The sequence below is a fragment of the Coturnix japonica genome, chromosome 12 (genome assembly GCF_054131305.1).
Source record: "Coturnix japonica strain WE chromosome 12, WE-NBRP24, whole genome shotgun sequence".
Classification (NCBI taxonomy): domain Eukaryota; kingdom Metazoa; phylum Chordata; class Aves; order Galliformes; family Phasianidae; genus Coturnix; species Coturnix japonica.
In genome coordinates this window covers 14347899-14860147 of record NC_140674.1, presented here as the reverse complement: position 1 = coordinate 14860147, position 512249 = coordinate 14347899, and the positions used below count along the sequence as shown (strand labels likewise).

The following is a 512249-nucleotide window of genomic DNA, read 5'->3' as shown; positions in this document are numbered from 1 at the left end:
TCACCAGTAAGAACAAACCAAAACACAGCATAGAAAAATGAGCAGAGCTTCTGCATCAGCCAAATCATAATAGGAACAGAAATACACCAACCACCTCTTGTTCTCTATTTAAATATCCCGATGTTGCAGGCTCCAGACCCTGCTCTACTCACATTAATGGAGTCCGCAATGTGCTCCTTGTGTTTGACATACTGATATGTTTGGTTTAATGGGTTGAGTTCAATGGAGGAGCAGGACTGTGCTGCCCTTATCTCACACCCAACTTTCTGCCTTATCAGTGGTGAGGATTCAGGAGCACTTCCTTTCCAGGGAAGCCTGTGGGAAGGACTCTGGCTTGTCAACAGAGATCAACTGCTCCTGAGGCCCATTTGTATCTGCCTCCTGTAGGAAACATCTCATTGTGGGACACAGCAGTTTTCATATAGCAGAGACATCAGCCAAGAAGTTCTCTAGAGCAATGTTTGTGGTCACGCTGTGACTTCGCTGGCCAAACTCAGGATCGTTTTTGTGTACCAAGCCTTGTTGACACAAAAAAAGTACAATTCATTATGTATATTTTTGCCTGTTAGCTCTGTGTTGGTTGGAGCTCAGATTCTCTTTGCCTATTTTGCATGGTGCCAGGTTAACAGGTCTGAATTATCCAGTGATCTCATTTGCCTTGGTTAGAAATTCTGGCAAAACATTAGCATTTCTCTGATCTTCTTGCAAATAAAGATCAGGGAGGCAGGCCACCTCTGCCAGCTCTCCAGGCTTGTGAGTTTACTCTTGTGTGTGCTCTAATATCCTTCCAAGATTCCAGTGGTCTGGCTGATATCTCATCTGATACGAGTGTATCCCCATAGTTCTGCTCTCCAAATGGAATTACTTACCGAGCACAACAACTTTTACACATTGCTGTTAGTTTTGTCATCCCCGTGGCACCGGGAAGTGGCTGCACCAATGCTGCCATTCCTTTTGTTCTCCATCTCCATCAGCCCTTCATTTTCTTTGTTCTTTTTCAGCTTCTTTCATCGATCCCTTAAGTTTCTGATGGTATTGACCGACTTTTGGCGTCCTTCCTCCCCTCCCGTTGTGAGGTGCAGCTCTTTGGTTTCCAGTTTGCCACCGAATCAGAATGGGCTCGACGCCAAACCAGTTTCCTCTGCACTCGCACTGTGACCTGCCAGCTCTCAAAAACTCTTTCTAAGGAGCTCACAGTATTTTCTCACATTTGTTTTTCTTTCTAAATTATTCGTCCCAGCCATTTTCTCTCAGCTTTGGAGAATTAACCCTACGAAGTATCAGATATACAGAGTACATGACTGAGCTCCAACTGTCCCTTTTTTAGCCCGGAACAGATGGAATCGGGTCACACCAAATAGTCCCTAGGCAACAACAAACTTCCAGCCTGGTGACTAATCCACCCATATCCACCTCAGCGAGGGCCAAGCTCACGTTATTGTGTGTGCCGTGTTGTGTTTAGGTTTTCTTTTCATGTCGAGTCATTACCTAGAGTTTTGGCAGCCTTCTATCTTTGCTTTTCCACTGTTGGATGTGTAAAATCTTCAGGATGGTCTTTGCTTATGTGAAGCTCCTCGGAACAACTCAGCTTTATCCCCGTTCCCTCAATGGTAGACCAACAATTAGGGAATAATTGAGCGCTGCTGTTCCTCAGCCCTGGTGCATGGCAGCTGCTGTTAGCACCTCGCTCCATGTGCGCTCCAGATCCCTCGTGGTTATCGATAGGTCTGATCCCAGGAAGTGCCCCATTCCTAAAGCTCTCCTCCCACGCAGCTCTCATGCGTGCTGTCCCCACACAGAATGCAGCCCTGGCATGGTATTCCCTCCCTTTTATGGCTGGTGACATCCAGTTTGTCCCCATCACGGCAGGTAGAGGGTACCATGCTGAGACACCCAAACCTCTCGCTACAGGCTGGAATTAATCTGGCAATGAGCTTTGGGGATTTCCCAGCATTGACACACACTGTAATTGTTAGAGCAGCTGAATTACAGCCCTGCTTCTCCTTCTGCACGAGCACTGGCCTCTGTCTCTGGTGTGGAAGGAGGAAGTTGACATCCAGATCCTTAGAAACACAGATCTCCTAAACCCACCTCCTTGGTGTATCCTGGCTTCCCACCTCCTCAGTGCATCCTTCTTGTTCAGTTGCAGGCAGTTATTTCTATGGTCTATTTCTTGGTCCTTCACTTGTGCAATGAAAACAGGACACCCGGAAGCCTGGTGGAACAGCTACTCCTGAGTAGGAGCAACTGGCCTTTTTAGGGGCAAAAATTGCACAGAAAATCACATTGACTTTGAATGCAGAGGGAGGTCCGGTAGGACACAGCATAACATGGAAACCAGACGGCGTGAGAGTGGAGGAACAGCAGAACGGGGCAGCCCAGGGGTTCACCTCCACCACTGTCCCATCTCCGGTGGCAGACAGCCCGCTCCCATCACCTCCCCCTGTTCTCTCCGTGCCCGGGCAGGACACGCAGCCCTCCCAGCCCGCAGCATCCCCGCTGCCCTCCCGTTATCCCGGCGGCGGTGCTGCCCGCAGGGACCGGGGCCGGAGCCGCGTTAGAAGCGTGGAGCCGGGCGCCCTCTGGCGCGGGCAGCGGGCACGGAGCGGGCCGGGAGCGGAGGGGGGGCGGCCCCGGGCATCCCCCTTTCTCCTGTCGGAGTTCGAGCCCCCATCTCTCTCCCCTCTCCTCTCCCTGCCGCTTTCAGCCGGGGATGCTGGAGGAGCTCCCCCTGCTCTTGGGGCTGCTCAGTGCCACCCAGCGGGGCCGGGCCCCCAGGGGAAGGAGGAGCAGCGTGGTTGTGTTCTCTGTTTTTTCCTCAAAGTGTTTTTTCATGCTTCCAAAGAGAGATGCTCGGCTGCGGGTGCGGCATGTTGGGGCTGGTGAGCTTGGCTGCTGCCGGTGCATCCAAGTGCTTTTGTCTCGTGTGGCTGCCTGGCACCCTGAGCCCTCTGTGCCCACCCACCCTGGGGGGTTCTGCTCTCTGGGCCGTGTGGAGGGACCCTCTGGGCAGCCCCACACCACTTTGTCTCATCCCATCAGTGAGCTGGGACTTCACCATCTGTGTGTCCCCTGTGTGTCCCCAGCCATGAAGCTGGACATGTCCATGGGTCTGCATTCAGGCCCCAAGCTGCAAAAGAAATGTCCCCTCTGGCAGCTCCCACATCCCCCCAAGCCTGACACAGCCGTAGGCAGATTTTGGTGCTGTCTGAAGCAAGCCCAGCCTGCTTGTCGTGCTGAGGGAGCTGAGCCCGTTTGGGAACCAGTTTTGGGAGGAAACGTCTGTGATCCTTGGCGCGAAGCAGGCCCACGCAGTGCCGTGCGGGGACACAAGGGCCCCCCAGGTAGGGCAGGGGATGATCACGGTGATGGCACTGTGGGATGCAGGAGGGATGTTCCATGCCGTGCACTGGGTGCATCACAGGGTCACAATGTCCTCTCCGTTCTCCCATCTCCCCAAGTGATGCTCAGTGCCTCCACACTGCCCTGCCTTCTCACCCCTCCCCGAGCTGCAAACTCAGAGGTCTTTGTGTGCCTTTAAGAGGCGGCAGTGCTGTGCCTCTGCCAGCTGCTCCCCAGCCATGCACGCTTCCCTACAATGCCCTTTTCATGTGCAGCGCCCGTCTGGGCAGTGAAATGCCCCTTCATCACTGCTCCTTGCCTGTGCCAGCTGTGCCCCTCGCAGCACGGGTGCTCTCTCAGCATGGCACAACCTCTTTGCCAGCTCCAGCTCCAGGGGCACGCGGAGCTCCAGGCGTCACATCCGAGCATCCCAAGGGATGCAGGGATCCGCAGTGCCCTGGTGTCTTTTTACCCTGCTCCGGGTCACTCGGCAATGCTGCAGTCATCAATCCCAGCCACCTGCCCCCGAGGGCCTGCACAGCCACTGCCTCGTTAGGTTTAGCTAATAAAGCAAAAAATCCCGCAGCGCTGAGCCTGGGTGGTGAGGCACCATATTGCGCCGGGGAGGAGCTGCAGGCAGGCTGTGAGCAGGGAGCCCACCGCCATACGGAGCCAACAGGGTCTCTGCAGGAACCACGGCCGTGGTGTCTGCAGGAGGAGGTCAGTGTCCCAGGAAGGGAACTGGGGAAGGGGTGTAGCTCTGTACTGGAAGGGGATCTTGCAGGGAAGCTTGTGGGGTGGTAGGGGGGTTGTGAGCCCCCCAGCACTATGGGGCTGCTGCTGCATCAGAGCAGGATATGTCCTAAGCATGACTGTCCTAGCTGCTCTCTTTGCCCCATTTTGTACCTCTCCGAACTCCAAATTCCAGCCTGATATGCCCCAGCCCAGCCATTCTCCCAAACCCTGGCTCCTCTGCAGTGTGGTGGCATTGTACTGAGTGCTGCTATGAAGAGTTGTCCCCTGGGTCACTCAGCTTCTCCCTGAACCCAGGAGTGATGCAGTGGTGGGCACCAGATCTCATGGATGAGCTGCTGTCACCTCTTCTTGCCACTCAACGGTCAAGGACTCAGCTGAGCTCCATAACAGGATTTCCCCCATTTTGAGCTGTTCCTTATGCACTGAATTACACAGCTGTCCTCATTGTGGGCCACTGCCTTCCTCTTTGTCCACTTTCCTTCCCTTGGGAAAGCCTGCTGGGGCTGATGCTTCTTGGCGCTGTGTCTGATTGGGATGCAGATCATCCCAAACTTGTGGCCCTTTCTGCTTCCTTGTGTCCACAAACGCCTGTGGGGTGGGTGCAAGTGGTTCTGACACACATCACACATTCTCCTTCTGCAAGGAGCTGCAGCAGAAGTGTGCCACATTGGCATCCTGTCTTCTCCCCGTTTGAGAGCCGGATCTCTCAAGCTCTTTCAGGAGTGTTTCCCAAGGATAAGTGAGTGTTCAACACTTTCTCCAAAGCTGCAGCCCAGGTTGGACATGAATAATGGATCGGACTCCTCTGATTGATGCACCTGGCTGCAGCCCCCTGCCAGCTGCCTCCAGCTCCTTGCTGTGCATGGGCCTGCTGCCATCTGGCACTTGGTTGCTGGTGGCATGGTGTGAACATGTTTGGGATGAGTCTAGTGGAGTTGGAGGTGCAAAAGGCCACGTCCAAGCAAAGGATCAGCTCTGTGGATCCTTCTAGTAGGAAATTTGGCACGTCTGGGATCTCCCCTCCATGGCAGCAAGACCCACTGGCACCACTTGGAAGAGGACATGGACCTAGGGATAGCAACCAGCTCCATCAGCAGGTGGGAAAGGCAGGATCAGCCTGAGGAGCTGCATGTCCTCAAGGATGGGCAAACAGTCCCTTGCCAGGCTGTTGGATGCTTTCTGTCCCATGTCACCATGGATGCTGTTGCCAGGCATAGCTCCCAAGCAAGGGGGAGCTGGGCACCAACCTCCTGAAAAGCCTTCTGAGAGGACGTTGTAGGAGCCTAATGGGATTTGAGGCTAAGGGAGATGAGCAGGAGCTGAGACAACCTTGAGTGAAGGGGGATCAGCAGGAGCAGCGCGGATAAGCACAGCCTCTGGCAGCGGTGTGTGTCTGTGCACACGCGCAGCCGCTCGCCTGGGGCTTGCAAGTCCAGGCTGATTTATCCTGCCTCCAGGACTGAGGCCAAATTATGTCCTGGCTGGAGCTTCTTGGCCAGGCACAGAAATAGCTCTGGTTTTGGCTTCGTCTTGAGTCTTCAGAACCAAGAAAGCCCCCTAATAACTCCAGCTTCCAGCAAGATGCAGATACTGGCCTCTAGTCCCATTGCATTTCCAGGTGGATTTGGGCAAGGGTCACCTCTGTCACCCACTCAGTTGCCCCTCCACGATCTGGAAGGACCCCAGCTCCATAACCTGGCTCACAGTGTCTCAAGATCACAGCTCCCAACAAGGCCAAGCCCTGAGCTCCTGGAGGCACCAGAGATCAGCTCCAGGGCAATGGATTGGCAGTGAGAAGAGGCAGTGGTTACTTGGACCTGTTTCCCTCCTGGACTGGGAGGTAGAGGTGACTCCTGCTGCAGGAGCGACCAATGACCAATGTCCCTCTGGCTGGAGGTGATGCTGAACTGATTCAGACCCACTGATTCAGACCGAGTAGTGCAGGAGCACACTGTTCAACTCACCTCTTCCTGAGGAGTTAACCCACTGCCTGCATTTCCCAGTTAATTCTGCTCGGCTCTGTGTTTCTGAGAGCCTTGGCTCCCTCCTGCTCTCCCCAGGGCCCCCGGTTTCCTAAGTGCTCAAAGCAGCGAGACCAGGAAACCAGGGCACTCCTCAGCTCACCTAATTGTTGGTTCCTTTCACTGTCCCTCAGCACCTCATTAAATAGAGCACGAGGAGAGACTAGGAGAAGGTGTGCATGTAACAGAGCTGCATGGTGTGGACTGCATCCTGACCAGTTCTTGTTCCTGCTCTTGGCTGGTTGAGGATTAGCACTCAGCTGCTGAAGCCACTCCATGGATGGTGCCCATCCCATTGCACAAGAGCAATGAAAGCAAGAGCCGGGCATCAGCAGCACGCAGTCATTGGGTTCTGGGTGCTCCTGCACAGCTAGTGCTATCACATGAATTGTTCATGATAAATGGCCCCTCAATATCCCCAGCATGATGTTGCTACACTTTATGCTGGAAGAAACAGCGAGGTCCTGCTTGGGGTCTTCCTGGCTCAGCATCACCTTCCTGCAGCCAGCCTGGCCCCACGGTTCTGCAAAGATCCCACAGGCTGCAAAACCTTCCCAGATCCTATTTAATGAGCAGGGGGCTTCGCACGAAAGCTGGAACAAGTGCTAGCAGGAGCTTTTGCTTGGCTTGCATGCTCCAACCAGCCCCAGCCAAACTTTGCTGCTCTGTATTTGTGTTTGTTTCCTCACTGTTGCCTGGGCTTTGGTGGAAGATTTCTCTCTTCGGGAGAGAAAAGGCATCTGGGTTTGGTGGCATTGATCTCCTCCAGCCCACACAGACAAGGACAAGCTCAGGGCTGAGCAGTGACTCCCATCATCCCATGAAGGTGTCAGCAATGAAGCGAGCCCCTCCTTAGATGGAGCATCCCAAAGCAGATTCCCAAGCAGAGCTCAGATCCCTTTGGATCCCAGCATCCTGCTGGCCTCACCCCACTGGTCCCAATGGCCACAGCCAACAGGGAGACTTTTGGACAAGCTTCTAAACAAAACTGGTTTCACACCAGTGCACTGCAGCAGGGTTGTACTGTTTCATACACAGGGCAATCTCATCACAGAGTGAGTTTCAATAAGTCTTGGGAATGCTGAAGTGCTGTCTGTCGGGGAGCCCCGAGCACTGCCACCCCAATAACAAGGGCAGTCTCTACCAACCCGCCCTGCCAACTTGTGGAATGCCACCAGCCAATAAAACCCAGTGTCAGCACTGCCATTGCAGATGTTCAAAGCAAAGGGTCTGCTCCTCCAGCACCCTAGAAAGCATGTGCTTCACTCACACACCCCAGAATGCAAGACATCATCAGGTTGGGAATGCTTCATGCTCAAGCTGGAGATGTTTTCATATAGCACCCAAGCTGCAGCACAGCGGGGCAGGATCCTTTCCATGTTACAGTGTATTTTGCAAGGTTTTAGACACCAAACAAAAACTCATCCACTTTTCCATCCTTGTTCATCACCTCTGCACCTGCACAGCCTGAGGTCCAGAGGGTGAGAACTGCCCCATCCTCACTGCTGGGACAAACACCCCAAACTTCTTTGGTGCTTCTCCAGGAGAGCTGAAGCTGGATCTGCCCCGGCTCTCTCCGTGCAACATCTTTGTGCCTCAGTTTCCCTTTCATGTGGGGTCAAAGAAAGTTTCCCTTTTTATGCTGGGTCAAGCACATCGCTCAGGGCTCACAAAGCCAAAACAGGCTTTGGCCACCAAAAAGGCACTGAACAAGGCAGGGCACGAGCGTCTCGAAGCAGATCCGACCCCGCATTTCCTTCAGCGGACACCTCAGCGTCGAATATGCTCCGAGACACCCCCAGCTCTCCCACAGCCCCGGGGTCGGACGTACAGTTTGCCGTCGGAATCGGGGCTGGGAGCGGGCAGCCGGGACCAAAAGGGCCGCGTTCTTCGGTACAAGCGTACCCCCTGCCGACCAGAGGGGAAAGCACAGCTGCATGGACACCCCCTCCAATAAAGAAATAAATAAAAACAGGGCGGTGAGCGGAGCACAGCGGCGGCCGGTGGCTGGGGAGGGGCGGGGGGGAGGCACGGGGCTGAAAGCACGACGCTGCAGCATCCCGGCTGGGGTTTGCTCTCTGCCTGGGGCCGGTTTGCACTTTTCTCCTTCGCTGTTGGCTTTTTTTTTTAACATATATTCTCCCCCCCCCCATCCCATCCTTCACCCACACCCCTTTCTCGCCGAGGGGGGGGCCCAGCCGGCAGCGCTGCCCTGGCCCAACCAATCAGGGCCCGGTGGGGTTGGGGGAAATCGGGCCGTGGGCTTTAAAAGCGGAGCCCTTTGTGCACCGCAGCCCGGCGGCAGCGGCGGGGTCGGGGTGCGTTTATCCCCGCAGCCAGGGGGGTGGGCAGCGGCCTCGGGGCGGCTGCGAGGGACCCCGGCTGTCTGCGGGCAGGTATTTGTCTTCCCCTTATACCCGAATAAACACGCGGCAGCTCGGCTCGCCCTGCTTGCTGTTCTGCCGGGGTCTGTTGTTTTCTCTTTTAATTGTTACTTTGTCTATGGTTGTTTTGTTTTGTTTTTTTTTTTCTTTTAACCGCCTGGTTTCCTTCCTCCTTTGCACCTGGTGGTTTGTTACGGCAGGGTCTGTTGGGCTGGTTGGGGGTGTTGTGTTGTATTGGGGGTGCTGCCTGCTGGCGGAGGTTGCGAGCGGGGCAAGGCTGCCCTTGTCGTTGTAGGGTCGCTAGGGGGCTCAGCGCCGCGTGAGGCTGTTGAGAACCTCCAGGTTTTGCTTGTAGAGCTTGGGCTGGGGGGGGCACTGGTGAGATGTGTCCTGGTATAAAGCAAGGGGTGGGGGGCTGCCTCGATTTCCCCACTTGGAAGCAAGCGGCTCTGTAATTCTCACCCCTCTCAGATCTGGGGTGACTTCAAGTCGATCAGGGTGTCCCTGCGGCTCCTTGTCGCTGGGCATTGCCACTATCAGTGGCCCTGGGTGGTGATCACAGCGCTGCTCAGACCCCAGCCAGCCCCATGGCAATGGGACCTGCTGCATTCTTCAACCCCCTCTCAGCCCCAGTGCTGCCTTTTGGCTGAAGCTGCTGCTTCAGTCCCAGAGCTGTGCCAAGGCCTTGAAAGCAGAAAAACAGAACTGAGGAGCAATGGCTGGAACCAACCAACAGCACCATGGACGCAGGACCCAGTCTGTGTTACTCTTCTCCAGTGTTTGCCCCCAAATGGCACTATGGAGCAGGGAGGGGATGTGCTGCTGGCACTGGAGCTGCAAAAGGGATCAGTTTGTCAGTCACCCCTTCCAGCTGAGTTTGCTTTTTTTGTTCCCAAAGGCACGTCATGCTGGTGGCAGAGTAGATGACACAGCTCTGTGCCCCCGCAGTCTTGTGAGAGCAGAGCACAGAAGGGGCATCCTTAATGGCAGACCCTTGTAAGCAATATGTACAGGAAGCCATTGGCATGAACAAGAGCCAGGGCTGATGTTGAGATACTGCTGCACTGTGGGACTTGCAGCCTCCTTGGGGGTAGGAAGGGGAAATGGGGGGTGGCAGCTCAGCTACTCCCCCTTTACAAGGGCCGTTACGCAAATTGAAAGGAGCCAGGAAACCAGCTGAGAGGCCGTGGGGGGCCAAAGTGAGGCTCAATTTCCCCTCTTGCCTCTGAGTCACCACAGCTTTCCTGGCCGAGACACCACTTTGGTTCCTGCCCGGAGCAGAAGCTCTTTCCACTGTTGCTGGTGCCACTGTGGCCTGGGTTAGAGCTGGAGTCACTGCAGTGGTGGTGGGACAGTGAGCATTAGTCCAAGGGCTTGGCTATAGTCTGGTCTCCTGACAGTCACCGTGCTGGGGGCACTTTGTTGCCCCTGCAGCCTTTGTATCCTCCTTCCCCACCTGCCATCCCGTGCTGAGAGCAGCACACATTTGGAAACACAAACACGGTCAGTTCCCTTCCTGCCTGTTGGCTTCCTCTGCTCGTGGCCTTGCTTTGCGGAGCAACTTCCTAAGAAAACAAAGCAAAGGTTGTGCTTTGCTTGTATGTTTGCACAGGCGTACACACACACACACACACACACACACACACACACATGTACACACGTGTGGCTGGTGCTTTTCTAATAAACTTTGACCACATTTCCATCCCAGTGGATGGAGGGGCAGAAATGTGCAAACATGCTCAGGTCAGCAGGGCTGGGCAAAGTGCAGCTGTGGGAGGTGGAGGGGTAGATTCTCCTTTCTGGGCTGCCCTGCAGCACAACCCCATATTAGACAACAAAAAAGCCTTTGCGGTGGGAAGCTGAGCAGCTGCCTGGAATTAGGGTAGTGGGGCACGGGGAAGGCAAAGCAGCCTTGGGGTTGTTATGAGGGCTGTGCTGTGCTCTGCTGGGGGCTGAGTGCTGCCCTGGCGCTGAGCCTGACTGTGATGGCTCTGTGTGCAGCAGTGATAGCACGCTGCTGGGATGGCAGGTTGGTGTGGCCCTGCAGTGGCACCCTCCTGGGGGTCCCAAATGCCTATTGCTGCTGTCATCATTGCTGGGACCCCTCCAGCACAGTGCTGTCCTCAGCATTTCCCATCCTGACCAGGAAACGGAGTGTTCTGCTTCATGGACGATGCTGTGGGTGCATCATTTGTGCTGTCCCTATTACTGTGCTGCATGGCAGAGGTGGGCGCCCTGTGTGTCCCTGCACACACGTTGGGGACATGGCTTCCTGCTCCGAGCCCTTCAGTGGGAGGTGGGCACAGAGCATCGTGCTGGCACGGCACTGTGCTGCCCAGCCCCTACACATGGAAGGATGGAAGGGAACGGCATGTTTAATATGTTTAATGCCCGCACGCCATCCCATGCGGCAGGACGGGATGCGCGGGGCAGTGCCGTAGGCCGCGGCTCTTTGTTTCCCCCCCTTCGCCTCAGTCCTCCATGATGTGGAGAGAGCGGGCGAGGCTGGCGCTGTGAAATGGCGGCCGAGGGAGGCGGGGATCGGGGGGGGGGAGGAGGAGGACGGAGGTGGGGAAGGCCGGGCGCCATGCGGCCTACCCGAGCGCAGCCACACAAAAGGCTGCAGGGAAAACACGGAGGGCAGCGGGACGCCGTGCGGAGCGGCCTCCACGGCACGGGGACAGCAGCGTCCCCACCGCGCTGCTCTGCAGCATCTCCGGGGTCACCCTGCAGCCATTGGGGTCAGCGCTGCCCCTCCGTGGCTGCTGGGGGATGGAAATGTCTCAGTGAGGTCGCACAGCCCAGTGGGGTGAAACCCCTTGTGTACGGGGGGGTGGGGGACACGGGGGCAGATGGGTGGGTGGGCACATGGCTTCTGCTCTGTTACCCCCAACTGCGTTGCCAAAGCAACCCCATCTCTTGTCCCCTTGTTGCCGTGCCTGGCAGTGGGTTCTGGCTGCCTCTGCTGCTTCTCCCTGCCCCGCTTTGGGGCCGTCCTGCATTGCAGTACAGCAGCCATATGCCCCTCTGTGCCCATAGATGGGACAAAGCCGTGCTGGGAAAACTCAGCAAGTCAGGACACAAAGCTGCTTTGTGCCCCACGCTTTGTCTTAAAGGCACAATGTCTCTTTTTGGGGTGGCTGGAAAAAGTGGGGCTGCGGGTCTCACGCCTTTAGAGATCTGCACACCCCATAGGGATTGCCCACCTAGCAGCAATGAGAGGATGCTAAAGGGGTCCCTTATGTTCTGGGGATGGGGCCCGTCCTAGGAGAGAGGTTTGCACAACCATGAAAACCCCAGTCCTCAAGCAGGTCTGGCCTCCCCAGCCAGTCAGGCTGGTTTCAAGGTGCTGCAGGGTCAGGCTGGCCCCAATCCCCCTACCTGGCCCCAATAGCTGCTCATCAAGGTCCACCCAGACCCACTGCCTTCCTGGGGTGGGGATGGCAGTGCTGGGGCGAGGAGCGGAGGACAGCTGTGCTCCAGCTGCAATGAGGGGCTGGGCTGGTGGTGGGAGGGACTGGGACCATTGCCTAGTGCCTGTTGCTTTGTGCTGGGGGGGCCGTGAGGGGACAGAGGCTGACCCACATGCATGGGGCAGTGCTATCCCTTAAACTCACAGTGCTGGGAGGGGGCACAGAGCAGAAATCCCTGCTCCCTCCACTCCTTGCTGTTAGCTGTGATGAAGTTGCTCAGGTCTCAGCCTAGTTGCAATGAACAAGGAGAGAAGGGGGGGGAGGTTCGTGCCAGGGCCCCAATCCCACAGCTCACACAGCCCAGGGTGAGAACACCCCATTGTCCCCCACCCTGCATCCCTCCGTGGGGCACAGGTTTGGGTGCCTTCTGATGGAACCTACCTACAGCTCACTGCTGCCCACCCGTGCTCTCCTGCATGAGCCCCCTATGTCTGTGCGCAGCCCTGGGTGGGCACATGTGCACACACACACCCTGTCCTTGCACACGCACTTTGCACACTTGTTCACCCATGCGAGGATGGGAGTCACATCCTGCACAGTGCTCTGCAGGGCTTTGGCCTCCAGCCCAGCTCACACAACCGGAGATGGAAAAAGCTAAATTAAGAGGCTGCCGGGACAAGGGAAACACAATCAGACGCACACACAGGCAGACGGGCTCACAGCTTGTATTGATAAGTTCCTTTTTTGACATATTTTTCAGGGCTGTGAGCTGGGGCTGGGCACTAAGATAGGGAGAGGACTGAAAAACCCTGTGGTCAAAAAGTGTGGACCGCATCAGCTGCCTTTGGGTGCTCCCTCCCTCCCAGTGGACACTGCAGGACTCGGATCTGGCAAAAATGGAAACAGCAAAACAGGCTGGGCCGGCATCCAGGGCTGCTCAGTGTTAATTAATCTGTGCTGCGATGCAATCCGCCCTCAGCCCCACAACATCCCAACATAGGCATGGCTTCAGCTGCAGAACTCTTTGCTCAGTTTTAGGAAGGAGGAGGTACAGCCACTGTCCCATCACCATTTCCCAGTGGCCATCCCGCTGTGTGTGTGACTCTGGCTATGGGGCTGTAGCTCTCCTTGCTCCACAGCTCCCCAAAACCCAGCAGGACCCCATGGATCCCACAAGACAGGTGGAATCCCTGCTTGTCCCGTGTCTTCTGATGAGGTGGGAAAGGAATACTCACTTTGGTGCAATGGGGACTGTGGTAGAGCCCCATAGCCTGGCCATCCCCAAGCAAAGGACCCAGTGTCGGGGTGTGTTGCAGCTCTGCTGTTTCTTTCTTCTCCTGCCCGTTTATTTTTATCCCTGGCACAGGATGGGGATGGCTGGAGCTGTGCCAGAGCTGCAGCTGCTGTTGGTTTGGGGGGTGAGGGCTGGAAGCTGGGCGCCACTCAGGGTCTGCCTTGGGGCAGCACTCGGGGTCTGCTTTGGGGCAGCACTCGGGGTCTGCTTTGGGGCAGCACTCGGGGTCTGATTTGGGGCAGCACTCGGGGTCTACTTTGGGGCAGTGAGAGGTGTCCCCATGGCTCGGGGTTGGGGACAGCAGCTCCACCCAGCAGAGTTTAATCCCGGAGTCCTGGGATGGGGGAAAGCAGCGTCCTCCATGGGAGGAGGTCCCGGAATGGGGCTGGGCCGGGGGGTGCCAGGTTTTGGGGCAGGGATGGGGCGCGGGGCAGAGCTGGAGGTAGGGGCGGGGGCAGCCGGCACTGCTGTGACTCAGCTGGGGGTGGCAGCCGGGAGGTGTTTGTGTTTAGTTTCTAACGTTACCGTTTCCACAGCACCGGGAAACGGGCCCGAACCCCGGGGGCCGTGGGGAGCCGGGCTGGGGCAGCGGGGCGGGGGGGGTGGAGGGGGGGTCACTCACAGCGGCTGCTCACGCCGCAACAGCTAAAAATACCAAAATACCTCGGGCTATTGTCGCCAGTAACAAAGCGCCCGGCGTATTTTTAGCGTTATCTCCGCCGCCCTCCGGGGAGCGCTCCGCCCGCAGAGCCGCCCCTGTGCCTCAGTTTCCCTCGTGTGCACCGTCCCCTCCGCTGTCCGCTCTGCTCCAGCCCTGGCAGAGGACGGATGCGATGAGTTGGACGGGTGTCACCGGGTCTCTTAAGAGTGACAAGACAGGCTGGGGAGCGTCCCATTGCTGTCCCCTTTTCATAGCGTTCATCCCCAAGGCTCAGCAGCAGGAGGCAGCAGCACGGCCTCGCTCAGTGGGATCTGGCATCGCTCCTCGGGCTGCAGTGAGCTGGCGCGGTCTCAGCTCAGCACCGGGGATGGCCGTGCCAGCCTGCGAGGGCTCTGCCAGGATCTGGGCACAGCCCCAGCCCCGAAATGCCAGGATAACACTGGATTTGTTCAGATTTCCCTGCTGGAATGAGAAGGAGGGAGCTTTAACTCTCCTTTTCCCTGCCAGCGTGGTTCGGCTCGGCGGCACGGAAGGGATGGGAGTGGGTCAAACACAGCAGGGATGGGGCTGTGACTCCACTTCCACCCGTCCCCTAAAAGTCACCCATACACCATAGCTCGAGTAGGAAGCTGGGACTGCCCCTCTGCTCCTCACGTTCCCCCTCTATCCTCCAGATAGTCCCAGCACGTCCCTTATGGCACACTTGGTCTCAGGGGGGATGTACGGCCCCATCCCCTGCCCCGTGCCCCCTTGGCACCCGGCCCTGCTCTCAGCTCGGGGCTGTGAGCCCAGGGCACAGCAATCACCCCCTTCACTGATGACTGCGGGGGGCTATTGCAAAAGGTAAGGAAATAAGGGGTGAAACGTACCCCGGAGGGACTGGGACCCCCAGTTTCCCCATGGGACTGGGTCTGGTGGGGACTGAGGGTGTGCCCGGGGGGGGGAAAGGGGGGGTCATCTGTACCCCTGGAAGTGACAGCAGGGACATCCCGCGGGAGGCAGGGATTTAAGGGCGGGTAGAAAGGGATCCGATAAACCCCGACCTGCGCACAGATGTGCGGGAGTGGTGGGGGCGGAGGGGCTATCGGACACGGTTCCCGTGGGAGAGAGGATGTGGAGGGGGCAGATTTTGCAGAGGAGGGGAGGAGCGGCGGCGCCGGCTCCGGCGGTCCCGACACTTGGGCGGCCCCGGCGCGGCGGAGGCTCCGGTACCGCTGTGATTTCGGAGCGGCGCAACGGAGGAAGAGGCGGCGGGAGCAGGCAGGCAAGCGGCTGTGGGACTGCAGCCCCCTCCCAACTGCGGCACCCCCAGCCCACAGCACTGCCCACGCAACCGGAGGGATTTGCTGGGGGGGTGTGAATTCCCAAAGGTTTATTTTTTGGGGGGGTTGGCCTAGGGGTGTATGCGATCCCCTGGTGGGATGGGGCCGGATTTAGGGTTTGCAAGGAACAAAGGATTGGGGGTGTGGAGGCAGTGGAAAAATACTGGCAGGGCGGTTGTAGGGCTGGGGGACACCGTGCCCGGAGCATTGCGCTGCACTGTGGGCTCTGCGGGGTGTAGGGGTGTGCCCGTCCCTATAGGAGGGAGCAAGGGGAATGAGCCCCCACAACCCCCCAGTCATTGTACCGCAGCGTTGGGAGTACAGAGGGAATGCAGGATTTGGGATACCTGGAGTGAGGCATGGGGTGGGAGCAGAAGAGCGTGCGAGTGTGTGCGTGGGCATGAGGGTGCTGTGCGGGGTCTGTGGGGTGGGTTTAGGAGTGTTTGTATTTGTAATGGGAGTTTAGAAGGGCAGCGGGGGGTTGGGGTGGCATGGCGGGCAGATGAGCAGTGCCGGGGGCTGGTGTTGCTTTCTGCCTGGGAGCCCTGCACTGAGGCTGCTGGAAGCCTACAGCTCCTGGCGAGCCCTGTACCCAATGTACCACTGCCACAGAGACCCCAAGGCTTCACCTCGGCTTTCCTTCAGCCTGATTCCTGCAAGGCTGAGGACAGAGGGACGCTTTGGCTTTGTCATGAGGCTCCTTTCCAGCCCCAGCTCTGAACATACCAGCCAGGTGCCATCTCATCCCTGAGTCCCTCTCTCTCTTTTTTTTACCCAAAAATGGGAGCTGTGCCACTCCCCATCCTGCTGCGAGTGGGTGGCATCTGGGTGGGGACAATGGAGATCAGAGTGCAGGATAAAGCTGAGCCTATTTTTATCCTGCAAAGTAATTACCAGAGCCTTCCAGTCCTTAATCTGCTGAGCGCACCCTGGCACGATTGGGTCCCTCCCTGAGCCTGGCAACAGTGCTCCTGTCACACGTCTCCTGCGTCAGAGCCCAGTAAACTCCCACCCGAGGCACCTCCACGATTGGGAATGAGGAGCTCATTTTGGGGCTGGGAGAGAGGTCTCACCTCCCACCCCTGGGTGCCCCAGTCCCTGCACTGAGACTGGTGGGGCTCCAGCTGTGTGAAAGCACTAAATCCAGAGTGTTTTCCCTATGGCTGCCTTAGAAGGTTTCTACCTGCAATGCACGGCTTCCACCAGGGCTACAGGTCCCTCTCCACTGAGCAGGGGTGGCTCCGGCTGCTGGTGCCAAGTCCCCACTGGCTCCATTCCCAGCCTCTCCCCATCCCATCACTCTGCTCTGGCTTGCTGAAGAACCTGTTCCATAGCTCCTGCCACGAGTGGAAATTATGGGCTGTATTTGGAGCAGTGCTTCTCACCCAGTGCAGAGGGACCTCTTCATCCACATATCTGCAGCCAGCTCCAGGGAGGGATATTTGGGACTCTGTGGGATCCTCTGGGGACCTCACGTCACCATTGTTGGATATTTGGCAGCACCCCTCGCTCCATCCATCCCAGCACACAACAGCAAGCACTAAGTTATCAGTGTGCCACACTAAACCACTGCTGTCATGAGGCAGGAGCTGATGTGGAAGTTCAGGGTGACTCCAGCAATGCTTCTGTCCCTGCCTGGAGGGATGCAGTGGGCTGTGAAGCATCTGCCAGCACCGATGGCCATAAAAGGTCCTGAAAGAGAAAGCCCAGGCGGGATCATCTGGGATGTGGGAATGGGGCCCAGGGTGGGATGGGGTGGTGGCACACAGTGTCCCTTCCCTGCTGCCCATTTGGGATCTGCATCACCTCCCACATGGGGCTCAAGGGGACAATGCCACCCATTCATTGGGGCACCTGGGTGGTGGGAGTGAAGGGCACGCAGTGAGTTTCCCCCGACCCCACAGCCTCACCCCACAGACAATGGTTCCCTTTGACGGGGTTTTATGTGTCCAGCCCCCTCCTTGCCACCCAGCCGGTGACATTTACCACCTCCACGTTCACAAGGGGACTCAAAGGTCATCAGATGTGCCGTGGAATCACAAAGCACAACTGGCCCCCTCTGTGCTCTCCTGTTTGGGGTCCAATGGTGGGGAACAAGGGATGAAGGAAGATGAAACGGGGACCTTTTCCATTCTGGTGACATTTGATCTTTCTGAGATGGACCCATTGCTACCCCGGGGGTACCTCACTGTGAGTACAACACCACGGAGTTCCAGCCTCTATGGGATATACCATGACTTCTACCCCTCCAGAAAGGCCCCTGCACCCAACTCCTGCCCCATCACACCCCCAGGGCAGTTCCCCCAGGAGCCGGGTGAGCAGCCTCGTTCCTCCTGGCCGCCTCCATTGGGTCCTTGGAAACACAACCCCTAGTAAACAGGCAGTCTGAGAGCTTAAAGGGAAATGAATGCTTTAGGGGAATGCAAAGGGTGCGTGGGGTCGTGAGAACGAGCACAGCCGTGCCTGGAGGTGGGTGCCTGCAGCGCGACGGGGCGGTTGATCAGGATCCGAGTCCTGCAGGGTGCAGATGCTGCTCTGCTCTTTGGCTTCACTAGAAGCTTGGGGACAGCCAGGGAAGGTGACACAGGGCACAGAGCCTGGGGGGGGGGGTATAAGGGCACGGGGTGCGCTGTGCAATGGGATGCACATTACGTAGGATGCAGAGTGCACATGACGCGGGGTGTAGGGCGCACTGTACGTGGGACGGGGGTGCTCGTGGTAGGGAGGATGAACAGTTCAGCCCATTTCCCCCCCCCCACCTTCGTGCTGAGCCCGTTTCTCCTCCCACCCCCTGCAGTTGGCTGACGCGGGCTGACGTCCCTATATTATGCTGATTTATGCGGGTTAACCCTTTCCTCGCCGTTCCAGGGGGCTCCGGTGGTGGTGGTGGTGGTAGGGGGGGGGTTGGTCCCGGGACCCCGCCCGGTGCTGCCGTTGTCTCCCCACCCCCCGCGGGTTTCCATGAGAACAGGACCGGGATGATGTCAGCGGTTGCTACGCGACAGCGTGAGGTCATTGTCGCCACGGCGACGGGATGGGGAGGGGGGGGCATAAGGGGGCGGGGGTGGGGGGGCAATACGGGGCCTGAGGGAGGAGGGATGGCCAAGGGGGGGGGAGGGGGGACAGGACGACAGGAGTGATCCCCAGGGGAACAGCAGGAGCTTCTCATTACAACGGGAAAGGGGGGGGGGGGGGGAAGGAAGAAAAACAAAACAAAAATACAGCTATTTATTAATTAATTTCTTTATTTTTGGCACGGTGTGAGTCGTTATTATTTTTGGAAGTGCTAACAGCCAACAGGATGACCATTTGGGGACAGCCTTTGGGCCCTGCAGGCTGGGCTGCGTGGGGAGGGGGATATGAGGGGGGGGGGCTGAAGGGGGGGGAGTGAAGGGGTGCTCGGCCCCATCCCGATCAATGGGACATCCGTTTCTCTGTGTCCTCCATTCACCTCCTTCCTGTGGTCAAACCCCAGCCCGTGGTGGATGTGGTGGTACCTAAAGTGACTTAGCGAGGGATGAGCAGGGATGGGGATGGAGAAGCTGAGCTTAGGGCAGCCCGGGTCTCAGCACCCCTCAGGGAAACAGTGCCAAACCTGAGCCCCCATATGACATAGATGGGGTCCCCCAAAGTGATGTTGTACCCCACAGAGGTGTGTTTGGGTCAGAGCTCAGCTTCTGGGCTATTCCTTAAGGGACCTTTGAGAACAATCTTCCTCCCACCCCGTGGAGGGAAGGGGTGAGGGCAGCCCCCACCCGTAGGGTGCTTCCAGGCGGGCTGTGGGACAAGGGCGACAGATGGAGGAGGGCAGACGGAGACCCTGCACGCTGTGATGGGATCTTGGCTCGCTCCTCGCTGAGCAGCTGCTGAGCCGATGGGGCTGCTGGGAGAGGGAGGGATGGGGGACGTGGGTGATTCCCTAATGTGGGACAGCTGGGGGGGGGACGGGACACGAGCTCTGCTGCCAGAAGCGCTGGGCTGGGAGGTGTGTTTTGGGGAGGGGATGAACTGCGTGCATCGCTGCCGTGTCAGAGCCCATGGGCTGCTGCGGACACCACGGAGAAGACCCCGACCTTAAGGCCAGCGTCCAGACCTCGTGCATCTCCTCTTCTGCACCCGTGGGATGGAGAAGCCATCGGTTCAGCTCGTGGTTAGGGGTTCATTTGGGGCAATGTCTGTATCTCCTTCCCACCGCCTCGCGTCCCCAGGCGCTGCCCGCTGCTCCCGTGTCCCCTCGGTCACTCGTGCTGCTCCTCGCTCCCACGCGTGTCCACCAGAGGGAGCCAGCGAGCCACGAATCGGAACCGCCGACCACGGACACCGGGCCAGGAGGCGCATGGGGTTGTCCCCCCTCCTATGGGTGTCCCATATGGGGACCCTATGGCTGGGTTGGGAAGGATGCTCCTGGTGCTCTCCCAGCATCTCCCGTGTGCTCACTGGTTCTCAGGCTCTGCAAGTGGGGTGGGAATAACCACCAGATGGGAGCGGGGGGAAAGGCAGAGGAGAAACCTCATTGCATTGTGCCAGAGGAAAATCTCCCCCATTTGCTGAGGGTTTGCTCAGTTATTTACAGCCTGGCACTCGTGGCGGCCACATGGGGTGGGATTTGCAGTGGTCCTGTGTGAATCGGGAGCTTTATTTTGGCTGAACACAAGCGGGTGGCATCAGGCTGCTGCTCAGGACTGCTGCCATCAGCCTGGCACAGTCAGGAAGGAAATCCCATCCAAGTACATGGATGCACACATGTCCTCAGTACTCTCCTCTGGAGCTGCTGGCAAGCAAGTGAGCCCAGCCTGGCCCCTTCCCAGCCCCATCTTTGGGGGGGCTCTGGGACTGCAGGAATGGGCTGGGGGCTGTAGGAATGGGCAGTAGGGCAGGGGGTGGTTGTTGCTCGCGTGCTGGAAGAGGAGGTGGCAGGATGGGGTGACCAGCTGAATGTGTTTCCTTTGCAGTCAACAGAAGGAAGCTGTGCTCCAAGCATCTCCTCCAGCCCATGGGAACTTCCTTCCCTCACCCACCAGAAGCCACAGCACTACCATTCCTGCTGCTATAGCACGGGGCTGGCAGTGATGCTGTGCACCCAGCCATCACCCACTTGCATGGAATAACCTGATGGGGCTGCTGAGGTCTGATTTGCCCATGAGAGGTAGGGTTGGGCTTCCCCTGTGCTGCAGGTGAGATGCTCCATTGGTTACTCTGTACTTTCTGAGTGTGGAAATCGGGCTGAGAGCCTCTAATCTCTATCCACTTGGACACAACTACCATACCTAATCTTCCATCACTTGGCTGTCCCCAGGGCTCTGCTAACATCTGGAGCTGCCTGGGGTCCACGGTACCCCAGAGTGGATTCCATGTGGTCATACTAACATGCACGGGTTCATTGAGCCTGTTAGCATCCCCTAACATAGAATCATTAAGTTGGGAACAGACCTTGAATATCACCAAGTCCAACCACCAGCCCACCCCCACCGTGACCACTGACCACATCCCTCAGTGCCACATCCAGGGCTGATGACTCCACCACCTCCCTGGGCAGCCAGTGCCCCACTGCTCTTTGTGAGAAGATGCAGAGAGAACACCTCATCCCACCCTGCGCTGTGTGGAACCCCATCTCCACCATCCCCACATCCCCATCCCTCAGCCTGGCCATGTGCCGGAGCAGAGTGCACACAGAGATGCTCTGCAAAGGGCTTCAGGGGCACACACAGACCGTGCTGCTCACTCCTCTCCCTCTGGCTTCTGTCCCTGTTTGCTGCCGTGCTGTTCTTCATGGTGATGTTGTTGCTCTTTGTGGCTGGTGGGGCTGATCTTAAGTGAGTCATTATGTGGCAAATGGGATCCAATCACAGCAACATTATTTCCTCGCCCGGTGTTCTTTGCAAATGAGATTTTGCAGAACTTGGAACATTTATTTTTTCTTTTCCTTCCAGCCAAAGGCCTCTTCCCAGCCCCATTTAAAAGCCCACGGATTGGGTGTGGGATAGAATGAATATTTACCGCGGGGCTCACAGGGCAGTGAGCTAATAAACACTCTGGCAATCAATCCTGGAGGAGCAGCCGCACCTGGAGTGCGCCAGTGAATGCAGAGCTGCTGCGAGTGAGGGCTGGGGAGAGGCCGTCCCTGCTTCTCAATGCTCATTTCTCTGCTTTGGTGACTCACACGGGAGAAGGTTTGGAAAGGAATAAATAGAGCCCATAAAGTGTCTCGCTGATGCTTGGGAGGATGCCCTGGGTCTGTGCTCTGTCTCAATGATCCAGAGGAGGTCGTGCTGGAGCGGAGTGATGCCCAAAACACTGTGGGTTGGGCAGCACGTTCTTGGCTGATGGAATGCTCCCTGGGATCAGAACCAAGAGCCCTTTACCAAGAGCAGCTCTCGAGCATCACTGGTGCTCAGTGATGTCATGGGCCTTCTCCCTTTCCTGCCTATGGCTGAGTGCATCCCCAAGTCCTGTTGGAGCCCTGTAAGAGCCCTGCTCTCCTGCCAGGTGCAGAGGCACTTGTCTGTGCCGGCCCTGATTAGCAGAATGATGGTTGCCATGGAGCCCCAGTTACTGCTCTGCACCCCAGTAGACCCAGGGGGGAGGAACACGTGGAGTAGAGGCCAATTGCACTCTTCCCAGAAAGCTGATTGCTTTTATCCCAGCCGACATCTCAATGGGCCTTTCATTCATTTCCTTTCTACTTTCAGTCCGAGGTTTGGGAGGAAAAAAAGAACTGTCCCCTCCTGGGATCTCAAAGATGGGCTGGGAGAAGCTCATGGGGTGACCTGGGGCAGAGCATCCCGAGTGCTGTCCTGCATTCCATAGGATCCCACATCACTTCGGGGCTTACAGTGTCCCCTGGCGGTCATGGGGACAGTCCGGGAGAGATGCTCCTTATAATCTGTATCAGCCAGGTAGGGTTAATGCAGTCAAGTGCCTGACAAGGGGAATGGGATGGAGAGCCGTTCCCCATACACAGCTCCTCCTCTTTATGGAGCAGTAATGGAACAGGAGTTGCCATCTTCCGATGATTTCATTCATCAGAAAATTGGAAAGCGGAATGGATTGCTCTGAAGTGCTGCTGGGCCCACAGGGGACACTTAGCAGGAAACAAATATTGAGGGGTAAAAATGGGAAGCAGCATGCAGTTGCTGGGAGGCACAAACCCTTCCCAAGAGCTGCAGTGATGGAGAGGTTTTCAGGAATGCTCCCTCTTTGAGGTGGCCTTTGTGGACCCATCATGGATCCATCCCAGCCTTGGGTGTGGATGGGGAGAATGCAGCCCGGGCATCAGCAGGGAGAAAAACCTGTGCCTCCTCCAGGCTAGCAGTGCCCAGATACAGGTGCTGAATGCAGTGAGTTGCACTGGGGCTCAGCCTGGGTTTCAGAGGTAACACAGGACAGGAGGCATAAAGTCTGTCCTGGTAGATCTGTCCTGCCTGCTCTTTTCCATCTCCTCCAAGATCCCTGCTTTGCCTGCTCAAACCCAGCCCTGCTGGATTCTCTCCCAGCTCCATCCTCTTTGTGCACAGCCAGGATGGAACAAAGATGGGATGGACAGAGGAAGGTCCCAAGGATGATAACACCTTTCAAGGTCCTACCTCGAGTGCTGGGTCTCTGGATCACTACCAACCCCTTGACACCCTCAAGGGGACAAAGGGTGATGCTGGCCGTGGGTGCATGTCTTCAGCTGTACAGCCAAAGTGCCATGGAGCCACAGCAGGGCAGAGACCTCAGACTCTACACATTACCTCCTGAGCTTGTGTGGTGGGAGGACAAGGGGAGACCCCTGTTAACTGGAGGCAGCAACACAGTGCAGTTGGAGGCAGGGACGGGGATCCTGGGGGCTGCTGGAACCACCTCCAGAGATGATGATGACCACATATTCAAACGGAGCCACTGGAGCAGGATTCGAGCTGGGTGCTCAGCTGCTCCTCCGGCTGGAAGTTGAGCTGAAACTGACTTGAAGAAGAAGAAGAGGAGGAAAAAAAGAAAAGCACAGACTTTTGGAGAGAGGGGACGGGCAGCCTGTCATGGTGCACGGGGACATGTGAACGCATGGGGTGTGTGGGGGGTGTGCGTGTGCACGTGTCTGCATGCCTGCAGAGCCGGGTTGTTACAGTGCAGAGGACGGGCAGACGGACAAACAGACACACAGGATCGCAGACAGACTGACGGACAGGCAGCAGGAGGGATCCGAGCCCGGCTCATAGCGAGAGCTGATGCCGCGATCGCAGCAGTGATGGGCTCCAGCTCGGGCAGCGCTCCGCAGCCGGCGGTGGGGAGGACCCAGGGGTCGCACATCTGGGAGCCCGGGGACCCCGAGCAGCCGCTGGTTCCGTCTGCGCCCTCCCTGCAGAATTCCGTCCAACTCCGGCCCCCGCGCCCGCTAGTGTCGGCAGAGCAGCGCTGATCGATGCCTCCTTCACTACGCAAATGGCAAATCACCGCGTTGTGAAGGCTGCTGGTGGGGATGGAGACGGCCGTGCTGCCCTCCCCCGGGACTCACTCGAGTCAATGGAGTTTATGACTTTAACGTATTTCCTCTCCCCTCCTGAAGAGCATCTCCTCCGCGGTGCCGCTTTGCCGGTCTGGGCACTGGGTTTGGGGACGAGAGGAAGACCCCTGGGAGCCCCCCGCTGACGGAGGAGAGCAGCAGCTGGCGGAGAGGGGCAGCGGGCTGCCGAGATCTGAGCTCCAAGTGGAAAGCGGGATTCCTTTCTCCTGCCTCTTAAGGCAGCGACGTCTCCATCCCCTCCTTCGCTCCCTCCCCGTCCGACCCTGTCTGACATAGGGGTGCTGGGACCTCATCCTGCCTTCGGAGCTTCCCGGCGAGACGTAAGTTCTTCCTGGGGAGGAGGATGAATTTTCCCCTTGCCTATTTCACCTCTCAGCCCCTCTGCACGGGGAGCTGGAGCTGGGGCAATGCATGATGCGGTCCGGGGTTGGCTTCGGGGCTGTGTCCTGTGGGATAAGTGAAGAGGGGACAGCCCTGCCACAGTGTCCCCACAGCTGGGACAAAGGGACCACAGTCAGGTGAGGGAACTGCCAGGGCTGTTTGTAGATGGGACGTGGGGCAAGGGGAGCTTGGGGTTCCTATAGGGGGAGGTTTGGAAAAATTTGGGTGCTTTCCCAGTGGAAAAGCTTTTGCTGGGGCAGGATGGGGGTGCTGAGTTGTGGTGATCAGCAAAGTCTTGGAACCCCAATGGGAAGAGAGGATCAGGCTCAGGAGCAGCAGAGGGTTTGGGAAAACACCCTGTGAACTGCCACGTCTCCCGCAGCCATGAATCCCTACATCATCTGCTCTGGCCCTGAGCTCCCCCTGCCCCAGCGAGACTTCCCCATGGAGCCCCCCAGCCCCGACCTCTGCAACAGGACTCAGCCTGGTGCTTTATTCGACCCCAAAGATGCCAACCTGACGGAGGAGCAGCTGCGGCATAAATACTTAGGGCCTCGGAGGTCCAACTTCTTCATCCCTGTCTGTGTGATCTACCTGCTGATCTTTGCTGTGGGGGCAGTGGGCAACACACTCACCTGCATCATCATCCTGCGGCACCGCTTCATGAGGACGCCCACAAATTACTACCTGTTCAGTCTGGCTGTGTCCGACCTGCTGGTGCTGCTGCTGGGGATGCCACTGGAGCTGTACGACATGTGGAGCAATTACCCCTTCCTGCTGGGGGCTGAGGGCTGTTACTTCAAAACGCTGCTCTTTGAGGCTGTCTGCTTCGCTTCCATCCTCAACGTCACCGCCCTGAGCGTGGAGCGCTACATTGCTGTGGTGCACCCACTCAAAGCTAAGTATGTGGTGACCAGGAACCACGCCAAGAGGGTCATCATCACCATCTGGGTGGTGTCAGTCATCTGTTCCATCCCCAACACCAGCATCCATGGGCTCCAACCTCTTTATGTGCCTGGCCGGGGCCGTGTGCCTGATTCGGAGATCTGCACTCTGGTGAAGCCACGCTTGATTTACAATCTCATCATCCAGATCACCACCATCGTCTTCTTCTTCCTGCCCATGGGCACCATCAGCATCCTCTACCTGCTCATCGGCCTGCAGCTCAAGAAAGAAAAGATGCTGGAGGCCCTGGGAGCCAAATCCAGTAGTGACAGTGACTATGACAGAGTCCGGAGACAGAAGAAAGTGAAGAGGAGACAGGTCACAAAGATGCTGTGTGAGTCTGAGAACAGGCAAAGCCAATGGGGGTGTTGGAAGGGTGCTGGGAGGAAGCAGAGGTCTTGGTCATCCTTGGTCATCCTGGAGGAAGGTCGTGGGGGCAAAGGCAGAGCTGGTGGCTGTGATCCAAGGGTGGGGTCTGCTTGTGGTGGCTCATCCAGGAGAGCCCTGGGTAAGAAAGGGGAAGGGACAAGGCTGGGGTGGTTAACCTGTCCCTCTGCTAACCCAGATTCCTCTGCCCTACAACCTTGGGGTGTTGTGGTTGTCTCCAGCCCTACTCCTTCCTATGAACATGAGGCTCTGACCTGAGGATCGACCAGAGCACCCCTCTGTCCCACTTCACTCCCATCCCTGTCCTTTCCCCCAGCAGCCCCTGGCTGCTTCTCCAGCACTGGAGCACCAAGTATGGTGACAGAAAAGGGCATCAGGATGTTGAGCCCCATACCCCACTAACAACAGCCCCTGTCTCCCTGCAGTTGTGCTGGTGGTGGTGTTCGGGATATGCTGGGCCCCCTTCCACACCGACCGCCTCGTTTGGAGCTTCATCTCCGCCTGGACTGGCCCCATGCTCCACATGTTCCAGTACGTCCACATCATTTCAGGCGTCTTCTTCTACCTGAGCTCAGCTGCCAACCCCATCCTCTACAACCTGATGTCCACCCGCTTCCGCGAGATGTTCAAGGAGGTGATGTGTCACCCCGGCCAGCGCCCACCAGGCTCATGCAGGCACTCACCCAGCGTCACCCACGCCACCACCCGCAGCACTGAGTGTGAGCCCATACCCAGTGCCAATGGGCTGCCCCTCTCTGATGCTGAGGAGTACGAGATGGAGGATATGGAGGAGATGGAAGAGATGGAGGAGATGGAGGGAGGCCAGGCTGTCACACATGCCACATCCCACTGCTGAACAGCACGAGGACATGGAGGAACCAAAACAGCTTCCCCACCATCAGCATCACCATCACCACGGCATTCACCTGCAGGTTTGAGGGGTGCAATGGGGCTGTGCATCACTGTGCTGTTCCACCAGGAACAGGGCTGGTTCTCGGCTGCTGCAGGGACACGGGGACCATCCCTTGCTTCACTATGCCCAGGTTGCAATGCATCCTCTCTGCTCAGCACTGGGGCCAGACAAAGCGAGGACACTGTGGTGTCACACGATCCCTTCATCCCCACCCTGCATGAGCTGTTCCTCACCCAAGAATCACAAATCAGAGCCATTCTCTCTCAATTTGTGCCCTAGTTGCATTCCTTGGGACCCAGACCCGTCCCCAGCACCCAGCCATCCTCCCACCTGCCGACAACACTGATGGGCACCATCCCTTTGTCCTCCTTCCTGCACATCCCCACACCTTGGCACAACAAAGTTGCCGTGGAAGGTGATGATGGCAGGAGCTCCTGCCCCTAAAGGCACCCTGAAATGTGCTGCCATGCCTCCATGGTTCTCCTGAGCCTTTGCTCACCTAAGGCAGGGAAAGTATGAGCAGGACACACAACGGATGTGGCCTCCCCCGGAATGGAGGCGATCAATCTGTCCCCAGACACGCTGCTGGGAAAATGTCACCAAATGCCACGTCAGGTGGGCAGGCAGGCAGGCCAGCTCCCCCCGGCTGGAGGGGCTGATCGATTCGCTGCCTGGGATCGATGCTGCTGCCATCCTGGTGTGCACAGGGTCCTCCCGTGGGATGGAATATCAGCGCTCCAAAATGCCGCCCCGTGGCTATCAGAGCAGGCTGAGCCTTTTCTTACACAACTTTCCCAGCCGCAGTTTTCTCCCAGCGAGGACGTGCACTCACAATCTCCCTCCTGTGCCCCTCTGACCCAACCCCAGCCTCACAGCCCCTGTCCCATTGGCAAAGCATTTCCCTTTGGGGTCTTGTTGTGCAGATGAATGTGGGGCTGCTGTAACCTCTGCCCTTCAGGATCCTCTCAGCTGCTCTCAGAGCACGTCGACGTGGCAAAGTGCATCCATCTCCATTCTTCCCCCTCTCTATCTCCCGTTGCTCCCGGTCCCAGGCAGCCACGGGTGGAAGTGACAGATGCCTCCTTGATGGCTGTTATTGCCCCATTAAGCCTCACACGGACACAACCCCAGCTGGAAACCTCTGGGGAATGGCTTTTTAATTGGCAGTCGATAGCATTTTATTGTGCAGCGACAGCAAGTGGAGTTTCAGGTCCGTCATGCCCTGGCTTGGGGCAGAAGTCAGGAGAATAAACACCTTGGCCAAGGGGCAGCAGAAAGTGATTCCCTTGGGTCCCCTGCTGTCCCCTGGCACAGCCATACTCCATGTGCCCCCTCCGCCTCCCCTTGGCTGCTCAGTTTGCTCTTTGATTTGCAGGAGGGGATGGTGGTGATGCTCCAGCAGTGTCTGTCAGGTGGTGATGCTGGGGCTGTTTAGAGGTGTTTGGGTTTCTTTATCACTCCAAATAGAATCTAAAGGCAAGCCTTACCTCTCCAGCCACTGCTCTGGGACAGCACACAGGGACAACCCTGTGACCAACCATGTCACTGTCCCTGCTGGGGGCTTGGCCAAATGCTTGTAGGTGTTGCACAGATACGTGGCTGGTGGTAAAGTGCTTCTGCAGGATTAATCAGAGGGATTACCCATGCTGGGAGCTATGCATGGAAGAGATGGTTGGGACAAGCTATGGATGAGTGATAGGGTCAGGGTTTGGGGCTGTGCAGGGACCCCCACATCTCCCACCCATGCTATCAGCCATGGATCAGACGTCCCCTGGGACAGCATGGCCATAGTGCTATGAGGTCCCCAGTGCAATGGGTTTGCTCTGAGTTTACTGGGTTTCCTCTGAGCTGGGGGACACAACTCGCTGTCCCCACAGTTTGGGACACGTGTCTGGCCCGAGCTCCGCACCACCACCTCCAAATGGTTCATTTCCCAAGAGCTGCTTCTCCAAAGTTGTCATCTGTCCTCTGAGATTTACAGCAGTGCCTTCCCAGCAGCCGATCCCATTGGAACCCGCTGCAGCCGAACCCCACGTGCTCACACCGCGGCACAGCAAATCCCCCCGGCTGTACAGCACCCCTTGATGGTGCCTCCAATACAAAGATTTATCACCTTCGCTGGGGGATTAAAAAGCAATTCATCTGCGAGGCTGCCCCAGCCTTGTAAGGCTTTTATGCTGGGGTTGTTTGCAACGGCCATGGCTTTTTTTCTTTCCTTGACAGAGCCAAAACTCAGTTTTACAGCAGTTTTCCCAGACGGCTGGAGCTATGATGGATGGCACTGGGAATGCCAGCAGATTCTTCACCACCCTTCCTCAAAAGCAGAGGGAGGGGCTGGTTTTTGCTTGCTTCACATGGCTGTCGGTGGGGGAAAGCTCACGTGGGCAGCATTTACAAAGCCCTCATGGCTGGATCTCTGGCCCATGGGCCACCTCCAAGAGAAGTCCATCACACTCACTGATGTTGGAGCTCAGGAAGGCCCAGGCAGGATGGAGCACCTTGCATTGTGAAAACGAAGGCTGTGATGTCCAGACTAGAAAAAGATAAAACTCATCTCATTTTCTACATATTTAGGACAGCCAAGGCAGAAACTCAAGAGCTGGCCCTGCAGCCAGGCAGTCACAGCAGCTTTAATTACCTGGCTTCATTGCTCCTTGCGTTCATTGAGACAGCCAGGGAAGTTTTATCTCCTCCTGTTGGGACAATTGAATGTGACACGTTGGAGAAAGCTGTCAGAGAGACAGAGCGGATTTCTCTCATTATCTTTCCTTTGCTGCCTGTCAGCTGCCAGCACGGCTGGAAAACGCAAAGGGAGAAATGCAAACCCCAAATACAATCCTATACAATACAATCCTCCCTTCTCCTGCTGCCCCACTGGCTCATATCTGTCCCCATGCACACTGACCCCACCAGCAGTTGGCCACCCTTAATTCCTCTTGCGATTTCCCTTCTAGTGCTTAGGTTCACCCTGTTTCCACTGGTTCCTCCTTTTGGAGCAGCTGTGAGTGACTTCAGGACGCTCTGCTCCTAAGTGCCATCCTCCTGCAGCTCCTTCAGCGCTCAGAGGGTTATGGCTGAAGTACAAAGCTGCATTAACACCATACCACCCACAGCCCGGAGGGCTCCTGCAACCTCACTGCAGTTTGCTTTTACACCACTTTTCTGAGCATGAAGCTCATTTCATCCTCAGAAAGGATTTTCTAGAGGAAACAGCTTCCTGAGCTCTCCATCCCAGGGCACAGACCCCAACATGTAACTTCCCAAAGCTGAACATAGCAATAAACTCTGCTAGGATGTCATTTCTCCCTCTCAGGATAACTGCTCTGCTGAGGCACGGCACACCCAGGGAGCCCATTCTCCTGGGTGAGGCAGAAAGTGACAACTGGATGTAAATTATATTAGCAAGGCCTTTTATTGGACAGATGCTACACGGTAGGACTATGGCAAGGGACAGGGAAAGTAATGAAAGCAAATGGTGCAGCACCGTGGGGAGACAAATCAAATAAGGGTCTGACAGCACGGTCTGCACTTGTTTGCTCTGAGGGAAATGGCTCTTGGCTCAGTGGGACACAACACAGCAGCGCTCAGCACCAGGTTGGTCCCATATCTGTGTCCCAGGCTGGTCCTCTTTGCTCCAGCCACAGGTTTTGGGGGTTCATTCATGAGATGACTGTGGGGACATTCCCTGGGGAACAGCAGCCGATGCTGGGTCACAGGGTCAGGTGCCACCCGGCCATTTCCAGGCACTGTTCTGCTTTCTGCCACACTGGTTCCTGGCTGTGCACTTTCTCTAGGGGCAGCTCTTTGCTTTGCAGGGTTCCCCCTCATCCACCTTAACAGCGTTTTTGCCACAAAAGCTGCTAAACCTGTTTTGGCCACATTACTTCACGCTGATGCTGCGAATGGCTGCAGCCCTGTCTTGGCCCAGGGGTGAGCTGTGCTGCAGAGCTGACACGGGCCTTTGCTGCACACTCAGGGCCGGCTCCTGCAGCACGTGAAGGGTGGGACTCTGAGTGACCATATCCCACACTAACGTGTGACGGACACAGTGAAGTCAGCAGTGCCCCCCTGTCCTTGCCCCATTCCTCCCTATGGCGTCAGCCTGCCTGCAGGCTACCAAGAGCCTCCCGGGTCCCCCCATGGTGCCTCCTACACCAAGTGTGACTTCATTCATTCACAGACCCCACATATTTTCTTTAGGTTTTCTCCGCCAGGTGAGGGGCTGTTCTCCTTAGAAGGGCAGAGGGGAAACAGGGCTGAGCCTGGAGCTACGGGAACAGGGCTGGACTCCAGTAACACCACACCAGATCGGGGGGGGGGTGAGGAGGGGGTAGGACCTCGGGACCATTCGCACCCAATTCTTCATGCACTGAAATAAAATCCCATAGGAATATCAGCTCCCAATGGACAAATTCAGCGTCATCCACAGTGCGGATGTGGATTATTTTTCTCTAGGGCTGGGGAGGGGGGAAATGGGGGAGAGAAAGGAAGGGGTGTGGGTGTGTGTGTGGGTGTAGGGGTCCTTCCATGTGAAGCCGCTCACTGCCCGATCAGGGCTCACAGCAGCGCTGTCACAATCAGGAACCGGAGCTGGATGAGGGTTAATAGCGGGGCTGAGGGGCACGGGCAGCACAGGGCAGACCCCGACCCTAACTCTGTGCTTTAGGAGCCCCTGAATAAAGCAGGAACCCCGCAATAAAGCAGCCACCCCAGCTGTCCCCCGTTCCGTTCCGGTCCCATCCCATCCCTGGCCGCATCCCCCATCCCCCTCCAGCTCCATGTCCCCGCTTTACCCCCCCCCCCATCCGCCCCAACTCCCCCCCCCCCCCACCCGGCCCCACCACGTGGTCCTCCCGCCCGCCACGTGCTCTCCCGCGCTCCCGGCCACGCCCGCTCTCCGCTCAGCCTCCCGTCCAATCAGAGCGCGTGAAGCGAGCTGCCGCCTTCTCATTGGCCGCCCCACTTCTTAGAGGGCGGGAGTTGCGAGCTTCACTTCTCGCACCACATCTCGCGAGCTTTCCCCTTTCAGCCTCCTGTAACGCGCTCTCACATTGGTTGAAAACAAAGCGACGTCCATTGGTGAAACGCCTCGAGGGGCGGAAGTGGTGATTGGCCGCGCGGCGCGACGCGCTCGCCGATTGGCCGGAACAAGGGCGGAGTGGGCGGGGCTAAGCCGAGGGCTAGGCAAGGCAGCGGTAGGGCCGTGCGCTCGCTCTTTGCTCTCAGTCCCCGCTCGGTGCCGCCAGCCCCGCAGGCCGCTCCCGGCACCGCCCCGTTCCGCTCCGTTCCCTGCAGCGCCGCAGCTCCCGCCCCCCGAGGCAGATCGGCCGGCACAGCGCCAGCAGCCACCGCCGCCATCATGGTGAAGCTCGCCAAGGTGAGGCCTGCGGGCGGGGCGACACCTCCGGGTGTGAGGCCTCGGGCCGGGCTGTGAGCGGGGCTCCCCGCGCTCCTGTCCGCGCTCCAGCCCGTCTCCGCCGTGTCCCGCCGCCATGTGCCGGTTCCCGCTGTGCTGCTGGGCCGCCCCGCCGCTTCTTTTTATCCTCCACATTAAAAATGGCGGCGGGGGGAGGAGCGAGAGGGGGGGGAGCGGGTTGGAGCGCCCCCAGCAGCTGCATCGTGAGGGAGAGAGGCTTTAAAGGGGGGAAATAGCCGTGTATGGGGGGGGGATATCATTGTGTTGGGGGGAATATCCGTGTATTGGGGGGGAATATCATTGTGTTGGGGGGAATATTCGTGTATTGGGGGGGAATATCATTGTGTTGGGGGGGAATATTGGAATATCATTGTGTTGGGGGGAATATCATTGTGTTGGGGGGGAATATCGGCGTGTTGGGGGGGGGAATATCGGAATATCAGCGTACTGGGGGGGAATATCCGCGTATTGGGAGGCAATATCCTTGTGTTGGGGGGGAATATCCTTGTGTTGGGGGGAATATCATTGTGTTGGGGGGGAATATCCGCCTGTAGGGGTAATATCCGTGTATGAGGGGAAATATCCGTGTATTGGGGTGGAATCTTGGGGCCGGGGAAGGGGGGGGTTGGCCACGTGGTGCGGCGGAACACGTGTGGGAGGGGGGAGGAACGGGGACACCACGCGGGGCTGCCCCGGGACGGGTTGGGCCGCCACGTGGTTGGGAGGATTGTTGCATTGAATGGGTTCTTAACGCGTCCTTACGGTCCGATCTGTTTCGCAGACTCCCAAGAATCAAATGAAACAGAAAAAAATGGCGCCTCCACCTAAAAAGGTCGAGGAGAGCGAAGAGGAGGAGTCCTCCGAGTTAGAGGAAAGCAGCGGGGAAGAGGTGAGTGTGTAGGGATGGAGCACGTGCTGCCACCGGCTTCAGATGGGGCTGAGTGTTATGGGATGAGGGGGGGAACCTGTGCTCAAGCAGGTTGTTGTGGCTGAAGGATTAACTGTATTGGATGAGGGGGAGGCAGTGAGGGGAGAACTGGCTGAGCAGCTCAATGCTTCGTGGCTTTGTTTCGAATGTGAGGATCTTAAAGCTGGTCCGAGTAGCAGGGAGTGAGTGAAGGGTAAATGAACTGTTAAATCAGCAGCAGTAAGTGATTTATTGCATGTGTAAAGCACAGAAGTGAGAACTTGAAGGTGTTGGTCCCTGTTGCAGGAGGGATTGTTGGGATTGGTTCAGGAGCAGACAGTTGCAGGATGCTTTGCTGTTCATCTCTTAAAAGCTGCTCTCAAGTTACAGTCATTCAACACAATTGGCAAATAAGGTAAAGAGCAAAAATTAGTGACGGAAAGAGAAGTTTTAGGTGGTAGTTGTTATTGGTGCTTTAATTGAATTAATGAAATAGGCAGAACAAGTGCAGCAGTGGCTCAGAAAGAGCAAAGATCTCTATTTGGCATATGGAGAAATAGAGCATGTAGCTCCTATAATGCCAGCTTCACAAGTGCTGCAAAGTTCTACATGGTTATCAAGGCATAATGTCACTGAGGGGTCACTTTCATCAACTTAAAATCCCATCAGGGGCAGCATGAGGCTCACGCTCAATGAATCTCTTTCAGGTGATGGTACCTCCAAAGAAACAACAAAAAGCAGCGGTTACACCAGTCAAGAAGGTTGCTACCCCTGCAAAGAAGGCTGTTACTCCTGCGAAAAAGGCAGTGACACCAGCCAAGAAGGCTGTGGCTACTCCAGCTAAAAAGGCTGTTACTCCGGCTCCCAAAAAAGCTGCTGTCTTAGGCAAAGGAGCAAAAAATGGCAAGAATGCCAAGAAGGAAGAGAGCGAGGAGGAAGATGAAGATGATGAAGAAGATGATGAGGAAGATGAGGATGAAGAGGAGGAATCTGGTAAGTTACGTTTGAAATGCATTTCTGTCTTGGTGAGTTGAGCACAGTTTTTGATAGTGTTTGACAGTTCAGCAAAATGCAGTGCTCAGAAAGGGGGGACAGTTGGGTGTTTGGTAAAAGATGGAGAACTTTCTATATTAGAGCTGTGTTATTTGAAGTGTGTGCCACACCCTTTGATTTCTCTCTGGTGAAACAAAGTGTTTGGCAGTGTTTGAACACTGGGTGCTGTGGATAACGGCTTATTGTGCTGTTGTGGTAGATGAGGAAGAGGAACCAGCAATGCCTGTGAAGCCTGCAGCCAAAAAGTCCCCAGCAGCTGTACCAGCCAAAAAGCCTGCAGTTGTACCAGCAAAGCAAGAATCTGAGGAGGAGGAAGATGATGAGGAGGAGGAGGATGATGAGGAGGATGAAGGTATGTGGTTCATAAAGGAGTTAGAGAAACGTTGAGTCTGGGAAAACTTAGTTGTTAAAGTAGTAGACACTTACAGGGAGCTTAAGGGAGGGGTAACACAATGGATTAGTGGGAGTGATGCAGCGTGTCTGTGTTCAGTTAGTGCCCAGCTGCCTTTAGCTGGCTACCAGGTATGTCAGATATAGCAGGATTGTTTATTTTTCTATTGCCGAGGTAAAAAGAGATCTTAAGGAGCTGATGTCAGTGCAGTAAAAGCTGAGATACGGGCAGTGCATTCATCCTGAGAACATACAAGCTTTATGAGAAATGCAGAACTATAGAGTTAATTGAGTGTTTTTTAGACTCAAAAGTGGCTTAATGTTCCTGAAATCTCCTACTTGTTGCAGAGTCTGAAGATGAGGCCATGGACACAACACCTGTTCCTGTGAAGAAACGTACTCCAGCAAAGGCTACACCAGCTAAAGCCAAGGCAGAGTCTGAAGATGAGGAAGATGAAGAAGATGAGGATGAAGATGAGGGGGATGAAGATGATGAAGAAGAGGATGAGGAAGAAAGTGAGGATGAAAGTGAGTTTATAGAAGGTCATTTTCTATAGTAGCCAAAAAAAAGTGTCCGAGCACATTTTGTTTTGCTTTGTAGTCTTTAGGACTGAAGAGCAGTTAATTGTAACTCAGGCCTTCTATGTGGACAGTGCAGATGTTAACAGTCCTGTATTGATACGGCACAGAAGAAACTTGTTTTATTCATGTACTTCTATTTCAATATTGTTTCTTGTTCTCTAACCACAGAACCTGTCAAGGAGGCACCTGGAAAGAGGAAAAAAGAAATGGCCAATAAGAGTGCACCAGAGGCCAAGAAAAAGAAAACAGAAAGTAAGTGGCATGGGGTCATAAGTGATGCTCATTTGAGTTGTTGGACTGTTGGGTGAGGCATGTATGTAATGGTGAAGGGGCTGTGGATGTCCGGTGTGTTTTTTCCTCAGCACAAATGATGATTATAAGGGACTTAATACTGAAATGTGATGTGATTTTTGAGCAAACCTGATGTGCTATTGCTGTCAATAGGATGAATTCCAACTCTCTTCATTTGCCTTACGCTCAAATGTCTTTTCATTCAAAGCACCTGCTTCAGCTTTCTCACTCTTCGTGAAGAACTTGTCCTCCACAAAGGACTATGAAGAACTGAAGACTGCCATCAAAGAGTTCTTTGGCAAGAAAAATCTCCAAGTCTCAGAAGTCAGAATTGGTTCTTCCAAGTAAGTTCCTCTGTAGACTTTTGCTCCCTCTTTCTTTGGCTTGGCAGCAGTTCATTTAGATGGCTGTAAGCATGCTGATGCTGATTCCCTTTGGGGGTCCTGGGATGGTTTTCTGATAGCAAACAGAAGCTGGAAGTGGGACCAGAATACATGAAGTGCTGATAGCAGTGGCGTACTTCAGATGTATACTTCTCCCTAAAGGGAGAGCTGCCTCTTCAGTACAGAGCTGCTGTTCTCTGCTGCTAGTTATCTGTGCTGGCCTGCCTGTGTCTTTTTATTGATGCTTTAGCTTGACTGTAGTCCCCAGTTCTTGTTTTCTGTATGTATTGTTATTAGAAATAGATCAACTTAACCAGTGAAGCTGCTGTTCTTTCAGGCGGTTTGGCTATGTGGACTTCTTATCTGCTGAAGATCTGGATAAAGCTCTTCAACTGAATGGAAAGAAGCTGATGGGCTTGGAAATCAAACTGGAAAAAGCGAAGAGCAAAGAAGGTCTTAAAGAAGATAAGAAAGGTATGACTCAACTCTGAATTATCTGCACATCAGAGAAAGGTGGATGGTTTTGCTGATGGCTGCTGTGCTGCTCTTAAATCATTTCCGTGGTTTGATCCCTGTGTCATCATTTCTCACATGCTAAAATGGATGTGCAAGTTCTGACTTGCAAATCTGAATAACAGAGCTGGGAGAAAGTAGTACATAGTAGGTACATAGAGTGCATAGAGGAGGGAATGTGGTCTTGTCCAAACCTTAGGAGCTGTATTCAGAATATAGTGCCCTTAGGGAAGCAACATAATGGTAACCAAGTGAATTCTTGCTCTTGCCTTTGCTGCTTTTGGGACTACAAATACTGTTTGGGGTTTTTTCTGCTGGATGAATTTGGTCTGTCTGCTTGTTGAGAAGGGATGTGGAGCAGATGGTGAGAACTTTGCTTTCCTCTTTGCAGAGAGAGATGCTAGAACATTGTTTGTGAAGAATCTGCCCTACCGTATAACTGAAGAGGAAATGAAAAATGTATTTGAAAATGCCATGGAAGTCCGACTAGTACTTAACAAGGAAGGGAGCAGCAAAGGGTACGTATTTGCTGTTAGTGCATCTGATGTGTTTAGGTGTTATCCCCTTCAGTCATGAACTTAAACCGATGCCTCCTTTCAGGAATGACTGACTGTCACTTTCTTTGTTGTAGGATGGCATACATTGAATTCAAAACAGAAGCTGAGGCAGAAAAAGCACTGGAGGAGAAGCAAGGCACAGAGGTTGATGGTCGTGCCATGGTCATTGACTACACTGGTGAGAAGAGCCAACAAGAAAACCAGAAAGGTATGTTTTCAGGGCAGGACTTAGCTCTGCTTGTGTTAGAAACTTGCTAGGGACAGAATGACTTGAAGCACTGCAGCAAAGCTGTAAGATAGTGGGAAGGAGCCTTTTGCCTTGTGCTCCAGATGGCATGCATTGCAGGTCTCTCCTGCGTGTTTCTGACAAAAGAGGACCATTAGTCCAGGTGACCACAACAGTATTGCTCTTGGCTTTGTGCTTTGCCTCAAAGTGGGAACTGGGTGCAGCAGTTAACGTCTCCTTAGGGGGGGACTCTGTGCCTAGAGGTAGAGAGCTTTCCCTCTCTAAGCTCGGACTTAAGAGCACTGTGTTTCCTTTCTAGGAGGTGGAGGAGAGAGGGGGGAGTCAAAGACTCTGATTGTGAACAACCTGTCGTACGCTGCCTCAGAAGAAACTCTCCAGGAACTGTTTAAGAAAGCTACTTCCATCAAGATGCCACAGAACAACCAGGGCAGGCCTAAAGGGTATGTTTGTTAAAACAGAGTTCTCGGTTGGCATTGTGAATGCCTTATCTCTATTGATGTGCTGTGCCTCCCAAGCTGACTGAAATCTTCCTCTTCCAAACAGGTATGCGTTTGTAGAGTTTCCCACAACCGAGGATGCCAAAGAGGCACTGAATTCCTGTAACAACACAGAAATTGAAGGCAGAGCGATCAGGCTGGAATTCAGTTCACCATCGTGGCAGAAAGGGAACATGAATGCGAGAGGAGGATTTAACCGTAAGTGTTCTGTGCCTGATGATTTGATCTCGTGATAAGAGCGTGCAATTCATGCAAACTACTGTGTGCTTTAAAAATGAACAACAACCAACCAAACAACTGTGAAAGACACGAGTGGATGTGCTGGATATGATGACTGATTATCTGAAATGCTGATGAAACCATTTCTAAAGTCCTCTAGATAGTCAAGTGCTGATCCAGCAGTGTCTGTCACCCCGTTAGATAGCACAAGTGAGTATCAGTACGGATAATATGGGAGGGTAAAAGTGTGTAGAGAGGGGGATGGATTTGATGGTACTGAGTGGGTCCATTTGGAGATACGTGGATGTAAGGTTCTGTTTGCAGTCCTGAGAGTTTTCAAGGTTGTCTACCTTTGGGTGCCTCTTCCTTTAGAAGAACCAATGCTGGGAGCTGTTGTTGGAGTCAGTAATGCAGGCTGAACGTGGTGCTGAGAGGTTGATGGGTAGGTTTGCTCAGACTGATTTCTGAATTCATCGTCTTTCCACAGAACAAAGCAAAACCTTGTTTGTCAGAGGCCTTTCTGAGGACACGACAGAGGAGACACTAAGAGAATCATTTGAAGGCTCTATAAGTGCTAGAATAGTCACAGATAGAGACACTGGATCTTCTAAAGGGTATGTTGGGCATAATCTGGGGTTACTTCAGTTCCTGCAGGAGAAAACTATCTGTATGGTACGGGGTGCTTCTAATGCTTAATGTAGGTGGTTCTTAGAAGGCAGTAGACGGTGTGGAACTAGACCTATGGCTCTGGTTGTGCACGCTCACTTCTCAATGAGCTCCTTCCTGCCGACAAATCCGTGGCAGCCTATGGATTCGCACGAGAAGGACATCAACAGCTCAGTACTGGCACACTCACAACCTGGTTCCATTGGTTGTGATTAGCCACTTACTGTTCTACAAGTAACAGTTCCAGTGGCTCTATGTTGGCTAAGATGCTGTTACCTGAAGGGATTGCTATCGAGTGCCAATAGGTGGTGCTGCAGTTTATGGATCACATGGAGTTTGACTGTGTCTCTTAATCTACTGCCTAGGTTTGGGTTTGTGGACTTCAGCTCCCCAGAAGATGCCAAAGCAGCTAAAGAAGCTATGGAGGATGGAGAGATAGATGGAAACAAAGTGATCCTTGATTTTGCCAAGCCAAAGGGTGAATTTCAGCGTGGTGGCGGATTTGGTGGTGGATTTGGTGGTCGTGGTGGCAGAGGAGGCCGAGGAGGAAGAGGTGGAAGAGGTGGATTTGGTGGCAGAGGTGGTGGCAGAGGGTTTGGAGGTAAGTAACCCCCTTCTAAGGCCTGTAGGCAAAAATCAACCGAAGCCGTTGTTGGGATTACAGTGTGCTCCCACTGTACAGTGCTGGATCTGTTTGTTTTCTGTCCTTTACCAGGGAGGGGTTGGGGAAGGCAGTGGTGGCTGCAGGGGGGACCCGCGCATCTTTGTTTCCTGATCCCATCTCTTTTTATAGGTAGAGGAGGTGGCTTCCGAGGCGGCAGAGGAGGAGGTGGAGATCACAAACCCCAAGGGAAGAAGATCAAGTTTGAATAAACTTCCCTTTTCCTTTCCCTTCTCTTAATCTCTGAGACTATCTGAAAGGACTCCAGGGGTTTTTATTCTCCTTTTATCTTGGTGGAGCCTTCGGAGGACATTCCAAGGTGCAAAGGAGTACAGCGAGCCACTTGGAAGAAAGGATTTTCATTTCAAGGAAGAAAAGCAAGCTATTTTGACTGCTTGCACATTCAAGTGAACTTTTTAACAGGAATGAGCGATAGCTGTGGGGAATTTACCCTTTGTCTGTGAGTTGTCATGAATTTATAATGTTTTACCCATGTACAAAAATATTTTGTTTTTTCCTATAAACTTCTGTAGCTTTTTTTTTTTTTTTTTTTTTGCTGTAAAAACGCAGAATGTTTTATCATTTGTGCTTCAGCACCCTGTCTTGGACAGATTAAAGGACCTAAACTGGTTCGTGTTAATTCTGTGCCACTACAGCAGGGGCTGTAACGAAGTCTGCAATGAGGCTCCCTGCTTTAAGGTCACTGTGATCAGTGCAGGCAGTGTCCTGCTTTGGCTTTGGTCTGCTCTGCCCCCCATCTCCCCTATATGACAGTAGGTAAGAAGTATGGCCCTGGACTGCAGCTACTCTTAACCACTTTTAGAATGAAATTAAGACTGTGTGTGTGCTTTATTGGCCCTGGCCCTGTTTCTCTTGCTTCCTCAAAGCTGAGGCAGTACCTTGAAGCACAAGTTGTGAACGTTGCTCTGGAAATGGGTGAACTCCTGCACCTCTCCCTTTGGCATAGTGCTGCTCTCTGCGCAAGTCCTTGGCTGCTGTCCTGCAGCAGTTGCTGGGGCACAATGCTGCCTTTGAGCGATGCAGAATGCCAGTACAGAAGGTAGGAGGGCAGCTGCTGCTCCTTCAAGCCTGGGCAGTGCTGGTGGCAGCAGGGCAAAGCTGGCAGAGAGGCTTCACAGTTCAGGTCCTGCTGGAAGCTGCTGTAGCTCTCAGCCAGGGGGACCCTGTGCCCCACCAGGCAGCTCCCCAGCTGGGCACTGCCAGCACCCACCTTCCTCTCTAGAGGTAACGTTAAGCTTAGCGCCTGCTGCCTGCTATTCTAAGCCTCATTCCGCGAACAGTCTTATAGCGAGCGGCATTTGTGCGGCTGGAGCAGCGCTGCAGCGTGCAGGGAGTCCCGTTCCCATCGCTGTGTGCTCAGTACCGCTCGCACCGCCGCCATCAGCCATTTTATTTCGGAGTCTGCGCTCCAGCACGACGGCAAATGGTCGGAGCGTGGCGGCGGGGCCGGGCAGCAGAGGGCAGCAGCAGAACAGAGCAGCAGCAGAACAGCACCGAGCTGCGGGCTGCCCCGACGGGGAGGGTTTCGTCCCCAACCATCCAAGCTGTCCCGACCAGCAGATACCCGCTAGCAATGACCCGAGGTGAGGGCTGGGCTGCTTTTCCTTTGAGCTCTTCCTTCTTTTAACCTTTATTTTAGAAACTCAAATATTCACCGAATCTGCTCAGATCTCTCTGTGCTCCACCTCGTGGATGGGATGAGCACACAGCTGTACCCAACAGCGCTGACACCCCATGAAACGCCCCAGCTGAACCCACCAGAGGATGGGGAGCAGCAGTGAGCCCTGTGCCCAGCGGTGCCCTCGGGCTCTGCCCTGCAGGTACCCAGGGCTGTGGCTCCTTCAGGCACATCATAAATCAACGTCACCATACAGGGAACGTCAGCATCGAGCCCCCAGCGCCGCCAGCAGCAGCCAAACCCGGGGCACAAATGGGCTCTTTCTCTTTTCTCCCTTCAAATCTGCAGCTCACCCCAACAGACGAGGGGCATTTGCAGAGGAGAAGCAGAGTGGCTTGGCACCACCCCACCTCCTTTGGCTGCCATACACCCCTTCTTGTTTGTTTTCTAACCTGGGGAACATACAGACTTGGAGTGAATGAAACAGGCACTTATCCAAAACACATTAAGAAAAGGAGAGGTGGGGGGGAGGGAAAAAAAAGGCACAGCACAGGGGGACCTTTGAGGTAGTAGAAATTTTTTCCTTTCAATGTCTGGCACCAGAGAAGGAGAGAGAGAGAGAGAAGAGAGCGAGCACACACATGTGCACTTCGCCGTGCGTGTTGAGCGCCGTGGATGTGGCTGTGCACGTCCACAGCACGCAGGGACACGGGGGTGTGCAACCCTGTGCTTGGCCATGGTGTGCAACCCTGCGACCCCCCCAGGTGACACACCACGGAGGAGACGTTTCAGGTACAAATACAATCCCCTTCTGAGCAGTGTCCATGTGCACGTAGACCTCTGATCCCCCTTTGGAGCAGCTTTCCCGGGTAGCCAGACCCTAAACATCCAGCACAAATCCCCTCCCGCCTCCCCCCGCCCCACCTGGAGGTGCTACCTATTGCAGGGCACAGACCTCTCTTTCTCTTTCTCTCCCTTCCCACTTTGTGCAAGGGTTTCTCTTTTTTTTCTTCATTTTCAGTAACCCCCAACCCAGCTGGAGATAGGCGAACCACATTACAGTACAGGAACAACCACCATCACAAGCCTTGCCTGTGCCACAAGCAGAGGCTCATTGTGTCCCACTTGTGTCCCCACTCAGTCCCAGCTCTCCAGAGAGAATGAGCTAAAGGACATTGAGTTTTCTTGAGCATGTCAAGTTACTGTGCACCAAGTCCCACATTTGGATCAAATCCGGAGGCAACAGTTTATGAACCACCAACATGCTGCGGAAAAAACACGGCTCCTTGTTCATCTTGCTGTTCTTGTTCTTCACGATGCCAAACGTTTTGAAGCCCTCGTGCCCAACGGGCGATACCTTGAGGACCTCCAAGCACATCCCAAGGAAGACATCGTCAATGGGGTACAGCTCCAGCGTCTCTGAGGCCTTGTGCAGCCTCTTGGCCAATGGTCCATCCATGACGAAGCCTCCACCGCCTGCATAGGGTGGGTAGATGCTTTTGTTGTAGAGAGCACTGGGGATGTAGTACTTGTTCTCCTTCTTCCGGATCGGCCTGGCCTTGTAGAGGACGTCCCCCACAAAGACATCCTCTCCCTCCTTCTTGTCCTCCAGGAACTCCAGAATGTTGTCGGGACTCACAAACACGTCGTCGTCTCCTTTGAAGATGAAGCGGACGTTGTCGCAGTAGATGTTCAACCACTTCAAGAAGTGAACCTCTTTGAGAGTGAGATTGAAGAAGCTGTCCAGGAAATCCCACTGCAAAATGTCCCCGTAGATGTGGTTCTCATAATCCAGCAGCTTCTGGTAGTTGGCTCTCTCCTCCTCCTTGGAGGCCGTGCCCAATAGGAAGAGCGTCTTGATCTTCTTGCCCTCCACCTCCTTCTCTTTGCCCCACGTCCTGCGGATGGCCTCGCGGCGGTCGTGCTGTGTGATGATGGACTTGACCACGATGAGCAGGTAGACGTCCCCATTGCACTTCTCGGGGTGGTTGATCAGCATGGGGAAGTAGCGGCAGTGCCGGTACAGCAGGAACTGCTGGAAGTTGGGCTCCAGCCCTTTGAACCAGTCCAACTTGCTCAAGTTCTGGTTGGCTGAGCAGTTGGTAGTGGTGATGTCCCACGATTTGACCTGCCTCTCCATCATGCCTCCTTCCTCTTCCTTGCCTGGAGCTTTTTCCTTTTTGCTTTTCCAGAAGGTGCTGGTGATGGAGAAGGCGTTGTCTCTCTTCTGTGTTTTTAGGGGCTCTGGTGTAGGCAGTTCCTTCTGCTGCTGGCCCTGCAGGAACTGGCTGGGGGCCATTCCCCGCTGCAGCACCGTCACTGTGATCACCAGCAGGAAGGACAGGCAGACTGTTTTGTAGATGGTCTTCCTCCTGCAGGGATGAGATGGGAGTTAAGGAGAGGAAACCAGCGGTGGGGGGCTCATCTGCTGAAGGATCTGGGTGATATCATGGAAGCCACAAACCCTGCAGCCCAAAAGAGACCCACTGATCACTGCTGCACTCAATAACCCCCCAGTTAACTCCCCATGCACACCAAAGCCAGGCAGGTCTGTGCCCCGGGCACCTGGCTGCCCCCCAGCTGGCTCTGCTGCACCAATTTCCTCTGCCCCTGGGTGCCCTAGGGCTGGGGATGGCACTGCATTAGGGATTGTCCGAGCAGCCCAAGGGTGGTGGAAAAATCTCAATAGGCTGCCTAGGAACCTGCAGAAACATCCTTGAGGTTTGCAGCTGGGAGCCCAATACATCCTTGGTAAGCATAGAACAAAGAAACCGCAATAGTGGGACAGGAAAACAGGAGCTGGCCACAGCTGTGAGTGTGCACTGCAGGAATGTGCCCAAAGCAAAGGCAGTGTGCGATCCCAGGGCAGCCTCATAGAGCTATAATGTCCTGTTAGCCCCGCTCCTGCACCAGGAGCACTTCAGTTGTATAGATACACACACAGGTGAGCATATGAAGTACCTACACTTCAGTATATATTGCTTTACCTGGAGAGATCTGTAATAAATTCAGGCAACTCCCTGCCCCAATGTACTACGGCCTCCAACAGCACATCACCAATGTCACATCACCATTGTCACATCCCCACGGGATGGGTGATGCTCACAGGTGGCGATAGGGACTATGAAATGAGGGACCTCAAAGTGGGAGCTGGGGGCTCCTGGTTCCCTTCAGCACAAGGAACGTTTTCAGCCACATATTCATATAAGAAAAGTATGAATGCCATTGGGGACTATGAGAGCACGCATGGAAATGAGCAATTACTGGCAAATGGAGAGCTCCCATTTGGTTTTATGTGTGGGCACTCACCTGAGACTGATGAGGGAGCAGCCCTGATTTCATCCCGCTGCCTTTAACCCTCAGTGATCCCCACTCAAAGGTTGTTCTCAGAAACCCTTTGCTTCCAATGCGGCAGCAGTTTAACCTCAGCAGGACTGCAGGGTCAGAACCTCTCCCCCTACCTGCCCTGCAGCACCTGGGCTCCTCTCAGAGTAACCCCACTGCACTGATCCTGGCCTGGGAAACCAATGGGGACATGCGGAGCCTGAGCCACAACCACGGGGGATTCCCACTCCAAACCCAGCACTTCACAGGGCCAGAGATTTATAACCGTATGCTGGGCTTTCCCGACCTCCAGACCTTCTGCCTTTTGGTTTCCTGAGGTGGGAATCACATTATGGGGTGAAGAGCCCATCCTGCTCTCCAAAGACCCCAGACCCACCGATTTGGGGTCCACCATGGCACAGGAATCGCCGTGCCCGGCCCCAGAGCCCCGCTCATATCCGCACCACATCCCCAGCACCAGCACCGTGTCCCCGGGCACCACCACCCGCCTCGGTCGGGCTCTCACCGGCCCCATCCGGCCCCGCTGCACGTTGCCGTCGAGGGCACATTGAGGGCTCCGGATGCGCTCCTCGTTTTCCCTTTTCTCCCCCAGGAAAAGCTCAAAGCAGCGCTGTGACACGGCCACACCGGGAGGTGGGCGGCGATGCTGCGGACCCCGAGTGCTCGGGGCGATCCGTCCCCACTCCCCGTCGGGGCGCACTGCCACCGCTGAACTGCATGAAAACTCCTTTAACCACCCGAGGAGCGCTCCGTTCGGCTTTTCCCGACCCCTCAATTAGAGGCGAAGGGGCAGCGGCACAGAGCCCTTCTGTTAGCGCTGCCAACGGCCGGAGCACCGCAGTCGGGTGGAGAAACCCCGACTCCCTCCACAAGCAGCTGAGCGGATCCCCGACCCGCTGCTCCCCACCCGCTGTCCCCCTAAATCTGCACCCCCGACTCTCCGTCCCCAACCCGCTGTGCCACCGACGTGTCCCGTCGGTGCGACAACAGCGCTGGGGGTACAGAGAGCTGAGCCCCCCCGGCACGGAGCGACCCTGTGAAGACGTGGGGACTGGGGGCAGCCGCCCCCCTTTCCCCCCCTCCGGCACTCACCACTGGAACATGCTGGGAGCGGGACGCGGTCCGTGCGCTCTGCCCTCTTCCTTTTCCTCTTTCCCCGGTTTTGCATTTTTTTTTTCCCTTTTCCCTTTTCCCTCCCCTCTCAACGAGGTGGAGCTAAGGGGGACGGCCCGGCAGGTAGCTTAACTCTTGCCCTGCCCCTCTGCCCACCCCCCGCCGCCGCCTTTTCGTCCCCAGAGGCGGGGGGACCCCGCAGGAAAATCCTTTGGGTTGTTTCCCCCTCCTGCCCCACGGAGACACCCCAACCCTTTCCCAAATCCTCCATCCTCCCCCCGGGGACACACGCTGTCCTCTCTGCTCAAACGGCTCCAGAAAACCTCCAGGTCCTGCAGTGTGAGGAGGAAATAGACCCAACTACCCCTCCTCCCCCCCCACACCCCGTCCCCATCGAGCAGCTCCCCGGGGAATCCCTGCCCGGCATCACCCCACACACTGCCCGGCACCACATGTCCCTCTGCGCCTTCCCTGGCCGTTCCCAGTGCCCATAGGACGGTCTGTGCCATGACCCTGGGGAGGGCTGAGATGTGGGGCACACGGGTACCAGGGAGCTGAGCATCCAACCGGTTGGAGCAGGATGAAGTGCTTGGCCTCGTGCCTGCCACGTTAGATGGGGATGCCAAGAGTTTCATCCTAATGCAAAGAGGGGCTCACAGCAAAGGCTGGAGCCCACTGGAGACTCACCTTCACCGGCAGCCCCAAAAGGATGCCAAAGGCAAAGCCTTGAGGATACAGCTGCCATCTCCTCACATCGCAGCTCTGGGATCACAATGAGGACCAGGACAGCAGCACTGCACTGGGGGAGGGAGGGCAGCTGGCAGAGAGGCAGGAACACTGCAGTGCTGCTGATTTGGGACAGTGCTGGGGCTCCCTATGTCCCCAATGTGTCCTGGGCACCCCTGTGGGATGTGCAGTGCCAAGTGCAGGCTGGGGCTGGGCTGGGTGTGCGTGGCTGTGCTGCCAACGGTAATTAAACACCCAATAAGTGCCAGGTCTGGTGCTGCTAATGACAGAAACCCGCTGTCCTACGCATTCCCGATGCCTCCAGTTCCTGTTTTCAAGGCTGAATCTCAAAATGAAGCGGTGGTTTTGACATCAGCTTCATTGCTGTGTGGGAAGGGATGGAAGAAATGCCACATTTTCACTGCCTCCTGGTTTATAGGGTCGTTTCACCCTGCAAAAGGAGGAAGCAAAGCAGACACAAAGTGTTTTCCTCGTTTTTCTCTCCTCCACACACCTCGCTGCCTCCCACACTCCCTCACCTCCTGGCCCCGCAAACTGGTTCTACCCGAGCAGCCAGAACCCCTCTGCTGAAAGCAAAACCCAAAGAGGTGAAACTGGGTGCTGTGAGTCCACCCCAATAAAGCTTGGGGGGCACAGACCCTCCGCAGCTCAGCTCTGTGCTCAGGTTGTGCCCCCTGTCCTGTGTCAGCAGTGCCCGATGTGGGGGACAGTGGAGGATGGGGGGTGAGAGCAGGAAGCTGTGGGTTAGGGTTAGGGTTAAGGTTAAGGTTAGGGCATTGCTTTGGGGCTATAGGGCATCACTTTGAATCTGCATGGCATCGTTTTGAGCAAAGGGAAAGGGAGAAAAGTGGGATGGTGCCACCCTGAAAACCTCAAGGAGCTTCTTTCATTTGAAAGCAGACTTGGTTTGAAGTCTCTCCTTTTTCTTGCCTTTCTTTACTTTAAGACTTGTTTATACATATATATATCATCTATGCAATCCCCGCAGCCCTCCCTGTGGCAGCCTGACCCAGCCAGCACGTTCCCACTGGCGCTTTGGGTTCTGTGTCACTGGACTCATGGCTCCTGCTGCGGGACTGATGGTTTGGGGGTTTCTTCCTCCTTCTTTCTCTGCTTTCTTTCCTTTCTGCCAACCAAGAACACACCCAGAAAACCAACCCATCTCCTCCCAGTGCCCCCACCCCTTCTGCGGAGCTGGGTTTCCCGCAGGAGGGTGCAACCTGTGGGAGCCCAAATGAGCCCCAGCCCTTCAATGGCCACAGCCCAGGGCTCAGCCCGACCTGCAGGAGCACAGTGGCACAGTAACACTTTGGGTCACTGGGAGGGACCAGGGAGGGTTCTCTGCCCCACTGGGCACCCAGCCCTTGGGATTTGCACTATTTCTTCCCAAAACAGGCGAGAAAAGGCAAACTAATCCCTTGCTTCTTCAGGATCTCTGCACCAAAGCCCTGCATTGCCCCTGCAGTGGCACAGGGCTGGGGATGCATCATGGCAGGGACAGCCCCACACACACAGCCCCCCCTGCTGGATGTGTGTCCCTGCGACTCCCACTTCTCCCACTGTGGCAGTGCTGCTGCTTTAAGCCCACAGCTGGATTCAGCTGGGACTGCCAGGAGCCCTCAGCAGCCTTTTATGTGTTTTCTAGCTGCTGCTTGGCTGCTGCTCATAGGGAAACCATGGCTGGTGGGGGGGGTTGGGTGGGGGGGAAGGAAAATATTTCCCTCCCTGGGCAGTGGGGTGAGCCCCTCGTGTGGCTGTGGCTGCTGGGAGTGGGCAGCTCCCCATTGCCACATGGTTATAGACCAGCCCCTGTGGCTCATCCCTTCCAGAGGGCTGTACCAGGAATGCCTCAGTTTCCCCTCCCAGCAGCCCTGCTGCTTCCAGGCTCCAGCAGAGCCCAGAGCCAAGCGCTTTGCTGCAGCTTTCCATCAGGCTTTTTTAGTGCTCCCGGGTGTCTCCTCCCAAAAACTGTGCTCGGATGCAGCTCTTTGGAGAGAGCACTGCACTCTGATGGCCCTGGGGGGGTCCCTGCCATGCCTGAGTCCTGGGCAAGGAGCACAGTGCCGGCACACCCAGCCACATTCCTGAGGTTTGGTTTCCATGCTGGGATGTGCACCCGACGGTGAAGTCATGCTGTGGGCTGTGGTGGTCACTGAGCTAATGCATCCCTGGATCACAGCAGGGCTGCAGCCACGGACCCAACCCTGCCCAAGGGATGCTCCGGACCCAACCAACCCAAACCCCTGTGCCAGGAGTGGGGGATGAACCATCAGCAACCACGGGTCATTGGCTGAGCTCCACGTAGTGTTTTCAGTCTGCTTTGCCCCAGAGCAGGACAGAGAGCACAGCCCCTGTGGGGTGGGAGCCTGGAGCACCTGTGCAGCTCTTGGGAGAGATGGGGAAGAACAGAGGGATGGAGAGCCCAGTACAAAGGGCAGCGTGGTGACTGAGGTGGCAAGGATACATGTCAGCAGCCATGTACCAGCAGAGCACGTTCCTGCAGGATAGGGCCCCATTGAGCCATAAACCCAAGGTGTGGCAGACGGATGGGGCCTGGAACATCACACATTGGGGTGGCTGGGTGGCTGCCAACCCCTGGAATGTCCTTTCAGCCCAGCCCCACGCGTTGGCCTGCAGGCAGTTGCGTCAGGAGGAAATAGATTTGCGTGACTTTTCAGCAAAGTTCAACTTGGGTTCTGTCAACCAAAGCCCCATAAAGCAGCACATCCTCCTGGGATGCCTTTCCCATTCACACTGCAGCCCCAGCACTGCTGGAACACTCTCCATGCACACCTTCTGTGCCCGCAGGGGACATGGGGAACTCAAGCTAAGTGGCCTCTCCTCGCCTCCTGGACACACTTTGGCTTCTGCATGCACTCACACAGCCAAAACTCCAACAGCACGTGCCACTTCCAGCCCAACTTTGCTTCATGAGACTGACCTCGACCTTCAGGGCAGAAAACCCTTCCATCATCCCAGCGGGATCTCACCCAGGACCTGTGCACCCAGCAGCCATTATTCATCACTTTGACCTTCCAGGTGAAGCTCAGCCCCCTCCAGCATTGAGCTCTGAGCCGTGGCCACGCTGCCTGCCCTCCACACTCATCGTATTCATGTCCTCCTGCAGCAGCACTCCCTGCCCGCTGGCTCCCACCGCCGCTGACTCACTGAGCGCACACACTGAGCCCTTTCACATCGCTCGGCCCCAAACACTGCCCCACTCTTCCTGGCCGTGGGGCCGCGCTCCCGCTGAGCCCCCCGGCTCTTCCCAGGCGTGGGGACGGCTCCGGGCTCCCATCCAAGCAGAGAACATCAGTGCTGTGCAAAGAGAGCGGCTTTCAGGGCTGAGTCCCGCTGCAGGAGGAGATGCAGGAGGGCGGCGGGGCGGCTCGGGCAGCCTGGTGCCTTTGAGCTGCATCCAGAAAAATACTGCAAAGAAAAATAAATAGATGTGTTTGAGAAGGAAAAGGATCCCGAGCTGCTAGAAGGACAATCCCCAGCTCTGCTTCTCCTACCAGCAGGGCTTGAGCATCCCCACAGCCAGCAGAGAGCCCATGGGGTCCCGACCTCACGGGAGCACCCAGTATCAGTACAGATGCTCCGCTCAGGGGCACGTTTCACAGCCAGGAAATAGAGGCTATTTTTGGCACAATATGGAAATCAATGGGTTTATGTGAGGAGGGAGGGGAGAGGCCAAAGAATGTACTCTGTATTTACGGACAGCTCCAACCTGCTCCAACCACTCCCACCTTCCTGCTGCAGAGTGTTACCGGACGCTGTTGTGCAAATCAGGGGATGGCCGGCACTGGAAACGACCTTCAGCATCACGGCAGGAACCAAAGCAGATGCTGCCTGCCATAAAACAGTGCAGCAAGGAAAGGTGCAGCTCGGGGAGCTGCTGCTGGGTGCCACTCCTTGTGGGGGGGAATCAAAGTGTGCTCCCACTCTGCACCTTCTTATCAGCGTCCTCTGGACCGAAAGGAAAAAACGTGCTGGGTTGGCTGCCCCAATCTGTGCCGTGGGTTGCACTAATGGATGTGGAGGAGAAGTCAGATCGTGGGTAACAGCCCACGCACGAGGCAGGGTCATGTAGGTGCTGGCTCACACGTGTTGCAATTTCCCTATGGCATTATTGGACACTCAGCCCCAGCAGGAGCCAGGAGCAGCCTCGTGCTGAGCCCTGGCATTGCCAGCCCCAGGCAGGTGCAGAACTGCCTCGGGGGGGAAGGAGTTAAAAGAAGACGATAAGAGGGAGACACGGCTCCTGCTCTGTGCTGCTCTGTTTGCATTTCAGACAGGAGCCCGGTGCCAGGGCACAGAGGTATTTCTCAATGCTGTGATGTTCGCAGAGAGCTGGAAATGGGTGTGGCGAAGTTTCTATTCCCCACTCTTCCACCATGGCCACAACCCCCGCTGGCATTTCCCCTTGAATCAGAGCACCGAACTGATAGCACTAATCCCTTCCTGGTTAAGAGCCAAACAGAAATCAGAGATGCACAAGTCAACTCGATCCGTGTCGATCCAAGAGAACCCGTGCATCAGAACAGCGTTAGGTAACAGAGCAGCTCCCACACAGCCCTGCACTACCTGAGCTCAGCTCTGCTTCCCCCCCTGCCCCAGGGCACAGTGTGCTTGGGGCAGCGCCTGCCCTATGGCAGCTATGGGAAGGCACGGCAGAAAGCCCTTTTCCTCTCCCTGTCATCACTCTGTGCTGAGTAACGGGGCTCAGCATTCACCTGCTCCTGTGGTACGCGACCAGCAGGTTTGCACCCACACCTCTGTGCCAATCACACCCACTCCCATCATCTCAACAAGCCCCACTAACGACGTGCTTCCTCAGGAGCTGATTTTCCAGTTGGGACAGGGTATCCCCAGCAAGAACCACACTCACAGCCCAGAGGAAGGTCACACACAGGAACGTGTGGGCAGCGCAGCAGCACCAAACCACGTCACTCAGATAAGGCAGCTTATGACCCATTGCCTCGCTCAACGCAATGGTGGGATCCGGGCTCCAGCCCCACTGCCCAGGGGTGGGTGGATGGAGATCTCATCCCTGGCTGCATGAATATCAGTCGCAGTCCATCACAGACCTGCTTTAAACTGGTCTCTTTACAAACCCGTTCTGCATAAAGCACTGGCGTCACAAGTCAGAAGGGAAAGGTAATGAGAGATCGCAATCAGCCCCAGCACAAAAGGAAGGAGATTCCTGCATAATTCCGGCTGCAGTTGGAAAACCTCTGCTGGTGGGATCAGGTCTGCGCTGCTGTGCAATGAGAGCCTTTCCTGTGCCACAGAGCACACAGAATAATTCCAATCATAGGAAAAAGGAATGCCAAAAAAGCCCCAAACAAAACAAAATTTCAAGGGAGGGAAGGAAGTCGGCAGGAAACAACAGAGATGCTCTCCAGAAAACGGCAGGATGGAGGCCAGGACTGTATGCGGGAGCTGTAGTGGGAGGCAATGATGTTTTGGGCACCTGAATTGGAACAAGCAGATCTCCATGAGGGGCTGAGCCACCCTCTGCTCCCCATGAGGAGCGTGTCGTGTCCTCACCACCGCTCCAAGGGACTGCAGAATCATAGAACAGCTTATGTTGGAAGGGACCTTAAAGACACTCATCCCATCCCCTGCTGGGGGCTGACTGCCTCCAGGCTGCCCGAGGCCCACCCAGCCTGGCCTCGGGCAGCAGCAGGGATGGGGCACCCGCAGCTCTGTGCAATGTGAGATCTGGATCTCCCCTTTTCAGCCTGGATTCCACAGAGCAACATGTTACTCTCATTAGAAAGATGTAAAATCACCCAGCCCAGGTGTGGTTAAGCCTTGATCTCTGCCCTACGCAAACAGCTCCTGGAGCCATGAAATTGAGCCGAGCTGACGAGACTCACCCCAAAATCAACTTTCATTGCTGCCATTTCAGGTTGATTTGGGGTGTGATGCACAGCGCCGCCACTTTGTTTGGTAAGAACGGTCCTCCTCCATGCTACCAACACAAACCATCAGCCCCAAAGGCAGCGCATGAGCAGACAGGAACAATAAAGCCACTTGGAAGCGTTCAACCTCTGCCAGCAGCCAACCGGATTCAGACAAGGAGCAGGGCAGCCAGAGCAGCACATGGCAGATGGAGGCAGAACCGTATCACTTGGCACCCAGCCGCTACTTCCAGCACCTATATCTCATCCTCACCTTAGCTCTGCTTTTTCATCACCCTTCAGAGCAAGAGGAGCATGCACTCAGAGTGCAACCTTGACTGACAAAGCAGGGCCTAACAAAGCACCTCATGCATCAGCAGGATCAATGCTGCTGTTACACTCACCCAGTTGGCTCATTAATTCTTAGAATTAGCTCCCAGCATCATTAAGAGGAAGGCAAATAAAGCACAGCAACACTTGAAAGACTTGTAAAATGGAAAAAGGAATTGTCCTTTAAATTAAACACCGTGTGAGGTCATTCCCATCCACAGCGAGTAACATAACCGGCCCTCTCCAAAACTTTGGCCTTAAAATCACACCAGAAGAGCACTGTGCGTATTTGAAGATAAGCACAAGGCAAACATTCAATGCTGTCACCTGGATATCTGAGGGTTTTTCACTTTCATTTCCACAGATTAACATCAGCATTGATTGCAAATATAACCAGGAAGGAACCTTCCATAGAAGGACACGTTCCAGAAAGCTACAGCTGATTGCAGAGCATCAGGATCCTAAAGAGCAAAGCTTGGACTGTGACCTTGCAGTGAACTCAGTGCCTTTCCTTGACCATCTCATAAAGACCAGAGAACTTTGTTTAGAACAGACAACTCAAAAATGAGCCGAGCTCCATCATCACAGGAATAACTCATAGCCAGAGAACTGCCCTGCTTCTCTTCCCATCCCACTCTACATTTACATCCCTCAAAGAAACGACATCTTGGACACCAAACCAATGTCACTGGTGGCATCCCAAGTACAGTGAGAAGCTCATACCTGCACTGCAGCACTACAGAACAAACACTGCCAGCTCTGCAGCAGGCCAGGCTGCATGAGGGAGCCATGCTTCCCATTCAGGTGGAGACAAAGCTGCTGAGGACAGAATTTATCACAAAGAAAACAGTGGAAAATAAACAAATGCACACCCTGAATGTCCATGAAACACCAAACAAGCTTATCGCAGAGAGAAAAAGTGATAGATCCCTTTAGAAACAATTTTACTCTATCACTGTCAGATGATTTTAAAGCATATAGAATGAACCCTCCACGCAAACGTAAATAGACAAGTGCAGTTCACGTTTGGACAAGGCTCTCAGAGGGAATGTTGGATTTTCGGGTGGTTCTGTGTGGAGCCAAGAGTTCAACCTGAATATCCTTGTGGGTCCCTTCCAGGATGTTCTATGACTCAGTGTCTCAGTAACACTGAAGGTAGATGTATGCAGAAAGCATGTGAGCATCACACAGCACTTTGGTCACAGGCAAAGAAAATCCCACATCTATGCCTTGTGCAATTAGTGCAAGTAACACTGCAGCCAGTTCAGGTGCAATCACACCCCACTCACTCAAAAGGAGGACGACAATCTTTTGTCAGGTTCTCATCCCATTGCTCAGCCCATCATTTATTTCAAAGCTCCTCTCAAGTCTTTGGCAAATCTCATGCATTAATACAAGAAATTGTCTCCAACGTGACACTCAGCACTGCTGTGAAATAAATCTGCTCTGTGCACCTACAGATGCAGATGAGCATGCATAGCACTTCAGTGTGAACAGCTGGGCCGCTGATATTACATGCTGCAAAAAAAAAGACAGCTTTGCAGATGAAAAAGCAAAGCTGCCGACTATGCAAATCCACTGGGTGAGTTTTTATGGCTGCTTTCTATTGCCGCCTTTGGGGCAATGGAGGGACATTCTTCCATTAATTGTGTTAATCACCTTGGAGAGGAGGTGAGTCAATCTAAGCACAAATCAGAGCTTTTCTGTGATTTATCTACCAGGGAGATCTGCAGGACAGGGGTGATGATTAACTGCCTACCATCACTTTATGTCCTATGTGTTAAAGTAACACCCACACTGCCAGCTTTGCGTGAGCCCTGCGGACTGAGTTTCATATCAATATGATTGGATTTCAGACTGTAGGATGTCTTTTCCTTCAAGAGATCCTAACTCCAATTTGAAGGAGGTGAGAGGAACTCGTGTGTTGGATCCCCTTCTGTCAGACAGTGACACAGCATCACTGGTCTCATGGCGATCACACCAAGAGAGGAAATGGCCTTGGCTATTCAGTTGCCACCACACACCATGAGGAACAATTGGAGGTCTCATCACAGAGAAGCTTTCTTCCGGACACGATTGCTGGCTTTACAACTCTTTGCTCTCAAGGGGGAGGTAATTGCCATTATTGGAGTTGCTTGACCTTTTGGGCTAAGCTTGTTTCTCAAGGTGGAACTCCAACACAAAAGCTTTAACTTATCCCTTCCTAAAAGCATTTGCTTTTTAAGTCCATTTAAAACTAACACATGCTTCCTCCCATGCTTTACAGCTTCAGTGGAAGCCAAGTTCCAACGTAAAGTACATATGAGTAGGAGTAATTACTACAGATAAACCTGCTGATCAGATCTCCAGAGGTGAGCGTGAGCGGCGCAGTGCGCTGGCACACAGCTTTACAACTGCCACACATTGATGAAATACTTTCCAGTCTTTGATGTTCGAATGCAGACCTCACTCCACACACAGCTGCTCCAGGCAGTGAGGTTCTACACGTACAGGTACGCTTTCCCTCCTAGTGCTGATCCCTTGAACCCAGATATCCCCATGCTCATTTACAAAAGCATAATTAAAAAAGACAACAGAGCAAGTTACAGGCAAGCAATACCTAAACAATACAGCTTGTTGGCTAGACTCCTGTGCTGAGCCCTAAACACCATTTTCAAAGGCCATTTACTCTGACACAGAAAGCAGAAAGCAAGAGACTTTTCTGGAGGCAGCAATGTCACTTTAAACTATCAGAGACGCTGGGACTACATCCATCTCCTGTATCAGCTGTGGGCAGCTGATGAGACCTCGAATTGTAACAAGGTCCTTGTCTTAGCCAGCTTTAGAGATGACAGCAGATGCAGCCCATCAGATAATCCCTGAATCACCGTGCAAGGCGTGCGCCGTGCAGTGTTAATAACCTCTTCTCAGTGGGTCGCCAGGAAAGCTCATTACAGGAAGCTGGCTCTGTCCTTCGGCAATGTGACAGGTGATTCTCGAGGAAAGAAACTGTTCTCACTTCCTGGAGGACTGGCTGCCTGCAGGAAAATAAAGAGAGAAAGCTTGTCAGCTGAAAGCAGGATTTATCAGAGGGCAAGAGCTGCCTGAGAGGAACTCGACAGGTACACAGTCACCATAGAGAACATACACAAAGGCACCTTAATCACTTAAAAAATGCAGAAAGTGTTTATGGCAACAACTTGTCAGGGGACACCGAAAGAATGCCTGGAGCAGCAGGAAGCCGCCCACCAGTGCCCAGTCACATCCTTGTTCCTTTAGTACAGATTTTTGTTCCACTCCAGTTCCACCATGCCCTGGGCACATCTTGGTACAGTGCACACATCCCTCCTTTTTGGCTTGCCCTTAAGAGGTGCTTGGAACAGAAGCAGAGTAAGGCACAAGGTAGATGAAATCACTCAGCCATGTGTACACAGAGCACATAAAGTGCAACTGAATAACTCCAGATTTGGAGATCCGCTCTGTGTTCCAGCCGGGCTGCCAGCCCTGCACCAGCTATAGGAAGAGGAATCAGCAGAAAGCCCCAGCGTGGCTGGTGGCGTCTGGAGGAGCTGGGTTTTGCTGCAAGGTGCAGCTCTGGAACCCTGCTAACAGCAGGCTCCATCTCAGGCAGGATCCTGGCCCCAGGGCTGGAGCTGCGTTGAGTACCTGTGCTCCCTCTGCATTCCTCATGCATTCCATACGCTCTTCACACTCCAGTCCAGCTAGTTCAGCTAGGTTTGTGTAAAAGCAACTTATTTCCAGCAAAAACACCTAAAATAAATATTAAGAGAAAGCTAAAACTTCAGGAAAGCATCCTGAAGAGAAAAGCTCTAAAAAGAAACTAGAATTAGGATTCAAGCAACTTTTGGTGCGTGCACCCATACTGTGCTTTTCCCTTATTCAGTACAGCTTTTCCTCTAACAAACTAGTGACTCTGGAAATGAAATGAAACAGGAACCGAAATGAACAGACTGCTGGCCACTAGCTCCACACGTACGTAGTCAGTACTTCTATCACAGGAAATGGAGCGCATTGATGTCAGGGGTAAAACACAGTGCATACACAGCAAAAGTAAAGCTGAACAAGCTGGCAGTATTACCTAAGCATGGGACCATTCAAGCAAGTACTCAACACATCAAAACCACTCTTAGCCACCAGGGACATTCCCTTCCATTGCCCCACCTGTACTCCCTGAAAGAGACGTGCCCTCCCTGCACATACACTGTGTAAAGCAGCAATGAATGAGCAGCACAGAAGACATAGGAAGTTCTTTCCTTCTCTTTTCTATGTTATTTCAGTCCCTTGTGTTTCATTTTCCTTACCTGTAACGGGATGTTAATGATAAGCACATATCTCGTATTTCTTGGGCAGGTGCACAAGGCATTCAGAGCTACCCCGTTTTCCTTGCAATGCCTTGAAGGTAACAGTTTCAGCTATAAGTGGAGCTGCTGTTACCTTGAGATCACCACTAAACTTCTCATGATACCTTTGGAATAGGAAGATACAGAGCACAGCTCCTTCCAGCTTTAATTGCTCCTGGCCCCAAGAGCATGCTACCTGCACTCCAGAGGAAAGGCTTATCACTCAAGAATGCACCGTCACACTTCTCCCCCTCCCCAACACCCACAGCTTATACACACCCTGTACATCTCCATACACTGCTGCATGAATATCTGAGACGAGCATTTCTACATCACTCCAACCTCAGGTCACTGCCCTCCTCTCTTCTGAGCCCACTGCAATCTATCGCTGCTTGCATTTCTTCAGGAAACGACTCATCCAGATGGTTCTTAAATGTGAGCCTCCAGCAGAAGGATGAGTGCCACAAGCAGCACGCCATGCCTGGCTGCCTGCTAACATCTGGTCTGCATTCAGTGGCAGCACAGACACACCCAGGGACCCAAACTGAAGAACGTTAGACAAGTTATACAGGGGAGCGAACAAGTGTCTAAAGGAAAGGAGACAGTAATGACATCCAGAGAATGTCTAATATGAGACTAGAAGTTTCCCCCCCCATACTTTGGAGAAATTGGGCCACTTTTCTCCACCCAGAGACAGGAAAAAGCGTGTCTCTGTTCACATGACAGTCTGGAAATAGGAGCAGTGTTCAGCAGGATATAATTTCATGGCTGTGCATCCTGCAGATGACAAGTACAATGTCATATACTCCTGGCACGCTCACAGCACACGACTTCATTCCTGGAGAGCTCCTGCAGAGCTCCCTCCTTCCCCACCCCAAGTGCTGACAAGCAGAATAGTGACTGTTTCCACTTACTCTGTCTGCTCCTTGTGGATGATCCTGAGGAGCTGGGACGGCTCGTTTGTTGGGGTCCAGACTGAGAGAACTGGGGGGCAATGGTTGGGATCTTTCCCTTTCTGGGGCTGGCACTGTATATTTCAGGAGTGCGAGGGATCTTAGGTTTGCTGGTAAAGGCTGAAGAAAACTCGCTGTAGAACATGGAAAAGGGTTAGAACGTGGAGAGAAACATATGCACAGTAAGCCTGCAACCAGGTGAAACCAAGTGACAGCATGCCAGCCCACCCCAAATGCAGGGAGACCACCAAACGGAGAGGAAGGTGGCACCGCAGGTACTACCCCAGGGCATGCATCCACCACAGCCCCCAGCTCTATGGATGTGTCACTTCTATCCAAACCCTGTTCTTTAGACAACAAGGTTGAACCTGTTCAGCTAAGTCCCCCACAAGCAAGTAGCAGACACTCAGTTTGTTTTGTCCAGACTGTTTTCTATCACCTTTATCTTACACAGACTCGTTCAGAGGTGCAAAATCTATATAGGGGTGCATAGGAATGATCCTTGTAGGCCACAACAGTGACAGACACAGAGCCATGTTGGCTCCCAGCTGTGACAAAGTTCATAGATCTTCCAAAAAATTTTTGTCAAAAGCAAGAAAAGCTGTGGTGGTATCTCTAAAATACATTCCCTAAGCACACAGGTACCTCACTCACACTGAGAACACTGCTGTTATTTCATATTCTGCACATGCTGCAAGAATACCAGTCTTTAGGATTTAGCCCATAACTACATGAGGACACACTGTCCTTTCCAGTCCTTAGCATGAATATGTTTTTTCTGGTATACAAAAAGTGAAAGCTACCAGGAAATATAAGTTTGTAACATAATTTCGAATCTATATTCACGTTGGTTCTGCTAAGGCAATTTTCTCTTAAGGGGAGAAAAGATTAAAGCGAAATAACAGCTTCATGAAGAAGCACATTGTATTAAAAGGAAATAAAAGCAGAGTCGAAGTAGGAGATCCATAAAAACTGCCATCGAAAGGAAGGTGATTAAAATTTTATTTGGAACGTGGCAGTGTTATTAGCTCCATCAAAAGAACCTTTGTGAGCACCACAGAGGGTGATTAGGGGATTTTCAAGACATTTAATCCCTCTCCCCCTCCCGGGAGCACTGCTGAGTCAATGATCAGCCATTCCACTCCTTGCTTCACCTTGCAGGGAGATCTGGCAGCCCTTGCTTCTTTATATTTGATGCAGCATTAACTGTCTGCATTTTGCATTCGTATGTGCTAACTATTAGGGACAGACACCAACTCGTTTCCTCAGAACCACCTCAGCAGCCCTTCACCTTCCACTGAGTATGACAAGCATTAAACTTGCACCATTTCAAAAGAGGAGGTGGCAGATGGCAGCAAAACAAAGCTGGGCGAGATTCACCCTGAGCTGTGAATCACAACTTTAAATGTCTCCCTCCATCAAACAGTTTCATTGTTATGGCTTGTCTGCAGCTTTATCCACTCAGGCTCAAGAGCTGCATTTCAATACATTTCAATGTGGTATCTTATGTGGACTAAGATACGTTAACACAGATGAAAATGCAAGACCCAACAGCAGTATTTGAGCCATAAATAAGATTCTTGGTTATTTGGAAATGCCTTTATTGAAGAGAAGGAATGCAAAATGGCACAGTATGATGGCTCATGTTATTTGCAAACTATCTGGAAAGGGTTATATGAAATAACTTGCTAGCAAACACTGTAAAGGTCAAAGAATACTCTGCTGGTATTCTGACAGGACGTAAAGAAGATCTCAAGTCTCCCTGTACCCAGGTGTCACTGAACGACTCCATCTCCTACCGCAACAATACACGAAGACCAACAGAAGCAAGTGAAATACAGCTTCCATCATAAACTCAAGTCTACTACAGATGTACGCTTTATTAGCTAATAAGCACAAAGCATCTGTGTGCTTACATGGAATCAAAGAACCACAAAATGCTTTGAGTTGGAAGGGACATTTAAGATTATCTAGTTCCAAACCCCCTGCTATAGGCAGGGACACCTCCCTCTAGACCAGGTTGCTCAAAGCCCCATGATCAAAATGCAGCAGAGAACAACAGTGCAGAAGCAGCTGCCAGTCTGGTTTACATCAGTTGCAGCCATTTGTTCCTAGAGAAACACAGTAAATGTGATAGACGTGCCACTAGTAGGGCAGCTCAGACTGATTTACTTCAAATGTAACTTTGCAGATCTCTCTGCAGTTAAATTCCCAATTTACACTGCTCAAGGAAGAGGAGAAATACTAGTGGTGACCTCAGCATCTCCATGAGTCAGCCCTCCTTTTCCCATACTGAACTTTTCTGGATGGTCTCAGTATTTCTGTAGTAGGAAGGAGGCACCTCTGGCAGTAGATATATGACCAAAGCAAGGATTAATTAATTCACCCTGCTTTGCAAGCACATGAAAGTACGCTTCCAAGGAGGAAAGAACAAAAGGAAGAATAAAAAGGCTGGTCTAGCTATTGCAACACCAACATATCAACAAAAGACCCTGACACAGAAAACCCTATGTTCTGCTCAGACTGTGAATGGCTGCATTCCAATATCTGTAACTTGAGGATGCTTCCGTAAATACCAATCACTGCATGCACGGTGAGGAAGCATGAGATGAAGAGATATTATCTCCTCCTGCAGTACTGCATCAGTTTGGTTAGAAATATATTACTGAGATTTAGACACACTTTTATGCAGAAATATTCAAGATTATTGAGGACATATCTTTTTAACACTGGATAATGACTGCAGGGAAGCACAGCCTCTCACTGAGGGCAAGATACTCCCTGTTTATCAGCTCTTGCAAGCTGAAGCCTGAGAAATAACCTCCCACCATCCACCAAAGCACAAAACAAACAGTTTGGTCTCCACATTCTCATGGTCTGTCTGTATTTGTAGGTAAGTGCTCAACTACTGTTAAGAGAAGCAGCACAGAAGTGAAACTATTAATGCTGGGATAGTGTGACTATTCAGCACTTAACTGATTGACAGTGATAATTTGTTGACAGTCTATTATTTCTCAGATCTCACCATGGAAGCAGCACAATTGGAATATGTTTATATATATGTGTGTATAAATATAAGCATCTGTACACCAGAAAGAAACAAAGCTCTAAGCAAACAACTCAGTCCTCAGGAGTGCTAGGGCTTTAACAGGTAATTAAGCCCCTCTGAAAAACCTGACCCGAGAAGAGTCGGTGAAACCTTTAACGCATCTCCACCCACTCTGTGTTTTACTTTTGGAATGTATTTGCTTTTAACATTTCTATACTCTCACTGTTTAAAACTTGGCCCAATCAAATTAGCTTTAGGAAAAAGCCGTTAACGTCTGAAGGACACATGCAGGTCCTGAAAAACTTTGGTCCAATTCCTAATGAATTCCTACCTCTCGTCCAGGATATAACATCACTGTCCTCCATATGACAAAAACCTCAGAGAGGGCTCAATGTATGAACAGGAGAAGGAAAGCAAGACCTTTCTGCTTTTAACAGAAACTGTTTCAAGACGAGGTTGAAACCCTCTGCAGGGAGAGCCTGTAATATTGACTTCCTTGCTCTTCCTACATAGGAAATAAACCATCAGGGACTGTGGTCAGCAATGCCAGCTACTCAGCGTGTTTAAACACAGCATATCCACTTAAATACTTAATTTCTCTTCTGGACATTAATTCCTGCCCTCTTTTCATAGCTACACCTCTACCTTTACTATTCCAACGATTTTTCATGGGGTACAGTAGAGTCATCTAAGGAAGCAATCAGGAAGTTTTACTTGCAGAAAACCAGGCTGTGCATACATGTGATGTTCATTAGTAACATCTTGCTTGAGGTTTCTCCCATTCTGGACCAGATGCTTAGAAATTGAACGGCTGCCTCTGGCACTGCTAAGGGTATTTTGTTTGGCGAGCACTACCACAGCTGTCTCAGACCAGACTACATCATACATCAAATGACTTCACAGATTGTCTTCACAGCAGCATGGAATTAGCTGGTAAATCCCCTCAGGCTCCCCTCACAATCTTAGACACTCATCTGGATAAATCATACCTATGAGACTGCCCATTCACTTTGTCGTGGGTGAAGTCGGTAGACTGGGAAGACAAGATATCAGCAGCTTCGACACTTCGATCCATCCTACGGCCTGATGAGAATATTTTAGATGGCTTTGTTTCAATTGCTGTTTTAAAAGGAAACACAATTCAGTGAGGAATTCTTGACAGTTTGCTTGAAACACAATCAAGAAGCTGTGTGAAAGAAAGGCTGTGATAAAAGCAGGCTACTGAGTTACTGTCACAGAGAGCTCTACAGCTCATCAGCTGAGCCAAGCTAACTGCATGTGTGCATGCTTCTAGCCCTTTACAACTGCAAAGTACAATATGCTTGGATCCTTTTCAAAGCAGCTTTACTTTGCATTTGTGATGGGCTAGGAGCAAGCAGACCTCCATATATCAGCTAATAACTGATACCCTACTAAAATCACAGGAAAGCAACCACCTGCATTGGTCTGTCCATATCCACAGCAACAGGCAGCCCACAGCAGGCAAAAAAAAGTGTTTAGAACACCTCTGTCAGAACTGAGGTCTATTACATTTGTTAAATAAATGTTACCTTCTGCCTTGTGGTAATGTGAAACAGAAGGACAGTCAGCTTGCTGAGAAACAGAAGAGTACCAAGATGTGCAAATCCAATATGAGGGCAGGAAAATCCCTAGCTCCAGTCCTCCACATTCCTCCCATGCCTGGGACAGATTGCCCTCCTGTTTATTTGCTCACATGCTGATAGGGATACAGTTCAGGCTCCTCTCAAGCAAAAACTTGGCTACCCAGTACACAATCTGTCTGGGATTCACTGTAAGCATAATAAGATGACCAAGGTTCATCTTTAGTCCACAAGCTTTCTGCTTGTAGGAGGCAAAAATAAAATAACAACTACAACAACGACAAAGAGTCAGAATTACTATCATAGACTCATTTCCAAACTGATAACATGGGAAAATGGTCCCAGACAGCATCAGAAAAAGGAGAAAGCAACACAAGAACATGTGAGTAGATCCAGGCACAGCCAACATAGAAAACAGGAGAGGTTTCTTGATGTTAAGTTTTGCTTCCTTGAGACGTGACCTTTTTGATATCAACCATTCACATAAAGCCTTTATTTTATTCTTTTCACTCTTGGTCTTTTATTACTCATTTCACGACTGGAACACGTGGAACCTTGAAAACCAAAGCATTTGTGTGTGATGCTGAAAAACACACACTCTGAAGTGAGCAGCTTCCTGATACTCAAGAGCTCATAAAATTGCGTATTCTATTTCATAGCAATGACATTTGACCGGGCATTGTGAGAGCCTTTATAAGCAGTACAATCTAGTTATCTTCCTAGCGAGAAAACCTTTTCAGAGGATACAAAAAAAAAAGTTTAGAAAATATGAGGACATTAAAGTTGGCAGCATCTTCTTCAGCATGAAAGCATTAAATCCATTCTCTCCTTCAAAAATTAGCATTTGCTTTGCTGACTTGCTCAGATTCCCTGTGTAAGCCTCCCCACAAATCTCTACAAGCAATCAACCAGATACCATCAGCAGCACAGATAAGGAGACAGAGGTCAGTGAATGCATTTCACTGGCAAGATATTATCAAGACGTGGTTCAGAAGGCACGCTGGCTCCTGGTGGCTGTGTAATGCTTTGGAAATGACATCCAAACACGCTTTAAAACAGCAACTAGCAGCACATTTTGTACCTGTTTTCGTTAATTTTCTTTACAAAGCATATTGACAACTCTGTTTCTTTTCCTTCTATATAGTGAAGCTGTCAAACCAGCATGCTACTGGCCAGCTGACCTCCCCGTAGAGCAGGCTTTTGCTACACCGAGCACGGCTACTGCATAAAACTAGACTCAAGGACAGCAGCTCTCACTCCTGCACAACAGCAAGAACCCAAATGCCCAGCTCAAACAGGAGCTTCATCTGCTTCTATTGTGGCCTTTCAGCACGTTATATTTATCAGCTCTAGGCATTATGCAAATGGATTCCTGTCTGCAAGACCTTGGTTACTTTTCTCAGAATCTTTTTCATTTCCTCTAGGAAATGCAAAAAACAAGAAGGGAGAGAAAAAAGCGATGTTATTTCTTGACTGCTTCAAAGCATATTTTTCAGTAAAGGCAGGCTTTTGTCTGAACTTATTGGTAATTCTGTACTAGATGTGCTGCAACATCCTTTATTTAAGTTTGCAGAACATTTTGCCTTAAAACTCTAATTGGAAATGATAGCGAATCCCTGCAAACAGGTTGGAACAGTCACATCAGAAGTTGCATGATCCTGTGGATATTAGATCAGAAGAAGAATTTCAGAAGCCTATAACTTGTTAAACTCCATCACATGCTTCTGAGCTCTCAGGTCCAGCTGAGTGTGCACTGATTTCAGCACAAGTTGCAAGGACAGAATCTTTAGCAGCATCACCCACACAATGCAGCTACACAGCACAGAGTTTCCCATCCTCCACAAGCTTTTATGGTCGCAGTTGCAAAATGAAGTAGATAACTGCAGCTGCCTTGACTTTTGTAGAGGTCTGGCCAATGGAGCCCGCAGGTGCCAGCACACAGTAATTCATTTAGATCTAAACAAGGGTATATTTGATCAAGTAAGTGGCTTTGCCTGTTGGGAAGTGCACAGTATCTGGGCTGCGGCTCTTTCCCTGGGCAGAGGACGTCACGGAGTGAAAGAAAATCCACTTAGTGTGTTGGAAACCCTGGGTATGATCCCTGACCCTTCCTCAGGAAGGGAGATGGAGAGATGCAGTGGAGACCATTAGTGTCTGCTGAGCGCACATCACCTTCTGCAGTGTTCATTCAGTTGGAGCTGAATGTGGTCCCAGGGTCTCACAGGTTGCCCCAAACAGAGGGTATGCTCCAAGGCTACATTGCAAATAACAACTAACAAACCGACAACACACATTGGGCCCCAAATGCTTGCCCCAGTCAAGACAGACACCAACAATTTCCTTACATGAAGAGGAAGCGCAGAGGTCAGCAATGCCGGAGCCACTCCTAGCACAGACAGGAGGAGAATCACTCAGCAGAGACTGGGGCTTTTCATCCCTATCGTGACAAGAAATGGTATCGTTTTCTGGCCTGGAGGAGAAAGGAGAAGGCAGGACGATGAATATTTGCAGTTACCTGAGCATAAGTTGTATTTTCTTCAAATTGCCTGTGATACAAGAAATTAAAACAAGTGTTTTTCACATAGCAAACTAGCGCCAAGGCCATAATTTAACTGCACAACTGTAGCTTCCCCAGACCAGCTGATGTTGGACGTATTTGGAAGGAACATTTTTTCCTACAGCAATAAAGAGCCAAGGAAAGGAAACTGTACCTCCTTACAGTCTGAAGACCCAAAATACCAGCATGACACTTAAAAATTAAATCCTGCAGCAGTAGGCCTGTGAGGTCTCCAGTTCTCAGCTTTTTCATGCATTTAAGTTCTGCTCCTGAATATGTCGAGGATTTCACTTTATAGAGAGCAATATGCAACACTCATTTAAAGGAGGTAGGGCGTAGAACTGCAGATTTCCTGAGTTAGGTGGATCAGTGAGAAATCTAAGCAGCTGAAGACAAGAAAATGAACAAGGTTGCTTGTTAATAAGCAATAAAACCCAAGAAGTGAGAAGGGTGTGAAAACCATGAAAAGAAATGGGCAGACGCAGAAAGTTTCCCTGCCCAATAGCAGGTTAAGGCAATTAGGTTACATTTCTAGTTAGAAAGGGAGCATTCCAAGGAGGCAGTTAATGATTTCACAGCTAAACCAGTTTCTAAGGAAACAGCTAGCAGAATATTAAGTAGCTCAGTCCCCCTCCAGTGATCTCAGCAGTGAGGCTTTGGAGAGGAGGGAAAGGAAAAAAAGCAGCCTTGCAGTATTTCCTGGCTCCCCATAAAGCAAGAGCTTGTCCATACAGGGATCCCATGACAATTCATCTGAAATAACCAGAGACTTGTCTGTGCCAGGAAGTCAGAGAAAAAACAGCATGGAATATCAGCTCCACGTGCAGTAGCTCTTCTGCATTGATTTTCTCTGTGAATACTCCTATTCAGCACCAGAAAACCCCCTCTTCTTTTTTTGAGGTATGAACCAACAACTCAAAGATACATTATAGTACCTCCATTAACAGCATTCTCTTTCATCACGTTTTAAAGATGAAATATGCTGTATCGAGTCTCTTAAATATTTTCTGCAGAGTCAAACTTTTCAGGTAATTCCAATTAATTGCCCTGGATTGCTCCTATGTAAATATGCTACACAAGAGAGTAGGAAGTGACACCCATTCTGATGGGAATGTGAGCCACCTAAAACATTTAAAATATGAAATACATCCACTTCAGATATTGCTTTCAAACTAAGGCAGATAAGATTTCACTACTTGTATTGTCACGTTCTTGCAAGGCTTCCTATTTGAGTATTTCTCATTCTAGTGAGTCAATTCTTATTAGAATTAGAAAGGCACAAAGCCACCAAAGTGTATCCGTTTCTGAACAAAATCTAGTTCAAGTGTGCTCATTTGATGCCATTTTCTTGCACACAGATGTGTAGAAAAGTGGTTTTATTCTGCAACTAGCAGTGACCTGAAGCTGCATTACAGAGGCTGGGGAGGCGTTGATAAGGAGGTTCATGTTTTGATAGAACACAGCACCAGCATCACTTGGATAATCCCAGGATACTGTTAAGCAAACATATTACCCAGGTAGATGGTGCAAAAAAAACAAAGGAGGCATTTGATCATTTCTAGAGATTCCTGATAATAAATTGTAATGCACTACACTGCATCGGGAAATAACAACTATTTCCCCTGATTTGACCTGTTTTTTTCCCTTTGGAAAGTCGCATCATCTTCATGTGCCTGTTTTCCACTCCACTTCTAAAGCAGGAATGTAATGCTCAAGACACTCCAGTAGTAATTAAGATTTACTCTTGAAAAGCACTTTCTAATACTTTCTAAATAAACCAAATGTTAAGTAGGGCTACGTTAACAGCTGGTGCCGCAGTCAGTCCAGTTCTTCTAGTCCACTCTGGGAAAAACACCGTGCAGGGGAAGTGGGACCTTGAACACAGACCCCACGATGATGTGGCACTGTATTTAATCAGTTTAGACTTCTAAGGCACGCAGCTGTTTTGCAGGACTGCAGAAAAAAAGATAAACTAATCTCTATGCTACAAGTTTGTTTAAATTAGATGGTGTTTTCTTCACACACACACACACACACACGCACTCTCTCTCTCTTAATATACAGGAAGAAGGAGAGGGCTTGCCAAAGCTCTGCACACTGAGATGGTACAAAAGCTGATGACTGTGGGAAATGACGCCAACTCCAAATCAGCATCCAGGCTACACCATGCAGGAGCAGGCTCCATACTCAAACACAGGTCATTCTTTCCAGGCTAGCAGTCAGAAAAAAATAAATAAATCAAGACTGTGCAAGACTCTGCAGAAGCCAAGGCAGAAAAAGAACATTTGGATGTGTGCATTTCATTCACTTTCCCTATTTATTTACTTATTTACTTATTTATTTATGAGACATTTCCTGAACTCTTTTCATCCCCAAATCTCCTATGTTACACTTGTCCATTTTGAGACTCGGGTTACATAAATCAACATAATCCCATTTGAAAAGAAGTGTTTCTGGTGAAGCAGGAGGGCTCTGAGTCAGATCACTTGCTTGTTCAAATGCTGTTCCAAGATAGTGGTGGGAATGAACACAGGCAAGATAAAGTGGGAATCACTCCCCATCCACAACAGCAAGCTTAGGTCAGACTCAGCTACACATGTGCAACTACTGCCCACATCAGTCAGTCTTCTGTTGTCTGTATGGACCTTCCACACTAAAATGTGAAAGAAATGTATTTAAAAAAATTGAAAATACAAATGTGGAAGCAAAAAGCAGCAGAGGAATGACATGGGAAGGTGTTCAGAATTCTGAGCTGATACAATCCCAGGCATTTTACACACCCCATTCCAGCTACAAACAGAACACACTGCAAGAAGAAGAAAGGATTATGAACGCAAGGGATATAACGCAACTTTAAATCAAACTGATCAGCAAACATTTGTTCAGCTTGTTAAATTACGTGACGTCGGCCAACGGATATTTCTCTGCCTGCAGCATTCTCCGTTCTATTTTGAAGTGATCTTTAAAGAATGACAACGGCAATGCACTTCCAAGTACGGAGATTTTATTTATCTGGGAGTGGGAAGCATTTGTTAGCTTTTTAAGATGTTTTTAAGAAAAAAATCAACTTTGTCTCATGCATTTCAACTTACGTTGGGTACACAGTTCTGTGATAACGTGGCGTCACAGGTCTCTGGAGAGGCTCGTCTATACTCTGATGGACACCAGGAAACAGCTTCCTCTTGGTTTTTGGAGTATGAGTCATTATCTGAGACATGAGTAATAAAGAAATGGAAAAACAGAGAGAAGACAGTGAGAAGAAAGGTAACCGAAGGCATTCTATAGAAATGTGACATTGAAGACAAGTTATGATTCAATGCCATGACATATAGCTCCCTGGGATCACTATGGGATCCATGATATCTTACCTCAGGTCATCTCCATCACCACCATAACCAGACTGATCTAGCACTAGAACCCCAATACTGCCTTCAGTTTCTTATTAAATTGCAGCCTGACCACCTCTCATGAAGGGGTAACTACTGCTCTCAAACTTACACTAATTCTGAACTACAGCTAAGAAAAACAGTGAAAGACTGCCATGCAGGTAGAACCTATCCTTTAAAATAACAGATTGAAGACAGAATGATCTTAGAAGGCAATGAAACTGCTGAAACTAAACACTTAACCCAGCAAATTCACTTAGTTCAGGATGGTGAGAAGTGGTACTCACTCCCAAGTATTCAGTTGTCAACAGCTTCTCTCCTGTAAGCTCTCCCAGTTGAGGCTGTAAAACCTCATCTTTGTCCAGGTCAGCCTCCATGATGTCATGGTCCTCCTGCAACAGCAACACGCACATTATTTGAGCTCAGGTTCCAAAGAAGTTTTCGTTTCCAATTTGCTTTTCACTTCAGTAGTCACTTAAACGGTATGTACTTTCCAGACAGTACTGCACATGTAAATTGTAATGTACAGTTAATTTCTTTCAAAAAGGCAGACATCCAGATACAAGCTCACCGAAGCTTCTGATATAATCAGAAACTCGAGAATCTTGAGAGAAGAAAGATCAACCCCTACCTCCAAAAAATTATTCAGCAGAAAGCATGGTTTGCAATTCAAAAGTTGTCATCCTTAAAATTTCCAGCCTCAAAGAATTGTTCCTCGACCTAAGAAAGGCTCTTTCCCTAACAAGCAGCTGCTATGAAGTTCGTAGTTTTTACAGATCTGGTCATACATCCAACTTAGTTATGCAGTACAGACTGAAAAGTGTAGCCTGATGCTGTTTCTCAGCCACACTGGAGTCTTCCTCCCCCAGCTATAATTATTTTCCCTATATGAATTAAATATTAAGTTTTTCATAAGCACTACTGAGACACCAGACTGTTAAGATAAGGTTGTACAGGACCTCAGGGAAATGTTCCATCTGCCTTCCTCTCCCAAGGAAAGATACGCTACAATCAGCTCAGAAGTTGGTAGGTGTGGGAAATAAGCCAGACAATGAAAAAACACAGATAAACACCTGTAAGCTGCCCAACAACCATCTGTATCAAACAAAACAGAAAGACAGCACATATGCTGTGCCTAAGCACAAAAAAAGAAGTTATAAAGATGAGCTTTATAAATAGTTTGCTGGGAGTTTTTTAGACAGCATGACAATGCAGCATCAACAGCAAACTGTTTTCTTCAAGAATGTTTGACAGAAGTCTTGCCCATTACGCAAAAAAGACAGGCCATCACCCTGATCTTTCATCCAGCTTTTTCCTACATGTTGTATTTAACTTTGGACTGGCTTGGTGTGCTTAGTTCTCACCTCGCCTACTGTGCTGGGTGACATGTTTTATCACCTGGAAAACTCTGGGTTCCCTTTATCATAATCGTAGAATTGTTAAGGTTGGAGACAACCTGTAAGGTCATTTAGTCCAATCATCAACCAACATGATGCAATGAATCCCACAAATACTGTGTTGAGATTCAAGTTGTACAGCAAATATCCAACTACTTAGGGAAAGTTTTGTGTTAACTATTTTTCACTAAATAACAATAATATTAATAAACACGGAATGAAGAAAAAAAAATGAATACAAAAAAAGAAGTAGTAGCAGCCCTATTCCAGTTGCACATTGATGGTTCTTTGCTTTTTTGCTTTCTTTTGTATTTTTGGGGAGGGGAAGTGGTAGAAGTGATGAAATGGTTTGCTAGGTTTTCCTTCCCCCACCATTTTCATATCAGACCTTCTGTAGTTCTGAATGGTCGTATGTCTCTTAGCTGCATCTGTAACGAATGATTTATGGTGCCTGGAGAAAGCAGTTATTACAATATATGTTCAAAGCCAAAAGAATTGAACAGCTCTAAATTAGATGCAGGCAAAAGTGAAATAAACAAAAACAGCAACACAAGAAACCAGGAAAGGTAATAGCAACAGCATGGAGATGCTTTGCATGCTCTTGGAAACAATAAAAAAGGAGGTAAAAATTGGATAAAAGACTCATTTTGCTGTTTCTTAAGTTGTGAGGGTATGAAAATTGGTACGGAGCAAATCATCAACATACCAGCAGATCATCTGAATGTATGTCACTAAATTGTCAATATATGGCCATATACTGACATTTGTCTGCAGTAGTTTTTAAGCATGACATCAAGACAAGACTTCTGCCAAAGCCTTCCAAAACTTTCTGCTGTCAGATCACAATACCAGATGTTATCACAGGGCCCCAAAGAACAATAACTCCCAGCATTTCCAAAATACAAAAGGGCCTCAAGCGTTGAGGCAGTGAGACAACAAATCTTCCTTTGCTTAGTTAAGAACACAACATCATGAGTTTCATATACCCTTTCGCTGCCACGCTGTTTGCATACCGTTTTCTAAGTATAGACTAACAAAGCAGGTCTACACGTAACAGAACAGAATTACAGCTCCCAGCAGCAATGAGGATTGTAGAACTCACCACAATCAACATTACGTTGGTAGCAGTTGTAGAATTGCCCAAATGTGAGTTTTTCTTTTGAACATAATCGCAAAGCTGGTGCAAAACTGAAATCAGGCACTTCTTTGTTTCAAAAGCCTATTGTTATTTTTTGAGTAAAACAAGGAGTGACCGAGGCCTGTTATAATCACATGATGGTTCAGTGGTAAAAACACATCTCAAATTGATTTGACCTGGAACCTTGGTTGGGATGGAGAACAGCAGCAACTTGTCCAAGGGACACAAGTGAATAGGAGAAATCCTTTCATTCCCAAGAGCAGCAGAAAAATCAATCAATCAGTCGATGAAAACATGCAATGCTACCACACAATCCAAAGCCACAGCTTTCATGAAGGGCCTCCTTATCTCTGTGCTTTCACAACAGATCACAGTAGCCTTCAAATATGTGCACCAGTATTCAAGGGAAAATATCACAACCTTGGATCCTTGCAAAACACTGAAGACACTCAAAACCTTGAAATGTCAGTTAAGGGGTGCAAAGCAGTGTAATGAATGAAAAAGTTCTAATATTAATCCCTGGAAAGGCCACCTGCACATCAAGCACTGATTTCGGGTTGGAGGAATGGGAAGAACTGAAAACTCACTTCAGAACAGCAGGAGGTGAAAAAATTACAGCAATGTGATTAGAAAAAAGCACAGTACAGTTCACTGAAGCCATTAAGAAGAGAGACAGCTGACTTAATTAAAATTTCCACATAGCCCTAAACCTACGAGTGCCACACAGCTCTAAAATCAGGGGAAGGCATCACAACACAAAAGCTAAATAATATACAAGAAGATAAAAGATTACATGGCTTTACATTGGCAGATCCTGCAGGGCGCTGAGCTCAGTGCTGGCTGTGAGCACACCACACCTTTTACAACATATTTACATTTTTCTCTGTTTTCACAATGTAACGGGTTCAAAGTACGTTTGAAAAATGCTCAACATCCTGCAGCAGCGGCAATTTCTGAAGTGTAACAGGATTGTCACTGTTCATTAGCATTAATGTGCAACAAGTTAGCAAACACTGACACAACAGGCTTGGACTTACACTCTCGTCAGTCCAGGCCAAAATCTCACTCTTTGTCTGTAAACTCAGTTCTCAGTAAAAATGTTCCCCGCTGATATTTATAATACAAGAACGTTTAGTAGAGATCATTGGCTCTCAATGTCACCAACTTCTTTGGTGTGAATACATGTAGTTCAAACAGTATTCCAAGGTTCTATGGAAAGACTTCTTGAGAAGTGCCATATAATAGATTTCACTCAGATACAGCTCCCAGTGTAAGCTGCACATACAGCACTTTTTCAAATCCTCCTTCCTATGCACTTATACAGCAACGCAGCAACTGTAGGTAATGCAATCTGACCTCCTTGCTATGGGATCATGAAATAACAAACACAATGCATGCTTCCAAACCTGGGATCCTATTACTCCTCCATAGGCAGCTTCTTAAAAAATGCTGAAGTAAAATGATCAATACAAAAAATGCTTATTAAAAGACTTGGAAATACACAGCTAAGCAGCTTTCACTATTGTAGCATTTCTGATACTTCCTATCTTCATTTTTTCCCTCACTTTATGGCACTTCTTTGCAAATGTGGAATTTTGGTTTTCCCTCACAACATACAACTTATTGCACACATTTGTGCCAAAAGAAGCTGTCACACGATAAACAAGCAATGATACCTTAAAAGAAAAATAAAGTGATCAATCTTTCCATAAACTATTCTAGTGATACACTAGGCTGTGTGCTTCCTTTGAAAGTGAGACTTTGACTGCTATGATAACTCATCTCTTTACCTATCGCAAGTTATGATATTTTATTTATTGCAGAGGTATCAAAATAAAAGAGTAGGACTTAAAATGGAAAAAATGTAATGGCAATGGATCGAATTTTCTTGTTTAATATACCCTGGCGATCAAAGAGAACTTTAACGAAACAAAACCAACTCAATGGAATAAACAAGATCTGGCTTATTGGTAAGGATACTTTCTATCTAGAGGATGAAGGATGTCTCTAAAAGATATCAGAGGGCCTTCGTGACTTACCTCATCCTCTTCTTCCTCTTCATCATCAGACACAATATTGTCATTTAATGGCTCTTCTAGTAAGAAGAAAAATGAAACTGTGTAAGAGCTCACATCCAGCTTAACAGAATCTCCTGTCTCTCTTTTGGAGCAATATGATTCAGCTTGCTTCTCTTACAGATGTGCCATTTCTTTCAGGACATCTATTGGAACTGTTTGCCCCTATAAGGTATGCCAGAAACAATTCTTATCCAGGAAAAAAAGGCAGAAACAGAAGCACTCTGGAATGGTGCTTCTCTCACACATCCCACAGTGGTGCCCCAGCATATTTTCTGATGAGATGTGTGAATCTAAGTGTTCACTTGCAAAGCTGTTAATTTTTCAACTAACTTTTAGTGAAGATTCCACTGCTCTCTACAAGCGCTTCATTACTACACTGTTCACAAATAAAATCATAGACTTGTGTAGAAAACTTACTGTAACCCTTGTGCAACACAGAGGGACACAGAACACCAAAACACCATAAAAAATATCAACAGCAACAAGCAAAAAACCATCAATGACATTGTTAAATACCAACAACCATGTGGATAAACTGACCTCTTAGAAAAAAGCATCCAGGCTTATCCTGGGAACCTTTATTCTCAACTTTCACCAATCTATCTGACATGCCCTTTATAAAAACGCCATTCTCACAGGTAGGAGAGGAGTGATTGTGTAACCATGGTGAACAAATATTGCACAGTAGCAACATGGTGCTTAAATATTATATTTGTTCCCTTGCAAAGGAACGAAAGATATGCTGTCTTTTTCTAGAAGAAAGCAGACAGACTTGTTCTACTTTCATCATACAGTAATATACATCATTAGGATTAACCTCTTTTTCCTTATTTGCTTTCTCCTTCCTCTGCCTCCCTTTCTGCCACTGGAAACAGAAAACAAAACAAATATTCCACCTTCCCACACTTTGTATTACCACAGCCCCTATGACTCCTGCAACCAACCAACATGCTCCCTAAAGTGGAGGGTCTCAGCCCCCTGTTCACAGTGAGCCACTTCGGAATGCAGAGCTACACTTCTCTACAGGGTGAGAGACAAGCAGAGACAGTAACTAAAGTTCATTTTACAGTTTGTATCACCTGCATATTTTTAGCTGACACCAATCTCTAGAGGTCTTTAGGAGGCCACTGGTATGAAAGAAAGCAGTCAAGGTCATTTTGTTTACAGTCCCCAAACTCTAGGATTGAGACCTATGAAGTCTATTATTCCCTCTTTATATTCCCAACACAAAAGTCAGTTTTAAAACATATCAAATCCTGACATTCACTATTCACCCTCTCTCAGACCATCACATTACTGTCACTCTGTGGGAGTTTCAATGCCAAATAAAAACATGAGCCTTCTTATAGCTTTTGTGAAGATTTACAGCTCAGATAGCTGCATTTGTTCTTCTGACCTGAATAGAGCTGCTTGATAATAAATTCAATCTGTCGGATCATCTCTGCATTTCCTTCCTTGAGAAAGCAGCGTAGAATTTCTTCCATTCCCTGGGCAGAGGGGAAAACATTGTAAGATTAGTATTTCACATGACCACAGTGACAGATCTGTCAGCTAAAATGTCATTGTTTTGATGGGAAAAATACAGGCAGTGTGAAACAAGCCACTGTGCTCCGCTCCAAGCACTCTTTTTTGCCCATACACTCCCAAAATAAAAGAAATACACCATCTGGACCCCTTCTAGATTTAAACATAGAAGTATCTGTGATGACCAGCAGTTTTTAATAGATCTTCTGCTTCTGCCTTCTCAACTCAGATGTCAGCACAGCAGTCAACAGAAAAGGGCAAATTTGCATTCACAGAAAACCATGCAAAGTTCAGAGGAGGAAAATCAAAAGCAGGATCATCTTCAGCCTTTTCCTAAACCCAGTTTCTTTCTTAGTGGTCCTTACAGGCTTGATGTTGTGTGTGTGTAATCACTGAAGATGACATCCAGTGCCCTGTGCTCTCCTAAGTAAAACATCTGACAGCAGTTATGTCTTTATGACTCTCTAGATCAGTCCTTAAGGTATAAAGGAAGGAACAGTTTCCTCCAGCTCCCATCAAAGCATGTTTGTTACCATTAGGCTCTTTCAATTCCAAGTTCCAGGAAAATCTGCCTGCTCTCCCCAGCTAACTATACCTAGACCAGGCAGGAAAAAAAAGTAGCAAGAGGAACACATTCCCTTACTGGCTTTTTGCTGGTGCAGAACAAGTTTACTACAGGGAGGAAATAGAAGTTTACGAAGTGCTACATGGACATCAGTATTCTAAAATAATACCTTCAATTTATAATCTAGAAAGAATCCTTTGCACTGCTGGAACTTCACCTCTGGGGAAAAAAAATGCAGCGAATATGGCAAAAATGCTCAGTACATTTATACCTGCTTGTATACGAAAGGTGAGGGGCCTCCTGTGGATGTCCTCAAAATACCACGCTTCCTACCTCACAATCCTGCCACACATCACCTGACATGTACCCACATGTGTGCCATCTTCAGCATATGAGTTGACCCCTGTGCTATAGAAAGCACTACTGCTTACCATTGCTCTGGCTTCTTCTCGGACCGAAGGGATGGCGAGAATGCTATACAGTGCTCCATTCACATACGGTTGTATCTAAGAAGAAGAAATATTGGCCAGTAGTTGGATCACTAAGAAAAACTCTCAAATTCAGCCAAGTAGTCTACAGCCAAAATTAAAGAGTGAAGAAACAGAATAATCATGTTTAGAGAGTTTAATCAAGCTTGCCTACCCCTGCAAAAATTCCCATGTAAGCAGTGATTTTCTTTATAGGACACCACGTACACTGTGCTACTATCTAAACCTCCCCTCCTGTTTTGAAAATGTATTCTTGCAAACTGATCCAACCCACTGCCACCAAGAGGAAAAGAAAAGAAGAGAGAGGAAAGCAGGAGAAAAGGCAGTTTCTGACAAGCACTTGTGACAGTACAAAAAAATAGGAAAGGGCAAAAAACTGGGACAAGACTGTGTCAGCATAAATGTAGACAGGCTTCATGTGCTGTAGCCTTAAGTGGGATGATAAAAGCTGTGGCAGCACAGAACATCCTCTTACCATGCTGCCTGCCACTGTCCCTCAGCAGCAGCAAAAATAGTTTGTCCTATGGACAGTGAAAGCCACTAGATCTGTCTAATTGTACTTCTGTGACCCTTTGTGCTCGCCAGTCACTGCTGGAGCACTAAGATCCCCAGTCATCCTCTGCTGAGACCTTGGAAAAAGGAGTAAGTGATATAACCGCGAGAACCCAGAGTTTATATTATGCTTTAACCAGATGTCCCAAGACACCTCACATTATTATAAAGGAATCAACCTAGAGAATTCTGCTCAAAATACTGCCTATCTACCATATCAACTTTTTCCTAACCCAAAGTTTGCTGCACAGTACCTCGTGATTCTCATGGCCAAGAAGATCAGAGAGAACTCTGAGTACACGGTCTGCAATCCTTGCACACATTTTCTTCCCTGCAAGGGGAAAAAGCATAAGTGTGCTTGAAAAAACAAACAGATCAGAGCAAGCTTCTTAAGAATTTCTCAAAATCAATACTAAACGTAATTCATTTACACAGAGCAATATTATTCCTTGTTCCTTCCAAATGTTGCACAACGTAACTGAGCTGAAATCAGTGGAGTTGCTTCAGAGTTATGCAATGGTAATCGTGGACAGGATGCAACACAAAGGGATTTAACAAAGGTGTTATTTTGCTTATACCAGGCAGCCACTTTTTCATCCTTGTCTTACTTTCATTTTTAAGAGGGAATTTATTTTAAGCTTCTTTTAAACCTCTCGGGCATAGACAAGAACATTGTATTCCTATGTGGAATCTCTGCACTGTCAAAATGTTGCCTGCAAGCATTCCAGTCCACATGCTGCAGGGTAAACTCTTTTCAGTATTGATCAAGTTAGTTCTGACTTCCGTTTATACAAACAAATCTCTCATACAAGTATCAAGGACCCTTTGAGAAGCAGACCTGGAACGGAAGAATGGCAGTCCTCACAAGCTGGATCTAAAAAAGGAACAAAATCTTGGAGAGTCCCATTGAATTTGGACAAGCTCATCTCCACAGTTTAGGATTCTTCAGGAAGAGATCTGCTCAAAAGTAGTGCTTATAACAAGCAAATGTCACTGGTTATGTGAATTTCTGCTACTACTTATGGTCACTTTGAAGAATCCAGGAATATCAGTACCAGGTCCCAGAATCTTCCCTATTCATTCCTTAGAATAAAACAGTAGCTCAAAATGTAACATACCTGCACTCCTCAAACAAAGATTCATGAACAAGGCAATGGAATATTCTAGTGTGTAATCAGACAGGCTGTCTGTATCTGCCAGGACATCAGCCAGCCAGAAAATGAGCCCATCCTTGATCATCGCTGACTGCAGGGCACGTCTAGAATTGATCACAACACACACACACACAAAACAAATCACAACATAAATAGCTTTTAAATACATTTATAACTAATATGAGTGCATTAAAATCCTGCTTCATCTACCTGCCACACACTAGCTTGCCAACAAGTGAGCAAAGCAAGAAAGCAAGTGAGCACATTACCCCACACTGAGAAAAGAAAAAGGAAGTACTTCATGCCACGTATCTGGCATTAACCTTCTATAAGGTGAAGTGTTATTTGTTAAAAAGTAATAAAGATTGGAAATTTTCAGAAGATTGTTTCACTAAAATGCTGCCGGGCCCCAAAGCTCAAACTTACCTGTACTATCAAACATTGCTTTAATGAAAAAATCCCTTTCTCTAAGACTAATTTCTGATTTCAAGCAGCAGGATATGAAGATTTATTCTATTTCATCTCTAATACATCTAAGATACTATGTGAGGAAGCAGTGCGTAATCTCATACAAAGCACATCTACATGTGTTTCATCTACTGGAGATCTAGGTGAAGCAAATCCAAAAGACTTTCACTACAGTTGCTCGGTTAAGGAACACATATAAAAGCACACGGAGCTATAGCAGGAGATGCACATTTACTCAGGTCTTGATAACTGGTAGGAAGTCAAGAATAATTCAGTCAGCAAAACTGAGTTCTCCTCCATAATAAATGACATTGCTTTCATCAGCCATCAGAGGGTCTGATGATTGTTATGGGAAAATCGAGCGCTTTTCTTTCCTCCCTGAACAGAGCCTAACTTAGCCCGCATTTCCTCCCCTGCTGTCACCACTGCATGCTGTGTTTTCATCACCTGAGGCTGAATTTCTGCAGAGCCCCCAGAACATTCTCCCATGTAAGGGAATCCTTGTCCTCAGCTTTCAGTCTCTCCTCCAGCATTTGCAGCAACACCGGGTTCTGAGAAAGGTAGAGACGACCTGGTGCAAAGAGCGATGAAAGAACAGATGCTGAGATACCGATGCACGACAGAGAAGTTTCTTCTCCTTGGAAGACTAAGCTGGACTGACCTCCATTTTTTTTTCCTGAAGAGACACAGTGTTGTGCCAAAGCCCAAACAAACCTGCACAAATGAGTTCTAGCAGACTAGCTACACTCTACCCACTCGCAGCATTAGAGGTCCCCAACCGCCCACCTCTGCTTGCACCACACTGAATCCACATGCTCTCTGATTTATCAGTCTTGTATATTCTAGGAAAAGAACAGACACCTCCAAAGAGCTCAGGGAAGTTAAGTGCCTTATTGCTATTGACTTCAAAAGTGATTTCAGTTCCAAGCAATAGTTAACACTGAACCAAGGGCTGATTTGGGACAGGCAGAGATACACAGCTGCACATATGCAACCAAAGAGGTAGCAGTGATGTGCAAAAATTTATTCAGGTGAGAAGCAGGAAATGCAAGAACAGTGGCAGCAATGACCACTGTGCAGCCCAGTAGCAGGCCTGCCTGCAGGTACTTCAGTCACTGGGGAATATTCCCTCCTTTCTCCCCTCCCCCATTTTTTAACCCTCATAAAGAGGCTGAAGACTAAGCTGGGTAAGCTCCCACACGGACCACAAATCATCAACAGAACAGAAATGGTGCATATGCAACATCAAAAGGAAAACTTTCTAGATAACGACAAACTCTTTTTGAATGCATGTGACAAGAGAGCAAATCCCTAGAAAAATGGTGCCAGCAAGGCTCTACGTTCCCAAATGCAGTGATGTGCCCTCATGAAGTATTTGATGAATCAGTGTTATATGAAAATGTTTTTTCTCTCCTTTTGTTTCCCTGCAATGGATTTCTTACCTTCTGCCAATGAAGCAAAAGCATTGATGAGCCTCGCCATATACTGCCTGACTACCTCACTCTTAGACTGCAATAATTTAAGGACGCCTCTCTGAAAATGAGAGCAAACATTCATATTAGCGCACCAGAGTGGGTAAAAACAAACATAAGTTTTCTATAACAATTAAAAAGTTTCGGTACATTTGCAAAGCAAACAAGCATAGGCTGCATTTGGGCATCTTCAAAATTGTCAGTAGGATTTGGAATTTTCCACTTCCTCTTTCTTTTTAATCTTATTTTGGTGCAGGGTCGGGGGGAGGTCTGTGAGAGAGGCAGAAAACACACACACAGCAGCACAGCTGCTCGGCTCAGTTTGTTAGAACACCATTAAGCTCCATGGTGTAGGGTAAGAATTATAATGAACCAGCACTGGTAAAGAGGAAATCTAAAATTAGCCCATCTAAGTACATCAGCAAAATTAACAGGGTTTTTTGGTCACTAACTGAATGTTAATATCAGCTGAATAGAAGTGCTGTTCCTTGACAATGAAGTAGCTCAGGAGCTTAGCAAGAACACCACCTTGCAAACCGTTTTTATTCCCTGTTTTACTGCTGGCATTATCTATACACAGCTCTTACAGAACACTCACAGAAATTTTCAGGGAGGAAGATAAGATCACCGATTAACTAATCCTTGAACCCTTCTAACAGTACAGGTCACTGTTGCAATGACAAGGTAGAAAGCAGGCCCACTGCTTCAAACAACTGGGAACCACATAAAAGTAACCTTTATGAATGAAAAAAAACCCAAACTGTTTAACGCTTGTTAGCAACAGTATTATCTAACACATAAGCACTCTAGAAGAAACGCAGAATCTTATAAGCACTTCACAGAAGCAAACCAACAGTATCACATACAAGGTAGAGGAAGACTACTCCAGCTGACCTGACATTTGCTGTGGCAATCTAAGAGGTCGTTACTGATGTAAGCCTGCAGGACGGTATCCCTCTGTTCTCCAGGATGTGATGTTGTCAAGCGCTGAAATAAATAAAAACATTAATAAACCAGACAAATAAATCAATGGTAAATGTGAATTGATGACCACTGAAGATTTCAAAGGTGCTGATACCCAATGGCTGAAAATTAATTCTTTTCTCACAGGGAGAAGGAATTCAACCTCAGTGATCTAAGAGAATGAGATGAACTGCCCTGAGCTCAGCTCAGTGATCCATCACAGAACTGTTACTTGGAAGCTGTAATCACCGCTCCTGTGAGAAGGACACAGCATTACTTCCCATGAGGTTAAAAGCCCTTTCAATAGCTACACACATGGAGCTTTTCTGAAACACCTCAGACAGAGCAGCGGGTTACAGGGACCACTGATCTGACCCAGGAGGCATTTGCTTTTTTTTTTTTTTAATATGTGAAAACAGACATTGAAGCCTGACGAGACTGTCAGTATTATCATCTTTCACGGCCGTCACAATGAAAGTGTCAGCTTCCTTTTCAGCAGGAAAATTAAGCTTCCTGTTGTCACCTTTAGTCATTCACAAACCTCATGAAATTATCTGAGTTGATCAAAACTGTAAGCTGCTGTAGAACACCTTCAGTACGAAGGTAAAATACCAATTAGAATCTGGTAATTCTTTGATACAGCAGTATTTAAATGAATTTGAACAGGGCAACGCGTTGAAAATGTTGTTTTAGGCAGCAGCTATTTCCCTGAAAACCATCAGAAACAACTTCCACTGAAGATTCGAAGAATTCCTACCTGGCTTTTCTCAAAGAGAGAGGATGCTGCCACAAACTACCAGGGCTTTCCTCATCATCTGAAGATCATCAGCAAGATTCACTGACAAAGACAGATGCTGCCTATAATGCTGACCACCAGAACAATCACCTTGCCCATAAGATGGATCTTAGATCTAGACCCCTACAGAAGGGACCAACTTATTTCTACAGGGGCCATCCTACTCACCCAGCGCAGAGCCTGCAGTAAGAAGGCCTTGAGACGATCGTTCCCTGTAAGCAAATCTTTCTTCAGCTTCTCGTAGTCCAAAGAGGGCAACAAGGGCACATCCTGCTTCTTCCTACAATGCAAACAGGAAATATAGTGAATTTTGATGTTCATCCAAACTCCTTATTTGGTGCAGCTGATATTCCTGAGGTGTCAAGAGCCAAAACAGGAACTTTGCTCCAGGAAAAGGGTCTCCACATTTTTACACATTTGTTATTTTTATTACCATTACCATGTTAGAATAAGCAACCTAAGATGATGTTTTGAACTTGGGCTTTTTCCCACCTTAGATGCAGTTTACTTTGTCACCACACTTTGCAAATATTAAACAATTACCCAGCTGGTGGTCTGAGCATCTTAAAGATCTCTCACCTCAGTCACATCATCTCTTTTCTACTCATCAGCCAAAATTTCCTACGTTCAGCACAGAAGAAAAAAGATCCTGAAGTACACATAAAAAACATCTTAGCAATTCCCTTTTTCCCTCGATTTGTGAGAAGCAAATCAATTCCAACAACAGGAATGTATGGTGCGGAAACAGTAAAGAAAGCAGAGCAAACAGCTCCCAGGTGTGGAGTGACAGATTTGTTGGATTAGCAACATCCTGCTGAAATGAGGATGTTATTGAACCTGCCCAAGAGAAGAATCCAAGCACACAACACTTGCATGCAATGCTCGCTGAGATCAGAGGAAGCATGCAGGCTGATTCCATTTGCAAACGACAGGCAGAGCACTTTGGTTTACCAGTCCCTCCTCCTGTTCTTCACAGATACAAATGCAGCTCAGCAATACTTACACAGGTGCCAAAGATGCTCTTAACATTGTGGAAGCCTGGATCAGAGGAAAAAAAAGGAAATTGTAACAGATGAGTCCAAATTTCACACTGGCACTATTACTAATGAGGTCCACAGTGCATTCTCTCACTGAGGTTCTGCAGTTCCTTTCATATAAAATCTATGTGACTACTTAGAAACACAGCTAGAAAAACAAAGGACTTCAGTATAATTCCTTCGAAGTAGTTAAAAAGTGAAAATCCCTTTTGTTATGATCTATCTGTGCAGTCTTCACTGCCATACTCTAAAAATTCACCTCAAACATTCAGAAATACAAAAAAAAGAAAAGGGAGAGAGGAGAAAATAGTCTCTGAGATCCACTGAGGAAGACGAATACCTTGTTCAATGTCTCTTGACTTCAAAAATGTTAATAGTTTAACAGTGCAATAATTTTTCAGTGCAGACATACCATGCATTTCAGCACCTAAATGCAATTTCAATACCAATTGTCTCAGACTTCCTGCTGCTATTAAAACATATCTATAAACACAGATATAAATATGTAAAGAAAAGCCTAGTGCAAACAGAAGGTATGTGGGACAGCATGCCATTTGCAGTGGTTCTGCCTAGGATAAGCTCCATTTAAGCCTGGATATTTCTGCTTTGCTGCAGTGTGACTCAAAGCAAAGGAAGGCACCATTGCTGCACAAGCCAAAGCTTAAAGATGTCAACACCACATAAAAGATGTCTGGTTTAATAAATATTTCTTTAGCTAGCACTAACTATGCTTCATATCATGCATTTCAATGTCAACTTTACACCATGTTCACAGAATATTCTGTGTCACCTTTTGTGTCGGTCTCACTACTCACTTTCTATGCAGTGTCTCATTACCATTTATGACTGTAAAACCCACCTCCTCTTCTAACCTAGCCTCTTTCAATGGGAGCTATATAATCAATGTCTATTGTCAGATTTAAAACGGAGGGATTTAGCAGACAAAAGCCATGCAATGCCGCAGAGAATACCGAGTTACACTGGCTGACGTCTTCTTGAACGTGCTGGATTTCACAAAGCTCATGGGTATTCTTCGTAATAGAAGGAACTGCTCTCTCAGATGTGAAATAAGCTTATACACACATTAGGAAGCATTTCATGCTATGTTTAAGTCAATGAATGACTGGTATACAATAGATAATTAACAGGTCATGCACTTCAGAATTAACCTGTCTTGACAGCACTCCTCACATAACAATCTTTCTCAACCAACAGAGAAATCTTTCAAAATACCATACACATATTTAAATTGTTTTCCCCTCAATTATTTGGATTCATTTTTCTTAGTACTTCAGACCCAAAAGCATCAGCCTAGAACCTGCACAGGATGAAGGCTTTCTCAGCCTTCTGGAGTTGCTGGGAAGCAATCTGGATATGGTTTGCGTTACTTCAAGTTCGATGAGGCAAAGCTGACAAAAGGATTCTAAGGGCTGGCTTGTCCTTCACAGCACCTCCATTCAATGTGACTGACCATAGGCAGCACCACTGATAAGCAGAGATAATGCAACCACATTACAGGCAGAGATCTCCTTTCTTCATCTGCTTTTACACAACTGGAATTACACATAAGTAAGCTAATCTATATCCTTACAGTATGACAAACTGAGATTGGCTGGAGACATGCTTATAGCACTCAGAAGCAAACAATATGTAAGTGTGTAATTTCCTATCTCTGGGCCTTGATTTTCTCATCCAGAAAGCAAGGACACAAGCATCCAACTCTCCAGTGAGCTCTTTCTTGAGATCTACCAAACAATTGCTTTGCAATTAAACAACAAAACACTCATGGCACAAACCCTGCAAACAGGAAAACAAGAGAGTGAATGTTTGATTACAGCCGGACTAGATGATCCCACTGGTCTCTTCCAACCGTTATCATTCTATGATTACAACAGAAAAATTCTGCAAAATAGCAGCAACCATTATAGTATTGTGACAACTCCACTATTTCCCTGTTTTGGGATTTATGTAGTTCTACTTCTTGACTTGTGCGTTACATTTATTGAAAGGAAAATCACACCTCAAACACAGCTGGGTCCTTCAGAGCAGCTCCTGGGTTTAATTAAAGCAAGAGTACTTTTAATATGATGAAGCTACATAATCTGGTCAGGATAAAAAAGAAGTTTCTTCACCATTATCTCAGTACACAACAGCTCCAAGGCCAAGCTCTCACACATACTATTGCTGGCAGGAGTGTCAGTGCAGCCTTCATTTCCTCAACACACCCCTACTATAGAAAGCAAAAGCAAGAGATTCCCAGCAACAAAAATCCACCCTGTTATAAATTTGGTAACAAAACTCGTTTGTTTTAGTTCTTTGCAATCTTTAGCCGAAAGCTTTTAAAAACAGGCTTTCATGTTGCAGATGAATGTGAAAACATGAAGTCTTCTAAATTTTTAGGAACTAAGGGTTACATTTAAACAAGGAAAAATGTTTGTCTCAACTGATAAGAATTTGGGTTGCCTTCTCTAATGAAAGCTGGCAGAACAGAATCCTGGTTTTTGATCCTCACGGATCTTTTACTCTCTTCCTTGGTGTTAGTTCTTAAATCTAAATGCTGAACCCTCATATCTTGTCACTTCTGTGGCAATAGTGTCCAAATTCTAACTGCACGGTGCGTCTGAAAGAGAGAGAAAAAGTAACTCGGGAGAGAGAGTATTTGGGTGCAGGAAACTCGGATTTATTTACAACAACTGCTTTAAATAATTGCACAAGATAAAGTGAAGCCATCAGCACTTTGCATTCATAACTGTGGAAGCACTCTACCAGAAATAGATTCCAATGATTCTACAAGGCTGGTTGGAATCATTACAATCTTCATTTCTAGGTGATGAATCCAAGGCCACAGACTGAAACCTAAGCAGCCAATGGCACTGTGGAAAGGGACCTTCCTCAATCTGCATCCAACACTCACCTCCAGACAATGCCCGCATCACCCAAGGTTTCATAGTTCCTCTTTACCAGCAGTTTCTCAAATTAGAATGATTCATTGTCAAGAGATATTTTAAACTTAGTATTTCCTCCCAAGCCCTTTTCCCGGTCTTACCAGGTTAAATATTTATCCAACCTTCTGCCTAACACTATTCTGTCAAGTGCTGGTCAGGGAATGATCATGAAGAACATACATAGGTGACTTATGTGCAATAGCCAACATTAATGGATTTAATCTCAAGCAAAACACTTCTCATGCAAAACCGTAAGGCAGAACCATTTTTTCTATAATTAAACACATGCAGAATCCAGGCATCTTAAGGAAAGAAGAGAAACAAACAAGACAACAGCCCAAGCATAGCTCATTCTGGTAGGACCACAAGGTATGACTTATCTTTGCGATGCTTCTTACCAAAGCCAAACCAGGTGCCATATTAAGCAAAGCAACTCAGTCACAGTGCAGATTAGCCACAGATGGCAGCCCTTCATTTTTGAAAGAAGCGATGCTTGAATATGAACAGCATGGAATAAAATAAAGAAGTTCAAAGGGAAAAATATTATATCAATATTTATAAAAGAAAACAGATGCATTTCATCTGCAAGCCAAAACCACAACTGAGCTTATCAAATGCTGCAGCCCTGTATTCAAACCAACTCCACTTTACTATTCGTTGCATATATTCGTAATGTGCTGAAGGCTAAAGCTAAAAACCAGGTCCTGACCTCAGTTACCACTCTGAAAACGTGCTCTGAGGATTCACTGTAAATGCAGTGCAGATTCAGAATCGATAATCAAAGATATGCGATGAATGTGTGAAGAGTAAAACCAAAGTTGCAGGTAATGTGTACACAGCATTAGAAACCACCAATATACATTCAGTACACACAATGTATGCTTGGTGCACACTAATGACAGGAAGACTTGCTGCATGCAGCTTAGCGCAGGTGAGGCGCTCAGCTTGTGTAAGCTGGCAGGTCTCTACTGGGGTCATGCAGATTTATTTCATAAGATCTGCAAGTGTTTTAGATTATTTCTTCTCCTTACTTATACCAGAGATGTGCTGTTATGAAAACTTCCAACTTGGCACAAAAAATCGCTTCTCTAAGAGAAGTGAAGCGTGCATAAAAAGGTCGCACTGTAATGCTGTGTGACAACATAATGACAACGGATGACAGAAAAATAATCCTATATATAAACAGTAAGGAGATGTTAGAGGAAACCAATCTATCTATTCCAGAAATACCCCAGAATTAGAGTCAGACAGGTCAAAAAAATTATAAACAATTCTGCATTGCAAGATAGTACATTCTGCATTGAATAAAGTTGTATGTTACTAAGCTACCTGTATAAAGGCAGAACTTTCCTTTAGCAAAGATCATTTCAATCGTGTCCTCACATCTGCAAACAGGTTTTCTCAGTCTTGAAACAGATCATATTGAAAGGAAACAGAATGGTGAGCACCCAGCAAAGGGCGGCCAGTAGCACCTCTCACACCTGCAGTACCAGGCTGTTTGATACAGGTCATCTTTTGACACAGATGAACATGTATTTTATATGTCAAACAAAAGGAAGCACATAAGGAATAGTCTGTTGCATACAGTGATTATTTCTCCAAACAAAATGGCATTTAAAGTGGAAAGTGAGGAACACATTAGAAATAAAGTTTAGTGCTCCTGGGAAGGTCAGACCTTGTTTTACTCAAACAAGGAAGAAAACCCATCAAATATGGGTGATTTTAAAGCAGTATATTGACTGACAATTTTAGAATCAGTGTCAATCACCTTTATGATTTGATTACATATTGAATTACTTAGAATTGGACTCATTTCCTCTCTTTGCAAAGAATGCACCAAGTATGGGCAGAATTAGATTCTTATGGCTTACTTGTAATATTGCCAGAACACAAACCTCCATCTGGGTTACAGAAGCCACAGGCAGTGCACAGAATACTTTTGCTTTTTTGGTTGCTAATGAAATGGGGCCATTTTAATTGTATGAAAAAAAATAATAATAATTATCATCTCTAAATGCAAAGTTAAACTTCACAAATCAAAAACACAAACACATAAAATAAGACACACCCCTGATAAGCTGTGTTATCTTAAGCACCAATATCCATCCACTTGTTTACTCAAAGGTGTTGTGGGATTAGATGGGGTTGGCACACTTCAAAGACCTCACATTATATACACTGACGTTCATGTGGAAGAAACGATTGCTTTCTGTACACTATAAAGAAGCTGTGTTTCACGTAACAGTTGCGGACAAAGTTGATCTTTTGTTGACATGCCATGTTACACATATTACAAGGCCATAAAGTTACTGAGAACTTCTGTTCTCCATGCATAAATACCAAGCCTTGCACATGTTTTCAGCGGATATAAACCATACAGTTAATGTAACGATGAGATAAAATACACAGAAAATGGTAACACATTGTGAAGTGAAGAGATACAAACAGTGACAGATTGCAGCAGGCAACGTGAAAGGATATAAAGATAGAGACACTTACATATCCGTCATCACAAGGGCTCATAGAGTAATGTCCCTTTATGGGCAAACAGGCACACATTAAAATAAAGAAGATTAAAAAAAAACAAGTTAACAGAAATAAATCACAGAGAAATGCACAGTCCTTAAAATAAAACAAAAACCAAAAACCAAACAACAACAAAATTAAAAGTAGCTAAGGATTAACAGACCATTAGCTCTACAAAGAAAAGTATAAACACCTTCTTCTCCCATTCCACAAACCTGTATGTTTTAAGACTGAAATCAGAGTGCATCACTTAGGGTACATTCATGTTCTCCTTCCAATACCTGGTGGATGCACCCACTCTGTACATGACTCCATCATAACTGCTGGTTAGAACAGCTATACACCAAGCACTGACATGTTGCTGTGGATCTATGAACTCTATTGTTAACGAAACTGAAGCACCTAAAGAGATAAGGCTCAGTGGACATGGTTTTCTATCAGAAGGCCTCAGCTTACGAGAAAGCAGCTGTGAATTTTATCCATATTTGCTTTAGCTGAAATTTCTCACCATCACTTAATGAAAGCCAGGAGAAACAATGTGAGGTGTTTCAGGAATGTTATCTATTCCCCATCCCCAAAGGTTCCAAGCCTACATTAAGGAAAAGCCTCTGAAAAGAAACCTATGACTGAATTACTAAGGTAAAAATCAGACGTGATTCATGGTTTGAGTAGCTTAGTATAAACATGCCATGTTCTCTTTACTGAGACTAACATATTTATCTGATTTAACCTGGAACAGGTTAATATCTAATAAGAACAGTTGAATTCCCTGAATGAACATTTTAACTTTTACAAACGCACACAGAGTTCCTGGCTAAGACAAAGTTAAATTAAATTTAGCATGACAGACATCATGGGTAGATCACAATGAGTGAGCAAAAGAAACCAGGAGGTGACCACTGATGTGATGAGATGAAATTTCACCAAATGACCTGAGCCAATGAAAATGTCCACAGGCATCAGGACAAAGATGACACTAAAGGATTTGAGGATGACAACAGGAAAAGACTGTGGAAATCCCTGCTCATGACGGCACCTTACTTTAGGGATGAGGAATTTAACAAGTGAAGCAAAGAAGATGCCCAAGTAGCGGCAGATGGCAGTTTCATAGAGAAATACATCCTGCACTGTGTCAGCAGAGGAAGAAACTTCTCTCTGTTCAAATTTAAAGGCAGTTTTGTTTCTTCCCATAAGCAAGCAGCAACATATAAGAATAATTCCATGGACAGGGACAGAAAATAAATACATACTTCATCCTAAGAAAAACTTACTTAAACACTTAGAACTTACTATGGAGATTAATTCAGCTAATTAGATCCACAGGCGAATATAATCAGACTGAAGAGCAACAAAAGCATAATGGGTATTAATTCTATTCCATGACAGAGGAACAACATATGCAACGAACTACAAAGTTCTAATCACAGAATCTCTTTCCAGTGGGTAAGACTCATCTCGACTATTGATGGAGACTACACATCTGCAAAGTACTCCCTGTTTCCTCTTCTGTCCAAAGTTCAGAGATTCTTATTACAATCCAAGACATTTCAGGATGGTGCGCACTGTATATGAATTGGGAAATCTATGCATGGGTTTAAGACTGAGCTGATGCTTAACAGCTATGTTGGATCAGGACAGAAGATCAAATCCAAGCTAGTAAAGAGAAAGAAAGTGCTAGGCTTCATGCTGTATATTAAACTGACACAGCTGCAGGCAACAAAGACCATGCATCCACGCTTCTCACTCACCAGACAAATCAATTTTAAAAGGAAAAGAAAACTGAGGTGTAGAGTTAACTGAAGCATATTACAAATAAAATGGAAAGTGTTAAATAAATGCTTAAAAGAATTAATCTCAAACTTATCCACTATTACCTACATTATTCCCTTGCCCAAACAAACATGATGAAGTCAGAAATCTGATTAAATCTTCAGATGACTGTTGCCTCAACTTGTCAGAATGGGTGCTCTGATCTCCTGCTCTTAAATCCAGCCATTTTCTGCTCCAACAGCTCTCCTGGGCTCTGTCTTCCAATACAGAAGCACACATGTCAAGTGACATGATCAAAGATGGGAATAGCCTTCAAAAAAGCCTTAAGATAAAGTAAGGCCTTACAGAAGCCTTAGAAAAGTCTCCACTTGTAACAGTGCACCGTGGCCTCTATACCATTGCATGCAGCAGATGCATCCTGTCACTGGGCTGCAGATCAGGCTCACCAGCTGCCCCATGAGGTTGCAGAGCTGGAAGGAAGCATACAGTAGCTTAGCAGAAGAATGAGATTCAAGCCAGTTTATAGGAGAGCCCAAAGCAACAGCCAACACCAGCCACCCTTGCTGAGCAAGATTTCACGGATATGGTTACACTGGGAAAGTCTCTTGGTTAAGAAACATTATTGCCTCAAGTCTTGAAGCCAGTTCTGTAAGAAAGACCAGTGCTGGGATTTGCTCTCCTGATATGAATTTATTGTAGTACAAAAAGACAGGCCCCTAGTGACAGGAGACAAAGCAGGAAGCTGGTGTTTGTACAAGAACAGCACACATTGGTAAGTGATATATACATGCTATCTTTACTGTACTTTCAGAGCCTGAGACGTCAAGGCTTTATATTACACAATGCCACTTCTCAGTGTCACGTCCCACCTTTACACTCAGATATAACAAATTGTTCACTAGGTACAATGCACTGGGAACAAAATAAATTTTACAGATAAGTAATGCTACCAAGGATATAATCCAAGGCTCACTCTTTCATTTCCTTGGGCAGTACTGTACTTCATTTTGATTACAGCGCAGGTACAGTCCTCCTTCCCAGTATATCCTAAAGCCACCAGTGTGCTGCAAAACAAAACACGCTGCAAAGACCAAGTGCACACCTCACAGTACGATGCTACAACCTGTTAGAAAGAGAATGTCAGCTGTGCATTGAGTGGCAGACCTTTAATTTCAACATGAATGTGGAGTAGTTTGAAAGACCACACTCCAGTGTTTCCAATTAATTACAAGCAAAAAGCGATGGGATCTTCCAACACAAATCCAGCATAGATGCTGCACTCATGCCACTATGTTGTCTAGGTCATGATGACTCCAGTCTTATTCCAAAACTTATGTGAAACCACTGAAGTGTAGAACAATAACATCTAAGTGTATAACAATGAGGCATTTGGAAGCCTTAATTAAAAAGTAAAGGGATGACTTAGTGACCCAGTGGCAAGCAGACCAAGTATGGCTTTCAGTCAGTCTCATCTGGCTTCATGGGTCATCAGAGTGCTTAGAAGTATTTGGGGGCTATATATATGCTATATATATATTTTATTATAATTACTTGTGTTTCTGCATGTTTGCTGTTCATGTATAGAAACAAAACTATTTACACAGGAAATAAACAAGAAAGCATTACTAAGCAGGAGAAAAGGACAAGATGGAGGAATCTGGTTATTATGCAGTTAAGTTCTACAGTGAAGACTGTGATCAGTCCTGTCCCTAAAACTTGGCTAATGGCTCAAAACACTTGAATATGAGAGTCTGCTTATAGAAACAACATTTAAATTTCAACCACAGGAGCTACTATAACCTCACTGTTAAGGAGTGACCTGAACCAGCTGAGAAACCCTTAATCTAAACAGGCTCAGTGCTATAGTTGTCCTGGTCTTTCCCTAGAGAACTCTGATAGTACAACAACTGCCTCAAGTAGTGCGGGTAGGGGACCATTAAGATGCACTGAAATAGTTACGCTAGTAAAATCTACTATAAAAATACTCAACTACCAAAAGAAGACAGCTTTACTCAGCTTAACCCAGCTAATTTGGGAGAAAAAGGAGGCAAAATATACTTTCAGGTGAGCAGAAAACCCACCTGCATCAAAACCTCTTTCATTGACCTGTCTACATAGCAGGAAATTACATTAAAGTTGCCATGTTGGCATAAGTTCAGTGATAAATGCATTTCCAGAGTAGAAAACCTTCTATAGACACCTTTACAGCAGGAGCAAACAAACATAATATGTAAAGCTGACAATCATTTCAACGCTGTTTTGTAGAAGGAAAGGGATGAAGAATAGTTGAAAGAGATTCTAAACAGTCACCTAACCTGTCCCAAAGGAGCAGCTAAGTGTCAACTATTCCTGGTAATCTGTTTGTCTATCTTGTTCTTACAAATGTGACAGAGGTTCTTCATGACACTCCGTGTTTATAAACCGTCGCTTACACACTTCTTCAATGATCACTTACTGGTCTTAAAATTCTAATGGACATTTTTCACACGAAATGAAACAGATGTTTAAACTTAAAGGCTACTCAGCTGCAGAAGAAAAGATGTTTTTGCTAAAGCAGCATGTGTGACGGGGAACAAAAAGACAAATGTAGTCCACTGAGCTTTCATTGGCAAGGGCACAGCTTCAGCCACTTCCACGCACCCTACAGTGGATGAAAAGAGAAATCATCAACTTCCATAGGGAAGACAATTTGCACCATGCCTGCAAAAGGGCTCAAGAGATCAGAAGGTCATCTCATCACACAAAGAAACAACTTGAAATTGTAAAATAAAAAGGGAGATCTTGAAACAAGCAAAAAAAAAAGAAGGAACTAAGAGAAGGTGGCACATGGCTGTACCAGATGGCAATATGCAGATGAGAGGGATACATGAAGCTTTATCTTGGAAAGCTGATGACAAGGAAAGATGGAAAACCTCAGAAAATTGTTGGTTAGAAGAAAAATTGGGGGAGGGACGTTATAATAAGGCATGGAAGATGGTATAATCTTGCAGCAAGGACACGGTGTTTATCTGTGGAGAGAAGAATTACATACAGCCCCTAAGGCTGAGGTAGCTGACACAGATCCTGGCTCCTTCCTGAACCCTTGGAAAAGCAGCCTGCTAGAGCTGCTAAGAGTGCATCTCCTAAACACACTGCCAGTGCAAGATCTGAGTTTTGACCATTAACAATGAAGGAAGGGTATGGGAGTGTAGAAGGAAGAGAAAAAACAAACAGGCATCCTGATCTACTTATTGGTAAGATCAAATATCTTCAGATATGGGGCTAATCTCATTGTGTAAATCAACAAGGTGGCTCAGATTGGCCTTCTGAAAACTAATTCTTACAAAAACACAGTCCTCTCTTCTGCTGCTTTTCCTCATGCGTTCTCATTGATGCTCCTTCTTTAGATGGCAATCACAATTTGCTCTGGGGTTTTAGGAGAGTCCCTCACAGCAGAAGGAAGAAAGTGTGTGTCCAGAGCTGAGAAATATCACCACCTCTTCTTAGCTAAATTAAAATTGCTTAAGATGTGCCATCAAACCATGCGTATGACATCAGCTTATGTTTTTAAACATTCAGTTTGCTACTTTAGCATGTACACGGCCCACTGTGCTATCATAACAATAGAACTCATCATACCTACACACCTGTGGCTGCGTAACTGTCATTCACCAGCATATAAGATCAACAAAATCTTATGTCACAATCTTACGCAAACTTGAACACATTATGCTGCTTCTTTCCCTAATTCAAATATACAATACAATACACAGCTCAGGTGGTACTTAACCACCGGGGAGGGGGGGGGGGAAGCCAGAAACACAACACAAGCTATCCACAAAAGCCCAGGAAACACGACCACTTACCGTTCCAGGCCTTGTGAAGTCAATACTTTGTGCTACACTTTGTCTCATCTGATTGCTAAACAGGCGAACACAAACACTTTGAAGATATTCTGGTGTGATCTACAAATCAGAAAACATAACAAGAGAACAAGATGATATAGAACTTACGCTTTGTCACACCAGTGCTTGTATTTGAGTTCTCCTCAACCAAGAGGTGAATTCTCCAACAGTAAGAAACACGTTTCCATTCTGCATGTAAGCAACAATCTATTGAAATGTTACCTATCTAAAGAGCAGAACTTAAGTCACAGTTGTACAGGAGAGGGAATAAACGTGAGTTATGTTTTACTATGAAGCAAAGTTCTGTACTGCATCTCAGTGAGTTTAGGTTTTTTGTTTTGGTAAATCTACACCACTGGGTAACTGCTTAACCGCAGAATAATTATTGGCTGTCCAGAACATATGAGAGAGATTATAGGAAATGGAGATGCTTCTGATATTCATAGGTATACAGCAAGAAAATAAAACCCTTCCAATTCATAATGCTGTAATTTCAGCATTACTTTACTCAAGCGTTCAGCTCCGCTCTGGACTCAGAAGTGACAGAAACCAAGAATTTAACGAAAGAGCACCATCATCTGGACACATTTGGGAAGGATCAAACAACACCTTCAGTTGATTAGAGGAAGAAGGTCCATAGAGACTATCAGCAAGCAGCACAGGAACTCCAAGGTCATTCTCCCTGCTAACAACTCACAGCTCCCTTAAAAGCATCTAGAGGCTGTCACAAGAATCCTCCGCAGGTTACACTGAACTTAAGTACAGAGGTATTCTTGCACAAAAGATAAAGCATAAAATCATCTTTGTATAAAAAAAACATCCAAAAGAAAGCTATACCTTTTCCAGTCACATATATTTGTGGCCCACGTGGTACAGTGAATAACCCTTTCACCTCTCACATCTGTTCCCTTTACCAATTAAATCAACAGGTTCAGCTTAGCTGTGAAGCAAGTACATATCTGATTCAGCTCTCACCATTTTGCCATTGACTGTGGCCTCCAAGGAATCCACAAGCTCTGCAGTGACTCCAATGAGATTATGGTAGTCTGCTTGCATTTTGTTAAACCGCTTCAAATAGGTCATGGTCCTGTGCTCTGACTCCACTAACTGTTGATGGAGATGCTGCAATGTTTCTGTCAAAATAATAACAACAAGGAAATAACATCACCTTTAGCAGCAAAAGAACCCAGAAGCATTTTTACTTAGTGCTCTGAAGAGGCAACAAATTCCAGCATCTTCGAGGAAACTATCACACTGTTCCATTACTCATTCTTTCTATAAAGACAAAGGGCAAACCTTCCTGTATCACAGAACTGCTGAGAAACATAGCTGAGGCATGTAGGAAACTTTGGGATCTTCACCTGGGATCATGCCATTTACTCCCCTGCTCTCTGAACTCAGGCACAAACCTCTGCTCTGCTCCACAATGGCTAGTATATACAGATGGCAACCATCAGCAGAGGGAAGAATGCAGAGTGGTGGGTCAGCACCATGGCTACCTTGCAGAGCCTTCTCAAGCTGCCTTCTGTTATGATAATCTTACTAATTATGTACAAATAACTGCTAAGTAACTGTACAGAAAGCTGCTTGCTGAGAAACCAGTGAGAAAGCAATGGACATAGGGACTTAGGAGACAAAACTGCCACAAATATTGCTCAAATAGAACTGCCTGTAAGACTCGTATAATAAAAAGATCCTTCATTAGATAGCTTCATGAATTCTGATGTTGGAAATTGCTTTAAAATCTTGCCTTCTGGCTTGTCAGGGTTTCAGAAATAAGCTGCTTTTATCCCATCTCTATGAAAATCATTAGATGGCAGAACATCTTTACCCTCAGAAAATTAAGTTAGATGATCTTTTTAATGGGATCTTTTAGAGAGGAAAAAAAAAAGTGCATTAATAAACTAAAAAGCTTTGCTATAAATTTACAGACTCAAAATGATGCAGGGAATACAGAGAATGTACATTTTCTTACTTTTCCTTTGGAGGATTTCCAGTGATGAAAATCTGTCTTCCAACTATAGGGAGTATAACTACGTACACTGAACTCTGTATAACTCACAAACGTTGGTCTTGGCAACTAAGAATCAGGTCCAACACACCCATGGACTGTTAAATCCAGGGATTATCAATAATAAACAAGGGCCTTTACCAAGAAACAGCAGTCAAAGAGAGGAATCAAAAGTCATGACACATCTTGCATTTTTTACATCACTATCTTCTCAAACAGTAATTTTACTAAAAAAGGCAAAGTATTTCATGAAAGTTTCTTTTACTAACAAGGCAGGAAGCTTTCACAGTGGACATGTAACTGACCTACGTGCAGTCAGTTGCAGGAAGAGCTAGGCCTGTGTTGCTCCATTTTCTCCCCTTGCATTCTTGTCATATTCCCATAATCAATACCAGCATCTGTGCAGACAGATCAGGAAGCTGATTGCCAAATGAAGATTAGGCATCTTCTGAACATCTGCACGTTTCTACCTGTTTTCTTGACTTGCATGTAATCATGTTTGCTGATTTGCAAGTCTTTTTAATGTCATGACTCCAGATCCTACGAGTAACCAAGGAGTTACACACATAATTCTACAACAAGCTTTTCTCTCTAAGCCCAAGATTGATTGTAATTCTCTACGACAACTCACCTATGCCTCAAATATGCTTCCTGAACTTGTGCTTGCTCTCCCCATCTCTCTAATGTCCACCTATCCTCACAGCCTTTGCTAGAAGCAGACTCTGGCCAAGCTGAGCTCCCATGTGCAATGCAGAGGAGCTCGCAGTAGAAAGCAAAGCTTCATGGCCCTGCCAGCTGCTTCCAGCTGAGGTGCCCTGGTGTCTGACATAGGATACTTTGCCCCTGGGAGAGGCAGGAGCTGCCTCAACTCCTAGCAGCTCACCTCATTTCTGTAGAAATTGCAATCTATATTTGGAACAGGCACATTTCCTTGTTAGCAGTCATTTGGGAGAGAGTAAATCTTGATAGAGGCACATTGTGCCTAACACACTTCCTCCATTCTCCACTTACCCCCAAATGGTGGGAGATGAACCCGTGAACTCACGCACAGATTTGTAACAGGAGAACAGGGAGGACAGTAGCTGAGCACTTTACAAACCCTTCTTTCTCTCCATTCCTCTTACAGCAAAGGATGCACAGAAAGCCTGAAGCTTTCATTAGGTACCAGCCTTTCTGCGATTCTCCTGAACTGAAAACATCAGGGTGAGCTGTAAGTTCAGCACAGCTGCCTTTCAAAGTTCTAATTCTATTATAGGGTTTTGTAGCAAATGGGCAAAGAGTGAGAGACTGAAACAGGTTGAACAGAAAAGGTGCACACAAGAAACTCTACAGGACGCCCTCCAAAGAACATGCACCACCCCACCCTAACTTGAAGTGCTTCAGCACATGAGATGAATGACTGGCAACTATTCCCTAAAGGCCATTCAAAGGAATTATCACCATAGTGCTTCCCATTCATCTGTCACCTATCAGCATGTTGTACATTTCTCCTCCAATTAGAAAACAAACATTCTCCAATGGTGAGTCTGTGCTGCGGATCCCACGCTATCTGAGAAGCACAGTGCAGAACTAACCTCTCACATACACCCCATACTTTCACATGATACAAGGCCTCAGATACCCTTTACAAAACCTCCAAACCTACCCAAACATTAAGGCACACAGCAGAGCTGCCAATTAAGGCTGTGTGGATTCAACTGAACTCCATGACAATGGGCGAAAAAAAGTGAGTTTTGGGGAAAAAAAAAGATCTGCAAAGATCTCTTTATTACTCAGTTAAAGTCCAATGCAATCTGCAGCACAACGTTAAAGAAAATACCTGGACTTCACTCTGGGAGATGAATCTCATTTTCTTTCTAATTCAATCTATAAAGAATAAATCCTTGAGGGTAAACTGTTTTTCCTAATAGGAAGAGTAATTTTAGGAACACAAGCTGGGCTGAAGCAAATCCCTCCCAATAAACTGAACAACGAAAGTTGAATGAAAAAAATGAATTAAAGTGGCTTGGGAACATAAATTCTACTTATTGATTTTTAAAAGGCACTTCAAGAGCCATCAGCATCTAATGGGACTTTGTGATGAAATACCATTTTTAGAGGACCCCACATCACTGAGTCATATAAGCATTTATGAGTACCTTACCTAAAAAAACATCAGAGAATCGTGCTTAAATTAAGATGTTAAATTAAGAGATCCTCAGGAGACATCAAACTGCTCTACTTTAAGAGCTTAAACAGGATAAGCAAAGGGGAACAAAAATCTACTTTCTCTATGAAGGTCTGACAGTCTACAGAAGAACTGGCTGAGATCTCAAGTCTACAAGATGAAGACAGGCATAAGCAGGTGCTGGAAACAAATCTGAGGAAGCTTTTCTAACTGTAGTTAAAAACAGAGAGCTGGCAGCACTTCATACAGCCACTTGTTTTTACCTTAATTTGATTTCAGGGCAGAACAGACATAAAACACAAATCCCACCCTTAGCCCCTCCCAGCCCCACTACATGCCTCTGCTCAGCCCTGCAGACCTCCAGCAGTGTAGCACTGAAACTGGGGTGTGGATTTCAAGGGATTTATTGCCCTGCATCTGAAAGTTGCCCTGTCACCGTAGGCCTACTTTCCACTGCTGTTACAGCCCCTAAGAATACATAATATTGTTATCACATCTCAGCAATTACCTTTATTGCACTGTCCGCTCTCCTTCTGTTGTATGAGCAGGAGCTGTTCAGGAAAAAGCATTTCCTCTTACACAAAGAAATCCAACCACCTGGTAAACCCAACCAAACCCGATATTCCTACAGACACAGACAACAGCCAAAGCACAACGCTTCATAGAAAAGCAATAACAAAGGAATCAATAAATACATCTTAAAATCTTAAGTGCACAACATTCATTGTTAGATAGGGATGTAAAATTTCTTGCTGGCCTTTACACATACCGCATCCAACTCTAAGATCTGGTAACTCCAGACTGAATGTATTAACTATAAATATCAAAAGTCAAACCGCTGATTACATACCAAATCATGGAGATGTTGTAGGCCAAGTGATGAATTTTTATACCAAAGAAATACTCTGGGTTCAGCTGGGATCCACTCCATTACTCCACAAAGAGGAATAACAAGAGAGACAATTTTCTCTAACTGCTCTGTGTCACACACATAAAAACAGCTGAGATATGGAAGTGAAAGCAGACTGTTTTGATCACTGCTCCTCATCCTTGGGAACAGACAAGAATGGAATAGGAATAACATTTCCAGCTCAGTAACACTCTGTTTTAGGATGGAGTACACGTATGAGGATTTAATCTTTACCTGTTAAAGAAGAAAAGAGCTAGAAACAAAGATTCCAGTTTGGTTTTCTGTCCCTTACCCTTAACTGTCCTGACCAAAAATGGAGAAGGTAATCTTGTCACACAGCTAATCAGTCTGCAAACATAGGCCTCACAACACAGCTTAAACAGTGTCATTGGAAGAAAAATAGTCTGAAACACAACTCATTTAGTAAAACAGTAATCTCTGGAACCCTTAAAAGTTCTGCAATACACTCAGCTAGACCCAGAAATGGTTAACCGAAAAGACTAAGTGCTTCAGAAACACAAAGAAAGGAGTTAGGTTTGGGAAAGCAATGAACAGTCACATGGGAAACATGGACCTTCATATCCACCCATATACTGCCTTTACATAACTCCTTTAAAAAGGCTTTTTTGAACATGGAATATAAACAATGCTTCCTACCATAAAAGACATTGAACTGTAATGCTTCTGCAGTTGCATTATAAATCTTCCAGCATATTCTTCCAATAAATCATACTGCCTCTTTACAGTAATTCTAATGATCTTCAAAGTATTTTCTCAAAAGGATACAAATAAAGTGAGAAGCCTGGGAGTCTGGCTGGCTTTGAGAGTCAGACACAGGAACTTTTCCAATCTTGTCCTTAAGTCCAACGTCCAAGAATCCTTCAAAACAAAAACAAACGATGACAGCAGTTCACCAAATATGTACACTTTGCTGAAAGTCCTGCTTGGATCACATCAACCTTCCGCTAGTAAACAAGGCAGCTAACATTATAGTGAGATTTTCCTTTGCTGTTACTGAACCAAATGTGTTAGCTAACTACCCCTAACAGTATATCAAAGTGGGTTTAGTATTATTTCGAGACATCTCAAATTATGACTTAGCTTTAGTTCAAGTTTAAAACTGACACGTAGTATCGTTGTCTTGCATGCATATGCAAAACTGCTTTTCAATTAGATGCACCTTTAAAATATAAACACATGATAAAAAGGTTGTATGAATGTCACATATATTTAAATAAAGCACCAAATGAACCACTCCCCATTCTGCTCTCAAAAGAAAAGCACTGAAGTCATCATTTACTCCCAGTAAGAGCTGGGACTTCCTGTTCATAACTACAGCAAGCAACATGACATGACATCAGTGAACAAAACAAAACTCCCATGAAAAGACAGACCAGCTCATCAACCACAATGGAATGCTGTGTGACATAACGTCTCTTAAGTGCAGGAAAACAAGAGTTAAAGAAAAAAAAACACCACACCTAAGAATTCACCAATTACTCTTTTCTTGTATTTCAAACCATTTATTCCGCTGGTTTCTGCTTGGTTTAAAATAGACTTAAAGCCAACAGATGAGAAAGAAGTATCTCCCAACAAGTGAAAAAGCAGTACAATCCAACAAGTAGCAGGAGCTGCTTAATTTACTGCTGTATATATATACATTGCAAGCTGTTCTTGCAGCTCAGACTCGCCCATATTTCACCACATTGGACAGCATACAGAATTTCCTTGCAGCGTTCACCAATTCAGTAAGAAGACATTGGTACTTTACAGGATGTCATATATTACCAAAGGAACAGTGTCTGTTACAGAAAGAAGGGTATATTATTTTTCAAGATATATTAAACAAACAGTTAGGAACTCCTGCTACATAAAGCACGAGATGTCTGAGAAGAAAGGTGCCATAAGAACACTGCTTAGTACAGGGGTGACTCACTGCTGTTCTTTCTCAAATGGAAAACAACCTGTGCTTCCACACTAGCACACGGTCACACAGTCAGTTGTACAGTTCCCACAAGAAAACATGAGTGGCTGTGGACTAAGAGATGGATACTGAGTTACTATGAATAAACCAGAGGATCCTGTCTTTGATAAGGTATTAAAAAAAATAATCTGCTAAGTGCAATTAGAAGAGCAGTCATAGCCCAACTCTGAGGTCAACCAGCACATTTCATTATTTATAGCTAGTCCCAAGGGAAAATTGCAGTACATGCCTTTTTTGGTGTTAAACTGGAGCTCCTCATCAGCTGCTACATCCAAAGTCAGCCCTAGGCAAGTATCACTTGGGCTCTGATTTGATACCAAGGAGCACATGGCTGAAATACAGGCTAAGAACATCCCCTCCCACCACCAGGACTGTGCACAGCTCTCCTGGTGAGCTCACACAACTGCCCACAGGGAGGGCAGTGAGGCACAAACACATAACCCTGTAAAACATTGACACATAACCCTGCAAAACACTGCACATACTTCACAGATCTGTGTTCGTCTGTACAAGCATGTACATGGGAGTCCATGTACACATTCATCTGCAACAAAGCAGCTCAATTTCTTGAGCCAGCTCAGGGCATCAGCATAACCAGCTGTTTGCTGCATAGCTAAGAAGGCAGCACACTGTTTTTCACTACAGGAACAAGCCACCAGTTGGTGGGATGGGGGAAATACCCTCTGCAGGAAGCGCTGCTGCTTCATAACCACAGCTCTGGGCAACAGCTGTAACCATCCCCCTACACACAGCCACTAAACTATACCCAGTTATAAAGTTTTGAAACCAAACTATATATACACAGATAACCTGTGTAACCTGGGAAGCAATCTCAAAGCATGGAAGTGGAACTGAACTACTCTGTAGCGATGCCCATAAGCTCAAATATTTCAACATTGTGTGGAAAGGAAGAGACACAACTCCAGCACACCATTCAGGATTCAAACAAAGATAAAATTCATTTAAGATGTTCTGTTATTGATAGCACCTTCACAGCCCTTCCTCCACCAAATTCATGTTCTCTTATGATTGTACAGCTGTAGTAAAACAAAACAATAAAAGCAGTTACCGAATCAAACGTCATCCAACACCTATCACCCCATGGGAAAAAAAACCCAACGCATAAGCAACATCATAAATATCATCTCAAAGAATAACCTACTTACCTGGAAAAGTTCTTTGAATGAAGGATGCACCATGGGGTTGGGAACAAAAGGCAAAGCGTAGAAGGGAAGAAACTCTGTAGTCTGGCTCAAGGCAGCTCCTTTTGTTTCCAAGTATGCTTTAAAATGAGAAATTCTTTCCTCGAGTTCAGCTTTGTCCTAAGAAAGAAAACCACACCTTTATTTAGAAGATTGCCATTCTGAATGCACTATAAAGCATATAAATGTAACAAAAGAAGAGAGGGACAACTGCCTTTTTAATGTCCATGGCACCTGCCCACTTTTGAGTAGATACTTAAAGCAGCGTCACTTCTGCACTCAAAGCTGAGAGAAAATATCTACCTGACTTTAGACAAGATTCATTTCAGTGATAACTGCAGCTGAAAAGATCCAGTCACACTGTGTCAGGAACAACACAGAGGGAAGAAATCTCCCATGGTGCCACATCCAAGCCAGCACCCCCAGTGAGTATACTCCTATCCCATTCAGACCTACACTACCTTTAATACAGGTGTAAAAGTGCACTGGTATTTCCCAAGTCAAAAGATTTCAGGAGCTCCAAGACAAAGACAGCTCCAACCTCTATGTCTCTGCTTCACAAAACTAGGGCTTGCTTTCAGCTAAAACACAGGCTATTGCCCAAAAGCTGGATCCATATTCTGGGATTTTGGATATTTCATCCCAACCAAAGCCAAACACATAAAACAAAGCAAAAGCAATCTGAAGTTCAAAGTGAGAAATCAACTTACAGGCTTTCCCACAGAGTGTTTTAAGAGGTAGGTGGCAAAGTGTACATGAAGATAGAACTCCAGCTTCTGAGCAACTGGTTCATTGTCCCGGACTGAAGATGAAACGTGCTCCTCCCAGAGCTGGAAGAAATCCTTTTGCTCACCATTGTCAAATGCTTCGAGCAGATCTTTCTGAAAAGGCAAAAGCATTCAGTCAAAACAGAAACATAGCAGAGCAACATTTTTCATCCACAGTAAATGAAGAATCTAAGTGACACCCAAAGATTCTGAATCAAAGCTTTATCCCAAATCTCCCACCACTCAATGACCAGCTGAATATTCCTCCTCTAGGTGCCTCTTCTCCAAATAAACACGAATGGGTTCAGACTTCAGATAATGTTACAGCTGTAACAATTCACAAGGTGTTAGGTGGATTTCAGCTGTTTTCAGTGTTACTCAGAATACGTGCAAGCAATGCATTACCTGAACAGGAACAGCTTTGGAATCTCTCAAGGAAACACCTGCTGTTTTAGGTAGCGGCTTCCCTTTTATTTTGCATTCCTTTGCAAATACCTTCACTGTTTCTTCAAACTCAGCAAAATCCAAATACTATGAGACAAAAACACAGAGAAACGATTGTGTTTAGATTATTAGCGCTTCAAAGAAATGGTTGTGTTTACATTATTAACGCTTCAAAGAGCGACCCCATGAATTGCCAAGGTCCTAATGATCAGTAGCACAGGCCCTGAATGCTGAATGTCTGCATGAGAACAAACTAAACCACGTCTCATGTGCTAGGAAAATGCTGCTTCCCAGGTAGATTAACTTCTACATGTTATATATGTGATATATGTATGTCACATATATGATATGTGAGTATCTTATACTCACAACCACTTTGAATAAATGATGCTGCCCGATTTAGACGGTAACTTCAAAGAAGTAAAAGAACCAGAAGGGAAAGACACAAAGGGATCCCAGCACAAGGGAAGGACACACACCAACCTCTCGCACCAGCCCCAGGAACTCAGCTTCATAAGCCAGCACGTCGCCCATCGCCGAGCGGCACCGCCGGGCTCAGCGGCGATGCAGCTGGAGGGAGGATCCAGCAGACAGCACAGCGGGCTGCTCAGAACCGCAGAACCGAACCGGAGCCCGTTCTATGCAGGGCAGCAGAACGAACACAACGCGGTGCGGCCTAGCTGACCACCGCCGCCTCCTCCGGTCGCCGTGGCTACCGCGGCCTCTCGGCCCGCCCCCCTCGTGCTCAGCCTATCGGAGGTGGGGAAGTGGAGTACGGCTGAGGGACACGTGGATCCGCAGTGCCGTCCTGCGTGGGCTCATGGTCGCGGCCTGTGGTCCAGCTCTGCAGGATGAACACCCCTTACACCCCTTTACACCCCCATATCCCCACAGCCAGGCGCACCGAGGCACCGTCTGCCCTTAAGGAGCTGCCAAGACAGTCTGCAGCGCTCTGCATTCACCCCAGACTTGGAACCGCAGCCTGACAGCAAGCAAAAGCTGAGCTCACCCAACAGCTCAGAGCTCTGCTCCCTCCTGACACCATTTCCCAGCCCAGCTGGGGAAAGCAAATGGGATCCTGGGCTCCATCAGGAGAGGGGTGGTCAGCAGGGATAGGGAGTTGATTGTCCCTCTCTACTCTGCTCTTGTGAGGCCCCATCTGTTGTACTGTGACCAGGTGTGGAGCCCTCAGTACAAAAAAGATATGGAGATTTTGGAAAGGGTCCAGAGGAGGGACAGGAAGATGATCAGGGGGCTGGAGCACCTCCCCTATGAGGACAGGCTGAAGGAGTTGGGTTTGTTCAGCCTGGAGAAGAGAAGGTTGCGGGGTGACCTCATTGCAGCCTTTCAGTACCTGAAGGGAACTTACTCCCAGGAGGGGAGTAAACTCTTGGAAAGGGCTGATAATAGCAGGACACGGGGAACTGGTTTTAAGTTGAAGGAGGGAAGATTTAGGTTGGATGTTAGGGGGAAGTTCTTCACTAGGAGAGTGGTTGGGCCCTGGAACAGGCTGCCCAGGGAGGTTGTGGATGCCCCGTCCTTGGAGGTGTTCAAGACCAGGTTGGACGGGGCCCTGGGCAACCTGATCTAGTAAAGGTGTATGTTTGGTGGCCCTGCCAGGCAGGGGGGTTGGAACTACATGATCCTTGAGGTCCCTTCCAACCCGGGTCATTCTGTGATTCTGTGTGCTCTGAGTGCTCCAAATAGTCCCTGTTTTACCATAACCCCAGGTTTATTCATGCTGAGAATTGCAGACACTGAGAAAAAACCATCTGAACTGTGGCAGGAGCTCAACAGACTGCTCTGCTTCCAGGCTTTGCCACCGTATCACTCAGTGTTCAGAGTTAGGATAGTCAGGTCCTCTTCTGTTTGTTCTAATAGTGGATACTGCAGGCAGAAAGCTGTGGAGCCCTGTGGCTTATGGAGAATGTTGGCAGCTTGGCTTTGGCAGCTCGGCTTTTGGATCACTGGGAAGCACAATGCAAGTCTTAGAAAGCACTGCAGCAGTGCCTAGAAAGCAGGCTGTAATTTCTAGAAAGCAAAGGACAATTCCTTTGCCATTGCTGAGAATTCCTGGAAGAGGACTGAGAAATATTCAGAAAGCATTCTGCAATCCTTACAAAGTGCTTAGAGACTTAGAAACGACTCCTTGTTTCCTAAGAAGCACCTGAGACTTCTTAGAAAGCACAAGAAAAGGCCTAGAAAGTGTTAGAAAAGTGTGAGATATTGTGTTGAAATTGTTAGGAATCACTCTGGAATGTTCAGAAAGTACCCTGAGATTCCAGCAAAGCCCTCTGTGATCCCTACAATGAACAAGAATATACCCAGAAATCATGATGATGCTCCAAAAAAGGTTGTGGGAAATTCTTACGGCCTTGCTTACATTCTTAGCATGGGAATGCAATGGAGAAATGCTAGGAAGGGCTGGGAAATACATATTCCAAGCATGACAATTAGCATTCAGGTCGGCTGGGAGGTTTTGTGTGCTGCAAAGTGCCAGCATCTGGTGTAAGGTCAGAAACATGCAAGGTTTGTGCCTCAGATCTGAAGAGCAGCACCCACTGCCCTGCACAACCCACTGTCCTGCATGGCCAAGGGGGGCCATCGAGCAGCTCTGCACTGTATGTTCTTCCTGGGGACAGGCAGTACTGGGGCTGGGCTGTGCAGCCTGGGGTGCGACGGTGATCTGCTGCTCAATTGACAAACAGATCCCCATTACCTATGTAGAAGATTTTGTAGGAAATGGCTTCTTTCAGCAGCCTGTCCAACTGGTTGCATTACAAATAAAAGCAAACCAGGCAAGAGGAGAACAGTTTGCAAAGCGTAGACACCCTGTTATTTTCTGAGTCCAACGTTTTTAGTTGCTAAAAAAGATTCTGGCTTGGATTTTCAATGAAGACTTTTAAAGGAGCATTTAGAAAATGAGTAAGAAGTCGTTAGAGCTTTTGGTGGATGGCACATTACTGCTGTTTGTGTTTGGAGCATGGGCTGGCTCTTAATAAGACTGCCCAGGGCTGAGGTTGGTTTGGACTGAGGTCAAACGCTGCTCAAAGCAGTGTGACCCCAAGGGCCCTCTGCAAGGAAAAGTGAGGCAATGAGTTTCAAAACCTCTCTGTTTGCTGCAGCAGCAGAGTATCACAAAGCTGCTCTGTCTCCTTGGCCTTGTGTAGCTGCTGCCGAGCTTCACCTCTGCCCACCTCAACCTAGAAGGAGGCAGTCAGCCCTATGCCAGGATATTCATATGCAAACCCTTCCCCGGTAATTTCCTGTAACCACCAGTCCTTGACCAGGAGAGGCACAACAGACACTTTGATTTGGTGCCATGGGATGGGAGGCAGCGGGTTGAGCTTTCCAGCTGGTCATAGAAATTACCTGATTAATTGGGGACAAACTGCAAAATCCCCAGGCTGGAAGAGGAGCAAGCAGCAGGTTTCCACTACGAATGAACGCATGAACTCTTGTGTCTTAGGCAGAGGTTTCCAGCAGGTTATTTTCTGCTGCTCCATCTTCATCCCTGGGCCCCACATTTCGTGCTTTAGCTAAAAACAAAACAGGTCTCTGTGTGAAGTTAAAGAAAACAGTGAATTTTTGCCCAGCCCAACCAGAGCTATCTCAGCTTCTCTTCTGGGAAGACATGGTGGAGAAACACAAAGTTAATTCATCTTGATTCTCATTGACAGGGAATGGAGAAAAATAACTAAATGGGAGAGCCGCCCTAACGCTGAAAACAAAGACACTGCACCAATATTTCAGGTCTCTTTCCTTCACCGTGAAGGGGAAAAAACTGCTCTATGCTTCATCCTTTGTAGGTTATCTTTGGAAGAACAATGTCCCCATAATTGCAGCTGATAATTAACTCTGCCTGTACGGAGGTTCTTCCCTGGGTCACCAGGGCAGCTAATTATATTCTTGGCCAGGGATGCTGTTGCACAAAATGTCTCTGCCCAGAATCAAGGCTGTGGGCAGCAAGTTCTGGGGTGTCCTGCATGCCAGCTTCCACCTCATCTGTACCCTCTTCTGCCATCCATTTTCTGCAACAAAAAGGAATGACAGAGGTTTGTGTTGCTTATACACGTGCACACGTGTGGGGCAGCGGGTCCATCAGCCCATCAAGTTGGGTTGTCTGGGTTCATGCCTTCAGAAACTCTATCTGACATTCAAAGGGCTTTGGCAGAGGGATGATTTGCCATGAGCCACCTCTCTGCTGTATGTGGATAATGCTGATCCCCCTGCTCACTGCAGGAGACTCTGATGGCCAATCTAAGTATATGAATAGTGCTTCTTTGAAGCAAAATAGAACAAAGTTTCAGTTGTGCAGCCAATACCAGGAACTGGAATACAGACCTTAACACAGAACTCCAGCCCTGGGCTCCTTCCAGTTGGACCATTTGCCCACATAGAGCAGATTTCAGAAGCAAAGTCAAGCCAGCCCTGAGCTGGAACTGAGCAGCAGGAGCTGAGGAAGCTTCTCCTTGCCTGAGGAGCAGAGCGTGGTGCCAGCCCCATCCACCCAGTGCTGGAAAACCAGCACTGTCAGCAGCTGACCAGTGACAGCCCAGGGCAGAGTGATGTCTGGGCGGCATTCCTCCAGCCTGCAGGATACAGGCAGATAAATGACCAAGTCATCATCGTTATCAGCGGCGCCCAACTGTGGCATTCCATGGAGAGGAGGAAGGGCTTCGCCTGGGCCTGGATGGGAGGGCAGAGATAGGGAAGGTGGCTCCGCTGTGATCAGATGAGCCCTGCCCTGGGAGCACAACCTCCAGCATCTCCATCCCCACCTCTCCCCGCTCTGAGATAGTTAACTGAGTTACCCACTGAGGGGATGACCAGCACATCCTGGATCTGTCAGAAGCAGCATGGATTTTAAGTCATTTGTCACCAGCGTTCAGTGAGACGAGGCCCATTGCTCAACAATGACACAAATGTGTTTCCTGCCACTTCTGCCTCTCCCTCCTGCAGACCCAACGCCATCAGACCCAATTAGCCCCTGGCAAGCACCCCAGGGGTGGGTCCCACCACATGGGTCCAGGAGAGCAACGCTTCCTAAGAAATCATAGCCAAAATGTCACTGAGGCTGAAATGACGTTATTTACAGCAGTGTGTTCCCGCTACACAGTCTCCAAATCAAGCATTGGAAAGCCAGAGGTTGCCTTCATTGCTCAGGCACAGCACAGAGCTCGCCCTGCAGTGGCCAGCCCCATCTGTCACCAGGAAAGCTGGTCACCCCCTGACCACACACTGGTGATGGGGTAGGATCCAGCCGAGGCAGGACAGAGCTCAGCTGGAGACAACCCGAAAAGTCCCAAAAGGGAAACCCCAAATACACCAGCAGCCCTATCTAATAAACCAAGAGTTGCAGATAGGCTGGAATCTTTGAAAACCACTTACCATGAAACCTCCTGCTTTGAGAGGAGTGACTTGTCAATCCTCAGCCATTGCCTTGCCTCCTTTACCCTGCTAGAACACTTGGTAATTCACCAGCTCTGTCCTTCTTTACTTGGCAGTGCTTCTCCAGCTCCTCTCCATGCTCCCTTTGCCTCCTTTCCAGGACTGTCTTGGAGCTGTTGATGTTCTCCTAAGCAGAAAAACGCTGAGCAGCCCTGGAAAGAAAGCCAGGACAGTGGATGCTTTTCTGCACATTCCTTCTGCGATGTCGCTCCTAAACCATGCAGTTCTCCACGTACCTTCAAGCAGCAAAGACAAAACAGAGCACATGCAGAGCTGGGGATGTGTCAATAGATGGGAAATGCCCAGATTTCCCTCCCATGGTTCCCAGCCTGGCACTCATGGCATTTTTCTTTCACAATCACCAACAGCTCCACTACATATCTGTAGTGTAACCTTGCCAGGTTACACTAAGTCGACTACACTAATGCTTACATTAGTGCAGCTTGTTTCCTTCATCATCATACCTGGATCTTACGTCTAATGACCACTGGACTGTAGCAGTGACCCCCTCTTCTTCCAGTCTTACCTCCACTGATGTTGTCTGTAGATATTTCAGGTTCGTTCTCAGCTCTGGATCACACTGAGAACAGTGAGCTCTGGCCAGCACCCCCCTACTGAGACAACATTTCAACTTCAGGGACCTGACTGAAGCCCAGGACTCAAAGTTGGCTTTCAGTCCCATACCTCTGTCCTGCACAGCTTAAGCTTTGCAGAGAACAAAGACGGACTATTCTATCGCTATAGTAACACCCACTAAAATAAACCATCTACTGGAAGAACTCCCAGGCACTACATGCAAGACTTGTCTTCCATTTCTACCGATACACATGAGTTTGCAGCATGTTCACATGAGGCAAGATACTCCCACATACATACAATAAAAACCTCATTCCATCTACGTGCTATTTCAAGTGATGCGGCACGGTCCAGCAGCTGGTTTACAGCTGACCAGGGCTGCAGTTTCTGACTCACTGGTGATACAACCTGTGAAGCGTTACAGCCCCTCAGGTGAAGACCTGGCTGGTCCCACAGCGAACCCTCAAAGCTGCATTCTTTCCTTTTGACTGCTGCTCATTCCATACCCCTGACTGTAAATTCCCCCTTGGCTAACGACATACATCAGTGTTATGATTTTTATGTCTGGATTCACCCCATCTATGTCTGTAATGCCTGCTCACATTGACTATTTTACTCATATTTGGTGAAAGCAGCAAAAGCACACATAAAAGGGATTCTCTGAAACAAAGAAAGACGTGTCTCCATTTCCCCACCACTAGAACCCACAGCCCTTCTGTCAGCCCCACACTGACGCAGGAAAACAAGGATGAGCAAGGAGGAAGATCGGCACAAAGTCAGCATCACAGAGATATTTGAAAGCATCAATGTCATCTAAGACAACTGCTGGCAGGTAGAGATCTTCCATTTCTGTTGTAGCAGCGCTGTGGCTGGGCCAGACATTAGCTGATGACCTTGGTCAGCCTAAGGGAGTACTACAGGAAGCACAGATGTGCAGAGATTTCAACTGCTCTACATGACTTGAGTTTAACATCTAAGGTTCAGGATAAGAAGAAAAGCACACTGCCAGCCTCCCTCCCTTTTTTTTCCCTTCAAGTATCAAGTTTTCTGTTAAGAGTTTTTAATATATTTATTTGAAAACAAAGTTTTGTGAAAGAGTACACTAAATAGCATATATCTGTTCTTCAACCATAAAACACGGACTATCAGCTTTAGCTCAGCACAGATTAGGGTTGCATGCACTGAACAGCAGATCTCCATATGAAGAAGGTCTTCATGTCTGTCTTTCTGATATCAAGCATAGTGTCTTCTTTAGAGGACATGATCCTGGAGAAGAGGGAGAGAAAGAGCAGAAAAGCAGGCATATTTAACTAAGGCGTTTTGTGGTTAGCCCACACATTCACCCCAGTCTGTCACTGATTCAACATTTAGAGTTTGTAGATGTCAGTCTGCTTTCCTGCCCATCCACCAACTCATGCGCATAATCTTGGCTCTTGGGAACACTGCAACATGCCAGCCCATATCTGGAAATAAAGAAACTGAATTTCTGCCTCTCAGTGAGAAACCTGCAGACCAGCTGAGGCACTTTAACCAGGGGAGGACCTGAGAACTGCACTATTCACTGCCTTGGACAGATAGACCAGGATCATTATGACAAGACTCAGAGAGCACCTGCGAGCTCATGACTCAACTGTCTTTAAATTATGCTAAGAACTATTGGGAACACAAAGCAATTCAGCAGAGCAGTGCAGATCTCTTTTAACCAATTCTGCCACACTGAGATCGAGTAGATGACAACTCTGTTATACAAACCGCTTGCCCCTCTGGGATCGTCTTCAGGAACTGATTAATCCCAGCTCATTGTCTGTGACCCTACATTTCTGCTCAGACTCTGCCCAAGGAATTCTATTTAAAAGTAGCCAAGCCTGCGTGCTTAGAGACCAGAACCAGTACAACTCTATAAGGCCTTATCCAGAGCAGTGGGATTCCCCTTCTACTGCTTCCAAACTCTTCAAATGTTTCTGAATCTAATGCAGAACAAAAGATTTAAAACCAGGGTGGTGGATGTTGGTAACAGCTTTAGTTAATCTAAAGAAGCTTTTATGTTACTTGGGATTAATAAAGGTGCACATTATATTGTACCTCATGTCTTAATCATCAATGTACTCAAAGGGCTCTGGTGGTTCAGGTTCCTGCTCCTCTTCTTCGATCTTTGGACCGTGAGCTGCCACAGGTTCAACCAGCTCCTCCATATCCTCACTGGTGTCCTTCAAAATGATGATGCCTCCAATGGAAAGCTGAAGAACAAGTACAATGAGCATTAGAAGCTGCTAACCTCCACCTTGTGGTTAAGTATTTATGGCCACAGTGTTACCCTAGGCCATATGAAACCCCTCAGGTTCCTTGTCAGCAGGAATGAATGCTCAGCACACACCAATGGAAAAGAGGACTGTGTCTAGCTAGCTACAAGTCACCATCAGACTGAAACCCTGTGCAAGCAGGGACAAAATCCTTTGCACAAGAAGCAGAGCTCCTATTTGGTCAGACTGATGGATGGTAATTTCTACTTCCTTACTTGCTTGCACCCCACATTAAAAGCTCACTGAATACTTGGGCTAAACACAGACTTCTCGAAGTCTTGGTGGAAGCAGCAGCCATTCACATGCCTGACTTTGCAACAAGAAGAGAGTAAGCAAAGCCCTGACTTCATTTGTGTCCCTAAATACATAGATGGACATAATGATTTACACAGCTCTGCCTCTCTGTGGTGCTAGGCTCATTTAAGGATTAGTCAGTGCTTTCTAGGAAAAGAACCAAAAAGCAAAGCAGATCCTTTCTCCCAACTGCTCATACGTGAAGGAGTCACAGCAAAAAGTCCTTGCTGGTGGCTTTCACATCAGCAGTCCATGTCAGAACAGCACTGTATGTGCTGACTCTCCACTGACTGGGTCTATGCCAAAGGTGTGACTTTGCCAGAAAAAGGGGAAGTTTCAGAAAGCAAAGCATCCAACATCCACCCAGCCCCCTGCCTGATGAGGAGATGGAACAGACAGAGCATATCCAGGCTGCTTTTTATATTGCCATTATCTATGTCTCATTTTGATAGAAAATGGCATGTGGATTCAAAGCTTTACCCCAGGCTCAGTCTGGCACTTTCCACTTGAAAACTAATTGAACCATAATAGCTTTATAAGGCTCATCTTAAGGGCAACAAAGCCTAGTGAAGCTTCCCTCTGTAGCAGCCTCCCAGGAGGCTATCTGAAACAGAGACTAATCTGATCACCAGCTTCCACTGACTGAGGAATCCTATTAGCAGAACCTCATAAAACAAGGGGAATTAATTACAAAGGTCACACCCAAACACCCAAGGCTAAAACAAATCCTTGCATCTCAAGGACCGAAATATGAGGTGTGAAGAGGCAGTGCTGTGTCATGCCTGGCTGGGTCTGAGCATGAACCACAGCAGGAATCCAGGCTACAAACATATTTCAAAGGGGCTTTTTATTCTGGCATTCCCCAAAGCAGTGCAAACCTCCCCAATACCTCAATTTCAAGACCCTCCTTGGTTACACACTCCAGTCCCAGCAAAAAAATACTCTTCTGTTCTCAAAATCGGGTTTTTTTTGGGGGGGAGGAATTAAAGTGAAGAAACTGCACACCCTCACTAACCAGTTCTCTATTAGGATTCAGCTTCTTACAAAGCTTCAGCTGCGTGAGTGGATGCTTATTGGGATGCACAGCAAATCTTCCCTGACCAAATACTAGTTGGGTCATTTCTTTTTTGGAAGACAGAAACTGAAAGATCCTTCCAGAGGTCTGCTAAAACAAGGATGTCTCGGAAGGGGACAATGCACAGAGGACTCCAACATGCTGATGGAATTCCAGGAAATACATTTATTAAAAACACAAGTATTTTCCTAGGAAAAAAAATAATGCTTCTATTTCTGAATAAAAGTTTTCCCATGCACAATACTGCAAAAGGGAATAGCGGAGGATGTTACGTGTTGGACAAAAATAAAAGCCAAAATAATTTGTTTCAGGAGATTCAGAGGCCAGGAACAAACTTATTTGGATTACCTGGGCTAATGTCATTGTCTCTACCTGACGGTTACATGCCATGTCTTTTCAATGTTAACAGGACACAGAGGCACTTTTCTAACTTCATGTGTAACTGAATAAGAAATCTGTTTAATTAAAAATATAATCAGATATCTCTGTTATAAACTCTGCTTCAAATAATAACACTCCAGCACGAGGCATCGTGCATTTATTATTTTTTTTAACTGATTTGACAGTGACCCTCTGTTCAGCTTTTCAGCTCACTGGAAAAGCCATTGCTCAGTCTTTATGTACCCAGCAATGTCATTAACACAGAGCGTGTCTGACTGGTTTCCAAGTTACAGCATGTGAAAAAAGAAAGAGAAGAAAAATAAAACAGCATCAACACAATGAAATGGGTTGTAGCAGCTACATTTCCCCCCCTCAAATAGAACTGCACATGATCATCTGGACGGAGGGGAAATACGACAGCAGTGAAGTCACCAATCTCTAAAGCAAATTGTAGTGGTGCACCACATGTGAGTGGCACTTTCATGTACACACAGAGCTTCAGGGTCCTAATGCACAAGCCCAGCGCAGGGAATGTTCTGTCAAGCACATAGACTATAAATGTAATAGTAATAGTAATAGTAATAGTAATAGTAATAGTAATAGTAATAGTCTCGTGCGGGTTGTGACACTTACTGGTTTGAAAGGCTGATACCGGCAGCTCTCTGTCATAGTAAGAACTTTGAGCTGAGCAGGCATGACTCTTGCTGGGTTGTCCAAAAGCTGGAAATTGGGCTCAGGCTCTTTCTTCTTTTCTTTTTCATCCTTCTTGTCAGTCTCATCCTGCAGCAGGAGAACATCAACATGGTTTTAACAGCAGCCTCTAACCCCTTCCAAATTCAGGAGGGTAAGGGACAACTTGATACTCGGGAAGCACTTCTAGACCATGAGGAGAAGCCACTTATCTGCAAGCAACAAGCTAAGACGCATCAGACAGCTGCACAATCAGTGCCAGAATGGATCTAGGTACTCCCCATTAAAGCAATGCATCACTTGTGACTGCAAGTGAAAGCACATTCAATAAGAGGTGGTAGTTGAACAGTTTACTTGTGGCTTTCCTTTATTATACTTAAGCTCACCACTTTTGTTCACAACTTAAAATCCTTTCATATCATTACTGAGCATGTGAAAATTTCTAAAAATTGCCTTTGTGTTTTCACTGCTATAAAACCTGCAGTGACCTTTCACACTATGGGCAGTGACAACAGCTCAACCAAAACTACCCCAGAGACTCCCTGAGGAACTACAGCTAGGAGCTCCTTCACCACTGACTCAGCAGCTGGAGGCAAAAGGTTGGAAGCGTCATTTATATACGTAAGAACCTGGATCATATTTTCCCCATTGCTCAAGAACATCTGCGAGTTGCAGGCAAAGAGATAGAGACAACCAATAGGAAAGTATCAGGAACATCACCACATGCATGGCCCATCTCCTAACAGCAGAATTACTGTCACAGTTACTGCTCATTGCTGCGCGGTTATCTTGGAAGATATGGATTAGCAGCCACATAACAGGCATATGAGAAAAACAGGAAAGCAACTGTAGCACTAAAACATTTGGACAATTGCAAAACACTGAACTTGAACACAGCAGGTGGCAGCAAGCTCCCTTTTGCTATCCTTGTTTTTCTTCATTTAGCCAAAAACAATCTTTTTAGACAGCTAGAGAGTAGACAGACATGACACGTGAATCCCTTCCAATACTTTGCTTCCTCTCAAAACCTTCACTTAACTGTAGGTTGCAAAACTTTTGGAAGAAACATTCATCTGCTCAGCACATTTTGCTGCGTCTATAGTGCTGTAAGAATAATCTAAAGAAAAGGTAAAGTTTGATGACAAGGAAACACTGATAAAGGAGCAAGAAGTAAGATCACAAATTCTACCTGCACATGAGATTGTTCATTTTCTGAGCCAACTCTATGAAGTTCAATGTCTATAATATGGCCAATATTTAAGAAAGCACATGGATAAGAGGAAGTTCCCTTGGTCTGGAAATATGAACAGGCAGTGAAGTAATGTACAAAGGGTTCATGCACTTAAAGGCGCATACATTTGTCAGAATAAGCTTTTGCCTTGAAGGAAGTCAATTACTTACATTACTGAGGAAGCTTTAATTCTCAGAAATAGTGGATTCAAAAGTAATATAGCCCATTGCTTTTAACAGCACACACAGGATGCTAATGGGCATATGCAGTACACCAAAATGCATATTGATGTTATCCTAAGAACTGACTGTAATGCAGGTCATAGCAGGGACATTGTTAAGTGAGCGCCAGCTTTCCTGAAACACTTCCCACATTTTTAGGGGATGGGGGCAGACACACAAGTTTCAGTGTTTACACCCACCACTTCCATCTTTTCTTCTTCCTTCTTCTCTTTCTCCTTCTCTTTTTCCTTCTTCTTGGCTTTTGCAGTGATGGACAGGACAGCAGTGGAAACCTGGATATGTCAACAGAGGAGACAATGAGTATGACTGCAACACCATATTATACATCAATCCCCCCAGTAAGCAAACAAAGGGAAGCCAATGCTAGGTCAGTTCTCAGTGCAGGCATCAATAAGATACGTTTCACACTCTACACACCGCTCTCTTTAAGAGTCAAACAGGCCATCATGAAAGCAAATAAATGGCACAGATATATGAATGTAGACTGGGTACAGTCATATATGAGGAAGGACAAACTTCCTAATTTAGGGATTAATCATTACTGTCTGGGTTTCTACATGAGATTTTTGCTTAAGTATTTTTAACAGAACAACTAGTGGAATTCTTGTTATTGGGAAAAATCTGTTGCCATGGTTTCTGTGGTGAGTAATCGTATATATAGAAACTCTTAACAATTTAAAAAGCAGCTCCACTCTTCTAAACATTCAGCTCTATTTCTCACCGACCTCAAGAAGCATGTAATGTACACGTACATATATATACACACATAATGTACTATGGATGAGCCCTCATGAAAATTCAGCACTTCCAAGCGATAAAGTACTCAGAAACAACAGTTAATAGAAGAATTCAGCATGTCTCTCCACTTCTAGTGAGTACATCTCTGTCTACAGTAACTGTAAATTCCTCAGAGGAACAGAGCAATAGTATTTGTCATGTTGCTGGAGACGGTTTCCAGGCTGAATGTGGATTCATGGTGTGTTTTCATTTTGGCCAGGGAAGTTTATAAGAACAGACTCATCCAATTCATATCCTATTCAAAGGTGTGAATGCAGCTATGAGCAGTAAACTTTGCCTTTTGTTAAGAGTTCATTTTTGGGTTCCTTGTCAGTATGGAAACCTGTCCTGCCCATCATTCAATTCTGACAAAACGCCATACCATTTTCACACAATGTCACTCATTAGCGTGACGTGCCTGAGGTCTCCACCGCTGCAATTGCTCCCCTGGGGCTGCTTCACCTGCTGCTGTGGTCTGCACAAAGGCTTAACTATTTTTGCCAGGAGACAAATTGCTTCCACTGTTGTTCTGCTATTCATCCCTTCCTACATCTCCATGTGCTCTCAGTTTCACACTTTTCTTTTTGCGATCACTCATATTTCAGTACATGGCCCCACTGCCCTGAGACCAGATGCACTTCTGTCCTTCCACATGCTACTACCTGAGATCTGTCTAACCTAGTATTCTCAGTGGTCCACGCCACACACAGGGACACTGTTGTGGTAGGTGCTGCATGCAGATGATACATAAATCAGTAGGACACTGGAAAAAAAAGAGTTTTAATCGAAGCTTCTGCTTGACCACTGGAGATAAGGGAAGTTCCAGCAACCCAGTAGCACAGCAGCTCTTTCCCATAATCAGAAAGTCCCAAGCTCAGCAGGAAAAAATAGCTAGAATTCTCTTTCAGAGACAACAGCAACTGCCAATTTTTCTTTTGCTCTTCAAATTCCCTGCTAGTGCCACCAAAATCAATGTTTATACTAGGAGGGAGAAGGGGCTGGTCTTTACAACACAGAGAGATAGTCCAAATACCTTTTCTTTCTCCTTTTCCTTTGGTACCTCCAGAGGTGGGGGGTAGGCAAATGTGGACGGCTTACAGTTGGATTTGTATTGGACTTTTGGCATCTAAAACAAACAGTTAAAATAAAAATTGTTAGAGACAAAAAGCAGGGGAAAAGGTCCACAGCATAATAATTACTTTAGCTCAATTTTCCTTCCAGCAGAGACAAACACAGATCCTCTAAAGAATACAGGCTTCCCTTTCCCCCGCTCCGGAAGCAGAGAAACTGTTATCAGTGGCAACAGTTCAACTAGAACAATGTTATTCAATTATTCTATAATTCGACTCTGGCAAGCTCTCTTAGCCTCCTCCATGTACTCCATGCTATTCACACCGTGCTTTGTTTTCATTGTTTCAATGCTTTTGTGGTTTCGAGGTTATTGCTGTGCCTGCTCGTATTAGCACAAAATTGGTTTAGGACCTAAGTGAAGATCTTTTAGTGCACGCTAGATCAGACCAAGCACCGCCTGACAGTCACCTCTTGCAAAAGGACAGCACTTGTTGGGAGCAGGCAACCAATTTTGCACATTGTCTTATTTTTACCTACTTAAGCAAGGCCAGAAAAGCACCATCTGACAGCCCATTCAAATTCTGAGGGTGAGTTCTCACCTCCCTTCCTTTATGACACCATCGCAGACTAAGAAGAGACCAAGGACTGCTCTGAGGAAGGAAGGTGGGTGTGGTACAGTCCATAACATACATTTTCTTACAGCTGGGTGGTCTCTGCCCACACATATCGAAGAGTTGTTTTCTTCTGCTTTGAGATGAAGGGGCCAAAGTCAGCTCTTCACAACTCTCCTACCTCTATCCTTTCCACCAACTCCATAACTTTAGCCTGTTTTTCAGACTTCTTCCAGTTTGCACCATTTCTGGCACACATAAGCTGGAGGAACTCAAAGAAAACCAATGCATGCATACATCTCTCTGAGGACACTCAAGTCGTACAAGCCATTAATGCCCTTTTTCTCCACACATTACATACCTTAAGATCCTTGTTAAGTCCAATGACACATGTTGGGGTGAAAGCCAGTGACAAGAAGTGACTCAGTGGGAACCAGAACCAGAACTGGGTGAAGACCAGAACTCCCACCACAGAAGGCATGTGAGTGTGTCCCGTCCTTGACTGCAGTGAAATAGTCACATTATGTCCCCCTGGAAATAATGAGAAATGACATCACTTGAGTTGATGCGCCCCTGGGTATTCCATGAGGATGCTGGAATGATGCATCTCTAAAACAGCTGCTGTGACGGCGATTAACACGGTATGAGCCATAATGCTGTCAGCTTTCTCCTCTGTGATCTCACCTTTCACAGTTAAAGATGTGGGTAGTGTAACTGCCTCTATCTATCTCTGTACATCTGTTTAGTATCACCAAAACAATCAATGAATAGAGAGCCCTCCTATGTTTTGCCAGGAGACACTTAAAACCGAAGTACAGTTTAGAAGGTAGAGAGACCAAACAGGCAAACCTTTGTCATAACTACTTTCAAAACTCAGCTTATCGATGAACCACAAGGCAAGAGCCACAAGGAAAACAGCACATATGAAACACTCCATAGAGAAACTTCTCTGTCTGCCTCCTTGAACAGCCTATTACTCAGATGAAATATGCCTACAGTTTTATTCTGCACCATCTCAGTAGAAAAAAATGTAAACAGCAACAACTTCAAAAGCTCCTTCTAGAGGCGATCAATCTACGCAGCAAAGAGACAAGCTCCTGCAGGCTTTGCAGCAAAATTAAATCTCTGCCAGACAACCAAGTCTTAGGTTTGTACTTGCAAAGCAGAGACCAAAACAACTCCATATGTTGATATAGTGCAGAGACATCCAGCTAGAAACCAAATTGAAAGATTGGGCTTACAGACAGTGTGAGAAAGTGTTAATCTGATCTTCAGTCTTTGATGAGCACAGTGAATTGAGTTGAAGAGAGCACCAGGCAAGTCCATTACCGCTGATGTGCCCAAGTGCAGGAAGGTTAACTGTGTTAAAATACAAACACTCCTTCCAGACTCGGGGCACTTTGTGGCTGAAAACTCCCAAACTGGAGCAGCATTCCTTTGGTGTGCACAACCAACCATCTGTAGTAGTGGCAGGCAGCAATTACCAAAACTAACGAATGCCCTGAATGACACAGTTATCTTACTTATATGTCAGTTAGTCCCAGGAGAAACAGTGGAAGACAAAGGATTTTGATGTTCTCCTATAGGATATTATGCATACATTCAATCTCCCCGCTGTTCCTTTTGTGGTAGCAATAGATCTCCTGCTGTTTGACTAGAGAGCTCCTTCCAAGCTCCTATTTGAAGACAGACAATAATAATTTGATTTCTGCTTTCACTACTTCCAGGTTTGCTTTGCTTTTCATTAATTTCTCTAGCACCACTCTCACACTTGTATTTGAATTTGCAACACTGATGAGGCATTGCCTGAGATGCTGCATTATCCTTAAAACAAGTCAAATGCAGCACATTTAAATCTCTGGTCTTCTCCTCCATATTTACTTTGAATGCTTCTTCACCGCATCACTATGTAAGGGCCAGGTCAGTAATCTGCAGACATTGTAGGTGAAACAGTCCAGTGGATGTTGCACGAGCAGCTTAAATACACTTTATCAAACTTTTGGAATTCTTTTCCAATGTATTTTTAACCTTCAGAATGGCATCATCCCATTCCCAGAACTTCTTGGGTGAGTAACACGAGTCATATTCCATAGATGCTGTCATGCTGCTACTTTCTGCTGGATTACCTGCAAGCAGACCACCCCCACTCCCAGGGTTTGGTGTGGAGCAGGAAAAGTGGAGAGACATTGCATCATTGGGAACTATCTTAACAATTAAGCTGTAGCCCCAACAACCTGGAAAGGAACACATGCCAGACCTTTGGATGGATGGATGGATGGATGCTGTGACACGATACCTCAAAAACAAACCAACCAACCAAATTGAAATCAACCACTCAAAAGACCCTCAAAACACAGCTTTTTTAGGGCGGTATTATAATATTCATTTTCCAGAATTCATATTGCTATTATAGCACGATTTATCAGAAGCCAAGGGACTGTCCTGAGGGCTACAAGGATTTACTGGCTTAATATTAACAAGGAAGGGGAGCACAAAAAGCAGATGCTGATGATTTCTATACTTGATGATCTCATTCATGGCTTGTAATCATGACAGCACTTTTGAAACACTCATAACTTGATTCTACAAACTTCTTTCCTTTGACAGGTTCTCTGATAGCACACACACTTTGCTGGGGGTATTTCTGTCAGTGCAGCTCAGGACAGCACTACAGCACCATACTCATTAGATGCTTTGTTAGACCTTGGAAACCAGTTTCCAACCCCAACTTACGCTGCATCCTCTTTTCAAATAAGCATTTCTTCATCTACAAAACAAATGTTTATATTTTGTACTGAAGTATTTAACAGCTCAAATATAACGTGTTGTGTGAGATGCATATTTTGATGGGCAGCAGTGAGGAGATGGGCAACTCTTTCTTCTGTAACTTGGAAGATGACTCCTTTTCTATCCTAAATTGCTAATACCATCAAATCCAGGACGTACACCTTCATGCTGCCAACAGCTGCCTCCATTCAGTCCCACGGAGACCCTTCTTTCCAGATATACTACCTAAATGTTTGCATGCTGACTACTGCTCTTCCTCTCTTCTCACTGATTGAGAAATGCAGCATCAGAGAATCAGGGAAGATATGTACAGTTCAGAGAGCAAAATAGTTTCCAAGTAGGTTAAATGCCAACATCTGGTTAAGTCACCATATCCCTTTTATAGCTCACATGTACTAATACATATTCCAGAAAATAAGGCATCTTATTTTTGCAAGGAACAGAAAGGTATTTGTCAGTCTGAAATAAGAGAGCTTATCTGCACATGAATTATAAAAGTTCAAAGGTTTTTGGGGAAAAATAATATACTATATTTAGACAGTCTATACTTTTCTTGTTTTAATACAGTAAAAAAGTAGCTGCTGGCAGATAACACAAACAATCTTTTCTTTCTAGAAGTGATAACTAAATTTGATCGCCCATTGTTCAGATAATCATTTGTAGTTGGATGGGAGAGATAAAAGATTTTTTTCTTTTAAGAGACTAATGAAAGTGGCAGCAGGTTAAGAAAGGGAAGTTCACAGTCTTGTCCTAGCAGCACAGCGAGATATAAAGAGTTGAGATGTTGGCACAAATTCACATGCAGTTTACTGAAATTGAGTGCTTATGGTTCCTAAATCATTATATGATACCCACGTGACACATGAAGCAAATAAGGGTTTAGCTGCATTTTTGTAATTTAATCTTAAAAGAATTTGAAACCAGTCTGTAAAGCTGACAAGCTTTGAGCCAGCTGGTCTCTTCCTTCCCAGTGATACAGTATGAATAAGGGAATGATCAAAATCACAGTAACAACCGTGTCAAAAAGGGCTGCTAAGTCTGATTTCCAGCAGTGGTATGTGCATGAAGCATGGAGCAGCCTGACTGCCATGTGCACACCAGGAACACAGCTCTCTAACTACAGTTCCATGCAGATAGGTGCAGGCAGCCCTGTGTTTTTCTCCCCCAGCCACAGGGGTTGGCAACGTAGTGATTTCATACAGACACTAATAACAGTGCTTAGTGCTGTGCTTCCGCCAGGCCACGGGGACTTCTTTGCTGCTGTGACTTCAGGACTAATCCTGATCTCAGAGCATGATGAAAAGCAGCTTGTTTCTACCTACCACAGGGAACAGGGGAAAGGAACTCCATGGCTAGGAAAGCCCACAGCACAAGAGACCAGTTGGGACAAACTGTATTTGGATGCATATGACAGCAGTGGAAACTTGGAAAGGAGGTACTACTGACACACAGTCCTGTACAGGTCTTAACTCCAGCAGAAGGAAAAATTCAAAACAAAACATTGTTTGCCCTTCCTTGCTTACAGAAACCTTCCTTAATAGGTCCTGCAATTCAGCCCTACTGAAATGCTAACGCCCATTACAGAATCTTCCCCCTGCTCAATACTGAGACATTCACACTCATGAAATGTTCCCTAAACTAGAAAAAGGTACCCTCTGTGACCTGGAACTACAAAGCAAGGTTTCTTCCTTTAATTAAATAAAATTAGTTGCAGTCAGAGATTTCTTGCTGCCATATGACAAACATAAAGCCAGCACCTTATCTCCTGAATGAAATTGCTGGTACAGCTATGAGAAGCATGCTGTAATCTAAACAAATTTAAGAAATGTTGACTGCTTTACATGCTTGGGAAATTACCTGCATCCAAAATGCCTTGTGCCAGGATTGCTCCAAACTTGGCCATAACATCATCGTGCTTATCGTTGATCACTTTGGAATAGAGTTGTCTGAACTGGCTGACCTGTATAGGAGAAAAAGGAAGAAATTATAAACCAGACATATAAAACATGAGTCAAATATTCTGTGTCTTTATGGGAAGCATCCTGAATTTCCGCATACTAAAAGAACATCTACTTTTTCAGTGCTTTTAATTGTGGGTGATAGAAGTCTAATAATTAATTAAAGAGGCGTTCCCCACTTGCAGACACTCATAGAGTGATTTTTAAGTATTCAGGATGGATGTGCATTTCCAAACCAAATACAGCAGGCCTTTGGGAACTGCCTGAGAATCTCTGAAGCATCAATGGAATAGAGACCAACCAATGAGCCTGTAGCAACTCCTACACATTCTTAGGTGTGTGACACTGAGCTTAATTCCATTTCCTCCAATTCCTACTGCTGAAAACCTCAAACTTATTCCAGTTTTCCTGTAGAATATTTCTACTGTATGGATAAATGGCCCCACGGTGCATCACCAGCAGATTTTGCTTAATGAAAATATTGAATAATGTAACACATAATTGCAGCGTATTTACCACAATGTTTTAAGTGTGCATTAATAAGGGAAATTGCTGAACCTTTGCTTGTACCATTGTCACTGCTGCAAATGGCCTAAGTTCACTCAGGGTTGAAGATACAGAACAGCATCATATCTTAGCTGTGTAATGCATACAGCTAAGTGATTTTTATCACTTGAAAAAGCCGACCAGGAAATCCCAACCTGCAATTCAATCCTAACCCACGAAGCTGCATCCAATCCTCAGCATAGCTGGAAAAATCTTCCACACCTGTTCCCTAAATTAATTTTGACCCAGATATCGAAGAGATATTTTCTTTTCATGTCACACCTTCACCTCACGCACTCAAAAGCAAAGGAGACCTTTTGGAAGGTTCCTTCCAAATCTCTGGAACCAGTTCCTCCCTCTCTTGAGCCATTTTGTTGCTGGTATCCCAAGCCCTTTTCCTACAACTACAGCCAAGGACAAGGCAAACTTCCATCTGAAGTCATCAGAAACACAAAGCACCAGACCACCTGCCCTTAAACAGAGGCAGCAGAATTGCTGTCTGTTGTTAGTTCTCTACTTGCCCGTTCCCCTTTGCACGAAGAAGCTTTTAGTTATGAGGTGGTAAGGCCACGAAAGGGAGGTGGCAGGAATTCTCGGGGCAGCCACACATACAGGTGGGTGACAGGGAGATACTGCTCACACAATACAGGGTTTCACTGGATGCAGTGAACCAGCTCTGCTCACTGCCTTGCTCTATTTATGCTTTTTTCATGCTCTCCCAGTGTTTATTTATAAACACTTACACTGAGGTTTACACATTCAATATAAATAGTTTGTTTCTTAAGCAGGACCTCTGGCACGCTGGAAAAATACCTCATTTTGAACACACAGTGTTATTTTCTCACCCTTCTCATACTCACAGCTTTGGAGGCAGAGCACATCTTGCCTAATGCTCCTGGAGTGACATGGGCAACCACATGCAAGCTAAGAGAACCAAAGCTTTCAGATATTATTTTAGAGATACATAAGCAACACGTAAATCTGTTAGTTTGGTTTTACTGATCTACTAAATTGTAGTGCTTTTGTTTAGAGCACATCGTTCCTCTAAGTCCAGGTGCAGCTTCCAGGCTTGGAATATTTATAAAAACAGTGGGATGTTACAAAGCTCTGAAAAAAAAAAATCACTCATTCAGTGAACTGTAACCTGGAATTTGCACAATAATCAAATCTGCAGAGAACAAAATGCTGGGTGAGGTGAGGAGATGTTGAGCAGGTCTGCTAACGTTCATGCTGGCGTCTGAAGTCTGACAGAGAAGCACCTCAGAGCGTGGCAATCGCCTCTCCACAGCTCCTGCTCACAGATACCAGGGCACAGCCAGCGTCAGTGCCACCACAAAGCCTCCAGCCTGACCTGCTTTTGACTTTTTGCTTTAACACCAGCAGTAACAAATCTCTTGTGGTAGGGCAGGAGAGCACCCTGCCTGGCTTTACGCACTGGGCCAACCTACATCCAAGATCTGACTCAACTCTAGAATGAACAATAGGTCTGAGAGCTTTTTCAGGCCGTTCCTATAAGTAAACACAGCACTGGGCATTCTTAACTGGATCAGCTCCCAGCTGTAGAGCCTTCCTTGCAGTTGAGGAAAGCCTGCTCTGGCAGGTCTAGCTGTAGGAAAGTGTTATCCTCATGCAGCCCTTGCAGAAAGCAAAGCAGGTACAGACTCAGCTCCACCTTTGCTGTTGTGGCAGTGGCCTCCTACAGAATGAATCAATATGACACAGACAACAGTTTGTAAAGCAGTTGATGTAAAACATGCCAGAGTTTATCCAGCATGGTCCTTAAATCTGCTATTGCTTTCCCTTCAAATCGCAGCAAGGAGCAGATCCCACACTGCTGAACTGATCTGCTGAATATGCTGTGAAACCTGCAAGGTCTGTTTCTCCCTCAAAACCTTCAAGTGCTTTCAAAACTTCATAGCATTTGGAAATACCATCAAGAAATTTGTTTGGCCAACTTCTTGGAGCAATACTAAAACATCGGCAGTGACTCATTTCATCTTTCCTAAGATGCCAAGCACCATTTTCACAATTAACACTGGTCAAAACTGCATGCTGCTGATTTCAAATTAAGCCAAATGCGCAACCTTAGAGACACAGAGGAAACAACACAGGCTTTAAGGCATGGGAATGATACAGCACCATTTCCTACCACAAGCCCGAGGGGCTCGTATTATTTAACATTTAATAGGTTGTTTACCACTTCTCCCTCCACCAGTCAACATCATGCATGCAAAGCCCATGGGACTGTTAATACAGCTTCTGCTTTATTAACAGCTCACTAATGGAAACAGCGATAGTCAATGTGTGCGATGCTTATTGCAAGTGCAAATTCTGAAGGATAGGATTTAGGAATCCATTTCTAACAAGACAATATTTAAATTGCTTGAGTGCTTTTCCTACCCATCTTTGAAAGTGGAAGCTATTCTATGTACGATGGCCGTCTTCAAACTATGTAAGAGCATACAGCATGTCAAGCATCCAAAAGTAACAGGCTTCTGTGAAGGAAAGCTACGGTCAGTGCTGCCAGAGGACTGCAGAAAACACTTTTGCATCCTAGCAAGGCCTTGCATTCCAGTTAGAAAATAAAAGAAATACCAGGTCACGGTTTCCTGACATCGTAAGAGAAAATAGGCCGAGATGATCAAAGAAGAAGGGAAGAAAAATACTCAAACTTGCTCATTATCTTCTCATCCTGGAAAGAGATCACTGCCCCAATGCACAAACAGCAAAAGGAAATCCAATAAATCCGATACAAGATGTTAGGACAAGTAGCATGCCTCCCAAATTGCTGTCTTAATTGCCCTGCTGGTCACAAATACATAACAAAGTTGCCATTGATTTCTGTCGCAATGATCTCATCATATCTATAATTTAGGATTCCATTTCACAAAATAAACTTGTTATTGTTCTACATCCTACACTAATATGGTTCTTAAATGTATCAGCAGAGGACAGGAAAAGCCACACTGGCTGATTGCAGAGGAATCTGAGTTCCAGCTCCAAAGAGACACAGTCAGGTTTACACAGCAGCTGTCATTCTTTGGGGCAATTCAGAAACTTGCAAGTTTAATTATTTCTTTAATAAATACATCAGCCATTTAAACTTAATTTGTTTAAATAGTAAGTGCAACTGAGATGACAAATAGAAAGATAAAAACACAGTGAATTGAAATAATTTGATTATTAAATCCCCACTTAATGCTATTATTTCAGCACTGCAACATGCAGCTCAAAACTCTGAAGTTGGCTTTCTTCCTTCTTGAAAACCTCCCTGTATCAACGCAGAAGTAATAAATGCACTTTGTAACTGCAGCCCCAACCAGTTCCAAGGCAGGACTACTGGTGGTAGTGGTTCTGCGCTAAGTATTGAGGAAAATAAAGTATAAAATAACAATAAAAAAAGATGGGAAACCCAGCTATTTTCATGGACAGATGAGGAGCTTATTTGATGTTCTCAGCTTGAAAGGGAAAATAAGATAAAAGCATGCTTGAGAGAAGGGGTCCTGTTATTCTCCGTGAATCATATTCCAACCTGAAGGGAAGGAATGGAAGAGAAAAACGCTTTAAGTAGAATTAATGCAAAATGGCTAAGTTGGATAAAGCAGGGCCCCTGTCTTCATCTCCAATTAGCACCAGAGAATCTGAAGTCTTTTGAACCCAAAGCACACTGCTGCAAAGAACAGGCAGTACCAAATGGAGAAGTAATGACAGGAAGGCAGTCAGACTTTATGCCATAACCTTTACTAAATCACTTTCCCGCATGCCAAACATCTCAGTGCATTTAGCAGCAGAGAAACAATGATATGAAGTTGTCTAAATGTAAAACTTAGCTTCTTGATAACCCCACAAAGACCACAAACACAGTTGGTGGGACATAAAACCCAAGGAACTCTGCCTATTAGCTGCTTATCTATCAGTAGCTCTGTCACGCAATTTAGGAACCTAATCAGATTAAAACATGTCACTGTAACCCAAAAATGGCCAGTTATCTGAACTCCACCTTTTCACATCAGAACTATTTTTCTTCAGGCTGGCAGAGAGCTCCAAAAATGTTTCCCATGGAAATAAGAATCATAAATAACTTAATGGGAGGAATATTCTTCATGATATTCCTTCCTCTTAATTTTGAGCAAGAAACCACGGTATTTATAGATAACTTCCTTCAAAAGAAATAAATTTGATGCATTTTGTGCTCAGTTCCTAAATTATCAGGTTCTTTCAAGGATTTCTTATTAGTTTATAACTTGTAGGATTTTTGTTGCCACGTTTTCAGTATTTGCAGCATTCATATGACCATGTCATGAATTGCCTTTTGCACCTGTATTACATAACAACACTTTCATTTTGGCTCATAAATGGGGCTTTAGCATAAAGCTATTCCAGTTCCTCTCCCCATTTTTAAACAAGGCATTGAGCCCCAGACTGTACATCTTATCCTATCCTGTATTTTGCTAGCCAACTATTTTATCCTGCTTAGTAAGCCTACATATTACACAGACCTCCAAAGCTAAGGATAGCAGCACTCTCTGGGGAAAGAAATCTGACTTAGTACACACTAAAACGACCACTCCTTCCATCTACACTTCTGTACAGGACATGGATTCTTTCACCCATCATCTCAAAAGACTGAAAACCCAATGGATGGATTGCTCATAACAAAATAAAGTATCATCCTTATTTTATCATCCTTACTTTTCCCTCATTCTCCCCATCCAGATGCAGTAAAAGTGTGGCTGCTTTTATTATAGTTCAATTTCTAAAACGATGTCAATAAAAGCAACCCATTATGATAGGCAAGTAGCAAAGTACCAACTACAGCTCGGCCTCACTGCTCAGCAGAGGAGATGAAACGTGAAACCTCAAAGCTTCTATTAACGCACTTTTAGGCTGAACAAATGTTTGCATATTATCATCTGTCATGTACACACAAGGCAACCTGTTTTTTAAAAGCTAAACACAGCACATGCAACCTTTTTTGCCCTTCAAGCAGAAAGAAAAGCTCCATTAAAAAAAATTATTTGCTATAAAGTAACTGAGACAGTTCTGGAAGCAGAAACTGTTTCACCTGAAAAGCCTACATTAAGCTGCAAAAAAAAGCCAACTTTACTAAACAACTCTGCTCACACACATCACAAGCCTACAGGCCTCAACACATTTGAGAGGAAATCAGATACTTGTGTCTTTGCAAGATAGTTTAGTATCACTACAGAATACACTCTTTATAAGCAGGAGTATGTATTCATACAACATCCAAAGTTAAAACGCTATCAGCATATTTCTATTGCCATGCTCCATTCAAAAGCGCATGCTCCAGCCCAAGCAGGGGTTTCCTGCTCTGCATTCAGCTCTTGCTCTTTTTGAGGCCCATACTCTCTTGCTAATGCTTACGTGCAGTGCTGAGCACTAACAACCTGACATCCAAGACCACACTTCCCAACTAGCAAGCTGGTATGTAAGGCGTGCCACTGTTACCTTTGGGCAGGTAATCTCAGTCTGTTGGATCATGATAAGGGCAGATGCAATCAAAGCTCCTTGACGTACATAGTTCACAGGATCATTTGTCATTGGTTCAAGCAAATTAATTGCTTCCTATTAAAAAAAAAAAAAGAACAAAAGCATCACAAAGTTAATACTATTGTTTTCAGTATCCTACAATTCAGTGCTGTAATCCAAGGTTAACAGATAGGTGCTAACACATACATTTAAAAAAAAGCAACTGGAAACTTAAGATGGATGGAACAAGATCTATCTGCAGAATAGATCAACAACTGTTGTTAAAAGCAACAAATACATTCAGTGCATGAGAACTACTGACAATGGCATGTCTTAATCTATAAACACAAATTATGCCTATACTTTCTTTGCCATTCTTTGCAACAAAATGCATCAGCATTACTTTCATTTTCCACTTAAAAAAATGACGCAGAGATACCCAACAATGTGTCAGAGGTTATAACATGAGATAATAAAGTAATCAAGGTTCCAAATTTCTGGCCTTATACTTCATTGTTAGAGCCCATAACATTCAACATCACATGAAAGCACTCAAAGCAAACCCACATTGAGTGGGACTGCCTATAAGCACCTACATAATAAATCTGTGTTTTGAAAACATTTTAAACTCCTCTGCTGCTTCTCCAAACCCAGTAACTTCCCAACTAAGCCCAGCCTGAACACCATCTATCTTGGATCTAGCAATAAACATTCATTTAAATATTGAACATGGATTATGAAAAGCTGTAAGGAGCCCATCGTAATAAATGTTGCTTAGATATCTAGGATCAGTGAGTGCAATTTGCTGACTTCTCAGACTAAATCATCTCTCTGGGAACATCTTTATTCTCTGTTTACAGTTTTGCCACTTTGCAAGCCATGGCTTAAACATGCAAAGAATTATTATAGTCACAAATTCATCTCTATTCAACCAAGGGTCTCAGTGCACAATGCACAAGATAACAAAACTTTTCTAAACTCACTGCTGCCAAAATGAGATCCCTCTCCTCCTTCAATTTCCCTACAGCTGTATTGTCTCTTCCCTTCTCATGTGCTAGCTGCAGCCCTCATCACATCTCTCAGTGTGCTTTTCCAGCTTGATAATTCAACAGAGAACTGATGTTTAGTCTGGGCCAGTGTTCTGAGGGTTTGAGTCTGCACCAACTCACTGGGGAGCTGGACTTGAGATGGAGGAAAAGATGGCAAGGGGGACTAAGATTACCCATGTCCACAACAGCAAGTTGTCAGAGTACTTAGCTTGTGCTCACCAGCCACACTCTTCAGATCTAAGTGGACTAAACCTTAGCAGTTTGCATAGCCATGGGCTGTATAGATAAACTTGGTCTGCGGCAACACAGGGGCTGTCTAAAAGCACTCTGAAATGGCATGTGAAGACTATAAGAAGCTCAAAGAGCACTTTTAATCCATTATGTGATCTTCTGATTACAGAAGTTGGACAGACCTGGCAGACTCTTGTACTGAGTATTCTTCTGTTTGCACAAACTGAGGGCATGAACAAATGCAATTGAATGCACGAGTATCCCAGCACAGACTGCTCAGTGTACTTCACTCAGGGTGAGGCTTTTACAAACAAGCTGATTTTATACAAAACACCATTTCTGAGAAAAACTTCTAGTGCCCTCACTTCGACTGCTTTTTGCCACGTGAGCTATCTTGAAGACTGAGCTCTTCCACCTGAAGGTATCATGGATTGCTCATTCATTCATGCACTGAACACCATATACAACATGTTGACCACGACCAAAAGCTTCCCAATTTCTGAAGTCCAATATAATTAGGCTTTTAAAACCTGCTAATCTAAGCTTTGGAAGGTATGTATGTGCATAATCTGATGGTTTAGATCTTTATCATACCAAGCATCTGGAAATAAAACAGACTCCTTTTGTGTGACTAAAAGCAGTTCCAATTAAATCAACTTGTCAGATGCAGAAGGTTAAAAATAATTAGCTCCTTGATTCTACCTTCCACTTGAGAACAAAGCAACCTGGATAAAAATAGCATTTTCAGCAGGCTTTCAAGTCTGCGTGCTTTAGATACTAAAGATGGCAGGCAGCACATGTCAGCATTCTGTGCATTTCACAACAAGTGACATGCTGGGGAGCATTGTGTGCAGGAGTCAAAGAACTAATGTTTAACACTAGCAGAGGAAGGGATGACACAGATTCATTTGAGATGTACTGAAGATATGGAAACATGAAATATTAATTTCAAATATATTAACTGTGCATCTATTTCAAAACTGTGATTCAATACTAGTACTGACTGCATACGTATGTGGATGAAGTATGGAAGCTTATTCTAGAGTTTACTTGTTGCTTGTTTCATAGAAGTGAGAAAGACCCTTGCTACTCACATGAGAGTCATCTCTTTCTTAATGACACTTCTAAGGGAACAGTGAATTATACACTGGAAAACACAATTTCATTGCACTTGGCTCTACACGGATCTTCCATGATTAATGTACCACAGAGAAGAAGAAAAGAGCTGGGACACAGCAAATTACTTGCTGCTTTCCTATCACTGGCATTCCCCATCCTCCTCTAAAGTGATCTGTACAAGGTCAAGGATGAAGGAATAATGGTCCATGAGTGCTGAACATGCATTTAACAATGAGTGGCAACTGATGGTAAGAAAACTCACTAGGAAAGCCTGAGACTAAATGTGAAGTGGTACTGCTCCCCTACAGCTGTCTAGGAAATGTGATTTCTGTGTGTGACGTTCCTGCACAAACATCTCTGTAGGAGAGTGCAGAAGGAGTGAATGGATTTGATCCTTACCTTGTTTCCAGTGCCTGCACAGCAGATGCCCAAAGCCATGGCAGCCCCATAGCGCACATGTGGATTGTAGCTCTCTGACAGCAAAGAAACCACACTTGGACACTGCTCAGGAGTCCTAAAGAAAAGCAAAATAAAATGTTATTTATTACTACTGTTCTTCAGAATTTGGAGCCTTTGTTTTGTTGATACAAGAAAACTTAAAACTGTCTTTTTACACCGTATGTTTTGCATTTCTCAACTGTAACAAGAGGAGCAGAACAGATGGACCCAGAGAAGAACAGGGAAAAGTGCATAAATTAATAAACTTCCCCATCCCAGCAGATATGGCACACAGCTGTCACCTATTAACATCTTCTTTCTGCGACGTATACTTTCTGTAATGAAAATAAGCACATCTTGTACACATTTGCCTTCTGAACTCACAGGTATACATTCACCATAGATTCTTAAATCTACCCAATCTCTTGACACCACAAACACACAATCAATGCAGGAATGCAGTTGGCAAGTAAATGCTCATGAAAGAGAAAAATGGAAAACTATAAACTGCAAGAGATTTAATTATGAGTGGTTTCAAAATACATATCATCTGGTTATCTTCTCCATTTCATTGCCCATCAGCCCAGACTACTTCCGCAGTTGTCACATCTGCGATCCTAAAGCCAGTCTCGCAAACCATTTGGTTTGGCTATAAGCTGATTTCAGATCAAAATATACAAATGAAACTAAGGTGTTCTCGGCTTTTAGATCTAGGTCAGTTTGTGATATGGGCTCTTTTCTTCTTATATTTGCTATGATGGAAGCTGGAGGTTGCTGGCAGTACCTGTAATACACAGGAACCGTAGCATCATGGTGCATTATTAGATGCTTAATGAAGTACTCAATCAACTCAAGGCATAGAAAAAAAAAAGTGATTATGCTTCAGTGTTCTTAGGTAAATGCACCTGAATCACAGAAAACAGATTAAGAGGTCTCAATGAAATAATATATCTTCTTTGTTCGTTATGACCGAGGACCCAAGACAAGGTCACATATCCACCTACATGACATTCTGCACTGTGCAGATAATCAGCTTATTTTACTCTGGCTACTATCTCTTCCCACTTCAACACATCCCCCACAATCTCCTCCAATAAGCAGCCCTGAACTGCCCTTTGCACTCCCCTCCCTGCTCTTGCTTAGCTCAGACCAGCAGCACCAACGCAGGCTCCAGCTCTGCTTTGTGCACTACTGAGGGGACCCAGAGGCACCCAAGTTTCACAGGCTGCTCAGCACATCAGCACTATGCTCCTTCCTAAAACATTCACATGAGAAATATATAAGAAGAGAATAACAGCTGGAAGCACTAAGATGCAGCCATGACAAGGAACGCTAAGAAACCAGAAAGAGATGGGAAATGAAATGATTCTGTCCCACAAGCAAGCAGACATATAGAGTACGACCTAAAAGGCACGTGTAAAACCACCTATCAGACTGTTGCTCGAGTAACAGCTGAATGTTTACTAAAAACAGGCTGATGTGGAAAGCGGGAATCACAAATCCTATAACAAGTGAGCTCAAGCATTCAGCTGCACAGAAGATTTCAGCTCTTGAACAAAGACTCCTAACACCTTTGTGTTTGCTTTCCTTCAGCTAATGTTGAGCAGGCAGATTGCAAGTCAAAGAGGAGGAAAAAAACATCTTCTGGCAAAGATGTGATTATGCACTTTGAAGCATTAATCGTTACATTCCTGCTCAGAAAGCTGGATTTTATAGAATCGTTAACTCAGACAGATCCTTGCATCTGCAGGGTCACAAGTTCCAACAGTTTTTATTACAAAATCAGGATTAACACCCACCGATTCATTGTAGAACTCTTAGCCAGATTTACATTATTTGTGGTCATTATTTTGAATGCTTTTATCTCAAATCTACCCATAAAACAGTCAAACAATGACAGATGGCCTCCTGTAAATCCATCGTGGGAGTAGAAGTTATTTAAGGGTTCCACCACTTCCCTCACTTCTGCAGCCTTATCAGTCCCACAGCCTTCCAGAAGTTCTTCCCCACGTATTACACAAGAGAAAGCAGAATCACAAGTGGGCAGAGGAAGCTGGAGAGCCTCATAAAAACACTCATCAGAGGAACATGACCTCAGTTACAAGAGCAGTGCTGGCATCAGTGCTTACGTTGTAACGTCTGTTTGCTCGCTCTACCACTGAAATGCTTTACGAAGTCTTACAAGCTATTGCCAGAAGGTTAGCAAATACGAGCTCCAAAGCTCACTTCATAAAATTCATAAAACTCCAAACGGTTCTGACAAGTGATAAAAGGAACAATTTGAAACACCCTCCTAAGCAGTCACAACCTGCAATCTTGCTCCTGCGGAATTACTTCAGACCAGCAATCTGACACAGGAACATGCTGAAAACACCATCGCATCCTCCCACCCTCAGCCTGAGGTTTTCACCCTTCCTTGCAAGCACAGCCACATGAGCCACCGACTTGCTTTCAGCACAAGAGAAGCAGCTCTGCTCCTATGGAGGAAGTCTCCCCTTCATCACGCAGGTCTCACATCACCTCCTCTTGAGGCCGCCACCTCCTCCATTATGCCCTCAGTGATTACAGTCATTTGGTGGAAGAAGGAGAGAAGCAATAATGAAGATGAATGGTTTCTCAGCAGTCACACCCAGCAAGAGGCTGCTCTGAGCACTAGCAGGGACACCAGTTGTTACTGCAAGTTGAACAGACGGTAACTTTGCATGAAATACCATAACGACCAGCGGACACGTAGTGAGCAGCGTCACTGGCAGACACATTCCCACTCCTCATCCCTTAAGTCACAGTAAAAACCCTGAACTTGGAATATATTTAATATATTGTGAGGCCCAAAGCAATGTATCGTAGTCCTCTATGATGACCTTCCTGTAACAGAGGCCAGTAATTTAATCCAACAAATTCCTACAATAAAGCCTGAGGCGTATCGTTAAACTGGGCTGTATATCTTAGGAAGATATGCAATGTCTATTTTTAAACCAAATTACCTTTAATGCACCGGTTCCTTCCTTTCCTCCTAATGCTGGTTTTGCTCAAGCAGCCTGTTTCTGCAATTATATTTTACTCAACAGCAAAACAACAGAAGTGCTTGATTATTTCCTTCATTTTCATCTGAGTATTGCTCTACTGCTCCTATACAACCCATGGAAATACAAACGTCAATGACAATGACATCCAGAAAAACCTTCATCACAATTGCCTTTATTCCTTCTGTTATCAGGAAATGAAATACATTAAGAAGCCAAAGAAGCTTCGCAAGTCTCTTGCACGACTTCTACAGAGTAGCCAGCTACAGCTTTGTTTCTGGCTCACTCCAGGAGAGGTTTTACTGCTGTGACACTTGGCCTGCAGATGAAGGACTTGCTCCAAGGTACAGTTTGGTTTGTTTCAGAAGTCATAAAGAAAACCTTATAAAAAAAATTAAGATGCACCAAGACTGCAATGAGAAATTGTCAGCAAAACATAACAGCCGGCATTTTAGCAGGTTTACTCACCAAGCAGCCCCCCTCTAAACCACACAGAAACAAACACTGCTTAACTGAGGATTGTGAATCCTCGCAGAAGCACAACGCAACAGCACTGCCTGACACTGCCCTGCAACCTCAGCTTCAGCCTCAACTTTGATCTCATTGCTGCGGGTGTTCACCACTGGGATATAACATACGGCACTTGTAAATACAAATATTGCGTTGTATATAGAAGGCTGATGGTTAGCCTCTAAGTGCCCTGGAGTTTCCCAGCAATAAAGCTTTTATCTGATATCAAAAAGTCCCCAACTAAATCATAAGCCTAATCTGAAGAAAGACAAACAGATTGGTTAGAAGTGGGAGATGCTCACTCGTCCTTTCAATTAATGATATTGATGATGGAAAGTTCTCCATAGTTTGCGTATTCTATTTCCTTTTCAAAAGGAATCCTTTCTTACAGCAGCTCTATTCAGGATCCTAAGGCTTGCGGTGGGTTTTCTGATGGTAAATTACATTTGCAACACCTGCAGGTACAAAGTCACCTTTCTTTGTAGGATTTGCCCACAGGAGCCTTATTGGCCTCCTGAAATTGAACACACACCGTTGGATCCTTTGACTCTGTTTAACAATCTGTCTTTTTTTGGCCAGGAAGCATATATCAACACCACAAGACAGACAAACAACTCCAACTGACCCATCTTGAAGCACATTCCTCTCACTGTCTTACATCACAGTCCAATTAGAATTACATCCAAATACCTCTGTGCAGCTCATCTCCCATTTTGAGATGTACAAACCTTGCAGGTTATAGGACTACTGTCATTTCTGCCTCTATTTTAGCAGTATTTGAACATGAAAACATCCCAACGCCACCTTTTACACATATACAAGCAAACAAACAAAATACTTAAAATAAACCATCACACCGAGTCTGAGACTAAAAATGGAAGTGTCTGAACCATCACTTCATACATTTATTTTTCAGTCTAAATGTTTAAGGCCTCTACAACTCAGTGAAAAATGAAATGTTAGAGGAGAACAACGTCAAATTTATCTTCTAAATCCCTCATCAAGTTTCCCCCAGTCATATTTCAAAAGATTATAAATATTTATGACTTCCTAAGCTAATGGACATGAATTAATCATTGCATACAGCACTAGTTGTACACATTGCTTTGCTTGCGTGGTGACAAATAAAGAAGAAAAGCTGAATATGCATGAATGAGTTAATAAAGGAGGAATGCAGACATCTAATTGCACAATTTGCAGTCATTTCTGATGGAAAGTGTGTGTAGCAGGGCACAACACAGAGGATGGGAAAAGTGCAGACAAAAATGCAACTAACTGGCATATTTTGGTGTCTGATAAGGCAGCATGGGCATAAATCCCACCTCCTCCTCCCCTGATAAAAGGATGCAAGCCATTCAGGGGCCAGGAATTTCCTGCAACTATCTCATGCAGCACAGGCTCATTCTCCGCACCAATTTTCTCCAAATTGCCTTCCAGTTGCGTCACTGAGACCTGCTGAGGAAGGAGAGCTCCCAGGTGGCCTCCCACCAGCAGGAGGGTCAGGAGAGGACTGCAAACAGCTGCAGCACAGGAGGCGCAGGGATGGGTGCCTACCAAAGGACACTGCCACCACTGATAGTGTGACTGAAGTAGACGTGGACCCCTTCAAATAAAACAGTGTTGACAATTTTAAAACAGAAATAACAGCAAGGAATAGCTGTGGTGAAATATCTATGCATAGTTCAAATACTCACGGTGCAGCAGGGTGTAGCAAGCCTGAAGTTTTACCGCTGGAGAGTAGAGGGGCATATAGGTGGATGGAGTGTGCAGGGAAAGCCTAGCCAAGCATGCAGCGAAAAACTTGCTAAAGATCTGTAATGGATATAAAAGTGGATTTCCCCCATTTCAGAATCGCAGAATCTTAGGGGTTGGAAGGGACGTCCAGAGATCACCGAGTCCTCTCCCTCCTAATTTGTTTAATCCAGCCATTTTTTTTTGAGGCAGAGAGTTGTTTTAATCACATAAATTACATTATGAAATGCAACAAAGTATTCCAGAGAAGCGGGAACACCTGATTTTCCCTTTGACAGAAATAACTTTTTATTGCAGCAATCTACACAGATGCTTCTCCAATTTGGCTAAGTTTTATAATGACTCAAGTTGACAAAACTACATTTCTCCACCTTCGACACTTCCCCCACACTGAAGTCACTGTGTCTACTGTGTTGTGCAAGATAAAATATGAGAAGAAGGAAAAACCCACCTCTTTAAAGATAATGCTTTGCATCCAGCACAGTCTTATCACAATAACTGGCGCTGCTGATGAGCAGAAGTTACTGACAGAAACTGTCTGTTTTTACCCTCCAGAGCTTTTAACTCTGTCCTCGTAATTTGGAGATGTGACACGAGGAGCAGCACATGGCTGAAGTTAAAGGATGAGTCTGTCCTTATTGCAACTCAGTGCTTTTAATCCAGAATTCCTTCTGCATACACGATTCTATATCTACTGCCAATAGCTCCATCCTGAGGAAACAGAATTACCGCAGCTGGATTCGTCTTTACTCTTCAGAAAGTTATGTCTTGGGAAGTAAAGGCAACAAAAGTCAATTGAAAACCAAGACAATATAAATTTTAACAAAGGTTTCTTTTTAAGCAATGAAAATAGAGTGCAAGTGATGATTATTTTTCTGGATATTCTAGTGTTCTACCCAAACCACCGGCTTAATATTTCTATTGACATTTGGCAGACACTCTCGCTTTGGTTCTAAGGTAGCAATATTCTAAAGAAATTAATCTTATTTTTAAATGAATATGAATTGATTCCCAGTTCATCAAGGACCCAAATACCAGTCTGAGTCTGCTGAGCACCAAGCAGCTCAGGAGTGTCACGGTCAGTGACATCCCAGGGTTGGATCATGGCCTCATGGCTTTTTCTGGCCTTAAACTCAATGACTCTATTACTCAGCTATCTAGCTAACGTCCACAGAAGTGAAACCTATTTCCATTTTAATGAAGAAATACGCAAAGTTAGAGATGATACACATATTTGACTGAAAGTTGGAAAGTAGCAAAAAAGAACGTTCACAATAATAAGAAGCAGCTGCAAGCAGGAAGATTTAAAGTAACAGCCCACGCACTTAAAACAGTGTGCTAATCAGAGCGTCTCTGTGGCAGCAGAACTTTGCAGGGTTAACTGTGCTTCTGACCAGAGAGAGGCAGCGAGAGCGATCACGCACATATGCACACACGCTGCCTTGAGTATAGTTAGGATAATGTAGGAGGAAGGGTTGTTAGCAGGATCTGCACACCCTGACACAGCTACAAGGGGCATAACATTATGGGGCTGAAGCGCTGAATCAATTAATGCTTGCTGGCTCTTTTCCAGCCAAGCCCCCACTCATTAATTTCCCTGCTTCCAAGCGCTGGAGCTGCATGCACTGGAATGAGTCAGTCAGCAAACAATGGGTAGCAGCAGACTGCAAGTTTTGCTAATGAACAAAGAAAACTGCAGTGAGACCGTGCTAATCACATAAGTAAAATCATCAGGAGAATCAAAGAGGAAGGACAGAAAATAAAGGACATCCTTTCTTTATCTTTTATAAATGCAGCAAGAACGATTCTTTTCCTGCATTCAAGAGCTGGAGAAAGTGCCTGGGTGAGGAAGACAGCTTTCCCCAAAGAGAAACTCATCATCTTGGTGTTAAAAGAAATGCTAAGTGCTAAACAACCGCACAACAAGAGACAACCTTTAGAAATATAAGAGACGCAAATAAACCAACAACCGGCTTTCCAGAAAACAGTGAAAAACCTGATCTTAAAATCCACCATGTGATGAAAAAGAAGAAGAAATCACAGAGGATCTTCCCGGATACAAATGAACTCTACTGGAACACAAGAGAAAAAGGTAAGGCCTTCTTCACCTGAGACTTATAGCGCACCAGCTCCTCAATAACTGTTCAGCTAAGGACAGAACTCCTTTAGCGTCTGCTTGCAGGGGGAAGTGTAAGCGTTAAGTCTTCGGCTGAGCTGAGAGAGGGGAGAGGAAGAGAAAAGGCTGCGCTTCATAGAAGCAGTGCTCAGATTAAAAAAACAAAAGGAGGTTTACTCACCCTCCTCCCTCCCCCCCAAAAAAAAGAATGGGTAAATTTAGAGGTCTCAGTTCCATAAATCTTTATGGTCCCCCTGGGACTGTTACCAGTCTTTTATTGTCTGCAGCTTCCTGACCCTTACCTGATAAAGTATGGACTGTAGAGAATCAAACAGAAACCACATACATCATTTCCAAAGATATTTTTGGGGTGTTCCTCTCTGGAGAAATAGGACTCTATTAAGAGGAAACATGGGAACTGCCGCCTGCCTACGCACACGCTGCCTGAGAGTAGGCACCGGGGAGAGGAGGAGTTGCACACATATCACACCAGCATCTGTCTGCATCAGTTTGTGCTTACAAACAGCAAACATTCGTATGCTATAGCTAGAGGGAAACAATTGGCATCCAAATTCATCTACCACTTTTTGTTTTTTGTTGTTTTGTTTTTTTTTTTTCCTACAGTGGTGAAAGATGGGAGCTACTGAACTGCTTACTATTCTCAGCTATTGAATTCTCTTCTATAATCTTCTGAGAGCTGAACCTCGCTATACAGGGACGTCAGACCTTCAGCCCTAACAGCCAGAGATGGACACAAGACGGGACTTGGGTTTTTAAGACCTCATCACACCCAGTGAGGCATGGGATACAAAAATTCGGATCCAAGCTCTGACACAGTTACTGTACCTCAAAATAGCAGATGACCAGTTTACCATACTGACCATGCTGGCCTTTCCTCGGGATCATCCTGGAGCAGAGAGGCACACTGAACTCTTGCACCGTACGCAACTCCTGCACAAAACACAGCTCTCGGACACATCCTGCTGGGCACAAAGATGCCCCATCCTTTACGTTTCTTGAATGGGTCTGGAGCTGGCAATGGATCTTTGTCACCTCTCTCGGTAACAGAACCCAAAGAGAATTACCCGAACGATGAGCAAGGAAACAAAGTGTGCTGGGCAGCACTGCTGATCCTGCTGGTGATCATCCCCACCATCGGTGGGAACATCCTGGTTATCCTGGCGGTATCTCTGGAGAAAAAGTTGCAATATGCCACCAACTACTTTCTAACATCCCTGGCGGTGGCGGATTTGCTGGTGGGACTGTTTGTGATGCCGATTGCCCTTCTCATAATACTCTTTGGTAAGTACGGCGTGTTCGTTTCGTCAGGCTTGTGTACCGGGTTCAATTCTGGGGTCTGATTTAAACAGAAAAGTTGACTGCTTTCCGCTACTGAGATTTTAAATATCATTTGGATGAGGGCTAAATCTTTTCTTCCTCTAGCCGTAATGTAGTCCAGTGCCCTCGTGATAAGAATATCCACAGTGGATATATTCTTTCTTTGGAAACAAACCACTGAACAAGCACCTAAGACTTGCAGCTGATACTATTCAGAGGGAGACATGGCGAATTATGCTGTGTACAGCAAATGGCTGTTTCCAGTAACTTCAGCTCAACCTTAAAATCTGTTGTACTGGATATTACAGCAGTGACAGGAAGTCATCTCTTACAAACATGGTTCCTGGAAGCACGATGATGAGCTTTACCAGTCTCAGTTTCTGGGAAATTGATGTTCCCTTGCTCTGGGAAAAATGGTGATGTCTGTAAAGTGTCTCAAAGAACTCCTGTATCTGCCTGTCAAGTTAGGGCAGCCCCATCTGTGTGCCTGATTTCAAGACTCAGACCCACCATCCAATCTGGCTCACACTAAATAAAACTGATTTTTTTCTTCTATATAAACATACATTGGGTGTGACAATTTCTTTCCGGTTGGTCATTACAGAATAAGGATGACTCTCATATTTTCTCCTGTCCAGCTTTATATCAAGTATTACTTTTGACAACTAATCAGAAACAGATCCATGGGAAAGTGGCTTTTTTTTTTTTTAAAACTCCTGAAGATTCTTTAAGAACGTCTAATTAAAAATGGTCTATTTTAGTAATAACCAAATGAAAAGAATAAATCAACGTGGTATAGATTTGTTGAAAACTTTAGGATTTACAGAATTATCCTTAGGGTAAAGGTACCACTGAGCCCCAGATAATGAAGCACGGCAGGAGTTCATTTTTCCTGTACTGGGTCTGTAGGAGTTGCCTGAGCAACAAACAAACACGATCAAACTTTATTTCAGAAAGTGCATTGGTAGCTTTGTTTGCTCCATGGGACTGCAATCAGTTACTAATAAATGTGGTAATTCACTAAATGACACTGAATTTCTGTGCATTCCAGACTGTTCCTTCCTTAGCAGTCTATGAATTGGAGGTCAGAATTCAGGGTTATCAGGGTAGGATACTCATATATCGTAAAATAGACATATGCTTCAAGCAACAGATTCCACAGAGAGGAAAGAATGTACATAGCTGGGACAGGGATTTTTAACTTAAAAAAGAAGTAGGTGCATAGAGGTAAGAAACTTCCGCATGCAAGTGCTAATTCACAGACACTGTAACTGCTTAGTTCCAGCCAAAGACCCCATTAATAACAGAAATAATAAGATTAGTGATTGTTATAAAAGCACAGATCACTATAAAAGCACTTGGTAATTGACTAGCGACCAATAAAAAAGCAGGTTCTGGACTTTGCGAAGCTTTGTGTGTTGCTTTTCAACTATGCTAGATCAGTAACTTCTTTTAAATCTTTATAAAAAGAGAATATTGCTCTTTAATCTCTCCCAATTAATCTGGTACTAAATCCTGGTTACACAGTTTGCAGCATCATAGGAATCTTCACAAACAAAGCATCTTTCACGGTGCAGGAAATACACAAGAAATCAGTTAATTACAACTAACTTCACTATGTGAGATCGCAACCAGTCTTTTATGGAACAGCGATTAAAACTGACATTTCTCACATTTCTCTCCAGCGCCAAAGCAGAAAAGCTGCCTTCCCTCTTTATGAAGTGGAAGGAGATGCTGAAGTGCTTGTAGAAGCCGCAAGCACAAGCAATATATTAAGAGTTTGTGGAATCAAGCGAGAACAGTACATAGCAGGCCTAATCTCAAAGCTACCTTACCCAGACCACTACTTGGACACAGAATAATCACTGATCGTCAGAAGGCCAACCGGCCTCCTGGCACCTCCATGCAGAAATGTTTCAGTCATAATGCAATGGCTGTGTGCAGTTTCCAGATATGGAATACAAATATTATGCTTCTGATTCGGAACTGATATTTAATTATATGGAGAATATTTGAGGAAATAGGTGTGAACTAAAACGCAGCCACATTAAACAGTTCTGGACACATTAGTGTCAATGTTCAAACGCAAAAGCTGCTACAGATAACGGCTCCATGCACTGATGTTACAGTTATAGAACAGTCTTCAGAAACAGGCTGCTGCAGTAACAAAGAAAACCCTTAAAAATAATGTAAATCCATAACCAACCCATGGTTAATGTAAATCCAAACCAACCAACAATACCATGAGCAGCACATTTTCTCCGTTAGATAAGACTGAAATGTGCTATTGTACGAATATAAGTTACAATTTTGATTTAAGAGTGCAAGTGTCAGAATATACAGACAGTTTGTTGCTTCTATTGGTTACTAAACACACTTCTCGTTTATTCTACAAAAGGGTGGGCACACTAGGAAATAATTGCACACACTGAGCTTTCCAAAGTTACCCACATTCATAAACATAGAACTACTGAAGCAAAACAAAGATGCTGCCATTCAGATGGTGAAATTAGCAAACTCTTAAGAAGGAGCCTCTGATTTACAAGATCTGAAGTGGGATGGGTCTGCTGCCCATGCTTCACAAGCAGTGACTTACTTGCAGATTGTGCCATCTTTTAAATTACTCCTTTATTCCTCACACACACCCACTCAGAAAGTGCAATTGGAGCAGAGAAATAAGCAAGCAACTCAGGAGAGAAAGAGCAAGGCAGCAGCATGGAGAGCTCAGGCCTCCTGAGTCCACAAAGCTTAGCGCTGCAGTGATGAGCCCACACACCACAACTTGAAGATTAAAGTCTGGGCTTAAAATCAGATGATGATTAAAATATCAGTTTCCTTCCCAGTAAAAGCATCGTTATGTACCAGCAACAAAGCGATTCCTATCACAGAATCCTTAATAAACATTTCAGCAGCCCTTGCAGCGAGAGAACAAACTATCTTCAAGTCTATTTAAAGACCTCTCTCAATCATGCATATACATGCACTGGTTTAGGGATTACACATTTCCAAGGTATTTCCTATACATAAATCTTTATGTAAATAAAGATTCTATTCAAGGACAAGCAGTCGTGGTAAAAACCTCATCTTACCCCTCAAGGTGCAAGACAACCACAAAGCATCTATTTTATCACATAATAGCTAAAAATAAGGAAAACCTGCAACAGCAGCACCACAGTTAGGAGGGTCTGAGATCAGGTTTGTAGGTGGTATAAAATAAAGATGCTTCCTGAGCTGGAGAAAGCAGATAAGATTTCAGGCAGACAGGCTTGTCAGCTAACCCAGGCAATGCACTAGGTTAAGGTCAGCATTTTAACTCCCAAGGAAAAAAAAGGTGAAGAATCTCAGTACAGTGAATCATGTAATGCTTTGGATTGCTCCACCAGTGTGAGGAGAATCAGAGCTTTTAACAGTCTGACCCACTAGCAACTTCACACACCCTGCTGTTTGGCAGGACTTGCCCATTTACCTCCAGTCTAAATTATAAGAAGCATGAACTTAACTCCTTGCTTGTTGTCAGAGGTCAAAGGTGCTTCCTGGGTCCTGAGGGAAAACTCACATTCTGCTTTTTCCTTTCTTCCAAACTAACACAATAGGCAAACAGTGACACACACCACCACCACATCAGCAAGCCGACAGCCAGCAGTCGCTCCCATGGTAGGCACAGAGCTTCTAACACTTGTACAAACAAGAAGTAAAATCAGTGTGTGCCACAGCATGAATCCTAGAGAACCAGTTGATACTTCAGGATTTATAGATAGTGAAACTATGTATTTGTTCAAATATAACCGTGCTCATCAACTCTTTTCAGCTACTGCATTTAAAGCCTACCCTGATTTTGTTTGGCTAAAAAAAACAAAACAACCATACGCACCGAAAACAGAACATAATTCTATAATCCTGATGTGGTGACTTACTCTGCATTCAGTTCCAAAGAAAAACTGAAAGACAAAGCCTTCTTTTCAGCTGCACTTACCAACTAACTCTACAGCTCAGAAAACTCACAAAGTTGCTCTGCACCAGGAAGCTGTTTTCATACATTATATTAAAAAGAAAAGCAGCTTTTGGATAAAGTATTTGAGGGATTTCTTCTGCAAAGAGAAGAAAGATGCAAATGAAAATAACTTACACTGCTGTTCTCCAGAAAGTAAAACACTTATAATCCAGGGATCAGCAAGTATGCGCTCTCAACAGCAGTGTGAGGTGCTTACTTGAAATGAAGCAACGTTCTCTGTGCATCCTTCAAGATACAGAGCACTCTTTCCATTGTTCACGTTTTATTTGAGCTTACCCTGCATCATTTACGTCATACTTAGTAGTAGTCCCACTCCTCTGAACTCGATGATCCTTATGGGCCTCTTCCAACTCAGAATATGTTTCTATGATTTTCTAATAAATTACTTCTTCTAGCTGTATTTTTTTTTTCCTGGCTTGCTTTCTCGCTGAATGAACCACCAGGCATTTTGATTTTTCCTTCTTTGTTGCTGCTCAAAGGCAATACTTCACTGCCAGATTAAAGTGTAGGCAGAAAAACAGCACATCAGCAGCTGTTTCATAACATACTAATTATCACTTCCTCATACCTGCAACAGCAATTTTTTGAAGTATACATTCAATGGAGATATCTAATAAATACACGAGATGCCACGGAAATGTCTAGGTTATTGGGCTGAAACCAGACCACTTCTCTCCCTCACTGCCTGTTTTCTACACCATCCTCACCTGGAGTCCATTGCTCTGGGGATGAAGATTTTGCTGGGAGGAGAAAGGGAGTTCACTTTATTATTCACATCTACAGGGAAGGATCCCAAACACACACAGCAATGCAGAAAAGCACACGCTATGTTTGACTTGATAAAATTTTCCATCTTCTGGGGCTTATATTTCAAAGGTAGTAGCATATCATGTCCATCTAACAGACATATGAGAAAAATTGTTAATGTCAAACTGCTGGGCCATTACCACACTGATAAGATTGAGCATGACGATATTTTCGGTCATTTGGCATTCTCAGCACGTAGATTCATTTGTTTGAAGCAAGGAGATGTAAAATGTTTGATTTGTTACAACTTTTTTTTCCTTATCATTCAATGAAGAACTGAATTCTCTGGTAATGCTTTAAATGAACTTACTGATCAAACACATGGAGAGACAATTCAAGCAGACCAATTGATACTACTAGGAATAGAAGAAACTTCTGCATTCACACAGCCATTTCCAGGACTGCAGAACATTCTTACACACATGCAACACTATGGTGCATTTCAGCTTGAATACTGCTTGCACTGGACTGTAATACAAACTTGTGAGTGAAAAAAATCAAGCAGCTATGAAAGAAATCAATTTCAGTGAAGTTCATTCAGTTTAGAAGTGTAAAGAATGGGAGACACAGCCCCCCAAAATATCTACCTTTTGCAGCACTGAATACCACAAAACCTTAATAATGGACACGATGCTGGTTTACGTGTCATTTGTTTGTTCTTCAAGATTATTGCCAACATCAAGATTCAAACATAGTTCTGAAATGATTGACCAATAAACTGGTTATGGCCTGATATCTCCTCTGTGCTTGGATCTATCAGAGAGACAATGCTGAAAAAACCCCATCATTCAATACAAGGGTGTTGCACCAAGCAGTCACGACCCATTTTTTAAGATCTGTTTTAGTCTTTTAACCCAGAGTCCTTGCTACAAAGAGCTCATGATCTAAAGCAGAAAGAAAGATAGGGAATGACTTGTAATACACAAACAGCCAGATCTGTATGACAGCAGCAATTGCTCCAGTTAGAAGTTACATAAAGAAGTAATGCAGTCTAACAGTTGTAGTGGCAAAGTTCAGTTTCTATAGAGTTAGGAGCTCCTCACGGGTACTGATGACAAGTGGGGAAAAGAAAGATACTAAAACCTCTCAAAAAAACTAAGATTCTAATGAGTTTTCTGTTCTTTTCTAGACAACTCCTGGCCTCTTCCAACTGCCTTGTGTCCCATTTGGCTGTTCCTTGATGTCCTCTTTTCCACAGCTTCCATCATGCACCTTTGTGCCATCTCACTAGACCGCTACATTGCGATAAAAAAGCCAATCCAGGCCAGCCAGTACAACTCATGGGCTACAACCATCATCAAAATCATCATTGTTTGGCTCATTTCAATAGGTATGTGAGGCTTTGAGACTGGAAAAGCAATGCAGAAGCTTTTTACATCCAAAACAATAGGTGAAAGTTGGGGCACAAAGACAAATCTGGCCAATATGGGTCGACCTAAGCGCACCATTTGGATCATACATAGCTACATCAAAAGTCTGTCTGAGTAGCTGCTCATCAAGTTTACCAAAAAGATCAGGGACTGAGTAGATGTAAAGATCAAACTTTGTGCTTCTAAAACTCCACAAGTTAGAAGACAACATCTGCATGGCTAGTGTATCTCATGGGAAAGCAAGATTCCACGTTCCTGTGGAAATAATCTAATATATATCCATCCAAATACCATTCTAAGCCTTGAGCATACACTATTAAAATCATTGCCCTACTTAAAGCTGTCTCATAAATCTAGTCAAAAAAGGTTAACTACATGCACCAAAGATTGAAAGATAAGTGAGCAGCTGGTAACAGCCACAGTGAAGACTACCATGCACTGGCAACATATCATACAGAAAGGCCTAAAAAAATCACCCAACAGTTGATACGAAGGATGCAAATGTATAAACATTTATTAGTGTTTTCCTGTTCTGCACATGGCACCTCACTTGTCTTCATTGCTTGAAGAAAGTCTTTTAAATGAGCTAAGATGATGAAAACATTGAATTCCAGTAACCAGTGCACACTGTAGGCAGCAATAGGCACAGCGTTGTATGCTGCATGCAAAAGAAAAGGAATAATTCTGGATTACTTTAGCCAATGACGCATAAAAGAATAGGTACATTCATCTTCTGGACTCCAGCATGCATGCCCAAAAACAGAAATTTCAGCTTGGAAAAAAAAAAGCTGGCAGAACAGATGACAGGAAAAAAGATGAATCTCTATTTTATCACAAAAAAAGGAAACCCTTAATGAGATGTGACACTTAAAAGCTGACCTTTTAATACCTGATTTATTGTTATTAATCAGCGCTGTACGTTCCATTTCTTTTTATCTAACACAAGAGTACTCTGCAGGAGAGTCCCGTTTCTCCAAATCAAAGGTTAATATAACTCAGTCTTCGTTTTAAATGCTTGCTGTATCCAAAGTTGTGCCTCTTCTCAGGGAAGGGGTCAAGTGGCTGAAGGGAAAACCATTTCGCCTCTTGCTGCCCCAGCCAACTTCAGTAAGCAGAAGAATACTGTAAATCCCCAGATCGCTAAGTGGTATCAGGAAACATAGCACAAATAACCTTCACCAGACAGCAAGGAACCTGCTGTTTTTGTTGTAATGTCAGACTGCTGGCAAATGAAGTGCTGACTGTAATTCAGCAGTTATAAAAAATTCATTTAAAAGACAAGACTGCTAAGTATTTTTTTTTTAAGTGTTGAATTACAGAGCTAGCAAGCAAGCAAGCCTCATTTAAACACTCTTAAATATCCAAGTGACTTGAAACAACAAATCTGTCTCAAACACACACACTGAATAATTCTGGCATCTATTTAACTACTTGTATACATGGAAGTCAAGCAGAGTGAAAAAACATCAGCTGTGTCCAATAAGTTGATGCCACTGAGAAAGAGGGGAGAAAATAAGGGGACAGACAGCACTGGGAAATTCATTTCATGAGAGGAAAAAGTCATTCTCATTTCAGTGACTAGACCCAAAGCAATTCATGTGTTTTACACTAGAGATGTTGGCAACTTCATGCTTTTTCGACTTCTAAGGGTTACCCCCTAATCTGATTAAAAAAGAAACGGGGGGGAGGGATGTAATTCTGTTAAAACTGCGCTTGCCAAGTCTCACAAAGTACTATCTGCCCTATTAGCCACCTAATGCTCTCAACAGCTCATGTTTTCTCAAGTCACCCTGTGCCTACTCTAGAGAGTTCAGGAACTACCCTTCTTTAAACACTCTGAAGATTCTGGCCCAAAACGGAGATTGCAAGCAGTTACTTAAGTACTTGGTTTTTCTTCTCTAGGCATTGCTATTCCAGTCCCTATCAGAGGAATTGAAGATGGAGATGGCAACTCTACAAATATTACATGTCTTCTGACGCCTGATCGCTTTCATGACTTCATTCTATACGGATCAGTGGCTGCGTTCTTCATTCCCCTTGCTATCATGATAGTCACTTACTTTCTGACAATTCAAGTGCTACGCAAGAAGGCCTATTTGATCAACAAGCCACCTCAACGTTTCACTTGGTCAACAGTGTCCACAGTATTTCAGCGTGACGCTACACCTGCCTGCTCACCAGAAAAGGTGGCCATGCTGAATGGCTCTAGGAAAGATAAGACTCTGACCAATGGTATGCCCATCTGTAGAATGTCTACCATTGGGAGGAAATCCATGCAAACCATAACCAATGAACAAAGGGCATCAAAAGTGCTTGGAATTGTATTTTTTCTTTTCTTGTTGATGTGGTGCCCGTTCTTCATAACTAACATAAGTTCAGTCCTGTGCAACTCGTGCGACAAGGAAGTATTTCAAAAGCTCATGGAGATATTTGTTTGGATAGGATACGTATCCTCAGGAGTGAACCCTCTTGTCTACACACTCTTCAACAAAACATTTAGGGAGGCTTTCAGCAGGTATATCACTTGCAACTACCGGACCACAAAGACTAGTAAGGTCCTTCGGAAGTGTTCCAGCAGAATCTCTTTCAGAAATTCTGTGACAGAAAATTCCAAGCTCTTTGTTATGCACGGGATGAGAAATGGGATTAACCCCATCATGTACCAGAGCCCAATGAGGCTGAGGAGCTCACCCATCCAAGCATCATCAGCCATTCTGCTGGATACATTGCTGCTCACAGAGAACGAAGCTGACAAAACAGAAGAACAAGTAAGCTACGTATAGAGGAATGACAGCTGTGACCACATTATAGTGTTACCATCTCTATTACTCTCGGTGACTGTGCTGTAAGAGATTATAAGTACTATTGTTTCATTTATGCAAGCAATATCTTATAAATTTATAAGAATTCCTCTCCTCCGAAGTCTCCTCTACTATAGCCCCAAACCTTACAGTGGCAACTTCATTCCATGAGAAACTATGACTATAGCAAAACTGTATCATACAGAAAGAGGGAAATAAATAAAAGCTAAAACAGTGCGAGTATCTGACTTCAGTCTTCACCATCTTCAGCCTCTTGATTTAAACCTATGGAGTTTTTCTCTGCTTACACAGCACACAAACACACTACACTACTTCCTATAACTCTCTCCATTGACACCATAGATTCAAGAATGAGCTTTTCTTGTGTTGGGGTATCAGAAATGCAATCATGAGCTCCAGATACCAAAAGACACACCTTTCCATTCCACAAACCACAAAATCTGTTTCCAGGAGATTAAAAAACAACAACAACACAACAACCAACAAAACATTCCATATGTGGAAATCATCCCACTGCAGTTTTTTTCTATAAGGAAGAAGCCAGAACCTCCTTTGCACCCAAATTTGCCTCCATTACTCTCATATACAGACAAGCCTGGCATTGTCAGATTTGTCACAGAAAACTGTCCTTTGTTCTTTTCATACCAAGAAAATGAGTATGTAACAAAAATAGGGCCATAACACATCAATAACTAAAACAGAACAGGCAGTGCCTGGAACATCACTAACTTATATAAGCAAAGTTCCTTTTTTTGTGGCTTTTATAACTCCAGTAAAAGCTTTCCCTAATCCAGCACTATTCACACAAAACAGAAAAATTACGGATGGAATAGGTAGCTCACTTGAAACTAAAAAGTGCCTAAGAAACAACAGTAGTACATAGAACAGTACATACTGACAGTCCTGTTCTACTAAAAAAATTCACTGGACCGACGTCATAAGATGTCACTCTCAAACATCATAGCGGAAAATCAAGTCTTCCATTTGAGCACAAAAAGGAAAGAATTGTTCTTCACCATCCAGCAAACTTAACACAGTCTACAGTCTAGGAATTCTGGAACATCTGATAGTCCCCGACCTCTTTAGGAAGGGGATCAGATCCCAACAAGGTGCTGGAGTTCTTACAGTAAGCAGCCAGTTTGCTATTTTTGCCCCACAGTTTCCATTTACAGTAAAATTTCCAGCCCTGAATTTTCTTTTCTTCATATTTAATATTTTCAGAGCTCTTTAGTTACGCACTTTAGTTATGTACAGCATAAAGCTTAGGTATTTCTTCATCCATGGAACAGAAAGTACTAAAGATAACGTGTCCTTCCAACATTTATTTATATATATTTAATTTAAACCACATGCAAGTTTGAAACAGAGCCTGATGTAACAAATGCCAGAGAGCTCCAGGAGAAAGTATTAAAAATATCTCTGCGGTACTTACAGTAATCTTTCTCCTTCCTACCCTTTTTGGTGATAGCCACTGAGATTAGAATAAACTCTTAACTGCTTTTACTTCTCTTTCAGTAGTCAAAATTTGTTTAAGAGGATCCAGCAGTTAAAAGCCAGAATTGATGGACTGTTATGACTGTGGAAGACTCCTGTATCTAAACATATTTAAGAATCAAAAGCCTTTCATTAAATCTAATTACTTTGAAGTCCTGGGGGAAAGGGCTAGGAATAAAACAAAGCGAAGTCCTCAAACTTGTCTTCTAAGGAGAATGATGGCAGGGATGTCTTAAAACTGGGAAGCAAGATACACTGGATTAATAATCCCACCATCAGCAACAAATTAAAGCTTCCCTTTCCAGCAGTAACATCACAAATTCAGCATCTGGAAAGAACAAGAGGTAACTTAGTTCTCTTCTACCTGGGCCTGTTCTTGTTCACCTGTCTGTCTTCAGGTAGCAATGACAGTAGGAGTAACTGGCCACAAGCATCCCTTAGAGAATGACTCTAAGACCTCTTCGTAATCTATGGTTAGACCCCAAAAGACAGGAAACAATCCCCAGAAAGATGTATTTTGTCAAGCCAGCTCGATTTCAATAACCAGAAATACAAGCTCTGCACATAGCAGCAGTACTTAAATCGAGTCATAAACCTCAAAAGGACTCAAGACTAACCAAAAAGCCCAGTCTTCCTACCATAAAAAGTATTTCTGCATGCATAGAAACCCAACAGGAAGAACACACACATGTTCAGTTCAATAAGCTAAATGTTGATGGACCAGCAATTTCTATTCACTAGCTGTAAAAATGTATTCTCCCATGGTTGCTACTGCTTCATTCTTAGAGCAACATGCTGCCAGTCATTCAGGTAAGCACTAATCCATGCTAAGAGGTGAATGTTGTAAATTGGTAGATTTTATTTCTTTCACAACACGATAGAAAACTTAACACTGCAACTCCTAGGCGTAACTAAGTAACCTAGACTAGAACACCCCTTCTAAAATGGCAGCCAAACCTCAACCCATGAATTCTGAAGAACTAAGTCGCTTCACATTCTTTCGTTGGCTTTTCCAGTACGTGAAAAGCACACACACAATACTAAATAAATAAATAAAAAGCTTAAAATGTTAAAGTTAAGACAAAATACGGTTGGATTAAATGTTGTCGGATTTTACTATATTGTGTTCTATCACATTTTATTCTGTCAATGTGCTGCTCCATTAACTCTAGTCCTAAGAGTCAAGCTGTGCTCTTGAACGCACACAGGGCAGTATGATGTGCTGGCAAGGAAGACTCACATGGTAAGCAAACAGCAAAAAGCCTTACAGAATGCTGTTATGCAAACATATTCTATTACCTAAAAATAACTGTCTGTGTTACATTTATAACACTCTTAGTTCAAATCCAATATGAACACTTCTTTAGACAGATGTAACAAAAGGAGAAAAACTAGATATTCCTGACACAAATTTGTGGACTCCAGCTGTCAGGAACAGTCACATTCACCCATAGTGGTTTTGAGGAAATGACCACCCTCTGACCACACAGCTCCACCTTTATTTGGGTTCCATTATTCATATCAAAGGCACCAAGAGAAGCTCAAGTCTGTGCATTCCCTAAGTGCTGCTGTGCACAGCCCAGCAGATGGACTTACACCTCCAGCACAATCAATCCCACAGCAACAGCATGCATTCCTTAAGAAAAAGGCAGACCACATTAAATTCATTCTCCTGTTGTGTTCTCACAGGAGCTTCAGTCATGTTCCTTTACCTTAGATGAGCTTCACCCAAGCCAGGGCCTAGCCCACTGCACTGCAGAGCTGTTGACCTCCCATCAGAAAACACTTCCTTCACAAGCTCTATACATCCAGCAACCCTCAGATCACTGACCAGTATGGGGTACACTATTAATGGCCTTTAGCACAAGTAAATCCAATTAGACTTCAACAAAACAGTCCTAAGAAAGAGATGTCTTTTTAGTCATGAATTCTGACAAACTTATCAGCCCATTTGTTCTTTATACCTCTGCATGCCTGCAATTTTGATGTGGGATGGCACACACCATTAGCACTAAGTAACACTTTTGAGTGGACAAGAAACATAATGCAAAATCAACCTGCAGGTCCCTACACAGATGTTTAATATTTCCCTTCACGCACCAAGAGGCAAAACCTGCTAAAATTCCAATCCTTTCCTATCAAGCAACATGGATATTGGAATGGCTGTTACAACAAAATGTTCCTCCCTATTGTTCAGGCACATTTTGGACTGCTCTCCTCTGTGGAAAAAAAAGAAAGGTGGTAGAATAAGACCTGTATCATTGCACGACAGGTTAAAGATTCAGAAGTTAATGTAATTCATTTCCTCATTACTGACTGTGAAGACAACAGACCCAGAACTGGTTAAAATTCATAACTTAGGGCAACTTATGCAGATTTAGGGCTAGCACAGAGCTGTATCTGCAAACAGAATAGAGAACAAATAAAATGAGGTTCCAGATTTCTACATATCTGGCTAGATTTTAACCATTCAGAGAGACAATCTGAAGAAGCAGATAGGCTGCGGTGCTCCAAGAAACCTGATATATGGTGCAGGTCAGAGCCCTGACAGCTTGCTTTGGTAGGCAGCTATCTATACCTAGTTATGCTTTGCATCTGTTGAGAATAAAAATGATATTGAAACAGAGATCAAAAGTGCTCTGTCACAGCCTGTTCAGAAAAAAAAGATGCCAGCAACTATGGAAAGTCTGTGTGCAATTTTCCTTCTGTACACCAATGCAGAAGCCAATTTAACAGGTCCTTTGGCTACAGGAGAGACACATATCACTATGAAGCAAGGAATGACCTGTGCCCAGGAAAGCAACTGAGCAGAAGCTCTTGAGAGATGACTGCTGACCCCTGCTGACCACAATCACAACATGCTTCAGACAAATCAATGGAGCAGGGTAACTTCCGCGTGAGAAAGAACTTGGTTAATGACGAATTGACTGGTGGCATTAGTAACCCACTTTCTGAAGCTTTTAGCACCTCTTAGCATCTTGCTATAAGATGTATTTACAGACTATCACTAATGCACAAAGGATGGGAGCAAAGATTTTAGAAAATAACCATTGAATATTACAGTTCTGGGGCCAAGTATGCACCTCTTCCTCTCAGACTTTCTGAAAGGCTACTGCTTGGCTCAGTGCTCAGCCTGCAAATTCCTGCATTAACAGATGAAGACAGTTGAGTTTCTGGGGAGCTTTCCAATTTCCCCACTGATTAAAAAACCACCATGACAATAAACACATTCCCCAAAAAGACACACACACAAAGAACACCGTAAAAATCCCAAACCTACCCATCTTCCTACTTGCAGAACTGCAGAGCGCTACTACAAGAAGTCCAGTGATTTATCAGGGTTTAACAGCAGACACTTAAAAACCAAGAAAACACAGGCCATCTTGACATCCTTCTTCAAGTTAATCTCACCAGTCACCATCTCCAGGAACGTTTTAGCAACAAGACATTTGTCTGAGTAGCACTGCTTTGACGGGGTCTGGTACAAGCATTGTATAGTTAATTTTTTAATTAACTCTCAATCTTGCCAATATTAATTTTTCATTCTGTTTGTCAACTTAATTGTCTGAATAGTCAGATGAAGCTAGAAGGCCGGAAACCCACAAAAAGGCTCATTAAGTGTCTGTCGAATGTTTGTAGTTCTGATTGAGGTCTTATTCTCTCTGTTTTTTTTTACTTTCTAACATCCACTCAGCAAGTAATTGAGTTATTTAATGTTAGCAGCAGTGCAGCACACAATTCACACACAATAGGAGACAGCAAATCAAAAGCTGTGGAAGCGACTGAGGAAGATACAGTACCTGAACAGAATGAAACCAAGCGATTCAACAGCTGCACGCCTCACATCATCGTTCACATCACTCACCTGCAAAGCATTAAACAGGATATTCAGAACACAAATAAAATACTCGAGGACTCTGCAACATTTTGGAGCAGTTGCCAGGCACATCAGTTAATTGGGAAGATGGATATGTACAGAATGGAAGTAACAATCACACTAAGCCCCAGTTGAAAGAGCTTCACTCTTGTTCATGTACTGTGGCTACAAACTTATCAAAGAGAAGGAAGACCCCACCTCTTATGGCCTAAGTTGCTTTTTTTTGTACACCCTCCCCATCGTTATGCAGGCTGTTCACTGCAAACTTACAACTATTTTTACAATCATGTTTTGCTTTTACAAGACTTCTTTTTTGTGACATGAGGTTCTCTTGCTGAAAGTCTACTTATCCTAAAGTCAGAAAATCCTGCTATTTCCATTATCTTATTAAAGAAAGCTTCTATCACTTTGCACTTCTCTGATTGGGTCCAGAACAGCAACACTACAGACACAAGGCCTGTCAAAGTGATAGGCTTACTCTCTTATCATAAAGTAAGATCACAGTACTTACAGCCACGTGTAGCAGGCGTCTGATAGCCTTGTTATTCCCTGAGCCACAGTATGCCATAGCAACCGTATACATGCCAGAACGACGGAGAATTGGATCCTGGAAAAGAAAACATCAATATTTAGCTCTACCCAATTAGGGACTCAGTTATTCCAAATATCTGTTCTGCTCTTATGCTTGGAAGCTGCAAGCAGACAGCCTCAATGCTTTCCTGTTTCTTGTGGATCAGTAATAGAACAGTTATAAGGGGGGGATATCATCTAACAATTTCACTAGGACAGAAAGTTGCTATGACATAGGATGCTAGAGAGTTTCAGGAATATGTGTTACTCTGCTTTCTGTTCATTATCTGCTTTTGAACAGGCAAAGCATGACCTACCTACAGTCAGTCCTATCTGTTTTAATCACTACACCCTCTTCTGCTCCTTGCTGCTCACTCTGTTACGAAAGCTAAGTATCAGATAAGGAAATATAAGACCAAGACTGCTGTTGTATCTTCTTTTATCAGGGTGAGGCAACACATGAAACTGATCGACTTCAAATCTACGTAAGAACTTCCGGGAACAAAACAACCAGCCCACTACAGCTTGAGACTTCAGAGAAAGACAGGAGGATTATCTGTTTAACAAAGTGACCTGACACAGTTAAACTCACCTTATCTCTGCAAAGACTCTCAATGAGAGCATCTGCCTCTTCCATCCTCCCATACATGACCAGAGCAATTCCAACAGCAAGACCTCGCAAAATCTTCTCATGTTGGGTTTCCTGTGCGTAGCCAACCATGTCCTCAATGGCCTGAGCATTTTTAGAGCCCAACATAACCAGTCCCAGTGCCAGGCCAGCTGCCTCACCTGCACAGCACAGAAGAGCAAAATTAAGCAAACACAGCTTCTAAAAAGCAGCAAATATTACACCTAGAGAATAACACAGGACAGAAGCCAAGAGATCACTTTAAGGGCACCATGCCCAGCAATCCCAGTATTCATGAGCATGGATGCCTGCAAAGATAACCCACTAGTCACTAACCCAATAGTCACAAAACTTGGTGACCTTCCACTTTGAGTCCAAATTTCTCTTCCTTGGGCCAACAGATGCTGAGATAATTTTCCTGTGATCACCAGCCCTCACAAGCTTCTTTAAGCCTGTTTCTCAGCAAAAAATTAAGGCACGTGGCTTACACTGTATGTATATAAGCACATGATAAAGTTAAGAATAAACAACCTCTTACTTTGTTCTAAAGAGCTACCATATCTTACTAATGGTTGGTACAGTGCCACAGATCAGTCTTGATGGGACCTCTGACCATTAGGGCAACATAACTAAAGAACCATGCTGATCAGGAAAAGGTTCATTAACAAAATGCAACTAAGGCAACCCACAAGTGGCCTATGTTACTAACAGGAAACCTGGAGAAAAACAGGTGTGCTAAGGCCTCAGGTGGTTATCTGCTCTGAAAGCTGAACATTTACCTGTCACTGCATCATCCTGGTACAGATTTGTTTTCAGTAAATCATACACATCCTGACGTGCTGTCCCCATGGCAGCCAGACCCAAACCCAAGCTGCCACCGTGTCGGACAATCTACAGAGAAACGTATACAAGTTGAGTCACCATAAAGCAGTAACAATCTGGCTTCAGCTGAAATAACATCTTTTCATCAGTATAAACCTGCAAACTTTTAGCTCCAAAACACTCACAGTGATCTCCTGACCTGTTAAAAAAAAGTTACTTCTACCTCCTAAGGCAGAAACTCTGTTGAAAGAAGCTGAATTAAAAATGGCATTTCAAAGCCAATAAATGAGCATTAGAAGCCTTCCACAAGACATTCTAGTAGCTCTTTTCCCCCCACAGAGACTTAGGAAGTACCATAAAGTTGTACTGTGCATAAACATTGCTGCCTAATAACAACATTTAAATTACAAGTTAAATCAGAACCCACTTGAACTGCTTTCCTCTTCTGTTGTTCTACAAAAGATACAGGAAAGGCACCTTATTTACAGTAAGATGAATGGGATAAATTTACAGAATTTTCAATGATGCAGTTTGAATTTCTCAGAAGAGAATACAGGAACATGCTAAGAAAAGCATTAATTGATTCCAACTGAAAAGGTGACCTTTAATTAACCTTTCATCATTAAGTATTGAAGTAAAGCTTTTTTTTGTGTGTGTGTAAGAAGCAATAAATGTACAGGGTTCCATGGCTTACTCATTTGACAACTAGGCCATTAACAAAGCTTGAATAGTGCAGGTCTAGTAGCAGTGCAAAGTAAATAACTAATTGGTAAGAGAAACGAAGAAAGATTCACTGTCGTACACATAAGAACTTCCTAAAAATCTAATCTAAACTGTAAGCAAAAGGTTATTAAAACCCACAGAAGATCACCGCTGTCACGTTCTTTCTTACTTCTAACCACCCCACTTTTAAATCAGCTGGCACCATTCTAAGTTTTCCCAATGAAACAGGTTAATTACTGAACACATACATCATTACTGGCATTCTTCAGCTGGTTCAACAAATAGTCAATGATGTCACCACCGTGGTTTGCATGAATGAGACCCAAGGCATAGAGGCCTCCACCCTCCTGGTACGCTGAGCCTGGAGAGGTGTCCTTGGGTAGGTACGTTGCCATTAGCTGGAGTGCTTCTTTCTCATGTCCCTGCATGTCCAATGTCCAGCACCAAGGGAAAACAATGAGAAGTGAAAGGTGAAAACAGCAGATACAAACATTTTGCTACACTTAAACTAGTCATTACTTTATTTAAAAAAAATAAAAATAAAGTAAATAAAAATAAAAATAAAAAAGTGCCTTTGAGTGCAAAGAATCCTTCTGCACAAAAATCTTATTCACCCCAGTACAAGAATCTGCAACCACTTGATCACTCATCTAAATCAGGACAAATCCTAGCTAGAAACTACACTGATTTATTCACTAGAGCACTTCAATGAGGATCAAAACACATAAAACCATTGCAAAGACTTCTAATTATTTCAAAATAGCTTTATAAGTGACATGGGGATTTAAATCTATCCACCCAGCAAGAGACTCCTCCCACCCAGCATCCCTGACAGATGTTCCATCCATCAGGGAAAAGGCATAACTGAGATGCATCAGTTGAGCTGTACACAGAATTACAGACATCATTTTGAGTCCCCACTTCAGCATTTTCAGTGTTCACAAGTAAATCACTCCTACTGAACAGAGAGGAATGAATGAATGCATCACTACCTTGTGTATAACACCCAAGCTGGCAGTAGCAGTAAACTTAGCCCAATTAGTGGCCCTGGCCAGCCACTCCAAATTGTCTCTGCAAGACAAAAAGATACAGGTTAGACAAAGTTTTACACACTGTCCGTTCTTCAGCCTGCAAACAACATCTCATAGCACCTAACACTGCTTTCAAAAAAGAAAGTAGCTCCAAAAAGCAAGAAGGCCAGTCATAATAGCACTTTGTAGAACTCTCCCCCTTCATCAGCCCTGATTCTTGACTAGTATTGGTCAAACTTGTAGATATCAGTGATTTCAGTGAAGGATGGAGAACAGCCAATCAATATGCAGCCTATTAGTTCTGTGGGAAAAGCCTGCTCAGTTTCTGGGGCTTTCCTCAATTCCTGGGTAAGGTCTCCTGATATTTCTCTCCCCACAGTAACCCAAGTCAGCCTCTACCAGCAAAGATATATCAACAGTTCAGAAAACTTCCAATTTCTCTCCATACAGAAAGAACATTAGTTCCAGATCTCCAGCCTCCCATCTGCTCACACAGTAACTGTTCAAATAAAGCCAATTCGTGAGGACAGAAAAAAAAACTAATCAGTTCTCACTTCTTCCCTCAAACATTAGTTTCCAGACCCTTTCTTATTCTAAGCCCAGAGTTTTGCAGACACTCTTTGGAAACTATCAGGTGAAGTAGGGCAACAATGTTGTTCAAACCACCCCTGACACTGCTTTTCCTTGCCACAGATTTACCTCAGGAACTGGTCACTGGTTGTACCACAGTGCATAAAGGAGTTCGCTATAACTGTTGCTGTGTGACACACGGAATTCCGTACTGCATCCTGAAAGAACAAAACCAATCACAGTATCACCAGCCAGCAGAAGACATGCCCTCAGTCACTTCATATGCTTGCCAGTACATTAGAAATATGGGTTGTAATTAGGCCCAATTTAACCAGCAATTTCCCTTCAATCAGAGTTAATAGATCATAGACAATACATTCTAATACACCCTCAACCCATCTTTCCAGTGCAGATCTACCCTTTCTAGGAGTTTGTCAGAGGCACAATTGCTTTGACTGCTGCTTAACTGAAGCACCCCACTTATGGTTTCCCAAAGCAAGCGTGGCAGAGTGTGCACTGATGATGTTTTCAAGTGTTTTATCAGTCTATCTTCAATGTAGAATTATCTCTGAGCACTCAAGGATTTATTTAATGTCAAACTGAAAGCATGATCTTACAAACCAATCCGAGACACCAAAACACTGTAATCTATAGTCCTTGTTGACCCCCTCTCTTCCCAGCATGTGCTTGCACAGTATCAGCTGGAGGGTGAGGTGGTCAATCTCATTCTCAAATAAACAAACCAGAGACCAGTTTCTCTTATCAGTTATCAGAATGAAGCAACACACTAATAACAGCCAGTCAACATTAGGTCACAGCAGCTGAATGTGAAACAATTTGCTTATATGGCCCTTTCCATGGTGCTATCAGCTCTTCCCTGGCCTCACAAGTTCTAGTTTTAAATGTTAACATATTCCAAACAAAACAGATTTGAATCTTCAAAAGAGTGAGGTCATTCTAAGACAGTAAGCTTTTGTATTGACCTCACTACTGTTATTTTACAAGTAAGAGAATGAATCACACAAATCCAAGACAACTAGATTTACAAAGCCTCTTACCTTTGTGTTTTTGAGGATCATGAGGTCTGTGTTGTTGTTTCGTATTAAAAATTGCAGATGTAACTCAATAGCCATTTCCCCACTTAAAATTTTAATCATTTTTGAGATCTGGTCCTTGGGTTCTGGGTTCTTTGAATACAAAGAAACAAAACACAGTTCATGAAAACCCAATCTGGTATATTCACAACGCCATATTCCAAAATCTGACTCTCTTTAGGACTGAAAGGACATTGCTAAAAGGACAACACCAACTCTCAGATAACCCACAGCTCCTTTCTGCACAAGAGTGCAGGCAGGAGAAGAGAATCTATGAAAGGCGATGTATGCTTTAATTGAAAGCAAGACATATCAGTGACATCTGATTTTCTGCAAGCAACCATATTTGGTCTTACAGATAAGATGAGTCTCCTGCAAGAGGCAACCACTGTTATAAATACGAACCTGCATTTTCATGGTAGTTTTATTAAAAAGGACCACCAAACCACAACGCTTTACCCCATCCTACTGACCTTCTTTTGAGCTAAAGACTTCATTTAGAACAGAAGCTGGCAGAACTATGATTCCTAATGCATTCATCTTCCAAAGCCCTTTGAGAATGCCTCCTTCTTCCTCACTGTGGCACAGTTTACACAGTTTAAGTCCCAGATGAAGTACATTTGAGAATGATGAAAACTATACTGCAGCTCTCTGGCCCTATTAGCTGGTCAGAGAACAGCAAAAGGAACGTAGTACAGCCCTTGAACTAATCCTCTCAATTATTCCTTTGTACTTATCATTCTGAACTGTGGAAGATTAAGCTCAAGAATTTCTGGCCACAAAAACCATTTTTATGTACTTATCCCTTGGCAAAGGCAGCAATACCAGCTCAGCAGAAATTGATTTGAGACACCTTTAGTGCACAAGTGCACAGGTTCCTCAGAGGCAGCAAGAAATTTCACTCCAGAATATAAGGAGAAACAAAAGAACGATGTCACCACGCTAGACAGAAAAATCTCCCCTTATGGAAAAGAAACAATGTTTTTATTAGCAACCCCTTCTCCCATTCCTGTAGGGTATCAGCCCTACCTGGCCAAAACTGCAGCTGGATTTCAAAAAAAGGAGAAAAACACCCAAGCCAAATTAATTAAGCAGCTAAGGTTCACCTGGATTTCACAAGAATAAAACATCCAGCTGGTTAATTAGCTAATTTATCAGGAAAGCCTCTCAGCAGGAGTCAAATCACAGGCCCTTTGTTCCAGGAGTTCATTATTGCAACAAAAAGCAAAGGCATAAAGCAAGTCTTTCTGCTTCTGTTCCAATTTTTAGACCAAGTAATTCAATCTGAAAATTCCTCCAGCTTTCAGTATCTAAAATGCTGGACTCTTAGACTGCCAGTTACCTGGTCCTCAGAGGCTGTCTGTCAGCTTGACTCAAGGCAAAACAGAAATGAAACTCCATTTTGCATTAGTCAAACCAATCCAAAAACCCCACAGATTCAAACACAAAAGAACAATTAAGCAAGGCATGTTCTTGGAAATGGCACTCACAATTTCTGATGACTTCCCCACACAGACGCTTCCTGGCTTCTCTTCTGCTTCCATAGCATCACTAAATAAAAATAAAAATCCAAAAATGCAACCCAGTTCAGCACTTGTAACCAGCCAAGCTCTGTAATAACAGCTAAACGCTACCCAATATAGTAGATCAGGATTTAGAGATGACAGCTGGAAATAATGTGACAGACAAGGGCTGAAACACGCAAGTGCACCTTGCTTGTCTAAACTGCAAAGAAAATGCATTTTTTCAAACAGTGAACTCATTCAGTGGCAACATTCCATTTCACCCCGAACAAATACCACATTTTGTCTATTACACTAGCTTAAATAGAGTAACTCAATATCTTGTAATGGAGAGGCATGCACAGAACAGGAGGCTCCAGGAGAGAAAAACTGTAACTGAGCAGCTAAGTCTCTTCTCAAGCCAATGCCCCCACCTGTCTTTCTCTGACCCAGGGACAGTGCCTGTGTTGGTGGATCCAGGCACAGAGGCAATAGGAGTTCCAACAGTGCGAAGATTTTGGATCACAGAAGACAAGAACTGCTGGCTAGCACTTTCATACAGGTCAAAGCAAATCTGATAAGCCATCAGGAGGTTATCTTCCTTCACTAGTTTTTCCAAGATGTCACTTACAGCCTGTGGGTCATCCAAGAATATCAGGCACTGAGGGTGAGGAAGAGAAACAGAAAAGAAAAAAAATCAGAATAAGACACAATATATCTCAGAATGAAAAAGTAATACCACATAAGGCAACAGAGAAAATGGAATGTGGCTTCAAATGCTGCTTCCATGGAATATCTTTTCAGAGAAAGCAGAAAATAAGAATCTACAGAATTCTCACTGATTAGTTTAAAAATGAGACCGAGTATGATAAGCTCAAGATATGTGATTCAGGCCATCCTATTTATGCAGCTTTATCTTTGAAGGTTGATAAAAAGAATTTCCAAAGCACACAGAATATCAGTCATTTTGGAGGGCTGTTTCAGCTCAAATGCAAATGCAACAGGCACAGCACTCCTAAGCCATGTGTAGATGGCATATCAATACAGATGGACAATTCCTCATCTGTTGACCACATGTAGAGTATTTACATCTCTTTCCTCGTGTTCATTATGATTTATATTTGAATCATGCAATAAGGAGAAGCCCTTTCATTTAAATGGTCAGAAATGAAACACTGCTAGATGTATTTGATTTGACATCTACAAAGAATAACAACTTTTGAGTCATCTTTAAACAGCACTCCGAGAAGTTTACCTGGCACACGTTGATGAAATCTGGCTTCTCCAGATTCATGTAGATTTTAACTAGAACTCTCAAGACTTTATTACGAAACTGTTTGTTCTGCATCAGAGACATACAGAGCTTCAAGCTGTAGGCCAACATCCCAGGAACATCATTCTGAAATGAAATTCAGGGATATGAAGTTTGGGTTTGAACTGCCAAAGCAGGATTTATAAATTAGGACAAATCTACCAACTTTCCATTTCAAAACAGCAGAGAAAAACATGCACACACAAAACCTCACAGCTTCATATTTCAGAAAAAGCTTATACCGATTCGAGGATGGTTTTCTCAAAGATGTCAAGCCTGCGTGTCTCCAGAGCAATGCCAATTGCCTGCTTGTACTTGTGGTCATCCAAGCAGCGCTGGAACATTTTGTTCACTATGCCTTCTAGCCTTCCATCAACAGGTTTCTTCTCCCCTTCTGGCAGCTCTGCATTCTCCACACACTGCTTGGTATAGTGGTCGATACATTTTGCTGGAATGATATTAAATATAGAGAAAAAGATGTCAGCTTCCTACAGGTTTACAGTTTTCACATAGGTTGGAAAACAAGGTGAGCAGCTGGTTTTATTAGATGATTATTCCCAAAGCTCTGCTGACACTGACAACGTGAGAAAAAAAAATGAGAGAAGGGAAAAGACACAAAGTAATTTTGCTGTTAGGAACTTGCAGTGGAACAACAGTAGGAAAAGTAGGAAACTGTAGGAATTGTAGGAAAAGTTGCTGTTTTGAAGCAAAACATTCAGGGGATTGCCTTCATTAGAAGTAGGAAAAGACTGCCATAAGTTCTCAGTCAGTTCTACTATGGGATCTCAACATGGATGGGAAAACAAGACAAAAATAAACTGAGTAACAGTAGAAGCAGCAACAGTTTGAACACAAGGAGAGGAATACAGAGAAAAACAGCTAAAGCAAGGGAATCTCTACACTATGGTAGTTCTGGTAACACAAAGGCTTCTCTTCAGCAGCAGCAGTTGTTTACCAATGATCGTTTCCACATATTCCGAGTTGTCGTTGACGTTGAAGAGGTCACCTGCTCCCAGGGCATAGTTCAACGATTCCTCAAAAGCTCCCAAGTGGTAAAACACCTTGGAAGCAACCAAGGCAGCAAACTGCCGGCTCCGGAAGCCCTCATCTTCATAGAGAACTTCACTGAAAAAAAGAGAGGGAAGGGCATCATCTTTGTGCTCAGTTCTCTTAAAGGCCACATGACTAGTCAGTGATCTTTCATCTTTGGGACTACACTTTCAACACCATGCTCCTTTAAAATTAATGCTTTCCAGAAAGTACCACCCTATAGCCACCACCAGGCAAGGAGAACTACATGCACTTGCTGTATCATTTTCTCTTAAAGCAGAACACCCTGCACTAATGAGTGCTTTTTCTTACATTTTGTCCACTGACTCGGAGATTTCCGCCCAAAAGTCATTGACAACAGCATTCAGCTTCTGAAGAGCAAACTCCTACAAATAATAATAAAAAGTTATATTACACAAAGAACGCATTTGTTACCTTTCCTCATCAAGAAATGGTTTGTGATGTAGTACTAACACGATAAGAACTGATCCACTCAAACAGCAAGTTCTACTTTTAAAGAGCTCTGCAAACACTGGCTGGTCTTTGCAACTCTTTTGCAAAGAAATGGCTGCTCCATTGAAGTGCAGAGGAGCCTGATGCTCCTTCTCATAGTCTCTCTGTGAGGTCTGCCTGGCTAAAACAACTGGCAGCCCAAACTCCTTAAAATGCAGTTTTCAAAGGGTCTGTGGCAACCTTAATGTAGCACAAAGAACACAAGCCTATGGTCTACAAGAGCCAACGCTATTAATTAACTTGGACACTGTGCTTTACCAGATGAATGATATGCAGGCTATAAACAGCCCACTTCCAACCAGTTCAGAACAAAGCAGGTCTAATTCAAATCTATCACCATTTATGTCTGTTTTGAAGCAAAGCATTCAGGAGATTGCTTTCATTATAAGATGCATCCCTCCTTCTTAAAAGGATACACAAACTGTGCTCAACCAACCACAGAGCATCACCAATGCATCACTTCGGGTGTTTGGTGTTGTCCTGTGGATTCCAATCTCTGTGGGCTGCAGAATTCCTGCTGCTGTTATCTTCTCTTATGACTAATGTAACTTTCTTTCAAAAGAAAACTCTAAGTGTGATTATTATTTCACATGCCTGCAATTGTGCTAACAACTCTGCAGCTCTGAATTTCACATAGTCAAAATGCAGTCTCTGGTACACATTTAAGCAATAGAGTCCCACTATGATTAGAAAAGCAGAGGTTTCAGTAAAGCTCCAGTCTGTTCTATATTCAAAACAAGGAAGTTTGACATCTGTTATGTTTCATCCTTGCTTTCAGGCTGGATGCGACTTGCAGCCCACCTGTTGCTGGCTGAGAGTTACAGTTACTGAGATCCAAGCATTTCTGACATAAAGCTCAAAAGCAATGCATTTCACATTACTTTTTTGCCAAACTGAGCCCCTTACCTTGAGCTTCGGCTCTTCTTCATCCAGAAGAGAGATAATTCCAGCTGCAAAGCAAGACCACAGTCAGTTCTGGACTGCTTTAGATGTGAATGCGTCATTTAGTTCAAAAACAAAAGAACAGGAAAGAAAGCTGTTGCTGGAATGCTGGTAAAATCTTTCATATTAAAATTCCAAGACCAGATCCAAGTTCATACTATAAATAAAACAGCTCAGAATGTATAATTGGAAAGGCACACTCCTCATGAAAGATGATCCTTCTTATAGGAGAACACAGAACAGAGTCATAGAATACACTGAGTTGGAAGGGACCTGTAAGGATCATAGAGTCCAACTCCTGTCTCAGGAGTTTGGAACAAGAACTCAGAGAATCTGGCTGTGGCTTCCAGCTCCATCACTAGTTTGCTGGCTGTTTATTAGCAATTTCCCTAAAGGTCATAATGATTGTGTTAAAACATTCTCATGGCTAAGAACCATCATCTCTCTCAGCTTTATTAAGATCCCTGGTGCTGCCCCAGAACACCTGCACAAACAGTGTGAGATGTACAAGAGTTGTTTCCTGGCAGACACAGAAGACAATCCTTCTCTGTTTGGCACAGATGTGCCCACACACAACCAGTGCCAGGCACCCTGCTACAGGAGCAAACTGGGGCATTCAGAGCTGAGCAACAATGAAGAGGTCTTAGGAACCACGACTCAAAAAGGACATCTAAAGGCCTGGAGCTGGTCAGTCTGCTGAGATAAGGCAGTTGTCAGCCAAAAAAGAAGAAAAAGATGACTGATCTGATCTCTGCATTGAGTATGAAGCGCAGCAGTAGGACCGAGGTACATTCAGAGCTCTAATGACTGAGGTGCGACGATAAGAAAAGTTTTCTGACAAAGTTCCTCACTTTGCCTGCAAAACGTGGAGTCTCTATTGTCAGAGATGTTGGACTAGGAGTTGTCCCTGTATCTGTCAGCAGCAATTGAAGGAGAACCAAAGGGCCCTGCAGGCGCAGTCGGTGGCAGCACGGGGCTCCTTGCTGTTTCTGTAACTCCACTCCAAAGAAGCAGTTTGCTTTTACCCCTGTGCTCCCACAACTCCCGGTAAAGGCAGCCTCACTGATCTTCAATGCACCATTCCCTCCCTCTTAAACTCCTTCAAAACAAATTCCTGCTTCTTCTCAACTACACCAAGACTCTAAACACAAAGAGTCCACAAACTGAGCAACACCTGCAAACTGCAACCCTCCCACATCCACAACGACTCACACCCCAAATTCTGTGCTGACTACTTCTAGAAATGCTCCTATTATCTTAAACCATTTAAGCTCTCTGCAGTCCAGAAGCAGCGTCCAACACCTCGTTCCTCACGCAGTCTCTCGGATCCTCTTGGATTGCCGGCCCAGTTTCTTTGGGAGCACAAAGAATCACAGAATGACCCGGGTTGGAAGGGACCTCAAGGATCATGTAGTTCCAACCCCCCTGCCTGGCAGGGCCACCAAACATGCACATTTACTAGATCAGGTTGCCCAGGGCCCCGTCCAACCTGGCCTTGAACACCTTCAAGGACGGGGCATCCACAACCTCCTTGGGCAGCCTGTTCCAGGCCCTAACCACTCTTCTAGTAAAGAACTTCCCCCTAACATCCAACCTAAATCTTCCCTCTTTTAACTTAAAACCATTTCCCCGTGTCCTGCTATTGTCAGCCCTTTCCAAGAGTTTACTCCCCTCCTGGCAGTAAGTTCCCTTCAGGTATTGAAAGGCTGCAATGAGGTCACCCCGCAACCTTCTCTTCTCCAGGCTGAACAAACCCAACTCCCTCAGCCTGTCCTCATAGTGGAGGTGCTCCAACCCCCTGATCATCTTCCTGTCCCTCCTCTGGACCCTTTCCAAACTCTCCATGTCTTTCTTGTACTGAGGGCTCCACACCTGGACACACCTGGCACGTTGGAGGCACCTCCTGGAGCGAGCACCGAGAGGCCTCTGACAGCTCAGGCTTAAATCGCCTTCGAGCCACAATGACGGCGGCCGCGTGTAACCCAGCCGGACAGGGGAAGGCCCATTTCGGACCTCAGACCGGCGGCCCCGCGGTGCCCAGTCACGGCCCTGACTCAGCGAAACCCCGTCGGGCAGCACGGCCCCGCGCCGCTCCCTCACCGGCCGATGTGATCATGGTGCCGCCCGCCCGGCCCGCGGAGGGAAGTGGCGCCCGCTCCGCTCCGCTCCGCTCCGCTGCTCAACGCCTCGGCCCAGCCGCACCGACACCGGAATCCACTCCGCGACTCTGCCGCTCCACCGCCGCCCGGCCCGGAAGTGCTGTGGAGGCCCCCTTCCGGCTGGGCTTCGTTGATGCCGAGTAGAGGTGGCCACGGCGATCGCCTGCTCGAAAAGCCGAGGGGAATCAGGCGGGAGTTGGGCAGCCCTTGAATCCCGGCCGCTAAGAGCGTGTGGTGTGAGCGCCATTAACACGGTGGGCTCCATGCACAGATAGCCTCGTTAAGGACAACGCTGTGATACACTGAGAAATAATAAGAAGAAGCGAGTTCCAGTGGAGAAATCGAGTGTGTTTATTGATTACAGCCAGTGTGTGGCCTAACAGTGCCCTTCCATTAGGACATGGCTGTGGTGTGCAGAGCTCAGCGCAGCACTTCGCTGTGTGGAGAGGCTGGAGGTGGGAGCCAGGCAGGCCTGGCAGCAAGGCACAGCAAGGCACAGCAAGGCACAGCAAGGCACCTCTCCATAGGGCAGAACAGCACCCATAGAACTGAGCTGCTCACAGCGTGGCGGTGAGGCACTGTGGCAGGTTGCATAGAGCTGCTGGTGCCACAAATAGGCCATTTTTGAGGTCCAACCCAAGCCATCCTGTGACTCCATGATTCCACGCTGCCCCACAGGCAGCCATTGGAACTGCTTAAACAGGTGATGTTCGAACATCTCTATCAATTCCTGAAGCAGCCCCGTCACACTGAGAGGAATGCAGCAGGCACAACCAGGAGCTGCCATCACTGCATTGGAGATGAGCCAGGTATGACAGAGCTGAGCCATAGCTCACACCATGCACACCACAGTCCTGTCTGCCCCCCTGCATGGGCAGTGTCAGCCTGCGAGCACCACCATGGGGCAGATGGACACACTGCCCTCAACTCCAGCTGCCAGGAATATCAGTATCTCTTGTGTTATACTTGCTGTCCAGAGCTGCATTTCTTCATGTTATTCACACTTATCCAAGCTTTCTAGCTGGCTGGTAGATACAGGACTTCATATTCACACCCATTGCAGTCTCCATGCTGCTGCATTATTTGTCTATTTTCTCCCCCACACACCCCCCCCCCAGATCAGAGAGAGGTCGGCAGCTTTAAATTAAAGCAATAAAGCAGAAAAATAAGGCAGCAGAATCTGTTTGCCTGGGAAGCCATCCCTAGCAATCTCAGCGGGGAGCTTTGCGCGTTCCCCTTTGTTCAGGCAGATGGAAGCTGAAGTCCCCGCATCACCTTGCCCAGGATGGAGGATACATTCCCAAAGGGCTCCTCCAAAGCCCAGTGTCCACCAGCACAGCCCCACGGGCAGGGGGTGGTTCTGTCGTGGAGCTCAGAGGCTGTTGGCAGCCACAGAAGACCTTGGTGAAATCTGTGGGCTCTCTGAGGGCGAGTGGGCACACACAGCTCCTCCTCCCACTGCTCCACACCAGCCAGGCAGGACCGGGACACGGATCACATGAGGCACCCACAGCTTTAGGTGCCCACACCTCCAGCAGCATCTTCATAGTTTCCATTGGGAGACAGACTGGTCAGAGCCACCTCCTGGGGGTCCTGCAGGTTGTCTGTAAAGAGCAGAGAGGTCAGGGGGCAGTGATACATTGGTATGGTACATACTACATGATAACACATTCTCATTTTGCTTTACAGACCCTACATCCTTTAACACACAGAGGAGACCCACAAGCAAAAGAATGGTGGCCCCACAGAGTCCTGCAGTCTCAGCAGCCTCCAAACGAGCTGCACAGGTCTGAGGCTTCACTCCCTGCTTTGAACTGGAGCCCCAGGCTGACTGCCCTCCTACTCTCATCAATGGTTTGGGAATGAGCTTCCAGCAGAACACAGCACGTAGGGTTGGGGTGATGCTTCCAACTCACTGTGTGGATGCACAGTTGTGGCAGTGCCCAGCAGTGCTCCCAGGCAATGGACCCAGCATGTTTTTATTTAGGTGAACATTGGCTGTCTTTGGGTTCTGGCCAAAGCTGGGCCAGGAAGAGCCATCTGGAGCTGGAAACAGCATCAGAAGGCTGCCAGAAAAGGATGGGAGCATATGGACCAGCAGGGGGTCAGTGAGGAGCCTCCAGCAATCGGTGTGTGTGCAGAGGAGCTGGGCATACCTTCATGAACATTGTTTGCAGCTTTTGACACGTGGCCTTTTCTCCGGCTCCTCCTGCTCCAAGCGATGCACTGCAGGAAGGCAGGCAGCCTCCACCTGTCCCTGTCTTTCTCCTCCTCTGGATAAAACACAGAAGCATTCAGAACACTGCTGCAGTTCAGAGGCTCTGCTCCCCCAGCTCCCCCCAGCCCAACTCCTCACAGCTAAACCCACCCCCCTGTGAAAGCATGGAGCAGCTCCTGGAAACCCTCATCGTGGCCTGAAATCTTTTTGTTGCCCTGGAAATTCATCTAGAGGACAACAGATGTAGAGGTAAGTTACTGCAATCTTTCACGTCACTACAGCAAAGCACTGCAGCAGCTAATTATATAGTCTCCAATGGCTCAGCATCCCCATCCAAATGCCACACGGCCTTTCACCTCCTAGATCTTATCTCCCAGTGGCAAACGATAAACCACTTCAGTGTCCTTCCTCTTAATGCAACACCAAAGGGCTCACGATAGCAGCATTTCCTGCTGTCTGACAGCCCCAAACCTCCAGCCACCAGCACATCCCCTGCTCACAGTCCTTGGGGATACAGCAGGGAACAGCCCAGCACAAACCCTTTGCAAAGGCCAGAATGGAAACACGGTGAGCTCAGCCTCAGCTAAGGGCTGTTTTGGGGTGACATTACTGGAATCTGCTTTGCAGGCAGATGCACATTCCACCACAAATCATATTCTCCTTGTGAAAAGCCATGGGATGAAGGAGCCCAGGCTGCAGAGAAGCTCATGCTGTCCCATGGGCTGGTATTGCTGCATCCCCAGCTCTCAGATGGGCTCAGGAGGGTCTCATAGGCATTTTGGAGCACACAGCTCACAGGGGCATGGAAGGAATCTGATCTTGCATCAGGTTGAACCCTGCAGCTGAGGAGGGGCCATCATTACAGACACAGCTCATGGGATGCTTCTGTGACTCAGAGCACCAGCAGAGTCCTGGTGAGCAACACGCTGAGTCCTCCTACCCGCAGTGCTTGTAAAGCCAGTGGGCTGCCTGCATTGCACCGCTCTGGTTTGCTGCTCCTTTCTCCACTGCACTCCACACCTGCACCGGAGTGAAGGACCAAGTGCCCACTTGTTATTGTTCAGACTTGTGTGAAGCCAATGCCAGCATCTTCCTGCTGCAGAACCTGCCCTCTGCGGCCAGGGCTGCACCCCAAGCCCCACACTGCCCATCCATCAGCACCTGGACGTGCATCCTAAGCACCGTGTCACAGCAGTTGCCTGACACATCCCTGCTTCCAACCCATGGCCCATCCTCCCCAGGTGGATCCCCACGGGGAAGGCTCAGATCCCAGCGCATGAAATGGATCCCACTGTGACAGCAGGAGCTCCCTGGGGAGGGGCAGCTCTCCGTGGTGTGGTGCTAATCCCGCAGAAGTGAGGCAGATCTTACAGGAGGAGGAATGATCCCACCATTAAACAGGACAAATCCCATTGTAAGGAGCCAGATCCCACTGACACAGGGCACTCCTCCCCGGGAGGAGGAAAATCCCGTTGGGAAAGACCGGATCTCACTGAGATGGGGCACTATTCTGTGGGAAAAACCCCACTAGGATGGGAAGGATCCCACCGGGATGGGGCAGCACCTGCCGGATCAGGGAGGTCAATGCGTGTCCGATCCATGCCAACCCCCCCCCCCCCGATTCCCCCAAGGCCCCGATACCTGCGGGGTGCTGCAGGGCGGCCCGCAGGGCTCTGCAGGCGGCGGTGCGACACTCCCGCAGCGCTGCGGGGCTGCCGGGGCTGTACCGCGCCGCCTGCACGGTGCCCGCCGCCTGGAAGTGCCGCCGCAGCGTCGCGTCCAACAACGCCGCGTCCTCCCCGTTCCCACCGGGCAGCAAAACGCCGACGACGGCGGGCGGCGGCCCCGGGGGCAAACGGCCCCGCACGTCCCGCACCACCTCCCGCAGCCTCGCGCGGCTCCCGCGGCCCCGCGCCGCTCCTCCGCGGCACAGCACCAGCAGCAGCCGAGCCCTCAGCGTCCGCCGCCGGCATCGGGACCGGGACCGGCATCCCGGCTCCACCCCCTGCCCCGGAGGAGCCTCGTCGCCCAGCAGCTCGCGGCCGAACGACGCCAACGTGGCCGCCGCCGGAGCTCCATCCGCCGCCACCTCGGCCACCAGCAGCACCGCCCGCCGCCCGCCCGCCCGCTCCACCAACGCCCGCAGCTCCCGCAGCTCCGCCGCCTCCATCCCCCGCCGCCGCCGCCGCCGAGTCCCCTGCGAGGAGCTCCGCACCGCCCCCGGCACCGCCCCCCGCGGCCCCGGTACCCGCCCCGACCCCAAAGCATCTCCCGGGTTCCGGTACCAATGGACTCGTGCTGCACCCGGCCCCGGCGCTGCCAAGGGGTCGGCACAGCTGACAGGTGAAGCAGGAAGTCCCGACAGCAATAGGGAATGTTTCCCCCGCTCTGTATGAGATTCCCCACACATTTAATGCCTTGTTGTGTGAATCTGGAGGGATGTGAACAGCTCAAAGGTGCCAACAGCAGCACTGCCCTTGCAGACTCCTCTAGAGGACAACATAGACGCATTGGAGTTGCAAGGACCCTTTAAAGGCCACCTGGTTCAACTCCCTGCGATGGACAGGGACACCTACAGCTCCATCAGGAGCTCAGAGCCCCATCCCCCCGACCACGGGTATCAGGAGGGGCAGTCCGGGAAGGTCACTGTGTGCCAACAGCTTTAAGCCAGGAGAATGTGTGTCCCAGTTACAACAGGCTCAGCAAACACATCCCCACACCAGCACTACGGGGTCAGACAGTCAGGGCAGGGGTTTCAGACAGCCTCTCTGGCTCTTAATAAAAGGACCTTACTCATTGACTAGTGCTGGTAATCAAGTCGGGGGAGATAAACAGTGAGATTAGGGTCCTCTTCCAAAGATCAGGGTCTGCTAGCAGAGGAGCCCATGGTCCTGCACAGCACTAACCCCAAGAGCAGCTGTCAACACACCAGGGCTCCAGGCTGACACCACCCCATGGCCAGCTGTGGCCTTAACATCACCCAGATCCTGCATTTACAAGAATCTTGCACAGCAAGGGGCCTTTCCTGCAGCCCATGCCCTGAGCAAGCACTGCTTCCCATTGCTCTGCTGCTTAAACTGCTGGGAAGCTCATCCAAAAACTAATAGTTGGGAATGGACGGAGCTGTTCTTCATGGCCACTGCAGTTGTGTTGTTAATTCTGGGTACACACACACCACTGCCAGCCCAGAGAGGTCTGCTACGTAACCCACAATACCCAAACAACCTTGTTTACATTTCCTTACTCATTAACAGAGGAGGGACCTCACAGCAAACACACCTTTATCTTCCTCTGTGTTGCTTAAAGGGATACGGTGCAGTGGGGCAGAGGCAGCAGCAGCCCAGCAGTGTGATGTTGGAGCACAGCAGGTACCTGAACAGAGACCTGGCTGTATGTGCAGGTCCTGCTGCTCCGCCCTTTGCCTTCATTTACACTGCAACCCAACGGATGTGCTGGCAGCGAATCAACAGCTTGGCCTAAATGAGGGCAACTGTACTCCTTGCACGTGCCTGTGCCTGCTAAGAGCAAAGAGCTGCTCATTTTGGACCTCAAAAAGAGGAAGAGAGAGTGCTTGGTACAGAGACACGGTGCTGTGAGCTCTGAGCAAGACCACAGACCCATTGGATCGGGCTCCCTAGGAGATGATTCATCACGATTCACCTCTCGTCTAAAGAGACAGGGCACGAGAAAGGACTTTTGTGCCACTTTTTGACAGTCCTCAGTGTCTCACTCAGTGCAGCTCCTCAAACTCTTCCTCCCCGTTCTCCAAACCCAGCTCCACTTACCGCAATGTGAAGCCACAGAACTGGTGAGAGATGGCAGGCAGTGCCTGTACAACTGCCTGGGGAGCCCAAGAGAGCCTGCAGCATTGGGGCAGCTGGCAGGGTGCCTTCCTGGCACACAGCACGACCGCCCCAAGGTGTGCTTGCACTTTGTCCTGGCACGTAGGCACGATGCAACACATCACCATGGAAGGAACCCACACTCAAAATACCCCCTGGAGGATCCTGTCCCTCGGAGACATCTGCAAACCTGCCCTGCTCTGCACAAAGCTGTGGGTTCTGCAGGAGTTTGTATGGCACACGGTGCTCGGCGCTTTGCAGCTCAGAGGTGCATGCGGAGAACTCAAATAAAGACAAAGCTTTAATAATTCTCTTCATAACAGTTATGATTTTAGGTGGATACAAGAGCTGAAAAAAATAAGAAAAAGAAAATTAAGGTCATCTTTATGAAGCTTTAAGAGAAAAAAAACAGCAAACCACAGTGCCTTGCCCTGCCCAGAAAGAGACAGAGAGAAGTGAGCTTTTCTAGGGCTCACTGCTGCTAGAGACCAAAACCATGCACTGCTCCCACACTGCTCCCACAGCCAAGACCCCCCATTCCTCATGGACTCTGGTGTGAGCCCATCCCCAGCCCTTCCAGCAGGGCAGGTGGGAAGGTCTGCACACATCCATCCGCTCTGACAGCTTGTCCCTGACCCTTCAACTACTCGGGCATGCAGGAGTAGCTTGGGAAAGACCAACACGCTGATGGCAAACAGCAGCACGGCAGGAGAGGGACCTTTATCTCTGTTTGCAGCCTTCTGGCCAACAAGTCAGAGCCGGCAGCAAACTTTGCTCACCCACTGCCTGTGACTGCAGAGAAACCAGGGGGATGTCAGGAGCTTGGTGCTGTTGGGAACTACGCAGCAAAGCAAGGAAGCAGAAACTCAGGGATTTCTGCTAGGGTAGATTGCCTGCCCAGCTGATGCAACAAAGGGCTTTGGAGCAAGGCTGGCATCAAGCTGAGGGAGCAGCGTCCCCTTCTGGCAGACAAGCAAAGCACCACGAGGGAAATATTTCTACAGAGACGTGGGTGAACAGCATGAAACCCAACCTGCTGAATCCTGCTGTCTACAGGAATTCCATCGCACGTCATCGGTGATACCTCACATGGCACACACTCAGGACAGCGATCCACTGCTGGGGGCTGGGTTGATTGGGATGAGCAGAGATGGGATCTAATGATCTCTTACCTGTGGGAGGAAACACATGGTAGCACAGCAGGAGCCACGTCGGTGACAGCTCTTCTCTATGGCTCACCCAAACCAACCAGCATTTCTCACTGAGAACGCAGTGCTGGTGGCTGTACGGCTACTAACAGCCATGGGAAGCCCCAGTGATGGACTTGGGGTGAAGTTCTCACACATCTCCACAGCCACGTTTTTGGGGTCAGGGAGAGCCACCAGTCACACTAGGAAGTGAACACCATCTGGGTTCAGCCTTACAGCCCAGCACTCAATCCCTTAATTTAAATTCCTGCTTATCTTCCCTCCTCCATCTGACCCTGGTCACTGAGTACCACTAAGCACCACACAGGTCAGGTATCAGAAGTGGTGCACTGGCACAGGTGGCTCGAGATGGTTGTCTCCATCCCTGGAGGTGTTCAAGAGCCATGGAGACAAGGACCGGAGGGATGTGGTTAATGGGTAATATTGGTGACTAGTGGACAGCTGGATGAGATCATCTTAGAGGTCTTTTCCAACCCTAATGAATTTATGTTGGTCCTTCCTGCTTCTCAGACACTCCTCTTCCCTACCCAAGCTTGTGGTTGTTCCCAGAGCGCCTCTCTTTGCCCCTTGCCCCTGTTTAGCCATGTCTCAGGATACCTTTATGGTTAAAGACTTCTTCTAGTGCTCTACATGCAGCTTTCTTGACCTCCTGGATGCCATTGGGCTGGCCTGCCTTGTAGACCGCTGCCTCCACCACCAGCCGCCGGAAAGCACCGTCCAACAGACACTGCATCCTCCTGAGCGCTTCTACTGCCCGCGACAGCTCCTCCTGGGGCCCTGAATGGACCAGCACCAGCACCACCACAGCAGGCGTGTATGGGAACAGGTTCCTTATGTTAAAGAGCGTCTCATCCAGATAATCCCACTGCATGAGATGCTTCAAAGTAGTGGCTTGCCAAACCATAAAAACCAGGAGTGGTTGAACCTCTTTCTCCTCCTCTTTTTCATCTATCTGCTGTAGTTCAGTCTTCCCACTGCCTGCACTGAACAGGTCCTGAGCAAATCTCAGCAGCACCGAGGGGGCTCTCACATGGACATCCTTCATCTCCATCACCAGCAGCTCTCCGTTCTGTATCCCCAGCGTATTCAGTAGGTTAAGGAACTCCCAGCTGGTTTGGTCTGCAGGGGAGCCGGGCTCCTCCGATGCCATCCTGCACAATTCTTTTTGCTGCACTGCTGAGGAAAGGAGTGAAAGGGGTTTTCACTCGGAAGCTGTAGCAGAGGTAGGGGCAGTAGAGGCCTTCCAACAGGATTCGCCTGCTTCTTTCAGCAGCTGTTCTGTGCAAACCTTGTGGTCAGGAACAAACAAATGCTATAGAAAATAGTGTGTACTCCACCTCACACTTCTTTGAATCTCACATGCACAACTCCTTGGTGCTTGTAAAATTAAAGCCCTGCTTGCAATAATTCATACGCCAGACGTCCAAACCATTAGCAAATTTCACTTAAAAAAAGTAATTTACCCAATACTGTATTCTAACCAAGTTAAGACACAGCTGTTCCACCTCCTTCAGAAGGAAGAGGAACAGACAAACCCTGAACGAACCCCAGCCCACCACAGGAGCCAACCTGCAGGAACACAGCAGAACAAAGGCCCAGCTCAGGGCAGCACACAGCCCAGGCAGCCTCTCACATGGGGAAGGAATGAAACACATCAGAGTACCTGAGTGAAGGTGAGGGCAACCTCTTCCCTGCCTCAGCAGTCACCACCCACTCAGGGTACTGATGATTCCTTTGGGGAGTGAAAGAAGACTATGACATCAGCAGCAGCCATGACAACCTGCAGCTGCCCAAAGCTTCCCTTAAAAGTCATACGGTATCTTTTTATGCACTAAGAAAATCTCACTTTAAGAATCTTTAAATCCACTTTCATTGCCTTTCTGTTCGACAAACCTCACACTCACACACACAAGACAAGGAAATATTTCTCATTTTCTATAGAAAACTTGGGGGCACGGTCTACAAAGACTGCAAACATTTATTGTTTGGACCTACATGCCATTCAGATTCTACATTGGAGGCAATGATAAAGGCTGGCAGTTATTTGCCTTTTCAAAGGCAGCCTGCTCAACAGATGCCTTTAACAAGTACGGGTCAAATCTCCAGCTTAGGAGCTAGTTTAGAGTCACTCCTACATCAGTGTGCTGTGTACTGCGGTACACTACTGAAGAATCAAAGCTCTCAATATAGGCGGAGGGGATGAAAAAGAGGAAAGTACAAAAATGGAATAGATTATTCTGTACTTTATTTCCAATAAAAATTTAGATCCTGGATGGATACAGCATCTGAAAAACACAACAACAGAATCACGTTAGAATTCCTGTTATTGGACTGTACAAGTCAGCAAATTTATAGCTATCATCTGAATCATGGATCTCTTCAACTATTTTAAGTGACTCCCATTTATGCAGAAAAGGGGCAGGAAAGTCTAACAAGGAGCTGAGTGACGTGAAGCAGCATCTGATGGTATCAAAGCTCCCACCCAGCAGTCACTCTCCTGCTCAGCCTTCCCATGCCTACTTTGAGGACTCTGCCATGCAGCTCATGCAGTTATATGGCGAGTAAGAGAAGTTGATGCCGCAGTTCCCTTGCCACTAGGTAGGAAATGAGGCAGAGTACGAAAAGCAATGGTGCAAGATGAGATTACGAAGCACCCCAAAGGCTGACAAGGAACCCCCTAGTTCCTAATGCTGCTCACCACTCGGATCCTGTGTCCGATGGCCTTGGCGGGGAGGTTGGAGCGGAACTTGGCACGAACCATCCCGCTGTTCCCATGGGCGCGGGTCACCTTCCCCCAGATCACCCGCGTCCTGTTGGGTTTCCCACCGGGGGTGACGGTGTTGCTGAGGGAACAAAAAGACACAGAACTCAGTGTGTTTCCTTTGGAATGAACCTGGAGTATCTTAATGTAGGATTTCTCCAGTCACACCACAGGCACTAATGCATTGAGACAGGCAGCAGCTACAAGAAGCCACGTGCCACCCTTGAAATGACAGCAGTGATGAACAGCCTGACCAATTTATTACAGGGAATTCCACATCTGACATCAGAACAACCACTCTCAAAGAAAAATCAAGCAGAAGACAATAAACAATTGTTCTTAAATCCTCTACCACTGCAGGCACAGCAGAGCTGTGACACACACACACAAGGGCTGCTCTATCAACTTCTTTTTGCCTGGCAAAATATTCCACCTCTAAGATCTCAAAAACTCAATGATCACCACAAACTCATCTTGCTTCAATTTGCTGCCAACCAACTGACTGCTCACATCCCGGCATTTGCAAAAGATAATAAAAGACGACCGACTTACTTCTTAGCTTTGTAGACATAGGCACATCTCTTGCCTAAGTAGAACTCTGTCTCCTGGCGAGCGTAAACACCTTCAATTTTCAGCAGGGCAGTGTGCTCCCGCTGGTTCCGGAGGCCACGTTTGTAGCCAGCAAAAGTGGCCTTGCACCACAACCTAAAGACATGGAGAAAGAACAGATTAACTCAGTTCAACACATTAAACTTTGGTCAAAAGGGACGTCAAAGCCCACCCAGTGCCATGGGCTGGATGCCTCCACCAGCTCAAGCTGCCCAGGGCCCATCCAACTTGGCCTTGGGCACCTGCAGGGATGGGGCACCCACAGCTTTGGGTAGCACTGCTGGTTCCTCAGTGCTTAATGAGTATAAAAACATCTTCACATCTCACAGAAATCTATTAGGCCATGTAAGAAGTTGTTCCCCCCTCCTGTTTCTATGTTCCCTTCAGGGCTGAACTGCTACAGCCAGCTGAAGACAGGGGTTTCAAGAGAGCAACACAAACGTAGCGATGTAACACACACACACAGAGATCGCCCTGTGTGTGCACCGGGCAGCGCCGTGCTGGGACAGCAGAGACTCAGCGGTGCCCTCAGCACAGCGCAGCTCCCCATCCAGCCGTACAGACACAGGCAGACACTCACCTCCCGGTCATGGCGTCCTCGTGCAGCGCAGTCCCGGCAGCTCAGCCTACAAACAACACACCCCGCTCAGTGCCCACAGCCCGACAAGGCCTCAGCACCGCGGGCTGCAGCGGGCCGGCTCCGGCTCCTCACAGCGCAAGGCCCCGCCGGCACCTCAGCTTCCTTCAGCCCCAGAGCCGACACCATCCGCCGTGTATCGGCGCCATCCCGCCCGCTCCACACCCGACACCCCGCCATCCGCCCCGCCCCGGTGTCCCCGCCGCCGGCGGGATGGTCATTGCCCGACACAACGCCCCACACAACACCCCGCCCGCCGCACCCCGCTCACCAGCACGGCGCGCAGCCAAGATGGCGGCCAAAGGACGAGGCGGCGCGCGGCCCGCCGGGATTGCGGCTCCAAGGGCCCCGGGTGCGGGCTGCCCGTGTCACAGCCTGAGCGCACACGGTACGGGCCGACACAGCGCTGGGTGTGCACCGATATCGGTGCCTTTTGTCGTCCCTCGCCATGTCCGTGAGTCCCGTTACTCCTCCGGGCGGCGACGAGGGAACAGGCCTCGGCACCCGCAGGGACAGCCCCGCCAGGACCCCGGGCGCCATGGAAACGGCGTCGCGTTGAGCGCCGCGGAACGGTACTGAGGGGAGAAGGAGAGGGGTGGGCTTTGGTTTAGTGTTACTAACACCATCCCACCTCTATTCCTCTTTATTCCTCTTTAGAAGAGCACAGGCACTAAAGAAATGGAGAAGCTCCCTCGGCTGGAAGCTCTGCTGCTCACTGCTGTGCTGGAGAATTGCATCGATCAGCTCGCCATCCTCGGGTACATCATGCCGGTTACACAGGAGGGCAAGGCAGATGTCAGCAGTGTATGTGCCTCTGTGTTTGCTCTCATTTTTCTCAATGCCTTTTATGTCTTCTGTCAGCATTCTATAAGTATCCACACAGGTACTTGTCTCTTTGGCATGGCTGTGTGAAGGACCCTGGTGACATAAGATGAGCTTCTGAGGCTTCATTCTACAACCTCAGTGGTCAGATGATAAGTAAAGGATCAGGGGAAAACAAACAACAGATGGCTGACGTCTCATAACTGCACAGCTTTATAAATAATAAAGAACGGGGACTTTGAAAATACCCCAAATCAGGGTCATTCTGATACTCTATAAGCACACACTGAAGCTCCTCTAGTCCCCACAGACAACAAAATAAGACAGATTTCCCTTCAAAAATCCATTAGTAACTACTCATTATTAATGCCCGTTATTAATGAGTTGATTTCTAATAGACACCGTAACTAAGTGGTTCTGGGGAGAGGCATAAAGTAGAGCAGAAGCTGCTCGACAGTAACTGTAGTGCTCGAGCAATGCTCCGGCTGCGCTATAGAGGGCACTGCTCTCCTTAGAAGAGCTGAGCCCGTCTCACCTGTTGGCCGAGGATGCTTTTCTCCCACAGATGGGGCTGTGAAAGCTCCGCTGTGCCAGCTGATCTGATACAGCAGATCCCGAGAATGGTGGGCGCAGTTCTCCTTCTCCCTCACACACACTGAGGCTGACAGACCTCCTAGAGGTGCACTTGGTTTTTCTCTTCAAACACAGAAGCTCGTTTGTACTAAGTAGTTTATTTCTTAAGACACAACTTTCCCATGGAGTACAATCCTCGAATCAAGGAGGAAGCAGTTTAGAAACCAGAAAATGGCTCTGGGGAAGCCAACTTTTAGAGCCTCAGTCACTGCGTTGCTTGTTCCTAAATCAGGGACTCTTGTAGACTGCTTCATGCAGTGCATTCCTCAGAGAAGGCAGCCTTTCTGCCTGCTAAATTTAGGGCAAAAGACCAGCAAAGATAAACAGCAGGGACTGCATGGATGGCACCACACGCCATTTACAGTCTCCTTGCTCTCCTGTAGTTCTTTGGCAATTATTAGTGCTTAATTCTCTACTGTTTACAGATAATCCAGTTATAGCCTGTCTTCAGCTTTCCCAGACATTATAAACAGCTATTACAGCACCCATAAAAGCTACATGATATTAAAAACTATTTCTTTGCCTAGAATAGTTATTTCAGAAATACAGCCTTCACCATCCAACTACTTACACCCCTTTTTCTTCCCCCTAATTAACCACGTAATTTTCATAGGTCTCAGGATACTTTGCATGAGATTCATTTCATGTAAATTTAACTGTCCAAAAATTAAGCATGGAGTCACTTAGTCTCCTTCTGCACTCAGTGGTGACTCATGCAGTCCAGGGGCTACTTCCTCCCCTCCTAAGCTGCATTCAGGAGCATCAGCCTTTTGCAGCGCCCTGCACGCTGTCCCCATTGACCACAGCAGGACCTCGAACACTAATAGAGCCTTTCTCCATCAGGGTCTTCTTAGAATTATTACCAGCATATGCTGTTCCTGCTCTGACCTCTTGTTTTCACTCTGCCCTTTGTGCTGTGTTGGCACAAACATTTGTGTGGTTGTGCAGTGATCTGGACTGCTAAAAATATTTCTTTTTTCTTTTTTTCTTTTTGCTGGAAAATGTTTCAGTGAGTTGTTTTTTCCATTTCACGAGCAGTCAGGGTGGGCAATAGGCAGCTACAGACTAGGATGAGGATGGAAGCCTCTGCATTAGTTGGCTCTGGTGGTGCTGCTGTGAAGTATGTAGTGACAGGCTAAGATCAGGTTCTGTTCTAATGACTACACTGTAAGTAAAGGCCTTAGTGACAGGCATAGGGCAAAGGCTGAGGAGAAACAGATTAACAAGCTTCCTGTATATAAAAGCTGCTGCAAAGGAAGGAAGGAAGGATTTTTTTCTGTGCCTACAGACTGGGATGAGAAGTCAGGGGCTCAGCTGCTGAAGTTTCAGAAGCTTCCTTACAAGAATGGCACGCTGGTACTGACTGCAGGGCAATACAGCCTCCATGGCTGGGGGTCCTTAAGAACCAAACATCTGAATCATCACCTCTTGGGGCAGGTGAACCGACCTTCTGAGGCCTTTTCTAGTCCTGTCACTTTTGGCCTTTTGATCCCATCAACTTCAGTAAGCCTAAATTGTGTGCTCACATCTGACCCACATGAACATTTCTGGTATTTGGTTCTTTGTAGACTCATCAACTGGCCATACTATAGGTGGATTCTTGTTTATTGTTAATTCTTCTTCCTCCCACATAAAGCTGCATAGGGTCTATTCCTATTGCTCAACATGCAAGCAGGTTTCTCTCACTCTCTTTTAGATCAGCAGCCAGGAAATGAAAGAAATCACAGACACACAGAATGTGCGGGACATTAAGTATCAAGAGCTTCCCCCTGCAAAGCAAGGGAGTGGGGAAACTGTTACCTCAAAGTCTCTGAAAAGCACTGAACAGAAGCAGCAGCTGGAGAACTCTGCGGATCCAAAACGAGCCCAACATCCTTCCAAAAGGGCCACGAAACCCAATGCTCCATCTGCAGAATATCTCAGAAAAATTCAGGCTGACAGGTGAGCGAAGCACAAGTGTGATGCATGTGCAGGATGCTCAGAGCTGTAAAGTTCTCACTTTACCTCTGCAAAGCAAAATACAGGCTTCTCATCCTCCCACTGCTAGTGTTCCCCAGTTGTGGCTATATCTAAGAATGGCTATATCTAAGGGGAGCACCATGGCCTTGCCATGAGATCTCATGATCTCAGTTATTCTGTAGGGTACACAGAAGCCCTATGGCAGTAGGGCAATAATTGATAAAGGTGCCAGACTCCGTGGTATCAGTGTACACCTATACATTACTGTTGTGTTCCTTTTCTCCCTGGTAGGCAGTATGTGAGTGATGTAATTACAGCCACTATGAAGAAGATGGAGGAATCGGGAACATTTGATAGCCTAATAGAAGCTAATGGGAGAGAGAAAGCAAAGAAAAGCAACTTGAATGACATCCTCATCAGGTCAGAGTTGTGCTTTGTACTTTTCTGATTAGTGACCTAGAGCCAAAGCTCATTTTCCCTCATTATACAATGTAAAAGGAAAACAAAAACAAACTCTACATCAAGATATGGAAGGGATCCCTTTTCAGCTTGAATTATCCTGACTACTTCACAAATTGCATTTGCCCTTGGAGAGGGAAATAACTGACTGTAATAATACTGACTTGGGAATTGCCTGAGCTTGGACCACAGCGGACACCAGTGTCTGCATTGATGCAAACTCTGCTCCATATCAATTAAAGCGTAATGTGATGGAGGAGTTTTCTGACCTTCAACTCCTTGTCCCCAGAGGAAGCCAGAGTAGCAAATAATCTGCTCAAACCAAGGTCAGCAACATACGGACTTGAGGTTATACGATGCCCAGGAGAATCTGCTTTGACCCAAATGCTAATGTGCTCCCTTTTTGCAATGCAGGGTTAGCACAGATGGTGGCAGAGGCAATTGTCTTTTGAACGTGAAGCCCACCACTTCCAGCATCTAAAACCAAGGGATTTATTGTTTCTCCAAGGAAGGGTCAGAAAGCAAAAAATGAAAGCAGCTGTTGCTTGTGGAATCCCTGTTCAACACTGGAGTTAGAAAGGGGGCATACAAATTTTAATCATTTTTTTATTCCATTATATCAACCATATCTAAGCACTGTGTTATCTGTTCTACTGCACATTCTTTTCATTGAATGAACTTGATCTGTATTTAAATATATCATATACTTGTCTGGTTTTGTGTCAATATACCAGTCTGAGAGCAGTCTGCAGTAAGGCTGAGACTCCTTATCAGGAGCTCCTGTAGCAGAGTTGCCCAGCTAAGTACCTAAAAAATGAAATGCATGTTTGCCTGTAAAGTGGGGATAGGGTAAAGAGCCTCAGGCAGCAACTCTTCTTACTGGCTTTAGATCAAACAATAAGCTTAAAAGCTTGGAAAAGCCCTCAAAGTGAAGTAAAATAACGAGACCTACAACATTATCTCATCCTTTTTGCTTTAAACTGTCAAACTCCCCTGTAGGTTTTGGCCTGGTTCTCCCTGTTTTTGGTTCACTTTCCCTTTCATTCCCATCCTCCCTATTCAATCCATACATCTCTTCCTTCAGGATTTACTTACCAAGTCACTAACTTTGGTGAGAGATCCCTCTGATCTGGAGACGTGCTGCCTTCAACACTGAACTTCAGAGTGAAGACACAAATACCTTTTCTACTCCTCAGACACTGGAAGCAGCTGCAAGCTTTTATGCTGCACTGAAGCAGGGCAAACTTCTCACTTCTTTTAGTTCAGCTGTAACAAATGTGCTGGATGAGCAGGTTAATTGGGGCAGCATTCACTAGGTGCAGCAGTGTATAAAGAATCTGAAAACTCCCTATCTACGTAAACAGCTGATGGGGTGGTTTTTTTTGGTGCATTCAAGTGACTGTATTCTCTCATTTTCCTTCAGGGAAGAGGAAGGAAAGAAGGAGATAAAGTCACTCCAGAAACAGCTGCAAGATGTCAAGAAAGAAACTGAAATAGAACTTCAGGTGAGATTACTTAACATCGGGCATCATGCCAGGGGGAAGTGTGTTAGCAAGCTTGCTCCTGCTGCCCGGGAACTAGTGCTCAGATGAGAGGACGCAGCATATGTAGCAATCCATCATTTAAGAACATAGAAGCAGAATAACTGCAGCACAGACTTACATTCTGAATGTAGTTATTGATGAATTTAAGAATGCTGTTCAGTGCTATTCAAGCAGAAACTCAAAGTGCTTATAATTGTGAAAGGCTGTGAGGAAGTCAGAACACCTCAGAAACACTGCAAAGCAAGGACATGAGTGAGTGCTGCTACATCTGCAGCCAGGAAGGAAGAGATGAGCTGCAGACAGCAGGATCTGAGGTTCGGTCATACTTAATGATGCAGACATGACACCTGGCACAGAAGAAAGACTGACAGTGAGGGATTAAGAAATAAAGTGTCAGAATTGGCACAAGGACATGCCATTTTTCTACCTCCAGTTTGTCAGGGGAAAATATCGTAATTTGCATCTATTTCCTAGGCTTCCACATACAACAAAATCCCAAATACACAAGCCCTGTGCAAGGGCAGATCAATGTTACTACACACACCCCATTGACTTTATCTGTGTGGAAAGCTTCAGCCTTTCTGTCTGCAGCGTGTGAATTGTCTGTGCACACACAGTAAATCTGGGGCATTCTGGACACATCAGACTTGCTGCACAAGTGCAGATCAATTAAATGACATATCCCTGCTCACCGTGATGCTCACCAGACAGCTCAGACTCAATGGTCACGCATGCTTAAAAAAAGCACACAGCTCGGTGCAGAAACATGCAAGCTTAACCTGTTTCTGCTGAGGTGAGGAAGAAGAGTGTGTGATGAGATACAAGCAGAAGAAAGGCCAAGTCAGAGCTATATAAGGCTTGAAAGAAAAGAATCTGGCACTTTGTCCTGCCTTGCAGCTCTCCTAGCTGTAAGCCATACAAACATGTAGCTCCCACGCTGAAGACATGCTCCTCTCTGTGTGTTTTAGTACCTTCTGCTAATGTGATTCTTGCTTTCTGCCTCATCAAGTGGGATCTGCGCTCATCTGGGATTCTGGTTTTATGTTTCCAGCTTAAAAGTCATTTTCTGGGCTTCCTTATAGCTTCAGCTTTGATAACAAATCAAAGACGAGACGACTTTCAAGTACTGCTTTCCTCCTGTGCCAAAAATATCGGTGTCTCACTCAGTCTCCCAAGGGAGAATAATTTCTATTTGCTTCATATGGGATTTCCCCATAGGCAATTTTACAGACACACAATTTGTCACCTTGCCAACTAATTAGGAGCAGAAATACAGCTTGCTGATTTTGGACTATTCTGAACCATAATAATACACAGACCTGTAGACAAAAGCCTACATGGTTGTCTCCAGTCCAGTGGCTGGGAACACAAAACCAAACAAATCTCATCATGGAACCAGAAAAACGTGGTCTTTGCTCCACGCATGTTGCTTGTGTGTATTTTCAGCCTTAATGAGATGCTAATTAAGGCTGTATTAGCCGGCTCAGCTCATTTTTTTCTTCCTAATAGAACACAGATCAACTGCTAAATGTTTCCACTTCTTTTGTTTCCTTTTGGAAAACACGGATGTCTCGAAAGCTGCTGAGATGAACAGTCTGGTTGTATACTTACCCTCCATACAAGAGGGTCTGTGATGGTCCTGGGGCCACGTCAGCCCCCAGAGCAGCTCAGCAGGACACAGAGCTGCCGCAGTAGAGCCAAACCTGGAAGCATCCAATGCCATCTAGTCCAACTCTCCTGCAATGAAGATGGATGTCACAAATCACTCCAGGAGGCTGGGTGACCTGTCAGCCCAGACGTCCTTTCAGCTAAAGCATCACCGGGGGGTGTACAGCACAGGGGTGTTCTGGCAGCTGGGGCAGATGTGTCTGCAGGGCAGCATGCTGTGCTTTCAGGGGCTGCATGCTGTGCTTTCAGGGCAGCATGCTGTGCTTTCAGGGGCAGCATGCTGTGCTTTCAGGGCTGCATGCTGTGCTTTCAGGGGCAGCATGCTGTGCTTTCAGGGCTGCATGCTGTGCTTTCAGGGCAGCATGCTGTGCTTTCAGGGCTGCATGCTGTGCTTTCAGGGGCTGCATGCTGTGCTTTCAGGGCTGCATACTGTGCTTTCAGGGCTGCATGCTGTGCTTTCAGGGCTGCATGCTGTGCTTTCAGGGGCTGCATGCTGTGCTTTCAGGGCTGCATGCTGTGCTTTCAGGGCTGCATGCTGTGCTTTCAGGGGCTGCAAGTCCCGGCTGCACAAGGTGTGTAGATCTAAGCATATCTTCAGGCTTTGCAGGCTGAGGTTTTGCAGCTGCCAGTGGAAAGCTTATCCACACTGGGCATGGAAGCAGGGAGGCCGGCAGCAAGGCACGATGCAGGCTTACCAGCTGCCTGCACATAACTCCTGTTTGTTAGTTCTGTAGCCAGCTGCATTCTAAGTGGCTGCAAATACCTCTGAGGAAGAATGGAGAGATCTAGGGGGGCACTCGCAAGAGATGAACAAAAGTGAAAAGGCAAAACGTGCGTACCCTCTCCAGCAAAATGCAGTTGCTTTTGCCACCAAACAACATTGTTTTGGGGCAGAATCCTACGGTGCTGGATAAGAGCAGCAGACAGCGCTTCAAGCTGGAGTTTGTGAGCTGAGAGATTGGAGAGAACAGCTTGTTTGCCTGCGAGCAGAGCAGACTGGCTCGTAACAGCTATTTCCTGGGTTTTGATCTCGCTCTTTGCCAGTTTTGTGATAGTTCTGGACACGTGATTTATGATTTTGCATTGCTGGTTTGGCAGATTCAAAGCTGAAGTCATCCCAAATAAGCAGCCCGGAGGTTTACTGCATTAGCTGTGAAAGCATGCTGTGTCCTGATAGGGCCCTTTGCTGTGATAAACCAGAAACAAATAGATGTTAACTCTTTTTCAGGGCACAGCACAACCCACAGCTTGGGGACAGCAGCTGCGTTTGCTCCATGCAACCCAACACCCAGCACACCCCAGCCCTGCAGCTCCAGGCCCACCAGCTGGGCTGCAGTAGCTGCCCACACGCCTGCAGTCAACCTTCCCTCCAAGTGAAAGCATTGCTGTGAACCACCCGCAGGGTTTTGCATTTCGCTTCCCGTCTGCTTTGTGTTGTGTAACGAAGCCCCCAGACCCCCCACTTGTAATGAAGATGTTTTACAACACCAAATCCAAACCACAAACACGCCATGCAGCAAAAAAAAACACCCGAGCAGATGGGCCCCCTTCCTGGCTGAGGGTTCTGAAATCAAAAGTGGTTTTCCCTCTGCTTTATCAAAATAAGACATAAAAAATAGTGCTCGTGCTCTGCCCCCACCTCTCACAATTCTTTGTAGCCTACATCAAACCCTTCCTTTCTGACCTGTTTCCAGACCCTTTGCAGATAACAGTGCAACACTGACTTCAGCAGCTGGGCCTCAGGGCCACAAAACATTGGTGTTTTCCATTAACATCTCCCTGGTCTCTCTGCCAGCCCTGCAATTTGGAATCGCTTCCACCGCAATACAGCAAGGCAGCCTCCAGATGAAGTGCTTTGGTCACCTCCCACATCTACTGAGTAGGAACCAACTGCTCCCAGCACCCACCGAATTTCACATCAAGGAAGATAAAAGCCATTACCAGAAACATTAATGGGGCAGGAACAGGTCACGTTTGTAGCTGTCTGCAGTCAGATGATGATACGGCTGGGAAAAGAGATCTGACCTTGGAAATGTTCAAAATATTTTGAACACATGACTTTGGAAACCACCAAACAGCATCAACCAAAGCCTCTAATTGTCAGCAGCCTTAGAAATACACTTTACTCTTCCTAACTATGGCCCACAAGGGGTGCAAAGGGAAGGATTTTCCTTTAAACCGTTCCAAACCGTTCTTATAAGGAAACCTTTCCAGATGAGTCATGCTGCAAAGGCTTTTAAACACAGCAGCACTGAGCTGGCTTCTTCCTGTGGCATTTCTCCATGTTTACACTGTTAAGGAACGTAGGGGTGCTTCAGAGACAAGATACGTGGGCTTCAAACCATGTACGTGCCAGCACTTTGGTACTTCAACTTCAGCTGCGAGGTTTGGCTGCTGAACATCAAACCCATCGCAGCATGGCAGGAAAGCAAAGAGAAAGGCTGTAATGGAGCTACTGGGAGCCAGACCAGCAGCATTACATTGCACAGGAGACTTTGATGACCTTTTTAGCTTGCAGTGCACTTCTTCATTTGGAGGTTCTTGGAAGATGTAAGCCTACATTAATGAACTTTTCTCTGTTATCCAAAGAAATGGATTAAAAAGGAGTAAACAAACTCACAGCCCTGAATTGAGCAAATGCACTTTGCTCCTGAAAGCAAAGCTGACAGATGGGGTGCACCGATGCAGGTGTCCTGTCTGTAGGGGTGCTGCTGGAGACAGAGCTGCTCCAGGAAAGCTCATGTCCACTGCAAAACAAGGTGTGGGGACAGGCTGGGAGCTCAGAGCCAGCCCTCCTGGGCAGCCCTTGCTCTGACTGCATGCTGTTATAACAAAACGGACTCCATCTACTTGGTAAGATTTCAGGAAAGAACCATGGGAACATACAAGTGAGTTGAGATTTCCATTTGATCTGCTCCTAATGCTGTGTTTATACAGTTGCTGCAGAACTAGGGGAAACAAAACAACAAAGCCCAGCAAATCCAAGGAACAGAATATACTTATATTGGGCATCCATGAGGCTGAGGTATGACCGTCCTGTTACAGATGCTCACTCAGACTAATCCAAGTGTTTAGCAAAGCCTGATGTCAGTGGCTCAAATTATTGGGCTGTTCTCATGCTTCTTTTGCTTATCGTCTCCTCCACTAGAACCGAAATAACGTGATCCTCTACCTCAAAAATGAGCTTCAAAAGGCAGAAGCCAAAGCAGCCATGGAGCATCGCTACATGAAGAAAAGCACAGACCTGCAGGTGCACCAAACCCAGAAGAAGTGCAGCAACGAAGAGAACAGACTGAACAAGGAAATTGAGGTAAGTCATTCCCCAGAGCCCTGAATGATGTCCTCATCTCCAGCAGGTTGTGTGGAGGTGAGGACAGGACTCAGCACTAAGAACATAGCAAGATCTTCCCCTCCTCGGGCTCCAGCGCTGCCTCTGTTTGTCTGCTGCCCCACTGTTACATCGCCCAGGAGAACTGGGAAGTGCCACAGCAGGAAGCAGGATTGTGAGGCCATTCCTCTTCCCTTGCATTATGTGAACTGTGAACTGCACAGTTATTTGCTGGCAGTGCTGTGAGATGCAGCCCAAGGCCTTCCTCCATCCCCTGCTGCCCAGGCTGCTCTCCATCCCCATCACAACGCAGATGTTTGAATGCATCAGGAATCCAACCAGCACGCATGTTGTGCACACGTATTTGCACCAACGCTGTCTAACATTTTCTGTCTGCATTGATCATAGGATTTGAAGAGGAAAACTGACGAGGAGATCCGAGTGCACGTGGAGGCTGAAAACTTCCTGAGGCATTCCCACAAGGTCTGTGTGACTTTCCCTGTTAATGCTTCAACTGGCAACAGATAAACATCACATTGATTCGTTTCTAAAGAAAACCAATTATTGCTCCATCAACCCAACCGGGTTCCTCATTGTTGCTGGTTGGATTCCTGCTTCCCCTCAAGCCCTTAATGAACCCAGCTGTCCCATATTTGTGATTTGCCACATTCACAGAATCACAGAATGACCTGGGTTGGAAGGGACCTCAAGGATCATGTAGTTCCAACCCCCTGCCTGGCAGGGCCACCAAACATACACATTTACTAGATCAGTTCGGATACATTCAGATACACTGCCTTAAAATTACTGCTCATACAACAACTAGCATTGCTTATGCCAAAGTTACAGGTTTCCCTTCCCTCAAACAGCCACATTCAGCTCAATGTGGATTTTGTTTAAGCCATCTCTGGCGGTAACTGGGACTTCCTCTATATCCCAGAGCCACATTTGATTGGTGTTTCAAGGCGAGTGGGCTACCTGAGCAGCAGCCTCTCTGCACTGACAGCAGCTGGTGGCCTCACAGTGGCCCACACAGAAGATGACCTCGCCCCCCTTGTGTGTCCAGCTGTGATGCTCTCACAGCACTGATGCTTTTCCTCACATTATTCCTCCATTCAAGCAGCGGTGGCTGTTGCTATGGCGAAATCAGTCATGAACATGAGGAAGTCAGCAGTGCAGTGCTTTCAGAAACACCTGCCATCCTATTGATGAGAGAAACAAAGCCAAGTTCACAACCTGAGAAAGCACAACCTGAGAAAGCACAACCTGCTCTCCCTTGGGACCTCATTCCTGGTGCACTGAGTTTAATCCAGTAAGTGGCCAGAGAGTCACGTGCAGGATAAAAGCTTTCTGACTGTGAAACTCCATCTCCTGAACTCTTCTCCCTGTGCACACACACAAAGAATGGCTCCTGGTTGTCATTTACTTCACCAGGATTGTGCACAAATGTAACCCCCCGTGCGCTGCCATTCTTCATACCCAGACCAGTGCTGCTGCCCCCATGGTGGTCCCCAGCATCGTTACTCCTAGCACTGTGATCCTGCCAAGGCTTAGGTGAGAAGGAAACAGACCGTGCACATTTGATGGCATTCTTAGCCCCATCCTGAGCGCAGGCATGTCGCAGCAGTAAACCTTTCCCTTGCCACTCTTTGTACCCTGCTAAGCCCCACTCTGTCCCATTGCAGAAGGTGCAAGAGAAGCTGGAATACTGGATGGAAAAGTATGAAAACGACACAGACGCTAAAGATAAAGAACTCGACGACCTAAAAGAATCAAAGGCAAAGAACTTGGAAATGCTGCAGAAATTTGCCAGTGAGGTAAGACAGCAGCAGCTCAGTGCTGGCCCGTGCAGAACCGCATCCTGCCTTTTTCATACCATCATTCTGATAAGGAATGAAAGCCATGGGGAAAAACCAGCAGTCGTGAGGTATTGGATGGGACTTGAAGTTCTGGGAAGGTGTGACATCACCTGTGACATCAGGGATGGATGATGTAATTAATGCATGTAGTTAGAAAACCATTAACTGCAGGACTCTGACTGCAGATGCACTGCCAGAGCAGAACAGGCAGCAAAGTGTGTAGAAAAAGGGGGGTCAGAAGAAATTCACTTGTAGGCATTCCTTACTGTCACTGCTCTGAGAGGCTGAGACTGAGTTAGATGTTCCCCTGCCTGTGGGCTCCATTTTCACTCCGTTTGCTGTCATCTCAGTGCCCCAAGTGTTTTCACTCATCATCTGCTACCTGTCCTGGGGGAACGTGGATCCTTCCTACCAACATCTGTTGCTCGAGACCCCATCAGCCAGCCATTTCACAGCACAGGATCAGAAGGTTAATTAGACACAGGCCATGAGCGGTTTCACTTTGGCAGCACCTCTCGGTGCCTTAGGACTGGTGGTGGTAATGAGCAACATTTGCCATCTGGATTCAGGGAAGATCAAATAAAGGAGGTGGGGGAGGAAGGTCTGTGTTTACCCATTAGCCGTGGGCTGCCGCGGGGCTCCCAGTGCTCCCTGGATGTGTTTTTCTTGTGACTGCTGAACTCCTGTGCCACTTTGCAGTGCTGGACATTTGAGGAAACCATCATTGCTGACCGGGCACGAAGAGAGGCTGAAAGACGAAAACGAGAGCAGGATGAGCTGGAGTTGAAGAGCATCCTGAAGGTAAAAGGGGGAGCAAAGCTGAGGCAGTGCTGCTCCACCAGCAGCTTGGAGTTATTTGCACCACAGATTTTGTTCAAGCAGAAAATGGCCTGAGAAAGTTGGCTGGTGTGAGGTGGCGCAAGCGAGGGACAGATTAAACTTGTCCCTTTTCCTGCAGCAAAGACAAAGGCTGCAGTGAACTGCAGAAGGGTTAAGAAGGAAACAAAAGACAAAAAGCCAGTCTGAGGGATGATGTGGAGCTGTGCTCATCACAGCAGCCCCTCTGCATGGGTGACGCAGGAATGGAGTTACAGAGCTGCTCCCTTCCTCTTGCCACCTCTACAGATGCCCTTGGCTTACACATTACAGCAGCCCAGCTGCTGCTGCATGGGCCAGATGTTCTGTCCTGCAGCTGAGGAGTTACAGGAGGGATGCTCTGTCCATTCTCTGTCCAGGTTCCCTCTGACACCTCTCTCTCTCCTGCTTCCAGCTGCAGGCCTGGTGGAAAGGTACAATGGTCCGCAGAAACCTCGGCCCCTATCAGAACCTGCCAAAGGCTCAAGAGAATGAGCAGGTAGATCAGAAAGGCACAAAGGAAAAGCCCGGAGCAAAGAAAAAGACGCGCTAAGAAACCTGGACTTGGATGTACTCTGGGGCTGCTGCTGGGTAAGGCACTGCTGTCTGTGTCCAGCAGCACAAAATAAACCGTGGAATTGAACTCGGGCTGTTCTGTAAGCTCCTGTAACTTCAGACCCTGAGCAGTCTTTGTACAGCAAGAACACCTTTTCCTCAGTAGAAACGGAAACTGCATTAAAACAGTGAGAAACACGATATCCTCTGAAGTCTCTTATACAGCTAGTGAGCAATTCTGCTAATGGCACAGTAACTCACCAGCACGAGACGCTCTGCCCTGAGAACCTGCTCCGCAGTCCCGCACAGCACGGTGCTGGCTGAAGCAATGGGGTTTGCTGTGGCTCCCAGTGGGGCAGGAAGGCAGGTCACCCACATCTGGGCTCAGGCAGCGCTCGCCCCGGTGTCAGTGGCAGCATTAGGTCGAGCCAGGGGAAAACTGCTGATGGTTTGCAGTGTAAACATGAGGGCAGTCAAAGCACGCGGGTTTCCATTCCCACAGTACTGCAGAGTGTCAGCACATAGACAGAATAGCTCTGAACGCCCTCCTACAGAGGGAAGCAGCCATGGAAAAAGACAGCTGATGTGCCACAGCTGCACCCACCACCCTGTCTGCAACAGCCACGTGGGGAGCCCAGGCAGCAGGCGGGGTGCAATGTCCTGCTTCACTTAATTGAGGGGGCAGCCCCTGCTCTGACACTGCTGTCAGCCACATACAGCGTGCAAAGCAAAATCAGCCTTAGGGCTGAGCCTGCTGGATTCTAACACTCATACAGGGAGGAAAGCTCAAGCCATACAAAGCCAGCCCTGCTTTTTGTGACCATTCTCTGCTGGTCCTGATCCAAACATCCTCCTGTCCAGACCAACCTGTTCCAAAAGCTCTGAAATTTAAGCAGGATGACTGAGATCATGAGCAAAGGGTCTTTAGCTCAGGACTCCATCTGAAGGGAAGGGAAAAGAAGGGGCTGGTGCCTGGCTGCTGGGCTGAGCTGAATGTCAAGGGAGGGCTGACATTTAAGATGCTTTACACAAACTCAGAGTATGGATATTAGTTCTGCAGCACTGCTGGTTAAACCACAACACACTCCTGCTCCTGGCACTTCAAAAACAATTAAAAACTATTCAAAGCAACAGTAGAACCACGTTCTATTCCAGTGTTGAGGGCTGCTGAAACCTCAGGTCTGCCCACGGGGTGATGCAGGCCCATAAGGTGGGCACAGCTTTTCAACATGCCCCAGCCGACACAAACTGGTGCCCTCCAGGCAGGAACAACACAACTCTCTCTCTCTTACCTGTGCTCTGCTCACACTGCCGTCCATTCGGCTCCTCTGGGCTCCTCCGCTGCAGTTGGTAATGGTTGGACTAGATGATCTTCTAGGTCTTTTCCAACCTTGATAATTCTGTGATTCAGTTGCTGCCTCAGTCACTGCTCTCATTGCTCTCCTCGTGAGTCCTGGTCAGGAACTGGAGCTTCCTGCAGTTGTGTCCTTACAGCTGCTGGGTGCACACAGCCCACGTGCAGCACGGTACGGATTGCACAGAGTGAACACAACAGAACGAGGTGAGGAGGTGGAAGGTGGACACAGCTGGCACAGGGATGGGACGTCCATTCACACGACAAAAACGACAGGCTACACAGTTCATTAAGTCTTACAGCTTTATTTCAAATTACCCATAGTTTCCTATTATTAACGTGCTGGAAGTTCCCACTGCTGGCAGAATACAGGCAATTTAAAATAAAGCGTACAACATCCAACCATCTTTATCTTTAACAGACACATGGAATGTATTTACAGACGTACAGCATGGGGTGAAGCCTTAAAGTCCTTTATTAATTACATGTTTACGCTGCTTTCAGAAATACCAACATGAGATCGCTTTGTAAAACATCACGATATCTATACAAGAGCATTTCCCACATCTAAATTCACTTCAGAAGCCCCTGTTCCTAGAACACTTTATTTTGTTTCGCTTTTCAAAGGAACATTTATGGTTATAAAAGGGTAAGAAGAACCATTCGCCACTGGGTTGTAACTGAGAACAGCAGAGATGTTGGTGATGTGCAAAGTTCTCTGTGGTTTCTTTCAGCCAGGCCACCAAAGTTCCCTCCTTCACAAGGGGAAGAATCAAAGCCCAGCTGTGCTGACCTGATCACATCAGTGCTATGAGGGATCCCTCCATGCCCAGTGCCATTCGATTTGGGGTGGTAACATTGTGCAGCCCCAAACTCTGCGCTCACCATTGTCTGAGGAAGGACGGTGACACAGCAGAGCACAGAGTGGATTCCTCCCACATCCTCCAACACAAACACCCCATAAAGGAAAAGTAATGGCCTCGGAACACAGAACAGAACTTGATCCGCTGCTTCTTTAAAGCATTCCGTTCACCGGATACAACAAAAATTGCACATAAACACACACAAAAAAATCCCACTTAGTCTGCAAAACAGAACTGGTTTTTGGTACAACACATTAAATAAACCACACCGTGAAACTTCAGGCTTGGATTTATGTCCTAAACATCTGGTCAGTAATTAGTTCCTGCCAGCATGAACACGAGGCCGTGCAGGTAATATAATGTGGCCACAGTTATGTGAGAGAGGCAGAGTGAGCTGCTGCTTGTGACGATGGGGGGATGCTCAGACATGCACCTGCCCAGCCACACTAACACTGACACACTGACACTGACACACTGACACACTGACACTGACACTCTGACACTGACACACTAACACTGACACACTAACACTGACACACTAACACTGCTTCTCGTGTGCACTCAGCTGCCATCTGTCCTAACCAGGCAACAGACACGGCCATTTCTAATCCCGACCCATTAATTCCTATGAACTCGTGTTAATGAAATGTCAACCTTCCACCCACCTGAATACTGTTAAGTTTCATTTTGTGTAAGTGCTGGGAGCTGGACTGAAGCAAACAACACCCTCACAGCTCTGCAGCCTGTGAGTGCTGGTAAGAAGCGACGTGCTCCCATACGATCCAAGTGACCTAATGTTGCAAACTGACATGAATTCAGCATCTTCCTCTTTCAAACTGCACGAGACACAAACACACAAGGAACAGCTGTGCTCTGCGGTGCTGTTTGCAGCGAGAGGCAGAACCTTCCACCCAGCAAAGTGCAGCAGTGACTGCTGACACTGACGTAACCCCCCAAGAATTCCCAACAATCGCTGCAAGTGGAACCATGTGAAACATAAAACCTACCTGGGAGGGAAGCAGCCCTGCACGGAGCTGCTCTCTTCCCCTGCACGCTGCAAGTTGTTGGTGTTTGTTGGACTGAAAAGGTTTCTCCTTTCAGCTGTGCAGTTTTAAATCCCTTTCATGTGCCCTTTGTGACCTGCAACGCCATCAGCCAGTGCCAATAAGGAGCAACTTGGAACCGTTGTGTCAAACAGCACAGCGAGCCCTGACACTCAGACATGGAGCAAACAGGGTGGAAACAAACTGCAAATCAAAAGGGGAAAAACCCAGCTAAGAGCAGCCCACCCGTGCTTTGCAGAATAACTGTCAAGTGTAATTCACAACCCGCCTGCTGCCCCTCCTGCTCCTGTACAGTGAATGTCCATTTTTATACTAAAGAAAGAGGAAGGAAGGAATGGTAGCTATGAAAACAAGTATTTTTTCCTCGGAGGGGAGGGAACCCCCCTTTTTTTTCCTATACATCTTCAGTAACGAGGATACACCGACACATAAGGGCCGACCCTGATATGAAACACTGCACTGGTTAAGATTGTGCTGCAATTCTTTTAAAATACATATATATATATATATTTATAAAATGGAAAGAGCTGCTGTTCTCAGGAGGCTGAGAAGGTCCCTCTGGATCCCATGGGGAAGGAACGCCACCTCATCCCCCTCGTGCCCACTGCAGCAACCGCCTTATTGTTTGTTAATGAAAGAAATGAATTCCTATGGGAACGGCTTTCCAAACCGCACACCAGCATCTTCCCCCTCCAAGGTCAGTTTCTACAGCCGGCTCCAGCAGCCCCTGGAACTCCCTGCCCTCCTCACCACCCATTTACCAGTAAGGGGCCAAAGTATCGAAAATCAAAGTGTTATTGGAAAACCACGGTGACCTCCAAAAAAAATGGAGAAACGAAGCAAAAAAAAAAAACAACCACATTCCTGTCAGGAATCACGGAAACTCGTGTCCTTAGAACAGAGCTCTGTGTGTTTGGATGCACTGCACGGGCAGCCAAGTCTTGACGTCCTTCTGTTTAGCCAAGGTAACCCAAAAGTCCCGGAGGTCTTTACACAGCAGGTAAGTGGTGAAGCTGCTGCTGCTTTGGGGGTGCCAGCTCCAGCAGCGCCTGCACAGTCACAGCTACCTGTGTCAAACCCTTCTCTTCTAAAATATGGAGAGGCAAACATAATTGCTCCTGAATGGGGAACAAAACACAGAGACAAAAACAAAATGGATGAAAAAACACTCAACTGAAAAGGAAACTGAAAAATGAAATGTTACGGACAGCACACACGGCTATGAAAGGAAAATAATGCTGGTAAATCAGAACGGTCACACGTCTGCTCTGGGGCTGATGGTCACGTTTGCTCAGCAGCCACTACACAGAACAAGGGGAGAACTGAGAAACAACCAAATCCCTTATTTCTGCCTGTGCAGAAACAGCAGGATTTTATGATGTCAAAACTGGGCTGTGTTAAGGAGGGGACAAGCTCTGCTTCAGTGCAAGGAACTGCTGTCACAGCACGGCTTCCTTTCCAAAACACAACTGGCTTTTGGAGGGAGTCCTCCTGCAGCAAATGCAAGCAAACCCAACTGGAAAGCAGAAACAAAACAGCACTGCACACATCGGCTACAGCGTGCTACAAGTCTGAGGGGAAGTGCCATGCTTGAAAGCAGTTCTCCTAAGGACACACTGCCCATCCAAAGTCCTTCTGTCCATATGGATGATGTGATCCTTGTCATTACATAAACTCCTTGGGAGGGGCCAAAAAGCAGAAAGCACTATTTGTTTTATGGAAAGGAGAAAGGACAACTTGCTTCTAATTGCAATAGCTTTCATCATCAACGTATTTCTCCTGTTCAAGGCAATTTCTCCTGTCATTTCTCCTGTTCAAGGCAATGTTAATGGCATATTTGAGGACAAATATCCCTCCTGTGCTGTGTCTGAGTCGCTGCTGCCATGAGGCCCATCGAGCAGCTCCCAAACCACTCTGAAGAATAAGAGGAATACACAAAGTGCAGAAGGGTTTCAAAGTGTTTATTAGGAATTGTGCTACTCTCAGCCTCAGATGGGTTAAAAGCCTCGTCCTACACAAGTCCTTGGCACAGGGGGGGGCATATCCTCAGCCCACAGGGACACACACACCCAGCAGTGCTCTGCACCTCTAGATAAATAACCCAGCTGTGTTCTCTTCCTACAAAGCTACAGAGATTCTTTCCCCACAAGCAAGTTCTGCAGCATCCTGTATCCCTCCACTCTTTGCAGCTTTACTGACCCTCCATATTGATGAAATCCTTCAGCATAAATAACAGCAGCCAACGCTCCTCCCATAGAGCTCCAAGCAGACAGAACCAACCCAGGCTGAAAGCACTGCGTGAAGGCAGCTGATGCAGCTGAAATGCATTTCTCCTCCAGCAGAACAGTTTGTTTGAAGCAATGTGCTTTATGAGGAAATGCTTGTAAACTGGAACCAGCATTTATTATCTTTTTTTTTTCCCCTTCTCTTAGGTATGCAAATAGATAAGGAGAAAAGCTTTGGAAAGTATCCACACCACAGAGATAGCTGCAGCAAACAGGACTTAAGGACGGGAAGGCACGGTTAGTGTAAGAGCCCTGGAAGCTTTTATCACAGTGTTCATTAGAAGAAGATAAGAAACACAGAACAGAGTTCATTTTAGTTCACACCAGTAAACAGTGCAAAAATAGCTTATTTAGAAACAGACCCCCCCCTTCACCAAAGGTCCCCTCTTTCCTCAATCATGTTTTGCTTGGGCAGAACGTTTTGTGCCAGTCACAGTGTGGGCTGGGATGAGGGCACCAGCTCCTCCAATTGCTCCTTCGCTAAATACTCACTTTATGTTACAAGAGCTTGTGAGCTCCACGTACACGTAACATGTTTTTACTGGCAGTGACCATATTTGCAACTAAACTCCCGTGTAGCTTCAATTGTGCTTCAGAGTTGCTATCAGGTTAATGCAGGAATGCCATCACTGCTTAACCGGGGCTTACAAAACACCGACTGCACCTTCATGTGTAACAAACAGGTACTGAAGTCCCATTCAGAACAGGCCTGGTACCAGCACTTACCTGCACCTACCACTGAGCAGAGCTCCCTGAACCAACCTACACTGTGAGCAGACGTGGTGTGGGCAGTGCCCTCGAATCCTGAGGTGTCCCTGAGAAACACATTAAAGCACCAGGATGCTTCTCCAGAGGAGGGAAAAGCTTTAAAGCTGTGTAGAGAACTACCTGAGATCTGTGTAACAGTGAAGAGGGAGCTGAACACACAGTCAGGTCGTGTATCACAACTGTGTGATAGCAAGGTTTCTGCAAATAAGCAGATAGGAAGGGGAAGAAGTATGGTTTGAGGCTTCTAAAATCGAGTGGCAACACAGGAAATCTTTGTTAAGTGTTATCCGGGGCACAGCAAAATGCTGTGGCAACCCCGCGGCATCTGACAGAACCCAAAGGATTCTTCCTTCTGTGCCAGAAATGTTTTCTTTCAGGGAGTTCAGTTTCTCTGCACATCTCCTCTTTGATCAGTTATGAAGCTCAAGAAGCTCAGGATTGATGGACAGCTACTTTAAAACCCCGGACTGACACATAAAACATGGGACTCTACCAACAGGAAGGTCAGGTCCTCCCAGCAGCTGGGATATGGAGCTGGGATCTGAGGAAAACAATCCCAGGATCTTGTGGACAAAGCTGATCAGACCACGTCTCTAAGACTGTGAGATCTAATCAAGGCCACTGATGTTCAAAATACATTGTGTTGTTTAATGCTTCTTTCATCAGATAAATCCCGAAGCAATTGACCAACCTGGGAGCAGTTCTTATGATACAGACAGGGAAACTGAGGCACAAACTGACAGTGCAGTTTTCCCAGTGCTAGATCCTTTGCCAGCAGTCAGCCCATAGCACACACCTACGTGGCCCTAAAGCTCAGCCCCCTGCTCCAGCCCACACACAGCACCTCCTCCCCCAGCATCACATCTGCTCAACATCACACAGTAAACACGAGCGTGAGTTACATCACATGGTTGTGTGGTTGCACCAATGTGTTTACACATGGCCTGTGTCACCTCTGTTGCTTCTTTCCCATCAGTGAGAAAAAGCACTTTGTACACGCGGTCTTGACAAAACCCAAAATCCTTTACAGAGAACTGGAGCGATGGAGGGAGGAAACAGCAGCACTGTCCCTCAGCTAGAGGAAAAAGACCCAGCGATAGACCATACAGAGCGTTAGCATCAGAGTACAGTAAAACACCACAAAGCCCCAGAGCTGAACAGAAAGGGAGACAAGACTGGATTCTTCTGAATCTGTCCCCAGGGAAAGAAGAGTCTCAACTGTTCTTTTAACGCTGAGGTTTAGCTGAAGAATGTCAGAAGGGGAACAAAGATTGTCCTGTCCAGAGTGTGTAAGCAGGAAGGGAAAACAGACAGAAAAAAAGGTCAGTTAGCCATAGCAACATCCACTAAGCAGCGTCAGACATTTCAGATACAGCTACATGTTCAAGAAGCGTAACACGGTTATTTCTCACAAAGCAATCTGTGCAAGTCCCATTTCAAAGAACGCCCAATGCAGATACACAGTGCTCAGCCTGGAACCTACAGGTTCCATTAATACCTCTTAGGAGGTATTTCTACATAGATCCACACTTCCAGAAAGCTCTTTGTTTTTATAACTGGAATTTAAACAAACAGAAATAGCTGCAGGCATCAGCAGAAATACATTATAGGCTGCCATGCCGCTCCTCCTTACTGATATCTGACCTTCTCATCTCAGCAGACATGTAATGCAGACATGTGAGAGCAGCTTTAGAATCCAGCTGGGGGTATTTCAGTGTGTTTCCCCAGAGACATTCTCCCTGAACTCCTTCACATTAAAGCAGGAGAACTGAGAAAAACAGGAGGATCCTAAACAGAAGGTGCAGTAGATGGAGCAGACTAGGTCTACAGGAGACTCTTTGCCTGAGTGCTCTTCTTTTTGTTCCTAAATGTGTGACATTTCAGAGAACAGCTCTGCACTCAAACCCCATAAAAATTACTTCTCTGTGTCGAAGGGAGCTGTGAACAGGGAAGCTGCAATGAGATTGAACCACTGTGCCCCAGAAGGATTTATACTGTACAGTCCTGCTGGGAGTCACAGGCTCCAGTTTCTTAGAGGACTAAAATATCATCTCAAAACATGAATGATCACTTATGACTTCCCACCATGTTCCAACACCATTCACCAGTGAGTCATGTGAAACTGCTGGGCAGCTCAACAAATATGCTGTCCTAAAATCCCACTGGCTCAAATGCCTTTGTGTGGAGCTATCAGAAAATACTGCATGGCTGACTTGAGAGCACTGCTTTTAGAAACAGCAGGGAAATGAGCCACTGGGTCTACTTTTCCCTTTCACAATGCACAAATAAGAAAACAGCACCTACAACAGAAACACTGTGTATGTATAAAGCTGTGTAGGAAACCAATCACATCTATACGCCAGAAGAAAAATAAAGAACAAACGTGACCTACTGAAATCATTTGTATTGAGGCAGCTGCTGGATAAGACAAAGTGGAAAGGACAGGACAGCATAAAACACGGTAACAGGACCCATTTCAGAGGGGAGAAAGAAAACCAGTTCTACCTCTAGTACATGGCAGAAAGAATGAGGATCTATGCAAAGACAGCTACTGTCAGAGAAAGGCCAATAACAGCGAGACTCCTTGGCAAGACGGTACAGATGTTCACACAGAAGGATTATTCTGAAGGAACATCAAATGCTTTGGAATTGAAGTCACACATGCAAAACATCATCCAAATTTTATCCCACTTTTAAGCTGCCAAATACCTAATATTGAGAAAACTGAACCATCTTTACCAAGCACCTTGCAGTTCTAAAGCCAGGCTCAAGCTGCACCCAGCTGTTACAAACTTAAGGCACAGCAGTCAGCGAATCAGACTTCTGAGAGATTAACTACACCCAGCTTCTTTTTACCAGAGAAGACAACGCAAGGTCTTACCTTACAGTAAGGCATAACTCGCATGTGGACCTTCTAAACTTTGAATCACCTTACTTTCATCAAACGCTTCAAGAAATGTTCTATTTTTGTTTTCCTGATCATCTACAAAATCACATCTGCACCACATCGTCAGAACAGCAGAGAAATGTACCTGAGGCACCCCGATCCTCCTGCAGGCGTCCAAGAAGTTCTCCACGTTCCGTCTGCATTTCGCCATTGTAAGCTTAGGCTGCAAAAGAAGCAGACAAGGTGCTCTTAATTGGAAGGATTTTGTATCTTAATGGAACTCTTAATAAAACTCTTTGCCAAAAAATATCACACCGCAGTAAGTTTGTATAATTCAAACCAGGTTGTGCTGCACTTTGCTTCAGAAAGGCAAGTTCTGAGCTTTCTAAAAAGCCAATTTATGAATACAGGATGATTTTTTAAGACAACTCTAACCTGCGCTGTACTAATACACATAAAACAGGCTAACACTTTTAGCGACTGCAATGTGATAATTTAAGATATACCGAATGAAACATACACATACGTAGCACCTGTGCTGTGATTTCAGCACAATTTAATGATACGAAGCAACTTGGAGTCCATTCTGGGTTGCTACATTAAAAAGATACTGAAAATCTTGTTTCAATTAAGGAGGAGATACCAAATGAAGACTAGATGAACCCAGAAGATGACGGAATACAACTGGCACAGCGACTTGCTGCATACAAGCCTATTGCAGATGAATTCACTGGCACTTCTCAAGTAAGTTTTTTCTGCGTAGTTGGCTTCCTCACCTCTACACAGAACTAGCACTGCACAGGCTCTGTCTTGTTTCTGTTCCTGAAGCTTATTCTTTTCTGATTAAAGAGACACGAGCTTCCTGTTCCTTCACACAAGCTCCCCACACTGTGCGCAGCAGCAGCCTCTGCGAACTCTGTTTTTCCTTCAGAGGGGGGAAAGCAGACGGTTGGGGCTCTTCCTCTGCCCCCTCAGCCTGCTATGTTCCTTACGAAGAAAGCAGGTTAAAGGCTATTGCTGCTTTCTTTCTCCTGCAGGATGGAGGGAGCACAAAGATCACATTGTGACTGAGGAAAGACACGATGCCTCTTCTGCTGCTGGAGCCGTCCAGCCACAGGCTGCCTCTTCTGTGACATTTATGACAAAGCCATGATTTAACTTGTAGCTCAGAATATTCACAGCACATAAAACCAGGCCATTGAGAAGATATTCTTGACAACTCAAGTCTTGTTGAACAGCAGCTGTCTGCATTTCTCTTAACGATTCCACAATCTGCCTAAAATACTGGCGTGTCCAGCTCAGTCGTTCTCAAAATAATGAAGACATCTCCTTGTTCACATAATTCCAAGCAGGAGGAACCACAATGATACAGTACACAGCCCTGTAAGTGGCAGTTCAAATTCCAACCAACACGAGGACTGACTCCAAAATAAGAAGCAAACAATGTGCTTGTTTCAAACTCTTCCCGCAGCAAAAAAAGATTTCTTCCCCCTGTTCGTATAATATTAAGATGATGTGAAGGTGCATCACGAGCAGTTTGTCTCTCCATTGTATTAAAGGTAGCTGATCCTAAACGTTTTCACTGAACTTTCTGACAGCAAAATACACGTTATTTATTTGGCTGACAGATCATGTAATTAATTTGTCATTGTGTCACAGCTCTTCATCTCGCTTTAATCCCGTGCTCTCCCAACATGATACAGAACAATAACACACAGTAACGTATCACCTCCATTGCCTTAAAAACACTGCAGTCAGGTAAGAGGAACAAGTTCCTCCATTGTCCAACTTCTCTTGAACTTCTCCCCTTGCTCTGAACAGCCCCCATATATAACAAACTTTTTTCCTCCTGTTATCACAAACATATGAGTGGATTACTTTGTTCCAGGAGACGGTGGTGCTCTCCAAGCACGTGAAAACACAGCTCAAGCGTGCTCTGCTGACACTCCTAAGCGGAGAAATTTGTAGTGCTGTGAAATGGATACAAAAATCATTTTGGCCTCTTTGCTTGCTCTTGCTGCTCTGTGTAGCAGGATCCCAAATAATGCAGAGAATCAGAAGTAAGAAGGTTTTAAATGAAACCGCAGATACTCTACAGACAGAGTCGTCATGTATGTTCACAAAGGAAAATAATGAATTACACACTTGCATGGATTACAGATCTTTGCTGGAAGGGTTTTGGACACCGACAAAACACTGTCATTCTGATATACTTACAACAGCAGGTGAGGGGACGTGGATGCTGGGGACAGACCGAGGACGGACGTGGTTAGCCAGGTGGCACAGAACAACGCCATCAGTGAGAGCTGCTCCAAGATCACTGGGCAGGGACACTTTCAGCCGTGACTCAATATTCTGTGCAAAATGAACATGGACACAGAAAGTAAGTGCTGGTTTCCTCTGACTGTTTCAGTCTGTGGAACATTTTATAAGAGCAGAAGCATTTGTGTTACAACTCCCTGCTTATTCACCAAACTGTTTAGAACAGCTTTCTGAGTAACACCAAGACAGGTTCTGCACTGCGCTGGGCCAGGGCTGAACACAATCTGGGAGCCCTTGAGTTCAATGATGAACAGTTTTCTTTGCACAGCACAGGGGATTATATATAGAAAAGATTTAATCTTACCTAGGAAGCAGAACAAGAGAGAGACTGCATGTAAAGCATTCCGAGATAAGAGATGAAAGACTAAAGCTGAGCTTTGTTTCATTTTACTTAAGAGAGCTTTCTCCTTTCAGAGAGAGCAGATTGACCCTTACTCTGACAATTTGCAGAGAAAAGAGCTTCCTGGCTATCTGGGATGCTTATGGCTTTTAAAATCAGCTTTAGAAAGAGGAATTCTCATTTACTGAGAAAGCTCAGAGCGCTGAACCACTTCAAGGAATCCCTCCACAGACAGTGCAAGTGTGCCTAAGGCAAAGCAGAGCAGTACCTTAATGCCCTGTGGCATACTCAGTATTAGCCACTGTCATGGGCGCACAAACCAGGGCATACTGGCCCTCAACAAACGAAAAGCCTGAATGTAGGGAATATTTTTGCCACAGATATTCTACAATTAACTGAAGATAAAGTGAGAGCCAACAGGTAGATTCAGAGCACACAAGTAAAGCAGCAGTCTCTGTGTGCCACCTGCTTTTCTATAGGCTTTATAGCAAAGGTGAATTTTTAGAAAGAGATAAGAAAGAAAGACACTGAGGGAACTCCCTGCAAGTATGAAGGGCAATAAGGAAGAAAGCATGTGATCCTTCTAAAAGCAAAGATCACTAGCCAGTCAGAAGTAGGAGTTAGTGCTGTGTATTTCACTGCAGCTGAATCTAACTTTATCCACAATAAAAGCCAGCACTGCATCCATCAGAAAGATACACTCAGATTGCACAGCACCATTCCATTTCGGTCAACTCCTCACCATAATTGGTTCATAATTGGTTCAGTGCAATCAGTCCAGAACACAAGGGCAGCTTTAACATGCTGGCACACAACGCATTGACTGAGAGGTTCACTGGTTTTGTCAGCACTTACCTTACGTAGCTGCTCTATCAGCTCCAGCTCCTCCTCACGCTGCCTGGAGCTCTGCCTAACTCTGGTGTCTGCAGAATCATTAGCAGGAGACAAGGCACGGGAAGACGATGAAGCAACCACTGAAAAAACAGCATGAAGAGCAATGGGTAAGTATGGTTTGGCTGACTGCCCTCATCTGCTGCATTACACATGTACAGTGTTCCAGAACGGGTACAGGGCATTCTTTTTCACAAATCTGCTTCTTTAATAAGCCTATTAACCTAACAAACTAATGACCTGCTAATCTAAATGAGGTGTTTCCTAATACATCTTCTTTTCCCCTTAGATTTTGTTGTTTCTCTTGGCTACTAATCATTCCATTCCCAAAAAAAGAGGACAAAGTTTTGACAGATGAAGTATGTTGAAAGAGTTCAGGCTTTCCACAGACTTTCCAGTTTTGTCTTATGCTGCTACACACAGTGCAAAATCCATTGAGCTGCCTTTATAACTCGTTGAAGACCTGTGTGGCATTTCCTTGCTATTTTTTAGGAGTAAGGATAAGGACCAAGAAGAATAGATTCCCACCTTTTCACAATTACAATATTCATTCCACAAGTATTTATAATGCCACATGGCTACAAATGAAACCCTAAAATACTTTGTTGATAATGACCTAAAGTAACAGAGCAGCGAAAAACCTGGGTAAGGCAGATGTTAATAAAACGTAATGCAAAACGAGCTCATTGCTGAGTTACACAACCTACCTTTGTTTGCTTCATCCCTGACAGCTGCTCGGAAAAGGAAACTCTCGGGTCGCTGGGAAAGGTTTCTATAGGAAGGCAGGGCTGCATGACCAGGATGCGGAGGGGAAAGGTGGACTAAACAAATGTGGGAAGGCACAGGAAAGGAAATGAGGAAGAAGGAAACGGTTAGAGTTTAAATAGGAAATGGGTTCAGAAACGTGGTAATTAAAAAGAACAAACTAAATTTTAATATCATGACAAAATAATTTACGTGCATGCATGATAAAAGCAAAGGGCAGGAAAAGGCACTTTCAAGGACACTTGCCATGCAAAGCACATTCCACATACCACTTCCAACAACTGTTCTGACTGCTGCTGAATGAATCTGGGGGCCAAAGCCTACACTGTCCCTGAGGACACGCTCCAGCCCTGCTGCCTCTCCCCTTGTGTGTTTTCAAGGAGACCCAAATAAGTGGGTAAGCTCTCAAACACAGCAGTGCCACACACAGTGCTCCCTTCTCCTCATAGCACAAATGTGCAGGCAGATATTTTGACCTTGTTTTACAGCAGCTTTACTTCCTTTCCCTGTTACCTGTCTGAGTGGTGGGTGAGCCAGGAGAGATGGTGGATCTGTCATCGCTCTGTAGGCAAAAAAGTAGAAGAGCATAAATGGTCTTAATGTGGAAGAAGTTGTGACTACGTTTGTACTATTTGCTGTGTCTGATAAGAGGCACCATCCATCGAAACATACTACAGAACAAAGAGCCAGCTGTGAAAAACACAACACGTTGTTCGTCTCATCTCTGCAGAAAGCAGCTAAACCTCTTTTTTTTCCTTTGCAGAAATGCCACAATTACTCTTTTCTGAGGAAGAAGTGGTGAAGCAGCACCGACAGCACAATGCTCTCTTTGTTTATCCCTCCTTCTCACCAAGATGTTCAATATTCTTTGCAGAGGGGGCACAGCAAAAACAGCTGATTAAAAAACATGCAAAACTTGCATAACAGCAGCATGGATAAGAATACAGAGCCTCTATGACACCTCTGACAATGCAAAACTCACTGGATATCCCCTTCCCTAGTGAAATACAACGTACTTAAGCACTGCAGTAAAACACAGACCAATGTCTCATTCAGAATAGCAGTTGCCACAAAAGAAAGTTATAGGACGCCTATACTCAGTGGGAAAAGCAAGCCAGAAAAGAATGCAAAAGAAATACTTCTGATAAACTCAGCTTGGTTACGAGAAAATTATATTGTAAATAAAAAGCAACATCAAAGCCAATGAGGAACCCCTTGGAGCAGATGGGTTACCATGCTTTTTAGCTTGGACACAGCCTGAAGCTAAGATGAGGTCACAGCTACTACAATCTAACCAGGTAAATCAGATTCATACCCTACCTGAACTTCTGACCAGAAGCTGACATACCAACACCTGTAAAAGCAGATGCGTGGACCCAAGTTTTTTGTTGGATTTATTGGTGAATGATAATAGCAAGAGATACCTTGGCAGGACTGAGGGCAGAGGTGTTAGGCAGGGCAGTAGCACAGCTGTCTTGATTCAACCCTGAGAGGGACTGAATGCAGAAAGAAAGAGAAGGCAGCAGCAGTGTTAGCAAGCAGCTGGTAGGGCACACACACAGGTAGAACTGAGTAGCCAAGTCAGGATGGAGGAGGTGATCATGGTTACGAGCTCAGAAACACTTAAAAAGCAAAAGACAGGCACAACAGGTATTTACTTTTCAAACTAAGGTTAAAGCTTTCCTATCCTCCTGAACTTTCTGGCTAATGAGTTTGGCAGGTGAAACTTTCCTTTTTTACACAGCACAAAGTGGCATCAGAAGCAAAGCTAAAGGACACACGTTTGTTCTGCCACCAGTACCTAATGCTGGTCTTTGTGAATTACACATGGAAGGAGATGTTACAAACAGGGCAAACCTCACACAAACACCTTCATGCCACACGCAGGCAGCGGCTGATCCTCCGAACAGCCTCCTCTGCAGCAGTGCAGAGCTAACTTTTTTTTGCTGTTTTTGTTTGCTTGCTTTACAAAACATTATTTCAGCAAATGTAACATCAGCTAATATAGCAAAAAGCAAAATAAAGCAAGTGGTGGCGGTCTGTGACAGCAATGCAACTTTATACCTGTACAACATGAGCAAGACAACCTTGACACAGACCAACAGGCAGCAGACACGATCCACAAACCCAGCACTGGGCAAAGGGGGGAACACAGCACACAGAGGGTAAGAGAAGCACAACAGCAACACAGTGCATGCTCTTCACCTGTTTGCGAGTCCCTGGCCTTCTCTTAATGGTATTGGTGTTATTGTCAATCTCAAACACAAAGAGAGGCTCAAAGCCATTCTGTCAGGGACAGCGAGGAAAGAAAGGGAGGGAAGAGAGGAAGAAGTGAGGCAAAGAATAACTGTAAGAGAAGGCAGTTGCAATATAAGAAGAATCAGGGTGCTGCAATTCAGACTTACACACTACTGCACACACTGCTCTTCATTTCTAGGTCTAGCAATGAAGTTAGAGAAATGTCCCCAGCCAGAAACAACTTTGGATAGAGGGAATGCCAAAACAGAGCCCAGCTGTGACTCTGGCTAACTAAAAATAAGGCTGCTTTACAACAATTTGATTGTCAGTTGTCTGAGCATACAAATGGATGGCAACTGCCTGAGAGAAACCTCCAGGGCACAAGTAAGCATAATCCAAGTCGTGCTTCCTTTACTCATGCTGTTATAACTTGTAGCTCACTGGTGCCCAAAAGGCTGAACGCACAATGTCTCAGAGATGCCAGTATTAACTGTGATGATGGTCCCAGGTCACATTTCAGACCATGAGGCAGCCCACAGCAGCAGTGACACGAGTGTTGCACAACAAGGTCACAGCAGCTGCCTGGTGCCACTGGGTATTTCACAGGCTTTGTGACAAACTGAGAAGCAGTTTGTGTGAACAACAGTGGTACCTTTTGTACCTGTCTCCCACTGACTCACCTTGTAACGTACAGTAGTAGAAGGGAGAAAAAGCTATCTGGGGAAAGATGAGATTCAAAAGCAGTCAAGATTGAAATTATTACCCCAGGACTGAAGCCTTGATGCTGTATTAACAAGCACCCCCAACTGCAATGAGAGTACTGTAGCAAGAATGGCAAATGGGATTTGAGTAATACAAGACTGAGTTACACTGTAGGCTTTCTCAGAGAGGCCAGGGACTGTATTCCTTCCGCAAAGGCTCAGTTATAAACCAACACAGTGAAATCCACCACAACACACACTCAAGTCCTACGGCCAAACTCCACTTTGCATCGAATCACAAGGATATAGAAGGAACAAGCAAGCAAACTGTAAATGCTTACAGAAGGCATGGAAAGCCTTTTTGTGAGCTGAAACAGACTGCCCTGAAAGCACCTAGCAATGGAAAGGAACAACCAGAGCAAACTGTGCAACACAAATGCATTTCAATTCGTGTTAAACAGCAACAGGCAGGAACAGCAAAAGAAATGTGATGAGGTTTTAAGAGGAAAATCTCAACTCAAATTTGGCTTTTAAGAATTTTTCTGTTTTTCGAGCAATCCGGGGGGCGATTCCTTGCTGCTAAACAAGTTTCTGCCATCCAAGATACAAAAGTGACATAAAAAGAACTGCTGCAAATTCATGAGCTGCCCCGAGCTACACGTTCCAGTTACAACAGTCACTACAAGCAGCTGTCCTGGCATCTGTCATCATTAGACACAGCGTGCACTTCCACTGCAGCACAGAACTGCAGCTCGTACTTCCATAGTTGAGCAAACCAGTGTTTCATCACTGACCCCACAATGTATTGAATGCAGAGTTTAGGGCTGCTGAGAAAAGGTTAAGAAATCTAAAGAAAATGTAATACACAAACTACTACTTTCAAATATGGTTCCAACTTTCCCTGTCAGCCCGGCCACTTTTTTCCCCCAATCCCTTTTTTGTGCAGAGATTTAATGTGGATGAAGGAACAGAAAAAGCCACCATGGATGGAAGCTCAGCAAACTGACTGCTAAAAATCCCAAGTATACAACCTAGAATTCAGTACAATCCAAACCATGGGATGCCACTAACAAATAAAAAAGGTCCTTAAATTCATCATCTTCAAAATACATCCTAAAGATGAATTCACTGGCAGCAGAATATCAACATTTCGCTTTACAAAACCCACAACTGCTCTTCTGGTTCTTACAGCATATGAATGTGCTTCTGTATTTAGATTGGCTGACTGTGATTTCTGTAAACAGGCACATGCACGATGATCACAACACACTCCTTTCACGAGGAGCCTTCTGCCCCCTCACAGCGCTGGGCATGAGACAGCAGGAACACCAACACATTTGAATGAAGAGACAGTGGAGACCAATCAACACGTTCAGATGAGATGTATTCTGACAGCACTGCCTATAGAGGATTTAGGCAGGTGATGGGGATGCACATGAGCTAAGAACATAAATCCCAGGCATGCAGTCATGCAATGGCAGGCAAATCAAGTGTATTCTTCTACAGACGAGGATTGTGGCATTAATTATAGTCTTTAATTATGCTACATCACTAAGATGCCATTAAAAAAGAAATAGCATAAAACATGAAGTATGTTAAAGTTTTCCTTTTTGCTAGCGTTCAAAATAGGTAAGAAAGACATCTTCATCGCTAAACAACAGCAGAGAATGAGGAACAGCTCAGACTTTTAGCACTTCTGTGTACAGCAATATTTTCCCTTTGCTGCACTGAGGTTCCAGGACACCAAACCACGCTGAGCACTCAGTGCAGGATGCAAACACAGCTCAGGTGGGAGGCTGCAGTCAGAGCATCCAACTGTTTATTTGATGCTGGAGAGCTCATCAATTAGGAGGCAAGCGAAACAGAGGGCGAATCAATGTAGAATGACCTGAGGTCAATTTGGAATAAGTTGTTCTTTATTAGCAGTAATTCCCTTCTGCTCTTAGCAAAAGGTGAGCTTCAATTATTTTGCAGGAAAACATTACTATATTATTAAGAAAGAACTGATAGTACAACTATCAACATACTCAAAATAAGTCACTTCTTTAAAAACAGGTCATGTTTTATGCTATTTAGATTAGATCTGAAAGAATTGGTCTAATCTGAGACAACTGTAATATGTCATTATTTTTATGCTCCAGAATCTGCCACAGAAAAAGGCTGTTGCGTGCAGGATCTTACCACTAACAAGGCACTATCATCAGTATGCTGAGACCTTCTGGATGGAAAGGGACACTGGGAGGTGGGAGAGATGGAGTAACGTCAGAAACAAACAGAACGACACAGCTGTGAACAGACAGACATTTTGGAACACGTGCTGCTTGTTTATAGCGCTGTGAGGCATTTCTGCTACAGTTCCACACAGTAGCCAAAACTGCATAGGAGTATACAGCCACCTGACCCAGAAGTTACAGGGTATTCCTATCACTTAAGGAATCAATTATTCTGCTCTCTGTGTTGTCACAAGCACATACGGACAACCATGTATTCAGTTTTTACCATGGGAGAACAAAGGACCCCTTAAAAGAATAAATTCAGAACAGAAGAGCATTAAAGCAAGAAACAGAGCAAAAACTATTTCAAACACCCCATGATTTGGTAATTTTCAAAGAGGTGAAAAATAAGGTGAAAACGCTTTGAAAGCGATAATTACCTGCATTACGCTGTTAAAGGTTTTGATCTGATTAATGCTGCCATGTGAATTAATTTCCCCCATCTAAGAGGGGATGGCAAGCAGTGGAAGAGCATTTATTACACCGTAACGTGATGCACACAGTGAGCAGATGTCACTGGCTCAGATCTGTATATTTTAGAAGACTGAGCTCTGTGTGGTTTCTTGTCCCCTTTTCATTGCCTTTGACTATAAAATGATATTAAAAAGCAAGTTCTTTTGTTTTGTTTTGAATAAGCAAGAAAACCTCCAAATAAAAACAGCTGATCTCTCTGAGATAGCTGGCAATAAAACAGGAAAATGGGAGGAAACTGATCGACGAATGAGAAACGACTGCACCACAAAAACTTGTCTGAATACTCCCATTAGAAAGTGAACTGTATTGCTTCCAAGCAGCATCTTGAAATGGAACGTGAAATCTATTTTCTGTATAGAACATAGAAAACATACCAGAAAACAAAACAGACAGGCAATCTGCACAAACAGGAGGAGATATTAAACTGATCCACAAGGGGAAATGTGTGCTTGGGGTGTCTACCAAGGGCTGATTAAATGCGAAATGCTGTTCTATAACCCAGTCCTGAAGTGCTCTCCACTATCAGGAAAACCTCTGATTTCTGAGATAGATTTAAAAGTAATGCTCTATTTGGAGTCTTACCTCGCTATCCAGAGGACTTTGCTTCTGAGGACTTAAAGATGCTTTTTGCTATGGAGAAAGAAAATGGGAAAGACCGATTTAAAAGCACGAGACAGTGAAATATGAATGAAAATATGAACAATACAGTATAATTAAGAAGTGTTTTAAAACAGAAATAGTCATAGTTTTTAAATAAAACACGCACCAGGCTGATTCCAAGTTTCCACAGAGCTGAAACTTCACTGATACTATTAGAGAAAAGCCTTTTTATTGTATGAAAACAAAAAAGCCCAAATTGTTTTTGCATCTTAAAGAGGCGTCATAGACCCAAAATATAACCCAAGGGAGGAAATCCATTGCTGAGAACAAAGTTCTCATGAATAACAAAGGCAACAGAAGAAGAAAAACAGAAGACGACTTGTCAATGAAGATGCATTTTGTGAAGTTTTTAACTGAAAGACTGAGCTGATTTTCTTTAATAATTTAAAAATAAAAATAAAAAAAAATAGAACTATTTTCCGCACAGCATTGCCAGGGGACTAAGATAGTTGTGTTAATTAAAAGCCTAGACTCATAGGCAGCTAAAACCCAAGCTGCTTCTTCATTTGCTTTATAAAATACCACTCATGCCCAAGAGCGCAGCAGGCAAGTACTAATGACCACGGCAATTCATTCTCATTAAGATGATCAGGAAAGATAAAGGTTTGGAATGGACTCAGGACTAAAGGGAAGGTACCTTAACAAAGTCAAGAACAGCTTCTCTCTGGATCTGCTTTGTTCTCATCCTTTCCTCCTCGTACTGCAGTGCTGCCAGCTGTGCCTCCCTACGGGTACGCTCTATGTGCCTGCGGTGCAAGTCAGGATCTGCATTGGGCACCTGGAACAAAACAGGGCACTGTGCTGTACATATAGAGCCACAGAGGTTAATACAGATGGGTTACAGAGAAACTGTCCATGTCTTACATCTAGCCTAAGTTTGGTTCTGCATCAGACTTAGACTGAAGGGTAAGACAGAAGAGTTTAATGAGTTACCTGACTCTGGTGACTTGATAGAGAGAGAAAGTAAGGTGAATCAGCTGGGGGTCTGCCAAATGGAAAAAGAGAAAGTATATTTTCAATCTTCAATTGAAAAATAAAATCATACATGAGTTTTCAGTTATACACGTGTATCTTATTAACTCTTTTTTAGTAAGACGTTAAACTGCTGCAATAACGATTTAACTTCATTTCTTCCTGATTGACTCTGTGCAGGTATTGCTACCTCTTCTCCTAACTGTATTAAAATGCTTCCACAGCTCAAGATGTGTCAATGGCTTTGTACATTCGGCTTATTACACTGAGATATCCAGCACTTAATACTCATTCTACAGGAGTTGATTAAGTAACCAATCCAGAAACTCTCCAGATGATCTTCATATAGAGGAACAACTGGTTTCTGTGGTTAGCAAAGAAAACAATTTAAAAATATTTAGTAGGAACTATACGTTTCTTCTCCCTACCTCTCTGTTCTGTCCACATAACTCCTTAGTACTTGGTGATGCTCTCTGTCCTGCATCAAATTTAGAGTTTCAGGTCTTCTTAATTCAGTGTCCCTGCAGGCAAACACCAGGTGGAAGGGGGATTGGCCACTGATGCATAAACACCACTGTCAGACAAATCCTTCTCCAGATTACAGCTGTTTTGTAAAATTAACTGCCCAGACAATGAGCTTCAGACAACCACAAAGGTGGGATTTAAGACAGATAAAGAAATGTTGTGATACCAAGTCAGGTGGCTGCAACTACTCCAGTTCATAATTTAATGGACGTAACTTCCTTAAATATCAGAACAATTTCAAAACAGAGGAAGTTTGAATCTCTCTTAGTATTACATTCTGAAGATTACAGGCCTTTCTGTTTCTGGAAAGAGCAGTATTCAGGGTTCAACTAAGTGCCAGGAAGTGCACTCAGAGAAGAGTGCACTCAGCATTGCTGTATCAGAAATGCACCACAGCCCATCCAGGGGCAACAACTGTATTTACTGAGCTGAGTCAACTGATGTAAGTGCTCTTAAGATGAAGCCTGCATTACATCCAACTCTTCAAGAGTTTTAATGGCTCCAGCATGCTTTAAAAAAAAAAAAAAAGGAAAAAGGGCTGCATGCCAAGGCATTTGCAATGAGTTACAGTGGAAGCAGTTTACAGGTTGTGGATGGCACAAATGAAGTACTGGTCTAATATATGCTTAAAATTATATACATCAAAACCTGCCAATTGTCATATGGCTGCTTTTCCATAATCCCGAGGACAACAGCATTGTTTTCATTGCCTCGTTACGAATTTTGCTCAGCTGCACCAGAATACAAGCAAATTCCAATTCCCTTGGATCCTTAATGAACAACTTGCACATGAAGATCCACTGCTGTTCTCAAGTTAAATTTTGCTTACAATGGATAAATCTGAAGTTCCTTCATCATTCAATCTATACACGTAAACAGCAGCTTAGTCCTGGCTAACTTGCATCCTCACCTTGTTGTCTTCAGATGGAATTTCATGTCTGTGTAATTATTTCTGTGTTGACCACAAACGTTCAAACAGGACAAAGTATCAAAAACCCAAAACTAAATCAGCCTTTCAAACCAAAAGCATTTGCTTCATTTGGGGAAAACATGTTAACATTCACCCCAAATTATTTTATGCTTTACTTCTAGGCTCTACAGAGTAAGGAATGCTCATATATGCTGAAGCAGTTACCCCCCCATTATATCAATACAGCTCCTACATTTACACACTGACTGCACATTTCAAGATCCCTGTTAAAGCACTGCCATGATTCTGGAAACATTTACACACTACTCTTGATTTCTTGTTCTCTTTGAAGACCATTTTTAAACATCACCACACTTTATTGACAGTGTAAATAACGACACATTGAGAGCTTGCAGTTCTTTCTCTCTCTTTAAAATATTCCTAGTGCAGCTGAGCTGATTTCTGCTGACTGCTTCACATTCATTTTCATTCCACACAATACTGCAACGTTTCAACAATGTTCCCAGAGAAGCAAAAGAAAGCATCATTAAAAAAAACAGAAAATCATCTAGTGGAGGAGTTCTGGGTTCACCACAGAACTTTGTACAAACCAACGTTAGCACTTCTCTTACCTGCTTTGTTGTAAATACCGTCTCGTGTCCTCAGCCTTCTGGAGTTCTCTGGTAGATGCAGGTTTGGCTGGTGAGTTCTGTGCAGAACAACACAGGAGACTGTTAGCAACCCATCCACAATAACGTACATTAAAAGTCAATGCATCTCTTTGTACAGCAATGCTTCCAACAAGCAGCATTCAACATATCCAAGAAAGAACAACAAAACGCATCTCAGAGATGTTTATTTCCAACTAGGTAAACCCAATATACAGAATACAAAGCTGATGCTCTCTTATGATGCCCTATGACAGGTCACAGGAGAATAAAAAAGGAGTACATGAGATGAACACCTACAGCTTAATTTGAGCTATGAAGCCATGGATCTCACTGGGAACAGAGACATGTTGCTCCTGGTGTTATTTTTCAACTTTTTTCTTATGCCCACTAACACAGAAAAATGGAAACATCAAGATTAACTTGTCAACTCTCACTTGCTATATTGCAATACAGTCAGCCTTCTAATTTGCAGAGTGTTTTAGAATAGTCGTCTTTTTAGACTAATTGTAAACAACTTAATTTTTATGAATCTAGAACCTCCAACTGTTCTGATGTTGATCACTTTCTGCTATTTAAAAGTGAAAAGCCCTTGCACTGTGCTGCCAGCTGCCTTTGCTGAGTTCTGCTCATTTCTATGTTTCAAATGGCATCATTTGATATTGCACTTGAAACCTCCAAAGGGAAAGTGTCTCCAATGGATATTTGTGCCACTGATGTTTAACACAGCAACCAGTAACACAAAGTGGACAAAACAGTGGTGTCCTACATGAACACCTTTTTATTTCCCCCCAAAATAACTACCTTTCTGCTTCAAAACACTCGGTGATGCGAAAGGACACGTATGAACTGCAGCATAATGTGTAAGCACATCAACCACCCAAGATTTGCTCAGACAGGTTGCTTATGCAGCACATATAATGATCTGCTGAATTGTGAAGCTGCGGATGTAGGCACTAGTTAAGACTCACAGAACATAAAAAGAAATGTGATGGGGCTAAAAACCCACTGCTAGAGCTTGATTTCAGAGGAGACTCTGCCATGTCTGCCATCCAAACAGTACGCAGCATTCACAGCAGAGGCTGCTGCAGTTGGAACAGAGATGTTTTCCACTTTGGCCCAGTTCTGCACCTGCATGCTGTGGGTAAATAGGTGCACGTATTGTGATTCTCAGGAATAAGATGGCAGTTATGGAGATGTCTGAAATGCAGCATTCCAGTGCAAGTCTTACATGCCAGCTTGAACAGAAAGACACTTGAGAACAAAAAAGAAAAAGATACTGTTTAGACTTGCTGGGAGGAAAGAACAAAGAGGCTTCTTTGTTTTTTGGGTTTTTTTTTTTGGTGTGTGTGTGGAGTGGCTGTGAGAGGAGAAAATAGTCCAGAGCTACTCACGCCTGTACCCAGATATTAACAAAAAGCTGGCTGGTAAACCTTCTAACCCATCTAGCAATAATTTCACTCACTGTTCTTTTAACTGTGTGCTTTTGCTGACTGAGAACAGTTGGATGCCAAATTGATCTCAAAGTACAACGTTTCCTGTTCAGGCAGGTGACTGTATACGTATCCAAGTCTGTAACCTGCAGTGACACCTCAGAGCCCTGTTAAAAACTGAAAGAGACAGAAACTGTTTGCAGTTCACAGTGGGCTTTCTGAAGAGTCCGAGTACTGAAGTTAGTCCAAACATGGCAGCAAATTTCATTATAATCAACAAGAACTGCCAAATGAATGGAGCTGCAAAATTCGAGTAGTAACACTTTAAGCTGACAATGAGCACTTTTTTCCTTTAAAAAAAACATTTATTCCTTAAGTAATTCATCAGGTAAACGTGAACAACATCTTAGGTATCACCAGTTATCATTTAGAAGCATCAACTTCTGTGTTTTCCACTGGAAAACCATTCACTTCACACAAACCTAAAGCACAAGGCTTGCAAAAACCCACAGCGCAGCAGGAGAAGTGTGGTTGCTTTGGACTCATCCCACAACTCCCAAAGGGCACTCAGGAGCAGCTTAACACTTCAGCCCTGACTGTCCACAAAGCATGACAGATCCCCCACATCAGACCAGGCCATACTAATGTCTTTTTTTTTTTTACCCCCTTCTATAAGAAAACCTGTGAGGACAAGAAACATGAATATAAACACAAAGGCTTTCCTGTGGCATATTGATTTAATTAAAGTAAAAGCATCACCTCGTTAGAGATTCGCCGCTGGTCAATATACGCCATGAATTGTGAGCTGAGGCTGTCTGAGTCCACGCACTTGGGTTGCCTCACTTCTTCCTCCTCCTCTTCTGTGGCACAGCTATCAATATAGTCGATCTGATCGAGATCGTGTTCCACTTGACATACACACACAAAGGAAACACCCATCATTAGCTGACCAAAAGAAGGAGAATAAACAACACAAGAACAGTGCCAGGAACTGAGGTACTACTGGCTTCCTTCCGTCTGGGAAGTTCAGACTCAAAGGTGTTGGATCCTGCCTGGTCCACTAATGTTGCTAAACACCAGATTCTGAAGTAACAATAAAATTCATGATTTTCAGAAGGCAGTGAGAAACAAAACATAGTTCTGAACTGTTGGCTATGGATACTACAACAGTAACCAATATTAACCATATAACTTTCTCAACGCTAAAAAGCATCTACCAACTAACAGGTTGTGCAATCATCTGTGTACATGATGAGTTTATCTTGTTTCTAACTCATCTCCTTCAGACAAATAAGGACGGATATGACATAGCTCTCCTATGTTTACTATTGCAACAACAAAGCAGTGGAGCATGACCAAGTTATCTGGATGCAAATGCAATGATTACAAAAAACAGTGAGTGGAAATAATGGAACATGCTACAGAAAGCATCAAAACCCTCGAAAACAAAATACCACAGAAGTCTTATTTGACATACATGGAATGTGCATTCTGCCCAGGAATTCTGAGTCATGACACTGAGTAAACTAGTTTAGTCAAAAATCCAGTGCAGAGGATGCAAAGAAAGCACAAGCTCCTTTTCTGAGCACCAGAGCTTTCCTATCCTTTTAACTCTCCCCAAACTTGCACTAGACTCAGACATTCTTTTCCTACTCCCCCGCCTCTTTCCTGCTTGCCTAAAACAAACCTCTCCTTGCCCCACCACACAATCTAGCAACTGTTACTGCCAAAGCCACCTCCTCTGCTGCTACACCCATCCAGAACAGCATTCCTATATATTTTGGCTTCATTTTACCTTCATCTCAGTTTCAAATCCTAAAATAAACAAAAAAAACCAACCCACCGCCAACAAGAAACAACAACAAAAAACCCAACACCAAACAAAAAACCACCCCACACTCGAAGATACCCAACAAAAGCCACACCACACACACCACAACAACCTTCTTTCCAGCCTTGATTACTAAATGTTAATAATAATATTACAGTAGAAGGTGAAATACATTAGCAGCAGTGTTAGAAAGCTAATAGGGATCCCCTGAGCCACTGGCAGTTATACACCGAGACTTGTACCCCCCTCCGGTACTCCTGATGTGAACTGACAATGCTCCACCTTAAAGACTAATGAGGAATTTCAAATGCTTGGTGTAAGAAACCCAAAGAGCAAAATCAAGTTAAGTCTCAGAGGTGCAGCTGGCAGCACTACCTGTTATTAAGGCTGCCCACGGCTTCCCTTAACATCATGTTTTCAATTCTTCTAATTCTTGCCAGAATTTAACTGTAAGACTAAAAAAACAAGGTAGCCAAAGCTGAATACAAAGAGGAGGAAAGAAGAGATGGATGAGGAAGATGAAAACTACTGGGAAAAGACTCAGATAGGGTATATGAGCTGGAATCCTTAGGGGAAATGGAAAACAGAAGAAAACTTAATCAGTATATGTGGTAGTGAGTGAAATGTAGAGGGGATGACTTAAAAAAAACAGATGTGGAAGAATGCTAAAACTGGTCACAGTAACAAAAAGAGGACTGAACTCTAAGCCAGTGGTAGCAGATTACTGCCAGTTAGAATGGATGAAGACTGTGAAGATCAAGAAACACAAGAAGCACTGTCATCTATAGAACAAAAGGAAAAGTGCCACTCTAAGACTGCAGGACAACAAACTGGGGCCTAAAAACATGATCATGCTTATAAGTACCTGTCCCTCTAAGCTGGCTCACATGGTTGGATTAAGACTCAAGATTCTTGAGCAAGACACATCTACTGCTCAGTTCCTGCTTTATCAGGAATTCCCTGACAAAACAGCTCATCCTGTTGTGAAAGCAATGGACACGGAGCACAGACCATTCACTGCTGCTGTAACTTCTCCCTCAAGTAGCTCAAGCAGCAAAACCTTATGGTTTTACTCTAATAATCACGACAACAATAAATACTGTTAGCCAAAGATCACCATTTACCTCCACCATTGGTTACAACTGTGCTCCCTCGGTTTTCCTGATACTGATTTTCTCTTCGCAGTCTCTGCTCTTTAGTGATTTCTGCCACACGTAAAGGGAGGTCTGAGAACTCATCTGTTGGCTTCAGAAAACAAATGAAGAAGCATTTTACGTCACCTAATGAATATGCCTCCTGATGTACACTTATCAGTTTTCTCTCCCATCCAACATGGCGCCCAACAAATGCAAATTTGCAATACTTACTTCATTCCCTGACCATCTTTTGTCTCCACTGTCCACGCTATTGAAGCCAGAATCAAGTGCTCCATATGGACGACTGGAATAAAGTTCCTCATGGCTGTCAAAGACAATGTTTTAGACACAGTAATATAAACACCACTGAAAATATGTCAGCTATTACAGCTATTCAAGGCAAACTACTTTCTGTGCCATAATTCTCTAGCTCTGAAGCTGCACAGTAAGCAGGACATCTCAAATACTTCATAACATAATAAATATAGAAGTACAGTTTTTCTCTGCAGAATCTGACTGTCAATGACACGTCTTGATGAGGGCATCAGCCATGTGTCTGTATGACAATACGTACAGCCAAAAGGCCACACAGTTCTCAAAAGTTCGGGGCTCAGAAATGCCAGAATTCAGCAGCACAGCCATCACAGATGTCAGGCCTGGCAACTGCTGCAGATCGTTGTAGCAGAGAGACAATGGGACTTGTCTGACCCGCTGCAGATGGCATTTCACAATGGCCCAACTGTCCTACTGGCACTCACCGCCCCAGGGAGAACTGCAGCAGTAATTACTACACAATACACATGGAAGAACGAACTTGGGGAAGCTAATTGCTTCACCCGTCATAACCAAACTGCAGGCCGTCTTCTCACTGGTGCTGCTCTCAAGTTGCTGCTCCCTTAATATCTCTCTTTCAGGAAATACTTATTTTTAAATGATTCTTGTTGCAATTATTTAGGCAGCAGCACATGCAAACATGGGACTTCTATAGCTTTAATGCCCTTTTTTCACATTCCTACCCTGGGCTGGCTGCATTTTCAAATAGACACAAGAAAAGCAAGAAAGTTACAGGAGGAATGGAGAGCTACAGATGAGAAATATCAGGCTACACATTTTCTGTGCATTTGCAGATGGACACCAGAAGATGAGCTCTGGGACCTGCTTGGTGTGCGAGTTAAATCAAAGAAGGTTCACTTCTATAGCTGGTATCTCAGCAGAAAGCTCAGCTGCACAGTAAGACTTTAGCAAGAAATAAGGGGGAAAAAACAACTCCTGCTTGGGGTGGGAAGAAAAAAAGACAAGATTGCCCATTGCAATTAATTTGAGACACTGACAGCAGAACAACGCTTTTATGCTAGCAGCCCAGAGAACATAAATAACAGAGATAAAATATTGCTTGTCGAGGGGGAAGAAAAAAATCTGTTTGCCATATATTTCCACTTTAAAGGCACTGAAAGAATCTTCTGAGAACCCTGACCTAATGTGAACTATTACACTGAACTGAAGGGAACCAAGCGGCTACTTGGTTACATCTCAAACACGGAAAAGCCCTTTGATACATATTTTCATCTTTTTTTACAGTCAGAATTCCAAGCTATGACTAAAATGCATTAATCCTTGTGTCAGAAAAGCAATTAATAAAAACTTTAATAGTAACCCATAGTTACAGACAGCAAGCACTGAGCATGCAGGCCCATTTATTTGGGAATTTCTTGTTCAAAAATAAAATATGTCAGAGCGATCACAACACTTTACATTTTAGAGCCCCTTCTTGTCAGGAATAGGATGGTACCCCTTGCACTGTGTACAGCACTATCTGCAACAGCTTACAGGCTAGGAAAGCGAGTAACGCTCATAAAATACTCATGCTGATCTCACACAGAAGAATAAGTTACGGTGCTCAGTGCTGCTGAGATCACCGTGAGTCCCTCGTGCAAACCCTGCTTCAGAAACCTGACTCATAATGATTTATTGTGAGGCCCTCTGGTTTGTTTTATTGCTGCTAAGACAGCAGTACATCCTTTAGCAACTCACTTCTCCACACATTATTACCATCATCCGAGGTGACTAAGGTAATTCTTACATACAGTTTCATACTTCACTGACTCCCTTTCTTCTGCTTCATGTAACAGAAATAAATCTTAACTCTTGCTTTTCTCCAGACATCTTCAAACTCAGCAGCTGATACAGCTGACTGTTCCAGTATTTGCGTTACAATACTCAGCAATACTGCCAAGTGAAAGCCTGCCAAGAATAACAGTTTGCTAATGGGGTGGAGATCAGCCTTGACACCTGCAGCTGGAGCACAGCAGTTATAAAGTTCTGTACAAAGGGTTACAAATCACATCAGGGTACACTTCAGTGAGTATGTAAAAAATATTGAGATTTTATAAAGTGATCACCTGTCAACATGACAGCACGCCCTCTGTACTACAAAGATGCCAACATGTTCTTCTTACTGTACATTAACTCTAACTTCACCTCTTAGATGTTATCTCCAAGGTCGCCTTCTGAACTACTCTTCGCTTCTTACAAAGCATTACCTTGCTACAATGTACCATGATATAACACAGCTGATGTCCTTCAAACCACCTCCAGCAATGAGAGTGCCAAAGAACAATCATACTAGGATCTACTTAGTCTTCTTTTTTTCCTTTTCTTTTTAATTCAGATGGCTGACAAAGCTTTTCTGACTGGCATCAAAACCAGAAACCTGGATGGTGCAAAACTTACCAAGATCCAAATCCCATTGGTCTTCTATCATAATCAGGCAAATCTGGAGCTATCTTGCACGCTTCTATGTTCAGATACTTAAATATGTGAATTTTTCCTTTTATACATATCTACAAAATAAGAAAGTATAACTTTATAATGCATCTTCAAGATAATCAACAGAGCTTTAATCTGCAGTCAAGAGTAACAAATGAGCACATTCATGCCAACCAATGCATTTTTCCTTCTAATCTTGCTGCACTTTACTGAAACTGTGTCATCAGATGCCCGTGAGACAACTGGAAGCACTCTTCCAAGTACATCTGGTCTGCATGCAACCCTGTCAGCTGGATGCTAAAATCTCAGCACACAAATAAGATATAAGCATGTGCAACTACTGGAATTTATAACCCTGGCATAAGAACAGATGCATCCCACCCATGCCCAGCTTCGAATGGCAGTGGCAGGCCGCCAAAGCAAGCTCAAATGTGATGTGAATGAAGCCAGCCATGGCTTCTTTGCTTTCTAAAGGGAAGCAAAATCCTGAGGCAAAACCTTATGGAGATGACAGGTTTCAGCAAGTGCCACTCTTGATTCAGAAGCAGCAGCTTACAGTAGAACCTGTAATTCTCAACGGCTTATACATTAAAAAAGGAATTAGTCACTAACCATATTGCAGTCTCTAGTTCAAAGGCCAATCGGAGCTCTTCTGCTAAGTGAATCAGCACACAGCAGTGCTGAGACCTCAGCCAAAACTTTGACATTTGAGCGGCACAAAACCAGCTTTGCCTAATAGAGCTTCCTCTCTCCTACACCCTTCCTAAAACTACAGCCATCTGAAATCTCCTGCTAATATTAGCACAGTGCTAACGGGGGAATTTTTCATATAAAGCCACAAGTGAGACTAATGCAATAAATAAAAGAAAAATTGATTTTTCCAGCTGTGCTGAATGTTTGACACTTTCAGAAAATACAAGTTATTTGAAGCGCTCTTGCTCTTAAGTAAAAGTTCTAACGCAATCCTTCAGCTTTCTGTTCCACCCTTTTTAATTGAACTAGTCATCTGATTCCCCAGCCGCAGTTTACCTGTGCAGGGGGTGACTGGAGAGGGTTGTTCTCTAACATGATGGTTTGCAGATGTCTGAGGTTCCTATAACAAACTGGGATTGTTGTTATTTTATTGCAGGAGAAATCTAAACGAATCAAAGGCAGCTCAGCGAGCTCTGGAAGTAGAAAACAAGTATTTAATTTAGCAGATTCAGAAGTACATAAAATTCCATGCATCTATTTTACGAATAATTAAATGTATCTGCTACTGGTACTCACAGGAATAAAAAGACATTAAAATACAGAAGTGCTTCAAGTTTCAGCTGCTACAGCTGACAGTCTTAATCTCACCTTCAGGTAAATGCACCAAATGATTTCTTCTGACATTTAGGTCCCGTAAGGATTCCAAATTGCCGATCTGTGGAGGTATTGTCTGTATTTCATTACAGCTCACATCCTACAAAGCACAAATAAAGAGTTAGTGCCCTCTGCACTGACACAACAGGAGATACTAAGGCAGAGACAAACCCTTTTTAGGCCAAAAGCAGATTTAAGTCGCTACTGCACACAAGTGACTGGTTTACCATCACAAAGTTCTCAGCAGAATGAGAAACAGAATATTCATCATGCACATCCCCAGAGAGCATCTTAATGACTGAGCAGTTTTCATCAGCTTATCTGAAGCACATCTGAACCTCTTAAACATATCAAATTAAATTGATTTAATTAACTTAATTAAATCCCTTAAATTAAAGATTAAGTAGTGATAGTTAAAAAAATAACTGTATACTCACGAGCTCTGTCAGCTGTCTGAGCTGTCCAATTTCTTCAGGTATGGAAACCAGCTTATTATTACTCGCTATCAGAACCTTTAGTGGTAGACTACAGAGGTGTACTGGCAACGTTGAAAGTTGGTTTCGACTTTTTGGACAGAAAGAAAACCAGATCATCAGAACTGCCATGAGAAGCCACCTCTCGTCTTGACACACAAAAAGCACACACTGTTTTGTTTATCAACTCAGTTTCTGTATAATTAATGTAAAACAAGTTCCACAAAGCCTTCACATTTCCTTGAAGCAGCATTGCTTTATCCAGCTGTGGCTGAGCACGCTCTGAATATCAAGTACCAAATGTGTCTTGATGCTTTTGAACTTGGTGTTGGGGAACACGACATTTCTGAGACCTTTTAGGTGCTGCTGAAAACTTGCCACCCAAAAGCCAGCAAAGAGGTAGCACTGCATGTGACTACATACAAAATGTCACAGTGAAAGTCACTTAGACACTCAATTAGAAATATACTTAAAATATTCAGTACGTCACATGGATCGAGAATCTTGGTACGATGAATTTGGCTGCTCCAAAATCCAATCTGTACCTTTCACAACACACTACTATTAAAGCAAATAGGGGGTCATATGATGAGACTGTGACCTCAGATGAGAATCACGCAGGATAAGAATGATTTTAAAAGGGAAAAAAGACTCTCCTTCAAAACAAAACGCAGCACAGAGCTATTGCATTCCATCAGCATTCAGGTACTCAGATCTGAATTTCATGGCCTATCCAACAATATTCTTTCAGTTCACATACCTGTATTTCCCATGGACCCCACTGGAACTTCCTCTGTGAGTACCTTATACTGGAATTAGCTTCCTTCTTCATACTTCACTTCTACAAGCTCCAGCTTAATCCCTATATTCCCTAATCCACCCCCAAAGGAGGGTGAGGCTGGTTCAGGCTGCTTTGTTTCAAATGCATACAGTATAACAATGCGATAATGACACACCATGTCTATTATTTATGGGAGCACTCAAACTTGTCAGCTTAGAGTAGTGATGCTGAAGCAAAAATTTTAAGGCAGTCGTTACCTGATATTTAGAAACGTTAAAGACTGTAAGTTCAAAACAGCCTCTGGGATGTATCGAATGCAGTTCTGGTACAAATTAAGGCTCTCGAGGGAAACGAAGTGACATGCTTCTGCTGGAAGCTCCGACAGTCTGTTCCGTGACAAATCTGAAGGGGAAGAAAAAAGACCCTTTCTGAGAAGTTATCTTCAACTTCCCAAGGGCAAGTATTACCTGCCCTTATCCGTCACATCGTGGCAAGCACTGGACAGGATTCCATTCTGCCATCCTGCCTGCACAATTTTCAAGATTATGAAGGGATTTTCATTTCACAAGGGAAATAAATCAACATATTTCAAAATCTGATAGTGACAATGAGAGAGGCAGATGCAACATTCCTTTCATAGCCACGCTTTCACATCCCAAACTGCCTGAAGCTTAAGGGAGGTAGTTTACAACACTGAGAGACCAGCTTCAGATCCCTGTTCCAGGATACATTATGGATTTACAGATCCTCTATATAGAGTGTATATCCTCTGTATAGAGTGAGTGGTGCTGCAATGAAAAACAAACCAAAACAAAATGAGGTTTCAACCAGAGACCACAAGTACTCTCCTCCCAGCCTCCTGTTAGGTACCCTGTTGCATTCTGTTAGGTACCCCATTGCATTGAAATCTCAGCTTCTAATCTAGTCTAGAATACACAAAGCAGTGTAACGACTCCACCAAGGAAATGCAGGGCATGCAGCACCATCACACCCTGTGTTCCATGGAGAGGGCATTCCTGCTTCACACAGATCCCAGCAGAACCCAGCCACCCAACCATGCAATGCAAGGATTTCAATCCCCTGCGAGCAGCAAGATTTGCTATTTCTTTGTGATCCAACATTTCCTGCTGGGCAGGAGACAAACTTTAATCAAAACTATCATTAAATGTGGTAGATTTCTGGAAGAGGAGGCACAAAGAAATGCACTGCACCGCTTTGGAAAAGGTTTAACCACAAACATGATAAATCTCTGTAGCTTTTGCTTTCACTTTATCATACCAAAGAATGTTTGAGACCGAGTGTTTACACGCTGGTCTGTTGTCCAGACTCCCACAGCTGGACACTAACCATGAGTCAGTATTTCTAAAGAAATGACTCCCTACAAAATAAGACACCAAAGCCATCAGCAGCAATGACTGAGCTCTGCCAGCCTCCCCTCAATCTACAGCACAGATGAAATCAGAGCTGAGTTTTGAGGCAGCGATGCAGTTACATTCACTCAAATTGGGTTCGACCTATTACGAGTCTGGCTGGTAACTGCAGCATTTTTAATCACACCACACTCACAACATCTTCGAAGGGTTAAAGCAACCATTAACAGAAATCTGCTTTAAAAAAAACAACAACCTCTCCTAGCCTGCTAAAAAAGGATGTGTTTCCTTGAAGGCAACGTCAGGAGGAATTTTGGCAAAGGGGGAACATTCTTTGGAACGAAGCTCTTAGTGAGAGATGAGAAAGAAGACGGCCATAGCAGCAGCTGGGGACGGTGAGCTCTGTGCTGAGTCCAGCTGCAGGTGTGTGGCTGCAGTGATGGATGCAGTGGGGCTGGTGGCTGCTGTCCCATGTGAGCCTGGCTGAGAAGGCTCAGAGGGCAAGAACATTCCTCTTTTCCCTAACACTACGAAGCATGTGTTTTAACTTAGAAGCACTCTCATGGTTTTCCTTTTATACTACAAGAATGTAAGATTTATTAGCCTACGGACAAAATAGATTTTAATATAAATAATTACAGAGGCCAACCAATGACTGGGACTGACAGCCAGAAAAAGGTGGAATCAACCACTTGAGGAGGACAAAGGACAGCTGTTCAAGGGCAACGTTCACAACCTGGGATCTCCATCTGCAGGGATGTGTTCCTTTACATACACAAACCCCGCAGTCTCCCAGCAATAAAGTCTGTTCCCACCAGCAGCTTCACACAAAGCAACGAAGCAGTTGATGTAATCTGGCAGATATGGAAAGCAGCTCCTTTACATCTGCAGCTCCCTGGAAATGAACTGTGTTTGTTATGGGCATCTTTAGATAACGTCACTAAGCATTGGAAACGCTGGAATCCTCAGAGCTTCATTGCACACTCAGTGGATTTCCTGCCCCAGGGATGATTTTACCTCTTCCTGTCCCGCTGTGATGCAACACCATCACTTTCGTCACACTCCAATTTCAAACAAACCTCAGAAATGTCACCTCACAACTTTACCATCTACCTGCTGATCCTGACAAACCCCAACTCTTCCCTACCGTTTTCCTAGGCACCTTAAGATAAACCTCTTGTGATCCTGTTAAGTCAAGGCAAAACAAGGTGCCACTTACTGTACTGAGATGAGGCTGCTCCATCTGTGTTGTCAATGCAACAGCATCACCGCCCAGGCACAACAAAGAGTATTCTCACCCTCATCATATTTCCAGTCCTGTGATGAAATACAGTCCCCAACTTCGAGCATCAATTTCCAACATAAGATAAATGCACGATGCATTATCACATATGTCTGTATGTGATTACTGACAAACAGGCACAAGTGAGAGGCTTTAATCCCTGCAGGGAACTGAGACTTCCCAATATCAACACACTCTGGCTGCTTCTCCTCTAGCTGTGTCTCTGCAGCAGGCCAATCAGCAGCCTAGACAAACCAAACTGACGTCAGGCCTTATTTACTTCTGTTTCAATGCACACTGTGGCTTCGCAGTCAGCCAATGTAACCCAGCTCTGTGACAGAAGGGAAGCATTCCTCATTGGCCATGCGTTATCATCCCCTCTGCCATACCAGTGTTGCTGATGGTACAACCACACAGCCAGTTGGATCTCATTACTGTGAGCAAATCTTGTGATAAAAACGAAACCACAAATAATCTCAGCCCTTTGGAGGCATGGTCTGATTCATGGTGCAGCCATGTAAGCTCTAACACATCAATACCAGGGAGATGATGAGACACTGTGGCTGCATGTGCAAGGAAGAGAAGAGACCATGACTGGTGGCAGCTGCCAATATCAGACCAGCTGGTTTATAGTAACCACAGACCTGCACTTTTCTGCTTCTTTACCATACAAGCTACTAACAAACTTGAGTTTGCTTCAGAGTAACCAGGATGGGGCTGTGCCCAGGGATCCATCCCCAAGGTTTCTCCTCACTATACGTACTTGGTGACACTGCATAGCATTTTGAGGAAGGCACGTGGTGGAGCAAATTGAGAACTTCAGGAATGAGATGCCGCTGCTTCTCAGATGAGTAGGGAGAAGAATTCAGAGACTTCAGATGGGAGCCATGCTGAAGGAAGTCAGAAGAGCCGGCAGCTGGGCCTTGTGACCGCTCAGCAGATAAGAGGACAGTACAGGCAGAAAATGAACTGTGACTGTATGTGCTGCTACAGCACTGATGTTGCAAGTGAAATGGAACTGTATACCCATGTTAGAAAATAAGGATTAATTCTAACCCCTTCCTATGCAGCTGGATACTTATAAAGCTTTTACATATACATACAACACATTTTTACCCTCCACTCCCTTGTGATCTTCTATCTTCCAGTAACTTCACTCAATTTCCTCACTAATTCAGGCATCCAGCCAACAGAACAGTCATGCTTCTCTTTTACACAACCCTAAAATATCAAGTCAAACAAACAAATATAAGTGAAAGTAGCAACCCAATGTTGCAAGATATCTAACACTGAGGAAATGAACCAGGGTCTCCAGCTCACCAAACCCTGTTAAAATGGGGAAGTTCTGTTCATTGCTAGCTAGCTGCACTGCACAATCTTCTTTTTTTGCATAAAATGTGTATATATATATATATATATATATATATATATACACACACAGTATTTATTTCCAGGAAAAGCAGCCTTTGGACTCTGCCTACAAAGTAAGGCAGCACACACTCCCTCATTGATAAACCTGGATCAAAGGAGGCACATTTGGCTTGGCCCTAATCTACTCTCTGTTGACTTTACCTAAAGAAAGAAAGAAAAGCCACCAGTCAGTGTGGCCAAACCTTTCATGCCATTCTAAGCAGAGCAGCACCAAATGATGTCTGAAAGCCTTGGAAATGCTCACTCTGGGATCCACTCCTATTAGTGTTAAACTATCACTTCTTTAGGACATTCCTCACAATGTCCCTCCCCTTCACTGTAAGCTACTGATGCTGCAATGCTTGCACGAGCATTTCCCAACCCACGCTATGCAAGAAAACTGTCAAGTTAGCTCATACTATTTTTATGCTGCTTAAACTGTTCTTGTATATGTTGCCTGAAGCTGACTGGAGGGATCTATCTGAACTGCATCTCCAGCAGAAGCATGAGGTGAGCAGCTCTTATCTGCACACTGCCAAGCAAGCAGGAGCCCAGCCTTTGTGAAAGAGCTTGGAAGGTGTGTTTAGTAGAAATTATCTAAGCAGACATGACTTGGAATCACATCACAGTTCTCATGACCTACACATTCTATTTTCTTTCATACAGCTCTTTCAGGGAAAAAAAGGACACAACAAATATATGATAAATATTAGCTCCCACAGTTCATGATTAGACTGTGGCATCTAACATGGTATCTAGCGTCAGTTGTATAAAATCCACAGACAACACTCAGTCATTCAAAGATAGGGGTAAGGGGGCAAAGCACATGGAGAGAGCAAACCCATGGATTAATAGAAACCACTTCTTACTTCTATTTTTTTCCCCCCCCGCATGCAATGTAAGTCAAATGATACATCCAAGTCAGCAATAGGTGGATAGTGCGTGATAAAGTTTTAGATACAAACGCACTTATGCCTTCTGTGGAGAATTAGAAACAAATCAGCTCAAACCTGAACTGAAAACTCACAAGTCTTAAAAATCCAAGAGAGTAATTTCCCATAAAAAGGCTAATTATTTTCAGAGAAAGCCAAGCAATTCTATAAAACGTTATGCCTGTTGTTATGCACTTCTGCAAAGCTCTTTATGGAGTGCCTCCACGTTCATGGTATTTAGCTGCAGCTCCATCACACTATGCAGTAAAGTCACCAAATGCCTTGTTACCACTGCAGACACCGATCTGCCTTCAGCAGGATGGTATTTCATTGAGGAGGAAAGTCAATAAAGCCCTACCAGTCAAAAGTCCTGTGTTCTTTTAATGACTCCTTGAGGCCATCTCTCATGCTGACATCATTCCTAACAAAAAAAAGCCTGTTATGCTTTACACAAGCAGTGCTGCAACGTTCAATAGGACAATTATAGCCAGGATTCCTGAAAAGGAGCTGGAGACTTACCAAGTCATCTGCATGATACGAGCCATCTCCAAGTCAAGAAATTAAACAAGGGTATAGGATACGTATGGAAAGTATCCTGTATCAGAGAGAGCAGCCAAACAGGGGGGATAAATGACAGCGACTGTCAAAACATATGTTCATAATATAAAATACGTTTTCAATATGGAAGCCATAAAAGTCATCTCCAGTTGAAAACACATCACAGAGGCATTAGTAAAGATCAAGGATCACAGAATTGGTGGTCACCATTTCATACACCGCTATTTGAAAGGCCAAACGTGATGAAAAAAAGCAGCAAGGAGTTCAAAAATGAACATTACCATCTCACATTCATATTCTGAATCAACTTGTGCATGACTTTTCCCCCCCAGAATGAAACCTTATGAATCTCTCGCAGCAAAGATAACCAAGCAGTCTGACTACAACTGAAAATAAGTTTTTCAAAGCGAAACCCCAACCAATCCCAGCTTAACAGCCCGCTGCTTTCCTATGAGTCAGCCATGCAAATCACTCTCAAGCTGCAGCAGTCACTGCTGTTTTTGGCCGGTCCACATGGAAGGGGTGGCTCCTTCTGAAAGGCTGCAGACAGTGTGTGTGACAGCTGCACCTACAGCGGCTCAGTGCTGACGGAGGAGCAGGAGGAAGAGAATGAAAACCTCTTGTTGAAAACCCTTGGTAACTCTTGGTCAAACACAACAGCAGCCAGGGGAGGTGTGAAGAGCGTCTGCCCCCAACCCACTTACAGCATCTTTGGGTCCCAAAGGAATATCCAACTAAAATCAACCCCAAAATAAAGGAATTTCAAAGCAAACAGCATATAAAAGCCTTGAAAATAGAGCTACACCCATTGCTAGATTGCAAGACATGCAGACCATGTGCATAGCAAGGAGAATGCCAATGAACTGCATGGGAGAGGTTATATGTTTTCTCTAATCGGCCACACCATGCAATTTTGGTGGTGTTTTTCTTCTTTAATTGAAGAAAATACATGATAAAAACAGAACATTAAGAGATTCATTTGGCTTCAGTATAAAAGTGGAAGTGATGTGCAATGAGAAAGCTGTGAGTAGCAAAATGTGAGTCAAGCAGGGAACGTGAAATTTATACACAAACTGTGCTGAAGTATTAACAATGGTGGCCCTATATCAGCAGTACTTGTCCTACACTGACAATAACACTGATCTCTTGGTGCTCTATGATAAGGTGGCAAAGCATCCCAAGTCTGCATCTCTGAGTTTCTACAGTCCATATTTCTAACAGAAGTAAAACCAAACAGAAACACACGATGCCATTCGCATTTTAAACTCCATTCAACTCTGATGATGCTGCATGTCAGAGGTGGGCTGAACTTCAGCTTTCAAACCATTAGCACGCTCAGTTCCTCCTGTGTGCTGCTACCCCTGCCCAGCATGTGATTTTAGGGCATTACGTAACTGAGTCACGCTGTTTCAAATCAAGTTGCACGGAGAGAAAACACAGCGGCATATAAAACACTCTTTCAAACTGGAAATGAAACAAAACCCAAGTCCCACTGCTAAGATAAATGGCTTGAGAAACACAAAAGCATGAACTGCTTCTCCATGTGTGTAGTGGTAGTTGGCCAGGCCAAGCTATGGTACCTCTGCTTCATGCATTGCATCGTATCAGTGCCCTGCAAGAGCAAAGAGCAGCACTCAAGATTCCAGTCAGCCTTTTGCATTTATCTGCACTTGTAATCCCCGTGCTCCTGAGCAGTTGTCAGGTATCGGATATGCTGCTGGTTCCTACTACTGAGAAAGCTCCAGAGACATGTGTTGTGGTCACTCATCAGAAAAGGAAATCCCACCCCCACGACTGAGGAGACAAAGCCTCATTTAATTTATACCAGAACCTGCATGAACAGCTTGCAATGCGTGCTTCTAAAACATCCCTGCATTTCCATCTATTGCATATTCAGTGCGGTCAAGATTTGAAAAGAACAGCATTGAAAGGATGGAGTCGGATTGAGAAATACAATCCCAGAACCACAGAATGGTTTGGATGAGACCTCAAAGCCCACCCAGCCCCACTCCATGCCTTTGGCTGCCCAGGGCTGTCCAACTGGCTTTGGTGCCTCCAGGGATGGGGGACCCACAGCTCTGGGTAAAGAATTCCTTCCTATCACCTGACCTAAGTCTCCTCTCTCATAGTTTAAAGATGTTACCCCTTGTTGTATCAGCTCCCTGCTGAAGAGTCCCTCCCCACCTTTGCTGTTGGGGCAAGTGCAAAAAGGAGTCCCACTTCCATTGCGCCTTACCTCAGCCAAGTGCTATCTATATACCAGGGAAAATAATGATTAGTATTTTCAAGGAGAACAGTAACTACAGGACAGCCCGAATGGTACCAGCTTATATGAGAGAATGCAATAAAGCATTCTGCATGAAAAACATCCTCCAGCATCCTCAGAACAAGCAGCCAACATGTAACAACCAGCAAAGTCTGGGGAAAGCTTCTGGGCTTTCCTTCATACAGCATAACTTATAATGGCAATTGTAACAACCTTCTGACACAGGCACCACTAAATGATGTGACAGGATTTACACAGCAGCAGAGTCATGAAATATACAATACTTGCCTATTCTGCAACACATTTACAGCTTCAACAATCAGCCTGCTCCTTTAGTAGAGTTGGCTTCCAAACGTTTTTACTTCTTTTTCCTACCCTACTAAGCAAAAGATCCACCCGCCCCTTGGCAAGGCAGAAGAATAAAGGCAAGGAGCAGATATTTTATGGCCCATAACCACGTTCAGTTATGGCCCTATACAAAAACATTTATTCCATAGCTGAGTCAATGCAGCGACAAGCACATAATTGTACTGCCATTATTGCGCTCAATGACTCCATTACTCCTTCAGAACTGCATGTATGGACACCAACCCAGTGGCTAACAGAAGCCCTGGGCTGTGACTGAACAGAGAGGTAAATTACAAGGCCATAAATAATAGTAATAATGAATTAAGCAGGTTTAAATTACCACTTGCCTCATCAGCACCCTAAAATTAATGGTCTCCTTGGATTTGAAAGGAATTCTCTACTAAATGTTAAGAAGTAGGTTATTCCTTTTTACCGCTGTAACAGCCTGGATAAGAAGAATGTAGATGGCAACGTGTGAGCCATTTAAGATGGGTTAAAAAGGAAAGAAAAAGAGGCTCTGAGGCAGAAACTGGGCTGAAGCAGATGAAAAACATGAGAAGGGGACAGACAGACAATGGCACTGCTGGGGACAGCCAGCAAACACAAGGGGGAAGCCCAGCCTGCCCCAGTTACAGTGATTACACAGAACAGCAGCGTTGGAAACCTTTTCAGCAGCTGGGAGCACCAAGCAGAGCCCAAGGCAACAGTAACACACTGATATTCATAGCTGAGTTTCACAAATACCCACAATAAAGAGGGTAAAATATATATAAGAGAATAGATGCTCACTTAATCCTACAGGCCTCTGCAAAGAGCAGGCTTTGCTATGTTCCAAGGGGTCAACACCTGGGCTGCACTGCAAGAGGGATGTGTTGGGTGTGTATCCTCATGCTGGAGTGCTTTGCCTGCATAGAGAGTGCTGGGACTCTCTGCTCTGAGTTTCAAATCAATGGCATTACAAGCTGCAAAGAACAAAGACTCACTCCAAAGAGCCTCCTGTGCTCTGTCAGTAAGGTTTACAGCACAAGGTTTGAGCTGTGTAATGCAAAAGGGGAGGTCAACCCAGGGCTTCAGCTGTGAGCATCGCTGCTGCTCTGCAGCCTGCCTGGACACCACTGCAAACCACACCATCAGGAAAGAGTAAAGAACCCCTGCGTTGAGTTAGAGCCTTTTCCTTAGCTACCATGCAATGCTATTTTTAACATGTGCCATATAATTTGTGCTGTATGTTGTACCTAATTCTTTACTGCTCATCCAGTTCCAACCCCCTGCTATGTGCAGGGTCACCAACCAGCAGCCCAGGCTGCCCAGAGCCACATCCAGCCTGGCCTTGAATGCATCCAGGGATGGGGCATCCACAGCCTCCTTGGGCAACCTGTTCCAGTGCGTCACCACCCTCTGCATGAAAAACTTCCTCTCTTTTAGGAGGAAGTTCTTCTCACAGAGCCTCTCAGCCCCTCTCCTCTTATGTAGTTGTACTCAAAACTAATTAAGACTGATTATAAAGGCACAGCGCAGCCCCGCTCCAATCCAAGTCACCCCAAAGGAAACTACAGATACCTCAATGGCAAAGTTATTCCATAGGCAGAAGAAGGCAATTTTTCTCTTCCTTTCCAGCCCTTTTTCACTATTAGCATATTCCAGAAGCAAGACACAGCGCCCAGCACATAATTATCTCACTAGTCCATTGCCATGCAACAGCCATTTTTTATATCGCGTAAACCCACATATTCCCATTTTCTCCTTAAAAAAATGGAGGCAGCGAGTGGTTTAGGTAATTACAGCTGTCACGGTGGCTCTGAGAAATCATTCCTCTGCTCAATATACGCTTCAGGCCAGTGGGAAGGCTGTCAAACAATGACATCAGAGTCTGCATTACAACTGGCAAAACACAGCTCTGTTTCCTTTAAGTCGGATGGTTTATAGCCATTTCTTTTCCTATTCCATGGTTGAAAACGAGAGTGGAATGAACAAATGGGTCATAATTCAATCCAGATAAAATGAGGATGGATAACGGCTGTTAAACGAAGGAGCCTGAACTAAAGAGATGCACATCCTCGCCTTGCTAACGAAGAAATTTACTCATTATTCATCATCCATGAGTTTTGTAATCTTGAGTCACTTCCTAAACCCCTGAGCCTTAAGGGATGAGCATGAGGAGCAGCTGCCCTCCCTCAGTGCCCAGGTTACCATCACCACCACCCCTGGGCACCTCCAGCATGATATCAAGCTGCTTTTTCTCTCTCCTAATCCCTCTTTATGTGAACTTAACTGCAGCTAAAGTATGAAACAACTCAGTATTAACTCCCCTGCCTGCCTTGAGCAGCGGTTCTAAACGCATGGGCCTTCAGCATCCGAAAGGCAGCAGCACCCAAATACCAGCTGTATATCACAGAGGATGTTCCCCCTCGCTTCACAAGCTTTGCTCCTCACAACTTAAGAGCAGTTCTAGCTCTTTGCTAATCTCATTGTGATAATAAACACACAAAAGCGTACGGCACGCACTGCTGCTTATTAGAATTTAATGCCCCTTGAACAACGACAATGCAATTATTCATCACAATAGATGGGAACCTCGGTGGAAACAAGAATTCCCACAGATTGTTTAAGAGTACAGTAAGTGAATGGCGCTCCAAACAAAAAGCCCTGAGCTCCCACCAACCTATGGAGCATTTAGTGCAGATTAACCCGCTATGCACCCACTGTGCAGCTGCACCGGCGGAGAACCCTTCAAGCAGATAAACAGCAGTTTATACCCCAGAGAGGAGTTATATGTTATAGAAGGGTTGAAGGTAAATGCACCACAGTTGTCTATAGGAGCTGCAAACCCAAAGCATGAACAGCAGAGCAGCAGCAGGTGCCCGCAGCTCTGCCTCCAGCACACCTGACAGCCGGCAATGGGCGAGGAGCACGAGATGGTCCTGGTATGTATGTGCACACACACACACACACACACACACACACAGATATCTGCATGTATGTACGGCAAAACAAGAAGTTGGCTGGCAGAAAACCACATCCGCGAGCTGAAGGTGCCGCAAGAAGCCGCTGTAAAACTCAGCCTCGGAAACACCCAATTGGAGGGAGAAGGCGAGGAGGGAGAACGAAGGCAAGGAGGGATCCCCCCGCCCTGGTGCCGGCAGACCCCCAACCCGCCCTGAGGAAGGGCAGGGAGCCCCAGGAGGGGGCACATCCTCACTGCTGGAGGGAACCGGGCGTCCCGTGCCCCCACAGCGCCCCACCGCCCCCCGGGGCCGGGCACAGCCCCCTCCGGTCCCATCCCATCCCATCCCATCCCGTCCATCTCTTACCGACGCGGGTGGTGTCGCTGAGGTCGTGGTTGGCGGCGCTGGCCCTCGGGTAGTCGCGCAGTTTCCTGCCGCTCAGGCTGAGCGTGCCGCTGGCCGCCGCTTCTTCCAAAGCTCGGTCCAAGGATCGGCTCCACGAGCCGGGTCCCGCGGGGCCGGTCTGAGGAGGACCCGTCGCGGCGCTGCCCATCGGCATCACGGCGTTGCCGCCCTCCGGTGCCGCCAGCACCGCGGCCGCCATTTCCCCGCTCGCAGCGCAGCCACAGCCGCTCCGTGTGCGCGCCGCCGCGCAGGCGCATTACAGCCCGCCGACGGGAGCGAGCGCGCACGCGCATGGCCTGACAGGGAGCGCGCATCGTGCACGCGCGTCCGCAGGGATTCCCTGCGTGTTAATTAGCCACGCGTTATTAAATAAGCGGCACCAAAGGCAGCAGAGCTTAAGAGTTTGTAACAGAATTGCAATGGAACAAGACAGCATGAAACCTTTAACTTTTCTTTATTTGGAAAAAAAAACAAACAACCAAACAAACCAACCCAGAAATAAAACAAACAGCTTCAGAATAGATCAAATAACCTGTTGAAAAGATACCCGAAGGTACAGTGTAAAGTCTGCTCCTTAAATACAAACCTGGTATTTCTTTGATGCATTGCATCAATGTTTTGCATCTATGTGGATGCAAAAGGATTGTTGTTTGTTGTTGCACGTGGAAAATGTTTGCACTGAAACAGAGCACGTATCTAACTCCAATTCTACCAGTGACATGTTCCAGAATAACCCCTATCGGCCATTAAGATAAACCACCTTAACACCGTTATGTTCAGCTGGTTTCTATTAAGGTCTATCTGTCTACATGGAATAGAAGGTAAGTACTGTGTTTAAGTACTAGAGAGCATCAAGGATGCATCCGGACCTCAAACTGAAAGCTCTTCTACAGTCAATGCTTTCATTAAACACTGAAGTCCCCAGGAAATGCTGTTTAACATCAAATTTGAGATAGAAACATAAGGAAAGCAGTTCGGTAAGAAGTTCAGTGTAAACTCTTTGAGGAAAACAAAAGGAATTAAAACCACTCCAAACACCGTTAACATTTATGGATGCAGCAAGCTGACCATTCCTTCACCTGGCTGTACCTAAATCACATTGCTGTAGAACAATGTTCAGCTGGTCAGATCCCGGGCTGAGGCAGCTTTGTCTGTATGTTCATTCTGAACAGGAGCCTCATCTGTAGGGATGATACGAACCAATACTGGCAGTGACTCAGTTGTCTGATTCGGACACACAAAGGCCTCAAAAGAAGCGCCCACGTGCTCCTGCTGAGCATCTCATACACTGCTGGACCACAGGCTTTCTCCCAGCACCATTCCCTACCTTCATCAGCTTCAAGGTGCCTGACCACTACTGAGCTTTCCATCTCACCTCTCTTTGGTATATACAAACAAGCGCCATTAAGATTGCATGCCTCTTGCACAAAGCAGAGAAAACCCTTCAGGGCAAGGTTTGCAATGTGAGGATCCTGTACCTGGGAGGGTAAGGAACTCTACCATACCACTGACCTTCTTGTGAACTGGTACATTTATTCCTATGAAATTACTCAGAAACGGAAGGTTATTGCCTTTAGATTGAGGGAAGAAAACAACAACTTAAAAAAGAAGAGTCAGCAATAGTTCAAGGAAAAAAATAGGAGACAAGACATACTCATCTACCTGCAGATGATGCTAATGAAGTCCAGATATTTGCAGTATAAGTTACTTTCATGTTGCCAGTGCAGTGTTCTTCCAAAGTGATCTGGACCACTTTTAAAGAAGAAGAGCAGAACAGTCTCCATCCCGATTTAATATTGCGGGTCTCAGCTAACAGCTTTATTTGTGAAAAAGAGGATGAAAACCATGAAGTCTCCGAGAAAGAAAGGAAGGGGGAAAAAAAAAGTTGAACTTCAAAAGCACAAAGAAGTACAACCAATGCTCCCATGAAAAATGCTGCTACATCACTACCAAAGTATTCGTGGACTGAGGCTCTGTGCCAAACTGCAGTCCAGAGGAACGTTCGTAGGCAGTCCCCAACACCATCAAATGGTAGCTGTAATGAAACACTGACACAATCCTTGCTACAGCACGGTGCCAAAGAACAGATACTGAGTAGTTTTAAACAAAAAAAAAAAAAAGCTTTTAACTTCATGTTTATATATGGACTGAAAGATGAACCAAAATCAGTGTTTGTCAACATCTGGGCAACAGGATCTGTTCCAACTGGGTAACAGTGTCACTGTAGCAGAACAGTTTCCCTACTTTTCGTGCCTTTCAGGGCAAAATGTCTTTTACTGTTCAAACTAGAAGTAATAAAGATAGCTACTTCTGACACCATCTTAGCAAGGAGTCTGGAGAATTTCAGTGACGTATGTATTCTTCTGCCCACTTTTATCTCACTTTCTCAGACAGGTGGGATCAGCGTTTGTCCATTTGTCAGGTTAGCCCACTGTTACAAAACGGCTTCCTTTGTTCTGAGACAGTGCTGTTCTTTGTTCCTTCAGGATCCCAAAGCGTTCATTCAGCGTCATCCCTGTCTGGATAAAAAAAAAAAAGAAGTTTAACTTTGTTTTGCCCCTCCCGGCACCACTGAAAAATCAAGAGCTACCATTTATCATAATTCACTCATGACACACATTGTAAAGACTGACAGTGTCTTTAGAAAAATGTAAGAAGTTAAACTGAGGACAAACAGGCTGAAAAAGGACACTTTTACTACCCTCATTTCTCTCTACAGGTTCTATGCAATTTCAACAAATACAGCTGTTTGAGTGCTGTAACATAGTTTCTTTCCAGCTCATCCAGTTGAAGCTGTAGACTGAAGTCCAGTCCTAAAGTTCAAGTAACTGTCACAGTGTAGTAGGAGACTATTTTTGGCCTGTTGCTTGTTCACAGAAGAAACAAATCCAGACCCATGCCCCGACCCCACATAGTTTTCCTGCAGATGGCAGTAAGAAGCTGATTACAAGAACAGTCTCATCTTGTGGTCAAGTTCTCCAGCACTGAACCCTCTGTCAGCCAGTAAGAATTCCTTCAAAGACAGCACTAAGATTTCTGCATCTAATTACTCATCTTTATTCAAACAGTGAACATTTTCTCATCTTTCAAGTGTTTATGTCATCACACTTAATGTTTTTCTTTTCCTTTCTTGTTATAAATACCCCGAGGCACACAGCAAAAGTTGCTGCGTAAGTTAATTTAGCATCAAGATTCCATACGGGCTGTGCCACCAAATGAAGCTCATCCCTGAATTACACACACTAGTTGATTTAAGAACAGCAGGAACACCAGAAGGCTTGTAGAAATGTTTAGCAATTTACATCCCATTTAAAGCACGTGGGCATGTAAGATGTAAACCAGAGGAACAGGAACAGCGAGTTCAGGTACTTGCTTGAAGTTATACAGCAAGTTGGGGGAAGAACTGGAAGTAGAAGCAAGAAGCAGTCACTAGTTTCCACTTTTTATCACCAGTGGCTCTAGGAAGAAAGCATTTGTTTCACGAGATTTGATCTGCATTGAGACTACATCCACACTTAAGAAATGTAAATGCATTTACCTGCTTTCCAACACTATTAATATCAAACTGCAATGGAACCCCTTTGGGAACCTTCTTCTCTTCAGATTGGTCCCTCTTCGTCAGAAACGGGGGCACAGGAGTACGAGTTAATCGCAATTTCTGGGAACTGTGAAAGAAGAAGATTAGACGGGACACAGCAAACACGTTCTATGCAATGAAGCCTTCCTGCAGATAGGACTATACACTTTTTATCAAGCCACTTGATTAGGCTAGATAGCCGGAGAGCTCGTATTCAAGAAGGCAGAAGTCAAGCACAACTATAGAAGTGAAGCATTTGTTATTGTTATCAGAAAGCAAGCGCCTCCAAAGGAAGCAACTTTATCTTTCAATGACAAACCCATTATTTATGGTTAATGATTCTCATAAATTTATAAAATAAAAACTGGTACAGTCTTCCTTACAGACAAACTGCTACAAACACCTCGTGAATCAAAAGTAACTTCAATTTCACAAAGACAAATACAGCAACATTTTCTTTAAACACAGTTCTCCCAGTATCATCATTGATCAGGTAGAAACAATTACCATCACTCATCAATTAGACGCACATTCATTTTCATTCAATCAGGGGAGCAAAATAACCACAAAACAGCCTGAAATGGAAGAGGCAGATAAGGTGAAAAATCTGCCAGCTCACTACTTTTCAGCTCCATACACCAGTCCAAAGCCCTGACTGGGAGGTGCCTTGTGAAACCCAGCTGTGATAATACTCAAACACAGCTCAGAAGTACTCAATAAAAGGACACTTGGAAGTCTTCACAATAAGCTGTCACTTTGAGGTCACCTGAAGAACTACCTGCAAGGAACTTGCCAAATGGTTCAGGAACAACAATTTCAGTTACACCGAGAAAGGCTGAGTCTTTAAAACTCACATTGGGGTTATGATCGCTCCTGGGTTCTCAATGGACACAGTCAGAATCCCTCCACTTGTGGTAGAAGTTCGCCATCTAGTTTGAAAACACAGAAACCACTTACAAAAACATTACAGAAAATTCATTCAGATTATCTTCAAATGTATTTCTAAAACTCTTGATAAAAAAGAATGTGCAAGCTTTAAAAATGACAGTCAATAAGACGACCACATGCAGCCTACAATCTTGGTTATTGATTCTTGTATCCATGTTATCTAAACTTATCAGGTGAACTCTAGATCCCATGCTGGCAAGGTGTACCAAAGCTGCAGTACTGACTGAAATCTTCACTTGAAGACATTCACGCTCCTTGCCACGGGTAAAGCCGAGTTAGTTTCTACTAGTTAGTAGAAAATCCAAAAGGTGACATACTGCAGTTCAGTGACATATGCTGCTTACTCAGCCTGCTTTGTTATCAACAGCAAAACTGCAAAGAGCATATCAGGCTGTGAATGATAAGCAGTATGCATGAGTGGCAGACACTAGTCTGTTCCTTATGTTGCTATCACCTTCCCCCTCAATCCTGCAAGCACCTTATGCAAACAAACTCCTCCTGGTTACATTGGAAGACAACTGAGGAAACAACTGAGAAAAGTAGGAGGATCACTGTCACTCAGTTGAGATGCCTATAGGTGAAAAACAAACAAACAAAAAAACAACCAGAAAAAAGGATATATTACAAAAACCAGGAGCAGAAATTGGAACTAAATGGAGAACAGCAGTACAAACAAGTAGCCATACTGAAGTTTTCCAGCTGGAATACTTACTGACGAGTTCTTTTTGCTGTCTGATTATCGAGATCTTCTGCTGGCTGCACTTGGGCCTGCACCTGAAATCACATCAATACAGACACTGTATTTGCATACTGTTTCAACTGGTATCACAGCAGCCGAAGATAGAGCAGTCAAAAAACAGAAGTTGAAAGCTGTTTGTACAAGCAGGGCTTTATTTTCAGAGGAACATAAAAATATCTGTCGTATTACTTCTGCAAGACACTGGAAGGAAATCACTGTAGGAACACAAAACATTTTCAACATAATCATTAATAAAATAACCAAAGGAGGTGGAAACATCTTTCAGAACTACATCAAGAAACACTTTAAGTATTAAAGTTAAAATGTTAAAGTGTTAAGTTAAAATGATACCAGGACAACAAGAGAAAGGTGGCTACCATGGGATTTTATGTTACATAATATCTGAAACACCTCTTAAGTTCCACTGCTATTTTAAATGAGTTTGGTTTTGTTTTTCTCTTGATCCTGCCCATAATTCTGCAGTTCCTGTCAATGGAAGACAGTAACTACCTATAGTCAAAACCATGGCAGACACAGGATGAGGACAAAAATGAAACATGAGAACACTGCTGTCTTTCACTGCACTCTCTATTTTCTTGCGTGTACTCAAAATAACTAAGAGATCCTTAGCATACAGATAAGATAGTCATAATCAGGTTCTAAGACACTGCTCTATCATTTTGCTGAATGTAATTGTTGAAAGCCGTGCACTGCATTCTAACACTTGTAAGATGAAAATGTAATAGCTTGTAACCATTCTGAAATGGAGAAGTTCCACACCCTTCAAACAGTTCAGCTACAGCGAAACAGGAAGTAAGACTCAATGGCCTACAACAACTGAAGAGCAGAAGAACATTTCCCCAGAGGAACATGCGCCTCCTTAACAGTTTGCTTGAAGTTTCTACTCAGATTTGATGTTTAAGCTTGATTTATTAATATCAGCGTTACTGATTAGCTTAGAATCTGTGGCACAATATTGTCTTTTTCAGTGATGTGTCGTTACCTTCAATCCTCTTCGAAACAGGAAAGTTGCTTGACGAGTGTCTTTCTGCTGATTTAGTTTGTTTCCAATTCTGGCAAAAGCAGATGGCATGTTATTCCTGAAATACATCAAAAAGGTGGTTATCAAAGGCTTCCTACATAGATAACATTTCAGAGAGACAACTATGAAGTCCATCTGCAGAGCTGCCTCCTCGAGGTAGAACATTTCAATTGTAATAAGTTTCTCACTCCCTAGGTAGAAAATGCACTCAAAAGTGTAGGAACTTCTAGGACTGGAGATTACAGACTCACAAAACCATTTAGGATGGAAAAAACCTTTAAGACCACCAAGTCCATCACTAAACCACTTATGTAAGCCCCACACTCCTCTTAGCTTGTACAGAGGCCCGTGGTTTAGTGGAGATATATTCAAGGTAGGTGCACAGTTTGAATGGATGATCTTGGAGGTCTTTACCAACCTTGGTGGTTCTATGAAATGCAGCACCTGTCATCAAGAATCCTGCTTCCCTGGTTATTAATTCTGCTTTATTCTGCTTGACATCCTCCAGCACTTTAAATGCTGCACTTTAGATGAAAAAAAATAAGGAAAAAAGCTGCGTTGATGACTGCAAACAAAGCTTTGTTTACAGTTTCCACAACAGTTACACAGCGAAAATTTCCACTGCAGAAACCAGTTTAGTTGCAGTTTGTAGCAGATGTAAATCAGTTCTGGCTCAGATAAATCTGCAATAGCGTCCGTGAAACTGAAGGTGGCACCACCTCCCACAAAAGATATTTTAAAAGTTCACTCAACTGGGGATACCACTTTTAAGCAACAGTGGCCGTTTTCACAGGCTGCCTGTGACATAAATGAAAGAAAACACCAGGTCCCCACAAATGCAGGTAATTCCCAAGTATTCTACCCGGTTATAAATAACTGTCTTTGTATGAAGATAATCTCACACTCATCTACCCCCTCTCCTCAACTTCATAACATACCAACAGTCTTGATCTTACTACTACTCCCAGTTGCAAACATCTTCTCTAGGCCTCAGTGCTGTCACAAATAAGACTCTTTATGGAAAGCTGCCAAGAAGAATTTGGAAAGCAGGCGTGGTATTTTACCTTCTGCTTAGTGGGGCAGGTCTCCTGAGGGCTGTAATTTGTTTTCTCTGCATTTCAGTTTGCCTCTGTAAGTTTGGTTTCTTTTTCAGAACGGGATAATTTCGTTGTGTGTTCTTAAAAACAAGAAAACAGAATGCAACGGGTATTTATAATGTATACATTAACAACTAGTTAATAAACTGTTCAAAACACACTGTAACTTTTGAAATATCACCTACACTTTTAAGAGTCGTACATTGCCCTCATCACCAGGCCAAAAAAAGAAAAGCACAGCTTTATCAGTTACTTTTGTTTTATCTCCCCATATAACCAGCAAAATACAGCCTTCATGCACCTTTACAATTGTTACTCTGCACAAATCCAAAAGCAAACCCTGTTCTATAAATTCAGACTATGTGGAGTAAGCAACAAAGCACTGGAGGAATGCAGAACTGGAAGCACGCTGAGAGAAGTATTTTGCAAAATTCATTTCTATAATAGGCATGTGCTCAACACTCACATGTCTGCAGGTTCACTGGTATCTAGCGAAGCAACATAAGTGACAAAGGAGCTCCTAACAAAGGAGCTTTCCTTGCAAAAGCACAGCAACAACCATCACACTTACACAGAACATCCTTCTGTGCTTGAATTTTCATGCCTTACAAACTAATTAAGTGTTCAGAAGCGTTCAATCTTTGTCATTAACCATCCCCTTCAAAACAAAGACCGACTTGGCCAAGACACCCCCCCATTTCACAAAGCACTGCATCAGATGCTTGCGTGTTACAGAACAAGCATACTGGAATATATTTCAGTAGTCTCTGTGTTCAATTTCTAAACTGTTCTTACTTTCTGTGGAGTCAGGGTTACACCTAATGCATTAATTACCTTCTCACTAAGTGGCTGCCTGTTCAGAGGACTAACTCCTTTGTGTGGACCCATTGCTTTCTTGGCTGCCAAGCCAGTTATAACTCCGTAAGGATGCTTCTTCCCTACAATCTTCTTTCTGTGTCCCAAATGATTTTTACCATAACCTGCAAAAAAAACAAACACATGAGGAGATCAAAAATTCCTGATATTTTTACGGTGTTGAGATGACACACAGGTGATGCAAGTTATTTGGTAGCACACTTCAAGCATTAGAGCAGAAGCTGCCACTACATCTGGAGACAGTTTGGCTGGACAGTTATTTCAGTAATTTTGGATCTAATCCTAGACAGCAATAACCAGCTTCTCATATAGATCTTACTTTTTTCTCCCCCACTGCATTATTCATGCCCAAAATTTGTTATGTGACACATCTGCAGGAATAATTAAAGAGTCTTTCTGGCATAGGATACTACCAAATACTCTAAAACAGACCTTCATGGAGTGCTGAACATCACAAAACCAAAACAAGTAATTCAGCTCCCGGCCATTCAGCCAATTTTAAATTAACAGTTTAATGAAGAAAAATAAGGGGGATGGGTAAGGAACAACTTCCAAGCTTATTTATGTAGATCAGTCATGTCTTCAGAATAAAAGAACACAGCAAATAACCCACAGTATTAACTGTATTAACATATTAAACAGTATACAAATTACATCATGTTTAAAGTGTTTTCAATTAGAAGTCTGCATGGCAGTCTGGAAATGACTGGGAAACGACAGCCTTTAGATATAAAAGGCCTGCGAGTCTGAGGTCTGTAGTATAAACATCTCAAGTCTCCAGCGACAAGGGTTTAGTTAACCCTGTCTGGAGCCATTTAGCTTCATGCTGTGTAAACAGACAGTGCCTTGGCTTTACCCTGAAGTCAGCCCCTCTAGAACCCCAGACTGTAAGATAAATTTAGGGCTACAAAGATAGCTCTATAGCAACAGACACTTCTAAACTTGATCTATGTGATGTCATGGCATTGATAACACATCTGTGCTTCTTCACCAGATGGGAGCCATCATAAGAAGCAAAGCCATTGATCAGAATGTAGCTTGGATAAATTTGGTCTTGAGAAAATGCCATGTAATCACAACATGAACAGTTAGCAAATACTTCCCTATGAAGAGAAGGGCTGAAAAACAGTTATTTAAGCTGCAAAGGACCCCTCAAGCTCTCTGGACCAAGCTCTGCTCAATGAAATGACAACTTCAAAGTCAGCTCAGGCTGCACGGGGTTTTGTGTGGTTGCATTCTGTATATCACCAAGGACAACTTTTATTCAAATGAACAATGTTCTTCTCTCTGTTTCTTCCCACAAGAGCTGAAAAGAATCCCAGCTCAACATCTTTGCCTCCTGCCAGAGACTTTGGCAGCCACTTTTAAAACCAGTGGGAACTGAATGCCATTGAGCTTTTGTGGTTTCTGTAGCTGTTCACTTATCAGAGTAACTTCGATGGCAATAGAGCAGCAGTAAATCTGCTAACCGGTTACAAGTAATAACTTAAATGCTCAGAACTGTTTAATGAGACCTTCTGCTCAAAAATAATACAGGAGAGATTTGCTTCAATGGAAGGAAATGGGTAGAGCTGTATAGAAGGGGACAGTAACTTATTCACAATGTTTCAATATAGGACGGTAGAGATTTTGCAATAAGTTTGCCTTTTTCCTAGAATGACAGTAGAAAAGGAGGGCAGGTTCCAAGAAATTCAAGTAACTGCCAAGACAATTGCATTCAGGGTTTTTATTCGAAGCTCATGTTCTTCCTAAAACTCTAAATTGTGATATTTGCTTCTTTTGTGCCCTTTAGATCACGAAGAATTGCACTTGATAGCTGAGGCCTTAAACAGAAGCCTACGTTTGACAGTCCACCACTTAAACTCACTGCCACCCCCACAAATATTCCTACACTTGGCCTAACTGATGTGAAACACTTTCCTGTACTTCCAAGAATTTACCAAAGATGCACAGGTTAAATAACACCACTATGTTGTCCTGTCTAAAGAGCAAAACTCCTCTGGAGCCCTGAGCTACATGACATTCCATAAGCTCTGAAGACACATGGGTCTGAGTTGTTAAATTCAAACTGCTGCTACAACAAACATTAAGCAGTGACAATGAAAACATGGGGATTACTGTGTATGCACCAGTCTGATGCACATGTGGTTTAAATCAATTCTATTAAGCAAGAAACTGCATGTCCTAACTTAAACACTTCATTAGCTGAGGAGGTAACTTTCTGCATGCAGCACCACACAGTGCTAAAAAGGTACTTTGCAAAACTCAACATAAGAAAAAACAGACTTTATTTCTAGCAGATGCCAGTCATGTATTGGACACATGGGAATCATTTTCTGAACAACTCCCGTTTATTGAAAAAACTGCAAGTTATTCAGGAAATCTCCAGTAAAGCTCTTGTGCACTTTTCCCCTCTTTGCTCCCTGCTTATGTGATTCCTTCCCTGCTGTTGTAATCCACTGTAAAAACACATACTGAAGAAGGCTGTCATGGTACTTCCTTTACAACCCACAGTCTTAAGAAGAAAAGCCGACTCAGATACTCTTCACTATCCATTTGTAAACCCCAGAGGCAGCGCTACAGACTGCACGTATGGCTACTTTTCTGTTTTCTAGGAGCTGAATTCAACCCAGCTTATATAAACACGCTGTCTCTTTTACACAAAGCTCTAAGGTTTGGCAAGGCTTCTGCATTTCCTAATACGTGGGCTTTAGTGCAAGCATTCTTCCAATCCGTTTCTGAAAGGGGACAAAATATGAACACAATTTCTGAAGCTATCTCCATATATCAGAAGGAAAACAGATCCTTCCTTTAACCCAGAGTGTCCATAAAGTGCCCAAATTCCATATCGGCCTGACATGTCACAGCATATTGGTTACACCACCTTTCTGTTGTTGGACCCCCCATTTGGAGCCTGGCATCCTGAATTGCTGCGTTCGATTCTGTTGGAGTCCTCTTTTCAATTTGGGGGAATACTGCTTTCTCTCTTCTTTCTTGTTCAGTTTAATTATATCATCTGTAAAAACAGAAGAAAAAAATAAAGAAAGATTTGATGTAAGTGTAACAGCACTTTCATCTCACGTTACTTAAGAAAATCATACAAAGAAAACTAAGTCAAAGCACGAGAACAGCTTCATCTGCTGCCCCTGAACTGCAGTTTTATGGCCTGCTGGAGGCAAAGATGCAGCCCCACATCCAGCCAAGGGACACTGCCACCCGGAAGGGTTTGCTATATAAAACGTCACCATAATGGCACAGCAATTGGCTGACAACAGATAGCAGAGAATATCCAGAACACAAAGCAGTGGTAAATTCAAAAGCCAACTTGGTCAAATAAGAAAACGTTTGACTTTCTGATGATAGCTGCCCACTAAGAACTGATGGAGTTATTTCTCCATTCAGTCCATCATTCAGTAGTCTCCATCACGGGAACAAGGAACAACAATGCATTACCCATAAAGAGAATAATGATATACATAAGGTGGCTAGTTCTTTAGTTGCACCGTTTCACTTTTCAAAGCAGACCTCTCAGTTCCACCATTAGGATAACACCATAGAGCAGTACTGGAGCACACAACAGCTGCTTCTGGTGGCACTGCTGGGCCAGCACAGCCAGCACAGCAATGGGCACACAGCAACACACCTGGACACACAGCACAGCAATGGGCACACAGCACAGCAATGGGCACACAGCACAGCAATGGGCACACAGCAACGCACCTGGACACACAGCACAGCAATGGGCACACCGCAACGCACCGGGACACACCGCAACGCACCGGGACACACTTGAGGCCCATGATGTTGCAGTGAATTGGGCGGGTCCTGCTGACCCCCCCAGCTGCGGCCTGGCCCTGCCGCCCCCCCCTCACGGATCACACGGCCCACCCGCAGCCCCTCTCGCCTTCCAGCAATGCCCCGCTCACCCAACGACATGTCGATCTTCTCCAGGCTGTCGCTGCTGCCGCTCCGGATGCCGGCAGAGGCCGAGGATCCGGACAGCACCGCCGCGGCCCCGAACCCGCTCATGGCCGCCCGCACGACCACCGCCACCGCCAGCTCCACCGCCGTCACCCCGCGACCGCCCCCAACGGACTGCGAGCGGGACGTGCGCATGCGCAGACTGCACACGGCGCATGCGCCGCACCCCTCACCTTACGCCATCATGGCGGGCACGCCCACGATTTACGCCGGCGGCGCAAGCGCAGTAACCATTGCTCAGCGCTGAGAGCGGACAGGCGCTGCCTCTTCCACCCCGGCATTGCGGGGATTGGCACAGCGCCCCCTGGCGGCTGGGAGGAGCAGGTACAGCGGGGCGGGGGGCTGCGCTGCGACACCCCCGGCATGTCCCCTAATACACGGCATGTCCCCTGATACACGGCGTGTCCCCTAATACACCGCATGTCCCCTAATACACGGCGTGTCCCCTAATACACCGCATGTCCCGTAATACACGGCATGTCCCCTAATACACGGCATGTCCTGTAATACACGGCATGTCCCCTAATACACGGCGTGTATCAGGGATCTGCCTGTCACACAGCGCTGCTTCCTTCCTTCCTTCATGGAGCTCTTTATTAAGGGACTGCCAATTGCCATTGAAAATTATACATCATGGTTATTTGAAGGCGGTCGGTGAGCCCCAGAGATGCCATGGGGAGGAAGGGAAAGGCAAAGAACACCCAGCACGCAGATGGGAGTGAGCTGTGCCGGGAGCTGTAGTTCATTGGCGGCCATGTCTGCAGCCGGGGGGCGGAGCGGGCGCTCCCCCTCCACGTGACGGCGGCGGGCGGTGGCGGTGGCGGCGGCGGGGCCGCTCGTACCGGGGATGGAGGTCGAGCCCCACGGGGGGCGAGCGGAGAGCAGGTGGGGAGCGGGGCGGGGGGCGAGGGGACGATCGGCGGTCATTGGGGGGGGGGGGGGAGATCGGTGGTGTGTGGTTGTAGCTGGGCGAGGACACGCGTGGGGACGCCGCCGTGCCGATGCCCACGCGGCTCGCCGGGCTCGCATTGCCGTGCCGCCCTCGGTCGGGCTGCGGGCATCGCTTTGGATTCAATACGAATCCAAACGTCGGGATCCAGCCGAGCGCACGTGGCCGTGACAGGTGGGAGCGCCACGAGTCCCCTCGGTCGGGCTGGAGCTCGGCTCTGTGCGGGTAACAAACCCGGAGGCGTTCCCATGGAATTCCCATTCGCTCCAGGATTTTACAGGTCTTTGGGTTGTGCTCGGGATGGCAGCCCGAGAGGTTCGCTGAAACCTGAGCCGAGAGAGCGGCGTGCCTTTATCTGACAGCCTTATCTGACAGCCTTATCTGACAGCCTTATCTGACAGCCCCAGCGCCCCCCGCTGCTCTGCCGCCGGGATCTGCTGCGAGAGTGCGGCCGGTGCTTTTAGAGCCATAGCGCAGGTTGGGGTGGTGTGCTCTGCTAACCTCCTCTGAGCCATGTGTCAGCCCCTGCAGGTGGCCAAAGGGATGGATTGGCTGCGTTTGCTTTGCTTGTTTCCAGAAGTATCTCAGTGCTGTTCTCACCTCTACAAGCACTGGTCCTGCATTGCCAGGTCTGCATCACAGTGGCACCGTCCCCTCTGCTGCCTGCACACGGAGCTGTCTGTGCTGGGTTTTGGCCTTAGGAGCTTCATTGTCCCATGTGCAAATGATGTGGCATCCTAATTCCCAGTGAGGTGCCCCAGGTTGCGTCCCTTTCCCAGTCAGGCAGGGTGCTGTGGGTTGAGGGGAGCTCTGGGACTCCCTTTGCCTTGTGAGCCACTTGCCATTGCTGTAATGAATCGCACAAAGCCAGCAGTTCTTTCATTTCTTTTCCCAGAAGCACAATGCAGGCAGCAAAACAGAAGGAAATTTGCTGCTTGTTGTCAGGGGAACCCGTGCTCATAGCAGTGTGTGCACACAGCCGCAGGTACCGGCTGCCCTGGGAGCTGCAGGCTGTGTCCCTGGGAAATGGAGCAGAAACCACCCTGCTGTTGCCCACAAATGACCCCAGCACCCTCAGCCCAAGCTCCTTAGTGTGCTAAGAAGGATCAGGCGATGCCTCCAGGTAGAGAGCAGCCGTTGCTTGGTGCCTCCTGCAGAGCATAGGGGAGCACATAGCACACGTGGTTGGTAAGAAGGCTTCAGGTTTGGGGATGTTGTCTGCCTCCGTGATTCTGGTTTGGTGCTTTTTATCTTCTAAATGAAGCTTACCTGACTCAGCAGCGTTGTTTCCTGCACCTGCCCTGAGTCACCCCTGCTGACTTGGGCCAGGAGCTGTTCCTGCCCTGGCTGCCATGGAAGGACTGAGAAAGCCCTGGGAGCACAAGCAGAATTTCCTACCGAATTTCCCCATCGTTTTTGTCAGCAGTGCCGTTAAGTGATTTCCAGCTGCAAGGCTCTATTCCTTCTTTTCTTACTGCACAGCAAAGGTTTCGGTTCTGTTTGGAACAATTCCTGACCGCAGGTCGGTCTGACTGTATCTGGAATAGAGCTGGTGTAGTGAAGCAAGGAGAGGGAGTGCCCAGACCTACAGAGCTGGTGGTTGGAAGTGGGGGCTGAGTCAGAGGGTGTCTGTGGGGAGGGAGAGAGATGTGCCCGCAGCCTCACTGATATCCCATGTTATCAGGCTCTCCTATAATGACCAATTCATTTTCAGCACATCCAGGGCAGAATTATCTTTTTTCCTGAATGAAGCGGTGCACCAGAACATCCTTCAGACTATAACCCCATTTAATGCAGCCACACCCCAGCCCTGTGGTTTCCCCAAGGAAATGCTGCTGCTCGTGTTGAGCTTGAGCTGTATTTTTTCCTCAGCATCTCCTCTGTAGTCTGATCACGTCCAGATTCTCGCCTGGAAAACATAAATCACAGTGCATTCAAGCACAGCCCTGACTCCAGCTGAGCTGCTTCAGGTGATGCCCCATATATTGAGCGGGTTGACCCCTGTCCTGCCTGCTCTTTTCCTTTCTCCTGAGCCCAGCATTTGGGGTATAGCGACGAGCTATGCAAGCACACTCAGCTGGTATGGATGGGGAAAGCAGGCTGTTCTAGGGCACAGGGAAAGCTGCACACATGATCATTGCAGGCGAATGTCTACTCATGTACTGTGACCTCTCCTGGGTGTGTTGCTTGCTTTGTCCTTCCTGGAAGTAAAACTATTTTCATGCTGTGATTTGAATTTGCCCTACCCCTGTGTCAGCTCAGGGTGAGAAATAATTCTCCTTATTTGGTACAGAACCAAGCAGATCTCTCAGTACTGCTCTGAACACCTGCTGAAATGGGGAACTTGAGGGCAGTTGGCAGCCTGTCTTTTTCCATCCCTCCCGGCAGCTCTGTCAGTGAGAAAGGAGCAGATCCTGCCACAAATGAAGGGTTAAACAACAAATCCAGGCCAAGCTGAGGGCAGGTAGTTGTGCGTTGCCTCCCTGTCACCTGCAACCAGGTGTACAGCCCTTCATTTCATTGGGCTGGTGTCACTGCATGCTTTGCTGCGAGCACCGTGTTCCAGCCCAGAGGCAGCTGCATGTTGGGTATGGGTAGAGTCCGATGGGAGTGGGTAGAGTCCTAAGCATCCAACTTGTGAAATGCTTTTGAATCATTTAGGCCAATGAGTCCCATCCCATGGGAGTCTCTCTGTTAACTGAGGGATTTAATTGATTTTTGGGCGGTTCTGAATCATCTCCACCAAGATGCTTTAATTGTGCCCACTGTTCCCTGCCTACTGAGTGCAATAGCAGAGGCACTGTTAGGTTATTTTATGTCAAGGTTTGTTTGTGTTGGGGTCCACATTTCCCATCCTTTGGGGGGGTACAGCTGCCCCTGCAGTGAGGTGGATCTTTAAGCACAAAGCTCTGCTGCCCTCCATCTCTCATCTCTGTGCTTGTTGCATGCTTTTTATAGCACAAAATAACGAGGTGGGAGTTTCCCTGACTCACAGACCTGGGAAGTGAACAGCGTGGCTGAGCTTTCACTTGCATTTCCTCACTCTGAGTGTTGGAAGGACCTTGGGGAGGAGCTGGCAGAGCTCTGTGTCTGCAGCTGCTCTCTGGCCAGGGACAGTGCGGGGGGGCAGGGCTGGAAAAGCCTCTTGGTTCAGATGAATGAGGTTTGCTGTCTTTTCAGGTCACGTCTCCTCCAGGACACTGCCTTTGCTTTAGTTCATTCTCTCCTGAGATAAACCTGCTTGCTGGGAATCTATGATTAAACTCTGATCTTTAGGCTGATCTGAAAACAGCTGTTGTTGCTCAGGCACGAAGCAGTGCAAACCTTGGGGGCTGGAGGCAAACACGTCTCAATTAGCTGCCCAGTCTCATGCAACTTAGAAACATCTCAATTTAGCAGTTCTCCAGCTTTTCACGGGCTGGCTGATCTGCTGGGAACTTCCTTCTGCCTCATTCCCTGTAGTGGCATTTCCTCATGCATCATTCTCTAGCATTAGTGTGGCAGAGAGGATGGGGCTACAAACAGCAAAGGATGATGTGGCATCGATTGCAGTGTAGGCTCTAGGAATTCCTGCAGTGCGGCTTTCACAGCCCTGCTCAGAGCTTCCTCTCTCCTGGGCAGCAGTGCTGTTATCGAGCTGTGCGTGAGCACATTCCTTCTGATACGTGTGTTCACACTGTGTTCAGGCTTGCTGACGAATTACAGCCTGGCCGCAGAGCTGCTGTGACAAGTGACAAGCTTTGCTGGCCGCCTGGTGAGCTAAGCTTAGGTAAGTGCTAAAGCCAGTGAGTTTTCCCTTGGGAGTTTTGCTATAGGGGAGCTTGAAGCAGAGCCAGTATTTTATTATCTGCTCATTCACTTAATTGGTTTTCAAATAATAAAGCACTCTGAAAATGGGAATATTTTCAAGAAATATTTTCAGGGTGTTCTGTTATATGGTGGTTTATGAATCTCTGAAACATACATTGCAACCACCAAAGATTTCACTTTGACCAGAGCCTTTGGAGTGAGCTTTGCCTACTGTGAAGCTCCTCGTACCCTGAACCTGGTGCTCATCAAGCAACTCGCTGTGTTCCTCTGCAGGAAAGAGCACTGGAAGCTGCTGGGCAACCTGAAGACCACAGTAGAAGGGTTGGTGTCCACCAGCAACCCCAACGTCTGGTCCAAGTATGGCGGCCTGGAGCGGCTCTGCAGAGACATGCACAGCATCCTGTACCATGGGCTCATCCACGACAAGGTAGGACTCAGTCCCACCCCACCCCACGGCTCTGTGGCAGGAGCTGAGCTTGCCTTGGAAGGCCCTATGCCTGTGTTCCTTCCGTCCTGTGTGCTTTTGAGATGTTTGTGCTGTTTTTGCCTACTCCTCCTGTGGTCGTGCTGCATCCTGCAGCAAAGCGATAGTGCTGTATGTTCCACGAGCCAACCTCCCGTTGTGTGTACTTGGACAACTCCCCAGCGAGGCCTGGCAAGAGAAACCTCAGACACTGGCTGGTTCTGGTTAGCTGTGTCAATAGCAGGGCTGGCAGCCGGATCTGTGCTCTGTGTGAAAGGGGCCTGTATCCAGCTTCCACCATTCTCATCCAGCTGTCCCCATCTCCATGACTGCTGGGAAGAATTTTTCTTTCCTGCTCTGGAAAGACTGTGCAGAAGCTGAAGATCTTCCCTTCAGCTTGAAATTACTGCAGTTGTTTCTTGAAAGGAATTACATCAAACCTTCAGGGCATGCCTCAGGCAGGGCTCCCACCAGCTCCAACACAACAAGCATCTCCAGGTGCAGAGGAGCCAGCAGGGCTGCACAGCTGGGGCCCAGGAGCTGTAAAACTCCACGTATGCAATGGAAGAGTTGATCCCAGCTTTGCAACTTGGATTTGGGAGCTGCACACAGCGCTTGGTCAAGTGATGCCCTGTGCTGTCAGTCTGCAGCAGTGTGGGCCAGCCATCTCCTTTGAGCAGAGAGAAAAGTTACCCTTTAAATGTGGGGAGTACAGTGCTCTCTTCTGATAGACATTCTATTTGTAGGCTTTGGAAGTGAGATTGGAATGATTGCTGCTTGTCTTTGTGTTGGTAAACAGTTCATGCCACAGCGTGAGGAAACAGACAGTTGCAAAAGCAGCACAGTGCTGTTATTGGTGCTACGTGCAAAGGCACTTCTTTCTTAGAAATGCTTTGCCTGTATACACCCTCTCTCTCTCTCTCTGTATATATATGTCTCTATATTTATATACTCCTATATATTCCATCTGTATAGCTACAAAGGGAGGCCCATAGAAGTACAGCTTGGTAGCAGGATTTTTCTTCTATTTACTCCAGAGTAACTTCCTTTTAGCTGTATATTTATGTATCAACTTTTTTCCCCCTATGACTAGAAATAAAGTAATAAAAGATCTGTATGTACACTGGCAGAGATTTTTAAACTCTTGTGTGCAATTTATTATTTGATCCAGAAAACCCCAATTCGAAATAAAGGGGTAAAGTTTCTGTGTTGGTGCTCTAGTCTTAAAAATAGAAACAACGAAGAATTAACCCCCCAAACAAGAAAACCACAAAACCAAACCCCTTCCTCTGACACTTGTGAAAGAGGAAGCAGAGATGGAGGGGAAAAAATCAGCATTTTTTTCGGGAGAGAAGTTTGGGGCTGTGCTTAAACACGATAAAGTGCTGGAGAAAACAACTCTACTGCAGTTCCTCTTTGACAGGAAGAATAATTGAAAAGAAATAACTCACTGTCTGAACAAAGCCAAGGCTGACAGCAATAAGGAGCTGATAGGAATGCAATGCCAAGAACGTGCTGCGTCACATTTCTTATCTGTGGTGCTCAGCCATGCTGATGTGTCCTTGTTGGTGACTGGCATGGGAGGACAGCGGTTGTTGCAGGTTCTGCTGGGATGTGTTTGTGTTGCCTGCCATCCCTGTCAGGAGAGGACCAGTGATGTGGGAGCTCCTGAAAAGCTCTGGGTTGAATGCCCTCTCCTTGCTCTCTAAGCCAGCTGTACTGTCATTGTGGTGTCACTTGAGGCTCATGTGTATGGTGGGCCCTAACCAAGCCTCTCCCAGCAGGTGTACTGCAGGCAGAAGGATTACTGGCAGTTCGTGAAAGATATCCGCCGACTGAGTCCCAGCTCTGCTCATCACCTGGAGAAGGTGAGTTCTGGTGGGTGCCTTGGTGGGCCCAACTTGAGAGAAGAAGGCAGCTGGGCTGTGAGCCCAGCGGTGAGGGATGAACTAGCTCTGTGGTTGTGTGTGAGCCACATCCCAGGAACTCAATGGGGTTCAGGGTTAGACAATCAGCTGCTTATTTCCTGCAGGCTGACCTCCAGCTTCACTTGGTTGGGTATGGCAGGCATCACCAAAGGAGTTGGCACAAGCGGTTCTTCTATGCACATAGAGGGGATTTATGCTGTTGTAGAAATCTCTAGAGGTTTCATCTGACCCATTTCTGGGTTGTATATTGGCCTTGACCATTCATTTGGCCCTTCTGTGCCTGGCTTTTGCTGTTTGCTGTTTGCTGATGCAGAGGGATGCTCTCAGTCCTCGGTGCCCTCAGACCGGAAGGGCACCACGCTGCTCTCCGTCACATGTGAGCAGATTTCATGCTCTCCATTGCAGTCTGCTGCAGAGCAGCAAGGATGTTCACATCAGTTAATGTGTCAGCAAGAACACTGCCATCACTGCAGGAAAGCAATTAGATTTGGGAGTGTGGGGTCCCTCCAGGTCAGGGATGGGAGAACATGCCATTGAAATTCATATTGCTGGTGGCTGTGGGTAGGACTTTGGTCACCAGAGTTGGCTGACCTTTGAAGTGTTGTTCCTCTCCAGTGCTTTTGTCTCCCTTGATAGCTGCTTGGATGTGACCGTGTTCTCACCGACAGTGCCTGGTGCTGCAGAGCTCTGAGGAGGAACAATCCCTGCTCCTCTGCTTGCTTCTTCTTGCCTTAACCTGTGCCTTCATGGTTCATTTCCAGTTCATCAGCCTGCATGAGAACGGCCAGCCCAACCCAGACAGCCACAGCGACCAAGCTATTGCACAGCTGTGGCTGCAGCACAGCCTGCAGTTCCACTGCCTCTCAGCACAGCTCAGACCTCTCCTGGGGAACAGGCAGTACATAAGGAAGTTCTACGCAGGTAAGTAGAAATGGGTCTTTTCCATCCTCGTATAAAAACAGATTTCCCAAGTCACGCTTAAGTGAGGGGTGCAGCAGAAAAGGTAGTTTGCATCTGTGCTGTCAGACAAAGCGTGCTGTGTCCATACTGTAAGTGCATGGATGCAGGTCAGAAGAGCTGAGCTTTGGCTTTCTGCAGTGAGCTTGTCTGCAGCATGCTTGGTCCTGCTTGTCTCGGCCCTCTTTGCTGCCCTAACAGGAGCTTGCAGAAGTCTGAATGTGTTGGATATCCTCATTTTCTTTCTCTTGGAAGACCAGGCTGTAGCAGCTTTTTGCATGTGCTCAAAGGTTTCTGCTGCAGGTAGTCAAACAGCCTGGTCTTGAGCCTGTGTCCCAGTCTGCAAACTTGGAGAAATGCATTTCCCATTGCAAAGAAACAAAATGTGCAAAGAAAGTCAATTTTGAATCTGTTTCAAATAATATGGTTTTTTTTCCTCCCCGGAATATTTCTAAACAAATAGATGAAGCTCTGACCTCTGCTGATGTGTGGAAATGCAGCTGTGTTTCTCCTTTGTAGGTGAAAAGTGAAGCCCTTTGTACAACTTCGTACACATAAAGAATTTCTGTGAAAACTTGAGGATGCGTGAAAAAGTGAAAATCGTTAGCAAGAACAAAGATACTTAAACTGATCTGGGACAGGATCTGTCTTTAATCTCATATTTTAGAGTAGTAAAGAGAGAAGTTTTTCAGTTGCCCCCAGATTAAGACAAAACCTTGAACCAGATACAATAATTCGTAATGCGAATCTTTTGGCTCAGGTTTTGGCTGAGTCAGGAAGGCTCTCACCTCCTCCTTTTCATGTAGGTTTTATATTCAGCACCTTGCTGGCTTTTCTGACGATTTTTGCCTTGCAGGCTGCTGCAGGAAGAGCATGATATACCTCCCACTACCTTCATGCTGGTGGCGGTGGGGAGAAAGACCCCTGACAGCAATTCTCTCTCTGCAGACACAGCCTTCCTGCTCAGTGACGCCCACGTCACGGCCATGCTGCAGTGCCTGGAGGCTGTCGAGCAGAACAACCCCAGGCTGCTGGCTCAGATCGACACATCCATGGTGAGCTGAGACCCCTGGCTTTTGCATCTGGCCCTCCCTAAATGCTGTATTGCCGTGGCTGCTCATACAATATTGCATTCAGAACCCTTGGACAAGGGCCTGGACTTGGAAACAGCAAAAGGAGGGGGTCAGGGGAATAGGAGATGTATGTAGTGAGGCATCTCAGTTCTGGCTGTCATCAAGAATCTGAGTATGAGGTTCAGGAACTATATCCTTTTAAAAGACACCTCAAAAACCATCTCCAAAAAACCCAGGCTTCAGGGCCAGCCACACTCAGAAGGACAGGCAGCACCCAGGACAGCCAGATTCCCTCTCCTGCTGGTGACGCCACCAGTCCGGTGCCTCCCAGTGCCAGCTGCCCTCTCCTTAGAAGAGAACAGCAGCTGCTTTCTTTGCAAAGAGCTCCCCAGAGGAGAGTAATTAATGACGCTTCATTAAATAGGGTCTGTGTTCTTTCAGCTGGCTGGCACGTCACTGCCCTCCGTGTGCTCCTCAGGTCCCTCTGCCGGGACAGGAGAAACCTGTAACCAGGACATTGAAGGACACCAGAGCCGCCTGCCTGGGGCACTGGGCTGCCTGGATCATCTTGCTGAGAGCCTGGTAATTTCCAGATGGAGCTTGCTGCTTTGCTGTGCATAAATAGCTGCTTCCTTTCTTTGCTGCAGCGTGTTTCTCCCATCCTGCAGCCTCAGGGCTGTGCTGGCCGGTAACCAGATGCCTGTGCAGGCCCTGCAGGTCCAGCTTTTTCTTTCTCTTAAGCTGCTCCTTTGACATGCTGATTTATTAATGCTGCTTCTCTTCAGCTCACCAGGAAGGGTGAAAGTCTGTCTCCAGTGACAAAGAGCCAGAGCCTGACTGCGCTCCCTGGGTCCTTCTACACCCTGTCTCCAGGCTGCATGCAGCAGCACCACTGTGGGTCCTTCTCTAGCCTGCCTCACCCGGCCTCCTCTGGCCTCCCAGGTAACCAGGGGTGCTGGAAGCTCAGGCTGGGCTCCTTGCTGACTTGGGTGGTCACATAGAGGATGTGTGACATCCTTTTCTTCTCTCTGTCCAGACAGGAGATCAGCAAGCTCCTCCATCAGCTCCAGCTCCAGCCAACCCCAGGAACACTGCCTGGCTTCCCGATCCTCCTCCTTTAGTGAGGGCAGGTCCCCTCTGGAGCAGCCCAGTGCTGTCCCTCTTTCACACATTCCCTCACCCAAAGACCCCTTCTCTCCAGCCAACGAGATGAGTTCCAGCACCACCAGCCAGAGTGAGGACACTTGGACGGGGAGTCAGGATGATCCACAAAGCGATGCTAACGATGGACCGGAGTATCTGGCCATAGGGAACTTGGGGCGCCGTGGCCGGGCCTGCAGCAGTGCCAGCACCAGCAGCAGTAAGAGCAGCAGCTCCAACATGTTCTCCACCAGCAGCTCCCAGAAGCTGGACTCAGGGGACCAGGGGATGAACGGATGTGGCAGCAGGGGCCTGGGCCTGTTGCGCCGATCCAGCTTTTCAGAGGGACAGTCATCAGTGCCACAGGGCATCCTCAAGAAGAGCCATGTGCGCTCACACTCGGACACCAATGTGACTTCGGGGAAATTGCATGGTAATGGGGTTACTTTGCTCAGTGCATAGGGAGGTTGTGGGGTGTGGGCACAACGGTGGGACCATGGCCAGGTGGGAGTCAGCAGTATTGGGATGTTGGCTGTCCCTTCAACTCCATGGGTCAGATGAACAAGGAGAGCAGTAGGAAAGCATTTTGGAGGTTTGATTGTTACCCTCCATTTTCCTGCTCCACGCTGGAATGAGGGGCTGATATCAGAATGCCCTGGGCCAGTCTGGTTTTTGTACTAGCAGCTCTGTTGTATCCTTCACTGGAGGCTTAGCAAGCAGCAGGGATGCTGCAGAATTAGCTGTCCTGCTTTTCCTCTGGTCCTGTCCACTTGGGACATAAAGCCATGGCAGACTTGGAAGCTTCTTGTCATGGTACTAGTAACCTGCTGGGCTCTCCTGTGCTCCTGAGTATGTGAATGCATTGTGGGAAGCTTCAGGAGTGAAGGGGCAACTGTTTTGTGGGATTCAGTCTCACTGGTGCTGCCTTGATGGGAGAAACAAAAGTTCTTGCTGCACAGTAACCAGTCTGTCTCTGTTTTCTCTCCCTTAACGCTGCCCTCTTCCTCCTCTGTCTGTCCAGGAGGCCTCAGGGATATCACCATTATAATAGAAGATCCAGTGGCAGGTTTGGGAGCCAGCAAAACCGCCTTTCATTAGTGATCACTGCATTAAGTTCAGAATTTCCATCAAACCATTAGTATCCATTCAGAAAACAATCAAAAACATTTTTTTTCCTGAGTCTCAGGTGCTTTGAAAGGTGCCTCAGGTTTATGCATGTGGCCTGACTGAAGATCCCAGCTTGGTTTTGGCAGCAGTGGGCCAGACCCAAGGCTGGCACCGAGCTCTCCTGCATGGCATTACAAAGTGCTGACCAGCAAGTCCCTGAGCTTCTTCCCCTGCCCTCTCCTCCACTCCTATTACTCTGGGAACCAGAAGAGGTTGCCCCTGCTGGCCAAGGGCTGGTTGCCATGAAAGCATGGGCTTCAATGGGATATTTTTCATGGGGCAGATCTGCAGTAGGGCCTAGTTTGATGCTGATGGCACTGGGTGCTGAGCAGTCCATGGCTGGGAAGGCCCCTCCTTGAGTTGGCAGGAGCATGGACAGATGTGCCCATCCCCAAGACTTGCTTTGTCTCCAGCTCCAGCAAAGGCTGCAGGGTGCTGCTTTCCAGCTCCAGGGTGTTTTTGGGCCTTCCCACACAAGTCAGCTGCTCTCTGGGACCTTGCTGTCTGCACAACACTGGTGGTTGTTTGTCCCTGATGAGGCCGGCTCCTGGCGGTCCCCACCAGCTCTGCCTGGCAGAACGCAGCCCTGGAGCACACGCATGGGGAGGTGACCTTGAGCACTGTGATCCTGGCTCTGGGTTTTCCCAGCTGAGCAAGAGTGTGTCCTTCAGATACCTCCTTCCACCCTTGTCCAGGCTTCAAGCCCCACAGATCCTTTGGCTGCTCAGATGTCCCCTTGTCTCATGTTCCAACCCTGTGGGGTGACTCTTCCTTGGAGCTGCTCCAGGAAGAAGATGGAGCTGTTAGAGGTGCTTGCAGGAACTATTGCGTTACCCAGGTTTGCGGGGCATAAAGAGAGGAATGCTCAGGACTTGACTGATCTGTGGTTGTCATGGCCTTCTCCTCTTTCCCTTTCATCCCCAGCCACCTGAAATGTCCCTCTGGTTGTCTTCCCTCTTGGGCTTGACTTCAAGCATGGTACAGAGCAGGTGATCCAAGTGGAGGATTTCCCTTGTTGATTCCCATCCATTTGTGCCCACCCACGTGATGATGAGCTTCTTCCATTTCACACCATGCTCTGGGCTGGGTACTTCTGGTTTGCTGACATGTGCCTGGTGTTGTCTTCCCTTGCAGAGTCCCATGCTGATACAGTTGGAAGTAGAGGAATGGTCTCTGGTTCCACCCAAAGCAGCGAACTGAGCACACCCAGCTCCCTCTACATGGAGTATGGTGAGTACAGTGAGCATCAGTGGGGATGTTTGCTCCTGGGCATGAACTGTAGCGACCTCAGCTTCTAGCACCTGCTTGTGGGATGCAGACATGCAAGAGCTGGCTTGTAGTGACTTGGTTGGGAACTGGAAAGGCTTGTTAGCTTGGGGATAGCACCCTGAAGGTCTGTCTGGCCTTCTAGGTGAATGAGGATGCACTGCAGTGCTTAGATGTGGGCTCTGCAGGAGCCTCTGTGGGTCCAGCAACATCAATGCTGAACAACTCATTAAAAGTTTTTCCTTTTGGCATGGGTGTGTATCCACTGTGCTACCTACAGTATGCTAAAGCATGTCTGTTATTCATATTGTTTTGTTATTCGGCATATGCCTTCTCTTTTTTTTATCCTAAATAACAAACATTGGCTACCTGAAGGCTATGAGGGCCTGCCAGGAGTACTTCTGTGGTTGCTGTCTTAGCAGCTCTGCCCAGGATGTGTGGGGATGATGATTATTAGTGATGTTCTATGGTGATGTCCTAGGGCTGCCTGAGGTCAGGGTCTCCTTGTGCTCCAGGGTAGAGCTGGCCCTAGTCATTGTTCCAGAATTACTGCTGCCATAGAGAAGCAGGAGAGCATCTGGTAGCAGCTGGAACAGTCAAGTGATCTCCTGCTCCTTCCTGCTTAGGGTGGGATGTTCAGGAGGGCTGGATGGTTTCAGGATGCCTGCTGTCATCATAATGGCGTGGTGTTGGTTGCTGTTCTCCATTAGAGTGGATGAAACTGGATCCAGTTCTGTCTGTAGAGTGGGATAGGCAGCTGTTGGCTGTGTGAACTAGCCAGTGTGTTGACACAGAACACGGTCTTGGAGCAGTGAATTTCCTGGTCCTTCCTTCATAATGTTCCTGTCTTGCTTTTCTAGACTCTGGCCAGTACCTGAGCTCAGGGGAAGGGATGTTCAGAAGACCCTCAGAAGGACAGTCCCTCATCAGTTACCTCTCTGAGCAGGACTTTGGCAGCTGTGCAGACCTGGAGAAGGTGAGGAAGGCAGCAGCCTGTGCGCTTTGGAGACATTATTTTACTGCAGATTCAGTGCTACTTTCCTCCATGGGGGAGATAATCACATGCTATTTCCTGCTAAAGAGCTGGGCACAGAACTTTCAAGTTGAGTTGTTCATTTATGTCTGGCCTCAAGGATTTGCCCATCTAGTGTTAACACACAGCTGCTCAGCTGCCTCCTGGGGCTCCTTACAGGCATGTGCTGACTCCCCAGAATGGAGATGTTGCACATCCACTTTGTAAGATTTCCCCTATGTTTTGCAACAACTCCATTGCCTCAAAGGGCTTTAATTTCTAGGTTCTTATAGGAGAGTGAGGCTTCGTAGGGTCATAAGGTCTTTCTGCCACCTTTTTGCATGAAAATATTAAACCCCATTTTACCAAGGCTTCCTAATTTTCCTCAAATACTTTTGCTTTTGCCTTGCAGGAGAATGCGCACTTTAGCATCTCAGAGTCACTGATCGCTGCTATCGAGCTGATGAAATGCAACATGATGAGTCGACAGCTGGAGGAAGAAGAGGAAGACAGCGACAAGGAGATCCAGGAGCTCAAACAAAAGATTCGCATTAGGCGCCAGCAGATCCGTACCAAGCACCTGTTCTCTACCTGCCAGGAGATGGGCTCAGACAGTGGGTGATGTTTTTTTGGGCTCGTTTCTAACAGGGTGCTGCAGAAATTTGTGAAACTGTGCTATATCACAGACCATAGTGGGGCTGATACCATATATGCGTAACGCTTGTGCCCTGGTGGCACTGAGTTAAGGAGTGTGTTTTCATGTTGAAAAACAGAACCTGTTTTCCATCCTTGTCATCCACCCTTTCCTGGCCACAGCTGGTTATCACTTCACCCCCTTGCTGTCTGTGCTCTGTTCAGCTGCTCACACTGATGGCCTGACTGTGTTGCCTTCCCTTTGCCTCCTAGGCCTTGTGGCGACTGACAGCGAGTCCCAGTTCAGCTCCCACGGCTCCATGCGCCTGTCTGATTCGGGCTCTGCAGAGGATGTGGAGGAGTATGAGATCCGAGGTAAGAGGCAACGGCTGCCTTATCTTCTTGCATAAAGAGACTTCTCCTGGGCCTGGTTGCATTGAGGTTAGTCACACTGAAGGGGAGCATGTCCCTTTGGCCTTCAGGATGGCTTTTCCCAAACAAATGGCTGAATGCGGAGCATGAACTGAGCAACCAGTTTCCCTCATGTTGGTGGCATGACTTTCCTTCAAAATCCTCTGTAATCCTTTAGCATTCAGAACTGGCACGTGGTTTCCATTTCGCTTGCCAGGTCCACAGAGCAGCTATCACAGTGAGAGAGAAATGGGAGGGCTGCCACACTGCTTTCCTCCTCCCCAGGCAGTAGGAGCTGACTTGTGTGTTGGGTGGGAGCAGCAGGTGCTGGTCACATCCTGACCTGTACTGCTCCTGGTCTCTGCTCCTGGCTGCTGGTGCAGCTGAGCCCGTTGCATGCAGGAGACCTGCCTTAGGTGTCTGGTCATCCCTTTCCTTCGAAGCCTCATTTGTCCTCTGGTGAGGACAGCTCATATCTCAGCAGTACCTCAGTCATGCTTTAGAGTTGAGGTGAGAGAAGATGGAGCAATCCAGTCTCAGTCTATAAAGCTCTCATTCTTCTTGTCTGTGACTCGACAGCAAAGCCCCCATTTCAGTTCCTGAGGGATAGATTTTGGACTTGGTTTTGAAATTCCTTTAGGGCTGTGTGAATTTAGTTCTGAGCTTCTCCCATTTGAGTGTTACTTTTGTGTTATTGCCCTTTCCCTTTGGCCTGGCCAAAGCACTGAAGTGAACTGTTTTGTCATCAACATGTTATACAGATGGTAACGATGGATCTAACCTGATTCAAATGTCCAAGGACGGCCTCTCAGTGTCAATGGCTTCCTTGTTCTCAGGTAGTACCCCGCAGTGCTCCCTTGGCACGCGTGTGTGTGTGCAAGGTGTGTGCGTGTGTGTGCCTCGCACGTGCACTGTTCTTTGTGTGCCCCCTTGGGGTGTTGCAGGGAGTGCAGAGGCCTCGATCTCTGTACAGGCTCTTCAGGGGTTCAGTTCATCCACAGATCAGCTTCAGATCAGGCAACAAATCACTGAAACTTACTGTCAGGCCCTTCCCTAAGTCACTGGTGTGGATTTTTCAGCTTTCTTCCCATGCAGCTCAGTACACGTAAACCAGCTCCTCGTGTTTTCTGATATGGGAACAGTGACGCAGTATCATCCAAGTGTCAGCAAGGTGAGCTGTGGAAGGATGATACTTTGCTGCGAACAAAGAGGAAGCAAAGGAGCTCTGCCTGGGCACCATCCCCCAGGGCATTTTTCCATGCAGTGTTTTGAATACACAAAACATACCTGCTGCCTGGAAGACCTGTCTAGCCTGGGGCAGGACTCTGGAAGGCAAAAGCAGAGCTCTGTAATTCTGTAGCTGCTGGGCTCAGTGACAGCAATCCTCTGCTGCAGGACCAGGTCTCCATCCCAGAGGTGCTGCCCTCCAACACAATGGCTCTGAATGGAGCTGCCCTGCTGAAAACAATTGCTTCTCTGATCACATGCAAGACAAGGAGGGAACTACAAAGAAAGGAGCCTTGCTCTTTAAATGACTCTACTGCCTGCTTTTGGCCACAAGGCAGAGCTAGCACAGGACCAAAGCACTTTGAAGCTGTTGGTGCCTTGGGGAAGAGTCATCCTGCTTGATTCCACAGAGCTGGCGTGAAATGACTCTGATTCAAACCACGGCCAGCCCATCCCTTCCTGCCCAGACCTGACTTGGGGTAGAATCCTTCTACAAAGAGGGGACAAGGGAAAGTAGTGAGAACAGCTAGAGCAGAGGTGTTTCTTACCCATTGGAGGCCCTGGATGCTGCGGTCCACGTGCAGCCTGGTATTGCTTAGCTGTTGATCTCTGCTGTCAGGCATCTGACATCAGTGTGCTGCTCTTGCTGGTGCTCAGAGCTTCCCATCAGTCCTGCTGTATCCTGTGAATTCAATGCAGAGCTGGCTCATCCTTGCCTGAAGCTGGCAACTTAGGCCTAAGTGACTTCCCCAACTTTGTGTGCTGTTCACCAACCCCCTATGAACTATCCCACACAGTGAAAGCCTTTGCTTTCCAAGCAGAGCAAAGCAGAGGCATCTGGGGCAACTAACTGGAGACTTAAGAGAAGTGTCTGCATTTAAGAGTGGGGTGGGAGTGATGACAGGATCCCAGTACCTGGGGGAGCCTAGGGCCAGGTCTGGCTTCCTCTGCCCTCCCTGAGATGATAACCGTGTTCTGCCCAAGATCTCCTCATAGTGCTTGGCCTGTCCTATACTGTGTGTGCTCCACTGTTTGCTTGAGTTTGTTGTACTCTAGGATCATGCAAAGTCTTTCCTGCACAGAACCGAAGGCCACAGATCACGGTAGATATGTCTGCAGTGTGGTATGTGATTAGGAGGCTCAATTTTGATGACTTCCGTCTTTTCTGCAACAAGAAGTCTGTTTGCATGATGTAGATATGTGGATTCCTTAGTATTAGGATGCTTTCATGTGCCAGTTACTAGCAATGGATGTCAAACACAGAGTGTTACGCATTCATGTTGACCTCTGCTAGCATGACTTTGTAAACTTAGTAAAGGACTATTGAGGTTCAGCCTGAGCTCTTTGCATACCCTTCCCTTTCTGAAGCCAGGAGCAGCTGAAGACAGAGTTATTTGCACCAGGAGAGCATTTCTCCTTCAGAAATTCTTGCTCCCTGTTCTGCTGGGGGGAACCTTGTTCTTCCTAGCAAAGCTGATGGCTTGGGGTGTTAGCTTTCTGCTGTAGAGCAAGCAAGAGCTGGTGCCTGTACAGGCTCTGTATGGGTCTGTGCCACTGACCTGGCTAGGGTGGCAGAGCAGAGTGACTCCAGAGCTATGCATGGGGGGAGGTACCACTCAGGTACTGCTGCCCACACCCTGGCACTGAAGAGGGATGTGGTGAAGTGAAGCCCAGATCTGTTCTGGAGATCATGGAGAGCTAGAAGGAGCTGGACCCTTATACTAGATCACTGCCTCCTAGAGAGAGCCTCATGGCTCTGTGTCTCTGCATAGGACTGACCCCTGCAGCTGCATGGATGCCAACTTATCTCTTGAGCACAGGACTCGGGCTGCCAGTGCTTTTGGTGCAGCAGCTGACAAGCTGTGGCATGGCCACTTACCCTATGAGTTGTGTGGTTCAATAGGGAGGAGGGTTCTGCATCCCATTGCTAGTGCCCTGCAGCACCTGTACTGTATAGAGAGCTACTAAACCTTCCAGCTAACCTTGCTGTTGTGCCCTCCTAGCTCCAGCTGTGTGTGCTGTTACCGGCCGTGTAACCACTAGGACTTGGTGTGTGACCTGCACCACTTGTCACCCCAAATCCATGGTTGTATTTATGCAGCATCCCACCGTTCCTTACCTTGTAACTCCCAGCAGGTGATTAATTTGACTGCACCTCTCCTTGCTGCTCTGTATCACTGGTAGAAGTTGATGCTGTAGTTTATGTGCTTTTAAACAGCTTGATGAGTTTTAAAATGAAACTTTGGTTTGGAGTGAGCATATCCTTCAGCCCTGCCCAGTTTGCTCCATCACGTTTGTTTCTGATTCAGATGCAGACATCAAGAGGAACCCTGACTCCAGCAGGAAGCCCTTTCTCTCCTCAGAGTCCATGTACGTATTCAACTTACACTGACACATCTTGGTGCCCGGTTCCCTTTCCTGCCCAGCTCCACTTCCAGGTGCTTCAGCTGCTGATTTGCACTGGATCGCACATCCATCCCTACATTTTCTTACCAGTGAGGCACAGCTGGGTCCTACTTTTGAATGTGGGAAGCAGCACCTGGGGTAATGAAGGTCCTTCACGTGCCATGTAGACATGAGATATGATGTGGGTGTATCTGGGGAGATCCCCACAATTCCTAGTAGTAGGAGGCTGGGAAGAAGAGCTGGCATGACTTGGAGTATCCGGCCTGGCTTCTGGCTTGCTGCTGGCTCTGAGTTTCCCTTTTTTTCCTCTCGTATCTGGGACAGGTGTAAGGCTGTGTCCCTGCTCGAGCTGAGAATAGCATCAGAAAATGGGGGAATATGAAGCAGCACAGCTTTGAGACCCCTGGTACTAACTGCTTCCTTTGTTGGCTAGATCCCACTCGTTCAGCAATTCAAACTCGGCAGAAGCTGTGGCCATGGGTCTGCTGAAACAGTTTGAGGGCATGCAGCTGCCAGCTGCCTCCGAATTGGAATGGCTGGTCCCTGAACACGACGCCCCGCAGAAGGTAGGGGTTTGAATATGTTTGTGTACAGGAGGGTGACAGTGACTGGGGTGACTCCACCAAGGCACATGGGCACTGTCTGGAGGTACCTGCACAGGAGCAGGGCAGTACTGAAGCACAGCAATTGGAAAAGCATGCATGGGCCACAGCGTGCACTAACTGCTCGGCTCTCAGTATGCCAAACGGTTCCTTTGTTGAGGCACCAGTGTTGGAAATGAGCTGTCACAGTGCTGCAGGGTCTGGTAGGGTCTCATAGAGGAACCCCAAAGAAGTGAAGAACCGCTCAAAGAACAGAAGGTATCTTCCAGTGGTGCTGAGAGGTCCCTGGGAGGCACTCAACGCAGCTGTGTCATTTCTTCTTTGCCCCCATAGCATATTCTCATAGGGGGTTTTGCTACCACATTCTCCTGGGCAGCAGTACCTTGGCCTTTTCCTAGTAACATCTGCAGAGGACAACATTGGCATCATGGTGGGTTTGCCTGTCTTGTGCTCAGCCCTCCCCCACGTGGTTTCTTCACAGAGGAAGTCTGGTCTCCTTGAAGTGCAGGTTGTTCTTTGATATGCAGCTGTCGTAGGGACTGAGTAACATATGATCAGACTCCTTTAAGGCGTCACATTTAGTACCAGGATCTTCATCCTGCATGGTGCTGAACTCTCTGCCAGGCTTGCCCATGCCCTGAAGGGCTGAAGCATCACACACCCCAGTCTGTGCTTGGGAAGCATGAGGAGACTTGTCCTGTTTCCTGGGCTGCCTGGAAATAGTGAAAGTTCCTGAAGAGCCCGTATGTAAATAGGGTGCAGCAGTGCTGGGCTCTGCTCCCAAAGCCTTGTACAGTAGAGTACTCAGACCTCAGGGAAATACTTTCTTCCAGCCCCTCTGTTCAGCCACAGCAACCTGGTGATGGGGAAGGGCTAGGCAGTAGGTGCCAGGCACCAGCCAGGTACGTGGCCTGTGTAGTTCTAGGCAGGGGTCTGACCCTGTTACCTGCCTCTCCCAGCTCCTGCCCATCCCTGACTCTCTGCCTGTGTCTCCCGATGATGGAGAACATGCTGACATCTACAAGCTGAGGATTCGGGTGCGTGGAAACCTGGAGTGGGCCCCCCCACGACCGCAGATCATCTTCAACGTTCACCCAGCCCCAACGTAAGGATTCATTCCCCACTGTTTTTCTAGGTTTTTCTATGGTTGATTGTCCTACCTTTCCTCCTTGGCTAGCAGGGCTTCTCTGCTCTCAGCCTGCTAAATCCACATTGGCCATTTCCATCTGGTGCGCATGCTTCCTGTCTTTGGTGCACATCAGGGCTTTCCCCCTCCACTTAGCTGTTATCCACACTTACCTGGCAAAGAATATGTATGTGCACATCTGGAGTTGTGTCAGTGCCCGCTGTCTGGTGCTGGGTGCCATCGGGCTTGGATTCACCTACGTCATCTTGTGTCTCTGGACAGGAGGAAGGTGGCTGTGGCCAAGCAGAATTACCGGTGTGCAGGCTGTGGCATCCGGACCGATCCTGGTGAGTGCTGAGCAGTAGCTGGAAAGCAGAGAATAACCTGGGAGAGTGGGAAGATGCAGAGTGGGTGGATCGTGGCAGAGCTCAGCATGAGGTCATTGGGAAGATGGTACACTTTTTCCTAGTGTCCTTCCTAAGGCCTTTAACAGTTCTGCTCACACGTCAGCACACATGTACTGGGGACCTGTAAAGGGACAGTCTTTGCACACTTACCTTCCTATCCTTCAGTAGCCCGGTGGGTCTGCAGCATCTGTATCCACAAATTTAAGTCACAGCTTTTGTGCATTTCTAACTGCATGAGATTAATAGGCAGGTTGATAGATTGATAGGCATTTTGAAGCCTGCAGTGTGTTTTCTGGCTCCAGTGTTGAGCAGTCTGGGGCCGGATGAGGTGCTGGCAAGGCAGAACTCCTTCCTTGTGCGAAATGTTGATACATGGATGGGCAGAGCCTCACCTGACTTCCCCCTTCCCCTGGGCTTGGCTAGATTACATCAAGAGACTGCGGTACTGTGAGTACCTGGGGAAGTATTTCTGCCAGTGCTGCCATGAGAACGCCCAGACAGTCATCCCCAGCCGCATCCTGCGCAAGTGGGACTTCAGCAAGTACTATGTGAGCAACTTCTCCAAAGACCTGCTGAGCAAGATCTGGAGCGACCCGCTCTTCAACGTGCAAGATATCAATCCTGCCCTATACCGGAAGGTGAAGTCTCTCAATCAAGTGTGGGTAAGCCCCTTTTTCCTTGCCTTCCTGAGTGGGGTTTGTGGGGGGGAGGGTGGCTGCCAGTTGTGAATCGTGTGCTGAAGAAGCTGAGGAAAAGCAGATATTTCAGTTTCTGAAGCTTAGATCCTCAGCGCTGTGGGTTTCTGTTCATATCTTGTTTCCTGTGCAGTAGCACAGAATGGGAAAGTATTTCTGCTTGGTGTCCGGCTGCACCGTGGTTTATTTCCTGGAGCGTGCAATGAGTGGCTGTGCTCTCTGTATTCAGCGTGGTGTAAACACTCCTGTACCAGGGGAGCAGCAGTCGTTTCACCAGTGCAGGAAACGGGGCAGACGTGTTTAGCTAAGCTCTGTGATCTGTTTACTGATCCCTTGTGTCCCTCCTTCCTCTCCAGCTGCTGCGAATCCAGCTCTTCCACATGAAGAACATGTTTAAGACCTGCCGGCTAGCTAAAGAGTGAGTCCTGGGGCATGTTGTTAAGCTGTTTGCTGTCCTGTATCTGACTCAGTAGAGTTCCTCTGCTCTGAGCTCCAGTTTTGCTGTCCTTGCAGCCTCCTGGACTCCTTTGATGCAGTGCCTGGCCACTTGACGGAGGATTTGCATCTCTACTCTCTAAGTGACCTCAGTGCCACCAAGAGGGGGGACCTGGTGCCTCGTCTGACAGAGCTCCTGAAGGCAGGCAGCCTGCACGTTGAGAAGTGCATGGTAAGGCTTCTATAGCACAGCTCTGAAACACCCTTTGGGTAGGCTTTCTGCATAAACAGTCTGCATAAACAGGTGGGAAGGCAGTTGACATGCAGAGCAATCACAGAATTAACTGATTACATGCTTGCTGCTCTCACCTGTTCTACAGAGCTGCTCCCCAGCACACGTAGGTTGTTTCTTACCCCATTTAGACTTTCTCCTTCACACGCTGATTCTGCCTTGCTGTGCTTCATGCTGGGGAAGGACTGTCCCACAAGACACCGTGTCCTACTGTCCAGCTCCAAGGAGATGAGGAGTGTTGAGCTTACTTTTTCCTCACCTTTTCTTCTAGTTGTGCCAAGCCAAAGGTTTCATCTGCGAGTTCTGCCAGAATGAAGGCGACATCATCTTCCCATTTGAGCTCAACAAGTGCAAGACATGTGAAGGTAAGGTACTGGGGAGAAACAGTAAAGGGATCAGCAACGTCTGCTTCTTCATTTTTGAGTGGCTTTGTGCCAGCAAGAGGAGCAGAGCCAAACACAGCCAGCCAGACCAGGGTGCTTCTGTGAATGGCCTATGTCTGCATGACATGATAACAGCAGCAGATCAGTTGTTGTTTACAAGAGTGCTTAAAATAATATTACAATGGTGTTTGCTCCTCCAGGGCAGCAGCTCTGCCCCACAGTGAAGCGTGTGCTGCAGGGTCAGACTTAGGGCTGCAGTAGTTTCAAGTCAGGTATCCTACAGCATGACTTCTTGCTGCTTTCAGAGCAGCAGCCCTGTTTCTAGTGTTTGTCTTCCTGGGCAAGTCTGGAACATCCCTCTGCAGGTGTGGAGAGCCAGGCAGCCTGTGCCAGCCCTCAGCTGTTCTCCTTTTCTCCCCTCAGAATGCAAAGCCTGCTACCACAAGTCCTGCTTCAAGTCCACACGCTGTCCTCGCTGTGAGCGACTCCAGGCCCGGAGAGAACTGCTGGCCAAGCAGAGCATGGAATCCTACATCTCAGACTATGAAGATGATGAGCTGGAGCAGCAGGAGGCAGCGACAGCCACCTAGGCATGGTGCAGCACAAGAGCAGGCACTGGATTTATTTATACCTTCATCACCAGAGACTGAACCAAGCATACTTATGGTGAGGATGACCGGCAGGATACTCATCATACCTGGAGCACTGTGTCAAAGGGATCTGCTTTTTCCCTGTACAGCAGTGTTGGGGAAGGAGCATCTTCTGTCAGCTGGTCTGTTCCAGGTAATGGACACCCTGCGATGCCTTGATGTGGGGAAAGGTGAGAAGTCCTGTCTGTCCTGCAGGCAGAATGTGAGTCTTTTACCAGGCAATTGCTCGTTAGCCTGTCTGCAGCCTTCTCTTTGTCCATCTCCATCCCTTTATTCCTGGCGGAGTCCTCATTGGGGTCAGCACTTTCTGCTCATCAAGGGGACACTGGAAGCTCTGGCCATCTGCTCCTGGGAGAAGGAAGTCAGCTCTCCAAGTCCTTCCATCCCCTGTCTTGCTGCTAGTTTGTGTGTACATGGAAGGAGGGGAGGGCTTGGGGAGGGCTGATGGGATATTTAGCAGTTCCCTTTTTTAACATCTAGGTTGGAACCATTGCCAGTAAACCATTGCTCTCCCTCCAGAATCAGAACAGAGGAAGTAACAATGATGTAAACACTGTATATCTGCCCTGCCTTCCCCCACATCATCCATGCTGAGCTGCTCCATCTCCCTACACCCCAAAAGGCATTGCAATAGGAGCAGCTGGGATGCACAGCTGTGTGAGGGGACTGCTGCTGGGCATGGGGCTGGAGGCAGCTCTGCATGGTAGGACACAGTTAGCAAGGCTTCAAACCTCACATCCCCTTCCTGCTGCTGCTGTCTTCCCTGAGGGCTGCCTCTTCCTGTTAAAGGGACATGGGGCCTCCCCATGGCAGCTGCATTGGGGCCTGCCTTGCATGCAGCTGTCTTTGCCTGCACCGGTTGGGATGCATAAAGCCTCTTGGCTCAGTCCTCTGGTCACCTCCCCCTAACCTCTCTGTCCTGGTTATTCTTTTACATTGGGCTTTTTTTTTTTTTTTTTTTTTTTTTAATTGGCTGGATTTGGTTTTATTTTTTTAAAATGAGGTTGTATGTATTTTTAACTGTTCTGCACCCCAAGGAGATGCTTCTTTTAGGAAGCACGCAATTTGTTTGGGACTTACCAGTGTAAAACCTCCAGAGCTTTCCTGTTCCTGGTCCATCATCCCCTGACAGAGGCTGGAGAGTGCCAGGGGCTCTTTCTCCCATCAGCTCTGCTGACCCTGGGAGAGGGGTCACCAAGTCCTCCAGGGAACAGAGCAGGCTGGTCCTGGAAGGAGTGCACCTGAGAGAGACCTGGCCCTGGAGGTGCTGCAAGGTGCCTCTGCAGCCAGGGATGCTTTATCCCATGGCATGTGTCCAGCACCAAGTTATTGTGGGAGGGATGTGACCCAGTATTAGGGTGGACGTTAGGAAGGATGGTGGGGCCCGTGTATGTGGAAGGGTGGTGAAGGGCAGAGAGCAGTATGCTGTGAGAAGGCTTTCAAGATGTGCCTCGGTATGGGGTGATGGCAGAGTTGGAAGGGCAAGGCTGGGACTGGGAGAGGTGGCTGCAGTGTGGCTCCAAGCCTTGCTGATGGGACAGCATCTCCTCCCTGTGCAGCATCCTGCTACAACCAGCTCTAGGGGTCCCAGCCTGGAGCAGTTCCGATCCCCACCTGTTCCCGTGAGTTCTTGCCTCCTCCCATCTATCCTCATTTTCACCAGGAGATCAGCTGTTCTCCTTCCTGCTCTGCAGCTGGAAGCTCTAGAGCTACCACAACTTGGTCTACCTTGCCAGCAGAGAGCACTGCCACTGTTCTTGCCTCTGGTCCACACGCTGCCATCCAGCTCAGCAGGACGAACTGACCTCCCTCCTCCTGGGATCTGGCTCAGAGCAGCACAACTTCATCCACACCATTCTGTTTGAAGCACTTTAACGTCATGGGGCACTGGCTGAGAGGTTGCCCACATCCCATTCTAGAAGCACTGAGTATATTTAGAGAAAAGCAAATGGATTTTGGTTTATTTGTGTTTTCCTTTCTCTGTCTGAAAGCAATGGGGACTTGAAGCCTGGCAGAGGGCTCTAGAGCAAGGTGATGCAATACACTAACACCATGACAGCGCAGCACTGGCAGCTACAGGTGATGCTGGAGCTTGCCACGGCCCCAGCTGTTTGTAAGGGAGAACCACAAGCTGCCTCAGCATTTCACTGGAGCCCTCCCCACGGGACTGCTGCACAGCATAGCAGTGAAGATGCCGTCCCTAATAAACTAAGTTAATATGAGGCGGGGTTGTGTCCTGAGCTTTTTAATTATTACTTTATTTTTGCTTCTGGCAGGGAGCTCAGCTTCAGTGTGAGCAGGGACAAGGCAGCTGCATCCCTCACCACGCAACTGGCCTTGTGCATTGCATAGGAGCCACAAAGTGTAAACTTTACAACAAAGCCCTGAGGCTTGCTGCTGTCGCCAGTCCTCCACCACCACCCATAGCAAATCTGTGTCAGTGTAAGCCAGCGCCATGAAAAAAGCACATCCACCTGTGCAGGGAGCAGTGCTAACCAGCTGAAGGTCCCTCACCCCTCTGTATCCTGGTCACTTGCAATGGACGTAGCGGCGCTCAAACTGATCCACGTCAAACTTGCGCTTGCAGCCAGCATAGTTCATGTAGCGGATCTTCCCAAAGACATCCCGCTCCTTCCAGCCCTGGTCGTGGATGCCACAGATGGACCAGAGGCAGCCTGTCAAACATGGGGATGGAGCATCAGCTCTGCCCTGTGCCCATGGGCATCGCAGGGCCAGAGACCAGCTGGGACATGGATTCTTTGCAAAGCCCTCTCCTCCATCATAGTATCATTTGAGTTGGAAGGGACCTTTAAAAGCCATCTGGTCCAACTCCCCACACAGAACAGGGACACCTACAGCTCCATCAGGTGCTCAGAGCCACATCCAGCCTGACCTTGGGTGTCTCCAGGAAGGGGCACCCACCACCTCTCTGGGTAACCTGTGGCCGTACTTCACTATCATTATTATAAACAGGCTTTTCCTTATATCCAGTGTCTCATCCCCATGCTGTACCTGCCCATGTCCCCTCCCCAGCTTGCCTACATAGCCGTTGGGGTCCATCCCATCCAACTCATAGCGGTCGTTGAGGTAGATGGCAAACTGTAGGGCTTCCTCAGGGCTGCGGGTCCACTCCAGGATCTTCTTGGCCCAGTACATCCGCAGGAAGCCGTGCATCTTGCCTTCCCGCACCATCTGAAGCTGCAGGGAAGGGCACAAACACAGCAGTCAGTCCACGCCAGTTTGGCTGCAGCACTGATACAGGTCTCAGAGAAGAGACCTCAGAACAAGGAGATGGGGGTCACTAACCTGAGCAGCGTTCCAGAGCGGGTCATGCGTGGTAGCCTGCTCCAATTGGGGCAACTTGTAGAGAAAGGGCCGCTTGTCTTTGGCATGGAGCTTCAGTGTGCTTTGTGCCCAGTCATAGGCACCTGCGAGAGAGGTGAGGAGCAATGCTGAGCAAACTGCTCCCCTCCAAGACCAGGGGGGGTTCAAGAAACATGGAGAAGGGGCACAGAGCTTAGTGAGCACGGTGATGATGGGCTGATGATTGGGCATGATGATCTTAGACGTCTTTTCCAACCTGAAGGGTCCTATGGCCCATCCTCCAGCATGAACAGGGCACTGGGGTGACCTCACTGGAGTATTTCACCAACCTCAGTCTTTCCCACCAGCCCCATGGATTCTACCTCGCACACTGTCATAGTTCTCATTGTAGTAGCAAAAGTTCTCAGCCAGCTCCCGCCGTACCACGGCCTCCTCCACAAAAGCATCCACTGACTCCTTGTAGACACGTCGATGCTTCTGCACCTCCAGGATGGCTCGCTGGGTGGACACCTGGCCTGGGGACATGGGGTTGGGCCACCTGCCTGAGCCACCAGCACTTGGCCCTTAATTAATGGGATGGGGATGGCCTGGGACACTCACCGAAGTGGAACCATGGAGAAAGGTTGCTGAGAGCTGCCTTGTTTGGGTCATTCCGCTGTGAGCCAAAGGACTTGAGCCGCTTGGTGATGAAGGACTGTAGCATGGCCAGCCCAGCAGCAGTGCCAGGGGTTGCCCATGCCACCTCCATCACCGTGCGGTCCACCTGCAGGCTGGAGTAGCAGGCATCCCACGCAATGGGCTGTGAGCAAACAAGCAGCAGGAGAGCTGAGCTGCAGCAGCAGGTGCTTCCCAGCCTTAACATACATCCCTCATGTGCCAGCTAGGGGCTATCCCCAGCCTATAAGCCCCTAGCTCCCAACAGCTGTATATTAAGCAGTCCAGCATAGCAAAGATACACTGGGAAAACTAAGTAGGACCCTCCCACCTCCAGATGGGTCTCTCCATCTCAGCACCACTTGTGGGTGGTGTCCCCCTTCTAGGAGCACAAAGCCATGAGGCCACCCAGGATCAAGTACATCTCTGCAGGTACCTCTGGGGGGGTGGGTGGTAGATGTGGGTGCCGAATAACAGGAGGGAACTCAGTGAGGAACTCTGGAAGCTGGCTGTGGATCTTGGCTCGGATGGTCCTGGCACTGTACTCCTGCTTGGGGGAAGCGACCCAGCAGGGCACGATGTTGTGGGCATCCACCTGGGAAGGGAAGCTAGAGATGGTGATGTGAGCAGAAGCCAGTGCTCCCAATGGCACAGTGCACACTGTGTTCTCCAACAGACCCAGGCTGTGTGTCCTCCAGAGGCACCCACCTGTGCAAAGGGCACATCCTCAGGCAATCGCTCCTTGACCTCCTCTACCCACTGCCGGGGGACACGGAGGGGACAGAAGTCTGTCACCAGCCCCCCCACACCATGCTCCACCACGAAGCTGGGCAGAACATCCTTGGGGCAGCCCAGCAGCACGTGGAAGGGGATGTCCAGCTCTGCACACTCCTGCAATGACAGCACAGGGTTTAAGGGCTGCTCCCAACCGGCTCCATCCCACCTGCCCGCTACAGCAGCTGTACCTTGGCCACCTCCTGCAGCCCCCTCAGCATGAAGCCATAGTGACGGATGGTGGCATCCAGGAACGTGGGCACCAGGCAGAAGCAGACACGCAGAGGCAGCTCTTGCTTGAGGGCCAGACGCTGGGCGTAGAGGAAAGCCCAGTTATCTGCAGGGCGAGCAAATGGGGAATCCTTAATAGGAGCCCCCCCAGGGCACCCAGCCACCGCACGGCACGGGGCCGGCTCCTACCTTGCACCCGCTGGTCCCGGCACATCCAATAGAGGATGCACTCGGCGCCTTCCTTCAGCTCGGAGCCCCGGGACACGAGCCGGGCCCGCTGCTTGTTGTAGCGGAAATCCCGCACCGACGGGGCTGCCCTGCGCCGGGCTTCCCGCACCGCGGCCTCCAGCGTCCCCACGGCCCCGGCCGCCTCCTCCTCCTCCTCCTCCCTCCCCGCATCCCGCTCCTTTCTCCCCTTCCCACCGCCCCGCGGCATCCTCAGCCCCAAACAGAACCCCCGAACCCCGGTCCGAACCCACGTGGCGGCGGCAGAGCGGGCGTTACACAACACGAGGCGGAGCCGGGGGGGGCGTTACGGGCGGTGAAATGGGCGTGAGCTCCCGGCCCGGCCCCCACCCCTTCCCCGCACTCCCACCCCTTCCCCGCCCCGCAGGCACGAGGAAGCGGCTCCTCGGCTCGGGGGGAGCGGCGCAGGGCAGTGCAACCAGCAGCGCTGTTCGTCCGCTGGTACCGTCCCCGTGCAGGCTTTGCCCCCAGCCTGGGGAATGAGGAAACCACGCTCTGCTCCATCCTGCCCCACGTTCCCCTCCGCTCACGGCCCAGCCGCAGGGCAGGTGGCTGCCGGGCGTTGTGCCCATCGCTGGGAGTGCCGCGTTGGGTGGAAACACCCGTCGGTGCCAACACCTGGAGAAACAAAAGGACCCACCTGGGTGCTGCCGGGCAAAGGCGGCTCGGGAACCGCACGGAGCTGGGGCTGTGGGCAGCGCCTGGAGCGGTGCTGGCTGGAGGGTACCGAGTCCTGCCCGGGGCGGTGGGTCCTGCCGGGATATGGCTGCACACAGAGCGGGGCTGTACCTGGCCCTGCTGCTGAGCATCGCCGTGTCCGAGCTGGCGCTGGGTAAGGGCTGTGGGAAACGCTTGGGGGCATTGCAGGGCTGGGGGGCACCGTGCCATCTACCGCAGGGTGGGAACCTCGGGGTCATCCACATCCACGCGGCCTCCCAAGAGCCCGAGGCAGCCACCGGCCCTCAGCTATCACACAGATTGTCCCGCAGCGCGCATCCTGCTGCTCACCCCTGACACACAAGTCGGGATTCGCTCTTCTCTCTCCCCCCCTTTCCCTGGGCCCCGCTCCCATTCTTTGTGTCCCTCGTTATCGGTTCCTGAACATCTGCACACAGCTTTGTGTTCGCTGCCGCGGAGCTCCCAGCCCGTCCCAGGGTAACCGGTTCCTGCGGCTCTTCCCGTCCGACGGGCGGCTCTGAGCGCCGCGGGGCTGGATGGAGGCGGTGGGACGGGGCCATCGCTGGCGCCATGGGGGGGGTCCTGCCCGGAGCTGTGCCCGCATCCCCCGCTTGTCAGCCTGGGGATGTGCCGCCCTCCCACACTGCTGATCCCCAGGGATCTGTACCTGCTCGGGACGGGGATCCCCGCTGTTGGCTGCCCACGGTGTCTCAGTGGCAGCACACTGGGTGATGCCTCTGCCACCTCTCTGCAGGGAGCACAGCAGTGGGTTCGACAGTGCCAAAATCCACAGAGCCTCCCGTGTTGCTGCTCAGCACCGCAGCCCCCACCACTCCCTCCAGCCCGGACACAGAAGCCCCCACCCCAGCGATGCCCAGCACACAGAGAGATGCCTCCGTGCTCAACACTGTGACAAACCAGGCGACCACCACCTCAAGCTCAACCTCCACAGCCACGGCACACACCTGGTCTGACACCACCACTGGCACATCAGCAGGGACCAGCACAGCCACAGCTCCCACCGTGCCACAGCAGTCAGATTCCTCAGCTGAGCCCTCCACAGCCCCACTGGGCTTCACAACCACCTCCACCAGCAGCACAGCTCCTCCCAGGAGCACTCTCACTTCCACACAGATGCTGGGGAGCACAGCTGGGACCAGCTCTGGTATCTTCACCATAACTCCACAGACAAATGCCTGCACACACAGCACTGAAACAACCCAGAGGACCACTGCCACCACCCCAAGCCTGACCTCTACAACCATGGCATCCACATGGGCTGAGATCACATCAGCAGGGACCAGCACAGCCACAGCTTCAACCCCCACCTTGGCAGCAACTGAAATAAGTTTGCTGCCTTCCTCCACCTCCAGCCCTCTGCCCTACACCTCAGTGGGCACCATGCTTAGCACAAGTGCCACCATCACACCCCTATGGACCAGCAGTGCCTCAGAACAGTCAGATTCATCAGCTAAGCCCTCCACAGCCTTGATGGACTCCATCAGCAGCACAGCTGTCTCTGGAAGCACACACACACCCAGCCAGGCACTGGGGAGCACAGCTGGGACCAGCTCTGGTATCTCCACTATAACTCCACAGACAACTGCCTTCACACACAGCACTACAACAACCCACAGGACCACCAACCCATGCCCTGGGCTTGCCTCCACCACCTCAAACCCAACCTCTACAGCCACTGGGACCATGTGGGCTGAGACCAGCTCTGACACATCAGCAGGGACCAGCACAGCTCCAGCTTCAACCACCATCTTGGCAGCAACTGAAACAAATTTGCTGCCTTCCTCCACCTCCAGCCCTCTGCCCTACACCTCAGTGGGCACCGTGCTTAGCACAAGTGCCACCAGCACACCCCCATGGACCAGCAGTGCCTCAGAACTCTCCAATTCATCAGCTAAGCCCTCCACAGTCCTTATGGACCCCATGACCACCTCCATCAGCAGCACAGCTGCTTCTAAGAGCACTCTCACACCCAGCCAGGCACTGGGGAGCACAGCTGGGACCAGCTCTGGTACCTCCACCATAACTCCACAGACAACTGCCTTCACACACAGCACCACAACAACCCACAGGACCACCACCCCAACCTCAAACCCAACCTCCACAGCCATTGCGACCACCTTGGCTGAGACCAGCTCTGACACATCAGCAGAGACTAGCACAGCTCCAGCTTCAACCACCATCTTGGCAGCAACTGAAACAAATTTGCTGCCTTCCTCCACCTCCAGCCCTCTGCCCTACACCTCAGTGGGCACCGTGCTTAGCACAAATGCCACCAGCACACCCCCATGGACCAGCAGCGCCCCAGAACTGTCAGATTCATCAGCTAAGCCCTCCACAGTCCTTATGGACCCCATGACCACCTCCATCAGCAGCACAGCTGCTTCTAAGAGCACTCTCACACCTAGCCAGGTACCGGGGAGCACAGCTGGGACCAGCTCTGGTACCTCCACCATAACTCCACAGACAAATGCCTTCACAGTCAGTACCAAAACAACTCAGAGGACCACTGCTACCTCCCCAAGCCTGACCTCTACAACCACAGCATCCACATGGGCTGAGATCACATCAGCAGGGACCAGCACAGCCCCAGCTCCCAGCACACCATCACACACACGTTCCTCAGCTGAGCCCTCCACAGCCCTGGTGAGCACCACCACCACAGTGGTCCCCATGAGCACCCTCACTCCCATCTCACCACTGGAGAACACAGCTGAGAGCAGCCCTGCTGCATCCACCCTGACTGCAGGGACAACCACAGCGAGCCCCAGTACCCCTACAGGTGAGTAGAGCCGTAGGGCAGGAACACAAGGTAACAAAACCCTACCCATGAAAAGCACCCATCTCCTGCCCCCTGTGCCTTATATAAAGGGGCTGGAGGTGTGGCCGCACTGTGGTCTGGGGGCGTGGCTTCGGGTGGGCATGGCAGCATCGCCCCCAGGACATCCCATCCACGTTCCTATGCCCCATCCAAGGAGCCCTCCCCCATGTCCTACCACCAGCAGCTTGGTAACAGCCCGGCAGTGAGAGCCCAGCACCCCTGGGTGCCTGCATCCCACCCGCACCACTGGTGGTGCCTCCAGTGTGTTGGCACCCTGCAGTGTGACAGCCCCAGCAGGGTGCCGTGCCCTGGCCGTGCCTCAGCACACCCGCAGGACGCTGTGTCCTGGCCCAGCGCCTTTGAGGGGCCTCATCCCTGACCCCAGGAACAAGGAAGCAGCTCTGATTGCAGGCAGCGCTGGGCTGTGACACGCACTGGGCTGTTACACGTGCTGGGGAAGTGATGCTGCAAGGACAGCCCAGGAGATGAGTCCTCAGCCCAGAGCACGCCCTTCCTGGCTCTGCCTCCTTGCACACAGGGTGGGCTGCAGTCTCTGAGGGCCTCAGTGGTAGCAGCCGCCGCATATCACCCCTTCCTCAGAGTGCAAGGGGGTCCCAGGCTGCCCACAAGGCTTTTTCCATTGGCATTGGCCTTGCTCTGCACAAGTCTCTGGCTGTGGGGACTCTGCTTGTGGCTGCTGTGGGACCACCGTGCAGCTGATGGCCGCCGGGCACTGTGCCCATCCCAGGGAGCACCCGTGCTGGGTGAGAGCCCTTCTGGCAGTGCCAGCACCTGGGAAATAAAGGGACACACCTGGATGCTCATCCTCTGCAAGGAGAAGGCGACGCGGAAACCACAGTGCCGGGGCTGTGGGGAGAGCTCAGAGCGGTGCCCACCGGGAGGCATTGGCCCCTGCCAGCCCGGACATGGCTACACGTAGGGGAGGGCTGCCCCTGTTCCTGCTGCTGGGCCTTGCTGGGTCAAAGCTGGCACTGGGTAAGGGCTGAGCGGGATGCGTGGGGAGGGAGTGTTGCGGCCCAGGGATGTGGGTGTGGAACGCTGTGTCTGCTGCACCATGTGCAACAGGAGCAATGAGCTTTGCTTTATTTCTGCTGCTTGCATGCGGACCTCCTCCTCCTCCACCACTTCCCTTGGGGCTGCCTGGAGCAGCAGCCCCCTGCTCTCATCTCTGCCGAACCCAGCCCTGATGCACAAGCCAGGATTCACTCCTCTCTCCTTCTCGTCCCGCGGGCCCCGCTCCCATTCTTTGTGTCCCTCGTTATCGGTTCCTGAACATCTGCACACAGCTTTGTGTTCGCTGCCGCGGAGCTCCCAGCCCGTCCCAGGGTAACCGGTTCCTGCGGCTCTTCCCGTCCGACGGGCGGCTCTGAGCGCCGCGGGGCTGGATGGAGGCGGTGGGACGGGGCCATCGCTGGCGCCATGGGGGGTTCCTGCCCGGAGCTGTGCCCGCATCCCCCGCTTGTCAGCCTGGGGATGTGCCGCCCTCCCACACTGCTGATCCCCAGGGATCTGTACCTGCTCGGGATGGGGATCCCCGCTGTTGGCTGCCCACGGTGTCTCAGTGGCAGCACACTGGGTGATGCCTCTGCCACCTCTCTGCAGGGAGCATAGACGCGGATTCGACAGTGCCAAAATCCACAAAGCCTCCGGTGTCGCTGCTCAGCACCGCAGCCCCCACTCCTCCCTCCATCCTGGACACAGAAGCCCCCACCCCAGTGAAGCCCAGCACAGCCCCAGGGACCAGCAATGCTCCCGCAACTTCAGCACACACAGCTGCACCACCTGAGCCCTCTACAGTCGTGGTAGACACCACCACCTCCATCACCAACACAGTGGTCCTCAGGAGCACCCCCAGTTCCAGCCCACCCCTGGGGAGCACCACTGGAACCAGCCCTGGTGTCTCCACTGTGATCACAGGAACACCTGCAGACACCTCGATGGCACCGCAGAGCTCCAGTGCCACCCCAGGTGAGTGCCACCCCCACCTGTAGCAGCTCTCCATGACAGCAGCACTAACGAAGCATTGCTGTACCCAGGCACGAAGCCCTCCTCCCCTGCCACCACCTCATCACAGAGCCTGGATGGAACCATCAGCACCTCTTCAGAGCTGCCACCAACCTGCCCCAGCACCCCGAATGATGCCAGTAAGTGCTGCCTCCTGGGGACAGGTGGCAGGGCCACACGTGCCCTATGGGTATCATCACCTCCTTGTTATCATAGTGGCCACTGGGCTTCCTGGTGGCCAATGCAGGGGGGCCTGCATCCCCACTGCTCTTGCTGTGGGGGCACTGGTGGTGTCTGTGGTGTGCTCCTGCTGCAGCGCAGGATGGATGGGGCATAATCAGAGCTGTGCCTCTTGCTTCCAGTTGCATCCCAGCTCTTCCTCTCCTTGCGTCTCACCACTCCTCTGGACATGGGGAACACCACGGTGCAGGAGCTGCTCCTGGCCAAGGTGAGCTATGCCCTCAGCACACTCAAATGAATGGGGGACCCTCCTGGGGTCCCTTCCTGACTGGGAGGAGGGAACAGGAGCCCCCTGTTCTGTGATGTCTGTTCTTGCTCTGTGCTGATGCTGTTCTCTGCCCCAGCTCCGCAGGGACCTGCAGACTGCCTTCCCACATGCTGGGCTCCTGCTGCAGTGGAGAGGGGGGAAGCTGATCTGAGCCAGTCACCGAGGGATGCTGGGCAGGACTGAGCCATCCCGCACCTCCTGTCCTTGTCCCTCTGGGTAACCCACACAGCCCCATCTGCTTCCCTGCACCCCAGTACCCTTCTGTGCCCTGTTCTCTACCCCTTCCCACAGCCACTCTGCAGCCCCATTGCACTGATGGTAAAGAAGGAGCCCTGCAGCCCCCCCACCCTGCCCCATTATCACCATGCAGCAGTGGCCCTGTTGGAAACCAGGGTACTGCAAGGGGTCCCATCAGCCCTCAGCCCCCCATGAGCTGTGTGTGCCGTGGGGCCATGGAAATCCCGTGGGCTGAGCTCCTTCCCTGTTTTTTTCCAGTCCCTGGTTGAGGAGACGGCCGCAGTGTCTGCCTCCCCTGCAGCAAAGTCATTTATTAACTGATTAATTAGCCAGATAAAATGAGAGCGAAGCAATTATTACCCTAAGCAAGTCACCTAGCATGGGAGATTAAAAAGTGGAATAATGTGCAAAAATGGCAGTGTTGTATATGGGGGAGTGATCCCTTCCTGCAACCCCGTCCTGCTGGAGCCATGTCCCACCTGGGGAAGGGACATCTGGGGCTGTGGGATCCAACCTGGGGACCATTCCCAGGCACTGGGTTTGTCACCCTGCAGCCAGGAAGGATGAGCAAAGACACCTTGTTGTCACACGCACCCATTTTCCTACCGGGAAAGGCAGTGCACATCTCCTACACATCCCAGGATTGCTTCCATGTACTGTAGGATGCTGCCTGTCTGTCTTGATGGGGGGTTTGTGGGTCCTACTGGGGGATATAGGGGTCTGTGAGGTCCTAAGGGGGTCCTGGAGGTGGATATGGAGGTCATATGGAGGATTTATGATGGTGTCTGGGGATTCTGGGGAGGGATATGAGGGCTCTGTGAGGTCCTAGCATGGCTATGGGATAGATCTGTAGGGTTCTAGGGGGGTTATCTGCAGACTATGGGGCTCTGTGCAGGGCCTGAGCAGTTGACACAAAGCGCACCATGGTGCAGAGTTGGGGAGCAGGATATTACTTGCTTCAAGGGTCCCCAGCCCCTGCGCTTTGTGGGGCAGTGGGAACTCATCCTTACGCTCTGCCCACGCCACGGCATGGGGCCAGGAGCCCTCCCACGCTCAGTCCCACCGGGCTGATTCCACCTCCTGTTGAATCCATAAATTCAGACCCCGGGACGTGGCACGAGGCCAAGGCTGAGAGACTGCAGCCAAAGTGCGTCACAAAAGGAGGAAAAGGTCCTGAAGGAGAATGAAAAGGGGACCGGAGCACTCACCGTCCCTGGCTGGCATAGCTGCTATGGCAGGGGGAGGAGATGCTGTGGGCTGTCCACATCCCTCTGCCCCCACCCTGGGATGGAGAGGAGGCCCCCCTGGGGACGTGGATGTGATGGGGTGTGAGATGGGGATGTCCTTTGCAACACAGGGCTCCTCCAACCATGAAAGCATTTCTCAGCCTCTGTGCTACATCGGCATCATCCCTGGGAACAGACCAGGGCACCCAGCAGGACCCCCACCTTTGGGACACACCACCAGCCCCTCTGACCTTGGTGTCCCCTCTGACCCTTCCCTTCCTTCACCCCTACTGTGGCAGTGCTGCCGCACTGTGCCCAGCGCACCAAGTGATCCAGAACCCGTGGGGTTGATGGATAACCCGGCCCCCGAGCGCTCTCCCTCTGCCCTTGCCAGCAGGAGATGCCGTAATCTCCGCGGGGCTGGAACAAGTAGCCCATTAATTTCAGGAAGGCCGATAAGGGCCACTGTGCAGTGCTGCACTGGATGGTGCTGAGCCCCTGGGCAATGGGGTTCCCAGCAGTGCTGATCCCAAACCCATGATCCCAACAAGTCCCATCTCTGGAGCCAGGATCTCCCTGGTGTGTGCATGGAGGGACCCTGCTATTTCCGTACAGTTCTGCTGTCTGTGCTCTTTGCCCCAGTCCTTGTCTCCAGTGTCCATCCTGTGCTTCCGTAACTAGGGATGAGGGATATCCTTGTAAGGGCCGGTGGCTGGTTGGGATCTGGGCTTTGAGCACAGAACAAGGATCAAGGCAAAGATCCTTTGTCGGGTGGGAGTGGGACCATCCTCAGAGAGGGGGTGGGAATGGGAATGAGGATGGAGAGAGGGATGAAGATGGGGATGGGGATGAGGGGCAGATGAGGATGGAGATGAGGACATGGATAGGGATGGGGGTGAGGATAGGGATGGTTGCCCCAGTGCTGCATGCTGTGGATGCTGGAGCACAGGATGCACTTCTATCCTCACCCTAATCTGTGCCATTCCCCCAAGCTGGGGAGCAAAGGTTAGAGGGGCCTTTGGGGGGGCTCTGAATGGTGCCAACCCCTGGGCACAGTAAGTGGGCTGAGAGAGAAGGGAGCATCAGCCGGGTCACCTCTTGGTAGGACCCCATCACTGCCCCATCCCCCAGCTCACACAGCGCTCCCGGTGCCGGCGTTCGTTGCGGGTGAGTGGAGCGGTGTGATTTACACCCGGTGTGTGGGCAGGGGGCAATGCGTGGGTTGGAGCTCCGGGTGTCGCTGGCCGTGCCACCGCATCCTGCTTAATGAAGGCTCCGGCAGCACAGCGTGTACCCGGCTGCTGCCTGACGACACCTCTAATGGCGCTATGAGGGAGCTGCCCGAGGGCATTGCTGGTTAAGGAGCGTTTAATTGATTCGCAGAGCATTCGCTGGTGGGCGTTGTGCAATGCCGTGCATTGGGAAGCCCCGGGTGGAAAGTGGGAATGGGGGCTGTGGGGGAAAGGAGGGTAAGGGGAGGAATGGGAGCAGCGCCGCCCATCGCCTGCTGCCACACCTGGCATAGCCAGATCGGGGGGGGGACTCCTCTGGGGTCACCCCATGGCTGTCCCAATCCTTCCTCCCCTACTTTCAGACCTTCCTGGGGAAGCCATGAGCTGGGCAGGGTTTGGCATCCTTGCCCTGGGCACAGAAGGCCCAGCAATTCCAGTTGGTGGCTGTAGGGTGATGCCACCCACCCACATCTGTAAGGGGCTGCTCCTCTATGGGGGAACCCACAGCCCCCAGGGGAGGGCAAAAGGAGGTGGATGCTGAGCCCATGTGGCCCTTGGGAGGGGGAAGGCTGTGTGGGATGGGACTGGGGATGGGGACGTGGTGGGAGAGCAGCGGGGGAGGGAGGGGACCTGCCTCCTTCACCAGCCCCATAAATAGGAGGGACTTGGAGCAGGACCACACCTGTTGGACTCCGGCTGCAGGAGCTGCTCTGTGCTGCTCTCCCCTCCTTTCCAGTGCCCCGGAGTTCTGCCCGAGGCATGGGGACCAGGGGATGGATGCTTCCGACCTTCATGGGATTCTGCCTATGGATTCTGAATGGTATGTCCCATATTTTCCTGCTATTCTATACCCATTGGGTATGGCTGAGAGATGCTTTTTTCCTTCTGGATACATCAGAAACCTTTCCTAGTCCAGTGCTTGAGATCATTTGCAGCCGAAGAGCTAAGAAAGTATTATAGGGGGTATGGCATTGCCCTGCACAAGGACACTGAAGGCTGCACTGGAGTGCAGCAGGGCTTCTTCATCTCATCCCTCAGCCCTCATGCTGATGCAGCAAATCATTCATTCACAGAGGAAGCAGAGAGAAAGGCAAGAAGGGGAAGGGGAAGAAGGAAGGGAAGGGGAATGGGAGGAAGCAGGGGGGTGGAAGGGAAGTTGAGGACCCCCATAACATGGGCAGGAGACACTGAGGACCACGAACCAAACTGGCACGTGGTTGCTGGCATGCAACAAGCTGGGAGCTGAGGGCTGGCTGCCCGCAGGGAACCTGATGGACTGGAGCACCAGGGCCGAGCACCCAGTCCCACTTGCCGGGTGCTAATTAGGGCTCCCCTAATTATAGCCACCCAGAGCCAGGTATCAGCAGATCCTCCAGCTCCAGCTTAGTCCCTCCAGTGGTTGCACCGCTGTGCTAAAAATAAGCCTGGGTGTGATGTTGCAGGGTGCTGTTGTCTGCTCTGGTGGTTGTTGTGGTGGCACAAAATCAGCCCCTGCAACTCTGGCCCAGGGGAGCTCCTGGGAAGGGATGTCCCATCTGTCACCCTGCTGTCATCCCCAGTGCAGCCCTCCCACCCACCCCATGTGCTCCCTCTTGCTATCCCCATGCTAAGGGACTGCTGGTCCTGTCCTCACTGTAATGCTCTGCTCTGTGCTCCATGCAGGGCTGGGGACCACCGCCGCTGTCCCTGTCACCACAGAGGGACCATTTGCTGCCACTCCATCGCAGAACGAGGCGCCCACTGCCCTGCTGCAGGGCACTGTGGGGACAAGCACTATCAGTGACACCGTGATGGCTGAGAGCATCCCTGTGAGTCCCACCAAGAGCCCATCCTGGGCTGAGCCAGATTCGGTGACAGACACCACTGCGTACAGCTCCCCTCTGGGTGCAGAGAGAGATGCAGGCCTGAGCGCTGGGGCAATGACAGAGGCACCCACTGGAGACCCTCTGGCTGGGACAGACATGGCCGCACCTCTTGATGCAACACAGAAATACCAGAGTGGTTTGGAAGCTGCTGTAGGTGCTGCCATCATTGTCACCCCACAGCCCAATTTTACCCCCAGCACCAAGCAGAACGTAACAGAGGCCACCATGGCTGCACCCCTGGGGAGCAGCCCTGACTTTGCAGACATCCCAGCATCCACAGCAAGGGCAGGAGCAGCCTTGGAGTCCACAGCTGATGCCATGTTCCTCCCCAGTGCCACCATTCCATCAGCTGCAGAGGTGCAGGCAATGACCAGCAACCCCCATGTCACTGCTCTGCCCCCAGCTGCAGGAGCAGAGGTGGAAGGTGCCACCCTGCCAGGGGACAGCCAAGGGGATGGACTTGCCCACAGCCCTGGTACTGGGGGGCTTCTCCCAACACCATGGGGTGAGGTTGTGGGTGGAACTGTGGGTGACACCCCAGGATGGGGAGCTTTGGAATCCAGAGATGAGGGAGATGCAGCAAATGGCATCTTCAGCACAGCTGATTCACCCCAGCTGCCTCCAGAGAATGTGACAGCATTGGAAACAGCAGAAAGCCCAAGTCAAAGCTCCCTTCTTGCAGGAGAGGCAGGGCCGAGCCCTGCTAGTTTGCTAGGACCTGGTGATGGGGACAGGCAGGGAGCCCCAGCAGCGCTCACATCTGGCCCTGGCTCAGCCCTGGCAGAGATCGAGGCACCTGGGGTGAGAGGGGACACAGCCACCCTGCTGCCAGCAACACATGTACAGAGTGATGCAGATGTCCCAGCCACGGACACTGGTGTGCCCCTGCCCACAGGGGCTGTGGATCTGGCCGAGAGTTCCCTGCAGCCACCCCCAGGGCTGAGCCCCATTGGAGAAGAGCAGTCACAGCCTGGTGCTGATACTCCGGCCACCACAGACACTTCTGGTTCACCCAGCACTGCTTTCCCAGCCCCAGTGGTTGCAGTCGGATCCCTTCCAGCAACTGATGATGGTACAGACGCAGTGGTGAGCCCTGACTTCAGTGCTGATTTAGGAGCATCTCCATCCCTGCCCCTAGAGGGGTCACAGCCATTGGGGACAGCAGCTGATGGACCCAGCACCAGTCTGAACTCAGCTTTGGGTGCCACCAACCCATCATCTTCTGTACCTGATGGTGCAGCATTGCCTGCTGCAGGGCAACAGGCACCAGGGGATGCAGGCAAAGGGGACACAACACAGGCAGAAGATGCAGGGGATGGCAGTGCCTACACAGGCCCCCAGAGTGATGTGATCTTCGTAGATAGCAGCAGCCAGCAGGGTCCCTCTGATGCCACACCAGGAGCTGGGCTTCACACCGAGATGTCCCCTGTTCCAGCTCCTGGGGAAGGAGACCTGGCACCAGCACTGTCTCCAGCAGCTCCCAGCCACGACCTCTCTGGAGCTGGAGGATCAGGACCCCTGCCTGCTGAGGCCCTTGGTGCCCCCGGTGCTGCTCTCCCACCTCCAGCTGCTGTGGATGGTGCTGGGATTGAGGCCAACAATGGTGCAGAGACAGCAGTGAGCCCTGACCTCGGTGCTGCCCCAGAAGCACCTGTACCCCCATCCCTGGGGGGACCACAGCCATGGGACACAGCAGCTGGTGCTCCTGAGGACACAGCTCTAAATGGGGCCCAGGGACCAGACAGTGGCATCAATTCAGTGTTGGATGCCCCCAGCTCAGCATATGAACCCATGGGACCACCATCACCCAGCTTTGGGACACAGCCTGGCACAGATCCGGGGATGCCAGGAGCTGATGGACCTGACACCAGTCTGAACTCAGCTTTGGGTGCCACCAATCCATCATCTTCTGTACCTGATGGTGCAGGACAACAGGCACCAGGGGACGCAGGCAAAGGGGACACAACACAGGCAGAAGATGCAGGGGATGGCAGTGCCTACACAGGCCCCCAGAGTGATGTGATCTTCGTAGATAGCAGCAGCCAGCAGGGCCCCTCTGATGCCACACCAGGAGCTGGGCTTCACACCGAGATGTCCCCTGTTCCAGCTCCTGGGGAAGGAGACCTGGCACCAGCACTGTCTCCAGCAGCTCCCAGCCACGACCTCTCTGGAGGATCAGGACCCCTGCCTACTGAGGACCTTGGTGCCCCTGGGGCTGCTCTCCCACCTCCAGCTGCTGTGGATGGTGCTGGGATTGAGGCCAACAATGGAGCAGAGACAGCAGTGAGCCCTGACCTCGGTGCTGCCCCAGAAGCACCTGTACCCCCATCCCTTGGGGGACCACAGCCATGGGACACAGCAGCTGGTGCTCCTGAGGACACAGCTCTAACTGGGGCCCAGGGACCAGACAGTGGCATCAATTCAGTGTTGGATGCCCCCAGCTCAGCATATGAACCCATGGGACCACCATCACCCAGCTTTGGGACACAGCCTGGCACAGATCCGGGGATGCCAGGAGCTGATGGACCTGACACCAGCTTGAGTTCAGCTTTGGGTGCCACCAACCCATCATCTTCTGTACCTGATGGTGCAGCATTGCCTGCTGCAGGGCAACAGGCATCAGGGGACACAGGCAAAGGGGACACAACACAGGCAGAAGATGCAGGGGATGGCAGTGCCTACACAGGCCCCCAGAGTGATGTGATCTTTGTAGACAGCAGCAGCCAGCAGGGTCCCTCTGATGCCACACCAGGAGCTGGGCTTCACACCGAGATGTCCCCTGTTCCAGCTCCTGGGGAAGGAGCCCTGGCACCAGCACTGTCCCCAGATGGTCCAGCAGCTCCCAGCCACGACCTCTCTGGAGCTGGAGGATCAGGACCCCTGCCTGCTGAGGCCCTCGGTGCCCCCGGTGCTGCTCTCCCACCTCCAGCTGCTGTGGATGGTGCTGGGATTGAGGCCAACAATGGAGCAGAGACAGCAGTGAGCCCTGACCTCGGTGCTGCCCCAGAAGCACCTGTACCCCCATCCCTCGGGGGACCACAGCCATGGGACACAGCAGCTGGTGCTCCTGAGGACACAGCTCTACCTGGAGCTGAGCAACCAGGCAGTGGATTTAGTCCAGCATTGAATGCCCCCAGTTCAGCATATGAACCCGTGGGGCCACCATCACCTGACATTGCGGAGCAGCCTGGCACAGGTCTGACAGGGCTGGGAGGAGTGAGCAGTGGGGCTGCATTTGATCCATCTCTGAGCTCCTCTCCAGGAGCTGGGCTGGCATCTGGAACAGGTCTGCTGCCTGGTGCTAATTCCCCATCCAACTCTGCCTCCCAAAATGACGTTCTTACAGTTCCCTCTATTTCAGACAGTGATGGAGCAGCTGCACCCATCCCAGCAGCAGGTCCTGGCTCTGCCATCCCATCCCAGGGCTCTCCATATGGTGAAGGTGGCCCAGAGCTCACTGTGGCACAAGGGACCAACAGTGCAGGTGGTGTGGCACAGGCAGGAATCCCAGAGAGCCAAAGTCCCTATGCAGACACAAACCCTGCAGTGAGTAGCACCCAGCAGGGCCTTGCTGACACCCCATCAGGATCTGTGCTGCACACTGAGCTGCCTCCTGCTCCAGCTCCTGGGGTTGGAGCTCCGGCACCAGCACTGTCCCCAAATAGCCCTGCAGCTCCCAGCCATGACCTCTCTGGGGCTGCAGGATCAGGACCCCTGCCTGCTGAGGCCCTCGGTGCCCCTGGGGCTGCTCTCCCACCTCCAGCTGCTGTGGATGGTGCTGGGTTTGAGGCCAACAATGGAGCAGAGACAGCAGTGAGCTCCGACCTTGGTGCTGCCCCAGGAGCACCTGTACCCCCATCCCTGGGGGGGTCACAGTCATGGGACACAGCAGCTGGTGCTCCTGAGGACACAGGTCTCCCTGGGGCCCAGGGGATAGACAGTGGATTTACTTTGGTGCTGGGTGCCCCCGGCTCAGCATCGTATGGACCTGCAGGGCCACCATCTCCTGGTATTGGAGTGCAGCCTGGCACAGGTCTGACAGCGCTGGGAGAGGATGGACAGAAGCTGGGAGGAGTGAGCAGTGCAGCTGCATCTGAACCATCCCTGAGCTCCTCTCCAGGCACTGGGCTGACGGGTGGGACAGACCTGCTGCCTGGTGCTCTGTCCCCATCAGGTCCTGCTTCCCCTAGTGATGTACTCACAGCTCCCTCCGCTTCAGATATAGCCAGCCCAAGTGGTCTGGGAGGAGCAGGTGGTGCTCCCAGTGCTCTGCAGCCTTCCCTGAGTGCTGCACCCGGGCTCCATCCTGCTGCAGGAGGAGTGAGTGATGGGGCTGAGTCTGCCTCTGCAGACGGAGAAGCTCCAGGGCAGTCTCAGGACCAGGCTGGGACAGGAGCAGCTGCAGGCTCTGATGGAAGACCGGGAGCTACACTGCACTCTGTATCTTCCGAACCATCTGCTGATGGACTTTTGCCACCTGAAGCAGCTGCTGGAGCAGATACAGGAGCAGGCATCTCCAGAGCTGATGGAGTTGGCTCAAGCTCAGGCTTGGGGGCTGCTGCCCTCCAGGGCAACAAGGAAACATCCGTCCTTCCCCCCATCACTCAGAGCGGTGCCAACGTCGGACCTTCTGGAGACAAACTCAGCCAAGACAACGTGGTGGAGCTGACTGGAGGGGAACTGGGACCCTCAGCCCAGGGGTCAGCTTCTGCCAGTGGGGGAAATGGGGTGGGCACTGCCATCCAGATCACATCCATCCCCACCTCCCCCCAGGAGACACAGCCCCTGGTCCCAGTGGCTCCAGCTGCCTCCAACCCATCGCTGGTGGCTGCAGCTTCCTCTTCCAAGGGGGCTGGGGACAGCTCGGTTCCCAGCTCAGGCCCCTCCTCTGCCTCCAGCACCCAGAGTGGGAGCAGCCCCCCAGAACTGCCATGGTCCCCTGTGGATGAGATGGCTTCTGGGATGCCAGCACCACTGGGAGAAGAGCTCCAACGTGCCCCTAGTGCTCCAGCTCTGCCTTCTACATCTGAAACAGAAAACCTGAAGGAGGGAGCAGCCTCCAGCCCCCAGCAGTCTTCTCCAGTTTCAGCAAGTGAGTAGACAGCAGGGAAATGGGGGGCTGCTGCTGTGGGTGGGGCTGCCCTGCTGCTGCCTCTCCTCCAGCATGGGGTCCCTGAAGCAGCTGTAGGCAGGGGGGATGCTGATGGCCCCACCATTGCCAGTCCAGCTCATGGGGCTGCCAGTGGGGTGAACATCCCCGCATCCATCCTGGTCCGAGGGGGAGGCCAAAGGGGGTCCACCTCTGCCACCCCACTCCCTGCTGTGTCCTGCAGCCCGGTTCCCAGCCCTGGGGACAAGATGGGGCTCATGGGGCTGGGGGTCAAGCGACGGGTCCACTGTTGGTACCCATGTATCGTCCTCTATGCTCCCAGCTCCAGGACAGCTGGCTGCTGCCCCAACCCCGCCTCCACTCCCCATAGGTGGGTGATGCAGAGTTAGAGCAGGGAGAGGTGTGGGAGCAGGGTCGGGGTGTCCCAGTGTGCCCCGATCCTCCTGATGTCCAGCCGGTGTCACCTTGACAGCAAAATTATTTCTGCTGGCGTAACACAAAGGGTTTCTCTATAGGGACATTTCTTCTGAATTTGGTTGTTCTCTTTCAGTCCCAGCAGTGCCTCTCTATGGGTACGGACCAAGAGAGAATGATCACGAGTATGTGCAAAGGAGAGTGGACTTCAATTCCCCACTTTTCAAGCCTGAGACTGGATTCCCATTTGGGAAAACCCTGCATGATTCTCTCTATGTGAGTCCGTGCTGCCCTGAGCGCACCTCCTTCCAATGCCTGATGTAGAAAAGCTCCAACCCCATCCCCCTGTGCTCAGTTCACAGACAATGGGCAGATCATCTTCCCAGCCTCCGACAGCAGCATCCTCACGCTCCCCAACCCACCTGCCCATAGATTCACTGGTCATGAGGGTGTTTCCATGATCGCCGTGTTCTGGGACAATGCTGACTTCTCCAGAGGCACCGGAACCACCTTCTACCAGGTCAGTGAAGCCATCCTTGTGTGTGACTGCATTGAAGTGACTAATTCCCCTTGAGATGCAGAGCTAACGGGGAATGGGTGGCATTTCCCTTCATGGCAACCACACCCCTGGTTGCAGCATCACAAATGGCCCCGTTGGGGTCTCACCCCTTGGTGTCCCAAACCCACAGGAGTTCCTCACCCTGAACTCAGAGAAGCCACCATTTGTTCGTGATGTGGAAGCGAAGGTCCGGCGCTACCTGAGGTCTTCCTACTCTGCAGCCTGGACTCTGAAGATCACCTGGGAGAAGGCGCCTGCTTATGGGACACGTGACAGCTACAGGGTATGGGCCTACGAGTTGAGGGTGTCCAATTGCCAAAATGAACCATTTCTCAGGAAGCCCCATTAGGTTGACCTCGTGTTAAACCCATCATTAGGTTGACCATCAGTCCCATTTTTTGCTCAGCCCTTTACCTGTCTTCGGTGCTTCTCCCCAGACAAACACATACCAGGCTGTCCTCACCACTGATGGCTTCAGGTCCTATGTCCTGATCCTGTACCAGGATGGAGGCATGCAATGGGACTACACCCAGCTGCCGGTCACCAACGTGCTGATCGGCTACACCAGGTATAGGGTATAACAGGGACACTGTGCTGGGGTGGTGCAGCCCATGATGTCTGACTGTTCCCCTTCCTCCTGTGCAGTGGGGATGGGTATTACCGCAATGATGACCTGACCCAAGGATCTCCAGCTGCAAAATATCGCCCTGACCGCTACAGGGGCTACAACACAGGTGAGAATGTGGGCTGGGGGGGTGGAAGATGCTCTGCATGGCCATGTTGACAGCTCCAGGCTGGGGGGGTCACTGAGTTCACTTCTGCCCAGACACATAAAGTGAGTTCCCTGGGTATGAGTGATGCCCTGAAGATGAGCTAAACTCTGGGAACATCCTTGGGGTGTTCTGTTATGGTGCATCCCTTTTCGGTGTAATGGGATTTCTTAGAGATTTCTTCTTGGCAAAAGCCTCTCTCCCATTTCCTGAATATTTCCCTGGTGTTGGGGTCCCACGGTGGGGACCCAACAACATCAGCATTCATCTTCTGCTGGAGCTGCTCACGGTCCCATCTCCCATTCCCCATTCAGATCTCCGCGGGCTGTGGCTGTACAAGCTGGAGAGCCGTGTGGGCATCAACTACCGCATGAAGTGCCTGGCATGGACGGGGAGGCAGCAGGAGCCTGAGGCATGGAGCCAGGACCTGCCTGCCTGCCCATGCACCCTGCAGCAAGGCCAGCAGGACCTGCGCTTCAGGAGCAGCCGTGGAGGCAAGTGGCACCCCCAGTGTGTGTCCTGTGCACCTATGGCATCCATCATGGGTGTCCCCAAAGTGCCCAATGAGCTGATTGAATCCCTGCTCCAGGCTGGGGCTCTGCTCGTGTTTCCATGCTGCACTCTGCCTCACCCAACTCACGTGGTGCTGGTGTCCGCTGCCTGTATGATGGCCAAGGGCAGCTGGTGGAGGGACGGCAGGAGAGGTACTGGAGGGCATCCCGACAGGCGTCCCCGTATCGTGGTAAGCTAACGCATCTCTGAACACATGGTGGATGGTCCTGCTCTTCTCCCTTTCCCAGCCCACAATTTTGTGCTTCCTTCCCCCCAGACCAGGAGCTGAAGCTGTATGATTGGTGCTGCAACCAAGCGGGGAGTGCTCGCCTCTGTGCCCTCTACAACGAGAAGAGACCGCGGATTGGATGCGATGGGTACCAGGCACCCATTGCAGGTGGGTTCCCTGCCTGCATGTGCACAGGGCTGGAGGGGGACACCCCAGTTCCTCCATGGTGAATGCAGTGAGAGCCCTGAGAGGAGAAGGGAAGGGTTTGGAGGAGGGTGGTGCTGTGCTCTGGGTAACACACAGCACCGTGGAGCTGGACAATGCAGGACATGGGGAGGGGAGGAAAGACACAGGCAGCATTTGTGGGTGTGGGCTGAGCTTTGGTCTTTCTTGCAATCCACAGAGGATTCCTCAGAAGACAGCGACTCAGAGGAGCAGAGAGGTGAGGGGCTCAGGGGGTCCCAGGCTCACCCCATGCCCAGGAGAGGCAGGGGCTGAGCTCTCACCATTTGTTATCTCCTTGCAGATGATGATGAGGAGTAACTTGCAGGTCACATGCACACAACACACTCTGGGCCACTGATGATCTTCCAAACCCTTCACTCCCATTTGTACCCAGCACTCCTATGTGTCCCTTGCATGTCCCTGCTCCCCCAGTGATGGGACAAGCACTGTGGCACTATCACCATGTCCCTCATCCCTGTTCTCCTATCTGGGAATGGCACCACAGGGGATTTTGGCCCCCAGCACCTGGGGCTTTTCACCTTGCATAGGTTTGACCCTGTGATCGGAAATAATGGGAGAAATATAATATTACATGTGTGAGAACACCTGAATTGTTGCAAAAGCACCAAAATTCTTGTCACATTGCATTCCTTCAATAAAGCATCAAAGGGTCTGAGCATCACCAGTGAAGTGCAGCCACTTCTCTGGTGGGTGGGATGGGATTGGGCTCGGAGCAGGGACTGGTTTGTGTGCCCTGATGTTGAGAGCTGGGGGTGCACGCGTCACTCAGCACAATGCCCTCATCTCATTTTTATTCTGTTTTGTTCATAATAAGGTGTGATTGCTGGGTCTGGTTGCACGGTGCAGGTGCACGCCCTGTCGTAGACACTCCTATGAATGGCCCCGATCACCTCTTCAGGTCCTCAGCAGAAGGTCCTATTGCTTTGGTGACCCATATCCTCGTGGCACAGCCATATCCCACAGCCTTGTATGCTCCATCTCCTTCCTGTGCACAGAGCCCCCTCTTGCTGCCCCACCACTGGGAGCAGAGCATGCTAGGGCTGCACAGTGCGTTGATTTGGAGGCAGGACATGGGGTCTCTTGATCCGCATCTGCAAGAAAGGACACAGGACAAGCAGTGTTTGGGTTGCACAACTCCTGCACTGAGCAGTGCAGATTCTGCTGTCCCCAGCATCCCAGGCAGACTTTGAGCTCTGGGGTGAGGACATGGCTGTGCTGTCCCACACACAAGGACAGTGACCCCAGGCACACCTGGATGGATGGATCAATGGCCCAGAGCTGTGGTTCCCAGAGCCTTCCTGAGGCCTCTGCCCCCTCTTCTGCCTTCATCAGGGCTGGGATGAGGAAGAAAAGAGCTGGGGGAGCTCTGTGGGGACAGCTGGGGGGCATAGGGCCACTCCACTGCCTGCCCCACAGATCAGAGCTGGGGTACAATGCAAGCTGGGGGTGTACTCACAGGAGAATGGCCGCTGCCTCCAGAAGGTCCCTTTGGTCCTAGGAGAGGAGGACAGAATGGGAACAACACATCGGTGGGGCAGGAGAGCCCCTGCCTTGTGCTCAGTGCCCCAGCACCGAGGAGAAAAAGCCCCAGCACCTGCACACACCCCATCTCTCTCCTTGTCCCAAATGCAAACATATGCTCTGACACACTGGGAGCTCAGATGCAGAGCTTCTCACCCCACACATCCCACACCAAGGAAAGGGTGGAGGTGGGGATGGGTTGTTGGCACTCCCCCCCAGCCAGCTCTCCCCCCTCAATGCTCTTTATTTCTTGCTCCAGACCTGCTCCTCCCAGCAACACGTGAATTTCAGGGGAAATCATTTGGATGGCATTCAAATTAAAATCAACAGAAAGCCCTTCTGTAATCAAACACAGGGTGGGACAGGGAAGAAATGTGACTGCTCCCTGACATGGAGGAGAAGGAAGCTGATTGTCACTCCTCATTGCAGCAGATAACTGCAAATGGGGTGGATGATGCTGAAGGGGCTCAGGCACCTTCCCCAAATCACCCCTGTCCCCTACCTGGGATGGATTTTCCACTTATTCAGCATGGCAAAGTTCCTCCTGACACCCACCCTCAACTCCCTGCCCCACAGCACCCACCTTTATGGGCCCAGCCTCAAGCCCTCACTCACCCCTGGAGCTCCTGGTGCCGACGGCAGAGATGCGCAGCCAAGCAGGCAATGGAGAGCAGGAGGCAGAGCAGTGCCAGGGCCCCCACCAAGATGCTGATGAAGGCAGCGAGGCTGACAGCGAGCTGCTCACAGCGGGCACCACCCGGGGAGAAGATGGAGAAAGGCACACAGCTGTGGAGGGGACAGAGATTTGGATACAGGGAGGAGTGAGTGACTGTGCAGGGTGACATCACCCACCCCAGTGTCACAGCTACCTGCATGTGGGACCCTCAGGCAGGTGCTGGCAGTGGCCGCCATGCTGGCAGTAGCCCTTCTTGCAGGGGGAGATGCAGATCAATCCGACATTCCCCACATAGTCGAGCTGGTAACCCTCATAGCCATACAGTGTGCAGGAGAAGTAGTGCCGCAGCTCAGGGACCGATACTGCAGAGGAATTGGTCCATGCATGGGGGATTGGGGCAGCATCACCACTAGGTGCATCCCCAGGACCCCTTGGTGGCAATCAGCACCAAACCACCTCCAAACAGGGTGCACTGGGTGGCAGGGGATGGCCACGGTGGTCCCACCATCCTTGTTACTGGGGCACTCACATTTCACCAGGTCCGTGATGTTGTCCAGGTGCAGGTGTGCAAAGGGGAGACGTGCACCCGCCTCTCGCCGTGCCCTCTGCCCATTGAAAGCAGTGGTGATGGCTGCTGTCAGCTCCTCATTCAGGAACCAGATAACAAAGCTGCTGCTGTTGTAGGTAAATTCGGCCACCACAGCAAAGGTGAGGCCATCGGCTGTCCTGATGGGAGAGAATATGGATGCTGTCCTCAGTTTCTCCATGAGTTATGGGGAAATGAAGGGCAGGGGATCACTGCTGTAAGGGTTTAGCAGCACTGGGGCTGGAAAAGCAGAACCTTAGGGGCAAAACTCTTTGTATTCCAAGCCCTGTCCTGTCTGCTCAGCACTCACATGCGGGTGATGTTGGTGTTACTCCAAAACACCTTCACTTCCAGGGAGCCCAGGATGGCTGCGACCTGCACCAAGGGATTTTGGGGGAGGTTTATGAGGGCTGTGACCCTATACCCCAGCTCCAAAGGCCGCTCAGGACTGGGGCACATGGAGCTGGATCCCTGGGGGGCAATGCAAGTGCAGTCCAAGCTGAAACATCCCACCTGCCCCCAAACAACAGCCCTTCCCCCACCACTACACACCGTGGCATTGACTTCCTCAGCTGTGGCACTTTGCATTGCACTAACCCACAGCAACACGCTCCTCTGGGGCAGGTCTGGGGACAACAGTGTAGTGGTGACTTTGTGTCTCAGGGCTGGGTGAGTTGGGATGGGTGGCAGCCCCAAATGGGGCTCAGCACCCACCTGTGCTGGCCAAGGGCTGAAAGTCCCCTCCTGCCACCACGCAGTGCTGGTCAGTAAATGCTGGGGGACACTCACAGGTGGGTGTACAGGAGGGGGGATGCAGGCGGCAGCGTCCCCCGTTGCTGCAGAAGCCCACAGGGCAGGAGTGGGACCTGCAGGCAGTGCCGTATCCCAGACCCTCCCCTGTGCGAAGGGAACACAGTGCAGGAAGCAGACATTGCTTTTTGGAGCCGAGGTGTTTTGCTGGTTTCCCCATGCAAAGCCATGCATCCCAGGATGCTCACACTCACCTGGGTCGCTGGGGCAGAAGCAGGTATAGCTGCCCACAGTGTTGGTGCAGGTGAGGTTCCCCTGACATGCTGCCTTCTGCACACACTCATCAATATCTGCAGTGCAATGCAGAGTGGCACCGAGAGAAACCCCTCAAGGCCCCAGTGCTCATTGCCATAACGAGCCCACATCACCTGCACAGTGCAGCCCATCGCCGGTCAGCCCAGGTGGGCAGGGACCACAGCCGGTGTGTGGGTCACAGCCCACCCCAGGGAAGCAGCCCTGGGCACAGGGGTCTGGTGCGTGCTGGCAGAAGGAGCCCCAATATCCATCGTCACACATGCAGGCTGCCAGCTGCCAAGGGATTGTGACACTGGCTTAGGGGACATGAGGATGGATGTGATGGGGCTGGTGGCATCCCAGGGCTTTGCTACCTGCAAGAAGGAGTTGGCGACGGTGGTCGTGCTGCTGTAGTCACACTGCTGGATGCTGCGGCAGCTGCACAGGGTGAAGCTGAGCTGCAGGAGGGCTGGGGGGAGGTGAGGGCTGACAGCCTGCAGGGTGATGCTGAGCGGGGCTGTCCCACGGGGCTCCCACGTCAGCATGCCGTCCTCTGCAGGAAGCGGAGGAAGAGGGGGGATGTGGCAGTGGTCACGTCCCAGCCCTCCTGGAGCAGTTCCATTCGGAACACAACATCTGTTCAGTGCCCGTCCTGCCAACATCCTGTCCCCTCTCTCCATCCCTACCTGATATGTTGAGCTGTGGTGAGATATGAGGGACAAAGCGTACTCCTGGGCCTGCAGCTCGGTACTGCCTGGTGACTCGTTCTGTCCTGAATGCTGTGAGCAATGGGCTGCCGGTGATGATGGGAGGGAAAGCATCTGAGGGAAGAGCAGCCCTGTGTGCTCACCACGAGATCTTGGCATCCCTTGGTCTATGTACCTTGCAGTGATGAGGTGGCCTTGGGCAGATGTAGCCACAGCCACCCAACAAAATCCCTTCTGGGTGGCATCTCCCAGGCCTGAGTACCAGCCAGTCATGTCATGCAACTCAAGACTTTGGTGGCATCTCCCAGGACTGGAGATGAGCCAGCCATGCACTGCAGCTCGAGACCTTGGTGGCACCTTTCTTGCCTCATATAGCCCCAGGGAGGGAGCAGGGCTCTTCCCAGTTCCCCACACCCCACCCCACTTACTGAGTGCTGCCTTTCTCTTCTGGAAGTCCTCCACCAGGCTTTGGGTGGCCAGGCCCAGGGCCACATCCCCTGTGCTCAGCATGTCATAGATGCATTCCCTGCAGCCGTGGCACTGCGAGGCTGCCAGCTGATAATGGCTTTGGTTCTCCTGTAGCAGCTCAGACAAGAAGATGGGGTTGAAGGTTCCTACTGGTGCAGCCAGGGGCTGGGCAAACAGGCTGTTCTCTCCAACAGACCCTGCAAGAGAGCACGTCATGGACAGGACCTCGTGTTTTTAAGGTTAGCTCTTTTTAGGGCTGGTTTCCATGTGGTGGTGAAAAGACTGAAACGCTCCATTAGCACTAGTTTTGCTCAGTGTCCAAATCTCCCCAGCCAGTGCATGGCCAGAAGGTGTCAGAGTGTGGGATGGCCAGGCTGGTTCCCAAGCTCAGACTTACAGGTCATCCCATACTTAAATATATCTTCCTCACTGCTGTTTACAGGGATGTTGGTTCCATTTGGCATCTGCAAGTCATCTGCTGGGTTGTGGTTCCATACACCTGGTGGAAATTCACTGTGAGATTAGAGTCCCTGTAGGTCTGCCAGCAGCTATGGGCTGGGAAGGGGACCTTGTCCCTGGCCCTGCAGCAGTGCTGGAGGAGAGGTGAGGGGATGCTGGCAGGATCCTCACCCAGCAGGCCCCTGGTGCCATTGTGGTACTGCTCCAGCAGGCTGCATACTGCACTGAGCATCCCAGAGCTGGCTGAGACGGAGATGGAGATGGTCCCATCAAAGACGGCCGTGATGGAGGAGGTGTTGACCAGCAGGACACCGGGGCTGTAGTACACCTCAGCATCCATGTCTGTGAAAGAAGACACAGAGGGAGCCCACTTGAGTCTGGGATCTGAAATGATGTCTCTGAATTCAGGGAGGGGAGCATTCCCACCCACACTTGCCAAGTTCCTGTGGGATGGATATACCCGTGATTCCCCTCAGATACAGTTAACATTTAACACCACATCCACCTTACCTTGGGAATAAGAAAACTGGATGGTTTTGTAGTTCACCAGAACTTGGACCTTATTATGGCTCCCCAAGGTCCACTCAACCTGCAAATGGATAACTGCTCAGGATGGCCCTCCTGCTTGTCCTCCCCACCTCCTGCTGAGGACACACTGCTGGACCCTGTCCGCCAGAAGAGGTGCTTATCCTGGAAGATGTCTTTGCCCCAGCAAACATATGACAGCACAGCTTAGATGGCTGCATGGGTAAAGACGGTGAGTGCCCTCTGCTGCTACAGTCACAGGGCACATTGGGGCTTCATGGCTGACCATCAGTGGTTGACCATTGCAACGTGTGGGCTCCAGGCTCAGAGCTCTCTCAAGGGCTGCTTTGGTGACAATGGAAGATATCACTTACCAAAAGGGGTGCAGAGAGCAGCTCTACTCACTGTTGTGGGGGTGGTGGTGGTGTACTGGGCAACGAAAGCCATGAAGTTGGTGGCCTGGGCTGTGCCAGTGCGGGCCATGCGCCCTTGAAGCACAAAGCTGGTGTGGGCATCGCTGGCCAGCAGCAGCACAAAGTCCCCGAGTGCATTGAAGGTGTAGGTGAGGCCATCCAGGGTGGTGATGTGGGGGTCCCCAAAGGCATTGCCTGTGGTTCAAAGGAAATTGAGTTGTTTTGAGAAGAGAAAGAAAAGCAGATGCTGGAGTCATTGCATGGAGGAAAGCAAACCACAGTGCTCAGCAGTCTCCACTTGGATACTGCAAACCACAGTCTACATGGGTATGGCCATGCTACCTGCTCAGTGCCCCACCACAGGGGAAGGGGACCTACCATTGGTGGGTGGCACATATCCCTCACAGCCAACTCTTGGTCTCTTCTCGCTGTACATGGTGCAGAAATGAGGCTTCCCCACATGCTGGCAACACCATTCAAATGCCTCCAGCTCCCCATCTGTGGGGATACAGTGTCTGGGTACTGGGGGCGTGGGGGTCCCACTGTTCCTGCAGAGCGCAGGCTGACCCTGGGGGTGCTTTAGGGCTGGGACAGGGCAGTGCTCACTCACTGTCTGAAGGGTCAGCGGGTGGGCTCCAGAATCTCTCCAACCATCCTTCCAAGAACCCTGTGCCATGGTACACACACCGCACCCCAGCTCCCATTTGGCTGGGGGATGTGGTGCGCAGCACTGTCACAAAGAGATCTGAAGTATTTTGGGGTACAGTGGGCACCCCAGGTGCAGGAGGGGACTCAGCACTTCTGCTCCGGCGATATCGGGGGTCCAGCTCTGCCTGGGGCCGTGAGCAGGGGCAGGGTGGCAGCTCCATGCTCCAGGTGGATGGTGGTGGCTGTGCCTGCAGCCATGCCAGGCACTGCAGCCTGTAGTTCACCTGGCTGTGGCTGTCCAGTCGGAACAGCCAGAGCCCACGCACATCTGGGGGGCAACAGGAAGAAAGCACAGCAAGACTGCAGCAACCATTGAAACCCCACAGTGGGGCTTGTACAGAAAGAGGGTCCCAACACCATCCATCCCCCCCAGCAGTGGACTGAGGATCTCTCTTGGTGCCATACCAGTGCTGGAGCTGTGGTGCTGGTCTGGACGGTACCTCACAGCTGGTGGCTCTTTGGTCAGCTCGCTGTTCTGGGCATAGCCATCACCACTAGATAAAGAGAGGATCCCTAGGGTTAGGTTAGAGTTAGGTTAGGGTTATGTTCCTGCACACAGTACACTGTGGGCAGGAGTTTCCAGTCGGAGCTGGGCAGCTTTGTGGATTTTCCTTGGAGAGTGAAGCTTGAAAAGGGACATGGCTATTTTAGAGGTGAGAGGTGGGGGTCTCTCTGGGGACACACACACAGAGGGACACAGCACCTGGAGAAGCCGATGAGCGCATCCCTGGCTGCCAGCCCAGCATAGTCCCACCTCATGCCACCATCCTGGTACAGCAGCAGGGCGAAGGAGCGGCTCCCATCAGTGGAGAGTACCGCCTGGTATGTGTTGGTCTGGGGAACCCATGGAGACCCATTAGCACCCCACTGCTGCACCCCATCTGTTGTTAGTGACAGCCCCCTTCATCACCTGTGTGTCATCCAAATGGGACGGGTACGCCAGAGCCTTCTCCCATGTCACCTTCAGGGTCCATTTAGCAGAGTATGGCACCTGCAGGTATTTCTGAATCTTTGCTTCCACGTCGTGGACAAGAGGATCTTGGATGGAGCCGAGGGTGGGGTACTCCTGTGGGTTGCAGGGGGGTTTCAGTAGGTGAGGACTGGGGGGGAACAGGGTCACAACCTGTAGGTCCCCAATGACCCTGACCTGGTACCAGGTGGTGCCAACACCGCGAGAGAAATCCGCATCATCCCAAAAGGCGGCCACCATGGGTAAAGCCTCGTGGCCACTGAAGCCCTGGGATGGGGGGTGGGGGTTGGAAGGGACGTGGCTGTTCGTGGGTGGGAAAATGATTTGTCCATTGTCTGTAAACTGAGCAGGATGACAGGTTAGGTTGTACCCACATGCATACAAGCAGAAGAAAAAAGTAATTTTAGCTGGTGAAAAAAACCAACATTAAATCAGGTTTCTGTTCCATTTGTGTGGATTGGTTGCTATTTTTTCTTACAGAACAGGCTGCACAGCCCTTATATAGGCACATGAACTCACGTAGAGGGTGTCCCGCAGTGCTTTCCCCAAGGGGAATCCGATCTCTGGCCTCAGCAGTGGGGAGTTAAAGTCCACTGTCCTCTGGACGCACTCTGTGTCCCCTTCTGCTGCCCCAAATGGGTACAGTGACACTGCCGGGGCTGACACAGGCAGGACATTAATTGGGGCGGTTAGAAACAATTAAACAATTAACTTCTGCTCCAGCTTTCATTTCTCCTCACCCTGGGGTGTGATTTTGGCACTGGGTCCCTCCTCCCTGCTTGAATCCCAAGAGCCATCCCCAAAGATGACTACTCCCCTCTCCCCCCCCCCCCCCCCCAAATGCCATTGTGATTTTTAACCCAATTTGGCTTTGCGGTGACTCAGGAGGCAGGGATTGCATCTGGAGGAAATGAGGCACTTTATTCTCTGTGACTCCTCTGATTTTGGGTTGAAATGCTGTGAATAATGGACCCAATATGAACCCTGACACGTCCATACGGTGGGGGAGTGTGCCTGCAGATGCTCATTGCCTCCGGGGTAAGAGCATGGCCAGGGGTGGGCAAGGATGTGAGCAGGTATTAAGTGAATTCTCACCCTTAAGCTGTGAAAATAAGGGTCCCCTCCTCCCCTTCATGTTGGGAAAGCGGAAGAAAATTGACTTACCGAGCTTAGTGCCAGGCTTGGACACAGGATTCTGGGAGGTGGCATAAACAGATGTCCCTGGTGCTGTGGTTGGTCCATTCTGTGCCCCTGAGCCTGGAGCTGCACTGGTAGGGCTGCTGGCTGCTGGTGTGCCCTTGGCAGGGATGGACATGGCAGCAAACACAGAGGTGACTTTGTGGTTTGTTGCTGTCAGAGCAGTGGGGACATTGTACATGGCAGAATGGGACTGGGCACTGATGGTGACCTTTGCTGTAGGAGATGACACCGTGGTGTGCCTGGTCACCATAGAGGTATCAATGCTGGGTGAGCCAGCTGGTGTTACGGCATTGCTGGAGGGGACAGTGTCCTTCCAGGACATGGCTGTGGCTTCCCATGTGTGTGTGCTGGAATCCCTCAAGGCTGGGTCACGGGGACTGCTGGTGGCCTTGATGGGTGTCCCTGGGGTGACATGGGGGCTGTGTGGACCCAGAGAGATGCTGGGAACAGAGGAGGAGGGTGTTGTGACCCTACTGAGAGAAGCATCTCCTGTTCCCTGTGCTCGAACAGTGGCACTGACGCTGGGTGTGACGGATGATGCCACCACTGCTGGACCAGTGACACTGGCACTGGGTGTGATGGATGCCACCACGGTCGGTGTGGCAGAGGATGCCACCACTGCCAGACTGCTCACACCTTGCTCAGCTGCACCACGACTGAGGGCAGGGGACAGTGGTGTGACTGATGCCAGGGACGTGGGAGGATGTTGGCTGCCCACTGCAGATGGTGACACTGGGATGGTCCTTTTGTTACCCAGCACAGCATCTCCGGCCACGGGGTTGGTAGCTGAGAAGGTGTCCATGTTCACTGTCAGCCGAGCAAGGCTATGGCTGTGGATTGCTGTGGTTGTGCCCAGCTGAGCAGTGGTGCTGGCACTAGAAGGATATGGTTCTGGTTGTGCTGACACCACAGAAGTGCTCTCAGTGTTGGCTGTGGCTGCAGGGACATCCACTGTGGGGTTTCCAGCTGGGACTGAGGCTGTTGATGCCTGTGTGCTGCTGCCCAATCCCAGAGTCACTGACCCCATTATTCGCCCAACTGTGCTGTAATCGGGGGGTGATACGGCAGGGACCATGCTGGGGACTGTCCCCATATCCAGCCCCATCGAGGAGCCCTCAGTCTGCAGGACAGCAGTGCCTGCGGTTGCTTCAGTACTGATGGATGCTGTCTCAGCACTGCCCAGGGCTGGAAAAGGGGCAGTGAGTACATGCGATGCTGTGGTGACATCAATGGCTGTGGTTGGCATGCCTGGAGCTGGTACAGGGGTGGTATGGAGCTGGGAGGTGACATGGGGGTGGGTGATGGCAGTGTCTCTGTGCAGCCCATCTTCAGCTGTGCCAGGGGCTGGAAGACCTGGGACTGTGGGCTCGCTGATACTGTTGGTGGCAGGAGAAGGGGTGACCGCCTCTGATGCTGTGCCTGGGGGAATCACGGTCCCTGGCTTCTGTATTCCATCATGATCGGGAGATCCTGTGGTTGCTGGCACAGCAGGAGATGTGACACGGTCAGACGTGGTTGATGCAGGCTCTGTGTCCCCCGCTCTCATGCTGGCTGCTGTGACAAGAGGAGAGGTGGCCTCATCCAGGCCTGGTGTCACCTCCTGGGACAGGTGCACAGCGGCTGTGAAAGGCTCAGCTGGGATCCAGGTGAAGGAGTGGGGTGATGTCCCTGTGCTGTGTTGGACATCAGACAGCACTGTGGCCTGTGCTGTTCCCAGTGTCCCCTCCGCAGTGACAGCACTGTGAGTCTGCACCAACCCATCACCATCAGTCGCTGTGCTGGTGGATGAGGAAGGTGCTTCTGTTCCCAGCACTAGAGGATTTGCAGGGATGAGTGTCACTGGTTGTGACAAACCTCCACTGGGTGCTGGGACACCTCCTGTCAACATGCTGGTGGCACTTTCATGTTCCAGGTCCATGATCCCTTCTTGTAGAGGTACAGCTGTACCTGGTGTGGGCTGCCCAGCTGTGCTCTGCAGAGCCCTGGGTGACCCCACAGGCTTTGTGGGAGTGGTGCTGCTGCCCAGTGGCACTGGGGTACTCAGCCCCTTCTCCATGGGTACATGTGGAGATGCTGACTGCACGCCCATGGATGGTCCATATGAGTCAGTGCCAAAGCTTGGAGTCCTTGTCTGACCTGCCCGTCCAAAGGTGATACTGCTGGGGTGGGTAGTAGATGCAAATGCCACTGCCTGTGTCCTGGTGCTGAATCCTCCTCCAGGGACACCATCTGGGAGTGATGCAGCAGTGACCACACTGGAGACAGTCCCCATGCCCAGTTCCATTGGAGTGCCCTCAGTCTGCAGGACAGCAGTGCCCATGGTGGCTTCAGCAGTGACAGACACCATCTCAGCACTGCCCAGGGCTGGAAACAGGGCAGTAGGTGCATGTGATGCTGTGGTGACAACCATGGCCATGGTTGGTGTGCCAGGAGCTGGTACAGTGGTGGAGGCATGGAGCTGAGAGCTGACATGGGGGTGGGTGATGGCAGTGTCTCTGTGCAGCCCATCTTCAGCTGTGCCAGGGGCTGGAAGACCTGGGACTCTGGGCTCGCTGATACTGTTGGTGGCAGGAGAAGGGGTGATTGCTGCTGAGGCTGTGCCTGGGGGAATCACGGTCCCTGACTTCTGTATTCCATCATGATGGGGAGATCCTGTGGTTGCTGGCACAGCAGGAGATGTGACACGGTCAGACGTGGTTGATGCAGGCTCTGTGTCCCCCGCTCTGATGCTGGCTGCTGTGACAAGAGGAGAGGTGGCCTCATCCAGGCCTGGTGTCACCTCCTGGGACAGGTGCACAGCGGCTGTGAAAGGCTCAGCTGGGATCCAGGTGAGGGAGTGGGGTGATGTCCCCGTGCTGTGTTGGACATCAGACAGCACTGTGGCCTGTGGTGTTCCCAGTGTCCCCTCTGCAGTGACCGCACTGTGAGTCTGCACCAACCCATCACCATCAGTCGCTGTGCTGGTGGCTGAGGAAGGTGCTTCTGTTCCCAGCACTAGAGGATTTGCAGGGATGAGTGTCACCGATGGTAACAAACCTCCACTGGGTGCTGGGACACCTCCTGTCAACATGCTGGTGGCACTTACATGTTCCAGGCCCACGATCCCTTCTTGTAGAGGTACAGCTGTACCTGGTGTGGGCTGCCCAGCTGTGCTCTGCAGAGCCCTGGGTGACCCCACAGGGCTTGTGGGAGTGGTGCTGCTGCCCAGTGGCACTGGGGTACTCGGCCCCTTCTCCATGGGTACATGTGGAGATGCTGACTGCATGCCCATGGCTGGTCCATATGAGTCAGTGCCAAAGCTTGGAGTCCTTGTCTGACGTGCCCATCCAGGGGTGCTGCCATCGGGGTGGGTAGTGGGTGCAGCTGTCACTGCCTGGGTCCCGGTGCTGTATCCTCCTCCAGGGACACCATCTGGGAGTGATGCAGCAGTGACCGCACTGGAGACAGTCCCCATGCCCAGTTCCATTGGAGTGCCCTCAGTCTGCAGGACAGCAGTGCCTTCAGTTGCTTCAGCAGTGACAGACACCATCTCAGCACTGCCCAGGGCTGGAAACAGGGCAGTAGGTGCATGCGATGCTGTGGTGACATCCATGGCTGTGGTTGGTGTGCCTGGAGCTGGTACAGTGGTGGTATGGAGCTGAGAGCTGACGTGGGGGTGGGTGATGGCAGTGTCTCTGTGCAGCCCATCTTCAGCTGTGCCAGGGGCTGGAAGACCTGGGGCTGTGGGCTCGCTGATACTGTTGGTGGCAGGAGAAGGGGTGACCGCCTCTGATGCTGTGCCTGGGGGAATCACAGTCCCTGATTCCTGTATTCCATCATGATGGGCAGTCCCTGTGGTTGCTGGCACAGCAGGAGATGTGACACGGTCAGACGTGGTTGATGCAGGCTCTGTGTCCCCCGCTCTCATGCTGGCTGCTGTGACAAGAGGAGAGGTGTCCTCGTCCAGGCCTGGTGTCACCTCCTGGGACAGGTGCACAGCGGCTGTGAAAGGCTCAGCTGGGATCCAGGTGAGGGAGTGGGGTGATGTCCCTGTGCTGTGTTGGACATCAGACAGCACTGTGGCCTGTGCTGCTCCCAGTGTCCCCTCCGCAGTGACAGCACTGTGAGTCTGCACCAACCCATCACCATCAGTCGCTGTGCTGGTGGCTGAGGAAGGTGCTTCTGTCCCCAGCACCAGAGGATTTGCAGGGATGAGTGTCACCGATGGTAACAAACCTCCACTGGGTGCTGGGACACCTCCTGTCAACATGCTGGTGGCACTTTCATGTTCCTTGTCCACAATCTCTTCTCGTAGAGGTACAGCTGTACCTGGTGTGGGCTGCCCAGCTGTGCTCTGCAGAGCATTGTGTTCTTCCTCAGACTTTGTGGGAGTGCTGCTGCTGCCCAGTAGCACTGGGGAGTCTGTCCCCTCCTCCGTGGGCACATGCGGAGCTGGGGTCAGCGTGGCTGTAGGTGGCTCTGCATCCCTCTTCCCATGGGTTACAGCCATTGAGTGCCCTCCTGGAAGAGGGGATGAGTTTTGAGTGGTGCCAGGAGCCATGGTCAGCAAGTTGGTTTGTTCTGGGTAGGGAAGCCCTGCCTGGGGACCATCCCATCCTGCTGCTCCCCCAGAGCCTGCTGCACTAGAAGGCATCTCCTGCTCCTCGCTAGAGCTCATGAGGTCCAGTGCTGCCAGCACCATCTGCGGCACTGCACTGCCTGTGAGGAGACAGAAGGCAATTCCACACACTGCTCACCTGAGCACTGGGCTGAGCTCCCTGGTGGGCAGCGATCAGCTCCAATCCGGCATTACCTGAACCATCCCTGAGGGAAGAGGGCTGCTCCGCTCGGCCAGGGGACAGCTGGCACATACCCAGCTTGGGCACAGTGGGTGATATATCCAGATGTTGTTTGGCACTGATGCTGTCAGGCATGTGGGAGCTGCCAACCAGCTCTGCTGAGTCCTGTGCTGGGACAAGGGGCCCCGTGCCCACTGCTCCCGACTTCCCTGGTGGGGCTTGGGTGTGAGCAAGGGCAGGTTGAGCAACCGGCCCTTTGGTTCCCACTGTAATCCACCGGATGCCCATCTCTCCTCCCCACCATGCAGGCTGCTGCAGGACAGAGCCCCACGCCACCTTGGCACCGTGGTGTGCCCAGCTGCCCCAATGACGCGGACGACCCCGGCACTCACCTGGCAGCACCCAGAGTCCCCACAGCACGCAGCTCCATAGCAGCTGCCCCATAGCGTGGCCACAATGGCTCCCGGCACTGCTGGCACCTCCTTTCTGTCCGAGGGGCAGTGATGCAACGAGGCGGCTCCTCCGGTGAGCACTGCCCTGTGCCAGCCCTCCTCCAGCCACCACTACCATGTGAGGATGCCACATGCCACTAACAGCTCCCCAAGCCCATAGAGACAGCCATGCCCCAGCCCTGAGGATGTGCTGGTGGTTGGGGTCGTCCTTTCAGCCCTTGCTTTAGCCACGAGGTTTTATGACCCTATATAAGGTGAACACACATCTACAACTCAAGGTTTAGATGCACTTAGAGTTGATCACCTCCTGACACCACTGAACGGGCTGCAAAAGGCCACAGGATGGCAAAGTGGGCTCAGGTCTCCAATACTGCATGGAGGGGGTGCTCACCCCAGCCCCATGCCTACCCCACATTGTTTGCTGCCAAGTCCCAGCCATGCTTGTCCAGGTAGACGATAACCCCCAGAACCCATGGGCCTGCTGCCAAGGAGGAAGAAGGAAGGGAGCAGCTGCCTCGGGGTCCTGCACTGCTTAACCCTTCCCCATCCCCCAGGGCACCACATTGCCCCCCAGGATGCACAGAGACTGGGCAGCACCCATCAGACCTCCACCTCCACCTCACACCCAGTAGTGCCCACCCCACCTGCCCTGATGCCCCCAGAGGTGGGGGGCATTGTGCTAAGGGCCAATAACCTTAACATGGCCGTTGCGTGCAGGGGGTTATCTGCACCATCAGTGTGTATCCCATTACAAACACCCACGCAGAGCTGGGCTGTAGGGGGGGTGGGGGGTGGTTTCACATGGGCTGAGCTGTGCTGTGGTTGCAGGTCACCTTAAACCAGGGAAAGGCAGTGATATTCACCCAGCACACAGCGGCCCCTGTGCACCCACCACTCCCCCTGGGGACCACCAGCACCCAACCCCTCACCCGTGCTCACACACCCAGGTTTGTGCACCGAGGTCCCCCTTCCCTTCTACGAGGTTTTGCACCTCAGGGCACCCAGGCAACGCATTCCAACAATGCTCAGGGTGCACAGAGTGCCATCCCCAACCCCCGCTCCCCAGCACCTGGCTGCAGCTCTGCGGTGCCATGCGGTTGCACAACCCCTTTGCTGTGTGGGTGGGGGAAGAGACGCAGGGCTCGCCGCTCCCTGCCTGGGCATGAGTCACATAGTGCTCCCGGCACATCTGCTGTGGGGTGCGGGGGTGGCACGGCCTCAGCAGGGTACAGGGGGCACTGGGGCCATGTCATGGGGTCACCCCAGTGTGTGCCATAGGAGCATGCGTGCATCCTTCCTGTGTGAGCGGGCAGCAACCCAGGAGCTGGGCACGAGAACCCTCCTCCTCTCCATTGATTATTTTTATATATATAGATATATAATATAATATATATATATATATATTAAAATTACATTTCTCTTTACAAAAACAATTCAACATCAGGCCAAGGGACGGAGCTCATCTCCTCAGCCAGGGGTGCAGACCCCCTGGCACAAGGGTTGTGGCACAGTCTCAATCGTTGGGCAGGATCCCTTTTGGGGTGCCCCCATCCCCCAGGTGGGGCTCAGTCCAGAGTCCAGCAGTGGGTGGTGGGATCAGGGAGGTGACCCCACAGTGAAACACCTGCTCTGGGTCTGGCATCGTCCACCTGGTCCCTGCTGTCACCGCCTGCAAGGAGAGGACATGAGATCAGGAGGGTGACAGGGTTAGATCCCATCCCCCAAACAATAATCATGGACCTACTTCTGCCTGGAGGAGCTGTAGGGGTCGAGGAGGTGGGAGCTGGCCTGTGCCAGGTTCCAGTCGAACATCTCCAGCACTCGGTGGCACTCCACACGGGACTTCAGCCCCAGACAGAAGAGCTGCTCCACCTGCAAAGGGACACAAGGCATAAGGACTGGGGTGCCAGGGATTATTCCCACCCTGCTGGCAGCAGGTGCTGCAACATGCTCGTACCTTCAAGTACTGGATGGCACGTTGAACATTCCAGCCGTGGTTCTGCAGGGCTGCCTGGCACTCCTCGGTGGTGACACCATGCACCGTGTCCTGCACCTGAGGAAGGATGGAGGTCACTGTGTCACTGTAGGCAGCACAGAGTTGGGGGGTAAGGGAGACACTATGGCTTCTGCCCCCCAAGGCTCCACCCCCAACCAGGAGCTGGGCACCAGCAATGAGAAGTAAGTGTGGTATTTCCACCTCCTGGGCTGGGGTAACAGCCACCTTTCTCCCAGTTCCATGTGTCCAACTGTGGGTAAGGCTAACATGGGCCAAAAGGGCCCTCAATCCCCATGTGGGAGCTGCAGTGACACTCCTGCATGCCTCGTGGCCACCCTCTGCAGGTTGAACATTGGGAAACTGAGACAAGGGGTGCAGATACCTTTTGCCTATGGCCACCTGGTCAAAAACCACCACGTCCCTCCTTACCAGCCGGATCTTCTCCGAGGGCCGATAGCCATCTGGCCCATCATACACAATTTTCTGTAGGCTGCAGGAAGCTTTCACCAAGCACTTGGACCCAAGGTTGCTGTTGTTGGAGGAGAAGTTGGCCTTGTAGTCAGGCTGCTGCTGCACCATGGGCCGGACTGTGGCTGTGGTGACCACACGGGATGCTGGTGCCTCTTCGGGGCTTTTGGCCTCCTTGAAAAACTTCTCATACTTGTCCAGGTAGGCAGGGCGCTCAGGCAGCAGGTAGTAGTGGGTGCTGCTGACCTTCTGCCCATCCTTCACAATGGGCAGGATGCAGGGTCCCTTGGAGCAGTCCTTGCCCTGTGCCTGGATCACTTTGGGGGTGGCGTATTTAGGGTCCAGGGCGAAGCTCTGCGTGGTGGGCATGGGTTTCCCTGGCGATGTGGACAGGCAGGAGCAGAGGGCAGCCCGCTGCTGTGGGGAGCCCACCTGCAGGGCCATGGGGCTGGGCGTCCGTGAAGTGGGCTGTGACAGAGGGTCCCGAGGGGGGATTTGGGGCGGCCGGTCCTCTTCACCCCCTGAAGCTGGGGACAGCTCTCCAGACCAACGCCCAGGTTCATTGCGGCGCAGCGGGCGAGGAGGGATGGGGACGCGGGGTGGGATTTGGGGTTTGTCATCAGCCAGGCAGGCAGATGGGCCCTGGGGCACGTTGAACCTCTTCATGCATTCCTGCTGCAGCTCCTGGAAGATCTCAGTAGTCTGCGTCAGGCTGGGCTGCTTGGTGTCCTTGGGGGGCAGAAAGAGGTTGTCCTCCAGCCCTGCTGTCCGCTCGCCCTCATCCACAAAGCCGTAGTTGGTTTCGCCCCGCTCGCGTGCCCTAGGAAGGCCAGCACGGCTGCCCCGCTGCCCCAGGGGGCTGTTGATGGAGCACACCTCGAAGTCATCCTCGTCCTGTGCCACGTCATCGTAGGCAGGTGGTGGGGGTAAGGGCCGGGCGTCCCAGTCCACCACGGGTGTGGGGTGGAGGGGCCGGGGCAGGGCTCGCGTGGGGCTTTGCGGGGGGGTTTTGTCCAACAGTGAGAAGGCCTCCATGGCCAGCTTGGCGAGGGAGGGGGCTGTCAGCTCCCCAATGGGTGAAGGGGTGGTGGGAGGCACCTCCTCCCCAAAGTCAATGAGAGTCACCTCGCTGCTCGTTGGTCCCTCGCTGGGTGACCGGCCGGGTTGCCACTCGCCCACCTTGGTGCCTGGCACGCGGGCAGAGGGCTTGGCAAGCCGCAGGCCCTTCCCTGGGCCTGGCTTCTTCAGACAGAGCTTCCGGAGGCCGGCTGACAGACCCTCGTCCTCCTCACTGACTGGGTTGTAGGTGGGCTCTAGGAAGCAGAGGAGAAAGCAGTGAGCACCCCACTGCACTACCCATCAGCATACCCATCCCGTGTCCCCAGCTGGTGCCAGTCTCAGAGGTGACTCCAGACCCCAGTTCCTTCCCAAAGCCACAGCAAGACCCCAGACAGCTCCTCCCAGCCCCATAGCACAGCAGCCTCAGCCACCCCTCACACTACTCTCTGGGCATGATCCACGGTGAGCCAGGAGGTGAGGACCCCCTCTGCTCCACAGCCACCCCAGTGCATGCCACTTCTGGAAGTTGGGGACAGAATCCACAAGGAGCAGAGCCCAGCAGCACCTGCACGTGCCACCGGTGAGAGCAGGAGGCGAACACACAGCACACCCCGAGTACCTCGAAAGAAAGGAGCTAAGAGAGAAGAGAAGGGGCATGAGCAGAGCTGGCAGCTCCCAGAACAGCCCGACTTACTGGTGAGCAGGATGGAAGGCTGAGGCGGGCGCGGAGGTGGCTGCCCTGCAGGAGGAGAACAGAGAGCCCAAGAGCAGGCGGGACGCGGGGTGAGCGCGCGGAGCAGGCGGCAGCCGGGGCGGCTGTCAGCAGGAACATGGCGCATGCTTCGTACCCCCACACCACTACTGGACAGGAGCAGGTGCCGGTGGGCCGCCCCAGTGGGTCAGAGGGTTGGGGGTACAGAACTTGCACAGCGTTGGCTGCAAATGTGCCAGTGAGCTGCTCTGCCCCGTAACGGGGAGCCCTGCCCCAGGAGGGGACGAGGGGCCCGGCCGAAGGCCAGTGGGGCAGAGTCCAGTCCAGAGGGGACGAGCAGAGCCGCCCACACTGCTGGCAGTGGCACTGGGCAGGGTGACAGCGTGTGCTGGCGCTGCAACAAGCAAACAGCAGCAGAGAGACAGAGCAGAGGAGACAGCGGGACAGTCCCGTCCACCACCCAGGCAGAAGGGTGCACAGAAGGGACTTGGTGCAGCTGACTGGCTGGAGGTGGGGGGAGAAGGGGTGAAGACACTTACTTTTAGCCCTTCCTGGGAGCTGGGTGGGTCTGGCAGTGCTCAGGTCCACTCCTAAAACATCAGGAGGGTCCATGGGATTTCCCAGGTACAGCCTGAGAGGAGAAAGAACAGAGCGGAGGGGGATCAACGGGATGCTGCACCTTCCCAGGCGCATGGGACATGCCTGTTACACAACCAATGCACTGCAACATACAAGTAGGGGATCACAGATAGTGACCCCACAGCTCCATGGAGAGAGGTACATCCCAACTGCTGCATCCTTATGGTGCCAAGTGCCCGCGTGCTCCATTTTATGAGGCTTTTGGCTCTGCAGCACAGCCCCTGGTGCCGCTCCAGTGTCCCCCATCCCCTCCCTACCTCCGGCACAGGGCACCCACACGTGGGGTACCGAACCCAGAGCAGCACGGCGGGAGGCCCGGGCGAGCCATCGCAAGCCAGGCATGGCAAGGCAGGGAGCCGGTGCAGCCCGAAGGCCTGGGCGTGTGCCGAGCTCGGTGCGTTCTCTGCGGCCCGGACGGCACGTACCCAGGGCGCGTGCCCACGCAGCGGGTGCGGGGAGGCCTGCCAGGGCACGAGGCACGTCCGTGCACCCGGCGCCTCGACAAAGCACTCCGGGGGCCGCCTGCACAGCCCCAGAGCTGCGAGCACTGCTGTACTGGGGCTGGGCTGCCTTGGGGATCACCATCCCATGGGGTGCCGGAGCTGCCTTGACACTGAGGGAGCCGTGCAGGCTTTGTAGTTGCATCCTGCTCCTCCCCAAACAGCCCTCCCCCACATCTCCCCATCCCCAAAGCTGAGGTAGAACCCACAGAGAGCTATAACCATGCCCGCAGCTATAACCATGCCCGCAGCTTTCCGGGGTCTGCTGCACCCCAGGATACAGTGCACCACACCCAGCCCCAACGCTGCCCCAGTCCTGCTCCCATTACAAACCAAACAGGGTCAACTCTTGGTAGGGCAAGGGAAGAAGAAAACATAAGTTATGTCTACATAAAGCACCGGCAGCTGTGATACTGTCACCTCTGGGGTGACATTTCCCCTTTCCCAGTGCTGCTGAGCACCAAGGGGTCTGCAAGGCTGGGAGAAGGGCTCCATGCCCAGCCCAGCCCTGTGCCCCAACGCTCCACCCCATGCAGCACCCGACCCTGTTAGTGAGAAGAGGCGAGGGGGGTTAGTCAAGCTGCGGGGACCCTGCCCAGAGCTGTTCCCAGCACAGCAAGGAGGAAGAGGAGCTGTAAGGGAGGAAGGCCAAGCTCGCTCCTTGCAGGGGGGGAGCGGGGGGTGAGGTGTGGGGGGGGGGGTTGCAGAGAAGACAGAAAGTTTCTTACTCATCAATTTTATCGGGAAACCCCCAGCACTGCTGAGGGTTGGTGTCTCCATGGCCTGTGTGGATGAAGCTGTTTTTAAGCGGCTGGCTGATGTCATGGGCCGACAGCCCCGCCACCGAGGTCACCGTGTTGCGGGGGAACTGGCCCACTTTTAGGGTCCGCTTATTCTGACCCCGCCACCAGTAATTCTCGGCCCTAAGGAATAAAAAGGACCTTCGTTACTGAGGATGGCGTGGGGAGGGTGGCGAGACCCCAGAGGGTGGCGATGGGATGGGGACAAGAGCCCTGCCCCAATGACACGGGAGGAGCAAAGTGACTCAGCCTATGACACGCAGGCAGGCAGTGGCACGGCTGGGGAGGGTGCCCAGATCCTAATCTTGAGCCCTGAGCCCCCCCAGGCACCAGATGCTGGGAGGGGGCAGAAACCAGCACATAGGGGATAGGGGTGGTGAGGAGTGGAGCTCCTCGTAGGATGTGTCCCTGCACACCCCAAGATGCTCAGGAGCCCATGGGGCTGCTGTCATTAGGGATGGAAGAAGCAACAGCCATGGGACCAAGAGCCTGGCTGCTGATGCTGAATCCCCAGATATCCCAGTGCCCAGGGGGGAAACTGAGGTGGGGACATTGGGTTGTGGGATCTCCCTTGGATTATATATCTCCGGCTTCCTCCCCTTCCTCCCTTCCAGTGTTGCCCCATGCAGGGTGAGCCTCCTCTGACTGTCCGGGGGATACTGGGGTCCCATCAGAGCCCAGCGCTGCCCCAGGACACAACTACCACTGGGGTGACACAGCCTTAGGAGGGAACAAAGTCAAGAAGGTAACTCCGGGGAGGGTCCCCCGGGCAGCACCCCCCCACCAGCCTCTTCCCATCCCGCACCCCCTGCCCCTCTCCTCCCACCCCATGCACCGGGGGCCGCTGGCAGCCCCGCTCTCCCTGTGCGGGCATTGGAGCCGCGCAGGGGGTGGCACAGCTGCCGGCGCTGCCAACCCGGCTTGGCTGGCACGGGCCCCGCGGTTTCCTGGAGTCACCTGTGAGTCACCCGCGGCCACTAGCTCAGCCCTTTTCCTGTTTACCTTCCCCGCTTGCCGCCAGCCAGCCGCATTACTCAGCGCCGGGACCCCTCGGCGAGGGCACCGGGCACCCTCCCTCGCCCGCAGCGCAGCGGGGCGGGCTGCCGCGTCCCCTCCCGGGAGGTTCCTGCTCCTTCCCCGGCTCCTAGAGATGCTGCGGCCACGCTGCCCCAACGCAGCCGCTCAAAGTCCCGGTACAAACCTGCTCCGTGCCCCGCATCCCTGCCTTAAGCCCCCCCCCCCTCCCGGGGCCTTCAGGTAGGTCCTGCTGCCGTGCACACGGAGCCGGGGGCCCCTTCCCCTGCCCACACACACGTACGCACACCCGGCGCTGGTTCAAACGACGTGCAGGGGCTTGAAAAAGGAGTGGGGGGGTGTTGACGGTGCCCCGGGGCGGCCTCAACGGGGCCGGATGCAGCCCCCGGAGGAGCCCCCCGCCCACCGTCCCCTCCCTGCCCTGGCAGCCCACAAAGGGAAACTGAGGCACGGGGCGAGACCCCCAACCCTTCCCCCCACCCCAAAGCAGCAGCAGCAGCAGCACGAAGCCCCACCAGCCCTAAGCAGCACAGCCACCCCGACACCGCTCCTGCTGGGGGAACTGAGGCACGAGAGGCTGCACGCAGCCCCCCCCCCATCAGCCCAGCGGCACCCCCATAAGGGCCGCATCCCCCTCCCCACCCGCACCCCGTGCCCCTCACCGCTGTGCAGCTCCCCGGGGCTGAGCCCGGCAGCAGCGGCCCCGCAGCAGCCCGTGATGCACCGGGGACGATGTGCGCGCAGTGCAGCGGCCGCGCCGCCCTCCGCCGCTCCTTTCCCTCCTTCCCTCCCTCCGCCGACGCCGTTTCCCTTCCCCTCCCCTCCCCTCCCTGCAATTAAACCACCGCCAGACCCTGGGCAAGAGTCATCGGGGAGCAGCCGGGGGAGAAAGCTGGTCCCTGCAGCCACACAAATCCGGCCTGATTCACCGTGCCGGAATGCGGGGAGCCAGCCCCAGGGGAGGGGGGCAGAGGGGAAGGGCTGCGCCTTTCTCCTCGCCTCCACCCCGCCGTGGGGCCAGCAGGGGGGCTGGCACCCTGTGCAACACGGGGCTGAGGGATGCTGAGTTCCAACGGTGTGTCCCTTGGGGACAGGGATCCTAGAGGGGATGCTCTGAGGATGGGGCATCCAGGGACCCAGTGTCACCCACCCTCCCAGCCCGGAGCCAGGGAGCTCCAGGATGGGGAACAAGGGCACGGGGCAGGATGGAGCAGCCACTAAGCAAAGCCTCAGAGCAGGAGCAGAGGTGGCACCGAGGCCCTGGTGACAGCGGCACGTCCCCGTTGCTATCAGCAGGGAGCGGCTGCCTGGCAGCTGTGTCCCAGGGCAAGGCCATGGGGTGAGTCAGCGGGGACAGGTGCTGTGGGGCAGTCACGCTGCCCAAGTCATGGGGGGCACAGAGCCCCAAACTCCCCACAGCTCTGCAAGCCCCCACCCAGAGGGGCTGTGCTTTTGGGGCTGTGTATAACAGGACTGGCTCAAGGTCCCCCCCCATGCACTACCTGCCCTCGATGACCGTGATGATGTCGTTCATCTGGATGTGCAGCTTGTCAGGCTCCTCAAAGTCCTGCAGAGCTCTCATGTCGGTGGGCTGGGCCTGCAAGGACAGTGGGGTGAGTGACATGCAGCATGTCCACGTCCCCCTTCACTCTGCACTGGGAAGGGGCAACAAGGGACACCTAAAACCCTCCAGCCCACACCTACCTCCACCAGGAAGTCACGCAGGGCCACGAAGGTGGGCCGGTCCTCAGGCTTGTGAGCCCAGCACTGCAGCATGACATTGTAGACGTCCTGGGGACAGTCCTCGGGCCGCGGCAGCCTCTCACCCTCCTTATCAATCTTGTGTAGGATCTGTGGGGTGAGGCAGTGCTGTTACGGGACTGTATGTGCCAGGGGTGGTGATATGGGGAGCCACAGATAAGGGGCTTGCTGCACCCACCTGGCTGCCATTGAGGCCAATCCATGGCTCCTGCCCGTAGGTGAACATCTCCCATAGCGTCACCCCAAACATCCAAGTGTCACTTGCATGGGAGAAGGTGCGTGTCTTTAGGCTCTCAGGAGCACACCTGCATAGGGAAGGATGTGAGCATCACGACGGGTGGACCTCCAAATCCCCCTCCCCAGGTGGACCCCCCAGCCCAAACTCACCAGGCAAAGGGCACCTTACGATGCTCCTGCATCACGTAGTGGTCGTCATTTTTGGGCAGAGCCCTCATCAGCCCAAAGTCTCCAATCTTGACCAGCTCGTTGGAGGCGAGCAGGATGTTGCGGGCAGCCAGGTCTCGGTGGATGAAGCGCTTGGACTCCAGATAGGCCATGCCCTTGGCCACCTGGATGGCATACTGGCATAGCGTGGAGATGAGAAAATGGCCCTGGTTCTTCCGCAGACGGTCCAGGAGGGAGCCCAGAGGGGCCAGCTCTGTCACCTAGGCCATAAGAAGAGGACAGCAAGGTGGTCAGGCTGGGGACACCGTATTTTGGGCTGCTTTCTGTCCCCCAGTCTTGGCACCACTGGAAGAGGACAGCAGTGGAGTCCATTGGAGGTGGGTCTCATGCCCACCTGGCTCACTTGGCCCCCAACATGGAACCACTGCCCTGCAGGGCTCACTGACAGCAGCAGCCACGGGATGGGGCTGGTCCTGCTGGGGACTCACCATCTTCATGGGGTGGGAGAGCACCACGCCGTAGAGGCGGATGAGGTTCTTGTGGTCCAGCGAGTGCATGGCGTTCACCTCGCGAATGAAGTCATCCAGCACCTCCGGCTGGCTCAGCACATCCGTCTTCAGACACTTCACAGCCACGTTGAGCTATGGCCAAGAGAAGGGGTGAGCCATGGAGGGGGGACAACGTGTCCCTGTGCCCAGACCCCCACCACCAGTGCAGTGCTTTTGGTCAATGCACATGCTCCTCACCGTCTTGCCAGCAGGCGTGCACCACTCCCCGCGACGCACCACACCGAAGGAGCCATCGCCCAACTTCTCGAAGAGCGACAGGTCCCGCTCCCTGATGAGGCAGGTGAGGGAGTGCTGACCCCCCGTGTCCGGGGGGGGCGGCGTTGGGGGCTTGCGGAAGGTGCTGTGGGGCTGAGGTGGCAGCTCCGAGTCGGGGCGCTTCCCACTGAACACCTGCAGTGTGCACAGGGGTGAGATGTGGGCTTGGAGACACACACAGGTCCTCCCTCCTGTTGGTGGTGGCCAGAGCCTGCCTCAGTTTCCCCTTCCCATGAGTGAGAGCTGTTGATACCCTGCTGGTGCCAAGCAGATGGTCATCCCATCCACCTCTTTGGCTCTGCACGGTTCCTTCCTAAACCTACTGATGACCCCACGCAGTGTTTCCCCAGCGGGCGGCGTGCTGAGCAGCACTTTTAGATGGACGGGGGAGGCTGCCCTCCAGCAGCCTGAGGTCCCGGGCGCTCCTCGGCCAGGCTGTGGGCACACGATGTGCCTGGGCACCACTCCAAGAGAAACCTCCAGCGCAGTGACACATCCCCGCAGCAACGTGGGCCTTGCGACACGCGCTGCTGCTGCCAGCTGCCCAGAGGGGTTGGGGACGGGCTCTCCTCCCCACCAGCTGGCACTGGGCACATGGCCCATGGGAAGGGGTCCATCCTGGCACACAGCTGGGGCAGCTGGCACCTGCACAGGGAGTGCGGGGGCCGGAGTAGGCATGTGGCTGCGGTGGGAGGTGGCATTTCTCTGCCCGGCACAAGGCTGAGTCGCCTTCTATTAAAAGCCAGTCACAGCTCGGCTCGGCCCAGATGAGTCACAGAAGGGAGAGGCCACGACCCAGAGCCCAGCTGGTGAGCACACGGGCCATGTGGGGCTGCGAGGTGCCCAGGGGTGCAACCACCCTGTTATGGGGAAGGGTCCCTGGGTCCCTCGCCTCAGTGCTGAGGCAGGCACAGGGCTGCACAGCCCACGGGGCTGGCTGTGGCTGTGTTACTAATGATCTCTGACTGAGTTTCTTGGAAAAAGAGGCAAATCACAGGAGGGGAATGAATTTCCTGAGTGCCGATCCCAGCTGAGAAGTGACCCAAGAGCTGGGGCATGTTAGCCATACCTTGCTCATCCAAGATTTCCGCTTGCACATGGCTTTCCTCCGCTTCACCGCCTCCCACAGCCGCCGCTGGCCTGTGGGATACAAGGACTGACACTGACACAGGGCCCCTCTTGAGAACCACCCTCTGGCCCTTGCGACCACGTGGCTCCCCAAAAGATGCATCGCAGCCACAGAGGGGCACAACAGGAGGTTGGGGGGGATGATATACGCACCGGGGCGCCCCATGCCAATCTTCTCCAGGTCCTCATTTTTGACATACTCAAAGTGGGACAGGCGGGTGACGTTGAGCTCGTCCCGGATGCGCAGAAAGTATTGCTGCAGCTGCAGCTCAGTCAGCAGCTCCAGCAGCCAGTCCGTGCCCTCTTCTGCCTGCATGCTACAGCTCAGCTTCTGCCAGACAAGGTGACAGGTTAGTGGGGACTGCGCTGCTCCCCGGTGTCCCAGCTCTGTCCCACCTGTGTGTCAGAGGGGCTGGGAGATGGGGCTGCCTCCTGCCCCAGTGGGGATGCCAAGGATACTCATGGGACTCATCTCCTGCAGAGCCCACCCTAGACCTTCCTCAATGTCAGCAGGACCCACAGAGGAGGACATGAACACCACAGTGCCCACAGTCCTAATGAAACACCACCCTGAGCCATACGTACCCAGGCAGCAGTGCCAGGGATGGAGAAGAGGCAGAGCCCCAAGGCATGGCACGGATGCCCCTAACACTGTCCTCACACTGCATGCTGGCACCTTACAGACATAAGGAACAGCCGTACCTGGCACCACACATGCACATGGGGCACCGCGTGTCCGGCCCCAGCCACATTCCCTGTGCCCAACTGCTGAGAGCGGAGGTGGCAGCTGTGCCCTGCAGGGACAGACACCTCAGTGCTGTTCTGGTGTCACAGGAGGGGACAGATAGACACAGATGTGAGTGTGCAGGGAATGAAGGTCCCCAGGGTGTCATCATCACCTCCCCAGAACTGTGCTGGGCCGTAGGACCCCCAACACCACGGACCTTCACACCCCCAAGTGCCCCCTGCTGCACCACACTTTGCTGACCCCTCTCCCTCTTCACCATAACCGCAGCCTTCCAGGAAGGGACCCGGCTCAACCTCCCTCCTCCAGCCGACGGAGTGGACGTGGGAAAGCCCCCGAGCCGGCCCCACACCAGGGCAGCCCCGTCCATCCTCCCCTTTCCCTGGGGAGACGACGTGGCCCCCGGCCCCCTCACCATCTGCGTCCCAGCCGCGTCACCGCAGCCCTCGGCTAAAAATACGTCGGGCACGGGGCACGCGGGGGCACCGCGGCTGAAGGAGCCGCTAATGCAGCTCACGGCACGGAGCCACCCGCGGCACTCGGGGGATGACGGCCACTTACTCGGTAGACGCGGAAGCGAGCGAGGAAGGGGAAGGAACGGCGCAGAGTCTCGAAGCGTCGCATCCTGTTTGGTTGCAGCCTCGGCCCAGCGGCCCAATGTGCTCAGGGTACCCCCCTGCGGGTGTCAGCGTCTCTGGGGCACAGCGAGCCCAGCAGAACCAGGGGACCTTATAGGGGTGTGAGCCCGGCCGGGGAACGGCTTGTTGGACGCCACCCGGGTACGGCCACCCCACGCATCCCGCAGCACACGCAGAGGGCTCGGGGCATCCCTGCGGCACAGGGGCGGGCAGCGGGACGCAGCGCTGCGCTTCTCCTCCTCCTGCTTCCGTCGTGCCCTCCTTCCCGGCCGTCCTGCCCTCCCCTTCCCAAAAGCAATAGGGTTGGAGCTGCGGCGTTTTCCCGATCGGTGCCCACGGCTTCGCTCCCCGGCAGTCGCTGTTTGTGGGTCCCGGGGGCTTCGAGCAGCGGCCCGGCTCCTGTCCCAGGAGGGTTTATTTTAGCTGCGCGTTGGCCCAGCTCTGGGCCGTGCGCCCAGGGGGCCGGGCTCCGATCAATGTGCTGCTTTCTCTCTTGTTCGGCGGGTGCTCGGCAGCTGCACCGCCTGGGAGAGCGGACCCCGGCTCCCATTGCCATGGAAACTCGCTCCGGCCCTGGGAAAAGCTCCCAGGCCTCAGTTTCCCCCCTCAGGAAGCGAGGAGGGAGGGGGGACATCCGGCCCTGCGCTCCCAAAGGGGAGGTGGTGGGCGTGATGCCAGGGTGATGGGCACCACGCCGCTGACCATGAGCCACAAGGGACTGTGAGTGTACCGTGAGCCCCACAAACACACCCGGCTGCCAGACCCTGCGGGGAGCTGGGGGACATAGAGACGGACCCCTCCGCAACCACCGGTGTGCCAAGGTGACACGGGACAGCCAACTCCTGCTGCATTGTGGCCATGCCCAAAGAGCTTCCGCCGTGGCTTCCAGTGCCGGGATCCCGGCTGGCACCCGGCACAACAGCCCCATTGAGCAGGGACAGACGGGCACGGTGCCCTCGGCACCAAGCTCTGCCACGCGCCAGCTCTTTGCCCTGGGGACGCCGCGGGTGTGGGGGTTCCCTGTCCCACTGTGCAGCCCCCAGCACCCCCTGGTACCCCCAAACCCTGGGCAGGGCTGAGTTCCAGCTGCGCCTCAGTTTCCCTCTTCGCAACAGGTCCAAGAGCACAGGAGCAGCACCACCACCTCAGCCCCCAGCAGCCCATTGGGATGGGAGCCCCCAGCAGCACCACGGCCCCCACCACCCGAGGAGACAGCAAAGATCCACGGCACGAGGGCACGGGGACGGCCGGCACAGGTACCCACGCACACACCTGCAGCACCGGGATGCACCTACGTGCACACACACTCCTGCGCGGGCGGTGACGGCTCTCACGTGCACCCCGGGACCACACGCACGCAATGCTGCAACCACACGCACCACGCACACACCCCGACACGTGCACGACCGCAACCACACCTCCTTCTCCCCTTCCTTACACTCAAACACATCACCTCCGCGCACCCCTCCCCACTCCCCCCACCCACCCCCCTTTGCAGCTACCGCCGTGCCCGGCCTCACGTTCACCATCACCCCGAGCAGCAGCAGCCCACCACCCGCTCCCCACCACCCGCTCCGACTGACGCACGCCTGGCTGTGAGCCCGCACCCCGCTCTACACCCACGGCACCTCGAGACGTCACGGCTCTGCCCACGGGCACAGCCCCGGGCGGCACACGCAGCTCTAGTGTGACGCACGCCCTCCCGAGGTGACACGCGGGGGTGCGCACACACACACACACACACATCACACACCCCGACCCCACGCCGGACCCATTCCCCGTATCAATGCAACCCACATCTGTAGGTCTCAGATGGGGAAACTGAGGCACAGGGTACACGAGTGGCACCGATACACAGCCAGCACCTCGGGGTGGGGGGATGAAGTGGCAGCCCCGATTGCACAGGGTGACCCCAGGAAGGGGACACGGGTCCATATTGCTGCAGATGGCCACCTGTGCCCACCCTGCAGCAGCCCCACTGTGCACAACGCGGTGCCAGCACCAGCTGAGCCAGGCTCACACCGTGCCACCAAAAGGGGACAGCGAGGGTCTGTGTGAGAACATCTGGGCTCACATCCCAGCACTGCCCCCCAGCAATACGATTCCTCCCCCACCCCCACGCCTCAGTTTCCCCACGCATCAGTGAAGCCGCACAAGGTGGCTGCTGCCCCCGTGCCAACTCGAGATGCCACGCAAGGGAGCATCGCAGTGAGCCCCCTATGCCATGCCAGCCTTGAACCCACAAGCACCTTGGGGACGCCATGGGGGCCGTGCCACCGCTCCCCCCATCTCCCCCTGCACTGACCCGCCTGCACGCCATGCCCAGAGTGACGTCCTGCTGCGGAGGCAGCCCCGGGCGACTGCTGCCCATCCTCGGGGCTCGCAGCCCGCTGCTGTCCGACAGGCTGTGGGGCAGGGGGGGCAGCATCTCTTCCTCCTCTTCGGCGCTGCTCAGGCGCTGGTAGTCACATCTCTCGCCCATGGCAGCGGCGGCGGGTGGGGGGCTCTGCGCCTGCCTGGGGGCGGCGAGGGCTGGAGCCGGGCACGGGATCACATGGCAGAAAGTTGCTGCAGTTCCGGAAAACAGCGAGAGGGTGAAGGTGACCGCGGTGATGGAGGGGAAGAGGGAGGGGGGGGGGGAAGGATGGATGCGGAGGGGAGGGGGAAAGAGAACGGGGAGCCCCCCCAGGTACCCGTTCTCACCGTGGCACTGCTGATCTCCTCGCAGCTCCGCAGCCTGCGTGCCCCCCCCGGTACCCGAGCGTGGAGGCGGGGGCATCGGCGGTGCCATCACTGCAGCCCCCGTCTCCCCCCGGCTGGCACTGCGCAGCCCTCGTCAGGCAGAGGGGAGCAGCGGGGAATAACACCCGGCGCGGTGGGGGCTATGGAGGTCCTGTGTCTATCTGCAGGGCCGGGGGTGGGGGGTAGGAAGGGGGCGCAGCATCCCCAGCATCCCTCCTGCTGTGGGAGGAGGGGAAAGGGATGCGCGGGGAAGATGGCTGCTGTGCAGCACTGGCGCAAAGCTCAGCAGGGCAGGGAGCGCAGCCAGGCCCTGGGATGACGGGGGAGCATGCAGCAAGGATATACTCTGTGATATCCCACCCCTAGCACAGAGCTGGGGAGCCCTGAGATGCTGCCTGTGCCTGCAGCCCTCCGACATCACATGCAGCCACAGCAGGGTGAGCGGCACTGTGTGTCCCCCCCCCCAGATGGGGATCTGTCACTATCCCATCAGAGCCCCCCAGGTCTTACAGCAGGCTGACTTGGAGTCACAAGACAGGGAAGAGGTGGGGCTTGGAGCTCTGCAGCCCCCCTGCACCTGTCTGTGCTTGGAGGCATCACACAGGGACCAAAGGGCTCCTGGTGCCACCGCTGCAGGGCACAACACCCCACCCCATCTCCTAGTACCAATGCCACAGGGCAGTACACCCCATTCTACATGCCATTTGTCCCATAGAAACACCATACACCCCACCTCTTCCCCCAGTGATCCCCTCCCACAGCTTCTCCCTTCCCATCCCCTTGCCCCCTGTTAAGCTGCGAGATGACCCCATGGTTCCAGGGCAAGGGGCACGAGCCCATCCTGCCCCCGACCTCCCAGCACACCCCATACCCAGGGGGGCACTGGCCCCTCCTGCCATACCACAGAGGTGAGCTCAGCACCGAGCTGAGCCCGCAGGCTCGGGGCGTGGGAGCAACAGCCACCTCCATGCGCAGCCCCGCTGGCGTCAGTGCCGTGACTGATGCACGTGCTATGCCACCTTCCTGCTGGCCCCAGCTGCACTGCCCATACACCCATACAGCCCCCAACCCTAAAGAACTGTCACCCAATGCAGGCAGAGCAATGCTGTGGGGTCTGAGTGCTGTCCCCATAACCCAGGGGCACTCCACACAGCTGGGCCAAGCTATGTGCGCGGCATGAACCCTTAAATGCAGTGTTGGGAACCAAACCCCAATCGTGGGTTGAGAACCAAAACCCCAATCCAAGCACCCACGGACCCACAGCTCAGCCAAACCCCAAAGCATGAGCCATCTGGAGCAGGGGCACAGCATCACCCCAGGGGGTTCCCATCAAAACCATGGCCACTGAGCTACCTGTGCTGGTGACAGTCACACTGACCACAAAGTGTCCTTCCTACCGCAGAACACCGGACCTCCCCATTGCTCCAGGCAAAGCCAGGGTCACCCTTGTCCCCACATCCCTCTTGTTGTCCCCAAGGAGCAGGGCAGCAGCATCACCCACCCCCTTCCATCACCATCACCACCCACTCCATCCCCCTACAGAGCTCCGAGGCAGGGGGGGGTCCCCACTCACCTCCAGCTCAGCACATCACCCCGCTCACAGTCACATCAGGGCTGGGGCACAGCACCCTGCCTGCCTCCTTCCTGACAGCGGTGTCACCTGGAAGTGATGTCACCGTCTCCAGCAGTGGCACGAGTGGCCGTGCCCTGGGCTGGTTTGCTCAGCCCTGGCGGGGCCCCGGGGGCGGCCCCAAATGGCAGTGACAACACTCCGCAGGCTGCTGCTCAGGTGCAGCTGTGCACACACACACACACACACACAGAGACACCTGCAGGATGCTGCTGCCCCACTCCCCCATTGTGCCACCTCCTGTCCCCTCCGAATCCCAGCGCGATGTCCCCATACCGATCTGTGCTCTGCCTCCCTTGCTGCTGGTACCCGGCACGGCTCGCTGGGACATTGCAGGGGGTTGGCACGGAGCGATGCTGACACCCGTGGTGGGGGTGGGCGGCGAGGACGGGTCACTGGGTGCCCCTGTGCTGTGTGCTCGATGCCACTGGAGCCCAGCGCCATGCTTTGGTTCTGCCCCAGCTCGTCTCCAGCTCTCCGTGCAGCCATCAGCCTTTGGACCTGTCCACAGCCCAGCAGTGCCTCCCCCGCCGCGACAAAGCCCAGTGCAACCCCAATCCTCTCCCTAAGCCTCTTTCCTGCACTAAATCCCCTCCGTATGTCAGGTCGCAGCCTATCGCCTGCGGGAGCTGTTCCCCATCTCTGCACAGGCAGTAGGACCCAGCCCTGGTCTGGAATGCATCCCCAGGGTGGTGGGAACATGATGAACTGGGTGCACGGGGGGATTTGTGACTCAATCTCATCCCTGTCTCTGTTTCTGCTGGTTGGTTTCAGGGCCCAACTGGCTGCATTTTGGCACAAAAAGGCAGGTGAGGCACAGGACAGCAGCCAGGCAAAGAGGCAAAGACACATGCATCAACTGTGGGCGCCTCCAGCAAAGCAGCCCTCCAGCACCCACCTAGAACCCCATGCCCAGAGCAGTGCTAGAGAGCACACAGCCCAGCGCTGCCACATGATGGCACTGAGCTTTGAGCATCACTGAGCATCACCGCCCTGGGGATGATGCCACCGAGAGACCCCCCTGCAGTTGGGCGCCCCAATGGAACACTGATCTGTGCCTGGTAGCCCCCGCACTCCTCTTACCTGTGCCGGGGTGGGCGTGCAGCTCGGGTCCCTTGGCAGTGCCACTCTGTGCCCCAGTGTCCCCACCAGCCCAGCGGTGACGCAGAGGTGGCAGAGCTTCACAGCTTCACCCACGCAGCCATGGGGGTTGCAGGGCTCTGGTCACACTGCCCATAGGGTGCCCTGGGGAAGGAGAGGTGAAGATGGGACCCTGGCAGCACCACATCTGCCCACTCTAGAACCAGACCCAGGGGCAGCACCAAAATGCCCACCTGCAGCTCACTGGCCATGGAGATGCACTTCTACCTGGGGGGAACATTCTGCATACCCACAGTCCTCCCATCCTCACCATGAGTACAGCACCTGGACATGTCCAGAAATCCCAAATCTGCCCCCACCTGCCCAGCGTTGGGAAGGGACCTCCGTGCCTAGCAGAGCAGCACCTTGGCCAGACCGCGAAGCACCTGGCTGCTCATTAGCACTAATTGGCAGCAGCCTAATGTGCCAGGCAGCAGCGTGGGCAGTGCCCCCTGGCGCTGCTCAGTCAGAGTGGGATCACAGCAAGCCCGGAGCACAGCTGGAAGGGAAGCAGCTGGGCACCCCATAGGGCACCTAAGGAAACCCCTCCTCCTTGCATTAGGATGGGACGAGAGGGTCAGAGGGACAGAGACAGCCCTGCATACCCACACCAAGGGCTGCCCCCACTCCAAAGCAGCATTTCTCTCCTGGTGTGCAGCACCGTGGCAGCAGCAGGGGATGGAGCCGCATGGTCTCGCCTGCTCCTGCAGCACCACACCTGCAGGAACCGGTGGTGCAGGAGATGTAGCCACCCCATCCCCTGCACACACAGCCCCATCCCCTGCAGGCATGGCCTCCCCGGCACAGCTGCCCCCCAGCTCTCCTCCATCTGCAGCTGCTGCACCATCCCAGTGCCGCGGGGTAAGGGCTCTGCTCCAGCCTGGGTGCTGCCAGGGGGCTGCAGGCAGGGAAGGAAAGCTCTTCCCTATGCTTTAGGGAGGGAGGGTGCATGGGGGGCAAAGCCCTCTCCAGCCCCGAAACCATTCTGCTTTGAGAAAGCTGCTGTTGCTCAGAGCATCCCTGAAATACATCAGCAGACAATGCTCTCCAGGAACATCCACCTGCAAATCAGAGCCAAACTCAGTGGTCCCGGACAGGATGGGGCTCGTGACACCCCCACCCACAGCACCCCAAGGACGAGCACCCAGCCGACCCCTTCCCCGTGAGGCTCCACATGTGGATCAGCCCAAAAATGGCTCAGCCACAGGGAACCTGAGAGCCCACAGCTTCCCACCGTGCCCATAAACCCCAGGGGCTTCCCAGGGGAAAGTGAGTCACAGCTGCCACCCCCGTGCCCAGCCCCAGGCAACAGCAGGAGTGGAGCGGGGGCACTGGTGGCCCCAAGCTGTTCCCATACAGTCCCACCGGCACCAGGCCAATGAACACCAGGCTAACAAGGCCTGGGGTGGCTCGAGGGGCTGCAAACAGGTTGTACAGCCCAAGCCCCCAACACGCACCCTGAGGTGGGTTCATGTGGGGCCACAGCTGCTCGATGCCATCTATGGGGTGGGCTACATTGCTGACCCCCTCCACAAAGAGAGCCCCACTCCTGCACACCAAGGTGCCACATCGCTTAGGCTGCAGCTTCAGCAGGTTTTTACCAAAGCAGATGCTTTTTCCCACTCACTTTGCACCAAACCAGCCCAGCAAGGGTGCGCCTGTGGGAACCCCAAAGGAGGAGACCCAGGGTGCCCGGACAGCAGGCAGGGACCGGGGCGGCACCGCAAAGATTGAGCGCGTGGGGAAGCGCAGCGCCGGGCCGTGTCTCAGCCTGCCCTGGGTGCTGCGTGGCCTCGGGGAGCCCCGTGCCCGGGGTCACCGCGTCTGGGCGAGGGGAGCGGGGCGACCGAGGGGCCCCTCGGGACAGCAGGACGGGCAGGGAGCTCTCAGCGAGGCACCGTCGGGGTTAAGTTTTACAGCGCTTAAAAACAAGAGGCGGAAAGCGAGTCAGTGCGGCTCGAGCGCTTTAGTGGGACAAACCTGCCCCGATGTGGCAGCGCTGGGGATGGAGGGTCCCTGCGCTGCGCGACGCCCCCGATCCGGGGGCCATTCCCCGAGCACAAGGGTGCTCTGTTCTGTGCTCACAGCGCCCGGGGAGGAGGCAGAGCGGAGCGGAGCTGCTCCCGCAATGCAAACCTGCCGCGGGGCACCGCTCACCGCAGGGCGCCGAGCCGCATCCCGCATCCCGCAGTGCCGCAGGGCACGGTGCCAGCGCCGCAGCAGCACAGCACGGCTCGGCACGGCACGGCACAGCATGGCACGGCACAGAACAGCACAGCACGGCACAGCACAGCAGCACCTCCACGTGCCGTGCCCGACCCGACACCTCTACGTGCCAGCCCGGAGCCCCCGGCCCCACGCGCGATCCCGACCCCCGTCCCGCATCGCCCTCACCTCTCGCCTCGCGGCTCCTGGTCCCGCGCGGGGTCCCGGCGCTGCAGGCACCATCCCGGGGAAGAGGGGAGGGGGGTGTCCGCCCTCACACCCCGGCCTCGCGCCTCCGTGGGGGCCACGTGCCGGGCAGCTGCTCCTGCTCCCCGCGGTACAGCTCTCCCTCCTCCTGCACCCCTCGCAGCGCCTCGCCCTCCTCCTGCCGCCCCCTCCTGACCCACCAGCGCGCTCTGCCCGTGGGGCTGCCCCCGTCCCCGCGCTGCCCTCGCTCCTGCTGCGCCCTGCGGTTCAGGCCCTGCTCCTGCCGCGCTTTGGGGCCGCGCTCCTGCACCCCGCGCCCTCCCACCCTCCCCCGCCGCCCCCCGGGGCTGCCGCCGTCCGCGCCCCTGGCCGCCCTCCGCCCCCCGTTCCCGCACAGCTCTCGGGGTCTCCGCGCCGCCTTCACGCCCACGGCGGGGGCCGCCCGCTCTCCCCGCTCCTGCAGCCCCGCCCGCACCCCCAGCGCCACCCGCTGCCACTGCCCCGGCCGCCCCGCAACGCCCCCGGCCCCGCCGCTCTCCGCCTCCCTCCCTCCGGCCACCAGCTCCTGGCCCTGCGCTCCCAGCCCCGCTTCCTGCACGCCCTCCGCCAAACCCCCCGCTTCCTGCACCCCCGGCGCCACGCCGCCTCCTTCCTGCACCCCCGGGCTCAGCCCCCCGCCCTCCGCTACCCCCGCACCCCGGATGGTGCCCCGCCGGCCCCGCGGTGCTGGGGGCTCCGCTCGGCAGCTCCCGGTCCCGGTCCCGACCTCCCCCCTCCGCCGGGAGCTCCCGGGGCGGCGCACCGTCCGCCCGGCCCCGCTCTTAAAGGCGCCGCGCCGCCGCCTTACGTAACGGAGGGGGTTGGGACGGACGGGGAGGGGGTGGGCTGGGGTGTAGGGGGCGGTGGGCACAGGCACAGGGTGAGTGGGTACGGATGGGAGGATGGATGGAGCGATGGATGGATGGATGGATGCACGGACAGGTGCGGACGGATGAGGGGTGTAGGGGTGTAGGGCGCACCCTCCCGCTGCGGCACAAGCTGCGTGGCCCGAGCACTGCGGCCCCGGGGCTCTGCAGGCACTGCAGGGACAGGAGCGCTGCCAGGATGACGGGGAAGCAGCAGGCAGAGCCTGCACAGCTCGCTAAGGGGAGGATGCGATGCGCTCTGGTCAGGATGGACCGGACTCTGGGCACCTGATGGAGCTGTAGGGCATCGCTGCTCAGTGCAGGGGAGTTGGACCACAGGCCTTTAGGGGACCCTTCTAACTTAGACGGTTCTGTGATTGTATCTCCTGCTTCACAGACATGGTTAAGTTTGGCAGGAGGAACCGGGGAAGACAGCACAGAAAAGCTGAGTTGAGTGTCCTTAACCAAGTGAAACGTATTTGCAATGGGAAGTGCTGCAGCAATAGAGCTGTACAGCTTTGCCTTGGGGGGCACGCAGCACTGCAGGGTGTTGAGCAAACCTAATCCAGGTATTTTGACCCTCCTCAGCTTAGGGCTGAGGGAGCCACTCACACCCTATAGCAGCACCCAAGCCCCCCATTGCACACACGGAGAGCATGGAGGGAGGTCTGACATTCCATCCTACTTCTGTTACCCAGTCGTAGACCCCAGGGTCTTATTTCTGTCCCACATACAGCCAAGAGTTGGACTCAATGAGCCCCATGAGTCCCTTCCAACTGGCGCTACCCCGTGACTTTAACAAGGTGACTGGAAGGCAGCAGCCATGAAGGGGGGGGAACAGGGGGCAGCTCACATCCATCGCCTTTCCACATCATTGCCCACATCCTCAGCCCAGCTGCCTGAAGAGAAACAGCACTGAGCACTGCAAGCAGAACAGTGTGAAGCTGGGACTCCAGGAGCCTCCTTCCACCCACCCACCAGTGACTACAGCAGCATCAAGAACCCACAAGAGATCAGTGTTGAATCTTTCAGGAGTTTTATTGAAGCAGACAGCAGGTAACCTCGATACAGACACCAACACCCCACACCAGGTCAGACACCAGCCCTGCCATAGCAGCAGACATGGCTGTGCTGGCTGCTGACCCGCCAGGTTTCATCTTTCTCTGCTGGTTACAAAGCACACGGTTAAGTCTGACATCGAGATGCATGCAAATGCTACAGCAAGGAGTCACAGATAGCAAGCTCTTAAATACCACCTGGAGAAGTGTCACTAGGAAACAGCTACACAGGGCTGTGCATGTGCCTCGGAGACAGCAGGGCAGTTAAGGATGAGTGCTGGGACTCACACAGACCTGGACAGCAGGTTGCCAGGTTCTGATGAATGCAAACAGAGCCCCTCGGTTCACGTGGGCTGAACTCACTGCACAAGCAGTGGGCATCCACACCCCACCTTTGTGGAGGACTCTAAGTCTCTCACCCAACTGCGTGTCCTTCAGGCATCACTGCTATGCCTCAGAGGTAATGCTCTTGATTTTAGTTAGCATGACTTTTAACACTTTCTTTTGCTTTTATATGAAGTACACAGCCAGGTGCTGACTGCCACCTTCCTCCTGGCAATCTGCAGCTGTCAAACACCAAGTGCTCTTTGTAGTAGCACACACACCCAGAGCAGCATCCCGAGCCCTTCAGCCAGCAGTCAGCCCCATCCCTTACATTCACCTTGAGTTCATGAGGTCTTTGCGACCGGTTTGAAGGAAGTTTACGACAGCACAGAACACACAAACTACTGCTAACTACTCTAGCTTTCACTAATATCCCAACCCCAGCCTCGTTACTTGGGGCAAGAAGCAACTTCACAACAGCACAGCTATTAGAACGAGTTCAGCCTACAGAGTTACAGAAGGACAGAAGAGATTGAAGTTTGTATTTGCATCACCACAGGAGAGTGGAAAAAAATAGGACTGCAGGAAGTCGATCCATGTTAGATACTAACCATCAAGCTTTGCAGATGACATTTCATGATAAGCATAAATCAATTATGGGAAACACTGTCCCCGATAATTACGTACACCCATAGTGCAACATATGGAGGTCACTGCCTCCGATATAACACTGTGGTAGGCAAAAACTACCTTGTTCTTTACACATTATGGAAGACACTGCCCCCGATAATGTCAGTTAGGTTTCATGATACATAAGGTACTGGAAGTCTGCAAAAAGCTGCCATTTCCAATGGGGCCCAATGCCCAATCTGAGGGATGAGTTTGTGTGCGGCACAGTGGATGGAGTGAGCGCTGCACAGCGAGCCCTGCTCAGGGTACTATGCCCCTCTATGGAGCAATGCCACCACATGAGCAAAAGGCTGCCAGAAACAGGGGAGAAGAGGGAGTCCTGAGCCCACAGAGCGGCACAAGACACCTCAGGGAGCCAAAATCTCCTAATTTTGAGTTGCTTTTCAGCATTTCAAGAGTCATTTAGAAGCGCAACCCAGAGACTTGCTACCGGGTTTAAAAATAACATTTGAGGGGGGGGTTTGCTTGGATAATTTTAAATGCAAAGTTCCAGTATCATGTTTGATTGTAATAGCAGATGCTGCTTTATTCAAAAACGACAGTATAACTGTCATAATTATGGAAGGCACTGCTTCCGATAATTATCTTCTATAAAAAAAACCCACACACCATTTATAGTGAACGCTGTCACTGATAAATAAATAAACAAATAAATATCTCAGTGTCAAACAAGAGCCATCCTGCAAAATGGCATCAGCCAAACAGAGTTTGGCCAGCAAGAGACTCTGCTTTGCAAAAGGCCCCAGCACAGCAAGGTCTGAAGTGCCAGCCTAGAGCTGGCTCTCAATGATTCTAGTCTATGATTCTAATGCCGCAGGACTCGCAGAGGTGCCAGCTAGGAATACAAAAGGGGGCACGACAGTCTTTGGGTTATCTTTCCTAGGTACTGAGGCCTGCCCTTGTAGCAGCAAGCCTCCAAGATGTCACTGGAGCCCTGCTGCTGAGTAAAGGCAGGCCGGGCACTTCAGAGCTTGCTGATAACTCAGCACTTACAGGCTGCTGTTTTTATTCTTCAACCATAGGTTTGTGCCTGCAGCTCACTGGTCAGAGAAGAGATCCTTACTGTGTTGGAAGAATCCATTCCCTGCCCTGTCACTACATTTAGGAGGCCAACAATAAAAAGATTCTTGATAGACACAGTACCTCCCCACTCCAGGTACTGGTTCAGGATTCCCTTGTGCTGTCAGCTCTCCAGTACACCAGAGAGCAAACCCCACAAGCAGCTGCAGGTGACAAGTTTGGATCGTGGTCAGACAGCAGCCTGATCAGATTTCATCATCATTTTAGTACCTGCTTTAGAATTGCCTCCAATGAATTTGTGTAAGGTGAGATTTAAATGTTACGTTCAACTTTGGTGAGGAAAAGATTTGTTACCAAAAAGAAAAAAACAACAAAAAAAAGCCCTCTACAGAAAAACAACGCCATGCTAGGGAGTGGGTTTCCCTAACCCTGTACCTTAACCAGGTGTTTGCAGTGTCTAGAATTCATTGTCAGTATCCCAGATATCACCTCCCAAGGCATTAGCGGCCCCTTTAATGGTCCACGTTGTCAGGGCCAGCTGCTCCTTCAGTAAGTTCAAATCCACGCTGTTCTTGTTGGTTTTCAACAGCTGCAGATGCTCCACCAGACTCTGCAGGGTGTGGCTGCCTTTGCCAAAGAAGACATGGCGAAAGGGAACATCTTTTGGTGAGAGATATGGTGACAGGAAGTCATACTCCACCTGCAGCAGAGATGCAAACTCAGGGTTATACTCTCACCTCCCAGGTTTTTCTTTCCTTATCTGCCCCCATCACCAGCCCCCAGCCTCCCATCAGCACCAAACCCTTCCCTACAGCAGCTCTGCCAGGGCCACATCCTGACAGCAAGCAAAGAAGTCATGTTAACACTTAGCAAGCAGAAGAAATGCTGATCTGCACAGTGTCTGCAGCTTCCAAGTACGGAGCCCAACCTGGCCAGTGCTCACCTCACAAGGAAAGGCAAACCAGCTGCAGACACCTACCTTCATGATCCTGTCATTCAGGGCTCTGCGGATGACCTTGTTCTCCCTGTCGCTGTTTTCAATGTCTCTTCTCAGTGCATCTGCAGCTCGCTGGAAGTCACCACGGGCAAAAAACAGCCAGTCCAAGGTCAACCCCAGCTCCTGTGAGGGAGGAGCTGTTAGCAAACCTGATTTTCTTCTTTTGCAGCTCTTACCAAGAATTTTTCTTTTTTTTTTTTTTGCCAGTTTAATTAAGTAGCAGAGCAAGTTCCTGGCAGTCTTTTCTGAGGTCACTGAGCACAGCTTATGTCTCTCCCCACCCACAGTTTCTTGTACTGTTGCTGCAGAGGTGCAAACGAGACGCAAAGCTGTGCTGTGCATGACATCCAGGCTAGAAACCATAGCACCCACATCCACTTCCTCTACCACAGCCACATCAGCTACATCTGTCAGCCACAGCTACACTGCCTGTACTGCTGTATAAGGAACATCAACTCAGAGTATATAACACTCGTATCCAGAGGAGGAAGATGTGCACCCAATTGCAGTTAACAGTCCCAGAGTACTGTTACCATGTGGCCCCAGAACAGCTTTCAGGGATTCAGTGCACTCAGCGCCCTTCTCACCTGCACATCCTTAATGTAAGGTAAAAACTTCTCCTGGTATGCCAGTAATTCTTCGCTGTATCTCCCAAAGTCCAGGAAGAGCTCGTGATCGTGGGTCAGCCTGAGAGCTACTTGTCCAGCTACTTCCGCAGCAGCACGCAAAAGAGCATCAAGATTGTTAATCTTCCTCAGGTTCTCCAGTGTGTCATCCTTCGTGCCCAGGAAGCGATACTCCTCATCTTTCTAGAAGAAGGAAGACATTGAAATTAGACAGAAGAGCTTCACCAGCTCAAAGTTATCTCCCAGTACATTCCATCTCTTCATGCCTCTAAGTATTGAGATTTAGGTTGGAAAAACTTCAAAGCACAGGAGAGGGAACAGACCTTCTACATTTAGTCCCTCACAGCTTCCAGCACTAGGCAAGATGCTCTGCTAGTTTGTTAGCCCGTTCCCTCAGATTTCCCTGCAAAGCTGTGAGCAGGCAGACTCCAGCACATATTTTGGTGCATGCTGACAGTACTCTCCAGCCCTTCTGGGCAGAACAACGTTAGATATTTTGGAGGAAGCCTGACACTAGCAAGATCCAAACATTCATGAGCCAAGGAAGCTGTTACCATAAAGGCTCCCAGTTCTACAGACTGGCTAAGGCCATCTTTGCAGCAACAAGCTACAACAGCAGATCTGGACAGAATCCCACCCCAACAGAACACAAGCATCCAAGGTGCTCAAAGATACACTACAGGCCAACCACATTCCAGCAGCAACCTTCAGAACATGTACTGCCATAGCTGCCAGGTTGAGAGGTCACATCTCCTCTCCCAGAGAGGCTCCTACGTGAACACTAGGCTCAGGACAGCACTCTAGGCTTTGCCATCTTGGAGAGTAATACCCCTATAGCACTTGGATTGAATACACCAGGCAGTTAGACAGACAGTACTTACATTGTAGAAACCAAAAGACACCACTGGGATTCCCGAGTATGCCAGGAAAGGGAATGCTGCATTATCCAGGCCAAGAGGAACACTGCAAGAGACAAGTACTGGGTAGTTACCAACTGGTTTAGACATCCCAGAAAAGAAAGCTACATGGCTAAAGGGCTAGAGCTGAAGCACTGAACCAGCTGGGCTACCCTGTCGAGACAAGACAGGTTTTGGCAAGGAGTCCCAGCCAAGTGCCAAGGGCTGCTGGTCACTGCTCTTTGTACAAGGTGGCTCTTGACCTGCAAAGAGGGCGCCTGAACTGCCTACAGGCAGCTTGGGGCAGCACTAAGCAGAGCTACTGCTCTGCTGTTCACACTTGCCTGAACCCACCGCAACAGGTAAAGCCTGCTCCAGACAGTGGCATGACATTCCAGCACAAAGAGCAGAAGTTGTTCAGTTTGTTCTACAGAAATCTGCTTTCCCAAACAGCAGGACAGCAATACTTACACTGCTTTTACCCAGTCCGAGCCAACTCTGTTATAGAGGTTTCCTGAGTTTGATGCTGGATCCTTCACCTGCAGAGAGATGACAGTCACTGCACTTGTTCTGACCTCTGTTTTGGTTGCTGTATCTGCCCCAGAACTTGAATAGCTACACCTGTGTCTTCTTCCACACAAGCACACTCTATGTGCAGGACAGACCTCCCACCAAACAGTGATATTTACTGATTTCACACAGGACACAAACTGCAATTCCCAGAGCCCACCTGACTTCAGACAGAGCCCTCCAGTATATTTTAGCCCCTTCATATGATGCTTCTCCTGAAAAGGTGCCGGCTTTGGTGAGGAAGATAACCTAGCATAGCACTTAATCAGCCCAAGACCTCTCAACTCACCCCCTTCATAATTCTTTCCAGCAGCACATACAGCAAGGGGCTGGCAGAAATCTTGATGTCATTTGCTCCTGCAAAAGAAAAAGGGCATTTGACACACTGATAACTACTAGAACAGCTCAGCCCTGCAACTGAGGAAGATCACTTGACACAGGTGATAATCTATCTATAGCTTGTTGCCAAAGGGTCTTCAAGGCATGGAGGGCAGAACTTATTGCGACCTAGAAGAACAGTCTTCTTCTGGCTCAGGCTGCAGCAACCTCCCCGCTTCAGTACAGCCAATGATAAATGGAGTCATTCCAGCTTACAGCCAAACATCCAACAGCACCCTTGACACAGACAGAGCAGAGTTTCCATTTCTGGAGGCTAATCAATGTCTGTCAAACTATTCTGGTCCCACTTAATTTCAAGGGGAAAAAGAAAGGAGAGCAGCAAATTACCCAGGACTGCAGCATCCAAGTTGATGTAAGTGAAAGCTTTGGCATGCAGCATGGCAGAGTACCCCTAGAACAAAACAAATACTTTAAGACAGCAGTAATAGAATAACACCAGGGCACTTAACTGAAAAAGTAAAATAAAATAAAATCAGTAAAAAAAAAAAAAGTAAAATAAAATCAGAAATGACTGAGCAGTCAAACATAAGTATATCATATAAACTGTACCTCCAGCCATTCAGTAGCACCCACAGCTCCATAGTCTCCTGCACTCCAGCTAGCAAAGATGATGCTTCGCCTTGGTTTGTAGCCCTCTGCAATGAAAGAGATGGAGATGCAGATCAGCACCCAGGGCCTGGGCTGAACAATCACCTGCTACTCGAGCAGAGCTTAAGCATTCTGGCTGCCACAGACAAATATGCACGCTCATGGCAGCAAGTGTCCCCTTTTTCCAGCCCCCCTCCAAATCCTTCGTGCAGCAGAACTGTACAGTGAAGCCATGCTCTCTATATTTCCTCTTTCTTCTTTAGCTGCCTGAGCTCAGAATTAATGCTGGAAACAAGAGCACTTGCAGTAAGTGCCATCATGCAACCCCCATCCCTCCATCTGCTGAACTATTTTTCACCTTCAGGCCTGGCTGCACAACAGACAGCTCAGATCTGAGGTTTGTAGTGCATGCTATACAAGCATATTCTTGCATTCAAGCCACACCAGATACAAGCAGGTGGTCCCTTGGAAACAAGTGCTCACTGCATTGGTTGTCTGTGTTGGACAAGAAACAGCCTTTCAGAACCCTTCCAGACTCCCTATGCATTCTCAAAGGTTCATTTTTTTAACAGGGCTCTCCAATGTTAAAAACATAGAGTTAAGCCAGTATCATGCTTTAGTACACAAGTATTTACCATTTTTCACTATGTCTGAGATCACACGAGCAAGTTCCAACAATATAGCAGTTCCAGTGCCAGCTTTAGCCACTCCTGGGCCCCAGGAGTCTCTCTGGGCTCCAATCACAACGTACCGATCTATAAAGGAGACATCAAGATCTGAGATACAAGCTTCACTTTGCAAACACTGTCTATCAGAGAGGCAGCTTTGAGTTTCTGTGCCAGGAGCTACGTACAGAGCCTAACCTCTGTATGAGGTGCACTGCTTTCATTTAGCCTTTCCCTGCCAGCACAGTTCAGTTTTACTCTTAATCCAGAAAGAAAGGCCTTAGTTCTAACTGATGAAAACTACCCTCCAGCCAGAGCCACAACGTAATTGCTCGTACCTGGTTCTTCAGATCCCTGGATAGCACCAAAGATGTTCAGAATCTTCCTGTCTTTCATGGAATTGTTCACATCTATTTTCACCATTATCTTGCTCTCCTGCTTTGTTGTCACCTTACAGGAATAGATCCCACCTTTCCAATCTTCAGAGCATGAGTCTCCATCCATTTTGCTGAGGAAAGAAACCCCCTTTAAACTCAGTATCCAGCTCTGGCCTCGCTTAGTTATATTACATCAGGATAGCTATGTGATATCATTTACTATCCAGCTATCCCATCTTTAAGCTACAAGATATGGACACAAGCATCACGTTTCCAGCCAGTCCCAGTAAGTGGTTCCTGCGATACACAGCAGAGACCAGCAGGGAGCTCCCTGGGCTCATAATACCTCAACACCATCCTTAACCCCTGCAACAGACACCAGCACAATAGCCAGAAGAAACCATTACCTGAACAACTTGGCTGCTGCACTGCTAGAGATGGTCTGAACAGCAATGTGGGGTAGTCCTGAAGACTCAATTGGTGGAAACTGGGTGTGGTTGAACGAAGGGAAGCCTGGGGTGTAAGGGTCTCCAGTTCCAAGGTGGGCCTGTGAAAAGCAAGAAGTTCCTCAGGTCTCAGAAGAGACCAACTACACAAAGGCACAAAGTGCTGCTTGAGCTAGAAGCCTGCATGCAGAAAGACTGCTACAGTTTGCAGCCCACGGGGGAAAAAATAATTAGTCAGAATAGCAAACAGAAGAGCCAATTGCATACTCACATGGCCAAATGGGATAAGCGTATCTGTTATCCCATACTTGTGTGAATCCACGTACACGAGGACTCCAGCTGCTCCTGCCTCTTTGGCATTTGCAACCTGAAGGGTAGAACAATATTGGCTGCACATCTGCACTTGTGGAAGCGCTTCTCAGCTCTGTGTCCATGACACACACCCAGCAGTCCCACAGGCCAGCCTCTCCACAAGTATCCATCTGAAGAGCAGTTGTGGGACAGGCCTAAAACAGGCTTGCGTACAAAAGGACTTGAATCTTTTATAGACTGCTTGGTATTACTTCCTATGGAGGGAACGTTACAGCAATACACGTGGCAACAGGCTGGGAAGGCAGTGCCAGCTCTTGGTGCAAGTGAAGGCTCAGTAAGGAACCAAGTGAAACACAGCAGCCAGGTTCTGAAGGTACTTGGCTGTAGCAGCAAGGAGACAAAGCTGTTCTGCTTCTAACAGCCCTATTGCTGCACCTGCAATCCCCCCAACTGCCTCCTTCTCCCTGCTTTTCCCAGATGCTTGGCCATCCCAGCCAGGCTGCCAGAGGCTAAGAACACTGGCCCCATAAATGGTAACCAGCTCCTTTCAATCTGTGTCCAGACCTGCACGTGGAAGCTTGGAGAAAACAAGCAAGACCAGACCTGCTGAGCAAGTTTACCTGTGAATTCTAGAAACCTGAACTGAGACAGAGAGGTGTGACTAAAAATCAGACCATGTTTGGCCAGGCTTTGGGGCGCACAGTGCCTACCTTCTCAGCAAGTGTTATTTTTCCAGCTCTGACAATGACTATGCTTCCATTCAGTGAAGCCACTGACTTCTGTATTGTCTCAAAATCTTTTTTCAGTCCATAGTTCAGGTAGACAGGTTTACCCTAGAACAGAAACACTATTATATACACAGCAGGCCTATACTTGTAAGACACTTGAAGCAGCCTACAAAGTTACGGAGCCTGGAACACATCAGTCTGCCATTAACATAAGGCAGTTCAACCTCAGCAATGTAAACTCTGATCACAGGCAACACGCTAGAGCACAATCTCTATCCAAGCTCCTGGGCTGGAAATTTAAACTGTATCTTGCTGAAGGAAGAAAACTGTGTGTGCCCACTCTTTGCCCCCTCCCCACCAGCTCTCTAACCAGGGAGGCCCTTATATAGTGCCTATCTTGAGGCAATCTATTTCAGACATCACCATCTGACAAGCGTGCACAAATCCCATAATTTTCTTGAAGGTACTTACAGAAACAGAGCCACTCTCACTGTAAGCCACGTATGCATCAGGAGTCTCCAAGGTCTCCTCACTCTCACCGACCAAAACAGACACTTTGTTCCTGGTGCTGTTAAGAGTTAGGAGACAGCGTTACACTCTCTCACAAACTAAATATTTAGCTACCTCACATATTTCCATAATTCTTGTAATATTAAGTCAAAGCAAAGCCTGAAACAGGAAGATTCACCCCAGTACTTTCCCAGAATAATTTCTGGGATTGTTCAGATACATCAGTGAAGGTTAAATTCTACAGCAATTAAAATAGCCTGTGTTTCTGCATCTCTTACTGGTTCTTTCAGAAAAGCTGGCCAGCACACTGAATTCCCCTCGCATGAAGGGCAAGAAGCCTTGTGGATGTGAGCTGTCAGCCAACACAATGCCAGCTGATACCCTCCTGAGCCACTGGGAGCCACTGCTTAATTACAGACACTGGAAGTCTGCTTTTCAGCTGTTCTTCCTCAGTGTGCTTTTCCCTCTATTTCTTAACTGTGCTGTAAGAGAAAGCCGTCCCAAGAAAAATACAGAGATCTGCTACTAGTCCCCTTGGATATGAGAAGTCTGGAGAAAGGAGAAGCTATGGTTTGCCAAAATAAGGTCTGCTTTGGAGAGGTGTAATAGGCTCACAGTTTCATCAGAAATTCCATGTTTACTCAGCGCTATGGAGACCCATGCTATGTATATGACAGATCTGCATTTCTTCATTAACATACCTGCCTCTGACTTGCAACTTAATATAGTGTTCATCGTTCCACACTTTATCCAAGAAGAAGCTGTTGAATTGGTCATGAATGTAGGTGGCCATGGTCGTATCTTCAGCCTCACCAGCCTCAAAGGAGCTCACATCTGTCCTTTGCCTGCAGGTAGCAGATACACGGCTTAGGCTACAGCACCAAATTGCACTTCAGCATCCCAACCTACTCACTCAAGTCAGATGGGTCATTTAAAGCCCACATGCCTCCCTGCACCATTAAAACCCTTGTTCCCTCCCATAGCTGTAAGCTACACCTTTTGGAACTGTTACCTCAAACTGTCTACAAGACGCGTGGCTGACAGCCTGTCTGACAACATGGTTCTGAGTTGAGGCCAGTAGATGACAGGTGGTCCTTGAATCTCTTCTTCTGCAGTTTCGCCATCCACTAAGTAAGATGCAGTAGGAGTTATCTCACAACTGCCGCTCCCATCTTGACACCTGGCAGCCAGCTGCATTCGTCCACGATAACTCAAGTAGCCAATGAGAAACCCTACAAAGAGAATACATATTCCTTAGAGGGTCAGAAAGACAACTATACCAGCTCCACGCCACACAAATGCACTCACAGCAACTTGACAGTTGAGATGCATCTCTGTTCTCACACCATTTTTAACAAGCTGGCATACCCAGGGACACACAGGAATAGCATCCTGACATTTTGCTTGAGTTGGCACATTTTAAAGCACAATGCAGATGTGATCTTGCGTTTGGCAGAGTCCCCTCAGCACCACTCAGAGGGAAGAATGTTTACTTTAGGTTGGCAGCAGAGTTGAAACCTTTTGAGAGATCAGTATCAAGCACCTCTTATATTCATCCACATGCCTAGAGGAGCACTTAGAGCATATCAAGGGAAAACCAGAACCCTTGCCACAGCCACCCATTTTAATTCAGTTAAGTCACAGTCTCACTGTCAAGCTTCACACTTCTTTGTCTCAATTCTATATTGCAAGTTTGAGCTAGGCATTCTAAAGAGACGGTGAGAAGAAGCTGCAGCCTGGATTGAGGTGCTTTAATCACCTCGTGAAACACCACAAATTCTAATACTAATGGCCTTGGAGGGGTGCAGTACTACAGTCCACTGCTCACAGTTGCTTCCCACCCTTCCTTACCAATCAAAAGGAGGAGAAGAGCTGCAATAACTAGGAAGCAGAGCCTCTTGCCACTTCTCTGTGGCTGAGCCATACTGGCATGCATGTGCTCAGGCCTTTCCACATCCCCTCCTTCCTCATCATCAGCAGACAGCTTCATCTCCACGTGGCTGTTGTCTCCATCTGTTTGCCGGGCAATGCTGAAACGTGTGTACGACATTGGCTCGACGCTGAACTGTTAAAAGACAGAGACACCGTGGAAGGGAGTTTGCTACACCAGCCTATAGGCAGCAGCACTTGAACTAAATCCAGGTCTCCCACCTGAAATGACACTAGCACAGCCCCAGCACTGGCTGTCAGTAAGTCGCACTGGCTGCTCTGAACAGACACAACCAGACTAACATCCATACAGCGTCTGACTCTAGCTTGGACTCTATTACAGATACAACATAGAAAATAGCACTGACATTTCCCATGTGACCCCACAGCAATGGCTGGCAGAATCTCCTGGTCTTAATCAGCATTGCATTGCTCTGACCTGAAAACGTGCAGCTTGCACAGAATGGAACTTTGATCTGAACAGAAGAAAAGAAAGACAACCCCTCCACAGCTGTGCCTTTGAGCCACATTCACTTTGACACAAGTAGTTTCATCCTGCGTCTACATAACCTTACATTAAACTGCCCCAAGCAATTCTTAAATTAGACTTCTGATGAATATTATAAGGGAGCTACGCTGAAAAGAGATACCCATGGGAATCATAGAATGGCTTGGGTTGGAAGGGACCTTGAAGACCGTCTAGTTCTAACCCCCTCCTGCCTTGTGGAGCTCTGTTGGCTCACATCAATCTTCTCATCCTCCAGAACCCCCAAGTCCTTCTCTGCAGGGCCACTCTCAACTTCTTCTCCCAGTCTGTACACACATCTAGGACTGCACCTTGTGCTTGGACCTGATGACTCTCATTAGGTTCTCACAGGCCCACTTTTTGAGCTTGTCCAGGTCCCTGAGGTCCCATGTCACAAAGTCTGAACTTAAAGTAGAACTTACCTCCCCCTCCCTGCTCTACCCGCCCCCCAAAGTAACGGAACACAAGCTGGTTGTCCTGACAGGCATATGATCAGCTTCCTCAGCTGCACTTCCCCCTGGGACACTGTTCAAAGCTCACCCCCCTTGCTTATCTCTTTTTTCAGCTTCCTGAAAGACCCAAGACACCACAGCAGTTACTGATAACCCCACCATACCAAGCAGCTTGCACCACCTTATCACAGCCAGTTAGCTACAGGGAAGCTCACAACCCACACAGGAGCACCTAACACCACCCCATCTCTTGATAAACAGCACAGGGGTGTCACGACTTACCAAGTTAGACAGCGCTGCTCTGGCATGATCCATTGCCTTCCAGAAGGATACCCACCAACTTGACCGAAGGCCTAGAAATTCAGAGCACAACAAATCAATTCTGGCTGTTCTCCTGCCACCACAAAAGACGCCCAAGATCAAAGTCAATAGTGGAATGCACGTGCATGCTTCTATCTAAGTCACAGCGCTGATTAACCGACGACAAACTTGACCATTAACCCTGAATGCAACCAGCAAGTTCATGTATTCTCAATAACTCTTCATGGAACCTCAATGGCGGTAGGTAGCGCAGCTCAAAAGCCAAGGGTCTTGTCTATTGCAGGACCACCTCTGCTTAGGAAGGGGTGACAGGAGGTGGTGACAACAGGCACCACTCACCTCAGTCTATCAGGATCCGGCTCAATGGCAGATGGAGATGAGCATCTAACTGGTAGCCAGGGGTGGCACAGCACCCTACACCAAAGCAGCACTAGTTCCCAACCCCATAGCAGCACTTCCAATAGGAAGGTATCTCTGGAAGGTATCTCCTATGCGATTGGGTTCTTTCCAGTGTTATAAAGGCAACCTTTGCTTTGACCGGCCAACAACAGCCACCCAAAGCAGCGGTCACTTTCACAGCCTGGATTTCAAACAAATGCTCAATGCTGCAACCTGAACTGCTTCGGCTCGTCTCCCTCGGTGCTTCAGCACTCCTCCCTCGGACTGCTGCGGGAAGGAGCACCGTGCGGTACCGACTGGACAGCGTGGGTCGGAACCACCCGGCTCATGTTATGTCCTGAAGCACCGCACTGAGAAGCGACTGTGAGCTGATCCCTACGGGCAGGGCATTGAATAGTAGGTATAGCAGATCCGCAGGTATAAAGCAGATTACCTTCACACCTGCGAGCTGTGCAACAAGCTGGTTGCTTGGGGCGGAGAAAATCAAAGGTTAATAATAACCAGGCCTCGTTTCACCCTTTGCTTAGAGCCGAGCAGCTGCTATGGGCTGTAAGGACAGCCAGAGGGCCGGACTGCAGCAGGACGAGCATCCCGATAGGCCGCGTGCCCATAGGCCGCATGCACGGCGCCCCGCGGGCACCTCAAGGTCAGAGCAGCCGCGTGCGATGAATGAGCGCGGCCCCCGCCCCCAGCAGGACAACCCCCCTCAGCCCCACACCTGAGCGCGGATCACCCCTCCCTCCTTCCCCTCCTTCCCGGCCCGGCCCGGCCCGCTCTCTCACCCGCCCTCCGCTCCGCTCCGCTCCTCAGCCGCCCCCTCCTCTCGCCGCTCAGCGGCACCGACTGCCGCTCACTGCGCCGTGCGCCACGATCACCCTGCACGCCCCGCCCCCTCCGTCCCCTGCCCTTCTCTGATTGGCTCTGAGACCGCGCAGCCGCTGTCACTCCGCGCCGTGTGGGTGCTGGGGGGGGGGGGGGTGTATGTGCTCTGCAGCCTGCCCCCATTACAGCCCCCATCACAGCCCCCATCACAGCCCCCATCACAGCCCCCATCACAGCCCCCATCGCAGCCCCCATTACAGCCCCCATCACAGCCCCCATCGCAGCCCCCATCACAGCCCCCATCGCAGCCCCCATCGCAGCCCCCATCGCAGCCCCCATCACAGCCCCCATCACAGCCCCATCGCAGCCCTGGTCTCTCACACGGCAGCAGAATCATGTGGTTCCTTAAACTGGGAAGCTTTAAGAAGCACAGCATGGCAGCATAAAGGTGAAAGCAGTAAATGGTGTGTGGAGGGTATTTATGAAAGCTATAAAGCCCTGGGTGAGCCTATAGCAGCTGGCTGTGCAGTGCCACCGGGTGATGAAGGCAATAACTAAGATCTGCAGCAAACAAAGGCGCTGCAAACACAAACAGAGCGCTCAGGAAAGCACAGCCTGGGGAAGGAGACACACAGCGCCCTGCAGCAGTGGGGTCATGGTGTCCCCATGGGGCACTGAGGGTCCCCCCATCACAAAGCCTGCCTATAGTCACAGGAGGCCCCACAGCCTCCTCTCCATGCTCCACACTGAGTGAAGGTCACAGCTCCCAGCTGCTGCCATTGAGCTCGGTCCATCACTCAGAGCAGTGCCAGCTCCAAGGTTGTGGTGTGCACGTGCTCTGCTCGATGTTCCCTTCCTCGTTAAAGCTGGTAGGGATGGATTATTGCCTCCAATCCGCTCCTGCGAAAGAAAGATGGGAGAGGAAAGTTGGTCCTTTGGCGGAACACATGATTGCAAAGAGGATTATGTTGTTTCGTGGAAAGAAATACATTCCTGTGCTGATAAAGGGGGGGGATTAGCCAGGTCAGAATGCGATGCGGCCTCCTGTATATCAGCAGCTGGGAGCACTGGTGGGATGTGGCAGGGAGCAGCTGTGGCCCCAGCTCTGGCTCTGAGGCTCAGGCTGTTGGCAGAGCTGTGTGCTGCAGCGGGCATTGCCCTCCTTGGTGCCCATCTACCTGGGCAGCCAGCAGTGTGGGAGGGTGCAGAAAGAGGATGGATGGTCAGTGCTACCATGGGAATGGGTCAGCAGTTGGACTGAACGGTCATTTCCAACCCTAATGATGCTGTGATTGCACGAAGGTTTGCTGAGAAGTTGCTTTCCTTCTGCTTTGTTCCAGGCAGGCCTATGTGCAGCCCACTAAAACCACGCGAGCTCTCAGTTCCCTATTTGTAAAACCTAAAACAGGGCTTTCCAGTCCATTCCCTGGCAGTGGCTGCTCCATTCAGCACTCAGTACATTGCACATACACCAACACAGCTCTGGGAGATCTCAGAGGAGCGATGCTGAAAAGCAGCCCCAGATTTCTGCCTCTCCATCAGCTGCTGTCTCTGTTTCAGAGCCATTGCCATGTGCTGTGCTGTGCCAGCCCCAGCTCTCCATAACACATGCTCACCACAGGTGTTTTCTGTTCCCTCTCACAGTATCTCAGGGTGTGTGCCCAGCAGTTCCCCATTTCCTCACCTGTTGGGAAAAGAAAATAACTCTTCAGAAACAGATGTTTTTGCACCACAGCTTGTGTTGGCGGTGAACTACCCCAAAATGTTGTGTTCTTCAAATGCAATGTGGTGCTTGACAGCAGTTTAACCCCTTTTACACTGCGTTTGCTGCAGGCTGGAAGCCCTGGTGCCAGCTTCTATCAAGGCTTTCCTCCTCATGGCTACTTGCCCCTGGTGTTTCTAGATCATGGAATCACAGCATGGTTAGGCTGGAAAGGACTTTAAAGCCCACCTGGTCCCAACACTCTGCTGTGGGCTGGCTGCTTCCCACCAGCTTAGTTTGCCCATGGCCCATCCAACCTGGCCTTGGGCACTTCCAGGGATGGGGCACCCACAGCTCTCTGGGCTGCAGTGCCCTCAGACGTCTGTTTTTGTGTTCTCTGAGCTCATGAGGGGCTCGTGGGTCCCCTGACTTGGGCTCAAGTGACTCCCTGGTCCTTCATTCATCAACCCCCTGCTGTGACTGTGTCCCTCATGTTGGAACATGAGACCAAACAGAGCAAGAATACAGTTTCACTTCTGTTTTATGGGGCGGCTGACACTTGTGTGACCAGCAGCACTTTGTAAGTTTTGATGATGTGAGTTAAAAACAGAGGGAAAACAGAACCCCCAGAGATAAACAGCAAAGGAAAACAGGCAGGAAAAGACGCTGGAGGGAGTGGAGGCATGGCAGGTAGCACTGTGTCTTGCCTTTGAGATAACCCTTGTCCTTGTGTCCTTCCCCGGGAAGCACCTGGGTCTGGCCTGGCTCCTTGTCCTCATCTGGCCTGAGATGCTGCAGAGATGAGGGGAGGCTCTGGCCAAGGACGCTATATATGGGACTCACAGAAACATACAGACCCCAACTCAGGGACCTCTATCTTCCCACAAGACCCCAAGCCCTCCAGGAGCTGCACCAGGAGGGAAGCAGGGATGGAGGTGCTTGCCACTGCTGTACTTCTTGCTGGAGGCTAACACAGAGGGTCAGGGGAGAGCAGCACTAGGACAGATCTCCAGTGTGCATGGGGCAGATACTGCTTTCACCAACAGACAGCACTCAGCAGGCAGCAGAGCTGGCAAGAGATGGAGCAGGAGCCGTTGGCAACCCAGATCCCTCAATGCTATGGGGTCAGTGTGGTTACAGTCCCACTATCTGTGGAGCTGCACCTGGCCCCCATAGCAGCTCAGCCCAGTGATCCTGGCTGCACTTATCTACTGCTTGGGAGTGCCTGAGCCAGGCAGCCGCAGGGGGCTGAGGGGCTGGGGACAGGCACACAAACAAGCTCAGGATGCGAGCACAATAGGCACAGAAGCAGGGGGACACATCAAAGCAGCTCAGCTCTCAAGTTCTGTGCGTTTATCGCACCCCCGCTGCTCTGGGGGCTGGAGGTGGGAAGCAAAAAGGGAAAAGGCAACGTGAAGAAGGCAGGCATGGGGCTGGGACGCAGCCCAGAGGGTCCTGGGCCCCACATCACGGGATCCTCACGAGTTCCCTCTGCTCCTCTATGTTCTGTTCCTCGCTGATCTGCATCTCAAGTGCAAAACACTGCCCCTCTCTTTCCCTATTCTCTGAGCAGGCATCTCAGACACCTTCCCAAAGCTCTTTCTTTTCCCAAGCATTTCCCCTCAATCAGCTGTTTTCTGAATCCAGGAGCCTTTGGAATTTTTCTCTGCAGACTCTGTGGTTGGAGCCTCTCCAAACCAGGGATGCCACCTAGCATCTGTAGTGCTTCCATGAAGCAACCCACGTGGTGGTAGAGTGTGGGACATGCCGATGGGTCACCCGCAGCAGCCAGCTCCCACCTGCCCATATCTCTCTATAGGTAGGGGCAAAAGTCCCTCTCTGCTCACACTAAAAAGGCCATGGAAGAGGCTGGAAAAGCTGGGACTTTCCCCCTGGTTTGCTCTGTGTTGCACACTGCGCTGTGTTGTGATAAGCAGCAGCCAGAGCTGCTTGGTGAGAACCACCCTCCCAGATAAGGGAGCGTGTTGCACTTCAGATTAGACTTGACCACTTGTATCTGTGGTATGGGGTTTTGAAATGAATTTCTTGGCAGTAGAAGACTCCAAATTGGGGAAATAAAAACAACAAAAGAGAAGGCAGCACCTTGCCAGGCTCTGCAGGGGAAACCTGTCCCCAGGGGCAGAGTAACAGCTCTGCACCCGGAGCTGCTGCAGCCAGCATGAAGCTGGGCCAGGCTGCTGCCTTTCCTGCAGCTCCGTGATGGCAGCTTTTTGGCCCCGGTGCTTTTCCTGCTGTTGAAGCCATTGTCAGGGTAATTAACCGAGCAGGTGCGGGCAGCCCTTCCCAACCCGAGGTTTTGCTTTGTGCCGTGAGCCCCCTGGAAAGCCCCGTTGCAGGCAGATTAATCTCTCTGAGCAATATCTGAAAGCAAAGGGGGCTTTAATTGGGGTGGGATTAGCAGGGAGAGGAGGATTTCTCTGCCTTCTTGCTAATTGCTTCTTATTGGCAGCTGTAAAACCCGCCCTGGCTGGCAGGCTGCCTGCTGTGGTGTGGCTGAGCAATAGTGCTCAGTGCAGGTTTGTTGCAGGTATATCTGTGGTTTCCTTTGCAACAACGTGGTGCCTCCAAGCAGGGGGTCCTGCAAAGGTGTCTCTTTCCCTGGGTGCACGAAGCACCTCAATTGGGCTGGAGAATGGGGGCACGATGCTGGGAAATGAGATAACAGCCTGGCTGCCCTGCCAATGTGCTGACCTGGTGTGTGCTGTTCTGCCCTGCCACAGCTTCACACTGTGTCACCAGCCCCATGCACATCCCTGCCCTGTGTGCTCCTCTGGGAATGAACACGCAGCAGGGCCAGGGGGCTGCTTGGTAGAAAGCTGACTTCTCAGGGGGAAAAAAAAAATTGTGTTTTTTGTTTCAATGTAACAGCTAAAAAAACTTGTGAAGGCGATGGAAAAAACCGCTGCCTGTTTTCCCAATGACCAGAGCTGTCCGCTATTTGTTTCAGCCTCCTGAGGTTTAGTCATAGAGGTCATAGCCATAGAGAAGTGGTCAGCAGGGACCAATCCTTCAGCTCCGCTCAGTCTCAGGAATGGCCTTGGGGCTGTTGTGTGGGTGAAGGCACCTCCCAACCTCTTTCCTCCCCTGCAGCCAGCACTTGTGGGTTTTACTGGGTGTGATCGCCTTCAGACAGTGCCCAGCTTTGCCTGTGCACGTCCCTGCTGCTCAGGGCAGCTGCTTTATTAATTACGCTGTGATGCCAAATGAGCGTGTGCTGATGCTCATGCAGAGTCACGATGCCCACGTTGTGCACGTGCCGTGACAACGTCAGGGCTGGGTGTGAGCTCCCCATTGCTGACCCCCGGATGGGGTGGGATGGGCAGAAGCAGCTCTGCCCTTTCCCAAACACGCTGTGTGTGTGCTGGCTCTGGGGGAGAATATTTGCGGGGATGATGTGTGCCTTTCTACAAGCCTCAGCGTTTCCACCTGCGAGCTCCTAAACAGGAGACAGACGGGTAAGAAAATAAACTCTCGACCAAAAAAAATGCCCGGAGCCCATGCTTCTACCTCGTCCTTCTCAAAATGCAAACATCAGCAGTGACACGTGATGCTTTAGGTGGCCACCAGAGGAAAAAAAGCCCCTCTGTTTTCCAACAAGGCGCCTTTCTTCATGGCTGCTTTGCAGGAACCCGCTGGCTCTGCTAGGAGTGAGGAGGAAGCAGAGCTCCGGTGTGTTTGTTGGCTGCAGTGCTTCCTCTGGACCCCCACACCGGGCCCCTTTGAAGGTGACAAAGCCCATGTTAAGCAGAGCGCAGCCCCGCTGGATGTTGGTGTTCTGGGAGGAAAAGCAGACAGAGAGGAGCCCGGAGCTGCTGGGCTGATGATGGAGGCAGAGAGGTTATCGGGTGCCCCATCTGTGGGGCTGGGTTCGAAAGGGAAGGGGCGGCTGGAGCCATCAAAGCTGCTCTGATGGCCTCTGTCCAGCTGGAGAACGGCTCCATCCAGCCCCTGCTCTGCTTCTTATAGGCACAGCGGGCTGCCTTGCCTCCCACCATCCTCCTCTCCCAGCTGGAGATGGTGAAGTAGCAGCTCAATGTGTGCTGTGTGCTGGGGACAGTGGGACACTGGTTCTGGTTCTGGCCCTCTGGGCACTGCTTTGGGAAGCATGATTGAGGCCCTGGTGGGGGTGATAACCAGCCTGGGGTGCACTGCCTTGGGACACACCTATCCCAGCTCTCTGTAGCACGTACATGTTGTATAAGAACCTATATATTATATAAAATCACATATACACACACCTATATGGATATGTGTAGCTTTCCTGCTACCATACATCCAGTTTGATGCTGGAAGCAGCTTTGGGGAGACACCACTGAGCGGGTGAGGGGTTCACTCATTCCATGACTTCATTCATTCTACTGGAGCAGAGCGATCCATCTTACTAGTGTGGGAACTGAGGCACGGGAGCCCTGTGGGTTTGCAGGGCATCAGGTTTTGTGTGCGCAGGGACTGCTCCCCACTGCAAAGCAGAGATGTGAAGTGGGGGTCTGCAGCTCTGCCAGGGGTCCCCACCTCTTGCTCCCTCCAGCCTTATCTCCCGGGGATGTCTCCTCCCGCCCTGCCTGCTGCCTTCCATGGGCAATCAGGGAGCTGCATGCACCCTTATCTGCAGCCACCCATGGGCAGGGCTCTAAGGGCACTATCAGTGGTGTGGCTCAGGCCCTGAGGCCCCCATCCATCTGCACTGAGGCTGGGTATGGGGGCACCCTGACCATTGCACATTGATGCCGTGACCGTTGCATGGTGATGCTTTAGGACTCAGGACCCCTTGCATCCTTCAACCCCACTGCAGCACACGCTCACCGTTGCAATGCCACCTTTGCAGGTGTTCAGGTGTCGCACTGCAAAGCAGACGGTGCAGCGTTTATGCTCCTCAGGATCCAGCCCCCATCCTGCCCCAGCCTTCCTCTCCCGGTGGTTTCCTCCCAGCACCCTGGGAAAGCCTTTCCTGTCCCTTTCTCAGTGCTGCAGTGGCTGTGCTTTATTTGTTTATCTTGAGCTTTGTCCACCCTCATGCTTCCAGTGCTCCGTGGGGTGCTGCCGGGATGGCGGCGGGGCTGAGTGGGGACACTGCCCTGAACCCAAAGCCATTGGGAGGAGAGGGGGGCAGTGGTGCAGTGCGGGTGTCACTGTCCCCAGATGCACAGTGCAGCTCACGGCCCCAGGCAGAAAAGTGCATGGAGGGAAATGTTTATTGCCTGTTTGTCCAAATGGACCACAGCGTGAACACTGGGGTGAGGGAGGTGTCTTCCCATGTGTGCCAGCTGCTCTTGGTATCCGGGATGGTTGTCACTCCTTGGTGTCCTGGCTACCCAAGCATGGCAATGGGCTCTGGGAGGGAGAGGAGGGCAAGGAGAGAGGAAGGACCTGGGAGCCAGGGCCTGCTCCATCCGCAGCCCAGGGAGACAGAGGTGGGTGGAAAACCACCCCAGGCAAATATTTCCATTTCCAGAGCTTTTCCAAGTATTGGGGAATGCTGACCCAACAGCTGCGTGGGCAACATTGGCATGGCAAGAGAGGGCTTTGGTGAGCTTGTTTAGGCAGGTTTTCAAGGGCCAAATGGTTTTGTTTAAGGAAAAATGCTAACCCGCCAGACAGAGCCCTGCCAGCACTGCTGGTGGCTCCTCAGAGCACATCATCCATGGGGCTGAGACTTCCTGAGCTTTCGGGTACTGAGGAGCAGTGGGTTGAATGGTTCTGTCTGGGAGCTCCCTTTTCCTTCTGTACAGAAGGGTATTTTGGCAGACAGGGGGATCCTGCCTGCACCAGGAGATGGATGCTCACCTGCCTTCAGCTTCTGCTCATCCTCCTGGCCTTCACCTGTGACAGCAGCCTGCAAGGAGAGGGGTGGCTGTGGGGATGAGTGAGTGACCCTGGGGCCACCACACAGGGGTGGGGGCAGGAACAAGAGGAGAAGCCCCCAGCTGCCTCATCCCATTGCATCCTCCTCTCCGAGGCTGGGCCAGATGTGCACATGGCATCTCAGGCACACTGCATCCTGCTGGCTCAGCTGGTGCAGGCTGCTGGCTGTGGGAGGTGACTGACCTACCTCGTGGCTCTCCTCCTCTTGGGACATCGCTGCATCCATCTGGGATGATGTCCACACTGCCAGCATCGAGCAGTTCTGGGATGGTGATGAGCTCGTGCAGGAGTTGGTGGTGATGGTCTCAGTACTGATGGTGTGGGTCAGAAGCAGCCGGGCACAGTGGGACAGGGACAGTCCCATCAATGCCAGGCAGGTTGGGGCATCACACTGGGCACCACACTCACCTTGACTTCCATAGGGCACAGCATAGGCAGGTGTGAGCCTGGGGGTACAGAGTGGCACGGTGTGACCCTCGGGATGGGGACAGAGGGGGGCTCAGTGCAGGCGGCGTCACTGAGAGGGGATGGAGGGGGGTGATGTGGGCAGTGTGGGTACCTCCTTGCGCTCAGGTGCTTGCACAGTGGGATTGAGCCATGTGGAGCACTGATGCGTCATGGTGCCATCTGCTGCTCTGGTGCCCTGTGGCCGTACCCGCTGCCTCGGTTTGTTCTGTGCTCGGGTGCCCCATAGGGACCAGAGCATGATGGGGTTCAGGTAGAGGATAGTGAAGAGGGTGACTGTGATTCTACAGGGTGAGTCAGGGACAAACAGCCACAAGCATTGAGAATATGCACAGCAAAGGGAACAGGCTCCAGCATGCACAGCCCACATGGCACCACAGGGTACATGACAGCATGTCAGGGCAGGGCTCTGCCTCCTGGCACCAAGGATACACATCGATCTTCTGCATGGTGATGGGCTGCAGGGGGCACAGCAGTGGGAGGAGGATGCAGGACAGCTGCACTGCCATGGATTGGGACGTGGCGACTGTCAGCAGGAGGTGGACGCAGCGGTAATAGGAGATGGTGGGACGATGCCACGGGCAACGCTGGGACCTGATGTACTTCCTCGGTGCCTGGCAATGCTGGCAGAAGTACTGCAATAGAGCGGTGCTGGCAGCAGGGGCACTGCACTGGGACCAGCGACACCCATGGTCTCGCTGCCCCCTCTGCACAGCACTGCACACTTGGGTGTGCACATGAAGGGTGTAGGGTGTAGGGATAGGGGATACAATCCGTGGGGCTGCGATGTGCTGGAGGTGTCCAGCACTGTGTCCCTTACCCTCCTGCAGCTATCACAGCAGGCAGAAAGAATTTGCTGCCAGCAGGAATGGTGGCAGTGCTGCTGCTTCACTGTGCTGCTCCGCTTCAGTGCGTCCCTCTGGGTCCTTCCTGCAGGTGACACAACAGGGACCCCGTTCCCTACAGACCTGGCGCCATCCCCTGCTGTCCCACCCCCCTGTATCCGCACATCCCACCTGCCTGGAGGAACTCCAGGTTGGAGAAGCTGAATGCCAGCAGGCTGGTGGCAGCCTGGATCAGGAGGATGGTTGTGAGGAAGGGGCCCAGCGGCAAGCTGTGCAGGGCCAGCCAGCTGTACCTGCAGGATGGAATGGGGCACGGAGCTGTGGTCGGAGAGCAGGGTGAGCATAGAGCTGATGCTCAGCTCCAGCGTCCCTGAGATGCTGGTGGAAAAGGGCAGCTCTGTCACCCCATGTTGCTAAGGGTGCTACTGTGGAGTGGCTTACGGGTACGAGACCAGCAGGTGCAGGACCAGGAGGATGCTGAAAGGAAAGGAATCAAAAAGCTCCATGGTGTGCAGAGCTGCTGCAGGACCCTCACAGGCTGGACCGCATCCCCTTCCCTGGCAGCTGTGGCACAACAATCTGAGTTCCACTCCTATAGCAACTACTGCATCCCCACTACTCCCCATGGCAACTGCAGCTTCTTGTTCCCAGAGCGCTGAGGACTCTCTTGGGGTGTGAGTGCCACTCTGAACTTTGCAGGAGTCCACAGGAGCTCATTTTCCTTGGGGTGCTGTGAGGGCACCAGCAGTGTGATCATACCCACTGCTCAGCTGGGTGCTACAGTCCATTCAGGGCAGGGACACGCTGAATCCCAATTCCCAGCTCAGAGTTCTCCCTCCCCCAGGTCAGAGCTTTGTCAGTGAAGCTGGTGCTGGTACCAGCCCTGCCCTCTAGCGTCATGGTGCCTGGCTAACTGCTGGGAGCTGAGTCCTTGCAACCTTCTCACCTGCTGTCTTGTGCCAGGCCACAGGAGTGCCAGGAAGGACAGACAGACACTCAGCCATGTGCCAGGCTTCCCGTGGCCTAGCAGGCAGAGTGGTACCAGGGTGGCAGGCAGTGCTACACCAGGTCTTGCCCCACTCATCCTGTACCCCAGCAGGAGGACACATGGGGACCAGGGCACCCAGGCACCACGGGGTGCCCATCCGAGCCCATCTGTGGGGTGTCCAGCAGTGTGGGCAGGCAGAGCCTGGCACACGGAGCTCTGGGGACATGCAGGCATGATGGCACATGTCACAGACACTCCTCCCAGGTCAATAACCGTGTGGCTGAGGCACTTTGTGGGGCTGGGACACAGCCAGGTCCTCACCAATGAGAGCCCAGAGCTGGTTAAACTTGAACAAGACACCAAAGCCTCCCCGCGGTCCCTGCCCTCGGGACTCTGACCCAGTGTGAGGACAGCACAGGGAAACCAAGGCAGGCAGTGACAAGCAGCTGGTGGGACAGAGCTGGGCAGGATGGACCCCACCATGGAGCTGGCAGATGACCCCAGGTAGGTGCCAGGACCCCCATGCTGCTGGGTCTCTTTGCAGTGGGATTTTGGGTTATGTAGAGGAAGAGGTGATGCGAGGACCCCTTGGTGTCTCCATTTCCCTGCTTGCTCTCAGCAGCTCCCCCCTTCTCCGTAGGTTCCCTCGGCCGTTGGTGGAGATGCTGATGCTGAATTTCAGCGTGCCGGCCGCGTGCTTCTCCCTGCCACCCACCTCCAGGCAGCTGCTACAGCGTAAGTGTGGGGAGGGGGCAGCGTGGGGGGATTCTCCTCTGTCCCCTGTGGGCTCAGGATGGGGATGGAGGGGGAAGGCAGAAGGCTGCTGCTTGGGTCTCAGCCCCCCACCCCAGGCAGGGGGGAACAGGCCTCAATAAAACCAGGTTTTTGCCCCTCCCTGGCAGAGCTGGACATGGTCCAACTCTCCATCACGGGCCTGGCCACCATTCTGACACTGGTGTCAGTCGTCATCTATGTGGAAGAAGCCCTCTACATCTACCGCAAGACCAGCTGCCCCATCAAGATGAAGACTCTCTGCTGGAGCAGCTCAGCCCCCACGGTGAGCTGAGCCTGGGGGCAGCACCGGGGGGTCCAAACCCCCCCATGGGGATGGGGGACAGCATTGTGCCCAGCCTGTGTCTCCTCCAGGTGGTGGCTGTGTTCAGCTGCTTCGGGCTGTGGATCCCACGCTCCATGATGGTGGTGGAGATGGCCACCACGATGTGAGTATGACCTGAGCTGGGACAGCGGGACCTGGCTGCTTCTGTCACCTTCCTCTTCCTCCTTCTCCTCACCAGGTACTTTGCCATCTGTTTCTACGTCATGATGATGGTTATGGTGGAGGGCTTCGGGGGAAAGGAGGCCGTGCTCAGCATCCTGAAGGACGTGCCCATGGTGGTGAGCACCGGGCCCTGCTGCTGCTGCTGCCCCTGCCTGCCCCGCATCACCATGAGCAGGTGAGGGAGGGATGGGGCAGGGCTGTCCCTCTATAGGATGTCAGGGTGAAACAAGTCCTGGGCAGGGGGATGCAACCAACTTCTCCCTGCACCAGGAGGAAGCTTCGTCTACTGATGCTGGGGACCTTCCAGTATGCCTTCCTGAGAACAGCTGCTGTCTTCCTGGGGCTGGTCCTGTACACTGATGGGAACTACAACCCTGCTGATGTGAGTGCTGTGGGGGAGGACAGACAGGGGCACATGTGACAGGGCAGCCCTGCCAGCTGCTGTTCCTCCCCACAGATCTCAGCAGAGAGCGTGGCACTCTGGATCAACACCGTCATTGGAGCCTCCACCCTCTTTGGGCTGTGGGCGCTGGGTATCCTCTTCCGGCAGGCACGACTGCATCTAAAGGAGCAGAACATGCAGGCCAAGTTCACCTGCTTCCAGGTAAGCCAGCAGCTTGGTGAGCACCTGAAGCACAAGGAGAAGCTCCTTATGGAAGGCAGTGAGACAAGGTGGAAAGCCAGCCTGGTTATTGAGCACAGTGGCTGCTTGTGGGTCCGTGTGACGGGTGATGCTGTTGGTTGCAGGTTCTCCTGGTGCTGACAGCACTGCAACCCGCCATCTTCAGCATCCTGGCCAACAACGGTAACATCGCCTGCTCACCACCCTTCTCCTCCAAGGCCAGGTCACAGCGTAAGTTGGGAGCTCAGGGCGAGGGGGGCTGGCTCCTGGCTAAGCATCTCCAGCACACAGCAGGGAGGGGATGGATGTGGTTGGTGAAAGCACCTTCAAATAATCTCTCTGTTTCCTGCTCTCAGAGATGAACATGCAGCTGTTAATCCCGCAGACCTTCATCCTGGCGGTGGTGGCACGGATGTATTACCGCAAGCAGGATGACAAACCGGGCTACCAGCCTGTCAGCATCGCAGCCACCAGCAGCAATGCCAAGGTGTGAGCAGAGGAAGGTGCAAGGGTAGAGCAAGTTCAGGGTGCTGCCAGCCCAGCAGAATGCTTTGAGCCTGCTGGGAGCAAAGGCAGCGGAGGGAGAAAGGACATTCTGGGATGTGGAAGCAGCCCTCCAGCCTGGGGGTGGTGTTCCTGACTGGCACTGAATAAAGATAACTTTGTACATGTGTTGTGTTGGTGGCTGGGATTGGACCTCCTCCTCCTTGTTGGGCAGGACACGATTTCAGGTGGGAATGTGGAAGATCCCCAAAGCCTCATCTCCTTCAAACCATGGCTAAAATGGCAGATGGGGAGAACACATCTGTGCTAGAACAGCAGAAGGGATGAGGCACACAGAGAGTAAAACGATTTTGCATTTATTTGGCGAATTGTAAATGCAAAAAAAAAAAAACCACCCAACTCCAGCACAAGTAAGACACAGAGTTGTGCACATAGGGCCATACAGAGAAACCAGCACAGTGGACACTGACTGGGAAGAGCCAGCCTGAGGCAGCTGAGGCCGGAGGGGACAGCACAACCAGTTGATGCACTATGGTCAGAGATGGGCAGATCACCAGTGCTAAGAGCAGAGCCTGGCATGAGCTGCACATCAGTGCTCTCACAGGGCCCCCTCCTGACCCCCCATCACAACACACAGGGGAAGGGAGGAGTGGGAAAGGCAGAGTTAGTTCCCAGTTTGTACTTATTCAGCTCACTCATTTCAGGGAAAAGCCCCACCAGGGGCAGGGTGAAGTGACTCAAACTGCCTGCGGGTAGTTGAGCTCGAAGTGAAACTGCTCAGCCAGCAGATACTTCGATGATCAGTTGTAAGATCACCCAACTTGACACGCTCCTAGCGACAGACAACAACCACCACCAACACAGCCTCATAGGCAGCAACGCAAGCAGAAGGGCACAGAAAGCTCATGGGTTTCAGCACATGCAGCACACTGTCAAGGAGTAAAGTATGGGACTAGGTCACCTTGCTTCCAGCAGGCAGGAAACCCAACTCTTACAGCAGGGAGTCCTGAGCACATTGGAAAGATGTAGGGTCTGTTCTTCAATGCTCGTTAGTGAAGTTTCATTTTGCCTCTTAATTCGTGCTCAGTTCTCTTCCAGGTGCTTCTTTTGAAGAGGGTGGGATGGGTGAGGGGTATGTGCAGGACAGCCCCAAAGCAGCACCACGTGTATCCCAGAGAGACAAGATCTGCCATATATATAAGACAGCACTGGGGGTGGAGCCAGCAATCCAGGAAGAAACAAAACTAAAAAGCCAATAAATAAAAGAACACTAGTGTAGAATTCAAGTGGCCATTTTAATTTAAGTGCCAGGAGGAAGCAGGGATTATTGGTTATGAGAAACAGTTCTGTTATTCCAAGCTACGTGTAAAATCAGGTCTGGCTTCTTACCAAGCACCCCAGGTTGTGCAGACACCAAGGAATAAGCAGGGTCTCCATGAGACAAACCACCATCTGAAGTACCATTATTATCTCAAAGTACAGAACACTGCTGTACAACTTGTGTTTAGAGCAGTAGTGAGGCTCTGACACAGCATGGCCCGGCTGGGGAAAGCAATGTAACCCCAGAGTGAGGGAAGGATGAAGAAAGGAGGTGGAAAAGGCAGGGAAAAAAGAACATGGGTGATATAAATGAAGTGCTTTATCACTCATAAACCAGGTGAGTAAAAACTGGCTTGTATCAAGTGACTGTTACTCGATCTGTACAGCTTAAAATCAACAGCAGCCAGCCATGCTCCCAGACCTGTGCACATCCCTGCTGGGGACCAAGTGGCAGATCAGGAATCCCCCAAATACTCTCACACAGGCTCCAGCCTCAACAAGCACAGAGCAAAGAGATTCCTTCCCTCTGAGTTTCCATCAAGCCCTCTGGGTAGTCAGATCAACAAGGTAAAAGCTCATGAGCAGCAGCTCACTCCTTCCATGGAGCATCCCTGGCAGCACTGCTCAGCCCACAGCTTGTGGCAGCATTTGGATTCATCTCCTCGCAACCGCTGATCCCTAAATCCCACATCGCAGTTGGAGGAGCTCCCTGCAGTATTGCTCCCAGCACTGCAAGAGCACACGGGTTGCTCAGCCCAGCAGCTCCACCCAGAGACTTTGGATGTGACAGACAAACCTGAATGGATAAGCAGGTGGAAAGCAGCAGCCCACTCCCTCCAGCACTGCCTGCCAGGACAGAGCACAGAAGCAGCTCAGTGCATGGGAACAAAGCACATAGAGCTGGAGGCCATGCAGCTCAAAGCTCACTACACAACCACAACAGCAGGCAGGACTAGGACCACCATTTCAGATAAGCAGATCATGTGTTTAAAATCTGAAGAAGCTGCAGTGCTCTCTGAGGCTCCCCAGCCCGCTTCAAGGAGCAGAATAAATGGGCACAGGTTTGTGCAAGGCAGGGAACTGCCACATGGGACTGTGGCCCCCCGCTGGGGTAAAAATGCGCCCTTCATCTGTCCAGCTACACACACCCATGTGGACAGTGAGTTGGCTGTACGAGGTCACGTTGTGTCCTTACAGCAGCAACTTCACAGCACCAGTGTAAAGGACTGCTCCAGCCCCTAGAGCCAGCAACTGAAACACAAACACGCACAGAGCACAGTGTTGAAGGGCTGTTTGGACTGACAGTAAAACTCACAACATGGCAGAGGCTGGGACAAGGACCTTCCCAAAAGAGTACACACATTCATTTCCTACCCGACGTCTCTCACATCGTAGGAAAAGCACAGACAACAAGTGCCCTGAAGCAAAGATTCACTCTTCTCTCCAACAGCAACTGAGGGCTCAATTTTAGGTCAAGATTTAACTGTCCTATTAAGACTGGCTGGAAAGACTTTTCCCTCGCAGCCCTCTGAGCAGTTTTGGAGCTGCAAATGCTGCACGTTTACAGGGTGTGCAGTTGTGGAGCTGCGACTTCTTCCAGGGTGTAGCTCATGCACTCTAAGCCACCTGCCCCAGTGCCAGCACACCCTCACTGTGACACACTGGCAAGCTCAGCTAAGAGGTGTGAGCACTATAGAGTCTGCTAGATGGGCTCCTATCAGCTCCAGTGCAGCAGAGAGGTCCCTATTTCCCAGTAGCCTCTATGCAAGGCTGCTTTCCGCACGCTGTTGAGGCGCTGCTGGTTGAGGAACTGAGGGGTCTTTCACTTGGCAGTGGCATGGATACTACCTGGGGGTGGGAGGTATAAGACTGAAGAGCTGAAGGAAAGAAGGGACAGATTGGTCTTACTGCCCTCCATCTCAGCTGGAGGGTTTAAGAGGGGAAAAGAAACCGAAAAGCAGAGCCATGATTTGGTGCTATTCTTTGTGTTTTAAAAGACTAGTTTCTTAAAATATAAAAACCATCTTTCCCCTGGAAAACACTAGAACGTAAACAATAAAAAGGGAATTTGGGGAGAAGGGAAAGGAGGTTTGAATGTGCTTCCAGGCAGCAGCCCTTGCAAAGAGCAGTGGGTGCCTTCCAGGCCCTACCCTCACCGTCAGCCCCGTTCCTATGGCTCTCTTGTTCATTTAGAGTTTCCCCCCCAAGTGGGTCTGGACTTAGGATTCAGCGATTAGCAGTTCGCAGCAAATCCTGGCCAGCAGCTTAATCCTCTTCATCTTCACTGATGTCATAGGTGACTGCAGACTCGTTCCTGGAGCGGTTGGCTGGCGAAGAAGGAGGAGTCTTGGTTGAAAAGGGCCAGCGGAAGGAAGGAGATGGGGAGCGATCATGCGTGGGGCTACTGCTGGGACTCTGCTTTGGGCTGATGGCCTGTAGCATCCGGCCCTTGCCCTCCTTCAGCATGTGTTTCTGGTGATGGAAGCAGAAAGGTAGTTAGCATGGTTCAAACAGAGATGGAAATGGATAGTATTCACAGCTTGTGCAGCATTTGGTGCTGCTGAGTCTCTTCAGTGCTTCATGCAATATAAGAACAGAAGGAACCCAAGCATAGTTCTAACCTATGGACACTGCATCACCATTTCCAAGCACCTCCAGAATGAAGTGTGACATCCAGCCAGCACCACAGCACAGCCTGGCAAAAACCCATCACTTCAGACATATCCCAGTGACAAACTGACTGTCAGTCTCTTGGATGCTCTCTGGCCCGCAGGATGCAAGCCAAGGTTCACAAACCAGCTTCTGAGAAACAGAGACCTTTCATGCTACAGCCATAACTGGCTTTTATTCAGCTGGCAGTGGTGAGGGATCTCAGGACGCAATGCTGCCCAAGCCTGAAACAGCTTGCCAGGAGAGTGGCAACGCAACCTGCACCACAACAAACCAGAAGCTTTGTTCTATAGAAGGTGGGCTCCCCATACTGACTGCCAAGCACCCCAAAGCCCCTCCCTCCTTTTCCCAGAGCAGCTCCTTACCAACGCTCCTTCTGGGCCAAACATCTCCAGGAAATTGCCAATGAACTCTCGAGACTTCTCTTCCCACTTCTGAATGAGATCAATACTTTTCTCCTCCACTTTCTGGACAAATTCTTTTGACTTCTCCTCTACGTCCTTCACCCTTTTTTTCACCTTATCCACACGCTCCTGCAGGTGATATTTCTTCTCCTGTTGAGTAAGCAGTGGGTCAGAATACAGCTCACCAGATCTGAGTGGTGACTGCCTCTGTTCTGCTATTACACTGAACTGTTGCTTAAGACTCAGCATCTCCATGAGTTTTGAAACTTCAGTTTCACTTCAGTGATGCTTTTTTCCTACACTAAATGGCAGACATGCAGTGGGGCTGTGAGATGCTTTGTGGTAGTCACTGGCCCAGTCCACAAAGCATGACTAAACCCAGAGATAAGGGCTATTTAAGCACAGTGCATGGAAGAAGCAAATATTTATAAAATATACTGATTAGATTTGAGTGACCTGCTGGAGGTTTTCTTGAGCATCATGACATGCCAATACTTTTTACAAGGTGTTCTTAAACAGAGGCAGAATTACATTCCAAATTGAGGCCAAGCAGCCATTACCTCTCCTGCTTTAATTTGACTTGAATTTATTTAAAAAAGCATAGTGTCAGAGTGATAAAAAAAATGTTTACTACTTGATTTCCAACATCAGAGAAGCCTCCTGTGATGTATTTTGCCTCTGTGTTCCACTCAGTACAAGAACAGAGCATGTCCTTCCTCCCTAACGAAGCACTGTTACTCCTGCAGCTCCAGGGGGCACCTATAACTTTTCTGAACAAGAAGTTATACTGAAATACATTTCTACTCACGTTTATGAAGCTGACATTGAGCTCCTTAGCTGTGTAGCCCCTCTGCAGGTTCCTCCTGGCATAAACATCATAGTCCCGCACGATCCGGGTGATGATATCAGATGTTGAGATCCCCTCAGTCCTCTGAGTTGGTGCAAACATGCCTGAAGGTGGAGAACAGGACTCAGGACAACTGTAGCAAGACACACACTGCCACCTCTGTTAGTAAACCACCTCCCCTGCCATGAGCACACTTTCTACCCATCCTCACGCTACCATGTCTTGAATATGCAATACCACACTCTCCTTTCTAGGACTGGTGAGGGGGAACTAAGACTCCATCATGTAAAATATATTTCTTACTGAAATACAAATACATCTTTTGATTAAAAAGCTCCAGTTCTCCACTTCAGCAGGTCTGAAAACTACTGAGTATAATCAACTGCTTTTGGAAGGGTCTGCCGACAAGGAGAGAAAAAGGAGTACTGTAAATCTGAGCCAACTGTAAGCTCAGATGGCTCTGTTTTGATAGCTTAAAATCAGCTGCATCCCCACTGAGTTTTACAGCAATCAGCTACAGGATCCACTCTGTGAACTTCGTAAGGTTCTCAATTGGTGAGAATCTGTAAGCCAAATCATTGTTTTTTTTTGCCAAAAGGAGATTGTTAATCACAATAACAGGACTGGGACAATAACAATAAGCTGGGATGTGAAACAGCTTTGGCCTCACGAATTAATATCCAAAACCAGCATTCTTCTTTCTGTCCTCAGAGTCTACTAGACACACCTTGTTCCCAGGGGGCCACAGCCACTTCCCCATGTGTAACCCTGCCACACAGGAGAAACTCCAACAGATCTTCAACAGGAATTCCTGGAGAATCCAACTCAGACTCACCTGCTTCTTTTATATGCTTATAAACATCATCACTGCCAGCAGAAGAATAGGGGATGTCATCATGTGCAACGAAGTCGATCTGAAAATTAAGAAAGCAATGTAAGAGTCAGCATTTAACTCTGAGCATGGAGACTCCTGCTTTCTGCTGAAGGATGATAACTTTTTGCTCAATATCTCCACTCAGGGGCGTGCCAGAGAACAGCAAGACACTTTTTTCTTGTAAATCCAAGGCAGAGTAGTCCCACCTTATCACTAGCAATTGCCTACTAAAACCATTAGCACACAACAAAGAGAAAGGGTTGGGACAAAGGACACAGCTGCTTTAGGCTCCATAAATAGCTTCTGAATGCCCACAAGGGAAACTAAGCCCCAGACCCCTCCTCACTTCCCAAAGCAGTTCAACAGATGTCAGAGATTCCTTTCACTTTATCTTACCTACTGATAGGACAATAGAGCTTTCCTGGTCTCCTGCTGCAGGGAAGCTGATATAGATCTAATGTGGTCCTGTTGAGAGCATGTGGACCAGACAACCTGCAGAAATCATTCCCACCCCATGTTATGCTCTCTCTATGCCTGTTTCACATAATTCTGTGACCAGCATCAACTTCTCCTGGAACAAGAAACCCTTCTGCCCTCTCAGACTCCTTTACTGTGTCACTATTTGCCAGCTCAGCACATGCTTCCATGCAAGAAGCGCCACATAGCTCCCATAACACAACTCATTCTATATTTAAGGATCTTCAGCACAAACAGGTTGCTCGGGCAGAGGTCACCTCCACGGATGAATTCTTGCTGTAAATAGCACCTAGTGAAAATTCAAAGCAGGTTAGATGCCATATATTACCCTATGCTCCGCCAGGAATTCAGGGGTGAGTGTCCACGGTGCATTTCTCACCACTTCATCCACATAGCGACAGTGCTGCACGGCGTCATACCGCTCATTCTCATTCATCACCGTGAAGCCCTTGAAGTTATGGGTTAGCTCATCACTGCAGACTGAAGAAAGAGGCACAGAGAAGAGTGAAGCTGAGCTACTTATCCCAGTACTTCACAGCAAAAGGACCCCACACACTGGAGCCCGTGGAAAAACAACAACAACAAAAATCCCTATGCTTCTGACTTCACCAACAACGCACCACAATCTGGCTCTTGGGAAACGAATAAGAAGAGTTCACAGAAAATTAAGCTTGTTTAATTAAGTTCTATGGAAAAGTAAATGAACAACTCTTCATAATTCTGCACATAAGGCATTGGAAAGGAAGTAGCTTTACGTGATTATCAGACACAAAAGTAAACAAGGCATTACCAGTCTCAGGGTATGGGATGTATTTATATTCCAGACAAACAGATGATAAAGAGCGGGTGAGATTGCTCCCAGCTTGGAGCTAATGTTCACTCAGGCTGAGGTCTCTTGTCTCTGTCAGTTCCTGGTGTGAGGGGAGCAGTTCATTGCCCTCCCCCTTTACCAGTCACCCAGAGGCAGAGAGCATGATTACAAGCCTTGCTCCACTAACATGTTAATAGTGTTCCCTGAAGTTATTTTCCTGTATGGTGTATATCATTTATGTATCCAGTTTGTCCTTCTGCCTGCGAGATTTCTAAGCTCAGAGCATTCTGAAACTTTCATTAACCATAGCAGCCCTCCCCAATCCTTTCCCATTCCAGACACCACTTGAGCACACATAAAACATTCAGAAGTACCACTGCAGAAAAGCCCTCAGCAGCAAATGAATCTGTGACAGGGAAACAAACCACATGGAGACATTATGGATGGTCTATTGTAAGATTAAAATTCCATTTTGCTTCAAGAAGTTGATGATGGTTGAGAAAACTAGTTACAAGTACTCCCAGCTCCTGCTACCATTCACTTCTTAAATATCTGGATGCTACATTTGGCTACATCTCCTCGGGCAGTCAGGAGTCCATCACAAACTAGAGGAGCCAGATTAGAATAGGTAGATGAGGAGCCTTCTCCTTTTGGTACTGAATTAGGCATATCTGGCTGTCAACATAGTGCAATGAGACTACAACAAATTTAAGACAACTGGCTGCAATAGCAGCCACCAAGGCCATAAAGACAAAAACCCCACTGTGCCATCTGTATGCACAACAGCAGAGGTTAATGGTGCTCCTACAAAGTCAACAAGATCACTCCTTACCTCCCACAATGAGGTATGTGTTTGGGAAGAGGTTCTTTGCTTGCATCAAGGCCCGGGCATGTCCAGAGTGAAACAAGTCAAATATTCCATCAGCGTAAACTCTGACAGGGCGATCCACTGTGCCAAAGAAACAGACAGACAGACATTGATCAGGGTGCCTTCCTGGAGAAGCAGCTGCTGCTCCTGCCCATGTGACCTTCTGAAACTCACAGACAGATGCATAAAACTGGCAAAAAAAAACCCCAAAAAACCAAAAATCCAGCCCACAGAGCTGAAATTATATCCATGTTCAAAGACAGACTCAAAACATGCCACATACCCACTGGAACAAGATGGAGGGAGATCAAGGGGAAAGCAAACCCTGAACATCTGCCTCCTATGGAAATCTAAATGTAACATTAAACTCTTGCACAGCAAGGAGCTACCAAAGGGCCAAAATGTTTTTCAGGCACCTGATTTCCCTTGCCAGCCAGGACAATCCTGCTGAGCTGCTGGCACTATCAACTTAATCCATAGGTTAATAAGGAAGAAAAAAGGCCACCAGGCCATCTCTGCCAGAGAAAACTGCATCTCCCTGAGGTCAGCACAAAGGTAAGTTGAGATAGACCAGTAACTGCCACGTAACAGCAGGAGACTCCCAACTCCTGGTGCCCTGGGACGACATGGGACTCCAGCTATTGTTGCTACTAACAGAAATGTACACATTCTTGGTATCTGACACTTGGAAATGGCCTGCTGTTCTCTGGCTCAAATCAGGCAGACTCAGATTGGTGTGAACAGAAACAAGTCAAAACCACAGCAAAGAAGGGGCAGAAAGAAGACCCAGCAGAACCTCATGGGTCTGGGGAGGGCCCTGCCTGTGCCTAGTGACAGAGCACAGGAGGCAGCAAGAGGAAGACTTGATGCAAATGGAGGGATAACAGGTTCAAGCCAAGCGGAGGAGTCAGTTTGAGGACAGCCTCTTGCAGTCATTTGTCAGCAGATCTGCCTCTGTCTGAAGGTGCCGGGAGGCTCTGGAGGGTCAAGGATTTGGAGATCTAAAACTATAAAAGCTTTCTGTATGTCAGGAGAGGGCTGACCCTGACACAGCTTTGCTAAATTGTAATTATGTTCTGGAAATTGGCTGGGACATCTGCTCGTTTTCCTCTATATCTGCAATAGCTGCAGTCTCTGAGAACAGGATGAAACAGCAACAAGGAGACACACACTGTATTACAGACTCAGCAGGCAGAACAGCCACCAAAGCAGACACCTTTGTGTAGGTTTCAGAGACTTTCAGCTGGGAAACTAACATGGAGTGTGCAAAGCACTACATTTATAAAAACTCCTGAAGGAAATCAGTGTCAGATCTCAGTCTGAGCTGGCTTTTCTTTCAGCATCAGTCTGATAATTAGAAGCACAGCATTTTTATTATCCTGGGGTCTCCATAACAGAGAGGCCAAGTAAGAGAGCACTGTCTGCACAGTCTGTTTGACACGAGAGTGAAACCATCCCCCATGAAAGGACAGTCCTGTCTCTGTTTCCCCTTTGGGTTTGCAAAGAGAACAGTTTCTCCCAGTTTTAGTGAATAAAAAGACACAGTCCTGCTGTGGGGCTGGCCTGTTTTGTTTAATGACACTGCAAACTACAATGGAACACTCTGGACAAAGGTGTATGTTGGTTTTTTGCGGCCATTTCAAAAGAGATGACTTTTAAAGTGCCTGACTTTAAGTTATCTCAGACTAAGTCATACCAAGAAGCGTTCAGGTCTGACAGTAAGCTTTAGCTGTCAGAGGCACAAGGAACACCTAAAATATCGATATTTGTTTCGAAGTCTTATTGGTGAAGGTACAGCTCCACACACAGGCTCCAATTTCAGTTGGACTGGCAGGCCCAACTACACACAGGAACCGTTATCTAATCAACAAAGCCTTAACAAAGCATGTGGCTGCAAACACATCCCCCAACCCACATTCAACATTTATACATTCCCCTTAGAGCCTGGTTCTTACTTACAAGGGGTTCCTCTCATCGCTTCTTCATATGTCACTCTGATGTACGGCTTGCTGTAATCGATTTCCAATTCATCTGAAAACGGAGCTGGCTCCCTCAGTCCCTACACAGACAGAGAAGGTCAGCAGTGAGAATGCAAAGGTGAACAAGACAGCGTAGCAGCAGCAATGCCAATGCAGCGTCCTAGCCACTGAGTGACTCACTGAGTCTCTGCACAACTTGAGCACGTGTATTGAAAGACTAATTAGTGTTAAACCTCCAAACAGCCCTGCAAGGTGATTGGCCTCAATTTGGGGGCAGGAGAAATGGGAACTTCAACAAACTGTACCCTCACAGATCTGCTCCTCCAGACAAGCACTTTGCTGTGCTCGTGTGTTTGAGAGCTTGTGCTGTGATGTACAGATGGTAACAGCTCCTCAATTTGAGTATATGAATGAGCAGAAGAGCGATACCAACAGCAGAACAAATCCTTAAGGAATCGGTGTACCACTGTTCATTTCTGAACCATAAGTAACAAGACACTGACCTCGATTTGCAGCAGAATATGTCTTAATGCCGCAGGAAAACCTCTCTAATCCACTAGCTTGACCTCAGCAGAAGTCCAGGCATTGTTTCTGGTTTCTGAATCATGACAAAACATCTGATTTTCACATAATGGAACAAACAACTCAACTTCCTTCTAGCAGGAAGGTGTGAGGCAGCAATGGGTTTCTCCTTCCTGAGCCAGAAGGTGACAAATCAAGCTTGCAGGTTAGTACAATAACACTCCTAGCTGCAAAAAGCTAATCAGCAATTTCCTCTCTGGCTTCCCACCCCACTGTGACATCCTGCCGCAGTGCCCAGCACCACTACAACCAGAGGGACCATTGCTGCAGCTGTTAATGTAATTCCTTGCTACAGTGCTCCAAGTGAAGTGCATGGGAAAGCAACTGCTGACTGTTACATTCAAGCAAACTGATGCTGCTGAAATTAACATCAGCATTTACTGAGGTCCCCGCATTTCACACACCGGCTCCTCTGATGGGTCCTTACTGCTAGGTAAGGCCTTTGCCTTTCATTTCCTTGCTGCCATTGTATTTGGGGCTTGTGAATAAAACCAGACTCTGTATTTTGGTCATCTATAGAGCAAAACAAACCTAGGAATAAGAGGACAAAAAAACTACCAAAATTACCAGAGGATCACAGAGAAACACCCTCAGAAGCTCCTGCCAACCTTGCCCTTCCACCACAGCATCTACAAGGGTCAGGACACAACTTGATGTGCACAGTGCAGCAGTCTAGACATTACTTGCTTTGTGCGATTCATATACAGACAGTTTATCTCTAACACAGGACAGACACCAACCTGAAGTGCAAACAATCCCATGGAATAAGCCATACACTTCTCTTTCCTCACCAAAAGATGTGGGGTCTTTTAGAGGGACACGATGCATTGTGATGAGAGTCATGCAATAGCTCAAGCTTCTATTCCCAACACTTGCAATCTGTCAGATGCCCTGGGACAGGACTGAAGTGTTCACTGAGTAGCAAAACATTGTTATCAAAGAGAAAAGCTGTAACACATCACTGTATTTCACCAAGGACTTTGACCCCGGAATGACATGGCAGGATGGAAGCTGCTTCTCAAGAGATACAGAAAGAACAACCAGAGCACACAATACAAAGGAGAGCTCTGGAAGAGGAGCAGAGAAGAGCTGTACAAAGCTCATCATCACAATATCACAACAAGGACAGTATTAAGTCAGCTCTTCATACTGACATTAGCCAGGACAGACGCCCTGTGGAAGAATCTCTTGTCACAACAGGAAAATAAAGAAGTTATCCTCCCAGTTTCAGACAGGCTGCCTCTGCAGGTACTGAACTCTCAGCCCACCCACAGGACTCCTACTTGACAAGGGCTGCTTTCTGCTCGGCACAGGTCCTGTTTCTCTGCTTTCTTGGAGTATTTCTCCTTCCTGGGTCTGTGAGAAATCCCACTTACACTGAGGGAATGCTTCCACTTGTGGACACCTATCTGCATGTCTGCTTGGGAACAGATTAAGTGAATACAAACAAGCTGGACAAACCGCAAAAGCAGCTTAGCGACGCTTGCTTCAGATCTAATTTAAGCCCATGTTGTATGTCATCAGTATGAGCAAAGGAAGATTTCAAACTGGCTTTGCAAGGATAGCTCCTGTCATTTGCTTCTTTCCTTCCCCTTGTTTTCTCAGTCCACAGAAACCCCATCGCATTTATCTTCCTTTGTTCTGACTTCAGCACTCAGCCTCCCCAGCTCTTCCAGCTCCAATCTCTGCTTACTTACAGATGAGCGCCGGGACATTTTTGCAGGGATTCCATCCAGCTCCGTCGCCCCGTTGGGGCCAGATCCATCTTTTCTTCTCTTTCGGGAATTGAGCCTGGAGGAGGTCGGTGGCTCCATCTTGCCAAGCACGTCCAGTAGAAGCTGCAACAGAGACAGATTTTAAACAAGCAAATAAATAAATAAATATGTATTTTTCAGCTCTTCCAAAGCAAAATCAGTCAGCAGCAGGCAGAGCGTACAGAAGGTCAGCGCAAAGACACAGTCACCTAACAAGAGGCTTAGCCAGTTCTATTTGGCACCAGCTGCCAAGTCTTGACAAACAGTGCCTGGTGGGAATACTGAATCACTTAATGCAACTCGGAGCTGTTCTGCAGAGAGAAGCACACAGCAGTCAGCTGCCTCAAGAGAAACTCACACGAGAGTTGCAGTGTGAGTTGTAAATCATTAGTACAGGCCAATTGTGCTATTTCAGCCACTGAAAGGCAACCTAAGGATTTAGACATGTCCTGTGCACGTTCAGCCCTCCCCCATCTCTCATTTTGGTGATACTGGATGCAAACATTAAGTGGAAGGATAAGGGAGAGGGAGAAAAGAGAAAGGGTGCAACCTTTGGCTTGCAAGCCTCAAATATGGCTTGCAGTCTGCTTTGTGTTCATCTAAGACTGTGCTGCAGCTCCTCTCACCACCAGCTCACCTCACCTCACCATCATGCTTCCCTCTCGTTCCTTGTCTCCTCCTGCAGTGGTGACTCAGCTGGTGGCAAAGCAGCTGCCTGTCACATTAAGGCACATTTACTCCTGGCACTCTGTGTACCAGGCTGTACTCAGCAATGGATGTGATGAATGGACAGAAAGACAACCTGCTTGGGATGGAAAACATGACAGCTATCTGCAAGATAGCCATCCTGGCTTTTGCACTGGGGTCATCGTACACTGCAGCTTTACCAATAGGGCCCTGGAGCATTAAGAACAGCTGAAGCAAAGCTATGGGTTTGTAAAAATGCAAGACAGCAAACATTTCTTTTTCAGCTGCTGCCAGGGTTAGATACAGCTGCCGCATTTGCCAAGTTTATTTGTAAAGTGCAGCAACTAAGTATTACCTCTTGTGCTCACTCAAAGTGTGCAGCAAACAGCACCTTGGACCCGCTTTCCACAAGAGCAGAATGAACCCTCCGCCCAGGAATGATGCCTACGTGCATGCCTTTACACCCTAATCACTAGGGCTGCGTGGAATTCAAAGCTTCTCCCCACCCATCTGCAACATTCTAGGTGGGGCATTGAGAGGAAAGAGAACAGGCAGAGACCCTCTGAGCACCCTCTGTGCTGGTGCTTGGGTCTCTCTGAGTGCTCCTGCTTGGGATGAGCTGAGGCTGTCCTCAGTGCTGGCCACTGGGTGAAGTTCTGCCCTCCAGCAGCCAGCAAGCTGAGAGAGAGCTGTTAAGAAGCAGTCTGAGTGATTGGACTTACTCAAGAGCGGATGACTCTGAGTTAAGGAATGTCCCAAAGGAATTAAGTGCTGTTTAATAGCTTGCAAAAACACTGCTTTTCCCATCAAGCATCACCAAGATGATACCTTGTGAACAGCATTAGGGTCAGATGCAGCTGAACTGGTTTGGGGCTATGTGCCCCAAACTGCTATTAGAGCTAACGTAATGCACTAAGTTAGGAAAAGAGAATCTTTAGGTGAGTGAGGAGCCAAAAAATACTGGGAAGAAGACAAAAGTGCTGTGGAAAGCAGCTGGAAAAGCTTTACCATCTTCCAAAGGGAACAGAGGAATGGTGTGTGGCCATTTCACAGCTGCATGAGCCATCCAGTGCTCACCATAATGCTCGTCAGTTAAGTTCACTGCATTTCCCCTATTCTAGCAATTAACCTTATTTCCTAACAGGCAAATACATGGGAATGAGCAAATGCAAACTCAGGCTCGAACAGTTTACAGCCCTAAGCTCTAAGTCTTCAACCACTTAAGCAAACATAACTGTAGGGCAGCAGCTTCCACCATACCTCTATGAAAGCATGGGGTGTGACATGAGTATTCCTTGGGTTTTGCAAGTTGCCATCTTGCAAGCATACCCTGCATCAGATATTTACTTTATCACCACAGTCCTACTAAAATTGCCTAGTTCACATGAACATTCATACAGCTTATGTTGGGACCTTAAAGCCCAGCCATCCCCACCTACAGCCAGGACCTCGTGATGGAGCCTCTGCAGTGTCTGGAGCTTGGCTGGGCACCTCCTGAGTGACGCAGCTCTGTTAATTACTTAAACTACTGCAGAAATTAAATGGTAATTTTACCACTCTTCAGAGCTTTCAAACCTCTACCCTGTGGCTAGTGTGTTTCCAGGAGCTCCTTCCAGCACCAAAGGCATCGTCATTAAAATCTGGGAACAAACTCTTTTGAAAAGACAAACTATACCTTAACGTGACAAAGCTGCTTATCTTACAACTTTTTTCTTCCTTAGATTCAAATGACTAAAATAGCCCCTAAACAATGACTTTCTAACAATGTGATCCAGCATCTGCAGCTGAGCTGAACACACGAGCACACATCTCTGCTTCCCCAAATACGTACAACACGGACTGCTCTAAAATGAGTTATGTTTGCAGCAGATGGAGAGGTCCAAGCTGACACAAGGCTGATGCTGGGAGCATGAACCCCCCCACCTTGTGCTGCCACGCTCCCCAGCTGCACTGCCCGCCTTGGTGCTGCCCAATCAACCCTCTGAACTCAGAGTCAGATGTAGCTGTCATGTGCTGCTGTGCCTACAAGATCACTCTGCAGAACTGAGCTATTTCTCTTCTGCTGACTCATCCGCAGCCAAATACTACCAAAGTTTGCACTGTGCCAGCTGTCTGCCGGCAGGAATTGCCCTGACACATGGAAGGCACTAAGCGAGAGCCTCTGGGAGAAGGAAGGAGCCCTGTCACTTCAGATAACTCCTGCCAGGCTGCAAAGTGCCTGGACTACCCTCAGTGTCCCCCAGTCACAGGGAGAACAGACTCTGTGCTCTGTTCCACAATACAGAACCTCTGGTTCACGATCCATCTCACTGCCATGCATCTCTGAAGGTATCTGTTGTAAGCTGAAAGGCTGAGGTTACCACCACCAGACTCATCACAGACAGCCCTAGAGACTGATGAAAGCCTGTTGACACGACGAGGGTTAACCCATACATAATTGCTGGGAGTGATCAGGATCTCTCCCCAGCCTGTGTTTAACAGCCTTGCCCAATAATCTCCATGCCAGCCCTGCCCAACTCCCCACACTGAGGGCACAGAACCAGGGACACGTGTCACTGTCCCCAGCTCTGCCTGCAGGTGGAACCCCTCCAGCCTATATCAGGAACCTCTCCAGCCTACATCAAGCTTAAGGGTCCGGGGCTTAAAACACAGGCAACCTGTGGTTAAGCCAACACAGCTACATCGCAATACATCAACAGCCACACGAACACGTGAGAGCGATTCCAGCTTGGCCACAGACCGACACAGCAGTACCCAAGCATGGAGTTGTACTACGCAGGCTGCCCCAGCTCCTTCCCAGGCAGGGCCCAGCCCTACAGACAGCATTATGGTGCTGCCGGTGTCTCCATCCGAGCTCACAGCCCTGTAGATATGCCATAACCCCAGGGCCGGGCTGCTGGGCACAGGATAACGGCTGCCAGGGGGGTCGTGCAGAGCACCGACAGCACACGGGGACCGCGAGGCACACGGACGAGACATCCCCCGTCCTCAAGCCCTGCCTGTACCGGCCAAGCACATCCCAACACCCCGCTGTCCCCCCCCGGTCCGGCCGCACGCACCTGCCCGGCTCGCAGCCGCCGCTCCAGCCGCCGCCCCGCCCCGCTCCCACCAACGCCAACGGGGCGCCGGGCGGAGCGCAGGAAGGGACCGGGGCGGCCCAGGAAACAGCGCCCGCTATCTGCGTTCCGGCTTGGAACGCCCGCTGAGCCGAAGGGAGGGATTGCTGCGGGGTTTACAGCCTGCTGGAGAATTGCGGTGAGCGAGCAATCAGGGAAGGCACCTCCTGTTTCACCCATCAGAGAATAATCAAATAAAACTGCTCCCAAACAAACCTATTAGAGAAACAGAGCCACGCTAACACCAGCATTGCAGGCAGAAGAGTGATTCCAGAAGATGCATCGTAATTTCTGATTTGGTTGCTCTGAGCTGCGCTGACAGCGTGATCTCCAGCAATAGCATGATCTCCAGCAGCATTCCCTATTGCTCCTGCCACAGCTGGAGCACAAACAGGTTTAGTCTCTAAAGATCCACCTTCATACCTTGAAATATCCTGAGAGGCAAAGGTTGAGAAAGCACTGCAATGTTTGCTGAGAGGGGAACCAGCAGTGATTATTGCATGTGACACAGCTGCCTGACTGCACTGAGCCAATGAGGAGCTATAGCTGGAGGAGCTCTGACACCTGGTGAGGTGTGCAGGCTGCTGGCCTGACCCAGTGTCCTACATACCTTGTCTTCCTATCAATTAATATCAGTTCATGTGACACGGAGCTGGAATTGTCAACCCAGTTCTTAAAGAAGTGCCAAGAACAAATCCACGTAGGTAGAATATGAGGTCAGCTTTATGGGCTGACTTACAGAGGATGCTCAGAAAACGTTTACCTGAGCAACACAGATGAACAATGAAGGCTAGCACATTTTGTAGAGCAGAGAGGATGAGCAGTGGAAAAGGCCAAGGGAAACACATGGAAGAGAAAAAGTAAATATACAGATTTATTATGTTACATTACTTGGAGATACTTCATTCTGCTCAGAAAACGAACCAAGTAAAAAGATAGAACTCTCTTAAAACAGAAGTTGTGTCTGCCTTAAAAACGACAGCTCCTGGCAATAGTTGTTTTAGGACAAAACCAGTACAAAAACAAACAGCAATTTACATAAAGGACATAATGACACCCTTAAAGCTATACTGGCGTCAACAAGGGAGGAAGGTTGCTGTAGTTCAACACGTGTACTTTGTACAGCTGTACTGCATTACGTATAAAAGGAAGAACACTGTGCATTTGTGTGTGTTATGGTAACAATAAAACACCCTCAAGTATTCTCCCCCACCTCTGTCCTTTTGTGCGGGTATCTTCAATAGTAGAAGCAGCCAAATGCAGCTACCACACAAAAGAGGCTGTCCTGAAGAAAACAGAGAAAGGCTTCATGTTAGCAAAAGCAAACTCTGTTTGCCCAACCGTAAAGGCTGACCTGAGGGAACACTTAGGCCTGGGCACTAAAAATACTTATAACCCAGCACTTTAGGTACTTAAAAAGGCAAAAATAAAGAAGAAAAGTTATATTATTCACCTCAGCTGTGCTGTGTCTGAATAGCAGAAGTGGCTCAATTGATTGGAATTACCAAAAGAGAAAATCCTCACCAAAGAGCAATCCATGCTCCTCCCTGTATTCTGTATATTCTGTAGCTCATAACGAGGATGTTCCCACTAAAAGCCTCGCAGCCCCATGTCTCTGAGTGCTGTTTAGAGTCTTACAGCAGAGTTTAAAGCATTCCAGAGCAAATTTAACCTCTATAGCAGGACAGTATAGGAGGTTTTAAAGTGTCTTGATTATTCCTCAGTCCTGGACTCCAGCTTTACTTCTGGAGAACAGCTCAGCAAAGCAAATAAGAAAATATCTCATACTCCACTTGTCAGCTGGTGCAACTTAAGCGACTTTCATACACTCCTGTGTGATCTACTCAAGAAATGGGTTCTATCATTTTGGATATCACACCTGCTTCAGAGATTTGTGAATGAGCAGGTAAATCGTTTTGTTTCAGTATGAGTTTTGGTTCCTTCCAAAGAAAAATCCGGTGACTGCTTTTATCTTTGCTACGTGAAACAACAGCTTTATACTTTCCATTCTAAAAGTCAGTGCTTACATTCATGAAAACATCGTGAGCGTAGCTGTCAGTGTCAGCATCCCAGAAACATCGTGCAGCCATGCTAGACAAAGGAGAAAAAGGAAAGCCATTACCTACAGAGTTAGGTGTAAGGATCTAAGTGATCACAGGCACTTTAATTGAAACCAAATTGAGCTTCCTTTAAAGATAAGGGAAACTGGAAGCATTCTCCCCAATCCTAAGCCTAGATTGCCATTGCTAGATTCCCATTACGTGCTGTAACTGCCTCTGCATGTTGCTTATGCTGCATCCTCAAACTTGTCACCTGCCAGTTCCACTCCACTGTGCGGCAGCACTTGCAGCCTCATTGCTTTGGTGCTTAAGAACCTTCTGACTTCAGGTCTGTGTGTTACAGTGACTAAATTAGCTTGCTCGTTCTTGTCCTTCACCTCTGGCACCCTCACATTGCATACTACCGATTTATTTATAGGGAACTATCATATTTCTTGGCAGCCTTCACATCACTAAAATACGAGCTAAGCACTTCTAGCCCTTTCATATCTATGCTCTCTGTTCCCTGAAAATCCTAGTGGCCTTTTTTTAACATCTGTCTTACCTTAAAGGCAAATGACCAGACTGTCATGGGATATTCCAAATGAGACCTCACTGTTGTCTTGTCTAATGTCACTGATACTGTCTATTCCCTCCTTCAAATGCCCAGCTCCCTACCTGCTCCAGTCAGTCTCAGCCAATGGAATTGCTGTTTGCTTCACTTATTTCCTGCTGGAGCTCTAGGCACAAGAATAAAGAGAAGCCCTGCATATAAGGTGTAGAAACAACGAGTGCTGTTTCCTTTAGTCTTCTTAGAACACCCTTCTTAGGCCTTTAGAACAGACTGGATGTATGCTCCAGTTCATTGTGAATGCAGCATGAAATGCCTTTATGCAGCACACCTCACAAATGCTTTTCAGCTTGCTAAGAACCATCATGCAGCCAATTATCACCAGTCAACTGACTTGTAGTAATTTAATCAGCCTCAGCCCAAGCCATCACTTGCTGCTTAGGAGAAAATACTTCACCTATTAACACCTGTAGAAATATCTTTGCAACTAGGAAAATTGGAAGCAGCCCCCAGAGGAGAATGGAAAAACAAAACCCACAAAACAACTGAAAAATCACAGAAATACAATTAGAAAACCCCAAACTTACTTCACTCCTCCTCCTCTCTGCTCCCCAATCACAACCTGCACCACCATTTTGTACCTCTCATATCCCTGCTCTGAAAAAGAAACAAAGGAGAGCAACTTCAGATGAACTTCAAATAAACTCTAAATAGGACACAGAAAGGATTTAATTACAAAGCTCTGTCCTGTGCAACTTAAATAAACACACATGCAGTTGATAGAATGGACAGATTGCCTCATAGCTTCTCTTTCCTCAGTGCAGAGAACCACAGTCTTACTGCCCTTGGAAGGTGAATGGGAGCATGTGGTATCTGTCCAAATATGTATCTGTGGGATCTTTGTTCTATAGCTTTCAAGAACTGAACACCTGGAGAGAATGCAAATAAGGCCATAGGTGGGTAAAAACCAATGTGAGAAAACTGGCTTATTTTAAAGCTGTTCTGATGCCAAGTTATTTTAGAGATTTCCTGCCATGTAGGTGTTTCCTTTACTTCTGAGTTGGGATAAAAGACCACCTAAAAGCACAGGCAGGTCTATGCTGTGTGTCTGCAAAAATATGTGATCCTTTCACAACAGCAAAGAAATACCATTATGAAGAATCAGCCCAGCAGATGGAGCACCAGCATCATCCCCAGGACAGAGATGAATTAAAAATAAAAGCAATGCCGTGCTATCTCATGTGCTCAGAGCTGAAACACAGGAAACACCTGCTGGATCCTGAAGTTGGTTCTTATGATCAGAAGCACTGGAAGGGATCCTGCAAACCACCTATAGCTCCTCTCAGTGCTGTAAGGCAACACTCACGCTGACTGAGCTCCCCAACCTCTCCCCCCTTCATCTCTACAGCTGGGCCTTGTTCTCACCCCCCTGCTCTTCCACAGCCAGAAAACCAACCACCTTTCCCAGCAGACCTCCTCACCTTTCAGCCTATCCTTTATAATCTCCGACAAAGCCTTAGTGAGCTCAGGGATCTCCTCAGGGACATAGTGCACGTTGGCCAGCTTCTCCTTCAGCACCGCACGGATACATTCCTTCACTATGGCTGCCTTTAATCTGAACAACAAGAGGAGCACGGTGGTTACTGTCAGCACACAGAGCTGCCCCCTCCAGCTCCCCTAGGAGACAACGAGCCCACCCAATGACCCCTCCTTCCGTCTCACCGGCGCTGCAGGCCGGGCCTCAGGCTGTACGCGCTCCCATCCCCGGTGTCGGCTCCCAGCTCGCCCATGACACAGCCCCGTTAATGGTTACTCCGGTAACCGCCGCCACTACCGGGTACGTCATCAAACACCGCCCCGTTCTCGCTCCGCACGTGGTCGCGATGGCGAACGGCTGCAGTGATGGGGTGTAATGAGGTTTAATGGGGTGTAATGGGGTTTAATAGGGGGGGTCGGTGCTTTGCTGATGGTGCGAGATAACACCGCTCTGCCCGCAGGCACCACGGAGCCTTTGGGGACCCACGCCCTGCCGAGCTGCTGTTTATGCAGCTCGATGTTCCTATCCCAGGGCAGAACGGTGCCGACAGCTCACGGCAGCGCCTTCTGAGAAGCTGACATCCTGCTTCCTCTGCCCTTCATCTCGGCAATCTCTGCCATCAAGTTTCCTATGTCTTGCAGCAGATGACAGCGCTCACAGCGCTCTCTCCGCACCTGGGTTGTAATGGAAACGCGGCGGGGTGGAGCGAGGGGCAGGAAGCCACCCCCGCCCCCCAGAATGAGCGTCCCCCCCACCCAGGGACACATCCCTGTACCCAGGGACACATCCCTGTTCTCTAAAGCTCCTGCCCCAAGCGCTGTGTGTTGCTGGAGCATCAGCCTCGCTGCTGTGATCCACCCGAGCCCCCCGTTCTTAGCACGCACGTTCATCACCGCTGCCATCTCTGCTGCAGGACTCGGGCCCCTCGGTGCCCCTCTCTGCTCACCCCGTGTGGGTTGGAGCTCCGCGCTTTGCAATGCATGCAAATCTACTGCTTGGCCCGTCCTAATTTCCGAGAAGCATCAGCGAGGCAGCGAGCGCCAGATCTTGTTTATTTGCAAACAAAGTTAACCATTTCCTGCCCCTGCTGCCTGCTTCAGACCCACATTAAAAAAGGCTGGCTGTGTTAAGACCAACCCCAAGATCATCTGAGCTGCCTTGGGGTGCTGCTTGTCTTGGCGGGGGGGGAGGATGCAGGAGAAGGGGGCTGCCCTATTCTCCATCCTGGTTTAGAGATGAACAATTGACTTTTTAAAGGATCAAAGAATCTTTTTTTGGCCTGGATGCTACTTTTCCTTCCCTGGCATCTGGCTGCCCGCATGCATCTACTCTGCCTTTGCCCCATCCTTGCTTTGCCCTACAGTTTCCCACCCTGTGATACCACATTACAGCATCACTCTGGGGCACGATTCACACTGCCCATTCCTTCCAGTGATCCTCTCTGCCTTGTTCCAGGTGGCCTTACTCCCCCCATTAATCCCTCCTTGTTCCACTGAGCAACAACCCCGTAGTGCCTCACTTTGAGCGTGTGTTGGAAAGTGTGAGCAACCACACGATGATTTTGATCAGAGCTCAGGGGCATGAAGCAGTTTTTCTTGCTGATCCTTCCCTCAGCAAGGTGCAGCCTCAACTGTCACATCTTCCACCACCTGCATCTGAACTGCAAAGACTTCAAGGAGCTTTTGGGGTCTCCAGTGCTTCCAGTGACGTGGCTGGCTGGAGTTACCAGCCCCAGGCTCAGCCCTGTGCTCCCTCTCCTTGGCCACCCCCTACTTGCTGCTGGGGTTGAAAGTGAGGTGTGGGTGAACCCCGGCCTTGCCGCTCACTCCTGAGAGCCTGGAAAATGATGAATGCATCATAAGAATAGCATCATTTGCCCCAGTTATTAATTTTCCCCTGACACTTTCCAAAATTGCAACTGCAGTGTGCAGGAGATGCAGGAAGAACAAACAAGTGGTGCGGTTTCATCACCGGTTATTTGTTACATGAATATTAGTCACAGGGCGAGCGGGAAGCATCGCTGATGGAGAAATTATATCTATAGCAAATGTCACCCCAGTAACAGTACCCCAACCCCGGGCACCTGCCCCTGCTCTCTGCTCTTAGTCACTTCATGGGATATCATTGGATACAGGCCTGAGGGGAAAGCCTCTTCCTTTTCTTTCTCCTTGCTTACTCCCCCCTTTTCCTTTTCTCCTCATCCACCATCTCTTTTTCTTCTACTTTTCTCCTCTCTCTCCTCATCATTTCCCCCGTCTCCTTTTCTCCTCTTCCTTGTCTTTTTTTCCCCCTTTTTCTCTTTCTCCTCCTCATCCTCACCGTCCTTATCTCCATCTCCTTTACTTTTCCTCCTTCTCTCCTTCCCATCTTTTTCTCATCTCTTTTTCTTCTTGCTCTTTTCTTCTTCTCTCCTCCTCTTTCTCCTCTCCCCATCTCTTCCCACTGGGAGCAGCCAGGTGATGGCAACTCCTGGCTTCACAGTGCCATATGTCCCCCGACACCCCACCAGCACCCAGTAGGAGCCTGAGATACCCCTTCTACTTATGGGCCAACCTTGGGGCCAAGGACATGTGCCCATCCCTCCTTGGGGGAGCAGACGAGGAGGGGCAGGGCCAGGCCATGGCTCAGCTGTTCCCTACACGATGGGAAGGAAGCTGGGGGCGGGAGGCTGCCTGGGTTTCCCTGTGGGGCTGAGACAGTCACGTTTTATTTGTACCCAACCACTGATATGGGGAAGGAAGCGCCGAGCGGCACAGGGCACAGGCACACGGCACAGCAGGGGTCTCGCCGCTCTGCCATGGCTCTGGGCACCTTGAGGACGATGAGGGACAGCATGGAGGGAGCTCTGGTTGTCCTCTGTGTCCTGCTGCTGTGCTGCAGCCCACCACTGACCAGCTGCCACCAAGGTAGGTGGAAAACCCAACAGTCTGGGTTGCGCTTGGGTAATGGGGTTAGAGGATGGAGGAGGGAGCTGGGTCCTGAGGTCGCAGTGCTGGAGCCATGCTGTGAGTTGGGTTTGGTGCTGAGCTTCTGTGTTTGTTGCGTGCTCGCATTTTCTGCTCTGGTTTTCACCCCTTGGGCTTCTCCTCTGGGGTGAGCTCAACCCTCTCCAAGCCTGTGGCTTTGCTCAGAGTGACTTTTTGGGAGGGAAAGGAAAGTGGAGGGTGACTGAGTGACTCTGGACAGAGTGAGGATGACCCCACTTTGGTGGCTTTGGCTGCATTGTGTCCTGATGGAAGCCTCTCACTGTCCCACCCCAGGCATTGTGCTGGTGCATGGGAGATGCAGGGATGTACGTCAGGCCAGTTTCTGCTTAGGCTGTCCTCCGAGCAGTTCATTCATTGCTAACAGCAGCACACAGTAGGAAACAGAGCCCTGAGCCTGCTGAATATTTCCTGTTAAATGCAAAAAACTCAGAACGCTGCAAACATTGAAACTCGGTGGCACTCGATCCACCTAATTGAGGAACTTTTCTGATTTGGTGGGACTGTTTCTATGGCCTTTGGCTAACACCGAAAGGATTATGAGGTCTTTCTAATCCACACCCAGCTTCTAGCAGTGCTTGTGGTTTCTTCTGAAAAGGAAGATAAATTTCTTCCCAGCAGGGACATTTCCAAGCGCTGGTGGTTTGGGCCGCCTGCTTGGTCAGACAACCTACATGACAAATGCTTCTTCTTTCTTTTTACTGTTCTCATCCAAGAATACTGCAGCAGCTGCTTCTTCCTGCCGGGTTAGTTTCTTGTGCTGGGACGTTGCCGGCTCCAGTGACTCCAGCAGCCAAAGCAAGGCCCCCAAAGGCAGTTTTCCATAGTGCAGGTGGTCTTGTGGGTTGATTGTAGGTAGCCAAGAGTAGTTTCCTCCACTGAGAATGACACAGATCTCAGGGCTGGGCTTGTGAGCAGATTTTTGTAAAGCCTTTTATGGGCCTTCAGGAGTTAATGGTGAAGCAGCTGAGAAGCACATGGAGCGGCTGGCAGAGCAGGCAGTACAATGGGCACAGGGGCACGGCTGTTCCTAACACCTGTGGCTGCCCGGGTGTGTGCTGTAACTGTGCCATCTCCTTGTGCCTTCTCTCCCAAACAGTGACCCTCTTCCCAGCCATGTTAACTCGTCCTGCCGGCAGCTCGGCCACTTTCATCTGCAACATCTCCATGGAGAACTCTGGCTTGGAGTTCAACCTCAACTGGTACCAGAAAACCAACAACAGCAGTCCCCAAAAAATTGCTGAGATCATCCGAAACATCCCCCAGAAGAAGATGGAGAAGTATCGGCTCTTCAACAACACTCCTGTATTCAAGATAGAGATCCTCAATCTCCATCAGAACGACTCAGGCTTCTACTACTGCGGGCTGATCACCTTCTCCCGCTCTGATAAAGTGGTGGAGAGCAACCATTCCCAGCTGGTAGTGACAGGTCAGCCTGGGGTATTGGTGTCTCCCTGTGGTGCTGCCCCAAGGAGGGTGGGGGTGGACACTGGGGTGTCTGGGGAGGAGATGGGGACTGCCTGACTTTTCTATGGGCTAATCTGTGGAAGAGACACGATGAGAATGGGGCTTTGCATGTGTTGGTATTGGTGGAATGCCCTCCCTCTGCCCTACTCCCTGACCCATAGGTGTGCTAATGGCCTTCCCTCTAAAAAAAAGACAAAAAGACTGTGAAAATTACTCTTCTTTCACAACTACTGGAATCATTAAGGTTGGAAAAGACCACTGAGATCATCTAATCCAACCATCAGCCTATCACCACCATGCCCACTAACTTCTCTCAGCGCGAGCTGGCTCCAATATGTGGAAGTGGCCAGGAGGAACTATGTCCTCCAAGGGGCTCTGCTGGATATGGGGCTGTGCTGTGGAACAGCCTGAAATTTTTCATAATATCCAACCTGAATATCCAGTCTTTTTCCTAATATCCAATATGCCCAAATTGGGGACCCCTGAAGAGATGGCAGGGCTGTGGCAGCTAGCCTGGGACTGAGCCTGTTCTAAGGATGTCCTTCGCTCCCCCATTGCCACTCAGAGACCTGGTACTCCTGACCTGCTGACTTTTTGCATGCTTCTTTCAGAAGCCTCTGAGGGGACAAACACAATTAACGAGCCCAGTGAGGAGGAAAGCAGCCCCCCAGATCACATGAAGGCTGTGCTGCTGGGCACCTTGCTGCTGGCTGGTGTGATCGTGCTGCTGCTCTTTGGCTACATCATCATCAACAACCGGAGAGCAGGTGGGGTGTGCTAATGGGGCTAGGGGTACACCAGGGGATGATGCTCCTTCTGCAAACATGGCTGGGACCCAGGGACAGATGGATGGCTGGGGCGCATGGGATGGTTCACTGTACCTGAGCTCAAGTGGTTTGTCCCTGGGGATGATGAGGGAGAATGGTGCACGGGCCTTCTTGGTAGTAGTGTCTAGGATGTAAGGGTGGTGTCGAGCCCTCAGGGTCAGCTCCAGATACTTATGCTGCCTTGGCATACAAGCATCTTCTAACCAACTGTGTTACTTTGCAGACGTGCAGAAACCATCATGTGGAAACACTCTGGCGGTGAGTTCTCCACCTCCAGCTCCCTGCCTTGCTGCCTCCTTGCCTTTATCAGAACTTTGCAAGCCTCTCGCTTCTCCTATCTCCCCTGGTGCTGCTCAGTCTCTCCTGCACCTCAACCACGGCTGCTCTGCACATGCAGCAAAGCCCCATCACAAAAATCAAAGGACTGCCTATGGCAGGACAGGACCTCCCTAGTCCAACCCTTGCTCAAGCAGGGTTCTATTTGTTGGTGGATTGTGTTGCTGTAGAAAATGAGAGAAAATTCCCCTCTGTGCTCCCATATTTTCAGCTAGAATTTATCTTGCTGCATCTTGGGCTTGTTCCTTGTCTTTCTTTTGCTGGGTGCTGCATGGAGTGCCTTCTCTCCAGCCCTTTTAGGACAGCAAGCTGGTCCCCTTTGCTCTCCCCTCTCTGGAATGAGCAGTCCCAAACTCATCCTGAGCCTCTAGTGTACAGCGGAGAGGTGGAAAATGGGTCCTTGAAATGCCTGTGGGTGACCCCAAGGCTCACAGTTTGTTTTTCCCATGCAAAGGAAAGCATTTGCATTGCTCTCTCCCTCCTGAAATGCTGTTTTTGGCAATTGCTGTACACGGGGTCTCATGCTGAGGATGAATGGTGCCGCTGGATGGTGGATGAACCTCCTTTATGTTGTGTCCTTGCTCTGCAGGAGGAGGTGAAGCCACCTGCAGTGTCTGTGTCCACCCTGGACTATGGTGTGCTGGAGTTCCAGCAGGACACACGCAACCAGGTGCCCCCTGAGACCTGCCCAGCTGAGCAGACCGAGTATGCCACCATCGTCTTCCCCGAGGAGAAACCCATAACACCAGAGCGAGGAAAGAGGCACAAGGACAAGAGGACGTAGCAGCCGCCCTCACAGCCCTGCTGATGGCCATCTATGTGCAAGGACTGCAGTGACAGAGTGAATATGAGCTTCAGTGCTGGATTTCATGTTGGACAGTCTTGACTGTGCTGGTGACATGGAATGAGCACCAAGGAAAAAGAACATGTGAGGATCCTGGTGCTGTGCTTTGGGCATCTGCTCTTTGCTGTGAGCTGAACAGTGATGTCGATGGGGCTGCGTTCAGTTTCAACCTCCACTTGGGGTTTCTGCATTGGCTGTGCTGCATCCAACGATGCTGGCAAAGCATGGCTTTGGGAGAGAGCTCCAAGGTGAGGATGGAGGTGGTGCTGGAGAACGTTCACACACTGAGGTCTTGTCCCAGCACAGGGCCTTCAGCATGCACTGCTATTTAATGGACCCCTGCAAAGCAGAAAGGTGCTTTCTGTTCTCTATCTGGCACTTTTCTCCTCCTCTGTGGAGATGAAGGACACTGCTGGGCATCCTGGGAAGCCCTGGGATGGGGATGCTGCGCCCAGTAGGAGCCAGACCTGGCCATGGGGATGAATAAAGGGTTTGACACCAAGGCTGTTTTGTTGACTGATGATGGCATGTGCGTAGGCAGGCAAATAACGGCTCGTGGCAGCCGGTAGGTACGGGTGTCTGTTGTGGTTCCAGAGCCTCGCTATGTGATAAGCGAGCTGCTCTTCCTCAGAGCTGCTCTTAATAACTCTGAGAACATAATGCTCCCCAGACCCAGATGCAAAGCAGTCCCTCCTCCTTGCTGGTCTCAGCAGGGTGTGCTTTCTGCTCAGCTGGGGACAAGTGGCCCCAAGGTGCTGTCTGTGGTCACACAGCAATACACATGCCCAGCTGTGAAGCTGACTGGTTCTAAACTTATGTCTGTCCTCTTGAAAGCAAATGCCAGGGATGTGCAGCCCAATAGACAGCATATAGAAACTGAAAGAGGAAGCAGCGATGATTGCTAAAGGCTGGAGAAACTCTGATAAAGAGCAAGCTCGGAGGCAGCAGAGTCCTGGTGGGAGACCACGAAGCCTTGCGGAAGCAAAGTCATCATTTGCATCTCACACCTTGGTAGCACTGTCAGCAGCTTTCTGTTTCTCTTGCCCCAAATAACTCACACAGCCTTGAGAGGGGCTGCTCAGGCACAGCGGGGAGGGTGCAGACACTATGATCAGTGCCTTCTTGGAGCTGTGATGTCCATCAGAACATCCAGAGCAAATCACATGGGGTGAGCACTCATCCAGAGAGGCTTCCATCCCTCCTCCTTAGGGCAGGACCATGGAGGTGGTAGCCACACTTTTTCTCCCCTAGGCCCCACAGAGCAGCATGCAGCTCATACCACACTTACTCATGTTGATATGCAGCTCAGCCCCTTTGGACTCCTTGCAAGGAGCAGTATCGTGCCACAACTCTAGCAGCATGATGGTTGGGAAGGAGTCAGCCGTAGTAAGCAAGAAGCAGGAGCTCAGTCAGCAGTTTGGGTTCTGCCTTTCCTGTAAGATATGGTTCTTCATTTTTTTTTCCTCTGGGGTGATGGGTGTATCAGAAGTTCTGCAAAGCTGTGCTCCAGGCATCATCTCCCATCTTCATTAGCAGGGCAGAGTGCTGCTGACCCAACAGGACTGGCCTTCCATAGCTGCCACTCATTGTTAGTGGAGAATTTAAAGCATGATGCAGGCTTTAGATCCCCCAGCTGAGCATCCCTGGAGCTCATAGTGCCCCCAGATGGGTATTATATAATCCCATAAGCCAACTCTAGGCATGCAGTAGGGTGTGTGCCATGTAGGACCAGCTGCAGCATCTCCTTAAGTACACCAGCCATGATTAAAGGCAATTGGGAACATGTGAGCAATCATCCCTTAAAGAAACTCTGGTCTAAAAGTTAGAATTCTGGGAGAAGCAGGAAGATGGAGAGGAAATCCTCTTTTACTGATGCAGGAGCATCTTTAAGGGGAGCTATGCCACAAAACAGCAAAACATTGTTTCTGCGTAATTAAACATTGTAGTGAAGGAAGAAGGAGTAGTGAGACTCTTTGCCATTTCACTTACATGCAAGCCATATCCTGGTCACTTATATGCATTGAGAGTGGGGATGTTTTGGAGCAGTGTTTTCTGTTTTGGATGGTTCAGGCTGGAAGAAGCCTTTTGTGACCGATCTGACAGACACAGTAACATGGGAGCATCTCCATGGCCTTGTCTGGGTGGGGAAGGGGCTGTTGGTCCTGGAAGGGATTGGCTGAAGTGAGATGGTGCTGGGCAGGTTTCCCAATACTCTCCCCTCCTCTGTTTGCACTGCCTTGGTACAATGTGATGGGTTCATGCCCATTGCATCTCCTCCATCCTGTCCCATTCCACTGAGATCCATGCCCCATCTGTGACTGAGCATGCTGGAGGCTCACAGCACATCTGCATTTCCTCCTGAAGCTCTGATTTTGCTTTCTCTAGTTTTGTTTTCAGTTGGCTCCACGGTTTCTCCTTTCTCTTCCTGTCTTTGCTGGGATGCTGCTGGAGGGGCTGGGTAGGTGACTGAGGTGGTTGGGACACCCTGACAGCAATCCTGCTTCCATTACACTGAGAAGAGTCTCCTTGGAGGGTCTGAGTTGCCCTCCTTACACCAGAGGGACCCCCATGAGGCCACCAGAGCACCAAAACCCATTTGAGGTGGTACTTGCTGGTGTTTTCACAGCCAGTTCCTCCTTTGTATCTCTCCTCCTGTTCAGCGTCTATGCCCATTCAAAATGTGAGGACAGTGGGGTAACAAACAGGGTGATAGCCCCTCTCCATATTTCTTCATTTCTGTGGGACCTGATCCTCCTTGCTCTAAATGATCCTGGGAGAAGTGAACTTGCTTTTCCTAAGGGCTCAGCTATGAAGGTAGCACAGCCTGGAAGGGATGCTACAGCCAGTGCTTGCACCTAGAGAACAAGGTGACAAGCATTCAGTGACAACAGTGGCAAGATGGGAGGAGAGGATGAGGACGTGAAGTGGTGATGGGTCCTGGGAAGACACGGATGCCCAGTTCATTATTCTCTTCAAGGAAGGGGAAAAAAGGATCCAGGAAGCTCTAGATGAATCAGTCTCGGTACCCAGAACACCACTGGAACAAATTAGTAAGGTCACCAAGAGATAAACACTGAGAGGGCAGCAATGGGGCTGAGAGCGTAGAGCAAGCAGGAACAAATTGTGTCAGACCAATCTAATTTTCTTTTCATTAGGGTGACTGTTTGGGTGGTGCAGGGAAACCGGGAGTGATACTATCTTTGTGCAGCACTATATGACATTCTCATAAGCAAATTAGGGAAATAGGAAATTCTGTCGCCGTGGGTGGACGGCCACCCAAGAAAAAAGAAGCCCAAGAAGAGTTATTGATCCCCCTGGACCAGGGCTGGAGCTTGGGCAGGAGGTGGGGATGCTGGCAAGGCAAGAGCTGGATACAGAGTAGACAAGGCTCCTTCTCCTCCTCACACACCATCTCACCTGGGGGTGGGAGACAAAGCCAGAAATAAATGCAGGCTGTGTGAAAGTGGCAGCGAAATCACCTCCAGGGCTGTACCTTTGTATCCTTGACGCATCCAGCAGGGGAGTTATACCAGCACTGGGATGGGGAGGGTTTGCCCTGGTGGGACAGGGCTGATCCCTGAGGTCAGGCTGGGGGTCCTGCGGGAGCATTTGTTCTGGTAAGCAGCGAGCACTGGGGCAGTGCCAGGAGGTGTGTGCTGAGTGGAGCAGGACGTCAAAGCAGTTTTTTCTCAGTGGGTGGTTTTGGGAAAGTCCCTTCAGCATTGGTGAGTGCAGGGCTGTGACTGGGAGCAATGCTGCTCTCCTTTGCTGAGAGCGCGGGCTCAGCGCGCACCGAGTCATGATCTGAGTTGTGTTGCCGTGACGTAACGGAGGATGCTTTCCATGACAGTGGCTTTTTGGAGGCACTTGTCTAAAAGCTCTGAGCCTGAGGGGCAGGAAGAACCCACTGGAGCTTCCCTCCCTCCTTCTGACATGGCAGAAGAACTGAGGGTAAGAGCCGAGGCTGAAACCCACATTCCCCAGGTGGAGTGATGGGTTTGTTTTCCCACAAAGAGGGCTTCCTGCCTGGGGGGCTCCTCCTGCTCAGAATGTCCTTGTAACAAAAGAGAAACATTGTCCCCCACACTGTTCCCCCCACACACATCTCCCCAGGGGGCTCCCTTCACTGTGCACAGAATAGTGACCTCTGAAACCTTCAGGTGGCTTCCCCAGGGGTCATATCATCCCTTAACTCCTGACAAGACCAGTTGCCCTCCAAGCACTTGTCTTTCTTGCTGCCCATCCTGCATGCCTCAAGAGGGATGCCCACAGATAGAGGAGGCAGGGGCTGCTGCTGGCCCTGCTGCTTTCACCTCCCGCAGTGCTCTCAGCACAGAGCTCACCTCCTCCCCACTTTCTGTTTTATGTGCGGTGCCATCATCCCCAACTTTCCACTCTGCGGTTTCACGTCAGGCTTTTTTCTGCTTGAGTTGGCTGAAAGTTGTTAAAAACAGCCCATGTTTGGTGGCAGCTATCAGGACAGATAAGGCTACCTGGGGTTTTGTCGGCTGCTGAGCCTTGCATTTTCAGTGAGTTTTGGTTCCATTATACCTATGCAGGGCAAAATCTCTGCTGATTCTCTCACTGCTGTAATATTCGTGGTCCTGGTCAGCAAACAGGTTTGCATTTGCATCCTATTTGCCTACAAACAAAGCAGCAGTGGCGGCTTCAGCAGGAATAGGAGTTTGTCCCATGCCCAGGTCTTACATGCAAAATGTGTGGTGTTCAGGGTTACCTGTTCTGCCTTTGTTTTGGGAGACTTTTTGCTTGGCCAGGATGCAGCGTGGTGCCAGCTGCTCCTGTTAGCACAGAAATCGATTGGGGTGGTGCTGCACAAGTGGGTACAAAGGTTCCGTTCTCTGGGCACAAAGATGTGACTTTGCACCCATGAGGGAAAAAGGGAGGAAAGGTTTTGGGGGAAGAAAGGCTGCACACGTGTCAGCAGCCAGAAGCTTGACCTTGGTCACTGACACTTCCCAACTCTATACCGGACCATGAAGACATGGCAGGAGATTTTTGCAGAGAAGGCTGTGAGCATGAAATTAATGGATCCATGGACATTTCAGGAGGATAACAGCCTGCAGGTGCACAGGCTAAAGCCTGGCTGGACGGAGTTTTTGCAGAACCATGTATCTGGGAGGTAGGGTCTGCCGGTTCGGTCCCACTCGAGGGATGCCACCATCATTGTCCTCCCTGTGCTGGCTCCTACCACCTTGGGCTGCAGTGAGATGACACTGGCCTTGGTGGAAGGGTTGCAGAATGTGCCAGCAGCCCTTTGCCCACAGCACCTGCAGGGATGGAGGAGGGGGATGCAGAGAGGGGAGCTGAGTGTGGAGGAGCTGCTAACTCCCATATGTACTGTGAAAGATGAGTCAGAAGGGGAGTAACCTGCAGCTTCTCAAGACATCTCCTCACCTGACCTGCAGCCTCCACCCACACCTTCCTTCTGTTTTGCTTCTTTTTTGACTTCTCCAGCTTGATGCTGGCTTTCTGCTGAGCTGTGTGTGGGTCAAGGGCTGAAGACCCACATGGAGCTGGAGCTTGGTTCTTCCCTCCCCTGGGGACTCTACTCCAGGCAGTGGGGCCAGGACAGGCTGGGCAAGGACAGCAAGCTAGTCCTAAATTTTACAGTACTTCAGCCTGCTCCCAGCTCATGAGTATAGAACTACCCAGGTTGGCATCATGCTGATAGGGGAGGACAGTCTATGTGTGTAAAGCTGATCCATTAGCTCCAGCTGCCCAGCTCCCTGCTGACTGTGCTGGGTTACAGCAAAGAGCTGGGATGAGCTGGTGTCCTCCATGTCCCGGCAGGTTTCAGTGCTCCCAGTGCCTGTACAGGTGGTCCTCAGCCAAAGTGCACATCCTCTTCCACATGTGCTATGGGATGGTGCTGATGCGAATCTTCCGTCAAGCCTGCAGGCAGTGCCCAGACCCCCCGCTGGAGGAGCCCATATTCAGCCTGGAGAACATAGAGCGACTCCTGCACAACCTGGTGCTGAAGATCCTCGAGGACTTCTACAACATGCCCATGCTGTCAGCCGACCTCCTGGAAGTGGTGGTGGATGGGTGTCATGCATCAGGGCCACATGACAGGACTCACTGTGAGGGCTGCAGGCTCGGTGTCTGCAGGAAGCCGAGACCAGCCATGGAACCTGGTGCTGGGAAGACCAAGATGGGTGTGAGCAAAGCCCAGAAGACCAAGATGGATGTGGACAAGACCTGGAAGACCACGATGGAAGAGGACAGGGGCTGGAAGATCAAGATAGATGTGAACGAGGCTTGGAAGACCAAGATGGCTGTGGACAAGGCTCGGAAGTCCAAGGTGGGCAGGCACAAGGCCTGGAAGCCCATGGAAGATGCGGACAAGGCTGTCTTGATCACGAGGTCACCAGAGCAAGTTGTAGGTGGTGGCTTTCCCTGGAAACGCTGCTGCTGCGTGGGCTTATCTGTTCTCTGTATTTTGGCAGCACTCCTCTTTGCCCTGCTTTATTTCCTCTTGTGGTAGTGGGAGCTGGTGCTTGTGAGCACTGGGATGCTGGCTGAGGGTGGTGGTAATGGAAAGGATGGAAAACTGACTGGAAAATTGGATGCCTTGGCATGGCAAGGCTCCCCCAGCTCACAGGTGACAGCCACCAGCACCATGTCAAGGCACCTTGTCTCCAGCCCAGGGGAGCCCAGCAGGCCTGATGGTTTCTTATGGGGCATGTTCTGCATGAGGATGGTCCCCAACTCCTCACACAAAGGATGGAGTGTTCCTGCAGGAATAAAGCAGCTCTTTGTCCTCAGCCCAAGATGCATCTGTGCTTTTTAACTTCTCCAAAGCCTTTTCTGAATATACATGAGCAGAATGGTTGGCAGTGAGGTGTTCCTTTATCTGCTGTCTGTTTGTTTTATCTTCCTTTATCTGTCTTGTGGGGGACATATTCCCATTCTCCTGGTTTGGCCTTTGTGAATTTGGGCACCCAAATTAGTTGAGGGTATCTGGAGCTGCAGTTTTGCAGCAAACACACAAAGAGCCATTAGCATCCACCCAGCCCATGCCAGAAGTGGTGTCCCATGTGTCATGTACCTGGAGGTCTCCCCAGGGTCTGGATAAAGGGGAGGGTTGTGCCATTGCTTTCTTCACTGCTGTAAGACTCCTGTCTTTTCATGCATATAAGCGGTATGATATTGGTTAAAACAAACAAACAAAACCAAGAAAACCCTGTGCTGTTCAAGAACACCGTGGGCTTTGCCCCTTAAGCACTCTGTCCTGCCCATCCCACTAGCTCTCCTCTTTCCCAGCCGTTTACTTCTCTTCTGCCTCCCGCAGCCCTGGTGCCAGCAGATGGAGCTGCAACATCTCCGTCACTGCACTGGGATGCACCGGGACCAGTGACCATCAGCACTGGGACGGTGTGGGCTGCCCTCCCCAAATGCAGGATCTCCTCTCCGTCATCCGGTTCCCTGTAGTCTGGTACCCCCAGGCCATACCCTACATGGCCATGGTGTCAGTCTGTGAATGAGCCGCTCTCTCACTGTGATTTTTCCAAGTCTTGGAGCACAGGAGCTGCAGAAGTGATGCAAAGTGCTCTGATTCAAATGTCTCCTGACCTCCAGAGCTGATGGGGGACAGTGATGCCGTGCCAACAGGGCTAGGTGCTACCAGCAGGGACTTCCCAGCAAGGAGAGGGAGCACAGTCTGTCCACCTGGGGGGAATATCTGTGAAGTATTGAGCATTTGGGGCAGGGGAATAGTGAGACCCAGAGGATCTCGTGGCTGAATGGCCCCTTCTTTCTGGAGGAGGTTTCTCCTTGCTGGGAGGCTGAGCTGTGCTTCAGGAGGAGGCTGGTCCTGCAGCCTGGAAGGAGTCCCTTCCCCCGTGCGGCTGTCCTAGTATGGGGAGCAGCCTGCCCTCTCCCCTGTGGCATTATGTCATGAAGGCAGAGACACTGCCAAGTTTCTCACTGCCATTGCCCGTGGCCCTCTTCTTTCCATGCTGAGGTTTTCCCAGCTCCAGTCATCATGTCTGGCTGTCTGCAGCATGCTCCACCACCCAGCTGCAGAGGGAACTCCCTCGCCTCCTCCTGTGAAGCCAGCTCTGGTGGAGCCCGCATCCCTGCAGGGGCCCTTGTTTTCCTGCTTGGGTCTTTCTGCTCATTTTCAAGGGCAGAGCCATCCTTCCAGTGCCTTCTGTGTGCACACACACATACAAAAGGGCTTTCCCACCAATGGCCTCTCATACATATTCAGCTTTCCTACCCCTTCCCCTTCCTGCTGCTGTCTGCTTGCCTGCTATCTCTTCATGCTGTGTGTGCATGCCTGGAGGATCTCTGCCCTCTCCATCATGCAGCTGCTTCACCCTCTCCCCATCACTCAGCAACACCCACGTTTCTCAGCCACAGCCTCTTTTCTGGGCTCCTTCCAGGATACCTCCCTACAGCTGCGCCCACCTCCCATTTGTTTCTTAGCACACTGCCCCCTTGCTCAGCCCCTCAGTGGCACAGAGACAGTGAGCTCACCCCAAGGAGGATAGCTGGGGGATGAAGAACGCTGCCTCTCCCAGCGAGACGCTGGGAGTCCCACGTTTCTGCTATCCTGCCATGTGCCACACTGGCCTGTCTGGAGCTGGGCTCTGCTGCAGCTGACTCTCAGCTGATGGCTGGTACTTACACTTGGCCAGAGACAAGCAAACCTCATGTGGAGACGTTTTGCTGGCCTTTCACCACTGTCAGACTGATAAATTGCTGCCTCTGTGACTGTTTCCCTGGAGAGAGCTTCTTACCACTCTGGCAGGTTGAGAGGTGCCAGTGAATGCAAAACCAGACGTTGCTTCTGTTGTTCCCATCCTCTGCCCGCTCCCATGCCATGGGCAAGAAGCTGGAGCTTGGCAGCACACAGGGTGCTGAGCAGAGGACGTGGGCAGGCTGGCCAGGGGCTGTGGAGCTGTGGGAAGGAGAAGGGTGGTCTTTATTTGTGATGGGTCTCTTGTGGGCAGTGGCATTTTGCAACTTGCCTGGGAGCCATATGGGCGCAGGTCCTACAGCTGATGGTGTGATGCCCAAGGGACCATACTTTGCTTTTGCTTTTGCTTTCTTACTTACCTGTCTTTTTTTTTTTTTGCGTGACACTTGAACTCAGATTGAGTTCTCAGCCTCCAGGTTTCTGTGCTCTCCTCCTGCCATCAGCCCCATTTTAATGATGTTCTAGGACTATAAATAATTGAAGGATGGAATCTCACCTATTACTGTTTCCAGCAATTTACATTTCTAGCACATTCAAGTCTGTCTCAGCCCACAAAGCTGCAGTGGCTGTGACTGAGAATGGGGCAAAACCCTCTAAGTTTCCATTCTGTGCTGGTGAAGCACCTCCAGACCCATGGCGCTGGTGGGACCACAGCATTTCTCTGGTCTCTGTTTGTTATCTCTGATCTTTGAAAAGCTTACGATAAACAGACAGTGTAAACAGAGACCATGAGTCTAAATCAGCCACTGCTGCAGCCAGCAGGGGTAGGTGGTGGATGCACTGCTGGACCCCAGCCCAGCAAATGCAAGACTGGGGGTTTTTGTTTGCATTTCACCCATGATGCTTAGGAACAAAAAGATATCTTGCACGCTCTTCAGTTTAATTATTTGGTTTCAGGGATAAATATGTTTTTTCCCAGTACTTCTGAAGAGAGAGTTTATTGAAAGCCAGAAGGCTCAGTGGAGTTACACCATTCCCTGGCAGTCAGTGGGGACTGTTTCCAAGTGCCTACAACCTGTGTGTTCCCAGTGACCGTGTGGCTGCCTTTTGAACCTGACTGAAGGCTTTGGAGATGCATCCGTTTAAACAAGCTGGTGATTTGTAGCACTGCTATACATGGGTGGACAGGATGGCACTACATAAGGTGAGACCCAGAACTGTGTTGCTTAGCTTTCCCTGAAATGCAGACAGAACTTGCTTGCATTGCTTGTTGGGAATACGTAGTCTATTCATTAGGGCTGATTCTCCAGCAATGACCACCACTGGATCTCATCTCCTACATTTTCTGTATTCTGTCTTGGCCATGGGAAGATTGTGTGCGATGCAGAGTTGTGTGGAGCTGAGGTCGTTGACAAAGTCTGACATGGACAGAGAGCAGATGCCATGGAGAAGGAGCAGAAGTGCATGGGGCAGATTTGTGACCGTCCTTTGCCTTCATTCCTTGACCGTTTCCTGCCTGGAATAAAAGCCTCAAGGCATGAACTCAGTAAATATTAACATTTAGTTTTATTCTCAGGATGAAGATTACACAGAACCATCCTTACATGTCATGAGATATTCTGCAGAATGTAGTATCAAAAAGAAATACATATATAAAAATACCTTACAGTTATATGACATAGCCAAGAGTACAGTTCTTAACGTGTCTGTAAGTTAGACTTTCCTTAGGCCTTCTGCTCCTCTATATGCTCTAAAAATGGCTTTCTGGGTGATAACAAAATGTCAGGGTGGCTGGTTCAATGTTGACTCATTCCTTGCATGGCAAAAACCAAAGGAGGAGGAGGAGGAGAAGTCCAAAGGAGGCTGAAGGCATGCAGAAGGGACAGCGGGCAATTGCTGCTTGTTGCTTCCAGCTATAGGAGGGCTTTGCTGACAAGTGAAGGAAGTGGTGTCTCTGCTGAAGGAAGCTAAGCTTACCGGAATTTGTTCCTTGGTGGGGATTATTGTCTGTGTGTGTCACAGCAGGGGAGATGTGAAACTTTATGGATGGATTGGGGTGGGTCTGGGATGACTTGGACACCTGCAGAAGGCCAGGAGAGCCAGGAACAAACCATGGAAACCTTCAGTAACCTGTAGATCAGCTGAAAGAGTGATCGTTAAAACAATTAAAAGGTTTTTGCAAGAATGAACGCTTCGCCACACAAGACTACCCAGGTCCACATGGAAGAGGTTAAACACCAAGGAAAGGCTTGTGGCACATGGCTTGGAGGGAGGCTCCTGGAGAAGGTGGGTGATGTTCGGAGCCTGGCAACATGAGCTAGCAACGCTGGATGAGACCTCACCCTTTATTCCCTTCCCCCAGCTCCCTAGCAAGCATTTCCTAAGAGTGAAAGCAAAGGGATGTGGGACCAAGTGAAAGGAATGAATGTGGTTGGCTGGCAAAGTCCTGAAGTGTGGCTGAGCATCATGGCTACTGCTTGCGAAAGACCAGAGTCTGGAGCATATTAAAGGACAAGAAAACAAGGAAGCTGTGTCAGCAGGCAGTGCTTAGTCACTCATCTCTCCAGCTCAGGGTCCAGAAATGTCCACCTCTCTGAGGAGCCTGTGTGCTTCTCCACCCAGTCCACGTAGTTGGAGACTTTGGTGTACACACCATACACTTGTTTGCTGCCGCACTCCTCTGGACCACCCCATGAGACCAGCCCTTGGGCCACCCACCTCCGGGTTCCTGGGTCCTGAATGACAAAGGCTCCTCCGCTGTCTCCCAAACAAGTGTCCTTCCCACCTTCATAGTATCCAGCACAGAACATGTTCTCGGTCACGCTGTAGTTCCCCGAGCGGGACTCGTAGCTGGTCTTACACTCTGCATGCAGCACCACCGGGAGCTTGACGTATTGCAGGATGTCAGACAGTGTCCTCATGCCTGAGCTGATGATCTCATCCACAGTGATGTTGGGGTTAGAGATTCCCCAGCCGGCCACCAGCCCCAGTGTGTTGGGGTGAGGTCCTTCCAGCTCATGCTCAAACTGAGGCAGGCAGATGGGCATGACGTAGTTCCCCATGGTCACCTTTTCCTTCAGCTTGACCAGAGCGATGTCATGATTGTAGTTCTGGATGTCGAAATCCTCATGGAGGATGATCCTCTCCACTGTCCGGTTGACAGCCTCCAACTTGTTCCTCACATCATGGAGGGCCAGGTAGACAGTGACGTGCTCCTTGGAAACGGGTATGACAGTCTTATCCCGCCTCTGGGAGCGGAGCACGTGAGCTGCTGTCAGCACCCAGGAGTCTGAGAGCAGAGCCCCGCTCCCAAACCACTTGTCGTTGGGCACTCGGGACATGTCCTCCACCACGATTAGGGCCTGCCAGGGAAAGAAGCCAGGCTCTGCATTTCGCCCACCGATGATGCGCTTGATGATCCCGGGCAGAGCACGAGTTGGCCGGCCACACACTGCAGACAGAATGGACAGGATTGTTAGTTAAAATGCTTATCTAGGGAACAAACCTAGGGACTTCCCCATAGATTATGACACATGATGGTTATTTTCATAGCCAAATGCTTTCTTGAGTCTTTTCTTTCCATAGTGGAGAGCTGTCAGGAATGAGGCTCTGCAGGAGTCCATCCTATGTTCAGCCATAGGCAGTCAAGTCCCACTTCATCGCAACAAAACTGCTTTAAAAAAGTGGCCTCCCAACCTCCATCTCCTTTCCTAACCTTTCTGTAGGCATGAGATCACAAAGTGAATGCTCATAGCCACGAGGCCATGGACTGACTAGGCACACTTCTGTCTACCAGTCCTGGTGCATCACTGTCCCCGAGAGTCTCCACTGAGCTCAGGAAGGCTCAAGCTCTCCATATCTGCTGGGGCAGGACTGCAGCACACACAGCCCATGATGTAAAATGTAGGTTTGTGCCAAGGGGTGGTATGTGCTGGAGCACAGGGGCTGGAGGACTTAACCTGCAAATAGCAAGCTCACCTGGTGGAAAGCATGGCCTGTTGTCTTCTGAAAGTGAACACAGACCATCAGAACTGTCTACAGCACACCATGGGACGTGAGGAAACTAGCTTGAAAAACGTTGACTGGAGGGAGTATGGGGAGTGCCTGCCTGTGCCTCGCTCTCCTGCCTTTCCCAGTGCTGCAGGGAATGGAAAACGTGTTCCTGCCTCCCCACCCAGCCCAGCTGTTCTGCTGCACCCAAGCTGACAGCCATCCTGGGGAGATGATTTTAGAGGAAGCGCATCCAGCCAAATATTTATTCTATTAAATTACATATCAAAAATGCTGACCAGGCTGCAAATGCTCCCACTAATGGCAGAGGCAGGCATGCTGTGGCCTGGATGAGGAGCTTCTATTGATGGGGAGGTAGCGTGAGACACGAGGGAAGATCTGAGGAGCAGCTGGCCAGCTGCTGCCTGCGCTTCAACATCTCAGGAGAGCGTCACCGTCTCTCTGGGATTTTCCATTTTCCTGAAGCCTCTCTGACTTCTGTCACTAATCAGGAGGTCTGGAAATGGCCCACAGAAGCAGCTACGTCCCCTAAAGCTGTCCCCGTATGCTCCCAGCACAAATCATTTCAGGCTGAAACATCAAGGAGGGATGCAGACAGCAGCCGCTGAAACAAGAGCAGCCACAGCTTCATTCTCTGGAGAGCAGACACCCTATAAGACCTTCATGGGGCTGAGCCCCACTGCTACGTCCTGCCCTACACCGCAGAACCATCCCTGTGCATCCGACCGCAGCCCGCACCCAGGGCAGCTGCCAGCCCTGCCTGCAGCCAGCTGCGGCCAGCCCTTGTCCCAGGGACTTTTGTTTAATCCTGAGCGGGCGCCTGGCCTGGAAACTTGTTGGCTGCAAACATTTCTGCCACTACTCAAAGGCTCGGGGCTTTGAACCCTGCAAAGTGGCTGGGTTTTTTGACAGGAGATGTGCTAATTGCTCCTGCATGGGAACACACTGCTTATGGGAGCCAGGTGACGGTCTGTCCTTGGCTGGAGCTGCCTCTGGTGATGCTGGGGGCTAAATGCACCCCAAGTTGATGAGGGTGCTGATATCACCCTCCTTGCTATAAGTTGCAGTGTTCAGATATGAACAGCCCATGACATTTGCCACTAGGGAGCTGGGTCCCTGCCCGTGCCAGGCGCTGAAGTCAGGCAGGCAGCCCCCTCCCACACATCCTCACACCCTTCACCATGGACCCCCCCCATCCCCTGGTACCTGGTCGGCAGGACGGCAGCGCGGTGCCCAGCTCCTCGCTCCTCCAAACCCCTGATGCATCACACGTGTATGTGGCTGGAAGAGAGCAAGGCTTAGCTGGGCTGTGTTCCAGCATGGAGGGCTTTCTGCAGCAAGATGCAGCTCTGCCATTGAGATCCTCTGAACCCATTTCCCTTTCAAGCCTTCTGTATTCCATTCCTCACTGGCAGCCCTGTCCCCATACCACCACCCCTGTGTCACTGCCTTGAGCCTATAGGACTGTGCCTTGTCTGGGAGCTGCTGTTAGCTCTGCTGGTGCCCATTACATTAATGCGTGCCGGATACGGGGACCAGATGCATGGGGCTATGAGCAGGGAGGCAGGAATGTGTGGAACTCCTTTGACTTTCCATGCTGAGGGAGGAGAAGGAAGGAGGGCTGGGATGTACATGCAACCCCACTGCTGCCCAGGACAGGGTTTGAAGGGTGCAGAGAGCTGTGGTGCTGTGCAAAGCACCTCGTGATGCCTCTGTTTGTGGACCAAGGGGATAAGCTGGCAACTCATTCTGCCATAATCTCACTGTTCTTCCTTTACTCTGTGCCCACCCATTCCACTCCCCCAGCTCACCGGTGCTGTTGGGTGCCATGCGGTAGTAGGGGTGCTGGCAGTGGTACTGGATGGCTGCGCGGTACGTGGTGAGGTTGTTCCTGGAGAGGAATGTGACAAAGCCGTGCTCCAGCTCTGGCGGCGCCTGGCAGTCAGCAACTGAAAGCCAACATAGAATCAGGGTTGAGCCCTGCATCCATTCATGGGCTTTGGCGTGAGTGGTGATCCTATAGGGTAGAGAGGGGTTCCATATTGCCCCCTACCCCATTCTCTAGGGCAATGTGAGGAGCGTAGCTCAGGTGGCTTCCTAGCTTGGCTCTCATCCCTCCTGGGATGTTCTGAGTGCCTTCAGAGGGGAAGGAACATGCATAGGAAGGTGAGAGGTGTTGGGAGATGCTCTCAGAGTTTAACTCCACATCCCTTATGAATAGGTAGGAAGAAGCAGGCAGTGGTTCACCAAGAACCTCCTCTGAGCACCAGGCTTTGCTGGTAGCACTGCCCTGTCCCTCCTGCTCAGCAAGCAGTGCTGATGGGCACTGATGTCTCCAGCTGAGAATCCTTGGGCTCTGACTCTTCTGCAATGACAGATGGAGAACACGTGGAGCAGCAGACGTAGGGAAAGTCCAGCATCATCATGCCTTGCCTGGCCTGTTCCCTCCTGTACAAGGCTTGTGCCACGCACCCAGGTCTGATCCTGTCTGGGATGTGGAGGTCTGTGGAGCACTGTTAGGCTGAGAAGCCGAGCAGGTGTCATGGTTTTATGATTTTTGGTTACTGGTATTCCACATCATAACATCATGTAGTGCACTGGGAGTTTGTGAAATCCCTATGCCAGTCGTGGAACTGGGCCAAACCAGCCTGTAATATGTTGACAGCAGGGAATGGGTGACTTTGTAGGAAGCAGATCCAATGGGCCAGGGGTACATGAGCTGTGTGTGCTTGTGTGCCCGAGGATAGGAAGGGAGCTACCCGGTCTGGCTCCTCCCAGCTTGTTCCAGGAGCATGGGGACACACACAAGACAAGTCACCTGCTTGGGTGAGAATCACCTGGTTCATGGCACAGTGCTGTGGTTCACTGTTTGGGAGGGTGCCCTCCACCCCCACTGCTTCCCTCTGTACCCAGGAGCTTTGTGTTGCGGTGCCCACACCTGCTGGGCCTTTATAAGGTTCTGGGGGATGCTGGGACTTGCAGCAAGGGGGAAATAGGTGTTGGAGGACCCGTCTAGATGGCTTGTCTGCTCTGGGGCTGTTTGCAACTGCAGGTCTGTGCTCCCTGACCCACAGAACCCCTTCTCTGCCTGCATGTCCCATGTGTCTGGGGCAGTTCTGATGCATGAAGGATGGGCTCTTGCACAGCAAGGCTGCCCAACAGTGTCCTGCGTCCTACCCAAAGGGACAGGGGAGGGAGTTCATACCTTGAGGATTCACAGATTTTCACATTAGGAGAGGGGGCACTGAGTGCACTGCCCAAGTCTCAGCCTTGAGTCCCCCTCCCAGCACCCCCGAAACCTCCAGAAGCCCTGGGTGCTCTTGGGGATACAGATGAGGCAGACATCAGAGCATCCCCTGCACCAGTGCCTGGGTTCAGTGCCCGCATGCAGCCTCCCAGGGCTGCTGGTACCAACCCATCATCTCTTGCCTGAGGGAGAGCTGAAAGGATGCTCAGAGAGAGGAGAGGAAGGAGTGTTTCTTATTTGTGACACTTGGCCTGGGAGGAAGGGAAGTGGGAGGTTAAATCCAAACCAACCAACCATGTACTGGGCCAGCGCTCATCACACAGCCACCAGCATGGAGGGGAGCAAAGCAGGGCTGAGGCATCCGAGGGACTGGAGGATGAGCTGGGAGCCTGGGGCTGCTCAGGTACCTTCCCAAGGGGTGAGTGATTGGGGACTTGTCTCCAAATTTCCGTTCTGGAGGTGAAGTTAAGGAAGTGTAGTGTACAGAGAGGGGTTAGGAGTGCCATGCTGGTTAGACAAGCCATGGAGGTAGAACTGGCAGCACGGAGCAGAGCGGGGCGCAGAGGCAGGCTGCCTGTCCTGGTGGCCTGGCCAGCACCAGCCTCACACGGCCACTTGCTCCGAGCCGGCTCTTCTGTCTGTCTGGTTGTCGGCTCTGTCTGCAGCTGCACCGAAAGCAGAAGGGAAGGAGGAGAGCAGAGAGAGAAAGCTCCATTAGTAGCTGAGCAGACAGGCATGCAGGAAACACAGCCCCCAAAACACCAGAAATCCATTAAGAAATCCACCAGAAATTCCCCCGGTGGGGATCCCAATGGAGAACCCAATGGAGACCCCAGTGAGCATTCCAATGGGGACCCTAATGGGGATCTAATGGGAACCCACTTTGCTCCTGGAGGCAGTGGCTGGGAGAAACCATCACAGAGCTGGGCTGGGCTGTGGAGCTGGATGAGATCCACCTTGGCTGGGAAGGTTGCTATTTTCTGCATTGCTTTCTAAATGATTTTGTGCCTCTCCCAGACATTCGGGGGAGGTGCGAGGCGCAGCAGACTGAAGGTCTGGATTGTCCATTTAGGGGCTTCTTGGCTTTCCAAGATAGCTGCAGAGATTTAGCACAGTGATTTATCTCACACAGGAAGGGACCAGTTCCAGCCTAACAATGCAGGTAATCATTTCAATTTTCTCCAAAATTAATGCTTTTCTTGTCAAAGGATCTATTTTTTTTTTTTTCCTAGACAGTGCCAGTTTTTATCTGATCTCTGTCCAAACCAGATAAAATTAATGGGAAACTGGTGAGAGCGTCCCTGGTGGGGCAGAGACATCACTGACCCCACGCTCTGTAAGAAGCTCTTTCAGATATGAATCTGTTCAGCAAGTCTGACAGCCTCCTATTTTCCATTAAAAACTCCAGGAATGTACTTCTAAAGTAGGATCCACAATGTCATTGAAATAACAAGGGATCTGTGTAGAAGTGGAGGACTTGGATCCCACATTCCTTGAGAGTTCTGGAAGGTGTTGGGACCTTCCCTGGGTGTGTTTGTTACTTTTCTCTCCTGTGGGCCAGCCCTGAAGCAGATGAAGTGCCTCACAGGGGGGCTGAGGGGCAGCAGTGTGTTGGGGAAAGGGAAGAGATGTTGCCAGGTGCATGAGCAGCACAGCTCCCTGCCCTGAGATGAGAGAAGAGCTGGGTTAGATGGAAGAAAAGAAGATGCAAATCATCACTCATCCTTTCAGGTGGTCCTCTCTAATGCTCAGGGCCTTTGAAGTCCCCATTTGCAACTAAATTTAGTCCACGACCCAGATTATCTCAGACTGTCTCAGTTTGATCAATCTCATCTCACACAGGGAACCACCATCTCCATCCCTCCCTCCAGCAGCGACCATTCATCAAGAGGCATCCCAAGCAAGTCTGATGTGATCCATGCCCAAGTTTTGCAGTTAAACAAGTGCTGAGGAAGCCTGCAGGTGTTTGCTGGACAGGAAGTAGCCATACCATCTCACACAGCCTTTCCTCACAGGATTCAGCCCCAAATTTGCCATCCAGCAAACTGCAGCAGAACCATTTCAGTGCTCTGCTTGCTCAGCTCCCAAGAGCCAGGCTTGCTCTTTCCTTGACAGGGAAACAGTGAAGCTGGTCACAAATCAACTTATGAGTAATCTAAGGGAAAGCACAAACCTCCTGCCTGTGGCATTTGGACCAAGCCCCCTTGTGCTAGCCAAAAGAGCTTTGCAGTTACGTAGCCTCTCTGGCTGGGACTGAGTGAGGAGCTCTGCTCTGCAGAGCAGCTTCATTCAGCATGAAGTTTCGGCAGGAAAAGCACATGGATGGGGTGTGTGGGGGGGGTTTCCTTACTTTTGCAGATGGGGATCTTGTTGCTCCATGTCCCATCCTTCAGACACTCGATCTGGAAGGAGTCGCTTTCCAGGTTATCCTGTGCAGCAGAAGATAGCAATAATAATAATAATCATCATCGTCATCATAACCATCATCATCATCATCATCATCATCATCATCATCATCATCATCATCATCATCATCCCATGAAATAACATATGAGACAAGGAAATGCCTCTCTCTATAAAAGTCCAAATTCTTGGTGATTTATTCAAGATATATCCAGACCCTCCTAGAAGAGGATTTTTCTAGCTAAAAATGGCTGGAGGAAGCCAGGCTCCTTTCCCACCCAGCTCCACACCACCACCCTGTACCTTCAGCACTTTGTAGCCAGTGTTGCAGCTGATGACAACCTGGTCTTTGAAGGTGTACTTGGCTTGGGAAGGCTCGATTTTCCCATTGATTGGGGGTTGCACCAGTGGACAGGGGTTTCCTTTGAATAAAGAGCAAAGTTTGCAGAAAGAGTTAGCTGAGTAAGGGGAGCAAATGGAGAGTACCAGCCCCACCATCCAGCCCCCTTGGCTGAGTCTGAGCATCCCGCCCTGCTTTTAAATGTGGTCTTATTTTCAGGGACCATCTGGGTAGGAAAAAAAGTACTCTTTGAAGGGAGGGTTCCTTGTTATTTCATTTCTCTCATGTGATTTCCCTTTCCAGGAAGAGGATAACGGGCCACAAACTCATGGTTTCTACCTGCAAGGTGCCCATTACCCAAGCCCAGCAAACAGAGGAAAGCAGCAAGAGTTACCAATTGCTGTATACGACAACTTCCAGCCCCTGTTCTCCCCTGAGTTGTCACTGTGGAAGAGGATCTGCACGCTGTTGGTTTGGGTTTCAATGCGTCCTGGAGACTTCTCTCCACAGAAAGGGCCAAACTCCCTCTGGCCAGCTTTGATCTGCCAAGAGAAAGAAGAGTGGGTGGCATGAGAGGCTTTCATCCCATCAGACCATCAGATTTGATCTCATCTCCAATGGGTTCCACTGAACATGAGACTCTTACTGGCTTCATCAGTCCCATTTAGACAGGGACAATATTGGTACAATCACTGACCCAGAATATGACAAGAGGGCAAGGGGAGGGTACAGAGCCTGGCTCACCTTGATGTAGTCATAGGGACAGGTCACCTCTGGGTGGTCTTCCACATCAAAGCTATCCTCAAAGTTGAGGGTGATGAAGAAGCCATCCTCCAGCTCAATGCGGTACAGGCAGTCTGAGCTCTTGGGGTAGGGACTGGGGAAGTCAGCACTGGTGACCACTCCACTCCTCTGGGTGTACAGGTTGTCACTGCACTCCACTGCAACACAGCCACAGCTCTGTCAACAAACCATCAGCCACCCCAGCCCTGGCCATCCTGAGCATGGATGACAGTCAGCCCTTCAACTGCCCTTCATTGCATCTGTCTCTCTGCCTACTCAGCCCATTAGCAGCATGGAGCAAGGTCTTCAATATGGGTCATAGAATAGCAGAATCATACAATCATTAAGGTTGGAAAATACCACTAAGATCATCTAGTCCAACCCCAACCCAACCCACCGTGCCCACTGACCACATCCCTCAGTGCCATGTCTCCACGGCTCTCAAATACCTCCAGGGATGGTGATTCCACCATCTCCCTGGGCAGCCTGTGCCACTGCATCACCACTCTTTCTGGGAAGAAATTTTTCCTAATATCCATCCCAAACCTCCCCTGGACCCTATGCCCATGCTGTGCTGGGGCAGTACCTTTGCAGGTCCTGTTGTCGGAGTGCAGGATGTAGCCGAAGCGGCAGGAGCAGTAGTACCCACCGATGTAATTGTGGCAGTAGTGGTCACACGCCAGCTCCTCATCACTTTTCTCCACGCACTCATCCACATCTGGGTTGGGTGGTGGGGAGACAGGAAGGAAAGGAGATCACCCTGCAGCCCTCACATACCAACTGCATCCTGAAGTTTAAACATCCCTTACCCACGGCCGTGTAATGTGCGTCGAATCCAGTGAAGCGCTCCTCGTTGGAGAAGTCAGACCTGAAGGTGAGCCCCATATAGGACCCTGGGGATAGGATGACTTGCTGCCCAGGAGCCTGCTCGGTGTCTGTCGTCTCCCTGCCACAGAAGGTTGCAAGTTCCTGGTCCTCTGCTTCTATCTGGGGCAGAAGGGCTGGGTTAGTGTGGCTCACATGAAAGGCACAGGGAATGATATGTCCCTGGTGCTGGCCACCTCTCCACATTCTCCTGCAGTATATGAGGTCAGGCTGCACTCACTCTGGCTCTCAGCAGTGATTGCAGTAAAGCAATTAAAGGGTTTCTGAGAAAGAAGTGGAGGTCTCCCAGTTATTCCACCCTCTGAAGCAGATGCAGCAACATGCATGCAGAGGATGAGGGAGGAGGATGTCTAGGAGAAGAGGAGGATGTGGTCATGTATCAGGGAAAAGAGGGTGTGAAAATCAATTTCTTCCCCTTCCCAAGAACCAACCTTGATTGCAGCACCTGTGTGAGGGCTGGGTGGTACTGGAACCCCCAAGCATACCCCAGCCCCATGTTCAGTGATGTCCCCACCACCCAGGGTGCATGTGCTGTAGTTCAGATGGCTGCAGGAGGGGACCAAGGGGCCAGTGTACCTGCCATCATCACAACGTGCTCACTCCCTGCATTCCTTTACAGTCGCACCCATGCCTTGTATCACAGCAGTCTTTGTGGAAAACCCTTCTATTTTCCCCAGAAGCCCCATCCTTTCCTTCCCCCTAACCATTTCCCCAGGACCATTTCAGACCTGACTCCATCTCCTCCTCCCGCAGACCCCCTCCTGCTCCCTATCCCTGTTCCCAGCGCCCCAAGAGACCTGAGTATGAATAACCCTTCTGCAGAAGAATGCGAGCCCCTCTGCACCATGCCAGCTCACTGTACTTGTGCCAAGCATATGCTATTGGGGCCGTGATGAAGCATGAAGCCTGGGGACCTGTGGGCACACTGCGATGTCACCTCCCCATTGCATGGCCCTGGAGAGGTAGGATTCACCTGCAGCTGTCCCAAACCCTCAGGATGACCAAGTATGGGGCAAAAAGGGAAATTTCCCAGAGAGGAAACACACTCACACCAGGGAAAGACAACATGGAAATGGCAGCTCAGCATGCCTTGACATTGCCTCCAGATATTTTCCATCCTCTCATAAGAGCCAGAGCTGGCCAGAAAAGAGAGAGACTTTCCGATGATAAATTTTGAGAATTTGGAGAAAAAGCATGTGTCCGTGTTGGGACAAAACCCCAATTGAACGTTCTGTGTGTGTGTGTGTGTGTGTGAAATAGTTGAGAAAAAAAAAAAGAAGGAAAACAAGTAATTTGGGGTCCATCTGGTTTCAATCGCTTTGAAATATACTGTGGTGCTTCAGAATCCCAAATAAAGGGTGTTTTGAAACGAAACATCACTGTGGACTGAAAAATAGGAGCGCTGTCTCCAATAGGAAGCAAACCCTGCTCTGCAGATGCTGCATAAAGCGGTCCTGTCCCCAAAGCCCGCTGCAGTGCCTTATTGCAGAGCCTCTTTTCCTGGAGCACAGCTGACAGAGGCAACCGTTTCCAGCCAGCTCCTCGTCACCTCCATGGGGACATGTGGGGAAATGTCCCCCATGTCCATGTCCCCACCCGCGGGCTCTCCCAACACGGGGCCTCATTGGAGGTATCTGCATCGCCTTATCAGTGATGGGTCTCATGCCCCAGGACACAGCGAGAAGGGGCGGCCCTCCAGCGGTAAACTAAACAGAGGGGTCATCCCCCCTGGTTAATAGTTGCTGCTTCTGCTGAGGACTGTATACTTTTTCGTAGATCATTTACATCCCGCGAGCAGCCTGGTAATTAAATCCCGGTTGTTTGTTTGGAGTTTCTCCCTCTCGGGTCACGATGTCGACGTTTTCACTAGAGAAGATGTGTCCCCAAGGGAAATATCAATTGCTGAGGAGAAATTCCCTATAAAAATACGCTGAAAGAAGCCTGCTTTGAAAAATAAAATACGGTGACACTTAAGTTTCCCTGTGGCGCTGCCTCCCGTCAGCCTTGCTGTCACTGCTCCCCTTGATATGGTGCCTGTCCCCATGGATGGATGAGTCCCCACTCCATCTGTGGCTCTGTCCCCATGGGCTCTGGATGGAGCTGGCAGTAGGACACTGACCCAACACACAGTAACCCTGGCTGTGCCCCATGCAGTATGGATTGGGGCACCAGGAGTTGGCCAAAGAAGAGCAATGATGGCCCAGAGCTGCCTCCTGCAGTGGGTGGGTGAACAAAGAGTTCCCAGCACCGTGGGGAATGTGGTTTAATGTTTGCCACTGGAAAAGAGCACGGAGCCATCAATACGGAAACACGGCCGCCAGCCCCCAGCCCTCCAGGAATGTGCTAATTGGAGCAATGAGGGCAAAGCGTTCTGCTAGTAATATATATCCATGGCTCATTAGGCCGAGGAATTGCAGTGCTGGGCTGAAGACACTGGGAACATGACATAGGGAGGAGGTGCTCGGAGGCAGGGAAGGGCATGGAAGGGCCCCTGCAGAGCCGCCTTGCAGCCAGAGCCCATGAAAGGAGGCAACACCCAGGTTTTGTGCAGGGTGACTGATGCTGTGCTGTAGTGCCCATGATGGGGCGTGCAGAAAGTGCTCGGGTGCGTGCGGGAACAGCGTGCAGGGAGCAGAGTGACTGCTGCTATTCACTCATCTCCTTACCGACCTGCTGTCCTTTGCAATACTTGGTTGCACAAACAACCCCCTGCCCTGTGAGCATTTATCTGGCAGCCACGTTCTTTTCATATATATACATACCCACACACACATGTATGTGTGTATGTATATATATCAACAGCTATTGTTTTAATTAGCCATTGTTTCAGGGTTCTGGAAATTGTTCCCTTCTGAAGACCACCCCGGAGGCAGGGATCTGTGCATGCCTGCAGCTTGGCGCACCCCAGGATGGCTTTCTCCACCACTTAGAGCTGGGGTGCCATGGCAGTGGGGGAGCTGATGGGGGCAATGACCACTGCATGGCACTGGACTGGGCCCCTGTCTTGTGCTGGGGCAGCTCAGCCCCTGTGTTTGACTTCTGTCTTATGGTGGAGAAGATGACGGAGATCCTGATGCACAGCACATTAAAGCTATACACTGGCACAGGCTGCCCAGGGAGGTGGTGGGATCACCATACCCAGAGGTGTACAGGAACTGTGGAGACATGGCACTGAGGTATGAGGTTATGGGCACAGTGGGGATATGTTGGGGTTGGACTTGATCTTAGAGGTCTTTTCCAGCCTTAACGATTCTGTGGCTCTATGAGCCTCTTTGCTGGGGCTGACGGAGTATTTCAGAGATGCATCTATTTGTGTTGGGTCTGTAATTGTATTCAATAGGCACACAATGCTGGCTTCTGACAAAGGGAGGGCTGGTGCTGTTTTTGCATCTCGCACTGATGCAGGGACAGAACGTGCAGCCCCAAGGAGGAAAAGGGCCTTGGAGTTATTTGCTGCTCTCCTTTTGTTTTCTACACTGCTGCTTTAGCAGCGTAAAAATCGCACCGCTCTGCAGCGGAGCAGCTTATGGATCACCTGTAATCCATCCAGACGGACGTTTCTGAGTGCTTTCAGCACTTTTCATCTGTAATTCTCCGTGAGCTGAGCTACAGCCCAGAGCAAATTTATACAGCTGAGATCTAAATCCCCGTGAAAAATGCCGCCTTCTTATGGAAATCCAGCGGCAGGGAAAGCTGTGATGCCAAGTTGGCACCATGGCCAAATAACAGGGAGCCTTTTGAAAAAGGAAAAATGAGCAGGGGGTGAAAGGTGGGAGGAGGAGTAAAGCTTAGAATGGGGAAAGTTTCCAAGAAATCCACTCCTTGAGCTTACTGGATTTTTAGAGCAATATATCTCTATATATGTCCCTAGCCCTTGCACTTGGAGAAGATCCAGGAGAAGCAGAAAGAACTAATCAAACTTCAATGAGAGCTGTTAGTAGCAGAATGAGTGCCAGCACAAAGGGGAAATTAAAGCAGCAAACACATCCAAGAGGAAAAAAAAAATGCAAATGTTTGCTTTGTCTTAAGGCAAGAATAAAATAATAATTTCAAGTAGCTGGCACCTAGGGCTGAGCGCTTCCAGACCCAGTGCAACCTACACCTGCCTCTGTGCAGAGGGGCAAGGTAAGGTGTGTACTGGGCAACAGTTAAGACACACTCAGCCCTAAAATGCAGGAAGCACCTGCTTGCTACAGCTGACCTGCCAGAAAGCACCACACCTGGCCAAATCCAAAGACACTGAGAACCCACCTTTGTCTTGGAGATGCAGAGCCCAGTTAGGAGAGGTACCCACTGCTTGTAGGAGGGATGCTCTACAGACCCTCACTTGCAGCCTTAAGTTCAGATCTAATCTTTGTTTTTTATTTCCTTGGGTGTTCTAAGAGCCTGCAAGCTGTAGTTGGGGTCCAGGTTGTCTGCAAGAAGCACCCACAGCCATGGCATGGTCAAGAGTGCCCAGCTTGGACACATACTTGACATCAGAGGAACACAGGCTGGAGTTTTTTCCATTTCATCAGCACGTAAGTGTCAGAATCCCACCAGGTTCAATGAGAACTATGTCCCTGAATGGTTTTAGAAATCTGGTCCTTTGTGTGTCAGCTCTGACTCTGGTGTCCCACCCACTGGTTAGCTCAGTGCATGTTGTCAGCTTATCCTGCTCAATTCCTCTGCCTAATACATGGGGGAAAATACCTTGTCCCCACCATTCCAAGCACCACCCACTCCCAGCTGGCCATAAACATCGCCTGTCTGCTCCTCCATGCATCCACCGATACCACAGCTCACCTTCACGTAATCATATTCACAGAGGTAGGATGACTCCAAGTCAAAATGCATGAAGTACAGCTTGATTTTAAATCCCTCAGGCACAGAGATGTTCCATGTCACTTCCGAGTCACTGGGATAGGAATCGGGGAAGTTTGGAGAGCGGATCTCCCCAAACATGTCAGTCAGCTCAACAGCACCCACCACTCCGAGCAGCCAGGCACACACAGACCATGCCAGGGGGTACCTGGAGAGCAAACAAGGAAGCCCAATGAAACCTTGGTCATGCCAAAACTCATCAGGAGCTCAGTCTGGTCTTCCAAATGGGTTGTGTAAGGCTCCACTGGAATGGAGCAGGAATGCCCCTTTGCAAAATGGATGATGGAGGTGGTGCGTGAGATCCCAAGGCACCACCGTTGCTGTAGGTACCACCAGGAGCTCCATGCTTTCCCCTTCTGGCAGCTGTAGCTACCAGCTTCACATCTCCCAACTAATGGCATGCGGATGGGGAAATCCTCATTGAGTAGAAGAACAAACATTAGGGTGCTTAATAAAATAATGATGCTTTTCGAATCAGTTTAATGAAAGCATCATGGCAATAACTACTGAGTACTGTTATTACCGCTTAGCCTCACCCTGCCAAATTGGGACCATTGACTCAACAAACAACACACTTCTTTGCAGCTGAGCAAGTATGGACCACAGCCCCAGCAGCATAACACGGTATGCTGTTCCTCAGTACATTCCTCTTCCCTCTTCTCTTCTCTTCTCTTCTCTTCTCTTCTCTTCTCTTCTCTTCTCTTCTCTTCTCTTCTCTTCTCTTCTCTTCTCTTCTCTTCTCTTCTCTTCTCTTCTCTTCTCTTCTCTTCTCTTCTCTTCTCTTCTCTTCTCTTCTCCTCTCTCTCCTCTTTCCATAGAGATCTTTTGTTATCAAACTCGGATTTTAAAAAAAAAGTCTGACCCAGAAGAATTTATCCCAGTTACCAACTGCCTGTGCCTAAGGAGAGCATAGAGGATGAAGAGGACAGGTCAGCCCTCTGTACACAGGCCTTCAGATTCAAGCAAGAATGTGAACATGGGCAGAGCAGTTCTCTGTGCAAAGACTCAGCAAATCTCTTCCCATGCTGGGTATGCAAACTGCAAAGCCCATGCCATTGCATGGGACCCAGATGGATGAGAGACCATCACCTCTTTATGTCCAGTGGAGCACACAGTGGAAAAGTGCAGGAAATTAGAGCCATTTGAGAAATTTTCCGCTTTCTAAAATAGGTAGTAAGGCCTGGCAGAGGCTTGTAGGTGTGTACTACATTTTCTGGAACTCCCCACACGTGCATGCACACACGGTTTCAAAATCAGGGCTTGATTTAGGTGCACCGATGAGGAAATTGAAGCACTAGAACTGGCTTATTTTTAACCTATGTTCTTTCAAAACCAGGGCAGTGGTTTTCTGGGGCTCATCCATGTAGTGCCATCACTTTCCTGGGCTGCTGGGTACAAAGCAAAGTCAATGCGCTCTGAGAAATCTGCCTTGATTTTTCTTTGGAGAGGAGTGAGGTTGAACATGCCTTTCTCTGACAGCTCGTCCGAAACCACAAAAATGCACGAAGGGAAAATCTGTTTCTCTCCTGCTCGGAGTGCGTGCACGGGAGCTGGATACGCGGCGGGCGCAAACGGGCATCACCCCCTCGACTTGAACGCGAGCTTCCCTTTAACGGGGCAGCTCAGCCGAGCCCAGGCTCCGTCCCCGTGCTAGAAGCCGTACCCCACTCGGGGTGAGTCTCCGCGCCCCACAACCCACACCCGACCGCGGCGATGCGGCCCCGTGTCCCGTCCGCCCGGGGAAACGGTTCCGCGCTGCTCCCGGCGGCACTCACCTCATCCTGCCGCTGGGAGAGCCCCCGCTGCGGGCTGGGCGGCGGGGACGGCTCCTTCCCCTCGCTCCGCTGTCCGCCTTATCGTTGTCCGGAGGATTGTGAGCGTGTGCGCGTCTATGTGTGTGTGTCTGGGGTTGTCTGGCATTTTCCATGCAGGTCACGCCTTCCCCTGCCTGCAACCGTTCCCCACATCCCTGCACGCACACACGGACCTGCCTGCATTGAAGCCGTCCTCTCCTCTCCTCTCCTCTCCTCTCCTCTCCTCTCCTCTCCTCTCCTCTCCTCTCCTCTCCTCTCCTCTCCTCTCCTCTCCTCTCCTCTCCTCTCCTCTCCTCTCCTCTCCTCTCCTCTCCTCTCCTCTCCTCTCCTCTCCTCTCCTCTCCTCTCCTCTCCTCTCCTCTCCTCTCCTCTCCTCCCTTTATTCCTCTCTCCTCCTCTCCCCTTCTCCTGAAGTTTTTGTCTTCCCCAGTCTCCAGAGTTGTGTGTGTGTGTGTGTGTGTGTGCTCATGCACATTGTGTGTTGTTTTTTTACTCTCTCGTTCCTCTTTCAGGCTGCCTTGCCAGATGGCAAAAATTTGCCTCTCAATAGCGATGGAGCCTCCAGCAAAAACAGAAGGCAAGAACGTGTGAAAAAAAAAAAAAAAAGAAAAAAGAAAAAAACCCTGTGCAGAGCTGAAGGGCTGTGGGGATGGAGCTGCAGCCGGGATCCGCGCTCAGGACCCCATTTCAGCTGCTCTGCTTTGGACCGCAGTCCGGCTTCCAGGAAACTTTCTGTTTGCAGCAGTTACAGTCAAAGCTGGGAGCTCAGAGCTTGGATTTGCAGTTCCCGCAAAGCTCAGGGATTGCTGGGGTCAGCACTTGGTCCCCGGGCTAAAGAGCAGCGTCGGATGCGGACTCTGCTCAGGGCAATAACTTTGCACTCTGGAGCTGTAGGCTTGGAGCCCGGCTCTGTGCTGCAAGGCAAAGACCTGCACGCTCCCACCAAGAAACAGGAGTTTCTCTTCCATTCTCTGCACCAGGAGCCCCAACCCCTTGTCCAGGAACATAAAGGGACATAAAGAACCAAACATGAAGAGCAGTTGAAGCTGTTGACCAACTTCAGCTTGAGCTGGTTAACATAAACCCCGCAGACATCCCCTGGCAAGCAAGGGTACAATACACAGCTCGTTACAATGCACACGCAAACAAGAGTGTGAAGGAGAGCTGGGGGCACCACTCTGCCACCTCCCAGCCCTCCAGGTCTCTGCCATTACAAACACAATGGAAACTCCAGCCCCCCAGCCCTGCAGCCCCTCCAGCAATGGCAAACTGAGAGAGAAGAGGTCCAGGGGGGGAAATAGAGAGGTTTTCCATTTCTTGCCTTTGTGCTCTTGGGGCTGACAGTTCCTTGGCTTTCAGTGCAGAAAACACTTCTCTTGCTCTTGTGGGTCACTGCTTCTGCACTGGGTGCTTAGGAGACTCAGTTGAGTAAAATAGAAAGGTATGAAAACAGAAAAAGCACTCAAACAAATAGCAGAGAGCTCTGGGAAAAGCAGCGATCACAGCCTGCCATTATTTGTGTCTCTATTTGGGAAGTTCTAACAGCTCATCGCTGTACAAACACCAGCTCTCACTCAAGTTAACACACCCAGGCAAGCTGATCAAACTAATTAATAGCTCTGCAAAGTGTCAAGTGCAGGGCTTTATTTTTGCAGGGAAGTGTGCTCTTGTCTGAACACATCACAATCTATTTTCCCCTTGCCTGTTCTGCAGGGTGGGCCCTCTGTGCACTCATTTTTCCTCTGTGACAGCTTCTGTAGGTTTTTGGAACAGCTCCTGTAACTCGGGAGCAGCTTTAAGCCTGCAGTGACCCCACGAGCAGCCCTCGCGGCTGATGGCTCGGGTGTCGCAAACTACGAGCTCTGCCCATTCTACTCGCAGCATCTCTCCTCCATCCTACAGGAGACGCCAGCTCCGCTCCCCGCATCTCTCTGCCGGTTCAGACGGGCTCCTGGAGCCCCCTCGTGGCTCTCTCTGCTGGCGGGGTCCCACCAAAAGCATCCTTGGGGGCACACATCCCCCTGCTGCTGGGGTCCCTCTGCAGCCCCAGTGCTATGGAGGCAGTGAGACCCCTCCCCCGGGGCACCTCTGGGACAGGCAATGCAAGGTGGTGACAATGGGGACCCACAGGCGTCCTGCAAAACCATCTTACTGCTTCGTGAGCCTGAGATGAGGCAGGTCTTTGGGGTCTTTGCTGTGCTGCGACGGTCCCAGGTGGAGGTGTCCCCGCGTGGAAGTTTCCATGGAGGGGAGGAAGGATGTGTGGATATCGGAAAAAAATATGTGCCAACGGGGAAAAAGAAGAGACAGAGAGGTGGGTAGGTGCCGCTAGGTGGTACATGGACCGCTGCTTGGGATAGCGCTGCGCGACACCGAAGTCCTGGAGGGCCCTTGGGGTCGGGTGAGCTGCTGCCCTCCTGCTGCCACGTCCTGCAGGAGGGTCTTGCCACGGCCCCTTGCTTGTTGCTGCATCCATGCAGCGTCTGTAGAGGGGACCTAACATATCTTCTGTGCTCTCAGCACAGCCCAGTGGCTGCTTGCTATAAATCAATTCTTTGCTTGGCAGCGAGAGAACAGCAGATCCATAATGCTGCGGATGGAAATGTTGAACTTCCTTCCCTTTTCCTCAGCAGTTCTGTCAGCTCCCAGAGCTGTGCCTGTGCCGCTGCTTAACCTGACTCTGATGTCAGGTTCTTTCTGTTCTTTGCATTTTGCTGGAAGAGGAGCCCCTAAATGCTTTGGAGAGTGTGAGGTTTGAGGTGCTGGAGTGTGACAGGTAATGAGCTTAGCTGTGCCTGTACCACTGCTGAAGGACAGGCATGAGAACTGAGCATCCTTAGCAAACCTTTGAGAGAAAAAGCCAGTGAGACTTTATTTTCTGGAGAGAAAAGAAAGCAGGGGCAGGACTGAAGCCTACAGTCCTTTCTCACAGCCTGATGCTCTCAGCCTTTCTCAGTCCTCAGTTGCTCGTGTCAAGAATGTTTGCTATCCCCAGGTGCCCAAGTCCAGCACCCTTTCCTTGTCCAAGCTCATCCAAGAGCTCCAATCCAAGGGATCACTGAACCCTACCCTATGATGATCCATCAGGAACTCCAGCCCTATGAGCATCCACCATGCCCACCCCTCTCCATGTACACTGGTGTCCCTTTAAACATTGATGGCGTGCCATTGTAATGCTCTCAGACGAGCCCAAATCGCCCAGATTTCCCCCTGACCAAGTGGCTGTGAAATTGCAGCGGGGGCAGAGCCTGGCGTGACTGAAGTGATTACACAGGTGGCAAGGGTTGATAGCAAACCTGCGGCAGTGGAGGGGACTGCATGCTGTGCCCTGCTCCTGAGCACAGATAATGTGAGCCAGCTGAGCTCAATCAACAGTTTGTTTGCAGGACTTTGCTTTCCAAGGGAAAAATAGAGAGAAAAAAAAGAAAAAAAAAAAAAATGATGCAGAAAAACTCAAAGCATTATTTCCCTCTTTTGTTTTGTTTTGTTCTGTTCTGTTTTTGTTTCCAAAAGCTTGGCTTGCCTGAAGCTGGTTGATGTCAAACCATGGTATGAGTCATTGCTAAGGATGGTTCTGACAGCACCAACCACTGCCCACCTACCCAGCACACACAGCATTTGGAGCTGCGGGCCCTGATCTGGGCACAGAACTCTCTGCCCTAAATGCAGCCTCTATCTCCCATCAGGCTTCTGATACTAGTGAAGATGGATGTCTACTTTCTCATGGAGCCAGCAAACCCTTCCTAGGGGAAGTTCATAGAATGATTCAGATTGGAAAAGACCTCTAAGACCATCAAACCCAACCAATAAGCTATTACCACCATGCCCACTAACCCATGTTTCTCCATGCTTCTTTTTATGCATTTATCCCATGCACCAAGAAAGGACTAGAAAATGTCATGCTGGTCACAAGTATGTGAAAATCTTATTTAATCCAAGACATGGGGAGTCTGAAAGAAGGTGTCTGAGAAAAGTCCTTTGGCCACAGATGCTGGTGGCCCCAAATTGTTTGGCCAAGGAGGGCGACCTGTTTGCTTGCATTGCCACAGAGCAGCCTGGTGTACACAATTCTTCATAAGGGCAGCATGGGCCTGGAGATGGAGCGTTATCAACAAACACCAGCTCTGTTCTCATTAACAACCTGTTAATCAGCAGCTGCCAGTCATTGGAGGTGTGCGGAGAGTCTGTTTGTGGCAGGCAGTGCGCAGTGTGTGCTGTGGGCTGGAGGGGAGCGCAGCTGATGGATCACATAGCTGGAGACAGGATTTTAACAACCCGCCTGCATTTATGAGACCCAGTCATGGGCCATTCGTTATCTTCAGAGTCTATTGTGGTTTGTGCTTTTATGCACAGCCGTGTGTACAATGCCATTCAAGTCACGTTTCAGCTTTCTCTCATGTCCCAACCAGACCCTCCAGGACTCAGGCTCAGCTGAGTGTAAGCCACGCTTTTGGGAACGAGATGACTGTCAATTGTGAGGGCAGCAGTGGGCAGAAAGAAAAAGTGCCCTGAGGTATATTTGTGGAGAGCATCGTCTGCATTATCCTTTCCAGAGGCGTTTCTTGGAGGGGTATTTGAACACAGAAGTTGATAGCGAACCTTTCTCTGTTCCTCGTCTGTCTGCTCTCTTTTTCCCTCCTCCGCAGTTTCTGTCATGGCAGCTGCTTGGAAAGCCAAGGGATACAAGCTGGGTAAAGTGTGGTCCTTAGCAAAGCCCACAGCTGTGACGTGGGTGGGGACAGCTGGTTCCTCCAGCAGGAGGATGGAGGTTGGTTTTGGAAAATGGGGTTCTCTTGCAAGGCAATGATGTCCATTATATCTTTAATGGTATCTGCATAACGCTTGTGGGGGCTGAGCATTTGCTCAGCTCCCAGCCTGGGCTCCCTGGGGCAAGGCTGGTTGGTGATGTGTGCTGGGGGTGAGCTGTTATCTATAGACAGTGTAGGTGGGTGAAGATGCCATGTGCTTCCCTGCTATAAACAGTGATAAAGATGCCAAACCTACACAAACAGGGCTCTGGTGACACTCCAGCAGATTTAACCAGAGACTGGAGGACCATGCAGCTTCACTGTTTGCAGCAGCTGCTCTTGTTGGTCCTGCTCCATGTTTTATCACTGCAGAGAAAAGAAGAGGAGGCAAAGATGAAACCAGAGATGGAGCTGGAGAAGAACAGAAAATGTGAGTTGTATTCATTTCCAAGTGAGCCAGTCCTGAATATGCAACAGGGTGAAGGTGTGGGCTTGGCCCACTCAGTAGGGTTGGGTCACCCCACAGCAGCACTGGAACACTGCTATAGTCAACATTTGGTTAGATCTGGATGTCCATGGAGTGACTATTCCAACATCTGTGTATTAATGTGACAGGCAAAGCTGAGCTGTAGGCAGGTGGGACGTGAATGTCACATCTTGGGCACTGTCAGCCCTAGAGTGTCCTGTGCCTCTCCCTGAAGCACTGATTCTGGGGACAAGATACTGTGTAAAGGTGCCAAGGGGTGGCTGTTGATGGTGGTTGTTGATTCCAGCCTGTCCCAGCTGCTTTGTTCCAATGTCATTATAGTCATAATCACTATTTTTCCTCGCTGTAAAATTTCATTTACAAGATTTGGAAGTGACAGCCAGGATTGAGTCCTGCCTTTCGTTTTCTGTTTCTGTTTAAATGAATATTGATGTAGTGTTTACCTTTCTTTAATATTCATGATGATAAAGGAGCTGGAGCCATTCACTTTTAATTACACCCTTCTCAGGCAAACAGTCTGGCGCAATTAGAGAGCTTCCCACATGCAGAAGAAAACAGTGAGTGTCCCAGGGGCATCTCCTTTCCCAGTGCCGTGGTGTCCTATGAGTGGGGATTTCCATGCCACCTCTCTGCTGTGCTGTTGGGGAACTGTTGTCCATGGAGCTCAGTGACTCCCTATAGACTCCAGTGCAGCCATTGACTTGGAGGGGTGGGAAGATGACATGCAACCAGTGGATGGAGGTGAGTGGCCAGAAAATGAAGGAAAACCAGTGGAGTTTCCCAAGTGGGGGCTGCGAAATAAGAGCAGCATCGTCCCTGGGTGACCATAAACAATGCACTGTCTCTCCATGATTTGGCTCCCCAGCAATGAGGGATGGGAGCACATACATTGTTCACTGTCCCTTTTGGTCGAGCATAATCTTCCTCCCTGTGTTGTCCAGCTCAGTGAGTTTTCCCCCTTCTCCTGCAACAGCAATGAGCCATTCAAATCAAACCCAACAAAATAGTACTGGATCCTTGGCTGGCAAGGCAATGACCAGCTCTTCTGCACTGAGACAGCACTGCCTCTCCCTCCTCCCATATCATCTCTTCCCATGGATGCCAATGACTCGCTTGATGTCTCAGAGCTCAGTTCTGAAGTTATTTGAAAGTCAGAACCCTTAGAAGCTGGGCACCGTGGTCCTACACATGAGCAATCCATATCACAGCTCTGTCTGGAAACTTCTGTGCCAGCAATTTTCAGCCCTTGAGCGCACTTGTGATGAGCAATCAGTCATTATTGGGCACATGGTGCTCCAAAGCAGCTGAGTGCTACACAGGGCTTCCTGGCATTCAGTGGCTGTTTCCAGCAGCACTGCGCCTTGGCTGAGACAACACCTTAATGAAAAGCTCTTTTAATGTTTCTGTTCCGTGTGCGGGTAGAGCTGAGTGGCGCAACAGGCGGATAATTCTCATCTTGTAAAATATACATCATTCTATTTTACATAGGGAGTAATCATTGCAGAACTGATTTTCTTCCTCCTTTTCATCCTTTTCTGCTATAATTACCATCGTCCTCCTGCTGCCTGTGCCGATGTCTGTGCGTGATGAAATGAGTGAATATTTAAACTGCCCTGGGTGATGGGACATGGACCTTGCTGAAAAATTTAAATGGCTTCTATGTAGAGGAGGCCATCCCATAAATAAAGGATGAAGTCCCCACTGCAGGAGGGGGAGAATTGGTGCAGCATAGGAGATTTAACGCCTTCCTGCCTGCCATCAGCCCTCTGGTTCATCTTGCTGAGAGATGGGAGCCTTCAGAAGCCCCAAATGTGGAGGGAACCCCAAGGCTTCAGGGTGGAGCCACTGTCAATTGAAGGAGAAAACCCTGACGTTAGGTTTATCTTGCAAAAAAACACCTTGAGTTTGAATGGCCACATCAATCCATTTAGCCTAAGAAATAAAACCATTGGACAGGTTTAGATGGAGCTGTAGTGTAAGGTTGGTTTTCTCCTTTGGAAAATGGGTGATACCAGTCATTTATCTCCTTACAACACAGAAGGGTTGCTGCAGGGAGGGAGATTATCACACACTATTACAGCTAACACGAACAAACTGCTATCTCTAAAGGATCAATGATTTTTAGCTTTCCAGTGGAGGACTGTGCTTTTATATCCCACATCTCCTTGGAGGTGTTTTATAGCCTGCTGCTGCAGAACAGCCCAGACAGTCACGGATGATATGACAGTTTGGTGAAAAATCTCTCCCAGTAGTAAGCTGCTATTTCTGTCATTACTGACTGCACGCCGAGTCCTCTGGGTTACAGACCTACGGCATCATCAGCTCTGCTTCCTTATACCATGGATAGAGTGAGAGCTCATCGAGCACATAAACATGAGGTTCATCTACCCCTGGGCCCTCTCCCCAAGTCTATGCCACATTAAGCAGCGCGTAGAGGAGGAAGTCATATAAGTTAGACCAGTATTTAGGGAAGTGGCAATGGAACTTTCTGTTTCCCAGGTGGGATCCCTTGTTTCTCACCCTAACTCCTGTAAGCTGACTGACATATTTCAGCCAAGGTAACCCTGCAACATCCCCAAAGTTCCATGAAAGTGGGAGGAGAAAGAGTCAAAGGCTCAGGAAAACCCACTAGCATTAAGCATGCAAGAATCCACTTAGAGCAGAACCTGTCAAACCATGGGCTCTGCTGTTCATGGTAGGAGGGTGAACAAGTGGGATGTCAGCACAGAGCTGCGCTTTGGTGGCACCATGGCACCTTCCCATTGCCAGCACTGGGGGTAGGGAGACATTGACAAGGCTGGTGGTTGGACTAGATGCTCTCAGAGGTCTTTTCCAACCTTAATGATTCTATGACTATGCAGGGGTGCAATAGAAGTGAGCAGAGCTGTTGGGCATTAAGGCTGAGGTGCAGGGAGGTGGGTGTCCTGCTCTACCGTGCCTCAGGGTGCGATGGGGCAGTGAGTACAGGGAGTGCATTCCTGGGGTTTGTTCATGAGGGATGTCTGTACTGTTCCAATTATCCCACCATGCTTAATTAGCAGAATCTCCCAGCAGAGGCAGATAACTAGGTAAGGATCTCAAGGGTTGGCGCTTGTTAACTCTAAGTTGGGATATTGGCTGGGGAGGCACAGGATGCTCTGGGATCTGCTGGCTGAGCCTTGGAGAAGCTCAATTCCTATCTATCTCCTGGGTATCCCTGCTGGTAGCATGACTCTGCCCCACTCTATCTTCCCCCATTCCTGTCCTTGGAAATGTTGGAGGGAGGCTTGCATAAGGCCACAGTGTCATCCAGCTCTCTGCCCAGCTGCCCTCCAACAGTATCCACCTCAGTGCTGGTTCCAGCCTCAAGGTACCCATTCTCCCCCACACAGCCCTTTCAGTTTGCAGCTGCACAGCAGAGAAGCAAGGAGTTCTGTTCTTTTTTTTTTCCTTATTATTAATTTTGAAGAAACAGATATTTTGATCGTCAAGTCAATCTTGGATTATTTTGGGCGAATGCATTTTGACAGACCATTATTTTGAAGGGACATGGATCATTTAACCAAGCCTAATTGCCTCTGTGTCACAATTAGTCACTCGGGCTGAGGAGGAATTGGTGCCACCATCATTTTGTATTGGGAGCCAGTGACTAAATCTAATGAAAGTGTTTGAATCAGAACTTTTATGTACATACATTCATTATGCTGTTAAATTGGCCGTACCACCTCGCGAGGATGGAGAGCAGCACTGCATGGGGAGATGAAGTGCTGAAACCAAGGGAAGGGTGTGGGAGGGAGACTGAGGTGCTCAGAGAGAATGTGATGCAGTTTTGGGGATCTTCACAAGGCCTGGTTAACCCCTGGCAAGGCTGATGCATCATAGAGCTTGGGATCATAGAATCACTCACACTGGAAAAGGCCTCCAAGATCATCTAGTCTATTTGTCCACCTATCACCAATATTGCCCACTAACCACATCCCTCCATACCACAAACACACAAAGGTCTGGGGAAGGGAAAGGCTCAGCCACTTGAGATCATCCTGGAAAGCAAGGTGATGGAGATGGGAAGGTTATAGTACAGGAAGGTGGGAGGCAGGCATACAGCCCAAATACTACAGGCACCACGATGCTGAAGGGTGGCAGGGGTATACGGGAACTCATCAGCTCCCACAGCCCACACGTCCAAAGTTTCTCTTTGTCAGAAAACATTCAGCCCGACAGCTGAATGAGCCAAGGAGCAAGGAAACAAACGTCTCCATGAAGCAAAAATCAACTGACTCATTTGTTTTCAAGGTTTCCTATCCCAGAGAAATGAAAGCCATAATCATACAGAGAAATAGGAAGATAAATTGGGTGTTATTTCAAGTATCGCTGGCTTGCATAATTTTATTGTGATGTTTGCAAGAATGGGCATTTGTTCTAAAGCTCCGCTCTTCTGGATTCAGATGGATTCTTGCAACTCTAAGCTTTCAGCAAAAAAAGGGATGTTTTATGCTTCATAATCACGGCAAACAGCTTTTCAGCATGGCCTGAGGCTGCCTGCAGAAGTTCAGAAACCAAGAAGTAAGTGAGGAGAACCAGCACAGCACAGACTGCTCCAGGCCTGGGGTCTGGTTCAGTGACAAACATCACCAGGAGGGCAGAGGACACAGGGCTGCAGCTCACCCCTCTCTTTCTCTTATCTCCTTCCCTACAGCCCTGCTTGTTCCTGGCCGTTGTCCTGCCTTATCTTGCCCGTGATGTATTTTCTGAGGAGGGCAGCTGCAATCTGTTATTCTGTTCATACCTTCGAAATTTCTGAAAAGAATAGTAGGAAAAAAAGAAAAGAAGGAAGTTGGGCTTTAAGAATTAATCCCACAGAGCATTAGGGGACATTCTCAGCTTGTATTTTGCCTGTACAAAAGTTGGAAACAGTCAAAAGCAAAACGGTGCCATTCAACAGAGAGAAGCAGAGCTTTCCCTATGAGACATCCATGCTCTGGCTGGTTTTGGACAGCAGCTTACGTTCCAGAGCTCTGACTGCTCAGCTGGACATCCACACTGGGCCAAGGGGATCCCATACACTCTTCTCCTGCCAAGACGTACACGAGCTGCTGGCATTCCTGTCCCTGCTGGGTGCTGTAGGGGAGGATAGCAGCCACCCCTGGCTTTTGCCCAGGGTGAATCACCTCGTTGGCAGGGAGCAGACCAGCCCCACATCTGCCTTCCTCTTTATGCATTTCTGGGACCGACGTTTGCTGGCTTGCAGCCACTAGAGGATGCCCTGCTCCAGCTCCTGAGCCTCTCTCTGCTCACTGGTGATCTGCTGCCTGCGGTTTAGGCTCTGAGAGGAGCCAGGACGAAGAGCCTTTCTTCTGCAAGTGGACGGGGTAGGTATCCCCCAGCTCAGGTGCTCAGGAAGGGAGCATTTGTCCCTGCTGCACGACAGGGAAACTGAGGCACGAAGGGAGACCTGATGGCAATGCAGCCCTGCAGCAAGCATGGGGGGCCACAGGCAGAGTCCCCAGGACTCACCACACAGGGAGAGGCATCCTCACAGACCTTACATGGTGGGCAATGGCTGCAAAACCCACATAGGAGCTCAGATCTGGGGCTGGGTCAGCACCAAACCTTCCTTCCAGCTCCCTGCTTTTTGATTTACACCTGCATATGGCTGTGGATTCACACTGGGGCAAATGCAGCCACAGTAAATCTGCACTCATCCTTAATGTCCTAGGACAATGTGCCCCCAGTCCTCAGGCAGAAGCAGCACCAGTGTGGGTGATAACCAGGGTTGTGTTCCATTGAGCTCATGAGCCACAGAGCCATTTCTCCTTTGATCCCTCTCATTGCTACTTCCTCCAGGGTGATTTGCTCTTCCTTTTTCTCCCCACCCTACAGAAGCTGCCATAAACCTCAGCTTCTCCCTGCTGCATTGTGCAGGGTGAGCAGCACTCAGTCAGTGCAACTACCTGAAAAATCACAGCCCTGGCACTGACAGCCCAGGTGAGGATCCGCTCCAGAATCCTTCTTTCACTGTTATCAAAGCCCAAGCATTGCTCTGAGTGCTTGGAAATCACCGTTTCTATCACATTTGCTCTTTGGCAGCCTGATTTGTTGACAAAGACATCTCTCTATCTCCACAGTGCATCCATCGCAGGCAGATGATTCTTTGACCCTCACATTTTCAATAATCTTCTCCCTTCTTCCATCCAGCGTCAGAAAGCCTCTTACTCATTGGAGAGAGAAATATTTATGTACGCATCAGTGAGGAAAACTCAATCAATAGTGCCCACAAATAATACTTCTTCATGTTTTAGATCCATCGCTGTTTGTTGTTTTGCTTTTTCTTCCTCCCCCCAGACACACACTTTGAGTTTGTTTGTTAAACATTTTCAATTGTCAGAGAGAGAAAAGCAAACTCTGAGCACAAGCTGTTATATTGGAGAGACATCCATCAACACCAGCACCACTCTGTGCCCATCCAGAGAGCTGCAATACACAGGTGAAAGGATGGGTGCCCTGAACAAGTGTGACTGGGTCTCTCAGCTACAGGAAACAATTGGGCCACAACATCATCCAAGAAAGGGAAAAAATTAAAAGAATGAAGGCATCAGAGCAAACTACACTGCACCCACAACTCCATGGTGGCTTCAGCCCACTTAACACAGCAGTAAATAGGATGCAGTGCTTCAGGAAAAGGGGAAAAAGGCTCTTCCCAGGTTATCAGAGTCATCTGTTTCAGAAAGTTTTTTCTTTTCCCCCAGCAGTAAAAAACAAATCTGATGAGAACATACGTTTGGTTCTGCAACAAAGGAAAACCCCTCATTTTCATCTACTTTTGTCTATTCAAAGTCCAAAGCTCAGGGTTTCAGCTTTGTGGCGCAGCGTGAGTCTACCCCATTACAACTCCATCCTTCCTGTTCCCACCCCCACATCTCATTCCTTCAGGACACATCCTTGCAGGGCATCTCTATCACCCTAAAAAAAAACACCAGAGAGGGGATTTCAAGCAATGAAGGAGGAGATTGGAGAGAAGAAAATGGACCTCCAGAGCTGCTGCGTGCTGCTTTAATCTGTGCAGTAATTCAATTTCTCCACAGCGATGGTGGTTCTCCATCAGCTGAGGATCAGAAATGTGTTTGCAAGAGAATTAACTCAGCAAACATGAGATAATTGAAGCCATAGCTGCAGATTAAAAGCTACCTGGAAGAGTGAAGGCACACATGAATGGACAAGCCCCACAAAGTAAAGATGGTGGTTGAATCCCTGGGTGCAGCTTAGCTCTCCTCCCCTTTTGGGTCTCTCATTTGCTTGGATTTGGATACAAACAGGATCCAGGCACAGTACTGGCCACAAAGTGAAGCCACCCACTCAGTCCTGCTCATGAAAAGAAAGTTACACTAAAAAGGCCTTTTACCCAGATACTTAATTAAAATAATATTGAAACAAGCAAAACACACTGTGTGCTAAGTGCGCGGTCACAGCTTCCCACAGCTCATTTGCAAGAGTGCTCAATAATGGCTGTGGGTAATTATTTTTTAATCAGCCGGTGTAAAGCACGATTGGCATGTTAACAAATGGGGCTTATTTCCTCCTGTTCCAACGGGACAGACTTCAGGCAATGCAATGCAGGGCAGCATCTCTTGCACAGCCAAGTTCTTCAGCTACGTGGGGCTGCACCTGGATTGATAGTTGTGCTGGGGGAGGATCAGGTTGGATATTAGGAAACATTTCTTCTCCAAAAGAGCGGTGGTACACTGGCACAGGCTGCCCAGGGAAGTGGGGGAGCCTACATCCCTAGAGGTGCTCAAGGAAAGGGTAGCTGGAACACTGAGATATGTAGTTAGTGGGCACGGTGGGGATGGGTTGATGCTTGGACTGGATGATCACAGTCTAAAGAATGAATCCATATATTGTCTTCTCCTTCCCCCTTTTGCCAGCCCCTCTTTGGGGGCTTTATGTTCCCAGCAGTGCTCAAGTAACTTTGAACATTAATAATTCTGCTTGTTCTAAAAACACACTGTGGGTGCCATGAAAATTAATGAGGGAGACTATGGAAATCAATTCTTGCTGCAAAGCTCTAGAGAACCTTGTACTGTGGGCCGTCAGTGGTTATTTTGGGCAAGCAGCAATACATAACCACAGCCAAAGAACAAGCTTTGCAGGCTCCTGCCATGACATGATGCTCCTGGTTTACTCACTGCTCATTTCTCACCTGAATTACAAGGAGCAGTGTGGGGTTTGCCAAGCATTGCTCCACTGAGTTGGACTCATTGATTCTTATGGGTCCCTTCAACTCAGGATATTCTATGATTCAATCTTCGCTGCTCTGCCTGTTTGGGCTCATGGGGGTGCCAGCAGCATCCCCGAGTCTTAGCAGGGTGAAGACATACATCTGCTGTCAGCCCTTTGTGATGTCTCCAGGCAGACCCCCTTCAGGCTGGGAGAAGCAGGACCCCCACCAGGACTGCTGCTGAGCTGAGTGAGAAGGGGGCCTTTTCGAAACCCAGCAGCCATGTGTTCCTGAAATCTCATCCACAGAGGCTGGAGAAAGTTCAAAGCAGCTTCCTCACTTGGGGAATTTGTTGTTCATTGCCCTAATGGTGGCCCCGGAGTTTTCCAGATGAGCTCCCAGCTTGCCAGCAGCTGCCTTCATGTGGCCTTTGTGTTCCCACGAGGCTGTGTGGGCTTATCTTCATCTCTTCTTTGGATCTGGTTGATTTATTTCATTAAGTCACAAAATTGCAACTGACACATTCCTGCCACAATTGAGTTGTTTTTCGGGGTGCCAAAGAAAAGTTACTTGTCATACCACCCAAGTATGGTAGTTTTCCCATCTGTGTAGATGTGCTTGTGCCTCTGGAATTACAACATTCATGTTGCCACAGATAACTTCCCATCAGCCTTCCTCCCCAGTGCCTTCATTGCATGTTGTCCAAAGGAAAGAAGTAAAGAATGAGCACTGGTCATCCTTTTGGTGCATAACCATCCAATGTATTTTATTTCCCCTGATGTTATTGCTGAATATTGCATGGTTCCATGGGCACAATGGAGTCCTGCGCTCTTGCTTCCCTGTGGAGATCCCAGTATGCAGTGTGCTCACAGCATGGAGCTGGCCAGGGGATGGCCATGTCCAGCTGAAAGCTGCTCAGTGGGGTTGGGTCATGGGTTCCATTTGAAGCCATCAGGTTGGAACCCACTCAGCCATTCATATGGGCAGGAATTCACATCCACCAGACAGCAGAAGACCTGTCCATCCTCTTCCCTCCTTTACTTTCCATCCTCCAAATGAGACTTATGCTATTTCCATCCCCTTTTCTTTCCTCTGAGCCATACACACAATCTGGACCTCATCTCTGAGTTATTCAAGATGAAGATTTCTCAGAGGGCTTCCTGCTTTTTAAGAGTGATTTCATTAAAAAGAGCCTCTAACCACATCCTGCAGGTCTTGGAGACCTGGCTCTCTTGCAGGAAACCTTTCTCTCTACAACAGAACAATTGTGTACCAGGCTTATTTTATAACTGTGCTAGTTCCTGAATTGGAAAAGTGGGATCTCTAAGTAGATTTTGCTCTTTCAACAAAGCCAATGGTTCTGGCTGTGCACTTTCAGGTTTGTTTTCCTAAAGTGGAGATGGGCCAGCTCTGCATGGGAACTGACCCATAGCAAAACACCAGTGCTCAAAGGCCATTGTTTCCCTAGTTCCAGCACAGCCACCCAATCCATCCATACTGCAAGGATGAGGCCCTGAAAGGCGTCCAGGCTTTAAACCCCATTGAGTGCAATAGGAAGTGGATTGTTCTGCTTTACCCCACTGCCCTCTGCTCTTCTCTGTAAGGAGATAATGAGCCAGAGGAAACTGAATGCGTTATTTAAGTAGGGAAAAAAAAATAAAATATATATATACATATATAAAAGAAAGGTAATGTTGAAATAATCACTATCAGAGAAAGATGCATTTTCTAAATGTCCTTTCTGCTCAGCATGAGGTGGTGGCTGCCTGGCTTTTGGAGCGTTATGGTACATTAGCCTCCACACACAGCTCTAGTTGCTTGGTTTATTATTTTAATTTCTAAGCCTCTGGAAGGGGTGGATGGTGCTGAGGTGACAGCAGGGATGAAATCCTCTCCCTCACTGTGCCATGAGGATGGGGATGAACAGAGGCACTTACCAAGCTGCTGCCCCAGTCGGGCTGCAGGAGTGGGCACTGATACCCCATGAATGAATGTAGTAAGTCCTCCTCTCCCCTTCAAAAAAATATAGACCAAAACCTCTGAATTCCAATTGTATAAACACCATGGGGCCTTAACTGCAATACTGTCCCAGAAAGAGAAAGAAACAAAGCATTCTCACATTCTCCAAGAGCCCTCCTTTCCTCTCATACCTGTCTCCCCCCACCCACTGTCTGGAGAACAAGATGAGGAACTCACAGGTAGCTCTCTCCTCTAAGAAACTATTTACAAACATTAACATAGAGCCTACTTACACACACCTAAGGACAAGAGCAATAAAGCTGAGTTCTTCTTACCTGGTACACCATTAAGAGGCTCTCCTGGTGGCTCAGGGGACAACACACAGCAACAGATGACAAGGAAACAGTGGGTTCATCCATAGAGCCTCCAAACTCTACCTCTGGGTACAGTACCATAGCAAGTGCTGTAGGTGAGAAGGTCAATAAAAGGAGCAGGGTGCTTGTAGATAACAAGCAGCACATGGAGAAATGCTGATTAACAAAGAGTGCTGCTGATCTCACTAATTGCCTGCTCCCATCAGCTGGAACAAGGAAAAAAAAAAATGCTCGGTCCTACTTTGCAACAAAACCCTGCTCTGAATATTAGTTACAGCTCCTCCAAAAGAGCCTGACCCTAACTACAAATCACAGCCAAAGAGAGATGAAATGATACGTGTTCGTCTGTTCTTAACGTGGTTGTGGTTCGAGCTGGTTTTTGAGTCTCAGACTGAATTTCTTTGCCTTTGCTTTGGTAGAGCTGAAATTCAGAAAGATAGAATCAAAATCACGTGGTCTTGCCAAATAGCTGCCACTTAAAAATAAAATATATGTTCCCAATTGCAGTGATGTGAATATAGAAGTTAGTTTAAATGTGTTTTTTTTTGGAGCTCGTGGTAGAGGGGTAGGTTTTGCCATTTATAACATTGCAGTTTCCTGGTATGTTGTCCAGGTTTTTTTCCTCCAAATCTCTTGAGTGGTCTGTAATGAACAATGACAGAAGGATAATCTCACTGAATGGAAAATCTCCTCATTCATTTGATTCTTAAATCTCTTTCTGCTGGGAGGGAATATTTAAATGAGCTTCCTCCCATTGCAGTGTCTCTTCTAGGTCTGTTTTCCATTACAGTCCGGTGAGAGCAGGGGCAAAAGGTGCTTTCACTTCAGTCTGTTTCATAGCCACCATTTTCCTTATATGGAGCATCATAATTTCTTAGTGCTGGAAGCCAGTGAGAGAACGATCAGCAAGAGGTCACTTATTCTGCTCCACGGCTTCAACAGGGACCATAAAGTTTCATTAATGATCATTGCAGTCATAAAGAAACCCATGCGTTCTGCCTGTTGGCCAATAAACTCTTCACAGTGTTTAACAGGATTCTTCTGTATTTTAAAGACGAGAGGGTCGTAGCCCTTTGTGGAAGCAGGATCCCAGAAAGGGTCTGGGAAGGGGAATGTTAGGATGTGATGGAGGGACCAGCAGCACCTGCAATGCTGTTATCTGGGCTGAGCACCCGCCAGCTTCCCACCTGCAGCCGGATAGCGCTCCATTGTCTGGGCTGCATCCGTCATCGTGCTTTTCTCCTGCTCCCCTCCCTCCCTTATCAGCCATCCCTCACCCTATGCATTTGGGAGACAACACTGTGCCTCCGCGGCCGCCCCCAGGCAGGATCCATCCCTGTAATGAAACAGCAATGAAATGACTTGGAATTCAAAATTCAGCCCCAGATAAGGTGCCAGCCCAAATGCCATCGTGTTAATAATGGGGACCCGTCAGCCACGCACACGGCCTCTATCTCTGTCCTGTATGTCACCTCTGTGACAACCTGTCTGTCCATGGCACAGGAGATACATATTTGACTTAGAAATGAGGGTAAATCATGCTAAAGTGTTAATATGAATGATTAAAAAAAGCCAGCCCCTGACAGCTTCCTCCCTTTTCACCATCTCCCACCCTTTAGTCAGCATGGTGGGATAATGGCTTGATGGCTGGATTAGATGATCTTAGTGGCTTTTTCCAACCTTCATGATTCTATGGTTCTCCCACTGAGCTTACACAGCATTTGGAGGTGACTTCATATTTTTGGGCTTGTTCCTCACATTCTGTCGTGTCCCCTTTCCAACTTTCCAAAGGGAAATTTCCAGACTTTGTCCTGGAGGGATGGAATGCATCTTGTTAAGTAGGGAAAAGAATGAATAGAGAGTTTGTTTGAAAGGAGAAACTTCAGCATGATGGGGACATTGTTTCAAATGTCAAGCTGCCATTGAATTTCAATTGGGATCACCTGTAAGGATGCCCAAATGCTCTATCTAAGCACAGTCCAGCAGATGAGACTCCCCTGCCTTTTGGCTGCATCCCAGGCTGGGAGGCTCGTACCTCTTTCATGTCAGCCTGGACTTCCAGTGGAGGCTGAGTTCCTATGACAAAAGCAGCTTTGGAGTTTTGTTTTCTAAGAACCATCAAACAGAACACAGCAAATAAACAGAAAATGGAACAAAGCTGAGGAAATACTAAAGAACATCATCTTCTTAATAGGAGATACTCCAGTGATGTTTTCATTTTGGTATCAACAGGGAGCCACTATCATTGGAACAGCGTCCTTAATCAAAGAATCACAGTGGTAAAAAGGATCTTTTCTTTCCTCAGATCATCTCCCTGTACATGATTAGGAGCCCAAAATGCTGACTTTACTTATAGAAAGGAAAAAAAAGAGGAAAAGAAGCAAAACCCTGAAACATCTTGGAAAAGGGTTTTATTTCTTTTCCTCTGAAAATGCTGACTTGAATGAAAATCAGAGAACGTGCACACAAAGAAAAATTCCTCTGAAATTGTAGAAAACGTTTTGAATGAAAATTAACCAGTACTACAAAAGCTCTGAGCAAACCTGCAATATCAGTTCAGTTTCTGAGTGGAATGATGTGATTTATTCAGGAGGAACACTGCAATGGTATTTAATCAAGCTGCATGCCTGACACCAACCCAGACAGCAGCCATGGACCCTGGCCAAGCCCTTTGCCAGTCCTCCACATCAAGACGGGGCTACAGCATAATCTATCCTGTTCCTAAATCCTAAGGGCTGGAGGGGTGTGGATGGGTGAGTGGATGGATGAATGGATGGATGATAGTGGATGGATAGATGGGTGAGTAGGTGGATGGGTGGATGAATGTGTAGATGGATGGACAGGTAGATGGGTGGATGGATGGTGGAAACCTGGGACGATGTAGGAGATATGTTCATGAGAAAACATCAGAGCAGCAGGAGCAGGGTGGTGGAGCTACCCCAGCCTGTCATTTCTCCCTAATCTCGAGGATGCAGGAACATCTGGGGCTGCTGCTTACATTCATTTCTTTTGAGAGCAAGAGTGCTCACGATGTTGCTATTTTTTCCATGTGCGCAGCTTTCTGGGTGCTATTTTTGCTGTGCTGTCTGATGGCATGATGATATTTCCACTCTTTCCTTTATAGCATCCTCCCTGAAAGGCTGCCCAGTACTGTGCAGACATCCAGAGCTACAAGCTTGCCTTCTCTACTGGGTAGGGAGGGAAACGAAGGCAGTGGGAAGAGCTGTAGGGCAGCTGCACTTACATGGGGAAATGAGGGACTTCAGGAACTAACTTAGCTCTGGGCTCAGGGCTTTAGCAGTCCTTCCCCTCTGAACTGGGCCACTTTGAGCTGCCTCTGTGGCTTATTATGTGCAGGATTTTCGTCAGACGTGCAAAGTAAATTAGCCCTACATTCACAGCCATAATCACCTACCAATGATCTCATGCATGTGGCACAAAGGGAAAGGATCTGCATGGGATTTTGTTCTGCAAGTATAATCCGCCCATAGCCTCCTTGTTAATTAGCTCCTCTCAAGCAGCCAATCTGTGGCAATTATAGCAATCAAAAATGCATTCAGCCCCCCACCCCTCCTGCTCCCCATCAGCACCTGACAAGCCAGCAGCGCATTATACCAAATGGCAGCAAGCACACGCAGATAGGACACAAAACTCCTGCCACCTGACTCAAGATTCATCACCCACAACACCAGTCCTGGTACAAGGCCTGCGTACCGGGAATTATTAAAATAAAAAAGAAAGAAAGAAAAGGAGACAGAAAGAGACAGATTTCAATTTTCTCCCATGGTTTCAGGAGCCCATAGAAAATGGAGTGAAAGACGCTATTTAGCCCCTTGGGCTCAATTGGTTTCTTCTTCTTCTTTTTTTGCTGATGCCAATGGAAAAGTGAATCTCTCTTATTTTTCTTGTTGTCTGATTGAAAGCGTTGCTCGGATGAGAGGCCCAGGTGGGTTGAATGCCCGGGGTGATTGCTGCATTGTGCTCTCAAAGGAGCATTTGAGCCGCAGGGAGATGATGTGGGGGGATTCGGGCAGCCGTGAGCACAGCCCCTCAGCATAGATCTGCCCAATAAGTGCTCCTTCTCCCTGCTCTGCTGCCCAGAGCTTCTTATCCCAGATGCAATGCATGCATGCAAGAGCAGCTGCTGGTGAGAACCCCAGTTTGGCATTTGGGGCTGGGTAAAGGATGCTCTAGGCTTGACATCCACCCTGCCTCCCTGAGGGTTGGACTGAGCCATACTGGGACAGCTGGGAAAGCAGAGGTACAGCGTTGCTCTACCTTGTCATCCACCTGCCTGCAAACCCAGCCCAGGGGCTGCAAACCCAGCCCAGTGGATAGAATCGTATAATCATTAAGGTTGAAAAAGACCACTAAGGTCATTGGGTCCAAGCACCATGCTCACTCAGCCATGTCCCTCAGTGCCACATCTATTCTTTACTTGAAAACCCCCAGCAACAGTGACTCCACGGTTTCTGGCACATCCTGCCTGCTGCTGCTTCCCCTCTGTCCTGGTGCTGCAACCTGCTGAACATAAGCCAGGAGTGCTTACAAACCTGCCAATGCAGCCCAGCTTTCAGGACCTTGTTCTTAGATGGACTGATCCCTTGGGAAAGCCAAGCTCTCAGCCTGCTCTTGCTCCTCCAACCTGCTTCCAACTCTGACACTGGGAGAAGTTAGGCAAGGTGAGAGATGGTCCAATAAAGCACAGACTGAGCTGTGAGAGCCCCCAGACAGCTGCTGCATCCAATATTACTTGCCCCTTGGTCTCCTCCAAGGTCTCCACAGAGAGGAAGGTATTGTTCTGTTTGCAGATGCAACAAGCCTCCCAGATGCCCTGAACTCCTCTGATGTGCTCTGACTTGAAAATAAATGTCTTATGGGTTCGAGGGTGATGAGCTGCAAGGACAGCATGCTGGGCTTCTCCCAGATATCTGTGCGGCTGATTCCTGTCCTCGTTGTCTAACTCAGGGCATGGAAATCAGCAACATGGTCCAGCTCTGCCATCCAGGTTTCAACAGAGCATGATCTGGGTGGTGCGGGTGGAAGCACAGCTCACACTGCTCTGCCCCTATGTGACCCCAGTAACCTGCACTAGCACAAGGGTAATCCAGAGGGATGAGAAGGATGAGAAGAGGGGAGGAGCAGCAGCTCCTCAGGTCACCCCAAATCTCCTATTTCACTCCATTTCCACAGAGATTCATAGTTATGTATATCTATTTTTTCCTTTGTGCACAAAACCTCTGCTTCAGTGTGGAGATGGCTGAAGAACAGAACTCATTAGTATATATGGAAACAATGGGAATATTAGATAAGCTGTTCTTCAGCTTCCCTTTTCCCTTCCTGTTTTCTTTTCCTTCCCAAGCCAAAAAAGCTGGTTTACATTCTAATGACTTTAATTACTTCACGAAAATGTGAGCGGATGGGGAAGCACTGCCACCAACAATGCTTTAATGGCAGGCTGAATGCAATTTGAATTAATTTGGTCATGATGGCTATTAGCCCTAATACTCCAGGGCCTGTTCTCGCTGGCACTGCTGCAGCTTCCCATGCCCCTAACGGAGGTTTCCATGTGTGCTGCTGCCAAACAGCTGTCCTGTCCCTGCACTGGTGCCATGGAGAGAACATGGAGTTGTAGGTGGGTTTGGATAGGTGCAAGTTTCCTTACTCAGTCCTGGGAACAGGAGGCGTTTCTATGCCCAGGTAAGGAAGGTGAGGATTTGCTCTTTCTTATTGTCTCCTGGACCCTGACTCTATTTCATTTGGTCACTCATGAAACTGCAGTGTGCATCAGGTCCATAGGATTATCCTCTTTTGGAAGCTGAAGGTGAAACTTTGACAGCACCATGACAAAAGCTCCATGCCCAGGGGCTGGACCTGGCTGCCGCTTGTTGTCTCCCTGTTCCTGCTGCTCTCAGAGCTGCACTGAGATATGGGACTCCTGCAGATGTCCCAATGCACTCTGCCCCTGATTTGCACCCTGACACTGCAGCAGCAGCCAGAGATCTGGCAGGGTGCTCATAAAGAGCCTAAAGGAGAAAGAAATATAAGTCATCTTTTGCTTTGTGTCCTTTCCTCTACCCCCACTGCGCTCCCTCTCACACATTGCCTTTGATTCTCATTGCAAGTGCTCTCTCCAGAGATAGGTTTTCTTTGTTTCATCTGCAACCAAACCCTTGCAAATGCCATCAGCTTCACTAACTTCCAAATCTGTCATGCTGGAAAATGCTGAGAAGCCCGACACTGCTTTGGATTTCACGGCTCTTCCTTGAGCTCAGGGCAGAAAGAGCCAGCACTGGGAGCATCAGAGGCTTTGCTGGAAGTGCTGCTGTGCCCCAGCTTTCAGTTTGTCTCAGCTGTAGAATCACAGAATCTTTAAGGTTGGAAAATACCACTCAGATCACCCAGACCAATTGCTGACCATCACCACCATGCCCAATAAACCATGCCCCTCTGTGCCACAGCGCTCTCACCAGATGAAAACTCTGCCTCAGGCTGTTCTGGAGCAGCTGGAGACATCCCCATAGGGGCACACAGTCCTGTCCATCTCCAGATGAGCAAGCTGAATGGGTGCAGCATTTTTTCAGCTTCCAAACTACATCCACCCTAGATCTGAGGAGGGCAATGGGTCCATGCTAAGCACTTTGGGTGCCCCAGAGCTCAGAGCCAGGGGAGCTGGCTCCAGCACCGTGACTGGATGCGCCTGAACACAAGGAGAACAACCCGACATTAATATTCATCCCTGAGCGCTGGTGATGAGCTGATTGCTGTCTGCAAAGGAGATATCAGACTGCTCACGGCAGGGACGGCTTTCTGAGGTATAAAAGAGATTATTGTATATCTAAAATACAGACTTTGAGAAATGTTTTCTTGGCTCCAAGAAGGAAAGCTTCTTTATTTGTGGAATTAATTTGCATTTACTGTAGCTTGCATTAAAGTTACCCGATTCCTTTCATTCAAGGGACTTCTCTTTTGTTCACATGAAAGCAGGCAGATTAACCATCTGCAATGCACGTGTTCCTCCTGTTAATTGCTTACGGGATGCTCCACTTTCCACTCCCCACTTCCCAAAGACTAAGCCAAAGTCACTGCAACTTGCTGGCAAGATACCTAGGGGGGAAGGCTCTGCAATATGAAAACACAGAGAAATGCAGAAACAGAGATGGATCTGACACCTGATTCTGCCAACATCCTTTGCATCACAGTAGGAACCAAAGGCTGTGCTGCTGGATATTGCTTCCCTGCTGGCATGCTTGCATTCTGCAAGGGGATCACAGGGCTCTTTGGGTGCCTATGGAGCACGTCACAGAGTGTGGCAGCTCCTCTGGCATCCCTGCTAATGAGAGCTGCTTTGCTTCAGCTTCCACCCTTGCCCTTTGTGGCACCTAGCACAGCTTTCAATGATACTACCAAGTGGGATCTGGGATGCCAGTAAAAGCTTTGCTCCAAAATATATACAATCTATAAGGACTATGGAAAAGACAGAGGTTAGACATCCAGGCACAAGGAAATCTGGCTACAGAAAGGTATTTAGGCACCTCAGCCACTTACCAATGTCAAGGAAGTCCCCCAAGGCCACAGGAAAACTGGCACAGCTCCCGGTCGGGTGTCTCATCAACAAAAGGGGCATTTTTTTCCCTCTGCTGAGCAATGCCTGGGAAAAACTGAGCAAGGAAGTGACTCACCCCCAGCACCTGCTCTGTGGGACCAAAGCTGGGCCCTGCAGGGCTCCAGAAAGATGCGTGAGGTGTGGGTACACTGCATCACTGGGCCCTGCACCTTGCATGGGGCACATGATTGGGGCCAGGAACTTGCTGATTAATAGAATCGTAGGATCATTAATGTTGGAAAGGACCTCTAAGTTCATCAAGTCCGATCATGCCCACTAACACAGTCACAACGCTTGTGGTCTGCTGCCCAGATCCCTCAGCATTCATCCCAGGGACCCCCAATGCACACTGCCCCTTGCAGAGCTGCAGGACTGAGATTGGTACGTGCTCTATCTGAGTGCTGCTGATTAACAAGCTGTTAAACCAAGTTAAAATAAGAACAAGTGATGCATCCAAGCAGAGGCTGTCAGAGCAGCCAATGTTTTCAAGCACTTAGAGGGAACTCTTTTCCTGTCCTCCATTTCAAGTGGAAATTTGCATATCTTTATACATCCAGCACTAGGAACGAGAGATTTCTGCTTCCTTCTGCAGAGCTAAAGAGATGCAGCTTATAGGGCTCAAAGGAAGGAAAGCAGCAGACTTGGGGGCTGCAGCTCCATAGGTCACCCAGACACTTTGGTACAAGATTTCAACATTAGATGTCATTATAACCTTTGTGGGAAAGGATGGCATCTCTTCTGAGCAGCTCAGGATGGAGATTTCATCTGAAGCACCACCTTGCCTTTGCACAAGGGGATTTGTAAAGAACAAAAGATTCAAATAATCCTCCTCATCTTAATAAAAGGGTAAGATGAAGTTACAAGAAGTCTGGGGAACATCTAGCCAGCCTTCTAATTCGTACAGGCAGCTTAAGCCTGGGAGATTACACAGTTTGACAGACACAAGCACTCATACCTCTCTGAATCCTTTTGAGGACAGCGATGGCTGTTTGTAGGCTTTGTGATGCTGCTGGCACTCTGCTGGAAAAAAACATCAAAATTCCTTGGTTTCCTCCCTGCACACAAAATTGGCTCAGCCCCTGGGCTGGCGCAGGTTGGCTTTTCCCCTCTGCCAGTGGGGAAACATGGCCAAGCTGAGCTGCTGCATGCCTGGCTCCTGCCTGCTCTCCAGTGTGAGGGATAAGCCTGTTGGAGATACTATGGTCAACGAGAGCTCGAGAGAGACCATCTGGTTCTGCTGAAAACACTGCAGATTAAAAGTCTCCTAATGGTATTTAATTCAGATTCCATGGGACCTCTGGTGGGTAGCTAACAAAGGATCAAAAAGGAATTTCTAAGCACATCTCCACTAAGAGGTAACACAGCTGCTGAAGCTCAGCGGGCTTAAGTGCATAAGCACTGCTCAGCAAGCTCTGAAACACAGGTTACATCTGTGCCTCCACAGCCCAAACTAGCAAGCAGCCCTGCAGCTGTTTGTCTCAGAGGGTCACACGAGGTGTGTCCTGGAGATGGGTGCAAGGACTGCTGGCTTGCAGTGGGGTCTTCTGCCTGGAGCACAGTGAGAGAGTCAGTATAGTCCTGACTTAATCTTGGTGAATTTAGGCCTGATAGAGAGGAAATCTGAATGTGTTCCAGGGAAGAAGCTGGGTACCTCTTTGAGGATGCAGAGCATCTTACAGGATCCACAGGTGACAAGTAGGCTGGGAATGCATCCTCCTTTCATTTCCAAATGCAGTGCCCTCACTTTGTTTTCTGCCAACCAGCAGCCACAGCCAGGATGCCAGGAGATGTGCAGGACTGCCAGGCTGCGTAACAACAGATTCCTCCACAGTGCGACCTGTCCTCCAGAACAACTGGAGGCTCTGCTGTCACTGCTCCACTCCCCAGCAGCAATAAAACTCCTGCTGGAGTGCAGCAGCGCTGTACAAGCTACACCGCGTCCTCTGCCACAACGGTGCCATAAATCTTCATCTCAATGCTCCAATTATCCCTCTCAGTGCACGTCTGACTTCAGAATCCCATCAGACAACTTCCTTACATTCTACTAGCGACAGAGTCATTAAGTGCAGTCTGGTCACCCTAATTCGCTTAATAATTTGACATGGGCATTTTTTCACCTTTCTTATGCCCGTGTGGGGAGGTGATTATAATCAGGAAAGTGGCTTGGTTCAAATGACATAATTGGTTTTCGTATTTATTCCCCCTCACTGATCTCAGTTCAAATGTGCTCAGCTCACAAGTCAAAAAGATGATTTCTTCTAATTATCAGTTCTGCAGAGCTCATCTTGGGCTCTGCAAATCCAGCTGTATCCTTTGTGCATCCACCACGCTGTCACCAAGAATAAAGTGTCTGCAATCAGGACGCAGTCAGTCATGTTTTGTTGCTAATGTGCAAGGCAGAACGGAAGCTCGTTTGCCCCTCCGCTCTGGTACCGGCTCTGTTGAGTCAAAGGGAGAAAAACTCATGCTTTCATCTGGGACACGGCTGCAGGAGAGAGATGCGGGAGGCTTGAAAGCTGCTCGCTGATCCTTTCATCCTTCAGCCAGGATTGTGGGTCACACAGTCACAGTTGCGGCTCTGCAGTACGTTCCAGAGGTCAAAAGTGGGTTAGCTGGCATTCAAGCAATTTCCATCATCAATGCCTTGGACCTTTGTCATTGGAGCTGTGGTTTCTGCTAATTGAGATCCCTCAGAACTTTCAGATCTTGCTTTTGTAGGTTGGGTCCAAGTGATGGCTCTTGATGAAAGCACAGAGCTGGGATCCTCTTACCACAGAAATGGGAAAGGACACACAAAGGAAAAAGCCAGGAGACCGCATTGCTCTGCCCCAGGGATGCAGCCATCATGAGCGGTGCTCTGCCCCATCTCCTGGCAGCAGTCTGACTCTACATGGTGTTGGCCTTGCTAAAGGGAGCGGTGGGTCTGTGGTTCTAACACCATTCTCATCAGTTTGTTGGCCAGGCAACAATCTCATTTGCTTGTACACAGAGCTGGCCCTGCTAATGGGTTTGATAGACAGCTCATCAAAATCCAGGGCTCAGATGGGCCTTTGCTCAGGACCTCTATCTAGCCTGTCCATCTGCTGCATGCGTGGCACAGATGGTGAAAGCTGGATTTCAGCAAGACCTCTGCTCCTCTCGTTGGCTGGCAGCCTGGGGGTGAGCTGATGGCAGAGCAAAGGGGAGATGCACTGTGTGCTGGAAAGCATTGTGGGAAGGCAGAGGAAGCAGCAGGTGAGTGAGCAGCTGGGGGCTGAGACTGATCACTGGGTGAGTCATGCATTTTTAACAAGGCAGCTCCTACCTGGAGCAGGCAGCTGAGGAGCATGGTGCATCCCCCTTCTCCTAGTTCTTCCCAACCCAGGTGGCAAGACTTACTTTGCAGCACAAACCCTCTTCAGCAAAACTGAGCTCAGCACTGAGCACATGGGTGGAACTCTATGGGCATCAATACTCAGTGTTGCATCTCTTGAGATACTCATCTCTCCATCTCCCCAAGAAATTCTACAGTGATTTCAGGCATCCAGGACACCTTTGCTGTCTCTTCTTCCCTCTCCCCGTGCCACGTGATAGATGTGATTTGTGTTTCTTGACCCAGATCCAACTTGTGGGGTGCGGGCAAGATGCTCTGGGGACTCTTGCATCACACGGCTGCCCCGAGGCTGGGATTTCAGGGGATGTGGCTCGAAGACCCTTTTCTTCCCTTCCAGTCTTGTGTGCCTAATTCCTCTGAAATAATCCCAAAAGGGCAGTCAAACATTTCCATAATAAGGAACGTTCTGAATAAGCAGTTTCTGTCTCTGCCTCATCTGCAGGCTTTTCTTAAGATAGCAAGTAGTTACTTTTGAAAGTAAGAACAAAAACCCAAAGCAGCCAAAATGAATTTATTTCCTTTAAACTGTTGTAGAAAATGTTAATTATAGTGATCAGCTTGTCATGCTTGGTGCTCAGCACTCAGACTTAGAGGGAATGGATAAATTCTACCTACACTTGAAATATGAACAATTTTGTACACTTATACATAACGTATGTTAAGCTTTCCTGAGCTTGCCTACAGCCCTTCTAGAGAAAGATTATGTTAGTCTTGCAGATGTGGAAGGGAATTACAACACTAAGCTTGGTGCATGATGCAGTATTCTGCACTTGAAATAAAGATAAGGGGAATCATTCCTTGCCTCGATTAATAGTTTCCTCAGCAGGAAGAGTAATATTCATCCTTCCCTGCAGAACAGTCACTTTTTGCAGTGTTAAAAAATATCAGTCAGGCACCAGAAATACAAACACCCCCCCCCCCCAAAAAAAAAATAAAAAAAATGAAGCCTTGTTTTTGTCTGGGTTGAAACAAAGAAAGGATTAACACAGAATACAAATGCAAAGCTGGTAGATAATGACTGCTTTCTAAAACTCCCATTACTTTCAGATTTCCAATCACCTGATGGACAAGTTTACCCCAAGTTAGAGAAGCAGGCAATCCTGTTTGTTTACCCCTTGAGCGTGATGAGGGAGATTTGTAAAAGCTGTTCCATTTCTGTGAGCCTGAGCCTAGCAGCAGACAGCCACCGTGACTTCAGACCAGACAGTGCTCAGAGTTTTCAAATAGCTTGTTTCTGGGGATTTGATTTTACAGTTTAGCAAATACATTTACCTGTCCATCCACTTATCCATCCATCCACTTATCCATCCATCCATCCATCCATCCATCCATCCATCCATCCATCCATCCATCCATCCATCCATCCATCCATCCATCCTTATGAGCTCTGAAGTTATCCTTGTACTGATGTACAAGCACTATATTTACCCACAAATCCACTCTCACGTTTCTACCTCTAGGAATGCTCAGGGTGGATTGAGTATTCACAGGCACCAGCACTCAGACATACCCAACACAGGAACATACAACTTTGTCCCTGTGCTTGGCACTAATTGGAGCCAGTCCTTTGGCCAAAACAGGAGAGATTTGTGTCATTGCTCTTGAGCTGGGACACAGCTCAGATTGCAATGAAGCTCTTATTAAGTGTACATCAATCAAAAGCCTCGTAAAGCCTGGTTTTTTTTCCTTTTCTTTTCCTTTTTGGTGTCACTTCTTGCAGCACTTTGGGGCTCTGTGATTCAGGCTCAGTGGCTGCCAAAAGGACCCAAGGAAATATGTGTGGGGCTTAGACCTTCTACAAGGTCCTTACTAGGAGAGCAGGGCAGGACGCTATGTTTGTGCAGCTTATGTATGGATATGGTCCCCCAGGTACTCTGTGCTGTGCCTGAGTCATCCTTGCAGAGGAACAAGAGCCCAAAACCCGAAATGTTGGTGTGCTGGGGTTGTCAATGCAGCAGCAGCAGATCCCAGAGCGGGGCCTTGTGGTGCTTGTCAAGAAAAGAGATCTTTCCTTCAGCAAATTTTATTCTGCTCCTCCCAAGGTCGCCTGATAAAGCAAACACAAATGAGTTACCGCAGATGATATCTAACTCCTCTGGAACAGCCTATTGTGGCAGCTATCGCCATACTGTGAATGAAAGAGGAGCCCTGGGATTTCTGTGCTTGAGCAAAGGGAGGCATATGGTAATGGGCAGCTCCTGTCCTAATCCTAACCATGGTGGCATTCAGTTGGAGAAACGAGTAAACTGGGAGGCAAGGGATGGGGAGCAGAGACAGCATACAAGAGAGGAGAGAGATGTGGGGCAGCTGATGGGTAGCTGACAGCCAAGGAGGAAGGATGTAGGGCCAGCACACCCTCTGAGGAGCAAGCTGTGATTTTCCATGGGTGCCTCTCAGGGTTACAGTGATGTGGCTGCAAACTGCTGCCTGTCCCAGTGGAGGTCACCCCACTTCCCCTCCTGGCTGTGATGTGCCACCCAGCCTTGTCTCTGTGCCCAGACAGGAGCAGGACCCCTGAGAGACTCCGGTAGCCTCCAGGCCAATTAAAACCCTTCTTGAGTTGCATATCTCATCTCCAGATCTCTCTGGGGGACTTGTGCACCTTGTTAGTGTAATTAGGAGATGTGTTTGCTGCTGCAGAGCCCACCCAACTGCTGAGGTGCAGTGACTGCTGTGGGAGACAGTCCCATAACTCAGGGTGGAGGGGCCCATCAGTGCTGACATCACACCAGGACACTTCTGCAGCCCTGGTTGTAGGGCCAGCAAACAAAACAACAGCCCTGCTCTAACAGCCTCTGTTGTCTCTGTGATGCATGCATTGAAGCACCACTGCCCTGAGCTCTGCTGGCTTCACAGTGTCAAAGCAGCCCACTGGCTGCCTACAGTTTTGAAGACATCCCAATTCATCACTGTGATCCTGCAGGAATTATCCAGCCCATATCTCACAGATGGGGAAACTGAGGCAGGGTGCTGTGAGACAGAACAGGAATGGAGCAGTCCCCTCTGCCCAGCAGGGCCATGGGGTCAAAGAAAAAGCAACAAAAAACCATCCCTGAAAGCTATTCAGTGCTATGGGGTAAGCAGCTTCTTGCTTGCTTTGAGGGTAAAATGTGATTAAATGGGGCACCAGCAGACAGAGCCAGGGATGAGGTGGACAACATGCAGATGTGGGGAGAACCACAGCAGCAGATTTGCACTGAGCACCTTTGGCTCCCTGCAGCAGTACAGGAGCCACACTCCGCAAGGCAGGACATCCTTTCCCCTTGGTGGGATAGCTGTAATCACAACGCATTAACATTTTCCTGCTTGTTTTCTGCCTACAAGGAGGGGGGTCTGCTGCCTAATGCTAGAGACACAGTGTGGGACAAAGCCAATCCAGAGGCAACGTGAGGACTGGCGTTTGTGATAGAACTTGGCTCAATGAAAAATAAATTTGCACGGCATTTAAGACATCTTCTGCCTCCTCCAAGTATTGGCTCCAAACTGATGTAGAGCAGGACTTGTGCGGCAGGATTCTCCTCTTCCTGTCTTAAAAGTATTATGAAAGATCAGTGCCTGCTGTCACCATGGTTTGCAGGCATGTTATTGTTATTAATTACGCTTATTACCGCAGCACAGATCCATGCAGCATCTGGCCCACAGGCTGCCTGAAGGAGCAGGACCTCCAGCACTGCCAGCTGTGCAGATCTGTGGCCAAAAAGTGGTAGAGGACAGCTGGATAGATGGGACAGAGGGACAGACAGGACAGATGGATGGACAGGACAGGCAGCGCAGTGGCTCTGCATGTGATGCTGCTTCGTTTCCTGGTAAAAGTGGAGGAGAGAGTGCAGACAAAATGCTTGGGGAGAGTGCAGGGCTCTCATGTACTGGTTGTGGAGGTGGGGGAGGCTGTTGGCTCTTTGTTTTCTCCGTTTGAAGGAAAACGGATAGGGGAAAGGGAAAAAGCAAACATGCCAAATTGGAACGTGAGGGCTGGAAGCTTTGCTGAAAAGCAAAGGATAAAACCTCCCCTTGTGGCCCTTCCCCGGGGGAAGAATGAAAGGAAACATGGTGAAATCAAAGCATTTGCAGGAATGCAAATCCCCAGTAGCTGCCATGGTTTTGAATATATAACTCCACTTGTATCCAGCAGCTCAGCCCTGGGGGTTCTGCTGTGTCTCGGAGCTCTGTGATGTGGGACCCCCATGTGTGTGTGCCCTGCGGCGAGGCTGCAGATGCCCTGATCCACAGGGCTTTGGGTTTGTTGTGACTTATAGTCGGCACTGCTCTGATGGGAATGGCATCCATGGATGGGCACCTATCTTGCTGCAGCATGAGTCCCAGACGGACCAGTTCAGGGGCTACTGATGGGTTCAGCAGGACCCTGTATGGGGCCTGGGTGGAGCATTTATTTTAAGCTCCCTAATGTTCTCTCCATGGGTGCTGTCACTATGTGTGATGGAAACATGGGCAAGGCTCTGGATCTGGCAGAAAATCATGGCAGTGGGTGCTGGGAGCTCTGTCTGCACCCATTGGCACTGACCCCACATCCCCTAGGAGGAAGGGATGGGGAGCAGAGAGGAAAAAGTGCATTGGTACAGCCCAAGTTTACTCCATGAACGTGGGGCTGGCAGAGAGCAGCAGCAGCAGCATGGCAGTGCGGCAGCAGTTCAAGTACCTATTAAAGAGCTGAGACATGCCCGGGCTTTATTAGCCACATGTCAGAAAGCACTTTCTACAGTAAATCCTCCTTAATAGCCATATGCTAGGAGAGAATTAAGTGCTTTTTAGCTCTCAGACAGTTATGTAAACCTGAGAGAGGAGAAAAAAAGATACAAAAATCACAGAACAGAGGAGCCCTTAGTACATACTGGTTATTAATGTATTTATCTAAACCATTTATTTATTGAAGGTATTTTTTTTTCTGGAGCAGGCCTATTAAGTCTGACAGCTTAATCGACACCCAATGGGAAAAATGCCATTTTATAAAGTAGTTAAGCTCCCATTGATTTCAATATCAGCTCCATTTTTTATCTTGTATTTTTTCCCTGGCCATCACAGCCTGTTTGACAGACTCGTTAACAAGATATTAAGCTGCCCCAGTCCTTTTTTTAGGGACAACAAATTGCTATGGAGAAAGATGCTGTTGTCTTAACAGATGCCTCTCACTGTGTAAACATCTCTTGACTGATAAGCAGAGGGGGAGGCAGCGTGCAAACCAGCCTTTTCATGCTAAATGAATAGCAGGACTGGAAAACTGGCTTTGAAATCAATGGTGTTTTGCTGTGTGAAGAGTGCTGGAAGACAGGCTGGTTTCAGAGATGGATAATGGGACACAGAGGTATGAGGAGGATAGACATGCAGCTTCCAGCTCCACGCGGGCAGGGAGATGGGAACGGCCAAGCGTTTGGGATGGCTCTGATGGCCCTAGTTGCTATCGTGGCCATAGGGTTAGCATTGGGACATCATGCCTCCTGCTGCCCCCAGCGCTGTGCTGTAGGAAAGCATCAGCTCAGAGCCCTGGGGACCACCGGCAGTGAGGGGGGAAGGACAGAGCTCACATTTTGCGCAGCTCACCCTATCGCTTGTCCCTGAGCCCGCTCAGGATCCTCTTCTTGTACTCATTACACCCAGATTTTCGGATGCCTTCCCAACACCCTTACTGCTGCATTGGGTCAGAAGGTTCCCAGCTCTCTTGGCATCTCCCTGCCCCCCCCCCCCCACCAGCCAGCTCACAGCTCTGCAATAACGCCGCGTTTTATTGTGTGCTCTTAATGACGCATCTGCAGACACTTCCCCTTCTCTCACTGAGCGAATTCTCGCTGGGATGGAAATTTTAAAATGAGATTCAGATTGTTTCCACATCGCGGGGCGCAGCCAGGCTTTAAATACAACAGAATTCCTGAAATCCGTTATCCTGTCACCTAAGCATTTCAATAATTAGCTACAGAAACATCCCCTCGCTCCTGCCTGCCTGCCTGGAGAGAGTTTGCATTCTAATTGATTACTAAACGCAGAGCAAACAGCTCTCAGATCTGTCAATAATTACTTTAGGAGAGGCAGCCGCGGTCACTGGGATGAACTCCATCTACTCAGCGGCTCTGCAGCATTACAGGTGTAAGCATTGCTCCGGCTGCTCGCTCTAATGACTTTATTATCCCGGTGTCATTAGTTCTGTTCCTCTCTAAGTTTTGCTAATGGGCAAGCACGCAACCAGCCTTTGCTACTGAATCATTCTCCCACTCTTTTATTTATTCCTTTCGCTCTGTGGGGGCTGCAACTGCTTTCTATATCTATGTTCATACGCATATGGATCTTTTCCTCTTCTTTTCTTCTGTTTTTTTTTGGTTTTTTTTTTTTTCTCCTTATTTTAATTAGAACTGAAAGGCCCATTTTCTAGCTGGAGGTGGCAATCAGAGGGGGCCACGGCTCATTTCCTAGGGGCTCCCACCTCCAGTTCCTCAGCTCACGCTGTGCATCCCGGGCTCCCTTACGTCAGGGCACATCAGAGCGAGGAAACGAGCCTGGCTGCTGTTTAACTGCTGGGATGCTATCAGTGTTCTCCTCTGGGAGCCTGGATGCCAAGACAAAGCCCGGGCATCCTCTGCACGTGTCGCTTCCTGAATCCACCCTGCCTAGCTCCCTATGGAGCTTGCTGCTTGGTAGAGGCTCTGCTAATGAGGATGAGTACAGGGGGTTGGGGCTCCCTTAGTGAAATCTCCCTGGGACTGACCCAAATCCAGCTCAGAACTGCGGCTGTTCTCCGTGATTCCTCCATGTTGGCAGCCACATCCCCACCAGTCCCAGGTTGTGGGGACACAGATGGCATTGTGCTTTTATGATGGTCCTCGAGTAAAAGGAGGGTGGCCTCAGGGGAGGACAGGGATTCCTACAGAGTCACAGAGCCCTGCTGGGTGCGGGCAGTGGCCTCTCACTGCAGCTGCACTTGGAGCAGCACCAGTTAAGCCTTATGTCACAGGTGAGCACCATGTTTAAGAACACAAAGCCCAGCTCTCTTCAGAGCTCACTTCCTTCTGCTATGGGTTTTCTATGAGACCAAGGCAAGACATCGTGGCTTATGGAAAACCGAATTCCCACCTATTAAGATCCAAGTGGCCCTAGAGACTTCAGGACTTGATTTTCCTCAGTTTCTTGGGAGAGTTACATGGTGGGAGGGGATCCTCTTCGCCTTTGGGCTAATGCCAGAGCAAGGTATGCAGGCGTGCTCCCAGCCTGGGTGTCTCTGCATGGCCAACAGACATATCTCTTCTTCCTAAGCCATTCAGCACATGGAGCCCATTGCACAATCCCTTATAAATTTTTATTTCTTCCTTCAGAAGTAGGCAAAAATTGCTACATAGAGACTCACCACTTAGAACTAAAAGACCCATCTCACAGATGCCAGAGGGCAGGAGCAGCATCTCTTGGAGACGTGTGATGTCTCTGGGTGCGGGATGTGTATCTCCCAGCCCTGACCCCATCCCCAAACCTCCTGAGGATGAAGCACTGCCAGAGCTGCTGATTTTAACCCTGAGCAGAAAGCATCTCACCAGCAGCATGAAGAAGTGCTACGTAGGTGGGTTATTTGCCTCAGCATTAAGCTTGAATAAACAGGCGCGGGACCCCAGGTGAGGGATGGAGGGCACCAAGCACAGAAACACACTAATGAATGTAGCATCCTTGAGGATGCGAGGGAAGGGAGTGCAGACAGAGCTGTCTGTGTGGGAGGCCTCAGCGCTGACAGTACACTAATCAGCACTGCTATTGCTCACACATTAGCTTAGCTGTTCTCCTGGAGCTCTCCTTTAGCTGGCGGTGGTTCTGGCTCATTGCAGAAAGCAACTTTTGGTGCTCTCCTGAGAATCCTGCTGTGGAGATGGGGGCCCAGGAATCCCCATCCCACTTCAGACCACAGCAGACTGGGTTTGTCTTTTTTTGTTCCAAGTCATAAGGTGCACAGACCTATCCAGGTGACCTGCTTGCGGCATCAAACTTTGTGAGAGATGGGAGTAATTCCAAAAATCAGATCCCTTTTTTGCATTTTAGGGGTGATGCTGGGAGGGAACTGGGGCTGCAAACTGCCTCAGTACATCTGCTTGGGCACAGCCAGCACGGCCGCAGCCCCCATGCTCCCCATCACCCAGCAGCACCCCAGCCCTAAGGCTCCTGCTGCCCACGGTGCCCTGTGCTATATCACATCAGTCAGTGCAGAAGGAGCCTGGGCTGTTCGATGCGTCTTCCCAGCAGCAATACAGAATAAATGTCTCCCTTGGGTAGTCTTTGGGAGAGCTCCTGGAAAATGGAAAAGGCTGAAAACAGCTTTTTTAACAATCCCCACCACGGCTCTGCCACCAACCTCTTTGACTTTGTGATTTATTTCCTTTCAGGAGTGAGCTAGACCGTGAAATCACTTTGAAGTTCTGCTCCTGAGACGAAACATCAGGATAGTATTAATATAACCATTTATTTATTTTTCTATGTGTGTGATACAGAAGGAGAAATGAAAACCATGGCAGAAATAAGAAGAGCTCCTGTGGAGTTGTTTACTGTAGATTAAACTGTCCCAGACTCTCCGGATCTTAACAGCTCCGGCTGAGGAATGGACTGAAGGTGATTAATTTATAGAGTGACAAATATCGCTCGCAGGAGAGAAGCGACTCAGCTGTTTGGCTGAGAGCTGTGAGCAGCGTGTTTAAAGCTGGGAGCAAATTCTGGAGCTCTGAGTACCTGGGTTTTGGGACCCAGCACCTTTCAGCCAAGCCACTTGTCTGATTGAGTTATCCCCTGAAAGCCAGATCATCTCTCAGGATTAACAACATTAATTGTGCCTGGATGCGAGCAGACACACGCTGCCTAATTTATTCTTCCTGTATTGCAGCTGATTGCTTGTTATTCTATTACCCCCCTCTGGATAGCTCTTGTACTCAATTATCACACTGCTGACCCACCTCGGCTGCTAATGCAACACGTTTGCTTCCTCTCCACTACAACAGCACCAGTAATAACACTGAGCATCAATTCTGCGTGTGGCAGGTGCTGAGATGCTCCAGCAGCGTGAGCCACGACCCTCCTGCGGCAGCAGCTTAATGACACCCGCTGTGAGCTGCTGCCGTGCCTGCTGCTGGCCCCGGGTTAAGAGTTATGGAGCTGGGAGAGCTGATTGTTGGAAACAGAACTGTTTCCTCCAACCAGAGCTGTAGGAAACCTTGTTCCTTGTTGCTGCAGCCTTCACATATGCTGTCGTGGTGGAAGGCGCTCTGGTTCAACAACGAGACAATAATTGAAGGGAGGTTTAGGAAATGCAAGCAGCTGGCAGCCCACAGCCAGGATGTGGGATGCCTTTGTTCTGAGCGGATCAGATATAATGGTAAGTGGTGCAGACCAGGGATTAAGCTGTTGTCTTCTGACTGAGGTTGGAAAACCACCCCTTTCCCTACAGCCGTGATATGGTGGCTTGATGCAGGAAGACTGGGAGAGCTGGCCACCCAGAGCCTCAGTTTTAGCCTTCTACAAGGGTTGACCAAGCCAAGCAGGTCTTCCTTCCCCAGAAACCATGCCTGGAACTACTTTGGACTAGTAGGCAGGGAGAGGTGAGTGGCTACACCAGGAGTAATGTGGGATCCCTTGTAGAAAGGCTCAGAGTTGCTTTGTCTGCACTCCATGCCAGACAAAGTCCTGTTGCCCCCAACACAGTGCAGGAAAAATGGGGTTTTTTTGCTCCTCATTGTCTCCTTCAACAGTCATGTATGATAAAACAGAGTTTTCCCAGTTAATTTTTACCAGCTATAGAGAAAGGCTCTCTCCCAAGCCAGCACTGCTCTGACTCAGTTGCTTAGTTTATATTGCTGGCCACAAACAGGCTTTCAGAAGCAGGGATCCAACTTGTCTCATTTGAAAAACACCTCAGAAAATGCTGTTCTGAAGCAAGGCCTGAATGATGCTGCATCTCCAGGTATGAACAGTGTTTGTTCAGAATAACAGAATCGTTAAGGTTGGAAAGGATCACTAAGACCGTGTAGTCCAACCATTGACCCATCACCACCACTCCCATTAACCTGCTAAAGTCAGCGCTTGGGTTGGTTTTAAGTTGCTTAGTCCATAACAGGGCTACAGGACAAAGGTGGGGAATATTGCTGCCTTGGAAAACATCAAAACAGACTATCCTCAAACCCAGCCTCTTCACAGCAGTTACAGGCTGTGCTGGGGCAAGTCCTTCCCAGCCGTGGCCAAAAAGCACTAACGAGCCCTTTCCTGCTTCTACTGCTGGTGCTTTATCTGCTTGGCAAATTGATGATGGAGGGCTCGGCCTTTGGCACTGACAGTGTCTGGCTGCTCAGCCCTGGGGGCATCCCTTCTGCTCCTCCAAACTTTCTGCCATGAGCCAGCAAATAAAATGTCCCCGGTGCTAACAACTGATCTCTCAGATATTTTATTCTCCCTTCACATAATGTCCTAGTTTCTCATAAACACAGGAAGATGAAGCCTCCAGTTCTGCGTGGTGCAGAAGTGCCATTAGGGCAGCCGGTGCGAGCACCGAGCAGCAGGCAATTTAGAATGATAGCGTGCTAAAACAGTTGAGCAACCCACAGTCAATTCAAAAGCTTTCTGGCAGCTCTCTCTTCATTTCAGAGATTTCTATCTTAACAGACTTATAAAGGAGCAGATTAGGAGAGATAAATTGGGTAGCAACTTGGCTTAATGTGCCGGAAGGCTGGGGCTCTCTGATGCAATGTGGGTGATGCTGACATACCCCACCTCTGTGCAGCCTTCTCCCAAGCAGCAGCACCCTGTGCTGAATGTCATGGTGTGGTTTGAGGTAGTTTTGAACCAGATGCTGCTCTATCCTTGGACACCTATGCTGGCTGCCTGGATCCCAGCCCTCTCCTTGCTTTCTCTTTCTGGAGAGAGAGGGCATCCACAGTGCTCAGAGCGATCTTCAAACACTGTGCCACCTCGCCTTGCCCTATGGAAATGCCTTTTCTCCTCTCTGACTACCTGCACTACAGAGGGACCCCCCATGAATCGATGCTGTTTGAAGCTCTGAGAGGCAGCAAGACCGCCCTGGTGCTGCTCATGACTCCCTGCCACCTCCTGTGGTCATTCCCCTCCTCTGATCTTGTCCAGATGCCACTGTCGCTTGTTAAACACAGCAGATTCTGTATCCTTGCATCCAGCTGCTTAGCATCATCCCAAAGAGCTTCACAGGGTGGTTATCTGCGAGCACGTTCCTTGCCGCCCATAAACACAGATCTTTTTCCTTTTAAATCCTGACTATCTGAACTCAGTCTATTTACTCCATTACCCACAGGCAAATTGTAAAATTATAGCCCTGTGCTTCAGTTGGGAGGCCATGCTCAGAGAGCCATTGACACTCCTATTAGTGCTGTGTATGGAGGGATGGGACCAGGGAGCCTCTGATTGCTCTAGATAGAAATGATGGGAAAAGCTCCAAGAGGAACGCACTGAAAAGGCTCCCCAGTCTATTAACCACCAAGACTGGGGCATGTACTGAAGATACTCAGTTTAAACCTATGCCACACTGGGGGATTTTGCTCACTTTCCTCATTTAATCCACTTATGTCTGTAGGCAGACGGGCGGGCGGGCGGGATGGATCCCCCCCCTCACTTCTCACTGCGATATCTGCTCAGCTCCTGACACCGCCGCTCAGTAGCCTTTGCTTGCATTTCTTTAAGGTGTTCAAAGTTGTTCTCTGATAGATAAATCCTCCTGCGGCTTAAACTGACAAAGCTGAAATAGTCCTGGCTGGAGCGTGGATTAAGCAGCAAACCCTTATTTATTTTCTCCCTGCTGCTCAGAACAGACTGTTCCTGCCATTCCTAAGAGGCACGGCCTGTGCTGCCTCTGCGGGTTTGTGCTCTGCATGGGGGCACTCCCAGCTCTAGGAAATGCAGGGGAAAGCAAAGGGAAGAGTAGGGGAAAGAAACGAGGATCTTGGGGTTAGGCAAGGGGAAGTGTAGGGAAAACATAGGGGAAGTGTAGGGTAGAGGTATGGGAGGTGCAGGGGAATGCAAAGGGAAAAGTAGGGGAAAGCAAGAGGGATCATATGGGAAAGCAAGGTGAAAAGTAAGGAAAAACAAGGGGAAATGTGGGAGAAAGCAAGGTGAGACCTAGGGGAAAGCAAATGGAAATGCTGGGGAGAGCAAGGGGAAAAGTAGGGTAAAGCCAGGGAAGCAGCTCAGCATCTGTCTGTGTGGGATCGCAGGGGACAGGGGAAGGAGAGCAGCCTCCTCAGCCCATGAAATTTACCATCGTTGTGCTTTTTATCATCTTACATTAAGAGCACTTGCAACTCTGGATGGAAATATCCTTGGGCGTAGTCATTTTATTAATAAGCTGTTTTTTAACAAGTCCTATTAAATTGACAGCCTACAGACACCTCATGGCAGCTTGCAGCTCCTCACAGGGAGCGGAGGAGAAGCACTGGGCTCTGCTCTCTGGAGACAGCAATGGGGTACAAGGGAATGGATTTGTGCCAGGGGAGGGACAAGGGAGTGTTAGGGAAAGGTTCTGCCCCAGTGGGTATAGCACTGAGCTGCCAGAGCTCAACGAGTGGTTGGACACTGCTGTGATGCACGTGGTCTGATTTTGGGGCCAGACCAACTCCTGTGTGGAGTCAGGAGTTGGACTCAATGATCCTTATGGCCCCCTTCCAATTTGGGATATTCCTTCAGTGCATGAAATCCAAATGTTGTGTTCACTGTGCCAGTCCCACCTGGACATGTACACCCAGCATGGCCCTGACTTTATTCATAATGGGAATCCCCAGAAACATCGATGAGAGATGGAGCCAGGGGTCCGGGTTGGCAGGTAGCTCAGTCTTCAGAGCTAATAACTTCATGCCCTTTTGTTGACTGGCAGTTTCAAAATTGAATGTCTCTGGTTGTTGCTCAAGGGAGCAGAGCTTCCTGTGGCTGTTCCTCTGCAAACAGTGATTAAACTGAAGCTATATGTTGCCAGAAACATAAAAAGAAAAAAAATATATAAATAAAAGAAAATAAGAAGAAAAAAAGAAGTAGCTTTGTAAACAAGCTCTGAGAAGCATCCCTCCAGCTTACCCTGCTCACCTGGTACACGCTAAAAGCAAACAGCAAACATGAACCTCCTCCTTCCAGTTTCTCAGATTCACTTTAAAATTGCCAGTCTGAGCTGTTTAGTTGCTTTATTTCTTTCAACAACATAAGGAAGCCTCATCTGTCATTTTCATTTTGCACTCTTCGGGTTCTTATATTTCCCGAGTTTCATCTTTTTGGCTTCCCTCTGTACTCAGCCAAAGCTCTGCTGGCTCCTTCCCACTCTGCCCATTGCTCTGCCTAAGCAGTTGGGTGCCCCAGGGCTGTGCAGCATTGCTCCTGCTGGGTGCAGGCATGCAGGTCACAGCCTGAGTGCAGCCAGTGCACTGCTCCCAGCCACCTGTTTCCATGAACTCGCCTGCTGAGAAATTCTTCTGCAAGAACATTTGGATACGAGAGAGATGTGCATGCCGTAAATGAGCAGTCTCTCTTTGCTGATAATAGCAAATGTTGAACTTGAGAAGGATCTGTCCTTCTTCTCATGCCCTTCAATTAAAACCCATTGCTGCTGAACAAGGACTCATTATCGTGGCATCGTGAGAGGAGGGATGTTGTCACACAGCTAATGCGGTGATTTCAGGTACAGTTGCCTGATTTAACATCTCCGGGATCAGGCAGAATGCTTGCATTGAGCGGGCCATTATGCTATCCTGCTAATAGCAGACTCACAGAAGCACGTTATAATTAAAACCAGGATAAATGTCATCACTAAACTTTGATGCAAAGAGCTTCTGGCTTCGTGTATGCTGGGTGCAGTGCAGAGGACAGATTCTACAGCATCCTTTGCCTTGGCACATAGGAGCACATTGTACTCATACTGTCCTTCATTGTACAGCATGGGGCAGGAGCAGTGAGCAGCCCCGCAGTGCCCTGCTGCCTGCAACTCAGCCAGCTCTCCTCTGCTTCCCACTGGAAGTAAGGGCTGTGGAATTCCTGGGGCTGCTTTGCAAGCAGGAAATTTGCCATGATAAGTATGAGGTGTCACTTAAACCCTGATTCATCCAGATCCCCCTGGAATGACACGCTTAAAGTGAATTATTTTTTATCCTCCAGCAATTTTCTGACTGCTCCTCTGTATAGTTCTGCAAGATGTAGAAAATGGCAAATATTTCCTTTCATGCAGCTGATGTGGAAATTAAACTGCTTGCTTCCTCAAGCAGCATACTCTGCCCCAGGCAGACCAAAGCTAGTGGCTGCTTCAGTCCTTCTGGCTACAGACACTGATCAGTGCCCCTTGGAGATGCATGGTGCATGTGCCCAGCAGACCAGGTAGCGTCCTCCCTGTCTGCAGGCTGCAGTAGCCAACAGCTATTGGAAAAGCTCAGAGAAAGTCTGAGCTTTGCATCCCGAGAGACTTAAGGACCTGGGGCTGGAGGACAGCCATTGCCTGCTGCATGGGGTGCACACCAGCCATATGTAACAGTGGCGTGTAATGAGTGCGTGTGCAGCCCCGCATGTACTTATATGTGTTCACCCTTCCTGCTTGCTTCTGCAAGTACCTATGTCTCCAAGCACACGTGTGTGCCTGCGTGTCCTGACTCCCAACCTCATTTCTCAGAGAAGAAGCCACTCAAGAGCTCTTTCCAAGTAACATTTCCAATAAAGAGACCTGCGTAAATGGTGCGTAAAGCTTTTATGAATCAAACCATTAATCAGAAGTTCGGGTTTCCAAGCACATCCTTCAGGCCTAATGCATTCATCACATTAAGAGTTAATTTACAACACGCGGGCTGAGACGAGCTCTCGGCCCTTCGCTGAGGACCCGCCTGAAGTGCGAGCTGTATGTTAACCACCCAAATGTATTCTACGCTCAGGAAAAAAGAATTACCCCTGATATTTTCGCCCTTCAAGGGAGAATCTGGGCCAGGGAACAACATAGCAATGGTGTGATGAGACCACCGCCGCGATCATGAATTTTAGATGCCTGCGAGAAATTATCTATTTTGCCGGACCCTTGCTGGGCTCAATCAGTTCCTCTGTGGTTGGTGACAATTAAGAGCCGGTATGATGCAAAGAAGATATTTGAGGCACTGCTTGACACCAAGTCTTCCACCCTACCAGCTCACTGTCTCCCAGGACTCATCCCTTCTCTTTCTTTCCCAATAAGGCTCAGCCTGGTTGCTGTGCTCCTGGTCTCCAGGAAATGGGCCTTCATATGGTGGAAGGAGAGGATTTCATTGCCTAATGTCTGTTCAGGATGTTGAGTAGACTCATGGTGGGAGTGCGGGGCACCTTCAAAAGGCAGATCTTCCCCCACTTCTCTCATTTCCCCTCTCTGCTTTCTAAGGCAATTTTTAGGCCATTTTTCTCTTTTCAGGCAGTGCTGTTTTGGAGCCAAGCCAGGGGTCTGCTGGTGAAGTAAACGATCCATGTAAAGTGCTTCATTAAGCAGCATCATCCACGGGCAGATCTTGTAGAGCTCTGCAGACCCAGAAGGTCACAGTGGTGACACTCAATGTGTTGTTCTCCCAGTGCCCTTCTACATGGGTTAGTGGGCATGGTAGGGATGGCTTGGTTAGACTTGAAGATTTAGTGGCCTTTATCAGACTTAATGGCCCTATAATTCTATCTTCTCCCCCATTTCAATGGGTCAAAAACTGAGAAATAGAAGACATGAAAAAAGGGGTCCAAAAGCTCCCCTGCCAGCTCTTTCTCACTGCCACCCCCAGTTCTATCATCCCCACTAGCTGCACCAATGTATCTGCACAGCCCCATCTCACAGCCTCTCAGACATGAGCTCTGCTGTATGCTGTGCAGTTGTACCAGGAAAGGGAGATGATAATCAGGCATGCCCCAAACTGAGCTGACCAGAAAAGCTTTTGAGTTCCGAATGAAAAAGGCCATTTTCATTTAAACGAAAGTCTTTCAAAACATACCAATTTCTGAACAATATTGCCTAGGAAATTGTCCTGTACTTTTGCTCTGGCATTGGATTATTTTTATTTTTCCTGTTTTCACTCAAATCCAAACCCAGAGTTTATTTTATATATATATGTATATATATATATATATATATATATACATCTGATACAGCTTCAAAGGTGAAAGAAAAACAGAGCATAAATTCACTAAAATTAACATTTCCATTAAAACAATTTTCAGAAGTTAATAGCATTGGAGAAGTTTAATACCTCGTGTCTGCATCCTTCAGGACTGGAAAAAAGAGAAGAATTGGTGGGATTTTCATGAAGCAAAACACAGGGTTCCCACCCCACACTTTTACCAATGGACTGACATGGAGACCACAGGGAACCTGGGTTCACATCCCTCTGCTGCTCAATTTGACCCTACTTCTCCTACCAAAGATATCCCTTACTTATCCCTCACGAGCCTCTCTCACTGTCCTCTGTTCAAATTGTTCCCTTTCTGAAGAACTTGAATAGATCTAAATTTTGCCAGTGTCATTTTCCCTGTCATATTTTGACTCATTTTAAGCAGTTAATGATGAACATGGCATGGCTTTTGCTTGGCAAAACGTGCTCAATCGTCCCAATGCATTCCTTGCTATGTATCTCACTCAGTCTCTCCTCACTCCTGCTGTGTGCTTTCACTTCTCAGCAGGAAGGCTCTGCCCTCACTGTTTTCCCAATGCCACTCAGCCTGGCAGAGCTGGGCAGAGCTGCTCTCCTCTCTGTTGTACAATGGCAATGGTTTGCATGATGCCAGCTGCTGAGGCTTTCCTGTGTGTGCACATGGGTGGTGAAAGCAGCACCTTCTGTTTGCCAGCCCAGGGAAATGCTCTGCAGACCTTGCAACAGAACAGAGAAGTTCTCCACCACGCAACAGGCAGACAAGTAATCCTCGTGCAGTTTATCACAAATCTCCTGATCCAGTCTTTGAACGTGAGAGCCTTATATCATGTAAATACATATAAAAGCCTATTAGCTCCTTTGATCGTATTAACCTGCCTCTGCACACAATTAGTTTGAGATTTTTGTCTGAAAAGCTCCACATTAGTGTGAGAAGAGACACAGGGGAGGGACTCGATCTGTCAGGAGAAAATAACTTCAGAGAGGATGAGAATTTGGTATGATTACATGACTCAAGCACAATTCTTGCCAGTCTAACATGGAAACCAAGTTTGCCACATGAACAGCTCCAGGGCTCCTAGGGCTCTCTGCTTGGCTTGTCTTGGAGCAGACACGGTGCCTGGCTGTGGGTGGGTGCAGTGTGTCACACAGCAGGGTCACAAACAAGATGAGATGTCAAGGCTTCGATCTGAAAGAATTTATGATCTAAATAGACACGGTGTTCTCAGGAAACAAGCATAACATTGCCCCCATTTTAAAGATCTGATCAAAGACTGGCAGCAAAAAATAGTGGATTAAATGCTGAGTTTCCGGACCATTATCTTCTCCTACATATAATATCTTCACTTCTCTCCCAGAGGCCCCACTTGGGTGTTCCATGAAAATGTATTGATTTACTGATGGAGTGGAATATATTGTGCACTACACTTTCACCTCGGCCATTGACCCTACTGTGGGTGAAAGAGCCTTGAATACCCCTGTCTGGAATGGATGCCCAGCACAGCCCTGCTTCTCCAGACACTGCCTGTCATCGCCCTTTGAACAAGCTGTGCCTGGCAGATCGGTCTCAGCTGGAACTGATCCTATCTCCTCTGTCCCACATGGACCATTCACCTGACAATTTATCACTTCTAGCCTCTCCAGTGAGATGAAAGGATGGAGACAATGGCAGTGTTGTTTCTTCTGTTCAGGGCATGGCAGTTATTGCTTTCCCCTCAAAGATTTCTGTCTCTGTGTTGCACTGCTGGAGGTAGCTGGAGCTGCAGCCTCCCAAAGGAGATGTAAAGCCTCTCACAGCCACTTCACTTGTGCAATTGGAGCAGCATCTCTTATCTGCAAAGACCATATAAGCAGTAAAATACTCCATTTGAGCTGGGCACCGCCAGCTTTCCAGCGTAATTAAATGTAAGATCAACTCTGGGGGGAAGGGAAGAGACCTAAACCTGTTCCACGGAGGTATTCCAGAGGGAGCTGGTAAAACTCACCGGCGGGGCTAATTAGCCGTGTTATTTTCTTGTTATTTCTGGGTCCCTTGCACAGTGTCAGATGTTTGATAGCAACTGTTCCGCAGTCACCAGCAAAAAGAAACAAAGGGCACCCTCCAGTCGAACAAAGGGCATTCTGCAAGCACAGTGCTGGAAGGAGGTCGGTCGTGCTGCTTCTGGCTCTGCTCAGAACTCACTGGGCTGGTGGCTGGTTTGCACAGCTCTTTGGTTCACTGGTGCTACTGAAATGTGATGGTTCTCCTACTTGCTTCCACGTGTCTGGTCTTCCTGCATAAAAGCTACCCCACACTGCTTCAAAAATTACTTATCTGCAACGCCGACTGCTGTCCTACCCTTTACTGACAGCCAGCCTGCACAATTAGAGTTAAGTGCTTTGTTTTTCAAGAGGGAGACAAGGCAGAGATGAAAGAGCTACACATGCCACATGATTTGTATTTACACTTATTGGTTTAGCCTCTTGCAAAGGTTTGAGTGCATCTCTTCCAGCCACTCCAGAGGAACTTGCTGGCAACAGCACCACGGTTCTGGCACTGTCTCCCCAAGCTCTCTGTATTTTGTGCCACAAGAGTTTGGTGAGGTAAAGGAGAATGTGAGCCCAACGAACCTCAGCAGAGCTGGGGCAGTGCTTGGCACGATCACCTGTGTCCTGTCAGACATGAACTGTTGACTTGAAATGCCCCATCAAATATTTTGTTGCACAGAGCTGAACCCCTAGAAGTGGGAAGAGCCAGGCATAGAAGTGGCCCAGTCATCAAGGAACATGTGGATGTGGTACTGAGGGACATGGCTTAGTGGCCATGATGGAGATGAGTTGAGGTTGGGCTTGATGATCTTTTCCAACTTGAATGATTCTATGATCAAAAGCAAAGCTGAATCTCTCGGACAATTTAATGGGGGAAAGCACAAAGAATATGGGAATGGTGATTTCATTTGAATTACTGTCCTGCTTCTATCCAGAGCTGAGTGACCCAGATGCTTTTTGGCAGTGCAGGGGTTATTTGTTAAATGAGGCAGCAGGTAGGCATTTCCAAGCCTGTGATAATTTAGAGAATTGTAAAGAAATATATTTTTAACCAGATGAATAGAGCGCAGAGGAAAAAAAATAGCAGGGAACACAAATACACGAGATATCTTTTCTCTGCTTCCCTGTTAGTAATGGTTCTCTGAGCAGTGATAATTCAGGAGTGGCTCTTTACTTCCACAGCCATTTGAGATGATTTTCCAATTAGCCAAATTTTCAGGTTGGCTCCCACGAGTTGTGTGGAGAGCTCCTCAGCACAGCATCATTCAGACTGCTCATCATTTCCATCTTGGCCTCGTGGGTAGATCTGGCTCCAAGCACACTGGGTTTGTGACTACCAGCTTATCTCATGCATTTTCTGCCCTGCGTCTATACCTCAAAAGCTTTCACGTGGATTTTTCCAGTGCAGAAATGCAGGACACTGAAAGATCTGCTGTGCTCCTTTAGCTGCTGAGCATGGACATAAGTAGTGGCAGCACTGAGGTGATCCTCTTGGGCTTCTTATCCCTGGGCAGTCATACATGGGGCAGGCAGCTGCTATGGAAGCCTTGGAAAGCCAGGCTGCCCATGTTTGATGCCTTCTTGGGTTCACAAAGCAGTGAGCCACACCAGGTACCTCAAATGCTCTCTGATCTGCCTATTGAAGTTTCTCAGAGATGGATTACTGCGTGTAATTGCCATGATGGATAACACGGCGTGGTATTGAACAGAGCTCTAAAGTCATTCAGGACCTACATTCGCCCCTTATGTTCAGATGGAAAATTAAATGATTCTTAAAATAATAAATATGCACCCTGGAGAGGAATACTTGGCTGCTCTCTCAAGAGGTGCTGTGCTGTACTTGTGTTGAGCAAGGAATAGCGAAGGTAATTGAAAACGTATTACTTTTGGGGCAAATTTATCTTGGTTCGTATAGCATTGCAGATACACTTGACTGGTGAAGCAATCCATGGACTGCTTTGGAAAAATCAGGCCATGAGATCTGGGGGCGGGTTCTGCACAGAACTCATGGAGCTGCAGGGAAGTGGTGAGAAACCCTCAGCAGGCAGTGCTGGAGGGAGACCACAAGGACACGGCCATGCTATCCCTCACTGATCTCATTGATTTGGTCCTTTCCTTGCAATAAGGATTTCCCTGGTGGCCACGGTCACAGCTGAAGAATGCTCATGTGGCTGCGCTGAAGGATGTGAAGCAGTTGTCAGCTCTAAAACCAGTGACCATCCCTTGGAACTCAGTGAAGGGTCCGTAATGGCACTGATGCACTTTGGGGTGTCAGGGTGGCTGTATGATGCTCCAATGCCCAGCTGGTCCCAGAGCCCTGCACACCCCAAAGCAATGAAAGCAAGAGAAAAAACAGAAAGGGGAATGTTCTCCTCCATGCCTGCCTGGGGCCTGATCTGTCTGCAGGGATTTTCAAAGCAACACTTCAAAAGGGTGCTTCTTTTTCCTTCTTTTTTCTCCCCTTGTTTGTTTTAAAAAATTAATTCAAATGAGATAAAAATTTTCACATGTTGGGTTTGTTGTCTCTTATTAAAGAAAAGCTCTCAAATAATTAGAGTACTCTGAGTAAACAGGCTCTTCGTGCTTTATTACCTGACATGTATTATGGCTCCATTAATGCACTGTGGCATTTCTGCCATTTTCCCTGTTTCAAAACGTTTTAAACATGGGACTCAAATCATAAGCGTTAATTGCCAGAGAAACAGAAGTGAACCTTCTAAAAGGGAAATTATTTTATGGTTCTAATTTGATTAAGTGGCAAAGCTCATTGTTTCCATCTTAGGTGGACAGTAAAAACACAAGTAAAGCTAATATTTATTAATCCTAATGTTACAGGACAGGTAATTGCATTGCCCACTGAGGCACTAAGGACAGTGTGACTCTCTTGCTCTATGTTTGCACACTCTTTAGGTAAACAGGAAAATGAAGAGGGTTTGGTGCTAATTAGCAAGACAAAATCCTCTTTGCAAAGGGCTCCTGGTTTTAATTGTGTGCTCGGAACAATGCACGCAGGTCAGTGATTGTGCCTGGTGACAACAGCCAAAACCCAGCAGTGGGTGGGTGAGCAGCTCCAGAAGGAGCCGTGACTTTTACAGGCAGAAATGTGTGTGTGTGTGCTTCCTCTAAGTGTTTCTCATTTCCCACACAGAAATCTTTCCACAATTCCAAAATGACTATATTTCCCTGTGTTTTTTTCCCTCCCTTGCAGCCTGTAAGGACATCCAGCTGAGACGTGACGCATCCTAATGCAGGGAGCAGGACCAGCACTGCACTGTCACCAACGTGACGTGTAGGACCAACTGCTGGGAGCTCCTTGAGATTCACGTCTCTTTGGCAGCTGGATTAAACCCACCTTGGGATAGATTTGTCTGGATGGCTTTGACTTTATCGATTTCCTCACTTCTGTCATTGCACTGAGCACTGGTTGGCATCTTGGCTGGTAGGCACTCAGCTCTTCTGTAGGAAAGATGCTTTGTAGGGCAGCTGTAGCTACATGTGTTTTCCCCATGGGAAAAAACATGCCCAGGAGAGGTAAGAGGCATTGCTTCAGTAGGTCAGAACTGAGCAGGACACAGAGATTTGATCTCATTTGGTGGTGGCAGCACTGAACCCCTCTCCCTATGGGGGCAACACCTCATACACCACATGTGGCTTTCAGTCACACCATAACTGTTCAGACACCAGGGCCAATTTCAGTATCAGCCCTCCAATGCCATAGACCTGGCTGCGAGCAGGTGTTAAACCTGTGACTTCTGCATAGATCTGAACCCACAGGAGCTACTTCCAAGACTATTTGTGTGGGTAGGAGCAGATTTAGGCACTTTCTAGCCTCCTCCCCATCCACTCAGAGAAGAAAAGAGACCCGCAGGATCACAAGTTGACCATCTTGCAGGATCAGCCCTCCTGCATCCTGCCTTTTAATTGCTGACTGATTGTAGTATAGGATTTTATTCTCCTTATAATGACTCTTGGGGCCCCCAGATGTTCTCCTCAAGTGTGGTTGCGTCAGCACTAGAGACTGAATGACTGATACCAGCAATTTTTACAGCTTGAAAGAAGAGAAATATGTGAAGGGGATTTAATTTAGCTCTGATACTGTGTCTTCATCTTCAAGACTCCACAAGAAAATGACATCAAAAGGTTATCTTACAATGAGCGGAGGGAGAGTTCGTCTGAGAGGGGGAGAGATCACCGAGCTGGCTTTCTAATATCAGTTCATTACAGGGAACATGTTTGCACAGCCACTTCACTACTGCCGTTAATTTAAACCAAGATGATTAAAAGCTGTAATTGCACCATTTAAAACAAATGTCCGTTATGTGGATTATTATATTTTTAATTAGCGTGGCTCTGTCTAATGTTTTATCTCTCTGATTGATTTGTTTATACTGCATTTATTTATAATTCTTTGATCTCCCTGACCCTGCTGTCTCTTGAGCATGCAGTTTGGTCACGATTCCAGCAAATGGAAGAGGGAGTTTGACCTGAACCAGGAAAGAGCAAAAGGTACCTGTCAGCTCTCCCCTCCTGAGCAATTCACAGCTCTTCTTCCTCACCTACTGACCCCAGCACTTTTTTTTGCTATTTGCTCTTCCCTGGGGCTGTAGAGGATGATGATCAGACAGAGGGCTGGTTGGAGGGGAAGTGGGATGGGGGAAGATGAAACTGTCTTTGAGCAAACCCCCATAAACCCATGGTGGTGACAGGAGCATCTCAAGACCCTGAGGTTTCCTCCTATGTAAGTAGAGCCAATTCCTTTGCATTGCTTCACTGATGATAGCATGTCCCTCTGTGTTCTACAGACTCCCTAAAAAGAAGGCAGGATTTTCTGGCAGGCTGAGTTACCAAAGTAGTTTACCTCCTGAAAGCAAATCACATTCCCAGATGTTGCTCTCTTTCTCAGCATCATGAGCGTAAATGTGATTGTTGGGCAAAATCCAAATGAATGCCTGACTTGCCCCCATTTTCTACAGTCCCTGCAACTTCTACAAGGACAACACCAATGTGGGCAAAGTGACAGGCCAGTAGCTAGAAAACACTCCCTGATAACTGTGCTGGAATGATGCTCATGCATTCTTACAGAGAATTTCCGGCATCCAGTGGAGAGGAAGATGCAAAACACCTGCTTATGAAGCGCTGTTAGACAGCCAAATGGGAGCCCACCATTGCAGGAGGTCTCCTGGAACAGCACATCCATTTTCTTGGCCTCACTGCTCAATATGGGTGTGAATATGCAATTGGATGGTAACATCGTGGTCACGTATTTATATTGCATTTGAGGTATGTCACTCCACTCCAGCCTCAAAGCAGTTAAATTCCTTCAGCACAAAGGAAGAGCAACCCAAGGACAAAGCAGGAGGGAATCAAAGAATAAAAACCCATAGTCATGTTGTCTCTCCTCCAGTTACCCAGCCAGAAAATGGATGTGGTCATACCAGACACTGATTTCACGTGCCCTGGAGCAGCCCCAGGGCAGGTATGGCTTTGTGTGAAGAGGGCAGAGTTTCTAACTGTGTGACCCTGCAGCAGCAGCAGCGTCAATTACAGCCTGCAGCAAACAAGCCATTTTAGCCATTCAGAGAGGATAATGACACTTGGAGATCTCTGGGATGTATTTTTCTTGTTGGCCAATACACAAACCATGTATTTCTTTTAAAATGTATTGTAATTCAAAACGCTATTGGCTGAAACATCTACATGAAAACAAGCTTTGTAATTTAATAGGCATCCTTAAAACATTTACAGTTATACACATGTCCTTAATCAGGGCAAGGTGGTCCAGGACCCTCACTCCCTTCAACTTGCACAAAGTGTTAAGAAATGTTTTCAGGGCTCACACTGGGGCTTCGTTTATGCTCTGACTCATTTTCTCCCTTGGAATAGACTTCACTACAGGGTGGACCTTCAGCATAATTTTGTTCAGGTTAATGGTCTCAATGGCACCTGGGAGAAGACGTGTGGCTCTCCAGAGACATATGGCCAAACAGTCAGAAAACTTATCCAAGCTGCTTCCAAGAGCAAGGCTGCCTTGTAACAGCTCAAACAAGGCACATGAGATGTTTGTCAGGTCACATTTTCTCAGGACCCTTCCCACGAGGACACTGATTGACTGTATCAGCTCTTGGTCTTCCTCTTGTTCCCCCACCAGGATGCCCAGTCTGAAAGTAAGGAGGCTGCTTATTACATCCTTAAGCACCTTCATTGTGACCATAACATTTAGAGCAGCATCACAAACAGCTCTGTCTTGGTGTCGAAGGAAGGAAGCTATCATCTTCAAGGCTTTGCCAGAGTTTGGTTCACATACTTCCACCTGCAAGCTCCTGGACACACAGCTGCTCATCTGAGCTTTCAGCTGTTCATTGTGCTTCTTGCTGGGAGCAGTGAAGTTCCACTGCAGCACTTTCCCATCTTTCTCATCCCTCATTCTTTGCCCTTTCCCACTGGGGACAACAATGAAGATGGAAAACTGTTTGTTGCCACCACCATTCTTTACAGTGGACTTCACCTGCACCTTCGGCTTGGATTTAACTCCATTTACAAACACTCCCCAGATCTGGCCATCTTGATAGCTTTTTACCCAGCAAAGAGTATACCTATCTGAGCCATGGGATCCCAGCTTTTCCAGGAGAATGCTGTGGGAAACAGAGTCAAAAGCTCTACCAGGCAGAGCACATTCACAGCTTTTCCCTCACTCACAAAGTGGGTCACTTGGTCATAGAAGATCAGGTTGGTCAAGCATGATCTACCTTTCACAAACCCCAGTTTGCTAGGCCTGGTCCCCTGCCTGTCGCACACACGTTGCATAATCATACTCAAAACAGTCTGCTCCATGACCTTCCCCTATTAACGCTGTATGGGCTGAAACCACAACATGGCAAGGGCATAATTCAAAATATAGGAAATAATTGTATGCATTTTAATGCATTTGCTGAACACAGCCCTGTGAACAGAGAAAAAAATATATACAGCCCTGCTTTCCATTTTGATAAAGGAATTTGAAAATAGGTTTCAAGATTGCTGAAAAAAAATAATCTTTTTTTGGTAAATTTGCAACTCTATTTTCAGCCCACATAAATACATTATCTGCACATTTTCAGATTGAATGTACAGAGCTGCAATCAAATGTTCAACTCAAGAATCCGATCATGTCTCTTTACCAGACTTTTATGAGACCTCTCTTGCCAGAGGAAAAAACATCCCTCACTTTACAGTCACACCTTACTCATGGCACCTCTTCTTTTGGCAGTAGGTACATTAGTGAACAGTTGTTGTTAAGGATGAAGCACAGCAATAATAAAACTTCATCAAAAATCTCTGGTGAGCATACCATAAGGATCTGACTTTGTCATTCCCAGCACTGAGCTCTATAACATGGAAGCACACCCTGACAGAGAGCCACCCCTACTGCCTGCCCCTCCACCTCCCCTCCTGTTTCCACTCCTACCCATCTGTCTGCCTGATGGTGAGTGGTAGGGCATCCACCACTACTTGCCTTCTGAATAGTGTCCATGCTGCACATCTGCTCTTCCCAGCCATGGCTTTCTAAGAACCGAATGCAGGTGTACAGCTGCTGCCCTTTCCTTGCACTCCTCTAGTGAAAGCTCTGGTTCACCCATGTTGGTTGCTCTTAATCCCTCCATCTGCCTGAGCAGGAGTTGATTGTGGGGTGTCCCAACCACCACCAACAGCGAGGTGCTCGGAGCAGCCAACCACGAGTGATGGAACTCATGAGGTCGGTTCCATGCCCAGGCTGCCTTAAAGAGCCACAGCAGAACCTGCTCTCCTGCAGGTGGGTCTGAACCAGCAGCATGACCTTTAGCCCTCAGTGCTCCTTAGGAGTGAGTTATTAGGTCTAAGGAAGATACAGCCTCCCAGAAGTCTGGAAACAGTGGCTGCTACAGGGCTGGGAGCATCTCTGTAGGCCTGGCTGTGTCAGGGCAGAGGGCAGGAGCATTCCCTCCTGCAGCACAGCATAGCACCTACTTGCAGCTGGAGTGATGAGGGAGAGGGCTCCATCCAGGTGGGCTTCTTTGTCAGATGTTGGAGATCTGGCATCCAGTTGCACATCATTATGAGGCTTCTCATTGACATTCCCCTGCACAACCTCCAGGTCAAACATACCTGCTGCAGCAGGGACTGCTCTAGGTCTACCTGCGTCACTGAGTGCAAGAGGGAAGATGAATCAGCTCAGCATGGGGCATCACAACCCTCAGCCTCCCCAAGGCCAGCACAGAGGCTGCTTCTCCATGGAGCTGAGGCTAAAAATTCCCTCTCAAAAGTTGCCCCCCTCAAGAAGGCTGACCCTGCCATGTGCTGTCATCCCACAACCAGCCTCACCCAACAAGAACCCTCCCAGCCCAGGTCACTGCTTTGTGGACAGGAACTACAGATGGACACTTCATCTCTTTAGCCAATAATTCTCACTTATCAAAGGGAAGCAATAAGACCTTTCTTGTCTTTTCAGCTCAGCAAAACAAGGCTATCTCTAGGCATCTATTTGCACAGCTCACAGTGCCCAGGATCGCTGATGCTGTAGTGCTGAGGTGCAGAAAGTAAATCACTCTGCCTAGTTCCCAAATCACTTGTATCCTTGTTGGTGATGGGTTCCATTCCAGCAACTGGCAGGATTAAGCTCCTTTCAAAAGCTCTGCCCAAGTATAGCAGCCGAGAAAAAAACTCAAACAAAAAGGGATCTATTTAAGAATATTCAAGCCCTGGTCCCTCCACCTGCTCTCCTGAGGCCACCACAGCACAGAAGAACTAGCTGCTTTTTGAAGCCTAAGTAGATCCTCAGTCAAGACATCACTGAGTGTCCAGGGACAAAGCGATCTACACTTTGCAGAGGCCCCAGAAACCTGCTCCCTTCAGGAAATACAACAGCAAAGAAATCCAGTAAGACCTAGGACTAGCATTCTCCCCTCAGTCTTTCTCCATACATTCAATAAGAGCCCTATTCTCCCCCCATCTGCTTTTAGGGCTGGGAATTGATCTGCACCACCTGAGCTCCCCTATCTCTTCCTGTTGCCTTTACCACAGCTGCCACCATTTGTCTCCACATAGGGATGAGTTAATGCTGCTCCCTGCCCAGCTGCACCCATCAGAAAGCAAAGAGGGAACAAAGTATGCCCTGGGTGCCAGCAGCTGGGGCTCCTTCAGTTCCCCAAAGTGCTGGGAGTGTCACAGCTGTGGCACCTCTCCCTCTGGGCCAGCAAAGCCCTTTGCTCAGCCATAACAAGGTGCCAGCAGGGAGAGGAGGTACAGACCTGGCACAGTGGCAGTGCCCACCTGAGCTGCCTCCAGCACAGACCAGGGGGACTCAACACCTCCTCCACTGGGAAACCTTCCTTTACGGGGGTCAGCCTTGTGCCCACGATCTGCTCTGCACCCCTCACTTTGCACCTTCCTTTCAGATACGACGTCTGCAAAATATTTGTTATCTTTACTCCTTAGTGACGAATTTCTCATCAAAGTGACACATGTTCCCCACATCTCCAGCTCTCCAATGACTGCACGTCAGAAACCAGCGTGTCTAGGAAGACACGCTGGAAAAGCACGAAGAAATTCTCTTCTACCGAGGTGTTTTTTTCTTGATGCTATCTCTTGCTGAAGCTGACACTTTTAATGCTGCCTTTAATTCACAATGGGTAGAAAACTGCCGTACCAGTTTACAGATAGAGAGGTGCTGATGGCGTGGGCTTCATACAGCGACTTTACAGGGATGCAGTGAAACAAATGAGAACTTTCCAAGGGAATATCAGATGCGTTATGTTGGGGATGGTGCAAAGAATAAAGGTAAGAAAATGTTCCAGTGTTTGTGAGTGAGGAGGGAATAAGGTACGTGTGGAGTGAGCCTGTACTGTGATCCTCTTTTATGATCCCATCTCTGCTGATGCACAGCTGTGATTTGATGTGATGTTGGGGGTAAATCCTCTAGATCATCCAAACCAGCAGAGCTGTGGAATTGACTCAATCCCCCAAAATAGGGACTTGATATCTAAAATGCTGTGGAGTTTCTGGGTGCCAGAGAAAGACCACAGCAGAAAATTTCACTTATAGAAATTGCATGTGTGCATTTGTGCCTGTGTGTGTGTATAGAGGCTACGCTGCTGCTCGCTGGTTTTGCCCTGAGACAGGCAGTGTTTCCAAGACAAGAAGGCTGAGCAAGGAGGCTTAGCTTTTCTCAGTGACCAGCCACTCTCAGCATCACTGTTTGAAACATAAAATTTATTGCAACAAAGGATTAAAAACAGTACATCTGAAAGAATTGCAGAGTGCACGTCATTGAAGAACCAGTCAGAAATCACAACTCAAGCAAATCGTGTACAATTGGAACTGAAAGTTTTATTAAAACAACTCAAAATCAAACTCAAAGATTCCTTGTGTGTTTACTTTCACCATAACCGTGGACCGTGTATTTACAGTCTTCGCCTCTCGTGGTGAAGGTTCTGCTCAGGGCGGGGGAATAGGAAGAAGGCAGGGGTGGATGGGGAGGACAGGTGGGTTTCAAAAGCTAACAGGATGTGAAAGTTTTCCAGAAGAAGTTCTTGCAACCTGCTTTGCGTTCCCGGGGAGCCAGCGCGGGGTTTGAGTTGGCTGAACGCTCCAGCTCCAGTCTCACTTCGTCCTGCTCGGCCCCTCGGGACAAGTCCTCCGACTCCAGAGCTTCATTTTCTGTCTGGCTTGGCTCTGAGAGCAGTTCTGCCAAAAAGTACTTGGCCAGTTCCTTGGGGAGAGGGGAGAGAAAGCAGGAGAGGAACCACAGTTATTCTTTGGCTGTTGGGGGGCTCACTTCCTTTGTGCTCAGCGACTTACACAGCTCCGCAGCTGCCTTAGAGCAGCTATGGCTATAGAATAGAGCAGAGCACTGATATCTACCTGGTGCAGCGAGGAGATCCCCGTCCTGGTTGTGCCAGGAAGGAGCTCATCCCAGCACCACCCCATAACCCCCTTCCTCACTGCTGGTCCAGCACTGAATACACACTCAGCAGGGATGCCGTACAGCAAGTGAAAAGCTCGCAGGGGAGGCTGAGTGGGGGCATTCATCATGGGTGATTTTCTCTCTCATCCCTCCAAGTCCTACTGCTCCTTTGCATAGTGGAAGACATTCTCCTGCAGCACAGCCTTGGTTCAGTGCCCTGGAAAGCTTTCCGAGGGGCACTGCTCTCTGTCTTGGCAGCAGCTGCTCCTTGTCCCCCAGTAGAATGTGATGGGAGGGTGGTCTTGCCTTCCTGCCCTTAGTCACAAAGCTCAGCCCTGGTAGGGAACCCAGGGAGCTGTCAGGGAACCGGGCTCTGCAAGCAACCCGGGATCCAGAGAGGGGACACCGAGGAGTTCTGGTGAGGGATCTACACGGATAGTACAGGGGTGTCCGGAGGGAAACCAGAAGGGTCTGCAACGGGGAACCCAGGAGTCTGCTACAGGATGCTGGGGTGGAGGGGGAGCTGGAGGGTCTGCAGGGGGAAGCAGGAGGAGAAGCTGGAGTACATGGAGAGGGAGTGGGGTTCTGCAGCGGGGGTGCCGGGGGCTCCAGCGGGGTGTCCGCCCCGTCGCGGGGCTCTCACTCACCTGCTTCCCGGCGGCGGCAGCCAGGGACTTCTGCAGGAACTGCCGGAGCCTCGGGTCCGAGGGGGCGGCCGAGACGGTGCCGACGGCCAGGGCGATGGAGAGAAGGGCCAGGGCGCACTGCAGGCGGCACGACAGCATCTCGCCGGCGGGTCGGACTCAGGCAGGAGGCGGCGGGGAAGAGCTGACGGCTCCGCTGCGGCTCGGCTCCGGCGTTGGGGATCTCCTCGGCTCCTGTCGCCTTTATAAACCCTTCTCCTGACGTCAAGGCGGGGGCGCCCCCCTCGCCCCACGCCGCCGGGGGTGGGTCTCTGCCCGGCCCGAGGGGGGGCCGCGGCCGGGGATGCTCCGCTCTGCCCGGGGCCGGCCAGACACACCTGCGGTGCTCCCCTCGGTTGCATTCCTCTCCCCCGCCTGCTCTCTGGAGGGTTTTGCTCCCCAAACCGCTGCTTATCCCGTCCTCGACTCTACTCATCCTTTCTCTCCTCCCCGAGCTTCAAAGCCCCCCCAAGGGGCGGTGAGGGGTTCCTAGCTGTGCACCGCCCTCCCCACGGCCCCGGTGCCAAAGCCCCTCTCGTAGCGGAGCTCTCCCACCCCGCCGAGTAACAAACGACCGCACAGCAGCGAAGCTGCAAATCCTTCCCTTAAGGACAGATTTGCCTCCGGCTCCAGCAGGGATCGAGGGATGCCGAGCTGCCCCCGGGGGCTCTTTCTGCCTCCCCGGCCCCCGAGGACCTCTCTGAACAAGACCCCGACCAGCTCCGGCTGCCGTCGGGGCAGCTCTGCTCTCAGCCGGCCGCACAGAGCCCGGCTCTGCGACATCTCCGCAGCTCGGAAAAGAAGACACAAGCGGCGTTTTAGCCATGCCAGGTTCCGGCTGAGCCCGCAGGGAACCCCGCTAGTGCCGGGTTCAAAGCCGCTACAACCTCAGTGGGAACGCTTCCATCTCTCAGGTCTCCCTCGTCTCTCCCTGCGCATTCCCAGCAGGCTGGCTGCTGCCCACCGCGGGCGAAGCTACTGGAAGGACGGCTCCCTACACCCTGAAGGATGGGCCACATCAGCCCTTTCCCAGGTGTCAGGAGCAGAGAAGGCTGCCAAGGGCCCCGCTACTACTCAGACACGTGGTGGCAGGGGACCCCTCCTCCCATTCCCAGCAGCAGAAAGTCAAAGGCTTGTAGGAACAAAGACTGAGCTGCTGTTCAAAGCTCTCCAGAAATCTCCAGAAGGATTAATTCAGTTTGTACCGAATTAACGCTCCCCCAACAACATGCTCCCTGACCATAGTGATGCTGAGCTGGGAACAAAGAGCACGTATGGAAAAGTTCCTGCTCTGCTTTGCAGCCCAGCAAGAGGAACTGGTGCTGGTTGCTGGTTCCCAACCAGGCAGACCTCCAGGCTGATCAGACACTGCCCACCCTGCCCATCCCTTCCTCTGGGCAGACATCTGCAGCTGCACATCATTTCCACCATTGCACCTTCCCCAAATTTCAGTGCAAAAGAAGGCAACAGGACTGATTTGGACACAAAAAGAGCAGTCTGTCTCCAAGAGCCACGACTCTCAAACCTCTCTCCATCGTGTCACCATACTAGCAGCTGGACTCAAGCACATCGCTCCTCCCTGTAGTCAAAGGAGCAGGGCCAGTCCTGGGCATGGCAGGTGTCCTAGATAGCATGTGTCAGGTCACCAAACCTATACTGGCCCTCTCAGTTGCCTTAAAGAGACATTTCCTAGGGGTGGCTTCCCTCAGCAGCAATTCCCCTACTTCTCATAGCTGTGCCAGTAGCAGCAAGTGACCGTCAAATTTCTCATGGCCAGTGTGGTTGTACTGGTGTAAAAGGTGTGAGAAAACACTCTAGTCCATATGTGGCTTTCAGAAGTGATTCTTAATGCCCTATCCAAAGCCAAGCTTCTCAGCTCATCATTTGCAGCACCTCTGTGTGCAGGAGTCCAGCCCCCAAAAGTGTTTATTCCTTGCTGGCCTCTGTCCTTGCCCGTCTTTCACATTTCATTTCAATATCCATACACTTCAGCCCTGCTCTGACAACCTTTCCCAGCCACTCTTCAGTGCAAGGCATCCTTTTGCAAAGTAGTGAAGTTCAGTGGGGCTTCAGGCTAGGAGCAGTGCTGCTGTAGTTGGAGATGTATTCCCTGCAGCCTTGTCCCAGGCAAGCACAAACCCTTAGTCCCCACTGGGGATCCTTGATTTTGATGGTGTCCCTGCCTGTTGTGACTCTGCCAGCCACACAGGGACAAGATCTGGAGGAACAGGCTGGTTATGACTCTGCCACTCTACAACACCAAGGTGAAGCAGAAGCGTGTGCTCCTTTGCTGTCTCTGGCTCTGCATCCCATCAGGAGATGGCTTGGACCCTGAGCCAGAGCAGCCTCAGGAAGGCTCTGACACCCACCTTATCCATTTCTTCTCTCCTGGGATTCAGCTGAGGTTGCAGAGCTTGTAAAGGTAAGAGCAAAAGTAAAGTTCCCCTATAGTCGTCTTGGTTTGTTCTGATGAGACGGAGCTTCTGTTAGATTTGAACTTTGTTCCTGGATAAAACGTTGGAAGGATCAAAACTCCTGGTGCTCTCAGATAGAATTCTGAGGAATCATCCTGATGGAGACAGAGCTCAGCATTCCGTTTCAGAAAAAGATCTGAAGGAAAACAATTCAGTTTAATCAGATGTGAAAACATGTGCTCTGGTCCAGAAAGCCCTCTTGTGCTGACCTGAAGGAAATCAACAGAGAGGGTCAGGAAAAAGGGAGTCCATCTACCCCGTGCCCCTTTGCAGAGTCTCCTGCTCTTCCCAGGCAATGGGAAATGAAGGCAGTCAGATGTCCTCAGGACTCTGGTTTAAACATAGAGGAGCAAGGTGCAGAACTGCCACTTCCCACTCCTTCAGCTCCTCTGTGGATCAGCACACTCAGATTATTTTTCCCCGCTCAATCCCCAGCCAGATAAATCCATCACTGTGAGTCTGCGGCAAGGGTGACTCAATTCCTTTCTTCCTGCTGCAGGGCATGTAGCTTTGCAGATGATTGAATTGCATTGAATTCCTATGACTGCTTCCTTACCCCAGCTCTCCTCCAGCTTGCTCCACAAATCCAGAGCAGCCCAGCAGCGCCAGAGCAGAACGAACAGGCTGCGTGCTCGGTGCTGTGCCTGCACAGTGTGCCCTCTGCTGTCACCATGCCTGCAAGAACAGCTCTCATTGCACCTCACCATCCCAGCTGCCACCTGCAAAACGTTGTTCTGACAGCAGAGATCAAACATTTTTCTTACAGTGCAGCAGTCAGCCACGCTGTAGTGCCAGGCTGTGATCTGGGAGCTGTGAACTTCTTCTGGTTGCTCCTAGTCGCTGTGGGCTGCAGCTGGTCTTTCCCTGCAGCAACTGAGGCCAGGGACAAACTGCAGGACATCAGCTTCCTCCTGCCTGCAGGCTTTCACAGCATGGTTTCGAATAGAAAGGACCTTAAATCCCACTCCTATGGGCTGGTTACCACGAGGTTTCATGAGGTTCACCTGTAGCAGCCTTTCAAGGTCCCTCCTGATAGCATTTCTTCCTCAGGTGTAAGATTTTAAGACTTTTCCTTAGAGCAACAGATGTCACAGTGCAGGCTGGATTCTATTATTATTATTATTATTATTATTATTATTATTATTATTATTATTATTATTATTATTATTATTATATCTCATTCATTCCTACCACTCCCTAAACTCCATCCTCGCCTGCCATCTCGTGGGCATCCGCCAGAACGCAGCCAAGTGCCTCAAAACCATCCTGCAAAGCACTGACCAGCGCAGCCCTGGGAGCTGCTAGCAGAAATAAAGGGCAGATATCATCCTTTGGTCCCTCGGTACATTGAGGTCAACGGCCACATTTGGGAAGGCCCCAGGTGCGGTGCATGTATTTACATATTCTGTACTTCAGTGCTGTTTTTACTCAGCATAAGTTCTGCAGCACCAAAGCCAAGCCCAAGGAATGGAGAGGCAGCCCCCAAACTGCTCAGCTCGAGGGAGCCCAACCCATTTATCTGGTTGTGGTCCCATATGAGAAGCAAAACGAGGCGGGAGCTGTGAGCTTTGTGATGTGCTTTTTGTTGCAGATGAAGTCTGAAGGAAAACATGGCTACATCCCCATCTTTTGGGATGTCTGTGTGTGGAATGGGGGTGAGATGGGGACCAAAAGAACCGCTCAGACACACTGTGGGAAACTTCATGGAAAGCATCTGGTTTACCAGCTTGCAGTTGTCTGTTCCTTAGAGGATTGGAATGGCTCAACCCCCTTCTTTGGAGCCAGGTTTTCAAAGGGCTGGCCTGACTGGTTCATCATTTACAGGCTTGACAACCATGAAATATGTGTAGTGCAGAGCTGAGTGTTCCCTCACCTCTACCTGGGGATTAAAGGCAGAGGTTGCTGTCACTTTGGTTGGACTGCCTGGATAAGGCATGACATCATGGTTAAAAAAAGGCTGATCTGTCAGGGGGAGGAAACACAGCCATCATCCAGGAAAATGGTATTTGTTTTGCAAACACAATGGGAAAAAGAGGTCACAGGGATAAGGCCTGCTCGTCTGGGAAAGGCAAGGGCTGCCAGCACAGCCAGCAGCTTCCAAAAGCTCCAAATGCAAGGACCAAGAGGGGCTGAGGAGTCAGCTCCTGACAGCAGGGAGGACCCTGAAGATGGGAGGCAGTCACAGCAGTGTGCCTGGATTTGGGGCCAGCAGGACCTCATCCCACAGCCTCCTCTTCCTGTAAATGCTTTGAGGCCCATCACAGCGAATCACCCCCAGCCCTGTACCCAAATTAACCACAAAAGAACAAAACATGAGCTGAGGCCTGCCCAGCTCTGCCCCACAACAGTGCTACCCACATCACACAGAGATGCGCTCAGCGAGTCCCCCTTGCTTTGCTGCAACTGGTGAGCACAGAGCAGGAGGCATTTTGGGGCTCCCCCCACCCTGAGGGTCCCCCATAGCTTCAGCCCCAGCTGGGAGGAATCCCCACACTCATCCAGCTGCAGCTGGGAGCAGCACAGGGGCTCATCCCCTTCTGGTTTGTGTATGAGGTTGCTCCAGGAGGTAAAAAGCAAAGCAAAGCAAAGCAGAGCTCTCACTGCATGGCGCTTCACTTTTCTTCATTTTATTCTTTTATTTGTACAGCTATATTTTACAGAACGCATTAATGCAGTTTAGACACAGCCCAAACCCTGTCTCCCGAGATTGTTTATAACACAAGCATGTAAAATAAGACTGGAAAAAAAATAATATATATATATATATATAATCCAAAACAAAACAAACAAAAAACAAACAAACAAGAAAAAATAATAACATTCCCAGACAGAGAGTTCCACCAAAACTCCTTCTGCAACATCAGGCTGTACCTTGAAGAAGAAACTGAGCTCAATATAGTCCATACGTTGAAAAACTTCCATTGAAAAGAAAGGCACCGTGCGAAACCACATTTTACATATATACAGACTGAGAACTAGAACGACGAAAAGAAAAGTTACATTTTATTATTATCTTCAATTCCTTCTGCAGCTCGGTTGGTTTAATACACACTTTTGTTTTGTTTTGTTTTTCTTGTAAATTGTAAACCTTCACTTGCAAAAAAATACAAATACACTGATGCATTTATAGACAAAATATTTTCTTACTTGTACAGATGCAATACTTTAAAATATCTCGTTAAGTGCTCTATCATAATAAAGATTCTCAGAGTGGCTTCTGCCTGCAGAGTCCAACTGAGCCTTTAATGCATTTTATATATATTTTTAATATAGCTTTTTTTTTCTTTTTTTAAAGGTCTATATATATTTATTTTATATATATATATTTATATATTTATATCTATATATATTTACAACTCTGCCATAGATTCCTTCACCTTTGGTTAAAAAAGTTAAAGCCCTCTCTTTAATAGCATAACTTTCTCTTTAAAAGGACACGCATTTTGCATACAAAAGAAAGAAGTCTGTTCCCGTAGATCAACATTACATTCCTCATCTTCAAACGGCAAAGGCTGTGAAGGTTTGACTCCAGAGCTTATCAACACTCCACTGCACAGACATTGTAAATGACTCTCTTTCATTTCTATGTTCTATATACAATAAGATCTGAATAATTTTCTCTTTCTTTCTGTTGTTGTTGTCGTTGTTTTCACATAACTGGGAAAAATAAAACCCGTGTTTCTTCTTTTTATTTTTAATATTTTTTTTTATTCTTTATTATTATTTTATTGTTTAGTTCGTTTCTAATGTTTTCCACCTATCTGCACTATGGGTTTAGAGGCACTCCATCATGTGATGAATTGGTTTTGTTTTCTTTTCCTTTATATATATATATATAATCTTACTTTATTCTATTTTTCTCCATTAAAGTGTTGCAAATATCCTTTGGACAGCTTCCCTCTGATCTCCTCCTGGGAAATCCTTGGCCTTCAACAAGCCTTGGGGAGCTCCGGAGGCACCTCGTTGGCTGAGATGCGATACTGCACCTTGGTGTTTGTGATGGCCCCGTGCTTCTGCCTCAGGTGCAGCCGCAGCTGGCTTTTGTGGCGGAAGTGCAGGTTGCACTTCTCACACTGCAAAGTAAAAAGCAAAGGCACAAGGTGTTAAAATCACATCAGCGTTCACATCCATCCCTTGGAAGTGGTGGCCAAGCAGCACGACCAAGCAAATGCCCATCCTTCCCATGTGTAATGTGACCACTGCACACCCAGAGTGGAAAAAGCTCCTCTCTCCATCCCCATGTGCAGCAGGAGGCTGTAGTTTAAGCCATGGCTATCTGGAGAAGTGTAACTTTCTTCCAGAACAGAGGAAGAGTAGGAAAGCAGCTCTGATGCACCGAGAGCTGGCCACGCATCAGAGCATTCCCAATGCTGCAACAAGCCCGTGTGAATGATTTGACATCTTCCCACCCCTTGGGTTTGTTAGCATCCCAATCCCTGAAGAAAAGAGGCTGGTCACTCACATGATACGGTTTCTCGCCCGTGTGGATTCGAAGGTGGCTTTTGAGGGTCTGCAGGTGCCGGAAACGTGTGCCACAGATCTCACAGGGGTATGGCTTCTCACCAGTGTGAATGAGCACATGAGCACGGAGGTGGGCAACCTGTGAGACAGCAGCCCCAAGTTAGGTTTCCTACCGAGCCGACAAGCTGGTTTCCACCAACCTCAAACCCCAGTTTATCCTCTACATGGCCTCACCCCTGGCCATGTCCCACCCCTGGGTGCTGTGGGTCTCAGAGCACACACCCACCTGGACAAATCTGGCCCCACAGGTCTCGCACTTGTAGGGTTTCTCTCCGGAGTGAATACGTGTGTGGGTTTTCAGGTTGGCTGGTCGGTTGAACTGCGCCCCACAGATGTTGCAGCGGTACGGCTTTTCTCCTGCAGAGTCCAACAGAAAGGACAAGGGGATAAACATCAGCGTGCCATGCACATGCCAGCCACAAAGCACAGTCCTGCCACAGGCCTGATCCTTTTAGAGGTGTCTGTGGCACACAGTTATCATAGGAAGAGAGTAACAGGCAGAAGCAGCCTCACTCCTCTCTGGAGCAGAGTTGGTCTGCTATTATCCTTTTTGGGTTGGGAGCAAAAGAGAAAGTCAGGCAGCTCCATTAGCATGGATTAACAGCATCGCTCTTCCTGACTGGCACCCCCAGTGTCCCCACAGCACTAAGCAGGGCACACACAGCTGCCTGTCAGTCCCCGGCACGTCCCATTCCTCCTTGGAGGAGTGAGAAGAGCCAAGAGAGCAGGAAGCCAAGGCACGCCTGGTGACCCGGCCCCATTCATTCTTCAGACACAACTCCTGCTGTCAGCCCTGGCTGCCTTTTCATGGCAAGGGGGGGAATTGCAAAAAGATTTTAACTAGTTTCTTCAGGCTGGTTGAAGATGAGCTCAATGGGAAGCAGAACAAGCCGTAGCCTGTCCCTTCCTGCCTTTTTCTGTTGTTTAGCATTCAAAAGCAAATGGGTTCCTGCCTGGTGGATTAATTGGACCTGGGGGGGTCAGAGGGCTTTGAACCTACATCATCAGACCCAGCCTGCAGCCACTTGTGGAGCTGAAAAACAACAACAACAACAACAACAAAAAAACCCTACATGACTTTGATTTTTCCTTTTCTCCTGTGTAACGCAGAGGACACACATCTGCTCACAGCCACACGTTGACAAACACCCAGTGCTTTACAGAAAACAAACTCAACCCTGGAGGTGCTGCAGACACCGTACCTGTATGGACGGTTTTGTGGCTGGCGAGGTTCCCCTTGTAGCGGAAGGAGGCCTGGCAGCGGTCGCACTTGTAGGGTTTGTCGCTGTGGACTTGCAGAGAGTGTCTCTTGAGTGAGGCCTCCTCGGAGAACCGGCAGTCACACTCATTGCAGAAGAAGGCTCCATTCTCTGAGGGGCAGAGCAGAGAGAGGTGAGACGGGTGATGAACAGCCCTATGCACCTGAGTTATCAGGCATCTTCTGAAGGACGCTTGGTTCTGAAGCAAAACACCTTCAGAGCTCTTAAAGCTTTATGGTACAGATGCCTTCCATGAGCATGGGAAGACCAGCACCACCTGAAGAAGCAGGCAGGTCCCCTGTTACAGGGCTGCCCAACTCTTAAATGCTGCAGGGAGCTTTGAGCATCACACCTGGGTTACTGCTACACATCTCTGCCCACACCACAGTGGCAATTCTGCATTCCCTCTCCCTGAGCTACAGGCAGATGGGCACACAGATATTGTCTCTGGGCTTGTGGGGTTTTGCAACGAGATTGCAAGGCTCATTATCTGCATTTCTCCAGATGTGCACATTTGGCTCCCTGATAATGAAGGTATCGTGACGGATGCATGAGACACTCTACCTTGCCCAATTCCCATTAGGATCATTACATCTGCCAAGCTTGTTCTCATGTGATAGCAGCAGGGTGGAGTTCAATTTATTTCCTGTCCTTAGCTGCCAGGTTAACAGCAGGTGACTAACTCCCCATAGAAGGTATCTGGATGGTGCTGGGGAAGGGGAGGGCAGAAGCAGTTCCCACGTGTGTGCATCTCACATGTGTGCACACAGCTGGCCATCCAGGTAACACCATAAAGCACTTCAGGATCCACCAGCACCAGAGACAGGCCTGGCAGTCCCTTATGAAGGACACTGGGTGAACGTGCCTCCCTGCCTGCTGCCTGAACAGGTGACCGGGATGCAGGACTCACCGCAGCTGGAGTCGGAGTACTCAGACTGGGTTTCCCCCATCTCCTCTCCAAAGGCTGAACCAGAGGTGTGAAGGCACATCTCCGTGTGTTGAGGGGACTGGCAGCCGCAGGAGCTGCACTTCGACGAATGCATGTAGAGTGGGGACTGCCCCTCAGTGCTGCGCGGGGACCCATCCCGGGACCTATGGAAGGACAGCAACACACACAGCTGTGAGAAGGCTCTTGCTGTGCTTGAGCTACCAGGTCCTTGTTTGCATCATTCCAGACACAAGGAACACCCATGTTTTATGGGAAGACTTCTGAGCTAAGATGCACAGCATAGCCCTGATCAACAACAGGTCCCTGAGCCTCACCCTGCAGGTGCCCATCGTAAAATGACCTCCAAGCTCTCTAGGAACATCCAGGTCCAGAGGATGCTGCTCCACGCTAATTCAGCCTTGCAGTGCCTACAGCCAACCACAAGCTCTAGGCAGTGATTTGGGTGAAAACAATGCTCGGCAAATTCATGCTCCAGAAACCATCCAGAGCTGCTGAAACAGGTCAGGAATTCCTGATGCTGTGTTCCCAGTTCCACCATGAGGCCAAGCTGGCACTGCTATCATGGGGACAGCTGGAGCCCAGCTGATGACCCTGGCACTGCTTCAACAAATGCAGAGGTTTCCACCTGCTCACAACCAGACACCCCAACAAAACATCTATGTCACACACCTCCAAACTCTCACCAACAACATAGGGAGTCCTGTCTGCCAGGATCCACCTTCTCACCTGTTAACAATGTTGTTGAGTCTGCTCGCTTGGGGGATATTGGAGTCTTCTCCATTCACACTCATCTTGGTGGGGGATTGCACATTGAGATGCTCTGGCTCCATGGACTGCTGGCAAGTGGACATGGGCATGTAGGTGCGAGGAGAGAGGGTTCCCATCTCATTCTGGTCAGCACTGTCTTGTTTGGTGCTCTGGTTAAGAGAGTTGAGGACAATGAATTTGTACTTCTTCCAGTTGCAGGCTTTGGGATCAGTGGGGCTCTTGGTGAAGAGGGAGTTGGAGTTCTGACTGATGCGGGCGTTCTTGCTGCTGCTGGACTCAGTGGGAGAGTTGGGCTGACAGTCTGACTTCTGGGGGCTCTGGGGGCTGATCAGGCCCTTGCGGTCCAGGGGGGTATTGGTGGGCTCAAAGTGCTGGCTGATCTCATCCTCTGAAGAGGTCCGCTCCTCCTCTTTGGCCACTTTGTCACAAGAGAAGTAGGGATTGTTTCGGATGGAGGGGACGACAGGTTTGGGACCGGCAGCTACGCTGTAGTGCATGTCGCTCCTGGCTTCTTCAGCAGCACCTTCTTTTGGAGAATAGATGGTGGCGTGGCACATGTTGGCTGAGATGTCGGTGATGGTTCTCATGTACTCCGTGGGGATTGTCCTGGAGCTGTCGCATGGGATCCTCTCCTTGGGGAAGGCACTCACCCTTGAGAGTTCGGAGAGAGGCATCCTCATCTCCCGCAACTCATCATCCACGAGGAAGCCATTGAGAGGCAGAGGGCTGTACCCAGGGTAGGAAATGGAGGATCCAGACAAACTGTTGAATAAGCCAGGTGCAAAGGCCCTCCCATTACAGAGGGACCCATTCTGGAGAGGCATGCCGTTCTCTGAGACATCTCTGCCCCGATAAGCCATCACCTCTGGGTGGTTCAGCATCCGGCCAGCCAGAAACTCTTCCCTTGGGGTCTTCACAGCAGACACCATCTCAGCTTCACTGGAATCAGGCAAAAAGGAAGAGATGCATTCATTTTCAGCACATAAAGATAACTGTGCAGCTACTTTGTCAGCCCTCCCTTCTCCCACCCAAACACATCATGTCAGGCTCTCCAAAGTTCACTCATGGTGCTCACCTAGACTTGACAAACCTTCGGCAAGTATCAACCACATGCTCCATCTGCAGGTACAGCGCCGTGGCCATCACAGCCATAATATTGTTCTCCCTCAGGTTCAGGCGGGAGGTGTACATGAAGTCCAAAAGGATGCAAAACCCCTCGGGGTTAATTTCAGGGTCCAGGTTGATGACATTCAAGTTGCACTTGAGCTGGTCAGTGAAGATGCTGTAGAAGAGGCCACTGCAGAGAGCAGGCAGAGGAAGACAAGCATTACAATTAAGAAGAAAAAACGAGAACTTACTTGAAATCCCTTAGCTCACAGAGTCCTGTGCATGAGAAGAGAGGAGGAGAAGGAGACAATTACAGTATTCCCTGAGCTTCCCCCTTATTATCAAGCTTGGTTTCCTAGCTTAGTAAGCGTCTTCTGCACTGCACTTTTAGCAACCGGCACAGCCTGCTTTTAGATCTTACCTGCTCAACAGCTCCCCACCACCTTGCTTTAGAAATTCCCCTTATTCTGTTCTTACCACCGCTTCCCTCCCCACTCTGACTCACTTCTTTCAGAAGCCTCTTGGGGCATCCATGCTCACTCTTTCAACCCAAAGGAAAAAAAAAAGAAAAAAAAAAAAGAAACTCTGGCAAAACATTTTACAGATGTCTTAATTATCAAATCTTTGCTTCTCCAAATCTTTATAGATTGTCAGCAGGAAACCCTGGAAGGCATCTGCAGTAATGAGGTGAGGTAATGGTGGGATGCTAATTAGAGGTCACTAGGAAGCAATCCTTGACCTGGAAAAGGATTTCAGACCCAACTGGGCTTGAAAATCCACAGCCCTAGAGCCAGAAGGAATAGCTCTAAGGATAGCAGGGGACACAGTGGTCACAAAGAGCTCACTCACCCCTGTGGAGTGGTTAAAAGCAGGGGGAGCTCCCACTCACCTGCAGGCCATCAGCACTGTTTTGTGGGCTCTGAACTGCTCCCGGTTCACAATGATGACGACGTCAGTCAGGATATCCCGGCTTCTAAGGCGGTTGAGATTGAGGAGGACATCGCTCGCGTGGCGGGTGAACTGGATGCAGCTGTCTGCCGGTGAGGCCATCTTGAGTCTGCCCAGGACAGAAAGATGGGAATGAAGAAAAAGCCTGGAGAGCATCCAAAGCTCAGTGGAGAGTCCACTGCTGCTCCAGGATGCCTATAGACAGCCTGCTGCCCTGTAGGGATGCCCCCAGGTCCCCTGATGAGACCCCTGGGGCAGCAGCAAGAGCTGGTGTGTCTCAGTCGCACCCTGCAAGCAAAGACGACCGGACCCTCCTGAGGCTTATCTCATGGCTCCTGCCTCACCCACAGCAGCCCCACCCCAGCCCACTCCTCCCACCACCGCTGCTCCTCTGGTTCATCTTCTGAAGCTCCCAGCATGGCTTCATCCTCAGGACCCAGCTCCCTCACCCAAGCTTGGCCATGGGAATCAAACTGAGCCATGAAACTCCCAACTGAGATTTCAACATCTGCTCACATGGTGGAGCACCAGCCCTCATCCACCATCAGTCTTCTTCCCTGCTCTCAGGTGGCCAGCCCAGAGAAGAGCTATCTCCTGTCTCCCAATGATGGCAGTGGGAAGCAGAGCTCATCCAACCTGCTGGGCTGCTGCCCACACTGCAGCCCAGCCTCTCCCAGCAAGGAAGGATGGGGTGAGTCGAGGAACAACAGCCTTCTCCCAGCACAGCACCCACTGACCCAACTCAGGGATGGCTGTCCCATGACAGCCTGCATTGCCCCATGTCTAAAGTTTGGGTTGCACCTCCAGCACCAAATTCAACACCTGACCCCTCTTTCCCAACCCCACCTCCTCCACCTTTCTCATGTGAATGTATTTTCTACAGAGCAGCTGCTTTCCTGAAAACAAATCTCAGCTGGGTCTAATGAAACATTTAATTCAGTGTTGTGAAGGGAAGGAGGATGGGGGGGAAAATTGAGATGTACATACCCAATGCCTCAATTCACAGTCCAAAAGTTTCTTTCAAACCTGTAAATAAAGCACAAGAAAACAAACACCTCATTAGCAGATAATAATCAATTGGCTGTGGCAAGGCACAAGCTTGCTGTTTCCCTACAGTATCAGTGGGATAAAAGCTAGAGATAACAAACCCTGCACTCTCCAGTATGGTTAACATTTGTTTCTTCCGGTACAATACGTTCTTATCACAACCACAGGCTTTGAGAATCCAATCATAGCTTCTTCCACACCCTCCAGCCCAAACCATGGGCGTATGCCAAGGAGGTTTTCATTTCCATGACTCAGGAACTTGAAGGCAGGTGGGGAAGGGAAGTCAAGTGAGAATTTTCTCACCACTTTTTTTCAGGGACAGCTCTCCCCTGCCAACACCAAATTCCCAGCCAGCACCAACGTCCAAGACCAATGCCACACTCCCAGCACCTCGTTAACAGGTTATGACTGACGCACCAGCACTTGCTGCCTCTCTGCTCAGAAACCTGGACAGCAGCTGAGCTTGGTCTTCCCGAGCTGCTCTCGCCCTTATCGAGCAGCAGGAGTAGCGCTATGGGATGGGACAGCCAGACAGATCCGGGAGGATGCGGACATCAAGAGCCACAATGACTTGGCCAAGATCGTGTAGGAAGTTGGTGGCGGGGACGGATGGGGACCCAAACAAATGCCTTCCTCCAGCTGCTGGAAAAGCATTCCCCAAACCTCAAGCTTTGTCTCCAGCAGCTGGTTGCACGGGAAGCACGGCTGGGACAGAACAGCAAGGAAACTCAGGAGTTAACTCACACTGTTACTTCCACATTTACTGAAAGCCAGCACGCACAATTAACCTGGCACCAGCAAAAGGGGAAGTCCTCAGCAGGAACAAGGAGATGTGCAGTGAGTAAGTGAACCAACCAATGCCAGGACCTTCATCCCACTATTTTTGTCATCGACTCTGCAAGCTGGAGTGATGCAGCGGGACCAGCAGCACTTACAGAGAACACATGCAGCCCTGAACCTGCAGGTGAGATGGATGTACAGCTCCACTCCTGCTCCAGAGAGGCAGGGGTGGGAAGGAGGGGCGTCATTTAAAGTGTGATGTCACACAGAGCCCGGAGGGGTGTTCCAGTCCCATTGCAGCCATCAAATGCAAATCTTCCAGACCTGCTGCTCTGAGCCTGCGCACAAAAAGTGACTCATTTCCCAAATCCTGCAGGCTCTGACCTTTCTGTACTCGCTCACCGCCAGCCACTCGCAATTGAAAGCCCGGGCTCTGCAAAGAGCTCAGCACACATTTGTGTTCCCACCATTTGGGGCTGCTGGGTCACATCCTGCCCTTGGCTGGGCTCCCAGTAGCTCAACCCAGTGTCACAGACACAGGGACTGACCTGTCTGTAAACCAACAAACTGTGAGATAAACTCTATGCCTGTGAGCATCACGTGAGAAGCTGCTGCTGTCGCCAAATTCCCTTACTCACAGCACTAGCAGTCTGCATGTGTGTGTGTGGAAAGGGGTAGATCCAGACCCTACACACCTTCCCAGATCCCCTCTCCAAAGCACATTGTGGTACAGGCAGGTGCATCCCAAGGATTCTGGCTGCAGGATGCAGGATTTTTCCATCCCCTCTCCAGCACAGCAGCATTAACCCTTCCCCTGGCAACCTTTGCACTCCAGGCAGGGTGCTCTGAGAGGAAAGGGCAATAATGAGGAGCGGAGAGAAGTGATGGGGAGCATAGAAGATCACCGTGGGCAAGCACAACCTTCTCCATCCCCACATCCCCCACCCCAGGATGCTCCCCCACGCTCAGCTACATTCAGAGCATCACCCCAACATCCCCCACCCCCAAATTTTCCTGCCCAGTACCTCGGAGGCATGGACCAGCAGCAGTGCTGGTGGCTGCACGCCGGGGCTTGCTGTGCCCAAAGAGGAAGGTCGGGGCCCATTTCAGGGGTGGCCACATGGGACTGTCAATGCTGCTGCCTTCCAGGAAGGCAGTGGGTCTGCCCCAGCGGTTCAGGGAATGGCCCTTCCCTAATGGTACCTCCCCGAGAAAGCCCATTCCTGGAAGGGAGCCCAGGGTCAGTGCTGTCCTCCTGGTGCCAAATGGTTCAGCTGCGTGGAGAGGGAACCCCCAGCTCCACCCCACAAAGAAGAGAGACCCTCACAGCTGTCCCCTGCACCACACAGTGGTGAGAAGCTGCAACCCCCATCCCTCCATCTTTCTGCCATGCACAGGGCAACTCCTCCCATCCATCCACTCCTGCATCGAGGGAATCTCTTTCCATCCATCCATCCATCCACCCATCCATCCATCCTCCTCTCACCCTGCTCAAAGGGTAGATTCCTTCCTCTCTTACCCCTCTTTGCACAGAGGGTTCCCCTCTCCCTCCCCTTCCCCCCATACTGATAATCCAGAGGAGGGCACCCATCACCCCCACACCTGCTCTCCTACCCCTCCAGCGCCTGCTGTGCCGACTCCTTTGCATCACCCCAGAGGAGTGGATGGCTGAAGTCTCTCTTCCCCATAACCTCATCCCACACAGCACAACGAAACTGCCCGCCCAGGGGAAGCTCCATCCTGCCCTCCCACCCCCAGCCTGGGCATACTGCCAGCTGCCCCCCACCCCACAGACGGCTACTAGGTTCCTCCAGTGCTGAGACACAGCCACAGAAAGGAGGTATGGGGGGCTGAGGGTACACCAGCACCCAGCTCAGCTTTCCCCGTGCCACACAATCAGGGGGCACCGAGCGTCCTTTAGCTGTCACAGTACAGTTTTTATTAATTTAGCAGCTTCTGGTTGGCGTCTAGGCCAAAACGTGGCTTGGTTCATAATAAGCAAAGGAGAGACGGAGAAGAGTCCTAGAGCGCTGTCAGCACAGATCAAACACAGCATCGCCAACGCCAGCCCCGTCGTTTTTTCCATCGTACCCTTCTGCAAACAGATTGCACTCGCTCTATCGAGCGGTCTCTGCTAACTTTCAATCTGATCCAATTTCCTGCCAGCAAACAAATGTTTCTAGGAAATGCAATACATTATCCGAACGGGTTTATTATCAGCGTTTGGAACCAGGAAAAACTGCATATTTTCTTGAGCGCTGCAGGGAACTTTATAGTTTGTACTTCAAAAGAGGGTTTAAAAGGATTGCCCTTGAAAGCCAGCCCGGCTTAAGACTCCACATTGTTTTGGTCTTTGCAGAAAAAAAAGCCCCCACAAGGCAGCGCGGGGGGAGCACAGCAGAGCCGCCCCCGACGTTTCCCACCGAGTAGGGCACGTAGCCGGGAGCTGAGCGGAGCCCTTGGGAAGCTCAGAGCTGAGCCTGCTGCAGCTTTTCCAATGACCCCAAGCAATTTGGCACATGAATTTTTCAAGGGAAGGCAGCAGCCACGTCCCAGCTGAAGCAATGGAGCGAGGCTGAGCACCACTCAGCTGGCGGAGTCCCCATCCCCGTGACAACATCCTGCTGTCCCCACTCTGTATGTCATCAACCCGACCCTCCCCAACTCTGTGCTGCAGGGACGCAGCTCAGTTGGCAGGAGGGATCCCAACATCCCGCCTGGCTGCGGTGGGACAAGTGCAGCACTACCCAGGCAAGAGCACATCTGTATTTATAAACCCAAATGAATTTAAGGAGGGGACATCTTCCTTGGGACCTGCACTGTGCTTGTCCTGTGCTCCACCTGCTGCCAGCAGCAATCCCATCTTCCTCACAGAACCCATGGATCCTCACAGGACCCCAGTGTGCAGCCCAAAGGGAGCACATCAGCAAGGAGAAACGGGGGGAGAAAATACAGACCCCAGATTCTTACTTCTCTCCCAGCTCCCTGCTTCAGCTATGAAGCTCCATGGGCACCTCTAAGATTTTAAAGCAGCCTGGAGAACTAAATGCTTCAGGGGTACGTGTGCCTTTTCCCCTGATGCAATGGGAACACGAGGTCTAAAGCAGACTTAAAAAGAAATAAGAATAAATGCAGGGAGGATTCCATTTGCAGGCTAAATTTGTAGTCTGAAGCCGACTGGTCAGACGTTTAACTTTCGGACATCCATCTAACCCAAGTGCAAACTGTGAACTCCTGAGGTTTGCCAATGCCTGCTGTAAACATGGAAACCGAGTGTCACTTTTTTTTTTTTTGCCAAACAGAAGAATGGTTTAAAAATAGATCTAGGAAAGAATACGGGCACTCAACACACAGGGCTCCTGTTTATAGACTCCCGTGCTGCTATAAAACGGAATGAGAGGTTACGAGCACCCAGGCAACTTCCCACCAAATTTAGATTTTACAAACTTCTCAGAAACCTGAAAACAACATTTTAGGCTCCGGCTGAAGGAGTTTGCAGCACTAAAATGGGCATTAAATGGTCCTTCAACCACTGCAAGAAATACGTGGACGGACAGAAACTGCACTAAGAAATGCACCTATAGGTGAGAGCTCCGTTCTGCTCACCGATGGACTTTGTAACAACAGGTTCTTTTTAATGGGGCATTCAAACACATTAAGAGGATATCCACCCCAGCTGCTAAAGCACAAGCCGAGTTTTACCACCTGGCTTTGCAATGGGTCTGGGAGGGCAGAGTCAGCGTGTTTACCCCAACAAAGTTCCCACAAATGGCAGCTGAAAGTCCAAAGGAACAGCTAAATAAAAGCAGCCCAGCTTCACGATCCGTTCTAAATTAGGCAGAAATTCGGATTAAAAAAGAAAAGAAAAAAAATGTAAAGGAAAAAACCAACAACATCGCGCCGATGGCCGCTGTCTCAGCCCCGGCCCCGCGCACCGCTGGATGGCAGCAGTCAGCTGCGCTGCGCGACGGAGCTTCAACCCCCCCCTTGGAAAATACAACACCCCGACCGAACCTGGAAAACATATAATTTGGTCGCTGTAATTCTGCTTCTCTTAAAACGCGTCTGAGCGACGTTATTATTATTATTATTATTATGAGCTTTTCCAGCCTTGCTTTATTTTTATTTTTTTTGTGTGTGTGTGTTTTTTCTCGAATCTTCGTGTTTCTGCGAGGTTTATTTCTGTCTCACCGGGCAGACTGAAGGTCCGCCCCGCGATGTCTACAAAGTATCGTGAGGACTCCTGACAGATCCTCATTTCTATCGTTTCTTTCAGCGGGATCGGGAAGAATCACTTCTCATTCCCACTTCTTCCTTCGCACTAACAACCAGCCGGTTCACCCCCCCCCCCCCCCCCACTTCCCACACTGACTCAGTCGGAACGGAGGGGGATTGGAAATTGGGATTGAAATGCATCCCCGGCTCTTTGATCTGCTTTGCTCACAGACGGAGCCTTTATTTCCCCCCTTTGCTGGAGCGATGCAATAATCCATTCCCCTGGAAAACTGCTCGACACCTTCTGTATATTTGAATGGCCTCATGGTTTGTTTCAGGGGGCAAAAACTGCTGTCTGCGTTATACGGTATTAAAGCAGCGAGCCCATCGCTAGAAGAAAATAACAGGAGCTCAGGTTCTGCCTCACTCTGTTTCTATAGATAGAGAGAAGGCTGCCCTACAGTATTTTCTAAGGGATTTTTGAGCTGTAAACCCCCCCCCTCCCCAAGGAGGGCTGGAGGAAGCCTGTGTTCATTCGTAAAGCTCTCATCCCTCCAGCCGTCAAAACAATACAGCAAATCCTCATTTTTTTTAAGCATTTAAAACCTCCGAGCCCCGGATGGAAGGAGGGCTGACCCCAATCACTGACACTTCCACGGGGTAAGAGCTGAAGCTCAGACAGATGCGGCTCAACACGGAGCTGCCCCGGTCCCACATCTGCCCGCTGCCAGCCCCGCTCTGCACCGACCCCACACTCCTGAAATCAGTAGCAAAAAGCGAAGCGAGGCCGGCTCTGTTTGGCTTAGTTTCGACTGACGGTTTTAAGCCCAGATTTGCCCGTTCCCTGGAAATTCAACAGGGGGTCAAAGGCAGCTTTTTAGGCACATCTGAGAGGCCGCTGCCAGTCTTTTTTTTTCCAAACAAACGCCCTGCTTTCTGTTTCCCTCCTACCCAAGAGGCGATTTCATAACATTTCATACTGTGACTTTGCAAACTACAGGAGGGGAAGGGGAGGGGGGGGGGGAGGGTTAGGATAGCCAGGGTTGGGGGGCACGGCCGAGAGAGGTCGCTGCCGCCCGACCACGAAAGTTTTCACAACAAAGTTGGGCTTTTTCGGTTTTGTTTTGCCTTTTTTGTGTGTGTGTGTGTAATTGGGGAGGGGGGCACTGTAAAAACAAAACACGCTAAATAATAATAATAACAATAACAATAATAATAATAATAATAATATGACATTTTTTCCTTTCGCACACTCCTTTTTTCTTTGTATCTTTTCTTTTTTTTGGGGGGTGGGGGTGAGGGGGGGGGGTCTGCGCGGCGCAGCGGGGCCGAGAGCGGAGGTTGCGCGGCCGCTCCAGGAATAGCGCGTGGCCGGGGGCCAACCGCGCGGCTCCCGGCGGCAGATTTACGAGCGCTGTCCCCACGCCAAACGCGCCGCGGTAGTAAACACAGGGGAAGGGCTGCGCTGGGGGCACCGGGGGCTGCCCCGCACCCCGACGCAGCGCTGCCGGGATCCCCGCTCCGCGTGCGGTTGCGCTCCGCGCGGAGCTCCCCGCGGTTTTGCTATTACGATCATGATTTTGAGCTCTGCGCGCTGTACTCAGTCGCTTCACGCACTTTTCCCCCCGTTCCCAAACGTCGTTCTTATTTTGAGCTCTGCGCGTTATTTTCAGAGTCGCTTCACGCACTTTTTTCCCCCCTTCTCGCTTCCCCAACCCCGCTCCCGTGCGTCGCACCGCGCTTTATTCACAGCCGCCCCGGTTCCCCGTCGAAGCCAAACGCGGTTCCCCCGCCCCGAGGCCGGCGGGAGGGAGAGGACGTGCGGCGGTCGGGCCGGGCCTCCCCGCGGGCTCCCCCCTTCCCCGGGCCGGGAAATGCCGCAACTCTCCTCCATCAGCGGCCGCTCCTCGCCCGGGGCTTGACAGATCGCGGCTCGGCCCCGCCACAGGTTGCAAAAACGCAGCCGCATCGGGGACGGAATAACAACAATCGGAACGCGGAGAGAACGCAATCATCATAGTAATAAAAATATAAAAGCAAAAGGGAATGGAAACCATGCGGAAAAGGCCCCGAGAGGAGATTGCGAGGCGGCTTCGCGCGGTGGAAAAGAACGACAGAGCGGGTGGGGGAGACAGAAAGAAAAGAGAAAGGGGAATAAAAAAAACGAGGGGAATAAAAATATAAAGCGCGGCCCGAGAGAGGGAAGCGGCCCCGGGAGCGCAAAGCGGCTCCGAGAGCTGCGAACCGAACGGGCTGCGGGAGCGGCTCCGCGCTGCGCCCGCCCGAAGGCTGCAGGTGCGGGGACGGAGCGGCGGTGCGGGACAACGCGGGGCGGGTACAACCACGGCCGGCACCGGGCAGCGCTTCCCTCCCGTCGTGGGTAGAGGGGAGCGTCGGGGGTCGGTTAGTTAATTAGGGCCGCTCCGAAAGAACGGAGCGGGTGGTTAGGAAAATAAAGGGGTTGGGGTGGGGGGGTTAACGATGGGAGGATGGAAGGATGGGATTGTTTGGGTTCGGGTTGGGTTTTTTTTGGTTGTTTTTTTTAAATAGATCCCAGCGCCGTCGGGGCACCTGCCGCGGGAACGGGGGGGAATGGGAAGAAATATATAGGGGCGGCTCAGCGCCAGGAGCGGAGGGAGAGAGGAGGGAGAGAGAGGAGGGAAAAAAAGAGAGAAAAAAAAAAAAAAAAAAAAAAAAAGAGAGAGAGAGAGAGAGAGAGAGAATTAAAGGGTAAAATCGGCCGCGGCAATAGAAGCAGCAATCACCTGGTCTCCGGGCTTTCCTAGAAACTCCTTGCATCACCACTTCTAAGAACCCCAGTTCTAAGAATCAACAGAGCCCAATTCTCGGAATTTGAGCTGCAGACTCTACCACCGCCACCAGCGCGGGGAGGGACGAGGACCTCCCCTACCGCGCTCCTGCCGTCACCGCCGCCCCCCCGAGCCCCGACGACCCCCCTCCAAGCCGCGATCGGGGTCAGCGCGGGGGGCTCCGCGGGGCTGTAGGGTCGGGGGAGGCGGTGAGACCCCCGCGACTCCTCGAGCCCCTCCACTCCCCCCCCTTTTTCCTCGCCCCGAGTGGTCGCTCCCGTTCCGCGTGTCACGTGGAGGCGGGTGGCGGTGTGACGTGGGGGCGCGGCGGGGTGGCGGTGCGCGGGCGCGGAGCAGTGCGCGGAGCGGAGGGGTTCGGGGGGTCCCGGGGCGCGGAGCGGAGCCGAGCCCCTAAAGAGCCGCACAGGGCGAGAACCGCCAGAAGCAACGCCGCTTTTTATTTATCCTCACGACGAGAAATGCCTTTGATTATTGTTTTCTCGCTTTTTTTTTTTTTTCGGGGGGCCGCTTTTCGCCTTCCTTTCCCCCCTAAGACTCGAAGCGTTCTGCTGCACGGCAACCGGATTTCACGTTTTTTCGTCTTTATTTTCTCCTCATCTCTTCTTTCCCTATAGCCGGTTGTTGGGAAGCCGGCCCGTCTGCACGTCGGATTCAATTGAGGGGAAGCGGAGCTTTTTCCATCCCGACTCCCCCGTGCGCTCCCTTCCCTTTTTTTTCCCTCCTATTTCCAAACCATTTTTCTCATCTTTTATACATCTCCTTTATTTATTATTATTATTATTAATTATTTTATTATTTTATTATTATGTATTTTTGGCTTCGCTTTTAATACCGGAATCATTAAGAAAAAAAAAAAGAAAAAAAAGACGGTGACCATTTTTTTCTGTATTTTTTTTCTGTATTTTTTTAATGCTTTTTTTTTTTTTTTTTTCTTTTCTCTTCCCAGGACTTTCTCGCGTTTCTTTGTAGCCGTTGTGGTTATTATTGCAAAAAGCGGCCCTTGTAAGTGTGCACCCGGCGGGGCTCCGCCGGCACGGGGACACGGAGCTGCGGTGGGAGGCGGTGGGGGGAGGCCGTGCAGTTTGCGCTGCTCTTTGCAGCCGGATTCTCGGGGGGAGGGAAGGGGCCGGCGGTCAAGCGTTGCTCGGGTATGGAAATATACGGCCCTGGATGAAAATAAGGCGCACTGATTGATCCCCCATCCCTTGAGCCGTGTGGGTTTATTTATTCGCACCGGGCCTGCGGCTGGGCTGGGCTGCGCTGCGAGGCCGCCGGTTGCTTTTCCCCGACGGGTTTTCCTGCCGGGGACGCGGGGCCGTGGCAATTAACAGAGATGTGTCAATGAACGCAACCGGCGCGGCTCCCGCTGCGGCTCGTTCCGGAGCCGTCAGAGCGGGGCTCAGGACGAGACTCGGAGCCGAAATGCTCGGGGCTGGGGGGGGGTGGTGGGGTGGGACGGTGCGGAGAGTTGTCCTTTAGCCCGGTGTGGAGATGGCGCGGCGCTACCGATCGCTCTGAGTCCGGCATTACCGGAGCTGCCCCCGCTGCCACGGACCCATCCCGTTGGCTGCCCTCGGGGCTTTCCTTCTTTCCATTTCTTTTCTTTTTTTTTTATTTATTTTGTTTTTCATGTTTATTCTATTTGGAATTAAAAAGCCAAGTGGGTTAAGAAACAAACAGAACAAAACAAGCTCTTTGCTGTTTGTCGTTCTCCTGCAGCTCGATGCTTTCGCTTTGCCGGGCCGGGGTTGTGCCGCTCCGTTCAACTCCGGAGCCGCTCCGTGGTGGGCTCAGTGTGCGCCCGGTCCCGGAATGTCCCTTGTTTGGGGTCAACCAGCAGCAGCCCCGCTGGGCCCGAAGCTCGGCCTGGCTTCATTCGTGGGTTGCTTTCTTTATTTTTGGCGTTTCTCCTCCAATTTAATGCCTTCTCATTCCTCGCTGCCGGGGCTGCCGTGCTGCGTCCTAATGCCACTTCAGGGCCCTGAAAGCAGCAATGGTGGCTTTGGGGTGGGGGGAGAGATGCATTTCTTTGGGACCCCCCCCTCCCTGCTCCTATTGGTGATGAGCAGATGAGGCCTCATCGCCCCTGGCCCACTGCTGTGCCCGCTTGGCTTAAAGGGGTGATCCCTTTGCATTTGGTGGCAGCCACCTGAATGGGAGATGACATTGAGGGGGCAGCAGTTGGTGGGTTACTCCCTGCCCTAATCCTGCACCAGGGGTTGCGGCCCTGGTGATGCAGGGATGGGGGCATCACAGGGGCTGCACTTAATGCTTCTGCAGGTGCTTCTGCCACAGGGGCTGGGGCCGGGGCCAGGGTACAACTGCTGCCCCAGCTCTGCACTGGGGACTTCAGAGCTGGAGGTGGGTGAGAGGCTGTGGGGCCTTAGCCCCATAGCGATGGGTTTGGAGCATCTTGAAGGCCTGTTTCCAGGTGAGCCGCACTCCTGGAAGAAGTGCATCGTCCTTTGCTAAATAAACAGAGCCCCTTTAGGATATTTTTCTTCGGAAATGAACTCCTTAATTAACTCCTTCAGGCCACGAGCCTTCCTCAGCCCTGTACAAAAACAACAAGTCCAGGAGAGGGACACTCAGCCTCAAAGCCACCACCAGTCCCAGCCTGGGGATGGCTGCACGCACAGGGCTGTGTGTGTGCATTCCCTGCCTCCGTGGAGCTATCTCGTTTATTAATCTAACCTACTTTTGTGTTTTTATATAGATATATATATTGTTTTGGTCAGAGGTCGGTGCTGTGCAGGAACCTGTTCTGTTCTCGGTGCAATCTCAGAGCTTTTTGTGGGTGTCTGATTTCTGTAACGTGCTTCGGTTTCCAGTATGAATGTCACGCACGAAGAATACCATGACAGTGCTGGAGGTGCATGAGATCTTATCTACCTGACATTTCGGGCTTTTTTAACCGTCCATTCACCCAATTTGCATACAAATCACATGGGCTGCTTCCCCCCCCCATCCCTCCCCCCCCCTTTTTTTTTCTCGTGTATCATCACAACAAACCGATTAAGTTTGCCCTCTGACAGCATCAGCTCAAGCATTGCTCAGAGCTCCCTTTTTCCTCTGATGGAATCTGGGGGGGTTTAGTGCTGTGCAGGGACAGCACTCCCATCCCACTGACTGCTGGGGCACTGTGCTGAGTTTCACTTCCAAGTAAACCACACCACCGTGCACACATCCCATCTGCTTCTCCTTAATTGCCACGGGTTAGACTTACTTTTATTGATAAGGAGATTCCTGCAGCACAACCCCAGTTCCCTGCAGCCCCCCTGCCCACACTCAGGACAACTCAGGGTTGCAATTAACACAAACCCTGCTCGGCTCTCGGCCATGTGCCGGCTGCAACCATTGCACAGAACAAAATGTTTCCCTTGGTGTTGGGGAGGCATTGGCTCCAGCAGGGGTGAGTATGAATGGCAGGGAGTGCGGCACTGTGGGGTGCGTGGTGGATTTTTTGTTATTTTCTTCTTTTTTGTTGCTGTTGTGTTTTGATTTAATTGGAGCGATCGCAGTCTGGCTCGCTTCTACTGCAAACAAGGGGCTGGAAGTGGAAAAGCTGGAATGTGGCTGTTCCAGCACACCCCAGGCACACCTGAGCTGTATCTCCCACCCGACCCCATGCTCCTGCCTCAACCCTACAGCCCCCAGCCTCATTTCATTGACCCCATCACACCCCATGCAGAATGCTCAGTGCTCAGTGCTGGGCCTGCAGCAGGAAGGAGGGCACTACAGAGGGATGGAGGGATGGACGGCAGTGGGGGTGTCCCGTGGTGCCTCCCAACTACATGCGATGGCATCGCTCTGCCCGAGAGCTGCTGCTCATGTGCTGTGTGCCCCAACTGGGGCAGTAAGCATTACTTGGATGGATTTCCTGCACAAAGCCCTTTCTGATCTTCCTGGTCTCACTGTGCTCAGATTAAGACCCAGGATATATCCCTGTGCAGTTGCCCAAATTATCGATCTATCCCTCCATGCCCTGAGACAGTGCAAACTTGCTGTTAGAAACGACTTACGGCGCTTGCTGCCTGCCCCATCATGCTGGCACTGGGGGTGAGGCCCAGCAAGCATCGCTCCCACGGAGGTGTGCAGCACAGCACAGTGCCCACGGCTCTGCCTCACTGTGATTTCAGTGGGGTTGGATGGAAACAGCCCCGACATCACCAGATTCTCAGCCAGGGGATCCCCATCCATTTTTAACCATTGACAGGCCAGAGTCTGACATCACCTCGATGGGACTTTGCGGGTCTAGAGCCTTTGTGTGCCCAGTGGTGGGCACCCCCACGTTCCCATCCCACCCTATGTTCCCATCACAGTCATTAACCCAATTTTTTCTCACCTTTTGCCATCGTGAAACCTTTGGAAATCTTTGGTGCTGGGACACCGACTGGTCCCAGTGCTGCAGATCCGACAGCTATCAGCTGTTGAGATTCGAACCCTTCACTAACGCCACAAATACCTCCTCATTTGCTCAGGGTTACTTCAAAACTAATACAAAAAAAGGTTGATTTGAGGAAAAAAAAACCACCACACAAACAGAGAGAATAAAGGCCGTGGATGGTTAACAGTGCTATTTATTTCTTGTTCGAGAACCTCTCAGATCCACAGTATCAAAAAAGCAGAAGACCCGGGGAGAAGAGCGCCCTGAAGTTTTGCCTTTGGGAATTGAAGGGGGGGGAATTGGGGTGATTTTCTGCCTGCAGGCTGCACGCCGGGCACGGGGCTCTTGCAGCTCCTCGCACCTCTCAGCCCATCTGAGGTGCTGCAGGAATTTCAAGTTCTCTGTTCAAATAAAGCACGGGCGTTGTTTTTATCCCCTACACATTTTGCTGTGGTGAGGTGCTTTGATTTAAACATTGAGGATTTGGGGACTGGGTGGGAGAGTCTCCAAAAATCATGGTGAAAGTGGCTGTTATTCGTTCTGCTGCCTCCCGAAATCTTTATTCCTCCTCACCATCCCTACAAGCCCGGCTGGCAACAGCACGATGCCTCTGAGAGGAGTTCAATTAAACTCATTGCCAACTAAATACTTTATCTATTTATTTTTTCATACTAGTAGTGAGAGCGTTAAATAATAGATCTCTGGATTTATAGGCTGCATTTAGGTATGACTATGAATAGCTACAATAAAAAGAAGCAGAATATTCATATGAGGGGGGGGGGAGAGAGTTGGTTTGATATATTTTTTTCTCCTCGTCCTTTTTTTTTTTTTTTTCCTTCTTCTTTTCCCTATTTGAGTTTCAGTTTTAGGGCTGAAGAAGAATCAGATTTTCTCAATTCTTTTTCTGTTGCTGTCGGACGACAAGAATAATCCAGCTATTTTCTGAGACCGAGGTTCCTATGGGATTTCTCCTTGTTTTCAATAATTAAATATTAAAGGAGAGGGAAGCAGGCAGATTGTGCGATATGGACACTGACTGAACGGGGTATTTATTTGCATAGGTACATGGCACACGGGGCAGGATCGATCTCCGAGCCCTATGAAATTGCCATTACCCCATTAGTGCATTACAAGCAGATTATTGCCCATCGAAATGTAACTCTTCAAGTCCTAAAAATAATTTAACTCCGGGATTATTTTTATTTAATCCAGTCAATGACAAATGCTCTGTAATTCCTACAAAGCAGAAATGGGAGCTGGAAGCCGAACCCAACTGCTTTTTTCTTCCTCCTCTCTATTTCTTTTTAATGAGTATTTCCCCCTCTCTTCCCCCATTCTTCTTGCTTTCAGAAGTCTCATTGACCCCTCTGAATTTTGCAGCTCTTCTCTCCTTTCCCCTCCAACCAATTCCCATCACAAAACACCATACTTTACCCTGAGATTTGCCCTCCTCTCTCCCTTAGGACGAATTCCCGTCTCAACAAGTCACCCCGGGAGGATCCCTGGGTACGGCTGTGTTCAATCGAGTGCTCGTGGGGTGATAAATGGCACCGTGGCAGTGTTAGACATGGGCTAGCAGCCAGGTTTCCCTTCCAGCCCACCTTGGCTGGGACAAGGGGACGTGCTGCTGCCCTGCTTTGTGCCTCCACGTCCCTGAAGGTCACCCAAATGCCTAAAGGGTGGGTAGGGCCCACAGCAGCCCTATGGCTTCCCCAAATCCTGCTCATTTTATTTTTATTTTTAAATATATATATATGTTTATTCTTATTTCTGCAATAGTTTGGTTTTATTATGACAACGTGTTTAATAAGCAGTTCCAGGCTGGAGGGAGGAATGCAGAGCTCCTTGACGAGATGTGAAAACCCTGCACTCGTGCTGCCTTGCCCTGTTCTTGCTGGAGCCTCGTTGTGCCCCACGTAAAGCACCCAGTGGTGCCAAGGGAAGGGGCTGTCAGTGCACTGTGAGACCCCAGCTCCCACCTGACCCCACAGAGCAACCCACAGCAAACTGGGTTTATTTGTCCTGGCTTTGGGCAGAGCTGCATAGTATCAAATCAGGAGATACCCTGACCTGGAGCAGCGTGATGGCAATTATTTTTTGTGTTTTTGTTTTATTTTTTTGCATTATCCTGACTTCAATTTTACTCCTTTCTGTGATTTCTTTTTCCCTCTGGTGCGTCCCCCTTACCACGATGCTGCTCAGCAGTGGGGTTAATGCCCTCCTGCTAATTCCTTACATAACCCTGTGGGCTCAGATCCTCAAAAGTATTTGTATGCTTTCCTCCCTTGGAAATTGGGGAGTTTAATTGTCTGCTAAAATTATGATGTTTTGAAAGCAGAGCAGGAAATAACCAACTTGGGGTTTTATGAGCTTTGTTTGCCTCTCTGTGGTCACAGAGCACTTTTACGTACATTTTACAAGTAAAATCAGGGATAAATAGCCCGGTGACCAGAATACAGATGGGTTTGTTGAGTATGACCGGAGAGAAATAGGTGCCAACGGAGGTGAGGGGAGATGGGCTTGGCTTCCTCTGGTCCCCATTGCTAAAATGTGGGTGAGACAATGGCACGGCACCAAAAAGATGCTGGAAAGAATAACCCATTATGGGCTGCAAGATGCTGAGGTAGGAGAACTGTAGAGATCGCAGCAGTGAGAAGCCATCTATTACAGACAACCATCGCACAGCTGACTGCAACCCCCTCTCTGGAAATGGCTCCGTTCTTAGTTTCATTTTTGGCCATGCGACCCGATAGGATTCCTTTCCCTCCTCAGCGTTTGTCCCCTTCAGATATTTCATGCAACACAGAGGAAGGAGGAAGCAGAATGCCGTGACATTGAGGTTTATTGCTGATTCTGCTCACGTCGGTTGAAATCAGTCACTGAACCTCAGCCGGCAGAACCCCGTGCGCTGTGTTTTTCTTGCCTAGGTAATCGCGATGGCAGCAGGGGGAGGTAAGTAGAAGGGAAAAGGACTGATTTTATTAGGTGTTAGGAGAGCTTATTAGAAAAAGGAGGGGGGTTGAGGGGGTGGGGGGGGTGGGAAATGCAATAAAATTATAAAGAAGTGAATTAAAACAAGTGATGAAATCCAGTCCCTGCTGACGGCAAGGGGAGACCTCTCTCCACACGCACCCTTTCTGGGCTTGGAAGATGCCCAGGCATTGATAAACGTTTTATGAGAGCCCGGCAGTACGCGGTGCATCGCTCTGGGAGGAAAACCCCGAGGTACGGGGTCAGCCCCTGGGCCTCATTGGGCTTCTTGTCAATCTGCAGCCTACCTGCATTATTTTTAAGCCAATTAAATTAATTGCTGGAGCAGACGATGCTTTCAGACCCAAGGCAATTTTTGCCCCCTTTTTTGATACCAGAGGGCTCATGGAGCGAGACTGGGACTTGGTTTTGGCAGCTGGGGAGCGCGTGTGATTTATGCAAGAAACAGCAGCGGGGTTGGATGCTGCAAGACAAATATTTGGTTAATTTTTGTAATTATTAGTAATAACAATACCCTGCTCTCTCAGGCACTTTTCATCTGCGAGTGTTTGTGAGTGAAGCCAAACCATGCAGCTCTGCTCTCAGGGCTGCAATTACCAACAACGTGCACACTGAAAGCGAAGCTGGAGGAGGACCAGCCATAGCCAGGCGCTTGGAAAACACGTCCTATGAGACAAGTGCATGTCCCTGTGCTGTGGTGAGCTGGGGAGGTGCTCCCCTCCAAGGGCAAAAAGCACGGATGAAGCTGCCTGTGCTGCTCCTTGCTCTTGGTGTCAGAACCAATGAGGCTAGATGGTTTTGTGCCATTCATCTTCCAAGCCCTCCAAGTGCCTGGGCACTAGGAGCCCACGGAATGAGGATGGCTCCTCAGTGGTGAAGAACAGGAGGATGAGGTGGGCCAATGGCCCGACCAGCACAGCCCTGGGCCACCATATCCTTTTGGAAGCTGCCAACTTGTCAGCATGGCTTCAGGTTTCTGACTGCCCATTGCAGGACTTATTTGCATATGTTTTATTCTTCCAGCTTCCACCCTACATGTGTGCATCAAATCCCCCCCACCATCTTAGGCCAACTCTCTGCCAGAACATAGAATCATGGAATCATTAAGGTTGGCAAGATTGATAAGATCATCTAGTCCAACCATCAGCTCTTGTTTATGACCACTGTAGGCCATATCCCCTAGTGCTGCATCTCCACAGTTCTTGAACACCTCCAGGGATGGTGACTCCACCACCTCCCTGGGCAGCCTGCACCACTGCATCACCACTCTGAGAAGAAATTTTTTCCTACAGCACTGAATGCTGTGATTCACAAGGGCTCTCCCTGTCTGCTTCTCCCTTTAGGAGGCTCACGCTGTATTATTCAGCATCTAAAACTGATCTAAAAGACCAAAATCTAATTTTGAAAATAATAATAAAATAAGATTTAATAATGTGTCATCTCTGTTGTATGCCACTCCGGTGAATCAGAACCGTTTGTTACCAACGAGTTTCATGGTTTAGGCTCCCAGTGCCAGCACAGAAACTGAGCCCAGCAGACCATCAGAGCTTTGACCTGCTGCAAGGATTCAGCCACCTCTGTGTGTCTCAGATCCCAGCTGACCCGGTGCTTCGCTCTTTTATTATCTGTTCACAATCTCTCCCACTGTGCCAAGAGTTCTGTGTTCTTCATTTCTCTTCCGTCTCTGATGCCACAAAGTCAAGTGAATGTCTTCAAGGAAATCTCACTAATAAAACCTATTTCCTCCTCCCTGCTGCAATGAGAAAGCAAAGTAATAGTTTCTTTATCCATCGGGGACCGGTTAATGCCTCGCTCCTCATCATCACCAAATGCAACTAATAAAGGAGTAAAGGAGATTTGGCAGTTTAATGCAGCAGCTAATTTTGTGCCTGCTGCTCTGCCAGAAAGTATTTTCACTTTTGGGTGATGCCAGAATAGCAGAGCTGATTAATTAGCTTTCTCTTGAGCAGGAAGAGCTCAGTTAAGATGCCTGCAGCCCCTGGACAACACAGGCATCGGCCAACCTTGTTAGTAGCAGCATTCCCAGTATCTTGAGGGTTCATTAATCCTCAGCAGGTGAGTGTCTCAAAAGAGGCATTCAGACTCATGTTCCTTTATGGAGGCTTCAAGGCAATGCCTTACAAGGTTATGGGACAGGGATCTTAGCGAGTGCATCCACAGGCAGCGAAACTCTCTCCAAGCACTCAGCAGGTGGGATCCAGCAAAGCAACTCCCTTGGCCTTAGTTGGGCCTGTATGTAGGCTGTGACATAATAATAACACTGAGAATTTCCCTCTCTCCATTCCCATGTGCATGGGGCTAACGAGGAGCAATGAAAGTCAAAGGAGCCTTTGGGAAATGCGAGTCTTCTTTTTGCTGACCCTGCAGCAGAAGGTGGATAACTGTTTTTTATGATCCAGATAGGATGGATGGGTTAATTACTGTCATAGAGTCCTTCGAGATATTTGCTGCAATCACGCAATACTTTTATAGTGAGAGTGGCTTTATTATCCTCGCACAGCATTGCTACTTTATTCGAGGTGTTGCTGTAAGTAACACTGGCAGCAGAAGGGAAGGCCCCTTTAATCCCACCTCCCCAAATGCTGCTTTCCTGGGAGTAGGGCAAGCTGTGTCTGGCTGGGCTCTCTGCAGCCCTGGTTTGCAGTTTGCTGCTGATTGCAGCCAGAGCCAGGTGCTGGGCAATTACAGTATCCTTGCAGGGACCCAGAACAGCTGAAGATCGCTGTTTCCAAATGCTGAAATGCTGAATTGTAACAGGGGATGAGAAGACCTTGATCTAACAAAGGAAGTGAGATGTTTCAATGGGTACAAAGTAGCCAGTATAGAACTGTGCTAGGAACATGAGAAGGTTGCAGCGGGCTGGTGCTGGAGCAGAACCTGCTGGCACCATGTGCCAACACGCAGTGCTGATAAGAGAGAGCAAACACAGCAAATGGAAGTAAGTTTGGTTTTGCATTTTTCTAGAGTAAAACCCTTTTCCATTTAAGACACACTACGCAAGTGTCTCTATTGCACTCAGAAATTGCTTTTCTGCCCCAAACCATCCAGCATTGATAGAGATGCTCCAGGCAGCACGGTGCCCTTGGGGTGCACAGGGGGTGTGATGGCACTGCAGGATGGAAGGGCTGTGGCACCAGGCATCGAACAGATGGGCATGTGCAGTATGGACAGACATAGAGATGTGCCAGGAAGGCACAGCACAGCCAGAGCTGTGATGGCAACACGCTGGCTATTTGTTTTACGGCATGAGGCCAGGATTGACAAACCAACTCACCTTGATTTCTCTCTCCCAGATGCTATCTTGCAATGTCTCAATCTCATTGTTCCAGCCCGACCTGCTAGATACGAGACAGCTTGTGCGTTGCTGGGACGGGGCTTGGCGGGCAGTGGGGCCAGCTGGCAGGGAGCCTGGATGACAGGGGACAGATCCTTCCACTGCAGCATTCGCGGGATCGGGAACTTTGCTTTTTCATCTGAAGAACTTGTTGGCTTTAAAAATAGCCCAGCCACGGCCTATGCTCCCTGGAATGTCTGGGATGGGGAAAATGAAAATAGATATTTCCATTCCTAGTGTAATTGGCACTGGAAAACCCAAACAGCGCTTGTCCTGTTGGACCTCCCCTGCCCCACATCCCCTTCCCACCCAGAGCAGCTGAGTGGGTCCTGTGATCCCACAGCAAGCAAGTTGATCTGAAGGTGTCTTTGGGCCCAAACCATTAAAACCTGTACACCTGCTCAGTTCTGAGGGCATAAGTAATTGCAGAGACCAAACTCTGTTTCTATCATTTAGTAGCAAGCACCCTTCCCCGTATGTTCTCTTCCCCTATTATCTCTGTGTCTTGTAAACATTAATGAATGGTTCTCAGGCCACAGCACACTATTTCATTGTCTCACTTGCAGGTCACAGGGAATGATTAAAGTTATGTGAAAGGAGGTGGGGTTAAAAATGCCTTGCCCCTCCCAGACCCCTCCCCCCTCCCCCCTCCCCCCCCAGCTTCTGGAGGATGGGAAATTCAGGCTACTTTTGTGGTGGTTTTTTGAGCTGTTTCAGAAAATATGAACTATTTCCAAAGCTGCTCTGTTCCATGCTGCTCCAAAAGATTCATGGCAGTCGTTAGCGGTATCTCCAAAGCTTGCTACTACTGAAGAGTTAATGCACATGGCTATAAAACGGACTTTCAGGCCATTTCAGGAGAAAAACTATTTCCTCTCACTTTACTTACCACTGAGAAAAATGTTGCTCCTTGCCATGGCTTCCCAATGTTATTAACCACTGCTGTGCTCCGTGGGACTTGGGGCTGGCTGAGGTCCACCCAGGTTGTGCTGTGCCACCACCTTCTGGCACCCTTTGGAGGGTGTGGGGGAGAAGGTGCTGCACCTCCCATCATAGAAAAAGCCCTGAAGGGCTGATCTCTCTGCAGCCACTCAGCCAAAGAGCTGGCCTTGTGCTGGGAGTGATGTTTTTTGTCCCTGGATCTGTGACCTGGATGATGGAGTTGGGGCAAAGCTGGGGCATGGGTTCCTCTGCCTGCAGACTGGGGGTCTGTAGGACTATGGATGGTGGGAGGAGGGTGACTCAGGAGGAAGCATGTCCAGAGAAGCTGTGGATGCTCAATCCCTGGAAGTGTTTAAAGTCATGCTGGTTAGGACCCCAGGCAATGTGTTATAGTGGGTGCCAGTCAGTCCATGGCAAGGTGTCAGAACTGGGTGGGCTCTGATGTCCCTTCCAACCCAGCCATTCTATGATGCTGTTATTCCATGCTGAAACTGGATAGTCTTTGAGGTCCCTTCCAACCCAACCATTCTATGACTCTATGACACACAAACCCTCATCCAGGCACTGGGATGGGTCCTTAGCTGTTGGGTGGGAGTGTCCAGCTGAGATATTCCCAGGCTCAGGGCTGGGTGAAAATATTTCACCTGAAACTCCCCCCTGTGTGAAAAATGCAAATTAGGTGACAAATAGTTGAGAGCATTAGTGCTGGTTGTGCTAAATGGGTTGTCCTGAGAAAAACATTCCAAGAAAGTACATTTGCAATGTTTATTTCAGTTTGAAATTCCCCTCCATTTTACTTGTAAATTGCTCCAAATCAAAGTGCGGCATTTTCTCCTCACCTTTCACGTATGCTGTAATTTAAATAAATAGTTCTAGCTGCAATCTGAACTAATTCCCTCCTTCCTGACTTTTCAGAACTATTCATAAAACAACACAACCCCAAATTCATTTTTTCGTGCAGCTCTTCTCAGAACCATTAGACACATTAACAGCCACCACATAAATGAAACCACAGGCTATCAATGCTTTCAGACAGCTGTATTTCCCACCAGACATTTGCATAGCACCACCTTTGTAGCACTCTGAATTACTCTACCAATATTTTTTTCGGAGGGGGAAATGCAAGTTACTGGTACTAGATCTGGAATTAGGAGACTGAAAGTCCCCAGGTAAAACCTCTTATCCAGCACTCACAGGTCACCACTCCCAGTCATGTGCAGGCACTGAAGGACGTTGATTCCTCACTCCTCCCCATCTGTCACCCACTTTTCCTAAACTATTTATCTCAGGCAAAGCCATCCCGCTAATAGGTTTGGTCCAAAGAGGTGCTGAAAACACCTTCTCAGCATCCAGACGTGACCTTTTGGAGGGATCCGGCAGCAATCTCCGCAACATTTCCATTTTTGCCACCACTTAAGATTTTCATCAGATTCCCATCAAACAAAGTGTGGTTCTCAGCAGCTGGAAGCAGAAGCAATTCAGCCCTCTGGGCAAAGAGATTTGTCTGCATCAAGGAAATTCTCCCGATTAAAGAGCAACAGATATTTTTTCCCCTATACCATACACTTCTAGTGTGCTCCCCCTGCTCAATTCCCCTCCCCTTCATGGAGAAAGAAGTAAAGAGCAGAAGGAGAAAAATAATGAAGCTCAGAATTGCTTTTCCTGCAGGAAGCACAGTTTTCTGGTGAGCTCTACCATCAGAGTGCTCAGGAGGTGCAGGAGGGCAGCAACTTCAGGTTGGATACAAGGAAAAGCTGCTTCTCTGAGAGGTTGGATATAAGGAAAAGCTGCTTCACTTTCACAGGCTGCACAGTGGGGTGATGGAGTTGCTCTCCCTGTAGGTGTTCAAAAACAGTGGAGATGTGGCACTGAGGGAAATGGTTAGTGGGCATGGTGGGGATGGGTGATCTTAGGACTAGGTGATCTTACTGACCTTTTCCAACTTTAATGATTCTGTGATTCTGTGGCTTGGTGTGTTGGACCCATAGAAATGCAAGGCTTTGCTTTTCCTGCAACAGCGAGCATGAGGGAATGAACCTTTGATGAGGAGGAAGGTTTAGAGATGATGTTCTCTTGATGCTGTGGGAGTTGGCAGCCCATCTCAGCTCCTCTGCACTGCAGAGTTCCTGTCCTTTTGAGGGCTGGAAGTCTCCCATTTCCCCCAGGTACCTTTATTGCCTATTTTTACCTTCAGAGCCATGCAGAAGTTAGTGTCTTGTCTGCCTCAGGTAGGATGGAGCATCTTGATTGAACAAGGAAACTCCTGAGCAAGAGTGCTAGATTGATCAAAGCCCAGTCCAGGCGTCACCAAACCCTGCTGCCAAATCTCAGTGGCTCAGTACTTTGCCCCTGAGCTGCCCCTTGGACTGCTTCTCAGGGAGCTTGGGCCTTTTCCAGCCTGTGCACTCCTAGTTGTCCAGGAAAACCTGGACCTTGCAGAGCTCATTTGCAGGTTACTTAGCAGGATAATCCTCCATGGAGTGCTTTCCTCGGGGAACAAGGCTCTTCCTGAGGACAGATGCCCTGAGATGGTCCTTGAGTAGATACTGCACTGCCATTCTCAACAGACAATATTCTGTGTGGATAAGGTCTCTCTAAGAGGGCTCAGCATCTCCCCGAGGTATGCAGACTCCACAGAGACATGCTGGCTGCTTAGAAACTGTCACATTTTGAATCTTTCCACTCATGTCAAGGGAATAATGAAAACCCAGCTCTGCTCAACAGGTTCTCAAATTTAATCACTAAAAAATGTCAGCTTTAATCCCAACCCCCACGAATACTTCACTATATCAACTTCATGTTGACGCCTCAAATTCAGGTAGTTTTTAAGGCTTCAGACTTCTATAATTAAAAGGATTTAAAGTTATAGAAATGTATAAATTTTGTTCCCTCTCTCTTTCTCTTCCTCTGCTGCACAAGTCAGTGAAGTCATACAAAGTAGATGTAATGGAAAACAAATGCAGAGATCTCCCTGCTGAGAAATGTTGTCTGGCAGTGGATTTTTATTATTTTTTTTTATTATTATTATTTCATCAGGAGGAAATAGTGACATCAAAATGATATTGTAACATAGTTGGCACTAAATGAGTGTAAAGTGCCCTAGATGACAGCCCATCATCTCACTTGCCTTCTGTGCTATAGGTGTTGAAAATAAACCACTTGTCACACAGACCAGAAATGTCTCTCAGAGCTTGCATGAGATCCAGGAACCTCACACGTTGCAGTTGGACTGGATGACTGTTGCACTGAACCTTCCTCTTACCATGAGACATCTCAGAAGCATCCCAGCGGTGGTCCCAGTGGTCAAGAACCACATCCCAGCCACACGCAGAGCACAGCCTGCAGAGGAGATGGGGGAGACAGGTGAGAGCATCACCTTGTGTCATGGCTGGAAGCTGCTCAAAACACTGCGACAGTCTGAGGTGACCTCTCCCCATCCTCTGACCCCAGTCCTCACCTCACTGCTTCCCACGTCAGAGCTCAGACAGTCCTCACTAATCTCACGTTCATCTTCCCACCACTGGGCCCCTTGCTGTTCTTCAGGTCTGCCCTGCTGGGTCACATTGGTTCCCCCTGCTTTGCATGGATCTGCATGGTGAGGACAGGGGGTAGCCACACGTTCCTCTCTGCCTTGCTCCTGCCCTGAGTGGGTTGCAGGGAACCAGCTGAGAAGGAACCAGGTGACTCCTTCAGTCCTGCAGAGCCAGCTGACCTCCTGCAATGTCCCAAATGTGACAGAGGAGACATCCCTGCTGTGTTTTGCCAGTTCCAAGGACAAGGCACAGTGTGACAAACAGGAAAGAAACCCATAGAAACCCAACCACTTGTCTGAAGGCTCCAGGACCTTCAGGACTGACTCAGGTTGGTCTTCGTGTTCGAGTGCGGAATGATTGAGCAAGAACTTGATTTTATCAGATGGAGGTTGTCCATTCTCTATTCCAGCAGGGATTTCTTCGGTTATTATCTATTCGTGCATTTAATTTCTTTAGAAACAGCATCTGCCCAAAAGCTCTGGGCAGGCTGCCATTCCTGCGATGTACAGAGTGTACTTGTTATTGAACCTGGGAATGCATTAGCTTCTGATCAGCCCTTGGTCTTGCAAAGCATTTTCCATATGCTTAATGTTGTGAGTCTCTGTGAGTTATTCAGAGAAACAAAGCTAAGTTTGCCATTTCTCTTTGTGTGCTACAGTGGGTCACATTCTGATTGCTTGCAGATGCTGCATCATTCTTCCCTTCCTCTGAAAGACACAAGAGCACAGCACACCTGGACCCCACCTGGACCCCACCTGAACCCCACCTGGATACTTGCATCTGGGGACTGGTTTAAAACCAGCATCTGCTTTTGCCTGGGCACAGCTTGCACATCAATAAGGTGACTCAAGCTTTTCAGGGAGCTCCACTGAAATGACATACAGTGTCCTTCTACTGCTTGTTTCCTGTGCAAAACCAAACATTTCCCTTTGCACAATTCTTATTTTCTAACGGCAAAACCACCCAGAAGAAAGAGAATTCCCAGGAAGCCCAGATCTAGAAGAGGACAAGCTCTTTGTACAAATGCCCAGAGGCCTCTGGAAATATTTCCTGCGGTAATAACAACCAATAAAGCCTATTTTATACCTTTGCGACCAACTGAACTTACGCAATCACTCTGCTTCTTACATAATGCTGGCAAAACGCCACCCCCTCCCTGTTCTGGAAGAACCAATCTGACATGTTAGAGGAACATGATTGGAAAGCCTGGCCAGGGCCATTACTTTGCTGGAGCACTTAAAGGATGCGTGGAATAGGCTCCAGATGCCATGAAATAATAGCCCATGTCAAACAAGTTCTAGGTCTCTTAATGCACCTTGATCTGGCCACTGAACACACCTGTTCCCAAACTGGGGTGACACGTTGCTCCGTCCGTCCTCAGGGGTGGACCCAGGTGTGGTTTGGCAGCTGAGGGGAACTGCTTTCCTGTGGGCTTTATAAACCCAGTTTATAAAGGAATCATACAAGCTGAGAATCATGGAATCATTCTGGTTGGAAAAGAGCTCTAAGATCATAGAGTCCAACCACCAGCCTACCCCTGCCTCATGTCCCTCAGAAATAACAGAGAACATCTAAAACTTGCTAAAAGCCTTTGAGACACTCAGAAAAAAATAAAAAACACATACATAACATCGAACCACTTCAGGTGAGGTTCAGTGGGACAGCAGAGGCACAGCAGGGGATGAACATCCCCCTCATCTGCCCCAGGTCCAGCACTGGGGTGAGCAGAGCACCACAGGGCTGTGGATCTTGGGGCACTATGGGGCCCACATCGAAGTGAGCGCTTCAGCATAAACACTGGGGGTGGGGAGGGCGGCTGGGCGCAGGCAGGCTCAGACCTGTATGATGCTGGCAGTCTGGATCCATCTGCAGGGTTTCTGATTTCAAGAGCAAAACATTCTGAGAAAGCGCCCGTGCTGGGCACCATCACCGTCACTGTATGCTATAGGGACTGCCATCTTCCTCAGCCCTTTTTCATCCGTCTCTCCCAGTGCTGTTCTGCTGCACAGATGGAGTTCCAGGCACGGCTTTTTAATAGAATAAATAGTTTGTGTTAAAAAATAAAAGAATAAAAAAATTACTGTGCAGTTATTGCCCTCTTAAATGTGCTCATAAAGGGCTACAACAGGCGAGGGAGGAAATTACCGCTGACCTGCAGCTGGTCAGCTTCTGTGAGGGCTCCATCCGAGCTTGGCGCTTCACACTGAGCTTTTCAAGATGTCATCTCATGAAATTTTATAAGCTTTGTGGGAGCAGGTGAAGTCAGTACCATAGTGGGATAGAAGCAAAGTGATGCCAGGAGCAGGCATGCTGGTTCTGCAAGCGGTGCTCTTGCCCACTGTGCCATACCTTGCCATGCCATGCTGTGCTGTGTTAAACCATGCCATGCTGTGCAGGGGAAGCCACGCACTGGAGCAGATCCCTGACCACTTCATTCACTGCAGATCTCGTGGCGTTGGTTTTCATGAGCGCTCAGGTGCCGGCTGCAGCGGCCAGGCCAAATTACTCGTGGGTTGCAGACAGAAGGCCACCGAACAGGTTTGAAGGGATGAGGAAACATTTAGGTCATTTTTATCCAGAACGCGTCTGCTATCTCTAGATCTTGCCAAGTGGGCACGCCACCAGGAACAGGAGGTGAAGTGAAAGAAACAACAATGCCAGGGTTTTTTTCCTATTTTTTTTCACCTACTTCTCCTCTCTCTGCTGTTGGTTTCAGTGAGATTTCACTGAACATATACCTGAATGCATGTGGCACTGTGGGGATGTGGGCAGCTTCACAGGAAGGGACCCAAGCTGACTAGTTGGGTGGAAACTAACTCAGCTCTATGCCTGTCCAGCTGTATGGGATCACCTCCCCAGCTCCCCACACTGGGTCTGCACTAAGTGGGATGCAGGAAAGGGCTGAACCCATCGTCAAGGCTACTCACAGGGTGTGAAGTGAGTGATCCCATTCAGGTCCCAAACGCTGTGTTGCTGAGGACAGAGTGGGGATGTTTATTTTTATCCCTTTTCGTTTCTTCTTGCTCTCGGAGCAGTGTGGGCTGTACACATGGTGTAGGATGTGAGCACATACTGTACATCTGAGGTGAGATGAAACACAAATATGCCTTTTCATAATAGCATTTACACCTGGAAGAGAAGACCGGTTTATTACCTTGGTAAACAAAAGTTAGAATTCAAGCAAAGTACAAACTTTGCCCCGGGCCATTCTGACAGCGCACCTTGTGTTTGCGAACTCGGCTGCTAATGCACAGCGTGAAGCAACGGGGCCACCTCCAGCCCTCCCCCAGTCCCGTCTCCTAAGCCCAAAGTTTAAAACTTATATTATTATTTTTGGAGAGGGTGCTGCGAGGAGGTGCTGTGCACCCTGCCCATGCCCAGTGGGGTGGCATCTGTCGGTGGGGAGGGCTGTGCGTGGCACCTCGCTGTTCTGCATTGGGCTCCGTGCCTCTCTGCAGAGGGTGAGGATTGCGAGGTGTGGAGGTTTAGCAACACGTGCAGTGCCAAATTGAGGCTTGTGCAGCAGGGATATGCTAATGGAGGAGAAATACCTACAATACTTCTCTTCATGGCACCCTCAAGAACCTGGAAAGACATTGTGATTCTGGAGGGTGTCCAGAAAAGGACAGCAAAGCTGTGAAGGGCCTGGAGGACATGTTTTATAGGGAACAGCTGAGGGAACTGGGATGGTCCAATTAGAGAAGGGGAAGCTCAGGGAGACATTATTGCTCTCTACAGCTCCCTGACAGGAGTTTGTGGTGAGGTTGTTGTCGGTCTCTGCTCCCAGGTAACAGTGACTGGACGAGAGGTGATGGCTTTAAGTCACACCAGGTTCAGGTTGGACATTAGGAAAAGTTTTTTCTCAAAAAGAGCCATGAGGCACTGGCACAGGCTGCCTAGGGAGGTGGGGTCCCACCATCCCTAGATGTGTTCAAGAAATGTGAGATATGGCTCTGACGGATGTGGTTAGTGGGCATGGTAAGGTGGCATTTTCCAACCTTAATGATTTGTGATTCTGTGATTCTTTGACTTGGCTGCATGGCTTTCACGTGTTGCAATACCTGGCCAAGGCCTGGGACCACTTTAAAATATCCTCAGTATTTGGAATTGCATTCATGGCTCTAAATTCAAAAGGCTCCCAGGATGCCTTTACATCTCTCAGCAGCCAGATTAGCTCCCATGCTGCACAACAAAGGCTCACATTGCCCCGAACCCCAGCTTACCTTGTTGCAGCCTGTGTGCTCTGCCAGTTGGGCAGGGAAGAAGGGGATCCAGACAGATCTGAGATGAGCTGGAGCAGCAGGATGTGTCTGGCACCACACTCACAACCCATCAATCCTCAGCCATTTTTCTCAGTGCCAGAAGATGGTTCCTGGACCAGACAGAAAGCTGGCTCTGGGCTGGCCTGCTCTGTGTTCTCATTAGGCAACACCATGTGCTAAGGGCAGAAAACTGCCAGCTTTGCCTGGAAAACGAGGGAAAAAAAGGATGATCTTGTTGGGGTACAATCTACAGATGTCCTCAAATTCCCAACTCAAATATTTGGCCTATCAAGATCCCAGCCATTTTGTTTTTTCTTTTTTTTCCCCAAGTTTGAGAAGTCCGTGTAATTTCATTGTTTTTATCCGTAGCTTTGTATAATTCTGGTGTCTAAAAAGATAAGTGTCAGAGAAGCTTTTAGCTTAGAACTGTAGAATCATTAAGGTTGGAAAAGACCATTAAGATCATCAGGTCTAACCATCAGGATATGCAGCCTACTGGAGGCACTGGATTTCTGGTGAGACTGTACCCTTCAGAAGCTCTTCCTGACCCACCTGTGGATGCTGTTAGCAAGGCACTGTGTATGTCACCAGGCCCTGAATTTCACCACAGGTCATTGCTTGCTTTTCTGATGACTTACAACACTTTCTTCACTCTGTAGAGGAGCTGTGCCACCAAGAGGAATTCAGCCTTTGAATCTGTTTGCCCTTTCCTAGGCCACAGCGTTGCTGCTGGTTGTTTTATTTAGCTCTGCTGACCCCGGAAACCTCCAGGATCACATTAAGAAAACAAAAGATGTTTGTTGGCTGGATGCAACCAAGCTAGGAAATCCTCTGGGCATTTATTCTTAGAGTCCTATGTCTCCAGCAGAGGGGACTTGTTCTACCTTGTGTGAGCACAGCAAGCAGAGCGTGGCATGCACATTGTGACTTATCTGCACCACAATCTCTTTGAGCTGCTAGGAAGGCACCTTCTTGTATGCTTCCAAGAGAAGAAAACTACAGCCCTGAATAGTGAAAAAAGTGACTTCTACCATCACATTTTATCTGAGCTGTTTACTGCTACCGGTTTGCATGTGGTGGGACATTACTCACTTGAAAGCAGTCACTACCACAAAGGGACAGACCCATATGTAGACTGCAGGAAACAGCACTGAATTCACCTGACATGTCAAATACAGGAATGACTCTCAGTACATCCATATAAGTATGTTATCAAGTGCATGCTGCCCAGGTGGGAGTCCCTGGGGAAGTGCCTTAGGTTACCATGGTAGTGGTGGAGATGCCAGAGAAGGAATGCCCACTCACCGCTCCGACCATGGCTTCTGGTGACCCACTCAGTTTGCTGGATTACAAGAAAAAGTCACTGGGGTTAAAATTAATCTGAATATAGCAACCCCATTTATATAACTGTGATTTCAATTTGTTGAATGATGGCTTTGGCTGTGTTTATTGCAAGGTCTTAAAAATTCTTGGAAGATGAGTACTTACAGAAATTAAATGCATTTCTGCATAGGATTTGTTCAACCACATCAAACATGCCTAAGTACACATTGTACAACTGTGGGGCTCGGTTCTGATCAGAGATATAAGGTTCTCCAGTGTCACTGCTGCAGCAGAATGACATAACTTTGCCAGGCTGCTCGAGTCCCTTTGCTTGAGTGATTAAAAACAAGACCACGCAAAGGAACAGATATAGCCCAGGCAAAATTCTGCCTGGCTTATGAGAGATTGCAAACAGACCTCATAGATCACTTCCATCTCCAACTCCTTCAGATACTGCCGTGATTCTCTCATCTTGCAAAATAGGTGTGTCCAGTGTACTTGCATTTGTAATGGGCTTAGAGGAGAACTGAGCTACATCCAAACCTGTTTGAGAGCGGCTGGGTGAGCTGTGGGTTCTGGTCAGTGCTACATCTGTGCCTCCCATTTGCACATCTTTAAGTGTTGCCAGTTTTTTGCTCCATCTCTTTGCAAGTGAATAGCCGTGGGCTACGGGATCTGCAGTTTCCCAGTGGTGCAGGGTCTGGGTGTGTCCTGCAAGAGAGCCCATTTGCTCAGTGCTTGTGCTCCTCGACCTGAGGTTTGTTTCTACAAAGTCTCTCCAGAAAATCCTGAACTAGAAACAAGTGAGTGGAAAAAAACCCTTGCTTTTGTGTACTGGAGTGACACAGTGATGATTGGGCTCAAGACAAGATGAGACATATTCCATTGATTGCATTGACCCCTGCGGTATTTGCAACAGCATTTTGCTCAGGCTCCTGCATGCGGCGATAAGACCAGCTTCATTGCCTCAATAAATACATCACACCTGTGCAACACTTCTGCACAGCTGCCTTAAGCTTGGCCTAAGTACAACATGGATCATGGTGCACAGCAGCTGTGTTCAGCATTCACACAATTGATCTCTTCTGACAGAATATTGCTTTCTATCTGTTACTTAATTAATGTATTGATAATCAGATTTGTCCTGAAGCATAAGACACTGCCAGCAGATGCCTACATACCCAGGCTAATACAAAATGCTGGATAACTATTCTGTTTGCAGTTGACCATTTTGTAAATACTGAGACAATAACAATAGTAAGCTTTGCGCTTTCGACTCTCTTATGAAGATCTTTAAGTGTTACAGAAGGTGATCAATTAAAGGTTTTACAGTAAGAGGGATTCAGGCACTGCTTTGTTAACAGCATTATTTGTTAGGAATACACCGAAAATGTCTCAAAATTAGAAAAACTTTGAAAACTTCCTGAATTTCTTTGCAGGATTTGCTTCCTTATGGTGTTCATCAGAGCCCAACAGGCTGCCAGCCTTGCAGAACAGATTCTGTCCTGTCTATCCCAGCAGCAAGAGACGATCCACAGGCAGACAGAAGGGTGTTGGTGAGGCAATGGCACAGGCTGCCCAGGGAGGTGGGAAAGTCACAGGCCTTGGAGGTGTTTAAGAAACGTGGGGATGTGGCTCTGAGGGATGTGGTTAGTGGGCATAGTGGGGGTGGGCTGACATTTGGACTAGATGATCTTAATGGTCTTTTCCGACCTTAATGATTGTATGATTCTATGCAAGGGACAATTGAGGAGGCTTGTTCTTCACACCTCCAAGACAAAGGCAATAGCAAGAGAATGTTAACTCAGAGACAAAGGAGTAGCAAAGGTAGAGGTGCTCTGCAAGTAGTTGTCTGGCGATGGTAACAAATCCATATTGGGAGATTTCTAAGGAGAGGTGATGCCCTCCCCACAGGACTCAGAGTAGGTCTGTGCCTTGCAGAGCCCTCCCACTGCTTCCTGGGATTCTCTGGCCCAGCAGCCCCAGCTCTTTGCAGCCCAGCTTTGAGTGCATACTGCCAGGAGCACTTCTCATCCAGCCTTATTTATGGCGAGCGACTGAGTGCCCAACCATCTGGAACCCAGCCCCAATGATCATGTCCTCTGCCAAAACAAATTGAAGCTAATTGGTTGGAAAAAGGAGAAGGTGAGAAGTAACAACAACGCAAACAGCAGCAGCAGTGACAAATACCTCAACTCATCCCAACCTGCTGCTTGCAACAAATCATAAAGTGCCATTTGAAGTCCAGTTTCCCCAACTATCTGACAGGTTTGTGCAAGCTTGGCCTTGTCAGCATTCAGCACTACTGCTCAGCATGGACGAGGAGCTGTAGAACTGTAGAACCGTTAAAGTTGGAAAGAGCATTAAGATCATCTTGTCCAACAATCAACCTATTATAGGTGACACAAAATGCTTCTGAAAGGCCACTGGGAGAGAGGGGGCCCACATTCTCATTTTCTCAATGGTTCTTTATGCTTTTCTGTAAGACAGACAAAATATACATCTATCTCAGAAAGAGGTCAATTCTTGAGGCTACTCTGCAGCTCTCCTGGGGCCATTAATCAGAGTTTTCTGCTGTGGTTGGGGTTCTGATCCTGGTGGGATTCACATCTC

General features: G+C 49.3%; 29 protein-coding genes, 1 long non-coding RNA gene and 3 other non-coding genes across 129 annotated transcripts; 14 read left to right on the top strand and 19 right to left on the bottom strand.

Annotated features, from left to right (window-relative positions):
* Positions 1-13739: 13739 nt before the first annotated feature.
* NMUR1 (neuromedin U receptor 1) lies at positions 13740-26586 on the top strand. Of its 3 annotated transcripts, none has more exons than XM_085513140.1 (5): positions 13740-18204; positions 20146-20339; positions 21124-24013; positions 24457-25353; positions 25832-26586. In XM_085513140.1, exons 4-5 carry the CDS (start codon positions 24459-24461, stop codon positions 26260-26262), a joined length of 1326 nt encoding a protein of 441 aa, XP_085369266.1. In that variant the 5' UTR covers positions 13740-18204; positions 20146-20339; positions 21124-24013; positions 24457-24458; the 3' UTR covers positions 26263-26586. The 3 variants fall into 3 exon arrangements, with proteins under 3 accessions (XP_085369266.1, XP_015727431.1, XP_085369267.1); XM_015871945.3 differs by lacking the exon at positions 13740-18204 and adding an exon at positions 19096-19343; XM_085513141.1 differs by lacking the exons at positions 13740-18204; positions 20146-20339; positions 21124-24013 and having other exon boundaries at positions 24031-25353.
* A 4897-nt stretch (positions 26587-31483) lies between these two features.
* NUCLEOLIN (nucleolin multifunctional protein) lies at positions 31484-39331 on the top strand. Its single transcript, XM_085513132.1, has 15 exons — positions 31484-31696; positions 32517-32624; positions 33350-33635; positions 33895-34047; positions 34434-34613; positions 34836-34919; positions 35167-35302; positions 35679-35815; positions 36246-36372; positions 36486-36619; positions 36957-37098; positions 37202-37353; positions 37862-37988; positions 38406-38641; positions 38834-39331. The coding sequence occupies exons 1-15, from the start codon at positions 31679-31681 to the stop codon at positions 38911-38913; spliced, it is 2100 nt and encodes a 699-aa protein (XP_085369258.1). The 5' UTR covers positions 31484-31678; the 3' UTR covers positions 38914-39331.
* LOC116653874 (small nucleolar RNA SNORD82) lies at positions 35028-35096 on the top strand. Its single transcript, XR_004308468.1, has one exon. It is a non-coding gene; the product is annotated as a small nucleolar RNA SNORD82 (small nucleolar RNA).
* On the top strand, positions 37478-37554 carry LOC116653875 (small nucleolar RNA SNORD20). The gene has a single exon (XR_004308469.1). It is a non-coding gene; the product is annotated as a small nucleolar RNA SNORD20 (small nucleolar RNA).
* LOC116653872 (small nucleolar RNA SNORA75) lies at positions 38137-38276 on the top strand. The gene has a single exon (XR_004308466.1). It is a non-coding gene; the product is annotated as a small nucleolar RNA SNORA75 (small nucleolar RNA).
* Positions 39332-40900: 1569 nt separating the features above from the next.
* B3GNT7 (UDP-GlcNAc:betaGal beta-1,3-N-acetylglucosaminyltransferase 7) lies at positions 40901-44843 on the bottom strand. Its single transcript, XM_015871855.3, has 2 exons — positions 44778-44843; positions 40901-42712 (listed from the first exon to the last, which is right to left on the bottom strand). Exons 1-2 carry the CDS (start codon positions 44786-44788, stop codon positions 41506-41508), a joined length of 1218 nt encoding a protein of 405 aa, XP_015727341.1. The 5' UTR covers positions 44789-44843; the 3' UTR covers positions 40901-41505.
* Positions 44844-53093: 8250 nt separating this feature from the next.
* Positions 53094-102631, bottom strand: ARMC9 (armadillo repeat containing 9). 9 transcript variants are annotated; one of them, XM_015871767.3, is made up of 25 exons: positions 102392-102631; positions 101874-101999; positions 101412-101582; positions 100666-100821; positions 98302-98394; positions 97114-97138; positions 93403-93560; positions 92389-92487; positions 86747-86782; positions 81269-81303; positions 80434-80545; positions 79401-79493; positions 78477-78567; positions 77482-77605; positions 76531-76670; positions 75667-75743; positions 74804-74878; positions 73680-73770; positions 72245-72300; positions 67958-68062; positions 67377-67492; positions 64073-64197; positions 61116-61245; positions 57039-57211; positions 53094-54801 (listed from the first exon to the last, which is right to left on the bottom strand). In XM_015871767.3, exons 1-25 carry the CDS (start codon positions 102425-102427, stop codon positions 54779-54781), a joined length of 2466 nt encoding a protein of 821 aa, XP_015727253.1. In that variant the 5' UTR covers positions 102428-102631; the 3' UTR covers positions 53094-54778. The 9 variants fall into 9 exon arrangements, with proteins under 9 accessions (XP_015727253.1, XP_015727252.1, XP_085369255.1 ...); XM_015871766.3 differs by having other exon boundaries at positions 102396-102631; XM_085513129.1 differs by having other exon boundaries at positions 101412-101578; positions 102396-102631.
* A 6351-nt stretch (positions 102632-108982) lies between these two features.
* PSMD1 (proteasome 26S subunit, non-ATPase 1) lies at positions 108983-166373 on the bottom strand. The gene is made up of 25 exons (XM_015871677.3): positions 166211-166373; positions 164075-164118; positions 162968-163041; positions 162561-162730; positions 161848-162053; positions 161549-161692; positions 160728-160954; positions 160282-160342; positions 158756-158884; positions 157827-157915; positions 157089-157167; positions 156345-156518; positions 155331-155442; positions 154516-154712; positions 153865-153960; positions 153277-153341; positions 130194-130308; positions 127375-127491; positions 121256-121358; positions 116973-117142; positions 115963-116055; positions 114332-114424; positions 112623-112769; positions 110022-110176; positions 108983-109205 (listed from the first exon to the last, which is right to left on the bottom strand). Exons 1-24 carry the CDS (start codon positions 166224-166226, stop codon positions 110030-110032), a joined length of 2868 nt encoding a protein of 955 aa, XP_015727163.1. The 5' UTR covers positions 166227-166373; the 3' UTR covers positions 108983-109205; positions 110022-110029.
* HTR2B (5-hydroxytryptamine receptor 2B) lies at positions 136962-148209 on the top strand. Its single transcript, XM_015871678.3, has 4 exons — positions 136962-137609; positions 138258-138935; positions 144920-145120; positions 147063-148209. Exons 2-4 carry the CDS (start codon positions 138629-138631, stop codon positions 147941-147943), a joined length of 1389 nt encoding a protein of 462 aa, XP_015727164.1. The 5' UTR covers positions 136962-137609; positions 138258-138628; the 3' UTR covers positions 147944-148209.
* A 223-nt stretch (positions 166374-166596) lies between the features above and the next one.
* On the bottom strand, positions 166597-170706 carry C12H2orf72 (chromosome 12 C2orf72 homolog). The gene is made up of 3 exons (XM_015871681.3): positions 170129-170706; positions 168426-168542; positions 166597-167873 (listed from the first exon to the last, which is right to left on the bottom strand). Exons 1-3 carry the CDS (start codon positions 170655-170657, stop codon positions 167785-167787), a joined length of 735 nt encoding a protein of 244 aa, XP_015727167.3. The 5' UTR covers positions 170658-170706; the 3' UTR covers positions 166597-167784.
* Positions 170707-172612: 1906 nt separating this feature from the next.
* On the bottom strand, positions 172613-175335 carry LOC107318173 (uncharacterized). Of its 3 annotated transcripts, none has more exons than XM_015871683.3 (4): positions 175201-175335; positions 174135-174713; positions 173363-173501; positions 172613-172677 (listed from the first exon to the last, which is right to left on the bottom strand). In XM_015871683.3, the coding sequence occupies exons 2-3, from the start codon at positions 174685-174687 to the stop codon at positions 173401-173403; spliced, it is 654 nt and encodes a 217-aa protein (XP_015727169.2). In that variant the 5' UTR covers positions 174688-174713; positions 175201-175335; the 3' UTR covers positions 172613-172677; positions 173363-173400. The 3 variants fall into 3 exon arrangements, with proteins under 3 accessions (XP_015727169.2, XP_015727168.2, XP_015727171.2); XM_015871682.3 differs by having other exon boundaries at positions 174135-174825; positions 175201-175334; XM_015871685.3 differs by having other exon boundaries at positions 174135-174710; positions 175201-175327.
* A 430-nt stretch (positions 175336-175765) lies between these two features.
* Positions 175766-177848, bottom strand: RPL35A (ribosomal protein L35a). The gene is made up of 5 exons (XM_015871686.3): positions 177816-177848; positions 177488-177533; positions 176851-177003; positions 176236-176380; positions 175766-175822 (listed from the first exon to the last, which is right to left on the bottom strand). The coding sequence occupies exons 2-5, from the start codon at positions 177496-177498 to the stop codon at positions 175799-175801; spliced, it is 333 nt and encodes a 110-aa protein (XP_015727172.1). The 5' UTR covers positions 177499-177533; positions 177816-177848; the 3' UTR covers positions 175766-175798.
* Positions 177849-177879: 31 nt separating this feature from the next.
* On the top strand, positions 177880-191427 carry DRC9 (dynein regulatory complex subunit 9). Of its 6 annotated transcripts, none has more exons than XM_015871679.3 (10): positions 177880-178116; positions 178205-178348; positions 180696-180940; positions 181250-181378; positions 182841-182922; positions 187778-187939; positions 188366-188440; positions 189643-189774; positions 190516-190617; positions 191087-191427. In XM_015871679.3, exons 2-10 carry the CDS (start codon positions 178223-178225, stop codon positions 191222-191224), a joined length of 1191 nt encoding a protein of 396 aa, XP_015727165.2. In that variant the 5' UTR covers positions 177880-178116; positions 178205-178222; the 3' UTR covers positions 191225-191427. The 6 variants fall into 6 exon arrangements, with proteins under 6 accessions (XP_015727165.2, XP_085369262.1, XP_085369263.1 ...); XM_015871680.3 differs by having other exon boundaries at positions 177992-178116; positions 178212-178348; XM_085513134.1 differs by lacking the exon at positions 181250-181378 and having other exon boundaries at positions 177912-178116.
* Positions 191428-192865: 1438 nt separating this feature from the next.
* Positions 192866-235700, bottom strand: LRCH3 (leucine rich repeats and calponin homology domain containing 3). 26 transcript variants are annotated; one of them, XM_015871754.3, is made up of 23 exons: positions 235431-235700; positions 224211-224355; positions 223137-223263; positions 222694-222799; positions 222382-222518; positions 221317-221426; positions 218818-218911; positions 218575-218695; positions 216379-216527; positions 214151-214227; positions 212512-212604; positions 212045-212096; positions 211749-211889; positions 211034-211081; positions 209886-209939; positions 206971-207051; positions 206190-206261; positions 205279-205327; positions 204708-204821; positions 203965-204083; positions 202665-202802; positions 200593-200670; positions 192866-195625 (listed from the first exon to the last, which is right to left on the bottom strand). In XM_015871754.3, the coding sequence occupies exons 1-23, from the start codon at positions 235666-235668 to the stop codon at positions 195497-195499; spliced, it is 2472 nt and encodes an 823-aa protein (XP_015727240.2). In that variant the 5' UTR covers positions 235669-235700; the 3' UTR covers positions 192866-195496. The 26 variants fall into 26 exon arrangements, 25 of the variants coding, with proteins under 25 accessions (XP_015727240.2, XP_015727246.2, XP_085369241.1 ...); XM_015871752.3 differs by lacking the exon at positions 192866-195625 and adding an exon at positions 196448-198836; XM_015871760.3 differs by lacking the exon at positions 204708-204821.
* A 206-nt stretch (positions 235701-235906) lies between these two features.
* FYTTD1 (forty-two-three domain containing 1) lies at positions 235907-247844 on the bottom strand. 3 transcript variants are annotated; one of them, XM_015871865.3, is made up of 9 exons: positions 247675-247844; positions 246633-246764; positions 243707-243852; positions 242840-242952; positions 241737-241833; positions 240707-240768; positions 239901-239975; positions 239008-239134; positions 235907-237988 (listed from the first exon to the last, which is right to left on the bottom strand). In XM_015871865.3, the coding sequence occupies exons 1-9, from the start codon at positions 247775-247777 to the stop codon at positions 237893-237895; spliced, it is 951 nt and encodes a 316-aa protein (XP_015727351.2). In that variant the 5' UTR covers positions 247778-247844; the 3' UTR covers positions 235907-237892. The 3 variants fall into 3 exon arrangements, with proteins under 3 accessions (XP_015727351.2, XP_085369265.1, XP_085369264.1); XM_085513139.1 differs by lacking the exon at positions 235907-237988 and adding an exon at positions 238149-238927; XM_085513138.1 differs by lacking the exon at positions 235907-237988 and adding an exon at positions 238513-238872.
* Positions 247845-247957: 113 nt separating this feature from the next.
* On the top strand, positions 247958-272983 carry RUBCN (rubicon autophagy regulator). 10 transcript variants are annotated; one of them, XM_085513112.1, is made up of 23 exons: positions 247958-248053; positions 252762-252915; positions 254736-254819; positions 255641-255800; positions 256785-256891; positions 257351-257491; positions 257695-257851; positions 257946-258482; positions 259071-259115; positions 260351-260446; positions 261343-261458; positions 261907-262108; positions 262401-262502; positions 263300-263374; positions 266075-266135; positions 266605-266737; positions 267733-267878; positions 268182-268246; positions 268730-268968; positions 269358-269419; positions 269515-269668; positions 270000-270093; positions 270535-272983. In XM_085513112.1, the coding sequence occupies exons 2-23, from the start codon at positions 252877-252879 to the stop codon at positions 270699-270701; spliced, it is 2982 nt and encodes a 993-aa protein (XP_085369238.1). In that variant the 5' UTR covers positions 247958-248053; positions 252762-252876; the 3' UTR covers positions 270702-272983. The 10 variants fall into 10 exon arrangements, 7 of the variants coding, with proteins under 7 accessions (XP_085369238.1, XP_015727177.2, XP_085369236.1 ...); XM_015871691.3 differs by lacking the exon at positions 247958-248053 and adding an exon at positions 248523-248614; XM_085513111.1 differs by lacking the exon at positions 247958-248053 and adding an exon at positions 252428-252447.
* A 7-nt stretch (positions 272984-272990) lies between these two features.
* LOC107318181 (deoxyribodipyrimidine photo-lyase-like) lies at positions 272991-276249 on the bottom strand. The gene is made up of 9 exons (XM_085513133.1): positions 275934-276249; positions 275705-275850; positions 275448-275630; positions 275176-275334; positions 274686-274884; positions 274448-274600; positions 274068-274189; positions 273800-273959; positions 272991-273436 (listed from the first exon to the last, which is right to left on the bottom strand). The coding sequence occupies exons 1-9, from the start codon at positions 276178-276180 to the stop codon at positions 273291-273293; spliced, it is 1515 nt and encodes a 504-aa protein (XP_085369259.1). The 5' UTR covers positions 276181-276249; the 3' UTR covers positions 272991-273290.
* A 236-nt stretch (positions 276250-276485) lies between these two features.
* LOC107318103 (uncharacterized) lies at positions 276486-282690 on the top strand. 2 transcript variants are annotated; one of them, XM_085513131.1, is made up of 6 exons: positions 276486-276822; positions 277423-279468; positions 281131-281496; positions 281565-281672; positions 281895-281980; positions 282117-282690. In XM_085513131.1, the coding sequence occupies exons 1-6, from the start codon at positions 276753-276755 to the stop codon at positions 282189-282191; spliced, it is 2751 nt and encodes a 916-aa protein (XP_085369257.1). In that variant the 5' UTR covers positions 276486-276752; the 3' UTR covers positions 282192-282690. The 2 variants fall into 2 exon arrangements, with proteins under 2 accessions (XP_085369257.1, XP_032302411.2); XM_032446520.2 differs by lacking the exons at positions 276486-276822; positions 277423-279468 and adding an exon at positions 280038-280503.
* A 2713-nt stretch (positions 282691-285403) lies between these two features.
* Positions 285404-295141, top strand: LOC107318213 (uncharacterized). The gene is made up of 12 exons (XM_015871790.3): positions 285404-285555; positions 286398-291692; positions 292261-292400; positions 292480-292644; positions 292814-292966; positions 293121-293251; positions 293329-293417; positions 293768-293947; positions 294043-294195; positions 294283-294402; positions 294638-294676; positions 294761-295141. The coding sequence occupies exons 1-12, from the start codon at positions 285495-285497 to the stop codon at positions 294775-294777; spliced, it is 6543 nt and encodes a 2180-aa protein (XP_015727276.2). The 5' UTR covers positions 285404-285494; the 3' UTR covers positions 294778-295141.
* A 113-nt stretch (positions 295142-295254) lies between these two features.
* On the bottom strand, positions 295255-309258 carry MUC4 (mucin 4, cell surface associated). Of its 26 annotated transcripts, XM_085513089.1 has the most exons (27): positions 308550-309258; positions 303722-308455; positions 303077-303216; positions 302735-302899; positions 302498-302653; positions 302291-302421; positions 301993-302081; positions 301490-301855; positions 301258-301377; positions 300872-301074; positions 300452-300530; positions 300113-300283; positions 299880-299981; positions 299443-299679; positions 298994-299128; positions 298682-298860; positions 298442-298601; positions 298268-298363; positions 297978-298160; positions 297816-297889; positions 297574-297638; positions 297207-297403; positions 296871-297039; positions 296617-296787; positions 295937-295974; positions 295732-295814; positions 295255-295571 (listed from the first exon to the last, which is right to left on the bottom strand). In XM_085513089.1, exons 1-27 carry the CDS (start codon positions 309118-309120, stop codon positions 295515-295517), a joined length of 8871 nt encoding a protein of 2956 aa, XP_085369215.1. In that variant the 5' UTR covers positions 309121-309258; the 3' UTR covers positions 295255-295514. The 26 variants fall into 26 exon arrangements, 12 of the variants coding, with proteins under 12 accessions (XP_085369215.1, XP_085369214.1, XP_085369216.1 ...); XR_014933240.1 differs by lacking the exon at positions 296871-297039 and having other exon boundaries at positions 295515-295571; XM_085513088.1 differs by lacking the exons at positions 295732-295814; positions 295937-295974.
* A 1077-nt stretch (positions 309259-310335) lies between these two features.
* On the bottom strand, positions 310336-327288 carry TNK2 (tyrosine kinase non receptor 2). Of its 14 annotated transcripts, none has more exons than XM_015871785.3 (17): positions 327153-327276; positions 324003-324265; positions 320468-320645; positions 320256-320326; positions 319109-319321; positions 318851-319003; positions 318345-318622; positions 318136-318262; positions 317901-318047; positions 317699-317793; positions 315090-315284; positions 313762-313853; positions 313130-313249; positions 311413-312764; positions 310945-311040; positions 310732-310859; positions 310336-310656 (listed from the first exon to the last, which is right to left on the bottom strand). In XM_015871785.3, exons 2-17 carry the CDS (start codon positions 324177-324179, stop codon positions 310650-310652), a joined length of 3429 nt encoding a protein of 1142 aa, XP_015727271.2. In that variant the 5' UTR covers positions 324180-324265; positions 327153-327276; the 3' UTR covers positions 310336-310649. The 14 variants fall into 14 exon arrangements, with proteins under 14 accessions (XP_015727271.2, XP_015727267.2, XP_015727268.2 ...); XM_015871781.3 differs by lacking the exon at positions 327153-327276 and adding an exon at positions 324401-324574; XM_015871782.3 differs by lacking the exon at positions 327153-327276 and adding an exon at positions 324401-324572 and having other exon boundaries at positions 313205-313249.
* Positions 327175-331385, bottom strand: LOC146758863 (uncharacterized). Its single transcript, XM_085513509.1, has 3 exons — positions 331380-331385; positions 329604-330762; positions 327175-327314 (listed from the first exon to the last, which is right to left on the bottom strand). The coding sequence occupies exons 1-2, from the start codon at positions 331383-331385 to the stop codon at positions 329689-329691; spliced, it is 1080 nt and encodes a 359-aa protein (XP_085369635.1). The 3' UTR covers positions 327175-327314; positions 329604-329688.
* Positions 331386-331545: 160 nt separating this feature from the next.
* TFRC (transferrin receptor) lies at positions 331546-345204 on the bottom strand. Its single transcript, XM_015871822.3, has 19 exons — positions 345142-345204; positions 343922-343992; positions 342584-342797; positions 341745-341964; positions 341434-341577; positions 340694-340790; positions 340205-340327; positions 339454-339549; positions 339144-339283; positions 338698-338867; positions 338330-338449; positions 337656-337741; positions 337434-337497; positions 336997-337064; positions 336609-336676; positions 336123-336204; positions 335203-335424; positions 334598-334738; positions 331546-334318 (listed from the first exon to the last, which is right to left on the bottom strand). The coding sequence occupies exons 2-19, from the start codon at positions 343952-343954 to the stop codon at positions 334076-334078; spliced, it is 2331 nt and encodes a 776-aa protein (XP_015727308.2). The 5' UTR covers positions 343955-343992; positions 345142-345204; the 3' UTR covers positions 331546-334075.
* A 6874-nt stretch (positions 345205-352078) lies between these two features.
* LOC107318217 (uncharacterized) lies at positions 352079-354652 on the bottom strand. Of its 3 annotated transcripts, none has more exons than XM_085513086.1 (9): positions 354518-354652; positions 354248-354369; positions 354052-354161; positions 353664-353866; positions 353326-353515; positions 353175-353212; positions 352950-353077; positions 352689-352737; positions 352079-352235 (listed from the first exon to the last, which is right to left on the bottom strand). In XM_085513086.1, exons 1-8 carry the CDS (start codon positions 354580-354582, stop codon positions 352721-352723), a joined length of 873 nt encoding a protein of 290 aa, XP_085369212.1. In that variant the 5' UTR covers positions 354583-354652; the 3' UTR covers positions 352079-352235; positions 352689-352720. The 3 variants fall into 3 exon arrangements, with proteins under 3 accessions (XP_085369212.1, XP_015727285.2, XP_015727286.2); XM_015871799.3 differs by having other exon boundaries at positions 352954-353077; XM_015871800.3 differs by having other exon boundaries at positions 352954-353077; positions 353664-353854.
* Positions 354653-355451: 799 nt separating this feature from the next.
* Positions 355452-357634, top strand: SLC51A (solute carrier family 51 member A). The gene is made up of 9 exons (XM_015871801.3): positions 355452-355568; positions 355705-355799; positions 355967-356121; positions 356211-356284; positions 356360-356518; positions 356614-356725; positions 356801-356947; positions 357091-357196; positions 357322-357634. The coding sequence occupies exons 1-9, from the start codon at positions 355534-355536 to the stop codon at positions 357456-357458; spliced, it is 1020 nt and encodes a 339-aa protein (XP_015727287.1). The 5' UTR covers positions 355452-355533; the 3' UTR covers positions 357459-357634.
* Positions 357635-357804: 170 nt separating this feature from the next.
* Positions 357805-373830, bottom strand: PCYT1A (phosphate cytidylyltransferase 1A, choline). The gene is made up of 9 exons (XM_015871796.3): positions 373802-373830; positions 369999-370139; positions 367700-367799; positions 365705-365821; positions 364390-364541; positions 363546-363624; positions 362672-362814; positions 361825-362013; positions 357805-361261 (listed from the first exon to the last, which is right to left on the bottom strand). Exons 2-9 carry the CDS (start codon positions 370113-370115, stop codon positions 361055-361057), a joined length of 1104 nt encoding a protein of 367 aa, XP_015727282.1. The 5' UTR covers positions 370116-370139; positions 373802-373830; the 3' UTR covers positions 357805-361054.
* On the bottom strand, positions 370068-378294 carry DYNLT2B (dynein light chain Tctex-type 2B). 2 transcript variants are annotated; one of them, XM_085513087.1, is made up of 6 exons: positions 378191-378294; positions 377950-378083; positions 377056-377125; positions 375886-375949; positions 375072-375143; positions 370068-370139 (listed from the first exon to the last, which is right to left on the bottom strand). In XM_085513087.1, the coding sequence occupies exons 1-5, from the start codon at positions 378256-378258 to the stop codon at positions 375096-375098; spliced, it is 384 nt and encodes a 127-aa protein (XP_085369213.1). In that variant the 5' UTR covers positions 378259-378294; the 3' UTR covers positions 370068-370139; positions 375072-375095. The 2 variants fall into 2 exon arrangements, with proteins under 2 accessions (XP_085369213.1, XP_015727289.2); XM_015871803.3 differs by lacking the exon at positions 370068-370139 and having other exon boundaries at positions 374720-375143.
* Positions 378295-379310: 1016 nt separating this feature from the next.
* Positions 379311-384965, top strand: PDCD1 (programmed cell death 1). Its single transcript, XM_015871947.3, has 5 exons — positions 379311-380911; positions 382089-382418; positions 383068-383223; positions 383507-383541; positions 384209-384965. Exons 1-5 carry the CDS (start codon positions 380734-380736, stop codon positions 384401-384403), a joined length of 894 nt encoding a protein of 297 aa, XP_015727433.2. The 5' UTR covers positions 379311-380733; the 3' UTR covers positions 384404-384965.
* A 4371-nt stretch (positions 384966-389336) lies between these two features.
* Positions 389337-391246, top strand: LOC107318104 (receptor-transporting protein 3-like). Its single transcript, XM_015871507.3, has 2 exons — positions 389337-389603; positions 390275-391246. Exons 1-2 carry the CDS (start codon positions 389458-389460, stop codon positions 390966-390968), a joined length of 840 nt encoding a protein of 279 aa, XP_015726993.2. The 5' UTR covers positions 389337-389457; the 3' UTR covers positions 390969-391246.
* A 3425-nt stretch (positions 391247-394671) lies between these two features.
* Positions 394672-411535, bottom strand: MASP1 (MBL associated serine protease 1). Of its 2 annotated transcripts, XM_015871937.3 has the most exons (11): positions 411436-411535; positions 409583-409808; positions 404722-404899; positions 404499-404630; positions 403874-404070; positions 403524-403671; positions 403093-403211; positions 402737-402815; positions 398951-399088; positions 398346-398420; positions 394672-396579 (listed from the first exon to the last, which is right to left on the bottom strand). In XM_015871937.3, the coding sequence occupies exons 1-11, from the start codon at positions 411438-411440 to the stop codon at positions 395684-395686; spliced, it is 2193 nt and encodes a 730-aa protein (XP_015727423.2). In that variant the 5' UTR covers positions 411441-411535; the 3' UTR covers positions 394672-395683. The 2 variants fall into 2 exon arrangements, with proteins under 2 accessions (XP_015727423.2, XP_015727425.2); XM_015871939.3 differs by lacking the exons at positions 394672-396579; positions 398346-398420; positions 398951-399088 and adding an exon at positions 400601-401051.
* A 55011-nt stretch (positions 411536-466546) lies between these two features.
* On the bottom strand, positions 466547-468126 carry SST (somatostatin). The gene is made up of 2 exons (XM_015871943.3): positions 467909-468126; positions 466547-467066 (listed from the first exon to the last, which is right to left on the bottom strand). Exons 1-2 carry the CDS (start codon positions 468044-468046, stop codon positions 466854-466856), a joined length of 351 nt encoding a protein of 116 aa, XP_015727429.1. The 5' UTR covers positions 468047-468126; the 3' UTR covers positions 466547-466853.
* A 4903-nt stretch (positions 468127-473029) lies between these two features.
* On the bottom strand, positions 473030-488836 carry BCL6 (BCL6 transcription repressor). Its single transcript, XM_015871823.3, has 10 exons — positions 488778-488836; positions 480958-480996; positions 479912-480079; positions 478991-479212; positions 477874-478854; positions 477109-477290; positions 476142-476309; positions 475166-475296; positions 474881-475018; positions 473030-474491 (listed from the first exon to the last, which is right to left on the bottom strand). The coding sequence occupies exons 3-10, from the start codon at positions 480070-480072 to the stop codon at positions 474348-474350; spliced, it is 2127 nt and encodes a 708-aa protein (XP_015727309.1). The 5' UTR covers positions 480073-480079; positions 480958-480996; positions 488778-488836; the 3' UTR covers positions 473030-474347.
* A 7075-nt stretch (positions 488837-495911) lies between these two features.
* Positions 495912-497655, top strand: LOC146758862 (uncharacterized). Its single transcript, XR_014933587.1, has 2 exons — positions 495912-496182; positions 496749-497655. It is a non-coding gene; the product is annotated as an uncharacterized LOC146758862 (long non-coding RNA).
* The last annotated feature ends 14594 nt before the right edge of the window (positions 497656-512249 follow it).

Bases quoted from the DNA above. Each gene is read 5' to 3' on its own strand.
- NMUR1 (XM_085513140.1), top strand. From the start codon at position 24,459: ATGAATCCCTACATCATCTGCTCTGGCCCTGAGCTCCCCCTGCCCCAG. The intron at 25,354-25,831 runs GTGAGTCTGAGA...GTCTCCCTGCAG, and splicing joins ACAGGTCACAAAGATGCTGT to TTGTGCTGGTGGTGGTGTTC.
- NUCLEOLIN (XM_085513132.1), top strand. The intron at 37,354-37,861 runs GTAAGTGTTCTG...GTCTTTCCACAG, and splicing joins TGCGAGAGGAGGATTTAACC to AACAAAGCAAAACCTTGTTT. The intron at 38,642-38,833 runs GTAAGTAACCCC...CTCTTTTTATAG, and splicing joins TGGTGGCAGAGGGTTTGGAG to GTAGAGGAGGTGGCTTCCGA.
- ARMC9 (XM_015871766.3), bottom strand. From the start codon at position 102,446: ATGGGCGACGTGCTGGCTTATGAAGCTGAGTTCCTGGGGCTGGTGCGA. The intron at 97,139-98,301 runs GTATCCTTTTGA...CTCATACAACAG, and splicing joins CCAGGCTTCTCACTTTATTT to AAGGAGAGCGGACAGTGCAA. The intron at 72,301-73,679 runs GTCAGAAGAACA...TCTTCTTACTAG, and splicing joins TATCAAGCAGCTCTATTCAG to AAGAGCCATTAAATGACAAT.
- HTR2B (XM_015871678.3), top strand. From the start codon at position 138,629: ATGCCCCATCCTTTACGTTTCTTGAATGGGTCTGGAGCTGGCAATGGA. The intron at 138,936-144,919 runs GTAAGTACGGCG...GTTCTTTTCTAG, and splicing joins CCTTCTCATAATACTCTTTG to ACAACTCCTGGCCTCTTCCA. The intron at 145,121-147,062 runs GTATGTGAGGCT...TTTCTTCTCTAG, and splicing joins TGTTTGGCTCATTTCAATAG to GCATTGCTATTCCAGTCCCT.
- PSMD1 (XM_015871677.3), bottom strand. The intron at 153,961-154,515 runs GTGAGTTTAACT...TTTCTTTTCCAG, and splicing joins AGAGTCTTTGCAGAGATAAG to GATCCAATTCTCCGTCGTTC. The intron at 114,425-115,962 runs GTATTTGGACTA...TGACATATCCAG, and splicing joins AGGAAAAGGAGAAAGAAAAG to GTTTCCACTGCTGTCCTGTC.
- C12H2orf72 (XM_015871681.3), bottom strand. From the start codon at position 170,657: ATGGAGGCGGCGGAGCTGCGGGAGCTGCGGGCGTTGGTGGAGCGGGCG. The intron at 168,543-170,128 runs GTATCGGGGCCT...TGTTTTATCCAG, and splicing joins CGCCCTGCAGCACCCCGCAG to AGGAGGAGAAAGACAGGGAC. The intron at 167,874-168,425 runs GTATGCCCAGCT...TGCTCTTTACAG, and splicing joins TGCAAACAATGTTCATGAAG to ACAACCTGCAGGACCCCCAG.
- LOC107318173 (XM_015871683.3), bottom strand. From the start codon at position 174,687: ATGGCATCGGAGGAGCCCGGCTCCCCTGCAGACCAAACCAGCTGGGAG. The intron at 173,502-174,134 runs GTATCCTGAGAC...TTCCTCCCACAG, and splicing joins AGAAGTCTTTAACCATAAAG to GTAAGAGATCATTAGATCCC.
- RPL35A (XM_015871686.3), bottom strand. The intron at 176,381-176,850 runs GTAAGTCGGTCG...TTGTTCCCTCAG, and splicing joins TATGTCTACAAAGCTAAGAA to CAACACCGTCACCCCCGGTG. The intron at 175,823-176,235 runs GTGAGCAGCATT...TGTGTTTTTCAG, and splicing joins TCGGACACAGGATCCGAGTG to ATGCTGTATCCATCCAGGAT.
- DRC9 (XM_015871679.3), top strand. From the start codon at position 178,223: ATGGAGAAGCTCCCTCGGCTGGAAGCTCTGCTGCTCACTGCTGTGCTG. The intron at 178,349-180,695 runs GTATGTGCCTCT...ACTCTCTTTTAG, and splicing joins GCAAGGCAGATGTCAGCAGT to ATCAGCAGCCAGGAAATGAA. The intron at 190,618-191,086 runs GTAAAAGGGGGA...TCCTGCTTCCAG, and splicing joins AGTTGAAGAGCATCCTGAAG to CTGCAGGCCTGGTGGAAAGG.
- LRCH3 (XM_015871752.3), bottom strand. From the start codon at position 235,668: ATGGCGGCCGCGGTGCTGGCGGCACCGGAGGGCGGCAACGCCGTGATG. The intron at 218,696-218,817 runs GTAAGTATTGCA...TGTTTTCTGAAG, and splicing joins AAAGATGGTCAGGGAATGAA to CCAACAGATGAGTTCTCAGA. The intron at 211,890-212,044 runs GTAACTCATTAA...GTTTTGTTCCAG, and splicing joins TATCAAGTCACCAGAGTCAG to GTGCCCAATGCAGATCCTGA.
- FYTTD1 (XM_015871865.3), bottom strand. From the start codon at position 247,777: ATGAGCGGGTTCGGGGCCGCGGCGGTGCTGTCCGGATCCTCGGCCTCT. The intron at 242,953-243,706 runs GTAATTAATGCA...CTTGTTTTTAAG, and splicing joins GGCAGCCACTTAGTGAGAAG to AACACACAACGAAATTATCC. The intron at 237,989-239,007 runs GTAAATGCATTT...TTTTTTATCCAG, and splicing joins TTAATAGTGTTGGAAAGCAG to ACAGGGATGACGCTGAATGA.
- RUBCN (XM_015871691.3), top strand. From the start codon at position 248,577: ATGGAGGTCGAGCCCCACGGGGGGCGAGCGGAGAGCAG. The intron at 255,801-256,784 runs GTAAGTAGAAAT...CTCTCTCTGCAG, and splicing joins CATAAGGAAGTTCTACGCAG to ACACAGCCTTCCTGCTCAGT. The intron at 268,247-268,729 runs GTGAGTGCTGAG...GGGCTTGGCTAG, and splicing joins TGGCATCCGGACCGATCCTG to ATTACATCAAGAGACTGCGG.
- LOC107318181 (XM_085513133.1), bottom strand. From the start codon at position 276,180: ATGCCGCGGGGCGGTGGGAAGGGGAGAAAGGAGCGGGATGCGGGGAGG. The intron at 274,601-274,685 runs GTGAGTGTCCCA...CCATGTCCCCAG, and splicing joins TTCTCCATGGTTCCACTTCG to GCCAGGTGTCCACCCAGCGA. The intron at 273,960-274,067 runs GTTAGTGACCCC...CCTTCCCTGCAG, and splicing joins CGCTCTGGAACGCTGCTCAG to CTTCAGATGGTGCGGGAAGG.
- LOC107318103 (XM_085513131.1), top strand. From the start codon at position 276,753: ATGGCTGCACACAGAGCGGGGCTGTACCTGGCCCTGCTGCTGAGCATC. The intron at 281,497-281,564 runs GTGAGTGCCACC...TGCTGTACCCAG, and splicing joins GAGCTCCAGTGCCACCCCAG to GCACGAAGCCCTCCTCCCCT. The intron at 281,673-281,894 runs GTAAGTGCTGCC...TCTTGCTTCCAG, and splicing joins CAGCACCCCGAATGATGCCA to TTGCATCCCAGCTCTTCCTC.
- LOC107318213 (XM_015871790.3), top strand. From the start codon at position 285,495: ATGGGGACCAGGGGATGGATGCTTCCGACCTTCATGGGATTCTGCCTA. The intron at 294,196-294,282 runs GTAAGCTAACGC...CCTTCCCCCCAG, and splicing joins ACAGGCGTCCCCGTATCGTG to ACCAGGAGCTGAAGCTGTAT. The intron at 294,403-294,637 runs GTGGGTTCCCTG...TGCAATCCACAG, and splicing joins GTACCAGGCACCCATTGCAG to AGGATTCCTCAGAAGACAGC.
- MUC4 (XM_085513088.1), bottom strand. From the start codon at position 309,120: ATGTGGCATCCTCACATGGTAGTGGTGGCTGGAGGAGGGCTGGCACAG. The intron at 297,890-297,977 runs GTGGGTGCTGAG...TGTTGTCCCCAG, and splicing joins TCAGCCCTTGGCCAGCACAG to ACCTGCCCCAGAGGAGCGTG. The intron at 296,788-296,870 runs GTAGCTGTGACA...TCCCCTCCACAG, and splicing joins CCTGAGGGTCCCACATGCAG to CTGTGTGCCTTTCTCCATCT.
- TNK2 (XM_085513100.1), bottom strand. From the start codon at position 326,921: ATGTGTCTTTGCCTCTTTGCCTGGCTGCTGTCCTGTGCCTCACCTGCC. The intron at 319,004-319,108 runs GTGAGGAGCATG...TCTTGGCCATAG, and splicing joins GCACGCCTGCTGGCAAGACG to CTCAACGTGGCTGTGAAGTG. The intron at 318,623-318,850 runs GTGAGTCCCCAG...CTTATGGCCTAG, and splicing joins TCTCCCACCCCATGAAGATG to GTGACAGAGCTGGCCCCTCT.
- TFRC (XM_015871822.3), bottom strand. From the start codon at position 343,954: ATGGATCATGCCAGAGCAGCGCTGTCTAACTTG. The intron at 340,791-341,433 runs GTATGTTAATGA...AACTCTTAACAG, and splicing joins AAGTTGCAAGTCAGAGGCAG to CACCAGGAACAAAGTGTCTG. The intron at 336,677-336,996 runs GTGAGTTGAGAG...ATCTCTCTGCAG, and splicing joins TGGAAAGAATTATGAAGGGG to GTGAAGGATCCAGCATCAAA.
- LOC107318217 (XM_015871799.3), bottom strand. From the start codon at position 354,582: ATGGAGCTTTTTGATTCCTTTCCTTTCAGCATCCTCCTGGTCCTGCAC. The intron at 354,370-354,517 runs GTAAGCCACTCC...TCCATCCTGCAG, and splicing joins CACCTGCTGGTCTCGTACCC to GTACAGCTGGCTGGCCCTGC. The intron at 353,516-353,663 runs GTATCCTTGGTG...CTCACCCTGTAG, and splicing joins ACCATGCAGAAGATCGATGT to AATCACAGTCACCCTCTTCA.
- SLC51A (XM_015871801.3), top strand. From the start codon at position 355,534: ATGGACCCCACCATGGAGCTGGCAGATGACCCCAG. The intron at 356,948-357,090 runs GTAAGCCAGCAG...TGTTGGTTGCAG, and splicing joins CCAAGTTCACCTGCTTCCAG to GTTCTCCTGGTGCTGACAGC. The intron at 357,197-357,321 runs GTAAGTTGGGAG...TCCTGCTCTCAG, and splicing joins CTCCAAGGCCAGGTCACAGC to AGATGAACATGCAGCTGTTA.
- PCYT1A (XM_015871796.3), bottom strand. From the start codon at position 370,115: ATGGAGCCACCGACCTCCTCCAGGCTCAATTCCCGAAAGAGAAGAAAA. The intron at 367,800-369,998 runs GTAAGTAAGCAG...CTGTCTGTGTAG, and splicing joins AAATGTCCCGGCGCTCATCT to GGACTGAGGGAGCCAGCTCC. The intron at 362,815-363,545 runs GTGAGTCTGAGT...CTCCACCTTCAG, and splicing joins TAAGCATATAAAAGAAGCAG to GCATGTTTGCACCAACTCAG.
- DYNLT2B (XM_085513087.1), bottom strand. From the start codon at position 378,258: ATGGGCGAGCTGGGAGCCGACACCGGGGATGGGAGCGCGTACAGCCTG. The intron at 377,126-377,949 runs GTGAGGAGGTCT...TTTCTTTTTCAG, and splicing joins TATAAAGGATAGGCTGAAAG to AGCAGGGATATGAGAGGTAC. The intron at 375,950-377,055 runs GTAAGTTTGGGG...TCCTTTGTCTAG, and splicing joins CAGAGAGGAGGAGGAGTGAA to CATGGCTGCACGATGTTTCT.
- PDCD1 (XM_015871947.3), top strand. From the start codon at position 380,734: ATGGGGAAGGAAGCGCCGAGCGGCACAGGGCACAGGCACACGGCACAG. The intron at 380,912-382,088 runs GTAGGTGGAAAA...TCTCCCAAACAG, and splicing joins ACTGACCAGCTGCCACCAAG to TGACCCTCTTCCCAGCCATG. The intron at 383,224-383,506 runs GTGGGGTGTGCT...GTTACTTTGCAG, and splicing joins CATCAACAACCGGAGAGCAG to ACGTGCAGAAACCATCATGT.
- LOC107318104 (XM_015871507.3), top strand. From the start codon at position 389,458: ATGAAGACATGGCAGGAGATTTTTGCAGAGAAGGCTGTGAGCATGAAA. The intron at 389,604-390,274 runs GTAGGGTCTGCC...ATGTCCCGGCAG, and splicing joins CAGAACCATGTATCTGGGAG to GTTTCAGTGCTCCCAGTGCC.
- MASP1 (XM_015871937.3), bottom strand. The intron at 404,631-404,721 runs GTAAGGGATGTT...CACCCAACCCAG, and splicing joins CGCACATTACACGGCCGTGG to ATGTGGATGAGTGCGTGGAG. The intron at 403,672-403,873 runs GTGAGCCAGGCT...TTCTCTTGGCAG, and splicing joins GTCCCTATGACTACATCAAG to ATCAAAGCTGGCCAGAGGGA.
- SST (XM_015871943.3), bottom strand. From the start codon at position 468,046: ATGCTGTCGTGCCGCCTGCAGTGCGCCCTGGCCCTTCTCTCCATCGCC. The intron at 467,067-467,908 runs GTGAGTGAGAGC...CCTCTCCCCAAG, and splicing joins CTGCCGCCGCCGGGAAGCAG to GAACTGGCCAAGTACTTTTT.
- BCL6 (XM_015871823.3), bottom strand. From the start codon at position 480,072: ATGGCCTCACCGGCAGACAGCTGCATCCAGTTCACCCGCCACGCGAGC. The intron at 479,213-479,911 runs GTGAGTGGGAGC...TGCTCTCTGCAG, and splicing joins ACAGTGCTGATGGCCTGCAG to TGGCCTCTTCTACAGCATCT. The intron at 476,310-477,108 runs GTGAGTCCTGCA...TCTGCCCCTCAG, and splicing joins GTACTCCGACTCCAGCTGCG to AGAATGGAGCCTTCTTCTGC.